At 44.3% G+C, this 454,023-nt stretch overlaps 6 protein-coding genes across 13 annotated transcripts; 3 read left to right on the top strand and 3 right to left on the bottom strand.

The window, feature by feature from the left end:
• Positions 1 to 68,713: 68,713 nt before the first annotated feature.
• Positions 68,714 to 226,120, bottom strand: LOC130361069 (protocadherin Fat 4-like). Its single transcript, XM_056563632.1, has 48 exons — positions 226,051 to 226,120; positions 222,398 to 222,495; positions 218,598 to 218,675; positions 217,003 to 217,080; positions 215,560 to 215,670; positions 215,360 to 215,473; positions 215,131 to 215,221; positions 212,643 to 212,755; positions 211,365 to 211,538; positions 211,163 to 211,285; positions 207,470 to 207,724; positions 203,667 to 203,765; positions 196,682 to 196,854; positions 196,373 to 196,521; positions 194,685 to 194,977; positions 193,729 to 193,998; positions 189,001 to 189,138; positions 186,144 to 186,360; positions 183,255 to 183,416; positions 182,995 to 183,146; positions 182,477 to 182,648; positions 180,042 to 180,250; positions 178,680 to 178,862; positions 176,235 to 176,454; positions 175,217 to 175,350; positions 174,825 to 174,968; positions 173,581 to 173,822; positions 154,800 to 154,909; positions 147,147 to 147,263; positions 141,230 to 141,366; positions 135,489 to 135,680; positions 134,526 to 134,623; positions 126,258 to 126,380; positions 118,759 to 118,947; positions 117,730 to 117,828; positions 116,669 to 116,770; positions 101,280 to 101,387; positions 98,313 to 98,414; positions 97,522 to 97,632; positions 94,964 to 95,071; positions 93,313 to 93,414; positions 88,632 to 88,733; positions 83,896 to 84,006; positions 81,144 to 81,245; positions 79,393 to 79,494; positions 76,670 to 76,753; positions 71,182 to 71,335; positions 68,714 to 68,927 (listed from the first exon to the last, which is right to left on the bottom strand). The coding sequence occupies exons 1-48, from the start codon at positions 226,118 to 226,120 to the stop codon at positions 68,793 to 68,795; spliced, it is 6,750 nt and encodes a 2,249-aa protein (XP_056419607.1). The 3' UTR covers positions 68,714 to 68,792.
• A 1,806-nt stretch (positions 226,121 to 227,926) lies between these two features.
• Positions 227,927 to 324,776, bottom strand: LOC130362734 (SANT and BTB domain regulator of class switch recombination-like). Of its 6 annotated transcripts, none has more exons than XM_056567670.1 (22): positions 324,642 to 324,776; positions 295,692 to 295,857; positions 295,313 to 295,477; positions 270,864 to 271,050; positions 268,317 to 268,410; positions 260,290 to 260,528; positions 259,795 to 259,853; positions 254,142 to 254,302; positions 253,408 to 253,494; positions 253,223 to 253,333; positions 251,755 to 251,878; positions 241,451 to 241,588; positions 239,804 to 239,934; positions 239,619 to 239,718; positions 238,324 to 238,356; positions 235,435 to 235,534; positions 233,197 to 233,288; positions 231,741 to 231,766; positions 231,583 to 231,656; positions 230,243 to 230,331; positions 229,980 to 230,071; positions 227,927 to 228,151 (listed from the first exon to the last, which is right to left on the bottom strand). In XM_056567670.1, the coding sequence occupies exons 3-22, from the start codon at positions 295,460 to 295,462 to the stop codon at positions 228,115 to 228,117; spliced, it is 2,124 nt and encodes a 707-aa protein (XP_056423645.1). In that variant the 5' UTR covers positions 295,463 to 295,477; positions 295,692 to 295,857; positions 324,642 to 324,776; the 3' UTR covers positions 227,927 to 228,114. The 6 variants fall into 6 exon arrangements, with proteins under 6 accessions (XP_056423645.1, XP_056423646.1, XP_056423644.1 ...); XM_056567671.1 differs by having other exon boundaries at positions 229,980 to 230,068; positions 324,540 to 324,677; XM_056567669.1 differs by having other exon boundaries at positions 324,540 to 324,677.
• On the top strand, positions 274,289 to 280,741 carry LOC130362741 (DNA damage-regulated autophagy modulator protein 1-like). Its single transcript, XM_056567690.1, has 7 exons — positions 274,289 to 274,468; positions 274,921 to 274,988; positions 276,277 to 276,419; positions 278,941 to 279,106; positions 279,334 to 279,389; positions 279,531 to 279,617; positions 279,744 to 280,741. The coding sequence occupies exons 1-7, from the start codon at positions 274,344 to 274,346 to the stop codon at positions 279,930 to 279,932; spliced, it is 834 nt and encodes a 277-aa protein (XP_056423665.1). The 5' UTR covers positions 274,289 to 274,343; the 3' UTR covers positions 279,933 to 280,741.
• A 51-nt stretch (positions 324,777 to 324,827) lies between the features above and the next one.
• Positions 324,828 to 353,877, top strand: LOC130362740 (uncharacterized). Of its 2 annotated transcripts, none has more exons than XR_008891547.1 (8): positions 324,828 to 324,967; positions 327,303 to 327,683; positions 329,005 to 329,136; positions 343,769 to 343,927; positions 347,001 to 347,116; positions 349,466 to 349,576; positions 349,898 to 350,026; positions 353,717 to 353,877. XR_008891547.1 is itself a non-coding variant. In XM_056567689.1 (8 exons), the coding sequence occupies exons 2-8, from the start codon at positions 327,420 to 327,422 to the stop codon at positions 353,765 to 353,767; spliced, it is 957 nt and encodes a 318-aa protein (XP_056423664.1). In that variant the 5' UTR covers positions 324,828 to 324,967; positions 327,303 to 327,419; the 3' UTR covers positions 353,768 to 353,877. The 2 variants fall into 2 exon arrangements, 1 of the variants encoding a protein (XP_056423664.1); XM_056567689.1 differs by having other exon boundaries at positions 349,466 to 349,571.
• Positions 353,878 to 389,609: 35,732 nt separating this feature from the next.
• On the bottom strand, positions 389,610 to 412,563 carry LOC130362744 (SANT and BTB domain regulator of class switch recombination-like). Its single transcript, XM_056567693.1, has 8 exons — positions 412,172 to 412,563; positions 411,793 to 411,957; positions 399,584 to 399,714; positions 399,399 to 399,498; positions 398,165 to 398,197; positions 395,300 to 395,399; positions 392,964 to 393,055; positions 389,610 to 389,735 (listed from the first exon to the last, which is right to left on the bottom strand). Exons 2-8 carry the CDS (start codon positions 411,940 to 411,942, stop codon positions 389,727 to 389,729), a joined length of 615 nt encoding a protein of 204 aa, XP_056423668.1. The 5' UTR covers positions 411,943 to 411,957; positions 412,172 to 412,563; the 3' UTR covers positions 389,610 to 389,726.
• Positions 412,564 to 421,154: 8,591 nt separating this feature from the next.
• Positions 421,155 to 428,534, top strand: LOC130362742 (DNA damage-regulated autophagy modulator protein 1-like). 2 transcript variants are annotated; one of them, XM_056567691.1, is made up of 7 exons: positions 421,155 to 421,907; positions 422,500 to 422,567; positions 423,865 to 424,007; positions 426,531 to 426,696; positions 426,924 to 426,979; positions 427,122 to 427,208; positions 427,335 to 428,534. In XM_056567691.1, the coding sequence occupies exons 1-7, from the start codon at positions 421,783 to 421,785 to the stop codon at positions 427,515 to 427,517; spliced, it is 828 nt and encodes a 275-aa protein (XP_056423666.1). In that variant the 5' UTR covers positions 421,155 to 421,782; the 3' UTR covers positions 427,518 to 428,534. The 2 variants fall into 2 exon arrangements, with proteins under 2 accessions (XP_056423666.1, XP_056423667.1); XM_056567692.1 differs by lacking the exon at positions 427,122 to 427,208.
• Positions 428,535 to 454,023: the final 25,489 nt, after the last annotated feature.

Here is a 454,023-nt window from a genome sequence, read left to right on the forward strand (position 1 = left end):
ATTTGGAGCGGAGAATTCAAGAGGAATTACTCGAATAAATTCCTCTTGAATTACTCCATGTGAACGCACCCTCAATGGTACTCAATTTCCGCACCAAATTCATAGTTAAATTCCGCTCATTTCAGCTTCATTTAATATGGAGCAGAAAGAGGATTTCAGTGCCATTTCCCTAATGTGAACATACCCTTAGGCCATGTTCACCCGGCGGAATCCGGTGGGAAAATTCCACTTGTAAATTCTGTGGCAGCAGAGTTTAGTTATCTTTGCAGATGACACCAAGCTTTGTAGCACGGTACAGTCTATAGAGGATGTGCATAAGTTACAAGATGACTTGGATAGACTAAGTGTCTGGGCATCCACTTGGCAAATGAGGTTCAATGTGGATAAATGTAAAGTTATGCATCTGGGTACTAATAACCTGCATGCATCGTATGTCTTAGGGGGGATTAAACTGGCAGAGTCACTGGTAGAGAAGGATCTGGGTGTACTTGTATGTCACAGACTACAGAATAGCATGCAATGTCAGGCTGCTGCTTCCAAAGCCGGCAGGATATTGTCATGTATAAAAAGAGGCATGGACTCAAGGGACAGGGACATAATACTCCCCCTTTATAAAGCATTGGTACGGCCTCACCTGGAATATGCTGTTCAGTTTTGGGCACCTGTCCATAAAAGGGACACTGCGGAGTTGGAAAGGGTGCAGAGACGCGCGACTAAACTAATATGGGGCATGGAACATCTTAGCTATGAGGAGCGATTAAAGGAGTTACAATTGTTTAGTCTTGAGAAGAGACGTTTAAGGGGGGGATATGATAAACGTATATAAGTATATAAATGGCCCATACAAAAAATATGGAGAAAAACTGTTCCAGGTTAAACCCCCCCCAAAGGACGAGGGGGCACTCCCTCCGTCTGGAGAAGAAAAGGTTTAGTCTCAAGGGGCGACACGCCTTCTTTACCGTGAGGACTGTGAATTTATGGAACGGTCTACCTCAGGAACTGGTCACAGCAGGAACAATTAACAGCTTTAAAACAGGATTAGATACATTCCTGGAACAAAATAAGATTAATGCTTATGAAGAAATATAAAATCTCATCCCTTCCCCAATATCGCGCCACACCCCTACCCCTTAATTCCCTGGTTGAACTTGATGGACATATGTCTTTTTTCGACCGTACTAACTATGTAACTATGAATGTGATTCTGCTGCATTGTACATGCAGTAGAAGCATCTGCCGCAGAAATCCCGATTCCGGCCTCTACAGAAAGAATTGACATGTCAATTCTTTCTGCGGAATGCACTCGGAAATGCATTGCTGTTGTGGTGTCCCGGTACCGTATGGTATACCGCACCTTGTATGGTGGTCCCCAAAGTCAGAGTTACTTCGTTCCAGTAGCACCCTGCTGATGGGATAGCCCCTAGTCGCCTCTTCCTTCTCTGATTCTATGATGTTTACATGTATAAGTAATTGTATATTTAATTATCTATATAGTGTCACAGGACCTTAGGTCACATGACTACTGTTACTTCTTTAGGTTATGCTTAAGGACCTTCCAAGGTCACATGGTATAGTCACATGTCAGACCATAATCCTTTGTAAGGAGAATTGACATATGGTATGGACCAATGAGCTTAAGACCAGCCCCTGCCCATATAAGGGAGCTGCCAGCCAATCCTCGCTCTCTTGGGTTTCGGACTAGTGGAGAGTGAGAAGTGATCCGTGCAACTTCCAAAGACAGCCTTCCTCAGCCTGAATCTAACCGTGAGTTTAAACATCAATCCCCGCTAAAGCTAGTGTGACTACTGGACCTAATATCAATCCCCTAAATCCAGTGGAACAGCGCCTATAAATCTCCTAAGCTCTAGAAACTCACAAGGTCCCAACCAACTGTCAAACTCCAAATAGACCTTGTTACATGGACTGTTCCTGTTTAATCCTGCATAAAAGCTGCAGTAAAAGTTCAGACAGTTTTCTACAAAATCTCCGGTTGTGGACAATCATTTATTTAATACCTCCCTATCGCTCTTGGGACGGGTGGCATATACAAAGGAGCCCTCACCCTGGCGTCACAACAGTTAAGGGTTAAATCAGCACCCTTTCATCACTGCACAGCAAAACCCCATATACCCTATACCCCCACAAGCTTACCACACTGTCTGTCAAGAAGGCGCATTTCTGAGCAGTCCTAGTGGCAGAATGTTTTGCCGGAACCTAGTGTTTGCCAAATTTCTGCTAGAAATTTTCCAGGCAGAAAGTCTGCAAAAATTCCACCATGTGAACATGGCCTAAGGGCCCTTTCAAACATTGGTATTTCCTAATGGAATCCAGCGTAAGGCCATGTTCACATGGCGGAATGTCTGCGGTAATATTCTGCACTGACATTCCGATGCAGCCGATACTCCGATGAGTTCCAATGATTTCAATGGGATTTTGCTGTAATGTGTATTCTGGCATCCGCAAAAAGAATATACTTGTCTATTCTTTCTGCACCATCTGCAAGACTGAGTGAACAGGGCCTAAAGCAATGTACATTTTTTTAGAGCTTGTTTTTTTATTTTTTCAATAACTTGGAATTGAGAATTTACATTTTTACTATGTTTTTTTCCCCATATTTTTGTACCTTTTTAAAATTGTTATTACATTTTAAAGGGGAACTGTAGTGAAACATTTTTCATTACCTCTGTGCCGGGCTGCAAAAAACTTTAACTCACCTTCCTACGTTCCCCCGTTATGCCTCCAGTGCTGGTCCTCCAGTGCTGGTCTTCTTCCTGCTTCCTGGGGTTGGTGAGTCATACTGCACACAGCATATCGCCAGCCACAGGGATGTCCCGCCTCGGCCGGTGATAGGCTGACTACACTGTCATGTTAGGAGCCTAGTTTCCGCCTTCTCCCTGCTTCCCGGGCTCCTTACATGACAGTGCGCTCAGCCTATCACCGGCCGAGGCGGGACATCGCTGCGGCCGGCGATACGCTCAGCGCAGTATGACTCACCGACCCCAGGAAGCAGGAAAAAGACCAGCACCAGAGGACCGGGACACAGATATCGGCGCAATGGGGCAACGTCGGAAGGTAGTTAAAGTTTGTTTATTTACTTTTTGCAGCCCGGGCACAGGAATAATGAAAAAAGTTTCTCTACAGTACCCCAAACTACTGATATCCTTTTTCATCCTGTCAACTTATGGAGTTTGTGCCCTTTATTAGAACTCACAACTTGGACTTGCAGCTTCAGATTTTAACAAGTCGAGGTTCAGCCTGCAAGTATTGGTGAATCATAAGTAGTAACTGAGGCCAACAGTGCTGTGCGTAAGAGCACTCTCAGAAACATCAACATGCACATGAAATGGTTGATACCATAGAAACAATGTTCATCTACCCTTCTGTATACTATTGACTGCAGGCTAGGATGAGGTCCAGAGTCTAAGGCTGTGCTCACATGCTGGAATGTCCACACGGAGAATCCAGCGTGTGAGTGGGCCGGCACTAGGATCGCACGGGAATGCGCCGTCTCATAGACAGCTAAACATTCCGTTCCGTGCAGTCTCTGCATAGCTCAGGGAGCAGGTGTAGCGGCAGCGATGTGTGCGAGTACACCGCGCATGCGCGCCTCGACTCGCACATCACAGCAGTGTATCTGCTCGTAGCGGCGGATAGCACCATCACCCTTTCAATATTTATCCAATATATGTGCAGGTACTACAGTCAGGCTCCATTTAAAAGGGTTATGCAAAGATTACATTTTATGCCCTGTTTACAAGATAGGAGATATACTGTAGAGTGGTGTGAATAGAGGATAATTGGCGCTTTTAGCAGGACCTGCGGGCTCAGCCAATCATTAGCTGCAGCAGTGTCCCTGACAGTGATTGGACAGGTTTTGCACCCAGCACTCATCTTAAAAATCAGGAAGAGAGCAGATCATGTGACTGTATGGAGGCAAACAGGAGCTTCAGGGGACCAGGGACAAACCTGGGCTAGGTAAGTATGTTTTTTCATTGTTTTCTTTCTATGTACCCCAACACCATATTTTTTTCTTTTAGGTTGAAATACCCCTTTAAGATTGCTTTAAACGTGTAAAGGGAGTATTTTCTGATAATGCAGGACAGTCCTTTTTACACTAATCTTTATAGAAATATTTAGAGTGTCTCCTTAATGGGGCTTTACTGTAAAAGCTGCAGTATTTGAGATTCTAAGTAATTACATTACCCTGCAATTTATTATTTATCTCCACATCCATTTTAACTTATGGTTTGTTTTGTTAGAGAACACTTTTCTATTGATTCATCTCTGATCTTCTGTCTCCTGGATCCATCTGCGCAGTGACGTCCATCCCAACTGGAGTGGGAGGAAGGAATGACATTGATAAAATCTCTGCTGCTTCATATCTCTGGCTGTGATGAACATCTAGTGGATAAACATTGTGACAGACTGCATCTCCAGATCTGGTTCAGTGATTCTCATTCGTAAATTTAATTCTATAAAATTTAGGCTTCAAGAAAAAATATACTAGTCGTATATAGTAAAGTGATATCAATTTTTATGTAAAGTATGAAAACAAGTTTAAGGGGTTTTTCAGGACCTAAATGTGTGGATATCTATCTATCTATATATATATATATATATATATATATATATATATATATATATATATAGAGATATATAGAGATATATATATATATATAGTGTGTGTGAAACTCATAAAATTAGAATATTGTGCAAAAGTCCATTGTATTTCATTAATGCAACTTAAAAGGAAAGGAAGCATGAAGTGGTAGACGGATGCGTTGACCCTGGACTTAATGAAGCACAGTGACCAACACCAGCAGATGACATGGCTCCCCAAATCATATATTGGGGCTTTGGGGTTTTCATCATCACAATTATGACAAATCACGGCTTGAACTATCTTACTTTGCATGTAATGAGTCTCCCTCATATATTAGTTTCACCTTTTAAGTTGCATTACTGAAATAAATGAACTTTGCACAATATTTACATTTTTCAAGTTTCACCTGTGTGTGTGTGTGTGTGTGTGTGTGTGTATATATATATATATATATATATATATATAAACAACCATCTAGCTTCATAGCTAATGCCTAGAAAATCTCACCATGTACCTTTTTTCAGTGGTTTTCTTTCTCATTTTGTGCAGTTCTGCCCTGTATGTTTATATGCTTCACTTACTCTTCCCCATCATACCCAGCATACCTAAATACTAGACTCTGGACTCTGCTCTGAGATCCTTCCTGTACTGCCCTGTCCCTGCCCTAGACTTTGCCCAGTAAACTTCCCATCTGCATTACACACAGATCTGTGCCTGGCTACTCTACACATGATTAAAATCCCACCAAGGGAAAAATTTGCAAGGAGTAAATACACTGCTCAAAAAAATAAAGGGAACACTATGATGACACATCCTAGATCTGAATGAATGAACTAATCTTATTAAATACTTTCGTCTTTACATAGTTGAATGTGCTGACAACAAAATCACACAAAAATTATCAATGGAAATCAAATTTATTAACCCATGGAGGTCTGGATATGGAGTCACACTCAAAATCAAAGTGGAAAACCACACTACAGGCTGATCCAACTTTGATGTAATGTCCTTAAAACAAGTCAAAATGAGGCTCAGTAGTGTGTGTGGCCTCCACGTGCCCATATGACCTCCCTACCATGCCTGGGCATGCTCTTGATGAGGTGGCTGATGGTCTCCTGAGGGATGTCCTCCCAGACCTGGACTAAAGCGTCTGCCAACTCCTGGACAGTCTGTGGTGCAACGTGGTGTTGGTGGATGGAGCGAGACATGATGTCCCAGATGTGCTCAATCAGATTCAGGTCTGGGGAACGGGCGGGCCAGTCCATAGAATCAATGCCTTCCTCTTGCAGGAACTGCTGACACACTCCAGCCACATGAGGTCTAGCATTGCCTTGCATTAGGAGGAACCCTGGGCCAACCACACCAGCATATGATCTCACAAGGGGTCTGAGGATCTCATCTCTGTACCTAATGGCAGTCAGGCTACCCCTGGCAAGCACATGGAGTGCAGCCCCCCAAAGAAATGCCACCCCACACCATTACTGACCCACCGACAAACCGGTGATGCTGGAGGATGTTGCAGGCAGTAGAACATTCTCCACGGCGTCTCCAGACTCTGTCACCTCTGTCACATGTGCTCAGTGTGAACCTGCTTTTGTCTGTGAAGAGCACAGGGCACAGTGGCGAATTTGCCAATCTTGGTGTTCTCTGGCAATTGCCAAACATCCTGCACGGTGTTGGGCTTTAAGCGCAACCCCCACCTGTGGATGTCTGCCCTCATACCACCCTCATATAGTCTGTTTCTGACTGTGGATACATGCACATTTGTGGCCTGCTGGAGGCCATTTTGCAGGGCTCTGGGAGTGCTCCTCCTTGCACAAAGGCGGAGGAAGTGGTCCTGCTGCTAGGTTGTTTCCCTCCTACGGCCTCCTCCATGTCTCCTGGTAGCGCCTCCATTCTCTGGACACTACGCTGACACAGCAAACCTTCTTGCCACCGCTCGCATTAATGTGGCATCCTGGATGAGCTGCACTACCTGAGCCACTTGTGTGGGTTGTAGACTCCGTCTCATGCTACCACTAGAGTGAAAGCACCGCCAGCATTCAAAAGTGACCAAAACATCAGCCAGGAAGCATAGGAACTGAGAAGTGGTCTGTGGTCACCACCTGAAGAACCACTCCTTTACTAATTGCCTATAATTTCCACCTGTTGTCTGTTCCATTTGCACAAAAGCATGTGTAATTGATTGTCATTCAGTGTTGCTTCCTGAGTGGACAGTGTGATTTCACAGAAGTGTGATTGACTTGGGAGTTACATTGTGGTGTTTAAGAGTTCCCTTAATTTTTTGAGCAGTGCATGTCCTTCCTGTATAAGGCTGGATTCACATCACGTTTTCATCCATGCGGAAACGCATACAGCTGGTAGGAGCTACAACTGGGGCGCTCCCATATCCCTGCCGTATGCCGCCCAGCATACGGCAGGGATACGGAAGCGCCCGGTTTTAGCTCCCCCAGCCGTATGTGGTCCCGTATGGCTGAAAACGTGATGTGAACCTAGCCTAAGTGTGTATATATATATATATATATATATATATATATATATATATATATTTTATGATGATTTTGGCTTATTATTACCATGTGCATGTACACAGGGCCAAAGTGTAGTTGGTGGAGACTAGTGATGAGCGGCAGGGGCCATATTCGAATTCGCAATATTTCACGAATATATGGACGAATATTCATCCTATGTTCGTGTAATTTGCATATTTGCTATGTTCTTTTTTTATTTTTCCATGCAAAAATCCGTAATGGAATCCGCATAGTGCGCATGCGCAATTATATCTTTCACCTAAAAGAAGGGAGGGAGCTATAACACTGCAAAAAAAAAGTGGAAAAAAAAGTGAATAAAGATCATTTAACCCCTCCCCTGAATCACCCCCCTTTTCCAATAAAAAAAAATTGTGTAAATAGAAATGTCCGAATTATAAAAATATATTGTTAATTAAACCGTACGGTCAATGGCGTATGCGCAAAAAAAATTCCAAAGTCCAAAATAGTGCATTTTTGGTCACTTTATATATCAGATTAATAAGTCCTATCAATGCAAAAATTGTACTACTAAAAACTTCAGATCACGGCCCAAAAAATTATCCCTCATACCGCCCCATACGCTGAAAAATAAAAAAGTTATAGGGGTCAGAAGATGACAATTTTAAACGCATACATTTTCCTGCATGTAGTTATGATTTTTTCCAGAAGTACGACAAAATCAAACCTATATAAGTAGAGTATCATTTTATTAGTATGGACCTACAGAATAAAGAGAAGGTATCATTTTTACCAAAAAATGTACTGTGTAGAAACGGAAGCCCCCAAAAGTTACAAAATGGTGTGGTTTTTTTTTTTCAATTTTGTCTCACAATGATTTTGTTTTCCGTTTCGCCATAGATTTTTGGGTAAAATGATTGACGTCATTACAAAGTATACCGGGAAATAGAGAAAAAGGAGACCAAAGGGGGCACCTTGTGCATTACCACAAACAATAAGTGGATATATGAGTGACTTGCACCATCTTTGGGTTGCAATCGCCCTTAGGTAGTGGCCGCTTACCGGAAGCGAACGGAAAGATTGCATATAAACTCAACAGGTGGGTTGCCAAGAAGAAGAGCCAGCTGCTGAGCCTGGGTCCCAGGAAGAGGAGTGAACCAATCCGACTGATATAATGCAGAGAAGAAAAAATGACCCTTAGAATGGCGCTGCTGGTGTGATGAAAAGCAAATTCCAAGCCAGAAGTATTTTTCAAAACACTGGAAAGGTTTTATTTGGAGCATAAAACAATAAAAGCACAGGGATGATTTGTTTCGGGGGAGCCACTCCCTTCCTCGGATCAGTCAGTCCCCAGAAGGTAGATAGCCCCTGAACTCCTCCATGCCATGTTTCCCTTACTGCTGCAGCTTACACTGGGCTCTGATGTAATCTCCCCTTTTGGGGCAGGGCTAAAATCCATGTGTAATTCCATCTAGCCGATAGGAGAGATGCCTACCCTCACCCGCATGATGACAGTCACACAAAAAACAATAAGGTACTCAGATAGAAATGTTGGATTGCTGCAAAACCTGGCAGACAGATATGTAAGTGATTACAGGTGTAATCTGCTTAGACTCTGGGTCTTGCCACAAAAAGGTGTACAAGTGCTCCCCCACCTTTAAAAAAAAAAAAGGCTCTCAGATGCTACTTTTTGGGTAGTGTACCTTTTGATGAGAGATCATTGAGTGTGACACAGAGGCATCTTTAGCAGTCAAAGACATTTTGCCTAGTTGATCAACCTTATTGGACTGAGAAAAGCAGGATGGCCATTTCAACAAATTGCCCACCATCTAAGCCATACTGACCAAGCTGTTATGAGATGTTGAGAGCAGTGAGTATATGAGGGAACACACACATGGCAAAAAGGCTTTGGATGACTGTAAAATATATCGGTCGTTTATGACACGGTCAACCATGGAGAATAAGTGAGTTCTTGCTTGTATAAAAAACATACATTTATTGTAATCTTTTTGATATCATGGCAGACCTAAAACAAGACCTTTTCATGTAATGACAGTCCTTAGCATACAGTAGATACAGTAGGAAGGCTATGTTACGTAGGCATGTCCTTAGACTTGTTTCACCAGCTGGGATTTCTGTATGTTGGATTCATCTTGGAATGTCCTAAGATGGCCTCCTCTGTTAGCATCCTGGTGGTCTCCTGAGGGACGAGGGGGGTGGTCTCCTGAGGGATCGGAAATCTCATCTCACACCGGCGGTGACTACAGCTCTGATGTCCACTCATGGCGGCTCAGGTGAGCAGGCAGAGAATACAGGCGGCGGCAGGAGGGGTGGTTGTTTATGTATGGTGTGAGTGCATGTGTGATGTGTATGTAATGTATGATGGGGGGAAGCGGCAGGTGTATGTATGATGTGTGCATATGTATGGTGTATATCAGTGTTTCCCAACCAGGGTGCCTCCAGCTGTTGCAAAACTACAACTCCCAGCATGCCCTGGGCATGCTGGGAGTTGTAGTTTTGCAACAGCTGAAGGCACCCAGGTTGGGAAACACTGGTGTATATGTATGGTGTGAGTGTATGTGTGATGTGTGTATGATGTCTGTCTGTGTGTGATGTGTATGTAATGTGTGATGTGTGTATGATGTCTAAGTGTGATGTGTGTATGTATGTAATGTATGATACGTGGGGGGGCAGCAGCAGCAGGCCTATGTATGATGTGTGCATATGTATGGTGTATATGTATGGTGTGAGTGTATGTGTGTGTGTATGTAATGTATGATGTGGGGGGGGGGCAGTGGCGGGGGGGGGGGGTGTATGTATGATATGGGGGCAGTGGCTGGTGCATGTATGATATGTGTATGCATGAATGTTTTGTATAGGAGCAGACTGTCACGTCGGGCATTAGGGCAGTTGTACCATCTAATTTTATTTATTTTTAGTGGCACCCGCACTAAATTGCACCCCCAGAATCCCACCCCCTTCATACTCACCCGCCAACCAAGAGCCTCACGGATGCACACAAACACGCCCGAACCAAAACTACAACTCCCAGCATGTTACACCATATCCTAAACTGTAGAACTATAAAGTGCAACATGCTGGGAGTTGTAGTTTTGGTTCGGGTCAGCTGCAGAGCCATAGGCTGCATCAGGGCATGCTGGGTGTTGTAGTTACTAACTGCAATTCCCAGTATTCCCTGACACAGCCTATGGCTCTGCAGCTGACACAGACCAAAACTACAACTCTCAGCATGTTACACAATAACCTTAACTGTCCTACTATACAGGGCAACATGCTGCAACACCCACAGAACCATAGACTGTATCAGGGCATGCTGGGAGTTGTAGTTATCTAGTAACTGAATGCAACTTCCAGCATTTTCTGACACAAAATGCACCATATAAACTGGAGAAGCAGAACCCCCCCAGTAACACATAAGTCCCTATTGAGACTGAAAAATAGTGATTAAAATATTTTAAAAAGTGCGTATACATGTGAATAAGCCCCTTTCCTAATAAAAGTTTCCAATTTTCTTTAAATAAAAATAATGTACAAAAATAAACATAAGTGGTATCGCTGCATGTGGAAAGGTCCAGACTATTAAAATATAATGTTAATTAAACCGTGCGGTGAACGGTGCAAATGTAAATAATAGTCCAGAATTGCTCATTTTTGGTCACTTCATATGAGAAATTTTTTATAAGGTGATCAAAAAGTTACATCTAGACTTTTCTGGGCTTCCCTCGGGTGTAAGAGGAGCTACAGCTCTCCCCCCGCTAATAGCCTGACATGCTGCGATCGCCTATTAACCCATTAGATCACTGCTGTCAGCAGTGTCTAAAGGATCTTATATCCATCCCTGGTGGTCTAGTGGGGGGGATCAGACTATTTTGGTTGAAATTATTTCATCTACCAGGACAAGTGGATTTTCTTGAGGGACAAGTAGATTGTGTTCCGCTTTAGTCCCTTGGACAAGTAGTTTTTTTTTAAATTTCCACACCCCTGATAATATTTCAACCTGTTATTACACCATAGTGACTAGGGGAAGTAATGTCTGGCACATGCACGACTAGGCACTGTTCACACCATGCACAAATAAACAGCTGCATCAACTGAAGCCCAAATACTAGTGGTGCTCAGTCTGAAGTAGGTATGCAATCCAACAGAGACGGCACTCACCTAAAGGGTCTTCTTTATTGAAATTCTGTGGTGCATACAGACAAGGGCAGGTAGAAGTAAGAGGACAGGGGCGTCTCGATGTCCCTGCCTCTCACTTCTACCTGCCCCTGTAGGCGAGTTCTGTCTCTGTCATCTATTGTCTGTCTCACTGTTATTACACCACGTGAGTACATATCAGATCAGTTTTCCTGTTCAATAGAGGCTATATCTATAACAGAGATCAGTGAAACTAGATATTGTTCTTGTCAGAACCCATAGGGTTAAATGGTTCTGACAGTTTCTTTTGTTGCTGAGTTATGCCTGGCTGTCTGGACTAGTCAGCTGACCTTGATTGGAGCACCTGTTCTGGCTCCTATATAAACTGTCAGTCTGCTCTCACACCATGCCTGCGAAAGAGCTTCATCTCCTAGCTAGCGTGTATATTGTATCCTGTATTTCTGGCATAGCTCCTGTTTCTGCGGCTTGGCACTTCTGTGATCTCTTGGTGCTGACTCGGCTTGTGGACTGTGACTTATTGGCCCTGATTTACTAAGAATGGGGTGTTTATTCTGGAGTGATTTCAATCTCGATCGTGTTTTTTTTCAGGCTTATTTACTATTCTGTCGCATATGTCGGTTATTTTTCTGTCGCACTTTTTTTGTGTCGTGCTAGTCAATTGTGTAAAAAAAAAAAGGCAGCAGCACACTTGGTCAACAAAATGGAGGCTCTTAGCGCATTTTTTGATCAAAACGTGTCCATCCATCCACCACGCGGAGGTGGCCTCATATCGGATGACCCTAACATTCACTCACCTCAGGCTGGGTGACATGCTGGATCTACTAACAACCCAAAACCACCTCCTGTGAAATAGGGGAGGGGATGCATGGCTGCAGAGGGAGCCACTCCCCCCAAATGGCACAGCAAAAACAAAAAAAAACTAAAATGTAGCCAGCACCTAAACCCAATACATGGGTACACGCTGCTGTGGCAAGTACAAAACATGTAAAAAAGAAAATGGCAGCAGCACACTTGGTCAACAAAATGGAGGCTCTTAGTGCACTTTTTGACCAAAACGCGCCCCCCCATCCACCACGCGGAGGTGGCCTCATATTGGATGGGACCCTAACATTCACTCACCTAAGGCTGGGTGACATGCTGGATCCACTAACAGCCCAAAACCACCTCCTGTGAAATAGGGGAGGGGATGCACGGCTACAGAGGGAGCCACTCCCCCCAAATTGCACAGCAAAAACAAAAATGTAGCCAGCACCTAAACCCAATACATGGGTGCACAATGCTGTGGCAAGTACAAAACATGTAAAAAAAAAAAAGAAAATGGCAGCAGCACACTTGGTCAACAAAATGGAGGCTCTTGGTGCACTTTTTTGGTCAAAACGTGCACCCCCCCCCCCATCCACCATGCAGAGGTGGCCTCATATCGGATGGGACCCTTACATCCACTCACCTCAGGCTGGGTGACATGCTGGATCCACTAACAACCCAAAACCACCTCCCGTGAAATAGGGGTGGGGATGCACGGCTACAAAGAGAGCCACTCCCCCCCAAATTGCACAGCAAAAACTAAAAAAAACAAAAATGTAGCCAGCACCTAAACCCAATACACGGGTGAACGCTGCTGTGGCAAGTACAAAACATGTAAAAAAAATAAAATGGCAGCAGCACACTTGGTCCACAAATTGGAGGCTCTTAGCGCACTTTTTGATCAAAACGTGTCAATTGTGTTGCACATTTTAAAGAAATTAATTGTGTGAGTCAAAATGGTTTAGACTTGTTTGTTTAAAAATGTTTCCATGAATCAAAAGTATTCATGTGTTATAATTTTTCATACATTACAACAATTATCCTTGTATATCAGCTTGGGTGTTAAATTGATTTCAACCTAATATTGAAAATGTGTTAAAAAGAAAGAAAAAATCTAAAAATTAACTATCACAAAAGCATTCAATATTGTATTCATAAAAGTGTTGAACTGTACAAAATGTTTTCAGGTTCTAAAACAAGTTGCTTTCACAAAAAACACAATTGCAAACAGTCACTTGTTAGAAATCTCCTCATTTTTGGAATTTCACTTGGCCTCTTGGCTGTCGGTTATTGTGTGAGCAAACTCACACTTTTTCTCGAGTGATTTTGGAAGCATTTTTTTTGTTTTTATCAGTAAAATGCCCTTTTTTTTGCATAAAACACGCCCATTTCAGAGTGGAAAAAAACCACTCCGATTAGGTGCAATAACCGAGAAAAAGAGTTGGTTGGACTTGAGTAAATGAGGGCCATTGTGTGTGTTTAGATATTATTTCTGTTAGTCTGTGTGCTCCCTTACAGTATCCTGACTTTGACTGTATTATAGTTTGTTTTGTTTACCTTTACTCCCCTCACTTATTTAGGAAGGGTCCGTCAACATGGTTGTCAATCCGCTGCCTAGGGTGGGTGGGCAAGTAGGCAGGGAAAGGGGAGTGGACGAGAATAGTGTGGCACTAATACCATTACTGATAATCCTGAGGTCGAAACTACTTTGAATAAACTGTGCACAATTTGGGCCCAGGTTCAAAAGAACCTGAGAAATGGCAAAAAGGTACAAAGTAAATTTGCCAAAAAGAGACGTACTTGTAGCATTAACTTTAACCCCTTAACGACGCAGGATATAAATATACGACCTGGTGCGGTGGTACTTAAATGTCCATTACATTTACGTCATATACTTGACTGCGAGCATCGGTCCCGGCTGCTGATAACAGCATCTGCAGCGCTGCGGTCACTAAAAGTGATAAGCTCTGCCGCGGTGATCTGATCTTCCAGTACAGCAGGCAGAGGTCCCCTCACCTGCCTCCGCTGCCTTCCACGGGTCTTCTGCTCTGGTCTGGGATCGAGCAGACCAGAGAAGAAGATGACCGATAACACTGATCAGTGCTATGCCCTATGCATAGCACTGAACAGTATTAGCAATTGAATGATTGCTATAAATAGTCCCCTATGAAAAATCCCCTCCCCCAATAAAAATGTAAATTGTCCCATTTTCCCCATTTCACACCCAAAAAGTGTAAAAAAAAACTAAAAAAAAGGCCAAAAAGTCCATTTTATTCAAATATTGATAAAAAATGTATTAAAAGTTTTATATATGCAAATATAGTATCAATAAAAAGTACAGATCACGGCGCAAAAATTAGCTCTCATACTGCCGCTAATACGGAAAAATGGAAAAGTTATAGGTCTTCAATATAGGGGGATTTTAAACGTACTAATTTGGTTAAAAAGTTTGCAATTTTTTTAAGCGCAACAGTAATAGAAAAGTATGTAATCATGGCTATCATTTTAATCGTATTGACCCAAAGAATGAAGAACACATGTCAATTTTACCATAAATTGTACAGCATGAAAACAAAACCTTCCAAAATAAGCAAAATTGTGGTTTTCTTTTTAATTTCCCCACACAAATAGTATTTTTTTTTGGTTGCGCCATAAACTTTATGGTAAAGTGAGTGATGGCATTACAACGGACAAATGGTCGCGCAAAAAACAAGCCCTCATACTAGTCTGCGAATGAAAATATAAATGAGTTATGATTTTTTGAAGGCGGGGAGGAAAAAACAAAAATGTAAACCACTTAAGGACCACAGGCGTACAGGTATGCCCTGGTTCCCTGGTAGTTAAGGACTGTGGGCGTACCTGTACGCCTGTGGGAATTTTGGTCCCCACCACGCGCTGGGCAGGGACCAGACCGGGATGCCTGCTGAAATCATTCCCGTGACAATGCCCAGGGGGGTCCTGAGACCCCCTATGTCATCAATCACCACAAATCAACGGTGATTCACACCGACGATTTGCGTCGATTTTGGGTCATACGGGTCTCTGTTGACCCGGAAATTAAGGGGGATGGGGGTTGTCAAAGAAATCCACGATCCCCCTGAAGGGATAGAAGTGAGGTGGCCACCCCTCCTATCCCTGTTACTGGTCGGTCAGAAGCGACCGACGAATAGCAGATCGGGTGGCGGGGAGGTTTAAGTTCGGTTTCTCCGCTCTGCCCACCCACTGTAGTCTGGGCAGAGCAGGGGAACTGGCGGTGACTGGTGCCGGAGGTCCACTTACCATTGGCGATCGGCGGCGGGTGGCAGAGGTCAGCGATCCTACGGAAGCTGGTAAGTTGATGCCTAGCAACATCTGGAGGGCTACAGTTTGGAGACCACTATACAGTGGCCTCTAAACTGTAGCCCTCCAGATGTTGCAAGACTAAAAGTCCCAGCATGCCCACACAGCAGTTTGCTGTCTGGGCATGCTGGGATTTGTAGCTTTGCAACATCTGGAGGGCCACAGTTTTGGAGATCACTGTGCAGTGATCTCTAAACTGTGGCCCTTCGGATCTTGCGAAACTACAACTCCCAGCATGCCAAAACAGCAAACAGCTGTCTCAGCATGCTGGGAGTTGTAGTTGCATACCTCCAGCTGTTGCATAACTACATCTCCCAGCATGCCCTTCGGCAATCAGTACATGCTGGGAGTTGTAGTTTTGCAACAGCTGGAGCTGGAAAATACTGAGTTAGGTAACAGAACCTAACTGAAGGTTTTCCAACCAGTGTGCCTCCAGCTCTTGCAAAAGTACAACTCCCAGCATGCACGGTCTGTCAGTGCATGCTGGGAGTTGTAGTTTTGAAACTGCTGGAGGTTTGCCCCCCCCCCCCCCCCCCATGTGAATGTACAGGGTACATTCACATGGGCGGGTTTACAGTGAGCTTCCCGTTTGAGCTGCCGCAGCGCAGACTCCTTGCGGGAAACTCACCATAAACCCCCACTAGTGCGAATGTACCCTAAAAACACTACACTAACACAAAATAAAGGATAAAACACTACATTCACCCCCTTACACTGTCTCCCCCCAATAAAAACAAAAAACTTATAGTACGGCAGTGTTTCCAAAACGGAGCCTCCAGCTGTTGCAAAACAGCTCCCAGCATTTCCAGACAGCCACTGACTGTCCAGGCATGCTGGAAGTTTAGCAACAGCTGGAGGCACCCTGTTTGGGAATCCCTGGAGTAGAATACCCCTATGTCCACCCCTATCCAATCCCTAATTTAGTCCTCAAATGTGCATGGCGCTCTCTCACTTCAGAGCCCTGTCGTATTTCAAGGAAACAGTTCAGGGCCACATATGGGGTATTTCCGTACTCGGGAACAAATGCGTTACAAATTTGGAGGGCTTTTTCTCCTTTTACCCCTTATGAAAAGGAAAAGTTGGGGTCTACACCAACCTGTTAGTGTAAAAAAAAAAAAAAAAAATTACAGTGACCTGCTGGTGTTGCCCCATACTTTTTATTTTCACAAGAGGTAAAAGGAAAAAAAGACCCCCAAAATTTGTAACACAATTTCTCCTGAGTTCGAAAATACCCCATATGTGGGCATAAAAAAAGCTCTGCGGACGCACAACAAGTATCAAGAGTGAGAGTGGTGGCTGATTTTACTGCGGTTCTGACATAAACATAAAAAAATAAATGCCCACATGTGATCCCATTTTGGAAACTACACCCCTCATGGAATGTAACAAGGGGTATCGTGAGCCTTAACACCCCATAGGTGTTCACGAATTTTCATTAAAGTTGGATGGGAAAATGAAAAAAAATATTCACAAGAGAAAATAGGAAAAGACCATAAGAACATACCCCATATGTGGATGTAAAGTGCTCTGCGGCTGCACTACAATGCTCAGAAGAGCAGGAGCGCCATTGGGTTTTTGGAGAGAAAATTTGTGTAATATGTAATTTTTCATTTGCACAGCCCACTGTTCCAAAGATCTGTCAAACGCCAGTGGGGTGTAAATGCTCACTGCACCCCTTATTAAATTCTGGGAGAGGTGTAGTTTCCAAAATGGGGTCACATGTGAGGGTCCACTGTTCTGGCACCACGGGGGCTTAGTAAACGCACATGGCCCCTGACTTCAATTCCAAACAAATTTTCTCTCCAAAAGCTCAATGGCGCTCCTTCTCTTCTGAGCATTGTAGTGCGCCAGCAGAGCGCTTGATGTCCACACATGGGGTATTTCCATACACAGAAGAAATGGAGTTACAAATTTTGGGGGACATTTTCTCCTATTACCCCTTGTAAAAATGTAAACTTTGGGGAAAAACAGCATTTTAGTGACATTTTTTACACATCTTACACATTTTACACATCCGACTTTAACAAAAAGCCATCAAACATCTGTGGGGTGTTAAGGCTCACTGAACCCTTAGTTACGTTCCTTGATGGGTTTAGTTCAGGGACCATAGGGGCTTCCTAAATGCGACATGCCCCCAAAAACCATTTCAGCAAAATTTGCTTTCCAAAAGCCAAATGTGACTCCTTCTCTTCTTAGCATTGTAGTTCGCCCGCAGAGCATTTTACGTCCTAACATGGGGTATTTTCATAATCAGAAGAGATGGGGTTACAGATTTTGGGGGGCATTTTCTCCCATTAACCTTTGCAAAAATTGTAAATTTGGGAAAAAAACTACCCTTTAGGGAAATATTTTTTTTTAATTTTTTTATTTTCACATCCGACTTTAACGAAAAGTCGTCAAACACCTGTGGGGTGTTAAGGCTCAGTGGAACCCTTGTTATGTGCCTTGAGGGGTGGAGTTTCCAAAATAGTATTCAATGTTTTTATTTTTTATTTTGCAGTTCTGGCACAATAAATGCGACATGCCCCCCCAAAATCCATTTCAGCAAAATTCACTCTCCAGAATCCCATTGTCGCTCATTCCCTTCTGAGCCCTCTACTGCACCCGCCGAACACTTCTCATACACATATGAGGTATTTCCTTACTCCAGAGAAATTGGGTTACAAATTTTAGGGGGATTTTTCTCCTATTACCCCTTGTAAAAATAAAAAATGAAAACTGGGTCTACATGAACATGCAAGTGTAAAAAATGAAGATTTTGAATTTTCTCCTTCACTTTGCTGCTATTCCTAAAGGGTTAACAAACTTTCTGAATGTCATTTTGAATACTTTGAGGGGTGCAGTTTCTATAACAGGGTCATTTATGGGGTATTTCTAATATGAAGGCCCTTCAAATCCACTTCAAATCTGAACTGGTCCCTGAAAAATTCAGATTTTGGAAAATTTCGTGAAAAATTAGAAGATTGCTGCTATACTTTGAAGCCCTCTGATGTCTTCCAAAAGTAAAAACATGTCAACTTTATGATGCTAATATAAAGTAGGTATATTGTATATGTGAATCAATATAACATTTATTTGAAATGTCTATTTTCCTTACAAGCAGAGAGCTTCAAAGTTAGAAAAATGCAAAATGTTCACATTTTTCACAAAATTTTGGAATTTTTCACCAAGAAATTATGTATTGACAAAAATGTACCACTTTGTTAAAGTAGAATATGTCATGAAAAAACTATCTCAGAATCAAATTCATAAATAAAAGCATCTTAGAGTTATTAATGCTTAAAGTGACAGTGGTCAGATGTGCAAAAAATGCTCTGGTCCTTAAGGTGAAAATGGGCTTGGTCCTTAACCCCTTAAGGACCAAGGGCATACAGGTACGCCTTTGCTCCCTGGTACTTAAGGACCAAGGGCGTACCTGTACGCCCGTGGGAATTTCGGTCCCCGCCGGGCGGGGATCGCGCCGGGGTGACTGCTGATATCTATCAGCGGCACCCCACGCAAATGCCCAGGGGGGGTCATTAGACCCCCCCATGTCGGCGATCGGCGCAAATCGCAAGTGAATTCACACTTGCGATTTGTGCCGATTCCGGGTCATACGGGTCTATGGTGACCCGGTGACCCGGAATAGAAGGGGGATCGCGGGTTGTCCTAGACACCCACGATCCCCCTGTAGCGATAGGAGTGAGGTGGCAGAGGTGCCACCCCTCCTATCTCTGCTATTGGTGGTCTAGACGCGACCACCAATAGCAGATTGGGGGCGGGAGGGGTTTACTTTCGGTTTCCCCGTCCTGCCCTCCCACAATAGGTGGGGCATGACGGGGAAACCGACAGGGACCTGCGCCGAAGATCCACTTACCCATCGGCGACGGCAGCGGGCAACGATCAGCAGCGGGCGACGATCGGCGGCAGAAGAGGACCGCGACGCAGCTCCCTGGATCCAACGGAAGCCGGTGAGTTACTTAGCAACATCTGGAGGGCTACAGTCTGAGACCACTATAGTGGTCTCTAAACTGTAACCCTCCAGATGTTGCAAAACAACTCCCAGCATGCCCAGAGAGCTGTTTAGGCTTGCTGGGAGTTGCAGTTTTGCAACAGCTGGAGGTCTACAGTTTGAGACCACTGCAAAGTGATCTCTATACTGTGCACCTCCAGATCTTGCAAAACTACAACTCCCAGCATGCCCAGACAGCAGTTTGCTGTCTGGGCATGCTGGGAGTTGTAGTTTTGCAACATCTGGAGGTCCACAGTTTGGAGACCACTGTGCAGTGGTCTCTAAACTATAGCTCTCCAGATGTTGCAAAACTGCAACTCCCAGCAAGCCTAAACAGCAAACAGCTGTCTCTACATGCTGGGAGTTGTAGTTGCGATCCCTCCAGCTGTTGCATAACTACATCTCCCAGCATGCCTTTCGGCGATCAGTACATGCTGGGAGTTGAAGTTTTGCAACAGCTGGAAGCACACTGGAAAATACTGAGTTAGGTAACAGAACCTAACTGAAGGTTTTCCAACCAGTGTGCCTCCAGCTGTTGCAAAAGTACAACTCCCAGCATGCACGGTCTGTCAGTACATGCTGGGAGTTGTAGTTTTGAAACAGCTGGAGGTTTGCCCCCCCATGTGAACGTACAGGGTACATTCACACTGGCAGGTTTACAGTAAGTTTTCTGCTTCAAGTTTGGGCTGTGGCAAATTTTTCACCGCAGCGCAAACTCCTAGCGGTAAATTCACTGTAAACCCGCCAGTGTGAATGTACCCTAAAAACACTACACTACACTAACACATAATAAAGAGTAAAACACTACATATACACCCCCTTACACTGTCCTTCCCAATAAAAAATAAAAAACGTATTGTACGGCAGTGTTTCCAAAACAGAGCCTCCAGCTGTTGCAAAACAACAACTCCCAGCATTTCCGGACAGCCACTGACTGTCCAGGCATGCTGGGAGTTTAGCAACAGATGGAGACACCCTGTTTGGGAATCACTGGCGTAGAATACCCCTATGTCCACCCCTGTGCAATCCCTAATTTAGTCCTCAAATGCGCATGGCGCTCTCTCACTTCGGAGCCCTGTCGTATTTCAAGGAAACAGTTTAGTGCCACATATGGGGTATCTCCGTACTCAGGAGAAATTGCACTACAAATTTTGGGGTTTTTTTTCCTTTTACCCCTTATGAAAAAGAAAAGTTGGGGTCTACACCAGCCTGTTAGTGTAAAAAAAAAAATTTTTTTACACTAACATGCTGGTGTTGTCCTTTTACTTTTTATTTTCACGGGAGGTAAAAGGAAAAAAAGACCCCCAAAATTTGTAACGCAATTTCTCCTGAGTACGGAGATACCCCAGATGTGGACGTAAAATGCTCTGCGGACGCACAACAAGGCTCAGGAGTGAGAGCGCACCATGTACATTTGAGGCCTAAATTGGTGATTTGCACAGGGGTGGCTGATTTTACAGCGGTTCTGACATAAACACAAAACAATAAATACCCACATGTGACCCCATTTTGGAAACGACACCCCTCACGGAACGTAACAAGGGGTATAGTGAGCCTGAACACCCCACAGGTGTTTGACAAATTTTCATTAAAGTTGGATGGGAAAATGAAAAAAAAAAATTTCACTAAAATGCTGGTGGCACCCTAAACTTTTCATTTTCACAAGGAAAAATAAAAAAAAGCCCCCCAAAATTTGTAGCCCAATTTCTTCTGAGTAAGAGCATACCCCATATGTGGATGTAAAGTGCTCTATGGGTGCACTACAATGCTCAGAAGAGAAGGAGCGCCATTGGGATTTTGAAGAGAAAATTTGTCCGGAATTGAAGGCCACTTGTGTTTACAAAGCCCCCATGGTACCAGAACAATGGACCCCCCCCCATGTGTGACCCCATTTTGGAAACTACACCCCTCATGTAATGTAATAAGGGGCGCAGTGAGCATTTACGCCCCACAGGTGTCTGACAGATTTTTGGAACAGTGATCCGTGAAAATGAAAAATTTAATTTTCCATTTGCACAGCCCACTGTTCCAAAGATCTGTCAAACGCCAGTGGGGTGTAAATGCTCACTGCACCACTTATTAAATTCTGTGAGGGGTGTAGTTTCCAAAATGGGGTCACATGTGGGGGGGTCCACTGTTCTGGCACCACGGGGGGCTTTGTAAATGCACATGGCCCCTGACTACCATTCCAAACGAATTCTCTTTCCAAAAGCTCAATGGTGCTCCTCCTCTTCTGAGCATTGTAGTTCGCCCGTAGTGCACTTCAGGTCCACTTATGGGGTACCTCCATACTCAGAAGAGATGGGGTTACAAATTTTGGGGGGTATTTTCTGCTATTAACCCTTGCAAAAATGTGAAATTTGGGGGGAAACGCACATTTTAGTGAAAAAAAATATATATATTTTTTTACATATGCAAAAGTCGTGAAACCCGTGTGGGGTATTAAGGCTCACTTTATTCCTTGTTACGTTCCTCAAGGGGTCTAGTTTCCAAAATGGTATGCCATGTGTTTTTTTTTTGCTGTTCTGGCACCATAGGGGCTTCCTAAATGCGACATGCCCCCCGAGCAAAATTTGCTCTCAAAAAGTCAAATATCACTCCTTCTCTTCGGAGCATTGTAGTTCGCCTGTAATGCACTTCATGCCAACTTATGGGGTGCCTCCATACTCAGAAGAGATGGGGTTACAAATTTTGGGGGGTATTTTCTGCTATTAACCCTTGCAAAAATGTGAAATTTGGGAGGAAACACACATTTTAGTGAAAAAAATAATAATTTTTTTTACATATGCAAAAGTCGTGAAACACCTGTGGGGTATTAAGGCTCACTTTATTCTTTGTTACGTTCCCCAAGGGGTCTAGTTTCCAAAATGGTATGCCATGTGGTTATTTTTGCTGTTCTGGCACCATAGGGGCTTCCTAAATGCAACATGCCCCCCAAAAACCATTTCTGAAAAATGTACTCTCCAAAATCCCCTTGTCGCTCCTTCGCTTCTGAGCCCTTTACTGCGCCCGCCAAACACTTTACATAGACATATGAGGTATGTGCTTACTCGAGAGAAATTGGGCTACAAACATAAGTATACATTTTCTCCTTTTACCCCTTGTAAAAATTCAAAAATTGGGTTTACAAGTACATGCGAGTGTAAAAAATAAAGATTGTGAATTTTCTCCTTCACTTTGCTGCTATTCCTGTGAAACACCTAAAGGGTTAAAACACTTACTGAATGTCATTTTGAATACTTTGGGGGTTGTAGTTTTTATAATGGGGTCATTTGTGGGGTATTTCTAATGGGAAGACCCTTCAAATCCACTTCAAACCTGAACTGGTCTCTGAAAAAAAGGTTCAAAATTTTGTGAAAAATTGGAAAAGTGCTGCTGAACTTTGAAGCCCTCTGGTGTCTTCCAAAAGTAAAAACACGTCAATTTTATGATGCAAACATAAAGTAGACCTATTGGAAATGTGAATAAAAAAAAAAAATATTTTGAATATCCATTTTCCTTACAAGCAGAAGGCTTCAAAGTTAGAAATATGCAAAATTTTCAAATTTTTCATCAAATTTTGGGATTTTTCACCAAGAAAGGATGCAAGTTACCACAAAATTTTACCACTAAGTTAAAGTAGAATATGTCACGAAAAAACAATCTCGGAATCAGAATGATAACTAAAAGCATTCCAGAGTTATTAATGTTTAAAGTGACAGTGGTCAGAATTGCAAAAAACGCTCTGGTCCTAAGGTGTAAAATGGCCTGGTCCTTAAGGGGTTAAAGGGGTACTCCACTGAAAAACATATAGTTTTTTTAAATCAACTGGTGCCATAAAGTTAAACAGATTTGTAAATGACTTCTATTAAAAAATCTTAATCCTTCTAGTACTTCTCAGCCTCTATATGCTTCACAGGAAGTTCTTTTCTTTTTTAATTTCCTTTCTGCCTGACCACACTGCTCTCTGCTGACACATCTGTCCATTTTAGGAACTGTCCAGAGTAGAATCAAATCCCCATAGAAAACCTCTCCTGCTCTGGAAAGTTCCTAAAATGGACAGAGGTGTCAGCAGAGAGCACTGTGGTCAGACAGAAAGGAAATTCAGAAAGAAAAGAACTTCCTGTGGAGCATATAGCAGCTGATAAGTACTGGAAAGATTAAGATGTTTTTAATAAAAGTAATTTACAAATCTGTTTAACTTTCTGGTACCGGTTGATTTAAAAAAAAAATGTTTTCCAGTGGAGTACCCCTTTAACCCCTTAAGGACTCAGGGTTTTTCCGTTTTTGCACTTTCGTTTTTTCCTCCTTACCTTTTAAAAATCATAACCCTTTTAATTTTCACCTAAAAATCCATATTATGGCTTATTTTTTGCGTCACCAATTCTACTTTGCAGTGACATTAGTCATTTTACCCAAAAATGCAGGGCGAAACGTAAAAAAAAATCATTGTGCGACAAAATCGAGAAAAAAAACGCCATTTTGTAACTTTTGGGGGCTTCCGTTTCTACGCAGTGCATATTTCGGTAAAAATTACACCTTATCATTATTCTGTAGGTCCATACGGTTAAAATGATACCCTACTTATATAGGTTTGATTTTGTCGCACTTCTGGAAAAAATCATAACTACATGCAGGAAAATTTATACGTTTAAAAATGTCATCTTCTGACCCCTATAACTTTTTTATTTTTCCACGTACAGTGCAGTATGAGGACTCATTTTTTGCGCCGTGATCTGAAGTTTTTATTGGTATGATTTTTGTTTTGATCGGACTTTTTGATCACTTGTTATTCATTTTTTTAATGGTATAAAAAGTGACCAAAATACGCTTTTTTGGACTTTGGAATTTTTTTGCGAGTACGCCATTGACCGTGCGGTTTAATTAATGATATATTTTTATAGTTCGGACATTTACGCACGCGGCGATACCACATATGTTTATTTATTAATTTTTTTACACTGTTTTATTTTTTTTTATGGGAAAAGGGGGGTGATTCAAACTTTTATTAGGGAAGGGGTTAAATGACCTTTATTAACACTTTTTTTTTTTTTACAGTTTTTTTTGCAGTGTTATAGGTCCCATAGGGACCTATAACACTGCACACACTCATCTCCTATGCTGATCACTGGCGTGTATTAACACGCCTGTGATCAGCATTATCGGCGCTTGACTGCTCCTGCCTGGATCTCAGGCACGGAGCAGTCATTCGTCGATCGGACACCGAGGAGGCAGGTAAGGGCCCTCCCGGTATCCGATCAGCTGTTCGGGACGCCGCGATTTCACCGCGGCGGTCCCGAACAGCCCGACTGAGCAGCCGGGTCACTTTCAGTTTCACTTTAGAAGCGGCGGTCAGCTTTGAGTGCCGCTTCTAAAGGGTTAATACCGCACATCGCCGCGATCGGCGATGTGTGGTATTAGCCGCGGGTCCCGGCCGTTGATGAGCGCCGGGACCGACGCGATATGATGCAGGATCGCGGCGCGATCCCGCTTCATATCGCGGGAGCCGGCGCAGGACGTAAATATACGTCCTGCGTCGTTAAAGGGTTAAGGGGTTGAGGCCAAAATGGGCTGAGTCCTTAAGGGGTTAAAGTAGGTGATAAAGTGTGGCTATCTACAAAAAATTTGCGTCTCAAGGTGTCGTCTAAAAATTTGGCTTCTCGGTTTATTGGCCTTATGAGATAATTGAAGTTATTAATCCGGTCTGTTACAGATTAACCCCTTAAGGACGCAGGGTTTTTCCATTTTCATTTTTTCCTCATCACCTTCTAAAAATTATAATGCTTTCAAATTTGCACATAAAATTCCATATGATGGCTTATTTTTTGCGCCACCAATTCTACTTTGCAGTGACATTAGTCATTTTACCAATAAATTCATGGCGAAACAAAAAAAATCATTGTGCTACAAAATTTAAGAAAAAATGACATTTTGTAAATTTTCGGGGCTTCCGTTTCTACGCAGTACATTTTTCTTTAAAATTGACACCTTATCTTTATTCTGTAGGTCCATATGATTAAAATGATACCCTACTTATATAGGTTTGATTTTGTCGTACTTCTGAAAAAAATCATAACTACATGCAGGAAAATGTATACGTTAAAAGTTCTCATCTTCTGACCCCTATAACTTTTTTTTTATTTTTCTTTGTACGGGCCGGTATGAGGGCTAATTTTTTACGCCGTAATCTGAAGTTTTTATCGATACCATTTTTGTATTGATTGGACTTTTTGATCGCTTTTTATTCCTTTTTTCATGACCAAAAATACGCTGTTTTGGACTTTGGAATTTTTTGGCGCGTATGCCATTGACCGTGCGGTTTAATTAACTATATATTTTTTCTAATTCGGACATTTCCGCATGCGGTGATACCACATATGTTTATTTTTATTTACAGTTTTTTTTTATGGGAAAAGGGGGGTGATTCAAACTTTTATTAGGGAAGGGGTTAAATGGCTCCCATAGGGGCTATAACACTGCACACACTGATCTTTTTACACTGATCCCTGCAAAGCCATAGCTTTTCATGGATCAGCGTTATAGGAGGTCGATTGCTCAAGCCTGTAGCTCAGGCTTGGAGCAATCAAATGCTGATCAGACGCGACGGAGCAAGGTAAGGGGACCTCCGCTCGCGTCCTAGTTGATCGGGACATCGTGATTTTATCGCGATAGTCCTGATCAGCCCGACTGAGCTGCCGGGAAGCTTTCACTTTCATTTTAGACGCGGCGATCAACTTTGATAGCCACGTCTAAAGGGTTAATAGCGCGCGGCACAACGATCAGGGTCCCGGCTATCATTAGCCATCAGGACCGACCCGGTATGATGCGGGGTCACAGCGTTTTAAATACCGGGACCGTGCGTAGGGCATACAGGTACACCCTACATCCTTAAGAGGTTAAAATTGCCTACTTGATTTAAGGTCCATAATGTTTTTCATTGTTCTTTACTGAAATTGTATGTTCCTTCACAATCCCCTGTTCCTCTGCCTCCTCTTTCTGTTGAAATCGATGGCGAACTGGAGTATGAGGTCTCCAAGATATTGGGTACAAAACTTGGTTCACTATTTGGTTCAGTGGAGAGAGATCGTAGATTCCAGCTTCTTACATTGATGCTTACAACTTGGTCAAGAAATTCTGCGACTCTCATCTGGACAAACCCAAATTTAAGGGTCCAGTGGCCCCACCTAAAAAGGAGGCTACTGTCAGAACCCATAGGGTTAAACGCTTCTGACAGTTTCTTTTGTTGCTGGGTTACGCCTGGCTGTCTGGACTGGTCAGCTGACCTTGATTGGATCACCTGTTCTGGTTCCTATATAAGCTGGTAGTCTGCTCTCACACCCTGCCTGCGAAAGAGCTTCATCTCTTAGATAGCATGTATATTTTATCCTGTATTTCTGGCATATCTGACCTATTGGCTCCGCTCTCTGACCCTTCTTCTGTTTCTACGGCTTGGCACTTCTGTGATCTCTTGGTACTGACTCGGGTTGTGGACTGTGACTTATTGTGTCTGTGTGTTTAGATATTATTCCTGTTAGTCTGTGTGCTCCCCTACAGTATCCTGAATTTGACTGTATTATAGTTTGTTTTGTTGACCTTTACTCCCATCACTTATTTAGGTAGGGTTTGTCAACGTGGTTGTCGATCCGCTGCCTAGGGCGGATAGGCAAGTAGGCAGGGAAAGGGGGAATGGGATAGAATAGTGTTGCACTCCTTCCCTGCCCATACGTGACAGTTCTACTGCCAAAATGTGTCAGGCAGAATGCAGGTCAGCCTATCACAACATGAGGCACTATTTTTATTTCTTAGAGTAGATTGTATTCTAATTGTAATGCTGAATTCTCCTCTTACCAGGAAAATAGATATGCTATACGTGCTCTGACTCTGTTCCATATGCTGTGATACACTTTTGGCAACTTCCATTAATCATAAAAATAACATATAATAAGTGGAAATCTTTCTATGTAAGGTAGTGTCCTAAATTCTAGATCTAATATGCAACCAGTTTGCATTTTTTTCCTTTAAACTGTTTATTGTTAACAAGTTTTCTGCTTATGAAATAACAAGATAAGTAGTGATTTACTGAACACGAGCTTTGCTGGAAAATTTACATTATCCCTTCTCATGTCATCTGACTTTGGATTTTTCTATGTAAATACAGCAGAAAAGAAGGCATTTAGTAACCCCTTTAGGACACAGCCTATTTTGGCCTTAAAGGAGATCTGTATTGTAAGACACTTCTCCCCTTTCCGCAGGATAGGGGGATTATTGTTTGATCGCGGGGGGGGGGGGGGGGGGGGTCTCAGTGTTTGGACTCCTGCGATCTCCTGGATTGCTGCGGCCCTCCCATGCAGGAGCCCGCGGCAGACACGACCCCTCCATGTATCTCTATGAGAGAGGTGGAGATGCAGCGTTCATGCCTCCCCACCTCCCCCTAGAGCTGTATGGAGGGGGGGGGGGTGTCGTCAACCTCACAGCCACTGCAATGCCTCGACCCCTACGGGAGATCACAGGGGGTCCCAGCGGTTGGACACCTCACGATTAGACACTTATCCCCTATCTGCAGGGGCTTGAGAAAGTGCCTTATATGCATGAAATGGCATGTTACAGTTGACCCTGCCTCGCATCGCCACACCCGCCTACACTTGTGATGCTGCTATCATTTGAATAAAACACCGTCCTGGATGGTGAGTGCCGCCTTCTTTGTCTTTTTTGCTTACCATCTTATACTTCAGCATGCCCTAGCATTGCATACGGTATAAAATGTTGAGATGCTGATAATTTAAAGGTAGCGTTAGAGCTAACAGGTGGCACATCCACCTTTCTGCCCATTGACATGCAATGAATGATCTCATAGGGTTTGTATTGGCCTAAGTATTATTGTCATATTTCTGGTGTATGCCATCAATATGCGATGCATGTTGGTACAGCTGGCACCAGTAGGAACAGCTGGTCAACAATCCCAGCTACCAAACAGTAGCAGATACAGTAGCAGTCTCTTCCCAAGGATTGAAGATAACTTGGCCAAGCCTAAGTTGTAGAAACAGACACATTTACCGGATGAGCTGGCTGAATTTTTGCATGCAATTAAAATTTTCCATCAACTAAATAATAACTATAACCTGGCCAAAATGCTAATTTTTATGACTTTCATTATGCCACCCGACATCCAGAAAATAAAAGCATAGTGTTTGCCAGTGTTAGAAATTAGAGATGACCTTGTCGAACGTATTTACCAGCTGTGTGGATCCCAGATACAGCACAGAACCGTTTCACACAATAATGTAGGTCATCCTCTTAGGAGATCATCCACATCTTTGCAGAGGCTTAGAAGGAGCAGGCTAGATTTGCATTGCATTCTTCTAACAGTTGCATTTCAATCAACAATGATTACAATTAATCAACCCTGTATTGTCTTAGCAAAGTCAAATGTCATCCGCCATTCTTGTAAAGAGGAGGAAAATAATAGAGTGTGAAGGAGGGGAGTCACATTTATTTCACTACAAGTGGAATAGGTACAATACATGACAATCGGGTAGAACACTTAGGACGCGTACATACAGCCTGTCACGATGCCGGCTGGCAGGTAGTGGACCCTCTGTGCCAGAGAGGGATTGGCGTGGACCGTGCTAGTGGACCGGTTCTAAGCCACTACTGGTTTTCACCAGAGCCCGCCGCAAAGCGGGATGGTCTTGCTGCGGCGGTAGTGACCAGGTCGTATCCACTAGCAACGGCTCACCTCTCTGGCTGCTGAAGATAGGCGCGGTACAAGGGAGTAGGCAGAAGCAAGGTCGGACGTAGCAGAAGGTCGGGGCAGGCAGCAAGGATCGTAGTCAGGGGCAACGGCAGAAGGTCTGGAAACACTGGCAAGGGACACACAAGAAACGCTTTCACTGGCACTAAGGCAACAAGATCCGGCAAGGGAGTGCAAGGGAAGTGAGGTAATATAGGGAGTGCACAGGTGATAACTCTAATTGGAACCACTGCGCCAATCAGCGGCGCAGTGGCCCTTTAAATCGCAGAGACCCGGCGCGCGCGCGCCCTAGGGAGCGGGGCCGCGCGCGCCGGGACAGAACAGACGGGGAGCGAGTCAGGTAGGAGAGCCGGGGTGCGCATCGCGAGCGGGCGCTACCCGCATCGCGAATCGCATCCCGGCTAGCAGCAGGATCGCAGCGCCCCGGGTCAGAGGACGTGACCGGGGCGCTGCAGCGGGGGAGGTGAAGCGAGCGCTCCGGGGAGGAGCGGGAACCCGGAGCGCTCGGCGTAACAGTACCCCCCCCCTTGGGTCTCCCCCTCTTCTTGGAGCCTGAGAACCTGAGGAGCAGACTTTTGTCAAGGATGTTGTCCTCAGGTTCCCAGGATCTCTCTTCAGGACCACAACCCTCCCAGTCTACTAAAAAAAAATTTTTTCCTCTGACCTTTTTGGCAGCCAAAATCTCCTTGACCGAGAAGACGTCCGAGGAGCCGGAAACAGGAGTGGGAGGAACAGATTTGGGAGAAAAACGGTTGAGGATGAGTGGTTTGAGAAGAGAGACGTGAAAGGCATTAGGGATACGAAGAGAAGGAGGAAGAAGAAGTTTATAAGAGACAGGATTAATTTGACACAGAATTTTGAAAGGACCAAGATAGCGTGGTCCCAACTTGTAGCTAGGGACACGGAAGCGGACATATTTAGCGGAGAGCCATACCTTGTCTCCAGGGGAAAAAACGGGGGGAGCTCTTCTTTTCTTATCCGCGAACCTCTTCATGCGTGAAGAAGCCTGTAAGAGAGAATTTTGGGTCTCTCTCCATATAATGGAAAGGTCACGAGAAATTTCATCCACAGCGGGCAGACCAGAGGGCAAGGGGGTAGGGAGGGGGGGAAGAGGGTGACGGCCGTACACCACGAAAAATGGGGATTTGGAGGAAGATTCAGAGACCCTGAAGTTATACGAGAATTCGGCCCATGGAAGGAGATCTGCCCAGTCATCCTGGCGGGAGGAAACAAAATGTCGCAAATAATCACCCAGGATCTGGTTAATTCTTTCTACTTGTCCATTGGACTGGGGATGATATGCAGAGGAAAAATTTAATTTAATCTTGAGTTGTTTACAGAGAGCTCTCCAGAATTTAGACACGAATTGGACCCCTCTATCCGAGACAATCTGCGTAGGCAACCCGTGAAGACGAAAAATGTGTACAAAAAATTGTTTAGCCAACTGAGGCGCAGAAGGAAGACCAGGAAGAGGAATGAAATGTGCCATTTTGGAGAATCGATCAACGACCACCCAAATAACGGTGTTGCCACGGGAAGGGGGTAAATCAGTAATAAAATCCATACCAATCAGAGACCAAGGCTGTTCGGGGACAGGCAGAGGATGAAGAAAACCAGCGGGCTTCTGGCGAGGAGTCTTATCCCGGGCACAGATAGTGCAGGCTCGCACAAAGTCCCCAACATCCGTCTCCAGAGTTGGCCACCAATAGAAGCGGGAGATGAGTTGCACAGATTTCTTGATGCCCGCATGACCTGCGAGATGGGAGGAGTGACCCCATTTGAGGATTCCGAGGCGTTGGCGTGGAGAAACAAAGGTCTTTCCTGGAGGAGTCTGTCTGATGGAGGCAGGAGAAGTGGAGATCAGGCAGTCAGGTGGAATGATGTGTTGCGGAGGGAGATCAACTTCTGAGGCATCCGAGGAACGAGAGAGAGCATCGGCTCTAATGTTCTTATCGGCAGGACGAAAGTGAATCTCAAAATTAAATCGGGCAAAGAACAGAGACCACCGGGCCTGGCGAGGATTCAGCCGTTGGGCCGACTGGAGGTAGGAGAGGTTCTTGTGGTCGGTGTAGATAATAACAGGAAATCTTGATCCCTCCAGCAGATGCCTCCATTCCTCAAGTGCTAATTTAATGGCTAGAAGTTCTCGATCCCCGATGGAGTAGTTCCTCTCCGCTGGAGAGAAGGTCCTAGAGAAAAAACCACAAGTGACAGCATGCCCGGAAGGATTTTTTTGTAGAAGAACAGCTCCAGCTCCTACTGAGGAGGCATCAACCTCCAATAGGAAGGGTTTGGAAGGGTCAGGTCTGGAGAGCACGGGAGCCGAAGAAAAGGCAGACTTGAGTTGTTTAAAGGAGTCTTCTGCTTGAGGAGGCCAGGACTTGGGATCAGCATTTTTCTTGGTTAAAGCCACGATAGGAGCCACAATGGTAGAAAAATGTGGAATAAATTGCCTGTAATAATTGGCGAACCCCAAAAAGCGTTGGATAGCACGGAGTCCGGAGGGGCGTGGCCAATTTAAGACGGCAGAGAGTTTGTCTGGATCCATCTGTAGTCCCTGGCCAGAGACCAAATATCCTAGAAAAGGAAGAGATTGGCATTCAAACAGACATTTCTCAATTTTGGCATAGAGTTGGTTGTCACGAAGTCTCTGAAGAACCATACGGACATGCCGGCGGTGTTCCTCTAGATTGGCAGAAAAAATTAGGATATCGTCCAGATATACCACAACACAGGAGTATAATAGATCACGAAAAATTTCATTGACAAAGTCTTGGAAGACGGCAGGGGCATTGCACAGTCCAAAGGGCATGACCAGATACTCAAAGTGTCCATCTCTGGTGTTAAATGCCGTTTTCCACTCGTCCCCCTCTCTGATGCGGATGAGGTTATAGGCGCCTCTTAAGTCCAATTTAGTGAAGATGTGGGCACCTTGGAGGCGATCAAAGAGTTCAGAGATGAGGGGTAAGGGGTAGCGGTTCTTAACCGTGATTTTATTAAGACCGCGGTAGTCAATGCAAGGACGTAGGGAGCCATCTTTTTTGGAGACAAAGAAAAATCCGGCTCCGGCAGGAGAGGAGGATTTACGGATAAAGCCCCTTTTTAGATTCTCCTGGACGTATTCGGACATGGCAAGAGTCTCTGGGGCAGAGAGAGGATAAATTCTGCCCCGGGGTGGAGTAGTACCCGGGAGGAGGTCGATAGGGCAATCATAAGGCCTGTGAGGAGGTAGAGTCTCAGCTTGTTTTTTGCAGAAAACATCCGCGAAGTCCATATAGGCCTTGGGGAGACCGGTTACTGGAGGAACCACAGAGTTACGGCAAGGGTTACTGGGAACCGGTTTTAGACAGTTCTTGGAACAAGAGGACCCCCAACTCTTGATCTCCCCAGTGGACCAATCCAGGGTTGGGGAATGAAGTTGAAGCCAGGGAAGTCCAAGGAGAATCTCCGAGGTGCAATTGGGGAGGACCAAAAGTTCAATCCTCTCATGATGAGATCCGATGCTCATAAGAAGGGGCTCCGTGCGGAAACGTATGGTACAGTCCAATCTTTCATTATTTACACAATTGATGTAGAGGGGTCTGGCGAGACTGGTCACTGGGATGTTGAACCTGTTGACGAGAGAGGCCAAAATAAAATTTCCTGCAGAACCAGAGTCCAAGAAGGCCACTGTAGAGAAGGAGAAGGCAGAAGCAGACATCCGCACAGGCACAGTAAGACGTGGAGAAGCAGAGTAGACATCAAGGACTGTCTCAGCTTTGTGCGGAGTCAGCGTACGTCTTTCCAGGCGGGGAGGACGGATAGGACAATCCCTCAGGAAGTGTTCGGTACTAGCACAGTACAGGCAGAGGTTCTCCATACGGCGTCGTGTCCTCTCTTGAGGTGTCAGGCGAGACCGGTCGACCTGCATAGCCTCCACGGCGGGAGGCACAAGAACAGATTGCAGGGGACCAGAGGAGAGAGGAGCCGAGGAGACGAAACGCCTCGTGCGAACAGAGTCCATATCTTGGCGGAGTTCCTGACGCCTTTCAGAAAAACGCATGTCAATGCGAGTGGCTAGGTGAATAAGTTCATGTAGATTAGCAGGAATTTCTCGTGCGGCCAGAACATCTTTAATGTTGCTGGATAGGCCTTTTTTGAAGGTCGCGCAGAGGGCCTCATTATTCCAGGACAATTCTGAAGCAAGTGTACGGAATTGTACGGCATACTCGCCAACGGAAGAATTACCCTGGACCAGGTTCAACAGGGCAGTCTCAGCAGAAGAGGCTCGGGCAGGTTCCTCAAAGACACTTCGGATTTCCGAGAAGAAGGAGTGTACTGAGGCAGTGACGGGGTCATTGCGGTCCCAGAGCGGTGTGGCCCATGACAGGGCTTTTCCGGACAGAAGACTGACTACGAAAGCCACCTTAGACCTTTCAGTGGGAAACAGGTCCGACATCATCTCCAGATGCAGGGAACATTGGGAAAGGAAGCCACGGCAAAACTTAGAGTCCCCATCAAACTTATCCGGCAAGGATAAGCGTATCCCAGGAGCGGCCACTCGCTGCGGAGGAGGTGCAGGAGCTGGCGGAGGAGATGACTGCTGAAGCTGTGGTAGCAACTGTTGTAGCATAACGGTCAGTTGAGACAGCTGTTGGCCCTGTTGCGCAATCTGTTGTGACTGCTGGGCGACCACCGTGGTGAGGTCAGCGACAACTGGCAGAGGAACTTCAGCGGGATCCATGGCCGGATCTACTGTCACGATGCCGGCTGGCAGGTAGTGGACCCTCTGTGCCAGAGAGGGATTGGCGTGGACCGTGCTAGTGGACCGGTTCTAAGCCACTACTGGTTTTCACCAGAGCCCGCCGCAAAGCGGGATGGTCTTGCTGCGGCGGTAGTGACCAGGTCGTATCCACTAGCAACGGCTCACCTCTCTGGCTGCTGAAGATAGGCGCGGTACAAGGGAGTAGGCAGAAGCAAGGTCGGACGTAGCAGAAGGTCGGGGCAGGCAGCAAGGATCGTAGTCAGGGGCAACGGCAGAAGGTCTGGAAACACTGGCAAGGGACACACAAGAAACGCTTTCACTGGCACTAAGGCAACAAGATCCGGCAAGGGAGTGCAAGGGAAGTGAGGTAATATAGGGAGTGCACAGGTGATAACTCTAATTGGAACCACTGCGCCAATCAGCGGCGCAGTGGCCCTTTAAATCGCAGAGACCCGGCGCGCGCGCGCCCTAGGGAGCGGGGCCGCGCGCGCCGGGACAGAACAGACGGGGAGCGAGTCAGGTAGGAGAGCCGGGGTGCGCATCGCGAGCGGGCGCTACCCGCATCGCGAATCGCATCCCGGCTAGCAGCAGGATCGCAGCGCCCCGGGTCAGAGGACGTGACCGGGGCGCTGCAGCGGGGGAGGTGAAGCGAGCGCTCCGGGGAGGAGCGGGAACCCGGAGCGCTCGGCGTAACACAGCCAAGCCATGTGTATGGACCCTATGTAGTGGTGCAGGAAATACCAATAATTCTATATAAGGAAGCACCATAAAATCAAAGGCACAGTGTAGGACCATAGCAGTCTCTGGGTACCATATTATTGACGCATAAAATAAAGATCTCTATTAGTGCTGTGCACATTGGCATCTAAAAAGCTTCATATCTGTGCAGTACCAACCTGTCTATTATCTTGCTTAAACAACACATTTAGTGTTACAATTATGCACAGTAAATAACATCAACTGCATATGGGAGCAGAACATCCCTTAACATTTTTTCTCCTTGCCTATAGAAGCAATAACTCTTGCTGGGCTGAGGGTGGTCCTTGTTTGCACTTTACGGTTAAAGTGACAAATGTTCTTTATTCTGTAGTTTATTCTGTAAGTGAGTGCAATTACAATTATACACAATGCGTATAGATTTTGTTTTATTTTTCTACTTTAACCAAAATAAAAATTTAGGGACATTTTCCGTGTACAAGGTTGTATGGAGGATCATCTGTTGCATTGAGATCTGTAGTTTTTAGGCATTTTCTGGGTATTTCTGGCATTTGGCATTTTCTTATTTTTTATTTATTGCATAGCATTTATCATTCAAATCTGTGCTCTGCTAGCATTGATCTAAAGTCTTCGATGAAAAAGAAGTCATACCATCCAACCATCCAGAACATAATCCTGTCTGGCTGCAGAATCATCTTAGTCACAACTGAAGCACAGGGTGGTCCTAGCACTCCTCTGTGCTCACTCCTGTCCTTTCTATAAGACTCCTGTATATAAAAATAGACGATTGACTCGCCCACATGCACGAGCAGCATCCACAGTTTCCTCGTCCTTCATCTAGACACAAGTGGCACTTTCCTTAAACACCCATCTTTGCCCGGACCGTTTCCAGGCACTTAACAGAAGGTAATTTGGTATCATGGTGCTGATTACATGTCCTGCCATTGGCAGCCTGGCACTGTCACCTTAGTTGGCAGTGGAGTCATGAGCAAGAAATCTTAACTGCTACAACCATCTGGAACCATATAATCTTTATCAACATATCTAGGTTCAGTTTGGGATCCTATGGCATTGGGGTTTGAGTATGGAGGCCTCTTAGTAAGTGCTTCAATTCTGCCTTTGATGTAGAGTGACACACTGGCCCAACTACTGTTGTCATCATCTGAGAAACCCAGTTCAGCAATATGTCTAGGACATCCTGATGCCACACGTGTTGCTTCTCATGGCAGAGCCAACCGGTATTTTCAGCAGGATAATGCTCGCCCACACACAGTAAGGGCTTCCCAGGAATGTCTCTGTCAGATTGCAACACTTCTTTGGCCTGCCTAATCAAGTTTATTGCCAATTAAGCATTTATGCGACCAGCTGGGATGTCAGCTTCCTCAGCCTATGAGTATACAGGATCTATAGGCCCAACCATATCTCATCTTGTATCCAGGCTAGAGGTGACCCGATAGGGAACTTGAGCCCTCTTTCAATTGTAAAGTTTTCCCAATAAACGTAACTTTTTGCTCTAATATTGTAATCACTTACATTTATCATCATTACATTTACACATACAGTGATTTATCAAAACCAAAGTTGACCAGTTGCCCATAGCAACCAATCATTTTCACAGGCCTAGACATCTTATCCCCTATCCAAAGGATAGAGGATAAGATGTCTGATCGCGGGGGTCCCGCCGCTGGGGACCCCCGCAATATAGCATGCAGCACCCACCTGTATCTGCTTCCGGCAGCACTGAAGGTTCTGGCTCCCGACCACGGAACGGAAGATCGTGACATCACGACTCCACCCCCGTGTGATGTCACGCCCCGCCCCCTCAATGCAAGTCTATGGGAGGGGGCATGCAGCGGGACATTGCTGCAGCCGGCAATACGCTGAAAGCAGCAGGACTCACCGACCCGCAGGAAGCTGAAGAAGACAGGGACCGTAGAAAGGGACACCGATATCGGCGCAACGGGGGAATGTAGGAAGGTGAGTTAAAGTTTGTTTTGTTTAATTTTGCTGCCTGGGCCCAGAGTATTAATAATAAAAAGCGCCATAGTACTCCTTTTAAGAATGTAAGAAGCAAGCTGATTTGTTGCTATGGGCAACTGGTCAGCTTTGGAAAGTCTTCAGACCCTTCCACTTTTTTTTATTATTTTGCACTGAACACCCCATAATGGTAAACACAGATAAGTGAATTTTTGAAAAATTTGATTCGGCTGATTCGCAGAATTTTTCAATCCAAATTTATTTGCGGAAAATAACTATTAAAATTGGCTATTTCCGGGCTACAGAGAGCCTCAATAGGGGTGTAGAACACTTTGCCTTGTTGTAACACACATAGGGAGTGTGCTGGGGTAGATTACAGGTGTCGCTATTAGAATCACTGCGGGAGAGCATCTGGATGTGGCAGCAGGGTCGTGAGACCATATGGTGTCACAATTGAAGAGATTAAAGAGATTTTTTAAATGTCATTTGGAGATTTTGAAATGCCATTTAATGTGCCACCAGCATGAGGAGATCACATGGCGGCACAATGACAGAGCCTGGCAAACTTAAAATCCTTTTGAGGACCCATTGGAGGGCAAGTCTGGTGCCAGTAGCTGGGGTAATTCCAGCTCCAATAGTGTATAATTGCTGCAGTGTAAACTATGAAAAAAAATCATAATTGTATCTTAAAATGGAGCTGGTGGTCCGGCGTGAGGCAAGCTACCACCTGTTCCAGCCCCTGTCTCTCAGCCGTCCGTCCCCCCCCCCCCCCCCCCCGATGCTCATGACTTAGTGTCCCGGGGGCCCGAAGTGTATACTTTGAAAAAATACTGCATTACCACAAAATCAATATGACAAGATCACATGGCGCACAATGACAGAGCCTGGTAAGTGAAATGAGCAAACTTAAAATCCTTTTTTGAGGACCCATTGGAGGGCAAGTCTGGTGCCAGCAGCTGCAGTAATTCCAGCTCCAATAGTGCATGATTGCTGCAGTGTAAACTATGAAAAATTTGTCAAAGTGTTGGTGTGCACAAGTAAGTATTGAGGATATGCATTAGCTAGAACTTAACTCTTAATAATATTCTTAGGATAGGCATTGGCCAACTGACCCAAAATTTTTTTGAAATCAAACAAAAGGAAAGGTGTCCAAAAAACACCATGTGCCACCTACATCAAGTATTGATGGGATGAAAAAACCTCTAAAAGTTGAAAGGGAACAACGTATGGTCCATTGTAACAGGTGGGGGTAAAAACTGATCCTGTATGCCCCTGCTCTTGCCCTATTAACTCCCTTCTTGGCAAGTGTTACTCGCCCTTAAAAAGGTTGGCCCCACACAGGAACCTCTACCTATTTCCACCTTAAAACCCTGGGAAACAGCAGGGATAGGCATTGGCCAACTGATTACGTAGGATTTCTCTGTAGTAGGTCACTTTGTCCTCCCTCTCAGTGGGTGTAAAAAAAGGCCCCTATTTTGTGGTGGTAGCAAGGGTCCAATAAGGTGGAGAGCCAGAAATCATCCTTCTGCCGAATGGTGACAATTTAGCAGTCACTACGCAAGCAAGTGAGCATGCATCGTGCCATTTATGCAAGGGGCTCAGAGGGACTCCCTGCCTCCATCTCCACTGCATACTGCCACGGTGTGTCTGGGTCCTCTGTCTCGTCTTCCTCCTCACCCTGTAGCTCCTCTGGCTCCTCCTGCTCCTCCTCTCCTGTCAGATGAGTATAAAAGCCACCCATTTCGCTACACATTCCCTGTGCTCCACTGTCCCCTTCCCCCTCCTCCTCCTCCTCTTCCAGTTCAGCCCCCCACAGGGCTCATGTGGGCATGAGATGCAGGGCGCATGTCTCAGGCTTCCAGCCGTCACGCCCCCTCCCATAGACTTGCATTGAGGGGGTGGGGTGTGACATCACACGGGGGCGGAGCCGTGACGTCACGATCTTCCATTCCCGTGGTCGGGAGCCAGAACCTCCAGCGCTGGCGGAAGCAGATACAGATGGGTGCTGCATGCTTGATTGCGGGGGTCCCCAGCGGTGGATTTTTTTTACGTGTACGCCATTGACCGTGCGGTTTAATTAACATTATATTTTTATAGTTCGGATATTTACGCACGCGGCAATACCACATATGTTTATTTTTATTTTTGTTTACAAATATATTTTTAAATAGCCCCGCCCCCTCATGATGTCACGCCCCACCCCTCAATGTAAGTCTATGGGAGGGGGTGTGACAGTCATCACGCCCCCTCCCATAGACTTGCATTGAGGGGGCGGACGGGACATCAGGAGGGGGCGGGGCTATGACGTCACGCGCTCCCGGTGCCTGCTCCAGCGTTTGGAACAGTTTGTTCCAAACGCTGAGCAGTGGAGTACCCCTTTAAGTGCATTGATGACAACTGCACCCCTGGATGCCTCAATGTCCCTAACATGCTCTCATGTTCTAATCCTAAGCTCTCTGGATGTCAAGCCTATATATATCTTCCCACAGTCGCAAGTAGTGTAATATATCACATTGCAGGCCTGATGAAGATGCCGTAGCAGTGAAATGCATTGCATTCTGGGAAAATTAAACACCCTTGTTTTTACCTATCTGATGCTGTCTGTGTCCTGCGCCATGTGGAACCAGTGTTCCTGTTGAAGCCATCTCTTTTTCTCCATTGCTTTGTGCCAGGGCTGCAGACACCTTACTATTACATGCTCACCATTGTTGTGTATGTTGTCCCACAACTACCTCAGGTGAGCCTGAGCTTGAAATACAGCCTTTTGTATTTTAGTTGTCTCTCGTTTATTACGCCAAGGAGCGCATTTACTCTCTCTTATATTATAGGACGTCTGGGAGGATCGAGGAGAATTTTGTGGACCTTGGGTAGAATATAGAAAGTTGGTAACTGTGGATAGGGGGTCATGAGTCCCTAAAATACTTTATTGGCAATTATTCCCTGTTCCAGGGCCTGTACCAAAATCCCTTGCAGTTTCACTGAAAAAAAGAAGCCATTGAATTGTAAGACAATTTTTCGTATGTATCTCTGTCTCTCAACTGACAGAATGCCTCTCTTTTCATAGGGTTTAATCTGCCAGATCCCGACATTTCCGCCCTTGTCCGCCTGCTTAAAGACTCCATTGCCCATAACTCCTCAAGTGCCTTCCGCTGTTTTGTACAGTTGTCCCTCACAATCTTACTTGAGATTTGTTTAAACTCCTCAGTCACTAATTTGGTGAATATCTCTATTGAAGGACTTATGGACAAAGTCAGAAAGGTCTTTGATCTGGGATAAATGTTAGTGGGGAACCTACCCCTCTCCTCAGGCTCCTGTTCACGTAGAAGTTCTTCTAGAATAGCAATTGCATTAATATCCTCACAAGTTGTAAAAGGTGTGTCCGGTTTAGCGTGCAGTTTTTTAAGCAGTAACTTGTGTACAAAAAGGTGGAGGTCCTTTATTGCTGAAAAGTACTCAAATTTGTTAGTCGGGGCAAAATTTTGTCCCCTCTTTAAAACCTCATTGGGCATTGGTAAGAACATGTGCGGAAAGATTGATTACCTCCATTTCATTTTTAGTGTTTTTTTCTTTCCACCACTATGTGGGGGTATTTCTTCCTTTTCTCCGGATTACGGCCCTGGTTGTTATATCGTTGTGGAGGCTGAGGTGAGGCTTCTCTTGACAGACTCACCCTAATTCTCTGGGGATCATCTACTGAGCCTCTCGAGCTCATTGAAGAGGATCTCGACCTAGAAATGGACCGGGGCCTACCACTGAGGTGCTTCCATTTGTACATCCTATTGGTCTGTCTGTCATTATAATCCCTTTGGAATTTTTTTGACTTAGTCTCGCAAATTTCTCTCTCCCACTTCTGGAATTGTACTTCAAGATCCTCATTGAGTTTGACTAAATTTTCATTAGAGAGATTTTTCTTAATATCTCCCTGTATACTCTTCACTTCATTTTCTATTTCTACCAGGGAGGTGGAGTTCATCTTGATAAGCAAATCCATTAAATTAACCCCCTCGAACAATTGGTGGCTAGATCTTCCCAATTCTGTTTTATCCCCTCATCTTCTATGGTAAATGATGGGAATACTTGTACCCGGAGGCACCTGGGGATAAGATTCTTGACCAAATTGTTCTCAAGGATCTACCCAAACTATACAGTGGGGCAAAAAATTATTTAGTCAGCCACCAATTGTGCAAGTTCTCCCACTTAAAAAGATGAGAGGCCTGTAATTTTCATCATAGGTATACCAAACGGTTAGTCCTGTAAGACCGACCTCTGAATTATTCTTACCCTCCCTCTCTGTCTCCTCCCCTGGCCCGGACTGCTAGATGCTGGAGATGTAGGACCTGTGATGATGTTGCCATCACATGTTGGGGGCAGAGCTTAGCTGTGGAGGAAAAGGAGAGATCGTGGCTTTAGGACCTGTGTGATGCTGTGGAGGAAGTGGGGCTGAGCTGGAGGAGAGGTCACATGTCACTCCAGTAAGGTAATTACATTGAAGGAGATTTGTTACAGTGTTTCATCCCAGTAGTAAGGAGATTACATAAGGAAGGGGTTTTTTACAGTGTATCACCCCAGTAGTAAGAAGATAACAAGAGGAGGTTTTTTACAGTGTGTTATGATGATACAGACATAAGGAGGTTTTTGTTACAGTGTATTATCAGAATGATAACCCCTTAACACTGGGGGAGATATAAAAATACCTGTGCAGAGGAAAAGTGGAGCAGTTGCCCATAGCAACTAATCGGATCGCTTTTTTTTTATTTTTCAGGGGCCTTTTAAAAAAATAAAGAAGCAATCTGATCAGTTGCTATGGGCAACTGGTCAACTTATCCTCTGGACAGGTTTTAATAAATCTCCCCCATTGGATGTAAATATACGTCTTGGTGCCCTGGTACTTAATGCACCAGGAAGTAAATTTACATCCTGAGCAGCAGACCAACTATCAAGCAGTGCAGAAGCTGTCAGCCGCCGCACACTTACTGTCCATGACAGAGAATGGTGTTCTTGCAGTTCTCCTTCATGGGCACTCTCATTAAAACAAATTTTTTCTATTGCACTCCTTATGGTAAATAAAAAATATTTCTAATATACTTTGTTTAAAAAAAATTACGTTTTCTATGTTTTATTTGTGCTTAAAAAAGCTCAAGAGCAAATTTTCCCGCATTTCGTACACAGACTTTGGACCGAAGTCCAAACACAGAAAGTGCAGCCTGACCATACTCGAGTTGAGTTTTTACCAAAAAGTTCTACTTTGGTTTCATCTGACCATATGACATTCTCCCAATACTCTTCTGGATCATCCAAATGTTCTCTAGCAAACTTCAGACGGGCCTGGTCAGGTACTGCCTTAAGCAGGTGGACACGTCTGGCACTGCATGATTTGAGTCCCTGGTGGCATAGTGTGTTACTGATGGCAGCCTTTGTTACTTTGGTCCCAGTTCTCTGCAGGTCATTCACTAGGTCTCCCCTGTGTGGTTCTGGGATTTTTGCTCACCGTTCTTGTGATCATTTTGACACCATGAGATCTTGCATGGAGCCCCAGATCCAGGGAGATTATCAGTGGTCTTGTATGTCTTTCATTTTCAAATAATTGCTCCCACAGTTGATTTCTTCAGACTAAGCTGCTTGCCTATTGCAGATTGAGTCTTCCCAGCCTGGGGCAGGTCTACAATTTTGTTTCTGGTGTCCTTCGACAGCTCTTTGGTCTTGGCCATAGTGTAGTTTGGAGTGTGACTGTTGAGGTTGTGGACAGGTGTCTTTTACACTGATAACAAGTTCAAACAGGTGCCATCAATACAGGTAACGATTGGAGGACAGAGGAGACTCTTAAAGAAGAAGTTACAGGTCTTTGAGAACCAGAACTCTTGCTTGTTTGTAGGTGACCAAATACTTATTTTCCACAATAATTTGCAAATAAATTCTTAAAAAATTCAGACAATGTGATTTTATGGATTTTTTTCTCATTATGTCTCTCATAGTTGAGGTATACCTATGATGAAAAATTACAGGTCTTTCTCATCTTTTTAAGTGGGAGAACTTGCACAATTGGTGGCTGACTAAATACTTTTTTACCTCACTGTATAAAGCAATACTAAAACATTAATTTTATTGCATAACCCCTTAAGAATGCAGATTGAAGCACGCTCAGGAGCTGAGCACGCTTCATACCCAGTGGGTCCCGTCTGCTCTCAGCAGCCAGGACCCACGGCTAATGCTGGACATCGCTGATCAGGCAGATGTCCAGCAGTAACCCTTTAGATGCTGCGATCAAAGTTGATCATAGCATCTAAATGCAGAATATGGTAATAAATGTGAATAAGCCCCTTCCCTAATAAAAGTTTGAATCGCCCCCCTTTTCAAATAAAATGATGTAAACAAAAATAAATATATACATACAGTATGTGTAATCGCTGTCTACGAAAATGTCTAAACAATTTAAAGATTACCTTAAAGGGGTACTCCGGTGGAAAACTTTTTTTTTTTCAATGGCATAAGTGTAAAATAAACCAAAGTCGTCCAGAATTCCGCATTTTTAGCCATCATAAATTTTTTTTTATAAAAAGCAATCAAAGCAATCAAAAAGTCCCATCAAAGCAAAAATGGTACCAATAAACATAGTTCAAATAAATTAGCCCTCATACATCCATGTATACCGGAAAAAAATATATATAGGGGTCAGAAGAGGAGAATTTTAAGCATATTGATTTATGTATGAAAAGGTATGATTGGTTTTAGTATACAGGATTTGGTCAGTAACAATATGATGGTAATTAGAGATGAGCGAATTAAAAAAAAAATTTATTCGGCCGATTTGCTGAGTTCTGGGCTATTTCTGGGCTACAGAGAGCCTCAACAGGGGTGTAGAACACTTTTCCTTGTCTTAACAAGTGAAATAATACTGTTATTCAGTATGACATGCATATTGTTTTGGAAATGTCCTTCATGCCATGAGAATGTAGTGACAAGAGTTACATTCCGTTCAGTACTTCTTATTTATTTAAATTCTATTACATTTTATTTAAAATTTTACAAGTCACTCTTAATCAATTATAAAACTTAAATGTCTTTAACCTCTTATGTACTCAGCCCATTTTGACCTTAAGGACTCAACAAATTTTATTTTTACATTATCTTTCTTCCTCCTCGCCTTCTAAAAACCTTAACTCTTTCATATTTTCATCCACAGACGAGTATGAAGGTTTGTTTTTTGCACAAGCAGTTGTCCTTTTAAATGACATCACAAATTTTACCATAAAATGTATGGCGCTACAAAAAAAAAAATATTTGTGTGGGGAAATTGAAACAAAAAATGGAATTTTGCTAATTTTTGAGGAGACCATAGAATGGCTGAATGACACAGTGTGGAGGTGGCGGCAGCATGTGGAGACCATATAGTGGCTGAAGGACACATACTGGAGGTGGCATCAGCATGAGGAGACCATATAGTGGTTGAATGACACAGCGTGGAGGTTGCGGCAGCCTGAGGAGACCATATAGTGGCAGAATGACACAGCCTGGAGGTGGCATCTGCATAAGGAGAACATATGGTGGCAGAAAGAGACAGCCTGGAGCTGGCATCAGCATGAGGAGAACATATGGTGACAGAATGAGATAACCTGGAGGTGGCATGAACATGAGGAGAACATATGGTGGCAGAATGAGACAGCCTGGAGGTGCCATCAGCATGAGAACATATGGTGACAGAATTATACAGCCTGGAGCTGGCATCAGCATGAGGAGAACATATGTGGCAGAATAAGAGACCCTGAAGCTGGCATCAGCATGAGGAGAACATATGGAAGCAGAATGAGACCGTCTGGAGCTGGCATCTGCATGAGAAAAACATATGGTGGCAAAATGAGAGAGCCTGGGGCTGGCATCAGCATGAGGAGAACATATGGGGATAGAATGATACAGCCTGGAGCTGGCATCAGCATGAGTAGAACATATGGTGGCAGAAAGAGACAGCATGGAGCTGGTATCAGCATGAGGAGAACATATGGTGGCAGAAAGAGACCGCCTGGAGCTTGCCTCAGCATGAGAACATATGGTGCCAGAATGAGACAGCCTGGAGGTGGCATCAGCATGAGGAGAACATATGGTGGCAGAATGAGACAGCCTGGAGCTGGCATCAGCATGAGGAGAACATATAGTGGCAGAATGAGACAGCCTGGAGCTGGCATCAGCATGAGGAGAACATATGTTGGCAAAATGAGACAGCCTGGAGCTGGCATCAGCATGAGGAGAACATATGGTAGCAGAATGAGACAGCCTGGAGCTGGCATCAGCATGAGGAGAACATATGGTGGCAGAATGAGAGAGGCTGGAGGTGGCATAAGCATGAGAACATATGGTGGCAGAATGAGACAACTTGGAGTTGGCATCAGCATGAGGAGAACATATGGTGGCAGAATGAGTCAGCCTGGAGCTGACATCAGCATGAGGAAAACATATGGTGGCAGAATGAGACAGCCTAGAGCTGGCATCAGCATGAGGAGAACATACGGTGATAATATTCCTTCTTGTATACTGGTATTATTGATAATATCAACCTCAGTACAGAGGATTTGGTCAGTAACAGTATGGTGGTAACATGTATGGTGATAATATTCCTCATTGTATACTGGTATTATTGGTAATATGTATGATGGCAATATTTCCTCCTTATATACTGGTGCAATTAAACTGCATAGTGGGCACTGGGGCAGACTTGGATTTCTGATGGCAGCCCTGTTTGCAATAACAAGGAATTCCATGTGGATTCTAAACAGACAATTTCTGTTGGGTTACTATGATAAATCTGATGGTTTTGTAAACCTAACCAAGGATACCCCTCCTTTTTCTTTTAAAACCCTACTGCAAAATGTAGGTTTCATTCTCAATTTCTGGCGCATGTGAGACACAATTTTGGTGCTCATGCAATGTGTCAAAATTATGTCTCACATGCGCCATAAAAAAGTGTAGGTTTCACAGTAATAAATCCCTGTCAGTGTGCGAAACTAATAAAAGGGGACGTGTCTGTGGTCTGTATAGATATAAGCTAATTCTTGAGAATCATTGCTTCTACTGGTGTCAAGGAAGCGCCGTCCATTGCTAGTAGGGCATGCTTCGTCAGACGCTGTGCTGAGGTATTCTGCTATTGATGTACGGCTCTCTATTAATGCAACTGTACAGGCTCTGTGCCAGTGTGTATGGTTTCTAAGGGGAAGCAGATAATAACGATTATTTTAACACACCAACTATTGGCTGAACATGGTTTTATTGATGAGCATAGTGTAATAGGTGAACAACTTCACAGCTGTAGGATAATGATTGACATCTTATCAGAAGACAAAGGTATCGCCAACAGAACCATCAATGTCACATCCACCCACTGACTGCATTGAAGAAAACATGAGTCACTGTTTTTATTTCAATGAAATAGAGGAAATATCAGTAGCTGTGAATATACGTCCTTTGCTCACCGAGCCGACAACAGCAGTCCCCCATTTGTCACCAAGGAGTAGGCTGCTGATTGTTCTTCTGTATTTAAAGCTCGATTGTAGATACAACTGATCTGTGGGAGCTACTGAACTGTAATTGTTACCATACAGTACACTGCCAAAAACCACACCAGAGGCCTTAAAGGGGTACTCCAGTGGAAAACATTTTTTTTTAAATCCACTGGTGCCAGAAAGTTAAACAGATTTGTAAATTACTTCTATTAAAAAAATATTAATCCTTCCAGTACTTATTAGTGGCTGTATATTACACAGGTAATTCTTTTCTTTTTATATTTCTTTTCTATCACAACCACAGTGCTCTCTGCTAACACCTCTGTCCATTTTAGGAACTGTCGAGAGCAGGGGAGGTTTGCTATTGGGATTTTCTCCTGCTCTGGATATTTCCTAAAATGGACAGAGGTGTCAGCAGAGAGCACTGTGGTCGTGACAGAAAAGAAATCCAAAAAGAAAAGAATTTCCTCTGTAGTATACAGCCGCTAAGAAGTACTGGAAGGATTAAGATTTTTTAATAGAAGTACATTACATATCTGTTTAACTTTCTGGCACCAGTTGATTTAAAAAAAAAAAAAAAAGTTTCCACTGGAGTACCCCTTTTACAGTAATAGACGTCATGTTTATTTACAACGTTCTTCAGATCATGACTGGAGAGACGCATTCCACGCTCGGCGGGATGTTTGGTGAGGCAAACATACGCTGTCCAATGAGTTTAATGCACAAAGCCATTACAAATTAAAGGGGTATTCTGCTATTTTTTTTTATTTGACTACGCTACAGTGGCTGTAAAGTTAGTATTGTTCATAATATAGTATCTGTACCTGTGTTTCATGATGGTCTCACTATTCTTCTGTGGTTTTTGTCCCAAGGTTGATTTTTAACAGCATACAAAATGACTCTCAGGTTTTCCCAGGTTGCAGTGCAGCTTGAGACATTACATCACTATTCAGGTGATCAGAGGGAGCCTGTCTTTGCTTCAATGGGTGGAGCGACTGCTGGGTGGAGGCACCCTGGTCTGAAAACACTGGTCTATTGCATTAAAGAGACCACAGGTGTGTTTCAATGGGTGGGGTGGCTGATGCGTGAGAGAGAGAAAAGTGACCTCACACTTACAAACAAGGAATTATGGGATTTGTAGTTTAAGGGAACAAACTCCAACAGGAAATCACCAGTTCACAAAAAGATAGCCACAGCGTTATGGTAATCTCACAACATAGCCATTTAGCCCCAAGACAAGCGCAGATCCTTCCTAAGAATGGCTATTACTGTCTGGCAGATACATACTAAAATCACCTTATGGTGGATAACCCACACTCATGCCATCAAACCCACTTGGAAAGTGTACCACCTATCTTGGACTGCGTTTATCTTAAGAATGAGCAGGAATTGGACTTTACAAGTCTATTTATTTTTATTAACACTCATTTATTTTTATTAACACTCATCATGGTGATTTTTTTCCCTACATTTTTATTTTTCCATCAACAGAATCATATGAGGGCTTATTTTTGCAGGACAAGTAGTACTTATTATTGCCACATTTCCTTTTATCATTTAGTTATTACGAAACAGGTGTAAAAAAATATTTTGTGAGGTTAAATTAAAAAACAAAAAGAAATTGTTTTTAAGCTGCTTTTAGCTACACAGACTGTGAGCAAAGGTTTGTCCTAATTTATTTTAGATATGATGAGATGTGTTCAGTACATCACATAATATACTTGTTACATTATAAACAGTTACATAAGATTACAAAATATCTCAGCATAGCATGGACGAAAACCAAGACAGTGATGATTATAGGGTTTGGTGGGAAGAGTGAAAAAATTTCTCATTGCTGTGGTTTATTTATGTGGGATGTTAACTCCTGCTCTGTGGGTTGTCCTTGTGCTATTTAAAACTAAAACATTGTTTTCGCTATAACAATGTATTTTCCCTGTTGTTTATTATAATGTATGCCTGCTGTGTCTTTTAGGCATGAAATATCCATATATGTGCAATAAGGATGATTTTACACTGCAGATTCCAGTGACTATTGGAGGTATACATTTCCCGGACAAATACCTATGACAGATACCATGTATGGGGTTCGGTACCATGTAAATTTATGCCACTTGCCACAGCTCCAAAGGAAGTAGTCATCAGTATCCAAGCGCTGGAAAATAAATCATCAAATGCAGGTATTTTGGATAAGCACTTATAATGTTTACTGAAGAAATTTGCAGGTTCACAACACAAAGATAACAGTTCAAGTTCTGCAGACAAGGTGCAGTGCTGACTTGTCTCAGGACTTTACACTGACTGGTATAACTGGGATGACTGACACAAGCTGGATTCTTCACGGACAGAGTTCCTTTTGTTGTGCTTATCCAGGGAGGACATGACGGATAGGTGTGGCCCGTTGGATATCCCCACTTTCATCCAATTTTTGCTATGGGACCCATCAGACGTATGATATCGTCCCAAAAGCCTTGACTGAGATGACATGACTTTACCCTGGGATCTGTGTGAAAGAAGTTCTGCTGGACAACACTTGAGGCCTACTCTGAAAAAAAAAAAAAAAAAAACACTCACCAGTCCATCGCTCCAGGTGCTAGTCTCCGTCCGCGAGATGCTGCACACAAGGAAGAGATGTTCCGAGACAGAGATGCTGCACGCAAGGAAGAGATGTTCCGAGACAGAGATGCTGCACGCAAGGAAGAGATGTTCCGAGACAGAGATGCTGCACGCAAGGAAAGCGCTTCCCAAAGTGACAGGAAGGATCTACGCGGCTCCATCCTTTTGGGGCCACAGTATTCTTTGAACAAAGTTTAAAGCTGCACTCATTTGGGGTGTCACAAATGTACGTTCCAGATCCCCCGGCAGTGCCTTTATCCACTAGGTGCTTTAGGCCAGCGCCTACCTCACCTAAAGGTGGCCCCAGTACTGCGCTCATATACCTCTTTGTGAATGGCCTTGGCTCCAGAGGACCCCAAAAGAGTAGGTGTGGTGGCAGGTGTGTGGTGCAGGGCAGATGTTGTTACCCTAGGGGCAGATGGCATTAACCCCTTGCATTTGTGACGCCAGGGCGTGGTTTAGCCTATAACCACCTGAAGGTATACCGCTGGATCCTGGGCTAGGCACGGGGGCAATAAAGACTCCAACGCCAAGTTACGGACAACGGTAGCTTTACTGAGGGTAGACAGTTGGTAAAGTCTATACAGTTCAGCCAGGGCCCAAGGAGGGGACCAGTGATGTAGAGACCTGAAGGGCTTGCTGGGACTTGTAGTAGGACTGGACAACTGAATGCAGACCACACTGACTTGAAAGACGACAGGGACTGACTTGACTTGACTCATAAAGCTGTGACTTTAGCTTACTTGACTTGATGGCGGCTGCAGGACTTGACTTTGAGGCCTCCAACACTAGGCACACACACTAGGCACGACTGCACTGGACTTCAGCTTAGCAGAAGAGCAGAGCTCAAAGAGAAAGCAGCTAGCTCCACCCAGGGCTTATATGGGGGAGACTAGAAACTGGTCACTGGTACCTACCTCCTGGGTAACAATCACATGACATATCACATGGTATAACTCTTAAAGCAACATTATATTTTATAACACTTTACACAGTAAAACATATTTACAATGGGGAGACAAGTGCAGGGGGCCTTGGGGACACTGAAGGAGGCTGCCTGACAGGACAGCAGGAGCACAGGGTAACACCTCCTGTACCGGGCCACCACCCAGGCTAAGTCAAGCTGCAAGGAAAATCTGTCTTTGTTATTATTTGGGACAAGAAGGGGGATTTATCTAGGTAGATTTACTATTCAGTAGCCTCTATTACAGCTCCTCATGGTGTGCAGCAAAAGGCAGATTTATTACAGCATAAGGCTATGTTCGCACTTGAAATTTTCGAGCAGAATCTAGCGGGAAAATTCCGCTCGGATATTCCATTGCAGCAGACTTCTATTGTTTTCAATGGAATTCTGCTGCACCATGCACATGGCAAAATTTCTGCAGGAAATTCCAATTCTGGCCTTCGCAAAAAGAATTGACGTCAGTTCATTCTGAGAAATCTGCTCGGAAATGCCTTACATTGCTCTATGAAGACATCACATTTCTGTGCGGTCCTAACACCAGCATGTTCTTCCAGTGCCCGCTGTCTGCAAAATGTCCCTCTGAATTTTTTTCTGGGTGAACATTCCGCAAAAAAAATCAGTCATGTAAATATACTGTAACAAGACACATTTTCCATTCAGCAGTCTAGGAACATTAAGTGACTTTACCTGTAGAGTTGTAATGGCTGTGAAAACACTTCTACATGTGTTTATACAGCATTGGGACAGAGATATATATATATATATATATATATATATATATATATATATATATATATAGATATAGATATATATAGGCTGCTTCAGTCCCTCCATGAGCAATGAGTAAGTGAGGTAGAGCCCCCTGGTGTTATGAAATCCATATTGTATTAATGATAACTAGGATTCCTTCCAACAGTATGACCCGCTTACTGTGTAGACAAGAATCCAGCAGAGACGCAGGCCCTTTTTCCAAACTTCCTGTCTCATGTGCAGTTTAGGAGGAGGTATACACCCCTTTCTATTGTATTTTTTGTGTTTTGTAATTAAGATATTAAACAGAACAGTAGCAGGTAAAATAAGGATATTGTGAAGTTTTGTTTGGTCTTTTTCTTTGTTTGTGCTGTAGGTTAGTCAGGACTGTATTTACCTAGGACAGCAATGTGAGGGGCGCAGGACTTCAATGAGAAAAAAATATCTAAATTTCTTATGCAGCTGCTGCCATACGGTGGCCTGGAGAGAAAAAAAATCTATTTCCCCCCTTTAAGTGAATGACCTGCAGATTTGCAGATGCTCATGATTGATTTAATCACTTTCTGTGTATAGGGGTGAGGATCCATGGTGAATCTGCTACAAAATCCACATGTAATGCTTGCAGTCTGTTCTGCATATTTGTCACAGATCTGCTTGAAAAATTCTGACACTTGTGGAATCCCCCAATGGGGGGGTATTCAGTCCGAGTGCCTTGGGCAGCACACGTTGTAAATACAGCCCTGTGGTTTGTGTTCCATCAGTCTCTGCCCTGTGTCATGGCGTGGGAATTCTGCTGCCAGTCTGGGAGGGGTAGAAATGGAGAAACTGAGAAGAGGAGATCCTGGGGGGGGGGGGGGGGGTCGTGACTTGGCGCCGAGGGACATGGCTGCTCTTTAGGTCGGCTCCCGCGCTTGTGGCCGCATTTTCGCCCTAAAACCTCTGGTAACCCTGCTACACCCAATGGGGAGGACCTCCCGCAAGAGTAGAGCATCCCCCTCACCTGCACAGCTGCCTGTAACGCCTCCAGGAGACATTCACCGCTTCTTGCGGGCTCCTCCGGCCTCAGCTCCCGCTCGCCATTATGGGGCCTGCGCAGGGCTTGCACTCCCGTACTACGCTGCCCGTGGGAGGCCAGCCCTGCGATCCTCCTGCCCTTTGTCTGCCTGGGGAAGCCTTCTCTGCAGTTGCTGCAAGTCTCCCCCGTTCAGCAGGGGCACCGCGACCCGGACCAGCCACCCCTGGCCTGTGCTGTGGTGCCACTCTCTGCCCCTGCTGCCTCTCCTTCTGACAGATCTGCGCCTGAGCCTCCGGACTGTCCGGCTCTAGGGGTCAGTGATGGGAGCCCCCAGCTAGACGGGGACACTGACCCCCAAAGTGTCTGCCAGCTCCTTCTCCCTGTGAGGGCAGTACTCCCTCCTCCCTGTGAGGACTGCAGCCTCCTCCATCCTGCCCCCAGTTGATCACTGCTATTGCTCCTTGCTTAGCTCCCCCTCACCTCCTTACCCAGCTTTGGGACCTGCACAGCCTTCTCCACTACTGCATACCCTCGTGGGGTTAAGTTTGGTGCCTCTGGTGCCTTCCACTTCAGTGCCTCTGGACCCTCCTACTACCCGCTGTCATATTATGGCCTCACCTAAGCCGCAGAGGGTCTCCAGATCCGGCGAGATGCCTGAAAGTACCCCCATCTTGCCCTCATAGGGTTCACCTCCTTGCTCCCCTGGACTCTTGCGTCCTTCTCCGTCTGGGCCGGCTCCTACCTCATGGGACGTTCTCTCTGTGGCTGACCTGCCTTGCTCTGGCTTGCCTGCAGTTGCCTCTACTTTGCCAGATCTCAGCCAGCTTCTATCCCAAATTCCGACAAAAGAGGACTTTCGTTCACTTATTGCTGAAGTGAAGGATACCTGTCGGGCAGTGATTTCAGCCATGTGTCAGGATCTCCAGCATGTTTCCGAATGAGTGGAGGGCTTAGAGGATGCCCATGACACCACCAGAGATTATATTGCCCAGTTCCAATCTACCATTGCCTCTCAAACGGACTTTCTTTGTGATCTTCATGCTCATGTGGAAGACTTGGACAGTAGAGGGCAGCGTAATAATATCCGAGTCTGTGGGCTGCCGTAGCCCGTGAGGAAGACCTGTTTGTTATACTGGAAACCATCTTCAATCAGATACTGGGTGAACCTACTTCACATAGGATTAAACTGGACAGAGCTCATAGGGACCTCCGCCCTAAATCTAATTCAGGTACTCCTAGAGATGTTGTCCGCTGTGTGCAAAATTTTCAAGTGAAGGAGGTCATCATGGCTAAAGCTCACTTACTGCGGAATTTTGACTTTAATGGTGCCCCTGTTTAATTTTATTAGGATCTGTCCTGGCTGACACTTCGGAAGTATCGGATGCTTTAACCCCTTCTGGCAGTCCTTAGATGGAACTTTCCTTTTGCACTTCAGGCTCGCAGGGAAGGATGCTCTGCTGCTCTGTGTTCCTTCTCTGACCTTCCAGCTTTTTGTTCTGCCCTTGACTTGCCGATACCTCAGGTGGTGAACTGGGAACTCACCCCCCCCCCCCCCTCCTCCCCTGCCTCCCGTGTGGCAACCTGTCCGGTCTTGCCGGTCTGGGTCTCAGAAGAAGTCCCTTCCTCCTGCTTCTGGGGGTTCTCCGTGGGACCCCCCCCCCCCCCCCATGAAATAACACTGGGACTTCCTTCGCCACCTCACTTTTGCTCCTAGCTGGGGGCTAATTGTGCTCATTGGTCCTATCTGGATTGACTGCGTTACTACTGTTTTTGATGTGTGCTCATGTTTTTGAATTGTCTTTTATTGTTGTTTTCACCTGCATTATAGGTTACTGGTGGTTTCATTTATCTGCAAGCTTGCGTTCTCCTTGCTGAGGCCTCGGAGTGAAGGGTTTTTGCCTGTCCTGATGGTCCTTCCTTGGTGTTCTTCCATTTCCCCGCTCAAGGCTATGGCAACGGATTGTTCCTGCTTTGATTTCGGGTCCATTTTGATGGTCTTGGCCTCTGCATTGGCCTCTTGGTCAATGGTTCGGTTCTGTACTCCGTATTGGTCTTGGTGTGGAGTGTGTTGTTTTGTGTGTCTATTGTTTGTCTGTTTGTCCCTCTGTTCTCCATTGTTTTCTTTTCTCTTAGGTCGCTTTTCTTGGTCCTTCTGCTTCGAGGTCCTGGTTCTCCAGTCGCCTTCCCATGGGTCTGCTGAGGTCCCTCCAAGGTCTCCTGTGAGTATGTCTCTTCGTTATGTAGTGGTGCAGGGGGTCCTGAGTGGGGTCTCGCTTTTGCTTTATAATATCTATGCACCTAACACTTCACAGGTCCCATTCTTACGAAGGATCCTCTTTAAGCTCCATAAATACCCTTCTTCTGCTTGGTTACTAGGGGGGGACTTTAATCGGATTTTCTCTCCTTCTATGGACCGTCATTCCCTCTCCGACACTCCTTCTTCTCCTGCCCAATTGCGCCTGGTAACCCTTTTTAAACGGACTATTCGGGCCTCCTCGCTATATGATCTATGGCGGATAAACCACCCGACGGACCGCTCTTTCAGTTTTTACTCGCCCCCTTATAAACTGCATACGCGCATAGACTGTTTTTTGGTAACCTTCCCATGGTGTCCATGCTCTCTACAGCTTCCCTAGAACCTATTTCTTGGTCTGACCACTGTCCTATCCTCCTTTCTTTTTCTCATTCTCCTTCTTCCCTTAGGAGCTGTCATTGGCGTCTTAATGACTCTCTTCTTAAATCCCGGAAGTCGATCCAGAAGTGTCTCTCTGATTACTTTGCTACTAACGAGGGCATGGTCTATCCTTTGGGAAGCCCATAAATCGGTGGTACGGGGCCATTGTATTGCATTAGGGGCCCGACTTAAATGTGATGCTCTGACTCGCTTCCGGGAACTTCGCACACAAATCACACACCTGGAGACTCTTTTACTCTCCTCTCCTTCGGTGTCAGTCTTGAGGCGCTTGGTATCTGCTCGTGAACAGTTAGGTGACCTGGCTCTTCATAGGGTGGAGCGACAGTTGTTATATGCCAAGCAGCGTTTTTATGAGAAAGGTAACAAGGCCCACACTATGTTGGCTAGGTGCCTGCGTGATTGTGTGATTGCTCAATCTCCATCGGCTCTGAAGGACTCCTACATCATCCAGCTGACATTTCTCGCCTCTTTCTCAATTACTATTCAGGTCTTTATTCTCTTCCCAACTTCCGTCAGATCCGGTGGAAGGTGCTGCTGCGCTGGATTTTTATTTGTCCCGATGCGGCTTGCCCACTTTATCGGGGGCCGATCGTGAAGCTCTCAATGCACCTATTACTGGGGAGAAACTCCTCGAGGTCCTTAAATTGCTACCTGTTGGCCACTCCCCAGGACCTGACGGATTCACTTATCTGTATTACAAGATTTACTCCTCTATACTTGTACTCCATTGCTTGTTCCCCTTTTCAATTCTTTTATGGGGGTGAGGAGATCCCACAGTCTTTCTTGCACTCCTTGATTACCTTGATACCTAAACCTGGCAAAGATCCCCATGATTGCTCTAGTTATAGGCCTATTGCTCTCCTTAATTCTGATCTTAAGCTTTTTTCTAAGGTCTTAGCGATTAGATTACGCTCCTTTCTTCCCTCCCTTATCCATAAGGACCAGGTTGGGTTTATCCCCTGCCGACAGGGAGGTGATAATACCAGGAGGGTAGTGGGCCTGGTTGACTTAATCAATCGGAGGTCTGAACAGGCGTTGATTCTTAGCTTGGACGCGGAAAAGGCCTTTGATAGGCTGGGGTGGCCATTTCTTTTTGCCACCCTACAGAAATTTGGTATCACAGGTAACTTTTTAACTGCCCTGCGGGGTCTCTAATCCTCCCCTTCTGCTTCCCTCAAACTCCCTCTTGCTTTCTCTCCAACCTTTCCTCTGTTTAATGGTACTCGACAGGGTTGTCCATTGTCCCCGCTGGTATTTGCTTTGTGGATTGAGCCTCTTGCGGCCATGATCAGGAGGGACCCGGATATCACTGGCATTCATATACACGATAGAGATTTTAAGATTTGTCTATTTGCTGATGATGTACTTCTCACGCTCTCTCCTCCCTTACTCTCTCTTCCTAACCTTTATAAAGCTCTCTATGACTGTGGTCTCCAGCTACAAAGTTAACCTCTCAAAATCGGAGGCCCTCTCTCTTAATCTTCCCTTATCTGTGTCTACTCTTTTATGCTCTAAATACTCCTTTAAATGGCCCACTTCTGCTATCAAGTATCTAGGGGTTCATATCAAATCCCATTACACCTCTCTTTACTCTACTAATTTTCTTCCCCTTTTTTGGGAACGTAGGGCCTTATTAGAGAAATGGCAGACGCAATATATTTCCTTTTTCGGACGGATTGCGGCGGTTAAAATGACAATTCTACCTAATTATATATTTTTGAAACGTTGCCAACTCGAGTGCCCTTGTCTGCCCTTCGCTCCTTCCAATCTGCTATCTTCCGCTTCATCTGGGATGGGAAGCGACATCGCCTTCCGATGTCTGTCATGATTGCTAGCAGGGCTATGGGAGGACTGGCGGTCCCTGATGTGACTGAATATTACTGGGTTGCCCATCTACGTCACCTTGCAGTCTGGTCTTCCTACCATGCATATAGGCGCTGAATGGAGTTGGAGAAGCTGAGGTTAGCCCCCATTCACCCGAATACCCTACTCTGGTCCCCTCTGGTGTCTTTTGTTTCTCTTTCTCCTCTTCTGGGACCCATGTCCTTCTCTAGATATGTTTGGTGATTTTGCTCCAGGAAGTTTAGATTGTTCTCTCAGTCTTCCCCTCTGCAGTCCTTCCTTTATCACCCTGATTTTCCTGCTGGTCTGTCATCCCCCATGGTGAGGGAATGGGGCTCTAGGGTCTTTTCTGCTGGGCCAATGTTGTAGATCCAATATCTTGTTCTCTCCTGTCCTTTGAACAGTTGGTATCTCGCTGGGATCTCCCCTCGTCTGAGCGTTTTCACTACTTACAACTCAGGCACTATTTGTCTTCAACGACTGGTTCTACGGTGGTTTCTCAACCTACCGGTTTTGAAAGGTTGTGCAGTGGTGGGCCTCAGGCGTGGGGTCTTCTCTCCGACATATACTCTTTAATCCTCCAACCCCCGGATGGGGGTCCCCTGTCTCACCGCTATATGGTCGGTTGGGAGGGGGCTCTTAACACTACCATCACCTTGCCTCAGTGGCGTGTTATCTAGGAGAGGGCATCTAAGGCCTCTATCTGCACAGCTTACAAGGAGACCCAATACAAACTGATTATGGGCTGGTATCACACCCGAGCTTTTAAATAGACTGAACCCAACCATCCCCCCTCAGTGCTGGCGTTGTGGAGTGGGTTTGGGTACGGTGTTCCATATTTTTTGGTCCTGTCCTCTCATAGGGGATTATTGGAAAATGGTACAACGATTGATAGCTGCTGCCTTGTGTGTCTTGGTCCCTTTAGATCCCCGAATATACCTTCTCCACCTTTCTCATCCTGCTCTCTCTAGAAAACCGTTCAAGCTTTTTATGCATATAGCTTTAGCCGCCAAAACCCTTATAGCTAAATGTTGGAAGAGAACTCTCCCTCACTCTGAGTCTGATCTGTTGGCCCGTATCCATGATATACGCTTCCTAGAATCCCTCACAGCCTCCTTGAATAATTCTATCCCTGCTTTTCTCTCGGTTTGGGAACCTTGGGACCTCTTTACTGATCAACAGCCACCTTGATTTATCTAGCTCTACCATTTCTTTGTTTTCATCTTTCTGATTTTCTTCCCCTTCTCCCCTTGGTTTTGTGTTTTGTCCTGTGTTTGTCTTCGTGGTCCCTTTATGTACCTTTTATCCCTGCCATCCTCCCCGTTTCCCTTTTGTGTTTGTAGCCCTCTGGGTGTTAGTGCCTACTGAGATGAGGTGTTAAGATACGCCTTTTCTGGGCTTATATGGCTCACGAAATGATACATTGTAAGAAAACAAGAGTTTGAGGGGCTCACACTGTGCTAATATGTACCAAAGTTTCTGTGTTACACGTAACTACGTGCCAGAAATGATACATTGTATTGGTGCTCTGGTATTGGGTGTATCTGTTGGTGTGTGTGTGTATATATATATATATATATATATATATATACACCATCTGTAGCAAGATATGAGCTGCTCACCACATACACGCCCTCTTCTCCACCTGTACCGTGGACCGGCTGGTACCGCCTCCAGCCTATTGTTAGACAAGAGCAAAGACGAGGTCCGGCACCAGGATTGTTGCAGATAAAAGCTTTGGTTATTTTATTGAAGATATCGCAGTACAAAGCAGAACGTCTGACGCGTTTCGCACGTGACCGTGCTTAATCGTAGATTATATATATATATATATATATATATATATATATATATATATATATATATATATGCCATTTCTGACTCACCATAGTTGTTTTGCTGTTAGCCTTGCTTCTGTGTATTCTATTGCAGACTGTTGGGTTTACCCCTTCATGACGTTATTTGTGTTTCTTTATTTGCCTTTGTAACTGAAAAATTGTTTAATAAACATTACAGTTGAAAAAAAAAAGAAACGGAGAAACTGTTGCTTCATGTTGGTAGGGGTAGGTTTGGGGAGAATGCTACTGGCAAATGAGAGAGAAAAAAAGAGTGAATACTGCTGCCAAAGGGGGAGGGTATGAGTAGAGGGACATATAGCTTCTTTAAAGGAAATCTGTCATCAGAATCACCCTCACTAAACCTGTTACACAGGCTTGTAGTGCGGGTGATCCTGATTAAAACGCTCCTTACCTGGTTAAAAATGGTTCAGCGCTTCTTAAGATATCTTTATTTTTAGTTTTCTGTTATTCCCTGGCTTGGGACTCAGTGGGAGGTGTTATCATCTGGGACTCGGCCACACGTCATTCTAGCTGGGCGGAGCTGCCGCCCGGCTCATGAATATTCATGAACTTATCCTCCTGGTCTAATTCTTCTTTCTCGGTCTGGTGTGGAGGGCCGCGCATGCGCCGCGTTCCGTACACCCGGAAGCGGCGTTCTCCCCCCCGGCTTCACTCAAGCTGCGGCCCTATACAAGTAAGAAGACGGGCTGCATAAGTGAAAAGCCGGGGGTGGGAGGAAGGGAGGGACAGAGGATGTATTTATTCACAAACAGACCGAGAAAGAAGAATTAGACCAGGAGGATTAGTTCATGAATATTCATGAGCCGGGCGGCAGCTCCGCCCAGCTAGAATGACGTGTGGCCGAGTCCCAGATGGTAACACCTCCCACTGAGTCCCAAGCCAGGGAATAACAGAAAACTAAAAATATAGATATCTTAAGAATCGCTGAACCATTTTTAACCAGGTAAGGAGCGTTTTAATCAGGATCACCCGCACTACAAGCCTGTGTAACAGGTTTAGTGCAGGTGATTCTGATGACAGATTTCCTTTAATCTTCGAATAATCCTGCTGCCAGGGGAGGAGGGGTACTTAGGGGAACAGTGCCAGGGAAATGCACAGGTTGACTAGAAAGGGGGTTTGAGCCCCTGCCCATTTGATTTTCCTTCTAAAAGTGCTCTGGGCAGTCTGGCATCATTATGTGGGCATATATAAATTGCTCTTTTTTTTAGTTCAGTTCCTGCCCCCCAAAATGTCTGTGCATGTCCCTGTTGACCACAGTGCTCTCTGCTGACACCTCTGTCCATGTCAGGAACTGTCCAGAGCAGGAGAAAATCCTCATAGGAAACCTCTCCTTACTCACATAGCAATTCCCTATCAATTTCCCTTTAAATTCATTTTTGGCAATGCCAGTTATGAGCTTTAGGCCACCATCACAAGTAATATTTGGTTACAATTTTTCATCAGTATTTGTAAGCCAAAAACAGGAAAGGGTCCAAAACATAGAGGAGGCACAAATCCTTACATTTATTTCTCTGTAGGTTCCACTTCTGATTTTAGCTTACAAATATCGACCAAAATACTGCTGTGTAAGATTGGCCTAATACATCTTTGGATCTCACTTTCATATACATAGAAATGATAATAATGTAATTTTTTTAAACATTTTATTAATTTTCCAGAAAAACAATATAGAATCAAAGTTAAATCACAGCAAAAAAATAAATAAAAATAAAATTATTATTATTTAACCCTTAATGGTATATTACAGAGGTGTATGGTTTTTTTTTTAAATAAACTGTTTATATATCAATTGGAATTTTAACTTTAAGGGTATGTTCACACAGTGTGGATCCACTGCACATCAGTTGCAGAATATCTGGAGCAGATTGGCATTGTGTGACTATACCATAAAATACTACGATATAAAGGGGAAGATTTACCAAAACCTGTGCAGAGAAAGAGTGGTGCAGTTGCACATAGCAATTAATCAGATTGCTTTTTTAATTTTTAAAAATGCCTCTGAAAAATAAAAGCAATCTGAACAGGTTTTGATCAATGTCCCCAAAGGTCTATGGACTTTCTGAGTCTGCACCCCGCGCTGACCTTTTATTTTAGCCATCAGTGGGAGTCTCAGCACAAACCTGACCTCTGATCTGTCATGATGTGCTGGGGGTTGCATGTTTATGTTTATAATGTTAACTGAACAGACCTCCATTAATTTCATCTTATTTCCTAATTAACAATATAGTAATATGCATCCTACTAGCTTTGCTGATAAAAGAATAGCCTACAAGGTCACATGATTTAAAACAACAACATTCTGTCTCTTTGAAGCCATTTTCCCACTGTGCAAGCCGTCTGCCATTTGTGTCGGGAAAGCTTAAACTGTATACTGTGAATACACTCATTGAAGGAAAAAATAAAATAATGCACCCAAATGTGGGATCGCTGCAAAACTCTGCCTGCAGTTATGTTGCAGGGAGATCTGATTAGACACTGGGCCTTGCCACAAGAGGAAGTAAAAGTGCTTTCCCTTCTCCCTTATAAAAAGGCTCTCATAGGCTACTTCTGGGTAGTGTACGTCTTGGTGAAAGATTGTTCACTGCTAGACATGGTTCTATGAGGCACACAAAAATATTTTGCCCAGTTGACAGTCTTTGAGAAGGGTGAATTTTCAGACTGATTTAAGCAGGGTTGTTGCTTTGTCAAATCGCCTTCCATCTGGGCCATACTGACCAAGCTTTTAGGAGATAGTAAGTAGTAATAGGAAGAACACTAACAGCTCAGCAATATATGCAGGACATCCTGCAGCCAATTCCAACAACTCCTTCTTGGTGCGTTATTTTTTTGTCAGAGAATGTATTCCTGACAAAGGCAAAAGAGCACCACTATGGCCTCCATTCGGGTTTTATACATTGGGGTTTGCTGTATGGAACAGAGACCGTTTCCACAGAGATGTGCAAAATAAAAAAAACTATACAGAACAGTATATGTTTTTTTCTATGTAAAGGATGCCATTAAAGGGGTATTCCAGGCAAAACCTTTTATATATATATATATATATATATATATATATATATATATCAACTGGCTCCGGAAAGTTAAACAGATTTGTAAATTACTTCTATTAAAAAATCTTAATCCTTCCAATAGTTATTAGCTTCTGAAGTTTTCTGTCTAACTGCTCAATGATTGATGTCACGTCCCGGGAGCTGTGCATGATGGGAGAATATCCCCATAGGAACTGCACAGCTCCCGTGACATGAGTCATCAGAGAGCAGTTAGACAGAAAACAACAACTCAACTTCAGAAGCTAATAACTATTGGAAGGATAAAGATTTTTTAATAGAAGTAATTTACAAATCTGTTTAACTTTCCGGAGCCAGTTGATACATAAAAAAAAGTTTTGGCCTGGAATACTCCTTTAAGTGTCCTCCATCACAAGTACACAGCTCAAAAAAATTAAGGGAACACTAAGATAACACATTCTAGATCTGAATGAATTAAAGGGGTTATCCACGAAAAAACTTTTTTTTATATATCAACTGGCTCCAGAAAGTTAAACATATTTGTAAATTATTTCTATTATAAAATCTTAATCCTTTCAGTACTTATGAGCTGCTGAAGTCTTGGGAACCGCCCAGTTTAGAAGCAAATCCCCATAGCAAACCTCTTCTACTCTGTGCAGTTCCTGAGACAAGCAGAGATGTCAGCAGAGAGCACTGTTGCCAGACAGAAAAAAAACAACTCAACTTCAGCAGCTGATTAAGATTTTTTTTATAAAACAAATTTACAAATCTGTTTAACTTTCTGGAGTCAGTTGATATATAAAAAAAGTTTTTTTCTGGAATACCCCTTTAACTAATCGTATGAAATACTTTCGTCTTTACATAGTTGAATATGCTGACAACAAAATCACACAAAAGTTATCAATGGAAATCAAATTTATCAACCCATGGAGGTCTGGATATGGAGTCACACTCAAAATCAAAGTGGAAAACCACACTACAGGCTGATCCAACTTTGATGTAATGTCCTTAAAACAAGTCAAAATGAGGCCCAGTAGTGTGTGTGGCCTCCAAGTGCCCGTATGACCTCCCTACAATGCCTGGGCATGCTCCTGATGAGGTGGTGGATGGTCTCCTGAGGGATGTCCTTCCAGACCTGGACTAAAGCATCTGCCAACTCCTGGACAGTCTGTGATGCAATGTGGCGTTGGTGGATGGAGCGAGACATGATGTCCCAGATGTGCTCAATGGGATTAAGGTCTGGTGAAGGGGCGGGCCAGTCCATAGCATCAATGCCTTCCTCTTGCAGGAACTGCTGACACACTCCAACTGACATGAGGTCAAGCATTGTCTTGCATTAGCTAACCACACCAGCATATGGTCCCACAACGGGTCTGAGGATCTCATCGCGGTACCTAATGGCAGTCAGGCTACCTATGGCAAGCACATGGAGGGCTGTGCGGCCCCCAAAGAAATGCTACCCCACACCATTACTGACCCACCGCCAAACCGGTCATGCTGGAGAATGTTGCAGGCAGCAGAACGTTCTCCACAGCGTCTTTAGACTCTGTTATGTCTGTCATATGTGCTCAGTGTGAACCTGCTTTCATCTGTGAAGAGCACAGGGTGCCAGTGGCGAACTTGCCAATCTTTGTGTTCTCTGGCAAATGCCAAACATCCTGCATGCTGTTGGGCTGTAAGCACAACCCCCTACCTGCTGAAGTCGGGCCCTCATACCACCCTCATGGAGTCTGTTTTTGACCGTTTAAGTAGACACATGCACATTTGTGGCCTGCTGGAGGTCATTTTGCAGGGCTCTGGCAGTGCTTCTCCTGCTCTTCCTTACACAAAAGCAGAGGTAGCAGTCCTGCTGCTGTTTTGTTGCCCTCCTATGGCCTCCTCCATGTCTCCTGATGTACTGGCCTGTCTCCTGGTAGCGCCTCCATGCTCTGGACAATACGCTGACACACACAGCAAACCTTCTTGCCACAGCTCGCATTGATTTGCCATCCTGGATGAGCTGCACTACCTGAGCCACTTGTGTGGGTTATAGACTCCGTCTCATGCTACCACTAGAGTGAAAGCACCGCCAGCATTCAAAAGTGACCAAAACATCAGCCAGGTAGCATAGGAACTAAGAAGTGGTCTGTGGTCACCACCTGCAGAACCACTCTTTTATTGGGAGTGTCTTGCTAATTGCCTATAATTTCCCCCTGTTGTCTGTTCCATTTGCACAACAGCATGTGAAATTGATTGTCAATCAGTGTTGCTTCCTGAGTGGACAGTGTGATTTCACAGAAGTGTCATTGACTTGGAGTTACATTGTGTTGTTTAAGTGTTCCCTTTATTTTTTTGAGCAGTGTATATGTCTCCTGTCATAATGTTCTGGAAACAAAACAAAAGAGAAGAGCTCCATGGTGCAAGATCATTATGGTTCAGCAAATGCTTAGTGTGAACAGGTGCTTACCCTGGGTGGTTGTGCAGATCCAAGCACAACTTTAGAAAGAACATATGATAGTATAAGTCAAAGCTAGTACAGTGGATACAGGAGGCACTCACCACCGGGATTCATGCAAAGTTTTGTTTCTTTATTGCAAAATGTGCAGGAGCAGAACAGACATGGGTGGACGCAGCACACCGAGCAGAGGTAACAGCTATTTCACGCCACCCTTGGGCGATTCTTCAGTATAAGTCAGTGTTTCTCAAGCGCGGCCCTCAAGTGCCCCAACAGGTCGTGTTTTCAGGATTTCCTTAGTCTTTCACAGGTGATATAACTGTGGTGATACCTGATTCACTGACCATAATTCTATCACCTGTGAAAGACTAAGGAAATCCAGAAAACATGACCTGTTGGGGTACATGAGGACCACTTGAGAAACACTGGTATAAGTAGACCGTGTGCAGCCTTTCTATTAACAATAATGCAATACTTCAAATTTCCTCCAACAAAAAAGGGATTACTTGGGCGCTGAGAGAATTTCAAGGCAACCGTAGACAGGTAAAAGTTTGTTTAACCCCTTCCCGCTATTGGACGTATGCATACGTCCAGGCGAATTACACGTTCGCGCAAATGGACGTATGCATACGTCCAAGCGATCTCCTGCTCTGCGCGGGCAGCACAGGAGATCGCGGGTGGGACTCAGCTGTCTATCACAGCCGGAGTCCCACCGCAGCTGCCGGGGCCGCGATCGCGCCGGTCCCGGCAGCATTAACCCCATAGATGCCGTGATCAGTTCTGATCACGGCATCTATGGTGTTTGCAGGGGGAGCGCTCTCCCCCTGCCCATCAACGGCAGCTCCGCGATAAAATAAGGGGGATCGAGGGTGTCCAAGACACCCTCGATCCCCTTGAAGAGATAGGAGTGAGGTGGCAGGGTTGCCACCCCTCCTATCCCTGCTATTGATCGGCGGAGCGGCCGACCAATAGCAGACTGGGGGCGGGGGGGTTAAAGTTCGGTTCCCCCCGCTATGCCCACCCATCGGTGTCCGGGCACAGCGGGGGGAACCGTGTAGTAGTGGCGGCGGCAGCGGCGGTCACTTACCCGGCGGCGGCGGCTGTGATCACGGCGGCGGTGGAGGTGAGTATGATGCCGCGTGTCCAGGAGTCTGTTGCCTAGCAACATCTGCAGGGCGACAGTTTAGAGAGTGGTCTCTAAACTGTCGCCCTCCAGATGTTGCAAAACTACAACTCCCACCATGCCTTGACAGCTGTTTGCTGTGTTGGCATGCTGGGAGTTGTAGTTTTGCAAGATTTAGAGGGGTTCAGGCTGGAGATCACTGACAGTGGTCTCTAAACTGTAGCCCTCCAGATATTACAAAACTACAACTCCCAGCATGCCCAGACAGCAGTTTGCTGTCTTAGCATGCTGAGATTTGTAGTTTTGCAACATCTGGAGGGCCACAGTTTAGAGACCACTGTCAGTGATCTCCAGCCTGAACCCCTCTAAATCTTGCAAAACTACAACTCCCAGCATTCAGGAACAGCAAATGGCTGTCTCGGCATGCTGGGAGTTGTACTTGCGTGCCTCCAGCTGTTGCATGACTACATCTCCCAGCATTCCCTTTGGCAATCAGTACATGCTGAGAGTTGCAGTTCTGCAACAGCTGGAGGCACACTGGTTGGGAAATACTGAGTTAGGTAATAGGTTCTATTACCTAACTCAGTATTTTCCAACCAGTGTGCCTCCAGCTGTTGCAAAACTACAACTCCCAGCATGCACGTTCAGTGCATGCTGGGAGTTGTAGTTTTGCCCCCTCCCATGTGAATGTACAGGTTACATTCACACTGGCGGCGGATTACAGTGAGTTCCCTGCTTCAAGTTTGAGCTGCAGCAGCCGCAGCTCAAACTCCTAGCGGGAGACTCTGTGTAATCCGCCGTCAGTGTGAATGTAACCTAAAAACACTACACTACGCTAACACAAAATAAAGAGTAAAACACTACATATACACACGTACACTGCCCCCCCCCCCACCCCTTCCCCCCCAATAAAAATGAAAAACGTATCCTACAGCAGTGTTTCCAAAATGGAGCTTCCAGCTGTTGCAAAACAAAAACTCCCAGCATTTCCGGACAGCCATTGACTGTCCAAGCATGCTGGGAGTTTAGCAACAGCTGGAGGCACCCTGTTTGAGAATCACTGGTGTAGAATACCCCTATGTCCACCCCTATGCAAATCCCTAATTTAGGCCTCAAATGCGCATGGCGCTCTCACTTTGGAGCCCTGTCGTATTTCAAGGCAACAGTTTAGGGCCACATATGGGGTATCGCCGTACTCGGGAGAAATTGCCTAACAAATTTTGGGGGGCTTTTTCTCCTTTTACCCCTTATGAAAAGGTAAAGTTGGGGTCTACACCAGCATGTTAGTGTAAAAAAAAAACATTTTTGTACACTAACATACTGGTGTTGCCCCATACTTTAAAATTTCACAAGCGGTAAAAGAAAAAAAGCCTCCAAAATTTGTAACGCAATTTCTCCTGAGGACGGAGATACCCCATATGTGGGCACAAAGTGTTCTGGGGACACACAACAAGGCTCAGAAGGGAGAGTGCACCATGTAAATTTGAGGTCTAAATTGGTGATTTGCACAGGGGTGGCTGATTTTACAGCGGTTCTGACATAAGTGCAAAACAATAAATACCCACATGTGACCCCATTTTGGAAACTACACCCCTCACGGAATGTAACAAGGGGTACAGTGAGCATTTACACCCCACAGGTGTCTGACAGATCTTTGAAACAGGGGTCTGTGAAAATGAAAAATAAAATTTTTAATTTGCACAGCCCACTGTTCCAAAGATCCGTCAAATGCCAGTGGGGAGTAAATTCTCCCTGCACCCCTTATTACCTTCCGTGAGGGGTGTAGTTTTAAAAATGGGGTCACATGTGGGGGGGGTCCACTGTTCTGGCACCACGGGGGGGCTTTGGAAATGCACATGGCCAAATTCTCTCTCCAAAAGCTCAATGATGCTTCTTCTCTTCTGAGCATTGTAGTTCGCCCCAGTGCACTTCACGTCCACTTGTTGGGTATTTCCATACTCAGAGGAGATGGGGTTACAAATTTTGGGGGGTATTTTCTGCTTTTATCCCTTGTAAAAATGTAAAATTGGGGGAAAACAAGCATTTTAGTGTAAAAAAATATTTTTTTTTTACATATGCAAAAGTCGTGAAACACCTGTGGGGTATTAAGGTTCACTTTACCCCTTGTTACGTTCCCCAAGGGGTCTAGTTTCCAAAATGGTATGCCATGTGGTTTTTTTTTTCTGTCCTGGCACCATAGGTGCTTCCTAAATGCGGCATGCCCCCAGAGCAAAATTTGCTTCCAAAAAGCCAAATGTGACTCCTTCTCTTCTGAGACCTGTAGTGCGCCAGCAGAGCACTTTTCATCCCCATATTGGGTGTTTTCTGAATCGGGAGAAATTGGGCTTAAAATTTTGGGGGGTATTTTCTGCTATTACCTTTTTTTAAAATGTAAAATTATTGCTAAACCAAGCATTTTTGGTAAAAAAATTTTTTTTTTTACATATGCAAAAGTCGTGAAACACCTGTGGGGTATTAAGGTTCACTTTATCCCTTGTTACGTTCCTCAAGGAGTCTAGTTTCCAAAATGGTATGCCATGTCATTTTTTTTTGCTGTCCTGGCACCATAGGGGCTTCCTAAATGCGACATGCCCCCCGAGCAAAATTTGCTCTCAAAAACCCAAATATGACTCCTTCTCTTCTGAGCATTGTAGTTCGCCCGTAATGCACTTCAGGTCAACTTATGGGGTACCTCCATACTCAGAAGAGATGGGGTTACAAATTTTGGGGGGTATTTTCTGCTATTAACCCTTGCAAAAATGTGAAATTTGGGGGGAAACACATTTTAGTGAAATTATTTTTTTTTTTTTACATATGCAAAAGTCATGAAACACCTGTGGGGTATTAAGGCTCACTTAATTCCTTGTTACGTTCCTCAAGGGGTCTAGTTTCCAAAATGGTATGCCATGTCATTTTTTTTTGCTGTCCTGGCACCATAGGGGCTTCCTAAATGCGACATGCCCCCCGAGCAAAATTTGCTCTCAAAAACCCAAATATGACTCCTTCTCTTCTGAGCATTGTAGTTCGCCCGTAATGCACTTCAGGTCAACTTATGGGGTACCTCCATACTCAGAAGAGATGGGGTTACAAATTTTGGGGGGTATTTTCTGCTATTAACCCTTGCAAAAATGTGAAATTTGGGGGGAAACACACATTTTAGTGAAATTTTTTTTTTTTTTTTTACATATGCAAAAGTCATGAAACACCTGTGGGGTATTAAGGCTCACTTAATTCCTTGTTACGTTCCTCAAGGGGTCTAGTTTCCAAAATGGTATGCCATGTTTTTTTTTGCTGTTTTGGCACCATAGGGGCTTCCTAAATGCAACATGCCCCCAAAAAAACATTTCAGAAAAACGTACTCTCCAAAATCCCCTTGTCGCTCCTTCGCTTCTGAGCCCTCTACTGCGCCCGCCGAACAATTTACATAGACATATGAGGTATGTGCTTACTCGAGAGAAATTGGGCTACAAATTCAAGTATAAATTTTATCCTTTTACCCCTTGTAAAAATGCAAAAATTGGGTCTACAAGAACATGCAAGTGTAAAAAATGAAGATTTTGAATTTTCTCCTTCACTTTGCTGCTTTTCCTGTGAAACACCTAAAGGGTTAAAACACTTACTGAATGTCATTTTGAATACTTTGGGGGGTGCAGTTTTTGTAATGGGGTCATTTATGGGGTATTTCTAATATGAAGACCCTTCAAATCCACTTCAAACCTGAACTGGTCCATGAAAAATAGCGAGTTTGAAAATTTTGTGAAAAATTGTAAAATTGCTGCTGAACTTTGAAGCCCTCTGGTGTCTTCCAAAAGTAAACACTTGTCAATTTTATGATGAAAATATAAAGTAGACATATTGTATATGTGAATAAAAAAAAAAAATATTTGGAATATCCATTTTCCTTACAATCAGAGAGCTTCAAATTTAGAAAAATGCAAAATTGTCAATTTTTTCATCAAATTTGGGGATTTTTCACCAAGAAAGGATGCAAGTTACCACAAAAATTTACCACTATGTTAAAGTAGAATATGTCACGAAAAAACAATCTCGGAATCAGATTGATAAGTAAAAGCATTCCAGAGTTATTAATGTTTAAAGTGACAGTGGTCAGATGTGCAAAAAAGGGCTGCGTCCTAGAGGTGAAAATGGGCTGTGTCCTTAAGGGGTTAATACCCAGCATGCAACGTGTTTCATTGGCTAATCCTGCTGCTATAAGCCTGAAGAAGTGGGATTGGCCCGTGAAAAGCATTGCATGCTGGGTATTAACCAAACTTTTACCTGTCCATGGTTGTCTTGAAAGTCTCTCAGCGCCCAAGTAATCCCATTTTTGTTGGAGGACATATTGGAGTATCGCATAAAGCTCTGAAGTCACTGTGAGGTGCAATGTAAAAATAGGTTTAGAAATAAGCAGTGTTTTTATTCCTGTTTTTATTCCCCGTCCACAATTTTACCAGCACATGTCATCTTCTCATTGTCATCACTCTGCTCATTCGCTTGAATGATGACAACATCATCTGTGGATTCAGGGATCTCCTCCTTTATTTCATCATTTTTAGTAGGATCCTAAAGAGGTGAAGCATATAAAATTAGATGTTGTTACCACATGAAACTTTGCCATTACAAAAAGGAAAAGAAGAAGCAATATAATAAACAAAAAACTTAAAATAAATAATAACGGCTCTTGACTGCCACAGGCTTAAAAAAAAATCTACAACAAAATTCACATCTCCTGTCATTTATGACTAGCACCTTTTTGGTACATAGGCTGTATTTAGTATTGCAGGTGAGTGTTAAGCGACTGGCGGAGCTGTTACACCAGAAACATCCCATGGACAAGACTACCTCCATTTTTGGGAAAAATACAGATGCTTTTACCAACCCTTTAAAGGGGTACTCCGGTGAAAACTTTTAAATCAACTGGTGGCAGAAAGTTAAACATATTTGTAAATTACTTCTATTAAAAAATCTTAATCCTTCCAGTACTTATCAGCTGCTGAATACTACAGAGGAAATTCCTTTCTTTTTGGAACACTGATGACACCAGGAACACAGTGCTCTCTTGCTGACATCTCTGTCCATTTTAGCAACCGTGCATAGCAGATGTATGCTAAGGGCAGCATGGTGGCTCAGTGGTTAGCACTGCTGCCTTGCAGTGCTGGGGACTTGGGTTCAAATCCCACTAAGGACAACAATAAATAAATAAAGTGATATTATTATAATAACGTCAGCAGAGAGAACTGTGCTCGTGATGTCATCAGAGAGCATTCCAAAAAGAAAAGAATTTCCTCTGTAGTATTCAGCAGCTAATAAGTACAGGAAGGATTAAGATTTTTTAATAGAAGTAATTTCCAAATAGGTTTAACTTTCTGCCACCAGTTGATTTAAAAGAAAAAAGGTTTTCACCAGAGTACCCCTTTAAACTGGTTATGCAAGTACTGCTGCTGTTGGTAATGTTTGCCAAACAGTTTTACATATAGGCAATCGTTCAAGATGCATATCCCACCAATAGAATGGAGCAGCGGGATGCATATCCCTGTGGCTGCTCCATTTATTCTCTATTGGAGCCACAGAAACAAGTTAACATTGTGCCTAGCAGTCTCCACAGTGAAACACCTGTCCCACCACTTCATTCTAATGGGAGACTTGGGTCTCAGTTCTTTAGAATGAAGGGGGCCCCAGGGGTCCATCTACCCCACCCCTGCAATGAGATAGCGGATAATCACACAAGATGGGATCTGCTACATATTTTTTGCAGCTGATATTGCTACCCATTGACTTCAATGGGTAGCAAAACCAGCTGCAGAAAATATGCAGCAAAATATGCATTTGATCCTGTTCGTGTGAACCTCCCCTAAGGATAGGGTCACATGTGCCGTGTTTTGCTGTGTATTTACTGCTGCGTATTTTTCTACCCATTAAAGTCAATGGGTAGCAAAATAAAGTCGCTATCCATGATCACAGTACTAGTGATCTATCAGGATAGACCATCAATATCAATTCATCTTTATCAGGGCAACTCTTAGCACCCCCAAGTTGCTTGCCTAAACACTGCAGCCACTTTATTGCTTACTTTGCTCCATACATCTGAACACTGTACATTAAGAAGCAGCTCTGAAGTATTTCAGCCTTGTTCCTGATATCTTAATTGGCCATCAATATTGCGATCCCTGAAAACCACTTAAAGGGGTACTCCGCCCCTAGACATCTTATCCCCTATCCAAAGTATAGGACTTAAAATGTCTGCGATCTTGCTGCTGCACCCGACGTTCTTTTAGAACGGATGCAGCGCCAGAGGCTCGTGACATCACGGCTATGCCCCCTCAATGCAAGTCTATGGGAGGGGGCGTGACATCCGTCACGCCCCCTCCCAAAGACTTGCATTGAGGGAGCATGGCCATGACATCACGAGCGGGGCGTGGCCGTGATGTCACGAGCCTCTGCCCCGCATCGCTAGTCATCCGGCACGGAGCAAAGTTCGCTCCATGTACCCATGTCTGGGGTGCTGAAGCCGAGATCGCAGGGGTCCCCAGCGGTGGGAGCCTCGCGATCAGACATCTTATCCTTTGGATAGGGGATAAGATGTCTAGGGGCGGAGTACCCATTTAAATCTTAGATGACTTTGTGCATTCAAAGTATTTAATAATAATTCAAAACCTGACAAATATTCACTTCATGTCTAATGTAAGGATTTTCTTACACATTGCAAACCATTCAGGGGATATATAGTGAAATAATCCGTAACATCTGACAGGAATAATAACTTTCTCAGCACAGTTTCTTTGGTCATTGAAGAATAACGTTATAGTAAAGATTTTACCGTTTCAGAACCTTCAGTACTCTCATAGGATTCCCACGTTTCTACTAATTCTATCTGTTTCTCCTCGGTTATCTTTATCTCTTCTCCGTCTTTTTTTTTTATTATTTCTTCTTCAGTTATTGTTACAACTTCATGTACACTTTGCTCCGATTCGCTAAACAGAAGTAATTGTGGGAGTCAATGACTGAGATTTGCATTGTCAGTCAAGTCATGACAAGACTTCTATGTATAGGGACAGATTTATCAATGTATTTATCTTAGTTTATTGGTGTAAATACATGGAAAAAGATGTTGTTTAGGCCAAAATGGACATTTAGCACAAAGAGTTGGGAAACAAATCCAGATCCGTTTTTACCCAGTAGCATTTTGACCCATATAAAGATAGCAGCCCTGTTGAGAGCCTGGGCACTAATAAAGGGGTACTCCGGTGGGAAAAAAAAACATTTTTCACATCAACTGGTGGCAGAAAGTTAAACTGATTTGTAAATTACATCTGTTTAAAAATCTCCATCCTTCCAGTACTTATCAGCTGCTGTATGCTCCAGAGGAAGTTGAGTTGGTCTTTCTAGTCTGATCACAGTGCTCTCTGCTGCCACCTCTGTCCATGTCAGGAACTGTAGAGAGCAGGAGCAAATCCTCATAAAAAACCTCTCCTGTTCCGGACAGTTCCTGACATGGACAGAGGTGGCAGCAGAGAGCACTATGGTCAGACTCGAAAGAACCACACAACTTCCTCTGTAGCATATAGCAGCTGATAAATACTGGAAGGATTAAGATTTTTAAATAGAAGTCATTCACAAATCTGTATAACTTTCTGGCACCAGTTTATTTGAAATAATTTGTTTTCCACCAGAGTACCCCTTTAATCTAACCCAATACATTTCCTGTGTACATCTTAATAGTACACACTATACTTGAGAAATGATTTTCTTACTGTACCTTTATCCCTTGTTATGTATATTTTTAGGGTAGGTGTTTTTATACCATGAGTAGAGGCATACATCTAGAGAATGCAGGGGTTGCTTTTGCACATTGGACTTGCTTTTTAAAAAGGCTCAAAAAGTATATACCATATTTATCGGCGTAAAACACGCACTTTTAAAACTTAAATTCTATGCCAAAAGCCTGCCTACGTGTTATACGCTGATAAGTGTGCTGGTCACTGACTTAAAGTGGCCGCAGCAGCGGCTGCTTGTTGAGGATTAGCAGCCCGGCCACGGACACTTTAAATCGGTGACCAGCGGGTTCAGACTTCTCCCCGCTATGCTTTTTATTTTCCTTGCCTCCCTTCTCCCCCTGTTTTTTATAGTTTTTTTTTATCTTCACGTCAGGCGGCGGGTTTTGTCTTGCAGGCTGCGTGGTCAGTGAAGCAGGACAGTGACGTGGCCTCAGCACCAGCTGCTAGTTTAAAGGAGTAGTCCAGTGGTGATTCAGTGGTTTACAACTTATCCCCTATCTTAAGGATAGGGGATAAGTTGCAGATCGCGGGGGGTCCGACCCCTGGGGCCCCCCGCGATCTCCTGTACGGAGCCCCGACAGCCCGCGGGAAGGGGGCGTGTCGACCTCCGCACGAAGCGGCGGCAGACACGCCCCCTCAATACAACTCTATGGCAGAGCCGAAGCGCTGCCTTCGGCAATCTCCGGCTCTGCCATTGAGATGTATTGAGGGGGCGTGTCGGCCGCCGCCTCGTGCGGGGGTCGACACCCGCTATCTCGGCGGAGAGCCGGGGCCCCGTACAGAGAGATCGCAGGGGGCCCCAGAGGTCGGACCCCCCGCGATCTCAAACTTATCCCCTATCCTTAGGATAGGGGATAAGTTTTTCCCCACTGGACTACCCCTTTAACTTCAGCAGCCCGGCCGCGGCCACTTTAGAATAGTTACCAGCGGAAGTAGCATTGAATGAAAAGTGACATCCATGATGCTGTGCAGCGGAGCCGGCAGAGGATGTCTCTCTCCTGCTTCACTGACCGTGCAGCCCACAAGACACGCGGCCTAACCTGGCCTGCCGGAGCGTGGCTACGTAAGGAAGATTAAAGAAAACAATAAAAGGCAGAGGGAGAAAGGAGATGATGAGGCAGGGTGAGGGGACACCGAGAGAGGGGGACATGATGAGAGGGGGGATGATGAGACTGGTGGGGCTAGCTGTGCATAACTAGCTTGCCCCCTGACTGTGGAGCAGTTAGGGGTTAATAAATCCCTGTAGCAGTGGTTTAACCCCCTCCCCAACCCGCTAGTCTGCACAGCAACATTAGATGGTTTTTCCCAATTTAGTCTGCCCTATCAAGAGGGTTAATGTCTGTTTGTTTTGTAAGTCACAGCAGGGGTAAGAAGACAAGAAGGCGGGGTCAACCTGGGGTAGACCTGCACACCGGAGGGTGTGGCAGCATCTCTCGGGTTGACAAGAAGCCAAGTTGTGCCTTGTTTTTTATTGTTATATATTGTTATTTATAAATAAAGCTGTGGCTGACTCTCACCCACACAAAAGTTAATAAATGTCCTTGTCAGTTATTTATTACTTAGTATTTAATCAAAGGGGGAGGGGGAGTTATGTTGGTTAGGGTAAAGGTAATGGGGTCCCAACAGTCAGTGGGAGGGATGATAAGAGGGGGGGAATGATAAGATGGTGGGGGGATGATGAGGGTGATGAGGGGGGGGGGTAATGGGGTGTAAATGTGGCACAGGAGCTGATAAAAGGGGAGGAATGATGTGGCACTGGGGGGGGGGAACCAAATTGAGGTGCAGGGGAAATCAAAGTTGGGGGATGATATGGCATTTAGTCTAAGTCATTTATCTCACTTCTTTTTTTTTTTTTTTTAGTTCAATTTCCCTGTTAAAATGGGGGGGGGGGGGGGGGGTTATACGCCGATAAATACGGTATATCAATCTGCTTGGCTCCTCCCGCTCTATAACATGCTGGCTGCAGATTGACCTGCATTTTTTTGCTGACAAGTTCCCTTTTGAGGTTTAAGGGTGCATCCCCACCTGGTGTATTTTGCTGCGTATTTGCTGCATATTTTATTTCCCATTGAAGTCAATGGGTTAGAAAATACGCAGCAAATACGCAGCAAAATACGCCAGGTGGAAGCTTACCCTAAAAGCATTTTAAATAGTAAGCAGTATACGTAACAGTCCCTATACACACAGGTCATTTAACCCCTTCTCCTGGTATGACTTTTGAGCTTAACGTTTAATCATTCTTTCTTTGTTTTTCCATTGACGCCTTTCAAGTGGCAGAACTTTTTTAGTTTTCCGTTGAGGGTTTGTTGTTTGCGGGTCATGTTGTACTTTTTATGCCACTATTTTGGGCTTTTCATATGTCTTATTGGTTAACTTTTTTTTGCTGGTTAAATGGAAAAAAAATTATTTTGTCATCAATGTTTTGCATTTTAATTTAAGATGTCCACCTTATGCTAAAAATAACATTACAGCTTTATTATGTGGCTCAGTACGGTCACGATGATACCAAATTTATATAGTTTTTGTTTTTTTTACTATATTTCCATAATAGACTCATTTTAAAAATAATAATATCAATTAGTGTCGGCGCATTACAATATCCATAGCTTTTTTATTTTTCGCCTGACGGCAATATATTAGGGTTTATTTTTTTACAGGTACCATTTTGGACTACATATGACAATTTTTTTTGTTGGCAGACGGAATAACAAAATGCCACAATTTTTGGAGGTGGAGGAGTATATTTTCTTATTATGCTTTATTTTATGTACATATTATTTTTACTTTGTACATGTCCCACAAAGGGACTGACAGCAATCATCAGATCACTGGCATAATACACTGCAGTAGTAAATAGTGCAGTGTATTCAGGCAATGTATCCGGTCATGCTGCAAAGCACAGCTGGGTACAGACAACCACAGCAAGTCTTGAGGCATTTACAAGATCCCCAGTTGCAATGAAAACCTGAGCCTAAGTTCACAAAGGCCAGGGCTGAAGATCACAAAGGCCAGGGCTGAAGATCACAGAGGCCAGGGCTGAAGATCACAGAGGCCGGGGCTGAAGATCACAGAGGCCAGGGCTGAAGATCACAGAGGCCGGGGCTGAAGATCACAGAGGCCGGGGCTGAAGATCACAAAGGCCAGGGCTGAAGATCACAGAGGCCGGGGCTGAAGATCACAGAGGCCGGGGCTGAAGATCACAAAGGCCAGGGCTGAAGATCACAGAGGCCGGGGCTGAAGATCACAGAGAACGGGGCTGAAGATCACAAAGGCCAGGGCTGAAGATCACAGAGAATGGGGCCTAAGATCACAGAGAATGGGGCTGAAGATCACAGAGGCCAGGGCTGAAGATCACAAAGGCCAGGGCTGAAGATCACAAAGGCCAGGGCTGAAGATCACAAAGGACAGGGCTGAAGATCACAGAGGTCGGAGCTGAAGATCACATAGGCCGGGGCTGAAGATCACAGAGGTCAGGACTGAAGATCACAGAGGATGGGGCTGAAGATCACAGAAGCCAGGGATGAAGATCACAGAGGCCAGGGGTGAAGATCACAAAGGCCAGGGCTGAAGATCAGCGAGGCCGGGGCTGAAGATCACAGAGGTTGGGGCTGAAGATCACAGAGGATGGGGCTGATGATCACAGAGGATGGGGCTGAAGATCACAGAGGCCAGGGCTGAAGATCACACAGGCCGGGGCTGAAGATCACAGAGGCCAGGGCTGAAGATCACACAGGCCGGGGCTTAAGATCACAGAGGATGGGGCTGATGATCACAGAGGCCAGGGCTGAAGATCACACAGGCCAGGGCTGAAGATCACAGAGGATGGGGCTGATGATCACAGAGGATGGGGCTGAAGATCACAGAGGCCAGGGCTGAAGATCACACAGGCCAGGGCTGAAGATCACAGAGGCCAGGGCTGAAGATCACAGAGGCCGGGGCTGAAGATCACAGAGGATGGGGCTGAAGATCACAGAGGCCGGGGCTGAAGATCACAGAGGCCAGAACGGAAGATCACAGAGGCCGGGGCTGAAGATCACAGAGGCCGGGGCTGAAGATCACAGAGGCCGGGGCTGAAGATCACAGAGGCCGGGGCTGAAGATCACAGAGGCCGGGGCTGAAGATCACAGAGGCCGGGGCTGAAGATCACAGAGGTCAGGGCTGAAGATCACAGAAGCTGGGGCTGAAGATCACAGAGGCCAGGGCTGAAGATCACACAGGCCAGGGCTGAAAATCACACAGGCCAGGGCTGAAGATCACACAGACGAGGGCTGATGATAACAGAGGCCGGGGATGAAGATCACAGAGGTTGGGGCTGAAGATCACAGAGGCCGGGGCTGAAGTTCACAGAAGCCGGGGCCGAAGATCACAGAGGCCAGAGCTCTGCTGCAGGTCAGCGTCAGGCAGGAACTCTTCAGATGCTATGATCATTATTTGACCGCGGCATGTGAAGGGTTAAACTACCCAGAGAAGAGGTTTCTCTGTATCGGCGGTCATAAAGAGGTTAAAAAGGATCAGCAACATACATAATACCTGTTTTCATCAGATGGCTCCACAGTATATGTTACTGTTTCACTTATCTCCACATCTAGTATTTCCTCATCTGTAGGAGCTGTGCTGTAAAACAAAGTACAGAAATAAAGAAATATTGGAACTTGTGCATATAGTCGACCACACTGCAAAGTAAAAAAAACAGCTTAACAAGGTTCACATTACAAAAGCTGTATACCTCTGGTATGTGTTGACATACCAGCAGAAAAGTATGCTGATGCATGTAGCAGGGCCGGGAAGCCCTTGATCTCAAGATAGGTGCAGGTCCCAGGAGTGGGACCTTGGTCTGTCAGACATTTATAACATAAACTAGGGATATGCAATGTCATGATGGGAATGACATAACAGAACTTTACCCCATTCTGTTAAGTTTACTAAAATGGGAAGAATGCTTTATAGCAGTGTTTCTACACCAGGGAAAACTACAAATTCCAGCTGTCCGGGCAGGCTGGAAGTTGTAGTTCTGCGACAGCTGGAGGTATCCTGGTTGGGGAACACTACTATATAGTAACATTTTAATCTTTGAAAATATTCACTGCATGTAAATGAAAAGGCTTAGATGTCCATTCTGATATGAATTACTAAGATGTTGGCCTGGAAAAAGCTTAGTCGTCTTAGCCTTACATCTGCCCAATTGTAGCATATCTGTTTAATGTCACATATAACCTTTCGGCATATAATGATGTGTCATTGAGTAATGGTATATCTTTTCACAGAATAAGGCTAGCCAAAGTCACTGCTCAGAGTCCACTCCATCGTGCACAGCTATTTTCTTTTTCTATCAAGGCATGGGACTACAGGGACTGTTTGCCAGTAGCACACATACAAGGACCTCCTCTTTGCCTAGCCAATCACAGAACAGCACATAATACTATCTGGTATGCTGTGACATAGTGCTGGTGAAAGTGCACTAGATCAAACAGGCTGCACTGTGCTTGGCTGATGAGAGAAGCCTTGGTTTACCTTTAAGGAACATGGTAGATCATCTTCAGCAGGAGGACTGTCTTAGCTTGCAGGTACACAGCCCAGGTTAAACCCTTTCTTCTGAACAAAGCAATGGCAAAGCCCCGCCTCCACCGCTTTGCACGCTTTGGTCAAAGTCATATGCTGATCCAAAAACAAAGGTGGCTGCAGCACTCGGATAAATGTAAAAACAGGTGGTTTTCCGCTGCAGCTGAAATGTTGCATGTCTCTGTATTTGTAAATTGAATAAAACCACCTGTTTTTGCATTTATCCAAGTGCTGAAGTCGCCATTGCTTTGTTGCTAGAGACAGATTTTACCTGACAACAAGCAGTGGACAGCAGATTGCAGAGAAGTGAGACACCGTGTGGCCAAAATTTTAGAGCTTTTTTTTTCTGGGGTAACTATTCATTTTTGGTTAATAAAGTTGTTTACAAATATGTTAGAAATCACAATGGTTTTGAAATTAAGGGAAGTTGTTTGAAATAACAGTGACCATTTAATACATCCATAGGAGATGTTTCCTTTAAAAGGCCTTTCAAAGCTGAGCTAATAGATGTAACTGCAGGTCAGAACTTAGGTATTTAACAGCATAAAAAACAAAACAAAAAACTTTAATTACCCCCCATGCTCCAGCAGTGGTTCCTGTGACCCCCCACTTCCAAGCCGAACTCCTCTTCCTTCCCAAAATCATGATGTCTGGGCCCAGAGTGTCACACTGCCCCTAGCCAATCACTGGCCAGAGCCTTGTCCCACCTCAGCCTGTAATTGGCTAAGGGGCAGTGTGACATCACTTTGGGCCCAGGTGTCACGATTTCGGGAAAGGAAGAGAAGAGCCGCTGGGGACCGGAGTGGGTCACCAGAGCCATCACTGGAGCGTAGGATGTAAGTAAAATTTTGTTTTTTTAAATGTTCACATTTTTGCCATACTGTTTTCAATCCGTTTTTCTAAAGAAAACCGTATGGCAAAAAAACGGATGGAACAGTATGGGAAAAAGTAAACCGTATGCGTTTTTAAACTGCATACTGTTTTTAAAAGTGCATACAGTTCCGTCCATTTTTATAGAAAAAAAAATCATACGTTTTAGAAAATTTTGTCCATTTTTAATGGGAGGGGTCTTGGGTGGGGACTTTAGGATGCAAATGCGCATGTGCAAAGTAAAAACCATATACGTTTTCCCGTATGGAACTGTATACATGTGCGTTTTCCATTGACGTGTTAAGAACTGGAGACGATTTTGTCTCTGGTTTAAAAACCGTACTGCAACCGCATACGTTTTTTTTAACATGGACATCAATAGGAAACGCTCATGTATACGGTTCCATATGGGAAAACACATACGGTTTTTACTTTGCACATGCGCATATGGTTTACTTTTTCCCATACTGTTCCATCCGTTTTTTTGCCATACGATTTTCTTTAGAAAAACGGATTGAAAACAGTATGGCAAAAACGTGATGTGAACCCAGCCTTAGTTCTGAACACCCTCCCCTTTCATATCTAAACAGATCAAATCTTAAGTCCTCATGGCTAAAGGATGTGTTTCATATGATCTACTTAAAAGGGGACAGGCACATATCAGGAGCTATTTTTTAGATTTTTACTTAACACTTTAGAGGTTGCAATTGATATTAATTCAATCATTACCACAATATCTGTAAGATGCCCTAAGGGGTCTGTCCTGGCGATATGATACCTTTTAAATGATGTTACCTCTGTAGTCTCATGACATATCACAGTACCTGTCCTTATCCGGTAAGGTGTCCTGCTCGGTTTGTTCCTGTGTGTCGGTCACAGTCTGAAGCATCTGCTGTTCAGGAGACTCCTTATCTGCTTTCTCTGTGCTGTAAGGTAAATCATACAACCGTCTTTACAAAGTGCTGATAAATAAACTCATTGGCCCAGATTTATCAATCTATCCAAGACAATAACTGGAGTGATTTGCCCATAACAACCAATCCCAGCTCAGCTTTTACCAGAGCTAGTTAAGATATGAAAGCTGAGCTGTGATTGGTTGTTATGAGCAAATTACTCAAAGAGGACATGTGATCAGTCTTAAGAATTAAGTTTGTATATAATTGGTTTGCCTCTGGTGCCCTGATCCCAATACTGATGTTACATAATGCTAAGCCCCCCCCTGCCCGAAAGATAAAGAAGATAAAGGGGTCTTACTCTTCGGTTTATTTTCTGGACTTTTCACTGAATAGTCAGAAGGGCATAAACTTTATTGCACAATGGGGTGTAAATTCTAGACTCTAACTTAACAGAGACAAGAAACACGTTTAAATAACCCATTCCCAATGTTGTTTGAGTCCGTATCACCGCTATGTGCAGAATAGATTTAAAGGGGTACTCCCGTGGAAAACTTTTTTTTTTTAATCAACTGGTGCCAGAAAGTTAAACAGATTTGTAAATTACAATCTAATAGAGAGGGACTCGGCACCACCTAGACTAGCACTAGGATAAAGCGATCTATTTGTATATAGGAGGCTATTCGGTCCATCAGTGTCTTCCCTTGCAACAGCTGGAGGGACTTCAGCGGTGCTCAACGTATAAGACAAGTCCATACAAAATGCAAGCAATAGAAGAAGGTAGAAACGGAGCAACTCACCATACCGACCCAGGTATTCTATGCAAGTTGTTCTTTATTCCAAAGCTTCAACCATGGAAGACAAGCAGGGGAGAGTGAGGACAGACGCGGGGGTATCCACTCGGTGACGGGACCGTTTGGCGCCTGAGCGCTTCGTCAGACCTGAGCGCTTCATTGATCCCGGTCTGACGAAGCGTTCAGGCGCCAAACGGTCCCGTCACTGAGTGGATACCCCGGCGTCCCATCCTCACTCTCCCCTGCTTGTCTTCCATGATTGAAGCTTTGGAATAAAGAACCACTTGCATAGAATACCTGGGTCGGTGTGGTGAGTTGCTCCGTTTCTACCTTCTTCTATTGCTTGCAGATTTGTAAATTACTTCTATTAAAAAATCTTAATCCTTCCAGTACTTTTTAGGGGCTATATACTACAGAGGAAATGCTTTACTTTTTAGATTTCTCTGATGTCATGATCACAGTGCTCTCTGCTGACCTCTGCTGTCCATTTTAGGAAATGTCCAGAGCAGCATATGTTTGCTATGGGGATTTTCTCCTTCTCTGGACAGTTCCTAAAATGGACAGAGGTGTCAGCAGAGAGCACTGTGGTCATGACATCAGAGGAATCTAAAAAGTAAAAGTAAAAAAGTAAAAAGTAATTTACAAATCTGTTTAACTTTCTGGCACCAGTTTATTTAAAAAAAAAGTTTTCCATGGGAGTACCCCTTTAATCAAGCAATTAACTATTTGATCTTTTGGACGGCTTCTGGGAAGATGTCCTATAAAGCATAATAACATTGAAGACTTGTGTGTAGATCGCTATCTGTAAGATGCCCTAAGGGGTCTGTCCTGGTGATATGATACCTTTATATTCTGTTACCTCTGTAGTCTCATGACATATCACAGTACCTGTCCTTATCCGGTAAGGTGTCCTGCTCGGTTTGTTCCTGTGTGTCGGTCACAGTCTGAACCATCTGCTGTTCAGGAGACTCCTTATCTGCTTTCTCTGTGCTGTAAGGTAAATTACACAACCGTCTTTACAAAGTGCTGAAAGAAAATAATGATATATTGTTTGCAATATATTTAACCTTCTAGAGGTTTCTATAATATCTGATGTTATAGTTGGGCTGCAGTAGTAAAAGTACCTGTGTGATAACTATGAGGAGTATACTTGTCATCCCGCCACTCATGTCAGCCATACTCCTTATTACTTGGCGAGTGCCTATGACAGTGATTCCCAACCGTGGTACCGCGGCAGGATTTTGCCGTGATTTTGTTTTTTTTAAATGTCCCGCCCCGGCCTGCGCGCTTATGACTGACGGCACAGGGGGGAAGGGAAGCCTGCGTGCGCACTGCGCACACAGCATCCCCCTGCGTCCCCCTGCATCCCCCTCTCCATTGCGGCGCAGTGAGACGAAAATGGTGCCCTGGGGTGGAACAAGCTGCATCTGGGCAGTACTCCCGTGCCTGCCGTGGAACTGCAAGCTGCGCGGGCCAGCTTGCTCAAGGTACCGTACCCTTTCCACCCCTCTGTTACCCCTTCTCAACTCTGTCCAACCCCCCCCCCCCCCACCACCATCACCCAGGTCAACCCTCTACCCCCATGTCCACTTCTCTATACCCCTCTGTCACCCATGTACACTCCTCTACACCCCTCTGTCACCCTTGTACGTTCCTCTACACCCCTCTGTCACCCATGTATACTCCTCTACACCCCTCTGTACACTCCTCTACACCCATCTGTCACCCATGTCCACTCCTCTACACCCCTCTGTACACTCCTCTACACCCCTTTGTCACCCATGTACACTCCTCTACACCCCTCTTTTATCCATGTACACTCCTCTACACCCCTTTGTCACCCATATACACTCCTCTACACCCCTCTGTCACCCATGTACACTCCTCTACACCCCTGTCACCCATGTACACTCCTCTACATCCCTCTGTCACCCATGTACACTCCTCTACACCCCTTTGTCACCCATATACACTCCTCTACACCCCTCTGTCACCCATGTACACTCCTCTACACCCCTCTTTCATCCATGTACACTCCTCTTCACCCCTTTGTCACCCATGTACACTCCTCTACACCCCTCTTTCATCCATGTACACTCCTCTACACCCCTCTGTCACCCATGTACGATCCTCTACACCCCTTTCTCACCCATGTACACTCCTCTACACGCCTCTGTCACTCATGTACACTCTTCTAAACCCCTCTGTCACCCATGTAAAACAAAGTACGGAACCTAATAGGTTTGTTTTGCAGGTTTAACGGTGAAGATTTGTGTGTGGAAGAAATCGTGATGATGGCCCGGATCAGATGGAGAAGAGAAGGCAACACTGCAAATTAGGGAAGACGTCATTGGTGAGTTGCTGTATAAAGCAGCACTTTAAACTACATACCCACTGATAAATAGATATAGTGTATGGCGTTTTCTACAGTTCTTTCCTTTTTTTTTTTTTTTTTGCTCATCAACCTCGCTAGCGGTGCCCTGCAGCAAATTTACGAGGTGTGCCCCGACCCGAAAAAGGTTTGGAAACACTGGCTTATAAGAGCAGTCATATAACAGGAGTTGTACAAGCTCCATCTCCATGATATGAAAGCTGAGCTGTGATTGGTTACTATGAGCAAATCACTCTTGTTATTGTGTCGGATAGATGACAAATCTGGGCCATTATTCTGGCACCAAAATTTTAAGCAAATCTTCAGCCCTGGTTTTCCTTTCAAGTAATTTATTCATGTCTCTTATTGTCACTCTAAGGCTTCTTTTACAATGCCGTTAGGTCACGGCAGTGTGATGGCCATCGGGAAAGCCCAGGGGAATAGCGGGAGAAAAAATACTGCTTGCACCATCTTTTTCTACCGCTACTCCCGCTACAAAATAACGGTGCCCAAAGGATCCCATTATAGTAAATGGGATCCATCGAGACCCTTTATATCCTGTTATGCCCTGTCCCGATAAAGAACCTAATGGCTGTTTAAGGACTGGGCACAACGGCAGTGTGAAAGTAGCCCAAGTTTCAGAAAGCTTAGATACTTTACATTGATCATATGGGGCGGTACCTGTAAAGCAGGATACAATATGATGCCTATCCAGATGCATTCTTTCCCCATTGAATACTTATGTCTGAATCCTGTTTGACATCAGGGTAAATTACTTTACTTTTGTATCCTGTTACATTCTGTTTCAAACAGGACCTGTGATCAGTGTAAAGAATTGAGTTTGTATATTATTAGTTTGCCTCTTGTGCTCCGATTCCAATGATGTTACTTTCTTGCTAAGTCCCCATATTTGAAAAAGGGTTTTATTCTTTGGTTAACTATCTGGACTTTTTACTGAATAGTCAGAAGGGCATAAACTTTATTGCACAATGGGGTGTACATTTTAGACTTGGGTGAGGTTAGGAGGATGAAGGGGAATGAATAGTGGGCCTAGTATTCACACCTAATATTGCAGCTGACTATTCAGCGATTTATACCTATTTTTTTTTAGCAGTTTTGTTTCTCATTTTACACTGTGTGTGTGTGAACATAGCCAAAAGGTGTATTTTATTTTATCATTTTGACAAAAACACAAATAACCCTTTCAACATGAAGTAAAAATGTGTTGTGAACCTAACTTAACAGAGACAAGAAACACATAAAAATTACCCATTCCCTTTGTTCAGAATGTTGCTTGAGCCCATATCACCGCCATGTGCAGAAAAGAATTTATCAAGCAATTCATTATTTGATCTTTTGGAGCGATTCTGGGAAGTCTTCCTGTAAAGAATAAAAACAATATAGACTTATAAGAGTTGTGTGAGTAGATTACTTTATTGTGCCATAATAGGTTTATTCAGTGGCGTTGCGACCCGGGTGCGGGGGGTGCGGCCCGCACCGGGTGACACCAACCTAATGGGGTGACACCAAGACGCTCCGTAGCCGCACCCCCCCAGCTACACAGACACTACCTCCCCCATCGGTGCCCGACCGGCCTCCCATCCGTCAGCACAACCCCCCCCCGCGCTGTGTGTGCCCGTCCATCAGCAACCCCCCTCTTTCTCCTGCACTGTGCGCCCGTCCATCATCACACACCCCCTCACCTTCACCAGCATTGTGCCCGGCCTCCGCTCCCACGTCTGCGCCGGCCTGACGTCACACCGTATGGCCGCGCAGGAGGACGTCAGTTACGTCACTCGCACGGCGCCCGGTGAGAAGGAGCGCTGCGCTGGATGGGTGAGTGTGTGTGTCTGTCTCTATCTATGTTTGTGTGTGTGAGACTCTGTGTGTGTATGAGACTCTGTGTGTGTGTGACTGTGTGACTCTGTGTGTGTGTGTGTGACTGTGTGTGTGTGACTGTGAGTGTGTATTTGTGTGTGAGTCTCTCTGTGTTGTATGTGTTTTTTTGTGTGTGGGGGGGGGGGGGGGGGGGGGTGGTATAACCAGCAATCTATTGTGGGGAACCTGCGGCCTAATGTGGGGAAACTACTACCAAGTGTGGGGAGTGTATGCTACCTTATGTGGGGAGTGTATGCTACCTTATGTGGGGAATCTGTGCTACCTAATGTGGAGAATCTGTGCTACCCAATGTGGGGAAATTGCTACCTAATGTAGGGTAACTGGTACCTACCTAATGTGGGGGAACTGGTACCAAATGTGGGGAATCTATGCTGCCTAATGTGGGGAATAGATGCTACCTAATGTGGGGAAACTGCGACCTACCTAATGTGGGGGAACTGCTGCCTACCTAATGCTCCCCCCTTGGCAGTAGCACCCTCATCATCCACCAGTAACACCCCCCCCCCAGCAGCAGCACCTCCATCAGCAGATCCTGATGGTGGATGATGGCGGTGCTCCTGCCAGGAGGATGATCCTGCCGATGGATGATGGGGATGATACTGCCAGGGGGGATGGCTAGTAGCACCCTCATCATCCTCCAGCAACACCCCCTGAGTAGTAGCACCCCCATCATCCACTAGCAACACCACCAATACCCCCCTCCCGTGGTAATAGCATCAGCTAACGGATGTTGAGGGGTGTTACTGCGGTTGTGGTATTATATTCAGAGGGTGCACTGTATGGCAACGTTATATTCAGAGGGCGCAGTTTGTGGTAGTATTATATTCAGAGGGCGCAGTTTGTGGTAGTATTATTAGAGATGGGCGAACTTGCAGTAAATTCGATTCGTCACAAACTTCTCGGCTCGGCAGTTGATGACTTATCCTGCGTAAATTAGTTCAGCCTTCAGGTGCTCCGGTGGGCTCGGAAAGGTGGATACATTCCTAGGAAAGAGTCTCCTAGGACTGTATCCACCTTTTCCAGCCCACGGGAGCACCTGAAAGCTGAACTAATTTATGCAGGAAAAGTTATCAACTGCCGAGCAGAGAAGTTTGTGATGAGTTGAATTTACTGTAGTTTGCTCATCTCTAATTATTATATTCAGAGGGCGCAGTGGGTGGTAGTATTATATTCAGAGGGTACAGGATGTGGCGGTATTATATTCAGGGGTACAATATGTGGCAAATTTATATTCAGGGGTACAGTATGTGACAGATTTATATTCAGGGGTACAGTATGTGGCAAATTTATATTCAGGGGTACAGTATGTGACAGATTTATATTCAGGGGTACAATATGTGGCAAATTTATATTCAGGGGTACAGTATGTGACAGATTTATATTCAGGGGTACAGTATGTGGCAGATTTATATTCAGGGGTACAGTATGTGGCAGATTTATATTCAGAGGGTACAGTATGTGGCAGATTTATATTCAGAGGGCACAGTATGTGGCAGATTTATATTCAGAGGGCACAGTATGTGGCAGATTTATATTCAGAGGGTACAGTATGTGGTAGTATTATATTCAGTGGGTACAGTGTGTGGCGGTATTATATTCAGGGGTACAGTATGTGGCAGATTTATATTCAGAGGGTACAGTATGTGTTGGTATTCAGAATGTACAGTGTGTGGTAGTATTATATTCAGAGGGTACAGTGTATGGAAGGTTTATAATCAAAGAGTATAGTAGTATTATATTTAGAAGATACAGTGTCTCTCAGGTTTATAATAATAATTGTTTTCATATAGAGGATAAGAATGCGCTGACATAGTGAGGAGACGTCTGGGCATCACATTCTGCAGAGAGAAGTTTTAGCTGGAACAAGTCCTGGCGGTATGTACCATCCGAATTAGATAAGGAAAGACTATAGAGAAGACGTCACCTGTAGTCACTGATATCATTGTACATTCTCCTCACTATAGAGAAGACGTCACCTGTAGTCACTGATATTGTGTATTCTCCTCACTATAGAGAAGACGTCACCTGTAGTCACTGATATCATTGTACATTCTCTTCACTATAAAGAAGACGTCACCTGTAATCACTGATATCATTGTGTATTCTCCTCACTATAGAGAAGACGTCACCTGTAGTCACTGATATCATTGTGTATTCTCCTCACTATAGAGAAGACGTCACCTGTAGTCAGATATCATTGTGTATTCTCCTCACTATAGAGAAGATGTCACCTGTAGTCACTGATATCATTGTACATTCTCCTCTCTACATCAGAGCTGTAGTCACTTGTCAGTTCTACAGTTAGGTCAGTGAAACTACAACTCCCAGCATAACCTCACCACTGCTCAAAGGGGTACTCTACTGGAAAACATTTTTTTTTTAATCAGCTGGTGCTACAAAGTTAAACAGATTTGTAAATTACTTCTATTTAAAAATCTTAATCCTTCCAGTACTTATTAGCTGCTGTATAAGCGATTCACAGGAAGTTATTTTCCGTTTTAATTTATTTTCTGTCTGACCACAGTGCTCTGTGCTGACACCTCTGTCCATGTCAAGAACTGTCCATAGTAGGAGCAAATCCCCATATCAAACCTATCCTGCTCTGGACAGTTCCTGACATGGACAGAGGTGTCAGCAAATAGCACTGTGGTCAGACTGGAAAGAACTACACAACTTCCTGTGGAGCATACACCAGCTTATAAGTACTGTAAGTATTAAGATTTTAAATAGAAGTAATTTAAAAATCTGTTTAACTTTCTGGCACCAGTTGATATAAAAGTAAATGTTTTCCAGTGGAGTACCCCTTTAAGTAATTCTGGGAGCTGTATATTTCAATGGTGAAAATTTCTTTAACACTTTCCCATTCTGTGGCAACTGGTATATCTGATTATTATACTGGAATTTCTCACAATGCGCTACACCAGTGGTGTCTGTCACAACAGGCTAAAAACTTACTGAGGGGGGGGGGGAGGTATGGGGGTGACACCATTTTCTACCGCACCGGGTGACACCAACCCTAGCAACGCCACTGGGTTTATTATAATATAATAGAAAACACAGCCTGGAGCCTTATGGGAGCCATGCACTGCCTTACAGTCTCATGTCAGAAGCTACATCAACACAATGCTTCTAATGGAGAATATCTTTATACATACCAATGAAAATATGTTTCGTGCCCAGAGCTCCTAGTATTGAGAGCTTTTTCTGCCCCTCCCTTCCCTGATTGACAGCTTTAGCATCCATACAAAAGAACACTAGAGTTTTCATACAGGAAACTCTGTGAACTTAACAGCGACTGATGCATTTGCATTAAACAGCATTTTTCTTGGTCATGCAAGCTGTATGACAGAGATCTTGAGTATGTTTTTACTCCCCTCCCTGATGTCTGTAAGGAGTGTCGGAGATTAGCTCTGTAGAATCAGTCAAATAGTGGCAAAATAGCAGTCAGAGAAAGGGACACATGAACTTTTAAACAGAGCTTCTCCTGTTTTTTTAATTTTTTAGTAACAAAACAAATGCAGCCTTTATTTTCAGACACAAGCAAATACAAAATAAATTCTGCTTATTCAGCGCCAACTACACAAAATCTTCCCTCTCTGTATAGGTGGCTTACTACCAGCCACCCAAAAAAACAGTCACCAATATGTTTTAGTCACACAAGGTTAATGTCCTCTTTACAGCATCCCAGTGCAGACTTGGTAACCCCTTTTATAAGCCCAGTAATAATCGGCCTCGACACCTGTGCTGACTTGGAATCAACCTGAAAACCTGGATTGGCCCAGGAAGAAAATGAAGGCCCCAGTACTGAGTCTGCCTTTTATCCCATACAAAATCCAGGCCTGGAATTTTCTAGCAAGCTAAGTCTTGCCAGGTATTTTAACTATTTCCTAGATTCACCCTATTTCCCCCTGCTTTTCCTGGATGGGATATGTGCTTCCTAAAACCTGGTGTCCACATACGAGAGGTACCTTGGGAAAATAAAGCAATCCCTGAAGACCATTCCTGTCACTGTCAGGAGTCTTAAGAGCCTATAACTGCTGACAGGCTCCCTTTAAACCTGGTGTATGTTCTGATGTATGTCAGTGTCTCATGGCATATAACAGTACCAGTCTTTATTCGGTAAGGTGTTCTGCTCAGTTTGTTCCTGTGTGTCTGCCACAGTTTGATCCATATGCTGTTCAGGAGGCTCCTTGTCTCCCTCATTTGTGCTGTAAAGTAAATCATAGAACAGTGTTTACAGGCATATTGTAAAAATGAAATATTGTTAGCATTATGTTGGTATATTTTATAAATTTCAGGAGTTATCTAGTGAAATTTACATTTTCTTAGTGTCCCCATGCTGCCTAATAAAATAACAAAAACTTTAACTCACCTTCCTCTGCTCCCTCGTAGCTCCGGTATCAGGTGCCCCCTCGCGGTAGGTGACTCTGCTTTCCCCTGAGCTACAGAGAATGGTCTCTACAGCTGGGGAAATTGACAGTGTCGCTTGCCAATCACTGGGCAAGGCCGGACACTACTATGGCTTGTAGTTGGCGAAGTGGCGCTGTGATGTCACGACTACAGCTCCGGCCAGCTCCGTGAAGTAGACTTTCAGCAGAGACTAAAGTTGAGCAAACTTTTCAAAAGTTTGGTTCGATGGGCTCACCAAACAATTTTGGTTTGGGGTGGACGGGTTATCCACAAACCAGCAAGAAATAGACCACAAAACATGTAAAACAATTCCTAAGAGCTCTAAAGTTCTGTTTTACACTGCTAAGGTTACCTGGGGATGTATTCAAGTAGTTTTAAAGTGTTTTTTTTTTTTTTTACATATTTTATTTGTTTTTTTGCATATAAATATAACAAAACCTTATAACAATATCAATCAAAAACAGTGTGCGATGATAGAAGGCATCAGGAGAACATCCGTAGGAGCAAATAGTCCATAAAAATGAAAGAATCCATCAGGGGGAGGACCTCAAGTCCAATGAAATAAGTAGTACAGGTGCTGTATCTTCTGAGACATTGCTGAAACAAAGTATATCCTGCAGAATCAAGACATCCATTCGATGTAGAAGCAGAAAAGAAAGTTCCCACCACCCACAATATAACCTAGGTAGGGGGTTCTGGAGCATTTGCTAAGGGAGAAGCTGCAAAGCACCTAGTGTGCCCCATAACGCACTCAGGCAGTACCATCCTGTAGAACTAAAGGGACGAACAACGTCTGCTACTTCAGCAGGAGTGCAATGTGAAAGAATAAAAACCCTCCACTTGTCAAAAACATCACCGTCCGTGTGATTTTGTATCAATTCTATCAACCCCACAATATAACTTGAGCTGCATTATAACCATGGTCAGGGCCGAGGTGGTAAATGCTAACCAAAAGGTGAACAAACAACGGAGAGCCACTAGCAGGACTATGTGTACTAATTGAGGAACCCTGGGTAGGAGTGCATTGTCGTTGTCAGCGGGTATAACTTGGTGGAAAAGTAGAGCTTTAGGAATACAAGGTAAAGTCAGGCCCCAGGTATTCTTGATAAAAGAAAAAAATCTGGTGCCAGTATGTCACGGTGTTAGAGCAGGTCCATACCCCATGCCATAGATTAGTCAGGGGGGTAGAACATTTATGGCAGGCAGTTATTCCTCAGGGAAGTCAGGGGATGGTAAGATATTAAACCCATAAAGTGCCTTGTGAGCCATTTTTAAATAGGTTCACAGCGGTGACACAGCGGCGAATCGTACTCCTGAAGTATACAGTCGGAAATATCGTCATCCGGTATCCAGGAGGACCAGGAGGAGAAGAGGGTGCCTGGATCAAACTTAACTATAGTATTCCTGATGACAGGATAAATAGAAGAGATGTAAGATTTACGTGGCTCACTGCTAATCAGAAGATCTAATGCATGGTCAGGGGACTCCATATCTAGGTTCCGCAACCGCTTAACAAGGAAAGAATCCATTTGATGCAAGTACATGGGAGGACAGGAGTTCAAATTTAGATAACAACGACTGAGGAGATAACCAACATTTATGTGGCCTGTCAATAAACTCCCGGACCGTTTTCAAGTCTTTCTCTGCCCACATCATATAGATTTGGGAGGGGCTTTTGGATGACCTGACAAGGAGTGATTTTGGATACTAGAAATGGGAGGTGGAACAGTTTCTGTACCTCCCTCCATGCCACTATTGTGTCTCTCAAAAGTATCGAGCGCTTAACTAAAGAAGGTAGCTTGGTATATGTCACGTGGAGGAGGGCCTGTAGGTTCCATGGGGAAGCTAGCTTGGCCTCTAAACTATATTTGGCCTGGAAAGAGGAACCGTGAATCCAGTCCACCGAAAAACGGACGAGACATGTGAGGTTGTAACCTCGAATGTTTGGGAAAGTAAGACCACCCTCCTGTTTACCTAGAATTAATTTGTGCAATGCGATGTGAGGTCTCTTGCCCACCCATATAAACTTGATAAACTCTGAGTTCAGCCGTTGTACATCATCATCATGTAACAAAAGAGGCAAAGTTTGTAGGGGGTACAGGAGACGAGAAAAGCTGATCATTTTTAGTAAGTGACATCTCCCTATAAAGTAGAGTGGAGGGCTCCAACACCTCAATAATTCTGCCCATATTTTAGCAAACAGGGGCTGATAAGTTAAGGAGTATAATTTGTCAGGGGTTCTGCCCACCTTGATACCAAGATACGTTACAAAGCTGGAGGCTAGCCAAATTGCCAGATCAGAAGGCGCCACAGACTCCTTAACCCCCACAATACGGAGGTTGTTGCGTCGGGACCTGTTTTCCAGATCCTCTAACTTGGCAGTAACTCTGAGCAATTCAGCCTCACTATGGCGTAAGCATTTTAACACATTCGTGTCAACGTCTTTCAGAGTAGATACACAGTGTTAACTTCTTTCAGGCGGGTAGAATGAGAGTCCACATCCAATTGCAGGTTCTGTAGAGTGGCTTTCAGGACCTCCTCCACAATATGTTGAACCGTAGGTGTCATATGCTGTGCCACCTTCTCAGCTATAAGCTGGTAATCTATGTGCCAAGTAGTGTTGCTCATGAATATTCGCAATTCGAATATTCATCGTGAATATCGCATATTCGTGAATTTGCAAATATTACGAATTTTGTGATTAAAATTTGCTATTAAGAATATTCAGCTTTTTTTCAAAACTGAGCATATTGTAGGGATCTCCTTCGACTGATAAATGCAATGCTTGTATCATTTCATTAAAGACCCAGGGATGAGACTGTGAGGCGAAAGGTTTATGCATGCAAATATTCGCATTGCGAATATTCGTGGAAATTCCGCCCTACTTATGCCTGTGAGCCAATGAGAGTTCTGCATCCGTATCAGTCCCTGGTGTTATAGCGGCATGGCCAGGGTCTGAGGGCTCTGGTGGATGCTGGGCCGTGTGGGGAGACTGAGGGACCGCAAGGCGCGCAACGCTTGTGATGAGTCCGCCGGCAGCTGTGAAGCAGGTGTGTCGCCGCACTGAAGATATCGCTCCATCCCTGCTGGTGTTGGGGGGCACTGAGGAGCCGACAGGACATCGGTGGAGCACTGTGGGGCCGGTAAGCAGCTGATACTAGCCGGGGAGAGCAGGAGCCCTTCTGTGTTGCGTCCTACATGTACTAACCCATGGTAACTAACAGTTTGTTTAAAAACACACTGCACTAGCAGATTTTGTATGCTTTTTAGCACTAAAATAGAAGCTGCATAAATAATCCCTTTTTGTTGGTAGATGCCTGCTGGAGATAAAATGCACATGGAAGTATTGGAAGACGCAATAGCTTTTCCAAGTGTTTCAACAATGATACCTTTTTGGGAGGTGCCACAGGATTGGTGACAGTGTCTCAAAATTGTGAAGAAACAGTAAATAGTGAAGAAATAGCTTTTTTAAATATTGAAAAGTTGAAAAATTATCAAAAATTCTCCCTTTTTGGGAGTCGCAACAGGTTTTGTGGCTGGAAAGTGATTATGTAAAGGCCTGGCTGGTATTAACAGCGGCAAGGGTAGTGGACTGGTGGTAATTGTAGTAGCCAGCATAGAGCAGGCAGTGGTGGACTAGTACTAGTTGTAGCCAGCAGACAGCCTGCAGTGGTGGTCTAGATTCTGGGAAGTTTTCCTAGAAAAAATAAAAACATTATAAAATAGATAAGACTTGACTATACTGGTCACTTTATCATGCAATGGGTGTATTATAGTATACACCTGCGGCCCCGAGACCTGACAGGTCAGGATAGGCCATCATAATAAAATGGAAGAGCGCTCCATAGCGTAAAACCGCCAATGTAAGGTCCAATTAATGGATTGAAAAATCCCTTACCAAAGGCAGTTGTGTGAACTTACACACAACAATAGTCAGTGTGAGTGAGTAATAGGTTTGGTCTGCAGCCTCCCCAACCATGCGATCAATACAAGGTGAAGACTTCCAGAGGGTGATGGGTTTCAGTGGCATTGACCAGGAGTGGACACTCCTGGTCAGCGCCGCTGAAACCCATCACCCTCTGGCAGGATAGGCCATCAAACATTGATCTGCGGGGGTCTGACACCCAGCATCCCCGCCGATCAACTTTTCTGCACCCAGCACTGTACAGTGAACAGGGCCAGAATCCCTACACTGTTCATTGTGTAGTGGTGGTGCTGGGTACTTTAGCTCTCAGTCTTTTAATTTAATGTGTAGTGCGGGAGACAAACAGCTGATCGGCAGGGCTACCAGATGTCGACCACTTGCCCATCAGCTATTGATGCACTTTAACCTTGATGTACATAAGAGTCCCATGGCCTATAATAGAATAATAGTACCAGTCTTCATCCGGTAAGGTGTTCTCCTCAGTTTGTTCCGGTGTGTCTGCCACAGTTTCATCCATCTTCTTTTCAGTAGACTCCTCATCTTCTTTGTCTGTGCTATAAAAAAATCAAACAAATGTCTTTACAAGTTGCTAATATATAAAAAAACATATATATATATATATATATATATATATATATATATATTTGCAATATGTTTGTTTCTCTTACAGATTAACAGAAACCTTTAAGAAGTTTCTATGGGATGGAAACCCCACAGATTTTCCATAGCTGTAAATCCAGTGTTTCTGCTGGCAAATCTGCTGCAGAAAAAAATGGTACCAAATTGTGTGGATTAAGATCCAAATTTGATACTGTGTATATTGGTGCAGACTGTGAAAATGTAAAAAAATTAAGTATAGATGTATTTAAAATTTCCACAGCATTTCTGCACATTTATTTCAGATTGTGACCTCTTTTGTGAAGTCAATGAGAAAAATGCACAACAAATTTGCGCAAAAAATTGTGAAGAAACAGTAAATAGTGAAGAAATAGCTTTTTTAAATATTAAAAAGTTGAAAAATTATCAAAAATTCTCCCTTTTTGGGAGTTGCAACAGGTTTTGTGGCTGGAAAGTGATTATGTAAAGGCCTGGCTGGTAGTAAAAGCGGCAAGGGTAGTGGACTGGTGGTAATTGTAGTAGCCAGCGTAGAGCAGGCAGTGGTGGACTAGTACTAGTTGTAGCCAGCAGACAGCCTGCAGTGGTGGTCTAGTAATACTTTTAGCCTGGCCTTGTAATGTTACTCCATATGCTTACTACAGCCGTAATTCCTATACCCGGACCCTGGCTATTCCTTACTTTCTTTTTGCAAAGACGGCACTATGCCTGGTTTTATGCATCTGGTCACATAGAAAAGACTTTCCACACGGAAGGATAACACCACCACCTGACTGTGCCCCTCCTTTGCAAGGCTTTTTTTCCCTCAAGCCTGCAGATGTAGCAGTGTTGTTGTCACCTGCTTCTGAGCTGATCAGATCAACATGCCTGCTTTCATCATCATCAAACTCCTCCTCATCGTCCATGCCATTCCTCATAGTATGAACTTGTGATGTGTGGTCATTGGCTCCTTGCTCCCCCTCAGCATATCCACCATGATGCCTTACAATCTCACCACCATGCCTACCACTCCAAAGGCAACTCCTTCTTGTGGCTAATGTTATCCTACTGCTTAGCATTGGGGACAGAGATGATGGAACAGACAAGAACAAAAATTTTGACCCTGCCATGTAACTGTAGAAGATGAGAAATCCACTGACACCTGGCTGAATGTTATATCGTCAGACATCAGGCTTTTCTTTCTCCTCCTGAGAAGACATCAAATGAATCAACCAGTGCCTTATTATCCTCACAACCCCTGGAAGACAGTGACAACTTTTGCTTGCAGATGAGGCTGATACTACTACCACCAGGCACCTGGCTGCTGCTACCTGTACTGTAGCTGCTACTGCCAATAACATTCTTCTTGGCAGAGGACATGGCAAGGGTGTTCTGTCCTCTACCCTAGCCATTTCAAAACTTTACAGAATCTGGAAACATATATAATGTGTAGCATATAAAAACAAAACAAAAATATTTTTTTTACTAAAATTTGAAGCAAAGCCTCACCTCTTGTTTTCCTCTTTAGAAGTATCTTCATGTTTTTCATTTTTACTCTCAGTTTCAGAAAGTTTAGATACATCATATTGATCAGCATCAATATTTGGCTTCTTCTGGCTAAAGCAGAATAAGAGAATAATAAACAAAACAAAAAAATCACTTTATAATTCCAGAACGATTGGTGACGGGTCTGTATAACATCAGGTAATGCTGCATCTAGTATAATTTAATGTGGGAGTTAGGAAATATTGAGAAATGTTATAGCCATATACAGTAAAGAGTCAAATTGTTGTAGTATTGTGTATATTAATTAAAAATCTACCATATGGTGAATTTATTCGAAGTAAGAGGAATTGCTCCTCAGTGGAACTTTTCGAAGTGGAAAGTGTTAAAATCTCGGAAAGATTGAAACAAAGATATTATCCTACAGGCATTATCAATTCAGCCATTCATAAAGCACAAAATGTAGATCGGGAACATTTATTATGTGATAAAAAAAAAACTACTAAACAAAATAGTAACAAACATGAAAATAACAATGACTCAAGTAACACAAAAATTACTTTTGTAACCATACATCAAACAATATAATTGTATCAGAAATATAGTTACTAAATATCTTCCTATTATAGAACAAGATAATATTCTCAAAAATATTGTTCACAATGGCTGCAGATTTTCTGCTAAACGCCCTCCTAATCTACAAACCATTTTAGCACCTTCACATGTCCAGGATAATACCAATAATAATCCTCAATATACCTGGCTACAACTGAAAGGTTGTTTTAAATGTAGTGGCAACCGTTGTGGTTGCTGTGCATTTATGAACCAGTCTAAAGTAATTAATGAAAGCATTGTAGGGTCTGTATATACTATCTCCTCTTTTATTAATTGTAATACCACATGGGCAATTTATTACATACATTGTACCTCATGTAATTTAGGCTACGTTGGATGTACTACTAGACACATCAAGGATAGATTGCAAGAACACATATATGGAGCAACCCACAATACTAGAAATCCCTCCAACGTCTCCATACATTTCTCCCTTGTTCACACAGGCAATGTTAGCACCCTTACAATAACCGGCATAGAAAGGGTTACTAAGCCACAGCGAGGAGGAGACAGACGTTCCAAACTTCTGAACCGAGAAGGTTATTGGATATTAATGTTTAACACCTCGTACCCGAAGGGCATGAATCATAGGCTTGATTTGGTTATGAGTTAATGAAAAACCTTTTTCCTCTTTTTTCTATTATAGATTTTTTCTATTATATTTTTATATATGTATATTTTTAATGTATGGCATAGAGGTTTTTTCTGAGTTCTTTTGCACTGTGTATTTTGCTATTTTTGTGTTTTCTTATATGTATTTGTATATTGACTATTGATATTGGGCGGAGTTTGAGCTCCTTTAAATACCAGGCAATACTACCCCTTGTATCTATGACTAAGGCCCGGTAGGGTGGAAACCCTTCAGAGGGGGAGGTTTCGACCTCCAGCATGCTGGTTGCACCTTTTTGTATCTCCTGAATTTTTTATGGATTTCTAATAAATGGATTTTTTACCGGTGCTGGGACTACATTTGGAATTTTTCGATTCTGGAGACAGTGAAGGAGGACTGATTGCACGAGCATGGAGAAGGTGAGCGCTTTCCATATTTTTTGTATCCTAGTATTGTGTATATACTGTATTAGACCAGTGTTTGCCAGCCAGTGTGCCTAATTTATATCAGTGCTGAAGAGACCTGAATGCTTTACTCGGGTCTCTTCGGCACTCCCATAGAAATACATGGAGCATGTGCGGTCTACTGCACACACTCCTTTTAATGAGAGCCAGGGTCCAGTTCCAGAGATCGTGGGGTTCCCATCAGATACTTATCCCCTATGCTATAAGTTATATTTTTAAAGTTACAAATAAAACAACATACAACAAGATACCTATCCTTATTTCTGCTGTAAAAAGACAAACAGGATCTAAGTCCTGTTCTGCAACAGGACAGAAAAAAGCAGCATGCGTCAAAGGTATATTTTTTATAAATTTGGCAAGAGACAATAAAAAAAAAAACTTTAAAGAGGACCTGTGGCCAACCCAAAACAATATGAGTTTGCCTTATCATCAAATAGTTTGGGGTGATACAAAGGGTTTATAATTTGTCTAACAATTCAGGGAATCAGTCACATGGGCGTGAACTTAATTTTAATAATGGGAGTGAATATCTGGTGATGGGCGGGATTTTACAGTCAGGATGTGTGTATAAGACACATACGCCCCTCAGTGTAACACATGCACACCCCCTGGCTGTATAATACCGCCATCACCTGATATTCACTCCCATTATTAATTATTATTAGCTCATTCCCTGAATTGTCAGACAAACCATAAACCCTCATATCTCAGGAACATAAGGACATATCAAGATACTCTAAAAAGGTGTTTGATCAGAGCATCCTAAGCTATTTCATGACAGTAAAATAAAATGTACATTTTTTTTACATTTAAACATGATAAAAAATTGTGTTGTGGACCTAGCCTAGCTGAAGCAAGAAACACCCTCATCTTACCCATTCTCTTCTTTCACAATGTTGCTTGAGCTTGTATCACCACCACTTGCAGAAAAGAATTTATCAAGCAATTCATTCCTTGATCTTTTGGAGCGATTCTGGGAAGTTTTCCTAGAAAAAATAAAAACATTATAAAATAGGTAAGACTTGACTGTACTGGTCACTTTATCATGCAATGGGTGTATTATAGTATACACCTGCGGCCCCGAGACCTGACAGGTCAGGATAGGCCATCAAAATAAAATGGAAGAGCGCTCCATAGCGTAAAACCGCCAGTGTAAGGTCCAATTAATGGATTGAAAAATCCCTTACCAAAGGCAGTTGTGTGAACTCACACACAACAATAGTCAGTGTGAGTGAGTAATAGGTCTGGTCTGCAGCCTCCCCAACCATGCGACCAATACAAGGTGAAGACTTCCAGAGGGTGATGGGTTTCAGTGGCATTGACCAGAAGTGGACACTCCTGGTCAGCGCCGCTGAAACCCATCACCCTCTGGCAGGATAGGCCATCAAACATTGATCTGCGGGGGTCTGACACCCAGCATCCCCGCCGATCAACTTTTCTGCACCCAGCACTGTACAGTGAACAGGGCCAGAATCCCTACACTGTTCATTGTGTAGTGGTGGTGCTGGGTACTTTAGCTCTCAGTCTTTTCATTTAATGTGTAGTGCGGGAGACAAACAGCTGATCGGCAGGGCTACCAGATGTCGACCACTTGCCCATCAGCTATTGATGCACTTTAACCTTGATGTACATCAGAGTCCCATGGCCTATAATAGAATAATAGTACCAGTCTTCATCCGGTAAGGTGTTCTCCTCAGTTTGTTCCGGTGTGTCTGCCACAGTTTCATCCATCTTCTTTTCAGTAGACTCCTCATCTTCTTTGTCTGTGCTATAAAAAAATCAAACAAATGTCTTTACAATTTGCTAATATAAAAAAACATATATATATATATATATATATATATATATATATTTGCAATATGTTGGTTTCTCTTACAGATTAACAGAAACCTTTAAGAAGTTTCTACGGGATGGAAACCCCACAGATTTTCCATAGCTGTAAATCCATTGTTTCTGCAGGCAAATCTGCTGCAGAAAAAAATAGTACCAAATTGTGTGGATTAAGATCCAAATTTGATACTGTGGATATTGGTGCAGACTGTGAAAATGTAAAAAAATAAAGTATAGATGTATTTAAAATTTCCACAGCATTTCTGCACATTTATTTCAGATTGTGACCTCTTTTGTGAAGTCAATGAGAAAAATGCACAACAAATTTGCAGCATATCCACAACATAAATTGACCTCCCCAGATTTAAAATCCACACCCCAGGTCACTTTTCTTGCTGATTTTGTGCAGATTTTCTTCACTGTGTTAAAATCTCATCCATTTTGTTGCTACATAAGCTTCAGATTTCCCTGATATTTATGTCATGAGTTGTCGGGAAAAAATCCACAACAATTCAACAAATTCGGGTTGGAAACCTTTATAAATACGTGGGAAAGCTCAGAAATGTTGGGTTACGCCCCTTTTTCGGGTTTGGAAAAAATGTCGCATCGTGTCGCAGACTGGCGCGCGATGTCTGCGACCTGTCGCAGACAAAGATGCGACATAAAAACCTGACAAAACAAGTCGGGTTTAGAATAGTAAATGAGGGCCATTGTGGCACTTACCAGTCAAGTAAACTTCTTTTAAATATAAAATGGTGCACATTAATACCTTCAGAGAGGGGCAACGGATAGACAACAGCTCCTGTAACAACTGTTTCCTGCGTCCATGCACACTTTCTCAAGCCCCCACTCTGCATCAAGACCTCTAGGTAGGTATTTAACTCTTTCTACTATTAGTTAGTCAGAGATACATGAATACAATCAAAACCAAAATTTTACATGTAACGTAAAGCATTACACATGTTGACAATAAACCAGGGGACACTGTTCCCCATTCTAAAAGAATTAAGGTGTTCCCTAATGTGAACAAATAAACACCTAATAGTCGTAAAGAATCCGCCAGGACATAGCATAACATATACAACATGTAATCAGATCTTTCTCTACATGGGTATAGCCTCCCAGAAGGATTACTCCTCCTCCTACTGAAGACTGGGGGGGGAGATTTATCAAAACCTGTCTAGAGGAAAACTTGCTGAGTTGCCCATAGCAACCAATCAGATAGTTTTTTAATTTTTCAGAGGCCTTTTCAAAAATGAAAGAAGTGATCTGATTGGTTGCTATGGGCAACTCAGCAAGTTTTCCTCTAGACCGGTTTTGATAAATCTCCCCGTGTGCCTGTGCTTTATATAGGACTCAATTTTGTACTGTGTGTTGTATTTGACTCCGCATCATTCATGATTGACTTCTTTGTAGCAATAAGGAATATCAATTTATTTTAGTTTTTTTCTAAATACAATGGCAATAATATAAATACGCAGAAAGAGGGCAAAATTCTCCTAATTGTGAGACCTTTGGGGTTTAGTACCATCAGAAGAAGATAAATGCGTACAATTATTAGCAGACGGCCACTATATCCTCACCTCCTGTATAGGCATACATTTAATTAAGTTCTCCCCTCCTGTCGCCCGGGGGAGCTCTCTTGACCTATTTTGGTAATCAGTAGTTAGGGAGGTAAAATTCTTAGTTTACCCCAGAACTTCCAGTAACCTCATAGTGGGCGAGAGACAGGCACTAGAATGGTTGTCACTGAGAAGTGATCTTAAAGTTAGCGGAGCAGACAAAGGAGGGAGTACAGTAGTGATGTCTACAGAATACTACTCCTTTTGAAGTGCTAAGACAACTTAAAGGGGTTATCCCGGAAAAAAAGCTTTTTTTTATATATATATCAACTGGTTCCAGAAAGTTAAACAGATTTGTAAATTATTTCTTTAAAAAAAATCTTAATCCTTTCAGTACTTATAAGCTTCTGAAGTTAAGGTAAGGTTGTTCTTTTCTAAGTGCTCTCTGATGACACGTGTCTCAGGAACTGCCCAGTTTAGAAGAGGTTTGCTATGGGGATTTGCTTCTAAACTTGGTGGTTCCCGAGACACGTGTCATCAGAGAGCACTTAGACAGAAAAGAACAACCTTAACTTCAGAAGCTCATAAGTACTGAAAGGATTAAGATTTTTTTAATAGAAGTAATTTACAAATCTGTTTAACTTTCTGGAGCCAGTTGATATATATATATAAAAAAAAAAAGTATATTCCTGGAATACCCCTTTAATGGTAAGAATGTCTATCAACCCCTTGCAGCTAATCCTATCTTTTGTACTCTTAACCAATTGAGATCATGTTTATGCATGCAAACTGAAAAAGGCACATTATCCACTAAAAGAGCAAAGAGGTTACTCCTGAGTCACCCCAAACATCTAAAATGGTATTCTTTTCCCAAGGTTCACAAGTTGCAGATCTGGATTGTGGAAGTGCATGTGAATGCATGAAACACTTTTCCCAGAAGCGCCCCTGTTGTCTGTCCGTTGCCCCTCCTCTTTACTTTCTTTTCTTCTGTGTTTGGATATTTCCACATGGTAACTACTACATCGCACCACCGCGAGTGAAGCACATATGCCGGCTCACTTAGAGTGTCTATGGCAGAGCATACATAGGAACCAGGGATGTAGTGCCAGACCTATATATATATTCTATTTGTATATATTATAATAAAGTGGCTATTTAGAGACTTTAAATTAGCTCATAATTAGTATAATGTATAAAATATATCATTATTTTTTTTACCAAAATTTAAAGCAAAGCCTCACCTCTTGTTTTCCTCTTCAGAAATAGCTTCAAGTTTTTCATTTTCACTCGGAGTTCCAGAGAGCTTAGATGTGTCATTGTGATCAGCATCAAAATGTTGCTTCTTCTTTCTAAAAGCAGAATATTAGAAGTGTAAAAACAAAGTATCATTCTAATTGCACAATGATTGGGGATGTGGCTGGATCTACTGTATCATGCATCCAAACATTGCCCACTTCACCCAACTGGGGTCTGTAGGTTATGTGTTCAGGTTTCTGTGAACATTAATAATGGGACTTCATACTACACTATTCTTGATTTTAAGGTTATGTTCACACATTGCACTTTTGGTCATACTACAGAGGAAATTATTTTCTTTTGGAACACAGAGCTCTCTGCTGACATCACGACCCTAGTGCTCTTTGCTGACACCTCTGTCCATTTTAAGAACTCTCCAGAGTAGGAGAAAATCCCCATAGAAAAGATATGCTGCTCTGGAGAGTTCCTAAAATGGACAGAGATGTCAGCAGAGAGCACTGGGGTCATGATGTCAGCAGAGAGCTCTGTGTTCCAAAAAGAAAAGAATTTCCTCTGTAGTATTCAGCAGCTAATAAGTACTGAAAGGAATAAGATTTTTTAATAGAAGTAATATACAAATCTGTTTAAAGGGGTTACCCAGGAAAAAACTTTTTTTTATATATCAACTGGCTCCAGAAAGTTAAACAGATTTGTAAATTATTTCTATTAAAAAATCTTAATCCTTTCAGTACTTATGAGCTTCTGAAGTTTAGGTTTAGGCTTTTCTGTCTAAGTAATCTCTGATGACACGTGTCTCGGGAACCGCCCAGTTTAGAAGAGGTTTGCTATGGGAATTTGCTTCTAAACTGGGCGTTTCCCGAGACATGTGTCATCAGAGAACACTTAGACAGAAAAGAACAACCTTAACTTCAGAAGCTCATAAGTACAGAAAGGACTAAGATTTTTTAATATAAGTCATTCACAAATCTGTTTAACTTTCTGGAACCAGTTGATCTAAAAAAAAAAAAAAAGTTTTCCACCGGAGTACCCCTTTAATGGTAAGAATGTCTATGAACCCCTTGCAGCTAAGCCTATCTTTCGTACTCTTAACCAATTGAGATCATTCTTACGCATGCAAACTGAAAAAGACACATTATGCACTAAAACAGCAAAGAGGTTACTCCTGAGTCACCCAAAACATTGTTCTTAGCTCACTTGTGTTGCTATAAAGGGGTACTCCGGTGGAAAACTTTTTTTTTTTTTAAATCAACTGGTGCAAGAAAGTTAAACAGATTTGTAAATTACTTCTATGAAAAAAATCTTAATCCTTCCAGTACTTATTAGCTGCTGAATACTACAGAGGAAATCATTTTCTTTTTTGAACACAGTGCTCTCTGCTGACATCATGACCCCAGTGCTCTCTGCTGACATTCCATTTCCATTTTAGGAACTGTCCAGAGCAGCATATGTTTTCTATGGGGATTTTCTCCTACTCTGGACAGTTCTTAAAATGGGCAGAGATGTCAGCAGAGAACACTGTGGTCATGATGTCAGCAGAAAGCTCTGTGTTCCAAAAAGAAAAGAATTTCCTCTATAGTATTCAGCAGCTAATAAGTACTGGATTAAGATTTAATAGAAGTAATTTACAAATCTGTTTCACTTTCTTGCACCAGTTTATAAAAATAGAGTACCCCTTTAAAAATATGTGAGGGTTCAGTTTCATGCTACTTTTTCCCATTTACCAAAATGTAAAGAATTTCCAGCTATTTAAAAGCCAATAAAATTCACGTAGGAGAATGCAAATCCCATGTAATGAGATCATAAGATGGTTCAGTAGACACACACATACTAAAAAAGTAAAAATCCTCCCATACATATTTTCACATGCTGAATAAGATTTACTTGTTTAAGAGGTAAGTTAAATATTTGCCTATTTTTGTGTTCACACATTGCATTTATTTGCGATACTGTTGCGGTACCGTCGCCATACCACTGTGTTTTTACTACGCAGGAAAAACTTTGCAAATGTCTCAAGATTCAGTAAAATGTCCCATTCTTGCAGCGATTTTGGTAATTTGACTAAAATTGATGCAAAATGTAAGACCATGGAAGCAAAGCCAAACATGCCTCCAGTACAAAGTAAGCTTCCCCAGATGGTATGTTTGGACCCCGCGTAAAAATAAAAAAATAGTTTTAAAATATTGGGGCATTGAGGCAGGTTTTAGGGCAATGAAAGGGTGTTTTTCCCAGTCCTTTATCCTAGGTGAGCTAGCAGAGATGCTCATCAGGTGCCTAATTAATGAGGCCAGCAGAAGTGTGGGAAGTCTGCATATAAGGAAACAGAATGGTCTGGGCTCTCCCCAGAAGACAACAAGGTTGCTGTAAGGGGGAGGCAGGGGTCCTTGTGAGGAGCACACAGCCAGGCGCTGTGAGTGACCCACAACAGCGGAGTGGCCAGACAAGGGTTGAACAGTGAGTAAAGGTTGGAGGAAACTTGTGTTGTAAACTGGTGGGGACTAGCTTATTAGTGGATAGAGAGGCAAGTAACTAATGTGTAGTTAGTGGCTGGTCGTCCTAGGATTTTGTTTTGTTCCTGTGTTATGTTTTTTGTTTATCCTGGAACCTGTCTAATAAAGCTGCCAAGGAGCCAGACTTGCATAAAGAACTGTTGTTTGCCTGCTGAATGAAGTAAAACCGTGTCCTATGGCTGTGTCAAGGATGATCCCAGAGCTAACCCCAGAGTGAAATCCCTACAATTGGTGGAGGATGCGGGCAGCACGTTTCTAGGAACGACCAGCAGTCGAGTTGTAGTGAAGTTGTTGCCGGGAGCAAGCAACCGTGCATGTTGCTAGTGGGAAAAGCCCAGCTGTGGAGTACAACAGTAGGACTGAGCCTGTGGTTAAGGCATTGCTAGGGGCAACGGATCGCATCAAGCTAGTGTGCGCTCTCTCTGGTGCAGCGCAACAGCAGTAAGCCATGTGGGATTATTTGTTTTGCAAAGATCGGTCGACATTGAAATGCCATTGCTAGAAGTAACCGACGTGGACAGCAACTGGTTGTCGCCAAGATGGATGCTATGGTGAGCACCTTGATGAAATTGGCTGCAGCTCAGCAATGGAACGTCTTCACACCTGATTATCCTCTGGTCAGGAGGCCAGAAAAGATGGACGTGAGGACCCGTGAGTTGTTGATGGGTGGTATCCCGCTGTTCGTGGAACTGGAATGTCACCAGGCTGAATCAAGTGTCATGCTGGGCGGTGTATCGCTAGTTGACTGTGTGAACTCTGTCCAAGGTGGCTCCAACCTATGTCCAAGTGCAAAATCATGTGAGGGTGAGGGACCCCTTATGAAGACTTATGAGACTGTTTATACTCTGTAGATTGGACTGAAATAGTCTGGTGAACAGAAAATGTTGCATGCAGGACTGGGAGAAAAGTTTACAAAACACACTTTGCATAAGTTAGGTCATAGTTCTATACACTGTCCTGTAAATTTTGAACCTATGCAATGTGATAATGTTATTTGGGAAAAATGCATGCCTATGTTTTCTGAAGTAATGTGTACTGCTGCCAACTCGGACAGGACAAAAGAAAGCCTGTGTGAGCTGATAGTATATGGTAAAAAGATGATTACTTTTCTAGAATCTAGAGTCCTACTATATCTGGTAGAGACCAGTGGCAGAAAGCTGGACCCTGTCATACTGTCTATACAGGCAGATATTTGGGGTTATAAAACTGTTAATGTCTGTTTTTCTACTTCATATGGTATCGTGAGTCACAGGATTGCAATAGAGCCCTCCTTTGAGTATGATGTAGTACTGGGGATGGGTTTTTAATTTTTTCAGCAATTATGGGAAGACTGCCAGGTAACTAGAGCGGGTACTAGCACCACACACTAGTTGAAAGTTACTCAGCTGAGGACAGGGAGAGTCAGCAGTCACTAGATATATGTCAGATAGAGGTCTGCCAGACTGTTGGGGGAGCTAAAGAACAGACCGTGAGTCAAGTCCAAGAGGATCCAGAGACTAAAGTGACAAGTGTGCCTCTGACTGAAAGAGTCGAGAGTCGTCAGTAAAATCAGAAAAGGAGCAGGTGGCGCATGGGTTCCATCCACCAGTTAAATATGAGCCCAACGGGGGGGGGGGCTAAGATTGCGTGGTAATCTGTAAGAGGTGATGTTGACCGAAAAAGAGGCTACAGTGATGGCTGTGGATAATGCAGAAGTACTGAAGAGAATACATGTGGAGTCGGGTGCTGTGCTTACTGTCACAGAGTCCTGAGTAAAGGACTAGAGATGGATCATGACCAGGAAGGTCGAACCACTGAACCAGATGTTGTTGCAGACCCCGGAGCTCTAGACGTCTCTGCCAGGCAGCAGAGAGACGGCGGTGAAGTGAAAGAGAAGTCTGCGAGTGAGCAGAGAGGCAGCGAGAAACTGTCCGGGAACTACCCTGAGGCCCAAGGGGCCAGGATCCATGCAAAGGGGACGATAACTCCTAAAGATCAAGTGACCAGCAAGGAGGGTGAATTGGAGAGTCTGGCCAAGCGGACAAGCGGCACTGAAGTCAGAGTGCCAGTTACGCCACCTGTGCCAGTTAGCACCAAATTAGCATATACAGAAAATCGAACATGTCGGCCTGGCGGCCTGGCCGATCAGCGCCCCCCGCACTACCAGCCAGTACTGTTAGCTGACAGTTTTCCTTTATGTCTCACACAGCTACCTTGGATTCGCTGGGAAAGCAGCTCTCCGAACCTGAGGCTCAGCTAAAAGTCTATGAGCAGAAAGTGTCCAAGATGGCGCTTTTGAATAAAGACAATAGCCCTGATTTACTAAGAATGGAGTATTTATCTTGGAGTGATTTCAGGTTTACTCCGAGTATTTTTCTCCCTGATTTACTAATCTGTCGCCCATCCCTATTTTTTTTTCTGTCGCAGGGAAGTTTGCCCTTATCACAGAGTTATTAAGCAGGGGAGCGGGCGGCATACTCCTCCCCAGCCATATACAGTGTACTTTAACTTTTATTTTTTTTTTCAAATAGAAGAGCTGCCGTGCGGAAAGATATATAGAATTGCTGGGGTTTTTGTATATGTCTGGCTCCCCACAGCTTCTAAATATCTTGCCCCCTGCTGCGCTATATGTCTTGTCCCCCGCCTCGCAATCATATTCCCCCCACAGCGCATGTGTGTATATATATATATATATATATATATGCCCCCCGCACAGTGCAACCATAAGCTCCCAGCAGCGCATGTAGATATATGTATATATGCCCCCGCACAGCGCAATCATAAGCTCCCGGTAGCACTATCATTGACAAGCATTCTATTAGCAGAGCATCTGGCCGGGAAGTCGGCTACCCAATGCTCTGCTAATGCTCTGCTTGTCAATGATAGCGCTTCAGAGGCATATGTGTATAGATGCGCTGCGGGGACCAGATAACGCTATATTCTGGTCCCTACTTCGCTTCTATACACATATGCCTCAAGCGCTATCAACGACAAGTATTCTTTTAGCAGAGCATAGAGGCTCTGCAGAGGTAGAGGCTCTGCTTGTCAATGATAGCCCTCCAGAGGCATATGTGTATAGAAGCGCTGTGGGGACCAGATAACGCTATATGTCTGGTCCCCACAGTGCATCTATATATATATGCCTCTGAAGCACTATGATTGACAAGCAGAGCATTAGCAGAGCATCTGGCAAGGAAGCCGGCTACCCGATGCTCTGCTAAAAGAATACTTGTCATTGATAGCGCTTGAGGCATATGTGTATAGAAGCGAAGTGGGGACCAGACATATATCGTTATCTGGTCCCCACAGCGCATCTATACACATAAGCCTCTGAAGCGCTATCATTGACAACCAGAGCATTAGCAGAGCATTAGCAGAGCATCGGGTAGCCGGCTTCCCGGCCAGATGCTCTGCTAATAGAATGCTTGTCAATGATAGCGCTACCAGGAGCTTATGATTGCGCTGTGCGGGGGGGCATATATACATATATCTACATGCGCTGCCGGGAGCTTATGATTGCGCTGTGCGGGGGGCATATATACATATATCTACATGCGCTGCCGTGAGCTTATGATTGCGCTGTGCGGGGGGCTTATATACATATATCTACATGCGCTGCCGGGAGCTTATGATTGCGCTGTGTGTGTGGGGGGGGGGGGGCATATATACATATATCTACATGCGCTGCCGGGAGCTTATGATTGTGCTGTTCGGGGGGCATATATATATATATATATACATGCGCTGCGGGGGGGTCATATATACATGCGCGCGGCGGGGGACAAGACATATGGCCCAGCAGGGGGCGAGATATATAGAAGCTATGGGGAGCCAGACAAATACAAAACCCCCAGCGATTCTAGATATCTTTCCCCACCGCAGCTCTTTTATTTGTGAACCCCGCCGGGATCCCTGAATTGCTCTTCAGTACTGGCCATTCAGGGATCCTGGTGGGGAATTTGAAAATGAAAGTAAAACACATCATCATACATCGCTGGGGAGCAGAGCACGCCGCCCGCTCCCCTGCTTAATAACTTTTGATCGGATCGGGTCTCAGAAGTGAGACCCAATGCGATCAATTCCTCAGCCCCTGTACTACTACCCCCAACATGGAACAGACCCTGTTCCATGATGGGGGTAGGATTCACTTGTTCAGTAATTTCCCAACAGCTCAGAGCTGTCGGGTTTTGGTGAAGAAAAATTCACAGGTTTTCCTGTGAGTTTTTCATCATACTCCGAGTGTTTTTTCTTTTTTGTCGGGAACACGCCCCTTTTTGGGATAACCACGCCCATTTTTACGGGTTTAAAAAACACTCGGAGTGATGATATCTGTTGTCAGGTTGTGCGACCAAATTTGTGTCCCATGGGCTATGCAACACAAATTTGGTCGCACAACCCGACAAAAAGTGTCGGGTTGAGATTAGTAAATCAGAGCTAATGAGCAGATGAGAGAACAACTGCTGTCCCTGGAGGATACTGTTAAAAACTTGACAGAATTACTGGAAAGAGAGAAGGTGAACTCTGCTAAGTTCAAGAGTGAGCAGCAGAAACATTTAAAGCTGGAAGGGGACATGAAGGTCCTAGAAGAAAGCAGAGAACAGAAAGCAGAACTGGCTAAAGAGAGGTTCAAAGTGTCTCAGATGGAAACTGAGGCCAAAGCCATAGCTGTCTGTGTTAAAGAAGAAAAACTGCTTGTGGGGCAAAAGCTGTTGGAGTGTAAAAGTGGCAGAATCTGAGCAATGGACTCAAGAAACAGAAGAGTCTGAAGACCATGGGCAGAAGCCATATGGGAAGTCCTCTGAAGCTGAGACTGAGGTAAAACCATATGGGAAGTTCTCTGAAGCTGAGACTGAGGTAAAACCATATGGGAAGTTCTCTGAAGCTGAGACTGAGGTAAAACCATATGGGAAGTCCTCTGAAGCTGAGACTGAGGTAAAACCATATGGGAAGTTCTCTGAAGCTGAGACTGAGGTAAAACCCATATGGGAAGTTCTCTGAAGCTGAGACTGAGGTAAAACCATATGGGAAGTCCTCTGAAGCTGAGACTGAGGTAAAAATATATGGGAAGTCCTCTGAAGCTGAGACTGAGGTAATACCATAGAGAGGTCCTCTAAAGCTGCAGAGATATTGACATTTAATGGTGAAAAGAAGAGAAGCTAAATCAGAGATAACTGTAGAAGCTGCAAGTAAAGTCAGTGACACATCTGAAGGTGCGGGTGAAGAGAGGCCTAAAGGAGCCAAGAATTCTCAGCCTGCAGATGAACCTGTGAAGGTTGGTGTCCCTAAAGAAAAGTCTAATGAGAAAGCAGAGTCCTTAACAGGGTATTCCAGGCAAAAACTTTTTTTATACAACTGGCTCCGGAAAGTTAAACAGATTTGTAAATTACTTCTATTAAAAAATCTTAATCCTTCCAATAGTTATTAGCTTCTGAAGTTTTCTGTCTAACTGCTCAATGATGATGTCACGTCCCAGGAGCTGTGCATGATGGGAGAATATCCCCATAGGAGCTGGACAGCTCCCGGAACGTGAGTCATCAGAGAGCAGTTAAACAGAAAACAGCAACTCAAATTCAGAAGCTAATAACTATTGGAAGGATTAAGATTTTTTAATAGAAGTAATTTACAAATCTGTTTAACTTTCCGGAGCCAGTTGATATATAAAAAAAAGTTTTGGCCTGGAATACCCCTTTAAAAAGAGGACAGGTCGTGGTAGAAATCCTGAGAAGCGCTGGATTCGTTCCAGAAAACACCGGAAAAAAAGTCTGCAGAAGTATAATTTTTAGAAAAGTCCATCTCAAGTAGCAAATGGACAGACGCATTAACTCCTTAAGGACTCAGGACGTACTGGTACGTCCTGAGCCCAGCTCCCGGTGTTTAAAACATGGTCATGCCGTGGCCCCGCATCACACTGGGTCGGTCCCGGCTGCTAATCATAGCCGGGACCCTGGGCTAACAGCGCGCAGCACCGATCGTTGTGCCGCGCGCTGGTAACCCTTCAGACGCGGCGATCAAAGTTGACCGCCGCGTCTGAAAGTGAAACTAAACGCTTCCCGGCAGCTCAGTCGGGCTGATCGGGACATCACGACAAAATGTTCCGATCAGCTGGGACACAGGCGGAGGTCTCCTTACCTGTGTCCGCGGTGTCAGATCAGGGTTTGATTGCTCCAAGCCTGAGCTACAGGCTTGAGCAATCGAGCCCCTATCTCACTGATCCATGCAGAGCTATGGCTCTGCAGGGATCAGCATAGGAGATCAGTGTGTGCAGTGTTATATGTCCCTATGGGAGCTATAACACTGCAAAAAAAAAGTTAACAAAGGTCATTTAACCCCTTCCCTATTAAAAGTTTGAATCACCCCCCTTTTCCCATAAATAAAAAAATATGTGTAAATAAAAATAAACATATGTAGTATCGCCACGTGCTTAAATGTCTGATCTATAAAAAATATATCATTAATTAAAGCGCACGGTCAATGGTGTACGCGTAAAAAAATTCAAAATTCCAAAATAGCTTATTTTTGGTCACTTTTTATATCATAAAAAAATGAATAAAAGGCGATCAAAAAGTCTGATCAATACAAAAATGGTACCGATAAAAACTTCAGAACATGGCGCAAAAAATTAGCCCTCATACCGACCTGTACACGGAAAAATAAAAAGTTATTGGGGTCAGGAGATGACAATTTTAAAAGTATACATTTTCATGCATGTAGTTATGATTTTTTTCAGAAGTGCGACAAATTCAAACCTATATAAGTAGGGTATCATACTAATCGTATGGACCTACAGAATAAAGATAAGGTGTCATTTTTACCAAAAAATGCACTGCGTAGAAACGGAAGCCCCCAAAAGTTACAAAATGAAAATTTTTCTTCAATTTTGTCACACAATGATTTTTTTTTTCCGTTTCGCTTTGGAAAAATGACTAATGTCACTGCAAAGTAGAATTGGTGGCGCAAAAAATAAGCCATCATTTGGAATTTTATCTGCAAAATTGAAAGCGTTATGATTTTTAGAAGGTGATGATGAAAAAATGAAAATGCAAAAACGGAAAAACGCTGAGTCCTTAAGGGGTTAAAGGGAAGCCTCCTGAAAGTGTGTAGAATGTCTTAGAAGTCCTGCAAATGGGTACTACAGGTTTGGTTGGCCACCAGCAAAGTTTGGGCGGTGGTCATACCGTTGACAAAAGAAGACAAAGGCCTGGAAAATCTGCCTTGTCCGCACCTAGTGTCCAGAGCACTGTACAGACCAAGATAAAAAAAAATGGCGTTGGGAAGGCGTGACATTAATGGAGCCTTCTACAAGGGATTTGTCAAAGGTGACCAAAAGTCTTGTGCTCGGTGGCTGGTGAAAGAAGAAAAAGAAGTTAGCCAAGTGCCTCAAAACCTGTTGGACGAAGTTGGTCAAGTCAAAGGAAAGGGAGTTGGACACTGTCAAGTCAAGTTCTACTTCCCAGTGGTCTCAGCAGAGGGGGGTAGGGGGGGATATGTGGCATTCAGGCAGGTTTGAAGGCAATGAGAGGGTGTTTTCCCCTGTCCTTTATCCTAACTGAGCTAGCAGAGACACTCATCAGGTGCCTAATTAATGAGGCCAACAGAAGTGTGGGAAGTCTGCATATAAGTAAAGGAAATAGAATGGTCTGATCTCTCCCCAGAAGACAGCAAGGTGGCTGTAAACGGGGGAGGCAAGGGTCCTTACGAGGAGCACACAGCCAGGCGCTGTGAGTAACCCACAACAGTGAAGTGGCTAGACAAGGAGTCTTAGTACATACAGCAAGAGGATGCCAACACTGTGTGTGAACAGTGAGTAAAGGTGGGAGGAAACTTGTGGTTTAAGCTGGTGGAGACTAGCTTACCAGTGGATAGAGAGGGGAGTTACTAATGTGTAGTTAGTAGCTGGTCGGCATAGGATTTTGTTTTGTTCCTGTGTTATGTTTTTGTTTATCCTGCAACCTGTCTAATAAACTGGCAAGGAGCCAGACTTGCATAAAGAACTGTTGTTTGCCTGCTGAATGAAGTAAAAACGTGTCCTGTGGCTGTGTCAAGGACAGTCCCAGAGCTAAGCCCTGAGGGAAATCCATACAATACTTATAGTATTTTACAATGGCAAGTAAAAAAAATGTAATATATAACAAAATATATAATAATAATAATATATTTATATATATATATATATAGTAAGGACTTGGGGATAGCTCTGGGATCGTCTTTGACACAGTCACAGGACACGATTCTACTTCATTCAGCAGGCAAACAACAGTTCTTTATTTGCGTCTGGCTCCTCACCTGCTTTATTAGATAGGTTGCAGGATAAATAAAAAAAACTTAACACAGGAACAAACAAAACCCTAGACCGTCCAGTCACTGACTTCACATCTTAGCATGCCCTGACTATCAACTGGAGGGCTTTTCCCTGCCAGTTAAAACAGGATCAAAGTTTCCTGCAACCTTTTACTCACTGTTCACACACAGCTTGCTGTGTGTACAAAGACTCCTTGTCTGTGCACTTCACTGTTGTGGGTGTCACTCACAGCCCTGGCTGTGTGTTCCTTGCAAGGACCCCTGCCTCCCCTCTTTACAGCCAGCTTGTTGTCTTCTGGGGAGAGAACACACTATTATTTCCTTTCCTTATATCTACACTTCCCACTATTCTGCTGGTCTCATTAATTAGGCACCTGATGAGCATCTCTGCTAGCTCACCTAGGAGAAAGGACTGGGGAAAACACCCTTTCATTGCCCTCAAACCTGCCTCGTTGCCACATATCCCCCCCCCCCCCCCCTGCTCAGACCACCGGGAAGGAGCACTTGACTTCAAAAGACAGTGTCCAACTGCCTTTCCTTTTACTTGATCAAGTTTGTCCAACAGGTTTTGAGGCACTTGGCTTACTTATTCAGCAGATTTTATGTGCACCACTTTAATGGCGCACCCTTATTTCATTCACAATTTCATCAGCCACCGAGCACAAGACTTTTGGTCACCTTTGACAAATCCCTTGTAGAAGGCTCTATTCATGTCACCCCTTTCCAATGCCAGGTCCTTCATCTTGGTCTGTGCAGTGCTCTGGACGCAAGTTGCGGACAATGCAGATGCTCCAGGCCTTTGTCTTCTCCTGTATGACCACCGCCCGAATTTTGCTGGTGGACAACTAAGCCTGTATAAACCCTTTGCAGGACCTCTAAGACATTCTCCACAATTTCAGGAGGCTTCACTTTAATGCACCTGTTCATCTTCTCCTTGAGACGGACTCTTCTCCAAATTCTACTTCTGCGGACTTTCTTCCAGTGTTTTCTGGAACTAATCCATCGCCTCACAGGGTTTCTACCACGATCCCGATTTCTATCACAGTGACCTCTTTTTAAGCACTCTGCTTTCTCATTAGCCTTTTCTTTAGGGACACCAACCTTCACAGGCTTATCTGCAGGCTGAAAATTCTTGGCTCCTTTAGGCTTCTCTTCACCCATACCTTCAAATGTGTCATTGACTTTACGTGCAGCTTCTGCAGTTATCTCAGCATTTTCACCATCAAATGTCAATATTTCTGCAGCTTCAGAGGACCTCTCATATGGCTTCTTCTCATTGTCTCCAGATTCTTCAGCCTTTGCCTCTTTGGAATCCCCTTCAGTCTGTTTCCCAGTTTTTTGTTTCACTGCCATGGCCTTACATACCTGTCCCCTTTTCTCATCAGGACAGGCTCAGTTTTTCAGATGTCTCTTACTTACAGCAATAGGAGATATAGGAGAAAAAACAAAATAGAGATGACACTTTATAGTGCCGGTTATCCAAGGTATTTCCCGGGAGTAGAATATAGAAGTAAAGGACCGTCTCACCTTTGCAGGTTGCACTAATTTACAGGCACAACACTGATAATCATTTTGGCTGTCGGTCCTGTTGATGACGGTAAACAATGCAGGAATACAGATGTGGGGGTGGGAATCCCAGCAGTGGTTTCCTTTACCTTCCAGTGAAGATCCAACTTTGGCACTGTCGCACTACACCGGCGTGATGACACAGAAATCAGGTGTAGAATAGTAGTACTTTTTATTAATACTCATAAAAAGTAACATACAGGGTTGGACTACGCGTTTCGGAGGGGCTCCCTCCTTCCTAGACCTGAGGAAGGAGGAGGCCCCTCCGAAACGCGTAGTCCAACCCTGTATGTTACTTTTTATGAGTATTAATAAAAAGTACTACTATTCTACACCCGACTCCTGTGTCATCACGCCGGTGTAGCGCTACAGTGCCGAAGTCGGATCTTCAATGGAAGGTAAAGGGAACCCTTGCCGGGATTCCCACCTTCTGCATCTGTATTCTTACTTACAGCAGTCTCTTCACTTTCGCTGCTAGACCTTGAGACATTCTCTTGTCCTCTGACAGTCAACTGGACTTGGCCTGTCTCTTCCTTCAAGCCAACTCGTTCAGACTCTTCTCCACATTTAGGAATAGTCTCCCCCTTTGCAAGGGTCTTGGCCACTTGGACTTCAGGGTAGTTCCCGGACAGTCTCTCTGAACTGTCTCTCTGCGCACTCCCTGACTTCTGTTACTTTGCCACAATCTCTCTGCTCACCGGCAGAAATGTCTAGTACTCCTGGATCTGCAACAACATCTGGTTCAGTGGTTCGACCTTCCTGGTCACGATCCATCTCTGGTCCAGACATCACATCTCCTTCACACAGGACTCTGTCTGTGACAGTAACCGCAGCACCTGGCTCCACATGTACTCTCTTCAGTACTATATTATCCACAGACCTCTCTGTAGCTTCTTTTCTGGTCACCTCTTCCAGATGACCGTGCAATTTCAACCCCCTTTGGGCTCATCTTTATTCACAAGGTTCAGCATAGTTTCCTCTTTCTCTGTCTCAGTCACTTCTTCCAGGTGACAGCGCAACTCTATCCCCACCTTGGGCTCATCTTCTGCTGGTGGATGGGACCCATGTTCCTGTTCCTGATCCGTTTCTGGCTTTACTGAAGATTCTGTTTCAGTCAGAGGCACACTTGTCACTTGAGTCTCTGGATCCTCTTGGACTTGACTCGCAGTCTGTTCTTCAGCTCTCCAAGCAGTCTGGCAGACCCCCATCTGACATATGTCTAGTAACTTCTGACACTCTCTATCCTCAGCCTCTGTTGAGTAACTCTCAACTAGTGTGTGGTGCAAGTCAAGTGTTGTGGGCCTATCAGGTGTACCCGCTCTAGTTACCTGACAGTCTTCCCATAATTGCTGAAAAAATGGAAAATTCATCCTCAGTACTACATCATGCTCCAAGGACGGCTCTATTGCAACCTTGTGACTCATGATACCATATGAAGTAGAAAAACAGACATTAACAGGTTTATAACCCCAAATAACTGCCTTTATAGACACTATGACAGTGTCCGGCTTCACCAGACATAATATACCCCTAGGCTCTAGAAAAGTAATCATCTTTTTACCATCTACTATCAGCTCACACAGGTTTTCTTTTGTCCCGTTTGAGTTGGCAGGAGTACACATTACTTAAGAAAACATAGGCATGCATTTTTTACGCAAAACAGTATCACATTGCACATGTTCAAAATTTACAGGACAGTTCATAGCAATACGACCTAACTCATGCAAAGTGCCTTTTGTAAAAATTTTCTCCCAGCCCTGCATTCAACATTTTCTGTTCACCAGACTTATTTAGTCCAACCTGCAGAGTGTGAACAGTCCCATCAGTCTTTAAGAGGGGTCCCCCACCCTCACATGATTTCACAACTAGACATTGGTTGGAATCACCTTGGACAGAGTTCACACAGTCAAGTGACACACCACTCACCATTACCTCAGGAACCTTTGTGTGCAATTTCTCTAGCACACTCTCCCCATTCCACAACTGCCAAAAATATGGGAAGTCTCTGCCCAGTATAATCTCTATCTCAAGCTTGGCACACACCTCCATAACATGGTTAACTGCTGTTGCACTGAGCAGGTGGCCCGTTCACCTGTCTCCTTGAGTGAGAGAGCGCTCACTCGCTTGATGCGATCCATTGCCCCTAGCAACGCTTTCACCACAGGCTCAGTCCTGTACTCCCCAGCTGGGCTTGTCCCATTTGCAACAACTTAACTGCAACTCGACCATTGGTTGCTCTTAGCAACGTGCTGCCCGCATCCTCCACCAATTGTAAGGATTTCACCCTGGGAATAGCTCTGGGATCGTCCTTGACACAGCCACAGGACACATTTCTACTTCAATCATCAGGAAAACAACAGTTCTTTATGCAAGTCTGGCTCCTCGTCAGCTTTATTAGATAGGTTGCAGGATAAATAAAAACATAACACAGGAACAAACAAAACCCTAGACCGTACAGTCACTGACTACACAACCCAGCATGCCCTGACTATCAACTGGAGGGCTTTTCCCTGCCAGTTAAAAGATAAGTTTCCTGTAACCTTTTACTCACTGTTCACACACAGCATTTGCAGCCTCTTGCTGTGTGTACTAAGACTCCTTGTCTTGTCCACTTCACTGTTGTGGGTGTCACTCACAGCCCTGGCTGTGTGTTCCCTGCCTCCTCCCTTTACAGCCACCTTGCCGTCTTCTGGGGAGAGAACACACTAATTGTTTCCTTTCCTTATATCTACACTTCCCCCCATTCTGCTGGTCTCATTAATTAGGCACTTGATGAGCATCTCTGCTAGCTCACCTAGGAGAAAGGACTGGGAACATGCACACACGTATAAATTGATAAATAAATAGCCTTATTTGTATTATTTTCACACTATCCGAAAGGTAGTGTAAACTTTGCACCTAAATTTTTATGTAAGCAATAACAAAAATGGATGTTCTAGTGGATAGGTCCCATTCCCCTCTGTGCTAGAAATTTTAAAAAATATGAAAATACTTTTACATCATGATTTGAGCAACAACCTCACCTCTTCTTTTCTTCACCAGCAATATGTTCATCTTTCTCACTCTGAGTTCCAGAAAGCGGAGGTACTCCACATTGATCACCATTAATATCTGGCTTTTTATCTCTAATGTAAAATAAGAGTATAATAAAAAATAAAACACTTTATAAGAACAGAATGATTTACAAGCCAGCCCCCTGATGACTTGTGGGGCCCATCTGTACTTGTTGCCATGCCTGCATTTAATGCGTCCCCCGCTGTCACATGATCTCAACACAGATACATTCAATGCGGGCACTGTAGCATGTTCAGATGGGACAAACATCATCAGGCTGCTGGCTTGTCAGGTAAGATGAGAAGAAGCAAAGTCCCCTATGATTAACTGTTGTCTCAAGCTGCACAGGATCCTGAGAAAGACTAGTAATCTCCAATGCACAAGAATGCATAACCTCTGGGGCATGAACCTACAAAAAATGCAATACAGGTAATATAAGCAAATTTACACCATACATAGCTAGCTTGGCATCAGGGGCACATAGGTTAAAAGTCCAAACATCCTTGGTAGACCACTGAGACTCCCGCAATCTCCAGAATGGGGCCTTTCTCTCCCCATGCATGAAGTGGTGTGTCAGCACATGCTCCATGCACCGTCTATGGAAGCACCAGATATACTGTGGATGAGGGATATGTATTAAAGTAGTAGAATATCTTTTTAAAATGTTAGTAATTTTCCTGGCAGGCATTAAATGTTTGTCTATACCAGCAATGTATTATTGGTCAGAGATGTAATGATTAGTGATTAACTTCCAAGAAAAATGCATATTGGACAAAGTAAATATACAATGTCATATAGTGGAAAATATCTTTTCATGTACTGTATGTCCCTTTCCTGACAAGAAAACCAGATTACTTGTGATATTAGGCTTTGTTGACATCACTTATTGTATCATTTTTTTGTGGAATACTGATTTTTACAATAGGATGCCTGTTCTGCAGTATTCTGTTGCTATTAATTTCTATTATAAAAATAATAATAATAATAATAAATAGATCTTATTCTGCAACCAGAAAGACTCTCATCTTACCCATTCTGTTTTTTCACAATGTTGTTTGAGCCCATATCACTGCCACCTGCAGAATTGGTTTTATCACTCAATTCACTACTTGATCTTTTGGAGCGCTTCCTAGAAAGAATAAAAATCATAATAAAATAGGTAAGAATTTTGTGTGGATCTTGCATTATTGTGTCATAGGTTTATTATGGTCTAATAGAAAACACAGTGTCATTAGCTCTGTATCATGATCAGAGCTGCAGAGATGGGCAGATAGCTGATGGGGTAACAAATTATACCTGTCTCTTAGATGATGGCTAACTTTGCATGGTTTGCAAAGTTATAAAATCACGTTTTCCTTCTTTACTCAAGAATCGTAGAGGCCATGCTGAGCTTTAGCATGCACACCTCCTCCCTCCCCCACCCTTTGTCCTGCATCATTGATGTACAGGGCTTAGTTCTGGAAGCTAAACCCTGTACATCAAACACACAGAGCAAATAGGTAGTGGGAGGTAAGAGGCATGCATGCTGCAGCTTAGCTTAGCTTTTACAACTCTTGAGCTCAGAAAGAAAACATGTTTTTATACCTTTGCAAACAGCCATCAGCTAAAAAAAAACAGGCATTATGTGTTCTATTTCCCTATCAGCTAGCTGGCCATGTCTGCATCTCTGAGCATAATATAGCGCTGATAGATTCCCGTAAACCTTTAGGGCTCATATTCTAAGACAAATCTGGAGCCTCGTGTGATCCATGTGCTGTCAACTGTCAGGTGTTGTATGTACACAATGCTTCTTATGGAGAATATTTTCACATAAACAGCATCAACTGAAGCATGCTCTAATGTATATTCGGTCAAATCACAAGACATGAGACAGTAAAAACCATGTACTGGAATCATATTGAGCTACAGTAGAGATTTCACTCCCTTGCAGCTATATTACAACTCTGTTCTAGGCATAACTAGAATACTGCAGTGTCTTTAATTTATTTGAATCAATAAAAAAGAAGCATTAACTATATTGTCAACTCCAAAAACTGATATATATTTAGAAAGTATTTACCTTGTCAGAAAAAATGCTGCAGCAGCAATAGCAGCCGCCAGGATCACAACAGAGGCCACACCGCCTACAGCTTCTATAACTTTGTTAAACAGGGCAAAGTTGTGGGGTTGTGGTATGGAGATATCTGTGGGCTTTCCAAATATTAAACCCAGCTGTTTCTGAATTGTGGGTAAGTTGTCTTTAAGTTTTCTAGGAAAAGATGTGAAGCAAATTAACAAACACTCGAAAAACATAATCTGTGTCAATATGGATATATTACAGAACACGGGGCCTAATTTATCATGATTATTGAAATGGTCACTGTTGTTTCAAACAACTTTCTTCCATACGATAGCAAGTGTCATTCCTTACATATTTGTAAATCACTGCAATAAACCAAAAATGACTCCTTACCCAAGAAAAACAGCTCTAAAATATTGGACATTATGTGCCTTTCTCTCTTTCCTTCAATCTGCAGTCCACTGCCTGTTGTCAGAGAAATCTGTCTCTAGTAACAGCTAAATAAAGAAAAATCGATAGTAGTGGAGTGTGTAAATCATTCCCAGCACAGTGTAGCCTGATTAGTTCAGTGCAGTTTTTATAGCACTATATCCTTGCATTGCAGAGAAATGCATGGTCTGTGTCATAACTGGCCAGAGAAGTAAGGGGAAGGAAGTCCTGTGTGTACCACTGGCAAACAGCCCAGCTCTAGTAGTCCCACTTTCTGAAATGGAGATAAAAGGAAATCGTTAATTTCTAACGATAATTTGTTTTCCCTTAGTCCTAACAGTAGCACAGATGGGGTATTCCACCCCCCGCGAACTGGTAGGACAGATGGAAGTTTTATTGAACCTAATTAAACAATCAGTAAAGACACACCCACAACCCCCTGTATAAGTAAGAGGGTCATCCTCTGCCCCATTGTGTAGTAACAAGAAGAACTAAAGGCAAATAATAGAAGAAAATAACTTAACTAGGGAGGGAAAGTTGTGCTACTGTTAGGACTAAGGGAAAACAAATTATCGTTAGAAATTAACGATTCCCTTACGTCCTAACCAGTAGCACAGATGGGGAAATGGCAAGCAGAAACCCTATGAGGGAGGGCTCTCATGCCTGACGGCAGATAATACTGTCCGTCCAAATGAGGAAAAATCGGCCAATCTACTGTCAAGTCTGTAGTGGGTGATAAATGTGGAGAGTGAACTCCAGGAAGCAGCTTTGCATATATGTTCCAAGGGAACAAGACTCCTTTCCGCAAAGGAGGTAGATACAGACCTGGTGGAATGAGCTTTTACAAACTCAGGAGGCTCCTTACCTTGGGATACCATGGCAATACGAATGGCATCTTTTACCCATCTACTGATGGAGGGCTTTGAAGCTTTAAGACCTCTCTTGGGTCCTGAAAAGAGAATTAGCAGATTTTCATCCTTCCGAAACTCCAAAGATCTTCTTATATAGATCTGGAGACATCTCCAGATATCTAGGCAATGAAGAGCCCTATCTTCATTGGAGGATGGAGGAGGAGAAAATACTGGCAGGGATATAACTTGATTTATATTTTGGAATGATGGAACTTTAGGTATAAAGGATGGCATGAATCTGAGTAACACTCGATCCGGCAAAAATTTAGTATATGGTTCAAGTGCCGAGAGCGCTTGAAGTTCCCCAATCCTTTTGGCTGAAGTGATTGCCAGTAAAAAAGTTATTTTAATGGTAACAAACTTCATGTCCACCTCCTCCAAGGGCTCAAAGGGGGGAGATGCTAACCCCTTGAGCACCATCGATAAGTCCCATGTTGGGACAGGTTGTATAATTGTAGGTTTTAACCTTGAGGATCCCCTCAAGAATATTTTGACTAGTGGGTCTTGAGACAATGGTTTATTGAGAAAGGCAGAGATGGCTGATACCTGAACTCTGAGTGTGGAAGGAGATATATTCTTGTCTAATCCCTCCTGGAGAAAGTTGAGGATTGTGGCAACAGCTGGATTCTGTCCAGGTAGTTGTTTCTTGGAGCACCAAGACTGAAAAGTTGTCCAAATTCTTTTATAGGCTCTGTTAGTGGACTCCGCTCTGGAATGCGAGAGGGTATTCAAGACCGCACTAGAAAGCCCTTCTAGATGTGGAAGGGACTGGTCAACCTCCAGGCTGTCAGGTTGAACATTTGAAGATTTGAGCAGCTGTGAGTGTCCCCCGACACTAGTGCTTGCTCTGGGGGAAGCCTCCAGAATTGTCCCCGACTCATTTGCAAGAGTTGGGTAAACCAAGCTCTCTTGGGCCAAAATGGAATTATGGCTATGACAGAGGCTTGGTCCTGCCTGATTTTCATCAATACCCTTGGGATCAAGGAAATTGGAGGGAAGATGTAGGCCAGCATGAACCTCCATGGGATTGAGAGAGCATCGATTGCTACTGGGTTGTCTTCCCTGTACAGGGAACAAAATCTCACCACTTTGGTGTTGAACCTTGTTGCCATAAGATCTATTTCTGGCATACCCCACCTGAGTGTTATCTGTTTGAACATCTCTGGATGGAGAGACCATTCTCCAGTTGAAAGTCCTCTGCTCAGGCGGTCGGCGATCACATTGAGAGATCCCCGAATGTGAACTGCCGACAGGTGGGTTAGGTTCCTCTCTGCCCAATCCAAGATCAGACCCACCTCTCTGAGGAGGCTTTGTGATCGAGTGCCTCCCTGCTTGTTGATGTACAATACAGCCGTCATGCTGTCGGATTGGATCTTTACTGCTTTCCCTTGAAGAAGAGAAGCAAAGTGGAGGAGTGCTAATCTGATGGCTCGAATCTCGAGGAGATTGGAGGTTAACCCTCTCTCCTGTGGAGACCAAGATCCCCGCACTAACAGATCCAAGAGATGCGCTCCCCAACCTACAAGGGACGCGTCGGTAGTAAGTATGATCCAAGGGGGTTGGATCATTGACTTGCCGTCCTCGAGGTGAGACCACCATCTGAGAGAGGACCGGACTCGATAAGACAGGGAGTGGCACTTGTTTAGGCCCGAGGGCCTGAGATTCCAAGTGGCGAGCACCTCTGATTGAAGAGGGCGTAGATGCCAAAGAGCCCAAGGAACCGCATCCATGGTAGCGGACATAAGTCCCATGAGAGTGCGAATGGAAACTCTCCAGGGTACAGAGAGAAAAAGGGCCGATTCCTGAACCCGAGATTTCCTCTCGGGAAAGAGGTAAAGTGTCATGGAGATTGAGTCGACTATGAAGCCGAGGAACCTCACTGAGGTCGTTGGGAGGAAATTGGATTTGGCCCAATTGACTATCCACCCTAACTGGAGAAGGAAGGATACTGCTAGTTGCAGATGTTGGGACAGGATCGCAGAAGAAGGAGCTCTGAGGAGCCAATCGTCTAGGTAGGGAACGATGCTGAGCCCCTGGAGCCTTAGAGCAGCAACTACCGCTACCACCACTTTGGTAAATGTGTGTGGGGCCGAAGAAATTCCAAACGGGAGGGCTACAAACTGGAGGTGTTTTAGAACTCCCCCTACCTGAACTGCGATCCTTAGATACTTTCTGGATACCGGATGAATAGGAATATGAAGGTAAGCATCCTTTAGATCCAGAGTAGCCAGGTAATCCCCTGGCGAGATGAGGTTGACCACAGATTGAATAGTTTCCATACGAAAGCGTTTGTGCTTTACATACTGATTGAGATATCTCAGATCTATAATCATCCGCCAGTCTCCTGTTACCTTGGGAACTAGGAAGACTGGAGAATAAATTCCTGACCCCCGCTCTGCAAGAGGAACTTCCTCTAAGGCATTCTTCTGGATGTATTCCAGAATGTAGGTTTCTAGCGCCCCCTGTTTGATTGGTGAAAGAACTCTTGTCTCCACATAATTGGATGGGGGAATTGATTCGAGGTCTATCGAATAACCATCCGAGATTAATCTCAGGACCCAAGGATCCTGAATGTGGAGGGACCAGGCGCTTGAAAAGTGGTGAAGACGACCACCAACTGGAATCTGGGGGGCAGGATGGGAAACTGGAAAGGTCACCTCGGCAAGGAACCCAGAGCTTCGTAGAAGCCCGCAGTCAGAGCTTTCTGTTGTCTTTGGGGCCACGGGAGCATTTTCCGCCCCGGCGTTGATTACCCCAGTCTCACTGAGGCTTAAGCTGGGGGGCTGATCCGCCCCCAGAACGCCGCCCTCGACCACGAAAGGAGGAATAAGGAAGGGACTTGCCTTTCTTGTCAGAAAGTCCCTTCATAATGCGGTCCAGCTCAGCTCCGAAAAGAATGCCGGGTTCGTAAGGCATAGCACATAAGGTGTTCTTGGAAGAGTTGTCAACCTTCCAAGGTTTTAACCATAGAGGACGTCGTCCAGCGGAAGCCAGGGCCATAGACTTGGAGGCCAATTTAAGATGCTGGGTGGAAGCATCGCACAAAAAATCAACGGCCAGATTGGACGTCTTGAAGGATGAAAGAATTTCATCTCTAGGAACCCCCTGGTCCAAATCCGACTGGATGTTAGAAAGACGGGTCTTCAAAAAGTTTGCTACCTCAGAGCAAGCTATCGCCACTGATGCAGACGCAGAAGCAGTGGAGTAGGAGCGCCTCATGGCACAGTCAGCCTTCCGATCCATTGGATCCTGCAAGGAAGACCCATCCTCAGCAGGGACCACTGTCCTCTTGGACAGTTTGGCAACTGCCATGTCAACCTTAGGGACAGGGCCCCAGGAGGAAAGCTGAGATTCCTGTATAGGAAACATGGTCTTAAATCTTTTAGTTAAGACCGGACCCTTTTCTGGTTTTTTCCATTCCGTTCTAAGCACGGACAGAAGGGTATCATCCGCTTTAAAGACCCTAGGTCCCTTAGAGGCGGAGGTAGAGGCTTCCCCGGGATCAACATCCTGGTCCCCCGACCGGATGGATCTCAGAAGACGCTGGGTCTTTTCCAGCGGAAAGAAATAGGATGCAGTGACCTCCTCATCCGAAGAGGAGGACTTGGAATCTTCTCTCTCCTGATCCACAGACGTCTCCATTCTGGGAGGTGAAGAAGGTCTGGCGCGTTTCTGAGAGACAACGTGTTTCAGCTCCTCAATAGAGGCTTGCATAGCCGACATGTTAGAGGAGACCCACACATACATATCTTGGACTGTAGGTTCAGTCTGGTGGGAAGGTAGAGACTTAGCCCTACAAGGAGGGCACCTGGAAAATTCATAATTATCCTCAAGGGGAGTATTGCAGTCATGGCAAGAGAGGTGCTTGCGCTTGGCGGATCTTTTTGCCAAGCCTTCACGATCCCCTGAGCCCTCGGTCGACATATCTAGGTAAATATGAGAGGAGGATTAGATAATGTAGCGGCAAGAAAAAAATTGCGGCTAGCTAAAATATAATTTAAAATACCCAAAGTTCTCAGCAAGAGACCAGGTAAGATAGAGAGATAGGGAAACAGTAGTATCCGCAAGGATGCACTACTAGACTCAAAAAGACAGGACTGTGGAAGTACCAACAGCTCTGCGCTCTAGGAGGCTGAATGACAGCCTAGGGGGAGATTAAATATCCTCCTGGCTGGCGCCAAAACAAGACTCCGCCCACAAGGCGGAGTTACAGATAAAGTAATCCTGTCTTAAAAAACAGGAGAAAAACAGGAAAAAAAGGAACCCTATTAGTTAGAGGGTTATGGAAGAGGCTCCTCGCTCGGTTTCGCCGCATTATTAGCAAAAAAAAAACGAGCCGGGAGCGAAGAGAGAAACAGGAAGTGACGTCAGACGCCGCTGACGCACTTCCGGCCGGGGCCGCGATTGGAGTCGCGGCTCCGAGGAATAGAAGCAGATGGGCGCAAACGTTGCCCAAATTTGCAAGTAAGAAAAAAAACCCCCTCCTACTCATATAACAGGAGTAAGGGGGTCACCATCTGTCCCACTGTCCGGGAGGACAGAAAAAAACACAATGGGGCAGAGGATGACCCTCTTACTTATACAGGGGGTTGTGGGTGTGTCTTTACTGATTGTTTAATTAGGTTCAATAAAACTTCCATCTGTCCTACCAGTTCGCGGGGGGTGGAATACCCCATCTGTGCTACTGGTTAGGACGTAAGGGAATTGCTGTGTACCATGGAAGGAACTTTCAGTGGCCTAATTACAGCAGTGAAAGCCCAAAGATCACATTGTCACAAAGCCATGCAGGTTTATAAAAATCTTTTAAGATCACAGTTACACTTTAAGTAATTTTTTGCCTTTTTGTCACTGTTTTTTATGCGACAAATGCACGGTTTGCACACCGTGATAGATTTGTATCAAATTGTGCAGCATATTACCCTGTCATAAACATATCATAAGATTTGTCAGGCTGAATCTACTGCCCTATCTCCCTGGAGTGCCGCTGCACAAGCCTTTTTGTTTGTTTGTTTTTTTGTTAATAAAGTAATCATCAGACAGAAACAGTTCCGCCACACAAATCATGTCCACTTCCAAGGACAAAAAAATGAACTAACCACAAAACAAACAAATACGCACTTATTTAATCTGGTGATCACAGATAAAAGAGACCAATGAGTAGCAAAACAGGCCAGAAAATGTGCAATGAGCTTGATACATGTGAATTAATATACAGCATGTTACCAAGTTGCATGAATCTTATGGAAGCATACTCAAGGTCCGTGAGACAAAAGAAGGATCTGATGAGTAATTATACAATACTTTGGATAAGTATTTGCCTCTATATCTAGATGATTACCAATACAAAGAATTTGTTACACACATACTTGTAGTTTCTGGTAAACTTTCAGATAGGCAGTTATGTGTGTATACTTGAAGAGCAGAACTCTTTTGGGCTATTATATAACTTATATATGGCATTTTTTTTACCAGTTCCCCCACATCAGACTCCATCTCTAATTTTCAATTTTCTTTGGGCTAGTTGGTATATACTAGCTGTTATGATGTCTCTAATACACTGTACACATACATAGAAGATGGAATCCTGCACTCCCACTCCAAAAAAAATCTGTATTGCATACCCTCAGAAGAAGCAGCAGGATGGTGGATATTATAAATTCATACTGAGCAGTGGAAGCTGCCAATGAAACCCTGGGGTGAGATCTATTACTCGGTACAAACCCGTGCAGCTTCTCAATTTGCTTTTATCTCTTTCCAACCACTCTTACTTCTCTCCATAGATTTCTATAGGCAGCTGTAAGCTGTAACTTGATACTTTTTCAGTTGATGCTTCTCAAGATGGACTTGAGCTGTTTTTCAGAGTAAATGATGAGTTTAGAACTGAAGGGGAGCAGGAAAGAAGCTTAATAGGTAGAGAAGGGAGCATTCTCTCTGATAAGATATATTACAATGTTTATTATATTAACTTGTATTATTCATTGATGAAGTCTGAGGAAATGACAGTGAACATTCATCATTAATATATTTCAATTATTAAATAACCATTTTTGAACAAAGCTTTTCAACATACATATCAACCCCCGAAAAAAACTGCAATAATTTCATCCAAACGCTTGCTATAATATTAAATGAGGCTTTTAATTTTCTGCTGAAGAATACCTGTCTATTTCTTGGTTACTTTCGCCAGCAACTTTAAATTTAATTTCTGTATCTTGCTTATTACTGGAATCAGAATTCAAGCTGATGTTTGTAATTTTATTCTGCAGTACTTCTTCCAAGGCCCTTTGGAAATAATGTTATAATGTATGATAGGCATTCATTATTATTAGTAGTATGCAAAGAAAAATGTAAATGATTTGAGCAGATTATTTTGTCCTGTATTATAAGCACGTATTTGGGCTCAATCACATTATCATTCATTATAGAAATTATCAACATATTTTTGTGAATGAAAGTAAATAGTTTCAGTGCTTTGGAGGAACTTATCCCACTACCAGAAGTTCTCTTATCCAGTAATTTTCCCCTCCACATACCTCCTCGTTCCTAATTCATTTACATACAATCCAAACAATTTACAAGTTGTGTGGCATTCCCTGGTAGGAGACTGGTAAACTGTATGTGGGTCCCTTAGTCTCTGCTGCTCTGTCACTAGACAAATAAATGTACTCACAGTCCCAAACTTCCCAAACTGTTTTGGGATGCAAACTATTTGGCATGGGACAATTTGGCATTATTTAGCTCTGCAGAAGCTCTACAATGCTCAACTGCAGAGTGCAGGCAAATAGTTGTAGCCACTTTAGCTACTCTGATGGTCAGGGCTTGCCTTAAAGGGGCACTCAGCTGAAAACATCTTATCCCCTATCCAAGGGATAAGGGATAAGAAGTCTAATCGCGGCACCCCTGTCATTCGGTGCATGGAGCGAACTTCGCTCCGTGCCCGATGACTGGCGAATGCAGCCACCACGCCCCTTCCATTCATGTTTATAGACATAGACATGAATGGAGAAGGCGTGGCGAGACGTCACGAACGTGGAAGCTCAAAGCTTCCATATTCTGGACGCCTTTGCTGCCAGCCCGGAGTAGAAGGTAGGGATGAGCGAATCGAATCTGACAAATCTGAATTCATTATGAATTTCAGGAAAAATTTGCTTTGCAGCAAATGCGAATATCGATCGCACGAATCGCTTCATTAAACTCCATTTAGTGCAGTCCAGGCTCCAGGGCATCTAAGATGGCGTCCCCACATGTCAGGGCATGAGGCAAGAAATGCTGGGAAGGCGGGAACAAGGGTAGGCGGGATGACCTTGAATCACATGCAGCATGCAGCCTATCAGCAGCCAGCCACCCTTGTGATGTCACAGCCCTATATAATCGGCATTCATCTTGCGGTCACTCACATCAGCGTTCTATTGCAGAGAGAGAGAGGGACAGAGAACAATGTTGGTTGCACAGAAAAGCATTTTTACAGCAGCGATTTATCTCAAGCCCAAATCCAGCCTAGAAGCACTGATAGGGAAGGGAGAGAGATTGAGAAAGTGCAATTGAGGGTGTATTACAACAGCAATTCACCTTAAGCCCAAATCCAGCCTAGAAGCACTGAAAGGGAAGGGAAAGAGATTGAGAGAGGAAGTGCAATTTTGGGTGTAGTACACAGCGACTGTGTGCTGCAGTACTGGGGTGTTCAACAACTGAGAAGCTAATAGTAGCCAGCCAGTTAGGGTTAGCAGACGCGCCCACATGTGAGCCCCAGTCCGTCACTCTTCGGGTGTTTCTCCTGCCTCCGCCCCTCTGCTCTGGCACGCGTGGCTCATTTATAAATTCCTCCAGCCTCCTCACCCTTCCCGGACAGCAAGGGCATCCTTGATGTGACTGGATAGTCCTTTCTTGAAGGTGGCGCAAAGAGCCTCATTGTTCCATGATAACTCAGATGCCAGGGTACGAAACTGAATGGCACACTCTCCCACAGAGGATTTGCCCTGCGAAAGATTCAGTAATGCCATCTCAGCGGAGGAGGAAAGAGGGGAGGGGGGCTCAAGCAAAATACAAATCAAGCAATAGCGGGGTGCTATCCGGCATGAAAACCACACACAATGAAAAACAAGGGCAAGCTAGAATGCCACAATGGACGCACACCCAATACACAATGTAATGCAAAAATACAAGTTTATTGACACAAAATGCAAATATAAAAAAGACAAAATAAAAACATTTAAAAAGGGCTAGAAATAGCCACACTACAACAGTGGGACCTATAAAGATCACCACAGGACATGGGTATAACATATAAGGGCCCCCTCAAACCTGAGCCAATGCTGTGGCCTGAACAATAAACAGATATACCAAAATGATGTACACACCAAAATACAATAACAAAATAAATGATGATGAATCAAGTAAATGGTGAATGATACAGTGCTGCAAAAAATGATAAATGAAACAAAGAATATAATGATGTGCTGTACACAGAATCACCACAATGTGCAGGCCACAGACGGAGGAAGAAGGGCAGGTAACCCGATTAACCCATGTCCACAGGAGCGAACTCCACGTGTTCCGTCACCAAATGTGACTTCCTCAGGGGAAGTCACTGAGGACTGATCACTGTTAATTATCCCGTACGGTGAATGGCGTAAACGTTAAAAAAAAAAAGTCCAAAAATGCTGCTTTTTGTCACATTTTATTAAAAAAAATTATAAAAAATAATCTAAAAAATTTATATATGAAAATGTGGTATTGATAAAAAGTACAGATGACAGCGCAAAAAAAAAGAGCCCTCATACCGCCCTATTTACGGAAAAATGAAAACGTTATAGGTGGTCAAAATAGGGCGATTTTAGATTACTGATTTTGTACAAAAAGTTTTAGATTTTTTTTAAGCGGTACAAAAATATAAAAGTATCTAGCCATGGGTATCATTTTAATCGTATTGACCCACAGAATCAAGAACACATGTCATTTTTACCGTAAAGTGTACAGTGTGAAAACAAAATCCTCCAAAATGGGCAAAATTGTGGTTTTCATCAAAATTTCCTCCCTAAATAAATTTTTTTTTAGGTTCGCCATACATTTTATGGTAAAATGAGAGGTTTCATAACAAAGTTCAATTGGTCACACAAAAAACAGTTATGGATTTTAGAAGGCGAGGAGGAAAAAACGAAAACGCAAAAATAAAATTGGCCTGGTCCTTAAATGGGCACTGTCACCTACTTTAGTTTTTGATATGTTGTAGTAGTTATGTACTACAACATATCTCTAATATACTTTTATTTTTATTTTTTTCATTAAAAAGGTTTAATTTACATTTAAAAACCGGCTACTGAAAAAGGACTGATTTTGGAGCGGCAATCAGTCCTTTTTCAGTTAGGCTGCACTCGCTCCCTGCCTGTCAATCAGACAGGCGGGAGCAAGCGCATTGGCTCCCCGGCCACTGGTTGGGAGGCCACTCCTCCCGCACATCGCCGCCGCTGTCCCTGCACGCCCGCTGCCGGACTCTGCAGTAACTGCAAGTGTAATGAAGGAACGGGGTATGCGGGGCGGGGGGGGGGAGGAGGGAACGGGTTAGTGCCGTAGCGGGGGGGGGGGTAACGGGCTAGCAAAAAAAAAAAAATAGGATGGTGGGAGCTACCCTTTAAGGTTAAAATGGGCTTGGTCCTTAAGGGGTTAAATTTCAGAGCTCCGGAGCGCGCACCCTAGGAGACGGGGACGCGCGTGCCAGAGCTGAGACACAGAGGCAGCGGAGCGGGGTAAGTGACGGGCTGGGATTCGCGTGCGGGCGCATCCCGCGATGCGAATCCCAGCCCCGCCGGCAGACGGGGTGCTCATGGCCGGAGCTTCCAGCCGGAGCGCAGAGCGTGACACAAGGTTCCACCGCCTCAGCCGAAGGGAGCTGTGTGTCAAACCCATCTTATGTCGCTCCAGATGCTCCTCCAATGTCGTGTCAGTCATTCCACCAGCAATCCTTCGGCGAAGCCATGTCCAAGAGACAACAGTATGCGCCCACTCATCCAACGGCGCAGAAGCTGAATGTGCTCCTGTCCAAGTTGCTGGTACTGCAGTTCCTCCCTTTTCAAGTGGTGGACTCAGCACCTTTCAGAGAAGTGATGGCTTGTGCCAAGCCGAGGTGGAGAGTCCTAAGCTGTCATTTCTTTGCGAAAAAGGCAGTACCAGCCCTGCACAATTTTGTGGAACAGAATATGTGCCAGTCTTTGAGCCTGTCGGTGTGTACCAAAGTAGTAACTACGGTCAGGGACAATACATGTCGTTTATGGCCCACTGGGTGAATGCGGTTCCTGCACAGCCGCAACAGCAACTTGGACAGGACCCGCCGCTTCCGCCTCCACGCTCTCAGGCCGTTGGTCCTGTGACAGTGTGCGACTCCGCCTCCTCAGCCTCCACTGCACGGAAAAGTCTCAGTGCCCCACCAGCATACCATGTGTGCAGGGCACGGCGGTGTCATGCTGTTCTTCACATGGTTTGCCTTGACGAACGGATTCACACAGGGAAGGAACTGCTAAAAGTCGTTCCTCAAGAAATCGTATCATGGCTTACTCCACTAAAACTGGAAATGGGAACAGGGAAGAACATCTTACATAGTTACATAGTTACATAGTTAGTACGGTCGAAAAAAGACATATGTCCATCAAGTTCAACCAGGGAATTAAGGGGTAGGGGTGTGGCGCGATATGTCTGTGCTTCGACAAGAAAGCCTGAGGCATGCGCCCTGCATGGCACACGTGTTCAATATGGTTGTCAGTGAAGTGTTCCCTCCATCTGCAAGACCTCCTAACAATGGGAAGGAAACTTTGCATGCACTTCAGCACGTACACCGCAAAGCACACCCTCCTTGAGCTGCAGCTTCGGAACGGTATCCCTCAACGTAGTCTGATTTGCGATGTTTCCACAAGTTGGAATTCCACCATCCATATGTTGGACCGACTTTATGAACAGAGAAAAGCCATCACTGAATTCATGATGATCCAAGCGGACAGGGGGACTTCCCTGTGTAACTTCAAAGTCAACCAGAGGCAACTCATACGTGACACCTGCCGTTTGCTCAGTCCCTTTGAGGAAGCCACATTATTAGTCAGTCACCACGATTACGGGATGAACGACATCATTCCACTGCTTCATTTCCTACAACACATGTTGGAAACGATGACTGGTCAGGGCACCTACATTTCACGGCCACATGAGCCCTGTGGGGGCTGAACTGGAGGAGGGGGAGGGGCACAGTTGAGCACAGTTTAGGTTTCACAAAATGGGCGTTTTTTTTCTAGTCATCTGACAGAAGAGGAGGAGCAGCCAAAAGAGCTAGAGGAAGGCGAGACAGAGGACCCAGACACATCGTGGCAGTATGCAGTGGAGATGGAGGAAGGGAATCCCTCCGAGTTACTTGCACAAATGGCATGATGCATGCTCAAGTGCTTGTGTAGTGACCGCCGAATTGTCACCATTCGGCAGCAGGATGACTTCTGGCTCTCCACCTTATTGGACCCTCGCTACCGGCACAAAATGGGGGCCTGTTTTACAGGACAAAATGACCAACTACAGAGATATCCTACGTAGTCAGTTGGCCAATGCCTATCTGCGCCATCGTCCATCCTCTCGCAGGTCTGACTCAGAGGGCCCTCTGTGCTCACCTTCCACTGCCATGGCTGCTGGGGATGGGTGGGGTGGCAGGAGCAGTACCAGCGCCATCAGCAGCAGCCTAAGTCTACAGTCGCTAATGAGTAGCTTTCTTCAACCGCATAGTGAAGCAACTCATAAGCAGCAGAAAGACCTGGAGCAGGACCTGAACCAGCAGGTGGTGGCATACCTTGACACTTTGAAGACACGCTGGACTTCTGGGCAGCCAAACTTGATTTGTGGACGCAACTAGCAGAGTTTGCCCTGGAAAAGCTGTCCTGCCCAGCCAGTAGTGTGCCATCAGAGCGGGTGTTTAGTGCGGCGGGAGCCATAGTAACCACAAGGAGAACTTGTCTGTCCATGAAAAATGTGGAGAAACTGACCTTTGTGAAGATGAATCAGGCATGGATCAGCCAGGATTTCCACCCACCAATGCCTGATGCATCAGAGTAGATTGACCATGGTGTCACACCAACACTTCACAAATATGAATAGTGCAAAACATATTTAAGGTGCTGCTCCCCAGTTAGAGACACTCCTCGCCATCAGACCACAAGTAAGTATTGAGAATATGCATTAGTTATAGCTTAACTTTTCTTAGGATAAAATATATGGACCCCAATTGTTTTTTTTTATATCTAAGAAAAGAAAAGGTGTGCAAAAAAACACCATGTGCCACCTACACCACCAAGTATTGATGTGATGCAAAGACCTCTAAAAGGTGGAAGGGAACAACGTATGGTCCATTGTAACCGGTGGGGGTAAAAACGTCCCCTGTAAGGCCCTACTCTCGCATTATTAATTCCATTCTTTGCAAGTGGCGCCGGAGTGTATAATGGCGTTTAGGTGAGATCTTTTTACAAATGACTGTGATTGGCCGGCCGTCTGCATATAATGTACCCCACCCCAGTTGCCCACCACTCCTGGATAAAGCCCCGTTGGGTGAAACGCGTCGGAGGTTTGGTGGGTAGCTGGGGAGTGGGGGGGGGTTTACTGTTGCGTACCATCATTGCATATGGTTCCTTCTTTAGTCCGGTTAGCATGTTTATCACTTCCTATGGCATTTCAGTTAAATTTTTATATGTTGGTACTCTTGAAATGAGACCTGTATAAATATTTACCCTTTTCATTGAGGCGCTTTCTGCCTTTGTACATATCTCATGTTTACACATCTATATATTTATCTTGTGACTTACCTGTTTTTACATGCCATAGGCCAGTGCACCCGGATTATTTCTTTATTTCTGGTCTCCCCCTGCTCCCTAGTTCCCACGTATGTTTGTCCACGCTGTGTTTGTTTTATGTATTATTGGAACTTTCCATAAATAAAATGTATTCTTTTTTACAAATGGTCCATCTTTAAGTGGGTTATTTTCTTTTCGGTTTCACGTAAAATACTGTTTAAGTTGGCGTCCTGCTAGCACTTTAATAGCCCTGTTGAATTCAGTTACCTCCAGGCTCTGTCATTGTGCCGCTCTGCGGCAGTGATTCTAATAGCGACACCTCTAATCTGCATGTCATACTGAAAAACAGTATTATTTCACTAACCCAGCACACTCCCTATTCATGTTACAGGAAGGCAAAGTATTCTACACCCCTATTGAGGCTCTCTGTAGGCCAGAAATAGTCGTTTTTAATAGAGGTTCGCTGCAAATAAATTCAGACCGAACCGATTTTTTCGGAAAATTCAGCAAATCGGACAAATTGAATTTTTGTAAAATTTGCTTATCTCTAGTCGCAGGGGTCCTGTTCCTGGAATACAGCAAGATGCACAACTTCTTCTTGCTGACTCTGAAAACAAATGTGGTCCTCTCAACCACCGGCAATCTTACTCACGTTTTTGTTTAGCAGCAGTAAACAAATCACTTGTTATCTTACAAAGGCTGATTTCAAAGGCTCCATCATGGCTGGAAGTGTCCTGTTTAGTATGACATACTTCTGAAATGCTAGAGATGCAGGCACAATATTTTTGGTTGCCAACTTGACAGAGGAAATGCTGCAGCAACGCCGGAGGGCTTTTAGTGCCCCTGGTTGGGAATCTGTGCTCTAGACTGAAATCTACACTACACTAACTCCTCCTCACTACATAATGGGGGAGATTTATCAAAATCTGTTCAGGGGAAAAGTTGCTGAGTTGCCCATAGCAACCAATCAGATCGCTTCTTTCATTTTTGAAAAGGCCTGTGAAAGATGAAAGAAGCGATCTGATTGGTTGCTATGGGCAACTCAGTAACTTTTCCTCTGGACAGGTTTTAATAAATCTCCCCCAATATCCTGCCCTCAGTCTTGAGAGCAGAATGTTTGACAGAGCAGGGACCTCATACCTTCTAAGGTTTTTCTTCCCATTGCGGAATGGCTAACTAATGTAAGAAGCCTTCTTTAGCCATGATACAAAATTACCACTCGGAAGCACTCCGAAGTACAAAATATACCTTACATGTTAAATATACATAAACATTGTCACATAGTAACATAGTTCATGAGGTTGAAAAAGGACCAGAGTCCATCAAGTTCAACCTATATCCCTACTGAGTCCCTACTGAGTTGATCTAGTAGGGACTCAGTAGGGATATAGGTTGAACTGGAAGGCTGCGAAATAGGCATGCAACAAAACTAAACAGCAATAAAGTGAAGTTTGGTGGGGTACTAGAAATGCACACAGTAGAACACTGCATTTTTAGGACACTCCCAACTGAGAAGTGGGGAATACCATCGTGATAGTCAATGAACATCATTGTAGTCTAAGGACTGTCAACTGGGCGGTTACCGTAGCTTAGTTCTCAATGGGGCACTTAGCTGTACCTGAGGATTTTTTTCATATGCAGCTTGACATCCTCTGATGTCTGATTTATTTTTATCTCTGAAATATCACTTGAAGAAGATGGAGATTCCACTTGTATCTGGAAGACATCGTAGACAAAAGAAAAGATTTTGTATAGTTAGATGTGTCTTTTTAATTCTGGGCTCATCTATTAAAGGGGTTCTCCGCCCCTAGATATCCAAAGAATAGGGGATAAGATGTCAGATCGCCGCGGTCCCGCTGCTGGGGACCCCTGGGATCATTACAGCACCAAGCGAGTTCGCTCTGTGCGTAAAGACGGGCAGTACAGGGACAGGAGAATCGTTACATCACGCCTCCGCCCCTCGTGATGTCATGGCCCGCCCCTTTCAATACAAGTCTATGGGAGGGGGCATGGCGGTCATCACGCCCCCTCCCATAGACTTGCATTAAGGGGACAGGCCGTGATGTCACGAGGGGCGGCGCCATGATGTCACGCTGCTCCGGCCCCTGTATCGCCCGTCATTACGCACAGAGCGAACTCACTCTGTGCTGTAATGATAGCGCAGTGCCGCAGCGGGGATCCCAGGGGTCCCCAGCAGCGGGACCGCGGCGATCTGACATCTTATCCCCTATCCTTTGGATAGGGGATAAGATGTCTAGGGGCGGAGTACCCCTTTAAGCAGGCTATTCTAGAGACTACCAACCAAGCTATATAACTGGCAGCGTATATTCTGCTAACAGAGGTTTTTTTTATTTCTTCTAGCAGTTTTCTTATACTATCCTACCTGGAGGATAGGGCATCAATTTTTAAAGCCCAGACAATGTTTTTCCATAATATTTAGTACAACATTTCTTCAATTTTTTCATATATAGCACATCTTTGTGGAAGCTTGTGTATATTCGATTTATTGCCTCTGTCTTACTTGTACTCTATGACATATGTGACTATATAATAAAATATTAAAATCTAAACAGTTCCGTACCTGAACCAAAGTTTGGGCAGAGAGTCCATTTTCATCTGTCACCTTTACTTTCAATTGAAAAGTCGCAGTTTTTCCTGCCACATTGGCAACTACTATCTGTCCTGTGTGATTATCAATATGAAACTCTCCCCCTAAATCATTCACCAATTTGTAGAAAAATATCGGCTTTCTCATAGAATCTCTGCTTCTGGCCTTCAAAAAATAAAATGGTTATGAACTTGTGTGTCACAAAAATACTCTTTCACTATGTTCTTACATAAATCATACAAGAATAATGGAATAAATATATTTAGCACACAAATAAATCTTGTCATGGGTAATTGTCATGTGCAGCGGTAAAATATCCAATAACGGCATATTATGCATGCGGCTTCTCCTTGAAGTGGCATAATGCTGCCCTGTGTGAACACAACCTGAAAATCCACCTTTTTATTTCATGTGGGATAGCTGGACTAATGCTTCTACTCACAGCACCTTAAAGGGTTACGCAGGTGGAAAACAATATTTTTTTTAAAGTTAAACAGTTTTGTAAATAACTTTTATTTAAAAAAATCTTAATCCTTACAGTACTTATCAGCTGCTGTATACTACAGAGGAAGTGGAGTTGTTCTTTTCTGTCTGACCACAGCGCTCTCTGCAGACACCTCTGTCTGTGTTAGTAGCAGTCCAATGTAGGAGCAAATTCCCATAGCAAACCTCTCCTGATCCGGACAAGAAGGCTCTCCAGGTTTTGTTTTTGCCCATATCATGTACATTCATAATCACTAGTCCCACAGAATCATCTGCTTTATTCCAGCACAACTGCATACATGCATTCTATTATTGTAACTGGGTCATGTAATCACCAGATTGATCTCAAAAAATTATTTAAAGGTGTTATCCAGGAAAAAACTTTTTTTATATATATCAACTGGCTTCAGAAAGTTAAACAGGTTTGTAAATTACTTCTATTAAAAAATCTTAATCCTTTCAGTACTTATGAGCTGCTGAAGTTGAGTTGTTCTTTTCTGTCTAAGTGCTCTCTGATGACACGTGTCTCGGGAACCACCCAGTTTAGAAGCAAATCCCCATAGCAAACCTTTTCTACTCTGTGCAGTTCCTGAGACAAGCAGAGATGTCAGCAGAGAGCACTGTTGCCAGACAGAAAACAACAACTCAACTTCAGCAGCTGGTAATTATTGAAAGGATTAAGATTTTTTAATAGAAGTAATTTACAAATCTGTTTAACTTTCTGGAGAAAGTTGATATAAAAATTTTTTTTTACCCGGAATACCCCTTTAATGTGTCAGAGGAAGTGATCTGGGTCAGCTGACTCCTGTGAATTAAAGAACGACTGTCACGTCCAGGATAGGGTAAGAGTGCAACCTACATCATGCCCCAAACCCCCTCTCCCTATCTTCTTGGATGATTCTCCCTAAACGCCAGCTCCCAACTGGGCGACAGTCCATAAACTGAACGATAGGCAAGGGCATAAGAGTAGTCAGAACAGTTGTACAAACCAGGTCAGTAACACACGGGCAAAGGTACAAAATCACAAGAGTCAGGATAAGCTATGGGTCAAACCATGGCCCATATTGAATAACAAGAGAGTCAACACTGACTTTCCCCTACAGATTTACCAAGTTCTTTTGTCAGATTTGCACAGAGCCTGACAAAGCTCAGAAACCCAAAAAGGGGAGGGTCCTGTGCTTTTTTCACATGTCTGTAGAGATTTACAAAGGGTTTTCCTACAGTTTGGGCAAAAAAATTGTGCAAATTGGCACGGCAACTTTTCACATAGTTGATCAACTTTAAAGTAGTAAACTAACTCTTATTTCTGCAACGCCAGAGGATTCAAGGCAGCATAAGAAAATCATTTTAGTGATAGTGATCAATATGACTGACTCTCCATTTTTTTTTTCTATAATATCTTCTGCTTCCCTATAAACAGGGGCGGACTGACACCACTCAGGGCCCCCGGACCAAATAAAGCAAGGGCCCCCAGCAAGACTCCACCCCTGGCCCCACCTCTGCCCCGCCCCTATTCCCGCCCAGTATGTATATGATTTTTTGCCATAGAAAGGACTAGGGGGTGCAGTGCACTTGAGGCTATGGGGTACTTTGAGGGATGGCAATGCCAATCACCTTAACTACACCAAGTGCCTAAAAACACTGAACTCCTCCTTTTTGTGCCAACTTGGGATCTCTGTCTGTGATACCCAGTCCAACTTGGCTCCAGCCTCCACTCACCTTAAAGGGATACTCCGGTGGAAAACTTTTTTTTAAAGAAAGTTAAACAGATTTGTAAATGACTTTTATTAAAAATTCTTAATCCTTCCAGTACCTATCAGCTGCTGTATGCTACAGAGGAAATTCTCTTCTATTTAGGATTTATTTTCTGTCACGAACACAGTGCTCTCTGCTGACGCCTCTGTTCATTTTGGGAAATGTCCACAGCAGCATATGTTTGCTATGGGGATTTTCTCCTGCTCTGGACAGTTCCTAAAATGGACATATTTGTCAGCAGAGAGCACTGTGGTCTTGACAGAAAAGAAATCCCAAATAGAAAATAATTTGTTCTGTTGTATATAGCTGCTAATAAGTACTGGCAGGATTATAAAATTTTAATAGAAATAATTTAGATATCAAGCAAACAACAGAGCACGTACATGCACTCACCGCTCAGTGGTGACCGTTGCGGGTAGAAGTCCAGTATCGGGAAGCTGGATCACAGCATCAGCGGAGGTAGAATGGTGCTCGGAGGCCACGCCGGCAGTTTCGCACGTAAGTGCATGCTTCTTCCGGCCTCAAGTGCGTGAGGCCAGAAGAAGCACGCACTTACTTGCGAAACTGCCGGCGTAGCCTGCGAGCGCCATTCTACCTCCGCTGATGCTGTGATCCAGCTTCCCGTTACCGGACTTCTACCCGCAACGGTCACCACTGAGCGGTGAGTGCATGTACGTGCTCTGTTGTTTGCTTGATATCTAAATTATTTCTATTAAAATTTTATAATCCTGCCAGTACTTATTAGCAGCTATATACAACAGAACAAATTCTTTTCTATTTAGGATTTCTTTTCTGTCAAGACCACATTGCTCTCTGCTGACACATCTGTCCATTTTAGGAACTGTCCAGAGCAGGAGAAAATCCCCATAGCAAACATATGCTGCTGTGGACATTTCCCAAAATGAACAGAGGCGTCAGCAGAGAGCACTGTGGTCGTGACAGAAAAGAAATCCCAAATAGAAGAGAATTTCCTCTGTAGCATACAGCAGCTAATAGGTACTTCCTATCTCACTGTTTGAATAATTTACACATCTGTTTAACTTTCTGGCACCTGTTGATTTAAAAAAAAGTTTTCCACCTGAGTACCTGCCTTTCACCGCTCACTACATGATGGCACAGTTAGATACTGTATATAACTCATATCTCTGATGTGATATGATAAAGTGAGTGGTGAAAGGCAGGTAGAAAATAGCAACTTGTCCATTCATAAGCCGCACACTTTACCTTTTCTGCCTCTTGCTTGGGTGAGGCTGAGGCCTCTTAAGATTTATTACAGAATTAGCACAGCAGCACAGAGTATTTCTGGAGGGAACTGTAGTGAGGCAGAATGTCTGCCTCACTACGGTCCCTGCCAGAAATACTCTGTGCTGCTGGGAAGCCTACTCCATCTTCTACCTGCCTTTCACCGCCCCCTGCATGACGGAACAGTCGGAGATATAAGTTATATTTCACATATAACTTATAAGTCAGACTGTGCCATCATGTAGGGAGTGGTGAAAGGCAGGTAGAAGATACATACAACTATACAATTCATAAGCCACCCACCTGGCCAGGCTAGCCTGTTTTTGGGTCCATGCAGATGTCGACTGAGAAAGCTGGCAGAGAGATCAGGGCACTTCTTCAGGAGGAGTCTGTACACTGAGGACAAGCAGGGGTCTGTGCACTGAAGACAAGCAGGGCTCTGCACACTGAGGACAAGCAGGGCTCTGTGCACAGAGGACAAGCAGGGCTCTGTACACTGAGGACAAGCAGGGCTCCCGGACACTGAGGACAAGCAGGGCTCTGTACACTGAGAATAAGCAGGGCTCTGAGCACCGAGGACAAGCAGGGCTCTGAACACCGAGGACAAGCAGGGCTCTGTACACTGAGGACAAGCAGGGCTCCCGGACACTGAGGACAAGCAGGGCTCTGTACACAGAGAATAAGCAGGGCTCTGTGCACTGAGGACAAGCAGGGCTCTGTACACTGAGGACAAGCAGGGCTCTGTACACGGAGGACAAGCAGGGCTCTGTACACTGAGGACAAGCAGGGCTCTGTACACTGAGGACAAGCAGGGCTCTGTACACTGAGGACAAGCAGGGCTCTGTACACTGAGGACAAGCAGGGCTCTGTACACTGAGGACAAGCAGGGCTCTGTACACTGAGTACAAGCAGGGCTCTGTACACTGAGGACAAGCAGGGCTCTGTACACTGAGGACAAGCAGGGCTCTGTACACTGAGGACAAGCAGGGCTCTGTACACTGAGGACAAGCAGGGCTCTGTACACTGAGGACAAGCAGGGCTCTGTACACTGAGGACAAGCAGGGCTCTGTACACTGAGGACAAGCAGGGCTCTGTACACTGAGGACAAGCAGGGATCTGTACACTGAGGACATGCAGGGCTCTGCACACTGAGGACAAGCAGGGCTCTGCACACTGAGGACAAGCAGTGCTCTGCACACTGAGGACAAGCAGGGCTCCTGGACACTGAGGACAAGCAGGGCTCCCGGACACTGAGGACAAGCAGGGCTCCCGGACACTGAGGACAAGCAGGGCTCTGTACACTGAGGGCAAGCAGCGCTCTGTACACTGAGGACAATCAGGGCTCTGTACACTAAGGACAAGCAGGGCTCCCAGACACTGAGGACAAGCAGGGCTCCCGGACACTGAGGACATGCAGGGATCTGTACACTGAGGACATGCAGGGCTCCCGGACACTGAGGACAAGCAGGGCTCCCGGACACTGAGGACAAGCAGGGCTCCCGGACACTGAGGACAAGCAGGGCTCCCAGACACTTAGGATATGCAGGGCTTCCGGACACTGAGGACAAGCAGGGCTCCCGGACACTGAGGATATGCAGGGCTCCCGGACACTGAGGATATGCAGGGCTCCCGGACACTAAGGACAAGCAGGGCTCCCGGACACTAAGGACAAGCAGGGCTCCCGGACACTGAGGACAAGCAGGGCTCCCAGACACTGAGGACAAGCAGGGCTCTGTACCTGAGGACAAGCAGGGCTCCTGGACAATGAGGACATGCAGGGCTCCGTACACAGAGGACAAGCAGGCCGGGCGCACTGGTCTTCGGCGGCAGCAGCAGTAAACTCCGGCACTTCCAGACGTGAAGTTCACGTGACCTAAGCGCCGCTCCCAGGTAGCCACTGCGGTTCTCTTAAAGGGCTGCTGCTACAGTGGCTTTCTGGGAGCGGAATAACTGTAACAGCTCCGGGCCCGGCTCCGACCTAGCGGCTGTGGCGGGCCCTTTCCCCGTGCCAGGCCCGGCTATTTAAAAAGGCTATTTAAAAATATATATATATTTTATATGACAGGCGGCGGACAGCGGGCCCTTTTCCCGGCCGGGCCTTCGGACCACGGCCAATTGGACCGGCCGGTCAGTCCGCCCCTGCCTATAAAGTATAAGCTTCTTTAAGGGCAGAGCTAAACTATTACTATCAATGTACCCATAATTTAAAATCACATAAACCTGCAGTGTCATACCTTGACTTTAATGACGGGGTATCCAGGTGGCACAGTGTTTGCAATCGTAGAGACGTATATTTCCTTTTCAAACACTGGACCTTCTTTGGCATTTTGTACAGTGATTTGTAATTGAGCCCGATTAGGAGGCAGTGGACCTGTGGACAAAACATACAAGATTTTTTTATGGTTCAGAACAAAAAGGGCATAGAAAAATCTTGTTTTATTTGCTCCCGTGTTCTCTTTCTCTGGATTCATAGGGCTTTCTCACCCCCCAATAACAGTTGAAAATTGACTCCAGAACTTGTATCCTGTTAGTATTGGTTCCATGCATGAGGGTCTATTTATGTAGTCATTATGCTGTTATACGGATGTCTGACTTAAAAAAAAAAAAAAAAAACTAGACTTTGGCCCTCATTTACTAAGAGTGTCGGTTTAATCTCTGAGTGTTTTCCCTGAATTCTCTGAGTGAAAATCTCCATATTTACTAATCTGTCGCCCGACAATTTTTTTTTTGGCGCACTGGTTTGGAAATGTGTCCCATGGGTTGGAAATTGTGTTGCACGGTAAATTGTATATATGTCCTCCGCACAGCGCATGTATATGCCCCGCACAGCGCATCTATATATGCCCCGCACAGCGCGTTATATATGCCCCGCACAGCGCATCTATATATGCCCCGCACAGTGCGTTATATATGCCCCGCACAGCGCATCTATATATGCCCCGCACAGCGCAAGTTATATATGCCCCGCACAGTGCATTATATATGCCCCGCACAGAGCATTATATATGCCCCGCACAGTGCGTTATATATGCCCCACACAGCGCATCTATATATGCCCCGCACAGCGCAAGTTATATATGCCCCGCACAGCGCAAGTTATATATGCCCCGCACAGCGCAAGTTATATATGCCCCGCACAGCGCGTTATATATGCCCCGCACAGCGCATCTATATATGCCCCGCACAGTGCGTTATATATGCCCCGCACAGCGCATCTATATATGCCCCGCACAGCGCAAGTTATATATGCCCCGCACAGCGCAAGTTATATATGCCCCGCACAGTGCATTATATATGCCCCGCACAGAGCATTATATATGCCCCGCACAGTGCGTTATATATGCCCCACACAGCGCATCTATATATGCCCCGCACAGCGCAAGTTATATATGCCCCGCACAGCGCAAGTTATATATGCCCCGCACAGCGCAAGTTATATATGCCCCGCACAGCGCGTTATATATGCCCCGCACAGCGCATCTATATATGCCCCGCACAGTGCGTTATATATGCCCCGCACAGCGCATCTATATATGCCCCGCACAGCGCAAGTTATATATGCCCCGCACAGTGCATTATATATGCCCCGCACAGAGCATTATATATGCCCCGCACAGTGCGTTATATATGCCCCACACAGCGCATCTATATATGCCCCGCACAGCGCAAGTTATATATGCCCCGCACAGCGCAAGTTATATATGCCCCGCACAGCGCATCTATATATGCCCCGCACAGTGCATTATATATGCCCCGCACAGAGCATTATATATGCCCCGCACAGTGCGTTATATATGCCCCGCACAGCGCGTTATATATGCCCCGCACAGTGCGTTATATATGCCCCGCACAGTGCGTTATATATGCCCCGCACAGCGCATCTATATATGCCCCGCACAGCGCAAGTTATATATGCCCCGCACAGTGCATTATATATGCCCCGCACAGAGCATTATATATGCCCCGCACAGTGCGTTATATATGCCCCACACAGCGCATCTATATATGCCCCGCACAGCGCAAGTTATATATGCCCCGCACAGCGCAAGTTATATATGCCCCGCACAGCGCAAGTTATATATGCCCCGCACAGCGCGTTATATATGCCCCGCACAGCGCATCTATATATGCCCCGCACAGTGCGTTATATATGCCCCGCACAGCGCATCTATATATGCCCCGCACAGCGCAAGTTATATATGCCCCGCACAGTGCATTATATATGCCCCGCACAGAGCATTATATATGCCCCGCACAGTGCGTTATATATGCCCCACACAGCGCATCTATATATGCCCCGCACAGCGCAAGTTATATATGCCCCGCACAGCGCAAGTTATATATGCCCCGCACAGCGCATCTATATATGCCCCGCACAGTGCATTATATATGCCCCGCACAGAGCATTATATATGCCCCGCACAGTGCGTTATATATGCCCCGCACAGCGCATTATATATGCCCCGCACAGTGCGTTATATATGCCCCGCACAGCGCGTTATATATGCCCCGCACAGAGCATTATATATGCCCCACACAGCGCAATGATATGCCCCGCAAAGCGCGGTATATATGCCCCGAACAGCGCAAGTTATATATGCCCCGCACAGCGCATCTATATATGCCCTGCACAGCGCATGTATATATGCCCCGCACAGCGCATCTATATATGCCCCGCACAGCGCATGTATATATGCCCCGCACAGCGCATGTATATATGCCCCGCACAGTGCATGTATATATGCCCCGCACAGCGCATCTATATATGCCCTGCACAGCGCATGTATATATGCCCCGCACAGCGCATCTATATATGCCCCGCACAGCGCAAGTTATATATGCCCCGCACAGCGCAAGTTATATATGCCCCGCACAGCGCGTTATATATGCCCCGCACAGTGCGTTATATATGCCCCGCACAGCGCGTTATATATGCCCCGCACAGAGCATTATATATGCCCCACACAGCGCAATGATATGCCCCGCAAAGCGCGGTATATATGCCCCGAACAGCGCAAGTTATATATGCCCCGCACAGCGCATCTATATATGCCCTGCACAGCGCATGTATATATGCCCCGCACAGCGCATCTATATATGCCCCGCACAGCGCATGTATATATGCCCCGCACAGCGCATGTATATATGCCCCGCACAGTGCATGTATATATGCCCCGCACAGCGCATCTATATATGCCCTGCACAGCGCATGTATATATGCCCCGCACAGCGCATCTATATATGCCCCGCACAGCGCAAGTTATATATGCCCCGCACAGCGCAAGTTATATATGCCCCGCACAGCGCGTTATATATGCCCCGCACAGTGCGTTATATATGCCCCGCACAGCGCGTTATATATGCCCCGCACAGAGCATTATATATGCCCCACACAGCGCAATGATATGCCCCGCAAAGCGCGGTATATATGCCCCGAACAGCGCAAGTTATATATGCCCCGCACAGCGCATCTATATATGCCCTGCACAGCGCATGTATATATGCCCCGCACAGCGCATCTATATATGCCCCGCACAGCGCATGTATATATGCCCCGCACAGCGCATGTATATATGCCCCGCACAGTGCATGTATATATGCCCCGCACAGCGCATCTATATATGCCCTGCACAGCGCATGTATATATGCCCCGCACAGCGCATGTATATATGCCCCGCACAGCGCATGTATATATGCCCCGCACAGCGCATGTATATATGCCCCGCACAGTGCATGTATATATGCCCCGCACAGCGCATCTATATATGCCCTGCACAGCGCATGTATATATGCCCCGCACAGCGCATGTATATATGCCCCGCACAGCGCATGTATATATGCCCCGCACAGCGCATGTATATATGCCCCGCACAGTGCATGTATATATGCCCCGCACAGCGCATCTATATATGCCCCGCACAGCGTATGTATATATGCCCCGCACAGCGCATGTATATATGCCCCGCACAGCGCATGTATATATGCCCCGCACAGCGCATCTATATATGCCCCGCACAGCTCATAAATTTTTCCCCCGCACAGTGCGTTATATATGCCCCGCACAGCACGTTATATATGCCCCGCACAGAGCATTATATATGCCCCGCACAGTGCGTTATATATGCCCCGCACCGCGCGTTATATATGCCCCGCACAGAGCATTATATATGCCCCGCACAGTGCGTTATATATGCCCCGCACAGCGCGTTATATATGCCCCGCACAGCGCAATCATATGCCCCGCAAAGCGCGTTATATATGCCCCGCACAGCGCGTTATATATGCCCCGAACAGCGCATGTATATATGTTCCGCACAGCGCATGTATATATGTCCCGCACAGCACATGTATATATGTCCCGCACAGTGCATCTATATACACATGCCTCTGAAGCGCTATCAATGACTAATGCAGTGGTCTCCAACTTGCGGACCTCCAGATGTTGCAAAACTACAACTCCCAGCATGCACGGAGCATTCTGGGAGTTGTAGTTTTGCAACATTTGGAGGTCCGCAAGTTGGAGACCACTGGCTAATACTTGTCAATGATAGCACTTCAGAGGCATGTGTATAGAAGCGAAGTGGGGAGCAGACATATAGCGTTACCTGGTCCCCACTTCGCTACAATACACAATCCTCAGCCATCACCGGAGCTTCCCCATCGCCTCCCCCATCCCCGGTGTTATAATTACCTGTTGCCGGGGTCCGGGGTCCGCGATGCTCCTGGCTTCGGCGCTCTTGCTGTGCGCTGTCACTGTGCGCTCTGATGGTGACGACAAGACATATTGCGCAGCGGGGGGCAAGATATATAGAAGCTGTGGGGACATATACATTCCCCCCAGCGATTCTGTATATCTTTCCCCACCGCAGATCGCAGGGATCCCTGATTGGCTCCTCAGTACGGGCTATTCAGGGATCCCGGCTGGGAAAATGAAAGTAAAACACATCATACATCGCTGGGGAGTGGACCATGCCGCCCGCTCCCCTGCTTAATAACTTTTGATCGGATCGGGTCTCAGAAGTGAGACCCGATGCGATCAACCCCTTTGCCCCTGTACTACTACCCCCAACATGGAACAGACCCTGTTCTATGATGGGGGTAGGATTCACTCGGTTTTCAGTAATTTCCCGACAGCTCAGAGCCGTCGGGTTTTGGTGAAGAAAAATTCACAGGTTTTCCTGTGAGTTTTTCATCATACTCCGAGTGTTTTTTCTTTTTTGTCGAGAACACGCCCCTTTTTGTGATAACCACGCCCATTTTGACGGGTTTAAAAAACACTCGGAGTGATGATATCTTTTGTCGGGTTGTGCGACCAAATATGTGTCCCATGGGCTATTCAACACAAATTTGGTCGCACAACCCGACAAAAACTGTTGGTTTCACGTTAGTAAATGAGGACTATTGCATTGTTCTCGTCAGATTGTATGTGATACTGTATGTCCTGTGTTTTGACATGTTCTACTGTGTGTTTTATGTTGTCAATAAAAACAGATTAACAAATTTGTATGTTCATAAATGTATATATTAATATGAAGGTAGACACCACCATTTTTTATAGATTGTAGTTGTCAGTTATCTTTGTAAAACCTGATATTTACTCTAAATGTTGAAATGTGGTAAATCCCTTATAGCTTTACTTCTTCAATACTTTGACAGTCGAACAGTTTTTTGCAAAAGTGCGGCCATATGGGTTCTTCCTTCTGTCCAACACCGTAAGTAGTCTCCTGGGTGGGGAGTTACACTTACCTAGTCCCGCTGCTCCAGCCGTAGTGACGCTCCCCTCGGCGCAATTTACCTCCCGCATCATCACTCTGCTCCATCTGCTTAGGGAGAAAATCATGCTGAGGGAGCGTCACTATGGCTGGAACAGCTAGACTAGGTAAGTATAGCTCCCCACCCAGGGGACTACTTACAAGGCCAGTGGGGGACAGTTTCAAAATTCATATCCTCACCATCCCTGTGGGCAGGATCATCCCCGGGGGATGTGAGGATGAAGATTTTACCATATATAATGCGTTGCTAAGCGTTATATATGGTAAGATCTGATGCTTGCTTCCCTTTAAAAATCAAAAAAATAAAAATCAGGCAAAATGAGAAGGAGTTGTAATGCTAACAAATACCATAAAATATTTTCAGACTTCAGGATGTTACCTTGGGTATTAGGCTGTGTATCTACCTCCACAGTGAGATTATAGAACGATTGGACATCTTTATTAAATTCTTTTGTTGTCCATAACTTTCCGGTTTTCTCATCCAAATAAAAGTGACCTTTAAATAACAGTAAACTAATATCAAAGGGGAACAACGTGCATCATAGTACAATAGTTTTTACTTTGTTTAGCCAATTTTATGATGTAAAGACTGAGAAATATCCAGAATATGTTGTTAACTACAGACATCTATATAGCTCCTTCACAAAGACTTCTATGGGTGCATTCACATCTACTTTCAGCAGCCAGATCCCTTGTTGCCATATCCCTATCAGAACCACGTTGTACCCCATTCATTTCAATGAGCCAAACAGAGTCAGCTAGAGCCTGGGTTCTCAAACCGTGGTACACATACCCCTAGGGGTACACCATGGGTTGAGCGGTGGTACGCGAAAGCGCTGACAAATACCAGCCATGCATTGGCCAGTATTTGCCAGCGCATAGCCGCAGCAGCTCACTGTACAGTTGCGCTGCCCGAGCTGCGGACACGGCTACTGTAAGTGAGATGTGTGACCTCCCCTGACGTTCCGCGGAGTTGCCGCACAGCACTGGAGGACGACACACGTCAGTGCGGCCCTGCCGAACGGGACGCACTGCATGAAGTAACAGCTAACAGGGGACCGCAGAAGGCCAGGTAAAACAAAAAAAAGCTAAAAACAACTGTATGGGCTGGAGGGGGACTGTATGGGACGGAGGGGGGATGTATGGGACGGAGCACAAGGCATTAAGATGGAGGGGGAGAGGGATAATGGCGGAGGGGGGATGAGGAGCTTATTACACAAGGCATTAAGATGGAGGGGGAGAGGGATAATGGCAGAGGGGGGGGATGAGGGAGATGGGGAGTAATAAAGCACAAGGCATTAAGATGGAGGGAGAGAGGAATAATGGCGGAGGGGAGATGAGGGGGGGGAAATAAAGCACAAGGCATTAAGATGGAAGGGAGAGGAATAATGGCGGAGGGGGTATGAGGGGGAAATAAAGCACAAGGCATTAAGATGGAGGGGGAGGGATAATGGCAAAAGGGGATCAGAGGGAGGGGGGCATAATGGCACAAGGGGACTAATATGTGAGGGGGGGTGGTGATGATTATCCCCCCCCCCTCCATCTTAATCCCCTTGTGCCCTTATCCCCCCCCCCCCCCCCCCCCCCTCTGATCCCTGTTTGCCATATCCGATAATAATAGCACCGGGGGATTAAGATGGAGGGGGGAATATTGGCACAAGGGGATTAATATGGAGGTGGCGGGGAGTAATGATTAACCCTCCCCCTCCATCTTAATCCCCCTGTGCTATCATTCCACCCTCCCTCTGATCCTCTTTTGCCATATCAGATAATAATGGCAAACAGACAGCATGAGTGTGTCCAAGGATCATGGACACGGGATGATGGAGATAAAAAAAATTGCATGTACATGATCAGGACAAGGTAATGGGTAACATATAAAAAAAAAATTCCCCTGGGATCTGACAGGTACTTCTTGAGTTTAACAATTTATACCATCCACCGGACATTTTATGGATTCCAACTAAAGTTGCAAGAACCTTTTGAATTTACCCTGGAGTGCTGGATCTTCTATTTCCTGTTTGGAAGTTTTCCTATCTGACAGGTACACGGGGAATAATAGCACAAGGGGATTAAGATGGTGCTGTTATGCAGGGGTACACAGCGACTTAAATAATTATTTATATTTAATATAAGGCTTTGTGTATTTTGTATATATTATAAGGCTTTTGTTCGCATTGTTCGCAGGAACCCTAAAAATGGAGCGGTTTTTAGTGAAACGGAAGGGAAGTGATACCGATGCGTTTGCGAAAGTGACTGATTTGGAAGGTTTTGGATCATCTTCTGATAAGATAGGCCAAGGAATTCCACAAAAACGGCCGCGTCAGCAGCAACATAAGAAGCCACCAAAAGATTAATCTGTGGGAAGAAAAATACGACAATATACTGAAGAATATTTGGCCTCAGGTTTTGTCAGCAATGGAGGGGACCCTCCATTTCCACTCTGTGTCAAATGCACCGAAACTGTGTCCAATCACAGCATGAAACCGTCGCTTATGAAGAGACCCCTGCAAAAAAAACACACAGAATTGAAAGATAGACCAGTGGTATATTTCAAGAGTCAACATTACATGTATGATGAAAGGCACCGCAATAATTCACAGATATCTGCATACGTCTGAGAAAGCTTTGCGCGCCTCATGTGAAGTAAGTTTTTTGGTTGCAAAAACAAGGAAACCTCATACTATTGTTGAGGACTTGGTTCTTCCTGCAGTAATAAAAATTGCAGAGATAATGATAGACAAGAAAGCAGTCGATACAATGGAAACTATCCCACATTCGGATGATACTGTATCACGGAGAATTCAAGAAATGGCTGACGATATAATCAAGCAAGTCTGTGAGCGGATCAAAGTCAGAAAACAATTTGCATCACAACTGGATGAGTCGACAGACGTATCAAACGAAGCTCAGTTGATTATTTTTGTCTGGTATATCGATCAAGTGGCGGTACTTTCAGAAGAAGTATTAGCTTGCAAATCTTTGCCGGGAAAAACAACAGCACAAGAGATTTTCAGAGTGTCTTGCCGCTCATGGATTTGTATGGATGTGATGTGTTTCTGCGTGCACAGATGGCGCAGCTAACATGACGGGTCACCATGGAGGCTTGAAAGCATTGGTGAAAGGGAAAAATCCATCAGTACAATGGATTCACTGCGTTATTCATCAACAATCACTTGCCTCAAAACAATTAAGCGTGGAGTTACATGAGACACTGAACACTGTGATCAGTGTTGTCAACTTTATCAAGTCACGTGCTCTGAACTCCCGGCTCTCTCGACTGGTTTGCCAGGACATGGGTTCGGAACATGTAACTTTGTTTTTGCATACAGAAGTCAGGTGGCTGTCTTGTGGAAAAGTTTTAAACAGGTTATTTGAGCTTCGACATGAAATTTATGTCTTTCTTGAACATCAGAAATCTGCTTTTGCAACGCGCGTTGAGGATGAGCAGTGGTTATGCAAAGTTGCATATCTTGCCGACATATTTTCAAAAGTCAATGAGTTGAATTTTAAACTTCAAGGACAGAACAGCAACATATTTTCTTCCACTGACAACATGCAAGCTTTTCGTAACAAACTTTTCTACTGGAAAAACAGAATTTCTGCTGGACAACTTGCAATCTTCCCAACAATTTCATCTTTTTGTGAAGAATCGAGCATCGAGCTTTCAATCTTTCCTAATATCAAAGCATTAATCATGGATCATTTGAAGAATCTGGAAAACAAAATTCTCTGATATTTTCCTGAAATTAATACGGATGGTGCCCAGAACAACTGGATTTTGGATCCTTTTTGTGAAAACAATGTTGACACAGAAGAACTTCCTGTTAACTTGAAAGAGAAATTATTTGAAATTGCGGCAGACAGAACGTTGAAAGCAAGAATGAACAGCAAGGTGGGAGATTTCTGGCACAGTGTGCATAACGAAGATTTGAGTAATGCAGCGTTGCCGGCATTGTTGCCTTTTCCATCAACATATTTATGTGAAAATGCTTTCTTGGCCTTGACTGCAATAAAAACTAAACAACGAAACCGACTTCAGCCTGAAGGTGATGTTATACTAGCTGTCAGCAGCATCCATCCTTGCATGAAGTCTTTGATGGCACAGAAACAAGCCCAAGTATCACATTAGAAAGGTAAGCACACACCATTATGAAAATAAGTAATTTTATGACATAAGTATTTATGACCCCCCCCCACCCCGCACACATCCCCTCCACCCCTGCCACCGTAGAAAAAACAAGTGATGGCCCGCCGGGCATTTCCGGTGGAGGAGGCATATGCCTTACTTGCCTCCGACACCGAATCTGCCTGTGAGGACTAGAAAGATCATACTGTGTTCTTCCTCGTCCTCCTCATCATCTAGTGCTGATGATGAGCCCCCTGCACGGTGGCGGAGACGCCGCCAGGTGAGGCCACCCCCCCACCCCATGATAGTGACCCAGTGGCCGACACTAGTACGAGTGTCCATGCCACTCGTAATAGGAGTCCGACCCCCCCCCAGACAAGCGTACTGGAGCTCCCTTCCGGTGAACCTGTCTGGAGACCCCCAGAGGGATATCAGCCATGATTCCTGAGTTTGTTGACGACTCAGGAATCCAGATTGACATAGTGGGCTACACTGAAATGGACTTTTTTAATTCTTTATTTCAGTGGCGATTTTGTCAATCTAATGGTGGAGCAAACAAACTTGTGCGCCCAACAGTTCATCGCCCACAACCCAGATTCGCTTTTGGCTAGGCCCAATGGATGGCACGCCATAGATTAAGCTGAAATGAGGATATTTTGAGGCCTCGTGCCGCATATGGGTCTAGTCAAAAAACCAAGTGTCAGGCAGTACTGGAGTGGGGACATCCTCTACCAGACCCCACTCTACAGTATGGTCCTATGATCCTGCCTATGACTGGCTTTACAAAGTGAGGCTGGTCATAGATAACTTTGAGGCCAAATTTTGTATGTTTTTTGTATGTATGTTGTACAGAATTTCTGCCCCTCAGTTCACACTGAGGAATTTCCTCAAGCAGAATTCTGACGAGGAAGCTTGTTCCGCTTGAAGAAAGAACATGCTCTTTCTTTCAGGCGGAATCAGCGTCGTTCTCCCATAGAGATCAATGTTATTATTTTTTTTCAGTAAGAAGCATTCCCGTATTGAACCCCCAGAATGTCCCCCACTCTGGGTGTTAGCGGGAAACTCTTTTGGGACCTTGTGCATCCATTGCTGTATAAGGGTTACCACGTGTACATGGAAAACTTTTATACCAGCATCCCTCTGTTCACATTCCTTGCTGCCAGATCCACGTCTGCTTGTGGGACCGTGCCGAAGAACCAGAGAGGCCTCCCTCTAAATTTTCTCCAGACACCTATGCCCAAGGGTGAGTCTTGTGCCCTTACCCATGAAAACCTGTTGCTGGTCAGGTATAAGGATAAGAGGGATGTCCTTATGCGGACCACAATTCATGTTAACGGAAGCTCACCTGTCCCTGTGCGAGGCCCAATTGTATTCTGGACTACAATCAGTATATGGGGGGAGTTGATCTCTCTGATCAAGTCCTCGAGCCATACAACGCCATACGAAAAATCCAGGCATGGTACAAAAAAGTTGCGGTCTACTTGGTACAGGTTGCCATGTACAACTCTTTTGTACTGTCACAGTATGCTGGCAACACAGGGACATTCCTCCAGTTCCAAGAAGAAATCCCAAAGGTCCTGATCTCTGGTGACCGGGAAAGAGCAGGCCGGAGTTCCCAAGGAACTGGTGAGGTCCCCCACACTGGAAAGAAGGGACGATCCCTGAAAAAAGTGTCACAAATGCAGAGTGTGTCACAAGAGGGGGATACGAAAGGACACCACCACTCAATATTTTTTACTTTTGGATATGCTCTGGGTCATCATTCTGGGAACATAATTGGCATATCAGTAGTAAAACTGTAATTTTCATTTTCCCCATAGTACACTTCATCCATTCATGGAAAATAAATTTCGGGAACACCCGTCCGTTCCAAATGTCAAGTCACCCATATACACCTTCCCCAAGGGGTGGTACTGTCTGTAATAGGGTCACATGTGGGTGTTTTTTTGTTATTTTCCTCTGAATGTATGTAACCGTCAGCTACTGATATGCCATAGGCCTCAAATGCAAACATAGCTTCATGACCCTTGAGCCCTGTAGTGCGCCTGCACAGCATTTTACGTCCACATATAGGGTATTTCCATACTCAGAAGCAATGAGGTTACAAAATTTGGTGAGCATTTTCTCCTATTAGCCTTTGTGCAAATGAAAAATTTGGGGTAACACCGGCATTTTTGTTAAAAAAAAAAAAAACTATTTTGTCATTTTACGGCCCACTGTTCAAAACACCTGTGAGGTGTAAATATTCACTCTAAGTTCTAAGTTCCTTGAGGGGTGTTGTTTCCAAAATGATGGCATTTGGGGGGGGGGGGGGGTTCTCACAATTCTTCTGTGATTTTCACTCCAATATTAATTTTTACCAGCATACAAAATGACTGTTGTCTCATATTTTTCCCAGGTTGCAATGCGGCGGAGACCTGACTGAGTCAGCTGATGACAGGGAGCCTGTCTGCTTCAATGGGTGGAGCGATCGCTTGGTGGTAGAGAGATCAATCTGAAACTAATGCAACAGCTGTAGGCACCCTGATTGAAAACCACAGGTCTTTTGAATGGATGCAGCTCATTTATGTTTCAATGGGTGGGGTGGCTGATGTGTGGGAGGGAGGGATAATGGAATTGTGGGATTTGTAGTGAATAAACAGAAAAGTCAAACAGGAGATACCGCGATCAGTGCCGTGCGCTATTAGCCACGAGTCCCGGCCATTGTTAGAGGCCAGGCCCGACCCGCTATGATGCGGGGCCACGCTGTGGCACCGCGTTATAGAAAGGGAGTGGGCGAAGGGCGTACAGGTACACCCTCCTTCCCCAACAGGTTAAGTTCATAATGAGCTATGTCCTTAAGCGGTTAAAGGGGTACTCTAGGGAAATAAAATGTATCCCGTCTACAGGATAGGGGATACATTTCTGATCGCAAAGAGTTCAACCTCTGCCCTGATGCGCTCTGGCCCATACCTTCAGAGATGGGCTTCAGTGATGGCTTGAGCTGGACCCCAGGAGGGGATACGTTTTATTGCCCCAGAGTACCCCTTTAAACTTGGTGCTATTATTTCCAGGACTTTTTGATTGATGGCCTATCCACAGGATAAACCAATCATTGCTGATCAGCAGGATGTCGACAGCTGGCAACCCTGCTGATCACCTGTTCAGCGACCTGCAGTATACAGTAAACTGGGCCAGTAGCTCTACGCCATTCGTTGTTTAGTGTTGGCGTTGAGAAACTGCAGCTTGCCTCCCAAAGAAGTGAACCCCTATACAATAACCAGTGCAAGGCTTCCAACCCCGTTCACAGTGGCAACAAAATGCTGATTGGCAAGGGTGCAGGGTGTTGGCACCACGACCAATCAGTATCCTGTGGAGAGGTCATCAATCAAAAGTCCCAGAAAACCCCTTTCAATCTGTCGTAGGCCTCATTCTAATCACGCTTTCCCTGTCTGCCTGTTATAGGTTGAAGTAAGGCCACTGATTGGCTGCAGCAGGCATGTGCTGGAGCTAGTAAAGACAGACTGGGGTGCCTGCCAGAGATTATACACAGGAGCACTGTGGGATCAGAGAGGTAAGTAAAGATTATTTTTGTTGTTTTACAACATGTTTTCAAAAAATTTTTTTGCAAAATTGGATATCGTATTTAATCAGTTTAAAATTTCTCTTTTTGAGCCCAAAACTCAAAGTGTGCCACGCTCTGACAAAACCCCTTTGTTCTGATTACGTGTTGGGGTACCATTACATAGATCTTCACAAATACTATCTTTTAACATATCTCTATGGCATCAGAATTAAGAATGTGCTTTTTTTTTTTTTTTTTAAATGGGACATTCCTATTAAGATCCAATCCTATGTACAAGTAAATCAATTTCTTAATTACTGATTTATAGGACTAAAATGATGATAAATGATCATACTTGCCTTTGTCATTACCAGCCACAATTCTATACATGACATTTTGTCCTGTAGTATTCTTAGCAGAAAATGTAAATACAGGTTCATCTTCGGGTTTATTGTTCCTAAGAACAGTGCTAAAAATAGGAGATAATCATTAGAAATAAAGACTTACACATCTGAATGGTTCGTGCTTAATAAAAAACATTAGTAAAATAAAATATAAGTTTACGTTGGAATTAGCATTTTATTAGCTGTCTCTGTAGAAGTAATATACAGGTGATGGTCAAATGGACAATCGCAAAATTTCCTATTAGAGATGAGCGAATTTTAGAAAAATTTGATCCAGCTGATTTGCCGAATTTTCTGAAAAAATTTGTTTCGATCCGAATTTATTTGCGGCGAATCGCTATTAAAAACTTCTATTTCTGGCCTACAGAGAGCCTCAATAGGGGTGTAGAACACTTTGCCTTGCTGTAACACGCATAGGGAGTGTGCTGGGTTACTGAAATATTATTGTTATTAAGTATGACATGCAGATCAGAGGCATCACTATTAGAATCACTGCCGCAGAGCAGCACAAGGACAGAGGCTGGAGGTGGCATCAGTGTGAGGAGACCATATAGTGGCTGAATGACCCAACGTGGAGGTGGCATCAATATGAGGAGACAATTTATGGTGCGGAGGTGTGTGTTTATCTGTTTATTCTGGATGCTAATTATTGGTGCATCCAGTATATCACACCTCTTTGCATCTAATGTATCATATCTCTATGCATATGTATCTATGCATCTTTGATATATGTCCCCCAATGTGTGTGTGTATGTGTATGTATATATGTATGTATGTATGTATGTGTGTATGTTCCAGCATCACGTCCAAACCGCTAAAGATATTAACATGAAACTTGGCACACATGTTACTTATATGTCAACAACAAACATAGGATAGGTGATTTAACCCTTACTCACCCCAATTTGCCAGGGACAGGGTTTTTGTTTAAAGTCCCACTTCCAAACGGCTGGAGATATTTCGATAATACTTGGTCACATGTTACTTATATGTCCACTTAAAATATAGGATAGTTAATTTTACCCTTAACTAACCCTATTTGTGAGGGTCGGGGTTTTTGCTTAAAGTCCCATGTAAATCAATGGGAAATGTATGTTCCCACATAACTTCTGTACGGCTGGAGATATTTCAATACCTGGTACACATATTACTTATGTCAAATAAAAAGATATGATAGTTAAATTAACCCTTACCTACACCCTTATATAAAAGATGGGTTTTTGTTTCAAGTCCCATGCAAGTATATTATATATTAAATATTATATATTATCAATATATACCCCCCGCCAGCGCATTTATGTGACCCGCCGCTGGCGCATATGTCATTAATACAGCGCTATCTGTGAATAGTATTTTACTCGCAGAGCATCGCACCAGCCGCTGCGGCGCGATGCTGCTGATAGAATACTATTCATACATTGCGCTGCAGCCTGCAGGGGCATATTATATAGTATTATCTGGCCCCCACAGCACTTCTATATAGTATTCCCCTGCAGCGCGATGTATGAATAATATTCTATCAGCAGCATCGTGCGCGGCAGCGGCTGGTGCGATGCTCTGCGAGTAAAATACTATTCACAGATAGCGCTGCATTAATGACATATGCGCCAGTGGAGGGGTCACATAAATGCGCTGGCGGTGGGTATATATTGATAATTGCGCTGGCGGGGGGTATATAATTATAAAGACGCAGGCAGGGGTTACATTATAAATGCACTGGTGGGGGGTCACACATATATATATATATACTGTGGGGGTATATATTTTTGCGCTGGCGGGGGTTATATCTTTATAAATGCGCTGGGGGGCTAGATATATAGCGCTATATATCTTGCCCCCCACAGCTCTTTTAATATATATTGTCCATTTTAAAATCCCCGCAGGGAGCCCTGATTGGCTCCTCGGTACTGGCCATTCAGAGCTCCCCGTGGGGAATTTAAGAGTGAAATTAAAATACATCGGTGATCGCAGGGTTGCGGACCATGCTGCCCGCTCCCCTGCTTAATAACTTCTGATCGGAACGGGTCTCAGAAGTGAGACCCGGTGCGATCAATCCCTCAGCCCCTCTACTACAACCCCCATCATGGAACAGAGTCTGATCCATGATGGGGATAGTAGTACAAACACTAATGTAGTGCCCCCAGCCACCGGCAGACTCCCTCAGCCAGGGAATTACTACTCCCATCATGCAACAGACTTGTTTCCATGATGAGAGTAGTAGTAGTCCCACAACACTGTAGGAGTCTGCCGATGTCACCTCTTCTGAGCATGCTCAGATGTAATTACTGATATTTTAAACCCGGGTGCAAACGGATGACATTAAAAGGTTCATCCGTTTGCCATAGACTTCATTGTTAAAATTATGATGTCCGTGTTTTCTTCTGTTTTTTTCATGGAAGAAAAAATACTGCATGTGCCGTTTTTTTCTTCCATGAAAAAAACGGAAAAGAGTGCAAACGGGTGCACACGGATGTAAACGGATTGTAAAAAAATCCCATTGACATGAATGGGATTTTTTTTTAAACCGTTTTTAATCCGTTTACAATCTGCAAAAACTGTGCTGAAACAGGGATAAAAAAATATCTTCAGTCGTTTGGACGTGATGCTGGAACATACACACATACATACATACATTGAGTTTTATATATATAGATCGATAGATAGAACAGGACCCAAGACTGACCCCTGTGGTACCCCACTAGTAACAGTCACCCAATCAGAATAAGTACCATTAATAACCACTCTCTGTTTCCTATCACTAAGCCAGTTACTTACCCACTTACACACATTCTCCCCCAGTCCAAGAATTTTCATTTTATGCACCAATGTTTTATGTGGCACCATATCAAATGCTTTGGAAAAATCCAGATAAACGACATCCAGCAATTCCCCCTGGTCCAGTCTGGAGCTCACCTCCTCATAAAAGCTGATCAGGTTAGTTTGACAGGATCAATCCCTCATAAAGCCATGCTGATATGGTGTCATACATTTATTTTTATCAAGATATTCCAAAATAGCATCTCTTAGTAAACCCTCAAACAAATTACATACAACGGAGGTTAAACTAACAGGCCTTAAATTCCCTGGTCACCTTTTGACCCCTTTTTAAATAATGGCACCACATTTGCCATGCGCCAGTCCTGGGGAACAGTCCTTGTTACTATAGAGCCCTTGAATATTAACCCTTTAAGGACGCAGGGTTTTTCCGTATTTGCATTAAAATTTTTTCCTCATCGCCTTCTAAAAATCAGAACGCTTGAAATTTTGCACCTAAAATTCTAAAATTATGCCTTAATTTTTGCGACACCAATTCTGCTTTGCAGTGACTTTAGTCATTTTACCAAAATATCCACGGCGAAGCGGAAAAAAAATTCATTGTGCGACAAACTTGAAGAAAAAATGCTTTTGGAAATATTGGGGGCTTCCGTTTCTAAGCAGTGCATTTTTCGGTAAAAATTACATCTTATCTTTATTCTGTAGGTCCATACAGTTAAAATGATACCCTACTTATATAGGTTTGATTTTGTATTAATTCTAAAAAAAATCATAATTTAATGCAGGAAAATTTATATGTTTAAAATTGTCATCTTCTGACCCCTATAACTTTTTTATTTTTACGGGCCGGTATGAGGGCTAATTTTTTGCGCTGTGATCTGACGTTTTTATCGGTATCATTATTATATTGATTGGATTTTTTGATCGCTTTTTATAAATTTTTTCATAATATAAAAAGTGACCAAAAATACGCTATTTCGGACTTTGGAATTTTTTTGCGCATACACAATTGACCGTGCGGTTTAATTAACTATATATTTCCGCATGCAGCGATACCATATATGTTTATTTTATTTACACAAGTTTTTTTTTAATGGGAAAAGGGGGATGATTCTTACTTTTAATAGGAAAGGGGTTAAATGATCTTTAGTAACTTTTTTTTCACACTTTTTTTTGCAGTGTTATAGCCCCCCTAGTGGCTATTACACTGCAAGCACTGATCTGCTACATATTTTACATTTTCTCTATAGCTTTTAAATGCTTCTTCACTGTCGTCCTGTTTTAGTAGTTTAAATGCTTTATTTTTGTTGTTTATTGACCCCTTAACATTTTTATTCATCGATATTGGTTTTCTTTTATTTCTGACCATTTTATTCCCATAAGGTAATATACTTTTTACAGTGAGAATTTAAGATTGTTAAGGGCTTCTCTGAGTTGATCAAACTTTGCCTTCCTAAAGTTCATATGTATGGTAATGTAAAAAGATTATTTTGCAATATACAGATAGAAAAGGAGGGGCCCGCTCCATCCTGTCTCTCAACACGAATAAAGCATTTAAAGTATTGAAAGCATTTAATTTGGAGAAAGAATTTATGCGAGGGGTCCAAACCATTTATAGTTCACCCACGGCTAGGATACCTATTAATGGATAATTGACAGAAAGTTTTCAATTGGGGAGGGGAACTAGACAAGAGTGTCCCTTGTCCTCCATGGTGTTTGCACTTTTCTTGGAACCATTGGGGGGGGGGGGGGGGCGACGATTAAGGGACAATAAGTGTTTTGAAGGTTTCAGACTGAAAGGGGAAGGAAAAAAAATTCTCCTCTATGCGGATGATGTGGTATTGTTTATTAGAGACCCGATTCAGAATGTCCCAAGGGTAATAAGGGAGGTGGAGGAGTTTGGTTGTTATTCAGGATTCAGTACAAATTGGGATAAGTCATGTCTACTCCCCTTGGACAATAGAATAGAAACCCCAATTGGAAAGGTAAAAATGTTGACCCCGTCGGATAGCTTTAAATACTTAGGGGTAAGGGTGTCTAGAAATATAAAAGACTTTGGTAAATTAAATCCAATCCCTCTAGTGGAGACAATAAGTAAAATGTAAAATATGGAATGGATTGGGGTAGTATATGGCAGATAAACTGGCACTAGTTAAAAGGATTTTTATTGCCAATCGCACCGGATTGGGGATAAAAAAAAAATTGGGGAACTAGAGAAGAAGATAAATGTATTGATTTAGGGTCAAAAACAAGTTTGACCTAAAAGTTGTTATTTGAACCCTCCAATCGAGAAAGGGGGTATGGGTCTTCTTAATTGTTATTGTGAGCGCTCTTTCCATAAGTGCTCACCTCCCTGCTCTCATGTCCGGGCCGCGGTTTGCATCGCGGGACGAGCCCGCATGTGAATCGCCATCAGCTTCTCACCGGCCTCCGCTCTGGCCTCTGCTTCCCGGCGCGTGCATGCCCTAGGAGATGGGGGCTACAAGAAATTTAAAGGGCCAGTGCACCACTGATTGGTGCCTGGTCCTTATGCCAAAATTATATAAGGCAGCTCTGCCCTTTCCTCCCTGCCGGATCTTCAGTGCCCCTAGCCTGAGATTAAGCGTTCCCAATTGTCTGTTTGCCTTGCCCGTGTATTTTGACCCTTCTGTTATGTTATTTAACTACGCACCTTTGCCGCCTGCCCGACTATGCCTCTGTCTCATTCTCCTGCAACTTGTCTTGCCCAGTTACCTGTGTGGTCGAGTCATATCAAGGGTAGCGACCTGGGTGTTGCCTGCTGCAGAAAGCCCATCCTGCCTTGCGGTGGGCTCTGGTGAAGACCAGCGGCACCTTAGACTCTGCTCCCCAATACGGCCCGTGTCATCTGCCACACAGGTTGGAGGATCCACATCCAGTGGTGTTACAGCAAGATCCGGCCATGGATCCCACTGGGGTTCCTCTGCCTGATAATCTGGACCTTGTCTCTATCGTGGCTCTCCAGTCGCAGCAGTTGGCCCAGCAGGCACAACAGTTTACCCAATTGTCCACAATGATGCAGCAGTTGCTTTCTGCTCAACAACAACCGCAGCAGCCAGCCTCCTCCTGCTCCAGTGATGTCTCTCGCTCCTGCAGTCACCTCAGGATCTAAGCTCTGTTTGTCTCTCCCTGAGAAGTATGAGGGGGATCCCAAGTCTTGCCGTGGTTTCGTGACACAGTGCTCCATGCACATAGAACTTATGGCAGAACAGTTCCCTACGGAACGAGCAAAGTTGGCCTTTGTCGTTAGTCTCTTAACTGGAAGGGCCCTGGTCTGGGCAACCCCGCTATGGGATCGCAGTGATCCACTCACAACTAATCTCCAGGCTTTTCTCTCTAAATTCTGAGGTGTCTTTGAAGAACTTGCACAAGCTTCTTCCGCTGAAACGGCTTTGCTGAGTCTTTCTCAGGGCAACTCCTCCGTGGGCGGGCATGCCATCTGATTCCGTACCCTGGCATCGGAGTTATCTTGGAACAATGAAGCCCTTTGCGCCCCTTTCAAGAGAGGACTTTCTATCCTTGCTGCCCGGGAATTGCCTTCTACCCTGAATGAACTCATACACTTACATACACTCATCTCGGATTGATATTCGTTTCTCTGAACGACGTGAGTAACTACATCAAGAAAGGGAGTCTGCACGACGTCGGCACTTTCCCCGCCTGGCACCTGTCTTGCAACAACCTCAGTAACGTTCTACGTTGCCTCCCGTAGTGGTGGCTATGCAGGTGGATCGGTCTCCTCTGACCCTGCAGGAAAGAACTCGCCGACGAGCTGAGAATGCCTCTATTGCACCAGTGCAGATCATTTCCTCAGAGATTGTCCTCTGCGTCCACAGTCAGAGGGAAATGCTCGCACCTAGGGTTTGTGGGAGAGGCCTCCCTAGGTGTGAATACCTCCTCTACATGCTTAAATTTGAAGGTCCAGCTTTCTCTACACTCCAAAGAGACTATATCCGTTCTTGCCTTCCTGGACTCTGGTTCCGCAGGAAACTTTATCGATGCCTCCTTTGTACATAGGTATCGTCTGCCAGTAACCTGCCTTCTGAAGCCATTGTACATCTCTTCGGTCAACTGAGAAAATCTGGACTGTACTGTCTTATTCTGCACAGAACCTTTATCTATGGAGGATGGAGTTCTGCATAAGGAAAAATTGTCCTTCTATGTACTTCCTCATTGTACCTCCACTGTCACGATTCGGCTGGCAGGAGGTGGATCCTCTGTGCCAGAGAGGGATTGGCGTGGACCGTGCTAGTGGACCGGTTCTAAGTTGCTACTGGTATTCACCAGAGCCCGCCGCAAAGCGGGATGGTCTTGCAGCGGCGGTAGCAACCAGGTCGTATCCACTAGCAACGGCTCAACCTCTCTGACTGCTGAAGATAGGCGCGGTACAAGGGAGTAGACAAGAGCAAGGTCGGACGTAGCAGAAGGTCGGGGCAGGCAGCAAGGATCGTAGTCAGGGGCAACGGCAGGAGGTCTGGAACACAGGCTAGGAACACACAAGGAAACGCTTTCACTGACACAATGGCAACAAGATCCGGCGAGGGAGTGCAGGGGAAGTGAGGTATACATAGGGAGTGCACAGGTGAACACACTAATTAAGCCAACTGCGCCAATCAGTGGCGCAGTGGCCCTTTAAATCGCAGAGACCCGGCGCGCGCGCCCTAGGGAGCGGGGCCGCGCGCGCCGGGACAGGACCGACGGAGAGCGAGTCAGGTACGGGAGCCGGGGTGCGCATCGCGAGCGGGCGCCACCCGCATCGCGAATCGCATCCCGGCTGGAGGCGGTATCGCAGCGCACCCGGTCAGCAGATCTGACCGGGGCGCTGCAGTTGCGAGGATGTTGCGAGCGCTCCGGGGAGGAGCGGGGACCCGGAGCGCTCGGCGTAACAGTACCCCCCGCCTTGGGTCTCCCCCTCTTCTTGGAGCCTGAGAACCTGAGGACCAGACTTTTGTCTAGGATGTTGTCCTCAGGTTCCCAGGATCTCTCTTCAGGACCACAGCCCTCCCAATCAACCAAAAAAATTTTTTTTCCTCTGACCGTCTTGGAGGCCAGTATCTCCTTCACGGAGAAGATGTCAGAAGAACCGGAAACAGGAGTGGGAGAAACAAGTTTGGGAGAGAAACGGTTGATGATGAGTGGTTTAAGGAGAGAGACATGAAAGGCATTGGGAATACGAAGAGAAGGAGGAAGAAGAAGTTTGTAAGAGACAGGATTAATCTGGCACAAGACTTTGAAAGGACCAAGATAGCGTGGTCCCAGTTTGTAACTGGGGACACGAAAGCGGACATATTTAGCGGAGAGCCATACCTTGTCTCCGGGAGCAAAAATGGGGGGAGCTCTTCTTTTCTTATCGGCAAACCTTTTCATGCGAGATGAAGCCTGTAAAAGAGAATTTTGGGTCTCTTTCCATATGGTGGAAAGATCACGAGTCACTTCATCCACAGCGGGCAAACCAGAGGGCAAGGGAGTAGGGAGGGGGGAAGAGGGTGATGGCCGTACACCACGAAAAATGGGGATTTACCAGAAGATTCAGAGACTCTGAAGTTGTATGAGAATTCGGCCCATGGTAGAAGATCTGCCCAGTCATCCTGGCGGGAGGAAACAAAATGCCGTAAATAGTCACCCAGGACCTGGTTAATTCTTTCTACTTGCCCATTGGATTGAGGATGATAAGCAGAAGAGAAGTTTAATTTAATCTTGAGTTGTTTACAGAGAGCCCTCCAGAATTTTGACACGAATTGGACGCCTCTATCCGAGACGATCTGCGTGGGTAAACCGTGAAGACGAAAAATGTGTACAAAAAATTGTTTTGCCAACTGAGGCGCTGAAGGAAGACCAGGAAGAGGAATAAAATGTGCCATCTTGGAAAATCGATCAACGACCACCCAAACAACAGTGTTGCCACGGGATGGGGGTAGGTCTGTAATAAAGTCCATACCAATCAGAGACCAAGGCTGTTCGGGGACAGGTAGAGGATGAAGGAGACCAGCAGGCTTCTGGCGAGGAGTCTTATCCCGGGCACAGACAGTACAGGCCCGCACAAAATCAACAACATCCGTCTCCAGAGTCGACCACCAATAGAAACGAGCGATGAGTTGCAAGGACTTTTTGATGCCCGCATGGCCTGCGAGGTGGGAGGAGTGACCCCATTTCAGAATCCCGAGATGTTGGCGTGGAGAAACGAAGGTCTTCCCAGGAGGAGTTTGCCTGATGGAGGCTGGAGAAGTGGAGATCAGACAGTCAGGGGGAATGATGTGTTGTGGAGAGACCTCTACTTCCGAGGCATCCGAGGAACGAGAGAGAGCATCGGCCCTAATGTTCTTGTCGGCAGGGCGAAAATGAATTTCAAAGTTAAAACGGGCAAAGAACAACGACCACCTGGCCTGGCGAGGGTTCACCCGTTGGGCAGACTGGAGATAGGAGAGATTCTTGTGATCGGTGTAAATGATGACTGGAAATTTTGATCCCTCCAGCAGATGCCTCCATTCCTCAAGTGCCAATTTAATGGCCAGAAGTTCTCGATCCCCGATGGAGTAGTTTCTCTCCGCCGGAGAGAAGGTCCTAGAAAAAAAACCACAAGTAACAGCATGCCGGGAAGAATTTTTTTGTAGAAGGACAGCTCCAGCTCCCACTGAGGAGGCATCTACCTCCAATAGGAAGGGTTTAGATGGGTCAGGTCTGGAGAGCACGGGAGCAGAAGAAAAGGCAGACTTGAGCCGTTTAAATGTGTCTTCCGCTTGGGGAGACCAGGACTTGGGATTGGCATTCTTCTTGGTTAAAGCCACGATGGGAGCCACAATAGTGGAAAAGTGTGGAATAAATTGTCTATAATAATTGGCGAACCCCAAAAAACGTGAGATAGCACGGAGTCCGGAGGGGCGTGGCCAATCTAAGACGGCAGAGAGTTTATCCGGGTCCATTTGTAATCCCTGGCCAGAGACCAAGTATCCTAGGAAAGGAAGAGATTGACATTCAAACAGACATTTCTCCATTTTGGCATAAAGTTGATTGTCTCGAAGTCTCTGAAGAACCATGCGGACATGCTGGCGGTGTTCTTCTAAGTTGGCAGAAAAAATCAGAATATCGTCCAGATACACAACAACACAGGAATATAAGAGATCACGAAAAATTTCATTAACAAAGTCTTGGAAGACGGCAGGGGCGTTGCACAGGCCAAAGGGCATGACCAGATACTCAAAGTGTCCATCTCTGGTGTTAAATGCAGTTTTCCATTCGTCCCCCTCCCTGATGCGGATGAGATTATAAGCACCTCTTAAGTCCAGTTTGGTAAAGATGTGGGCACCTTGAAGGCGGTCAAAGAGTTCTGAGATAAGAGGTAGGGGGTAGCGGTTCTTTACCGTGATTTTATTAAGTCTGCGGTAATCAATGCAAGGACGTAGGGAGCCATCTTTTTTGGACACAAAAAAAAATCCAGCTCCGGCAGGAGAGGAGGATTTGCGGATAAACCCCTTTTTTAAATTTTCCTGGATGTATTCAGACATAGCAAGAGTCTCTGGGGCGGACAGAGGATAAATTCTGCCCCGGGGTGGAGTAGTGCCCGGGAGGAGGTCAATAGGACAGTCATAAGGCCTCTGAGGAGGTAAAGTCTCAGCTTGCTTTTTGCAAAAAACGTCAGCATAGTCCATATAAGCCTTAGGGAGACCGGTTACAGGGGGAACCACAGGGTCACGGCAGGGAGTACTGGGAACTGGTTTAAGACAGTCCTTGAAACAAGAAGTACCCCAGCTCTTGATCTCTCCTGTGGACCAATCAAGGGTTGGGGAATGGCGTTGAAGCCACGGTAATTCAAGGAGAATTTTGGAACTGCAATTGGAGAGGACCAAAAACTAAATTTTTTCGTGATGAGGTCCGATGCACATTAGGAGGGGTTCAGTGCGGTAACGCACGGTACAGTCCAATCTTTCATTGTTAACACAATTGATGTAGAGGGGTCTGGCGAGACTGGTCACCGGGATGTTGAACTTGTTGATTAGAGAGGCCAAAATAAAATTTCCTGCAGATCCGGAATCCAAGAAGGCCATAGTAGAGAAGGAGAAGGTAGAGGCAGATATCCGCACAGGCACAGTAAGGCGTGGAGAAGCAGAGTTGACATCAAGAACTGTCTCACCTTTGTGCGGAGTCAGCGTACGTTTCTCCAGGCGGGGAGGACGGATAGGACAATCCTTCAGGAAGTGTTCGGTACCGGCACAGTACAGGCAAAGATTCTCCATGCGGCGTCGTGTCCTCTCTTGAGGTGTCAAGCGAGACCGGTCAACTTGCATAGCCTCCACGGCGGGAGGCACAGGAACGGATTGCAGAGGACCAGAGGAGAGAGGAGCCGGGGAGAAAAAACGCCTCGTGCGAACAAAGTCCATATCCTGGCGGAGCTCCTGACGCCTTTCGGAAAAACGCATGTCAATGCGAGTGGCTAGATGAATAAGTTCATGCAGGTTAGCAGGAATTTCTCGTGCGGCCAGAACATCTTTAATGTTGCTGGATAGGCCTTTTTTAAAGGTCGCGCAGAGGGCCTCATTATTCCAGGATAATTCGGAAGCAAGAGTACGGAATTGGATGGCGTACTCGCCAACGGAAGAATTACCCTGGACCAGGTTCAGCAGGGCAGTCTCAGCAGAAGAGGCTCGGGCAGGTTCCTCAAAGACACTTCGAATTTCCGAGAAGAAGGAGTGTACAGAGGCAGTGACGGGGTCATTGCGGTCCCAGAGCGGTGTGGCCCATGACAGAGCTTTCCCAGACAGAAGGCTGACTACGAAAGCCACCTTAGACCTTTCAGTAGGAAACTGGTCCGACATCATCTCCCGGTGCAGGGAACATTGTGAAAGAAAGCCACGGCAAAACTTAGAGTCCCCATCAAATTTATCCGGCAAGGATAGTCGTAGGCTGGAAGCGGCCACTCGCTGCGGAGGAGGTGCAGGAGCTGGCGGAGGAGATGATTGCTGAAGCTGTGGTAGTAGCTGCTGTAGCATCACGGTCAGTTGAGACAGCTGGTGGCCTTGTTGCGCTATCTGTTGCGACTGCTGGGCGACCACCGTGGTGAGGTCGGCGACAACTGGCAGTGGAACTTCAGCGGGATCCATGGCCGGATCTACTGTCACGATTCGGCTGGCAGGAGGTGGATCCTCTGTGCCAGAGAGGGATTGGCGTGGACCGTGCTAGTGGACCGGTTCTAAGTTGCTACTGGTATTCACCAGAGCCCGCCGCAAAGCGGGATGGTCTTGCAGCGGCGGTAGCAACCAGGTCGTATCCACTAGCAACGGCTCAACCTCTCTGACTGCTGAAGATAGGCGCGGTACAAGGGAGTAGACAAGAGCAAGGTCGGACGTAGCAGAAGGTCGGGGCAGGCAGCAAGGATCGTAGTCAGGGGCAACGGCAGGAGGTCTGGAACACAGGCTAGGAACACACAAGGAAACGCTTTCACTGGCACAATGGCAACAAGATCCGGCGAGGGAGTGCAGGGGAAGTGAGGTATACATAGGGAGTGCACAGGTGAACACACTAATTAAGCCAACTGCGCCAATCAGTGGCGCAGTGGCCCTTTAAATCGCAGAGACCCAGCGCGCGCGCCCTAGGGAGTGGGGCCGCGCGCGCCGGTACAGGACCGACGGAGAGCGAGTCAGGTACGGGAGCCGGGGTGCGCATCGCGAGCGGGCGCCACCCGCATCGCGAATCGCATCCCGGCTGGAGGCGGTATCGCAGCGCACCCGGTCAGCAGATCTGACCGGGGCGCTGCAGTTGCGAGGATGTTGCGAGCGCTCCGGGGAGGAGCGGGGACCCGGAGCGCTCGGCGTAACATCCACTATTCTACTTGGTCTTCCTTAGTTACAACTACATGCCCCGCATCTTGATTGGAAAACTGGAGAAGTACTTTGTTGGGGAACCTACTGCTATAACAACTGTTTTCATACTCTACCGTCCAAGTTGGTGTCTCCTTCTACTCCTCTGCTCGGTCTGCCATCGTTCCTTCAGGATTTTGCTGACGTCTTCAGAGAGAAAGAAGCTGAAGTTTTACCACCACATCGTCCTTACAATTGTCCTATCGACTTATTGCCCTGGACCACACCTCCTTGGGGCAGAATTTACCCCTTGTCTGTTCCCAAAACCCAGGCCTTGTCTAATTACATCCAAGAAAATCTTCAGAAAGGATTTATCAGAAAGTCATCCTCCCCTGCCGGAGTCGGATTCTTCTTCGTGGAAAAAAAAGACAGATCTTTGCAAACTTGCATCGATCGCTATCCACTTCCTTTGATCTCGGAATTATTTGATCATCTGCGTGGTGAGAGGATCTTCTCTAAACTTGACCTTCGTGGGGCCTATAATTTGATTTGCACACGAGAAGGAGTTGAATGGAAAACTGCGTTTAATGCTCATGGTGGACATTTTAAGTATCTTGTAATGCCATTCGGACTCTGTAATGCTCCAACAGTCTTCCAGGAGTTCCTCAATTATATTTTTCATGATCTTCTATACTTCTGTGTCGTTGTCTATTTGGACGACATTCTCATCTACTCGCCCAATGTTCAGACTCATCGCTCTCACCTCCGTCAAGTTTTACAACGTCTCCGAGACAATCGTCTTTATGCTAAACTAGAGAAGTGTACTTTTGAAAAAAACAGCCTTCCATTTCTGGGTTATTTCGTTACCAGTCAAGGTCTTCAAATGAACCATAACAAGTTGTCCGCGGTACTGGACTGGCCTCGACCTTCTGACTTGAAAGCTGTTCAGTGCTTTCTCGACTTTGCCAATTACTATCGGCAATTTATCCCTCATTACTCCACCTTGGTAGCCCCCATCGTTTCTCTTACCAAGAAGACTGCTAATCCAAAGGTTTGGACTCCTGAGGCTGGAGAAGCTTTCAAACAGCTAAAGTCCACCTTCGCTTCAGCTCTGGTTTTATGTAGACCCGATCCAAGCAAGCCATTTCTTTTGAAAGTCAATGCTTCTTCTGTTGGTGCTAGTGCAATTTTAACGCAAAAGTCCTCTATTGGAAGAATTGTGACCTGCGGTTATTTCTCTAAGACCTTCTCTCCTGCGGAGAAAAATTATACCATTGGAGATCGTGAGCTCTTGGCAATAAAGCTGGCTTTGGAAGAATGGCGTCACCTCTTGGAGTGCTCTGTACATTACTATATATTCTGATCACAAGAACTTGCTTTATCTTCAGACTGCCCATCGTCTCAACCCTCGGCAGGCTCGTTGGTCTCTGTTCTTCTCCCAATTTGACTTCTTCCTTCACTTCTGTCCAATGGAGAAGAATTTACGAGCTGACGCTCTATCTAGATTCTCTGATGTTCAAGACCAGGAATCCCACCCTCAACATATTATTCCTCCTGAACGTCTCATCTCTGCAGCACCAGCAAGACTTCAGCACCTGCCCCCTGGGAAGACTTACGTATCTCCCCGTTTTAGACTCCAAGTTTTGAAGTGGGGTCATTCTTCTCTTTTGGCCGGTCATTCCAGAATTCGTAAGTCCTTGAAGCTCATCTCCAGACAGTATTGGTGGCCTAGTTTAAAACAGGATGTCTTTAATTTTGTCCATTCCTGTTTGGTCTGTGCCCGGGAGAAGACCCCCGTTCCAAACCTGCAGGTCTTTACCATCTGCACCACAGCTTGAAAAGCTTTGTGATTGCCATATCTTCCGCTTACATGCATTGCCATCTCATATTGTATCTGACTGTGGAGTCCAGTTCGTCTCTAAGTTCTGGCGGGCCCTCTGCTCTCGTCTCCAAGTTAAGTTGGATTTTTCCTCAGCTTATGACCCACAATCCAAAGGACAGGTTGAAAGGGTGAACCAGGTCTTGGGAGACTATCTTTGCCATTTTGTTTCTTCTCGTCAAGGTGACTGGGCAAATTTACTTCCCTGGGCAAAGTTTTCATACAATCATAGGGATTCTGAATCCTTTGGGACTTCACCTTTGTTTCATCTGCCACACAGGTTGGAGGATCCACATCCAGCAGCGCTACACTGATTTTTAAATTTATTATATAGTTAGTCAGTTAGTTCACATTTCACAAGAAGGGGGAAAAACACTTGAGTTCTTAAATAGGATGGGAGTGAAGGAGAAGGATATTTTTGCAGTCTTGGAAAGTGGTAAATTGGGTGGCAAGGACTGGGGGAAGAGTCCTGGTTTGCAATCACTTAATTGTATTTGGAAGAAAACCAGGAAACTAATTAAGGTAAAAGGGAGTTTGTTAATTTCACCGATTTGGGGTAATGAATATTTAAAAGAGATGAGGAAAATCACTAAAATTATAGGAATGTCACAGATAAAGCAGGAATTTGGGTTGGGGGAAAGAAATATATTTGGATATATGCAAATAAGGAATGTATATTTAAGGGATAAAGAAAATAAGAGACGGAAAGTGGTGACACACCCTGTGTTGGATTATGTTATGGATGCACGGAATTGGGAGAAGAAGAATCTACTGGGAATAGTATATAAAATTATAATCACATTTAAGGGGGAAACACAAATAATTAAAAGTACGAATAAATGGAAGAGAGACCTGGTGGAAATCAGTGAGGAGGACTAGAAGAACATTTTCTTTAACATTAAGAGTTCGTCAGTGAATCAAAACCATCGTATTTCTTTTTTTAAAGTTGTACATCGGCTGCATTACTCTCCAAAATTTCTGAGGAATATTGGATATAGACAGGACTTAGTAATGCGGTAAATGTAAGAGGGATGATGCAGATCTAATGCACATGTATTGGGGTTGTCAAAAAGTACAGGAATTTTGGTGTGTGTCGAGTCAAATTGCAGTACAATGGTAGAAGTGCAATACTGGGATTAAATGAAATTAAAGAGGATAATGTAATATAATGTAATGATATTGAAGTTATTAGGGCTTGCTAGAATTATCATCTTAAGGAAATGGATAGCCAGGACCCCTCCAACTGTCCAAGAGTGCATAGAAATAGTTAACAAAGTTAAAAAGTATGAGGTGATTGGAAGTAGGGGGAAGGAGAGAGAGGAAAAAGTTAGAAAGAGATGGGAATATTGGCAGATAGGAGTAGCACTGTAGAATATACTCACTCACATTGTAAAAATAATGTAACATTGTAGAATAACATAACATGACAGAATTAGTAGTGCCAGGCTGGTGGGGAGGGTTGGGTGAGGAGAGGGTGGGAGGGTGGGGGGTAGTGGGAATATTTGTTATCTATCTGTTGTATTTGAAAAATAATTTTTTGTGCACCTTTTCCTTAAAATAAAAATAAAAAAAAAGTTCATTGTTTTTGTGGCCCCTAGAGAGATTCCCTTATTGAAAAACAAGTTATAATGTATTATATTATGATCACTATTTCCTTGATGTCCTTCTACTTGCACATTAGTTACTCTGTCAGGTCTGTTGGTTCATATTAAGTCCAGTAGGGGTGCCCCCTCTGGTCGGGCCCTGTACCATTTGGGACAGATAATTGTCTTTAGTTATAGTCAGAAACCTGTTTCCTTTATGAGATTCACAGGTCTCAGTCTCCCAGTTTATATCAGGATAGTTAAAGTCCCCCATTATTATCACCTCATTCTGATTTGCTGCCTTGTTTATTTGCCTCAATAATTGATCTTCTGCTTCTTCCATTATGTTTGATGGCTTATAGCAAACCCCTATCAGAATTTTTTTATATTTCTACCCATAATGACTCCTCATAATCGTTTCCCTCCCATATATCCTCCCACAGTGCGGCCTTCAGATTCAATTTCCCATAAAGGCAAACTCCTTCCCCTATCCGTTTTGTCCGATCCTTCCTGAATGGACTATAACCCTGTATGTTGACCGCCCAGTCACAGCTATCGTCCAACCAAGTCTATGTCATAATTTTCCTCAGACATCAACCACTCCAGTTCTTCAGTTTTATTGGACAGAGTTCTCGCATTAGTCAACAAGCAATTAAAAGGTGTATGTTTTTTCTTCCTATGAAGCCTATCCCTATTAACAATTTTAACCCCTCCCTCCACTCCACCCCCAGGTACATTAATAAGTCCCCCCTCTCTATCTACACTATCTACCTCCTATATGTTGTAGGTTCCCTCCCCACCCCCAGTCCCTAGTTTAAACACTCCTCCACCCTTCTAGCCATCTTCTCCCCAAGCACAGCTGCACCCTCCCTATTGAGGTGCAGCCCGTCCCTACGGTAGAGCCGGTAACCGACAGCGAAGTCAGCCCAGTTCTCCATGAACCCAAACCCCTCCTTCCTATACCAGCTTCTGAGCCACTTGTTTACCTCCGTAATCTCCTGCTGCCTCTCTAGTGTGGCTCATGGTACAGGTAATATTTCAGAAAATATTACCTTGGAGGTCCTTGCCTTAAGCTTGCAGCCTAAGTCCCTGAAAAAATTTTTAAGGATACTCCACCAACCTCTTACTTTGTCATTGGTGCCAATATGTACCATGACTGCTGGGTCCTCCCCAGCCCCACCCAGGAATCTGTCAACCCAATCCGTGATGTGCCAAACTTGAGCGCCAAGAAGACAACACACTGTTCGGCGATCCCGGTCTTTGTGACAGATCGCCCTGTCTGTCCCCCTAATAATTGAGTCCCCCACTACCAGTACCTGTCTGGCCTGCCCTGCACTCCTCCCTCCTTACTGGATCAGACACCCCCTGGCGGTCAGAGGCAAAGTCCTGCTTCAGTACTGCTAGCTCTGAAATGGCATCCCCCTCATCCGGGCAAACTTGTTGGGGTGTGCCAGTTCAGGACTAGCCTCCCTACCCCGTTTTCTAACTGTAACCCAGCTAGCTGCCTGACTATCCTGCACCTCCGTCCCACTATCCTCCCCCACCTCTACCCCAGAGAGTGCTTGCTCAGTGAGCAGGAGACTCCTCTCCAAGGATCCAGGATCTGGGCTTCCAAATGAACAACTCGCACACATCTCGCACAACAATATGCACCCTCAAACTGCTGTTCAAGGATTGTATACATTGTGCAAGATGCACACTGGATGGCCTTTTCCAAAATGGAGGCCATACTAGATTTGGGGATTGCAAAAATTAACAGTAAAATAAAACAATCAAATATTTCAATTAAACTCCCTGAATTTAAAGTCCCTCCCACTTTTATACTTACCCTCACTTGTATACAGATACACAATCACTAGCTTAGACAATCGCTTGGTATACTTTCTTTTATAATTATCAGACACCACCTCTCTCTTCCACTGCCTGGAAGTGAATGCAAAAAGCGGATTCCTGAACTGACCAATAGGGAAGGCTAAGGTGATTTTGGAGGTTTCGGCACGGGATCACCCTTATAGGCAGTGATGCATTTGCTAGGCAGGGAATACTAGTTTATCAGGGAATCCTAGGGATAGTGAGCATCCCCTACTTAATTAAAACAGTTGTCAATAGTTATTTCATATATGTAAAAATAATATGAAATATGAATTGCAAAGATACGAACGGAAAAGATATTAAACAACTGGAAAAATATAGCTTGAAAATTCGAGTCAGTTCAATCCCAACCTTGTGCATAGGAAACCCAAAACAACCTATGATTTACAGGACCTTTTAAATTATTGTACCAAAGACATTGGATATGCCGGAGAAGTAAAGCTATGTGCAGAGTTGCTTTTACAAGGAGGCAAACTCCAAGGCCCTTGATGAACCCCTGAGTACTCCAGGAGTCAAATGCAACCACCCAGTATTATTTAGCGTTATATGGTAGTACTATTTAGGAATTATATTGCAATATCACGTTGGAACTACAGGGCAATTAAGGCAATATTATTTGCATACTGAATATGAGTTTGGAATTATATGGTTGTATTATATAGGATCTATATGACATTATTATGTTGAAATTATACAGTGGAAATTACCTTATTATAACTGGAAGTGAAAGGATCCTACTTTGCATATTGCCTGGCTATATGAATTAATATACATGTATATGACAGTGCCAATTTCATTCAAGAAAAGAACACACCCACCTTACTTCATTAGGGCTAAAAGCTGGCGATGGTTTCTTCAGATTTACTAAATTGACAATGACCGAGGCCATGACACTGAGGGAAGGAGACCCTCTGTCTCTAGCAATCACTGATAGATTGACTTTCCCAGGCTCCAGATGGTTTGTAGCCGTGATTATTTTTCCATCTCTTACATTTTCAAACAGAAAAGAAGTGGGTGACATGTCAGTCAACAGGGAATACTCCACAACCCCATTATTGCCCTGCAAAAAATTTACAATAACATTATATAAGTTTGAGAATTTTATTTATTCCACAATGCACAATTTACATGGGTTGTAGGAAACACAAGATTTAATAAATGTAAGTGAGGACCTTTCCCAAATAATGAATTTGGCCATTCAGGTACTGTATATGCTGCTAAAAGTGACATAAAATTATAATATACAACATATAAAGAATGAGAAGTATAGACACAAGGAGTATTAAGTAGTGATGAGCATCATATGCCATATTTGAATTTGCGATATTTCACGAATTTATGGACGAATAGTCGTCCTATATTCGCGAAACTCGCATATTCGATATATTCGCGTGTGTGCATGCGGATAACTGTCTATCTATATTATCTATCTATCCATCTATCTATCCATCTATCTCCTAATATTCTTTAGTGATAATATTCGCGAATATGAGGATATTCGTGAATATTCGCATATTCTCAAATTTGCGAAAATTCGCTCTCCAGTCTTATACAGTAAATAGTATAGGAGCCTTCTTTAGACCACAAGCTAGAAGCAGGGGGGGATGAGATCACTGTGATGTGTTCTGTGGGGAAAAAATAAAAAAACAAATATTTGTAATTGTGAACATATAGTGCTTTATTTGCCATATTCGAATTGCGAATATTCTCGCTCAACACTAGTAATAAGAGGTGACACTAAAATCTTTCACTTAGACACAGTATTATAGTATCATACTGGCATTATAATGTAGTATTTTTGTATGCAATGTCTGGGCAAGTTTCCTAACAGGGGTACTCCACTGGCCAGCTTTCGGAAGTAAATGTTCCGAATGCTGTTTTTGCGCTGCGGCCCGACCCCCGCAGTGCGAAAACAGCGTTGGGAACATTTACTTCCGAACGCTGGCCAGTGGAGTACCCCTTTAAAGCAACCTTGATTTGCATATGGTTGTCATTTTACTTATTTCCCAGATTGTAAGTCACAAACACGCACACCCACTGTCAAAATGTATCGCATACGTACCTCATCCTTATCTGTTGCATTTAAAGCTATCACATATGAACCAACTGGACTGTTCACATCTAGTTCAGTGAAATATGTTTTCTGCATAAACTGCGGAGGATTATCATTTTCATCCAGTATGAAAACAGTGACATTAGTTGTAGACTGAAAGATATAAATAAATGAATTACTTAGTATAATAAATCCATCAATTTGAAAGCATGAATAGGATATAACCGCTGAGGCCAATATATAAAGAACCAATATATAATGCATATAGAAAATTAAGTTTTATTATCTGCAAATACTCTTGCCCTTCTTCATTGCATAATATAGGTTGGTAAGGCTTCCATACTAACAGAATGAAAAATGCCCATTTAATACATACTGTATCTCCCATTCCAGTCACTCACCTGGTAGAATGGAGCTGTCTTGTTATTACGGGCTGTAACAGTTAGCATTGACATTTCTTTCATTTCATGGTCAAGAGGGCTTTTTACGAAAATGTTCCCGAGTAGTCTATCTATACTAAACTGGTCATTGCCATCTGTAATCATATAAACAGATAGAAAGTCAGCAACTTCAAAATATGGGTCCAATAGTAATAGTATTGCGTCCAGTGGGTGAGTACTATATGTGTGGTTTAGGCAAACACATGGCCCCTAGGCCCAAAGGCCCATCCTCTGCAGCTCCTGCTCCCAGGGCCTAGGATCCAAGCAGTGAGCTTGGATACATACACCCATACCGCATTCAACTTTGTTATCATCCTCAGGACACAGAGATTATAAAGAAGCAGAGAACCAATGGCTTATTACTTCCTCATGTAAGTCATCCACTTTAGGCCTTTGGCCTACAAAAAAGTAGTTGCAGCTGAGAATGTAGCATTCTAGTTCAGAGGGAGTGATAATGTCTTCATGAAAAAAATTATTTAGTTATCTATTTGGCAAACAAGTAATGGATGTGTATGTTATAGGTTCCATTCTGACACTTAACCTTGTTACCAATCATGAAATATAGCTCATAGCACATAGAGCACACACAAGTATATATCAGAGTACAGTCAGAAAAATGAAATATCATTATGATGAATGCACCAAATTCATGACAGAGTGCAAAAGGGCACATTGGCCAGTGGGATGCTTTTGAGTACTGCTGAAAAACTGTGTATGCTCACAAATGTGACTACATTTGGACTACATTTGGCACATTCAAATAAATGGGTCCGATTGCATCCCACTCCAGGGCCCATTCCCATAGGCTTCCAACGTATACCACAGAAATCAGGTAGGTTTAAATGTAGCTTAAGTTTCTGGCATCATCTAACAGTTGGCATGGTAAATGTGAATATGTATTCTGTATTATATTACTGCATGTACAATGACATAAAACATATTCCAAATAAATTTATGTAAAACATTTACTGTACGTTACCCAGCAGACTGTAGACTATGAAAGCATTGTCTCCACTATCCCCATCAGTGGCTGTGATTTGGCCAACTACGGTGCCAGCTGGTGCACTTTCTTTAACATACATAGGCTCATGTGGTGAAAATTCTGGCTTATAGTCATTAACATCCAGTACTTGGACAATGAGAGTAAGGTAGTCTTGTTTTTTATGTGGCATCCCATCATCCTCCGCACAAATGAAAACCTACAGGTGTATAACAAACCACAGATATTTTATTTGATAAAACTTTACAATCAGTTTTGGATTCTACTTAGGCCTCGTTCACATTGCCGTTGGACTATGCTATTCGGAGTTCTGTTTGCAATCCGACCAGAAGGACAGGAGTTTAGCGGAGAAAAAAATTGTGCAAGCTCTATTTCTTTTCTCCGCTAAAATCCTGTAAAATTACTGGGTTACTGACGAAGTGAAAGGGGGCCATCGGGACCCGGCAGTAGCTGTTTGCATCTGACCCGTTTCAGGGTCCGATCGGCTTAATGGGTAGGATGCAAACGTCCGTGTGAACCTAGTATTATTCTACTTATACTACATGGGCATGAGTATAAATATATATGTATTTTACTGTTACCTACTGATAAAGGTAATCACTCATTCAGCCGTGAAATCATTATTGTCAAACAATATAATGAAAGCCCCAGGTGCACTCTGAGGTCAAGCTTACTTCGTCCTTATTCTCGTCCCCCTTGTGACTATTCATTATTCTCCCTTCCGCGCATGCGCCACTTCCGGGAGTACCCATATTATAGGAAAAGCTCTATCTATACTGTTATCTCAGGATATATAGAAGATATTAGGGGTGTGAATCGCCAAGAATTTGGCGATTCGATTCGAATCGCGATACCAGTGTGGCGATTCGATATATCCCGATATATCGCGATACCGTCTAGGTGACGATACATCGCGATATATCGCGATATATCGCCCACCTGGGAGCATTCATAGATCCCAATAGACGCCGCTGTCAGCTTTGACAGCGGCGATCTAGTACTCCGGTGCTCACTTTTCTCATGTTATCCCGTCCGGGCTGCAAATTAAAATAAAACGCACTTTATCTTACCTGCCAACGAGCCCGCGGAGCTCCGGTACAGGTGTTCGGTCCCCGGGCTGTATTCTTCTTACTTCCTGTTAGTCCGGCACGTCACATGGAGCTTCAGCCTATCACCAGCGGAGGCGGGACATCTCTGCGGCTGGTGATAGGCTGAAGCTCCATGTGACGTGCCGGACTAACAGGAAGTAAGAAGAATACAGCCCGGGGACCGAACACCTGTACCGGAGCTCCGGGGGCTCGTTGGCAGGTAAGATAAAGTGTGTTTTATTTTGCAGCCTGGATAGGATAAAATGAGAAAAGTGCGCACCGGATACTCCTTTAATAGCGTCGATTAGCGGCGGCCCCCGGCTACTGAAATCAGCCGGGGGTCGCATAGTACGGAGTGGGCACGAGTCGGAGCCCGCTCCATAGCCGTGTCAGATCCGGCCTGCCGGGCTCCACAAATGTGGAACTTTTATCTCCTGATGCCCAGGACAGGACATGCTGTTCCGGGCGTCCGCAGATAAAAATTCCACATCCCTAAAAGAATCGATTCAAATATATTTTGAATCGATTCTGTATCGGCAAATGAAAAATCGCGATTATCGCGAGAATCGATTTTTTCTTACATCCCTAGAAGATATACACATCCCCACGAGGCAATGTCCCCTTGTTGCATTTTTGCTATGCTTTTTTATGTGTTTTTGCTGTGACTTTCCCGAAGTCAGAGGAAAATGTGCTATATCACTGTAATTGCACAAATTGCTTATTTTCAACGCTATTTTCAAACAGCAAAAACACTGCCAAAATTCTACAAAAGCAACCTGTGAACCATAGCCTAAAAACTTCAACTCCTCAAAAAATACCTACATTTTGATTATAGGTCAAAACCCTTTAGCCTTATAGCAATATTTCTCTATGAAATTAATTTTAAATAAGAAAATGCATCAAAACCTCAGCTGTTGGAGTCTAGCTAGGTGATAAATAGATCACAGGTGATCTCATTATGGGAACTGCAGTGATGAGACTCTACCCCTCTTTCGGCAAAGCCAAAGGAATCATGGGTAACGTAGGCAGCAAATAGCAAACACAAGAACCTCTACATTATTCTATAATAATAGCCAATGCTGCACTATATTAGCACAAAAAAAAAAGAGTTCTTCTTTAACTGTAATTAGATCCTGCTGCCCCACCTCCAACCATTTGAGTCATTTAGTGATACTACATACACACTGCAAAAAAGGTATGCGCATGATGCTGGAGTACATAAAGAAAATGTAACTTAGACAAAACTGTTTATTTAGCTTAAATTGCATACAAAAATATAGAGAACTTGTAAACTATTTACAATTCAAGATATATTTTTCATATTTGTAGCTCTGACCTGGAATTCATGAGTTCCATTTTCAAAGTCAAATGGTTTCGCTGCGACGACCTTTCCATTTGTGTCGTCTATAGAAAATAATGTGGAGTGACTGTTCAGGATAGAATAGGTGACAATACCGTCTCTGCCTGCATCCTGGTCTGTAGCCTGAACCTGAGCGACAAATGTAGGAACAGTCTGCTCCTATAAAATACAAAGAATATGGAAAGGTACAAATGTAGTACAATAGTGGAATCTGATAAAGAGGAGTTACCCTTTATTTAAAGGAAATCTGTCATCAGTGTCACCTGCACTAACCTGTCAGGTGACACTGAAGACAATGGTCCTTACTTTGTCCCGTTCCGTGCTGTCGTTCTCTGGCAATCCTATTCGGTATCTGACGATACAGTAGAGGATAGCCAGAGAACCACAGCATGGAACAGGACAGGGTAAGTACCGTTGTCTTCAGTGTCACCTGACAGGTTAGTGACAGATTTCCTTTAATACATTTTAACTCCTTCTGCAGCCCAGGAAGGGGGATATTTGTTTCCAAGGCTTTCACTATTAGATATATAACATATGCATTATTATATATAATGACCCCTATAACTTTACTATATTTCAATATATGCAGCTGTATGAAGGCTAATTTTTTGCTCTGTGAATCTTTGTTTTTATTGGTACCACTTTTGTGTACATGTGACTTTCTGATCACTATTTATTCCAGTTTTACTGGGATGTGAAGTGACCAAAAAGCAGCAATTTGGAAATTTGGTATTTTTTTACATTTACCCCATTCACCACACGGGATCATTAACATTATATTTTAATAGTTAGGACATTTCTACATGCAGCACTACCAAATATGTTTATTAATTAATTTATTTATTTTACATTTTTCAAAGCCCCACAGGGCACTATTCATCACAATCTATTGATTGGAATTACTGTTTAGTGCTATGCATTGGCATAACACTGATCAGTCATACCTGTGATTCACTTATAATCTGTCACAAGGCAGACCATACCAGTGGATGACAGCAGAGCAGCGTGGAGCGGGTAAACAGACATGATCACTGATGTCCCCCTTTATTCATAAGCTGATGTTCCCCATTATTCATGAGGTCCTGGCTGCTGATAACACAAGTAGGCTTTGCCCACTTACTGTGTTGGGAGGCACAATGATCACAAAACCCGATCCTGTACATGTACGTTGCATGTCCTCTAGGGGTTAGGGGTAGAAAAAAAGACAGGAAAAGCTCTGTTTGGACTATACTTTTGTGTCACTGACACTGTTTTGCTGTTATTTGCCTGGATTTACAGGGCTAATCCCCTACATCTATATTCATTTTTAGTACATACCATGTAATTACATAATCTTACCTCTTTCACTGTCACTTTTTTCAAAGAATTAGTGAAGACAGGAGCATAGTGGTTATCACTGGTAACAGTCACGTGCACCATAGCTTCACTGTATATCCAGGGCTTTTGAGAATCTGTTGCTTTTACAGTCACATTGCAAGGAAAGTCTTCGATTTTTAGAAGTTTCTTAGTTCTCATTATTCCAGACATTGAATCCAAGACAAAATAATCTAAATATACAAAATTGCAAAGAATAATGCAAAAAAAAACACAAATTCTAATTGTTGAATAAAATAAGCTAGCGGCCATGATTTATCAATTTGCCTGAATCCAAAACTGTCTGATTTGCCCCTAACAACCAATAACAACTCAGCTTTCATTTTACCAGAGCTCATTAAGATATGAAAGCTGAGCTGTGATTGGTTGTTATAGGCAAATCAGACAGTTTGGGTTCCAGGCATATTGATAAATCAGGGCCGCTTTTAAGAGACTTAGGGCTCATTCACATCTATACCCCAGAAGCATGCTGGGAGATATGTTAAACCTGTGCCGAAACATATGCTGTGGTATATCTATAGACTACCATTATGAAAGTTGCTAAAAGTATGAGAGTTTGGACCTGTTTTTGTCCACTGTACGTTTGTGTAGTCTGATACAGATGTTTAAGCTTTATGAAATATCATAAAGCCTTAACAGCTTTTGAGTTTCCATTCATTAGCAAGCAATGACAGCATTATTAATGCAGTTATGCAGCCTTTCTGGGACCACGCTGCAATATCTTGTACTGATGCCTGCACACATCTGGTTAAAGAGGAGGGTTATGCAGGGAAAAAATCAGGTGGGGTATGCAACATTTTAAAGCCATCGTTTGAATTAATAGTGGGGGTCCCAATAGTTGTAACCCACTGCAGTTTACAGCATATCCTATCAATATGAGAGAATACTTTACATGGTCACTGTTTCTTTCAGACTAATAGCCTATGTTATTTCTAACATATCTGTAAATTAATTTAGTTACCAAAATGAATTATTATCCCAAAAATAAAGCCTTGGCTATTAAGTGTACCATTTCCCTGCAATTTGCTGTTCATTGCATGTTAGGGGAATTCCGTCTTTAGCAATAGAGAGACCAAGAAAGAACACAGGAAGTGGGATCAGGGCTTAGCGTGCTACAGTATAAGCAGGAGAACGCCTGGACTGTGTGAATGCAAGCTGAGTCTGTCTCTCTGACTTCTCATTATATTCTGGGCAGCTGTCCCTTGTGCAGCATGTCATCATGAACAGCAATTCACTGCTTGGACCAGGGATGCTTTTGTGATACTATCCCTTCCTATGTTATGGCATAGCATAGAGAAAACATAAACACATAGAATGTGTCAGTAGATAAGAACCATTTGGCCCATCTAGTCTACCCAATATTTGGCATATTAATAGTCCCTGGCCACATATTATATAAAGGATAGACTTATGCCAATCCCATACATGTTAAAACTCCTTCACTGTATTTGCAGCTACCACTTCTGCAGGAAGGCTATTCCATGTATCCACTATTCTCTCTCAGTAAAGTAATACTTGCTGAAATTACTTTTAAACCATTGCTTCTCTAATTTAAAACTATGTCCTATAATCCCAATAGTATTAGGCACAGCAATATGTTAGCCAAAACAAAAAAACAAGGTAAAATTTTGTTTAATAAAGCAGTCATATATTTCAAATTAGCACTAGGGTTTCTGTGTTATTTTAGAATGGGTGTTTCTTTTTTTCATTACTAGGTGCATTTCTATGACTGGCCAGAGACCTAAGGGAAAGGAAGTCCACTTGTGAGTACTGGCAAGTAGCTGAGTTCTGATGTTTAATGGAGAGAAATAGCTGTGCACCATGGAGGAGACTTTATGAGCGAACTTACAGTAAATTCGATTCGTCACGAACTTCTCGGCTCGGCATTTGATGACTTTTCCTGCATAAATGAGTTCAGCCTTCAGGTGCTCCGGTGGGCTGGAAAAGGTGGATACAGTCCTTGGAGACTCTTTCCTAGGACTGTATCCACCTTTTCCAGCCCACCGGAGCACCTGAAGGCTGAACTAATTTACACAGGATAAGACATCAACTGCCGAGCCGAGAAGTTTGTGAGGAATCAAATTTACTGTAAGTTCGCTCATCTCTAGAGGAGACTCTTGAAGGTTCAATACCAGCAGTAGGAGCAGAACGTCTAGGCTGGGATGTGCACAGGTTGACTAGAAAGGGGGCTTGAGCCCCTGCCCTTTTGATGGTACTCCTAAAAGTACCCTGGGCAGTCTGGCATTATTATGTGGACATTTATATAAATAATTATGGGAAGTGCCCATTTTTTTCAGTTCAGCCCCTGTCCCCCAAAATGCCTGTACACATCGCTAGGTCCACTTTAACCCAAATCTATCTTATTGCACTAAAAGTTTTGATAAAATAATCAATGTTACCTTCATTCCTCTCATCCTCTATGCTGTATATAAGGGACGAGCGTAAATAAAATGCTTTGATCTGTATTAAATATGTATTAGGCACAGTCCAGTTATTGAGGGATTCAGGAATATAATAATCTGATGAGAAAACTGGCACAGTAATGTTGCTTGGTGACATAACCACAAACACCTTTATGTAAAAAAAACAAAAAGAAGAAGGATAAGAACATCTTTGCATTGTAGCCATTGTCTGACTACTGAATAATGATATATTTTATGAAAAGGTCTAAGGCATTGTTTTCATTGACATCATGGCTTCCATTTATATGTGTCCGATCCATCACACAACAAATGTACATGATGACTGTCAGTCCCATTTACCTATAAGGAGGTCCATCAGGGGTTTCATTGAGGTTTCCATCAGTTTGAAAGCAACTATAGAGCTGTATGCTGGATTTTTTCCCCATGAAATTGACAGAACCCCTGATGGAATATCATAGGACAAATGTGAACAGAGCCTCAGTAATGTATAATACCTTGACAGATGTTGATTGAGGTGGTGCCCCACTGTCCGTGCAAGTGACTGTAAGGGCATAATACTCCGGGGAGCTGTGTATTGGAAGATCTTTTGTTAAAAATATGTGACCCGTTCCATTTGCTATTGAAAAAAGTTCCTCGCTGTTATTACCTAAAATGAAGAATGACAGATATTTAACTTAATTTTTTGGGTTTTACAGTATTTGAAAAAGAAAAATTCTACTAAGATATCATAAATAGAAAATCCTCTGATACGCACCTGAAATAGAATAGTGGATCCCTTCATCCATACCTTTATTTCCTTTATTTGCATTAATATCAAGGATAATACTTCCTGTTGCAAATTCCCCATCCCATATTACCATATGGTATGTTGGATGCTCCACTGTAGGCCCTTCTTCATTGACATTTTCTACATGCACTGATAAACAACAGTGAGTGTAAGAATCTATTCAGGTGGGCATAGATTGACCAATACAGGGATCCCTCAACTTACAATGGCCTCAACATACAATAGTTTCAACATACAATGGTCTTTTCTGGACCATCCTAAGTTGAAACCAGACTCAACATACAATACTACGGACAATCCAGATCTGTGCAACGTGTCATTGGCCGGAAGAACCGAGCAATCAAAATGGGCATTCACTGGTAAAACCTCTATATTACTGAAGCGTATGCACTGACTGGTGTCTGGTAGCGCCCCCTACAGTACAGAGTGGTATTACATGTTCTGTACACTTTACCTGTACCAGGGTTAGCTGCTCCTTTGGACACCAGGTGAGGGCGACTCCATTATTTTTTTTACTTACAGGACCTTGAAGAAGCTCCTGTCCTTTACATAGACCAGTGTTTCCCAAGCAGGGTGGCCCCAGCTGTTGCAAAACTACAACTCCCAGCATGCCCGGACAGCCAAAGGCTGTCCGGGCATGCTGGGAGTTGTAGTTTTGCAACAGCTGGAGGCTCCCTGCTTGGGAAACACTGACATAGACAGTGATTTACAGTTCCCAGCAGATCTTTATTACTTTTATATGTAATGATTTGCTCTATCTATATTACGGTAGTTATCTACTTATTTTTCTTTAATCCTCACTTTTTTTCTTATTTTTGGATGACATTTTGGGGCTTCAGAACCAATTATCAGATTTCCATAGAGTTCTGGTCTCAACATACAATGGTTTCAACATACAATGGTCGTCCCGGAACCAATTAATATTGTAACTTGAGGGACCACTGTACAAGGAAATGATAATAGTTTATGGTTCACCAATAAACATTTCGCGTGCAGCATTCTCTTCAACTTGACCAAACTCTTATATAAGTCGCCAGCTTTATGCATAAGGCATTGATAAGACCAATAATTATATTTGCATATTTTAAATAAGCCTCAAGGCCTTGAATTATGTTCCTCTGCAGCCATAGATCTCAGCAAGTGCATGTTGAAAGGGTTAACATCACTTTAACAAACGTTTGAGATGTTACATAGCTATGTTAAGAATTTTGATCTATTGGATGTGTGTGTTCAGATGCCCAACAATTGTTAGAATGAGCTGGGAGAAGCGCTATGCTGAGACTTCACTCTTTGGCTTGCTCTACTCACCCCATTGCAGGCTCCATAGACTTACTCAGGGTTAGCTCTAGTATAAGGCAACTAAGGGAGCTGCCTCAGGGTGCAGAAGGTGGTGGTGGTGGGGGGGGGGGGATAAAGTCAGAATCCCCAGTCACTCGCACACAAAGCTTGTAGACCACTGGCTTACATTATCATATTTCTGTCCCCCACCCACATCCTCACTAAACACTATCTGTATTTATATATATACACATATATGTCATGGCAGTCATATTGATTGTCCACTAGCTTTCCCAGTAAAAGATGTAACTAGGAAAATGCTAGAAAACAAATGAATTTATATTTGTATGTTTCTGGGAAAGTTGGGTGATTAACATAATGGATAATATTGTAGATACCCAGCTTTCCCAGATATCTGAATGTCAAACTTGCAACCTTGCCATTATTACTGCCCAGATGTGACTGTTACTTCTGCACCCTCTTTGGTGTGTTGCTCATCTGTCAGGACATGATAAGGACTGAGGACTGAGTTGTAATCTCAACACTAATACAAAGTGGTCCAGTCAGGTGTACTGTATACATAAGGCCACAAAAGCTCAGAAACAAGTGAATCATGATGATAACTGGGAAGTGTAAATGTGCCTTTAATAGTGACATATTCAGGCCTAGTACCTAGGGCAGCCTGAGGTGTAAGTACGGCCCTGGAGGAGGTATATTAATTATGTGTCTAAACCCCAGTCCTTGGAAAAATCCTGCATGCGTGCTTGTTGAGCGTCCATTCTCTTACATTACCTGACCTGGGGTACAATACTCTGAATACTCTGCTTTGCCCTGGGTGCTGGTAACCCATGCTATGCCGCAATATATCATCTGTGAAGGGGGGGGGTCACCAAAATGCATCTTTGCCTGTGTACACAAAATTTCTTGCATGGGCCCTGGACTTACTATACAACCTGACTACTACAGCAAGCTAGGGAGAACAGAGAGAGTAGGCAACCAGCAGCTTCTCCCAGCTTTATCTAGAGATCATTGGAGGTCTGAACATCCAGACTCATTTTTGGCACGTGTGTGTAACATGTTAAAATGTCACAATACCGTGTGACTGTAATGCTTTAACGTATACAAGAGTTAGAGGGAGCCATAACTCAAAGCAACACTTAATTCTCTGTTTTGGTCTTAGTTTTTCTGTAAAGGGGGACTCCACCCCTAGACATCTTATCACCTATCCAAAGGAGAATGGGTAAGATGTCTGATTGTGGGGGTCCTGCAGCTGGGACTCCGGCGATCACTCTACAGCATCTGGCGTTCCTTAAGAATGCTGGGTGCGGGCGGCGGGGATCGTGAATTCACACCATGCCCCCTCACTGCAATTCACTAATGGGAATGGTTTTCCTGCTTTGGAAAAAGTGCAGGAACTCAGTTCCCTTGCGTTCCTGCAGGACTTGAGCCCTGCTTACAGGTGTACCAGGCAGACCGTTAGGCATAAGCAGGACTAAATATGAAGAAAAAGATTAAAGTGCTGTTGCCATTGATTACAAAAGATGGATTGTAGATGATAATAGATAAGGCTACGGTTACCTATGACGGTGGCAGTGCTCTCTGGATGAGGGTTTCCGAAGCTGCGTGCAGTCACTGTCAATACATGTTCTGTCTTCTCTTCAAAGTCTAAAGGCTTCAGGTTGGAGATAAAACCAGACTCTTCTCCAATGTAAAACAAGTCAGAGACTTCAATGAAGGAATATAAAAGGGAAGTACTGGGCCCAAAGTCTAGATCCACGGCAGAAACATTTAGTATCTAAGAAAAAACAGCATTTAAGGCAAATTTTAGGATATATTATACTGATTGTAGAACATAGTTTCTAATAATATAGGGTAGTAGAAAAAAAGGATGAATTTTGGGAAACTTTTTACCATAAACAAAACTATTTTTAATCATGAGGGTTAGTAATTACATAAGAAGGTGTCTTCCAGTTTTATCTTAACATAAAGAAGTAGGGGAAGTTATTATTTAAAGGAACGTGTAAGCTCTGGTTTCTCCAGTATGATATTGGACACCATGATAGAACTTGACGGACCTCCTTATAAGTAATGGCGGTGGTATTAGCGTTCATCATGTGTCATATCCAGCACTCTGCATTCCTTGTGCATGAAAAAGTATGCAACAATCTAAAATCATTTTTAAGATTTATGCCGTTTGGCCAAGAGTGGAGCGACAGACAAAAAAAGTGATATATTATAACAAACTGTAGCTTTAAGACAGTATGATGGTACAATATTTAAGCCTCCGTATTAAAACATAGAAACTTTAATTCACTGGCAGCAATATAATGATTAGACGTTCTGTGGGATTTAACATTGATACCCTAATTTTTGGATAGGCCATCAATGTGCGCCTGGTGGGATCCAACACATTGTTAAAGGAGTCCTTCTGGCATTTTACATTGATGATCTATCTTATTCAGTCTGTTACATATACACCAAACACCCGGGCTCCATTCATTGTGCTGTGGTTGCATCAGGTTACTGCAACTCAGATGCCATTTACTTTATTGGCTGCTGCACCACAGCAACCTGGAGCCACCAGCCAACTGCTTCAAGCACTTTTCAGGGTGTATTCACATGTATTTGATGCCGCGGATGCACTGCCAGCACACACAGAGTTACAGCAGAGCAATCTCACTGCTGCTGCTGCCATAGCTCTGTGTGTGTCTGCTCGTATCTGCGGATTTCCCGCCGGCAGTCACGAGCAGATACACAGAGCTATGGCAGCAGCAGAGAGGTTGCTCTGCCGTAACTCTGTGTGCCAGCAACGCATCCAAGGCATCAAATACGCTACAGATGCATTCCTGTGTGAATATACCCTTATGGTTTATTCACACGTGCAGTATCCTGTGCATATTTGATGTGCAGGATTTGAAGCTGCAGATTTAAAGGGGTATTCCAGGCAAAAACGTTTTTATATATATCAACTGGCTCCAGAAAGTTAAACAGATTTGTAAATTACATCTATTAAAAAAATCTTAATCCTTTCAGTACTTATGAGCTTCTGAAGTTAAGGTTGTTCTTTTCTGTCTAAGTCCTCACTGATGACAACTGTCTCGGGAAACGCCCAGTTTAGAAGCAAATCCCCATAGCAAACCTCTTCTAAACTGGGCGTTTCCCGAGACAGGTGTCATCAGAGAGCACTTAGACAGAAAAGAACTACCTTAACTTCAGAAGCTCACAAGTACTGAAAGGATTAAGATTTTTTAATAGAAGTAATTTACAAATCTGTTTAACTTTCTGGAGCCAGTTGATTTAAAAGAAAATGTTTTCCAGTGGAGTACCCCTTTAATGCTGCAGATTTCAATGTAAACTAAATGACTGAACATAGCTTCAAATCCTGTACATTAAACATGTGTAGATACTGAATGTGTGAATACACCCTTAATGTGTACATGTAGCTCTGCTAAACAGCGGATTGGCCTGAGGATAGGCCATCAATGTAAAAACCTCTTTAATGGGGCTGTGCCTATAGCTAAAGCTCATTGCCAGATCAACACCATCCGTTCTATACAAATTTATTTTCTTAATGGGACTGCCTGCTATGTTATTTAAAAAAAAAAATGCTTTCATAAACGAAGGTAGGATTTACTAAGAACCTTACAGTGACCCCCCGACCTACGATGGCCCTGACATACGATAATTTCAACATGCGATGGCCTCTTAGAGGCCATCGCATGTTGAAGGCAGCATCAACACACAATGTTTTTGTATGTCGGGGCCATCACATAAACGGCTATCCGGCAGCACAGACTGCTTCAGCTGCCACCGGATAGCCGTTTACGGTGCCCCGTGTGCTCCGGTGATGGTCTCCTACCTGTCCTCGGGGCTCCGGAGCATCCTCTTCGGGATCCCCTCCATCGCCGGCGCTCTCCATCGTCGTCATCATGTCGCCACGCACGCCATCCGTCATGCAATAGGAGCGACGTGCGTAGTGACGTGATGACGGCGACGTGAGAGCGACGTTACCGGCAAGCAGAGATGTTACGGAGCAGCGGCGACATCACGGGGACGCGGCGACAGCGATGGAGGGCGACATCCAGGGCAGCGATGATGGTCCGGAGCGGCGGGGACAGGTGAGTACAACTTGCTATACTTTACATTGCACGGATCCCTCAACATACGATGGTTTCAACAAACGATGGTCCATTTGGAACGGATTACCATCATATGTTGAGGGACCACTGTATTTCATACATGGGTCTTACATAAAGGTGCACACCTTTGAATAAATTAAGCTCATCGACAAATTATATATATATATATATATATATTTTTTATATATATATATATATATACTAATATCTCAGTTGATTCAGAATACACATTGGAGAAACTGTTCATATTTCTACTTATATTTATTTTGACTAATGTATTCATTGTATATTATTACCACATGAGGGGGTTCATTCTCTTTTACTGTAATGTTGTATATATTCCTTTTGAAGACGGGGCGGTTGTCATCAACATCCTGAACAGTAACATGGATCAATGCTGTTGATGTTTGTGGGGGAATCCCACTATCTTTAGCCTGTAGAAAAATAACTGTAATATATGATCCAATGTGGTTCCTAAAAAATGATGTTCACATTACCTATGTTGACATAATCTCTTATCAATTTTGGGGGAGCAGTAATCTACTAAAGCATCCCAGCCATGGTCTAATGAAGAAGATACCACAGCATGCTATAGTGCAAAAACTTCAATGGAGGGAAAAAAGCACTTCTCAGATTTGTTGGGCAGGTTACGGAGTGTTTATAGTGATATCAATTGACCGATCATCATTACATAAAATACATGTTATATAAATACATGAATAATATTATGACACCTGATCATATTACAATTGAATTAACTTTTGCTCTAGATTATCATAAATTCTTCATGTGAAGAAATAGGGAGGATTTGTATACTGTACTCCCTTTACTTCAGATATGTGGCCTTCAGTCACTAGCGAAGCCAAGACTGAAAACAACGATATCTCACAGAGAGCGAGAACGCTGGACTTGGATGTGTTCCCAAGCAGTTGGTTTAATTTCTCTTAAACCAGATACAAAAAACTGAAATAGGAAACTTTTAATCCCTACGGGGGAGATTTATCAAAACCTGTGTAGAGAAAAAGTGGTGTAGTTGCCCATAGCAACCAATAAGATTACTTCTTTCATTTTTAAAGAGGCCTGTGAAAAATGGTGGGGAAAAAAACTCTGATTGGTTGCTAAGGGTAACTGCACTACTTTTACTCCACACAGGTTTTGATAAATGTTCTCATATGTGTGAAGACAAGATGGAGACTAAGACAAACATGGTTTCCAACTAATTTTGAATGGCTACTTTCAACACCTATCTATGGATATAAATGATTCTTTTCATAACACGAAATGCCCTCTTTTTGATCTTATGATCCTCTTCCTGATCAATAGATGATTACTTGGTGAAATAATCTATGAAATTATACCTTTGGCATTGTAATTAAATTAACAATGTCATCTCCCAAGAGAAACACCCAAGAGTTTGACCAGTATAACCTCTTCATATGGCTAGAAAGAAGTGGTGCTAGGAAAGCACTGTGCCATTGCATCTTCTTGGATTTCTCCAGAGACCATATACAGTGAGGCAAAAGTATTTAGTCAGCCACCAATTGTGCAAGTTCTCCCACTTAAAAAGATGAGAGAGGCCTTTAAATACCTCATCATAGGTATACCTCAACTATGAGAGACATAATGAGAAAGAATAAATCCATAAAATCACATTATCTGATTTTTAAAGAATTTATTTGCAAATTATGGTGGAAAATAAATATTTTGTCACCTACAAACAAGCAAGATTTCTGGTTCTCACAGACCTATAACTTCTTCTTTAAGAGTCTCCTCTGTCTCCACTCATTACCTGTATTAATGGCACCTGTTGGAACTTGTTATCAGTATAAAAGACACCTGTCTACAACCTAAAACAGTCACACTCCAAACTCCACTATTGCCAAGATCAAAGAGCTGTCCAAGGACACCAGAAACAAAATTGTAGACCTGCACCAGACTGGAAAGACTGAATCTGCAATAGTTAAGCAGCTTGGTGTGAAGAAACCAACTGTGGGAGCAAATATTAGAAAATGGAAGGCATACAAGACATATAATCTCCCTCGATCTGGGGCTCCACTCAAGATCTCAACCCGTGGTATCAAAATGATCACAAGAACGGTGAGCAAAAATCCCAGAACCACACGGGGGGGGGGGGGGGGGGGGGGGGCTAGTGAATGACCTGCAGAGAGCTGAGACCAAAGTAACAAAGGCTATCATCAATAACATACTAGGCCACCAGGGACTCAAATCATGCAGTGACAGACGTGTCCCCCTGCTTAAGCCAGTACATGTCTGGGCCCATCTGAAATTTGCTAGAGAGCATTTGGATGATCCAGAAGATGATTGGGAGAATGTCATATGGTCAGATGAAACAAAAGTAGAACTTTTTGGTAAAAACTCAACTCGACATGTTTGGAGGAAGAAGAATACTGAGTTGCATCCAAAGAACACCATACCTACTGTGAAGCATGGGGGTGGAAACATCAAGCTTTGGGGCTGTTTTTCAGAAAAAGGACCAGGATGATCTGTGTAAAGGAAAGAATGAATGGGGCCATGTATCGTGATATTTTGAGTGAAAACCTCCTTCCATCAGCAAGATAAAACCTGGCTGGGTCTTTCAGCATGACAATGATCCCAAACACACTGCCGGGGCAATGAAGGATTGGCTTCGTAAGAAGCATTTCAAGGTCCTGGAGTGGCCTAGCCAGTCTCCAGATCTCAACCCTATAGAAAACCTTTGGAGGGAGTTGAAAGTCTGTGTTGCCCAGCGACAGCCCCAAAACATCACTGCTCTAGAGGAGATCTGCATGGAGGAATGGGCCAAAATACCAGCAACAGTGTGATAGAACCTTGTGAAAACTTACAGAAAACGTTTGACCTCTGTCATTGCCAACAAAGGGTATATAACAGAGTATTGAGATGATCTTTTGTTATTGACCAAATACTTATTTTCCACCATAATTTGCAAATAAATTCTTTAAAAATCAGACAAGGTGATATTATGGATTTTGTTTCTCATTATGTGTCTCATAGTTGAGGTATACCTATGATGAAAATTACAGGCCTCATCTTTTTAAGTGGGAGAACTTGCACAATTGGTGGCTGACTAAATACTTTTTTTCCCTACTGTAGGACGCCCATAATAGTTAATGGTTGACTTTGCATGGTGGAAGTCAAGTGAAGACAAACTGATTTCTAATGGCTGGTGAAACCTTTTTCTGGCAATCTGTGGTGGTCGCAGCATTCAGACCCCAACAATTTGACAGTGGAGTCATATCCTGGTGAAATGCCCCTGTCGTCTCTTTAAAGGTGTTATCCCAAGATTAAAAGTTATCCCCTTTACACGACCATGAGAATAGAGGTCAATTGCCCCCAAAGTGAATGGAGCAGGATCGCACATGCCCCACAAGCGCTCCAAGCACTGTCTATGAGATTTATAAACATAGCTAAGTGGATAGGATGCATAAGGAGTAACTTTTAATCTTGGGATAACCCCTTTTAAAAGGGTACTCTGCTGCAAACATCTTATCCCCTATCCAAAAGGTCCCCAGCAGCGGGACCCCCGCGATCTCTGGGGTTGCAGCTTCCGCGTTCGTGATTTCACACCATGCCCCCACCATTCATGTCTATGGGAGGGGGCGTGACGGCTAGTACCTAGCCATCATGCCTCCTCCTGTAGACACAAATGGAGGGGACGTGGCGGCCGGCATTGCCAGTCATCGGACACGGTGCGGAGTTTGCTATGTGCACCGAATGACAGGGGAGCCACAGTGGAGATCGTGGGGGTCCCCAGTAGTGGGACACCTGTGATCTAACATCTCAGATGTTCACAATGGAGTACCCCTTTAAGTGCATAACCACAAGCTTCTCCTGGCTTTATTTAGAGATTGGTGGTGGTCTGAACACTAAGACCCCGACTGATCAAAAATGTTGATATGTCTGCATACATGTCAAAAGTTTTTTTTTTATAACGGGGACTCTTTAACAGTGGAATGTGCCCAGTTGCTACAAAATAAAGTTTCATCTTTAGCTATCTATCCAGCTGGACATATCTTAAAGGAGTACTCTGCTGTGAACATCTTATACCCTATCCAAAGTGGTCTCGGCTGCGGCACCCCTGTCATTCGGTGCATGTTGCGAACGCCGGCCACCACGCCCCCTCCTTTCATGTCTATGGGATAAGCTGTGACGGCTATGTATTAGCCATCACACCCCCTCCCATAGACATGAATGGAGGGGGCTTGATGTCACAAACACAGTATTTGCAAGTTTCCATGTTCCGGATGCGCCGCTGCCGGCCCCAAGATTGCGGGGTCCCCAGCGGTGGGACCCCCACAGCCATTTCTTCACAATTGACAAGGGGAGAGTTTACTCCCGAAACGTGTCTTGTACTATGTAATGTCCTGTCCTTTTGTATTTTGTGTCAATAAAATTTGATACCCTTTACATCTGGACTCCTGTGATTTCGACCTGATCGAGCAGCGCCATCGCAAGCTTTTTTCTTCAAGCATATTCCTTCCTCACTTGCCGACCCCCTCGAGGATCGCACATCTGTACCCCAACACGGAGGGGTTATATGCATAAAACCCAAGGTTCACCCAAGGTGAGCATTCTTCAGCCCTAATACCCAGGGACTATTAATCTCACAGAATTACACCAGGCGCTGTCCTCTTTTTCTCTTTTTTCCCGTCTTATATTTCTATAATATCCTGGCACCCTGTGTTCTGTCTTTCAGCATGAGATGAGCACTAGAGACTTACAATGGAGCTCATCTCATGTAGCAAGACTGATAATGCAGGAAGACAGGGACAGAAGTGCATAATTGAACGCTTCTCCTGCCTATATCTAAAGATCAGTGAGGGTCTGAACACTCAAACCCCATCTGACCTAAACTTTTAAGATGTTTCTAAAACCTATCAAAGGTTTGTAGAACAACACTTTTAACTAATATTAAAATGCTATCTGAATATGTCCTTGCTAAGCACATAGGATTGTCTTTGTCTGCCATCATTAAACAAGATACACCCAGAGCATTTCATACTCACTATAACTTTGAGGTCATAGCTATTCCTTTTATCTGCATCCAATGGCTTTATATTCATCAATTTGCCGGTAACACTGTTAATATTAAAGGTGCTATTAAAATCATTTTCCAAAGAATACGTTATGGCACTATTGTTTCCAATGTCCAGGTCAATAGCAACAATGTTGGCCAAATCCTGGAAATTCTTGTTTTCTAGACATGTGATATTGGAGTTCATGAGTGGTGAAAAGACTGGTAAATTATCATTCACATCCATAACTATGATGGTGACCTAGGGAAGAAGATAACAGATATCAGTGTGGCTAGTAGTAATATTTGACAGTGCTTTTTAAACATATCAATTCTTAAAAGCACATCTTCAATCTACATCATTAAAACAAAATGTTTTTAGTTATTTATTTATTTCTTGGGGGACGACATTCTAACATTAGGAAAAGATGTCAACTTGAAAAACTTTTTGTAATGGGTGGGCATTACTATACAATAAAGAGTACCACACAAGTGCAGGCCTACACGCCCAATTCCCCCCCCCCCCCCCCCACTAATGTTAATTTTCAGAAGACCGATTTACGGACAAATAAAATGATAACAGATATCTTTGTAATACAGTAGCGTATAGTGGCTATCCATGGAAGCTCCGCAAACAATATATGAAGCAGAAGCACATATCCACAACTCGCTGCTCAATTCTTAAACAAGACTTAGGTCCCTGTACTTGAGATTGCAGGGGTCCCAGCGGTTGGATACCCCACGATTTGACGGAATGTGTTCAAAAAGGGAGACCCCTGGTGGCTAGAAGTATACAGCCAAACAACTAACATAAAACGTTTTTTTTTCTCTCTTTTTTATAGAAGCCAATTCTAAAAGTTTTTTTTTTTGTATAAGGAATCAAATATTAAAAATCATGCTTAATGACAGCGCCCATTTAATTTTGGGACAAGCACATATACATCTTACCACTGCAGCTGCTGTATTAGGCGGATCCTGAGAGTCCACAGCCGTCACAAGAATATTATAGGTGTCTTGTTCCTCTCGATCTAACATGGCACGTGTAATAATTGTACCTTTTTCTGTAATGGAGAATAAATCTGGATATGTTTGAACAAAATACATTATTGACACATCTGGCCCTGAAGTAACCTCAACGGAACCAACATCACTGCCTTCCGGCATCCCTTCAAGAAGACTGAAATTATAGGTGGAATTCACAAACTCTGTTTGGCCTTCTGAAACTTTGATAATTACTGTAGCTGCAATAAACGGATATAAAAAATGTTAGGAATATTTACGGTATTACATGAAGACAATATTAAGATCAATACAAATATAGTAAGTATTTTAATTTCAGTTCTGAACATCCTGGGGGATAGGCCATCAGTATAAGATCATTGGGGTCGAAGTCAAAGGCACCATCGTAAATCAGTTGTTTTAAAAGGCCGCAGCACTACTGTGAAGGCTACAGTCTCTTTATTGTCACAATAGGCAGGGTTATACAGTAGGGGGTATGCCCTACTGTATAACCCTGCCCATCACCTGATCACTTGACAGTTACTCCCTTTATTAAAATTAAGCTCATGCCCATCTGACTGATTTCCTGAATAGTAAGACAAAATATAAACCCTTATCTGTAAGATGAAAGGGCATATCAAGAAACTGTATAAAAAAAAGTGTGTGATCAGGATATCCTCAGCTATTTAATGATAATATAATCTCTTTTTTGGGGGTTGGCTACAGGTCCCCTTTAAAGGGGTACTTTGCCCCCTAGACATCTTTGGATAGGGGATAAGATCTCCCTCCGGCACCCGGTGTTCATTTAGAGCATCGGGTGCAGTCCCGGAGCCTTGTGACATCACGGCCACGCCCCTCAATGCAAGTCTATGGGAGGGGACGTGAGACTTGCATTGAGGGTGCATGGCCGTGATATCACGAGCAGGGCGTAACCATGACGTCACGAGCCTCTGCCCCCCACAGCCAGTCATCCGGCACGGAGCTTAGTTCGCTCCATGCACTGGATGTCTAGGGTGCCACAGCCGAGATCGCGGGGGTCCCTAGTGGCGGGCCTCCCGCGATCAGACATCTTATCCCCTATCCTTTGGATAGAGGATAAGGTGTCTAGGGGTGGAGTACCCCTTTAAAGAAGAAAAATCTGTTGTTTGCTGTCTGTGCAGTGCTGTCATACATACCATCAGTAGTTTATATGGGAGCTTTCAATGAAATCTGCTAGGTTGCCTTATATTCTTAGAGGTTTCTTCTATTTATTGCATCATAATGCACGGGGTCTGGTGTAAAGACTGCACCACCCAAAAAAAGCAAACCATTAACTTCTGTCATTCCTGCAGGCTGTATATCAGCAGAGGACGAAGTCATTCAAATATTATAGGAAGACTAAGCTAAATTCTTAGGCAGTCCTGGAGGCTACTGTCTACAAGATGAACTTAACATCAGTTTTTGTAATACTAAATTATATTCAAAGATTTGATCATTTGTAAATCCAGGCCTGTCCGTGCTTTACGTTTATACAATTATATAATATATTGTATATACAAATACAAAACCACCTAAGTATTTCATAGTAATGAGTTGTAAAGAAGCAAAGAAAGCAAAAAAAAAAGATGACATTTCAGTAACAACTGAAAGCAACTTACCAGTAGATGACCAGGCCGGAGCACCATGATCAGTTGCGATCACAGGTAATACTACATTAGTTTTCATGGTATCAGCAGATACATCACTTGTCAAAATAATGTCTCCATTTTCTTCATTAATGGAAAATCCACTATGAGGCTGCACAAACCTGAAAGTATTTTCACAGCGTCATTCATTCAACAAAAACTAGAAAAAGACGATGATCAAAAAAATCCAAAATGACCCAAAACCCCAATTTTATTTAGAGAGAATGTAAAGATTAGGCATAACCTCTATAATATAGTGATCTTGTTGGCGTTATGCGTTACCTATAAGAAATAAGGGAATTGTTCCCGAAATCCTGGTCAGTAGCTGATACAGACACAATGGTAGCTCCTGCTTTGACTTTATTTAAAACCAGTTCCGCAGAGTATTCTTCTTTAGTGAAAGTTGGCGCATTGTCATTAACGTCCTCTACGACAATCACTGCATCTGCAAAGCTCTAAGAAGTAACAAAAGCACTATGTTACACGAAAGGAACCATACACTTTTAGTGACTACTAGCTGAGCACCCGGTGCAGCCCGGTTTCTCCTACCTTATCCTTGTGAGGGAAGAAAAGCAACAAAGGAGGAAGCTTTTATCCTCATATCCCGTCCTTAAATCCTGACCCCATATCCCCTCCTCATATCACGACCCCAAATCCTCTCCACATATTCCACCTTCATATCCTGTCCTCATATCCTGTCTCCATATCCCGTTCTCCTATCCTGTCCTCATATTGAGTCCTCATATGCCGTCCCCATATCCCATCCCCATATCCCATCCTCATATCCCGTCCTCATATCCTGTCTCCATATCCCGTCCTCATATTCCAACCTCATCTCCCGTCCTCATGTGGGGCTGCATCATGGTAAAGATATTGTAGCTGAAAATAAAAGGGGTGTGGCTTAAAGAGTGGGCCTGTCTTTGCAAGATGGGGCGTGGAGGGTGTGGCTCACCAGCCGGACTGATTCATTCACCAGGAGATGCAGAGCGGAGCTTGTGGAGTAAGACACCAGAAGTCCTATATACTTGCATGGAACTTGAAGCAAAAACCCCATCCTTCACATAAGGGGGTAGGTTAGGGGTTGATTTAACTATTATATATTTTTATTTGATATATAAGTAACATGTGACCAAGTATTAGCGAAATATCTCCAGCCGTATGGAAGTAATGCTAGAACATACATTTCCCATAAATTTGCATTGGACTTTAACCCCTTAGGGACCGGGCCAATTTTCACTGTAGGACCAGAGCATTTTTTGCACATCTGACCACTCTCACTTTAAGCATTAATAACTCTGGGATGCTTTTACCTTTCATTCTGATTCCGAGACAGTTTTTTGTGACATATGCTACTTTATGTTAATTGTAAAATTTTGTCAATACTTGCATCATTTGTTTGTGAAAAATTCCAATATTTGCTGAAAAAATTGAAAATTTAGCATTTTTCTCTGCTTGTAAGGAAAATAGACAATCCAAATAAATTCTAGTTTTTGATTCACAAATACAATCTGTCTACTTTATGTTTACATCATAAAGTTGACATGTTTTTAATTTTGGAAGACATCAGAGGGCTTCAATGTTCAGCAGCAATTTTCAAATTTTTCACAAAATTTTCTAAATCGGAATTTTTCATGGACCAGTTCAGGTTTGAAGTGGATTGGAAGGGCCTTCATATTAGAAATATCCCATAAAAGACCCCATTATAAAAACGGCACCCCTCAAAGTATCCAAAATGACATTCAGTAAGTGTGTTAACCCTTTAGGTGTTTCATAGGAATAGCAGCAAAGTGAAGGAGAAAATAAAAAATCTTCATTTATTACACTCGCATGTTCTTGTAGACCCAGTTTTAGAATTTTTACTAAAGTGCAGTTTTTTCCCCCCAAATTTACAATTTTTACAAAGGGTAATGGGAGAAAAAGCCCCCAAAATGTGTAACCCCCTCTCTTCTGTGTATGGAAATACCCCATGTTAGGATGTAAAATGCTCTGTAGGCGAACTACAATGCTTAGAAGAGAAGGAGTCACATTTGGCTTTTGGGAAGCAAATTTTGCTGAAATGGTTTTGAGGGCATGTCGCATTTAGGAAGCCCCTATGGTGCCAGAACAGCAAAGAAAAAAACACATGGCATACTATTTTGGAAACTAAACCCCTCAAGGAACGTAACAAGGGGTACAGGGAGCCTTAACGCCTTTGACGACTTTTTGTTGTTTTTTCCCCAAATTTTACATTTTTACCTGGGGTAATAGGAGTAATAGGAGAAAATTACCCCCAAATTTTGTAGCCCCATTTCTTGACGTCCACACATGGGGTATGGAAATACCCCATGTGTGGACTTCAAGTGCTCTGCTGACGCACTACAATACTCAGAAGAGGTAGATTGCCATTGAGCTTTTGGAAAGAGAATTTGTTTGGAATGGAAGTCAGGGGCCATGTGCGTTTACAAAGCCCCCCGTGGTGCCAAAATAGTGGACCCCCCCGACATGTGACCCCATTTTGGAAACTACACCCCTCACAGAATTTAATAAGGGGTGCAGTGAGCATTTACATCCCACTGGTGTTTGACAGATTTTTGGAACAGTGGGCTGAGCAAATGAAAAATTGAATTTTTGATTTTCATGGACCACTGTTCCAAAAATCTGTCAGACACCTGTGGGGCGTAAATGCTCACTGCACCCCTTATTACATTACATGAGGGGTGTAGTTTCCAAAATGGGGTCACATGGGGGGGTCCATTGTTCTGGCACTTTGGGGGCTTTGTAAACATACGTGGCCTTCAATTTCGGACAAATTTTCTCTTCAAAGGCCCAATGGCGTCCTTCTCTTCTGAGCATTGTAGTGCACCCGCAGAGCACTTTACATCCACATATAGGGTATGTTCTTACTCAGAAGAAATGGGGTTACAAATTTTGGTGAGCTTTTTTCCTATTTTCCCTTGTGAAAATTAAAACTTTAGGGTAACACCAGCATTTTAGTGAAAACATTTTTTTTTTTTCATTTTCCCATCCAGCTTTAATGAAAATTCGTCAAACATCTGTGGGGTGTTAAGGTTCACTATACCCCTTGTTACATTCCGTGAGGGGTGTAGTTTCCAAAATGGGGTCACATGTGGGTATTTATTTTTTTGCGTTTATGTCAGAACCACTGTAAAATCAACTACCCCTGTGCAAATCACCAATTTAGGCCTCAAATGTACATAGTGCACTCACACTCCTGAGCCTTGTTGTATGTCCGCAGAGCATTTTACACCCACATATGGGGTATTTCCGTACTCAGGAGAAATTGAAAATAAAAAGTATGGGGCCACACCAGCATGTTAGTGTAAATTTTCTTTTTTTTTTTTTACACTAGCAGGCTGGGGTAGCCCCCAACTTTTCCTTTTCATAAAGGTAAAAGGAGAAAAAGCCCCCAAAATTTGTAGTGCAATTTCTCCTGAGTACGGAAATACCCCATATGTGGCCTTAAACTGTTTCCTTGAAATACGACAGGGCTCCGAAGTGAGAGAGCGCCATGCACATTTGAGGAATAAATTAGGGATTGCATCGGGGTGGACATAGGGGTATTCTACACCAGTGATTCCCAAACAGGGTGCCTCCAGCTGTTGCTAAACCCCCAGCATGCCTGGACAGTCAGTGGCTGTCCAGAAATGCTGGGAGTTGTTGTTTTGCAACAGCTGGAGGCTCCGTTTTGGAAACACTACCATACAATGCCTTTTTCTTTTTTATTGGGGGGGGGGGGGGGGGGCAGTGTAATGGGGTGTATATGTAGTGTTTTACCCTTTATTATGTGTTAGTGTAGTGTAGTGTTTTTAGGGTACATTCACACAGGCGGAAGCTTACAGTGAGTTTCCCGCTAGGAGTTTGCGCTGCGACGAAGAATTTGCCGCAGCTCATACTTGAAGCATGAAACTTACTGTAAACCTCCGCACGCGTGAATGTACCCTGTACATTCACATGGGGGGGCAAACCTCCAGATGTTTCAAAACTACAACTCCCAGCATGTACTGACAGACCGTGCATGCTGGGAGTTGTACTTTTGCAACAGCTGGAGGCACACTGGTTGGAAAACCTTCAGTTAGGTTCTGTTACCTAACTCAGTATTTTCCTACCTCCAGCTGTTGCAAAACTACAACTCCCAGCATGTTCTGATGGCCGAAGGGTATGCTGGGAGATGTAGTTATGCAATAGCTGGAGGTGCATAACTACAACTCTCAGCATGCCGAGACAGCTGTTTGCTGTTTGGGCATGCTGGGATTCGCAGTTTTGCAACATCTGGAGGGCTACAGTTTAGAGACCACTGCACAGTGATCTCCAAACTGTGACCATCCAGATGTTGCAAAACTTCAAATCCCAGCATGCCCAGACAGCAAACTGTTGTGTGGGCATGCTAGGAGTTGTAGTTTTGCAAGATCTAGAGGGCCACAGTTTAGAGATCACTTCACAGTGATCTCCAAACTGTGACCCTCCAGCTGTTGCAAAACTACAAATCCCAGCATGCCCAAACAGCTGTCTGGGCATGCTGGGAGTTGTAGTTTTGCAACATCTGGAGGGCTATAGTTTAGAGACCACTGTATAGTGGTCTCAAACTGTAGCCCTCCAGATGTTGCTAGGCAACTCACCGGCTTCCATAGGATCTAGGGAGCCGCATCGCCGTCCTCTTCTTCCGCCGATCCCCGCCGCCGCCGTCCCCTTTGGTTTCCCCGTTCTGACCCGCCTATTGTGGATGGGCAAAACGGGGAAATCGAAAGTTAACCCCCCCCCCCGCCCCCGATCTGTTATTGGTTGTCGTTTCTAGATGACCAATATCAGTGATAGGAGGGGTGGCACACCTGCCACCTCACTCCTATCCCTTCAGGGGGATCGTGGGTGTCTAGGACAACCCCCATCCCCCTTATTTACCGGGTCACCGGGTCACCATAGACCCGTATGACCTGGAATCGGCGCAAATCGCTGGTGTGAATTCACTGGCGATTTGCGGCGATCGCCGATATGGGGGGGTCTGATGACCCCCCTGGTCATTTGTACGGGGTGCCTGCTGATGGGTGCTGGCACGCAGCGGGGACCGAAATTCCCATGGACGTACGCGTACATCCTTGGTCCTTAACTACCAGGTAGTTAGGACGTACGCGTACCTCCTTGGTCCTTAAGGGGTTAAACTAAAAACCTGACCCTCGCAAATGGGGGGAGGTTAGGGTTAAATTAACTATCCTATATTTTACGTTGACATATAAGTAACATGTGACCAAGTATTATGGAAATATCTCCAGCTGTTTGGAAGTTATGCAGTAACATATATTTCCCATAGACTTGTATGGGACTTTAAATAAAAAACCCTGACTCTCGCAAATGGGGGTGAGTAAGGGTTAAATCACCTAGCCTATGTTTGTTGTTGACATATAAGTAACATGTGTGCTAAGTTTCATGTTAATATCTTCAGCCGTTTGGAAGTGATGCTGGAACATACACACATACATACATACACACATACATACACGTTGGGGGAGATTTATCAAAACCTGTTCAGAGGAAAAGTTGACCAGTTGCCTATAGCAACCAATCAGATTGCTTCTTTCATTTTTTAGAGGCCTTTTCAAAAATGAAAGAAGCGATCTGATTGGTTGCTATGGGTAACTCAGCAACTTTTCCTGTAGACAGGTCTTGATAAATCTCCCCCATTGAGTTTTATATATAGATTTAGAACATGCTATAGATCCATTGAAGAGACCTCCAGTGAAACCTTAAAGGGGTACTCCGCACTCCAAAAAATAGGGGATAAGATGTCAGATCGGCGGGGTCCTGCTGCTGGGGACCCCCGGGATCTTGGCTGCAGCACCCACCTGGAAGGCTTCCACCTCATGCCGGGAACGCTGGAGGCTTCAGATCCCGACCACAATGGCGGACGAGCATGAAGTCACGACTCCGCCCCGTGTGACGTCACGCCCCACGCCCTCAATGCAAGTCTATGGGAGGTCCGTCACGCCCCCTCCCATAGACTTGGGCGGGGCGTGACGTCACACAGGGCGGAGTCGTGATGTCACGCTCTTCCGCCATTGTGGTCGGGATCCGAAGCCTCCAGCGTTCCCGGTGTGAGGTGGAAGCCGTCCAGGTGGGTGCTGCAGCCAAAATCCCAAGGGTCCCCCACAGCGAGACCCCGGCGATCTGACATCTTGTCCCCTATCCCTTGGATAGGAGATAAGATGTCTAGGGGTGCGGAGTACCCCTTTAAAGGGGTACTCCGCCCTTAGACTTCTTATCCCCTATCCAAAGCATAGGGGATAAGATGTCTGATCGCGGGGGTCCCGCCGCTGGAACCTCGCTCTGTGCGTAATGACGCAAACTCGCTCTGTGCGCAATGACAGGCAATACAGGGGCCGGAGCATCGTGACATCACGGCTCCGCCCCTCATGATGTCCCGGTCCGCCCCCTTAATACAAGTCTATGGGAGGGGGCGTGGCGGCCGTCACCCCCCTCCTATAGACTTGCATTAAGGAGAGGGGCCGTGAAGTCACGAGGGGCGGAGCCGTGACGTCACAATGTTCCGGCCCCTGTATCACCAATCATTAGTTTGCTCTGTGCAGTAATGACAGCGGGGTGCTGCAGCCCTGATCCCGGGGGTCCCCAGTATTGGAACCCCCGCCATCAGACATCTTATCCCCTATCCTTTGGATAGGGGATAAGATGTCTAAGGGCCGAGTACCCCTTTAACATTAAAATTCCTAATCCCCCATCCCTATAGGTTCTGTCTAAAAAGTTACTATGCTGAAGGCATATGTCTAAAAAACAGCATAAAAGTTATTCCAACATACACCCACTGGCCACTTTATTAGGCATCTCTGTTCATTTGTTTGTGAACCCAAATAGCTAATCAGCCAATCACATGGCAGCAACTCATTGCATTTAGGAATTCATTTTAAACCAAGCATCAGAATGGGGGAGAAAGGGGATTTGGGTGACTTTAAACATGATATGGTAGTTGGTGACAAATGGGCTGGGAAACCTCCCCCTTTAATCCCCAAAACACAAAAACTGTCCCCCAAATGAATAGAGCCTGCCATGCATGTGCGGACAGCACTCTATTCATACTCTGCGTGGCTTTTGTTCTTGAAATACTCGGGGTCCCATTGGTTCGGTGGACAGAGGATAAAGTTCAGAAATGAGAAGTGCAGAAATAAGAATAAAGGGGTATTTCGGGGAAAAAAAATTCAATTCAATTGGTGACAAATTTGCAAATTACTGCTCTGCTCCATCTGCTTAGGCAGAAAGCCATTACCTGTCTTGGTGGACTTCCTTTATCCGATGCTACTAAAAACAACACATATTTGTCCTTTACTTCTCTGTCTAATGGTCCATACGCAAAAATATTCCCATTCTACAATAGAAATAACAAGGTAAAATTAAATATAGAAAACAGTGTATAATATCACATCATGTTCAGTTTGCAATAAATATTAATTCAATAACCACTACTACAGTATGTAAGAGAGCTTAAAGAGTACCTGTCCCCAAATAAACTTTTAATATAGTGTTCCTTGTGTAATTAGGAGACACTTTCCCATTCACTTGCTTTTAAAATTATCAACATAAATATGTTTAAAATGTGATAGAAAAAATGGCCACAATTAATGTCACAATGAATACAGAGAGTTTGGTTTCCTCCCGGCCTGGCAGGAGACCAAAATCAGGAAGTGTTTCTCTGCACTGAGCTTGATTGACAGCTGTACAGAGCCTCACTGAAAGCTGCACAGAGCCTCATTGAAAGCTGCAAAGAGCCTCACAGAAAGCTGCAAAGAGCCTCACTAAAAGCTGCAAAGAGCCCCACTGAAAGCTGCAAAGAGACTCATTAAAAGCTGCAAGGAGCCTCACTGAAACATGCATAGAGCCTCACTGAAAGCTGCACAGAGCCTGAGGTCTTCTATTAATCACAGCCCTGTAAAGAGGGCAGAAGTGGTCCACCAGCAGGCTTCAGTGATGGCATGCCTGTTGGGAAACACCCACTTTCTCCTGCTGGGAGATTGCACTATGTGAGCAAGAATAAAAGGTATGATACATAGCTTTTTAAAGCTCTGAGATTTTTTAAGGGTGGGAGGAGTATTTAGGGAACATAGAGTTAGTATAGAAAAGTTTATTTGGTGACAGGTACTTTTTAAAGGGAATCAGTCAGCTTTTTTTGCTGTTAAGAGCTGCAGACCCTGTTGGATAGCTACCAATGTATAAAGGCAAATTAACCCTTTCCTGGAGCTGATGGTGGTTGTCAAGCTTATAAAATTGCCTTTTTATTTCTCAGCAAAGTGTCAAAGAGGCAGGGCCAAGCTGCCAAAGTGCCACAGCCTTCCTCACCTGCCCTCAACTCCCAGTCCCTTATTGATTTATGTACAGGGCTCTGTTGGTCAGTCGGGGGGGGGGGGGGGGGGGGGGTGATGTTAAATGAGCAGTTGTGCCACTTGAGCAGCTTGGCCCTGCCTGCATGATACTTTTATAAGTTTGGCAACCACCATCGGCTCCAGGAAAGGTAGAGTTTACTGTTATACTCTAACAGCTATCCAATGGTGTCTGCAGCTCTTAGAAGAAACTACAGCTGACACACGCCATTTGAAGTTCTTGATCCATAACAACCAGGGTATGATATTAATGCAGATATTATAAGTATGGGAAGGTGAAGGACACAAGAAAATGTAACTCAAGGGTGTATTTCTATTGGTAAGAGGTTCACACTGAATGTGAAAATATGGCCATATGATTAAAAATGGGCAGTTACAGACATCACCAGCTAGGATCAATAGGGGCAAAACTAAGCCAAGACGCTTACATGAGCACTGTTGTTTCAAACAATTTCCCATTTTGATTAAGCATGTGTGATTCCTATGACATTTGTAAACCACTTGATTTCAAAAATAACTCCATACCTTCCTATAAAATAAAAAAAAACGTAAAATTGTTGGCCACTAGAGGACTTAGAGGTCTCACATGTGGTTGAGGACAAATTACAGAGTAGAGTTTAGTCAGTTGTATGTGCAAGCGGTAGAGAGAGCCTATGTACCTGCAGCAGGTTAGTGCTTTGTGTAACCTGTTACACTATGCGCTCCGGCCTCACACGCTGGCCGTGAGCGCATGGTCCCCTTACCTTCTGCTGCCGAAGGGGCTGGGACTCGCATCGCGGAATGGGCCCGCATGTGAGCCCCAGTCCGTCATTCTCCCGGTGTTTCTCCTGCCTCTGCCTCCACCTCTCTGCTCCGGGGCGCGTGTCCCCATCCCTTAGGAGATTTAAAGGGCCGGTACGCTCATTAGTGTAACCACCTGTGGCTTGTTTATAAATTCCTCCACCCTCCTCAGTTCTCTGCCAGATCTTTGTTGCCTTGTGCCCTAGAGAAAGCGTTCCATTGTATTGCCTTGCCGTGTACCAGATCTCCTGCTCTTGTGACTTGACCATGCTCCTCTGCCGCCTGCCTACCGAACTCCTGCCTCATCATCCTCCTGTGCCTTGCATCTCCCCAGCTGCCTGTGTGGTCGAGCCGTGCCAGGGGTAGCGGCCTGGGTGTCGCCTGCAGCTGCAAACCCATCCTGCTTAGCGGCGAGCTCTGGTGAAAACCATCGGCACCTTAGACCCCGCTCCCTGGTACGGTCCGAGTCATCTGCCCCACGTGTCCAGCAGATCCACATACACCGGAGTTCCTGTCTTCAGAAACGTGAGTATTACATAACCCTTTCCTTGCTGTAATCCTGCTGCTGTTTTTTCTTTTCTGCTTACATAGAACATTGCAAACCAAGTGCATTAGTAACATCCTTCTCCCTTCACATGCTAACTAATACTGTACTGTGTAAATAATCCCCAAAGAACAGTGCAAGCATGTTAAGTGCACTTTCACCAGTATTTTGGCATAGCAGAGAAGGGTATGTTCTGTGCTGTGATTGGCCAGAGAAGTATGGAAGGAATAAACTGTGTGTGTACTACTAGAAAACAGTCCAGCCCTGGTCCCACCCTCTGAAATGCAGAGAATGAGGAATAGCTGAGCACCATGGACAGGACTCTAAGGGGCTCAGTAACAGCAGTGAGGGCACTAAAATCACATTGTCACCACTCTGAAGGATTAATCTAACAAAACCAGGCAGGTTTACAGAAATTCTTTGAAACTATAGGTACAATTTAAAGTAGTAAGCAAAAGCCAGAGTTTTAGTGTATGCAACAAACAAAAAAATACACAGTTGTGTTTCTGAAGATGATGGGAAGCTTATAGATGATTCGAGGATAGTAGGCCAAAATAGACCATTTGGGCACAGACCTTCCTGACTCACTTTCACTTTTATGCTTTTTAATTATTACATACACATTTTCCCCACAATATGCCATGCTTCTAAGGGTGTCCCAGAGATCATTTAGCCCTTTGCTAAATCCAATAAAGGAAATTATGTGTGCCCAGAATAACCCCATTTTGGACAATTTCTGAGCAAGGAAAAGAACAGGAAACTCCTTACCATCCACATATGCCCATGAATTCCAAAAAGGCAGCAAAACTATGGGGAAACTATGTTACCTACTGTGGGAAAACTATGCTACCTAATGTGGGGAATCTATGCTACGTAATGTGTGAAAACTTAATAAATAATATAAATAATTAACAACTGATATTAGAGGGTGGGGGGTGGGGTCCTCCTGAGCAACTGATATGGGTGGGGCACCCCTGAGCAGGTGACATATGGGGGTCCACCTGAGTAAGTGACATATGAAGGGGGGGGGGGGAGTTCCTGAACAATTGATGTATGGGGGGGGGGGGGGGGGCCCAGGCACATTCTTTGCACAGGGGCCCTCTGCTGTCTGTGTCCGCCCCTGGTAAGGTTCACACTGCGTTTTTGTCTCTGGAATGAGGGGGCATAGCAACAAAATAAAAACAGATAAAACTAAAAAATTCTTAATACTGACCACAGTAACTGCATAAAATAACTGTAATTCCTAACTGGGTAATATTGTTGTTAAACTGCTTGAATTAAAGCTGAAATTCTAAACACATATTAATGGCTAAATAATAAAAAAAGAGGTCACTGTACAAATACAGGATTTTTACAATACCTTAATCTTACCTGCACTTTAAAACTCTGGTCTCCATCTTCAGCATTTACAGTTATTGTAACATTTCCATTTAATCCTGTATCCAAGTCAGATACATTTAACGTAGCCACTAGGAGTGGTGTGTTTTCTGTGTAGTCCCCTTCAGGGACGGTATAATGAAGAGGCAGGTTATGAAATTGTGGGTTGTTATCATTGACATCAGTTATGTTTATGATGACCTCTGCACTGGAATTACGACCACCTGATGCCGCATCAAACACCCAGACCTGCAAGACAAGCATTGGGAAACCATACATGTAATGCCACATACCATGCATGCAGGCAAATGATCCGTGTCATAGTCGTGAAATGCTTTGCACAATATTTCACAGAATTTGCTCTATAAGGCCCCTTTCACATTACCGTTGCGCCCCCCCAAGAACGGCCGTTAAAGTTTCTTTTTTTGTGTGCCTTTGACGGCCATTCTTGTGACGGGGCACAACGGGTAACAACGGGTCCCGACGGCTCCCATTTACTATTATGGGGTCCATCGGGCGCTGTTGTTTTTTGATGGGAATAGTGAGAGAAAAAGAGGGTGCAAGCAGTATTTTTTCTCCCGCTATTCTCCCTGGCTCCCCTGACGGGTGTCACACTGCTGTGTCATGACGGCAGTGTGAAAGGAGCCTAAAATTAATTTGGCTGTATACTCCCCTGAAAAAAAAATTTAAATCAACTAGTGCCAGAAAGAAAAACATATTTGTAAATTACGTCTATTTAAAAATCTTAATCCTTCCAGTACATATCAGCTGCTATATAATACACAGGAAGTTCTTTTCTTTTTGAGTTTCCTTTCTGTCTGACCACAGTGCTCTCTTCTGACACCTCTGTCAGTTTTAGGAATTGTCTGGAGCAGGATAGGTTTGCTATGGGGATTTGCTCTTACTATGTACAGTTCCTAAAAATGGACAGAGGTGTAAGCAGAGAGCACTGTGGTCAGACAGAAAGGAAACTCAAAAAGAAAAGAATTTCCTCGGGAACATACTAGAAAGGGAGGGAAAGAAGAGAAGATGCGGGGCACTCTCTGGCGTAGTAGGTTTTGATCTCTTGATGAAGAGAGGAGAGATAAAAAAGAACCCCACCACCACACCTGTGCAGTAGTACTGACCTCTGAGAGCTATGCGACGTGTATGACGTGGCTCTGGAGTCGTGTGGGGTGGATAGTTACAGCTTGCTGCTTGGTACCCCCTTGTCCGTTATACCCAGGGCAGGGCAACAGAAAAAGTTATATGGGAAGGAGATGCAACCTTGCCCCCAGGACACAGGAACCCACTCACAGGACGCCACACAATTTATGTTGTGGACCTGAGGAAGGCGTGAGAGCACGCCAAAACGCGTTGTCCAGCTGTACTTTTTATGTACGAATAAAAAAAACATCCTGTGTACCTATTGGCCTAGTGTATCTTTCCAACAGTAGCGCTTGGGATACAGAACCCCCGCATTTTCTGCATCTCCTTCCCATATAACTCTGGAACATACAGCAGCTGATAAGTAGTGAAGGGATTTTTAAATAGAAGTAATTTACAAATCTGTTTAACTTTCTGGCACCAGTTTATTAAAAAAAATGGAGTACCCCTTTTTTTCCAAGGTTTAGTCTTATTTGGCCCAGTTCCACGTGACCTAATAGTGTAATGTCCAATCACTAGTAACACAGTGCAGTTGTATTATATCGGCACAAGTCCCGGTGACCCAACAGTTTGCTGTGAAATATCTAATGCCTCTTCAATTCTTGGGTGCTAGTGGGATCATATTTAGTCCCTAATGAATTCTCACTCTCTTATCCAGAACAGAAAGCCACTGCAAAAAATGGTTTCAGGTCTGGAGGACTTGGCACAACCATGTGTTATGTAGTCACCTACTCATTTGAACTTCCACTGTATCTCTTGCCCACACATTCAATGAAGGCTTTTTCAGCTATTGGATCAGTCAAATCAGTATTAGAGCTTGTTCACATCATTGTGGGCCTATGTCTGTTCATGAAGTGATACATCAACATCCTATTTTAACATTTTTACTGAGAACCTAGCCTCGTGCATAGAACCTAGCCACGTGCATATGTTGGACATTGAACTTTGTAAACACATTATTAGGGAAAAGTGGCATTTTACACCAGCCTTTAGTTTACCTTTTCCTTTTCAGTCAGTTAAAGGTGTTATCCAGGAATAGAAAAACACAGCTAATTTCTTTCAAAAACAGCTCCACGTCTGTCTCCAGTTTGGGTGTTGTTTTACAACTTGGCTTCATTCACTTCAATGGAACTGAGCTGCAGAACCACAACCAACCTGGAGACAGACAGGGAGCATTTTTTTTTTTATAGAAAGTAGCTGTGTTTTTCTATTCCTGGATAACCCCTTTAAAACATCTATCTAGAGTATTATAATAAATACTAGAAGTAATAGGACATTTTTCATATCTGATAGGCTGGGTTCAATTATTTTAGTGGTTGTTTAGCATATATTTGAAACATATATTTAAAAAATGTAGACAAACATATGTTGCACACATAAACCCTTTTAAACTTTACACATTAAGCTTATAGCTATATGTTTGTATACATTTTAATACAATTTTTCTATGGAATATTTTCCCAATAAGTGTAGAACAATTAAAATCCTATTACTGTGCATAGTAAAAAAAAAAAAAAAAAATGGATATGTTTATGGAAACATAAAGCTTTAGGATTCCATATGTTTCTCATTGACTGTAAAATAAACACATTCCCCTGTATACGTTTTTCAAGAAGGACAGAAACGATTGGCATGGCATGCTACAATATTCCAATATGTATTCTCTTTTGCACTACATTTTACCAATAAAAAAATCTATGGGCACATTAAGCTATACATTTCAATACCTTTGTCGTGCATTGAAATGTATTAGCCCAAATGTATGGCAAAATTGTGAAGTTAACACAGCATAAAGTGGCCATACATTTTCAATAACTGTCTGATAAAGATTTGTTCAACTGACAGTTGTCCCTATCGACCTCCCTATACATGTGAATACTCAACAACAAGAACTTTTATGTTTCCTCTATGGAGGGAGGGGTAAGCTGCTGTCAGACAGCTTACAATCAGAAGAATAGGGTCAGAGACTGAAAATCCAACCACAACAACCCTTCTCTCTACCAACATCATTTGTCTGTGAAAATTTTAGAGGCTGTCATATACCTCAGACAGTCGGATGAATGGGCCAAAGACCCAACTTAGTCTAAGGTGTATGGGCACTTTAAGGGTATGTTCACACTACGTATTTTGAATGGAATCTCTGCTCGCAGAGATTCCATCCTGGCAGCCGCCCCCAGAATAATTTGGCGGTAGGACCGCGCGACACTGCGCCGTCACCATTGACGACTATACAGTGCTAGCGGACTTCAGCACAAAAAATGAACATGTTCCTTCTTTGCGCGGAACAATTTCAACGGTGGAATTGTCCGCCGCTGAAATTTCTCAGTGTGAATGGGCCTCGCGGAATCCCTGTCACACTGATGTTTTTGTTCACAGCGCGTAATTCTGATTGTGGAATTCCGCTCATAGAATCTCGCGGGAATTACGTAACGTGAACATACCCTAAAACTGCAATGAGAGAGGAGAAGGAGCAGCAAAGAGGGAGACATCTCAGAACTGAAAAGCAGTAATAACGTGCTACAAGTACAAACAATAACCTACCTGGACATGTATTCTTGGTGTTAATTCTCTGTCAAGGTTGCCATGAATAAAATACATTACCCCGTTTTTATCCACAGTGAACATGGTATTATTACTATGGAAGTATCCATTGGATAATCCATCCTAAAAAAATGACAGATCTTGTCAGATACTTGTTGGTATGATGGCTGGATAGTTATACAGACTGATACTAGTGCTGTACCTGGTCATTGTCACTGGCTGATAGAACAAGAATCTTCGATCCAGATGGTGAGTTTTCAGGTATATCAGCCTCATAGATGGCCTGTGAAAACTCTGGCATATTGTCGTTTTCATCCAGAATGGTGATCAGCACCACAGAATCAGCACTTTTAAAATAACTATTTTGTTGAACAGCCTAATAAAAATGAGATTATCATTATTTGTCCCCATAGCAAAAGATTTGCCCCACCACAAAAAAAACAGCACTTTCTCTGTCAATTGTTTTCCTATATTTGCCTTGGTCGCCTGTTTGTATTGTCACCCTTAGTATTATTCCTGCATCTTACCCTAGATATTGTTCCACCTATACTGCCCGAGTTGCCCTATCATACTATGCCCACAGTGTTGCAGCGGCTGGGACCTTAAAGGGGCACTCTATACCTAGACCTCTTAGAGATCTCCCTGCTGCACCCTGCGTTAGTATAGAGCGCCAGGTTCAGTGTCGGAGGCCTCGTGACATCACGGCTACGCCCCCTCAATGCAAGTCTATGGGAGGGAGCACGACGGCCATCATGCCCCCTCCCATAGACTTGCATTGAGGGGGCATGGCTGTGATGTCACAAGCGAGGGTGTGACCGTGACGTCACGAGCCTCCGCCCCACATTCGCTCTGTGCACCGGATGTCTGGGGTGCGGCAGTAGATATCTTATCCCCTATCACTTAGATAGGGGAAAATATGTCTAGGGGCAGAGTACCCCTTTAATAGAGCACATGCTGTGTGACCCTTTTGTCCATCTTTCTAACTTCTATGGTGTCTCCTGTTCTCCCTTGTACTTTGTCTTTTCCTGTACCGTAACAACTTATACTGTGCCATCTGTAACCCTTGTACTGTGCCCCCACGCATTGTGTCTAATGCTGTGCATGTTCTCCTCCCCTTATGTATTGTGCCTATCCCCCTCTTGCAATGATACTGCTGTGTTTGTACCTTTTGTATCCTATGTTATTTGCCTCTCAGATCCAGTGACTTCCTTATCAAACCTCACCTCTCTCATATCACATCTACTGTTTTTAGCTACAAAACCTTCAGAAAATCTCCTTATGGCCTTGACGCAGTATTATCAATTACTTATTCATCTTTAAAGGGGTACTCCGGCCCTAAGACATCTTATCCCCTATCCAAGGGATAGGGGATAAGATGTCTGGTCGCCGGGGTCCCGCCACTGGGGACCCCCGAAATCTCCTTTGGATAGGGGATAAGATGTCTTAGGGCTGGAATACTCCTTTAAAAGGAGCACATTACCTTAATTTCCACAATGAGATGACTGACAGTTTCTCTGTCTATTTCATTGTTAAGAGAAATGGTTCCATTAAATTGGTCAATGGAAAGAACATTCCTGAACTCAGGAGGGTACACTACAAAAGAACAAATATTGTACCGTGTGAATGTCTGCTGTCTATTCACATGTTAATATCACATTGTGGTTATCATCTCCTGTAATTCTCTAAAATGGCATCTCCATGTTACTTGTATCTAAATCTATTTGCCTAGTTATAAAGGTGCCATAGTCAGATGGACATGTGTAGATGGTAATTCTTGAGAACTGTTAACAATTCTCTTCCTTTCTTTGATTTATGTTTTTGTATGTTATCCATATGTTATGGAAATTTTTTGTAAAATTCGAAAATAAACAGCTATAAAAATAAAAAAGGTGCTATAGAAGGTGGACTTTAGGTGCCTAGAAGAATGCCCAGAAGGTCAAGAGCAATTCTAGGACATTCACCACCCAGTAGACTGAAGAAGGGGGCAAGCTTTGGTGACAACGAAATTGATAAACTTATTGGGGGACATTTATTAAAGCATTTAGTAGTTTTTTCTTGCTTAAAATTGTCGCACGTGCGACTACGCTCTTTTTTCTGCGACTTTTTGCATGTTCAGTGTCCTAAGCAAAAAATAAAAATCTTGCTTACCAAAGCAAAAAGTGATTTTTGACTTGCAGTGGTCAGAGATTTATCAAGTGCGAAAGTCGCAAAAAAGTCGCATCGCATGAAAAAAGCTACTAAATTTACTCCAGCTCAGACATGGAGCAGAAAAAGCCACTACCAAAGCAAAAAAAGAAAAAGTGCTTAAATGAAAGAAATTTATCAACAGGCTGAAAGCAGTTGATAAATAAGTCGCACATAAGCAAAAAGATTGTAAGAAAAAAATAACTAAAAAAAGGAATACATAAGCAAACATTGATAAATGTCCCCCATTGAGATTATTTAAAGGGGTCTGATAGAAAAACATATGGCCTATCCTCAGGCCAGCAAATCCGCCTATCAGCTGTTTGGCAGAGCAGTGGCATCCACGCCACAAACTGAATTAATCCTGATTCAGAAGAGTCCATTCAGTGTGCGGTATCCCTCTTTTGGTTACTGCAGCTCCCATTGAAGTGAATAAATGCTGAGCTGCAGTAACCCAGCATGGCCACTATACAATGTATGGGGCTGTTTGCTCCTGGCACCATTCATTGTGTGTTGTTGATGAAGGGGGTCTTCTGAACAGCTGATCAATGGTGATAGGCCATCATATTTTTCAATGAAAAGCCCTTTAAGGAATAGCATAGCTTGCAAAAGGAGAGCAGACTTTGAACCTTGAAGTCTTAAAGAGGTAATCTGCCAAAAAAACATCTTATCTCCTATCCAAAGATTAGAGGATAAGATGTCTGATCGCAGGAGTCCCGCCACTGGGGACCCCTGCGATTTCCGGGCCGGCAACGGTGTCGTCCGGAACACAGAAGCTTGGGGCTTCCACGTTTCTTGATGTTATGCCCCGCCCCCTCCATTCATGTCCATTCATTTCTCCCATAGACATGAATGAAGGGGGCATGACGGCTGTAGTCGCCAATCACCTGGCACCGTGCGGAGTGCGGTCCGTGCACAGATCACTGGGGTGCCGCACCGGAGAGACATCGGACGTAAGATGTTTTTCCATGGAGTACCCCTTTTAGGCTAAAATAGAATATGGGTTTTAAAGCAATGTAAAAAAAAAATCTATTTCTACCCTTTTAACAGAAGTACATCTATGTAAATGCCATTTTGTTTTAACTTTATTATTAATTTACCTTCAACAGTTTGTGTTATTGCAAACAACTTTGCATAAATCAACAGTATTAGCAAATATATGAAACTATGTAAAACACTATAGCTCCCCTTATTGGGCTCTTTTACCTTTCCAACACTCTGCCTTCTTCTCTGTATACTTTCTCATAAATTACTAATGGAAATACCTAGAGCAGAAGGTATACAGACTTTAATGGTACACTGCCTATAAAAGTCTAGGGAGAGGGAAGTGGGAAGGAGAGAAGAGGGGGAAGAAAGTGAAGGGAGAGCACTTGAAACACAGAGAGACATTGCTGGCACCCTTGTTCGTCCAAGTACTATAGTCACAGCTTATACTGCTAAGTACTGCTCTATAATGTCCTCTATGTTGTTGCTACTTCTGAGGGTTTTCTATAGAGAAGCAAGGAAGCAGGATCTACTGTTATTTGTGTATACTGCCTGGAAAATTTAAAAAATCTTGACTAGTAACTGCTCTCCACCAGTAAGCTGAATGAAAGCTGACCGAGATGGAACCCACAGAGGGATAAAACTGGTTAAAATGCCAATAACAAGTTATATAATGGTCAGAAATAGTGCCAGTTCTCATGTACATTTCCTTGACAGCTCACCCTGAAAAGTGACCTGAAATAAAAGGTAGGCTTCAATCATTATAGAATGATTATTATTATACATCTGAAAACACTTACCCTTAGTGATAGAGTAATATACAGTCTCATTTATACCAAGATCACCGTCAACAGCTTTTATCTCCTCTGGGTGGGTAGATAAGATGCCTTTCTAGAGATAAGAAAGTTTCAACAGCTTCATGAACAAGTGCACTGTATAAATATGACAGTATATGTATCAACTAAACATGTTCTTCTCTACAGTAAATGCAACTGAAAAAGACATATTTTAGGTAAATTAATGCCGTACCTTATTTTCTGAAATCAAGCCTTCATATAATGGAAAAATAAAATGAGGATTCATTGTATCCACATCCTGTATGTCTATGATCACTGGTGCAGAGCTGGAAAAACCCTTTGAATCCTTAAAGGAATATAGAATGTATAGTTATGAAGAATGGTATGCTTGACAAGGAGAATATACTATAGTCACATATGTGGCTGTCTTACCTCAGCATAGGCATCAAGGTTAAATCTGTTAATACTATTGTATTCCAGGACTTTGGCCAAAGTTATGACTCCATTCAGCGGATTTATATGGAAATAATCACTGCCAGGTCCCTGTATTAATGGAAGAAATATACTAAGCAGGGTTATGGATTATGAAAGGTTAAATTATTCTACAGATGCCCATGGAAGTAGTTTACAATGCATATATATTCAATGTGAACATATCCTTAATCAACTTTTTCTTAATTTGAGTTGGTTCCCTCTTTAATAAATATATATATATATATATATATATAAAAACCAGATACAGGCGCAGCACTCCAACAAAATAAGTGATTTAATGTCTCATGTCAGCATTACAACGTTTCAGCTCCTCCTGGAGCCTTTTTCAAGCATGAAACATGCTTGAAAAAGGCTCCAGGAGGAGCTGAAACGTTGTAATGCTGACATGAGACATTAAATCACTTATTTTGTTGGAGTGCTGCGCCTGTATCTGGTTTTTATCTTGGATGGACTCTGATCAAGTCCTTTGGGACGCTGGCACCAATTTTTTGGTTGGACTGGATAAGTAGTGCTGCTTTATTTTGGGATTATATATATATATATATATATATATATATACACACACACACACACAGTGGGGTAAAAATGTATTTAGTCAGCCAACAATTGTGCAAGTTCTCCGGCTTAGAAAGATAAGAGAGGCTGTAATTTTCATCATTAAATGTTAAAGGGGTATTCCAGGAATGTTAAAGGGGTATTCCAGGAATTTTTTTTATTTGACTGTGCTACAGGGGCTGTAAAGTTAGTGTAGTTCATAATATAGTGTCTGTACCTGTGTGTGACGGTTTTCTCACAATTCTTCTGTGATTATCACCCAATATTTATTTTTACCAGCATACAAAATGACTGCTGTCTCAGAATTTTCCCAGCTTGCAATGCTGCCGAGACCTGACTCACTAGTCAGCTGATGACAGGGAGCCTGTCTGCTTCAATGGGTGGAGGGATCAGTCTGCAACTAATGCAACAGCTGTAGGCACCCTGATTGAAAACCACAGGTCTTTTGAATGGATGCAGCTCATTTATGTTTCAATGGGTGGGGTGGCTGATGTGTGGGAGGGAGGAAAATGGAATTATGGGATTTGTAGGCAAAAAAGAAAACTCAAACAGAAAAAAACAGTTCACAAAAAGCTAGCCACAGTGTTATGGTAATCTCACAACATAGCCATTTAGCCCCAAGACAAGCGCAGATCCTTCCTAAGCATGTCCATTACTGTCTGCCAGATATGTACTAAAATCACCGTATGGTGGATAACCCCTTTAATACCAAATAACCTTCTGTTATCTGCCGATTTTCAACATTTGTTCTCATTATCTGACTGTGTTATTCATATGTTAGCAGTTAAGATATTGTAATAAATATGGCTTAAATGGAAGACTTACCGACAGACTGTACTTTATGAGAGATGTATGTGTATCTTTGGCCTCTACATTAAGTATTGCAGCATTCAGTTCACATGTCTGAAACGGAAACAAATAGTAACTAATAGTTTATGCATTAAGTTTTTTTTCAAGAAGTATTCCGTTTCAGCAAAGATAGAACATAGTCCACACTGCTGAAACTTTGTTGAAATTTAGCTTGTCCGCTCTGAATTGAATCCACTGCTCTTTTTAGAGATGCGTGGATTCTTTCCATCCCGCACAGAATTGGAGGGGAATTGATGCGGAATTGCCAAGGAAATCCTACTGTGAAAATGTTGTACTGCTCCTTTTGGACAATTTGCATGCTAGACCAGACAGTACCAGCAAGAGAAGAGGGTGCGGACAGAGACCCAGAGAGACAACAGAGATGGCAGGGAAGAGGGGATATAACAAAATGGCCCTAGATGTTAATACCCTGATATCTGAGATAACGTTTACTCTTATTTTATTGTTTTATTTATCTATGCTTGTTTTATGTATGTTTTTGTATGCCTGTATTTTGCATGGTCCACTCAATGGGATTTGCGCAAACCATACAGAGCAAAAAGCACAATCACAATGGCCCTGATTTACTATTGTAAACCCGACCAGTTTTGTCGGGTTGTGCGCCAGAATTTCTGTCTGTGCCAGAATTTGCACCCATAAAAACAAAAACCTGACCAGCTCTGTATTTTACTGAGAAAACCCGGAAAAGGGGTGTGACCAACAGGAAAGGGGCGTGGCTGACGAAAAGGGACGTGTACTTGACATATAAAAAAAAAAAAATCCCAACATATTTACTAAGGTTTCCGCAGATAACGTTTACTCTTATTTTATTGTTTTATTTATCTATGCTTGTTTTATGTATGTTTTTGTATGCCTGTATTTTGCATGGTCCACTCAATGGGATTTGCGCAAACCATACAGAGCAAAAAGCACAATCACAATGGCCCTGATTTACTATTGTAAACCCGACCAGTTTTGTCGGGTTGTGCGCCAGAATTTCTGTCTGTGCCAGAATTTGCACCCATAAAAACAAAAACCTGACCAGCTCTGTATTTTACTGAGAAAACCCGGAAAAGGGGTGTGACCAACAGGAAAGGGGCGTGGCTGACGAAAAAGGGACGTGTACTTGACATATAAAAAAAAAAAAATCCCAACATATTTACTAAGGTTTCCGCAGAAAATGTGGTGGATTTGAACTGAGGTAAATCCGACTGCTCAGAGCACGTGTAAAAAAAGCAAAAGCTAGGGAAAGGTGTAAAATTTAGGAAAACATAATAAATACCGTGGAAAAATATCTGTTGGGAAATAAAAAAAAAAACACAAAGAAAACTACACTCCATTCTTAGTTAATCAGGGCCAATGTATCAAAAAGAACACCACAAAATGGCTGCCAAAATAACTTATATTTTGGTTGTAACCTTAGTCTGAGCATATTTCAATGTAAAAAGTGTTCCCTGAGGAACTTTGAGAAGCACTTCATATAAAAAAATGAATAATGTGGTAAAAAAAAAGCTGATATACAAAATGCATTAATATATATACTATTTTAATATTAGGAACCAATGACATACCTCTAGAATTGTAGCTCTGTAACTGTCCTGAACAAACTTAGGTCCGTTTTCAGGTTCGCCCTTCATACTAGGAATTTTCTGATGTTAAGAAAATATGATGTTGTTACATTTCTCCAACATAATCTAACTTGGTATTGAAATCTTTATAATGACTTTTTCTCATTACATTATCAACTAAAAGGAATCTCTACAGCTCCATTTGAAGATACCAACAGGGTACGTTAGACTTTTTTTAATTCTTAATCCTACCCAGGCTGCCAAAATGTAAAAAAAAAAAAAAACTAACCCTAACATTACCTGGCATTGCTCCCCATTTGCCCCGGCATTTATTGCAATCCTTTCCTAATGCTGGGGGTCGATGCGTCAGACTTCAGCTCTGCTAAGCGCTGGCAGCAGCAATATCCCGGTCAGTGATTAGCTGAGCCGCAGTTTGACATATTCAGCCTGACCCCGATCTTCTTCCTGGTGCCCAGGCCTAATATGTTGCATTGCTGCTCAGCCAATTAGCTGAGCTGCAGTCTGATGCATTGACCCCTGGCATTAGGAAGAAGATTGCTGCAATACCAGAGGCACCAGGGAAGCAGCGGGAGGTATGTTCATTTTTTTTTTTTTATGCTGGCAGCCTAGACAATTTTTTAATAAAAGCCTAACCCCAGAGCTGCATAGGTGCTGAGTGACTGTTATAAGTAGCTGGGCACTCACCGCTAATGACGGGCAGCTCACAGGACTCCTGCAGCAAAGGGGTGAGTTAAAATGGCAGCAGAGGTCCCCTTACCCTCCTTCTGCCTCCTAAGCATTCAGTCGCTTATGGGGACTGAAAAAGTGTAAAATTTAAAATATACAAAAGGGCTTTAAAATTATATAAAAATTATATAAAAGACCCTCCCCTAATAAAAATGCAACACACACACACACACCTTTTCCTATTTAACAAAAATAAAAAAAAAACTTGTAAAGGTCAAACTTTTTTGTTAAAATTATTTAGTATTTAGTAATACAATAGCAAAACTGTGGACTGTGTAAAAACAATCCCTGCCCTCCCCCGTTCTCCACTACAGACCATTTAAAGTACTCTACTGTAAATTACCCTCAGCACAGTGCAGCCTGTTTAGTCTAATTTCACTATCAATATGTCATGGCATAGCGGAGTATGTGCTGTGCTGTGATTGGTCCAAAACGTCAGGAATGTTGTACTACTGGCAAATAGCCCAGCTCTGGTCCTGTTCACTGAATGTAGAGAATGAGAAATAGCTGTGCACCATGGATGGGGATCAATAACAGCAAAAAGGGCAGTAAAACAACCCCTGCAGCCCGCACCAAGAGTTCGGGAAAAAATGTTCCAAATGCTGGGGCAGTGGAGTACCCCTTCAAAGCCACTGACATAATAATGATTCCACATCTAATCCAAAGGTGTTCATAGAGATAACATTGCTTTTGGTTGAACCTTCACTCCAACAACCAACATGTTAATAAGCATGTTATATTAATAAGGTTCCTACCAGATAACTATATTAATATAATACAATAACAATGTTTAAAATAAGTTTAAAAGCGTAATAAAAATTGACATTGACACATTTATCTTTGCTGCTGAAGAAAGGTCCTACGGAGGACCTGAAACGTGTCCAGCTTTAACAACTTATTCTAAGTGCCACATCATCTTTATCAAAGAATACATCTTTTTTAAACGAATCACCATATCTGTCAATCAACCTCTGACAGTATGTGCTACTTCCCACCATGAGGATACTGCCGGCCCAGCATTTACTGCCAGCAGGAGAACTGCTGCAGTACCCATAAATGGAGCCCACTTCTGCCGCTTCATACCTGAGGCTGCCGAGCCTCCAGCAGTGCACCCTCCATTCAGGGACCAGGACCCGTCTGACGACCAGCGCTAACCACATAAGGTACCCACTTTGATTATAAGACATAAGCATTGTACCTTAAATCGTACTGCCGCTGCATACTAGGAGACGGCAGTGTCTCCAGCTGCGAGCCCTCTGCATAGAGGATCGGAACTTATCTTATAAGCGCTGTTTTACATTCAAAATTGCCGCTGCATATATAGGAGACGGCAGTGTCTCCAGCAGCGAATCCTCGGCACAGAGGATTAGAACATATTACAAAACACTGCGATTTTATTTGTCATATTACCGCTGCATAAATCAGGAGACGGCAGTGTCTCCAGCTGCAAGCCCTCTGCACAGAGGATTGGAACCTGACACAAAAGTATATACAAATTGATACAATTACCATTCATTTTTGCTGTATTCTATTCAAGACTTTAACCACTTTCTCTTCCAACTGTATACAAATATTTGTGAAAATAGCAACTCAAACTGTTATATTACCGCTATTCACAAATCACCAATTCCGATCATCCTTATAGATACGTGGACACTTATTTATTGTTGTACATTCTTATTTGTTTATTATAATTATTGTATTTTAACATTAGATATTAAATTGCCAAGGATTAAATATTTACAAATTTTACTGTGGGATCACAAGGGCCCTGTGATCCACAGTATATTATACCTATATGTACAATTTTATATCATATTTAATAAATGTTTTAATTTAATCCAATATTCAAGACTCTGAGCTCCATTTTCTTTCGGCACCGTGAGTATAGGTGCTATTTGGGTAGCTCGAGCCATTGGTCACTAGGTTAATACGAGCCTCTCTACCATTTTTTTCCTCCTTAATAAAAATTGCCCTGTGGCCAATAAGTGCTAGAATTAAAGGACAGAATGAACTATCCAGTGATCATTCACGTGGCCCTGTCTGCCCAATACTAAACCATGTAGTAGGCTAAATAAACAAGTTCTCTGATACTGGACAGGTGTCGGTCTGTATAGTTTAGCTCTAAGGGCCATTTACCATTTGGGGTCTCCACCTGGACCACTCAGAAATGCGCCATCTCAACAGACAGCAATGCATTTCAGAGCAGATTCCACCAAAAGAATGAACACAGTTTGAATGGTGGAGCAGAATCCCATTGAAAACAAGGGGAGGCTGCTGCACCGTATTTTTTGAGCGGAATTCAACTCGAAAAATCCATAGTGTGAATGGGCCCTAAGAGCCTACTAGTCCTTAGGCATTAACAAGCTAGCAGATTCCAAGAAACTTATTAAAGGGGTACTCCGGTGGAAAACTTTTTTTTTAAATGAACTGGTGCCAGAAAATTAAACAGATTTGTAAATGACTTCTATTAAAAAATCTTAATCCTTCCAGTACTTTTTAGCAGCTGTTTGCTACAGAGGAAAATCTATATTTTTTTAATTTCTTTTTTTGTGTTGTCCACAGTGCTCTCTGCTGACACCTGATGCCTGTATCAGGACCTGTCCACAGCAGGAGAAAATCCCCATAGCAAACCTATGCTGCTCTGGACAGTTCCTGACACGGACAGAGGTGTCACCAGAGAGCACTGTGGACAACACAAAAAAGAAATTCAAAAAATATAGATTTTCCTCTGTAGCATATAGCTGCTAAAAAATACTGAAAGGATTAAGATTTTTTTAATAGAAGTCATTGACAAATCTGTTTAACTTTCTGGAACCAGTTCATTAAAAAAAAAAAAAAGTTTTCCACCAGAGTACCCCTTTAAGTCTAACTTTGGAGGGGAAGGGGGGGTGGGGGGAGGGTAAAACTCTGTTTTGTGGTGGTATAGGCTGAATTAGCTGGATTTGGCTCATAAAACTACTAAAAGCTGCAGTGGCAGTTTTAAAAGGGAAGAAAATTGTGTGTGACACCAGCCTAACATTTACCTAAAATCTATACAAGCATAAGAAGGTTACCGGCTTATAAGTATTCGGTGGTCTTGGGGTTCTTATTGCTCCATCATTATATATCGCATCATATTTCATGTCATCCACATCACTTGTTGTTGGATTTCCTTGTAAATGAAGAGAGGAATACAGAGAAAGTGTGATCATGGCTTACACTACCTATTGGGATCAAAACTATATGAAAATTAGAAAAACTGAAACATAATGTAAAATCGTTGCACACACCCGGCTGGTTTCAGCATTAGTTTAAACTTTTATTGTTCCATCATGCGTTAGAACAAACGTGACACAGATCCCATTGGGGGAGGGAGAGCAGGCGCTCTAGGTGTGGGAGCAAACACACCACAAAGTGTCCTTTTTGACACAAAACTAGTAGCCTCACTGGTCCGCCCCTGCACCTAGAACGGCTGATCTCCCTCCCCCATGGGATCTGTTTCACGTTTGTTCTAACGCATGATGGAACAATAAAAGTTTAAACTATTGCTATACAAACTATACAATGTTTTTCTATTATCTTTCAAGTTTGATTTATGAAGTCCACTACTTTTCTATGAACGTTAGCACCCCCATGGACAAAGATATCTATATTGCTGTATTGTAGAGGCTCATTCAGTGTGTTTAAAGGGGTACTCCACTGGAAAACTATTTCTTTTTAAATCAACTGGTGCCAGAAAGTTATACAGCTTTGTAAATTACTTCTATTTAAAAATCTTAATCCTTCCAGGACTTATCAGCTGCTGTATACTATAGAGGAAGTTGTATAGTTCTTTTCTGTCTGACCACAGTGCTCTCTGCTGACACTTCTGTCCATGTCAGGAACTGTCCAGAGCAGGATAGGTTTGCCATGGGGATTTGCTCCTGCTCTGGACAGTTCTTGACATGGACAGAGGTGTCAGCAGAGAGCACTGTGGGCAGACAGAAAAGAAATTAAAAAAGAAAAGAACTTCCTCTGGGGCATACAGCAGCTGATAAGTACTGGAAGGGTTAAATAGACAATAATAATAACAAATATGTTTAACTTTCTGGCACCAGTTGATTTAAAAAAAATAATAAATTCCCACCGGAGTACCCCTTTAAAGGAGCAGTGTCTGAACATGGTTAGACTTTCTGCACTTGTTCGTGTTTTAAAATCACATCCCTAGTTAAAGTGTTACTGTAATTTACAAAAAACTTAACTTGTCATCCAGACCTGTAAAAAGTTTTGATTGAATGGGGTCCCAGTCCAGAGTCCTGCTGTGATCGTAAGCTATAGCTTGGTGAAAGTGCCCAGCAGTGTGCTTCATTATTATTCTAACCCTTTGGGGGTTTCCCCCCTGCAGGGAAAAACCCTCAACTAAAGACTCCCCTTAAAATACATTCTTGATTATATGATTATAAAAAATATATATATATATATACTGGAACACACAAGGTTAAAATACTCAGTGTCGAATCGTTTTTGTATTGTCCTAAGTGATCTCTAACTTCACTCAGTCAAACTGCCTTAAATGGGCACTCTCATTAAAACAAATCTTTGCTATTGCACTCCTATGTGTGAGAGGAGCTATGATTGGATGAGGCTGGACACCTCCCCCCCCCCCCCCCCCCTCAGCACTCCAGGCGGCACTTCCTGTGTTTGGACTTTGTGTATGAGATGGGGGAAAATGTGCTCTTGAGCTTTATTAAGCACAAATAAAACATAGAAAACTTCATTTTTTTAAACAGAGTATATTAGAAATATTTTTCATTTACCATAGCAAAAATTAGTTTTAATGAGAGTGACCCTTTAACTCTGTGTATTATCAGCCTGCTGGCAACTTTTTACTAGCTAATTTCTCACTATATAATAGACTTTTTATGGCTACTAGACTCCGAGGAAACATTGCATAAAATCCTGTATAACCTCCCCGACGTTTTGCCGTTAAAATGGCTTTGTAAAGGGCTATGAGGTTACTGGATGCAGTAGCCTCATAGCCCATGACAAAGCCATTTTAACAACGAAATGTCAGGAAGGTTATACAGGGTTTTATGCAATGTTACCTCGGAGTCTAGTAGCCATAAAAAGTCTATTATATAGTGAGAAATTAGTTAGTAAAAAGTTGTCAGCAGGCTGATAATACATGGAGTTAAAGGGGTACTCCGGTGGGAAAATTTCTCTTTTTTCTTTTAAATCAACTGGTGCAAGAAAGTTAAACAGATTTGTAAATTAAACTCTAACTAACAGAAAAAAAAGCACAGAAAAAAGGTAGTGAAAAAAAATCGGCACCAGCAATTTGGAAGCTACACATGTATATCCAGGTGGAGGGAGAGGAGGTCAATGACCCAGCGTGTGTTCACTGATGGTGCATCACATATAGAACTCAAATAGATACTGCAAACATGGAAGAAATTGAAAACGGAGCACTCACACTACTGCTGGAGGTCTTCAATTCAGGCTGTGTTCACGGAGGTCCCGGCATTGGTGACCTCTGCAGGGAGACGCGGATGGAATAGGGGGGAAGCTCGTATGGCGGCCACGCCGGATTCAGTGTGATTTAAATTAATTCAGAATTTTCCAGAAATTCAGTCATACAAGTCCGAAACTTTTTCAGATTCATTTTGGATTAATCTCATAGTGGCTGCTACTACTAGCCCTATGTGGGTGCACATCTCCTTCCTTGTCCAATATTTTCTATACTGTGCTGCTGCCACTACTTTAGCCTTTACACAGTCACAAATCTCCAGTGAAAACCTCACCCTGCACAGGATAATTATAAGAAACCCTGCAACCTAGGAGACCTCAGGGTGTTATACATAACGTTTCAGGACAATAGGGGCACTTTCGATTTGGACATAATTTATTTAGACCAAATAAAATCTGATGGCTATTTCAAATTAATCAGACCTGAAACGAATGTAAGGAAATTTGCTTATCTCCAAGGAACCTTATTATTTATACTAAGTTATGTGACTGCTTTTTTTTTTGTATCCTTTGACATTTTAAAGGAGTAATCAAATTTTTTTATTGTTAATTTGACTATGCCACAGGGGCTGTTAAGTTAGTGTAGTTCATAATATAGTGTCTGTACTTATATTTCATGGTGGTCTCGCATTTTTTCCCGCAATGTTTATTTTTAACAGCATACAAAAGGAGTATCATCTCAGGTTTTCTCAGGTTGCCGTGCAGCCCAAGACATTACATCACTAGTCAGTTGTTCAGAGGGAACCTGTCTTTGCTTCAATGGGTGGAGCGACCACTGGGTGGGAGATCATTCTGCAAGAATTTGCAACAGCTAGAGGCACCCTGGTCAGATAATACTGGTCTATTGCATTGAAGGGAGGAAGAAAAATGACACTTACAAACAAGGAATTATGGGACTTGAGAGAACGTACTCCAAAAGGAAATAGCCAGTTCACAAAAAGATAGACATGGCGTTATGGTAATCTTATAACATAGCCATTTGACCCCCCACGACAAGTGCGGATCCTTCCTAAGCATGTCCATTACTATCTGCCAGGTACGTACTAAAATCACCTTATAGTGGAATAACCCCTTTAATTATATGTAATTTGATGATTTTATGATTGAAAACAGTGTAACAAAATATCCCTGTGTGTAAATAAGTACTGGACTATACATTTTTTAAGAGGATAAAAGATCATGAAATCTTGAACATTTTACTACAAAACTAATAACTACTTACCTTGAGTTAATAGATTCAAGGTAACAAAATGTAAAAGCAGATATTGTAGTAATTGTCGAAGCATCTTCATCGGTCAACACTGGACAATAGACAAAGCTCTTCTCTTTATATAATGGTCAGTTTATCATAGCTGGTAATTCCAATGGGTAACAGACGGGACTTCTTGCTCATTCTGATTCATCAGACACCTCTGAAGCAGCGGCGCAGCCTTGTCATTTCCTAACCTGATGAATTCATGTGACTGGCTCACGCCTGCAGCACGATGTCTTCAGTAAATATTTTGGATCATACTTGCAAATATCTATTTAGCTTTTGAATTGTTTGATTTTATAGTGTGCTGTCTGACATGTTTTTCTACTTAATTTTGTGGATATATTTGCTTTTTTTTATTCAATGTTCAAGCAAAACTAGGGAAAGCCATACATTATGACTGAAGCCAGAGCTCTTAGATCTATATTATCAATACCATATATACTCGAGTATAAGCTGACCCGAATATAAGCCGAGGCCCCTAATTTCACCCCAAAAACCCAGGAAAAGTTATTGACTCGACTATAAGCCTAGGGTGGGAAATACATCATCCCCCTATGTAATCATCCAGACCCCCGTCATCATCCCCCCCTTCATCATCACCACCTGTCAATCCCTTCATCAGTGGTCTTCAACATGCGGACCTCCAGATGTTGCAAAACTACAACTCCCAGCATGCCCGGGCAGCCATTGGCTGTCCGGGCATGCTGGAAGTTGTAGCTTTGAAACCTCTGGAGGTCCGCAGGTTGAAGACCACTGCTACCTTAGTCATCATCCAGCCCTCCCCTTTTGTTTTGTACTCCCCTCAGTGGGAAGTTAGGTGAGCTGGTCCGGGCCATCTATGCTGCAGGGACCGTCCGGTGGGGATGATTAGTCATTGCGGGCTGTCCCTTTTCACCGGGGGGGGGGGCCCTCTTCTCCGTGCTTCGGGCCTGCCCCAGACTAGTGACGTTGCCTTGACGACGACGCACAGGGACGTTCATGCGCAACGTCCCTGTGCGTCGTCGTCAAGGCAATGTCACTAGTCCGGGGCCAGGCTGTACGGACATGCTGGGAGTTGTAGTTTTGCAACATCTGGAGGTCCGCAGGTTGAAGACCACGGAGAAGGGATTGACAGGCGGAGAGTTCCCTCGAGTATAAGCCGAGGGGGGTGTTTTCAGCACAAAAAATCCTGCTGAAAAACTCGGCTTATACTCGAGTATGTACGGTATGTAGGTTCACATTGCGGAATCTCCGCTCGCAGAATTCCACGTGTGGAGATTCCGTCTGGCAGCCGCCGAAAATACTTCGGCAGTAGGACCGCGTGGCACTACGCCGTCACCATTGGTGGCTATGCAGTGCTCACGCAATTCCGAGCAAAGAAAGAACATGTTCATTCTTTGAGCGGAAGAATTTCAGCGGCGAAATCGTCCGCTGCAGAAATTCCTCAGTGTGAACAGGTCTCGCTGAAGACCCATTCACACTGATGCTAATGTTCAACTGTGGGAATTCCGCAGTGTGAACATACCCTTAGGGCAATTTAAAGGGGTATTCCGGGATCTAAGCTTTTATAAAATGTCTGATCGCGGGGGGACCTCCGTTGAGACCTCCCACGATCTCCCTGCAGCACCAACATTGTATGTGGGGCTGCGTCTCCAGTGTCGGAAACTTCCGGGCTAGGGAATAAGATGTCTAACAGCAGAGTACCCCTTTAAACATCTACAAAAGAGTAGCTTCGAAGGAACTGTATAAAAAAACCTGATTATGTACAGGCAGCCTAACTATCTTCTTCATGTGACGATCACATGTGAGGTACTGAGGAAAGCATAGTTAGAGAAACAGAAAGAAAAACTCCACTTCTTTTTGTTTAAAATAAGTTTATTTAAAAAAAGGAGTATATAAAGTTAAATAACATATTAGCAAATTCAATCTAGCATGTTCCAAATAGGATAGAACTTGTCAAGCATACATTAAAAGTATTAATAAATATCCACTGTCCCCATGGACAGATCATAAACGCTAATAAATTCTTAAAAGCATACATACAGCCTATACTTATGTTGGCCTTCCAATCCCAAAACGAGGTTTAGACCTGCAAAAGAATAAAAAAAAAACACATATGTAAACTGAATAGATCAGGTATAGGCATTGGATACATTTAAAGGGGTATTCCAGGAAAAAACTTTTTTTTTTTTATATCAACTGGCTCCAGAAAGTTAAACTGATTTGTAAATTACTTCTATTAAAAAATCTTTATCCTTTCAATAATTATCAGCTGCTGAAGATGAGTTGTTGTTTTCTGTCTGGCAACAGTGCTCTCTGCTGACATCTCTGCTTGTCTCGGGAACTGCACAGAGTAGAAGAGGTTTGCTATGGGGATTTGCTTCTAAACTGGGTGGTTCCTGAGACACATGTCATCAGAGAGCACTTAAACAGAAAAGAACAACTCAACTTCATAAGCTCATAAGTACTGATAGGATTAAGATTTTTTAATAGAAGTAATTTACAAATCTGTTTAACTTTCTGGAGCCAGTTGATATATAAAAAAAAGTTTTTTCCTGGATAACCCCTTTAAACTGCTATTTTGCTTAATCCTTAAACTATTAAGGTTTTTATTTTTTAACTATTGTCAATATATCAATATGTGATTTTATTTCAAACAGTCCTCACAGAAAGGTAAAAGATAATCTTGGTAGATAAACAATTTCCTTGAAAATGTGGAAAAAGCATGAAAACATTAAAGTAGCATTTTCCATACGTTTCAACGTATATGTTTAATACACTTTAAAAGTGTATTATGGTATATGGTAACGGACGCTAAAAACAGATTCTGCTGTATGGCAAACAATATTACCCATTTCCCTTTGACTTACATTATAAGAAAAATAAAACATTGCAGCTTTTTGAGGGTTGCAACATAGGAGTTGCGTGGTTGACTAGTGGTTTTTGTATACTGCAAAATTAAACATACTGTAAGGGAGACAATAATGCAGTTTGAACCCATCTATATAGTAAGTCTAATTTTGCAGTATACAAAAACTTAGTCATCCACGCATTTATATATGTGAAAAAATAAAACCTTAAAACGTTGCAATCCACTTTTTCTCATAATGTAAGTCAGTAGGAAACGGATTCAGCTGTGTGGCATACAGCAGCATCTGTTAAAGGGGTACTCCGCCTCTAGACATCTTATCCCATATCCAAAGGATAGGGGATAAGATGTCTGATCGCGGGGGCCCCGACGCTGAGGACCCCCGTGATCTCGGCTGCGGCACCCAAGACATCCGGTCCATGGAGCGAACTTCGCCCCGAGCCGGATGACTGGTGATTTGGGGAAGAAGCTCTCGACGTCACGGCCACGCCCCATTCATTATGTCAAGGCCACGCCCCATCTGTGATGTCACGGTCACGCCCCCTCAATGCAAGTCTATGGGAGGGGGCATGACATCCATCACGCCCCCTCCCATAGACTTGGTTTGAGGTGCGTGGCCGTGACATCACGAGCAGGGCATGGCTGTGACGTCACGAGCTTCCAGCGCTGCACCCGATGCACTAAACGAACACTGGGTGCAGCAGGGAGATTGCGGGGGTCCCCAGCGGTGGGGGTCCCCGCGATCAGACATCTTATCCCCTATCCTTTGGATAGGGGATAAGATGTCTAGGGGCGGAGTGCCCCTTTAATGTATATGTTTTTAATTTTGCTAGTGTATAAAATGGGTCATTTTTATGGAAACAAAAATGTGACCCCAGCCTTAGTAATTTCCTTAACACTATTATGCACGAACATTTATTCTGATCTACTATTCTAGAGCTTTTCGTAGCTATTATTTGGATTTCATGGAATAAGCATAGTACAAGGTATACTGTATGTACATCACAAGTATAAGTTCCACACATCGACAGATAATCATATATAGTACCTGGGGTTCTTCTCTGGGTTAGTTTGACGTGAATTCGACTGAACTGAGGCTTTGATCTGAGCTTCAAGTCTAGAATAAATTCCACCTGCCTGCTAAAGAAATAGAGACTTTCAGTAAAATCATATATAAAAGATTTGTTCTATACAAAGGTATACAAAGGTAAAGCTCTATGTGAACAAAGTCATCTTTGTGTCAAAATTAAGGAACACAGATGATAGGGACATTTTTTATATAGACTAACCATCTCGATCAGGTGAACTTACCTCCTTCCCATCTTTCGTCTTTATGCGGTCCAGGTCTCCTAGTCTAATTTTGATCAAATGACCTGTGATCTCTGTCATTCTTCTCTGATCTGCAACAGTGAAAATATATCAAATCTCTTTTACTGTTCACATAAAACAAAACAATAAATCCTCCTTATGTTTAAGAAAACCATTATTATCTCTGTAGATACCTAAAAATAACAAAACTTCATACCCTTCTCTTCTGCAAACCAAGGCACATGATGTGCAGAATAGATTAAGTGTTGATGTGGTTTTCCAAAAGCTATATGGATTGTCAGAAAACTGCTTTACAGTGCAAGATCTCAGAAAACAAAAGCTGTTCAGCAAAAGCAAAAACATGTGTACGGTGCTAAAAGGTATAATACAGCAACTTAATAATGTTATTAGTCATACTGCACAGATCTCTCCATATCAGCTCTGCTCTCTCCATTGTAGCTGTCTGTTCATGGAGATATCAGTAATGTGAAGGGGGAGCTCATATTACTGCTTATTAGATTTTAAGGCAGAAGAAAGCCTTTCTCAGTGACAGTAGTTTTCTTCAGAATGGGCTCACTGCTGTCTTATCTGAGAAACGCTTCTTGCTGCCTTAAGGCCACAGCTCACTGTGGCATTGGGAACACCGTCAATTTATATTGCTGAGTTTTTGACACATAAGGCTGGGTTCACACTACGTTTGAACTACGGTTCCCGTATACAGCTGGGAGGAGGGGTGGGCGGGGCTTAATCGCGGCGCCCGCATTCAGCCGTATTCGGGAACCGTAGTTAATGTATGTCTATGAGCCGACCGGAGTGAACCGCAGCCTCCGGTCGGCTGCTTTTTCGGCCGTATGTGGTTTCCCGACCGCAGGCAAAAACGTGGTCGACCACGTTTTTGCCTGCGGTCGGGAAACCGCATACGGCCCAAAAAGCAGCCGACCGGAGGCCGCGGTTCACTCCGGTCGGCTCATAGACATACATTAACTACGGTTCCCGAATACGGCTAAATGGGGGCGCAGCGATTAAGCTCCCAGCCGTATACGGGAACCGTAGTTCAAATCGTAGTGTGAACCCAGCCTAACTCTTATTTTTCCACCAGCACCAGCTTCAATCCCCCCCCCCCCCGCTACTTCGCAACTTTTTTTGGGGGTGGGGGTTGTTTACTTGTGAAACTGACATGTTATCTTCTTTATTCTGTGGGTCAATACACTTAAAATGATTACATGCTTTTCTATTAATGTACTGCTTTTAAATAAATGTAAAGTTTTTTTATACAAAATAGGTATTTTTAAAAATTTCCCTATTCTGACCCAATTTAACCTTCTAATTATAGAATCATGCACCTTCTTCTCTTTGAGCATCCTGGTTGAACCTTAAGGAGCGAGACACATCCCATTTACTTCTCGGAACACTGACTCTGTAAAAAAAAAAGAAAAACGTTTGTAAACTAAACTTTTTAATAGCTCAGGAAGATCACAGAGTGATGTCATAAAATACTTACGTAAATGGAGAAGAATCTCTAGATGGCTGAGGAGGAAATACAAAAAGTTAGAAAAACTTATTCTTGATTGTATGCATACAAAATATCCATACCAGATCTTATATCTAACCACACTTCAGTTCCTTAAAAGGAAAACTGTCATCCTGTTCACCCACACTAAACCCAATACACTGAATTATAGTGTTAGTGAACAGGAGTCCAACAAGGGGTCATTTACTTAAATATGTCCAGTAGGTCCTGAGATATGTCCCCCAGAAGATCCTCTGCTCAATTCAGTGAATCGCAAACTGGGGGCGGGGCTCTGCCCACTCAATTTACATATTAATTGTCTGTGACTCCACTTTACTAGGATATAGGAGGACGGGCTCCGGCCACTCTTTACATATTCATTGTCCGTGACTCCACTTCACTAGGATGTGGCATATCTAATAAATGAAATCCCATTCTGACGACATGGTATGACAAATATTTCAGCACCCAAAGCAAGGAGAATTTAGTGGTAATGTTCTTTTTTCATGTCATTGAGGCTGTAACTCTTCTCCATGCATATTTTTTCCTAGTTTCTCTTCCTGCTTCTTGAAGGGGTTAAAGGAGTAGTGCAGTCCTGAAAAACCTAAACCCTATCCTAAAGATAGACTTTTCAGACTGTGGGAGGTACAACCACTGGGACCACCCGTGGTCTCTCGTACGGGGCCCCTGCTTGCTGCTCAGTGAGCGTGTGTCGGCCACTGCATGAAGTGGAGGCCAACACACTCCCTCAATACAGCGCAATGGCGGAGCCGGAGATTGCCGAAGGCAGCGCTCTGGCTCTGCCATAGAGTTGTTGACAAGTTCCCGCTTCGTGCGTTGGTTGACACGCCCCATTCCTGCGGGCTGCCTGGGCCCCGTATCGGAGATCGCAAAGGATCCCAGTGGTCGGACCCCCCGCGATCTGAAATTAGGATAGGGGATACGTTTTTCAAGACTAGACTATTCCTTTAAACATCTTTACGAAACAGAATAGATTGGCCGGGATCCACTATTACTGGGGCAACAATGCAGTACTTTGCACCATCTGTACTCATAGTACAGAGATTGATAAAGGGGTGCCTAGAATTTGACCTCCTCAGATCTAATATAGATTGCCTATCCTGAGGATAAGCTGAAAGACTGAGGAAAAATTTGACTGCAGGGGCACTTCCAACCAATCTGGGATTCAGGTGTACAGTAGTTTCAATAGCTCAATTTGAAAACTTGGTAAAAAGTACAAAGAAAAGAAATAAAACAAAAATACATGAAACGACAGCTCGTGGCAAGACGCGTTTCGGGAGGGTAATCTCCCTTTATCAATTGCAAACAAGAAAGTCGTATTCTGAGGATAGCCATCAATTCTGTATGAATAACCCTTTAAACAACCCTAGATAAATTAATTCATCTTGCCAATAACAGCAATAAATAGTGCAGTGTAGAAACTTACCTTTTCTTGCGGCCTTTCTTTTTTATGAATACTTGGTGAAGAGGTGTGTTTTTTTGGCTGTCTATTGGACTTCTTTGGTTTTTGTTTCCTTCCTGTTAATAACAAATCAAATATTTGATGGAAAGATTAATAGGCACTAAAATGGAGTTCTAACCCATCACCTACATATTCACAGGGAATCTTTGCAATAGATTTAAAAATCTTTTTGTACAAATTTTTTTTAAACTTATTTTTATTACTGACATAAAACACAGTAATCACAGTACAAGGGATTACAACCTGTCCGTTCAGACAGGTACATCGTACCAATGCCAGTCAATGGAAGAAAAACCATAAATGATGGTAAGTGTAATACTATATAGTGTCAATAAAAACAAAGGGTCTATTATCACGGCGGAATTTCTGCCAGCGGAATTCCGCCTGAAACGAAAGCCCAATACACTTCTATGGGATTCCGCACTACCGTTGACACTTCGGAAATCCCGCAAGCGGAATTTCCGAAGTGTCAACGGGAGTGCGGAATCCCATAGAAGTGTATTGGGCTTTCATTTCAGGCAGAATTCCGCTGTGTGAATTGACCCTAACATGCAGGACTTTGATACTTACTTACTGATAAGGCAGGTTTATTGGCTATGAAGTGGTCAGAAGGTTTGAATACATGACAGCAGAATGAGGAACATTGGTAAAGTTTGGAGTGGCTATAGGTTAACATTTTAGGAAACTATGTGAAAAAGCTGTGTCCATTTCTTTGCCAGGTTCCCATATATCCAGTAGTCTAGCAAAATTGCTCTCCAGCGTAGTCTTGCTAGATCAAAAAGAAAAAAAATGTACAAAGCATTTTTTGCTCCATGCCAGATTGTCCAAAGGTCTGGTACTGTAATTCAATTCAGCCAATGGGGCACCAGATGGGACGCTGGGGGCAAAGCATCCAGCTTGTTGCACTCAGTGTTTCCATTTGGGGTGGATCTAGATAGCCAGGTATAAGGGAACCCTGCCTTACATCAAAAACATTCATGTAGGCAGTTTTTAAGACAAATCTTCAATTGTTCACTTTTGGAAAGCAATGGAGAAAAATTATGGGGTTACTTAAAGGGGTACTCTGGTGGATTTTTTTTTTTTATCAACTGGTGCCAGAAAGCTAAACAGATTTGTAAATTACTTCTATTAAAAAATCTTAATCCTTCCAGTACTTATTAGCTGCTGAATACTACAGAGGAAATTATTTTCTTTTTGGAACACAGAGCTCTCTGCTGACATCATGACCACAGTGCTCTCTGCTGACATCTCTGTCCATTTTAAGAACTGTCCAGAGTAGGAGAAAATCCAAATAGCAAACATATGCTGCTCTGGTCAGTTCCTAAAATGGACAGAGATGTCAGCAGAGAGCACTGTGGTCATGATGTCAGCAGAGAGCACTGTGTTCCAAAAAGAAAATAATTTCCTCTGTAGTTTCCACCGGAGTACCCCTTTAATATGTAGTTATGGTTACAGAGGTGCTCCTCAGATTAAGTCCATAGGATTCTTAGATGTTTTGCTGACAATGTATATAAAATGTCAGACATCAGGTTCAGGTACAGCAGGTTCATCTCTATGGGGCTGGTGAAATATGTAGTTTTTAGTTTGCTTTGATATAACCATACATTTCAGTGTGTTTGCTACTGTCTACAAAGCAATGAGGGAGACAAGTTAAATGGGCACTCTCATTAAAACTAATTTTTGCTATTGCATTTTTATGGTAAATAAAAAATATTTCTAATGTACTTTGTTTAAAAAAAAAAGGAGTTTTCTATGTTTCATTTGTGTTTAAAAAAGCTGCCACTAGGTGTCTTCCTACATATCCACAGCACATTTCCCTCATCTCTTGTACAGACTTTGGACTCCTGCTGGCCTGGCAGAAGTTCAACATCAGGAAATGCAGTCTGAAGTGCTGAGGGGTGTGTGTGCAGCCTTAGCCAATCATAGCTTATCTCACACACTGAGCTGCTCTGGGCTGTGTGTAGCAGAGTGAGGGAGGAAGTTCTCCCCTGTATGACTTCAGATGATGTCACAGCCTGCTGGGTAACGCCCCTTCCCAGTCTGAGACTGAGTAGAAAATACAGAGCAATATCAAGGTGGAAAACTAAAAAATAATAAAAATAAAGGCAGGGGGTGGTTTATCATGATGGGGCAGTGAACTGGGAGGATTATAAAATGTAACAAGTTCATGAGAGGTACTCATTAAGCGATCAAGAAGCGCACCTGGTTTTTTTGATACTTCTTCTTCATCTCCAACCTCGTCTTCTGTCACCTCAGATCCAGTAGTGTAGTCATCGTCTTCTGAGAGCAGAGACTGTTGTTTCTTGATCAGAAAACAAATAAGTAAATATATAGCGAAGTCTATGTTATACTATAGAAAGAGACATTTGCGTATAAACCTAGTCTCCACTACTTGTAAACAGTTTACTCCACCAATCAACAGACCTAATTATTTTCCCCTTGTTGTTGGGCTAGCAACTTTATGGGTATGGAATCTCCTAGTCTGACAGAATGTTACAACTGTGAGCCTAAGGTTAAGGCAACTTTCTAAACAGCCCCTGCTAAGAATTTCTTTACCATTTAGCTGCTACGTAGAAAGATAAAATAATCCACCTTTCAGCTAAAGATAAAATCAGGGAGGGGGTTACAAAGCAGCTTGGAGACAGGAAAGAAACCTTGATGATGGCTCAAAAAGGCTGGAGAAAGAGAGGAAAGCAGATGCAAAGGAGCCTTCAGGGGAGAATTAAATAGGCTGTGTACAAGTGTAAACAGAAAATAGAGCTCACACAACACACTGCAGGGGCTGTAGAAGAGAAACTAAGGAAAATGTTTAATTAAAACCATTGGAGAATATGTTTCTTGCTCCATAACAAAGAATAAAACTTTTTAATTTTCAAACGGTGGGGCCAGTTTCCCAAAACTAAACGTCACATGATCATAGCGTATTACTGTTAGTTTCTGACACCTAACAGGTAAGCAGCCCAGTACAGCGTATGACTTACATCATACAGAAGGGAAATAGCAGAGCTGATACTAGCATACACAAGCAATATTATGACTGACAACGCAGCCTTTATTTTCTGGGATGACTTTATGAAAATAGCAGGAAATCTTTTGTTGATTTGTAGATGACTATTACACAAAAAAAATGTGTGAATCTGTAAAACTGTAACATACAATGTTGGCTCCACCTCCACTTTATAAGACAAGTGGTGCACTATCTATACTGCCAATCTTTTAGGTGCTTGATTAAGGGAATTTTGTTGCACTACATTTACTGTAAGTCAGTAAGAAATCAGAAGTTTAAAAGGGGAAATGTACTGTGGGTGGTGTAGGTGAACAATTTTCTTACACCTTAAAGAGGTACTCCGCCCCTAGACATCTTATCAGCTGTCACGCCCCCTCCCATAGACTTGCATTGAGGGGGCGGGGTCTGATATCACACAGGGGGCACAGTCGTGACTACACGATCTTCAGCCCCCGTGGTCGGGATGGACTTAGCGTGAGGACCTCCAGCGGTTCCGGAAGCCGCTACAGGTGGGTGCCGCAGCGGAGATGCCGGGTGTCCCCAGCAGCGGGACTCCGGCGATCTGACATCTTATCCCCTATCCTTCGGATAGGGGATAAGATGTCTAGGGGCGGAGTACCCCCTTGTGGTGGTGATGTGTATGTGCACCAAATTTATATAATGGTGCAGGGCATGTAAAAAATATGGTGCCAGTACACAATTTTTTGAAATGACACTTCAGCATACCAATTTGTATGGTACCTCTTTTGCGACTTTTACAGCAAATGTTTAGCCTAAGTGTTTAGCCCAAATTTGTGGGACTCTTTACTAATGCTTTCCACAGCCATTTTTGTAAGCCAGGTCATGACTGCTGTAGATTTGAGACACATTAAGGGCTTTCTGACTTTTTACCAAAAACTTTGTAAATAATAAATTCCAGACCACTGAAGAAAAACAACTTGGGGAGATTTATCAAAACCTGTGTAAAGGCAGCGTGGTCCATAGCAACCAATCAGATTTCTGATTCATTTTTAAAAAGGCCTCTGAAAAATGAAAGAAGCAATCTGATTGGTTGCTATGGGCAATGGCATCACTTTTCCTCTACACAGGTTTAAATAAATCCCCCCTTCCCTTGATTTAAACATTTCCACACAATGATAAGATAGTCTACTTAAAAAGGTGCAAAAATTTAGAGCAAAAATATAGTCCACATACAAATGATAAATTTCCCCCAAAGAGTTTGGGCACTCCTTATGAGAAGGATTCTTTAACCATAAACAGATCACAATATATTCCCCTGCTCCGATACCCAGTGATCAGTAAAAACATGGCAGCAATTGCTTTGCAGCACCTCCATTAGTGACATTAAGAATAATATTGGTCTTGTTGAATTGAAGAGAATTCAATTTAATGGTTATATGTAATGCAGGCAGGGCCGGTGCAAGGATTTTCATCTACACAGGTGAAGGGCATTAGTTACATAGGTATTCCAGCCCCCTCCCCCCAAAAAAATAAAACTTTAACTCACCTTCCCTCCACTCCACTTCCTCCCTGAGGTCCGGGCTCCGGTGCAGGACTTCTTCAGCAAGCCGCGGGTGAGGACGTCATCTCATCGCCGGCAGCTTGCTGAAGAAGTCCTGCAGTGGGAGTGCTGTGCCGATCTAAAGTATAGGAGCAGAGAGAAATGCTGTTCCCTGCTTCTTAACAATACTGTAAGTGGCGATGCGTACATCATATGCTTCGCCACTTATTTTACTTTGGCAGGGGGGGGGGGGGGAAGGGGGGCGGAGGGGGTGCCTGTGGTTCAGAGTTTTTTGCCCCTCCAATGCCTGCACCCTAAGGCAGCTGCTTGAGCTGCCTTTGTATGCACCGGGCCTGAATGCAGGAAAAGACAGGTCCTTCCTGGTAACAGACTCTCTATGCACTCTTCAGTCAGCCAAGAGATAAGGATTGTGAACAAGAACCCCCTGTAGCAACTCAGAATTCTCTAATATGGTTTATGACACTTTTAAATTAAACAACCCCTTAAACAGCAGTTGCAATAAGCAAAGTGTTAGGAAGGCAACCTCACCCAGGTAAGATGGATATTTGTCACTTCTACTTACCAGCTGAAGACTGAAGTTTTTTAATAAAAGAAACTAACCCACCAAAAGGGAAAGAAGAAGAGAGACATGAAAGAAAAGAGAAGACAGAGGTAATAGGTATTAGACTGCGGATAAATGAATATCACTAAATACAGGAGTCACCTCCCTTTTTGTGGACAGTATTTACTTTGTATTACAAACTATTCTCTATGAGGTCTGGAATGAAGGCAGAACATTAAGCCTAATACACTGGATTATAGTGCAGGTGAACCATATTAAAATGAGATATAATTTACCTGGATCCGTGGTCCGGTTGCAGAGAGACCTGTCATTAACCACAATGCTTATATCAATTGCAATGGAGGGGGGCCAGGCACAGCCAGCATCCTTGCCTCCTTCCTCTCTGCTCTGATATGGGAGCAAAGGGGTAGAAGGCAGGGATGGCTAGGTATGCCAAGTCCCGCCTCTATTGCACAAAGACAGCAATTAAAATATTAGTTATAGAGGCTAATAAAGGGTCTATCTCCAGAAACGGACCGGGGATCTGGGTGAGTTATACCTCACTTTAATCTGGTTTACCCGCACTATAACCCTGTGTATTGGGTTTAGTGTCGGACAAACCAGCTTCTAAACTAGACAACTTCTTTATGAAACAGACTTGAATTGAAGGGTATCTTAGAAATGTTAGGCCAAAAGGTTGGCCAATAATGGGTACCCCCCCCCCTCAAGAGTACAAAGAGTAACTACCAAAGCCACTGAATTGTTGTTGATGCATTTTGGGCCCAAAAACATGCCATTTGGCAAGGGGGTTATTGTTCTCGAGGTAGTCTGTCAGTGGATTTTTTGTGCAAGATAACAAGAAAGTGTGAGCTTAGTGTACAGAATTAACGGGTATTCTAACCTCTAATACTAATTACCTACCCCAGAGGTTGCCCCTCCCCACTTTTCCCCATGATGCCAAGAACTGGGACCTGTTTTGGAATGAAGTGGTAGGTCACGCTCCATTTAATGTCTATAGAAGGTGTTGGAGATAGCTGAGCACTGTATTCAGTGACTGTACCCGGTGTCTAATCTGCCCGGTCCCCACAATCAGACATTATACCCGATTTTACATTATACCCTAGTAAGTAGAGGATATGTGTAACAGGCTGGAATACCCCCTTAAGGGCCAGTCCTCTTCCTCATTTATTGCTGCCCTTTCCATATATTTTTATACCAAACTACCTTTGATATCAGTGAATTTACCGGTATATTTTGTGATTATACTAGAGGTTTTCAACCTATGCAATATGTGTCTGAGATTATCAGAGACTCACAGCATTAATCTCCGCTGTCTTCTGTGCACATGCTGCGCTCGGCTCTATTTGGACATCACATTCATGACTTTTATCTTGACTTAGGCTAATTCCAGAGTCCCTGTGTAGAAGCACAAAACTGAGGTATAACCACTGTAAAGAAATATGGATTTGGGTTAACTAATGTATAGAATAAAAATATTTACCCATTTGAGTCTTTAGAAAAAGGAACTACTATAATATCCCTTCTCTGTAAGAGGTCACATAGTAAGTTCATAGAACTCTTTGGTGCATCTCCTCCGGACAGACCAATAACATGATCTCGGACTTTACAACCCTGGTGAGCAACAAAGCACGGTTTAATAATCCTTGTTAACAAATAACACTTCACAAAAATATACATATTCTAGATTTCCAATTGCATAAGTACAATTTTGGTAAGTGGAATAAAAAACAGTCTTTGCTAAAGCACAATGATCCCTGTCAATATTGTAAAATAATTCCAAATAACACTGTTATACAACAATATATTATCTTACTGGGGTTGATAAAGTATCTCCCATAAGTGAGTCCACCCCTCACATTTATGTAAATATTGTATTATATATTTCCATGTGACAGCACTGAAGAAATGACACTCTGCTACAATGTACAGTATTGAGTGCACAGCCTGTATAACAGTGTTTAATATTGTGTCCCCTCAAAATAACTCAACACACAGCCATTAATGCCTAAACCTTGGCAACAAAAGTGAGTACAACCCTAAGTGCAAATGTCCAAATTGAGCCCAATGAGCCATTTTCCCTCCCCGCTGTCACGTGACTTGTAAGCATTACAAGTTCACAGGTGTGAATGGGCAGCAGGTGTTTTTACATTTGGTGTTATTGCTCTCACACTCTCTAATACTGGTCCAGTGGCAACCTGTGAAGCTCTGGTGAACTCAATGTCCAACAGGCTGAAGGCTGTGCTGGAAAATAATGGTAGCTCAGCTTCCTGCTCTGTACACAGGTAATTGGCAGGGCGCAGGATGTTGTCACCCCACTAATCTGATATTGATGACGTACCATGAGGATAGGCCATCAATAAACCTTGCCTGCAAAATCCTCTGAAAATATTTAATGCTTTAGTTGAGAAAAAATATCCATCTACTTCAACTTTTCTTGACATTTTTTTTTTGGGGGGGGGGGGGGGGGGGGGGTTTGATAAGTGAAAAAAACATCAATAGGTACAACTTTGTTCATTTAAGGAACTAGAGTGAACACAATTTATAACATTAAAGAATTCCTATCCCTTACCCTCCCTTCCCCCCACCCCCTGGTCCAGGCAAAAAAAAAATATATTATATAATTTCTCTTCTTTTTTACCAATAACTCCAGATCCTATTCCTCTCTCTCCTTCCTCTCCCACTCCGAACCCATCTAAACTCCCTATCCTTCATAATTCTTAACCCATCTTTTTCCATTCTTCTATCCGTGGCTCCTCGGAAGATATCCAGTTCCTTAAGATCACCAATCTTGCAAAGAAGAGAATCCTATGTAATACCTTCTCATATTTACCCATATTACCTATAGCACCAAGTAAATTCAATTCAATTGTGCGAGGCACCTCCACCGGTATTTTGGTCTCAATTTCACAAATTACCGAATCCCAGAATGCATATATTTTGCTACATAGCCAAAGGCTATGCATATAATCCGCCTCTTCCACCCCACATTTCACACATTGTGCCGTGTCTCTCACTCCCATCCTATGTAAGTGGAGTGCAGAGTGGCTGGTGTCTTTAGTAGGCTACATTTTCTGGGCTGCGCTTACTGAACTATGCCCCATAAAGTTATCAATATAACAACTCTGACCTTTGGAAGCTGTGCAGGGTCAAATCTGAGGACTTTTTGGTTACAGCAAGGATAGACTCCAGTGCCTGGAGAATCGAGTGAATACACAGCCGGCTCTGGATGATACTGACAATGTGTAAGCTCATTTAACAGGAACGTCTGAAAATGAGACACAACAAGAATTTAGAGATATATTTTGATCAACATAATGTGCAGCATCCTAACATTCGGGGTGGAAAAAAAAGGAACAATTACATACATTACAAACAATACCCCATACATTTGAAATGCTAGGTCCTTATATAGAGTTCTTTAAAAATATGGGCCCAGATTTATCAAACTGTGAGAGAAAAAGTTAAGTGATTTTCCCCCAGCAACCAAATACAGCTCAGCTAACAAGCTCTGGTAAAGTGAAAGCTGAGCTGTGATTGGTTACTGTGGGAAAATCACTTCACCTTTTCTCTCACACAGTTTGATAAATCTGGGCCATGATGTTGTGGGGAGCATCTAGGATGGTTTATTAGACTTATACAGGTTTTCCCATCTACACTAATGTGGTTTAACCTGTAGGGCATGTTGAGTCAAATGCTTTTGCAAATACATTAATTTAGCAAATTTGCCTCCTTCTCCTAATATTCATGCTCCTTTCCTCACCTTGACAGCTCTTACCTACAAGCTATACACACTCTATATATGGGAGGAAGTTGTGAGTCGACCGAATGCTGCCGTAATTGCCCACTGGCCCCTGTTTTGCTTATCAAGCACAGGTAGGATTAGCGTAGGTCTCACACCATCTTGAGAAACCTTGGCGTTGGTGTGCGGGCTCTGGTGTGTCCTTCATATAAGGATACACTGGCGAATGTCTCAATTTTAACATCAGTGTTGAGGGATAGCCAATGTCATTGTATACATCTACCACAGTAGTGCACCCATATTCCTGTATTGTATTCTAATTGTTACATATCCACACCATTTATCTGGTGTAGGATTCTATTGTGGCACTTGTAGTCCGCTGCAGGCATCCTCCATTGTATGCATTTTTATGCTGGGGATCGCCCTTAGTAACGGACTACAAGGGCAGGATCTGCTCCCCCAGTATAAATGCACAACCGCATTTGGGGTTGAGCACCTCCAGCCATTTGAGACCACGTTTCTTGTTGTTTGTTTAAATTTTATATTTGGAGGTGTGTAAACTCCAAAATTAATGCGCCTTGAATATCTTCAAGGCAGCATTAAGGTAGCACCTGTGAGGCCAGGCACCCATATTAGCCAACTCAGGTGGGGCTTGCAGCTTGCCTCCCTCCTCCCATTGCATGTGTGCTCAGTCACGCTGGAGGGTATCTGGGAGGAAGTTGTGAGTCGACCGAATGCTGCCGTAATTGCCCACTGGCCCCTGTTTTGCTTATCAAGCACAGGTAGGATTAGCGTAGGTCTCGCACCATCTTGAGAAACCTTGGCGTTGGTGTGCGGGCTCTGGTGTGTCCATATAAGGATACACTGGCGAATGTCTCAATTTTAACATCAGTGTTGAGGGATAGCCAATGTCATTGTATACATCTACCACAGTAGTGCACCCATATTCCTGTATTGCACACTCTATATATACACATTAGAATCTCCCAATAGCAACACTCAAGGGGAAAAAAAGTGTCCGCTATTGGGTGATTCTACTGTGTGTGTGTGTGTATAAATATATATATATATATATATAGTGTATATAGCTTGTAGGTAAGAGCTGTCATGAGGAGAAAAGGAGAAGAATGGAGAAGAAGGCAACTTTGCTAAATTCAAACAGGGGTCTTCTACTTCTGTGCTGGGAATGCTGCAGGGGCCAGGGCCCTTTACTGGTGTATTGGCTGTACCCCCCTGACGGCGGCCAGCACATAAGCCTGGTTGTCCCTTATAGAGAGAGTTTTATCCCCTATTGGGTATGTTTTGTCCCCTATTGGGAGTTTCTTGTCCCCTATTGGGTGTGTCCGCTATCAGGAGTGTCCCTTATTCGGAGGGTAAATACATGAAGCCTTTTGGGACACTGCCGGGGAATAAAAAACTGTCGCTATTGGAGGTGTCCCCTATCTGGAGGTGTCCACTAAGGGAGATTTTACTGTATATATATATCATCTTTACTTGTATTTATTTTTCCTCTCCCCAGAATGCCTAGTGGAGTACTAATGGCCTTTAACCCCTTAACGACAATGGACGTAAATGTACGTCATGGTGACGTGGTACTTAGCGCACTATGACGTACATTTCAGAGTATGACGTACAAAGCATTGCTCGCGTCATGCCCGGCAGGTCCCGGCTGCTATCAGCAGCCAGGGACCCGCCGGTAATGGCGGACATCCGCAATGTTAGTTGTTAGTTGAGATGAGAATACCCCTTTATGGGAGAGAGAGATATGATGAATAAAGGGATTTTTGTATTACCGTAAAATCCTTTTCTCGGAGGATCCATTGGGGGACACAGACCTTGGGTATATGCTGTTGTTGCTAGGAGACTTGACACTATGGAAACCAAAAAGTTGGCTCCTCCCAGCAGGATATACCCGATACAGAGCCTGAGGTAATCAGTATAGTCACCAAGCAGTAGGAGATGACCGAGAGGTAGAGAACCAAGACCAGTCCGAGGCAACCAGAACAAAAAATAACTGAACACATCCTCGGACAGGTAACCAAACACAGGAACACCAAAGAAAGGGGAGGAGCTGTGTCCCCCAATGGATCCTCCGAGAAAAGGATTTTACGGTAAGAAAAAAATCCCTTTTTCTCTATCGGCTCCATTGGGGGACACAGACCTTGGGACGTACCAAAGCCGTCCCTTGGGTGGGTAAGGAATCAGTCAGGTGAACGGCTGGACCACCGCCGCCTGCAACGCCTTACAGCCCAGAGTAGCATCAGCTGATGCAAAAGTATGAATCTGGTAGAACCTTGTGAAAGAGAGCAAAGACGGCCACGTGGCCGCTGTACAGAACTGCGAGGCCGAAGCCACTAAGTGAAAGGCCCAGGATGCCCCAAAAAACTGGCAGAATGAGCCAAAACCCAGAAGGGGGAATCTTCCCCTTGCAGCGGTAAGCAGACCGCATCCACCGAAAAATGGTGGCAGTAGAAGCAGGTCGTCCTTTAAGACGACCTTCCGGAAAAACAAAAAAAGGAGTCACACTGCCGAAAAGAAGTGACAGAGATAAGCCCGAACAGCCCTCTCCACAACCAGTTTGTGGAGCAAACTCCCTGGGATGAGAAGGGGCCGGACAAAAGGACGGCAGGACGATGTCCTCATTGAGATGAAAAAGTCGAAACCATCTCAGGTAAAAAGGACGGAACAGGACGGAAAACAACTTGTCCTGGTATACAACCTGGAAGGCAGAACGGCAGGAGAAAACTGCCAGCTCTGGCACCCACCTAACAGAGGTAAGAGCAATAAGGAACGCCACCTTCCAGGGAAGGAGGCGAAGAGGAATGTCCCTGAGAGGTTCAAAAGGAGGGCCTTGCAGGGCACCTAAGACCAAGTGTAAGTCCCAAGGGGGAGAAGGGGACCGAGAAGGAGGGGCAGTGTGTGCCACTCCCTGAAGCAGGTCTGGACATGAGAATTGAACGCCAGAGGACTTTGCAAAGGAATGAAAAGGGCCGAACTTTGACCCTAAAGGGAGCTGAGAGCCAACCCTTGGGCCAACCCTGACTGGAAAGGGAAAAGGGGTCGGGGAAGGAAAACCACAACCAGAGAAAAAAGGCTGAGATTCACACCAATGAAAATAGGACCGCCAGGTATGGTGTTAAATCTTTGCAGAGGAAGGCTTGCGAGCCCTCAGCATGGTGCGAACCACTTGTGAAGAGAAACCGCGTTCTCAACCTCCACGCCGTCAAAAGCCGAGACGGTAAATAGGGGTGGCACAGGGGACCTAAGATAGGAGGTCTGGGAGAGAGGGAAGGCAAAGCGGTAAGTCGTTAGGAGCCTGACCGCGACAACGTGCCATGCCCGCCAGAGCCAGGCTGGGCCACGAGAATGGCGGGAACGCCCTCTGCTGTGAGTTTCCTCAGGACTCTGGAATGAGAGGAAGGGGAGGAAACAGATAAGGTAGGGCCAGGCCCGACTAAGAAACAGAGAAGGTAGGGCAAAGCCCGACCAGGAGAGAGGAACGCTGCAGTTGTGGCGGGACGAGTAGAGGTCCACGCCTGGAGCGCCCTAGAGGTTGCAGGTCACTGCAAAAACCTCTGGATGTAGGGACCACTCACCTTGGACGGCTGAGGACCAGCTGAGACAGGCCACCTACCAGTTGAGTATGTCCGGAATGAAGGTCGCTGAGATGGTCGGAAACTTGAGTTCCGCCCAGAAGGGAATTTCCCGAAGAAGCAAGCAAAGATAGAATTGCCCTAGTCCCAGCATGTTGATGGGGAGAAGCGCTTCTGGGGGACCAAGGCCCCAGACCGGTCGGTCCTTGAAAACACCTCCCCAGTTCAACAGACTGGCAGAAAGGTGTGCCCCTGAAAAGCAGGGGGAAATGAAGCCACTATAGAAGGGACCGACAAGACTGTCAAGAGAGAACGATCTTGCAGTCGAGAGACAAAGGGGGCCTGTCCCACCGGAAGAGAATCACCAGTTTAAGAGGTCGGTGATGAAACTGGGCGAATGGCACGGCCTCCATGGCCGCCAGCAACCAACCCAGGACAGTATGCAAAAGCAAATGGAAACTGGAGCAGGATGCCGTAGTTATCTGACTCCTGACAAGAGAGTCAGCCGAATGTCCGGCAGAGACGAAAGCGGGCAGAGGCCACGTCGAACTGGAGCCCCAGGGGAGAGGTTGAACTTGTCACGATTAACCATCCAACCGAAGAGAAAACAAGGGTTGGAGGTTGAGACTAAGACTCCCCAGAGTCTGAGCCCTGGTTGGAGCTCTGATCAGGAGGTCGTCCAAGAAAGGAAGCACTGAAACAACTCTTGTCCGTAACAGGGCTATCACAGGCGTCAGGTCCTTGGTCCCGCGGAGTAGTGGTCAGACCGAAAGGGAGAGCCACAATAGAAAATGGCCGTCCGGAATTGCAAAGCGGATGTACTGCTGATGACCGGGAAATATTGGAATGTGGAGGCAGCCTTGATGTCCACCGAGGGAAGAAAAACTCCCCTTGAACCATGGACTCCAGCACCGAACGGAGAGACTCCATTTGGAATGGGAAGCAGAAGATGCTGGTGGAGATGCTCGAGAACCAAGATTGGGCGAACAGCAACGCCCGTCTTGGGGACCACAAAGAGGTTGGAATAAAAAACCTCATTCCCCTGAAGGAACAGGGACAATTACTCCCTGGATGAAAGGGAACTGGAACGCGCCCCGTAATGCCTCCGCTAGAGAGGAGGATCGGGGGGTCCGGGAAGAAAAAAGCAGTCCCATAGAAGGGAGGCAAATTCAACCCTGTATTCCTACAACATCCCTGACCCAGGAAACGGGAAAGTGCGTGTCCAGGCATCCCGGAAGAGTAAAACGACCAACCACCCAAGGAAAGTCGGCGGGTGGGGGCGACCCCTCAGGCCGAAGCAGGCATACGGGTGCCTGCTGGGGCTGCCAAACAGCCGGAACGGTTAGCTGACCTCCGGGATGGACGGGTCAGGAAGGAGGGAGCCCTCTCCCCGTGAAGGTGCCTAGCAGGACCGGAAGAAGGAGGACTTCCTATGGAAAGTGGTTCTGCGAGCCTTATCCAGAGGTATAAGGAACTCTTTCTGCCCGTCGCCTCACTTCTTGAAGGCTGTGTCCGCATTCCAGGCTATAAGCCACATGGAGCGAAGGAGGGCTACCAGGTAGCCTGAGGCAAAGGCAGCACAGCGGCTGCGCATGGAAGCAGAACCCAGAAAATCTCCGGCATAGGAGTCTCGGAGAGCTAGTCTAGAGAAATCCCCTGGAGGGATCCTGAATACTACCCTGGCGGAGTTGGGAGACCATACTGAAAGGGCATCTGACACCAAGGCAGAAGCAAAAGAAGGAAGAAAAGAAGACCCTGCTGTCTCAAAGGCAAATTTTGCCAAGGTCTCCACCTTCTTGTCCGCTGGATCCTGGAAGGCAGCCGCAAAAGCCAACGGCAAGACAGTCGCCTTAGAGAGGCGGGAGACCGGTAGATCCACAGTTGGAGAGGAGGTCCACCGAGCAATGAGGTCCTATGCGAAGGGATTCCGCGCTTGAACCTTCTTGTTTTCTGAAACTTTTAGTCAGGGTGCCTTCAGGCGGATTCCAGCAGGGCGTCAAATTCAGCGAGAGAGCTGAAAGTCTTGGGTGCCGGTCGGGCATGAAGAAAGGAGACTTCTGTAGACACGTCCGAAGTTACTGGATCCATTAGCTGGAAGGTGTCTCGTGTCTCGAAACCAATGAGTACAAGACATCAGGCATATCCGTGCAGCCCTCTGAGTCAGAGGCCGAATCAGAAACCTCATCCTCAAGTTCTCCAGATGAATGAGAACGAGGTGAGGCAGCCCTGGAAGAGATCGGGCACGATGAAAGGCAACTTCTGGAGCCACGTTTAAAGTTCCTGGGTCCGCTAGATGAAAGGTGTCTCTTATGGTAGAAACCAATGAGTTCACCGTGTTGGCAGAATCTGAGCGGTCCTCTGAGACGGATACCGATTCGGAAACCTCATCCACAATCTCTCCAGGTGAATGGAAGGCGGCCCTAGATGAGGAAGAGGCTGACCCGGTATGCGGCTCTGGAAGAGGGACACTTGAGATAAGCTGAGGTAGCAGCGAGACCTATGATGGGAACGCCCGTACCTGTCCGAAGACCCCGGGGACGATTCAGAGGAAACACCCCTATTACGCTTGCGAGAAGCGTAGGGAGGAGGGGAGCGAGTCCCCCCAGAGGGCCGACGGAGGACCTCTCCAAGGCAGTCACCACAGAACGGGAGACCTGCGCCAGTCGGATATAGACTGTGAGAGGGAAGAAACCCAGGCTGGAGGGAAGGCCGAACCCACCGGGTCTGGTAGAACATCCCGGGTAGTAATAGCCGGGGGGTCTGGGGGAGCAGTGGTGCAGGCAGAACAAGTAGGTTCAGCAGAACCAGACATTTTTGTGTTACAGCTATTACAGATGTAATAAGTAACTATCTGTTTAGAGGAAGGAACAGTTCTGGGCATGCACATAGTAATAAAAAGGAACAGTCTCACCCTGGTCTGTGTCCCTCAGACTGCAGCTGTGAGCAGAGAGAGGGAGAGAGAGAGAGAAAACGCTGGACCAATGGCCAGAGGGGGCGTGTCAATTACAAGGACACTTTTGATTGGCTCTGCAAACCCCCTGCGCACGCACAGCGCTGATTGGAGGGGATTCGCGCCATCCTGAAAGAAATAATAACCAAGATAATGATGGCGCCCGCTTCCGGCCCCGAGCGCACCTTGTGAATGCATGTGTGCCTCGGGGGAACGGAGCGGGCGAATGCCGTCGGCAGAACACTGTCGAAAACGAAAGTAAAAACTTCTATGCGGCTGGGCTGAAGGAGCGCCCGCCCGCCGAACAGATACGCCGTGGCTGCAGAGGACAGCCGCCGCATACATACTGTGCACCAAAGACACACACATGCCTACAATATAAAAATGCCACTGCTCAAACCCAAATAAAAAGTTTCCCCCATAGAGTAAAAAGGGAGGGAAAAACCCCTCCTGGCCAGTCCCATAAACCCTTATAGAAAAAAGGGTGTCTCCAGCTGTTGAGAGTCCAGTACCTAAGAAAAAAGGGAGAAATTTACTCCCCTTAGTCAGAAGAACTCACCTAATGAAGTCTTCCTGACGAAGCCTTCAGCCAGCTTTTAGTCACCTGCATCATGCCGGGCTTGAAAAGCGAGACGAGCAGGGAAAAGTGGGGGACCCGGACCCGTGAGGTACAACCCCAGGCGCTGACAGTACATCCAAGATGTCTGTGCCCCCTCAATCGCAAATGGGGAAACAGTGAATGCTATCCCCACCTGAAAACAGGAAAATAAAAGAAAATAAGAAACTAAACGTCCCTATCTGAAAAAATAAAAAAGTTAGACCAAGTCTGTACACTGAGGACAAGCAGGGCTCTGTGCACTGAGGACAAGCAGGGCTCTGTGCACTGAGGACAAGCAGGGCTCTGTGCACTGAGGACAAGCAGGGCTCTGTGCACTGAGGACAAGCAGGGCTTTGTGCACTGAGGACAAGCAGGGCTTTGTGCACTGAGGACAAGCAGGGCTCTGTGCACTGAGGACAAGCAGGGCTCTGTGCACTAAGGACAAGCAGGGCTCTGTACACTGAGGACAAGCAGGGCTCTGTGCACTAAGGACAAGCAGGGCTCTGTGCACTAAGGACAAGCAGGGCTCTGTGCACTAAGGACAAGCAGGGCTCTGTGCACTGAGGACAAGCAGGGCTCTGTACACTGAGGACAAGCAGGGCTCTGTACACTGAGAACAAGCAGGGCTCTACGAACTGAGGCTCTGTGACATGTCCAGCTCACACAGCAGGATGATTGACAAGCCAGGAGCCTGCACAGAGCCCTGCTTGTCCTCTGTGTATTTATCATCAGAAGGGGTCGATAATATGCAGCTGCGACTTTTTGTGAGACTTTTTAAAACTGCCAGTTGAAGGCATTTTTGTAAGGCAGGTCTGACCTGGCTTTGACTTGACACATTTTGGAGGGGTTTGTGACTTTTTTTTTATGCCTATGTGTAGGGCTGGGCAGTATACCGGTTCATATCGAATACCGTCATTTTTGTGCTGCACGATATGAATTTTAACCCAAACCGCAATACCGGTTTGGCCCCTCCTCCTCGGGAATGAATGAATCAGCCCAGTGCTGCGCTGTCCCCACAGAACTACTCACATGTCACCCGCGAGCGCTGCCCCCCAATTAATTATCAGCCCAGCGCTGTCCTCATCAGGGTAAATACTCACATGTCACCCGCAAGCGCTGCCCTCCTCGTCCTCCTGTTTGTTGCGGCCGCCGGCGCTGATACTCTATACCAGTGATCTACAACCTGCGGACCTTCAGATGTTGCAAAACTACAACTCTCAGCATGCCCGGACAGCCAACGGCCAATGGAGGAAATACCATTATATACCGTGGAACCACCAAAAGTTACAAAAATACCGTGATACACACATTTGGTCATACCGCCCAGCCCTAACTACGTGACACATTCACACATAATACATTTTCAACCACTGCAAAAAGAAAACTGAAGTTGCTTAGGTAAGGCTGTTTGCTACTTTATGCGTACCCAGATAATTTACAAAAAAAAACACGCTTAGGCGCATGTTTTGTGCGCCCATAGTTGTTACTGCCGCAGGACAAGGAGAAACCTAGATCTGGGCAAAAGAGGGTGTGTCACTGATTTGCTTTTATGTATTTAGGGCAATTTTAAATAGATTTTTTTTTATTATTTTTTTTTTGTGAGTAGAATAAACAACTACTTTTAACCAGTAATATGGTCAGTTCTATGGGTTTCATGTTTTTTACAGTTTTTATGGCTTCAGCATATCATTACCTTGTGAATGTATGGCAATAGGAGGAGTGTGGGACTTCCATATACTTATATATTTGTGATATATCGATCTTCTTAGCACTTTCTGTTCTACAGCATGTTACCTATAGACTAAACCATTTGAACTTGGCAGAATCAAGTTAGTGACATAGTAAGAGACAAAAATGTCTAGAACAGTTCTGAATCCACCCTGATAACCTGCTCACTGATCACTACATCCACACTATGAAAATACCAGACCATTGTGCTCCTCCTGCTAATCTGGCACTGGGACCTGTATTGTTGGATGCCAGATTACCAGGCATTCTGGGTGTCTGGATCTAGTTGTATGGGTTTGATTCCCATTATGTAGGAAAGAAAAAAAAACTAAGAATAAAAAAGGGATAATTAATTAAGACGTGGATGTTGGCAGTGAAACAGATGCTTGTGCGCGGTGTTTCTGAAATCTACTAAAATTTACACTACCTCTGAAGAGGTCCCATCCCTTTCTATTCCCATGTGATGAGCGAAAGCAAAGAAAGAGACAACATTTTTGTGCAAAGTAAAGTTTTACACCTTTTTATTGTCTGTGAAGAGATTAATAAAGGTTTCCCTCCCCCCTTAATATTTTATTTTGAGGCAAATAATGGTTTAAACGAGACTGATAAGGTTCTTTTAGGTGCAGCTATTAATTCACTATTGGAAAGAACAGACAACATTTATTTGCCCAAAGAGCGAAAACAATAACTAGAAATATTTTATATGTCACCACCAGCATCATTAAGTTGAATCCAAAAGCAGCAAAATGCTTTATGGATGCATATTTGGGGGTGTACTGGAGTCTCACAAGACTGGACAAGTCCAAGACCTCCTACCACTCACCTGTTTACACCTGGAGCAGTGAAGCCAATTTATAGTACCCCACAACCGCCAATACACATCTCGCCAAGACTTCAGCTCCTCATATAAACTGGTCAGGTATTCATGAACATCCCAAGTTTTGTCCCTGTAATATGTGATATAAGAACACTATACGGTTACATATTCCAAGGAGATTCAGATTTTCAGCCTTTAAAGTTTTGTGTGGTCCCTAATGTACGACCCCTAAAAAATATTAATTATAACACTCTTCCTCACGTAACAGCTACTTTGTGAGATCCCGTGCAGGCTCTCATAGCAAGTAGAAGCTCTGTGCAGAAAAGAGGATTATAAATATTTATTAGGCAGTACCAGCAGGTTAGTGCAGGCGCTGCAGCCATAAGCTTTTCTTTAACAAATATTGTGGGGTTTTTTCTTAAAGGGGTACTCCGCCCCTAGACATCTTATCCCCTATCCAAAGGGTAGGAGATAAGATGTCTGATCGTGGGGGTCCCGCCGCTGAGGACCCCTGTGATTTCGGCTGAGGCACCCCAGACTGGCGATACAGGGCGGAGGCTAGTAATGTTATGGTCACGCCCAGCTCTTGACATCACGGCCATGCCCCCTCAATGCAAGTCTATGGGAGGGGGCGTGGCGGCCGTCACGCCCCCTCCCCTAGACTTGCATTGAGGGGGCATGGCCGTGACATCACGAGCGTGGCATGAAAGTGATGTCATGAGCCTCTGGCGCTCCACCGGCACGATCAGACATCTTATCCCTTATCCTTTGGATAAGAGATAAGATGTCTAGGGGCAAAGTACCCCTTTAAAGAATACCTGTCACAATGATTTGGCGGCAGTAGTGCAAGGCTATGTTCACACGCCGGAATTTCTGCATGGAATTCCGGATGAATTTATAGCCAATACACTTCAATGGCATTCCGCTGTCCCATTCACACAGCAGAATTTCTGCTGCAGGAATTCCATTGAAATTAATGGGGGCGGGGATATGATGGCACAAGCTCCTGATGCCATCTCTAAGCGTTTGGAACATTTTGTTCCAAACGCTGAGCAGCGGAGTACCCCTTTAAGAATGGGATGTCCTAAAAGCTCCTGTAGAAGTAATATATGAATATAGAATATATGAGTGTCTCAATGTTTTGTCCATATAGTGTATACTCCTAAATAAAAAAGATCATGACTGGTCAAAGACCCAGCTTCACCCCGTATACTTATTCTAAGATAAGAAACCTCTTAGGCATTTATCCTCTGAGAATGTGAAATAACCTGCGATCTTGATATAAGCAAAGAACTGACCTCTAAAATGAATTTGTAATAAAAAGCAGATTCCTTATTTGCCCTTATCACGGCTCATTACATGTGCACCAGAACTGTCAGGACCCCAGTGAGGTCTGTATCGGGGTTGTTATATCCTAGTACAGCTTTATTTCATTTTCATTGAAACCCCTAAGTGAAGTCTGAAATGAATATACCTTATGTGAAAGTAAACAATATTTCCATACTGGTCGATGTTGATTTTCCCAGGTAGACAAGCAGTCTTCTGCTCAACGTCCTTTGTCAGCAGCTTCTTGCACAAACAGCATCTAAAGGAGTACTTACAGTCAGTCTACACAACAGCTAGTCTGGTGTACATTTACCATTGCATGCAGGCACCTACCTGTACAGCGTCCCAGCATTAGCTGGAGAATCTGAATTTTTATATTCTTGGTCAAAAAGTCTTTCAATTTTCTTGCAAAATATTTTGCTGAAAAAAATTCACATCGAAAGCATAGTAAATTAGAATTAAATATTTTAATTTAGGATAAATACGTTTGTATGATTTAATACGGTATTTTTTACGTAAAAAGCTATTTACAGATTCTTAAAATGCCCAAGCTTTTTGCTTCCAAAACACCTTAAAAGGGTACTCCGCTGCTCAGCGTTTGGAACAAACTGTTCCGAACACTGGAGTCGGGAGCTTGTGATGCCATAGCCCCGCCCCCTCATTACATCACGCCCCTCGCCCTCGATGCAAGTCTATGGGAGGGGGCGTGACAGCCGTTGCAATGACGCAATGAGGGGGCGGGGCTATGACATCATAAGCTCCCGGCGCCGGCTCCAGCGTTCGGAACAGTTTGTTCCAAACGCTGAGCAGCGGAGTACCCCTTTAAAAGGAGTTCTCCAGGAACAAAAATACAGAGCTAATGTTTTCCAAAAACAGAACCAAAGCTTTTCTAAGGTTGTAGCAATACCACACACGACCTGAGGACAGATGTGGTGCTGTTTTTGGAAGAAATTGTCTCTGTTTTTCTAATCCTGGATAACCCTTTTAAGAACTGACTGTTCCCTTGCTGCACCCAATATTTGCCTAATATATCCTATATATATATGCAGTATGGGTGTTTGATTTACCTCTTAAACTTGTCTTTCTTGTCTTTTATGTCATCCGCTTCATTATGTGAGAAAAGGTCTGTAATCCTTGTTAGGAGGTTTGCATTGATGCAGTTCATGTTGCATGGAGTGGCTACAATAGCGCTCATGTTTTTGTGACAATAGTCAATGCATTTTTCTACCTAAATAAAAAATAATAATAATAATAGAAAAAACATTAGTAATGCTACTTACACTAGGGGGCTCCCTGCTGTCTCTAGTAAGCTTGTTGTATGTAGGCAAAATTGCTTTTAGCTCTATGGTTTCTTAACCCCTTAAGGACCAAGACAATTAAGTCTGTACGCCCCTTAAAGGGGTACTCTGCTTCTCAGCGTTTGGAACAAACTGTTCAACCCCGGGAGCTCGTGACGTCACATCCCCGCCCCCTGATGATGTCACGCCCCCTGAAGTCTATGGGAGGGGGCGTGATGGCTGTCACGTCCCCTCCCATACACTTGCATTGAGGGGGTGGGGGTGAAAAGTGCTCTGCTGGCGCACTACAGGTCTCAGAAGAGAAGGAGTCACATTTGGCTTTTTGAAAGCAAATTTTGCTATGGGGGCATGCCGCATTTAGGAAGCCCCTATGGTGCCAGGACAGCAAAAAACAAACACATGGCATACCATTTTGGAAACTAGACCCCTCGGGGAACGTAACAAGGGGTTAAGTGAACCTTTATACCCCACAGGTGTTTCATGACTTTTGTATATGTAAAAAAAAAAATATTTTTTTTACCTAAAATGCTTGTAATAGCAGAAAATATCCCCCAAAATTTGAAGCCCAATTTCTCCTGAGTACGGCGATACCCCATATGTGTCCCTAAACTGTTGCCTTGAAATACGACAGGGCTCCAAAGTGAGAGCACCATGCGCATTTGAGGCCTAAATTAGGGATTGCATAGGGGTGGACATAGGGGGATTCTACGCCAGTGATTCCCAAACAGGGTGCCTCCAGCTGTTGCAAAACTCCCAGCATGCCTGGACAGTCAGTGGCTATCTGGCAATACTGGGAGTAGTTGTTTTGCAACAGCTGGAGGCTCCGTTCTGGAAACAGTGGCATACCAGACGTTTTTCATTTTTATTGGGGAGGGGAGGGGGGCTGTGTAGGGGTATGTGTATATGTAATGTTTTTTACTTTTTATTTTATTTTGTGGTAGTGTAGTGTAGTGTTTTTAGGGTACAGTCGCACGGGCGGGGGTTCACAGTAGTTTCTCGCTGGCAGCTTGAGCTGCAGCAGAAAATTTGCCGCAGCTCAAACTTGCAGCCGGATACTTACTGTAATCCTCCGCCCATGTGAGTGTACCCTGTACGTTCACATTGGGGGGGGGAACATCCAGCTGTTGCAAAACTACAACTCCCAGCATGGACGGTCTATCAATGCATGCTGGGAGCTGTAGTTTTGCAACCGCTGGAGGCTCCGTTTTGGAAACAGTGGCGTACCAGATGTTTTTCATTTTTATTGGGGAGGGGAGGGGGCTGTGTAGGGGTATGTGTATATGTAGTGTTTTTTACTTTTTATTTTATTTTGTGTTAGTGTAGTGTAGTGTTTTTAGGGTACAGTCGCATGGGCGGGGGGTTCACAGTAGTTTCTCGCTGGCAGTTTGAGCAGCGGCAGAAAATTTGCCGCAGCTCAAACTTGCAGCCGGATACTTACTGTAATCCTCCGCCCATGTGATTGTACCCTGTACGTTCACATTGGGGGGGGGGGGGGGGACATCCAGCTGTTGCAAAACTACAACTCCCAGCATGTACGGTCTATCAGTGCATGCTGGGAGTTGTAGTTTTGCAACAGCTGGAGACACACAGGTTGTGAAACACCGAGTTTGGTAACAAACTCAGTGTTTTGCAACCAGTGTGCCTTCAGCTGTTGCAAAAGCTACAACCCCCAGCATGTACGGACAGCGGAAGGGCATGCTGGGTCTTGTAGTTATGCAACAGCCGGAGGCATACAACATTGGCTGGGGATGCTGGGGATTGTAGTTATGCAACATCTGGAGACACACTGGTTTACTACTTAACTCAGTGTGCCTTCAGCTGTTGCAAAACTACAACTCTCAGCAGTCACCGCCAGCCAACGGGCATGCTGGGAGTTGTAGTTATGCAACCACCAGATGCACCACTACAACTCCCAGCATGCACTTTAGCTGATTGTGCAAGCTGGGAGTTGTAGTTACACAACAGCTGAAGGTACACTTTTCCATAGAAAGAATGTGCCTCCAGCTGTTGCAAAACTACAAGTCCCAGCATGCCCATAAGGGCATGCTGGGAGTTGTGGTGGTCTGCCTCCTGCTGTTGCATAACTACAGCTCCCAGCATGCCCTTGTTGCATGCTAGGAGCTGTTGCTAAGCAACAGCAGGAGGCTGTCACTCACCTCCAACGATCCACACTTCAGAACTGTCCCTCGCCGCCGCTGCCGTCGCTCCTGGGGCCCCGATCCCAACAGGGACGCCGGGGATCGGGGTCCCCAGCACCCGGGGTCATCTTCCCGCACCCGCTCACGTCCTCCGGAAGAGGGGCGGAGCGGGTGCGGGAGTGACACCCGCAGCAGGCGCCCTGATTGGTCGGCCGGTAATCCGGCCGACGAATCAGGGCGATCGTGAGGTGGCACCAGTGCCACCTCACCCCTGCAGGCTCTGGCTGTTCGGGGCCGTCTCTGACGGCCCCGATCAGCCAATAATTCCGGGTCATCGGGTCACTGGAGACCCGATTGACCCGGAATCCGCCGCAGATCGCTGGACTGAATTGTCCAGCGATCTGCGGCAATCGCCGACATGGGGGGACATAATGACCCCCCTGGGCGATATGCCGGGATGTCTGCTGAACGATTTCAGCAGGCATCGGGCACCGGCTCCCCTCCAGCTAGCGGTGGGGGCCGGAAATGCTCAGGGCGTATTCATACGCCCTCGGTCCTTAAGGACTTGGAAACGGGGGCGTATGGATACGCCATATGTCCTTAAGGGGTTAAAGACCAAGACTGTTTTTTTCAAATCGGGGATGTCTGACTTTATTAGAGAATAACTCTGGTAATGTTTTGACAATCACGATAATTCTGACATTGTTTTTTTGTCACAAGTTGTCCTTCATGTACAGAGTAAAAGTAAGCCGATATCATTTGTAGTTTTTTTTGCTATTTTAACACTAATAGGTTGCATATATTTATACTTTCTGACCAAATAGTTTATGAAACTTATACTTTCAGATGTCTACTTTATTTTGAAATTATTTATTTTGTTTTTAATTAACACTTTAAATGAATTAGAAGCCTAACAATTTAACTTGAAATTTAGAAAATGTGAAAAGCACATCTAACTATTCATGGTTTGCAGAAACTTGGAGGTGGTAGAACATAGGAACCCCTCCCCCCCCCCCCAAATGACCCCATTTTAAAAACGAGACGCCCTCAAGATATTCACTACGGGGTACAGTGAGTATTTTAACGCCATAGATTTTTGGCAAGAATTATTACAAAGTCAGTGTTAAAAATTCGAAATTAGCTTTTTTTCACACATGCATCATTTGGGGGACATATTTTTTGAACATCACTTCTGATATTGAAACAATTGCCCCCTATATTTTATTGAGCTGCTCAATGTGTTTGGAAATACCCCCGCTTAGTCCATATTTGGTTCCTTGGCTGCAGGACCCAGAAGGAGAGGAGCGCCATTTGGATTTCAGGGCATCATTTTAGGCTGAATGAATTTTTTTTTCACAAATGCATAATTTGTACATTGTGTCTGAAAAGGAGGAAATGCGCCCCATATTTTATATGTTCGTTCCGTGTTCGGTAATACCCCCGCTTAGGCCAAATTTGGTTGCATGGCCACATGGTGGGACCCAATAGGAGAGGAGCATCATTTGGCATCAAGATATCATTATACAAATTATAGGCCGCAATTCATCTTGCAAAGCATTCTAGCTGTCAGAACAATACTGCACCCCCAGATGTGACCACATTTTCAAAACTACACCCTCTAAAATATTCACCTAGGGCAAAAGTGATTATGTTGAGCCCTTATTGTGTGGCTAGAATTAGTTCAAAGTCAGTGGGGAAAAAAATTGAATTTTTTCCCCACAAATTCTTTATTTGTGGGACATCATTTTGGTAAGTCGTTTCTGAAATTGAGGAAACACGCCCCATATTTTATCATGCTGTTTGTTCCGGGCTGGACAGTACCCCTACTTAGGCCATATCTGGTTGCCTGACCGCCAGGTAGGACCAAGAGGGAGAGGAGCCCCCTTTGGCTTTCAGGGCATCATCATATGAATTATAGACCCCCCTCCATGCCTGCAAAGGCCCGGAGCTGTCAGAACAATACCGCACCCCTACAAGTGACCCCATGTGGACTGCAAGATTTTTGTCTCAGAAAGAAATATGTATTAGCTGGACTAGGGACCCCTCTGATTGGTCCTTGGTCGGCTGTGCCGTGCAGCTGTCTGTGAAAGTTGAAGTTCCTGAAGGATATATTCGTCATGTTGTGCGAATAAGCACCCACTCATGACGAATATATCCAACACTGTGCGTTTAAAAATAATTAAAACAAAATCTTGAAAAAAACTGGTTTATTTTGTTGGAAGGGGGGTGATAGTCCCCATTCATGCATTCTGCAGTATGTTAGAAGTGTCCATTGGAGTCAAAAAGGAATTCCACCATATACTGTAGCAGTCTCATTTGGAAATGAATAGGGCTGCTACAGTATACGTCAGCAACACTTTTTTTGACGTGATGCTGATGGATACCTCTAACATACTGCTGAAACGCAGTATGAACGGGGCCCTTGTAAAAATATATTTCATAAGTGTAGGGTCACAAAGAGCATATCCGCAGTATATTTCACACCGCGGATGTCCCGCAGGCAGTCACAATAGTGAGCTCACTGCTGCGGCTGGGTAGCTCAGTGTATCTGCTTGTGACTGCCAGCAGGAAATCCACCGCTATGACCTTCCGGGGATCACATGCAGCACCCTGCGATAGAGTCACGGGGTGCTGCAGGGGAGACAGAGGGAGCTCCCTCCGTCAAACCACTTACAGCCCGCAGTCGCTTCTGACCACGGCTGTAAGGGTTAAACTGTCGCGATATCGTGGATACACTGGGCAGTACCCACGAGAACCATGTATACTCGTCCAGGTGCGGGAACATGCATCCCCCCATGATGTGTATACATGTCTATGGTCATTAAAGGGTTAAAGATATGTACATTTGGAGCTTTGTAACGGTGGAACAGAGGTATAGTATGAAATTATTCAGCACAGAATTTTGGAAATATTCACATAAAAAAAAATTAAACATCAGCTATACTTCTAAGACCTATTTTCTTTCAAAGACCGCTCCCTGTCTGTCTCCACATTGGGTGTGGTATTACAACTTGGCTCCATTCACTTCAATGGAACAGAGCTGCAGAACCACACCCAACCTGGAGACAGACAGGGAGAGGTCTTTGAAAGAAATTATCTCTGTTTGTCGATTCCTGGATAACCCCTTTAAACAGAGGCTGTGATGGATGCCTAATAGTGACAATTGTCAGAACCGTACTGACCCAGTAAATAAGGTAAAAAAGGTAAATAAGGTAAAAAAAAAGGCCCACCCAGAATGATTTCATCACTCCTACTTTTTTCCTCATGCGCCTTTAGTTACTTACTAATGAATCCATCTTTAGAAATTCAGATGAAATCAGTATGGAAATGACATTGCCAGGTTCTGAAATAAAAGACATTGATATTTAGAAAGGCTTTTATGTAACATGGATTTTAACTATTTGTCAGTATGTTACCAAACACCAAAAATGTGTCAGGCCGGGGTGCATGAATGATTGCTGGATTGTCAGTGTGCCCTCTAACTTCACCAGAGGATAGGGGAAAAGATGTCTGATCGTGGGGGTCCCGAACGCTGGGGCAGTGGAGTACCCCTTTAAAGGGATTTTTTTCCAAAATAAATCGACTTAGTGTTACCTATAAATAGCTGAGGGGGAGCTGATCACATGCTTTTATAGTATGTTGATCCCCAACAACCCCTGTGCCTAAAGCGTAAAGTGTTTACGCTAAAGCGTAAATTTGTGATGTTTGTATATTGCTTATTGTACGTTGTTAAGTTTTCATTAAGAAAAATAATTACAAAAGGAAAAAAAAAGACTAACCCAACTTCAGTACATCTTGCTTGTCACTTTCATTAGAATTCCGCTTGACATACTTTATCAGCCAGTTAAAGATTTGTACATCACAATGAACAGAAATGTCAACCTCCTCCCATCGCTGGGCATCTGTAGATAAGTATTCTGCAAAGTACTTCATCTCAGATATAAGGAGATCTCGTGGGCACACAAAGTCTTCCCTCAGGTTCTTGGCTTCATCACATACATGAATGACCATGTTTGGCCTTCAAAAAAGAAAAAAGAAACAAAGAGTTTTTATAATATATATTGGTCAATCAAAATTATGTGTATGTCTACATACATAACTAAAATGCATTCAGAAAGTCAAATCCCCCAGAATAAGAATGTGAACAGAGAATCTTAGAAAACTTAGCAAATTTGTTCAAAACAAAACAAAACAAAAAATAATACGTATATTTTGCATGGACAGACAACAGTATTCTGATCCTTTGCTATGACACTTTAAATTTAGCTCTGGCTCCTCCCATTTCGTTTGACCATCTCTGAAATGTTCCTACACCTTGATTGGAGCCACATGTGGTAAATTCAGTTGACTGGACAGTCTCACAATGCATACCAGAGCAAAAACTGAGCCATGAGGTGGAAAAACATGCCTGTAGAGATCAGAGACAGGAAACATGCCTGTAGAGATTAGAGACAGGAAACATGCCTGTAGAGATCAGAGACAGGAAACATCCCTGTAGAGATCAGAGACAGGAAACATGCCTGTAGAGATCAGAGACAGGAAACATGCCTGTAGAGATCAGAGACAGGAAACATGCCTGTAGAGATCAGAGACAGGAAACATGCCTGTAGAGATCAGAGACAGGAAACATGCCTGTAGAGATCAGAGACAGGAAACATGCCTGTAGAGATCAGAGACAGGAAACATGCCTGTAGAGATCAGAGACAGGAAACATGCCTGTAGAGATCAGAGACAGGAAACGTGCCTGTAGAGATCAGAGACAGGAAACATGCCTGTAGAGATCAGAGACAGGAAACATTCCTGTAGAGATCAGAGACAGGAAACATGCCTGTAGAGATCAGAGACAGGAAACATGCCTGTAGAGATCAGAGACAGGAAACATGCCTGTAGAGATCAGAGACAGGAAACATGCCTGTAGAGATCAGAGACAGGAAACATTCCTGTAGAGATCAGAGACAGGAAACATGCCTGTAGAGATCAGAGACAGGAAACATGCCTGTAGAGATCAGAGACAGGAAACATGCCTGTAGAGATCAGAGACAGGAAACATGCCTGTAGAGATCAGAGACAGGAAACATTCCTGTAGAGATCAGAGACAGGAAACATGCCTGTAGAGATCAGAGACAGGAAACATGCCTGTAGAGATCAGAGACAGGAAACATGCCTGTAGAGATCAGAGACAGGAAACATGCCTGTAGAGATCAGAGACAGGAAACATGCCTGTAGAGATCAGAGACAGGAAACATGCCTGTAGAGATCAGAGACAGGAAACATGCCTGTAGAGATCAGAGACAGGAAACATGCCTGTAGAGATCAGAGACAGGAAACATGCCTGTAGAGATCAGAGACAGGAAACATGCCTGTAGAGATCAGAGACAGGAAACATGCCTGTAGAGATCAGAGACAGGAAACATGCCTGTAGAGATCAGAGACAGGAAACATGCCTGTAGAGATCAGAGACAGGAAACATGCCTGTAGAGATCAGAGACAGGAAACATGCCTGTAGAGATCAGAGACAGGAAACATGCCTGTAGAGATCAGAGACAGGAAACATGCCCGTAGAGATCAGAGACAGGAAACATGCCTGTAGAGATCAGAGACAGGATTGTGTGGTGTCACAAATCTAGAGTAGGGGATATTTTTGTTGCACGGGAAGTTCCTAATGAAATAGATCCTGGTTGTACCCAGTGAAGATCTGCCCCCTTCCTGATTAGTTTTATCAGAAGCGGTGCACACACTAGGAAAGGCCACCCAGACACCTGTTAGCCGAGATGACACTTTCTTTATTATCCAGAAAAAACTGTACAAGGTTTTATATAGATGATAGTGATGTCTGCAAAATGGGTTGTGTGAATTGGGTGTTAAAAGCACTTTATTGGTCAAATCTCCTTCTGCATACTCTTCTAGAGAGAAGCATTTCTTATCTCTGCTACATTCCAGCGCCATCTTTGATGCTCGATGGGAGGGGGAAGGAGCAGTTTAGTTCAGTGGGGATCTCTATATGCAGTTTAGGAAAAATAGACATTTAATATAAGTATTTGTTAGTACACACTAATCCACTACACTAAGAGTACAGTGGCCTCCATTGTTCTATAAGAAAAAAGTTTGAAACAACCAGAGCTGGCTGCCCCGCCAAACTAAAATCAGGGAAGAAGGGCCTTGGTAAGGGAGGTGATCCTGTGTACAGATGGCAGAGACCTCCAGAAGATCAACCATTACTGCAGTAATCCACCAATCTAGGCTTTATGGTAGAGTGGCCAGAAAGAAGCCTCCCTTGCTCCACTTTCCATTTTAATCTTTTACTGGATTCAGGAGATGAATGAAAGACAAAATGATCAAGTAAATTCTTATTTTTGGCAATGACACAAATCACTTTGGAGCCCCAGACCTCACCATGTCCTGACTGGTGGGAGCTGGCATACCTCTTTCCTACAGACTGACATTGGTCTATCCAATGTAGAAAGTAAGCTACTAATTCATGATCAATATCTCTTCTATCATTAGTAGATATTTTCCATGTCTTAGCCACAGTATAAAAACAAACTGCACCTTTCCTGGAGCTGATGGTGGTTGCCACACTTATAAAATTACGTTTTTATTTCTTAGTTAAGTGTCAAGGAGATGGTGCCAAGCTGCTCAAATGCCACACCTCCTCGCTTGCCGTAACCTCCAACCATTCTTTGAGAAACAAACAAAGCCCTGTACATCAATCAAGGAGGGGCAAGGAGGTGTAGTTTGTGCCACATAAAGCCGAGAGATTCCCTTGAGAATGGCCATACATATGGGTGTAGGACCCATACGTACCCCAACATCCAAACATGAACCACAACAATAAGGGCAAATCTAAAATACAGGTATGTAAACCTGTAATTCAGATTTGCCCTTATTGATGTGGTTCATGTTTGGATGTTTTTCATTCATATTTATATTTGTGCCTGTACTGCTTGTCATCTATCCAGCTATGTGCATTGTTCTTATTTCACACTGTTTTTTAATGGTTTTATAACATGGATTTGCTAATAAAGTTTTTGTACATTTTCATTACTTTCATGTTGCTGTTACAATTTTTGGTGGTTTCTTTTTTAGACTGTAAAACGTTATTGCCTGTAAAAGCAGAGCCAACCACAGAAGCATTTGCACTAAACGTCATGCCTTTGTAAATATGACAAATAAAGTTATACTAGACAACTTATAATTATTAAATAGAACTAAGCAATGAATATTAGTCAAGCAGAGGCCTTATTTATCAATACTGTCTAGAACCTCTCCCAGTCCAGGCTTCCTCACTGACTGTTACATACTGCATGCAGAAGCTTTTTGGGGTACTCCTATTGAGAGATGATAAAATGATGATAAAAATCATACTCATTTTACATAACTAGCATACTAAGAAAGAATTAGAGCAACGCCAATATCAGAGCAAAAATCTTTATTAACAACCGTTCAATCATAAAATCATATGAGATGGATCAGTACAGGACATCCAGAATATATGCCGGGTATCACAAAGAGTGGGTCACAGGGTGTCCTCCGTAACCAAAGCACAATGGTAGACTAAACATATGGATGAAATAACCGAGATAAAGTGCTATAAAATAAAGGAACACTACCATGTTTCCCCGAAAATAGTACCTACCCCGAAAATAGGCCCTAGCTGGATTATCGGGGTGGGCTGCAATGTTTGCAACATCTGGAGGTCCGCAGGTTGAAGACCACTGACCTAGACAATGCCCGGGCTGCAAATATTAAAAAACAAACTTTAACTTACCTTCGTCCTCCGTTGCCAAGGCACCGGCCTCATGGTCCCTCCACTGTTATCGCTGCGGTCCTGGTGTTGGGACGTCACAGAGCCTTCAGCCTATCACTGGCCGCAGCGATGTCCCGCCTCGGCCGATGATAGGCTGAGCACACTGTCATGTAAGGAGCAGGCCGGCTTCTTACATGACAGTCGGCTCAGCCGGCCTTAGCAACGAGGGAACGGAGGACGAAGGCAAGTTAAAGTTTGTTTTTTAATATTTGCAGCCCGGGCACAGGAATAGATATAGCGCAGCGGCTGATAATTATTTGGCAGTGGGGGCAGAGATGATTGCCAAATGATTAGTAAGTACCACGACGTTGGGGGGGCAGAGCTGCACATATCACATGATGATAATGGGGGGGGGGTGTAAATACCGTGGAACCGCCATGTTGTTCAATGTGCATACCGTACCATAAATAAATAAGCCCTACCCTGAAAATAAGCCCTAGTGTGTTTTTTGTGGCTAAAATTAATATAAGACCCGGTCCAATTTTCGGAGAAACACAGTAGATAGTGTATTGCTTAAAGGCTTGCAATCTGTTCTGCCGCACAGCTATGCATACCCGTTAATGGTATAGACCACAGCAAACGCAGGGTTAAATATAAGTTATGCTGCGCCACAACTCAGAGTGCAGGGCGCCACAACTCAGAAGGCAGTCTTCCTTTTATATTCACCTCCTGTACCTATAAGGGTGCGTTCACACGGAGTAAATGAAGAGTAATTCACGCCGAAAAATTTACGGGCGGAAAAAAGAATTTTATTTTCGCGCAATTTGCGTGGAATTGCGTGTGGAAATGGGGGTGAAAGAAGTGAAGGGTTTTTCAACCATTTCCACGCAAATTGCGCACGAATTCCGCGCGAAAACGATGTCGGTCGGAATTTTTTTTTACCATTGACTTCAATTGATTTCTGCTAGCGGATTCCGCTTGAAGAATGAACTTGCTCATTCTTCAAGTGGAACGGAATTCAGCGTCGGAATTCTGCTAGCAGTCTATGCATAGATTAGTCATACCAATAATATAGTGTCGCAACCATTAGAAGGTACTCCTGATCGCCACCGCTACCCTCAGTCGCGGTTTTGTCTCTTCCTACTTACTAACACTTGTTCCCAACCTCTATTTAAATGGCCTGTAACAATCATTTCCAGGATGCTACCACCATTCATGTGACTTGTGGCACACTCTCTGCGGTCTGCCCGAGAATCTCACCATACTCATCAGCGTCATCGCTCCAGTGTGCATGACTGAGCCAATCATTGGCTGGGCATGTGCACTGCGCTACTTGTTGCCTCAGAGTACAGCTCTCCGGCTAAGAATGCTGCGCGTGTGCACTCGGGGCCCAGGTTCGTGCAACAGAGACTGCTTGCACATTACAAGTACAATTAACTCTTGCAGAGCAAATTGTTCTCTCCCATCCCTTCTCAATTTACCTCTATGATCTCTATAGCTCTCTCTCTCTTTATATTTATTATCCTGCGAACAGGGGATAAGGGTCTTACACTGCAGTACTCCTTTAACCCCTTAAGGACCAAGGACGTACCGATACGTCCTTGGTCCTGCTCTTCTGATATAACGCGGGGTTACACAGTAACCCCGCGTCATATCACGGCGGGCCCGGCGTCATAGTGAAGCCGGGACCCGCCTCTAATAGCGCGCAGCGCCGATCGCGGCGCCGCGCGCTATTAACCCTTTAGCCGCGCGCTCAGAGCTGAGCCATGCGGCTAAAAGTGAAAGTGAAAGTTCCCGGCTAGCTCAGTCGGGCTGTTCGGGATAGCCGCGGCTAATCGCGGCATCCCGAACAGCTGACAGGACAGCGGGAGGGCCCCTTCCTGCCTCCTCGCTGTCCGATCGCCGAATGACTGCTCAGTGCCTGAGATCCAGGCATGAGCAGTCATGCGGCAGAATCGTTGATCACTGGTTTCTTATGAGAAACCAGTGATCAACATAGAAGATCAGTGTGTGCAGTGTTATAGGTCCCTATGGGACCTATAACACTGCAAAAAAAAAGTGAAAAAAAAAAGTGAATAAAGATCATTTAACTCCTCCCCTATTAAAAGTTTGAATCACCCCCCTTTTCCAATAATAAAAAAAACACAGTGTAAATAAAAATAAAAATAAACATATGTGGTATCACCGCGTGCGGAAATGTCCGAATAATAAAAATATATCATTAATTAAACCGCTCGTTCAATGGCGTGCGCGCAAAAAAATTCCAATGTCCAAAATAGTGCATTTTTGGTCACTTTTTATATCATTTAAAAATGAATAAAAAGCGATCAATAAGTCATATCAATGCAAAAATGGTACCGTTAAAAACTTCAGATCACGGCGCAAAAAATGAGCCCTCATACCGCCCCATACACGGAAAAATAAAAAACTTATAGGGGTCAGAAGATGACAATTTTAAACGTATTAATTTTCCTGCATGTAGTTATGATTTTTTCCAGAAGTCCGACAAAATCAAACCTATATAAGTAGGGTATCATTTTAATCGTATGGACCTACAGAATACATATCAGGTGTCATTTTTACCGAAATATGTACTACGTAGAAACGGAAGCCCCCAAAAGTTACAAAACAGCGGTTTTTTTTCAATTTTGTCGCACAATGATTTTTTTTCCCGCTTCACCGTAGATTTTTGGGCAAAATGACTGATGTCATTACAAAGTAGAATTGGTGGCGCAAAATATAAGCCATCATATGGATTTTTAGGTGCAAATTTGAAAGAGTTATGATTTTTTAAAGGCAAGGAGCAAAAAACGAAAATGCAAAAACGGAAAACCCCCCAAGCCTTAAGGGGTTAAACAGATGACGTTATAATATTTATTTATAGGCTGCTATTGGCATCAATAGTTTTCTCAACATTTACTTATGGTTACTTTATACACAACTATCACACTATAGGTGTAAAACACAAAGAGAAAAAGAAACAGCCATACATCCACCATTTGTATTTTGATCTACTTGCTTCTCAGCATAAATTCAAACACTAACAGGTTGTTATTATACATTTTGATCAAAAAGTACAAGCCCACTCACCATGTCAAGGCCACCTATTTAGAGTGGGTCCCTGACCCAACATTGGCGTAGCGCCGGGTGGCGGCCACCACCACCGCAACACCATGCCCACAGGGGGAACGACCCAGTGGCCAGGCAGCCCCACTGCTGCCCAACCAAGCCCCTGGCTCTGGGCCACCCCACAGACAAAGAATCACAGAAACAATGACCACCGCAGTGCAACCACACCAATGTGAATACCTACCAAGTATACTAACAATCTATACAAATGTATACTAACAACCTGTTGGTTTTTTAAATTATGCTGAGAAGAAATTGGATCAAAATACAAATGGTGGATGTGCGGCTATGTTTCTCTATTTGTGTTGTACATTTGTAGCCTTTCCCTTCTTCTATGGCCAGCACTCCACTCCACCCATTCGGCCCAGGAGTTTTTAATTAGCAGGAGACTGTATAAGGGTTTCCTCCTTCCATTCTCCCAGCCCTCTGGCAGGGAGCACATGGTAAGTGGTCACACTGGTGTGGTTCTCTGTGGTGGCCATTGTTTCTGTGATTCTTTGTCTGTGGGGTGGAGTGGCCCAAAGCCAGGGGCTTGGTTGGGCAGCAGTGGGGTTGCCTGACCACTAGGTCGTTCCCCATGTGGGCATGGTGTCGCGGAGGCAGTGGTCGCCGCCCGGCACTACGCCAGTGTTAGGTTAGGGCCCCAATCTGACTTGGTGGCCTTTGATGTGGCGAGTGGACTTGTACTTTTTGATCAAAATGTATACTAACAACCTGTTTGTTTTTTAATTCTGCTGAGAAGTAAGTAGATCAAAATACAAATGGTGGATGTGCGGCTGTGTTTCTCTATTTGTGTTGTACATATCACACTAGGGGAATTTGCATACAGATCCTAGATGTTATCACAGACATAGGCCCTATATAACTATTCACTGAAACATAGTTAAACACAACGTTGCTAGGACATGAAACTACGTAAAGTTTCCATACCCCTGGTTTCCTTCTGTACTCTCTTGGTCCGTGGAAGCAGGTGATTTACTTTTTTCTGGAGGACACTTTCTAGATGAAGCAGCACCAGGTCTTCCTTAAATACAAGAAATAGAATTGTCATGTTACACTATGTAACTGCTGTATATGAAATAAGGAGCTGTGTAGCATACTGGGTTATACAGACGGCAAGTAGAGCAACTGCTCTCATTTCATCTAGGAAGGAAGAAGGTTTAATACATAGCAGAAGAGGAAGACTATGCAGCTTTTACTAAAATATATAACTAAAGGTTAGAACTTCTTTATCCTTGTTCAGAAATCCTTGGTCCTGCATTATTTATTGCCATACAGGTCACTATAATGGGAAATGAATGGTCCTAAGATGCTGTGAGCTAGGCCTGATCAGACACCTCTCTAAGGGTTTGAGCAAATGCACGGTATACGCTGCAGATTTTATGCTGCTAAGTGAATTTATCATTTACTTAATGGTATGAAGTCTGCATTGTATACAGTACATGTCTGTAGCATAAAACCATCAGCATAAAAATCTCCACCTTATACGATGTGTGTGAACAGAAGGGAGAAAGCAGGGACAAAAAAAAAAACACGATAGGAAACAGGGAGGTCTGTGTAGTGCAGTGTTTCCTAACCAGGGCGCCTCCAGCTGATGCAAAACTACAACTCCCAGCCTTTGGCTGTCCGGGCATGCTGGGAGTTGTAGTTTTGCAACAGCTGGAGGCACCCTGGTTGGGACACACTGGTGTAGTGTATTGTACACTGTAAATAATAGAACACAGAAGACAAAAAAACGGGGTGTTCTCTCGTATGGTGTCGTTAGGTGGAAAAGGGGGACCCATCACCTCACCTAATGTGCTGTACCGACCTGCTGAGAAGATGCAACAGTGTAAGCCCAACACTGTTGGGAAGTGTGGGTAGAGATCAGTGGATGCAGTGTGCAGCTCTACCTCCCCTATCCGTGTCCCTTAGGGTACGGAATAATGGAGGAAGAATTGGTAGATAAAAGTGGGGAATTTTGTAGAGCGCTCCTGCTGTCAAAGGACGGACTCAAAACACCACGGTTGCACCAGGACAATTTATTGAAATATTTTTGAACAACACGTTTCGGCACTCACATGCGCCTTCATCAGGTCCACAAAAGTATAAGATCATTGCGTCCTGAGGTGCCGGCTGTGCTTGAGTGGCTGTTCCGTTCGGGAAATATAATTTGCATAATACTTTGGAAAAATATAATTTGCATAATAATTTGGAACAGGGTGTATTGTATCTAACATAGTAACATAGTTAATAAGGTTGAAAAAAGACCATCGAGCTCAACCCTAATGTCAACCATATCCCTAATGAATCCCTACTGAGTTGATCCAGAGGAAGGAAAAAAAAACCTCATACTCGAGGTAAAAGTTCCTTCCCGACTCCAAATATGGCATCAGAATAAATCCCTGGATCAACGTTCTGTCCCTATAAATCTAGTATACATAACCAGTAATGTTATTACTCTCCAAAAATGCATCCAGACCCCTTTTGAATTCTTTTACAGAGTTCACCATGACCACCTCCTCTGGCAGAGAGTTCCATAGTCTCACTGCTCTTACAGTTAAGAACCCCCATCTGTGCTGGTGTAGAAACCTTCTTTCCTCAAGATGTAGAGGATGCCCCCTTGTTATAGATACAGTCCTGGGTATAAAAAGATCATGGGAGAGATCTCTGTACGTTCCCCTGATATATTTATACATAGTTATTAGGTCTCCCCTAAGCCTTCTCTTTTCTAAACTAAATAACCCTAATTCTGATAATCTTTCTGGGTACTGTAGTCCTCCCATTCCCTGTATTACTCTGGTTGCCCGTCTTTGAACCCTCTCCAGCTCCCCTATATCTTTCTTGTACACTGGTGCCCAGTACTGTACACAGTATTCTATGTGTGGTCTGACTAGTGATTTGTACAGTGGTAGAAATATTTCCTTGTCGTGGGCATCTATGCCCCTATTGATGCACCCCATGATTTTATTTGCCTTGGCAGCAGCTGCCCGACACTGGTCACTACAGCTAAATTTACTGTTAACTAAGATTCCTAAGTCCTTTTCCATGTCAGTTGTCACAAGTGTTCTCCCATTTAATACATAGTCCCAGCCTGGAATTTTCTTCCCCATCTGCATTACCTTACATTTATCAGTGTTGAACCTCATCTGCCACTTCCCAGACCAAACCTCCAACCTATCCAGATCCATTTGTAACAGTGCACTGTCCTCTATTGTGTTTAACGCTTTACAGAGTTTAGTATCATCTGCAAAAGATTGCTACTTTACTATTCAACCCCTGTACAAGGTAATTAATTAATATATTAAATAGAACAGGACCCAAGACTGACCCCTGTGGTACCCCACTAGTAACAGTCACCCAATCAGAATAAGTACCATTAATAACCACCCTTTGTTTCCTATCACTGAGCCAGTTACTTACCCACTTACACAAATTCCCCCCCTAATCTAATAAAGTGACCTGCAAATGTATGTAGTTTTACAGAATGCAGTTTACCTGTAATAGGGTTTGTACCCTGTCCTGCTGCCACATCCTCAGGTTCTTCAGCTGGGTCAAGCAGGGAAGATTTGATATACGTGGCCAGGCTTTCCAAAGGTGTTCCTCCTGTAGCCAGCAGTGGATTATACTGGTTGTCTACAGGTGATGTCCCGCTACTTTTTATTTCCTCAAATCTTTTGGCACACTGTAAAATGACAATAATAGCTACAGTATATTAACTACTATATCAGAATATGCCAAATTCCAAGAATAAATAAATTCTATTATTTATTGATGGCTAATATTTAAAATTCTCACCATCTTGCGAAAATAAAACAGATGATAAGAAATGTTACAAACATGGTGGACACAGTAACATCCATAGACAATCTGAAAATGTTAAATTCATGTCCTGGCTTTGGCTTCAAATACTGTATAAAAAAATCTGCATGTGTGAACACACCTTTAGTTTTATAGGCCTATTTCATAAAAGCCAGTAATTGGAAGTGTGTGCTAGAGTCTGAGACGGGGAATAAGGATGTTATTAGCCTATGTACAAAGTTTTACCTGAATTTTTTCCAAAAACAAGCAGCATTTGGCAGTCAGGACATGATGGGAGTTTTGCAATGTCTGGATGTTTATGATCTAGCACGGTGGACGGTGTCGGTGTAAAAAAAAAAGTGCAGAAAAAATATATTAAAACAATCCTATGCTTAGGTTGTGAATGTTCTTGAGTGACCCAGCCACAGCCCTGGCTTAAACCCATTTGAACATCTCTGGAGAGAACTTAAAATGTCTTCCACTGACGGTCCCCATCCAACCTGACAGAGCTTGAGAGGATCTGCAGAAAAGAATGGCAGAAAATCCCCAAATCCAGGTTTATAAACCTTGTGGCCTCATTCCCAAGAAGACTGGAGGAATCACTGCCAAAGGGGCTTCACCTAAGTCTTGAGTAAAGGGTATGAATGCTTATGTCACTGTGAGATTTTCGTTTTTTCCTTTTTGATAAATTAGGCTGCATTCACACCTCGTTTTTTTACATACAGGTGCCGGATCTGGCTGGGGAGGGGAAAACCGGGCGCTCCCGTACCCCAGCCGGATCAGCCCCTGAATCCATTTACTTTAATGAGCAGACCGGAGTCAAACGGTGACTCCGGTCGGCTCAGTTTTAACCCGTATCCGGTTTTGGACCAGACCTAAAACCGTAGTATACTACGGTTTTAGGTCCGGTCAGGAAACCGCATACGGGTCAAAACTGAGCCGACCGGAGTCACCGTTTGACTCCGGTCGGATCATTAAAGTAAATGGAGTCAGGGGCTGATCCGGCTGGGGTACGGGAGCGCCTGGTTTTCCCCTCCCCCTGCTGGATCCAGCATCCGTATGTACAAAACGTGGTGTGAATGCAGCCTTAGAAAGATTTTTAACATGTTTTTACTATGTCATTATGGGGTGCTGAGTGCAGAATAATGGAGGAGGGGCCTAAAAGGGTCTGAGAACCTTGTGAATGCTCTGTATACATGACTGCATGAAACCTGAACTTCCCAAGATGTTTGTTAACCCCTATCATAAAGTGTCACAACTCCAAAAGGTGTAAGGGTGCATTCACACCACGTTTGGCAATACGGCAGCCGGATCCGGCTGCCGTATTGCCAAAACGTGGTGTAAATGCACCCTAACAGATGCACTTTAACTGGTGACTTCCATGGTTTGGACCTGTTTTTCCAGCACATCCTACAAATTCTAGATTTGTCTGACATTTGAGGAATTTGGAGGCCAAGTCAACATGTTCAACCCTTCGTCATGTTCCCCAAAGCGTTCTTAAAGGGGCACTTCAGTGGAATTTTTTTTTTCAAATCAACTGGTGCCAGAAAGTTAAACAGATTTGTTAATTACTTCTATAATAAAAATCTTAATCCTTCCAGGACTTATCAGCTGCTGTATGCTCCAGAGGAAGTTGTGTAGTTATTTTCTATCTGACCACAGTGCTCTCTGCTGACACCTCTTTCTATGTCAGGAACTGTCCAGAGCAGGAGAGGTTTTCTAAGAGGATTTGCTTGTACTCTGGACAGTTCCTGACACGGACAAAGGTGGCAGTAGAGAGCACTGTGGTCAGACTGGAAAGAACTCTATAAAGAAATACAACTTTCTCTGGAGTATACAGCAGTTGATAAGTATACTGGGAGGATTAACATTTTTAAACAGAAATAATTTACAAACCTGTTTAGCTTTCTGGCACCAGTTGTTTAAAAAAAATTGTTTTCCACCGGAGTACCCCTTTAAACAATTGTCCAGTGTGGCAGGACATTATCCTGTTCAAAGATGGCACTGCCCTGTACTACTGCCATGACAGTAAAGTGAACCTGCAATAATGTTAAGGTAGATGGTACATGTCAGGGTAACACATAAATGCCTGGACCCAAGGTTTCTCTGCAGAACATTGCACAAATCCTTAATGTTTACTCATTTATTTCACTGTACACGTTTGGCTCTGTATAACCAGCACTCAATTTTACACCAAATGGTGTTGTTGTCATTAGAAACCACAAGGGCTCTGAATTACTTTCCACACAGCCACCGCTCATTGTCTCCAAGTGTTAACTGTTATTTATTTCCATTAACCCTTCACTGATCATATTTTGTATAGACACCAATGAGAAGATTTATCAAAACCTATGTAGAGGAAGAGTGGTGCAGTTGCCCATAGCAACCAATCAGATCGCTGCTTTCATTTTTGAAAAGGCCTCTGAAAAATGAAAGAGATCAGATTGGTTGCTATGGGCAACTGCACCACTGTTCCTCTACATAGGTTTTGATAAATCTCCCCCCAAAGAGTACAGATACATCCTTTATTTTATTTTATATTAAAACGAACCTACACAATGGCGGTTTTCTACCTTTTTTCATTCCACCCCACAAATTATTATTATTATTTTTATATTTCTCAATACATTATATGGTAAATGAAATGGTCCTGCCCTTTTGTGCTGGAGGGATGTCCAATGCGGCCAAAACCTTCACCTATTAAACCAACATTTTTGGGGGTCATAAGTATAAGTTTTGTAATTCCTACAAAGTATAAAAGCTGGTGACGTCCTCTAAGTTGGTTTTTGTGAGGGGTTGTAGAGAAGTCGGAGCTCTCATATAGGGCACATTGTGGGGCACAGACATCTCGTGTTGGCAGTGGGCAGTAGTAGAGAACAGATCTCCTCTGCAGCCCTTAGTATCACAAGAATTCTTCATGTAGGTAGTTTTGATAACTTTATATTAGGGGTTATTTGTGATATTTCCATATATAATACAGATTTGTTGTATGGATAATTTGAATACTTATAATACACCAGCAGCCAAAGACATGTGACATCATCAATAGAACCTGATGACATCACAGATGGTGGTCGGTTATACCACTGCACAATATAGGAAAACTCTTCACTTTCTGTTAGTTCAGATTGAAAGCGCTTAGTTTTTCTGAGAGTGATATATACTTCTTATTCTAATATGACGAGCCCAACCCTGGCTATCCTGCCATTGTTTTGGGCAATATGGACCTTCGTGGGTGTCCTGACCACCTTCACCATGACCATCATACAAGGTCATTACCAAACAGGGATCATCAGCATCAGGTAGGAGACTCTATAGGGACAGTGGTGGGAATCCTACAATACACCATTCCATCGTCTAATATCTTCCCCCTTGTTACTAGTGACCGGCCCTCGTTACTAGTGACCGGCCCTCGTTACTAGTGACCGGCCCTCGTTACTAGTGACCGGCCCTCGTTACTAGTGACCGGCCCTCGTTACTAGTGACCGGCCCTCGTTACTAGTGACCGACCCTCGTTACTAGTCACCGGCCCTCGTTACTAGTGACCGGCCCTCGTTACTAGTGACCGGCCCTCGTTACTAGTGACCGGCCCTCGTTACTAGTGACCGGCCCTCGTTACTAGTGACCGGCCCTCGTTACTAGTGACCGGCCCTCGTTACTAGTGACCGGCCCTCGTTACTAGTGACCGGCCCTCGTTACTAGTGACTGGCCCAGAGCTCTGATAATGTTATATATGGAATCTATGTCTCCTCAGTGACACTGGAGAATATTATCCCGAATCGATCGTGCTGGCTATAGTGTCCACAGTATCTACTCTGCTAGGTAAGTGCACTAAATGTATCTATAGGAATTATTAATAGTGCCATCCTGAGTACAAATGCGTAGTTAAAGTGTCATGGGTGCAAAACTTTAGCCTGGGCCCGCCTGACCAAGCCCATCAACAACCCCCCCCCCCCCCCCCCCGAACTTTTGCCTATGTAAGCAAACATGCCATTCAGGAGCATGGAAAAGCTGGGTCAGATATTGTCACCTAACTTTTCCATGCTCCTGAATGGCATATCTGCTTGTAGTTGGATTACTTTATCCACAGCCAAGCTTCAGAAGTCATATATTAATCTCTGCAGTGGAGGGCATGTGGTTGCTATACTAAGCAAATGTTCCTTTCAGGAGCATGTGGAAGCTGTGTGTTACAGACCCTGTAATGACTCATGGTCCTGTAATGATAACAGTAGCATAAGTCATTACAGGGTTTGTCATACAGCTTTTTTTAGGCACCTGAATGGCCAGAAATGTGTCAGTACTAAGCCAATCATGTGCCATTCAGCAGCCTGTAATGGCTCATGTTCTTGTAATGATTACAGGGTCACACAAAGCTTTCCCAAGCTCCTGAAAGGCACATGATCTGCTTAGTATTGACACATTTTAGCCATTCAGGAGCATGGGAAAGCTTTGGCCTGGTCTTGGGGTCCTAGCTCTGCGTACACATCGGTGGGAGGGAGAAGTGTACAGGGATGGTGTAATGAAGGGGACGGGGCCGAGGAGCAGTGAATATTAATGCAGGGGCGGGCCCAACTAGCAGTGAATAATATTATAGGGGCAGGGCCAACAGCCGAAGTGAAGACTTGTTATTGTTGTTAAAAGCCCATTGGGAATGCTCCTTATTGCTAGATTCTCAGGAATAGCATGTAGATAGTTTGCTCATATCTTCTGAACAGCTGCAGGTAATGGGATAAGAGAGGCAACGTTAAAAAGAGGGTCACCCACACTATAAGCTTAGGTATTCAGGTTAGTGTGGGCGAGCCTCCCGTCAGTCCACCCCTGAAACGAAGTACTGCACTGATGGGTCTGTGTGACCCATTTTTGCAGCCACAGGCCACAGCATATAGTGTAGTGGCAGGAGAGTAACTGTGACCCTTGCCGCCTTTATAGCTGTGCCACTGCTTGAGTAACTACTAACATGGCCGCCATGACAGCTTCAGCACGTTTTCAGACAACTTTTCTCTATAATCTCTATCTCCTGTATATTTTCTCATTATTAGTATCTTCAGACATGTATATGCTTTGTGTGGTATATATACCATCTATAGACTGTTCTGTATATGGATTTCAGAGGCCGGTATTGTGTATGTCGTCTACAAATCGATGGAGATCCAGGCTCTGAAGAGAAGCTTTTGTAGAGTCACCTGTCAAACATGGATGCTGACATTCGGGTGGATGATGTGCATCGGAAACCTGATAACCCCATTTCTACAGGTTTGTTTATACAGATTCCGTGATGTTAGGGCCCCTTAGCTGGTCACCTATGAAGCCCCCTTACCCAGGAGAAGAGCAGTACAGCTGGGGCCATGTATTTTCAGATTACCTGCTGATCTGTAGGTCTTGGGACAGAATGGGCCTGAGCTCACACCCCCTCACAATGATACATAAGGCCCAGTATAAGAATATAGATAATATAATAACACCATTGGCAGATGTAGGATTGTCCTTGATACTTACCACTGGCAGATATTAAAGGGGTATTCCAGGAAAAAACTTTATTTTATATATATATATTAACTGGCTTCAGAAACTTAAACAGATTTGTAAATTACTTCTAAATCTTAAACCTTCCAGTACTTATGAACTGCTGAAGTTGAGTTGTTCTTTTCTGTCTAACTGCTCTCTGATGACGCTGTCTCGGGAGCTGTTCAGAGTAGGAGCGAATCCCCATAGCAAACCTCTTTTTTTTCCTGGAATACACCTTTGAATATCCAGCACAATGATATATCTGCTAATGGTGTATAATGATATGGAGCTTTATGTGTTACAAAAATATTGACCAATAGGGAACCTCTAAAATATAACTTTTATTACACTTCTAAAAATAAGAAAAATTCCAAATAGGTGAAAAAATATATCAAAGTATTAAAAATGTGTCGCCAACAGTTCACAAAGATATATTTGAGCCGTCTTCAAATGTCCTTCAATAGACCCCAAATCCTCTTTTAGTTATTCAATAGACCCCAAATCCTCTTTTAGTTATTCCTCTTTTAGTTATTAGGGATAACACAGTCCTCTTCCTAATAGTCGTGTGTGGGATAGTAGATGTACTTATATCAAACCCTGTCCACACTAGATTAATTCCGCAACTTCGTTTAGTGGATGTAGACTAGATAGGCTCCTATTCCACATGGTATATGTTATACATGGATTGAGGTGGGAGGAGCTTGATTTCCGTCCTGGCCAATATAATCCATATGATTCCTATAATTGTGTTATGACTGATTTATGGATCTTCGGTGACCACAGCAATACGAGTATACATGCAGTGGGTTTTAAGCAGATTCCATATTATTGCAGATTTTTGCTATTTCATATATACCGTATATACTCGAGTATAAGCCGAGTTTTTCAGCACGATTTTTCATGCTGAAAACGCCCCACTCACTTATACTCGGGTGAACTCTCCGCCTGTCAATCCCTATTCAGTGGTCTTCAACCTGCGGACCTCCAGATGTTGCAAAACTACAACTCCCAGCATGCCCGGACAGCCATCGGCTGTCCGGGCATGCTGGGAGCTGTAGTCTTGAAACCTCTGGAGGTCCGAAGGTTGAAGACCACGACGGCCTTCGTCATCATCCAGACACCCCGTTTAGTTTTCTACTCACCTCCCCTCAGTGGGAAGGAAGGGTGAGCTGGTCTGGGCCATCTATGCTGCAGGGACCGTACGGTGGGGATGGTTAGTCGTTGCGGGCTGTCCATTTTCACCCGCGGGGGCCCTCTTCTCCGGGCCTGCCCCGAACTAGTGACGTTGCCTTGACAACGACGCACAGTGACGCGCATGCACGTCCCTGTGCATCATCGTCAAGGCAACGTCACTAGTCCAGGGCCAGGCCCAGAGCGGAGAAGAGGGCCCCCCCCCGGTGAAAATGGACGGCCCGCAACGACTAACCATCCCCACCGAGTCAATAACTTTTCCTGGGTTTTTGGGGTGAAATTAGGGGCCTCGGCTTATATTCAGGTCGGCTTATACTCGAGTATACACGGTATTCGGTGATCAGTGACACTCAATATCAGTCCAACACATTCACAGTCTCCAATATGCACTGTATAGTGTGTATTATATATTCTGCTTATTCAATTAACAATAGTAATGTTCATGTAAATATGCATCATTGCACAAACTTCACTTATTGGGATTAAACAGTCATATTGTGTTAATCACACCAATCCAAGACAATTTGTCTACTGAAATCCATCTACTGCATCATAGCCAGTGTCTATTTCTCTTATTAAAGGCACAGTTCCTACCACACATTCATATAGACCATCATCAGTGCGTTAATCAATGCTTATCGTAGATAGAGACACAATTTGTATCACACAGTCATTTGTACCTTAGTACATTAGCGCGTTTTTTGGAATGTAAGAAGCTTCCATTCACGTTAGTCCTGCCCAGGACATTTTAAACTCATTGCATTTGTGTCAACCACATTCTCTTCAAACACAGTCAATGTCTATGTTGCAGACTTATTGCTCTTGTGTAAAAAAAAGGATCACTTGTGGACTGTGCGTGCGGCACTGATGACGGCCGTACTTCGAATGCATACCTGTGGCCATAATATACCTATAAAGTCCCTCCCATCCCGCTCTGGTATCCAATCCCCCGCACGGTAGTCAAAAACATGCCTTGTTTTCCGTGCACGCAATCAGCTATATGTGTTGTCTGTTAATATGTCATCTAGGACAGGAAATGTATATTGTGAAATGTCATATTTTCTTTGTTTTCCTCTAGGATTCACCAATGCTCAATAATAGCTGCCTTGCGGTTTTATCAAGTACAATCATATACGGAGGAATATCTGTGGCAACTCAGTTGTACCCAGGCTCCAGGGACCGCAAATGTAGGCGCATTACTACCACGGTGCTGGCGGTGATCATCTTGCTGGCTAATATTAGCCGTATCCTTTACAATTCACTATATTATGTTATGGGATTAAAGGGAACTCCAGTAAATCCTTTCAGACACCACTTTTTATGTTCTGTCCTTTGCCCTTGATGGTGGTGGAGCTGTGTTATCTTGTCACTTCTGTAGTCCACCGTGAAATTGTGACCAGTGTTTTTCTACTAAAATATGACCTCATTCTGTAGGGTTGAGGTTATTTTCCTATATATGTCCTCCTTTCAGGGTTGTCCTGTAAAATGAGTGCAGTATATACCTGTAAAAGTGACTACTGCACACAGGTATGTATATTCTACCACAGAGGGCGAAGTTCTTCACATGGTTTTGGGATCCCTATCCCAGTTATTACCACCATTGCATGGTGAAAAAAATGGAAGACAAAAATGGACAAAGACAAATGTATATTTCTGTCTTATTTTCAGTCTTCAAGAATCACATTGACTATCCTGGAGTGGATTGTATTAGCATGCTCCTGTATAAGCCAGATATTGCTATATTGGGACTTCCAGGTCAGTATATGAAATCCAGATTTACAAGGTCTTGTTCACATGTAGCAGCTTTGTTGTGTCTAGGGCCTTTATAGGTCAGTGAATATGAATGGTTACAACATGTCCGGCTCTTCTTTCACTTCTTAGGTTCTTACTACGACAACCAAGAGGAACATGATAGACGCCAAGAGCATCGTGAGAATTGATCCATTGACAGTGCCTCTATTAGTAGGAGCATTAGAGGATCAACAACATCACCTGACACCAGATGAAGCATTATGTGACTATGTTACAGTAGAGCTATTTTCGGCAGATGATACCGCACCATCTGACTAGGAGTGATAGGTCCCCCCTGGAAAAGCCCCTCCCGCCCCCCCCCCCCCCCCCAAAAAAAAAAAAAAAAAATGGATAGATAGATCTATCTATCTATCTCATATCTATCTATCCATCTATCCATCGTGAGAAGGTGAAGGGCATGGTGGTTGATGGGTGATATGTGTCACCAAGGCTCCTGGCCTTGGTGAAGTAAGAGCTGGTATTTATTCAGTGTCTGTGCTGCAATGCAGTCTGACACTATGGCTGTAGTATGGCTGGAAGGCCAATCCGGGACTGCTCTTACTGGGAATGACCAAGTGCAGGGTGGGGGTCATTCCCCACAATCCAGGCCGCCTTTTGTTGGCCTTAAAGGCAGCCTGCTTCACCAGCTGAGTGGGGTTTGCTAGTTGCAGCTCAAACTGACAGAGAGAGCTGCATGTGGAGTTCTTCCCTGCGTTTGTTCCAAGGTTGGAACCTGGTGAACATTCTGCCTGGAGGCCTAGGAAAGACTTGCTTGATGCCGCATGGCATGTTCTCAGGTGTGAACAAACACCTAAGGAATATTGGTGGACTTTTGTTACGTTTTCCTTGGTTCTGCATTTAAATACTTTGCTGTGTGCCAAGTGTGAATAAAACACTGAACTTTGATTTGAAAAGTCCTGTTTCTTTGCCTACATACTGCAACTGCACCTATTTGCAAGAGGGAGTCATTACACTATCTATGTAAAAAAAAATGCACATGCTAGCACCTGTTGTCCTGTGTGACGCTGCTTCCTTGTGACTTTTCTATCTAAATAAATATATTTTATTACTTGGGTTTCCTTGTTTTATGTGTCGAAATATTCTCTAGCACTGTATATAGAAAGACATGTCATTTAGGGCAAAAATTCCTTAGTAGGTGTCAGGTGGATTCTGGCCACAAGATGTCAGCAGCAGATTCTTAGAGTGCTGTAAGTTCTGAGGTGTGGCCTCAATGGGTCAGACTTGTTTCACCATTGCATTCCCGCCACTGATGACCCTGTATAATGCTATGCAATAGGCACAGCATTATACAGTGAAGGCAACCTAATGATCGAATATGAAGGTCCACAATGGTGACTTAAAAAATGAAAAATGATGTAAAAGCCCCTCCACTTATAAAATATAAAATCACCCCTCTTTTTCCATAAAAAGGAGAGAACAGAAAACCATTGACCAAGGGACATGCCCGAGGTCACTAAACCCCCTATTCAATTCCCACCCCTAAAACATAGCTTTTATTAAGCACATATAAAATATATGAAATAGTGATATCTTTATACATGTGTATGTATATCTCTCTCTATAAATATATATTTTATATACATACACACACACATATACAAAATACCACACTAAGAGACTGTGATTTTAAAGTGACTCACAATTTCATATATTTTATATGTGCTTAATAAAAGCTATGTTTTAGGGGTGGGAATTGAATAAGGGGATTAGTGACCTCCTGCATATCCCTTTGATTAATGGTATTATTGACCCTGATCCACTTCTGGGGTACAGTTTTTGGGTAGTTTTTCATAAATAAACAAACAAAAACAAAATGAAATAACTATATAAAAAAAAATTGGTATCACCCAACCTGGGTGCCGAGGGATTTTGCTGTGAATTTTTCATTTTATTTTAAATTTCCCGCCCTGGCCTGCGCGCCTATGACTCACAGCGTCCTCCAGTGTCCCCCTCCCCCTGCAGGACGCAGTGAGCTGAAAATGGTGCTCTGCTTCACCCAAGAGGGGAAGATGCCAAACTGCAAGTTGCGCCGGATTCTCGTGCCAGCTTGCTTAAGGTACTGTACCCTCTTCACCCCTCTGTTACCCCATTTCAACCCTGTCAAACCCCGTCACACATGTCCATCCTCCCCCCGTCACCCATGTCCACCCCCCTCCTCTGTCCCTTTTTCACCCCTGTCCAACCCTCTGTTACCACCATGTCACGCCTGTCCACCCGTTACCCCCTACGCCCCCTGTCACCCATGTACACTCCTCTACGCCCCTGTCACCCATGTACACTCCTCGACATCCCTCTGTCACCCCTGTACACTCTTCTACACCCCTCTGTCACCCATGTACACCCATCTATCACCCATGTACACCCCCCCTATGGCCCCCTCTCACCCATGTACATCCATCTATCACCCCTCTGTCACCCATGTGCATTCCTCTACACCCCTGTCACCCATGTACACTCTTCTACACCCATCGGTCACCCATGTACACTCTTCTACACCCCTCTGCCACCCATGTACACTAATCTACAACCCTCAGCCACCCCAGTACACTCTTCTACACCCCTCTGTCACCCATGTACACCCCTCTGCCACCCATGTACACTCCTCTACACCCATCTGTCACCATGTACACCGCTCTACACCCCTCTGTTACACATGTACACTCCTCTACACTCTTGTCCCCCATGTACACTCCTGTCACCAATGTACACCCTCTATCACCCCCTTTGCCCCGTCACCCATGTACACCCCTACATCTCCTACACCCCTCTGCCACCCATATACACTCTTCTATAACCCTCTGTCACCCATGTACACTCTTCTACACCCATGTACACCCCTCTGCCACCCACGTACACTCTTCTACACCCATCTGTCACCCGTCACCCATGTACACTCCTCCATACCCCTCTGCCACCCATGTACACCCCTTTGTCACCATGTACACCGCTCTACACCCCTCTGTTACACATGTACACTCCTCTACACTCTTGTCCCCATGTACACTCCTGTCACCAATGTACACCCCTCTATCACCCCCCTTTGCCCCGTCACCCATGTACACTCTTCTACACCCCTCTGCCACCCATGTACACTCTTCTATACCCCTGTTACCCATGTAAACTCTTCTACACCCCTCTGTCACCCATGTACACTCTTCTACACCCGTCTGTCACCTGTCACCCATGTACACTCCTCTACACCCCTATGTTACGCATGTACACTCCTCTACACTCCTGTCACCCATGTATACTCCTGTCTACCCCCAACACCGCTCTGTCACCAATGTACACCCCTCTATCACCCCCTTTGCCCCCTGTCACTCATGTACACTCTTCTACTCCCCTCTGTCACCCATGTAAAAAAAAAAAAAGTCTAATAGGTTTGTTTTGCAGGTTTAATGGTGAAGAATTGTGTCTGGAAGAAATAGTCATGATGGCCGGGCCAAATGGAGAAGAAAAGGGAATGACGCCGAAAATGGTGCCCTGCTACACCCAAGAGGGCAAGATGCCGAACTGCAAGCTGCGCCGGATTCCCGTACTAGCTTGCTTAAGGTACTGTACCCTTTCTACCCCTCTGTTACCCCAATTCAACCGTGTCCAACCCCACCCCCCGTCACCCCTGTCCACCCCTCTGTTACCACCTTGTCACGCCTGTCCACCTCTGTTACCCCCTACGCCCCCTGTCACCCATGTACACCTCTCTACACCCCTCTGTCACCCCGTACACCCGTTACCCATGTACACTCCTCTACACCCCTCTGCCACCCATGTACGATCCTCTACACCCCTCTGTCACCCATGTACACCCCTCTGTCACCCCCTACTCCCCCTGTGACCCATGTACACTCTGTCACCCATGTACACTCCTCTACATTCCTCTGTCACCCATGTACACTCCTCTACGCCCCTCTGTCACCCATGTACACTCCTCTACATCCCTGTGTCACCCCCCTACACCCCCCTCTCACCCATGTACACTCCTCTAAACCCCTGTCACCTATGTACACTCTTCTACACCCATCTGTCACCCATGTACATTCCTCTACACCCCTCTGTCACCCATGTACATTCCTCTACACCCCTCTGCCACCCATGTACACTCCTCTACAACCCTCTGCCACCCCTGTACACTCTTCTACACCCCACTGTTACCCATGTACATCCCTCTGTCACCCATGCACACCCCTCTATCACCCCCTACACCCTTCTGTCACCCATGTACACTCATCTACACACATCTGTCACCCATGTACACTCCTCTACACTCCTCTGTCACCCATGTACACCCCTCTGTCACCATGTACACCACTCTACACCCCTCTGTTACACATGTACACTCCTCTACACTCCTGTCACCCATGTACACTCCTGTCCACCCCCAACACCGCTCTGTCACCAATGTACACCCCTCTATCACCCCCTTTACCCCCTGTCACCCATGTACACTCTTCTACACCCCTCTGCCACCCATGTACACTCTTCTATACCCCTTTGTCACCCCCCTAAACCCCTCTGTCACCCATGTACACTCCTCTACACCCCCCTGTCACCCATGTACACTCCACTACACTCCTCTGCCACCCATGTACACCCCTCAACACCCATGAACACCCCTCTACACCCCTGTTACACATGTACACTCCTGTCCACCCCACCACCACTCTGTCACCAATGTACACCACTCTATCACCCCCTTTGCCCCCTGTCACCCTTGTACACTCTTCTACACCCCTCTGCCACCCATATACACTCTTCTACACCCCTCTGTCACCCATGTAAAAAAAAAGTCTAATCGGTTTGTTTTGCAGGTTTAACGGTGAAGAATTGTGGCTTGAAGAAATTGTCATGATGGCCGGGCCAGATGGAGAAGAAAGGGGAACAACGCTGATTAGAGAAGACGTCATTTGTGAGTTGCTGTCTAAAGCAGCACTGTAATCTACATCCCCACAGATAAATAGACATTGTGCATTTTGTGCATTGCGGCGCTTTTCCCTTTTTTATTTTTTGCTCGTCAACTTCGGTAGGGGTGCCCAGCGGAAAAAAAATGTTTCTGAGGGATGCCCCAAGCCGAAAAAGGTTGGGAAACACTGGTCTGGAGAGTCACAGTATGGAGAACCCCGATATAGAGATTACCACCACATCTTATCCTCTTATTGCTTAAAAAGAGGAGTTTAGTGTTCATAGTAAACCAGGTATAACCCTGCCCTTTTCATGTCTAGGAAAAAACTACTTATAGTAGCAATTTTTAGGAGAACACTGGGTGAACACTATGTCGCAGTTGCATACCTACTGGTAGATCAATATAAAAACATAGGGGGACATATATCAATGTTTGCTTTGGTAAGCAAGATGTGTATGCATTATTTTTTTTGCTTTAGTTTTGCTTATGTATTACATATTTATAAAACTATTATACCAGGATCTTGATATATTTGGCACAGATAATCAAAAATCAATAAGTTACGTATGTATGGCTTTTTTTATTGCACAGATAAGCAAAAAACTTGAAAAATGACTTCTGAACATCACTTATAAAAACCACCTTGTCACCTGTTATTATTCTGCCCTAAATGTTTGAAAATTACTTTTTAATGTGTAACATTTTCTACATTTTTTTTATATTTAAATATATATTAATATTGTTTTTTTTAATTGAGTGTGTGTGTATATTTTTTTCTATTTTTTATTATTATTATTCTTTTTTATTGGGTGTGGCTTTAACCCCTTAAGGACTCAGCAAATTTTATTTTTGCAATTATGTTTTTTCCTCCTTGCATTCTAAAAATCATAACTTTTTAAAAAATTTTATCCACAGACTAGTATGAGGGCTTGTTTTTTCCGCAACCAGTTGTCCTTTATAATGACATCACTCATTTTACCATAAAATGTATGGCGCAACAAAAAAAAAATACTATTTGTGTGGGGTAATTAATAAGAAAACCCCAAATTTGCAAATTTTGGAAGGTTTCGTTTTCACACTGTACAATTTATGGTAAAAATGACATGTTTTCTTTATTCTATGGGTCAATACGATTAAAATGATAACCATGATTACCTACTTTTCTATTATTGTACCGCTTTAAGAAAATCTCACTTTTTAACCAAATTAGTATGTTTAAAATCCCTCTATTTTGACAACCAATAACTTTTTCATTTTTCAAAAAAAGTGGAGGTATGAGGGCTCGTTTTTTGCGCTGGGATCTGTACTTTGGTACCACATTTGCATATATGAAACTTTTAGTAAATTTTTTATACATTTTTTTTAGGAATATGAGGTGAAAAAAAGCTGCAATTTTGGACTTTAAATTTTTTTACGTTTACACCGTTCACCGTACACGATTATTAACATTATATTTTGATAGGTTGGACATTTACGCCCGCGGCAATACCAAATATGTTTATTAATTATAATTTTTTTATACTTTTTGGGGGTAAAATTGGAAAAAGGGACAATTAAAATTTTTATTGGGGGATGTGATTTTTACTTTTATTTTTAACCTTTTTTATTTTACACTTTTTAATGTCCCCATAGGGGACTATATATTGCAATCCTTTGATTGCAGATACTGAACAGTACTATGCATAGGGCATAGCACTGATCAGTATTATCAGCTATCTTCTGCTCTGGTCTGCTCGACCAGACCAGAGCAGAAGACCCAAGGAAGGCGGCGGAGGCAGGTGAGGGGACCTCCTTCCACTGTTCTGGATGATCGGATCCCCCGGGACCTCCGTGCATGAAGCAAGCACATACCCCCCACCCCCCATGCTCGCGGTCATGTACAGGACGTAAATGTACGTCTTGGTGCATTAAGTACCAACGCACCAGGACGTACATTTACGTCCTGCATCGTTGAGGGGTTACATTTTTTTTTTTTTTGATGAAGTGCATTCTTAAGCCAGGGCTTAGTGTAAGCCTCCAAATCATGAATCAGTATCTCTCTTTTGTTAACCTTGTACCCAGGTGTTTGACGGCTCTCACACACTTTCTAAAATATTGCTCTGTAAATGAATTTTTACTGACTACAGTCAGGATTTGGAGATGGCTCAAACCCGTACTTTTAACTTTCTGTACTCAGGCCAGCTCTGGGGCAGGTATACCTGACGTCATCACCATGCTGCTATGTTTTGGAAGTGAAACTCACAGCATGCCCTTCCAGTGCGGACATGCTGGGAGTTGTAGTTGCACAACATAGCAGGCAGATGTTCTAGGCGGCCCGGGTGGTTGTAATTTCTTTTGTTTTCTTACCTCCCTCATCGCTTTCTTACTTGCTTTTGGATTTTTCTTTTCATTTTCTTCTCATTTGCCTCTGTTCAACATTTTGATCAAAAAGTCGCACAAACGTAATAATTATATTGCACAGGGGTCAAAAACTTGATAAACACCTATTAAAAAATAAAATACCTCACATGAGCTCGGGAAGAAGCAAGATTGGTCCGATGAGCTCTAGAGTCTGGTGAATCTGCTGTTACAGCACCTTCAGTTTGTGAAATTGCCTCTTACAGCGGGGCAACAGTTCAGAAGGTTTACAGCTGGTCAAGATGTGAGTCTCTTTTTAAGGGTACATTCCCACACGGCGTATTTGGTGCTGCGTATTTTATATTCTCTGTTGAAGTCAATGGGTAGGAAAATACGCAGCACCAAATACGCAGCAAATACGCAGCAAAATACGCCGTGTGGGAACGTACCCTAAAATGTCAGAATTGGGAAGGGAGAGACTTCAAAAGAAAAATCACCCTGACCCGCCAAGTTCTGCAGAACAGATCCTGCTGCCTTCTGACTGCAAAAAAACTGATTTGGAGTCTACCACAATGTCCCTTTCACCCCCAAGCCACCTTGATTCTGACCCCACTGGATATGTATATAAGTGTCGTTTGAGAAATGGAAAAAAAAAAAAGAATTACACAGACCAAGAAATTATAATTAAGAAGATATAAAAACATAATAAAATAATAAAAAAATAAACATATGTGGTACCGCCGCATAATGTTAATCAAACCGTACGGTCAATGGCGTATACGTAAAAAAAAAATACCAAGTCCAAAATTGAGTATTTTTGGTCACTTTGTATACCCCAAAAATAAAAATGCATAAAAAACTATCAAAAAGTCCCATCAAAACAAATGGTACCGATGAAAAATTCAGATCATGGTGCAAAAAAATGAGCCCATATATGGAAAAATAAAAAAAAGTTATAGGGGTCAGAAGAGGACATTTTAAACATATCGTATATACCCGAGTATAAGCCGAGGCCCCTAATTTCAACCCAAAATCCCAGGAAAAGTTATTGACTCGAGTATAAGCCTAGGGTGGGAAATACATCATCCCCCCCTGTCATCATCCAGACCCACTGTCATTAACATCCTCATCATCATCACCACCTGTCATCATCCAGACCCTCATCATCATCCCCTTGTCATCATCCCACACCCCCCCTTCATCATCCCCTTGTCATCATCCCCACCCCCTTCATCATCCCCTTGTCATCATCCCACAGCCCCCCCTTCATCATCCCCTTGTATTCATCCCACAGCCCCCCCTTCATCATCCCCTTGTAATCATCCCACACCCCCCCTTCATCATCCCCTTGTCATCATCCCCACCCCCCTTCATCATCCCACCCCCCCCCCTTCATCATCCTCTTGTCATCATCCGCCCTCAGTGGTCTTCAACCTGCGGACCTCCAGAGGTTTCAAAACTACAACTCCCAGCAAGCCCGGGCAGCCATCGGTTGAAGACCACTGCGGCCTTCGACATCATCCAGCCCCCTCTCACCCCCTTTAGTTCTGTACAGTACTCGCCTCCGCTCGGCGCTGGTCCGGTGCTGCAGGGCTGTCCCGTGAGGAGGTCATCCGGTGGGATAGTGGTTCCGGGCTGCTATCTTCACCGGGGGCGCCTCTTCTCCGCGCTTCGGGCCCAGAATAGAGGCGTTGCCTTGACGATGACACAGAAGTACGTTGGTAATGAACGTACCTCTGCGTCGTCGTCAAGGCAACGTGACTATTCTGGGGCCGGGCCCGAAGCGCTTAGAAGAGGCCTCCGCGGTGAAGATAGCAGCCCGGAACCACTATCCCATCGGACGACCTCCTCACCGGACAGTCCTGCAGCACCGGACCAGCACCGAGGGCAGGCGAGTACTGTACAGAACTAAAGGGGGTGAGAGGGGGCTGGATGATGTCGAAGGCCGCAGTGGTCTTCAACCTGCGGACCTCCAGAGGTTTCAAAACTACAACTCCCAGCAAGCCCGGACAGCCGATGGCTGCCCGGGCTTGCTGGGAGTTGTAGTTTTGAAACCTCTGGAGGTCCGCAGGTTGAAGACCACTGCGGGTGGAGAGTTCACTCGAGTATAAGCCGAGGGGGGTGTTTTCAGCACGAAAAATCGTGCTGAAAAACTCGGCTTATACTCGAGTATATACGGTACTAACTTTCGTGCATAAAGTTATAATTTTGTAACAGAAGTAAAGCAAAATGAAACCTATATAAGTTGGGTATTATTTTAATTGTATGGACCTACAGAATAAAGATAAGGAGTCATTTTTACTGAAAAGTGTGCTGCCTAGAAACCAAAGTAACCAAAGGTACAAAATGCAGGGTTCTTTTTTTTCAATTTAGCCCCACAAATATTTTATTTCTGGGTTTTACCATAGATTTCATAGTAAAATTATTGATGTCATTACAAAGTAAAATTGGTGGCGCAAAAAACAAGCCCTTATGTGAGTCTGTAGGTGGAAAATTGAAAGCATTATGATTTTTAGAAGGTGAGGAGGAAAAATCGAAAGTGCAAAAATTAAAAAACCTGTGGCCCTTAAGGGGTTAACAGATTATGAAAAACTCACATGAGCTTAGACAGCAAAGGGCTGAATGCACATGCTGGGAATTGTAGTTTGGTAAGATCAGGAAGGCCCCTTTAAAAAAAAAAAAAAAACATGTGCAGGAAGGTAAAACATTTTTTTCCCTACAAGACTGTGGTCCTCCCGACTCACCCATCCCCGGCGCTAATACAAGCAAATGTCTGGCAGTGAGAAACTTTATTTACAGCTCGTGTACGCTGTTTTCCTGAGCCAGGTCTGACATTGCTTATATTTATGAGTTTTTTAAGCATGAAGCGACTTTTGTGTGAAAGTTGCACTAGATAAATTCAGGAATATTGCATGTTCCAAAATGGAAATAGCATACCAATGCAAGATTTGTAGATTTTGCTTTTCTCGCTTGTCTGTTAAAAAGTCTCCCATAAATGCAAAATGTCTCACGTGCGACATTTTGTGAGACAATTCATCCACTTGGCAAATGAGGTTCAATGTGGATAAATGTAAAGTTATGCATCTGGGTACTAATAACCTGCATGCATCGTATGTCTTAGGGGGGATTAAACTGGCAGAGTCACTGGTAGAGAAGGATATGGGTGTACTTGTAGATCACAGTCTACAGAATAACATGCAATGTCAGGCTGCTGCTTCCAAAGCCGGCAGGATATTGTCATGTATAAAAAGAGGCATGGACTCAAGGGACAAGGACATAATACTCCCCCTTTATAAAGCATTGGTATGGCCTCACCTTGAATATGCTGTTCAGTTTTGGGCACCAGTCCATAAAAGGGACACTGCGGAGTTGGAAAGGGTGCAGAGACGCGCGACTAAACTAATATGGGGCATGGAACATCTTAGCTATGAGGAGCGATTAAAGGAGTTACAATTGTTTAGTCTTGAGAAGAGACGTTTAAGGGGGGATATGATAAATGTATATAAGAATATAAATGGTCCATACAAAAAAATATGGAGAAAAACTGTTCCAGGTTAAACCCCCCCCCCAAAGGACGAGGGGGCACTCCCTCCGTTTGGAGAAGAAAAAGTTTAGTCTCAAGGGGCGACATGCCTTCTTTACCGTGAGGACTGTGAATTTATGGAACAGTCTACCTCAGGAACTGGTCACAGCAGGAAAAATGTACAGCTTTAAAACAGGATTAGATACATTCCTGGAACAAAATAAGATTAATGCTTATGAAGAAATATAAAATCCCATCCCTTCCCCAATATCGCGCCACACCCCTACCCTTCAATTCCCTGGTTGAACTTGATGGACATATGTCTTTTTTCGACCGTACTAACTATGTAACTATGTAATTATAAGCAAAAAAAATAAATAAATAAATGCATAAATCCTTTGATAAATGTCTCCCATAGGGATTTCCACCTGACATTACAGATTAAACTTAAAACTGTCTGTTCATTCAAGTCTCCGGTAGAGACTCAATCAAAAGATTAGGGTTTCCTAACCCAGGGGTTCTCAACCATGGGTACATGCACCCCTAGGGGTACGCCAAAGGTTCTACAGGGGTACGGCAATTCGATGACAAATACCGGCCATGCATTGTCCACTATTTGTCAGCGCAGAGCAGGGATGCCGCGGCAGCTCACTATACTGTACCGCGGCTACCTATAGGAGTGGCTGCCGGGCCTGACATGTGACATCCCTGACGTTGCGAGGAGGTGCCGGCACAGCGCAGAAGGACATCACCTGTTACTGCGGCCCTCCGAATCCCGACGAACGGGATAGACACAGGCCTGGTAAGCATGTTAAACTAAGTGTAACACCGCAGTATGGGAGGGTGTTATTGTATGTATCTCATATATTGGCCCAGGGGGATTGGAGGGGGGAATAATGGCACACAGGGATTAAGATGGAGGAGGGGATAATGGCAAAAAAGGATTAAGATGGAGGAGGGAATAATGGCAAAAGAGGATTAAGATGGAGGAGGGGATAATGGCAAAAGGGGATTAAAATGGAGGAGGGGATAATGGCAAAAGGGGATTAAGTATCGCATTTGTATCGCATTAGTAAGGTAAGCAGATGCCATTATGAAATTAAGTACTTTTATAACTTATTTTGTCCGCGGGTACCCCTCACGCGTATGTTCCGAGCAAGGGGTACTCGTGGACATACTTTCATCCTTTGGGGGTACAATCACAAAAAAGGTTGAGAACCACTTTCCTAACCTACTGCTATTGTCTAATGGAGCAAGTTACAGAGATTGTCAAAGTACCTTTATTATATGTCCATGATGCATCGTTTTTATAATTAAAGAAGTCCCATGTGGGAAAATGTATCCCCTATCTATAAGGGAGAGCTGGAGATACACGGGAGGAGCGACCTCCGCTTTATGCGCGAGGAGAGCCAGAGCACTGTACAGGAGATCCCAGGGGGTCCCAGCGGTTGGACCCCCTGTGATCAGACACTTATCCCCTATTTTCCTACATGGGACTTCTCCTTTAATTTTTAGTGCAGTGGGGTGTTACTTTAACCTTAGGTGCAGTGATCCACCCTCTCCTAAAGTCTGGTACTTCCAGACATGAGTAATGTCACTAACAAGGATAAATATTCATCAGGAGGCATAGTTACAGAAGTAAGCAGGCGGATCACTGAACCAACTTCTGAGCACCAAACAGGTTAAATTGCATATTACTAAAAATGGATTTAATAGAAAAATGACACGATGGGGACACATAATAAAAGGTACCCAGACACTGTACATTCTCTATTTGACCTTACTAGCAGGTTAAGAAGCTCTGATACAATTGAATTATGATTGCTGTACAGTAATACAAGATAAGCAGAATTTGTAAAAGACAAAAAAAAAAATATTACGTATTGGATGTGGGTGAATTATAACACTTTGGAAATATTATACTAGCTGAACAAGGTACAGCAGTCGGCACAACTTAGGAGCGCTAAGTCTTCCACACACTAATGGGTTAAGAGCAACAGCTCTCAACAGAATGTAAAGTTCTAAGAAACAAGTCCATAATGAGAAGAAGAAGAGGCACTCACCAGGTAAAATGCACAATTCCATACTTTTTTCAGTGCAGTAGTAGCATAAAACCTGAAGAAGGTTCAGACACCAGGGTCCACAGCATGGATACAGCTATAACCTTACTGTGGACCCTGGTGTCTGCACGTGCTACAGTTTTATAAGGTAACCATGAATGAAAGAATCAACGTAACAACTTTATTAAACATATATAAAATTGACATACAGCATAAACAATCCATAAAGGTAAAGACAGTATCAAGAAAGAAAAGATGAGGGGTATACTCCAGAGTATCCAGAGCAGGTAGCAGGGACACAAACATTGAATATATGGTAGCCTAAGTATGATTCAATCAAAGGTGGCTGCATACAGCAAGCATGGATATATACATATAAAGGCACTAGTAAACACCATATATAGATAGCATAATAAAAAAAAAGCATAGGTATAGGAAACAAGTTGTGCACCCTGTATGGAGATACCTCACCTCAGCCCCAAACGCACGTTTTCGCCCGTTTGCTTAGTCAGGGGGCATGTATACACCCCCTGATGAGGCATTGGTATAGGAAACAAGTTGTGCACCCTATATGGAGATACCTCACCTCAGTCCCAAACGCACGTTTTCACCCGTTTGCTTCGTCAGGGGGCGTGTATACACGCCCCCTGACGAAGCAAACGGGCGAAAACGGGCGGTTGGGACTGAGGTGAGGAATCTCCATATAGGGTGCACAACTTGTTTCCTATACAGTTCCTATGCTTTTTCATTATGCTATCTCTATATGGTGTTTACTAGTGGCTTTATATGTATATATCCATGCTTGCTGTATGCAGCCACCCTGGATTGAATTATACTTAGGCTACCATATATTCAGTGTTTGTGTCCCTGCTACCTGCCCTGGATACTCTGGAGTATACCCCTCATCTTTTCTTTCTTGATACTGTCTTTGCCTTTATGAATTTTTAATGCTGTATGTCAATTTTATATATGTTAAATAAAGTTGTTACATTGATTCTTTCATTCATGGTTACCTTGTGGCCTCTTTTTTGGTGGCCATAGGACATAGTATCTATAGCCTGATCTATTTTTGTGGTGCTTCAGTTTTATGCTACTGCTGTACTGAAAATAAATGTGAAATTGTGTACTTTACCTGCCTCTTCTGCATGACATTCTGCCCATGGAAATATCAGACTATTCAGCTATGCAGCACTTAGGACCTAAAAAAGATATTTTGAAATGGGCTCTTTTTGTATTTTTGAATAGACCACCAGCTATAACGTAATTATGTAAAAGATGGATTTCCTTCAATGATCCACAAAAAGACATTTGAGAATAAGCACCACTGTCAATAAATATATGCTCCTAATCTAAAAGAAAAAAAATTCAAAAATACAGGCTGCATACTTCATTCATTGCAATATGAGGCAGACAGGAGAAGACTTGGATTCCTGCAGCCCTTTACCGCCCTTCTGCAGATGTCAGCTGCAGGAGGTGATAAATAAATTAGAAAATTAGATATGACTAGATAAATACACAGATATATAAATAGACAGATGTAAAATAAATTGAATGTCTTACCCAAATCAAATTGCAAGCTGTAAGTGTCTGTCTAGACATCTCACTATTCAATACAGTCCTGTGATCACAGCAGCCTTCACACTGATTCAGGTAGGTACTCTCTCCCTGTCTGTAGTGTGAGAGGGGCGTGGCCAGAAAAGTGTACTGAAAGGGGAGGAGTTACCAATGTAAGGCTTTGTTCACATCTGCATGGTCACATTTGTTTCCTTGTTTTGTCACAGGAGTAGAAAGACAAAAACGAAGACGTCCTATCTCTTTCACACAATGGACACCAACAGAATATGGTGGATTATGTTGACTTGCGAAAGGATCCATTAAGTTCCGTTGTGGTGTCCATCTTTTTCGCGAGAGGAACAGTACTGCATGCCGCGCTATTTATCCTGTCCAATATGACAGAATCTGTGGATGAGACTCCAATTGCTCATGATCAGAGCTTTTGTGAGTACCAGACTTGTAGAAAGAGTGACCGAGCTTCAGCTTCACTTGATCTGCTTCATGGAAGACCATGCTGACAACTTAATGGGGTATTCCGGCTTTATACATCTTATCCACTTTCCAAAGGATAGGGGATAAGATGTATGATGGCAGGGAACCTGCCACTGGAGACCCCCGCAATCTCGGTGCAGCCCCCAGCATTCTGTGCCAGGTGCTGCCTCCGAGATGGGACATGACGTCGCGGCCACGGCCCCTAGTGATGTCATGCCACGCCCCCTCTGGATAGGGGATAAGATGTATAAAGCTGGAATACCCCTTTAAAGATCAGTAAGAAGGTGAGGTCTGAAATAGAGACTGCTGTGCTTAGAAGGGAACGGTTTCACAAAAGGATGAGGATCTGCGAGCACGGTGAAGTTCTGGAGATATTCTTTAATAACCTTAGCTCCTATGATCTAAAAGGTGTCCAAACTTCAATGCACCCCCAAACTGGATGAATGCATGTATAATAGAACAAATGAGCTTCATAAAGTAATACAGAAAATAAATATACTAAGTAAGAAAGTAGTAGCAGGCAAGTATCTCATTCCTCATAGCTGTAGAAGTGGCAAATTCTAACCAAGAAGCATCAAACGCTGTTTTCACGATGCAAAGTTGACCACGCCCCCTCCCATAGAATTGCATTGGGGTGTGGCTGTGATGTCACGAGGGGGCGTGGCCGACCCCGCAGCGTGAAAACAGCGTTCGGAACATTTACTTCCGAACGCCGGCCAATGGAGTACCCCTTTAACAAATCCAATACCCATATAGATCAAAACACAATTACCTCTTTAGATGAATATCCCGGAACAAGTCTTGCAACACTGTCCCAGTTAATAGGCTGGGGGACCCCCACCAGGGAATACAGAATCATGTCCAAAACCATCTGGTTATTGTCATAGGGAAAATTATTGTTCTCTGAATACCCCCGACTCATCTTGTCTGATATCAGCTAGAAAAGATAAAGAACAGTAACAAGCACCGTAAACAACAACATCTGTAATAAATATAGTAAGAAAGTGATATTTGCTATAAATGTACAAGTTTTCTATTGTTTTCGGACTTCATTCTGTGAATTGCTATATACTTGGTCATATAATACGCAGTCTTGGTAAAAGAACATGCAGTAAAGCCAACAGTAATATGTTTAATAGCTGTAAGGTTACCTGTGCAGAGAAGAAGGTGCGGTGCTGAGAGAAGAATGCTAGCACAAGGTCCCTGCAGTACGCCAGAGGAAGGATGTGTAGGCTGGCACTGCAGACAGGAGAGGATGCTGGCAGGGTGGTACTTCCAGCCGCTTCATCCAATCATACCAGCCCTGTCTCCACAAACCTGGGACGTGAAAAAGGGCAGAACCCGTGTCATTCCAATTAGTGCTTCTATATAATGTAGTGACAGGATGGCAGCACTGCTTCTCCTAAAGGACGCACATGCTGCCAGCCTTGTATAACCCTTTGGCTGCCAAGACAGCTGCAATGCAGAAAAAAGCAAAGAATGAACAAAGAAAGCTGTCACATTAATAAAAAGGCTAATTTCTTTTTTATTGCACAGCAGTTCTCGGGGAAGTCATGTGAACGCGTCTCCTTACTGCTGTGATTTATGGAACGGAACATCTTCCATGCAAATTGGATTTCAGTAACCTTGTCACAGCGTTCGTCTCTGGGATGGGAATAGGATTATTTTCTCTCTCATCGTGTATACGCTCTTGGTTTTATAGTTGACATTTGTGACTTTTACAATACTGTGTATTACCTTTAAAGTGCACCCATCAGATCCAACAAAATATATCACTCAGTACCTAATCCTGACCATGTACATCTCATTTTTATGTGTCTAGCACCTTTATTTATAATTTTATTACACTTTTAATTTACCTCACTAGTCTGAATTCCTCTCATAGGGAGGGTGTGTGGTCTCACGGTGCAGGTCTCCGCCCCCTCCCTCGGTATGCTGTCTGCTCACATCTCCCCTAGTATTAGCTAAACTACAACTCCCAGCATGTCCTCACTGACAGTAGCAGGACACATGCTGACAGTGGGAGGATTTTTCCTCCAGCTATGAGCCCTGCGCTTACAGCTGTCAATCAAGGAAGTGTGTCCATGACATAGGTGATGATGCCTGGACACAGCAGGACTAGTATGTGTCCAAGCAGACAGGGGGGGGCAGTTGTTTGACTGGCTTTTTAACTATGAAATACTGAAAATTTTCTAATGAAAGCAATTGCAAAACCTATTAGTTTTACATGCTTTACAACATATCAAAAGTTTTTGTATATGACAGTGCCCATTTAAGGAAATGTAAAGGCATCTATGAATACAACATATGATTATCGATACTTTTAACCCCTCCATGACCTGACAAAGTTGTTTAAGGGCTTATTTTTGTGGGACAAGTTGTACTTTTCACTTTATTTTTTATCATACAGTATAATGTATTAAAAAAGCTAGAAAAAAATCAGATGTAGCGCAAATCTCATAAAAAATATGGAATTGCGTAATCCTGACTATAATGGGGCCCATCAGACCGGGAGTCACCTCTGTGTGCCCCACGCAGTTCTCACAGCCCGGTTCTCCGGTTACCTTCACGATTGGAGCCTAAAGTTACCGTCTAAGCGGTGAGTGCAGGATGCCTTTTGTATCTTAATCTGTGCAAACACTTAGTCTACTTTCTGTCATCATCCTAGCACCTTTGGACCGCTGCTATATTGGATCCACCCCCATCACCTGAGAAACAAGCTTCTGATATATTGATTGTTTGACCAATATATATGTGTTAGCGGTGGCAACCAGATTTCTTCTAGAGTACAAGAATGTACACAGGGCCCAGCTATAACTACCAATCAGAGGGGTCTTAGCAATGAAACTCGGACCAATCGTAACTTTTGACATATCTGTGCGGCATGTCAAAAGTCAATTTTAATGATTGTAATGCTTTAAATGTTTTGTTATACAGTCATGGCCGTAAATGTTGGCTCCCCTGAAATTTTTCTAGAAAATGAAGTATTTCTCACAGAAAAGGATTTCAGTAACACATGTTTTGCTATACACATGTTTATCCCCTTTGTCTGTATTGGAACTAAACCAAAAAAGGAAGGGAAAAAAAGCTAATTGGACGTAATGTCACACCAAACTCCAAAAATGGGCTGGACAAAATTATTGGCACCCTTTCAAAATTGTGAAAAATAAGATAATTTCAAGCATAAGATGCTCCTTTAAACTTACCTGGGGGCAAGTAACAGGTGAGGGCAATATAAAAATCACACCTGAAAGCAGATAAAAAGGAGAGAATAAAAATAAAAAACATCTCGTACGGCAGTGTTTCCAAAATGAAGCCTCCAGCTGTTGCAAAACAACAACTCCCAGCATTGCCAGACAGCCACTGACTGTCCAGGCATGCTGGGAGTTTAGCAACAGCTGGAGGCACCCTGTTTGGGAATCACTGGCGTAGAATATTTTTGGTAGCAGAGGCAATTGTAATGCTTGCATCTGGGTCCACCCCTATGCAAATCCCTAATTTAGGTCTCAAATGCGCATGGCGCTCTCTCACTTCGGAGCACTGACATATTTCTAGGAAACAGTTTAGGGTACTATGTGGGGTATTTCCGTACTTGGCAGCAATTGCGTTACAAATTATTTTTTCTCCTTTTACCCCTTATGAAAAGGTAAAGTTGGGGTCTACACCAGCCAGTTAGTGTAAACAAATAAAATATTTTACAGTAACATGTTGGTGTTGCCCCATACTTTTCTTTTTCAAAAGAGGTAAAAAGAAAAAAAGACCCCCAAAATGTGTACTGCAATTTCTTCTGAGTACAGAAATACCTCATATGTGGGCGTAAAGCTCTCTATGGGTGCACAACAAGGCTCAGGAGTGAGAGCGCACTATGTACATTTGAGGACTACATTGGTGATCTGCACAGGGGTGGCTGATTTTACAGTGGTTCTGACATAAACGCAAAAAAAAAAATAATATATACCACATGTGACCCCATTTTGGAAACTACACCCCTCACGGAACATAACAAGGGGTATAGTGAGCCTTAACACTCCACAGGTGTTTGACGAATTTACGTTAAAGTTGGATATGAAAATGAAAAAAGTTAAATGTTTTCACTAAAATGCTGGTGTTACCCTAAAAAAATTTCATTTTCTCAAGGGAAAATAGGAAAAAAGCCCCCCCAAATTTGTAACCCCTATTCTTCTGAATATGGAAATACCACATATGTGGATGTAAAGAGGTCTGCTGGCGAACTACAATGCTCAGAAGAGCCATTGGGCTTTTGGAGAGAGAATTTGTCTGGAATTGAAGGCCATGTGCGTTTACAAAGCCCCCATGGTGCCAGAACAGCCCCCAATGGTGCCCACATGTGACCCCATTTTGGAAACTAAACCCCTCATGGAATATAATAAGGGGTGCAGTGAGCATTTACACCCCACAGGCGTCATTTTGAACAGTGGTCTGTGAAATTAAACATTTTATTTTTCCTTTGCGCAGCCCACTGTTCCAAAGATCTGTCAAATGCCAGTGGGGTGTAAATGCTCACTGTACCCCTTATTACATTCGGTGAGGGCTGTAGCTTCCAAAATGGGGTCACATGAAGGGGGGAGGGGGGGTCCGCTGTTCTGGCACCATGGGGGCTTTGTAAACGCACATGGCCCCCCGACTTCCATTCCAACCAAATTCTCTCTCCAAAAGCCCAATGGCGCTCCTTCTCTCCAGAGCATTGTAGTTCGCCCGCAGAGCACTTTTCATCCACCTATATTCATTCATCTATACTTAAAAATTTTGGGGGTTACAAATTTTCTCCTATTACCTCTTGTGAAAATGAAAAATTTGGGGTAACACCTGTGGGGGTGTAAAGGCTCACTGTACCCCTTGTTACATTCCTTGAGGGGTGTAGATTCCCAAATAGTGTGCCATGTGTTTTTTTTTTTTTTCTGTTCTGGCACCATGGGAGCTTCCTAAATGCAACTTGCCCCCCAAAAACCATTTTAGCAAAATTCGCTCTCCAAAATCCCATTGTCGCTTCTCCCCTTCTGAGCCCTCTGCTGCGTTCACAAGCACTTTAGGGAAAATAGGTTACACATTTTGGTGTTTTTTTCTCCTTTTACCCCTTGTAAAAATGAAAAAAATAAAAATAAATCGGTCTACAAGAACATGTTAGTATAAAAAATGGAGACTAACTTTTCTCCTCCATTTTCCTGCTATTCCTGTGAAACGCTGAAAAGAATTAACAAACTTTCTGAATGGCATTTTGAATACTTTGAGGGGTGCAGTTTTCATAATTGGGTATTTCTAACATAAAGACCCTCAAATTCACTTCTTTTTTTTATAACAATACTTTTTTATTGAAAAGATTTTCATATACAAAAAGTAGAACACAATACATTTAGAACATATAAGGAGGTGAGACACCTCTCTGAAAGTGTAAATAAATAACAACATAAGATAACTAACACATTGCACAAGTTCTATCCATCAAATAGGTAAAATATCCATAAAATACTTTTGTCTTATTATTTTCCTTTTTTTTTTCTTCTTTACCTTTCCTCTTTTTATTTTTCCGGGTCTTAGTTTACTGTATGAGTACAAACCCAAGTATACCAGGGTCTCGCCGAGTACCTCAATTATCCGTTATATCTGTATTGTATTATGTGGGCCCTGTAACCAAACATCCCATCTAGTAAGAAATTCAGCCTCCCTGTCACAAGCCGAAGCCACCTTATATTCGTGCCACCCGTTAAGATTAACTTTAGAAACGATCTCTTTAATGGATGGAATATGGGCTGAAGTCCAATACTTAACTATGAGAAATCTAGTGACAATTAATATATGAATAATTATAGACTTATGGAAAGAAGAATATTGGTCTATATCTACATTAAGCAGAGCTAGAGCTGGATTCAGTATGACAGGGAAGCCGCAAATGCTAGACATTAATCTACCTATACGTTTCCACATCACACTTATTTTGGGACATTGCCACCATACGTGATAGAAGGTACCACTCTCCTTGCACCTCCAACACTTCTCCGAAGAAGAAGTAAATTTGGCTAGTCTGTCAGGGACTAAATACCATCTATATAGCAGTTTTTTGGATGTCTCCAAGTGGGCCACGCACCTAGAAAGTTTGGGTACAACTGAGTGGGCTCTACTCCATTGGTCATCCGAGAATGACACATTTAAATCTTGTTCCCATCTAGTTTTGTTCATATCTTCTATTACACCATGTTTATTGACTAAGAAATTATAACACCAAGATATGCCTCCTCTATGGTAACCCCCTTGAGAAAACCAGTTATGTAATTCTGAGTTAACAGTGGAGAGAGGTACCTGTACAGTTTCCATGGCGTGTCTGACTTGGAGAAATTTATAGAAATCTTTGTGAGAGATATCGAATGAGTGGTGTAAATCGTCAAAGGATACACATTTCTCTCCATCCCATACATCTCCTATTTTGTGTATTCCCTTATGTATCCATGCTTCTAACGTGAGGTGGGGTATAAGGGCTTCTAATACTCCTATTGGGGCTTCCAGGTGTGCGGTATGATAAAGACGACGTGGTATGACATAGGCAGACCAAACAGAATGAATGGCAGCAATCATGGGATGCTCAGAGAAGGGTTTAGAATGAAATAAATGTGTAGCAATTAATGTGTGGGCTATAGGGGTACGATTCAATACAAAATGTTCAATCTCCACCCACAACTTTGATGTGTCTAAAAGCCACAGAGACTTTAATTGGTCCATAATAACCGCTTTATAGTAAGACGCTATAGATGGACAGCTAATTCCTCCATTTTTAAGGGATGGGTACAGGTAAGATGTCTTAATTCTGGACTTCCTTCCTTTCCAAATGTATTTCATAAGTAGTGCCTGCAGAGATTGAATGTATCGGTAGGGCAAAGTAATCGGTACATTTCTGAAGGTATAGAGAATTTTAGGCAAAACCATCATTTTGATGGCCGAAACCTTACCCAGCCAGGACACCTTCAAATTGGGCATCTGGGAAGTAATTCTTTTTAGATCTGTATAAAGTGGAATATAATTAAGGTCATACAATTTTTTAGTAGGAAAGGTTAATTTAATACCCAGATAGGGAATACAATTCTCCGCCCAGGAAAAAGGATATAGGCCTTTCAGTCTGGAAACAACTTTGTTGGTCAAGCCCATATTCAAAATATGGGATTTGGAGGGGTTAATTTTATAATAAGAAAGCTTACCAAAATTGTCTAATTCTTCTATAATTCTAGGGATGGAAACCTCAGGGTCTCTACAAATTATCAGAATGTCATCCGCGAACAGGCCAATACGGTGTTCTCTATCACCAATTTTTATGCCTGCTATTGTCGGGTTAAGTCTAATACTTTCCGCTAGGGGTTCCATCGCCAGGGCAAAAATAAGGGGAGAAAGGGGGCAACCCTGTCTGGTCCCGTTAGTGATATCAAAATTATTAGACATGAAACCTGAGGTAAAAACAGAAGCTGAAGGGGAACTATATAGCGCCATGATCGCGGTCCTAATTTTGTCGGAGAACCCAAATTTTGACAGTGTGCGCCCCAGGTAACCCCAATGAATTCTGTCAAAGGCCTTCTCAGCATCTAAAGTCAGTAGTAATGAAGGTATTCGACAGGATTCTACATGGTGAATTAAATTAATGAACCGTCTAGTTCCGTCTACTGTTTGTCTTTGTTGGACAAAACCCACCTGGTCATTTTTGATCAGGGAAGGGAGAATATTATTAATTCTGTTCGCAAGGATTTTTGAATATATTTTTAAATCAATGTTGAGAAGTGAAATCGGCCGAAAATTCTCTGGCCTATCAGGGGTTTTACCTGGTTTGGGAATCGTGATAATTGTCGCTCGTAGCATTTCGGGTGGGATATAACCAGACTGAAACATAGAATTGAATAAAGGGAGGAGATATTTACCAAGAGTACTTTGATATTTCTTATAGTATTCCCCTGTGAACCCGTCAGGTCCTGGGGATTTATTCAACTTTAGAGAGGATATGACCGAGTTCAGCTCAATCTCAGTGATGGGGCTATTGAGAGCCTCAGAATCATCTGAATTTATATAGGGGAGGTTTAGATTCGATAAAAAGCGATCAATCACTGAGATTTGGGGTTGAATAATGTCAGGGTCCGATTTTAGATTGTACAATCTTTCATAGTACTCTGCCATAACATTTGCAATTAATTTGGGATTTAATATTTTTTCTCCTTTACTATTAAGGATATGTGGAATTTTTGATTTGTTCGTTATAGACCTAAATTTATTGGCCAGCATCTTGCCTGCTTTATTTCCGTGTCCGTAAAATTGAGTATTTGTCTTTTTAAGAAAAAAGTCAAACTTGTAATGTAGGGCTTGATACAATTGGAATCGTAATTTTTTTAATTCTGTTAACAAATTATTTGTGGGAGTTCTTTTATGATTATTTTCCAAAATTTTAATTTGAGATATAAGGGATTGTATTTTTTGGGATCGTAACTTTTTTTGGTGGGACGCCAAATTAATACATTCCCCTCTTAGCACCGCCTTATGAGCACACCAATGGGTAAAAACATTAGTGTCTGTCACGGAATTTAATTGGAAGTAGTCTTGTATTTTTTGATCTATGGTGGCGCTGGTGTGAGCATCGGAAAGTAGGGAATTGTTAATTCTCCATTGAAAAACTGGGGGGGTATTATATTCTTCAAATAGACTAGTTGTAACTGGTGCATGGTCTGACCAGCTGATAATTCCTATTGAGGAAGTTTTTGACTGCTGGAGAAGCCATTTATCCACTACTATAAATTCACTTCAAAACTAAACTGGTCCCTGAAAAATTCTGATGTTGAAAATTTTGTGAAAAATTGGAAAATTGCTGCTATACTTTGAAGCCCTCTGATGTCTTCCAAAAGTAAAAACATGTCAACTTTGTGATGCAAACATAAAATAGACATATTGTATATGTGGATCAATATCAATTCTTACAAGCAGAAAGCTTCAAAGTTAGAAAAATGCAAAATTTTCTAATTTTTTCAGAAATTTGGGAATTTTTCAACAAGAAATGATGCAAGTATCAATGTAAATTTACAACTAACAAAGTAGAATATGTTATGAAAAAAACAATCTTAGAATCAAATTCATAAGTAACAGCATCCAAGAGTTATTAATGCTAAAGTGACAGTGGTCAGATTTGCAAAAAAGTTTTATTGAGTTTTATAAATATATATAGATTTCATTGAGTTTTATAAATATATATAGATTTATCTCCTTTAAAGGGGTATTCCAGGAAAAAAACTTTTTTTTATATCAACTGGCTCCAGAAAGTTAAACAGATTTGTAAATTACTTCTATTAAAAAATCTTAATCCTTCCAATAATTATCCGCGCTGAAGTTAAGTTGTTCTTTTCCGTGTGGCAACAGTGCTCTCTGATGACATCTCTGTCTGTCTCGGGAACTGCACAGAGTAGAAGAGGTTTGCTATGGGGATTTGCTTCTACTCTTGACAGTTCCCGAGACAGGTGTTATCAGAGAGCACTTAGACAGAAAAGAACAACTCAACTTCAGCAGCTCATAAGTACTGAAAGGATTAAGATTTTTTTTATAGAAGTAATTTACAAATCTGATAAACTTTATGTTTTTTCCTGGATAACCCCTTTAACCCCTTAACCCCGTTTTTTCCTCCTCACCTTTTAAAAATCATAACCCTTTCAATTTTTCACCTAAAAATCCATATGATGGCTTATTTTTTGCACCACCAATTCTACTTTGCAGTAACATCAGTCATTTTACCCCAAAATCTACGGCGAAACGGAAAAAAAAAATCATTGTGCGACGAAATTGAAGAAAAAAGCCATTTTGTAACTTTTGGGGGCTTCCGTTTCTACGCAGTACATTTTTAGGTAAAAGTGACACCTTATCATTATTCTGTAGGTCCATACGATTAAAATGATACCCTACTTATATAGGTTTGATTTTGTTGTACTTCTGTAAAAAATCATAACTACATGCAGAAAAATGTATATGTTTAAAATTGTCATCTTCTGACCACTATAACTTTTTTATTTTTCCACATATGGGGCGGTATGAGGGCTCATTTTTTGCCCCGTGATCTGAAGTTTTTAGAGGTACCATTTTTGTATTGATCGGACTTTTTGATCGCTTTTTATTCATTTTTTTATGATATAAAAAGCGACCAAAAATACGTTATTTTGGACTTTGGAATTTTTTTGCGCCTACGCCATTGACCGTGCGGTTTAATTAATGATATATTTTTATAGTTCGGACATTTACGCACGCGGCAATACCACATTTGTTTATATTTATTTTTATTTACATGGTGGTTTTTTATGGGAAAAGGGGGGCGATTTGAACTTTTATTATGGAAAGGGTTAAATCACATGTATTAACTTTTTTTTTTTTTACACTTTTTTTTCCCATAGGGACCTATAACACTGCACACACTGATTGCCAGCACTGTTCACTGTAAAGCCATAGCTTTGCAATGATCAGCGTTATCGGCGGTCGATTGCTCAAGCCTGCATCTCAGGCTTGGAGCAATCAATCGCCGAGGGGACACGCCGGAGGAAGGTAAGAGGACCTCCGCTCGTGTCCCAGCTGATTGGGACACTGCATTTTCACTGTGGTAGTCCCGATCAGCCCCGCTGAGCAGCCGGGCAGCTTTAACTTTCGTTTTAGACGCCGCGTTCAACTTTGAACGCCGCGTCTAAAGGGTTAATAGTGCGCGGCACCATGATTGCTGCCGCGCGCTATTAGCCCCGGGTCCCGGCATCAGATACATGCCGGGACCGACCCGATATGATGCGGGATCACCGCGGGACCCCGCGTTATATCTCGGGAGCCAGCCAAGGATGTAAATATACGTCCTTGGTCTTTAAAGAAGTACTCTAGTGCAGAGTATTCCTGCTCCGTTCTGCCCGGGCTGCAAAATAAATAAAAATGAACCATCACTCACCTCCCTGGGTTCCCGCGGTGTTCAGCCTCGGCCGGCGATAGGCTGAACGCCATGTGACGCTTCGTTACACCCGGAAGTATGAAGGAGATGGACCGGAGGACCGATCAGCTGTAGTCGCGCTCCGCGGGAACCCAGGGAGGTGAGTGATGGTTCATTTTCATTTATTTTGCAGCCCGGGCAGAACGGAGCAGGAATACTCTGCACTAGAGTACTTCTTTAAGGGGTTAAGGACACAGGGTTTTTCCACTTTCGATTTTTCCCCCATCACCTTCTAAAAATCATAACGCTTTCAATTTTGCACATACAGACCTACATGAGGGCTTTTTTTTTGGCGTTACCAATTGTACTTTATAATGATATCAATCATTTCACCACAAAATTTACTGCGATTCTACGCAGTGCAGTTTTTGGTAAAAATGACACCATATATTTATTCTGTAGGTCCATACGGTTACAAGGATACCTAATGTATATAGGTTTTATTTTACTACTTAAAAAAATTATAAACTACATGGACCAAAATTAGTATGTGTAAAATTGTCATCCTCTGACCCCTATAACTTTTTTATTTCTCCATATACTGGGCTATATGAGGGCTCATTTTTTTGTGCCGTGATCTGAAGTTTTATCAGTACCATTTATAAAAAATTTTAGGGTATACAAAGTTACCAAAAATATGCAATTTTAGATTTTGGAATTTTTTTACGCGTACGCCATGGACCAAGCGGTTTAATTAACAGTGTATTTTTATAGATCGGACATTTACGCACATGGCGATACCACATGTTCATGCTTACATATTTTTATATGGATTTTGGGAAAAGGGGGGTGATTCACACTTTTAATATGGTTAATGTGTGTGTTTTTAAACTTTTTACTCAATTTATTTTTATTTTTTTTACACTTTTAGTCCCCACAGAAACACATTGATCTGCGTGCACTGTGCTCGATTGATAAAGCCTGGTCCTGCCAGGCTTCATCCTTTACAGTGCAGCAGTCGACACATGAGGAGAGGTAAGCCCTCAGGCTACCTCAGAAGTGGATCACAACCCCCCCCCCCCCCCCCAAGATCTGCGGGGGTGCGGTTTACCCCACTGGACCACCAGGGATGGTTTAAATGTCCCTTTAAAAGCCGCTGTCAGCTTTGACAGCAACGATCTAAAGGGTTAATAGCTGCCCGCGGCGATCGTCACATGTCGGCTATTAACGCCAGCCCCCAGCTACAGGAATCATCTGGGGGCCAGCCGGTCTGAAGTGGACTCGAGTCAGGAGCAAGCGTCATACACTGCTTGCCGTCTCAGGATGAGCCGGCTTGTCCTTAGATGGCAACTGGTTAAGGTCATAATGGGCTTGGTCCTTAAAGGGGTACTCTGCCCCTAGACATCTTATTCCCCTATCTCCGCCCCTTGTGACATCACAGCCCGCCCCTTTCAATACAAGTCTATGGGAGGGGGCGTGGCGGTCTTCACGCCCCCTCCCATAGACTTGCATTAAGGGGACGGGCCGTGATGTCACGAGGGGCGGAGCCATGACGTCACGCTGCTCCGTCCCCCGTATCGCCCGTCATTACGCACAGAGCGAACTCGCTCTGTGCTGTAATGAGAGCGTGGTGCCGCAGCGGGGATCCCAGGGCTCCCCAGCAGCGGGACCGCGGCGATCTGACATCTTATCCCCTATCCTTTGGATAGGGGATAAGATGTCTAGGGGCAGAGTACCCCTTTAAGGGGTTAAAGGAGATGAATATATATATATATATATATATATATATATATATATATATATATATAAAACTCAATAGCCCTGATTTACTAAGAATGGAGTATTTATCTTGGAGTGATTTCAGGTTTACTCCGAGTATTTTTCTCCCTGATTTACTAATCTGTCGCCCGTCTCTATTTTTTTTCTGTTGCAGGGAAGTTATCTGTCGCCCTTATCTGTTTTTTTTTTGTATCACACAGAGTTATTAACATGCTCCTCCCCAGCCATATACAGTGCACTTTTACTTTTGTTTTTTTTTCAAATAGAAGAGCTGCCGTGCGGAGAGATATATAGAATTGCTGGGGGGGAATGTACAGAGTGGGCCATTTATATGGATACACCTTAATAAAATGGGAATGGTTGGTGATATTAACTTCCTGTTTGTGGCACATTAGTATATGTGAGGGGGAAACTTTTCAAGATGGGTGGTGACCATGGCGGCCATTTTGAAGTCGGCCATTTTGAATCCAACTTTTGTTTTTTCAATAGGAAGAGGGTCATGTGACACATCAAACTTATTGGGAATTTCACAAGAAAAACAATGAGGTGCTTGGTTTTAACGTAACTTTATTCTTTCATGAGTTATTTACAAGTTTCTGACCACTTATAAAAGTATTCAATGTGCTGCCCATTGTGTTGGATTGTCAATGCAACCCTCTTCTCCCACTCTTCACACACTAATAGCAACACTGCAGGAGAAATGCTAGCACAGGCTTCCAGTATCCGTATACACTGCTATATACTACTATATACACCCCAGGAGAAATGCTAGCACAGGCTTCCAGTATCCATAGTTTCAGGTGCTGCACATCTCGTATCTTCACAGCATAGACAATTGCCTTCAGATGACCCCAAAGATAAAAGTCTAAGGGGGTCAGATCGGGAGACCTTGGGGACCATTCAACTGGCCCACGACGACCAATCCACTTTCCAGGAAACTGTTCAGCTAGGAATGTTTGGACCTGACACCCATAATGTGGTGGTGCACCATCTTGCTTACATTATGGGTGCCAGGCCCGAGCATTCCTAGATGAACAGTTTCCTAGAAAGTGGATTGGTCGTCGTGGGCCAGTTGAATGGCCCCCAAGGTATCCCGATCTGACCCCCTTAGACTTTTATCTTTGGGATCATCTGAAGGCAATTGTCTATGCTGTGAAGATACGAGATCTGCAGCACCTGAAACTACGGATACTGGAAGCCTGTGCTAGAATTTCTCCTGCGGTGTTGCTATCAGTATGTGAAGAGTGGGAGAAGAGGGTTGCATTGACAATCCAACACAATGGGCAGCACATTGAACACATTTTATAAGTGGTCAGAAACTTGTAAATAACTCATGAAAGAATAAAGTTACGTTAAAACCAAGCACATCATTGTTTTTCTTGTGAAATTCCCAATAAGTTTGATGTGTCACATGACCCTCTTCCTATTGAAAAAACAAAAGTTGGATTCAAAATGGCCGACTTCAAAATGGCCGCCATGGTCACCAACCATCTTGAAAAGTTTCCCCCCTCACATATACTAATGTGCCACAAACAGGAAGTTAATATCACCAACCATTCCCATTTTATTAAGGTGTGTCCATAGAAATGGCCCACCCTGTATATGTCTGGCTTCCCACAGCTTCTATACTTCTTGCCCCCTGCTGCGCTATATGTCTTGTCCCCCGCCGAGCTATCATATACCCACCGCAGCGCATGTATATATATATATATATATATATATTCCCCCCCACGCTATCATATACTCACCGCAGCGCATGTATATATTCCCTCCGCAGCGCAATCATATGCTCCTGGCAGCGCTATGATTGACAAGCATTCTATTAGCAGTGCATCTGTCCGGGAAGCCGGCTGCCCGATGCGCTGCTATAAGGATACATGTTATTCATAGTGCTTCAGAGGCATATGTGTATAGAAGCGAAGTGGGGACCAGACATATAGCGTTATCTGGCCCAGACAGTGCATCTATACACATATGACTCTGAAGCGCTATGAATGACAAGTATTCTTTTAGCAGCACATCTAGTAGCCGGCCAGATGCACTGCTAATAGAATGCTTGTCAATCATAGCGTTTCCGGGAGCTTATGATTGCGCTGCAGGGGGCATAAGATAGCGCCGGGGGAATATATATATATATATATATATATATGCGCCGCAGCGGGGAACAAGACATATAGCGCAGCAGTGGGCAAGATATATAGAAGCTGTGGGGAGCCAGACATATACAAAAACCCCAGCGATTCTATATATGTTTCCCCACCGCAGCTCTTCTATTTGAGAACCCCGCCGGGATCCCTGAATGGCTCTTCAGTACCGGCCATTCAGGGATCCTGGCGGGCAATTTGAAAATGAAAGTAAAATACATTGTACATCGCTGGGGAGCAGAGCATACGGCCCCCTCCCCTGCTTAATAACTTTTGATCGGATCAGGTCTCAGAAGTGAGACCCGATGCGATCCCTCTCTCAGCCCCTGTACTACTACCCCCAACATGGAACAGACCTTGTTCCATGATGGGGGCACGATTTACTCAGTTTTGAGTAATTTCCCAACCGCTCAGAGCTGTCGGGTTTTGGTGAAGAAAAATTCACAGGTATGCAATGTCTACTGCCCTTCCGCCATCTATTGTTTTAGTCACCCAGTCAAAAAAAATCAATAAGATTTGATTGGTTTGAAGGTTTGTTTGACATGATCTCCCTGAAGTAAACCCATGTTGTTTTTCATCTTGCAATTCATGGGATTTTAGATGTTCCACAATCCTATCCTTTAGTAGGGTTTCCATTAATTTCCCCACTATTGATGTCAGACTTCCTGGCCTATAGTTGCCTGATTCCTCCCTATTACCTTTCTTGTGAATGGGCACGACATTTCCTAATTTCCAATCTTCCGGGACGACTCCTGTTACCAGTGATTGGTTAAATAAATCTGTTAACGATTTTGCTAGCTCACCACTAAGCTCTTTTAATAATTTTGAGTGTACCCCATCAGGCCCCTGTGACTTATTTGACTTCACTTTAACAAATGTAGAACCTCTTCCTCTGTCTCATCCTGGTATGGATATGTCCCAGTCATTCCTTTCATTAAACCCTTAAGGACGCAGGGTTTTTCAGTTTTTGCATTTTCATTTTTTCCTCATCACCTTCTAAAAATCATAACGCTTAATCAATTTTGCACATAAAATTCTATACTATGGCTTATTTTTTGCACCAATTCTACTTTGCAGTGACATTAGTCATTTTACCAAAAATTCCACGGCGAAACGGAAAAAAAAAATTATTGTGCGACAACATTGAAGAAAAAAATGCAAATTTGTAACTTTTGGGGGCTTCCGTTTCTACGCAGTACATTTTTCAGTAAAAATTACACCTTATCTTTATTCTGTAGGTCCATACGGTTAAAATGATACCCTACTTATATAGGTTTGATTTTGTCCTACTTCTCAAAAATAATCATAACTACATGCAGGAAAATGTATACGTTAAAAATTCTCATCTTCTTACCCCTAAAACTTTTTTATTTTTCCGCATACGGGCCGGTATGAAGGCAAATTTTTCGCATTGTAATCTGAAGTTTTTATTGGTACCATTTTTGTATTGATCGGACTTTTTGATCACTTTTTATTCATTTTTTCATGATATAAAAAGTGACCAAAAATACGCTATTTTGGACTTTGGAATTTTTTTGCGCGTACGCCATTGACCGTGTGGTTTAATTAACGATATATTTTTTATAATTTGGACATTTCCGCATGTGGCGATGTTTATTTTTATTTATGTTTATTTTTTATGTACACAGTTTTTTTTTTTTATGGGAAAAGGGGGATGATTCAAACTTTTATTAGGGAAGGGGTTAAAGGGGTACTCCGGTGCTTACACATCTTATCCCCTATCCAAAGGATAGGGGATAAGATGCATGATCGCGGGAGTCCCACAGCTGGGGACGCCCGTGATCATGCACGCGGCACCCCGTTTGTAATCAGTCCTCGGAGCGTGTTCGCTCCGGGACTGATTACGGTCGACCGCAGGGCCGGCGGCGTGTGACGTCAAGCCCCCGCCCTCGTGTGATGTAGGCTTGCATTGAGGGGCGGAGCGTGACATCACACGGGGGCGGGGGCGTGACGTCACACGCCGCCGGCCCTGCGGTCGACCGTAATCAGTCCCGGAGCGAACACGCTTTGGATAGGGGATAAGATGTGTAAGCACCGGAGTACCCCTTTAAATGACCTTTGTTAACTTTAAAAAAAAAAATATTTTGCAGTGTTATAGCTCCTATAGGGGGCTATAACACTGCACACACTGATCTTTTACACTGATCCCTGCAAAGCCATAGCTTTGCATGGATCAGTGTTATAGGTGGTCGATTGCTCAAGCATGTATCTCAGGCTTGGAGCAATCAAACGCAGATCGGAAGTGACGGAGCAAGGTAAGGGGACCCCCGCTCGTGTCCTAGCTGATTGGGACATCAGGATTTTATCGCGATAGTCCCGATCAGCCCGACTGAGCTGCCGGGAAGCTTTCACTTTCATTTTAGACGCGATGATCAACTTTGATCGCCGCATCTAAAGGGTTAATAGCGCGCGGCACAACGATCGGTGCGGCACACTATTAGCCCAGGGTCCCGGCTATCATTAGCCGCCGGTACCGACCTGGTATGACGTGTGGTCACGGCGTTTTAAATACCGGGACCGGGCGTGGGGCGTACAGGTATGACCTACGTCCTTAAGAGGTTAAACCCTTAAGGACCAGGCCAATTTTCACTGTAGGACCAGAGCGTTTTTTGCACATCTGACCACTTTCACTTTAGGCATTAATAACTCTGGGATGCTTTTATCTATCATTCTGATTGCGTGATTGTTTTTTCGTGACATATTATACTTTATGTTATTGGTAAAATTTTGTCAATACTTGCTTCGTTTCTTAGTGAAAAATTCCCAAATTTGATGAAAAAATTGTAAATTTAGCATTTTTCTAACTTTGAAGCTCTCTGCTTGTAAGGAAAATAGACATTCTAAATAAATTATATTTTGATTCACAAATACAATATGTCTACTTTATGTTTGCATCATAAAGTTGACATGTTTTTACTTTTGGAAGACATCAAAGGGCTTCAAAGTTCAGCAGCAATTTTCCAATTTTTCACAAAATTTTCAAAGTCAGAAATTTTCATGGACCAGTTCAGGTTTGAAGTGGATTTGAAGGGCTTTCTTATTAGAAATACCCCACAAATGACCCCATTATAAAAACTGCACCCCTCAAAGTATTCAAAATGACATTCAGTAAGTGTGTTAACCCTTTGTGTTTCACAGGAATAGCAGCAAAGTGAAGGAGAAAATTCAAAATCTTCATTTTTTACTCGCATGTTCTTGTAGACCCAGTTTTTGAATTTTTACAAGGGGTAAAAGGAGAAAAATCCTCTCAAAATTTGAAACCCAATTTCTCTCGAGTAAGGAAATACCTCATATGTGTATGTCAAGTGTTCGGCGAGCGCAGTAGAGGGAATGAGCGACAGTGGGATTTTGGAGAGTGAGTTTTTCTGAAATGGTTTTTGGGGGGCATGTCACATTTAGGAAGCCCCTATGGTTCCAGAACAGCAGAAAAACCCCCACATGGCATACCATTTTGGAAACTACACCCCTCAAGGCACATAACAAGGGGTCCAGTGAGCCTTTAAACCCCACAGGTGTTTGAAGACTTTTCGTTAAAGTTGGATGTGTAAATGAAATAAAAAAAATTTCACTAAAGTGCAGTTTTTTCCCCCAAATTTACCATTTTTATAAAGGGTAATGGGAGAAAATGCCCCACAAAATTTGTAACCCCATCTCTTCTGAGTATGGAAATACCCCATGTTAGGATGTAAAATGCTCTGCGGGTGAACTACAATGCTCAGAAGAGAAGGAGTCACATTTGGCTTTTGGAAAGCAAATTTTGCTGAAATGGTTTTGGGGGGGCATGTCGCATTTAGGAAGCCCCTATGGTGCCAGACCATCAAAAATACCCACATGGGATACTATTTTGGAAACTACACTCCTCAAGGAACGTAACAAGGGGTACAGTGAGCCTTAACACCTCACAGGTATTTCACGACTTTTTGTTAAAGTTGGATGTGTAAATGAAAAAAATTTCACTAAAATGCTGTTTTTTCCCCAAATTTGTAACCCCATTTCTTCTGAGTATGGAAATACCCCAAGTGTGGACGTCAAGTGCTCTGCGGTCAAACTACAATGCTCAGAAGAGAAGGAGCGCCATTGAGCTTTTGAAGAGTGAATTTGTTTGGAATGGTAGTCAGGGGCCATGTGCGTTTACAAAGCCTCCCGTGGTGCCATAACTGTGGACCCCCCCCCCGCCCACATGTGACCCCATTTTGGAAACTACACCCCTCACAGAATTTAATAAGGGGTGCAGTGAGCATTTACACCCCACTGGCATTTGACAGATCTTTGGAACAGTGGGCTGAGCAAATGAAAAATAAAATTTTTCATTTTCACAGACCACTGATCCAAAAATCTGTCAGACCCCTGTGGGGCGTAAATGCTCACTGTACCCCTTATTACATTACATTAACCCCTTAAGGACCCAGCCATTTTACACCTTAGGACCCGGCCATTTTTTGCACATCTGACCACTGTCACTTTAAACATTAATAACTCTGGAATGCTTTAAGTTATCATTCTGATTCCGAGATTGTTTTTTCGTGACATATTCTACTTTAACTTAGTGGTAAAAATTTTTGGTAACTTGCATCCTTTCTTGGTGAAAAATCCCAAAATTTGATGAAAAATTTGAAAATTTAGCATTTTTCTAACTTTGAAGCTCTCTGCTTGTAATAAAAATGGATATTCCAAATATTATTTTATTTTATTCACATATACAATATGTCTACATTATGTTTGCATCATAAAATTGACGAGTTTTTACTTTTGGAAGACACCAGAGGGCTTCAAAGTTCAGCAGCAATTTTCCAATTTTTCACAAAATTTCCAAAATCACAATTTTTCAGGGACCAGTTCAGGTTTGAAGTGGATTTGAAGGGTCTTCATCTTAGAAATACCCCACAAATGACCCCATTATAAAAACTGCACCCCCCAAAATATTCAAAATGACATTCAGTCAGCATTTTAACCCTTTAGGTGTTTCACAGGAATAGCAGCAAAGTGAAGGAGAAAATTCACAATTTCCATTTTTTACACTCGCATGTTCTTGTAGACCCAATTTTTGAATTTTTACAAGGGGTAAAAGGAGAAAATGTATACTTCTATTTGTAGCCCAATTTCTTTTGACTAAGCACATACCTCATATGTCTATGTAAAGTGTTCGGCGGGCGCAGTAGAGGGCTCAGAAGGGAAGGAGCGACAAGGGGATTTTGGAGCGTACGTTTTTCTGAAATGGTTTTTGGGGGGCATGTCCCATATAGGAAGCCCCTATGGTGCCAGAACAGCAAAAAATACCCACATGGCATACCATTTTGGAAACTAGACCCCTTGAGGAACGTAACAAGGAATAAAGTGAGCCTTAATACCCCACAGGTCTTTCACGACTTTTGCATATGTAAAAAAAAATTAAAAAAATTTCAATAAAATGTGTGCTTCCCCCCAAATTTCACATTTTTGCAAGGGTTAATAGCAGAAAATAGCCCCCAAAATTTGTAACCCCATCTCTTCTGAGTATGGAGGTACCCCATAAGTTGACATGAAGTGCACTATGGGCGAACTACAATGCTCAGAAGAGAAGGAGTCATATTTGGCTTTTTGAGAGCAAATTTTGCTCGGGGGCATGTCGCATTTAGGAAGCCTAAATGGTGCCAGGACAGCAAAATAACCTCCACATGGTATACCATTTTGGAAACTAGACCCCTTGAGGAACATAACAAGGGGTACAATGAGCATTTACCCCCCACTGGTGTCTGTCAGATCTTTGGAACAGTGGGCTGTACAAAATTTTTAATTTGCGCAGCCCACTGTTCCAAAGATCTGTCAGACACCAGTGGGGTGTAAATTCTCACTGCACCCCTCATTACATTCCGTGAGGGGTGTAGTTTCCGAAATGGGGTCACATATGGGTTTTTTTTTTTTTTTTTGCGTTTGTCAAAACCGCTGTAACAATCAGCCACCCCTGTGCAAATCACCTCAAATGTACATGGTGCACTCTCCCTTCTGAGCCTTGTTGTGCGCCCCCAGAGCACTTTGCGCCCACATATGGGGTATCTCCGTAGTCGGGAGAAGTTGCATTACAAATTGTGGGGGGCTTTTTTCCCTTTTACCTCTTGTCAAAATGAAAAGTATAGGGCAACACCAGCGTGTTAGTGTAAAAAAATTTTTTTTTTTACACTAACATGCTGGTGTAGACCCCAATTTCACCTTTTCATAAGGGGTGAAAGGAGAAAAAGCCCCCCAAAATTTGTAAGGCAATCTCTCCCGAGTACGGCGATACCCCGTATGTGACCCTAAACTGTTGCCTTGAAATACGACAGGGCTCCGAAGTGAGAGCGCCATGTGCATTTGAGGCCTGAATTAGGGATTTGCATTGGGGTGGACTTAGGGGTATTCTACGCCAGTGATTCCCAAACAGGGTGCCTCCAGCTGTTGCAAAACTCCCAGCATGCCTGGACAGTCAACGGCTGTCCAGCAATACTGGGAGTTGTTGTTTTGCAACAGCTGGAGGCTCCATTTTGAAAACAGTGGCGTACCAGACGTTTTTCATTTTTATTGGGGAGGGGAGGGGGGCTGTGTAGGGGTATGTGTATATGTAGTGTTTTTTACTTTTTATTTTATTTTGTGTTAGTGTAGTGTAGTGTTTTTAGGGTACAGTCACACGGGCAGGGGGTTACAGCGATTTTCCCGCTGCGAGTTTGAGCTGCCGCGCAAAATTTGCTGCATCGCAAACTTGCAGCCTGATACTCACTGTAAGCCCCTGCCCATGTGAAAGTACCCTGTACATTCACAGGGGGGGACCTCCAGCTGTTGCAAAACTACAACTCCCAGCATGCACAGTCTATCAGTGCATGCTGGTAGTTATAGTTTTGCAACAGCTGGAGGCACACGGGTTGGGAAACACTGAGTTAGGAAACAGACAATGTTTCCCAACCAGTGTGCCTCCTGTTGTTGCAAAACCACAACTCCCAAACATTCTCAGGCATGCTGGGAGTAGTAGTTCGGCAACATCTTTAGAGCCAGATGTTGCCAAACTACAACTCCCAGCATGCTTGGAGTTGTAGTTTGCAACATCTGGAGGACTACAGTTTGCAGACCACTAATACAGTGGTTCCCAATCTGTGCCCTTCCAGATGTTGCAAAACTACAACTCCCAGTATGCCAAAACTGTCCAGGCATGCTGGGAGTTGTAGTTCTGCAACATCTGAAGGGCCAGATGTTACAGAACTACAACTCCCAGCATGCCTGGACAGTAAGGGCATGCTGAGAATGTGTAGTTTTGCAACATCTGGAAGGGCACAGTGGTCTCCAAACTGTAGTCCTCCAGATGCTGCAAAACTGCAACTCCCAGCATGCCCAGACGCCAAGGGCTGTCTGGGCATGCTGGGAGTTGTAGTATATAGGGTCCCAATACAGCAATGCATGTCGCTTTACGGCGACGTGCATTGCTGTAAAGGGCCCGACCGCGGCTGAAGATCTACTCACCTGTCGCCGCCGCCGCCGCCATCTTCCCCGCCGGGATCCGGGTCTTCAGGGACGAGGTAAGTACCGGGGCTGGTCCCCAGCACTCCCCCGTCCCCCGCCGCATCCTCCGGTCTTCCTCCCGTCCTCTCCGGACTTCAAGGGGCCGGGCAGGACGGGAGGAAGTAACCGCCCCCCCCTCCTGCGATTGGTCGGTTAACTAACCGACGGATCGCAGGGGATCGGAGGAGGTGGCAGGCTTGCCACCTCGCTCCTATGCTTTAGCATGGTCCTGGCTGTCTGTGACAGCCGGGATCATGCGAAATTACCGGGCGGTCGGGTCCCAGAGACCCGATCAGCCCGGTATCGCCGCAGATCGCAAGGGCGATTTCCCTTGCGATTTGCGGCGATCGCCGACATGGGGGGCATACATGGCCCCCCTCGGCGTTTGCCCTGGATCCCTGCTGAAGGATTTCAGCAGGGATCCGCTTCCGATCTCCGCCGGGTGAGCGGCGGAGACCAGGAAAAGACATGACGTATGCATACGTCATGGGTCCTTAAGACCCAGGGTGTGATGGCGTATGCATACGTCATGGGTCCTGAACAGGTTAAACACATGTGGCCTTCAATTCCAGACAAATTTTCTCTTTAAAATTCCAATGGCGCTCGCAGAGGACTTTACATCCACATATGGGGTATGTTCTTACTCAGAAGAAATGTGGCTGCAAATTTTGGGGGGCTTTTTCCCCCCTATTTTCCCTTGTGAAAATGAAAAATTTAGGGTAACACCAGCATTTTAGTGAAAAAAATTTTTTTTTTTCATTTTCCCATCCAACTTTACTGAAAATTCGTCAAACACTTGTGGGGTATTAAGGCTCACTATACCCCTTGTTATGTTTCATGAGGGGTGTAGTTTCCAAAATGGGGTCACATGTCGGTATTTATTTTTTTTGCGTTTATGTCAGAACTGCTGTAAAATCAGCCACCCCTTGTTGTGTACCCGCCGAGCATTTTACGCCCACATCTGGGGTATTTCCGTACTCAGGAGAAATTGCGTAACAAATTTTGGGGGTCTTTTTTTCCTTTTACCTCTTGTGAAAATAAAAAGTAAAGGACAACACCAGCATGTTAGTGTAAATTTTTTTTTTTTTTTACACTAACAGGCTGTTGTAGACCCCAACTTTTCTTTTTCAAAAGGGGTAAAAGGAGAAAAAGCCCCCCAAAATTTGTAGTGCAATTTCTCCCGAGTACGGGAATACCCCATATGTGGCACTAAACTGTTTCCTTGAAATACGACAGGGCTCCGAAGTGAGAGAGCGCCATGCGCATTTCAGGACTAAATTAGGGATTGCATAGGGGTGGACATAGGGGTATTCTACGCCAGTGATTCCCAAACAGGGTGCCTCCAGCTGTTGCTAAACTTCCAGCATGCCTGGACAGTCAGTGGCTGTGTGGAAATGCTGGGAGTTGTTGTTTTGCAACAGCTGGAGGCTCCGTTTTGGAAACACTGCCGTACAATAAGTTTTTCATTTTTATTGGGGGGGACAGTGTAAGGGGGTGTATATGTTGTGTTTTACCCTTTATTATGTGTTAGTGTAGTGTAGTGTTTTTAGGGTACATTCACACTGGCGGCGGTTTACAGTGAGCTTACCGCTAGGAGTATGCGCTGCGGCGAAAAATTTGCCGCAGCTCATACTTGAAGCAGGAAACTTACTGTAAACCTGCCCGTGTGTATGTACCCTGTACGTTCACATGGGGGGGGGGGGGCAAACCTCCACCTGTTTCAAAACTACAACTCCCAGCATGCACTGACAGACCGTGCATGCTGGGAGTTGTACTTTTGCAACAGCTGGAGGCACACTGGTTGGAAAACATTCAGTTAGGTTCTGTTACCTAACTCAGTATTTTCCAACCAGTGTGCCTCCTGCTGTTGGAAAACTGCAACTCCCAGCATGTACTGATCGCCGAAGGGCATGCTGGGATATGTAGTTATGCAACAGCTGGAGGTACGCAACAACAACTCCCAGCATGCAGAGACAGCTGTTTGCTGTTTGGGCATGCTGGGACTTGCAGTTTTGCAACATCTGTAGGGCTACAATTTAGAAATCCCCAAACTGTGGACCTCCAGCTTTTGCAAAACTACAAATCCCAGCATGCCCAGATAGCAAACTGCTGTTTGGGCATGCTAGGAGTTGCAGTTTTGCAACATTTGGAGGGCCACAGTTAGAGATCACTGCCAGTGATCTCCAAACTGTGGCCCTCCAGCTGTTGCAAAACTACAAATCCCTGCATGCCCAAACAGCTGTCTGGGCATGCTGGGAGTTGTAGTTTTGCAACATCTGGAGGGTTACAGTTTAGAGACCACTGTATAGTGGTCTCAAACTGTACCCTCCATATGTTGCTAGGCATCTTACCGGCTTCCGTCGGATCCAGGGAGCCAGCCGCACGACATCGCCGGACTCCGATCTCCTCCACCGATTGCCGCCCTCAGGGTAAGTGGATGTCGGCGCCGGTGATCTGTCAGTTCCCCGTTCTGCCCCGCCTATTGTGGGTGGGCAGAACGGGGAAACCGAAAGTAAAGCCCCCCCGCCCCCGATCTGCTATTGGTGGTCGCGGCTAGACCACCAATAGCAGGGATAGGAGGGGTGGCACCCCTGCCACCTCACTCCTATCCCTTCAGGGGGATCGTGGGTGTCTTAGACAACTGCAATCGCCCTTATATTCCAGGTCACCATAGACCCGTATGACCCGGAATCGGTGCAAATCGCAAGTGTGAATTCACTTGCGATTTGTGGCGATCGCCGATGTGGGGGGTCTGATGACCCCCCTGGGCATTTGCGCGAGGTGCCTGCTGATAGATATCAGCAGTCACCCCTGTCCGGTCCCCGCCCGACGCGCGGCAGGGACCGAAATTCCCACGGGCGTACAGGTACGCCCTTGGTCCTTAAGGGGGTTAAACCATGTCTCAGAAACAGACACTAAATCTACATTCTCAGATGCCATTATTGACCCAAGTTCATTGATTTTATTACCGAAACTACGGGCATTTGTAGACAGGACTCTGAGCTTGTCATTTCTTAACCTCTGTGCTACTGACATGTCCCGGCATTGTTTCGGGAGGCAATTGGACTCATCAGCTGTCGTAGTTTTGCAAAAGCTGTAGGCACACAGCAGAAGGAAACACTGCTGGAAAAAAGAGTTATACGAACTCTCTACCTCCAACTATTCCAAAACTACAAGTCCAAGCATTACAGGACTGGCAAAGGATGATACACATAGCAAGACGTAAGTTATACACACACAATGGTCCTCATTTACTAAGAGTGCCGGCTTTATCTCTGAGTGTCTCTTGTTTTACTCTCTGTATTTTTCTCCCTGATTTACTAATGTGTCGCACGCGTTGGAAATGGTGTCTCAGGGTAATTTGTATATATGCCCCCCGTACAGCTCTATCATATGCCCCCCGCAGCGCATGTGTACATATATATATATATATCCCCCCCTGCATAGCGATATTATATACCCCCCGCAGCCCATGTGTACATATATATCCCCCCCCCCGCACAGCTCTATCATATGCCACCCGCAGCGCATGTGTACATATATATATATATATATATATATATATATCCCCCTGCATAGCGATATTATATACCCCCCGCAGCCCATGTGTACATATATATATCCCCCCCGCATAGCGCTATTATATACCCCCCGCAGCGCATGTGTACATATATATATATATATATATATATCCCCCCCTGCATAGCGATATTATATACCCCCCGCAGCCCATGTGTACATATATATATCCCCCCCCGCACAGCTCTATCATATGCCACCCGCAGCGCATGTGTACATATATATATATATATATCCCCCTGCATAGCGATATTATATACCCCCCGCAGCCCATGTGTACATATATATATCCCCCCCGCATAGCGCTATTATATACCCCCCGCAGCGCATGTGTACATATATATATATCCCCCCCGCACAGCTCTATCATATGCCACCCGCAGCGCATGTGTACATATATATATATATATCCCCCCCGCATAGCGCTATTATATACCCCCCGCAGCCCATGTGTACATATATATATATATTCCCCCCGCATAGCGCTATTATATACCCCCCGCAGCGCATGTGTACATATATATATCCCCCCGCATAGCGCTATTATATACCCCCCGCAGCGCATGTGTACATATATATATCCCCCCCGCATAGCGCTATTATATACCCCCCGCAGCGCATGTGTACATATATATATCCCCCCCCGCACAGCTCTATCATATGCCACCCGCAGCGCATGTGTACATATATATATCCCCCCGCATAGCGCTATTATATACCCCCCGCAGCCCATGTGTACATATATATATATCCCCCCCGCATAGCGCTATTATATACCCCCCGCAGCGCATGTGTACATATATATTCCCCCCGCATATCGCTATTATATACCACCCGCAGCGCATGTGTACATATATATATCCCCCCCCGCACAGCTCTATCATATGCCACCCGCAGCGCATGTGTACATATATATATCCCCCCCGCATAGCGCTATTATATACCCCCCGCAGCCCATGTGTACATATATATATCCCCCCCGCATAGCGCTATTATATACCCCCCGCAGCGCATGTGTACATATATATTCCCCCCCGCATATCGCTATTATATACCACCCGCAGCGCATGTGTACATATATATATATCCCCCCCGCATAGCGCTATTATATACCCCCCGCAGAGCATGTGTACATATATATATCCCCCCCGCATAGCGCTATTATATACCCCCCGCAGCCCATGTGTACATATATATATCCCCCCCGCATAGCGCTATTATATACCCCCCGCAGAGCATGTGTACATATATATATATCCCCCCCGCATAGCGCTATTATATGCCCCCCACAGCGCATGTGTACATATATATATCCCCCCGCATAGCGCTATTATATACCCCCCGCAGAGCATGTGTACATATATATATATATATCCCCCCCCCCGCATAGCGCTATTATATGCCCCCCACAGCGCATGTGTACATATATATATATATCCGCCCGCATAGCGATATTATATACCCCCGCAGCGCATGTGTACATTTATATATATATATATATATATATCCCCGCATAGCGATATTATATACCCCCCGCAGCGCATGTGTAAATATATATATCCGCCTGCATAGCGCTATTATATACCCCCCGCAGCGCATGTGTACATATATATATATATCCACCCCGCATAGCCTATTATATACCCCCCGCACCGCATGTGTACATATATATATATATCCCCCCGCATAGCGCTATTATATACCCCCCGCAGTGCATGTGTACATATATATATCCCCCCTGCATAGCGCTATTATATACCCCCCGCAGCGCATGTGTACATATATATATCCACCCCGCATAGCCTATTATATACCCCCCGCAGCGCATGTGTACATATATATATCCCCCCGCATAGCGCTATTATATACCCCCCGCAGTGCATGTGTACATATATATATATATCCCCCCTGCATAGCGGTATTATATACCCCCCGCAGCGCATTTATATATATATCCCCCCCGCATAGCGCTATTATATACCCCTCGCAGCACATTTGTGTGTATATATATATATATATATATATATCTACCCCCCGCATAGCGCTATTATATACCCCCCCAGTGCATGTGTACATTATATATATATATATATATATATATATATACATATCCCCCCAGATAGCGCTATTATATACCCCCCGCAGCGCATGTGTACATATATATATATATATTTATATGCCCCCCCGCATAGCGCTATTATATACCCCACGCAGCGCATGTGTAGTTATATATATATCCCCCCACATAGCGCTATTATATACCCCCTGCAGCGCATGTGTACATATATATATATATCTACATGCGCTGCGTGGGGTATATAATATTGCTATGTAGAGGGATATATATATATATATATATGTACACATGCGCTGCGGGGGGTATATAATAGCGCTATGCGAGGGTATATATATATATGTACACATGCGCTGCGGGGGGTATATAATAGCGCTATGCGGGGGATATATATATATGTACACATGCGCTGCGGGGGGTATATAATAGCGCTATGCGGGGGGATATATATATATATATATATGTACACATGCGCTGCGGGGGGTATATAATAGCACTATGCGGGGGGATATATATATGTACACATGCGCTGCAGGGGGGTATATAATATCGCTATGTGGGGGGATATATATATGTACACATGTGCTGCGCGGGGTATATAATATCGCTATGTGGGGGGATATATATATATATGTATATGTACACATGCGCTGCGGGGGGTATATAATAGCGCTATGCAGGGGGGATATATATATATATGTACAAATGCGCTGCGGGGGGTATATAATAGCGCTATGCGGGGGGATATATATATATATACACATGTGTTGCGGGGACTAGACATATAGCGCAGCTGTGGGGACATATACAAAACCCCCAGCGATTCTATATATCTTTCCCCACCGCACCCCACCGGGATCCCTGATTGGCTCCTCAGTACCGGCCATTCAGGGATCCCAGCTGGGAATTTGAAAATGAAAGTAAAACACATCGCACATCGCTGAGGAGTGGACCATGCCGCCCGCTCCCCTGCTTAATAACTTTTGATTGGATCAGGTCTCAGAAGTGAGACCCGATGCGATCAACCCCTTAGCCCCTGTACTACTACCCCCAACATGGATCAGACCTTGTTCCATGATGGGGATAGGATTTAGTCAGATATAGTCAGCTCAGAGCTGTCGGGTTTTTGGTCAAGAAAAATTCACAGGTTTCCTGTAATTTTTTCATCATACTCCGAGTGTTTTTCCTTTTTTGTCGGGAACACGCCCCTTTTTGTGATAACCACGCCCATTTTGACGGGTTTAAAAAACACTCGGAGTGATGATATCTTTTGTCGGGTTGTGCGACCAAATTTGTGTGACATGGGCAAATTTGTGTGACGACACAAATTTGGTCGCACAACCAGACAAAATAAGTGGGGCTGACATTAGTAAATGAGGGCTATTGTCTTTGGTAGTGTACAGGATATCTCCAATAATCATTGTGTGTGTGTACAGCATAAAACCAGAGAGGAAAACGATGTCAGAGCAGCTCTGCCAGGCTCCCGAGTGCAGTGAGTCAGCAGAGTGAGGGATGAGTCATCATAGTGCAGGCAGAAGGACACGCCCCTCCCTTAGACAAGATGAAAAGGACATTGAGCAGCTGTCATTTGCTATGTTATATAGGTGCTAGATACATTATCAGTTGTTTTGTGGGATCTGACAGGTAGGCATTTAGATTATTTTTGGCTGACATGTTCTTCTCCACAGCTAGATGTGCGGCCATCTGGATTTCTACACAACAGCCTGGTAAGATGGCACAGAAGGGGCAATGATCTGTCATATACCCTGCAGGTGGAGGAGGGAATGTATACATGGTCTTTGTTAGCTTACCATTAGTCTAAAGGGAGATTTCCCAAGCAGGGTGCCTTCGGCTGTCCGGGCATGCTGGGAGTTGTAGTTTTGCAACAGCCGGAGGCCCCCTGCTTGGGAAACACTGGATGGCCCGGTATGTTATGCTTTCTCCAGCACTATCCCGCTACAGGTCGGCCGCTTACCTGTCACTCCGCTTAGCAGCTTCCCTTAGACTCCCCGTTCTCTACTCGTGCACCGGGGATACCCAAGGAACCGGTGATACAGACATTCATGCCGCAACCTACCCCGCTGTACCACACTTGCCAGGCAGCCGGCCAATCAGCGTGCGGGAAGACAGAAGCGACGACCAATAAGAATGCAGGAACGCGTCTGCTTCTAAGACCGACACAGAGAAATCTTCGGCGATAGTCTACAGCGCTGGGTGACGTCATGTAGCAGGGTTGGTTGCACACCGCTTGGTTGCCTTGCCGCAGTGCAGCGGCTATGGTGCGGCGTCCTCTGTGTCCTAGCAACCCGGGACAGGGCGGAGACTACCGCACCGGCACACCCAGCACCCGCCGAGGCCGGTACAGGCGGGAGGACATGGTGCTCTGCTTCAGACTCCCGTTTGGTAAAACAAGCTGTGACTTATACTTCTGTAGTAGCTTGGAGCCAAGTCTTGGCAACATATACAACATATATGTATTTTTTTAAAGGGCCAGTACACCAAGTCTATTGTTCTTTATCAGTCATTGAAGAGATAGTGGAAGGTTGGAGAGGGGGAGGGTCATCATCATGGACGGGATATTTTTAAACCATGTCTGTCATTTTTCTGATGTGAAAATTGCAAAGTTATGAATATTCTTTATCTTGCACAACAAAAATTAGAAAAACCCAAATGCTTTTATCTAAAATGAGCCCCACCCTGGTCCTCTGGTTGTGTCTGGTATTGCAGGTCAATTTCATTGAAGTGAATAGAACAGCGTTGTAATACCGCACATGACCAGAGGACAGGAGTGGCGCTGTTTTTGGAAAAAAGCAGCTGTGTTTTTCGAATCCTGGATAACCTCCTGTGTATATTTGGGAGGGGGCGTGCCTATAGTTTACATTAAAAGGGGTGCTCCACACCTAGACATCTTTTACCGTGTCCAAAGTATAGCGGATAAGATGTCTAGTGGAGGAGTACCCCTTTAAATGAGAAGTATCATGGACAAAAATGTATCCCCTAGCTTCAGGATAGGGGATAAGTTTTAGATCGCGGGGGTCCGAGTGCTTCAAGTCCCAAGATCCCTTGTTTGTAAGTGTGAGGTCACTTTTCTCCCTCCCACACATCAGTCACACCACCCATTACAGCACAGCTAAGCTATGTGTACGTTACATGAAACTCCAATTCCCTGCGGAGAATGATCTCCTTCCCACACTGCAATTGCTCCACCCATTAAAACAGACAGGCTCCCTTTCCACACCCGACTAGTGATGTAATGTCTCAGGCTGCACTGAAATCTGGGAAAACTTGATACATTTTGTATGCTGTTATAAATGAACATTGGGGCAAAAAACAGCCATCAAACACAGGTACAGGTACTATATTATGAACTACACTCATTTTCCAGCACAGTCAAAAAAATAATAATTCTTGGAATACCCCTTTAAAGCGCAACTGTCACAAATTTGTACTCACATAAACTAATTATGGGGTGACAAAGTACTTTATAATTAGTATTCAGGTATACATTTTGCTGCTTTCTAGCAGCTTTGATCAGGCTAATAAAAGCTTTTCATGACAGTCAGCTACAGTCAGATAGGTGTGGCTATGCTCCGCGGCCGTCACGCCTGTCCCCTGTGTGTCAGTCCTGGGACCACTGTGTGATTGATACATAGGTCCCTTATTATCCTTATCCACGGGCGGCAAACATTCAGCTTTATAAGATAAACCAGTGCCCGTTCTCCTGTCTGCTTACAGTGCCGGCGCAGTGGGCAGATAGTTTTCATAGCAAGCACCCGCTAGAGGCAGAGCATTACACCGCGCACTGGGGCGGGAGCGGGCACTTATGATGACTAACCGTCCGCAGCGCAGCACCGGTGATGTTATTGCAGCGTACTGAGGCCATCGGGAGAGAGCGCCGGAGAGATTTCTTCACATCACCAGCACTATAGAAAGACAGGAGACCGTTCTCTTCACAACACCGGCGCTGTGGGCAGCTAGTTTTCATAGCAAGCGCTTGCTCTTGGCCCCAGTGCGTGACGTAATGCTCCGTGCTGGGACCTGTGTGTCAATCACACAGCGGTCTCAGCGCTGACACACATCTCGGCTGCGGCACCCCTGACATCCGGTGCACGGAGTGAACTTCGCTCTGTGTCCGATGACTGGCTATGCGGGGCGGAGGCTCGTGATTTCACGGTCACGCCCGCTCCTGATGTCATGGCCATGCCTCCTCAATGCAAGTCTATGGGAGGGGGCATGACGGCCACCACGCCCCTCCCATAGACTTGTATTGAAGGGGCGTTTCCGTGATGTCACGAGTGGGGCGTGGCTGTGACGTCATGAGCCTTCGGCGCTGCACTCAACACTCTAAACGATCGCCCGGTGGATAGGGGATAAGATATCTAGGGGCGTAGTACCCCTTTTAAAGGGGTACTCTGCTGCTCAACGTTTGGAACAAACTGTTCCGAATGCTGGAGCCGGCAGCTTATGATGTCATAGCCCCCTCCCATAGACTTGCACAGAGGGGGCTGGGCTATGACGTCACAAGCTCCCGGCACCGGCTTCAGCATTTGGAACAATTTGTTCCAAACGCTGAGCAGCGGAGTACCCCTTTAAGGAAATCAGCAGAGGGCCGTGATCACCAACGTGCTCTTTCTTCTTATATTTGATTTCAGAGGATTTCATGAATAATAAAATGTTATCTATTCAGTGTGCCGCAGGTAATATGGATAACTTTATCCTGTTTTTTTTCTTTTTACAGTGAGAAACTTTTTGCCCACAAGCAATGACCTCATAGACATCCTCTAATGAATTCTTAATTCACCGCCGACACCCGTGAAGAGCCTTGCAGCATAACCAGGATCTCCCCTGTACAGCAATGACTGCCAGGCAGAGAAGGGACTCCAGAGGGACTGGAAAAGTGTTGGCAGAACTGGCGCCTGCTATGCCACTCTTTAACCAGTCATTATATACAAGTAGAGCAATGAAATCAGAAAGTCTCCCCAGCATTGCAGGCGTTGGACTAGGAATTCAAGATGTCATATCAGTGAGTAGGCTGCCAGTCACTAAGACAACCAAAAGCTTTCCCACCATTGTCAAAGCTCAGAAACCTGGGAAGAGTTTTGTCAGCAAGGCAGTTCAGGTAAGAGCTTCTCCTGGCTTCTTTTACAGCCATGCTGTATATAGCAATATATATGGACATGGTACATTTATCCAACTTGACCACTTTGACACAACCTAAAATAAAGTGGGTATGTTTGGTTTCAGCTGCCCGATTCCGTTTGTTCTTTGGCATATAAGATGCTGCCAGATGGGTCTTGCAACGGCTTATCTCCTGGTTAGGTTCACATTACAGAATCTCTGGTCAGGGCCGACTGAATCTGTCCGCACTAGGTCCACGCAGACGGCAATGTATTCCATGTGTATTTCGCCGAAAGAATGACGGAGTTCATTGTTTTGGTTTATGATTTTCCAAGGGGAAAGTTCCGCCACTGAAATTCCATTGTGTGCACTGTGCAGCGGAATCTCGTTGACAGCAATGGGACTCTTCTGCAGTGCAATTTCAGACGGGAATTTTAAATTCCGCTCTTAAATTCCATAGTGTGAACCCAGCCTAAAAGTGGCCATACACATTCAATAGCTGTCGGTGGATTTTTCCGGTCCTGACCTCCTCATACATGAGTGCTTGTGATGGTCAAATGCTCATGAACCCTTATGGAGATGGGAATCGTAAGCTGCTTCCAGATCGCTCTGGCAGTGGCTTATGTGTTATGTCGTATGTTAAAATCCAACATGCCCGACCCTTCTTTTCGAGTCGTATGTCTGAAGTGTAAGGGCACCATTACCCATATGTTTGTAAAACTTACATACAGTGGATAAAGGGGTACTCCGCCCCTAGACATCTTATCCCCTATCCGCGATCTCTGTGCAGCACCCGGTGTTCATTTAGAATGCTGGGTGTGGGGGTCGTGACGTCAAGGCCAAGCCCCCTCGTGATGTCACCCCTATGGGAGGGGGTGTGGCGGCCCCTCCCATAGACTTGCACTGTGGGGGCATGGTGTGATGCCACAAGGGGGCGTGGCCTTGACGTCACGACCCCCGCTCCAAGTGTTCAGAACAAAATGTTCCGAACGCTGGGGCAGTGGAATACCCATTTAAGGGCTTATCCAGACTAGTACTGACTAAGGAGCAATGAAGCCTAAATTTAGACTTTATGCTTCACATTGTCATGTAGTAAAAAAAAAAAAAACACTTTTACCTTTCCTTCAGTCTTGTAATATAAGAAATCCCAATAAGTCTTCGGGCCAACATCCTAATCTAACTACCATAGCACTCCTGCAGTACTCCTAGCATTACCCATCTCTTTATATCTGAAGCACATCTTTATTTGTTATATAGCCGGCCTATATAAGTATTGATATATTGTATTACTATGGAGACCAAGAACATTTTTCTTGCCCTAGGTGTCATCTAATGAGGAAAATTTGTTTCTTTCAAAAATAGAAGCTTTACAGAAGGAAATTCTCTCACTGAAATCCTCTCTTAAAGAGAAAGACGATGCGGTGACAGAGTTGAATGAAATGATCATATCCAAGGTATAGTGGCATCATTTATCTGTAAGGTTACTTTTTTATAAATAGTTGCCTGTCACTTTAAATTGACTACTGTGCACCTGAGAGACTGCCCAGTAATACTTGTATTTATTCTGACTTAACAATTGTATGTGTGTGAATGTATGTGATGTATACACTGTACATATATTAAAGGGTTTGTCCAGTGACATTTTTTATCTTACTATTGTCACCATCTTACCTGATAAAATGACAAAAATGTTACCTCGCCTTCCTCCTTCCCTCGTAATTCCAGTATCAGGGTGCTCTGTCTGTGGTCAGTGACACTTCTTTCCCCAAAGCTGCACAGAACAGCAACTAGAGCAGAACAGACAGTGCCGATCACCAATCACTGACCAAGGTCAGATACAATGTGCAGATACAAAGCTTGTCAAAAAAGAAAAAAAAAATCCTAAACTTCCATAGCTGCATTTTGATGTAGTAATCCAAAAAAGTCCAATGGTCGTATGAACCAGATCCAGCATTTTTAAACGGAGTGTAATAAGCCAGAGCAATCGCTGCCCAAGCTCAGTTTGTGATGTTTCAGCAGGGGATGTTGGCCAAATGATGACTTTACCAGTGTGGTAATCCAGACAACCGAAGACACGACGTGTGTGTAGAGTTGAAAAAGAGAGATTTTACTGCTTTGCAGTGCAGGGCCTAGAGGAGTGTCAGAACAGACTTGGAACCAGGCTAGAGATTAAACCCTACGTCTATTGAGCTATTGGTGTTGAAAAATCATCTATAAATTCATGGAAGGACAGTCCATTATTTCTTCCTGCATAGGTATTCCAGCCATTTACATTTGTCACCTACTCATGTTGGGTTAGGTCAGTGGGGTCTGATGACTGGGATGCCCACCATTTGCTAGAGCAGGGGACTGTCTTTAGTCTAGTGTCCCTCCCCTCCAGAACAACATAAGAACCTGATGACCAGCACCTAGGCTGGGTTCACATATGTCTGGCACAGGGGAATTCAGTCTACATCTCACTGCAACTGATGCCATAACCGATAACAACATGCATCAGTTGTCATCAGTTGTATGGCATCAGATGGCCATTGCTTCTGGACACAAGCCGCTTTCCCCTGTCGGGTGCTGTCCAACCATCTGGCATCTAAATTGAGATGGGATCCGCTCTACCATCAGTTTTTCTTCAGTGCACGCCGGAGGGAAACTATGCCGGACATATGTGAACCCAGCCTTAGTTAGCTGATGAAATCAAGATACTGGACATACAAACCATGTTTCTGTTTCCATGAACAAGGTTAGATAGCTATCTATCTTATAAAAGAAATGAAGAAAAACAGCACATTTCTTTTTCAAATTGCAAACGTTTTTACAGCTTTACAGTCTTAAATCTAGAGCCTGGGTCAGGGGCCCACACACTATTTAACAGCAAATAAGGATCTCTCCGCAGCACCCAATAGATGAAGAAACGTTTTTTGTAAAGACACTTAACTATGGAATAAACTTCACCGTTTCTTCATCTTGTTTGCTGTGGAGAAATCCTGTAATTTTCATCATAGGTATACCTCAACTATGAGACAGAATGAGAAAAAAAATCCATAAAATCACATTGTATGATTTTTAAAGAATTTATTTACAAATTATTGTGGAAAATAAGTATTTGGTCAAAACAAAAGTTCATCTTAATACTTTGTTATATACCCTTTGTTGGCAATGACAGAGGTCAAACGTTTTCTCTACTCTTCAGAAGGTTTTCACACATTGTTGCTTTTCTTTTGGCCCATTGCTCTATGCAGATCTCCTCTAGAGCAGTGATGTTTTGGGGCTGTCGCTGGGCAACACTGACTTTCAACTCCCTCCAAAGGTTTTCTATTGGGTTGAGATCTGGAGACTGGCTAGGCCACTCCAGGACCTTGAAATGCTTTTTGAGAAGCCACTTCTTCGTTATCTGGACAGTGTGTTTGGGATCATTGTCATGCTAAAAGACCCAGACACATTTCATCTTCAATGCCCTTGCTGATGGAAGGAGGTTTTCACTCAAAATCTCACGATACATGGCCCCATTCATTCATTCCTTTACACGGATCAGTCGTCCTGGTCCCTTAGCAGAAAAATAGCCCCAAAGCATGATGAATCCACCCCCATGGTTCACAATAGGTATGGTGTTCTTTGGATGCAACTCAGCATTCTTTCTCCTCCAAACACGAGGAGTTGAGTTTTTACCAAAAAGTTCTACTTTGGTTTCATTTGACCATATGACATTCTCCCAATACTCTTCGGGATCATCCAAATGCTCTCTAGCAAACTTCAGACGGGCCCGGACATGTACTGGCTTAAGGATGGGGACACGTCTGGCACTGCATGATTTGAGTCCCTGGCGGTGTAGTGTATTACTGAGGGTAGCCTTTGTTGACCCTGTTACCCTGTTACCCGGATATAGATGGTGACTGGTGGTGTAGTATACACCACCAATCACCATCCGTACTGTACTGGGGGCTGGCATTGTGGCCACCCCCCTCAGTACAGTTGTGATTGGGTGGCCAAAGTGGCCACACCAATCACAATGTAATAGGAGGGGATGGTGGGGGCTAGGAGCACGTTGCTCCGTTCTGCCCACCATTCCACAGAGATCTGGTGTGCAGGACGGAGCCCCGTGCTGCCCACCATCCCCTCAGTAAAAAAAAAGTGCCCCTTGCCCCCTTTCTGTGGCCCCTTGGCACAGAAATCCCCAGGGATAGCTTTAGATTTAGGTAGGGACAGGTTAGGGTTAAAAAAAAAAAAGTTTTCTTTTTTTTTCTTTTTTCGGCGTACCTCAGTGGGTGTCCGTGGGTCCGTAGCACCTTTAGCTGCGTGACCCCGGCCCTGCTGGGTCGCTGCGGTCTGCCGCCAGCCTTTTTTTTTTGGTGCAGATCTTTTTTTTTTTTCTTTTTTCCCTAAGCGTGTGTGCGGACCCTCTTAGTTATAAAAGAGCGGTCCGCCACCGTTTGTTAAAGCCCACCCGCCGCTGATCAGTCCCGTAGTACTGATCAGCGTTTTTTTTTGTGGTGCCGGCGCTTTTTTACGCGTTTTCTAGCGCTTTTTTTGCACCCATAGGCGGTCCGTGCCACCAGTAGCAGGCGTGTACTGTGTGGCCGGACCTTACCTGTGTGTGCGGCGTGCCTCACCGCTGTCAGTGATTTATCACTGATCAGCGTTTTTTTTTGTGGTAAAGGCACTTTTTTCGGTTAACGCGTATTTTTTTTGCACCCATAGGCGGTCCGTGCCACCAGTAGCAGTCGTGTGCTGTGTGGACGGACCGTACCTGTGTGTGCAGCCTGTCCCACCGCTGTCGGTGATTTATCACTGATCAGCGTTTTTTTTTTGTTCAGGCGGGTGCATTTTTTCCGGGGTTAAGCGTTTTTTTATTTTATTTTTCGGGTTTTTTGTGTGGGGGTCTGAGTACAAGCCACCAGCCACTGTTCTGGGCTGAGTGGCCGGACCCCCCTCTGACTTCTGCGCCCCTTGCCGCCACAAGCGCTAATCAGTGCGCACACCACTGATTAGATAAATGCTTATTTTTTTGGCGCTAGAAGTCCCCCTTTTTTTTTTTAAAAGTCCCCTTTTTATTTTATATTTTTTTCTGTTAGGGCGGGTTAGTTTAGTTAGGTTAGGTTAGGGCGGGTTAGGGAGGTAGTATCGCACCACACCACACGCAGCACACACACCAATAAAGTTTCCCCCCCCACACACACACATACCCGTATCCCCATTAGAGTAGGGAAATGGCCCGCAGAGCGTTTTCGGCGGAGGAGGCATATGCCATAATTGCCTCCGACACCCAGAGCGGCTCAGAGGACGATGAAGACCCCACCTTCCTTATTTCATCGTCCTCCTTATCATCTAGTTCTGATGATGAGCCACCAAGGCGGCGGAGACGCCGCCGTGCGGTGCCGCAAACCTCCTCTGCCCTTGACCCTGTGCCCCATGCTAGTATGAGTCCCCCTGGCGCTCATACTAGTGAAGCCCCCCTGCCAAGGTCACTGGTACCTCGTACCGGAGAACTTGTCTGGGCTGAGCCAGCGGACCACGAGCCCGTGATTCCTGAGTTTGTTGGCGACTCAGGAATCAAGATTAACATCGCCGGGTTCACTGAAAAGGACTTTTTCGGTGATTTTTTCAGTGACGACTTTGTTAATCTAATGGTTACACAGACGAATCTGTACGCCCAACAGTTCGTCGCCGCTAACCCGGGCTCACTTTTAGCTAGACCCGGTGGCTGGACTCCAGTCGATGCAGCCGAAATGAGGACCTTTTGGGGCCTTGCGCTGCATATGGGTCTAGTTAAAAAACCCAGTGTCAGGCAATATTGGAGTGGGGACGTCTTTTACCAGACACCCCTCTACAGTATGGCCATGGCACGTTCCCGGTTCGAGGCCATTCGGAGATGTTTGCATTATGCTGATAATGCGGCATGTCCCCCCCGAACTGATTCCGCGTATGACCGCCTGTATAAAATCAGGCCGGTCATCAATCACTTCGGGGCCAGATTTTGGGAGGCCTATGTCCCTGGAAGGGAGGTCGCTATTGATGAGTCGCTCATCAGCTTTAAGGGGAGACTCAGCTTCCGGCAATACATCCCTACCAAGCGAGCGCGGTATGGCGTGAAGATGTATAAACTTTGCGAGAGTACCTCCGGGTACACTTGCAAGTTTATGGTGTATGAGGGACGAGATTCCTGCATTGAACCCCCAGATTGTTCCCCCACTCTGGGTGTTAGCGGGAAAATCGTTTGGGGCCTTTTGCACCCATTGCTAGATAAAGGTTACCACCTTTACGTGGATAACTTTTATACTAGTATCCCTCTCTTCACATCCCTCGCCGCCAGATCCACGCTCGCTTGTGGGACAGTCCGGAAGAATCAAAGAGGCCTTCCTTCCTATCCCCTGCAGACTCCTATCCCCCGGGGTGAGTCCCGTGCCCTCACCCATGATAACCTGTTGTTGGTCCGGTATAAGGACAAGAGGGATGTCCTTATGCTCACCACAATTCATGGGAATGGCAGCACCCCTGTCCCTGTGCGAGGTACCGCGGGACCGGTCCTCAAGCCCGATTGTATTCTGGACTACAATCGGTATATGGGGGGAGTTGATCTTTCTGATCAAGTCCTCAAGCCATATAATGCCATGCGGAAAACAAAGATATGGTACAAAAAAGTTGCGGTCTACATGGTACAGGTTGCCATGTACAACTCTTTTGTACTGTACAAGAACGCTGGCAACACAGGGACATACCTGGAGTTCCAAGAGGAAGTTCTAAAGGCCCTCATCTATGGTGACCGCCAAAGAGCGGGTCAGAGCACCTCTGTAACTTCAGGTCCCCGGATCGTCCCCGGCCAACACTTTCCAGGTGTGATCCCCCACACTGGAAAGAAGGGACGATCTCAGAAGAAATGCAGAGTGTGTCGCAAGAGGGGGATTCGGAAGGACACCACCACTCAATGCGACACTTGCCCCGATCATCCGGGCCTCTGCATAGGCTGCTTCAGGGAGTATCACACTTCCATGGAGTACTAAATTTTCCGTCATTTGCCCTAATTTTCATTACCCACAATTCGACTCCAATGTACCAGTCCAGGGTACATTGTCTTCCAAATTTTATACCAAACCCCCCCCCCCCCAAAAAAAAAATAACCTTTTTCTCAATACCCCCAATATCTTTTTTTTTTCTTCCCCCTAAAAAATGGGTCATGGGACACAGAGTCAACAGCATTGGAGGTTTGCAGTTGCCTCAAATGCGCAACGCTCTCTCTCCCCACCTGAGCGGGTTGCGCATTTGAGGTAACAGAATAGGGACGGCCCCACACATCCCCTTCCCAGAATGAGGATTCAGAGTATAGGGTTTGGGGCGGGCATCCTTTTTACTTTTGGCTGTACTCTGGGTCATCATTCTGGGAAAATAATTGGCATATCAGTTCTAAAATTGCAATTTTCTTCCCCCCCATAGTACACTTCATCCATTCCTGGAAAATAAATGAAGGGAACACCCGTCTGTTCCAAATCTCCACTTCACCCTATACACCTTCCCTAGGGGGTGTACTGTTTGTAGCATTCTCACATGTTGGTGTTCCTTTCTTGTATTTTCCTCTGAATGTATGTAACTGTTAGGTCCGTAACAAACATCCGCCTCAAATGCGAAGAGTTCTCGCTGAGCTCTGTCGTATTTCCAGGCGACAATTCAGAGTCACATGTTAGTTGTTCCCAAAAAGATGAAGCAGAGCATAGGTTGAAAATTGCAATTTTCAAAAGCTACCCTTCATCCATTCCTGGAAAATAAATTTAGGAAACCCCTGTGCGTTAGAAATGTCCTCTTTACCCCTATACCCATTCCTCAGGGTGGGTACTTTCTGTAATGGTGTCACATGTGGGTGTTTCATTTTTGTATTTTCCTCGGAATGTATGTAACCGTCAGCTACTGATATGCCATAGGCCACAAATACAAAGTGACCTCTATGACTTCTGAGCCTTGTTGTGCGCCCGCCCAGCACGTTACCCCATATGTGGATGGATTTTTATAGTCAGGGGAAAAAGCCCTCCAAAATTTGTAACCCAATTCCTCATATTACCCCTTGTGAAAATGTTAAAAATTGGGTAACCCCAGCATTTTAGTGTAAAAAAATCAAATTTTTCAATTTAGGCCCACTTTTCAAAAAACCTGTGAGGTGTAAGAACTCACTGTAACACTGTTACGTTCCCCGAGGGGTCTAGTTTCCAAAATGTAATGCCATGTGGTTTTTTTTCTGCTGTCCTGGCACCAAAGGGGCTTCCTAAATGAGGCATGCCCCCAGAGCAAAATTTGCTTCCAAAAAGCCAAAATGTGACTCCTTCTCTTCTGAGACATGTAGTGCGCCAACAGAGCACTTTTTACCCCCATATGGGGTGTTTTCTGAATCGGGAGAAATTGGGCTTCAAATTTTGGGGGGTATTTTCTGCTATTACCCTTTTCAAAAATGTTAAATTTTTGGGAAAACAAGCATTTTAGGTAAAAAATTTAATTTTTTTTTTTACATTTGCAAAAGTCATGAAACCCCTGTGGGGTATTAAGGTTCACTTTACCCCTTGTTATGTTCCCCAAGGGGTCTAGTTTCTAAAATGGTATGCCATATGTTTTTTTTTTGCTGTCCTGGCACCATAGGGGCTTCCTAAATGCGGCATGCCCCCAGAGCAAAATTTGCTTCCAAAAAGCCAAATGTGACTCCTTCTCTTCTGATACCTGTAGTGCGCCAGCAGAGCACTTTTTACCCCCATATGGGGTGTTTAATGAATCGGGAGAAATTGGGCTTCAAATTTTGGGGGGTATTTTCTGCTATTACCCTTTTCAAAAATGTAAAATTTTTGGGAAAACAAGCATTTTAGGTAAAAAATTTTACTTTTTTTTTACATTTGCAAAAGTCATGAAACCCCTGTGGGGTATTAAGGTTCACTTTACCCCTTGTTATGTTCCCCAAGGGGTCTAGTTTCCAAAATGGTATGCCATATGTTTTTTTTTTGCTGTCCTGGCACCATAGGGGCTTCCTAAATGCGGCATGCCCCCAAAGCAAAATTTGCTTCCAAAAAGCCAAATGTGACTCCTTCTCTTCTGAGACCTGTAGTGCGCCAGCAGAGCACTTTTTACCCCCATATGGGGTGTTTTCTGAATCGGGAGAAATTGGGCTTCAAATTTTGGGGGGCATTTTCTGCTATTACCCTTTTCAAAAATGTAAACTTTTTTGGGAAAACAAGCATTTTAGGTAAAAAATTTTACTTTTTTTTTACATTTGCAAAAGTCATGAAACCCCTGTGGGGTATTAAGGTTCACTTTACCCCTTGTTATGTTCCCCAAGGGGTCTAGTTTCCAAAATGGTATGCCATATGTTTTTTTTTGCTGTCCTGGCACCATAGGGGCTTCCTAAATGCGGCATGCCCCCAAAGCAAAATTTGCTTCCAAAAAGCCAAATGTGACTCCTTCTCTTCTGAGACCTGTAGTGCGCCAGCAGAGCACTTTTTACCCCCATATGGGGTGTTTTCTGAATCGGGAGAAATTGGGCTTCAAATTTTGGGGGGCATTTTCTGCTATTACCCTTTTCAAAAATGTTAAATTTTTGGGAAAGCAAGCATTTTAGGTAAAAAATTTTACTTTTTTTTTACATTTGCAAAAGTCATGAAACCCCTGTGGGGTATTAAGGTTCACTTTACCCCTTGTTATGTTCCCCAAGGGGTCTAGTTTCCAAAATGGTATGCCATGTGTTATTTTTTTGCTGGTTTGACACCCTAGGGGCTTCCTAAAGGTGACATGCCCCCCAAAAACCATTTCAGAAAAATGTTCTCTCCAAAATCCCCTTGTCGCTCCTTCGCTTCTGAGCCCTCTACTGCGCCCGCCGAACAATTAACATAGACATATGAGGTATGTGCTTACTCAAGAGAAATTGGGCTACAAATACAAGTAAAAATTTTCTCCTTTTACCTCTTGCAAAAATTCAAAAATTGGGTCTACAAGAACATGCGAGTGTAAAAAATGAAGATTTTGAATTTTCTCCTTCAGATTGCTGCTATTCCTGTGAAACACCTAAAGGGTTAAAACACTGACTGAATGTCATTTTGAATACTTTGGGGGTGTAGTTTTTATAATGGGGTCTTTCATGGGGTATTTCTAATATGAAGACCATTCAAATCCACTTCAAACCTGAACTGGTGTCTGAAAAATAGCGAGTTTGAAAATTTTGTGAAAAATTGGAAAATTGCTGCTGAACTTTGAAGCCCTCTGGTGTCTTCCAAAAGTAAAAACTCATAAATTTTATGATGCAGACATAAAGTAGACATATTGTATATGTGAATAATAAAAAAAAAATGGAATATCCATTTTCCTTACAAGCAGAGAGCTTCAAAGTTTGAAAAATGCAAAATTTTCAATTTTTTCATGAAATTTTGGGATTTTTCACCAAGAAAGGATGCAAGTTACCACAAAATTTTACCACTATGTTAAAGTAGAATATGTCACGAAAAAACAATCTCAGAATCAGAATGATAACTAAAAGCATTCCAGAGTTATTAATGTTTAAAGTGACAGTGGTCAGATGTGCAAAAAACGCTCCGGTCCTTTAAGGCCAAAATGGGCTTGGTCCTGAAGGGGTTAATAAAGAAGCTTGAAGTTTACGTATTTGGTGAGTTGCCCTGGTTTCTTTTCTCTTTTCTATGGATTACTGTACAAATATGTTTAACTTTCTGGCACCAGTTGATTAAAAAAAAATAAAAAAATTCTACAGGAATACCCTTTTAAAGAAGAAGTTACAGGTCTGTGAGAGCCAGAACTCTTGCTTGTTTGTAGGTGACCAAATACTTATTTTCCACCATAATTTGCAAATAAATTCAGACAAGGTGATATTATGGATTTTTTTTCTCATTATGTCTCTCATATTTTAGGTATACCTATGATGAAAATTACAGGCCTCTCTCATCTCTTAAAGGGAACCAATCATCAGATTTGACCCTATATAACGCTTGGCAAAGCGTTATATAGGGTAAAATCTTTATTTTAACTATTCCCGGGGGACGCTCCTGCCCCAAGGGATGGTGAAGATATGAAGTTATAAACTAGTCACCGCCGCCGCCGTAAGTAGTCCCCTGGGCGGGGAGCTCTTCTCATCTACTCCCGTTCTTCGGCTCTGCTCCATCTGTTAAGTGAGCGGAACGATGACGCGGCCCATCAATCAAGCGGAGGGGGCGTCACTGCCGGACGAAGAACAGGAGTAGATGAGAAGAGCTCCCCGCCCAGGTGACTACTTATGGCGGCGGCGGTGACTAGGTTATAACTTCATATCTTCACCATCCCTGGGGGCAGGAGCGTCCCCCGGGAATGGTGAAAATAAAGATTTTACCCTATATAACGCTTTATATAGGGTAAAATCTGATGATTGGTTCCCTTTAAGTGGGAGAACTTGCACAATTGGTGGCTGACTAAATACTTTTTTGCCCCACTGTATCTGTCTGTCTGTATCTTAACAAATGATACTTGATAGCTGATCTGCTTGTCATACATTTACAGTCTGAATGACTCTTCAAGTCTGTTTTTTTTTTTTAATCCCTTACAAATTGCACATATTGTAGTGTCAGCTTATATGTGCAATTTAATGAAAAACTATTAATGGAAATTTTCAAAAAGTTAGAGTAAAGTAATGAATAAGAGTCTGGCCTGATGATTCAGTAGTATCGTCAGCCATTATTGATTTCTTCTTATGAAACACTCCCAAGTGATCAGGCTAAATGTGGCCCATACCATTATTTTTATTGTCAATCGATAAGTATTAGATTGTGACATTTGGAGCTTACATTAACCATGCACAGCGTGTTTTATTCATCAGCAGATACTTCAGAAACCCTGAAACCACTTACAGCAAGAAATAATTCAGCTAAGCGCCAGCTTTCTCTAGTAATGTAAAATTCACAAAATCTATCTATATCCCAGCACTTCCTTCCTTATTCTCCTGCACCTTTCTGATCCTATGTTGTCTCATATTGTAATCTAAGAAATATCTGTGTTTTTCAGGAGATCAGCCATGTTGTTCCTTGTTTTCATATTTCTTCTAAGTATGTCTGACTGTAATAGAACTGATTAGTCCATTAGCTTAAAAATGAGATACAGCCCCATTTACTAAGTCCCACCGTTTGTTATTCACCAGTCTAAAATGGAACATGTCAGCAGAAAATTATAGGGGTATTCCAGGAAAAAAACTTTTTATTTTATATCAACTGGCTCCAGAAAGTTAAACAGATTTGTAAATTACTTCTATTAAAAAATCTTAATCCTTTCAATAATTATCAGCTGCTGAAGTTGAGTTGTTTTCTGTCTGGCAACAGTGCTCTCTGCTGACATCTCTGCTTGTCTCGGGAACTGCACAGCGTAGAAGAGGTTTGCTATTGGGATTTGCTTCTAAACTGGGCGGTTCCCGAGACACGTGTCATCAGAGAGCACTTAGACAGAAAAGAACAACTCAACTTCAGCAGCTCATAAGTACTGAAAGGATTAAGATTTTTTTTTTTTTTTATAGAAGTCATTTGCAAATCTGTTTAACTTTCTAGAGCCAGTTGATATATAAAAAAAAGTTTTTTCTTGGATAACCCCTTTAGGCCCTGTGTCTTGTCTGCTTTTATTATTCACTTCTATGTTAACTGTTGAATTAGAGGGCTCCTATCAGAGAACTGAAATGTGAAGACTGTTGTTTAATATTGTATTATTTTATTTCTACAATAATGACATTTAAACCCCACTGTGGGACTGCCCATGTTGCATAAACTCCTCCCATTTGTGGGCAGGTTTCCAGGAGTTACAGACTAAAAACAGCCAGCACAGCAATAGCATCCATGAATAAAATCTGTCTATATTGTATATACATTAAAATTTATATCTTAGGAGCATTATTGAGATACACACATACACCCCTCTGACGCGTCTCAGAGTTCTTAATCGCAGAATTAAAGGGGTACTCCGGTGGAAAACAATTAATTTTAAATCAACTGTTGCAAGAAAGTTATACAGATTTGTAAATTACTTTTTAGAAAAAATCTTAATCCTTTCAGTACTTATCAGCTGCTGTATAATACAGAGAAAGTTCTTTTATAATCTAATCTTCTATAATCTAATAATCTATAATCTTCTTTTCAGTGTGACCACGATGCTCTCTGCTGACACCTCTGTCCACGTCAAGAACTGTCCAGAGCAGGATAGGTTTGCTATGGGTATTTGCTCCTGCTCTGGACAGTTCCTGACATGGACAGAGGTGCCAGCAGAGAGTACTGTGTTCAGAAAGAAAATAAATTTGACCAGAAACGACCTTTCTCTGTAGTATACAGCAGCTGATAAGTACTGGAAGGATTACGTTTTTTTTTAATAGAAGTAATTTACAAATCTTTATAACTCTGGCACCAGTTGATTTAAAATAAATAGTTTGAAAACCACAGGTCTTTTTAATGGATGCAGCTCATTTATGTTTCAATGGGTGGGGTGGCTGATGTGTGGGAGGGAGGAAAATGGAATTATGGGATTTGTAGGCAAAGAAAAAAACTGAAACAGGAAATACCAGTTCACAAAAAAGCTAGCCACAGTGTTATGGTAATCTCACAACATAGCCATTTAGCCCCAAGACAAGTGCAGATCCTTCCTAAGCATATCCATTACTGTCTGCCAGATACGTACTAAATTCACCTTATGGTGGATAACCCCTTTAACTCTGAGCCCCTCCTTGGCTTACATATGGGGCTCTGTACGTCAATCAAGGAGGGACTGGCAGGTGATTGCAAGTGTGGATTTGTGCCAGGCAGCGTGGCTCTGCATCCTTGACACTTGGATGATATATCAAAAGGAAATTTCATAAGTTTAGCAGCCTCCACCAGCTTCAGGAAAAGTACAGCTATCCAGCATTATCTGTAGCCCTTAGCAGAAAACAGAGCTGACAAATTCCCTTTAAAGGGGTACTCCGCCCCTAGACATCTTATCCCCCATCCAAAGGATAGGGGATAAAATGTCAGATCACCGGGGTCCCGCTGCTGTGTACCCCCGGGATCTCCACTGCGGCAGAGTTTGCTCTGCGCGTAATGATGGGCAATGCAAGGGCCGAAGCATCGTGATGTCGCAGCCCGCCCCCTCAATACAAGTCTATGGGAGGGGGCGTAGTGGTCATCATGCCCCCTGCCATAGACTTGCATTAAGGGGGCGGGCTGTGATGTCATGAAGGGCGGAGCCATGACGTCACGCTGCTCCGGCCCCTGTATTGCCCGTCTTTATGCACAGAGCGAACTCGCTGTAATGATAGCGGGGTGCCGCAGCGGGGATCCCAGGGGTCCCCAGCAGCAGGACTCCGGCGATCTGACATCTTATCCCATGTCCTTTGGATAGAGGATAAGATGTCTAGGGGCAGAGTACCCCTTTAAAGTCTAAAGACATCTTTTTGAAAAGCATTGTTTGCTCTTGCTTTGTTATGGTGCAACTAAGCATTTTTGGCATGCGGTTTTCAATGGAGAGTCAGTGCATACGGTTTTCAATACAGATCCGGACGGTTTTCAAATTGAATACGTATACGGGAACTGTATTGAAAAAACTTGGTGTGAACCCAGCCTGACATAAATTGTTTTCCATGGATCTGCCATAAATCTACATTTAGCTGAAAAAAAAAGTGTTTAAAAAAAATTGGAACTTTCAAAGAAATAAGAGATTGTCCATACAAACCATTTTTTCACATACTCAGTTTTACTGGAAAACTCCATGTTTTGTATGCATTTGATTTTATACATAAGGGCCCAGATTTATCAAACTGTATGAGAGAAAAAGTGAAGTGATTTTCTTATAGCAACTAATCACAGCTCAGCTAACGAGCTCTGGTAAAGTGAAAGCTGAGCTGTGATTGGTCGCTGTGGGAAAATCACTTCACCTTTTCTCTCACACAGTTTGATAAATGTGGGCCCTTAACCTCTTAAGAACGCAGGGCGTACCTGTATGCCCTGCGCCTGGTCCCGGTATATAACGCGGGGTCACGCCGGCGTCATACCGGGTCGGTCCTGGCTGTTAATGAAAGCCGGGACCCTGGGCTAATAGCGTGCGGCACCAATCGTTGTGCCGCACGCTGTTAACCCTTTAGATGCGGCGTTCAGAGTTGATCGCCACGTCTAAAATGAAAGTAAAAGCTTCCCGGCAGCTCAGTCAGGCTTATCGGGACCATCGTGTTGACGGCGCAAAAAATGAGCCCTCATACCGCCCCGTACGCGGAAAAATAAAAAAGTTACAGGGGTCAGAAGATGACAATTTTAAAGGTATAAATTTTCCTGCATGTAGTTATGATTTTTTTTTAGAAGTAATACAAAATCAAACCTATATAAGTAGAGTATCATTTTAGCCGTATGGACCTACAGAATAAAGAGAAGGTGTCATTTTTACCGAAAAATGTACTACGTAGAAACGGAAACCCCCAAAATTTACAAAATGGCATTTTTTCTTCAATTTTGTTGCACAATGAATTTTTTTTCCGATTTACTGTGGATATTTTGGTAGCATGACTAATGTCACTGCAAAGTAGAATTGGTGGCATAAAAAAATAAGCCATAGTATGGAATTTTAGGTGCAAAATTGAAAGCGTTATGATTTTTAGAAGGCGATGAGGAAAAAATTCAAATGCAAAAACAGAAAAACCCTGCATCCTTAAGGGGTTAAAGGGGTATTCCAGGCAAAAACTTTTTTTTATATATCAACTGGCTCCGGAAAGTTAATCAGATTTGTAAATTACTTCTATTAAAAAATCTTAATCCTTCCGATAGTTATTAGCTTCTGAAGTTTTCTGTCTAACTGCTCAATGATGATGTCACGTAATGGGAGCTGTGCATGATGGGAGAATATCCCTTGCATGATGGGAGAATATCCCCATAGGAGCTGGACAGCTCCCGGGACGTGAGTCATCAGAAAGCAGTTAGACAGAAAACAGCAACTCAACTTCAGAAGCAAATAACTATTGGAAGGATTAAGATTTTTTAATAGAAGTCATTTACAAATCTGTTTAACTTTCCGGAGCCAGTTGATATATATATATATAAAAAAAGTTTTTGCCTGGAATACCCCTTTAAGGTTTAATTCTTTTATTTTTTTTTTCTGCAGACTGTGCAGTTTACCAGGGACATGCAGAATGAAACAAATAATCATAAAACTACCAGGCAGACGCTGGAGAAAAGCCAAAAGATAGTGGAAGAGAAGGAGCAGCTATTGGAGGAAAGTATCCGGCACTATGAAAAAACCAAGAGAGAACTGCAGGGTCAGGTATGTGTCATGGACTTGGTCAGGTACGTGTCATGGACTTGGTCAGGTACGGGTCATGGACTAGGTCAGGTACGGGTCATGGACTAGGTCAGGTAGGCGTCATGGACTCGGTCAGGTAGGTGTCATGGACTCGGTCAGGTACGGGTCATGGACTCGGTCAGGTAGGTGTCATGGACTCGGTCAGGTAGGTGTCATGGACTCGGTCAGGTAGGTGTCATGGACTCGGTCAGGTAGGTGTCATGGACTCGGTCAGGTACGTGTCATGGACTCGGTCAGGTAGGTGTCATGGACTCGGTCAGGTAGGTGTCATGGACTCGGTCAGGTAGGTGTCATGGACTCGGTCAGGTAGGTGTCATGGACTCGGTCAGGTAGGTGTCATGGACTCGGTCAGGTAGGTGTCATGGACTCGGTCAGGTAGGTGTCATGGACTCGGTCAGGTAGGTGTCATGGACTCGGTCAGGTAGGTGTCATGGACTCGGTCAGGTAGGTGTCATGGACTCGGTCTGGTACGTGTCATGGACTCGGTCTGGTACGTGTCATGGACTCGGTCAGGTACGTGTCATGATCTCGGTCAGGTACGTGTCATGGACTCGGTCAGGTACGGGTCATGGACTCGGTCAGGTACGGGTCATGGACTCGGTCAGGTACGGGTCATGGACTCGGTCAGGTACGGGTCATGGACTCGGTCAGGTACGGGTCATGGACTCGGTCAGGTACGGGTCATGGACTCGGTCAGGTAGGTGTCATGGACTCGGTCAGGTAGGTGTCATGGACTCGGTCAGGTAGGTGTCATGGACTCGGTCTGGTACGTGTCATGGACTCGGTCTGGTACGTGTCATGGACTCGGTCAGGTACGTGTCATGATCTCGGTCAGGTACGTGTCATGGACTCGGTCAGGTACGGGTCATGGACTCGGTCAGGTACGGGTCATGGACTCGGTCAGGTACGGGTCATGGACTCGGTCAGGTACGGGTCATGGACTCGGTCAGGTACGGGTCATGGACTCGGTCAGGTACGGGTCATGGACTCGGTCAGGTACGGGTCATGGACTCGGTCAGGTACGGGTCATGGACTCGGTCAGGTACGGGTCATGGACTCGGTCAGGTACGGGTCATGGACTCGGTCAGGTACGGGTCATGGACTCGGTCAGGTAGGTGTCATGGACTCGGTCAGGTACGTGTCATGGACTCGGTCAGGTACGTGTCATGGACTCGGTCAGGTACGTGTCATGGACTCGGTCAGGTACGTGTCATGGACTCGGTCAGGTACGTGTCATGGACTCGGTCAGGTACGTGTCATGGACTCGGTCAGGTACGGGTCATGGACTCGGTCAGGTACGGGTCATGGACTCGGTCAGGTACGTGTCATGGACTCGGTCAGGTACGTGTCATGGACTCGGTCAGGTACGGGTCATGGACTCGGTCAGGTACGGGTCATGGACTCGGTCAGGTACGGGTCATGGACTCGGTCAGGTAGGTGTCATGGACTCGGTCAGGTACGGGTCATGGACTCGGTCAGGTACGGGTCATGGACTCGGTCAGGTACCTGTCATGGACTCGGTCAGGTACGGGTCATGGACTCGGTCAGGTAGGTGTCATGGACTCGGTCAGGTAGGTGTCATGGACTCGGTCAGGTAGGTGTCATGGACTCGGTCAGGTAGGTGTCATGGACTCGGTCAGGTAGGTGTCATGGACTCGGTCAGGTAGGTGTCATGGACTCGGTCAGGTAGGTGTCATGGACTCGGTCAGGTAGGTGTCATGGACTCGGTCAGGTAGGTGTCATGGACTCGGTCAGGTACGTGTCATGGACTCGGTCAGGTACGTGTCATGGACTCGGTCAGGTACGTGTCATGGACTCGGTCAGGTAGGTGTCATGGACTCGGTCAGGTAGGTGTCATGGACTCGGTCAGGTAGGTGTCATGGACTCGGTCAGGTAGGTGTCATGGACTCGGTCAGGTAGGTGTCATGGACTCGGTCAGGTAGGTGTCATGGACTCGGTCAGGTAGGTGTCATGGACTCGGTCAGGTAGGTGTCATGGACTCGGTCAGGTAGGTGTCATGGACTCGGTCAGGTAGGTGTCATGGACTCGGTCAGGTAGGTGTCATGGACTCGGTCAGGTAGGTGTCATGGACTCGGTCAGGTAGGTGTCATGGACTCGGTCAGGTAGGTGTCATGGACTCGGTCAGGTAGGTGTCATGGACTCGGTCAGGTACGGGTCATGGACTCGGTCAGGTACGGGTCATGGACTCGGTCAGGTACGGGTCATGGACTCGGTCAGGTACGGGTCATGGACTCGGTCAGGTAGGTGTCATGGACTCGGTCAGGTAGGTGTCATGGACTCGGTCAGGTAGGTGTCATGGACTCGGTCAGGTAGGTGTCGTGGACTCGGTCAGGTAGGTGTCGTGGACTCGGTCAGGTAGGTGTCGTGGACTCGGTCAGGTAGGTGTCGTGGACTCGGTCAGGTAGGTGTCGTGGACTCGGTCAGGTACGGGTCGTGGACTCGGTCAGGTACCTGTCGTGGACTCGGTCAGGTACCTGTCGTGGACTCGGTCAGGTAGGTGTCGTGGACTCGGTCAGGTAGGTGTCGTGGACTCGGTCAGGTAGGTGTCGTGGACTCGGTCAGGTAGGTGTCGTGGACTCGGTCAGGTAGGTGTCGTGGACTCGGTCAGGTAGGTGTCGTGGACTCGGTCAGGTAGGTGTCGTGGACTCGGTCAGGTAGGTGTCGTGGACTCGGTCAGGTAGGTGTCGTGGACTCGGTCAGGTAGGTGTCGTGGACTCGGTCAGGTAGGTGTCGTGGACTCGGTCAGGTAGGGGTCGTGGACTCGGTCAGGTACGGGTCGTGGACTCGGTCAGGTACGTGTCGTGGACTCGGTCAGGTACGTGTCGTGGACTCGGTCAGGTACGTGTCGTGGACTCGGTCAGGTAGGTGTCGTGGACTCGGTCAGGTAGGTGTCATGGACTCGGTCAGGTAGGTGTCATGGACTCGGTCAGGTAGGTGTCATGGACTCGGTCACGTCACTCCTCTGTGTGATAGAACACATAAATTAACCTGCTATCTCTTCTCCCTTATGAAGTATGAAGAGGCACTGGCATCACTTCGGGAGCGAAGCCAAATCGAAGTGAACATCAGGGATGAAAAGATTACTAAACTGAAGCAGCAGATCTCAGAGCTTTTCAAAGACAAGTCATGGTACAATTCACATAAATTATTTTATACCTCAAAATGTATTTAGCGTCTCTTTGCAGGTTGACAGAAGTGAAGGTGCAGTGGTGGGACAAGACATCCTGACCTCTTTATTTGTTTCACAAGCCACAGCAAGTTGTTCATGTAAACCACACTCACATAACCATTGTTTTAATATATTGGATAGCACTCTGTAGACCAGTGTTACCCAAACAGGATGCCTCCCGCTGTTGCAAAACTACAACTCCCAGCATGCCCGGACAGCCTTCGGCTGTCCGGGCATGCTGGGAGTTGTAGTTTTGCAACAGCAGGAGGCACCCTGGTTGGGTAACACTGCTGTAGATACAATGTGAACATAACAATATGCCATTGGATGACATCACTGAAGTGGGCACCTGTGGCATCTTCACCTATTATGGGGTCTTGAAGGATGAGCTGCCCGTCTGCTGCAAGTCCTGGAGCTCAGTTTATAGTGCCCACACCATTTGCACCATTCACCTTTCCTGGATGCACTTGTGACATCCCCATGAGGGGACATGTCTTAATTCCCGGGAGACATATCTTCCCAATAACCGCTCTCACTCCCTCTGTTGACTAAAACGGTAATATTAAAGGGGTACTCCGGTGAAAAACTTTTTTAAATTTATTTTTTATTAAATGAACAGATGCCAGAAAGTGAAACAGATTTGTAAATGACTCCTATTAAAAAATCTTAACCCTTCCAGTACTTTTTAGCAGCTGTATGCTACAGAGGAAATTTTCTTTTTGAATTTCTTTTTTGTCTTGTCCACAGTGCTCTCTGCTGACACCTCTGTCCATGTCAGGAACTGTCCAGAGCAGCATAGGTTTGCTATGGGGATTTTCTCCTGCTCTGGACAGTTCCTGATACGGGCATCAGATGTCAGCAGAGAGCACTGTGGACAAGACAAAAAAGAAATTCAGCTGCTAAAAAGTACTGGAAGGGTAAATATTTTTTCATAGGAGTCATTTACAAATCTGTTTTAACTTTCTGGCACCAGTTGATTTAAAAAAAAATGTTTTTCACCAGAGTACCCCTTTATCACCCTTTGGCATTCCTACAAGCTATAGGAACACCTAAAGCCTCTGACATGGGTCTTCTCGCTGCCAAGTAAAGGTACGGGTCCCAGCACTGAATTTATAGGGTTTACCCCTTCTTTGCTGTGACGCAATCACCTTCTCCTCTGATGTCACCAGCCATTCTGGGGCCTTAGATGTAACTACCCTTAAAATGTTATCACATGATCTTGTGACCTACAGGTGACCAAACAGCCTGTGTCTGTGATAATGTCACTGATTACCTGCTGTGAAGAAAACATCATGGGGGAGATTTATCCTGTCCAGAGGAAATGTTGCCGAGTTGCCCATAGCAACCAGATCGCTACTTTCATTTTTGAAAAGGCCTCTGTAAAATGAAAGAAGCAATCTGATTGGTTGCTATGGGCAACTCAGCACCTTTTCCTCTGGACAGGTTTTGATAAATCTCCCCCCATGTCTCTGGCACCAGTGGGCAGCTGTCTGAACTATCTGGCGGTTATGTTGCCAACAATCATTAACCTACCTATGAAATATTTACATGTGACATTAATGACTTGTTTTGAAGCCCCAAAGAGGTAGTAAACTTCAATTACATTGTCCATATTGAGCTCATTACCCATATGATGTCTTCACCTGCTAGGATGGTCTACAGGGGACCTACTGTAGTGATATTACCAGTGTTTTAGTATCCCCTGTGGTGCCTTAAAGGGGTACTCCGCCCCTAGGCATCTTATCCCCTATCCAAAGGATGTCTCATCGCAGGGGTCCCGCCGCTGGGACACCTGTCATCTCTGTGCAGCACCCGACATTTGTTTAGAACTCTGGGTGCGGGCGGCGGAGGTCGTGACCATACGCCACACACCCTCAATGCAAGTCTATGGGACCGCCACACCCCCTCCCATAGACTTGCATTGAGGGGGCGTGATGTGATGCCACAAGCGGCTTGGCTGACAGTACGACCCCCCCGCCGCCTGGTCTAAGCAGGCAGCGGAGTACCCCTTTAAAAGCCACACCTTGGTCAAAGACCACCTCGGCTCCTGGTTCACCTTCTACTGACTTCGCTCACAACACACAAAGCTTTGGGGTCATCACCCATTCCGAGGCCTTAAAGGGTCATTCCCACCATAGACCTTAATGGCATATGCATTGGCTAGACCCGCATTTAGTTCTTCAATCCTAGTACCATCAGGTGGCCACCAGGTGCCTTATCTAAGTAGAATGAATAGTGAAGTTACTTCTATGGAATTTAGGGGAAATTTATTTTAAATGAAGAATTTTCTTTTGTGTCTTCATTTAAAGGGAACATAAGAAGCAGTTAGAAGAACTTCAGAAGGAACTGAAACGATTAACAGAGGAAGCTCAAGTACTTCACGGGCAGCTGAAGAGGCGTAATGTTTCTACACATGTACGGTATCCACCTGTGGTTCCGATTTTATGGGGATGTCAGGAATGGGATATGGGTTTTCATGTAGAATTCAGTCATAAATCTGCTTGCCATTTTGGAATGTAGTGACATAGTCTGTATCATATTACCTAGTGAGGGGTTGGTCCTAGAGCCTAGGTTCTCAGCTTCGGGTATATGTGCCACAGGGGCTACTTCTGGTGGTGGCCTACTAGGCCAAACTTAGTTTAAGACTCAGCTTAGATGTAAAACTGGATACATTCCAACCAAAAATGATCCCAAATGCAAGTGGATACGATGCATTCAGATTCCATTTTGTATTCTTACAGCAATGTGAGAAGTGTGAGCCACTGATGTCAGCCCTTGAAGACAGCAGGTTACAACTAAAAATAAAGAACAGGACTATAGAAGAACTGCAGTCACTGTGCCAAAGATTTCAGTATCAACTTCAAGAACAAGTACGTCCCAATATTTAAGCTTCATTTACACAAAAGGTTGTATGGCAACACAATGGTTTTAGGGGAGCAAAGCTTTATATGTAATAAGAGGCATTCAAGATACAGTAAGGCATTCAAGATACAGTAAGGACCCATATGGGTGGCAGCTCTGCAAATGACATATGCCTCTCTGCCCCAGAAACCTACTGGGGAAAAAGAACCATAGAAACAAATGGTGGCGTGTTTTTTTTTTTTTAAGGGGTGCTCCACTGGAAAAAAATTTTTTAAATCAACCTGTGCCAGAAACAGTTAAACAGATTTGTAAATTACTTCTGTTCTTTTCGGATTTCCTTTCTGTCTGACCACAGTGCTCTCTGCTGACACCTCTGTCCATTTTAGGAATTGTCCAGAGCAGGAGAGGTTTGCTATGTGGATTTTCTCCTACTCTGGATAGCTCCTAAAATGGACAGAGGTGTCAGCAGAGAGCACTGTGGTCAGACAGAAAGGTACTTCAAAAAGAAAAGAACTTCCTGTGGAGCATACAGAAGCTGATAAGTACTGGAAGGATTAGGATTTTTAAATAGATGTAATTTACAAATCTGGTTAACTTTCTGGCACCAGTTGTTTTAAAGAAAAATATTTTCCAGCGGAATACCCCTTTTAATAAAAAAAAAAAATGCTGTGGGTAGATGTTAGCTAGGAGGAGGAGTCCATAGAGAAATATACAATGCTATACTGACAATGCTGTCAGTTTTTCCAAAATGCACCATGCTGTAACTATGGCTTTTTTTAATATATTTATTTTTAACTCGTTTGTGGTGTTTTTCTGCACATAGGCCTTATTTAGGTTTATTTTTAACACATAAGGCTTTCTCTATAGTGGGTCTTACTAAGCTGGATTAATGTCCATAAGAAGAAAACGGAGCAGTAGAGTTAAAGGGGTATTCCGGGCAAAAATATGTTATCCCCTATCCAAAGGATAGGGGATAAGGTGTCTGATCGCGGTGGCCCGCTGCTGAGACCCCCCGCGATCTCCATGCCGCACCCACATTCTATGCGGGTGCTGAATCTCCAGTTTCGGAAACCTCTAGGGATGTCACGTCACGCCACGCACCCCCTCCATTCATGTCTACGGGAGGGGGCATGACGACCGTCGCGCCCCCTCCCATAGACATGAATGGAGGGGGCGTGGCGTCACGTCCCCAGTCCCGGAGGTTTCTGAAACTAGAGACGCAGCTTCCGCATAGAATGTGGGTGCGGCATGGAGATCGCGGGGGTGTCTCAGCAGCGGGCCCCCCACAATCAGACATCTTATCCGCTATCCTTTGAATAGGGGATAAAATGTTTTTGCACGGAATACCTCTTTAAGTAGAATAAATCTTTTACTGCCTCTCTCACTGCATTCAGTTACTTCTCAAGAGGCCTCAGACAGTGCACAAGAGAGACTGGCCAGGTGAAATCCACAGACTCTAAACCTAGCAGGATGCAATTACTTCCTCTCTAGGGCTTTTAAAATTGGCACCATGCCGGAATACTGCATCTGGCGTGGGGGCACTAGAACACACGGCCTCTGGTGTTTAAACGTCCCATGTGCACAAGAAACAGCTCCAGATAATGGGCAAACACTGCAGGCTGCTTCCAAAGAAGACTTACACCTACAGGGAGCCCCACAGTGGATAAAGCAATCGCTGTACCTGCGGTCCAAGTTGGAGAGGTAGTTCCCAACCTTCAAGGGACAAAGTCCCCCCTGGTGAATCCTGTGCATCAGACAGGAAACCTGTAGGGAGGTTTTGAGAGGCATGTTTTGTTTATCTTCTCAGGTTTCCTGTCCTGCGGTAGGAGGTGCTCCCAATAGATGCTGTCATGGGTGAAGGGGTTAAATATCCTTCGTGTGAAGGTACCCTAAGGCTAGGTTCACACTACGGAATCTCTGGGCAGAATTTCTGCTGGAGATTTAGCCGGTGCACTAAGAACTCATGGACTGCATTGCCGTCCCCATAGACATTTTTGGGTAGATCTTTTGGGAGATCTGCTCAGAAATGCATTGACATCTATGGGGACGTCAATGCAGTCCGCGCGGTCCTAGTGCCACCATCTTGATCTCCAGCAGAAATTCTGCCCAGAAATTCCACAGTGTGAACCCAGCCTAAGGGTCTATTCACATGGCAGAATTTCTGCCTGGGGAATTCCGCCTCAAATTAAAGCCCATAGACTTCTATGGGATTCTGCACTTCCATTCACACTTCTTAATTTCCGCTTGCGGAATTCTGCAAGCGGAAATTCAGAAGTGTGAATGGGAATGCGGAATCCCATAGAAGTCTATTGGCTTCAATTTTAGGCGTATATTCTGCCGTGTGACTAGACCCTAAGGCTAGGTTCACACTACTGAAATTCCGCCTGTCTGCTTGCAAAAGTTTAGAGTAATTTCTGCCTCCAAAGCCTATTTTCTGTTGCAGGCAGAATTTTGTTATTTCTGAGAGTATTACACCCCTATTCCGGACTGTTTTTATGCCCCGTATTCAAAATTGAAATTTGAAGCAGAAAACAGTAGGAGTGCACTAAGGACCAAAGTTCGTCCCCTTTTGGACCATTTGGTCACATGACCAGAACCAGGTTAAAATTCCAACTAAACTCTGTACGGAAATCCCACCTGCAATCTGCCTCCATTCCGTGTTGGGTAAAAATCCGCCTTCAAATGAGAGTCCCATTGAAGTCAATAGGATTCTGCGGTGAAAATGCACCTAAAGAAATAGCACCACCATTCTTCAGCGCTGCTTCATTATAATTCTAATAGATGGTAGGCATGAGCATGCCTACAACCTTACTCCAACGCTGCTCTGGACTAATGAAGCAGCGCTGAAGACCGCTTCCGGGTATAGTAGGAAATCCCGCACATGCGCAGTATCGTCCGGGATGAGAAGGAGAGTGTAAGACATTACATAAATATTCATTAGCCGGGCAGTGCTGTGGGTCGGACGGCGGTTACGTCACAGTGCCAGATGAAGGCAGTAACCCCGCCCGTGCCAGTTAGCAGCTAATTTAAATATACAGAAAAACTGCTATAACGAGCGAACGGCACAGCGCATCCGGGCAAGGTAGGACTCAAAATGTTCAGCGTCTCCCACACTATCCATCGGTACCTGTGGATAGTGCGGGAGAAACCATATGACTGTTTTCCTTTAAACTCATTCCTAAATGATACCTATGTGCCCTATAATATAATCTATTTCTAGGGTTTGAAAAGGAATCCTGTCAGCAGCCATTCACGCTGCAAACTGCTGACACAGTTCCCAAGAAGACACATGGTACCCTTCTTATATCTGTCTGCACATCCATGACAAAGAAACGTTTTATTATTCTCTGGTGCAAAATGACTAAGGGGAGTTCCCAAGCCCCTAAAGTGACTCCTCGCTCTCCTTCCATCCCTGTGTCAGCCATTTTCCAAATCTCGCTCCTCCACCATGCTTATAAACTGAAGGTGTGAGATTTCAAAAGAAGAGCTCGGCTCTGGAAGCTGTCAATCAAGCAGAGATAGGAAGGGGGAGCAAGGAACCAGCCCAGCCCTCAGCACTTCAGGGGCTTTAAGTGGCGGCCCTGAACACGGAAGCCCACACACAGCCATTCGGAACAATAAACTTCCGGACGCTGGGGAGCGGAGCTCCGGAAGCAGGGCAGCGGAGTACCCCTTTAATCTGTTTTTGTTTTTCTTAGGAGAAATTGCAAAGCATGTTTGTGGACAAGAACAACAGGAACCAAAAATAACCCAGCAGGGACTTCATTACTCACCAATGTATTGCTGCTTTTATATTTCCAGCCACTCCTGTAATCTGTATAATGTTCCTTAACATGTAATAAAGCAATCAAAACACCAAGCAATATACAGAGTAGTAGGTTTACTTCCAGTCTACTTATTGTTTCTTTTCAGATCTTACCTCAATGCCAAGCTGGTATAGGTCATATAGCAGCCTATATGTATCCATATAAGCCACAAAACCCTTCCATTTGTTTCAGATGTAACATGGTTTGTAGGCCAACATTAATATTGCAATTTTTGGTAGAATCGTTACTCAAGTTGGAGATTGATCATCATTTAGAAAGACTTGAGCTGACCTGGGTGTAAGGATATAAAATACTGCCAATATTTACTACATCACACATTCACAACCGTGCAAAGATGTCACAAGTTTATTCTTCCCGCAAATGGATGTATATTTACGTCCACTGCGAGCTTCTGGTGTATGATGCGCGGTCAGCAGCTGAGCGCGCGACATACCCGGTGGATATTAGCAATCCGGGACCCACGGCTAATGCCGGACATTGCCAATGGGGCCGATGTCAGGCATTAACCCTTTAGACAGAGTGATCAAAGTTGATTGTGATGTCTAAGTGCGTATAAATGGAAAGGCCTGCGCAGCTATCCTCAGCTTCCCCCCAGCTATCCTCGCATGGTTTTCATTTTATTTCTAATCGTCCGGGGTACGGTCCCGGTGTACTGGCAGGCTTACTCTACCAGCCCACCTGCGTTACAGTCAGTCCGCATTCTCCCCATACCTGTCGGCCGCCCTACTCACTCACGCCGCGCTCTACCACTCACCCCCCCTCCCCTTTTACCTCACACACTGTTAGAAAAAAAAAGAGAGGGGTTTATATATATTTAACCCACGTTAGTGCTATAAACATTATGTGTTCCCCGCAGCTATAAGCAGGGGAGTCATATATAATAAACAAAAGTTAGTGTTATAAATATTATGTATCCTCCGCAGCACTATGCAGTGGGGTTAGGCTCTAGGGCGGCCAGGGTGTTCATGGCGGTTACGTTACCAACACAACCTAACAGGTCCCCCATAGGGCTGCGGTGGACTCCTTAAGGTGGCCGGGCAGTCAACTTCCTAGTTTTCTTCCCGGCTTACTAATACCCCCTCCGTATGTACTAGTACGCTGTTCATACCGCAGGTTATATGCACTTGCTACCATGTTTCTCTTATCTCAGCCCTCCATTGTATTCTATTCGCATTCCGTACGTTCACGCATTCAATCTCATGTGTGTTGTCTCTCATGTTCAGGTGATTAGTATTACGCCTTCTGATGCTTGTTAGTTTAAACTGATTTTCATGAGTCTCTGTTTGTTAGGTTCATCAACTCGTCTCTACACCGCAGACCAAACCAGTTAATTCGGTAGGTTAGATTCATGTACGTCCTGATGTTACTTGACTAGAGTTCATTGGTAGCCATGTGTATGTAGCTTCAAGTGTTGCCAGTTTATGGTCCTTGGGGTTCTCTGTCCCTGTCTTTTGAGCTTATCTGTTGTTTAGGTGGTGCCGCGGTTCATTTGGTAGTTCCAGATATATTTCCTAGTTGGTGTTATTCTCCGGCCAGGCACGCAATCGTTTCATCAGGCAGTTCGTATTATCTGCCAAGGTACGTAGTCAGCCCGGTGCTAGAGGTTTCTTTGGTGATATATGTGATATGCTATAATTAAGTTTCTTCACAGCAATCAGTTCCCGCCGGAATACTGCAGCTACACTGTTCATAAGTCTCCGGCCTTCACGCTGCCTGTATCCTTTCTCAAACTCCGAAACGTAGTTCACTGGGACATAAGGTGTGTATATTTTGGGTAAGGGCTATACAGATCAGTGTTGCTTATCCCTGATTCTAAGGTGTGTAATTTTCCTTTAGGTTCAGTTAAGAGTCGCTTCTTCGGGTAAGAATTATTTTATTATCCAAGTAATCACCTCATGAACCTGACACGTCTTCAGGTTGTGTTTACTTGTGTTGTCGGTGCACCTCTTTTACGTTATTGTCACGTTCTCAAAAAATGGTTTTCACGATGTTCAGGGTTTTCATGGTGCTCGTATTAACTTTCGCACTTACCACTGGGTTCACACTTATCTAGACTCAGTTACGCATACAATTCTCGTCCGACACGTCGTCGGGTACTTTCCCTCTGTCTTGGTTTAATAAGTTGTTTCGTCGTTGCCCAAGTAATCACCTCATAAACCTGACACACTTTTGTGATTGCTTGCATTGTCGTTGCACTCCTTTCTCCGTGTAGTCATGTCCCAAAAAAAAAAAAAAAAAAAAAAAAAAATGTACTTTATGGTGTTATAGGTTGATATGGTACTCGTGTAACGTTTCGCACTCGTCACCGGGCACATACTCGTCTGCGGAGATGTCTCTGTAGTCCTTAAATCCAAAGATGCCAGATTGAATAAGAAGCTCACCTTGTCCGAATTCATTATGGCGTTCAGCATCTTCCGGGACGTCATATGTTCGGCCAAACCAGATAGGAGGGAAGAATTAGATCAGTACCTCTACAAAATCACTGAATTAAGCCACAAATTTGGTGGGTATTCGTTCTACGAATACCACAAGTCCTTCTCGGCCAAAGCTGCTGCCGCCCTAAGCCAGTATAACTTCAGCGTAAATTGGGCTATTGTAGACACTGAATTATACTGCAACCACTTCTCAGGGCTCAAACTCCCAGGGTGCGCCTTTTGCCATTCTTCCTTTCACACCACGGATTGGTGTGCCTCAGCCACTTCACAAGCTCCTCCAGAAACACCCAGCACGTCTAGATCTGCCCAACCTAGAGGTCCTAAGGTGTCCGGTCTTACAGATAAGCTAGGCAGAGCCATAGTCTTTTTAGGAAAATCACAAATATGCAACAACTTTAACTACACTTCCTGCACTTACAGCCAGTGCCGTCTACTGCATATCTGCTCAGTCTGTTTTAGGGCTCATCCCAAGACCACGTGCAGCCAAAAATCTGAGAAGTCCTGACTAGCGGTGGTGGATTCGGACCTCTTGGGGCATTTTCTACAGGGTCACCCAGACCAGTCTTTTGCCAGACACCTAGTCGCTGGCTTCCAGCAGGGTTTCCATGTCGGTTTCGTGGCCCTGCCGCAGATGACCCATGAGTGCGATAATCTAGCCTCCGCTACATCAGACCCAGACTCAGTTTCTATCCTTATACAGACTGAACTAGATAAGGGGTTTATTATTGGCCCTTTTGTTGAATCACCTTTTGACATATATAGAGTCAGCCCTATAGGGTTAGCGACGGGCAAATTCAATAATAAAAAGCGATTAATTTATGATTTGTCTGCCCCCTATTCTTCTACAATCCCGAGTCTTAATGCACTTATTCCCGCCGAAGAATTTGCCCTTAAGTATTCTTCTGTTGACGAGGCCATAGCTATCATATTGAGCCTGGGGCGGGGAGCTTGGTTATCTAAGGCGGACATATCCGATGCCTTCAAGCTCCTCCCAATCATGCCTCAACAATGGCAATGGCATGGTCTTCGCTGGCGGAACTTGTACTATTTCGCTACCAAGCTAACCTTTGGTGCACGCAGCAGTCCATGGTTATTTAACCGTTTTGCTTCGGCTCTCCACTGGATACTGGAAAATCGGTTTGAGTGTAATCACGTCATTCATTATCTCGACGATTTTCTGTTAATCGAGTCTCCCAATGCCTCGCCTAGGGATCTACAGGTTCTCCGAGCAGTCTTTGACTTTCTGAGGGTCCCAGTGTCTCCCGCTAAAACAGAAGGTCCCTCCAGGGTCATCACATTTCTAGGTATTGAGCTCGATTCACAGAAAATGGAAGCTAGACTTCCTGAAGCTAAGCTCGTGAGGATTAGAACCGCCATACATAGGCTTAGGGAACGCCCCTACATTTCCAAGGTTGAGTTACAATCCATCCTGGGGATGCTAAATTTCGCTATGCATATCATCCCCCAGGGTCGCACATTCATATCTCGCCTCTTGTCTTTATTACCGTCAGCCTCTAAGCAGAATAGTCTAATACATCTAGATTGCCAAGCTTTAGCAGATTTAGCTATGTGGGAGTCATTTTTGCACAACTGGAACGGCATTTCATTTTTTATCCCTAGCATTGGGAACGAATCGCCCATGGTTTTTTCCGACGCTGCCTTTTCAACGGGTTTCGCTGCTATCTGGGGCAATCATTGGTTCGCCGGCCCTTGGCCACCCGAGATCACCCAGATTGAAGGCTTCATAAGGAGTTCGGCAGCCTTTGAACTGTACCCGATAGTAGCCGCTGCTCAGTTGTGGGGTCCAGCTTGGAACAAAACCACTGTTCTTTTCGTATCCGATAATGCCGCTACCGTAGATATTCTACTGAAGGGTAGGTCTAGATGCCCTATCATCATGAGTTTGGCTAGACGGTTAGTTTGGCTATCCCTACATCATACATTTACTTTCACATGTGCTCACATTGAAGGAATCCAGAATATTGCTGCAGATGCCTTATCTAGGAACAACCTCTCACATTTCTTTCAGGTGATGCCAGAAGCAGATTCCATAGGGGCGCAAGTTCCCCCGTTCCATTCACTAGTCATGAATTGAACCAGCATCTTCGGATAGCCAAACGTTTGGTCAGTGATTCCTTGTCTACAAATACACGAAAAATTTATGGTACGGCATGGAACTCATTCTCCAAATTCAGATCCGAGCACGCCGAGGGCGACAAGATTTCAGTTCCTTTCCTTTTAGCATATATTGGGTTTTGCCATACCACACTGCATTTATCCCACAATACTATTAGGAGTTATCTAGCCGGTATCCAACACCATCTGTCCTTAACCAATACCTGTAGTTATTCTATATTCTCTTCTCGCCTGGTGAAGTCCGCTCTGAAGGGCATCCTTAAGAAGGAAGTCCCTCGCAGCCCAGTCAGACAACCTATCACAGGCGACATGTTCAGGCAGTTGTCCGACTTGTTAGATTCCGCACCGTTGGGTTTTCGTGATAGCCTCACATTAAAAGCGGCCATGTACCTTGCCTATTATGGGTTTCTCAGACCGGGTGAGTGTACTGCTCGGTCCGTTAACGCGCCCTTTCTTAAGGTCAGTCAGCTGTCTTGTGTTTCTGATCATTTCGAGCTGTCCCTCAGTCAGACCAAGACCTCGTCTCCGGGTCAATCCGTGACTGTCCGGTTTTTCCCCACTGCGCACAAATGGTGTCCTGTCACGGTCCTCCGTGATTTGTTGAATGCCTGTGTTAACCCATCTGCTGACGACCCTTTGCTCCGTTTCAGATCCAACCCGTTAACTACTTCTCAGTTCATCAAACATATACGCATTCTGGTCAGGTCGCTGGGAGGAGACCCGACCTCATTATCCGGTCACTCCTTCCGTATTGGCGCAGCTACAGCCGCTTCTAAGCACGGGGTCCCAGCTCACGTAATCAAGAAATTAGGACGTTGGAAATCCGGATGCTACATGCAGTATATCCCTAACCCTCGCAAAGAAATGGCTAGCGCATTCCAGTCTCTTGTGTTGTAATCTGCAATAAACAAATGTTTGTTTAAATCCGGGTTTTGCCCTCTTTTCCTGGCATATTCTTCACGCCGCAGTTATGGCACACTTCAGACTGCTTAGTTGAGGTTGATAGGTTATTGGTTACAGTTGGTTGTTAGGTTAGTATTAGGGTTTTACGCATATCGGTCATGTAGCAACGACCACAAATGGAAAGGCCTGCGCAGCTGGCCTGTAATTGTGGGAGGAGCGGGATGACTATAAGAACCCACGGCTCTCCCCCCTTCAATGGCGCCGTGGGTTCTTCGCTCCCACCCGCCCCCCCCTTCTTTTCATTCCTTCACACTTACCACAGGGTATGCCCTCTTTTCCTGGCATATTCTTCACGCCGCAGTTATGGCACACTTCAGACTGCTTAGTTGAGGTTGATAGGTTATTGGTTACAGTTGGTTGTTAGGTTAGTATTAGGGTTTTACGCATATCGGTCATGTAGCAACGACCACAAATCCTGTTCCTGGCTAGCTCAGCGGGGTGATCGGGACGATAGTTGGATATCATTTTAATCGTATGGACCTACAGAATAAAGATAACGTGTCATTTTTACTGAATGGTGCACTGGGTAGAAATGGAAGCCCCCAAAAGTTGCAAAATTGTTTTTTTTTTTTTCAATTTTACCCTACAACATTTTTTTTGGTTTTACTGTACATTTGGAGGTAAAATGAGTGATGTCATTACATAGTACAATTGGTGACGAAAAAAACAAGCCCTCATACTGGTCTTTAGTTGGAAAATTAAGAGTTATGTTGAGGAGGAAAACGGTCCTGAAAGGGTTAAGTTTTTTTTAATTTTTTTAGAACTAATACTCAAGTTGAAAGACGATCCTCATTTAGCAATCTAAAAAATGCTTAAAATTCTTCTTTTGGACCGACTAATAGAGGTCTAATTGCTCCCAATGTCTCTCCTCCCATGTGGACAGAGCTGAGATCTCCCACCACCGTCCTCTACTAAGTTGCTGCCAAGACAATTTACTACATCACACATTAACAGCAGTGCAAAGATGTCACAAGCCATTCAAGGTTTTATATTGTGAATACTCCCACTGCCTCTAGGCTGTATGTATACAGTAAGGGTATATTCACTCAGCAGGATGTCCATGTGGATTTCCGCATGAATATTCCAATAGGACATACCACAGCAGCAGAGTCCCATTGATTTCAATGGGATTCTGCTGCACTGTCCACATGCCAGAATTTCTGCGCTAGATGTTCAGATTCTGGCGTCCGCAGAAAAAAAGTCATGTCCAATTTTTTCTGTGGAGTCCGCATGAAAATGCATTGCCCTCTGAGACAGCGGATTTCCGAGCAGTCCTAGCCCTGACTGCATTATTATTTTTTTTTGTCCTTTCTTTTAGACAGATTCAGCCTCTGATACAGATATAAACCTTGCCTAACAGATGTTCTAGCACATCCACGCTGCATCCAAAAACATGAGCATGGAACATGTAGTTGTGTAGATGGTGAATAAAAAATGTGAATAATTTAGGAGCAATTAATACAAAAAGACCACTAAATAAGGTAGGCTGGGGGCCCGTACCAATGAATCACCAAACCCACAAGCCTAAACCCAGGGTAAAAAGATTTTTTTTTTTATACTTACTGTAAAATCTATTTCTCGGAACCTCATTGGTGGACACAGCTGACACTGGGCAAAAAAAGAAGTCTGCTCCTCCCAGCAGGATATACCCGCCCACTGACTCTGAGCTAATCAGTTTAGTCCCAGAGCAGTAGGAGAGAGCCAAAAGAGAAAAAACAACGTTGTCAGAGGAACAACCCAGATAAAAAATACAACCGAGCCCCTCACCGAGAGACAACCAACCAAAACCTGGGAACCAACAACAGCTGATGGGTGGGCGCTGTGTCCCCCAATGAGGCTCCAAGAAATAGATTTTACAGTAAGTCTAAAAAAAAAAAAATCACATTTTCTCAGTGGCCTACATTGGGGGAAACAGGAACCGTGGGACGTCCTAAAGCAGTCCTTGGGCTGGGAAAAACAAAATCCCAGCAAGGGGAAGTCAGGCGGAGGACTGAGCCACCGCCACCTGCAGAACATTGCAACCAAGCCCCGCATCAGCAGATGCAAAAGTGTGCACCTGATAGAATTTAGCAAAAGTGTGTACGGACGACCAAGTGGCCACCTTGCACACCTGAATTGCAGAAGCGGCAGCGGGTAGAGTGAGCAGTAACTTCAAAGGGTGGTACCTTCCCCTTACAGTGATACGCCTCTGAAATGGCCGACCGGATCCACCTGGAGATGGTCGCCTTAGAAGCAGGAAGCCCCTTACACCGTCCATCAGGAATCACAAACAGCGAGTCACCGCGCCGAAAAGAAGTGACTAACAAATAGGCCTTAAGGGCCCAAACTAGGTCCAACTTATGGAGGGAGCATTCCCGAGGATGGGAAGGATTAGGACAAGAAGAGGAGAGAATGAGGTCCTCATTCAGGTGGAAGGAGGAAACCACCTTATGCAGAAAGTGGGGAACCGAACAAAGTACCACTTTATCCTGGTAAAGGATCAGAAAGGGAAAACGGCAGAAAAGGGCTGCCAACTCAGAGACCCTCCAAATAGAGGTAATGGCCACGAGGAAGGCCACCTTCCAAGAAAGGAAACTAAGAGAGACTTCGTGGAGAGGTTCAAAAGGGTCCTGCAAGGCGGACAGCACCAAATTCAGGTCCCAGGGAAGAGTGGCCTGTAAGGAGGAGCCTCGTGAGCCACCCCTTGCAAAAAGGTGCGGACATGGGAGTAGGATGCCAAGGCCGTTTGAAAAGAATAGAGAGTGCGGACACTAGACTCTTCAAGGAACTGAGTGCCAGACGCATTTCCAAACCGGCCTGCAGGAAAGACAGGAGGTTAGGGAGAGAAAAAACTGTGGGATAGAGACCGGGCCTCACACCAGCGAAAGTAAGCCCAGGTACAATGATAAATCCTGGCCAAAGAGGTCTTCCGGGCATGAAGCATGGTGCGAATGACTTGGACCGAAAAAACCCTGGCCTTCAACACCGTGGATTCAACTGCCACGCCATTAAATGCAGCGGAAGTGAATTCGGGTGGCAAAGGGGCCCTGAGAGAGATGATCGGGCCAATCGGGAAGACGCACGAGGGGGTGGACGACGTCTGCGTGCAAAGCGCAACACGGACAATCTGGGGCTATGAGATTCGTGGAGACGCCTTACGGATCATCCAGGGAAGAAGAGAAAGCGGAGGGAAGAGATACAGAAGGGAGAAGTCGGTCCAAGGGATCACAAGCGCATCCACGGCAAGTGCCAGAGGGTCCCAGGATCTGGCTACAAAGCGAGGAACCTGATGGTTACGGCGGGACGCTAACAGGTCCACCTCCGGAATCCCCCAGCAGGTGCATATTGATGAAGGGATAGGGGAGACTTGTCCTATTGGGACCGGATGGCCAGTTGCAGGGCACAATACTTGTACTGGGCGAAGAGAACTGCCTCCTTCCCAGCACTACCATGCAGGTTCTGATTGAGACTGGAGTCATGCAGTGGCAGAAACGAACTCCTGCGCTCAATGCACGTCTCTTGTCCGGCCGAAGCCGAATCCTGGCCACCGCGGTGTTGAAGTGGAGTCCCAGGAAAAGCAGGGACTGAGAGGGAGAGAGATTGGATTTGGCTCGATTGACAATCCAGTTGAAACGCTCCAAGGTTTGGAGAGTGATGTGGAGGCTTCCCAGGCTTTCCAACAGGGAGGGAGCCTTGACCATCAGGTCTTCCAGGTAAGGAAGCACTGAAACTCCCGAAGAGCCGAGGATGGCGATCACTGCTGCGTGGATCTTGGTGAAGACCCAAGGGACCGTGGCCAGCCCAAAGTGCAAAGCACCGTCTGGAACCGCAAACAGTAGGAAACGCTGATGAGACGGGCAGATGGGGACATGTAGGTAAGCATCCTGAATGTCCACAAAAGGATAGAAACTCGCCCGGGTCCATAGATGCAATTACTGATCTCAGAGATTCCATGCGGAAATGTCGCAGACGCAGGTGGCGATTGAGCAGTTTGAGATACAGGATAGGACGAACCGTGCCTTCCTTTTTGGGGACCACAAACAGATTGGAGTAAAACCCTGAAAAACGCTCCTGGGGAGGAACTGGCACAATCACGCCTTGGGAAAGCAGGTTGTGGAGGGCAGACTGAAACGCCACAGCCAGAGCAGGAGACCTCAGAGGGCGGGACTGGAAAAAACGATCCTGGGGAAAAGGACAAAACTCTATCTGGAGGGGAGGGCCAGGATGATGGGAGTGATACATACCACTGAGGCTGTTATACTCACCCAAGGTATCTTCAGTCAGTATGGTGCTGTGCTGCATCATGCCAGGCCGCAAAATGCAGAGGCGAGCAGGAGCCTGAGGGGGACCCGGACCCAGGGTTGACCACCTGAAACTGACCGTTGGCAAGGGGGAGTTAACTTTACTTACCTTATGTGCCTTTCCCCTACCTCGCAAGTGGGAGACCAGGCAGCTCCATGCTCCTGTCATCCCAACCTATGAAAATAAAAAAGGAGAGAAAAGCTAACTAGAAAAAAAGAAAAAGACCAGGTCTGGGAGCTCCAGACCTGCGTCTGCCTCCTACTGACACTAAGCTAAAACTAATTAGCTCACAGTCAGTGGGCGGGTATATCCTGCTGGAAATAGACAACTTGTTTTTCACCTAGTGTCAGCCTCCTAGTGGACACGCAGCATATACCCACGGCTCCAGTGTCCCCCAATGTAGGCGACAGAGAAAAACCCACTCTTAAGATTCCCTCCCTAAAATTTCACTTAATATTCCTATTGTAAAATAACACTGTGATGACAATTAAAAGGAATACTGCTGCAACTGGCTCTAATATACGTATATCAAGGTTATCTTCCTTATGTACTGAGCATGCAGTGCTCAATAATTCTGAGCCAGTTTGCTAGCATAGTTTAAAATTTGAAACTCTTTGCCCCTTCTACATGTTTTGTTGCTTTTACAACGTCATCAGGAGGATAATGGGCAATGGCAGCCAAGAAGTGCTCTAGCAGCCTTTTATAACGTAGGTGCTGATGATGTCATTATCACTTCCTGTGAGTGCGTCCAATACGTATGTTCCTACCTAGGGACTCCATGTAGGTCCAATCAATACCTTTCTAACATACTTCTCCTACTGGTTTTATCCTGGCCGGTCACATCATCCTTCTTCTCCCGCGCTGCAGCTGCGCAGAGCCTGGTCGTGTGTGTGCGCATGCGTGTTATCGCACTCACCACTACACAACCATTCAAGGATCGCGCCCGCGCACCCTGACACACTCCAGATTTAGTCTCCAAAGTACTCCGGTGCTACATTCCTATTACGCATGCTCCAATCAAAACTGAGAAGAATGAGTATGTACAGAACTTCATAAGGAGATTATCTTTAATCCGATACATATCCTAATAATGATAAACAGCAATATGTATATTTATGCACTACAATATTAAACACCAGATTACAAGATGTCTCAATATTGTAATATATTTATAGATTTAATATACTGACATACACTGCTCAAAAAAATAAAGGGAACACTACCAAGATAACACATCCTAGATCTAAATTAAAGGGGTACTCCTGTGGAAAACTTTTTATTTTTATTTTTATTTTATTTATTTTTATTTTTTTTAAATCAACTGGTGCCAGAAAGTTGAACAGATTTGTAAATGACTTCTATTTAAAAAATCTTAATTTTTCCAGTACTTTTTAGGGTCTGTATACCACAGAGAAAATGGGTTTCTTTTTGCTACACAAAGCTCTCTGCTGACATCTCTGTCCATTTTAGGAACTGTCCAGAGCAGCATATGTTTGCTATGGGGATTTTCTCCTACTCTGGACAGTTCTTAAAATGGACAGAGATGTCAGCAGAGAGCACTGTGCTTGTGATGTCAGCAGAAAGCTGTGCTCCAAAAAGAAAACCATTTCCTCTTAATCTTAAGGATTAAGATTTTTTAATAGAAGTAATTTACAAATCTGTTTAACTTTCTGGCACCAGTTGATTTAAAAAAATAAATAAATAAAAAGTTTTCCACGGGATTACCTCTTGAATTAACTAATTGTATGAAATACTTTCATCTTTACATAGTTTAATGTGCTGACAACAAAATCACACAAAAATTATCAATGGAAATGAAATTTATCAACGCATTGAGGTCTGGATATGGAGTCACACTCAAAATCAAAGTGAAAAACCCCACTACAGGCTGATCCAACTTTGATGAAATGTCCTTAAAACAAGTAAAAATGAGGCTCAGTAGTGTGTGTGGCCTCCACGTGCCCGTATGACTTCCCTACAACGCCTGGGCATGCTCCTGATGAGGTGGCGGATGGTCTCCTGAGGGATGTCTTCCCAGACCTGGACTAAAGCATCCGCCAACTCCTGGACAGTCTGTGGTGCAATGTGGCGTTGGTGGATGGGGCGATTTATGATGTCCCAGATGTGCTCAGTCGGATTCAGGCCTGGGGAATGGGCGGGCCCAGTCCATAGCATCAATGCCTTCCTCTTGCAGGAACCGCTGACACACTCCAGCCACATGAGGTCTAGCTTTGTATTGCATTAGGAGAAACCAAGGGCCAACCACCCCAGCATATGGTCTCACAAGGGGTCTGAGGATCTCATCTCAGTACCTAATGGCAGTCAGGCTACCTCTGGCAAGCACATGGGGGGCTGTGCCTACCCCCCCTCCAAAGAAATGCCACCCCACACCATTACTAACTCACCCCCAAACCGGTCATGCTGGACGATGTTGCAGGCAGCAAAACGTTCTCCACGGCATCTCCAGACTGTCACACGTGTTCAGTGTGAACCTGCTTTCTATCTGTGAAGAGCAAATTTGCCAATCTTGGAGTTCTCTGGCAAATGCCAAACGTCCTGTACGGTGTTGAGCTGTAAGCACAACCCCCACCTGTGGACGTCGGGGCACTCATGGAGTCTGTTTCTGATCGTTTGAGTGGACAAATGCACATTTGTGGCCTGCTGGAGGTCATTTTGCAGGGCTTTGGCAGTGCTACTGGATGAGCTGCACTACCTGAGCCACTTGTGTTGGTTGTAGACTTCGTCTCATGCTACCATTAGAGTGAAAGCACCGCCAGCATTTTTTTTTTAAATTCGTTTTATTGAAAAGTAAATAACTGTAGACCACAGGCCCATTAAAGTGAACATGAAGCATATCCACAGTACATAGAAAAGGGTCATGAGACCATACATCAATTTACAGAATGTAAGCGACAGGATACTCCAGGTTACATCACATGGTAAACGTCGAAGTCATAAAACACTACCCAACTGAGGTAGGGAAACTGAAAACAAAATAGAACAAGAAGGCGAACATTCGCCAAAATTAGCAATCGTATACCATCCCGCGAGGAGCACCAATACTGTCACTAGTTAGTGGTACCATCTAATAACCCATGATAAATAATCCCGAAAGGCACCCACGCATCCAAAGAGGTAGAAAAAGAATCGACAAACGTACACAGAAAGAGAAACGAAGGTTAGTAGAGACCACAGATAGCAAGCATAGCATCAATGTATCTTACACTGTCCCAGAGGGGGTCACAGAATACGAGCATTGAGTCAAGGGAGAGGAACACCAACCACCCCACACAGAATAAAATTTACCCGGGCACTTCCTATTTTTGTACACTATGTGTGAGAAAGGCATTGTAGCATTTACCATAGCCTTCCATTGAGTCAGGGTAGGAGAGCCGGGGTCCATCCATTTAAGAGCAATAGCCTTCCTGGCCAAGAACAGAGTTTCCCGCAAAAACGTACGTACGTGATGTGTCCATATCTCTTCATCTAAGATACCAAAAAGGCAGATCAAAGGATCAAGAGATAGGGAAGGTTGAGCCAGAGTAGCTAAAAAAGTGAGCACTGCAGGCCAGAAAGCTGCGATACAAATGCCAAAAGTCTGCCCTGGCAGCGCTACAACGATGACAAGCATCGGAGTCTGAACGACCCATTCTATTGAGCCTTAAAGGAGTGATATAACTATAGTGTATAATGTTCAATTGGATCAATTTATTATTCGCCGCCGGGGACACTAACATGTGGGAGGAAAAAATGTCCTCCCATACATCCTTAGTCAAATTAGGGATATGGGATTCCCAATGCCGGACCGCCGGTACTGGATTGTGGGAGTTCTTGGCCTGAATAAGGTGCGTGTACAGGATGGACACCAGCCCCCTGGGACCCTGTGACTTCAGAACCCCGATGAGGGGAAACGCTGATATCAATGGGCTCCCAATGGGGAACTGGGCATTCAGGGCGTGTCGGAGCTGGAGGTATTTAAAAAAACTGTTTCTGGGAAGAGCATGACTGGATTGCAACTGATCAAATGAACAGAGCACATTGTCACGATAAACATGCCCCAAGGTGAGCACCCCCGCGTTCTGCCAGAAGACTGGGTCCAGAGCATCGCTCACTTGAGGAAGTTGAGGATTATGCCATAGAGGGGTATCCTCAGCGACGTCAGTATATCCATATATCCCCTTAACAGCCCGCCACACCTTTATAGCCAGCTTATGAAGTTGGAGATAAGCTCTACCACCCAGGACAGGACTATCTAGCAGCATCCTAAGGGACATTATCGGGACAGACCTAGCTAGGGACTGTTCGGAGTCCGGCACCACATCCCCAGAGATCCAGTGCCTGATATACCGAAGTTGACCGGCCAAATAATATAAATAAAAGTCAGGGAGTGACATTCCCGCCGCCAACTTGGGGCGTTGTAACGTGGTTAGCCGAATTTTAGGTCTATTGGGGCCCCAAATAAATGGGGAAAGAAGGGAGTGAAGAGAATCAAAGAAGTGTCTAGGTACAGGCACTGAGGCATGCTCCAGCGCATAAAGGCACTTAGGTAAGACAATGAGTTTAATAAGATTGATACGGCCAGCGACCGACAATGGGAGCGTGGTCCACACCCGGAACTTCGCTTTAACATAAGGAAGTAGAGTGAGTATGTTGGCGGACAGGTCAAGCAAAGGATCTCTGTGAATGTGCACCCCCAAATACTTAAATGAGGAAACCACCGGGAGGCCATTCATTACCGGGGGCCAATCCCTAGACAGAAGCGGCATCACTGCAGACTTAGTCCAGTTGATGAGTAGACCAGAGAAATACCCAAATCGGTCCATGAGTGTCATGACATAAGGTAGCATCAATGTAGGGTCAGAGAGGAATAACACCATATCATCGGCATAGAGGCCTATGCGCTCCTCCCGGCCCCCCGTAGACATACCTCGGAAGCCAGGATCCTGCCGAATGCAGAGGGCGAGGGGCTCCACTGCCACCGCAAACAGAAGCGGGGACAAGGGACACCCCTGACGTGTGCCCCGGCCGAGAGCAAATGGGGAAGAACACACACCATTCACCAGGATCTGGGCCTGCGGGCATCTGTACAGGAGGGACACCCATTTTCTAAAATTAGGACCAAAACCAAATTTAACAAGGGTAGCCTGCAAATAACCCCATTCCACGGAATCAAAGGCCTTGGCGGCGTCCAGCGACGCCAAAGCCCAATCTCCCCCCAGAGCGTTACCCACCTGGACAGCCGCCTGTACCCTACGGATGTTATCGGATGTGGATTTGCCAGGCATAAAGCCGGATTGATCTGGGTGAATTATGGATAGGATTACCTTGTTCAATCGGTTTGCTAAAACTTTAGTAAGCACCTTATAATCCAGATTCAGCAGCGAAATGGGTCTGTAAGAACCGCACTCCACAGGATTTTTATCAGGTTTTAGGAGGACAACTATGGTTGCCTCATACATAGAGGCTGGTAGAATACCATCCTCAAATGCCCGTTCAAACATTGCAAGCAGGGAAGGAAGGAGCATGTCGGAATACCGCAAGTAAATCTCCAGTGGAAGGCCATCAGGGCCCGGAGATTTACCCTTAGTCATGTCCCCCATGGCATCCTGAATCTCCAGTAAGGAGAGGGGGGCCTCCAACATCATCCGATCACTATCCGATAGTACCGGAAAGTCAATACCGTCCAGGTAGGTGTCCAACTCCTCAGCACCATATTGCACCTGTGAAGAATAAAGATTAGAGTAGTATGTGGCAAAGCAACGCGCAATGTCCGCAACCCCCAACAGCTCGGACCCATCCGAGGCCACTATCTTAAGAATCGCAGGGGTAGAAGAGTTCTGCCTGACTATATGTGCTAACAGCTTACTAGATTGATTGCCATGTTCAAAGTAGAATTGTTTTGTGAAAAACAGCTTTCTATTGGCCTTCTCTGAGAGGTGCAGCATATATTGCCGCCCCGCACACAGCCATTCAACCTTATTAGCCTCGGATGAGTCCGCAACGTATCGGGCCTCCAACTCCGCACATCGTCCAGCCAGCTCCTCCTCCCGCCTAGACGCTGACTTTTTGAGAAAGGAGATAGTGGAGCGCAAACACCCCCTCAAATACGCTTTCAGTGTCTCCCATACCAGGGTGGGGGAACTCCCAGGGGAATTAGCCTCAAGAAAGACTCGAAGCTGGTCCGGAATACGGTCGCAGGGGCCTATCTGTTCCAGCCAGAAAGGGTGGATTTTCCACCTCCGCGGTGAACCAGGATCTACCATGGAGACCTCAAGCATTAGGGGGGAATGGTCTGATATAGCCCGCGGTTCATAGGAAACCGCTGAAACTTGGGGAAGAAGGAGCGAGTTGCCACATGCAAGGTCAATCCTGGACAGCGCATTTCTGCCCAGAGTGTGACAAGAGTATTGCCTAGCCTGAGGGTACCTGGCCCTAAAAATGTCCACCCATCCAACCTCCTCCAAAAACAGCGATAAAGGGCCACCCCCAACTCCCGCCGGGATCCCCCTGGGGCTATGACGATCTAGGGACGGATTCGGTACCATGTTGAAGTCCCCCATACAGAGGACACGGGCAGAGGGATAACTAGCTGCGAATGTAACCGCCTTATGGAGTATATCCATAGAGGCGGGGGGAGGGTTGTATATGAATAAGAAGACAAAAGGCACATTATTTAAAAATGCGTATACAAAGATAAAACGACCCTGTGAATCCTTACGTACTGTAACCGGGTCCCACCTCACTCTCCGACTAACCAATAGGGAAACCCCCCTTGAGAAGGACGTGTGATAGGAGTGCAAGGACCATTGGACCCAGGGTTTAGAAAACTGACCAGCTCTATCTGGAGTAAGATGTGTCTCCTGCAGTGCCACAATATGAGGCTGATACTTCCTAATATGGGAGAATATCATAGTGCGCTTGCGCGGGGTGAGCGCTCCTCTAACATTCCATGACATTATCTTAATATCAGCCATAAGAAGAGACAACACATAAAACAGCAGGGGGAGAGGTAGAGACAGAGAAGACATACATGCCCCAGCCGGGGTGAGAAATACTGACAGGGATGCGCGGGACCATATATAGACCGTAGTACTGAAGTGGTTAGACACAAAACCCTACTAATAGGCGACCTCGCGGGTAGGTATCTTGGAGGCAAAATGAAACCCCAAACTAAGTAGGGGAACAGTAAATAAATCAAACAGTAAACATATTTATACCAGTGTTGCATAAGCATCAGTGGAGCAACAGCTCCATCTAGTGGGGAGAACCTGCTCATACATGCTAACAGTGGAGAACCCTGAGTATGTACATCAATCAGTAGGAGAATACTAGTCCAACTGGGACCCGAGAGAAGAAGTGGAGGAGAATACAGGAAGAAAGAAAAGAAAAGAAAAAAAACGAGGGGGGGGGGGAAGGGGAAAAGGAGGAAGGGAAAAGGAGGAAGAGAAAAGGAAGGAGAGAGGAAGGAGAGAGGAAGGAGAGAGAGGGGGGACGGGAGGGGGAAGAACAGGGGGTGGAGGGAGGGTCCTACGAAGGAGAGAAGGATAGGGGAAGCAGGAGAGAGAGAGAGGAAATAGAACATGAGAAACTCATATGATCAACAGTAAATCCCATCCCCTCCTCAAGAGATTGTCCACCCGCCACCCCGACCCCCCCACAAATGGAAAAAATAAAAAAAAAGGGAAGAAAAAGGAAAAAACAAAAAAAATAATAACCCCAGCAAACAGGAGTCACACAGCAAGGGACAGTCCAGGTAGTCGAGGAACAAAAGGCCTAAGGCACTAAAATGGGGGGGGGGGGGGGGTTTGTTGGTTAGGAAGGGAGAATGGGAAGGGGGGGGGGGGGAAATGGCACATCAGGGAGGGGGGAAGGAGACCAACTAAAGATCGCGTACTAGTAGTCCAGCGGCCGACGTCCTCCAAGTCCGTGACTCAAAAAATAAAAATAAAAAAAAAGGGGGAAAAAAAATGAAAAAAAATGGACCGACCCAGGAAAAAGGGACAGGGTGACGTGGAAGGTAGACTGGAGAGGGACAGAGTAAATCCCTTCAGAGGGTCAGGGTAGGGCCCTCATGCAGTCCCGGAGGAACAGTCCTGAATCAGGGCACACAGCAGTAGCACCGCCAGCATTAAAAAGTGACCAAAACATCAGCCAGGAAGCATAGGAACTGAGAAGTGGTCTGTGGACACCACCTGCAGAACCACTCCTTTATTTGTGGTGTCTTGCTAATTGCCTATAATTTCCACCTGTTGTCTGTTCCATTTGCACAACAGCATGTGAAATTGATTGTCAATCAGTGTTGCTTCCTTAGTGGACAGTGTGATTTCACAGAAGTGTCATTGGCTTGGAGTTATATTGTGTTGTTTAAGTGTTTGTTCAGACAAGAGCAAAAGATGGACTCACAGCACTCGAAGATGCAAATTCAACTTTATTCCCGGTTAAGGCATTACAAAGACGTCAGGAGGGGGAGGAGTAACGGGACAACATCCGTTTCACAGCCTTTGCTGCTTTCACTGGTCATTAGTGGAAGCAGGACAGGTTGCGATACGGACATTGTCCTGTTACTCTTCCCCCTCCTGACGTCTTTGTAATGCCTTAACCGGGAATAAAGTTGAATTTGCATCTTCATTGAGTGCTGTATCTTTGCTCTTGTCTGAACAAGGACTTAAAGCCTATGTCTGTCTTGGATCACAGAGCACCGTACTGCTTGATGCACCTACATGAGGTCAGTGTATATCTGGACTAGCATTCATAAAACAGTTGTTATAATCTGGGAAACTAGCCGTGCCCACTGTTTCCACCTTCGCTGTTTATTTTTATGAGCAATGTACATTAGAATACTCCTTCCTCATAATGGATCCCAAATTCTAAATGAATCTGTATATCATACAATACCATTTTAATCTTAGTAGGAGATCATCAGGGGTTCATGATATTATTGTTATTTACTAATTGGTCTCAATTTTAGTTTTTATATTTTATTCATACCTTATACTCAGGCATCTATATATACCTATTATATATCTTATCAGAATCCCATTACACGATGGTTCAATTCCTTCTCTCCTCCTATTCATCTCCCCTCATTCTTAGGCTGGGTTCACACCACGTTTTTGAAATACAGTTCCCGTATACGTTTTCAATGTGAAAACCGTATGGAACCGTATTGAAAACCGTATGCACTGACTCTCCTTTGAAAACCGTATGCCAAAAGATGCATCAGGTTGTGTCCGTTTTGCTTCCTGTACGGTTTTGTCAGTTTTTTTTCCCGTACCAAAAACTGTAGCCTACCACGGTTTTTGGTCCGGGTGAAAAACAGTCTTGAAACCGTACTTTTTTTTATAACACGGGAGTCAATAGGAACCGTACAGAACTGTATGTGTGTACGGTTTGTGACACCAAGAGTTTTTTTTCTTGGAATTTCATTCAAACAAGTAGTGAAAATTTATTCACAATGGAGTGAAAGGTTAACAACATATACATTTTTTTTTCTTTTAAAAAAATAAATTAAAAAAAAACAGATACAACTTCACATGATTTTTCAAACCACTGAAAACGTGGTGTGAACCCACCCTTAGCTTGCTCACATCAATTTAGGAGCGGGATATTAAAAAAACAAAAATAAAAAACAGTCAGACAATTGTCTAATAAATATTTAAAACCTTTATTTCTGATAACATAGCACACAAGTATTTTTTATAAAATAAACTATTTTATTTAAGTAATTCTCATCCGAAAGATTTAAAGAATTGTAATTATTTACAACAATTTTCTGACTTCACACCAGAACCGGAAATAATCCTTTATACTATGCTGACTAAGGCCGGGTTCACACCACGTTTCTGCAATACACTTCCCGTATCAGGTTGTTGATAAGAAACGGATTCCTCAAAACCTGACTAAACTGTATCAAAACGTGTGTACAAATTTTAATCCATATACGGTTTGAAAAACGATGTCTGGTTGCATCTGTTTAAGAAAAAAAATGTTTACCTTTTTTAACTTTTCATTCCATTATAAATAAAGTTTCACTCGTTTGAGTGAAATTCCAAGAAAAAAAACTTTGCAAAGCCAAAAACCGTATGGTAAAAACCGGATGGAACCATACGCACATAGGGTTCTCTACAGTTCCCATTGACTCCCATGTTAAAAAATACATATACGTTTCAATACAGTTTTTCACCCGGACCAAAAACCCTGGTAGGCTACAGTTTTGGGTACGGGAAAAAAACGGACAAAACTGTACAGGATGCAAAACGGACACAACCTGATGCATCTTTTGGCATACGGTTTTCAACAGAGAGTCAATACATACGGTTTTCAATACGGTTCCGTATGGTTTTCAAATTGAAAACGTATAAGGGAACTGTATTGCAAAAACGTGGTGTGAACCCAGCCTAACATCTCCCATCCCGCCCTGGCTCACCACGTGCCATGTACATTGCAGTCCAGTCTCTGCTGATTGTTGAGCCAGAAGTATAGATCAGTAAGGATTAGAGAAGAACAGTGTCATGTGATCAAATACCCATTGTTGTTAGACCTATGTTCATGTATCTATAAAGCAGGTCCCTAAACACAAGATGCTTAAACAGTATAGAATTGGATTTATTACAAATGGTGTTTGGATACTGTGTTGAACCCCCCGGTAGTCAGACAGAGGGGTCTCCCATAGGAACTTTTATAGTAAAATCATGTTGTTGATGGAGGGGGCAAGCTAGGTGTGTAGGAAGTGCATTTTACAGCAAAATCTTTCTGAATCTTTTATTGTGTCTAAAATGTAATAGACCTAGTTTATTATGTATGTAAAATATATCTGCATGTAACCTGGGACCCCCTATGGCGGCTTATTATAATGCCTGCCGGAAGCTACAGGGTCGGCCCTCGCTCTGACTTTAGGGTCATTCATACTATGACATTTTCACCCAGAGACATTCCGTCTGCACCAGGCACCGCCAAAGACCCATCAGTGCTAGGACTGCGCAAACATGTGCCGTCTCCATTGCCATATAGTCCGCGCGCAATGTCGTCAAAAGAATAAACATTTTCCAATCTTTCGGTGCGTTCACAATGCTGAATTTCGGCACAGTGTGAATGGGTCAGTGGAAAACACATTCACACCAATATTAGATTCATGTAGCGGAATTTCCAGGCAAAATTCTGTTGTGTGATTGAACCCTTAGGCTGAATTCACACTGTGGATCTCACTTAAAAGGGGTACTCTGCTGCCCCATCGTTCGGAACAAGGGAGCGTGGTCCTGATGTCTCGACCCCCGCCGTCGGCACCCAGCATTCTAAACCAACCCTGGGTTCTGCACAGGGATTGCGGGGGTCCCACAATCAGACATCTTATCCCCTATCCTTTAGATAGGGGGTAAGATGTCTAGGGACGGAGTGCCCCTTTAAGACTGGATTCACATGAGGATCATATAGACTTATTTAGGGCCTGTATTCTAGCTGCAAGTCTCAGCCCAACCTTGGGTCTAGTAACCTAAACTCATGATTGATCTATGATGCGGTAAGTTCAGCTCATAGCCTGCGGTAGGGCGGAGATTTGTGATCATAATACGGGCACAACAATGCACCGCTGTGTATCTGGCATTATTATATTGTCCCAATAAAATCGTAATCTAAAGCTAGATGCACATGGTGCAATTTGTAGGCTCAACACAAGAAAAACAACACGTAACAATCTCAAACTATATAAAACTCGATATGTGCATAACATGAGTTATGTGCATAACAGGGTACTTCCCTAGAAAACTTTTTTTTTTTTTTTAAATCAACTGATGCCAGAAAGTTAAACAGATTTGTAAATTACTTCTATGAAAAAATCTTAATCCTTCCAGTACTCATCAGCTGTTATATGTTCCACAGGAAGTTCTTTTCTTTTTGAATTTTCTTTCAGTCTGACCACAGTGCTCTCTGCTGAAACCTCTGTCCATTTTAGGAACTGTCCAGAGCAGGATAGGTTTGCTATGGAGATGTCACCTACTCCAGACAGTTCCTGACATGGACAGAGGTGTCAGCAGAGAGCACTGTGGTCAGACAGAAAAGAAATTCAAAAAGAAAAGAACTTCCTCTGGGGCATACAGCAGCTGAGAAGTACTGGAAGGATTAACATTTTTAAATAGAAGTAATTTACAAATCAACTTCAAAAGCAGAGAGTAGGAAAAGAATCGCACTCACCACATAGTGTGTCCCAGGGTATTCAGATGTTTATTCTATAAGAAATAATAGCAGCAAGAAACAGGAACGTTTCAATAGAGCGGGAAGTGAGAGCGACCGCTCTCGAGACTCAGGGGCACACAGGTGGGTGGCGACTAGTTTCGCGTCATCTGACGCTTCTTCCGGCCGCCTGGCCGGAAGAAGCATCAGATGACGCGAAACTAGTCGCCACTGGTGGGTGGGTGCGATTCTTTTCCTACTCTCTGCTTTTGAAGTTGATTTGCTACACACGTACTTTTTCTGACGCCGCACCACCATTGTCTCCCTACCACAGCAGCTTTTGATAATCAGGCAGTTCATTAATCCAGATATTCACTAGAGACTGTCTTACAATTGCTCTAGCACTGCCTGACAGCTAATCTTTTTTGCTGCTTAATTTACAAATCTGTTTAACTTTCTGGCACCATGTGATTAATAAAAAAAAAGTTTTCTAGGGGAGTGCCCCTTTAAGACAATTGCAAACCCTCATATAGGAGGATAGACATTCCAAGAGGAAAGCCTCTGTCTGACAGTACAGATAACCACAAAGGAACATTTCTCATCTACAGGTGGAGTTCCCAGGAAGGTCTCCACTAGAGATGAGCCAACTTACAGTAAATTCGATTCGTCACGAACTTCTCGGCTCGGCAGTTGATGACTTATCCTGCGTAAATTAGTTCAGCTTTCAGGTGCTCCGGTGGGCTGGAGACTCTTTCCTAGGACTGTTTCCACCTTTTCCAGCCCACCGGAGCACCTGAAACCTGAACTAATTTACGCAGGATAAGTCATCAACTGCCGAGCCGAGAAGTTCGTGACGAATCGAATTTACTGTAAGTTGGCTCATCTCTAGTCTCCACCTCTATTGCAGATCCAGGTTTACAGCATAGCTTATAGGCACAGAAGAACTTCAGTGTTATCTCCCCAAATATGATACATAGAAGCACCAACACATGAAATGAATGGATTAGATACAGATAAAAGTGCCATTTATTCATGTAAGACGGAGCTGCCACAGAATCACTTCTGAGGACCTCCCTATTAAATATTAACATTAGATATTGAACCTTAATGCAATAATCGCAGTGCAGAGATAAATCGGAGATAAGAACAAGTTTTAGCTTCGGGAGCGCTTATATTTTCCCTGCAAATACCAAACATGGGACTGTCCTACTGCCCTGGACCGCTTTTCAGCTAACACTTCATACTCGGGAATCTGGAAAGCTTATATATGGTATTCGTGTGTTAGATGCCCCCTATATATTAAAGGGGCACTCCACTGGAAAACTATTTTTTTTAAATCAATTGATGGCAGAAAGTTAAAACAGATTTGTTAATTACTTCTATTAAAAAATCCCAATCCTTCCAGTACATAGCTGCTGTATGTTCCAGAGGAATTTCGTTTCTTTCTGTCTGACCACAGTGCTCTCTGCTGACACCTCTGTCCGTGTCAGGAACTATCTGAAGCAGGAGAAATTTGCTATGGGGATTTGCTTCTGCTCTGGACAGTTCCTGACACAGACAGAGGTGGCAGCAGTGAGCACTGTGGTCAGACTGGAAAGAATTACACAACTTCCTCTGGAGCATAAAGCAGCTGATAAGTACTGGAAGGATTAAGATTTTTTAATAAAATGTATTTACAAATCTTTACAACTTTCTGGCCCCAGTTGATTTCAAAACTTTTTTCTACCCTTTAAAGCTTTCAGGTCCTTCCTATTTTGAGTATCTAAACTAGGGAACACAGCTATTTATTTGATAAAAGCTCTGAATCCCCTTTTAGTGAACGGACGTACATAGCACAGTGTACTAGGTGCAGTATCCATAGTAGTACTTAAAGGAGTAGTCCAGTGGTGATAAACTTATACCCTAGCCTAAGGATAGGGGATAAGCTTCAGATCACGGGGGGGTGGGGGTTTGTCTGACTGCTGGGCCCCCCCGTGATCTCCTGTATGGGGCCCCGACAGCGCGCAGGAAGGGGGCGTGTTGACCACCGTACAAAGCCGCGGCTGCCACGCCCCCTCAATACAACTCCATGGCAGTGCCGGAGCGCTGCCTTCGGCAATATCAGGCTCTGCCATAGAGTTGTATTGAGGGGGCGTGTCAGTCGCGGCTTTGTGCGGTGGTCAACACCCGCTATCTGGCAAGCGAGTCGGGGCCCCGTACAGAGAGATCGTGAGGGCCATAGCGGTCGGGGATAGGGGATAAGTTTTTCACCACTGGACTACTCCTGCTACCACAGATATCATTGGTCCAGTACAACGGTAAAATTCACTGTCTGTGAAGCGGAAATTAAGAAAACCATTTGCAACAGGTTTAAAAATCTTTGTTAAAAAATATGACTTCTGTGTAGTCAGCAATTTAAGATTTTGGATTACTGAACAATTACAATCTGAAGAAAAGAGGATTTTTAGCAATTCTACCCAAAAACGCCAAGTCGGTAGACTATCAAGAAAAATGTTCTAGTCAGGGTGGACAATCCTTACAGGCATGAGAATACAATACGGCATCAAAGATTTTCCAGGCCTCGTGGGGTGAAATTAACCTTGTCCCTACCCAATAGAAAGGATGGGCAGAGTCTTGGATGGTCTTTAGCATCTTGATGCCACCATCTGAAAACCTTTACTGGGATGGTCTTGTTTAGTGGCAGACAGTCTTACCCTGTTCAGATACAAGAGGTGTCTGCCTTTTTGTAGATCTACCAGAGTTTTCTAGGGGAAAAAGATCAGCATGTGATCCGTGGAAGTCTGAAGTAAGACAGATCACTGGGTGTCTGTATAAAGAGGTCATGGGCCTATTAGGCCAGAATTATCATGTAGCCAAAAATGAAGGTTGCATTCTACCAGACACGGAGCAGTATGCCAAGACATGCAGAGGCAGCTAAACAACCACCTTAAAAATGCTACAGGAAAAAAAAAGTTGCCCTTTAGGACAGTGGTTCTCAACCTGGTGTACAAGTACCCCCAGGGGTACTTAGCAGTTCTCCAGGGGGTACTTGGAAAAAAAATCAGTTATGGCAGCCACAGCCACTGGTCTGGACCACTATGAAAGAAATGGTAGGCTGACGTCACTGCAAAGGAGCAGGAGGACAGCAAAGGGGAATCGAGGGCACTGGGATGCTGTAGGCAGTAACTACATCAGCTTTGTTGCTCCTCTGTCCCCGCAGACCGGGGACCTACTGTAATGAGCCATAACAATAGGTCCCCAGACCGGAGGAGCAGTGGAGCAACAAAGCGGGACAGTATGGGGGCCTACAACTATATATGGGGGCAGTTTGGGGGCCTACAGCTATATTTGGGGGTACAGAGGGGGCCTAATAATTTTTGGGGGATGCAAAGCGGGTACTATTACTGTGTGTGACAATAAACATGGGGAGTTTGTAAATAGGTGGGTATTGTACTGCAGAAAGGAGCCTTAAATGTTTTTTGGCTGGTTCTGTGGAGAAGTCTTGTATGGGAGAAATCTTATTGGCGGTCTAGGCCAGATAGTGAAGAAAAGAAAACAACTCCGGTTAGAGAAGATGTCACCTGTAAATCGGGGGACTGGGGAGATAGGGAGAGGAACAGGGGGCCTGTTATAGAGGAAAGTAAAGCGTATGAATTATACTATAATCATTACAAAAGGTCTCTAATATGGGGGAACAATTTTTTGGGAATGGGCTGTCAAGGGGAACTCAGGCAAAAAAGGTGGAGAACCACTGCTTTAGGGACTGTACAGTGAGATTAAAAGCTCCATTAACCACTGGATGCACTTCCCTTTAATTGTTAATCTAGTGTTAGACATCTATAAACCTTGTATGCAGAAGACATCCTGACCCTATAAGACTGAACTTACTGTATATGGCTCTGTGCACTATATGCAGTGCAGCCGCATGTTCACTATGGTCTCTGTATAAGTAGTGGCGCAGTATTGTCTCCCAAGGCCCACGTCTGTCTACAGATCAAATGTGTCCCTGTGGCTTGAGTTTGGATCAGGGACTGTGGCATTTGTTTCCACAAAAACTGACTCAAGTGCGGCCTCCTGCTCCTCTAAAGAGGCCACTGAAGTAGGGGCACTCAGCGTCGGGGGGTTAGGAAATGGCTGCTGCTCCTCCACATTCTTCTCCAACTCTGCAGCCTTTCTGCCTCTTCTTTTACCCAGGATTTTGATGTAGTTTGCTGGTACAAAACCTGTTTGTCCATCCACGCTTCCGAGCAGCCAACCCCTTATTTTAGGTTGTTGTTCTGGAAAAAAAAAAAAATATATTCCTCAAAGACTATAAAAGACATACGACAACAGCATACTGTACACGGCTGATTTAATATTTGTGCCTTCCACTAAGGAAAGGCTTCTTTCCGCCACTCTGCCATAAAACTCAGATTTGTGGAGTGCTGCAGTGATTACGTCCCTGGTTAGTCCAAACCTCTTCTATTTAAAGGGGTACTCTGCTGTGCCGAACGCTGGAGCTGGGAGCTCGTAACGTCATAGCCCCGCCCCCTTAAGACATCACGCCCTGCCCCCTCAATGCAAGTCTATGGGAGGGGGCGTGAAGTGACGTCATAAGGGTGGGTGCGGGGCTATGACATCACAAGCTCCCGGCGCCGGCTACAGCGTTCAGAACAGTTTGTTCCAAACGCTGAGCAGCGGCGTACCCCTTTAAGAATTAGCAGGGTGGGGTGGGGGTCAGTCAGGGACCATATCTTTTATTCTACGATGCACAATCCTTACATTGGCTCACATTGGCCCTCTATCTCTCTTTGCCTTACGCTGCCTTGTTCTCGGGAATTGACTTGGTGTCTTGACCCTAAAATTATTAAAGGACCTAGTGTTCAAGGATGTTGTGTCAGTGATTGTTTTTCCGCATGTCATACAGCTGACCGTTTTGTCTCAGTAGGAGGCACTGAGGTGCTCCGAGGGAAAATGCTTTCAAAATATAGAAATTTCTCACAAATAAACATTGTGGAAACTGCTCAGATGAAGTCCTGTGATCCGGCAGTCCTGGTGTCTCTCACAGCAGCTTGAACTCGTGCCCCCTCACCATGACCACAGTCCTGCCCCACTTGCCATAGTTGATACCTTCCTACGGACCTTTTTCGCTGACATGGACCCTCAGGACTTTAAACACAGGGTTGACTCCTATGTAGCGTCCACCACCCTTTCTACTGTCTGCAGATTCTGCGTCCGCGCTGGACAGGAACTTTCGGGAGTTATTAGTGATGTTCGCTCTTTTAAGGTAGTGGGAGGTATATTATTTAGCCCCACCCATTGCAGAACAGCTACGCTCTCTTAGATCACATGACTTGTAAAACATTACCTGAAACACAAGCTGTGGATCTGCGTGATTATGAATGCATGCACGTGTGCTGGTAACGTCATCAGGGCTACCTTCACATATAACAAGCACCCTTTTAGCAATTGACTTTTGATGTATTGTCTTGGGCCGCACAGCAAGCTGGGAAAGGTCCAAAACAACACTTATTTTGTAGGCTGAAACTAACTTTGCTGCCCCTGTCTCACATTCAAAGAACCAAAAATTCAGGAATACCTGGAATAAGTCCTTTCTAGGTGCTAAAATTGTGTGGATGGGGCAGGTGAATATCGTTAAAATAGATATGATTCCTAGTTTTCTATATTTGTTCCAGGCTTTACCTAACTTCCTGGTACTAAAGTCGGCTATTACAAAGTTTGTGTGGGGCTCTTTAAAAGGGGTTATCCAGGAAAAAACTTTTTTTTTATATATCAACTTGCTCCAGAAAGTTAAACAGATTTGTAAATTACTTCTATTATAAAATCTTAATCCTTTCAGTACTTATGAGCTGCTGAAGTTAAGTATTCTCTGATGACACGTGTCTTGGGAACCGCCCAGTATAGAAGCAAATCCCCATAGCAAACCTCTTCTACTCTGTGCAGTTCCCGAGACAAGCAGAGATGTCAGCAGAGAGCACTGTTGCCAGACAGAAAACAACAACTCAACTTAAGCAGCTGATAATTATTGAAAGGATTAAGATTGTTTAATAGAAGTAATTTACAAATCTGTTTAACTTTCCGGAGCCAATTGATATATAAAAAAAAAAGTTTTTACCTGGAATACCCCTTTAACCCCTTGGGGACGGAGCCCATTATGACCCTAAGGACGGGAGCATTTTTTGCAAATCTGACCACTGTCACTTTAAGCATTAATAACTCTGGAATGCTTTTACTTATAAATTTGATTCCGAGATTGTTTTTTCATGACATATTCTACTTTATGTTAGTGGTAAATTTTTGGCGATACTTGCATCCTTTCTAGGTGAAAAATGCAAAAATTTCATGAAAAATTTGAAAATTTTGCATTTTTCTAACTTTGAAGCTCTCTACTTATAAGGAATATGGATATTCCAAATAAATTATGTATTGATTCACATATACAATTTGTCTACTTTATGTTTGCATCATAAAATTGACGAGTTTTTACTTTTGGAAGACATCAGAGGGCTTCAAAGTTCAGCAGCAATTTTCCAATTTTTTGCAGAATTTTCTAAATCGGAATTTTTCAGGGACCAGTTCAGGTTTGAAGTGGATTTGAAGGGTCTTCTGGTTAGAAATACCCGATAAATGACCCCATTATAAAAACTGCACCCCTCAAAGTATTCAAAATGACAATCAGTAAGTGTGTTAACCCTTTAGGTGTTTCACAGGAATAGCAGCAAAGTGAAGGAGAAAATTCAAAATCTTCATTTTTTACACTGGCATGTTCTTGTAGACCCAGTTTTTGAATTTTTACAAAGGGTAAAAGGAAAAAAATCCTCTCAAAATTTGTAACCCAATTTCTCTCGAGTAAGAAAATACCTCATATGTGTATGTCAAGTGTTCGGCGGGTGCACTAGAGGGCTCAGAAGCGAAGGAGCAACAATGGGATTTAGGAGAGTGAGTTTTTCTGAAATGGTTTTTGGGGGGCATGTCCCATTTAGGAAGCCCCTATGGTGCCAGGACAGCAAAAAACCCCACATCGCACACTATTATGGAAACGACACCCCTCAAGGAACGTAACAAGGGGTACGGTGAGCCTTAACACCCCACAGGTGTTTGACAACTTTTTGTTAAAGTCGGATGTGTAAATGAAAACAAAATATTTTTCCACTAAAATGCTGGTTTTTCCCCAAATTTTACTTTTTTACAAAGGGTAATAGGAGAAAATGCCCCCCAAAATTTGTAACCCCATTTCTTCTGAGTATGGAAATACCCCATATGTGTACGTCAAGTGCACTGCGAGCGAACTACAATGCTCAGAAGAGAAGGAGCGCCATTGAGCTTTTAGAGAGATAATTTGTTTGGAATGGAAGTCGGGGGCCATGTGCATTTACAAAGCCCCCCGTGGTGCCAGAACAGTGGACCCCCCCCACATGTGACCCCATTTTGGAAACTACACCCCTCACGGAATGTAATAAGGGGTGCAGTGAGCATTTACACCCCACTGGCGTTTGACAGATCTTTGGAACAGTGGGCTGTGCAAACAAAAAAATTTAATTTTTCATTTTCACAGACCACTGTTCCAAAAATCTGTCAGACCCCTGTGGGGCGTAAATGCTCACTGTACCCCTTATTACATTCCGTGAGGGGTGTAGTTTCCAAAATGGGGTCAGATGTGGGTATTTATTATTTTGCATTTATGTCAGAACCGCTGTAAAATCAGCCACCCCTGTGCAAATCACCAATTTCGGCCTCAAATGTACATAGTGCGCTCTCACTCCTGAGCCTTGTTATGCGCCCGCAGAACATTTTACGCCCACATATGAGGTATTTCCGTACTCAGCAGAAATTGCGTTACAAATTTTCGGGGTCTTTTTTTCCTTTTACCTCTTGTGAAAATAAAAAGTAAAGGGCAACACCAGCATGTTAGTGTAAACATTTTTTTTTTTACACTAACAGGCTGGTGTAGACCCCAACTTTTCCTTTTCATAAGGGGTAAAAGGAGAAAAAGCCCCCCAAAATTTGTAGTGCAATTTCTCCCGAGTACGGAAATACCCCATATGTGGCCCTAAACTGTTTCTTTGAAATACGACAGGGCTCCAAAGTGAGAGAGCACATGCGCATTTGAGGACTAAATTAGGGATTGCACAGGGGTGGACATAGGGGTATTCTACGCCAGTGATTCCCAAACAGGGTGCCTCCAGCTGTTGCTAAACTCTCAGCATGCCTGGACAATCAGTGGCTGTCCGGAAATGCTGGGAGTTGTTGTTTTGCAACAGCTGGAGGCTCCGTTTTGGAAACACTGCTGTACAATACGTTTTTTATTTTTATTGGGGGGGACAGTGTAAGGGGGTGTATATGTAGTGTTTTACTCTTTATTAGGTGTTATTGTAGTATAGTGTTTTTAGGGTACATTCACACTGGCGGGTTACGGTAAGTTTCCCGCTAGGAATTTGCGCTGCGGCGAAAAATTTGCCGCAGCTCATACTTGAAGCAGGAAACTTGTTGTAAACCCGCCCGTGTGAATGTACCCTGTACGTTCACATGGGGGGGGGGGGGGGGGGGGGGAAACCTCCAGCTGTTTCAAAACTACAACTCCCAGCATGCACGGTCTGTCAACACTGGTTGGAAAACCTTCAGTTAGGTTCTGTTACCTAACTCAGTATTTTCCAACCAGTGAGCCTCCAGCTGTTGCAAAACTACAACTCCCAGCATGCACGGTCTGTCAGTACATGCTGGGAGTTGTAGTTTTGAAATAGCTGGAGGCACACTGGTTGGAAAATACTGAGTTGGGTTCTGTTACCTAACTCAGTATTTTCCAACCAGTGTGCCTCCAGCTGTTGCAAAACTACAATTCCCAGCATGTCTGATCACAGAAGGGCATGCTGGGAGATGTAGTTATGCAACAGCTGGAGGTATGCAACTACAACTCCCAGCATGCCGAGACAGCTGTTTGCTGTGTGGGCATGCTGGAATTTGTAGTTTTGCAACATCTGGAGTGCTACAATTTAGAGACCACTGAACAGTGATCTCCAAACTGTGGACCTCCAGATGTTGCAAAACTACAACTCCCAGCATGCCCAGACAGCAAACAGCTGTGTGGGCATGCTGGGAGTTGTAGTTTTGCAAGATCTAGAGGGCAGTATAGAGATCACTGTGCAGTGGTCTCTAAACTGCAGACCTCCAGCTGTTGCAAAACTACAAATTCCAGCATGCCCACACAGCAAACAGCTGTCTGGGCATGCTGGGAGTTGTAGTTTTGCAACATCTGGAGGGCTACAGTCTAGAGACCACTATAGTGGTCTCAGACTGTAGCCCTCTAGATGTTGCTATGCAACTACTCACCGGCTTCCGTCGCACCCGGGAGCCGTCCTCTTCTGCCGCACGCCGCCGCAGATCTCCGTCGCCGATCCCCGACGCTCCGCTGCCTCCGGAGGGGTAAGTGGACTCCGGCGCCGCTCCTCTTCATTTTCCCCGTTCTGCCCCGCCTATTGTGGGAGGGCAGGACGGGGAAAACGAAAGTAAACCCCTCCGCCCCAGATCTGCTATTGGTGGTCGCGTCTAGACCACCAATAGCAGAGATAGGAGGGGTGGCAACTCTGCCACCTCACTTCTATGGCTTTAGGGGGATCGTGGGTGTCTTAGACACCCGCGATCCCCCTTCTATTCCGGGTCACCGGGTCACCATAGACCCGTAATGACCCGGAATCGGCGCAAATCGCAAGTGTGAATTCAGTTGCGATTTGCGCCGATCGCCGACATGGGGGGTCTAATGACCCCCCTGGGCATTTGCACGGGGTGCCTGCTAATAGATATCAGCAGTCACCCCGGCCCGGTCCCCGCCCGGCGCGCGGCGGGGGCCGAAATTCCCACGGGCGTATGGATACGCCCTTCGTCCTTAAGTACCAGGACGCAAGGGCGTATGCATACGCCCTTCGTCCCCAACAGGTTAAGGCCACGCCTAAAGCTTAAAACACTCTTCTGTCCTAAGGCCCTAGAAGTGGCTGGCTTTCCTAAAATGTTCCTGTACCATAAGACTTTATTGCTGCTTCGATTAGTGGATTGGTACGATAACACTCAGAATAAAAAGTGGGTGGGCCTAAAGGTGGAATTGACGCCTCTCTCCCTTAATTCCTTATCATGGGTTCTCCAGTTCCATTGACCTGCCTGCACTTCATACCGCTTCTGATATCACTGCTTAATGGGATCGGCTTCTTACAGTCTTTGTGCTTTCCTGGCATCCAGGTATAAGGAGTCATTTGTTTGTCAGCCCGGTGTTCCCCCCCCTGCTGTAGGGGGAAAGACCTTCCTTATTTAGTCAGCTTCAGGGGATACCCGATTGGGCAGGATTGGTGGGAGGCTGCCTTTTCCTGTCTTCCTTTGCATCCTTACAGTAAGGTGAGGTTTCCTCAGAGGATTCTATCCCCTGCCTTGGAATCTCTCCTGACTCAGTAGTCTCCACCCTCCCGGTTTGTCTCGCAGCTTTACAGTCTCCTCCTGAAAGCAGATGCAGACCCTGGACCGTCCTATGTACAAGTGTGGGAACAGGACTTAGGGGTTTTGAGATTTAAAAGCTGACACACGAACTGCCTGCTGCAAGTTATGAGCTGGAGAGGAATTTAAAGATACTGACGTGGTACCGCAGCCCAAACTAATTTTATTCGGAACGCTTCAGAGCTCTGCTGGCACTACGAGTCGGAGTTTGACACTATGATTCTTATGTGGTGGAGCGGCCCTATGCTGGCTCCATTTTTTATATTAATTCCCACTACACAGGTACCACAGTGGTCCCTTCCCCATGTCTTGTCTTACTGTCTCTTTTCCCTGGACCACTTAAAGCCATTAGGAAGGGTTTGCTCAGGCATTTTCTTACAGCGGCCAGGACTGTGATCCTGCAACACTGAAAAACGACTGTATCTCCTATGGTTCAGGAGTTGGCTGCGGAACTAGACCTTTTCTATTGCATGGGAGGGTTTATGGCTGAAGATGACATGCATGATACTGAGATCTTCAAGACCTGGTACCCTGGTTTACCATTTGGTCCGGTCCTCTATTAGCACAATGGTGGTGATGGATTGGGGTTTTTGTGACATATGTCAGGATTTCGTTTTACCTCACCTCTGGAGGGCAGTGTTCTCCCTAGCTCTACCCTATTAACCCCATTCTCTCGATATTTCCTTTTCCTCCCTCATTACTTACCCCACCTGCCTGAGGCCCTTAGTCTGTCTTTTTTTTTTCGTGTTTACATTTCTACTTCAGTTTTGTGTTTTTGCCTTTACTGTATTGTCATTCTCCTTTTCTATTGCAAACATCTCCTCTGCCAGGTTTTGATTCATTTTCAATTCTTATTCCGTGTCTTATCTACATGCCTGTGCCTAAACCTTTACACCCCTAGTTTAAGGGTGGCTTTTGCCTGCTAGGATGCTTTTCTTCTGACGCCATTTTTGTTTTCTGCACATACGTGCTCTCCCATTTTCAGGAGCTTTTTGGATGCAATTATTGCTATGTACTAGGGCTGCACGATATGGGGAAAATGTGCGATTGCGATTTTGGGCCTAAAAATTGCGATTTCGATATGCGATGCGATATAATTTAAAAAATTGTGAAATCCCCCCATTTCATATCCAATTGCCCCCATTTCACACCCACCTACCCATTTTATGCCCACCGTCCATTTCACATTTCCCCCTTGTCACATTCTTCCCCCTTGTCACATTCTTGTACTGCAGCAATACACTAGGTTTCCCGGGCGGTTTTCAAATCTTCTGCGGGAAACCTAGTGTGTTTGCTGCCGAAAAAGACCTTCCCCATGCATCCCTGTGCCACATTTACCCCTCTCCCCGCCTCCCCCCCCATGTCTTATAATCCCCCTCCTCATCATTTCCTCGTGTCATCATCCCCCCCATCATGTTCCTCCTATGCAATTCTTCCCATGCCTCATCATTCCCCCTGCTTTTTATATATATACACAGCGGTCCCTCAACATATGATATTAATTGGTTCCAGGAGAACCATCATGTGTTGAAACCATCATATGTCAAGTACATATGTCTATGTAAAAATGGTGATTGGTTCTGGGACCTTGGAACCATTGTATGTTGAATACATATCTCTATGGGAAACTGCTAATTGGTTCTTGGATGACCATTGTATGTGGAGTGTATGGGGAGTGTTTAACAAACCAGGGTGCCTCCAGCTGTTGCACAACTACAACTCCCAGCATGCATGTACAGCCATTGACTGTCTGGGCATGCTGAGAGTTATAGTTTTGCAACAGCTGGAGGCACACTGATAGGAAAACATTGATGTATGGAGTGTATAGTGTGTATATGAATTGTATGTGATGTGTGACATCGCATACAGTACTATACAGTTCTTTAAATACCTTCAGGGGGGACAGAATGTCCTCCATTACGATCCTGCCGACTACAGCTCTATAGGAAAGGAAGGGGAGGGCAGCCAGCAGCTCATTGGATGCCTGCAGCAAGATGCTGCAGGCTATTGGCTATGGCTGCACTGGGGGGGCGGGGCTTACATGGAGCTCACAGTGGAAGCCTGCGTGAGTTAGCAGTAACAGGAGGCAGAACGGGGCACATTAAACAACTATCTGTCAGTTGCTGAAGTTGTCAGCGCTGTCAGATAGCTGTTTGTATGATGGCCCCGACACACAGCAGCATCATATGTCGATGCTGCCTTCAACATACGATGGGCTCTGAGAGGCCATCATATGTTGAAATGATCATATGTCGGGGCCATCATAAGTCGGGGGGGTCACTGTATATTTTTTTTATTTTCCCTACCTCCCCCCCTCATCCCTTCCCCTTCATCACTTCCCCCCACCCCCCTGCTTTTCATATTATTTTTTTTATTTTCCCTACCTCCCCCTCCCCCTGCTTTTTATATATATATATATATATATATATATATATATATATATATATATATATATATATTTTTTTTTTCCCTTATCTCCCCCCTCCCTCATCACTTCCCCTTTTCCCTGCTTTTTATATATTTTTTATTTTCCTTACTTGGCTGTGCTTCGGCAGGCCAGGTCAGGCCGCGGGTCTTGCGGCTGTGTGGTCAGTGAAACAGATGAGTGACGTCCTCTGCCGGCTTCTCTGCACGGCATCAGTGACGTCACTTTTCATTTCCTGCAGTTGCCGCACTCCGAACTCCGACTCGCGGCAACTGCAGGAAATGAAAAGTGACATCACTGATGCCGCGCAGAGGAGCCGGGAGAGGACGTCATTCATCTGCTTCATGACCACACAGCCTGCAAGACCCGCCGTCTGACCTGGCCTGCCGAAGTGCAGCCAAGTAAGGAAAATAAAAAACTATAAAAAGCAGAGGAAAAGGGGGAATGATGAGGGAGGGGGGGAGGTAAGGAATTAAAAGCACAGCGGGGAGGAGCCGCCGCTGGTCACTGGACACTTTAAAGTGGCCTCGGCCGGGCTGCTAATACTTCCGCTACTGCGGCTGCTTTAAATCATTGACCAGAAGATTTATCGGCATATAACATGCAGGCAGGGGTGCGTGTCAAACACCGATAAATACGGGTATTTACATTTGTTTTTACCTGCTATGGCCGGCCCCGCCACGGCTCGAGCAGATAATCGCATGTTTTCCAGGGGGGGAAGTATCGCTATATCACAAAATACAAAAATCGCGATTAGATTGCTTTCGCGATATATATCGTGCAGCCCTACTATGTACATTTCTGTATTTATTTGTATGATGTTAAAATTTAATAAATATAAAAATAAACAACGAGTTACACAAAAAATCTAATCAGTGACATGAGGTAGTTGAGATGTTCGTACCTTTGGGAGCCAGGTTGAGTAAATCTCCAGGACGGAAGGAAATCTCTTCTTCTGAAGTTGCTGTGAAGTCATATTCGGCTCTTCCCACCACATGGTCATCCTCTCCTTTTGCCCAGTTTATGTTTTCTATAAAACAGATTCATTGTCAAATAAGCAGGAAAAATTGACAATGTGCCTGTATGTAATAGATTTAGTTTAAAGTAACTTTTCAGTAGAGGAATTTTACAGCTTTTGCTATTGGTTATAGCCAGAACACAGCGATAATAGAAATCTACTTTTTGTTCCTCCAGAACCCTGAGAAGAAATGGAGGCCTGCTGGAAGACATGCTAAATGACCAGTTCGGTGTGTGTTCATATAGTGCTGCACGGGTCTACAATATAACTGATGCTCTCAATACAATTTCATTTCATATCCTGTTCAGCAGAATGAAGCATCTGGCTGGTGCAGTAAATTACAGATTTTGCCTGTCCAGTCATTCATACTGGGAGTTGTAGTTTTGCAACAGCTAGAGGTGGACTGGTTGGTTCTCTCTGGTAGCTGGAGATGTCCTTTTTTACTTTCATCCATTGTCTGCATGGGGTTCATTGTCATCTTTGTGTATATATATATATATATATATATATACACACATACATGCATACACACATATATATACATATATATGCAAATCGAAAAATGTTGCAGTATCTTGTAATACCTTTTTTATTGGACTAACAGAGTTTTGTAGAGACAAGCTTTCGGGATTTCTCCCTTTATCAAGTCCAAAATTCATTGTGCGACAAAATTGAAGAAAAAAAATGTAATTTTGTAAATTTTGGGGGCTTCCGTTTCTACGCAGTGCATTTTTCGGTAAAAATAACACCTTATCATTATTCTGTAGGTCCATATGGTTAAAATGATACCCTACTTATATAGGTTGGATATTTTCGTACTTCGGAAAAAAATCATAACTACATGCAGGAAAATTTATACGTTAAAAATTCTAATTTTTTTACCCCTATAGCTTTTTTATTTTTCTGCATACGGGCCGGTTTGAGGAATTATTTTTCGTGCCGTGATCTGAAGTTTTTATCGGTACTATTTTTGTATTGATCAGACTTTTTGATCGCTTTTTATTCATTTTTTCATAATATAAAAAGTGAACAAATATACACTATGTTGGATGTTGGAATTTTTTTGCGCATACGCCATTGATCATGCGGTTTAATTAAAGATATATTATTGTAGTTCGGACATTTCCACATGCGGCGATACCACATGTGTTTATTTTAATTTACACAGTTTTATTTTATTTATTTTTTATGGTAAAAGGGGGGTGATTCAAACTTTTATTAGGGAAAGGGTTAAATGACCTTTGTTAACTTTTTTTTTTTGCAGTGTTATAGGTCCCATAGGGAGCTATAGCACTGCACACACTGATCTTTTACCCTCATCCCTGCAAAGCCATAGCTTTGCATGGATAGGCGAGATAGGGGCTCGATTGCTCAAGCCTGTAGCTCAGGCTTGGAGCAATCAAACGCCGATCGGACGCGACGGAGCAAGGTAAGGGGACCTCCGCTTGCGTCCTAGCTGATCGGGACATCGCGATTTTATTGCGATAGTCCCGATCAGCCTGACTGAGCTGCCGGGAAGCGTTTACTTTAATTTTTAGACATAATGATTGGTGCCGCACGCTATTAGCCCAGGGTCCCGGCAATCGTTAGTAGCCGGGACAGACCCGGTGTGATGCGAGGTCACGGTCTGACCCCGTTTTAAACACTGGGACCGGGCGTACAGGTACTCCCTTCGTCCTGAAGGAGTTAAGACAATAGATGTGGAGAATTCAAACTAAGATGGGCCATAAATTGTCCTGCTATAGGAACATAGAATAAATAGATAAGGATGAGAAAAAGGGGGAGGGAGGGGGGAGCAGGGTAGAGACTGATAATTAGCAGGATATAGTGAGATGTAAAAGAGAACACAGTGCAGGTTATAAGAGAATACAGTACAGCACAGGTTATAAGAGAACACAGTACAGGTTATAACAAAATTTTGATAATGAGATAAGAAACTCAAATCCACATTAAGTCCCCTGTTTTTCGAGTCAAAAAACAGTATCATTTTGGCTTCAAATGTCTTTCTCTCTTGTGTGTTTTTGAAGTTCCCTCTCAGTATCCTGATTGTAAGGTCATGTATGGAGTGGCCTGTTTGGGTAAAATGGTGTCCAACTGGGGGGCAGTAGTCCTTTTCTTTATGGCGGTTGATGGAATGTCTGTGTAGGTTCATCCTTTCGTTGAGTTTCCGTCTCGATTCCCCAATGTAGCATCCCATGTCACACTTGGTGCATTGTATCATGTAGACCACATTTGGGGATGTGCAGGAGTATAGTCCCCTAATGTTATAGGTCTTGTTGTTGTGGGTGGCTTCCATCTTGGTGCAGATATGTTGGCAGAGTTTACAGCGAGGTTTGGTGCAGGGTTTGGTCCCATTGTCTGTGCCTGTTCTTTCTGTAGGTAATTTTCGGCTGATCAGCTTTTGTTTTAAATTGTGTGGTTGTCTGAAGGCCAAGATGGGAGGTTCAAGGAAGATTTCTTTTAGCATCTCATCTTCAGCCAATATCGGCTGCAGGTCCTTGATAATTCTGCGCATTTCCTCTAGGGCGGGATTGTATCTGGCTACCAGTGGTACGCGTGATGATGGTTGTATCTCTCTGTATTGTAAATTCATACAGGACACCACTAGTTTCACCAATGTATTGTAAATTCTCCACATCTATTGTCTTAACCCCTGCATATTTGTGAGATGTAACCTGTGTCTTCTGCTTGTGAGCTTAGATTTGCTTTGGACTTGATAAATTAGGATAGGGGATACGTTTTTCAAGACTAGACTATTCCTTTAAACATCTTTATGAAACAGAATAGATTGGCCGGGATCCACTATTACTGGGGCAACACTGCAGTACTTTGCACCATCTGTACTCATAGTACAGAGATTGATAAAGGGGTGCCTAGAATTTGACCTCCTCAGATCTAATATAGATTGCCTATCCTGAGGATAAGCTGAAAGACTGAGGAAAAATTTGACTGCAGGGGCACTTCCAACCAATCTGGGATTCAGGTGTACAGTAGTTTCAATAGCTCAATTTGAAAACTTGGTAAAAAGTACAAATAAAAGAAATAAAACAAAAATACATGAAACGACATCTCGTGGCAAGACGCGTTTCGGGAGGGTAATCTCCCTTTATCAATTGCAAACAAGAAAGTCGTATCCTGAGGATAGCCATCAATTCTGTATGAATAACCCTTTAAACAACCCTAGATAAATTAATTCATCTTGCCAATAACAGCAATAAATAGTGCAGTGTAGAAACTTACCTTTTCTTGCGGCCTTTCTTTTTTATGAATACTTGGTGAAGAGGTGTGTTTTTTTGGCTGTCTATTGGACTTCTTTGGTTTTTGTTTCCTTCCTGTTAATAACAAATCAAATATTTGATGGAAAGATTAATAGGCACTAAAATGGAGTTCTAACCCATCACATACATATTCACAGGGAATCTTTGCAATAGATTTAAAAATATTTTTGTACAAATTTTTTTTAAACTTTTTATTACTGACATAAAACACAGTAATCACAGTACAAGGGATTACAACCTGTCCGTTCAGACAGGTACATCGTACCAATGCCAGTCAATGGAAGAAAAACCATAAATGATGGTAAGTGTAATACTATATAGTGGCAATAAAAACAAAGGGTCTATTATCACGGCTGAATTTCTGCCAGCGGAATTCCGCCTGAAACGAAAGCCCAATACACTTCCATGGGATTCCGCACTAACGTTGACACTTCGGAGGGATTTCCTTGCGGGATTTCCGAAGGGTCAACGGGAGTGCGGAATCCCATAGAAGTGTATTGGGCTTTCATTTCAGGCAGAATTCCGCTGTGTGAATTGACCCTAACATGCAGGACTTTGATACTTACTTACTGATAAGGCAGGTTTATTGGCTATGAAGTGGTCAGAAGGTTTGAATACATGACAGCAGAATGAGGAACATTGGTAAAGTTTGGAGAGGCTATAGGTTAACATTTTAGGAAACTATGTGAAAAAGCTGTGTCCATTTCTTTGCCAGGTTCCCATATATCCAGTAGTCTAGCAAAATTGCTCTCCAGCGTAGTCTTGCTAGATCAAAAAGAAAAAAAATGTACAAAGCATTTTTTGCTCCATGCCAGATTGTCCAAAGGTCTGGTACTGTAATTCAATTCAGCCAATGGGGCACCAGATGGGACGCTGGGGGCAAAGCATCCAGCTTGTTGCACTCAGTGTTTCCATTTGGGGTGGATATAGATAGCCAGGTATAAGGGAACCCTGCCTTACATCAAAAACATTCATGTAGGCAGTTTTTAAGACAAATCTTCAATTGTTCACTTTTGGAAAGCAATGGAGAAAAATTATGGGGTTACTTAAAAGGGAACTCCAGTGGAAATGTTTTTTTTTTTTTTTTTATCAACTGGTGCCAGAAAGCTAAACAGATTTGTAAATTACTTCTATAAAAAAAATCTTAATCCTTCCAGTACTTATTAGATGCTGAATACTACAGGAAAATTATTTTCTTTTTGGAACACAGAGCTCTCTGCTGACATCATGACCACAGTGCTCTCTGCTGACATCTCTGTTCATTTTAAGAACTGTCCAGAGTAGGAGAAAATCCCCATAGCAAACATATGCTGCTCTGGTAAGTTCCTAAAATGGACAGAGATGTCAGCAGAGAGAACTGTGTTCCAAAAAGAAAATAATTTCCTATGTAGTATTTAGCAGCTAATAAGTACTGGAAGGATTAAGATTTTTTTAATAGAAATAATTTACAAATCTGTTTAACTTTCTGGCACCAGTTGATAAAAAAAAAAAAAAAAAAAGTTTTCCACCGGAGTACCCCTTTAATATGTAGTTATGGTTACAGAGGTGCTCCTCAGATTAAGTCCATAGGATTCTTAGATGTTTTGCTGACAATGTATATAAAATGTCAGACATCAGGTTCAGGTACAGCAGGTTCATCTCTATGGGGCTGGTGAAATATGTAGTTTTTAGTTTGCTTTGATATAACCATACATTTCAGTGTGTTTGCTACTGTCTACAAAGTAATGAGGGAGACAAGTTAAATGGGCACTCTCATTAAAACTAATTTTTGCTATTGCACTTCTTATGGTAAATAAAAAATCTTTCTAATGTACTTTGTTTAAAAAAAAAAAAAATGAAGTTTTCTATGTTTCATTTGTGTTTAAAAAAAGCTGCCACTAGGTGTCTTCCTACATGTCCAGAGCACATTTCCCACATCTCTTGTACAGACTTTGGACTCCTGCTGGCCTGGCAGAAGTTCAACATCAGGAAATGCAGTCTGAAGTGCTGAGGGGTGTGTGTGCAGCCTTAGCCAATCATAGCTTATCTCACACACTGAACTGCTCTGGGCTGTGTGTAGTAGAGCGAGGGAGGAAGTTCTCCCCTGATTGACTTCAGATGATGTCACAGCCTGCTGGGTAACGCCCCTTCCCAGTCTGAGACTGAGTAGAAAATACAGAGCAATATCAAGGTAGAAAACTAAAAAATAATAAAAATAAAGGCAGGGGGTGGTTTATCATGATGGGGGCAGTGAACTGGGAGGATTATAAAATGTAACAAGTTCATGAGAGGTACTCATTAAGCGATCAAGAAGCGCACCTGGTTTTTTTGATATTTCTTCTTCATCTCCAACCTCGTCTTCTGTCACCTCAGATCCAGTAGTGTAGTCATCGTCTTCTGAGAGCAGAGACTGTTGTTTCTTGATCAGAAAACAAATAAGTAAAAATATAGCGAAGTCTATGTTATACTATAGAAAGAGACATTTGCGTATAAACCTAGTCTCCACTACTTGTAAACAGTTTACTCCACCAATCAACAGACCTAATTATTTTCCCCTTGTTGTTGGGCTAGCAACTTTATGGGTATGGAATCTCCTAGTCTGACAGAATGTTACAACTGTGAGCCTAAGGTTAAGGCAACTTTCTAAACAGCCCCTGCTAAGAATTCCTTTACCATTTAGCTGCTACATAGAAAGATAAAATAATCCACCTTTCAGCTAAAGATAAAATCAGGGAGGGGGTTACAAAGCAGCTTGGAGACAGGAAAGAAACCTTGATGATGGCTCAAAAAGGCTGGAGAAAGAGAGGAAAGCAGATGCAAAGGAGCCTTCAGGGGAGAATTAAATAGGCTGTGTACAAGTGTAAACAGAAAATAGAGCTCACACAACACACTGCAGGGGCTGTAGAAGAGAAACTAAGGAAAATGTTTAATTAAAACCATTGGAGAATATGTTTCTTGCTCCATAACAAAGAATAAAACTTTTTAATTTTCAAACGGTGGGGCCAGTTTCCCAAAAATAAACGTCACATGATCATAGCGTATTACTGTTAGTTTCTGACACCTAACAGGTAAGCAGCCCAGTACAGCGTATGACTTACATCATACAGAAGGGAAATAGCAGAGCTGATACTAGCATACACAAGCAATATTATGACTCACAACGCAGCCTTTATTTTCTGGGATGACTTTATGAAAATAGCAGGAAATCTTTTGTTGATTTGTAGATGACTATTACACAAAAAAAATGTGTGAATCTGTAAAACTGTAACATACAATGTTGGCTCCACCTCCACTTTATAAGACAAGTGGTGCACTATCTATACTGCCAATCTTTTAGGTGCTTGATTAAGGGAATTTTGTTGCACTACATTTACTGTAAGTCAGTAAGAAATCAGAAGTTTAAAAGGGGAAATGTATTGTGGGTGGTGTAGGTGAACAATTTTCCTACACCTTAAAGGGGTACTCCGCCCTTAGACATCTTATCAGCTGTCACGCCCCCTCCCATAGACTTGCATTGAGGGGGCGGGGTGTGATGTCACATGGGGGGCAGGGTCGTGACTACACGATCTTCAACCCCCGTGGTTGGGATGGACTTAGCGTGAGGACCTCCAGCGGTTCCGGAAGCCGCTACAGGTGGGTGCCGCAGCAGAGATCCCGGGTGTTCCCAGATAGGGATAGGATAGGGGATAATATGTCTAGGGGCGGAGTACCCCTTTAAATTTGTGTGGTGGTGATGTATATGTGCACCAAATTTATATAATGGTGCAGGACATGTAAAAAATATGGTGCCAGTACACAATTTTTTGAAATGACACTTCAGCATACCAATTTGTATGGTACCTCTTTTGCGACTTTTACAGCAAATGTTTAGCCTAAGTGTTTAGCCCAAATTTGTGTGACTCTTTACTAATGCTTTCCACAGCCAGTTTTGTAAGCCAGGTCATGACTGCTGTAGATTTGAGACACATTGAGGGCTTTCTGACTTTTTACCAAAAACTTTGCAAATAATAAATTCCAGACCACTGAAGAAAAACAACTTGGGGAGATTTATCAAAACCTGTGTAAAGGCAGCGTGGTCCATAGCAACCAATCAGATTTCTGATTCATTTTTAAAAGGGCCTCTGAAAAATGAAAGAAGCAATCTGATTGGTTGCTATGGGCAATGGCATCACTTTTCCTCTACACAGGTTTAAATAAATCCCCCCTTCCCTTGATTTAAACATTTCCACACAATGATAAGATAGTCTACTTAAAAAGGTGCAAAAATTTAGAGCAAAAATATAGTCTACATACAAATGATAAATTTCCCCCAAAGAGTTTGGGCACTCCTTATGAGAAGGATTCTTTAACCATAAACAGATCACAATATATTCCCCTGCTCCGATACCCAGTGATCAGTAAAAACATGGCAGCAATTGCTTTGCAGCACCTCCATTAGTGACATTAAGAATAATATTGGTCTCGTTGAATTTAAGGGCATTCAATTTAATGGTTATATGTAATGCAGGCAGGGCCGGTGCAAGGATTTTCATCTACACAGGTGAAGGCCATTAGTTACATAGGTATTCCAGCCCCCTTCCCCCCAAAAAATAAAACTTTAACTCCCCTTCCCTCCACTCCACTTCCTCCCTGAGGTCCGGGCTCCGGTGCAGGACTTCTTCAGCAAGCCGCGGGTGAGGACGTCATCTCATCGCCGGCAGCTTGCTGAAGAAGTCCTGCAGTGGAAGTGCTGTGCCGATCTAAAGTATAGGAGCAGAGAGAAATGCTGTTCCCTGCTTCTTAACAATACTGTAAGTGGCGATGCGTACATCATATGCTTCGCCACTTATTTTAATTTGGCAGGGGGGGGGGGGGGGAAGGGGGGCGGAGGGGGTGCCTGTGGTTCAGAGTTTTTTGCCCCTCCAATGCCTGCACCCTAAGGCAGCTGCTTGAGCTGCCTTTGTATGCACCGGGCCTGAATGCAGGAAAAGACAGGTCCTTCCTGGTAACAGACTCTCTATGCACTCTTCAGTCAGCCAAGAGATAAGGATTGTGAACAAGAACCCCCTGTAGCAACTCAGAATTCTCTAATATGGTTTATGACACTTTTAAATTAAACAACCCCTTAAACAGCAGTTGCAATAAGCAAAGTGTTAGGAAGGCAACCTCATCCAGGTAAGACGGATATTTGTCACTTCTACTTACCAGCTGAAGACTGAAGTATTTTAATAAAAGAAACTAACCCACCAAAAGGGAAAGAAGAAGAGAGACATGAAAGAAAAGAGAAGACAGAGGTAATAGGTATTAGACTGCGGATAAATGAATATCGCTAAATACAGGAGTCACCTCCCTTTTTGTGGACAGTATTTACTTTGTATTACAAACTATTCTGTATGAGGTCTGGAATGAAGGCAGAACATTAAGCCTAATACACTGGATTATAGTGCAGGTGAACCATATTAAAATGAGATATAATTTACCTGGATCCGTGGTCCGGTTGCAGAGAGACCTGTCATTAACCACAATGCTTATATCAATTGCAATGGAGGGGGGCCAGGCACAGCCAGCATCCTTGCCTCCTTCCTCTCTGCTCTGATATGGGAGCAAAGGGGAAGAAGGCAGGGATGGCTAGGTATGCCAAGTCCCGCCTCTATTGCGCAAAGACAGCAATTAAAATATTAGTTATAGAGGCTAATAAAGGGTCTATCTCCAGAAACGGACCGGGGATCTGGGTGAGTTATACCTCACTTTAATCTGGTTTACCCGCACTATAACCCTGTGTATTGGGTTTAGTGTCGGACAAACCAGCTTCTAAACTAGACAACTTCTTTATGAAGCAGACTGGAATTGAAGGGTATCTTAGAAATGTTAGGCCAAAAGGTTGGCCAACAATGGGTACCCCCCCCCCCCCTCAAGAGTACAAAGAGTAACTACCACAGCCGCTGAAATGTTGTTGATGCATTTTTGGCCCAAAAACATGCCATTTGGCAAGGGGGTTATTGTTCTCGAGGTAGTCTGTCAGTGGATTTTTTGTGCAAGATAACAAGAAAGTGTGAGCTTAGTGTACAGAATTAACAGGTATTCTAACCTCTAATACTAATTACCTACCCCAGAGGTTGCCCCTCCCCACTTTTCCCCATGATGCCAAGAACTGGGACATGTTTTGGAATGAAGTGGTAGGTCACGCTCCATTTAATGTCTATAGAAGGTGTTGGAGATAGCTGAGCACTGTATTCAGTGACTGTACCCGGTGTCTAATCTGCCCGGTCCCCACACTCAGACATTATACCCGATTTTACATTATACCCTAGTAAGTAGAGGATATGTGTAACAGGCTGGAATACCCCCTTAAGGGCCAGTCCTCTTCCTCATTTATTTTGTGATTATACTAGAGGTTTTAAACCTATGCAATATGTGTCTGAGATTATCAGAGACTCACAGCATTAATCTCCGCTGTCTTCTGTGCACATGCTGCGCTCGGCTCTATTTGGACATCACATTCATGACTTTTATCTTGACTTAGGCTAATTCCAGAGTCCCTGTGTAGAAGCACAAAACTGAGGTATAACCACTGTAAAGAAATATGGATTTGGGTTAACTAATGTATAGAATAAAAATATTTACCCATTTGAGTCTTTAGAAAAAGGAACTACTATAATATCCCTTCTCTGTAAGAGGTCACATAGTAAGTTCATAGAACTCTTTGGTGCATCTCCTCCGGACAGACCAATAACATGATCTCGGACTTTACAACCCTGGTGAGCAACAAAGCACGGTTTAATAATCCTTGTTAACAAATAACACTTCACAAAAATATACATATTCTAGATTTCCAATTGCATAAATACAATTTTGGTAAGTGGAATAAAAAACAGTCTTTGCTAAAGCACAATGATCCCTGTCAATATTGTAAAATAATTCCAAATAACACTGTTATACAACAATATATTATCTTACTGGGGTTGATAAAGTATCTCCCATAAGTGAGTCCACCCCTTACATTTATGTAAATATTGTATTATATATTTTCATGTGACAGCACTGAAGAAATGACACTCTGCTACAATGTACAGTATTGAGTGCACAGCCTGTATGTTACGCCGAGCGCTCCGGGTCCCCGCTCCTCCCCGGAGCGCTCGCAGCGTTTTCTCATTCGCAGTGGCCCGGTCAGACCTGCTGACCGGGTGCGCTGCGATATTACTCCCAGCCGGGATGCGATTCGCGATGCGGGACGCGCCCGCTCGCGATGCGCATCTCGGCTCCCGTACCTGACCCGTTCCCCGTCTGTGTTGTCCCGGCGTGCGCGGCCCCGCTCCTTAGGGCGCGCGCGCGCCGGGTCTCTGCCATTTAAAGGGCCGCTGCGCCACTGATTGGCGCAGCAGGCCTAATCAGTATTCTCACCTGTGCACTCCCTATTTATACCTCACTTCCCCTGCACTCCCTCGCCGGATCTTGTTGCCATTGTGCCAATGAAAGCGTTTCCTTGTGTGTTCCTAGCCTGTGTTCCAGACCTCCTGCCGTTGCCCCTGACTACGATCCTTGCTGCCTGCCCTGACCTTCTGCTACGTCCGACCTTGCTCTTGTCTACTCCCTTGTACCGCGCCTATCTTCAGCAGTCAGAGAGGTTGAGCCGTTGCTGGTGGATACGACCTGGTTGCTACCGCCGCTGCAAGACCATCCCGCTTTGCGGCGGGCTCTGGTGAATACCAGTAGCAACTTAGAACCGGTCCACCAGCACGGTCCACGCCAATCCCTCTCTGGCACAGAGGATCCACCTCCAGCCAGCCGAATCGTGACAGTAGATCCGGCCATGGATCCCGCTGAAGTCCCACTGCCAGTTGTCGCCGACCTCACCACGGTGGTCGCCCAGCAGTCGCAACAGATAGCGCAACAAGGCCACCAGCTGTCTCAACTGACCGTGATGCTACAGCAGCTACTATCACAACTCCAGCAACAATCTCCTCCGCCAGCTCCTGCACCTCCTCCGCAGCGAGTGGCCGCTTCCGGCCTACGATTATCCTTGCCGGATAAATTTGATGGGGACTCTAAGTTTTGCCGTGGCTTTCTTTCGCAATGTTCCCTGCACTTGGAGATGATGTCGGACCAGTTTCCTACTGAAAGGTCTAAGGTGGCTTTCGTAGTCAGCCTTCTGTCTGGGAAAGCTCTGTCATGGGCCACACCGCTCTGGGACCGCAATGACCCCGTCACTGCCTCTGTACATTCCTTCTTCACGGAGATTCGAAGTGTCTTTGAGGAACCTGCCCGAGCCTCTTCTGCTGAGACTGCCCTGCTGAACCTGGTCCAGGGTAATTCTTCTGTTGGCGAGTATGCCATCCAATTCCATACTCTTGCCTCCGAATTATCCTGGAATAATGAGGCCCTCTGCGCGACCTTTAAAAAAGGCCTATCCAGCAACATTAAAGATGTGCTGGCCGCACGAGAAATTCCTGCTAACCTGCATGAACTTATTCATCTGGCCACCCACATTGACATGCGTTTTTCCGAAAGGCGTCAGGAGCTCCGCCAGGATATGGACTTTGTTCGCACGAGGCGTTTTCTCTCCCCGGCTCCTCTCTCCTCTGGTCCTCTGCAATCCGTTCCTGTGCCTCCCGCCGTGGAGGCTATGCAAGTTGACCGGTCTCGCTTGACACCTCAAGAGAGGACACGACGCCGCATGGAGAATCTGTGCCTGTACTGTGCCGGTACCGAACACTTCTTGAAGGATTGTCCTATCCGTCCTCCCCGCCTGGAAAGACGTACGCTGACTCCGCACAAAGGCGAGACAGTTCTTGATGTCAACTCTGCTTCTCCACGCCTTACTGTGCCTGTGCGGATATCTTCTTCTACCTTCTCCTTCTCTACTATGGCCTTCTTGGATTCCGGATCTGCAGGAAATTTTATTTTGGCCTCTCTCATCAACAGGTTCAACATCCCGGTGACCAGTCTCGCCAGACCCCTCTACATCAATTCTGTTAACAATGAAAGACTGGACTGTACCGTGCGTTACCGCACGGAACCTCTCCTAATGTGCATTGGACCTCATCACGAAAAAATTGAGTTTTTGGTCCTCTCCAACTGCACTTCCGAAATTCTTCTTGGATTACCGTGGCTTCAACGCCATTCCCCAACCCTTGATTGGTCCACAGGAGAAATCAAGAATTGGGGTACTTCTTGTCTCAAGGACTGTCTTAAACCGGTTCCCAGTACTCCCTGCCGTGACCCTGTGATTCCCCCTGTAACCGGTCTTCCTAAGGCTTATATGGACTATGCTGACGTGTTCTGCAAAAAGCAAGCTGAGACTTTACCTCCTCACAGGCCTTATGACTGTCCTATTGACCTCCTCCCAGGTACTACTCCACCCCGGGGCAGAATCTATCCTCTGTCTGCTCCAGAGACTCTTGCCATGTCAGAGTACATCCAGGAAAATTTAAAAAAGGGGTTTATCCGCAAATCCTCCTCTCCTGCCGGAGCTGGATTTTTTTTTGTGTCCAAAAAAGATGGCTCCCTACGTCCTTGCATTGATTACCGCGGACTTAATAAAATCACGGTAAAGAACCGCTACCCCCTACCTCTTATCTCGGAACTCTTTGATCGCCTACAAGGTGCCCACATCTTTACCAAACTGGACTTAAGGGGTGCTTATAATCTCATCCGCATCAGGGAGGGGGACGAATGGAAGACTGCATTTAACACCAGAGATGGACACTTTGAGTATCTGGTCATGCCCTTTGGCCTGTGCAACGCCCCTGCCGTCTTCCAAGACTTTGTTAATGAAATTTTTCGTGATCTCTTATATTCCTGTGTTGTGGTTTATCTGGACGATATTCTGATTTTTTCTGCCAACTTAGAAGAACACCGCCAGCATGTCCGCATGGTTCTTCAGAGACTTCGAGACAATCAACTTTATGCCAAAATGGAGAAATGTCTCTTTGAATGTCAATCTCTTCCTTTCCTAGGATACTTGGTTTCTGGCCAGGGACTACAAATGGACCCAGATAAGCTAGCTGCTGTATTAGATTGGCCACGCCCCTCCGGACTCCGTGCTATCCAACGTTTTTTGGGGTTCGCCAATTATTACAGACAATTTATTCCACACTTTTCCACTATTGTGGCTCCTATCGTGGCTTTAACCAAGAAAAATGCCAATCCCAAGTCCTGGTCTCCCCAAGCGGAAGACGCATTTAAACATCTCAAGTCTGCCTTTTCTTCTGCTCCCGTGCTCTCCAGACCTAACGCATCTAAACCCTTCCTATTGGAGGTAGATGCCTCCTCAGTGGGAGCTGGAGCTGTCCTTCTACAAAAAAAATTCTTCCGGGCATGCTGTTACTTGTGGTTTTTTTTCTAGGACCTTCTCTCCGGCGGAGAGAAACTACTCCATCGGGGATCGAGAACTACTGGCCATTAAATTGGCACTTGAGGAATGGAGGCATCTGCTGGAGGGATCAAAATTTCCAGTTATCATATACACTGATCACAAGAATCTCTCCTATCTCCAGTCTGCCCAACGGCTGAACCCTCGCCAGGCCAGGTGGTCGTTGTTCTTTGCCCGTTTTAACTTTGAAATTCATTTTCGCCCTGCCGACAAGAACATTAGGGCCGATGCCCTCTCTTGTTCCTCGGATGCCTCTGAAGTAGAGCTCTCTCCGCAACACATCATTCCTCCTGACTGTCTGATCTCCACTTCTCCAGCCTCCATCAGGCAAACTCCTCCAGGGAAGACCTTCGTTTCTCCACGCCAGCGTCTCGGGATTCTCAAATGGGGACACTCCTCGCACCTCGCAGGCCTTGCGGGCATCAAAAAATCCTTGCAACTCATCTCTCGTTTTTATTGGTGGCCGACTCTGGAGACGGATGTTGTTGATTTTGTGCGGGCCTGTACTGTCTGTGCCCGGGATAAGACTCCTCGCCAGAAGCCTGATGGTCTCCTTCATCCTCTGCCTGTCCCCGAACAGCCTTGGTCACTGATTGGTATGGACTTTATCACAGACTTACCCCCATCCCGTGGCAACACAGTTGTTTGGGTGGTCGTTGATCGATTTTCCAAGATGGCACATTTTATTCCTCTTCCTGGTCTTCCTTCAGCGCCTCAGTTGGCAAAACAATTTTTTGTACACATTTTTCGTCTTCACGGTTTGCCCACGCAGATCGTCTCGGATAGAGGCGTACAATTCGTGTCTAAATTCTGGAGGGCCCTCTGTAAACAGCTCAAGATTAAACTAAACTTCTCTTCTTCTTATCATCCCCAATCCAATGGGCAAGTAGAAAGAATTAATCAGGTCCTGGGTGACTATTTACGGCATTTTGTTTCCTCCCGCCAGGATGACTGGGCAGATCTTCTACCATGGGCCGAATTCTCATACAACTTCAGAATCTCCGAGTCTTCTGCTAAGTCCCCATTTTTCGTGGTGTACGGCCGTCACCCTCTTCCCCCCCTCCCTACCCCCTTGCCCTCTGGTTTGCCCGCTGTGGATGAAGTGACTCGTGATCTTTCCACCATATGGAAAGAGACCCAAAATTCTCTTTTACAGGCTTCATCCCGGATGAAAAGATTTGCCGATAAGAAAAGAAGAACTCCCCCCATTTTTGCTCCCGGAGACAAGGTATGGCTCTCCGCTAAATATGTCCGCTTTCGTGTCCCCAGTTACAAACTGGGACCACGCTATCTTGGTCCTTTCAAAGTCTTGTGCCAGATTAACCCTGTCTCTTACAAACTCCTTCTTCCTCCTTCTCTTCGTATTCCCAATGCCTTCCATGTCTCTCTCCTTAAACCACTCATCATTAACCGCTTCTCTCCCAAACTTGTTTCTCCCACTCCTGTTTCCGGTTCTTCTGACGTCTTCTCCGTGAAGGAGATTCTGGCCTCCAAGACGGTCAGAGGAAAAAAATTTTTTTGGGTGGATTGGGAGGGCTGTGGCCCAGAAGAGAGATCCTGGGAACCTGAGGACAACATCCTGGACAAAAGTCTTATCCTCAGGTTCTCAGGCTCCAAAAAGAGGGGGAGACCCAAGGGGGGGTGGGGTACTGTTACGCCGAGCGCTCCGGGTCCCCGCTCCTCCCCGGAGCGCTCGCAGCGTTCTCTCATTCGCAGCGCCCCGGTCAGACATGCTGACCGGGTGCGCTGCGATATTACTCCCAGCCGGGATGCGATTCGCGATGCGGGACGCGCCCGCTCGCGATGCGCATCTCGGCTCCCGTACCTGACCCGTTCCCCGTCTGTGTTGTCCCGGCGCGTGCGGCCCCGCTCCTTAGGGCGCGCGCGCGCCGGGTCTCTGCCATTTAAAGGGCCGCTGCGCCACTGATTGGCGCAGCAGGCCTAATCAGTATTCTCACCTGTGCACTCCCTATTTATACTTCACTTCCCCTGCACTCCCTCGCCGGATCTTGTTGCCATTGTGCCAGTGAAAGCGTTTCCTTGTGTGTTCCTAGCCTGTGTTCCAGACCTCCTGCCGTTGCCCCTGACTACGATCCTTGCTGCCTGCCCTGACCTTCTGCTACGTCCGACCTTGCTCTTGTCTACTCCCTTGTACCGCGCCTATCTTCAGCAGTCAGAGAGGTTGAGCCGTTGCTGGTGGATACGACCTGGTTGCTACCGCCGCTGCAAGACCATCCCGCTTTGCGGCGGGCTCTGGTGAATACCAGTAGCAACTTAGAACCGGTCCACCAGCACGGTCCACGCCAATCCCTCTCTGGCACAGAGGATCCACCTCCAGCCAGCCGAATCGTGACAAGGACATTTTAAACCTACTAACTTTTGTGCATAAAGTTATAATTTTGTAACAGAAGTAAAGCAAAATCAAACCTATATAAGTTGGGTATTATTTTATTTGTATGGACCTACAGAATAAAGATAAGGAGTCATTTTTACTGAAAAGTGTGCTGCCTAGAAACCAAAGTCACCAAAGGTACAAAATGCAGGGTTCTTTTTTTTCAATTCAGCCCCACAAATATTTTATTTCTGGGTTTTACCATAGATTTCATAGTAAAATTATTGATGTCATTACAAAGTAAAATTGGTGGCGCAAAAAACAAGCCCTTATGTGAGTCTGTAGGTGGAAAATTGAAAGCATTATGATTTTTAGAAGGTGAGGAGGAAAAATCGAAAGTGCAAAAATTAAAAAACCTGTGGCCCTTAAGGGGTTAACAGATTATGAAAAACTCACATGAGCTTAGACAGCAAAGGGCTGAATGCACATGCTGGGAATTGTAGTTTGGTAAGATCAGGAAGGCCCCTTTAAAAAACATGTGCAGGAAGGTAAAAACATTTTTTACCCTACAAGACTGTGGTCCTCCCGACTCACCCATCCCCGGCGCTAATACAAGCAAATGTCTGGCAGTGAGAAACTTTATTTACAGCTCGTGTACGCTGTTTTCCTGAGCCAGGTCTGACTTTGCTTATATTTAAGAGTTTTTTAAGCGTGAAGCGACTTTTGTGCAAAAGTTGCACTAGATAAATTCAGGAATACTGCATGTTCCAAAATGGAAATAGCATACCAATGCAAGATTTGTAGATTTTACTTTTCTCGCTTGTCTGTTAAAAAGTCTCCCATAAATGCAAAATGTCTCACATTTTGTGAGACAATTCATCCACTTGGCAAATGAGGTTTAATGTGGATAAATGTAAAGTTATGCATCTGGGTACTAATAACCTGCATGCATCGTATGTCTTAGGGGGGATTAAACTTGCAGAGTCACTGGTAGAGAAGGATTTGGGTGTACTTGTAGATCACAGACTACAGAATAGCATGCAATGTCAGGCTGCTGCTTCCAAAGCCGGCAGGATATTGTCATGTATCAAAAGAGGCATGGACTCAAGGGACAGGGACATAATACTCCCCCTTTATAAAGCATTGGTACGGCCTTACCTGGAATATGCTGTTCAGTTTTGGGCACCAGTCCATAAAAGGGACGTTGTGGAGCTGGAAAGGGTGCAGAGACGCGTGACTAAACTAATATGGGGCATGGAACATCTTAGCTATGAGGAGCGATTAAAGGAGTTACAATTGTTTAGTCTTGAGAAGAGATGTTTAAGGGGGGATATGATAAATGTATATAAGAATATTAATGGCCCATACAAAAAATATGGAGAAAAACTGTTCCAAGTTAAACCCCCCCAAAGGACGAGGGGGCACTCCCTCCGTTTGGAGAAGAAAAAGTTTAGTCTCAAGGGGCGACACGCCTTCTTTACCATGAGAACTGTGAACTTATGGAACAGTCTACCTCAGGAACTGGTCACAGCAGGAAAAATGTACAGCTTTAAAACAGGATTAGATACATTCCTGAAACAAAATAACATTAATGCTTATGAAGAAATATAAAATCCCATCCCTTCCCCAATATTGCGCCACACCCCTACCCTTCAATTCCCTGGTTGAACTTGATGGACATATGTCTTTTTTCGACCGTACTAACTATGTAACTATGTAATTATAAGCAAAAAGTAAATAAAAAATGCATAAATCCTTTGATAAATGTCTCCCATAGGGATTTCCACCTGACATTACAGATTAAACTTAAAACTGTCTGTTCATTCAAGTCTCCGGTAGAGACTCAATCAAAAGATAAGGGTTTCCTAACCCAGGGGTTCTCAACCATGGGTACGTGCACCCCTAGGGGTACGCCAAAAGTTCTACAGGAGTACGGCAATTCGCTGACAAATACCGGCCATGCATTGTCCAGTATTTGTCAGCGCAGAGCAGGGTCGCGGCGGCAGCTCACTATACTGTACAGCGGCCACCTATTGGAGTGGCTGCCGGGCCTGACATGTGACATCCCTGACGTTGCGCGGAGGTGCCGGCACAGCGCAGAAGGGCATCACCTGTTACTGCGGCCCTCCGAATCCCGACGAACGGGATAGACACAGGCCTGGTAAGCATGTTAAACTAAGTGTAACACCGCAGTATGGGAGGGTGTTATTGTATGTATCTCATATATTGGCCCAGGGGGATCGGAGGGGGGAATAATGGCACACAGAGATTAAGATGGAGGAGGGGATAATGGCAAAAGAGGATTAAGATGGAGGAGGGGATAATGGCGAGAGGATTAAGATGGAGGAGGGGATAATGGCAAAAGGGGATTAAAATGGGAGGAGGGGATAATGGCAAAAGGGGATTAAGTATCGCATTAGTAAGGTAAGCAGATGCCATTATGAAATTAAGTACTTTTATTACTTATTTTGTCCGCGGGTACCCCTCACGCGTATGTTCCGCACAAGGGGTACTCGTGGACATACTTTCATCCTTTGGGGGTACAATCACAAAAAAGGTTGAGAACCACTGTCCTAACCTACTGCTATTGTCTAATGGAGCAAGTTACAGAGATTGTCAAAGTACCTTTATTATATGTCCATGATGCATCGTTTTTATAATTAAAGGAGAAGTCCCATGTGGAAAAATGTATCCCCTATCTATAAGGGAGAGCTGGAGATACACGGGAGGAGCGACCTCCGCTTTATGCGCGAGGAGAGCCAGAGCACTGTACAGGAGATCCCAGGGGGTCCCAGCGGTTGGATCCCCTGTGATCAGACACTTATCCCCTATTTTCCTATGTGGGACTTCTCCTTTAATTAATAGTGCAGTGGGGTGTTACTTTACCCTTAGGTGCAGTGATCCACCCTCTCCTAAAGTCTGGTACTTCCAGACATGAGTAATATCACTAACAAGGATAAATATTCATCAGGAGGCATAGTTACAGAAGTAAGCAGGCGGATCACTGAACCAACTTCTGTGCACCAAACAGGTTAAATTGCATATTACTAAAAATGGATTTAATAGAAAAATGACACGATGGGGACACATAATAAAAGGTACCCAGACACTGTACATTCTCTATTTGACCTTACTAGCAGGTTAAGAAGCTTTAATACAAATGAATTATGATTGCTGTACAGTAATACAAGATAAGCAGAATTTGTAAAAAGACAAAAAAAATAATATTACGTATTGGATGTGGGTGAATTATAACACTTTGGAAATATTATACTAGCTGAACAAGGTACAGCAGTCGGCACAACCGAGGAGCACTAAGTCTTCCACACACTAATGGGTTAAGAGCAACAGCTCTCAACAGAATGCAAAGTTCTAAGAAACAAGTCCATAATGAGAAGAAGAAGAGGCACTCACCAGGTAAAATGCACAATTCCATACTTTTTTCAGTGCAGTAGTAGCATAAAACCTGAAGAAGGTTCAGACACCAGGGTCCACAGCATGGATACAGCTATAACCTTACTGTGGACCCTGGTGTCTGCACGTGCTTCAGTTTTATAAGGTAACCATGAATGAAAGAATCAGCGTAACAACTTTATTAAACATATATAAAATTGACATACAGCATTAAAAATTCATAAAGGTAAAGACAGTATCAAGAAAGAAAAGATGAGGGGTATACTCCAGAGTATCCAGGGCAGGTAGTAGGGACACAATCATTGAATATATGGTAGCCTAAGTATGATTCAATCCAGGGTGGCTGCATACAGCAAGCATGGATATATACATATAAAGCCACTAGTAAACACCATATATAGATAACATAATAAAAAAAGCATAGGTATAGGAAACAAGTTGTGCACCCTGTATGGAGATGCACGTTTTTGCCCGTTTGCTTAGTCAGGGGGCATGTATACACCCCCTGATGAGGCATTGGTATAGGAAACAAGTTGTGCACCCTATAATACACGCCCCCTGATGAAGCAAACGGGCAAAAACGGGCGGTTGGGACTGAGGTGAGGTATCTCCATACAGGGTGCACAACTTGTTTCCTATACCTATGCTTTTTCATTATGCTATCTATATATGGTGTTTACTAGTGGCTTTATATGTATATATCCATGCTTGCTGTATGCAGCCACCCTTGATTGAATTATACTTAGGCTACCATATATTCAGTGTTTGTGTCCCTGCTACCTGCCCTGGATACTCTGGAGTATACCCCTCATCTTTTCTTTCTTGATACTGTCTTTGCCTTTATGAATTTTTAATGCTGTATGTCAATTTTATATATGTTAAATAAAGTTGTTACATTGATTCTTTCATTCATGGTTACCTTGTGGCCTCTTTTTTGGTGGCCATAGGACATAGTATCTATAGCCTGATCTATTTTTGTGGTGCTTCAGTTTTATGCTACTGCTGTACTGAAAATAACTGTGAAATTGTGTACTTTACCTGCCTCTTCTGCGTGACATTCTGCCCATGGAAATATCAGACTATTCAGCTATGCAGCACTTAGGACCTAAAAAAGATATTTTGAAATGGGCTCTTTTTGTATTTTTGAATAGACCACCAGCTATAACTTAACTATGTAAAAGATGGATTTCCTTCAATGATCCACAAAAAGACATTTGAGAATAAGCACCACTGTCAATAAATATATGCTCCTAATCTAAAAGAAAAAAAAATAAATAATACAGGCTGCATACTTCATTCATTGCAATATGAGGCAGACAGGAGAAGACTTGGATTCCTGCAGCCCTTTACCGCCCTTCTGCAGATGTCAGCTGCAGGAGGTGATACATAAATTAGAAAATTAGATATGACTAGATAAATACACAGATATATAAATAGACAGATGTAAAATAAATTGAATGTCTTACCCAAATCAAATTGCAAGCTGTAAGTGTCTGTCTAGACATCTCACTATTCAATACAGTCCTGTGATCACAGCAGCCTTCACACTGATTCAGATAGGCACTCTCTCCCTGTCTGTAGTGTGAGAGGGGCGTGGCCAGAAAAGTGTACTGAAAGGGGAGGAGTTACCAATTTAAGGCTTTGTTCACATCTGCATGGTCACATTTGTTTTCTTGTTTTGTCACAGGAGTAGAAAGACAAAAACGAAGACGTCCTATCTCTTTCACACAATGGACACCAACAGAATATGGTGGATTATGTTGACTTGTGAAAGGATCCATTAAGTTCCGTTGTGGTGTCCATCTTTTTCACGAGAGAAACAGTACTGCATGCCGCGCTATTTATCCTGTCCAATATGACAGAATCTGTGGATGAGACTCCAATTGCTCATGATCAGAGCTTTTGTGAGTACCAGACTTGTAGAAAGAGTGACCGAGCTTCAGCTTCACTTGATCTGCTTCATGGAAGACCATGCTGACAACTTAAAGGGGTATTCCGGCTTTATACATCTTATCCACTATCCAAAGGATAGGGGATAAGATGTATAATGGCAGGGAACCCGCAACTGGAGACCCCCGCAATCTCGGTGCAGCCCCCAGCATTCTGTGCCAGGTGCTGCCTCCGAGATGGGACATGACGTCGCGGCCACGGCCCCTAGTGATGTCATGCCACGCCCCCTCTGGATAGGGGATAAGATGTATAAAGCTGGAATACCCCTTTAAAGATCAGTAAGAAGGTGAGGTCTGAAATAGAGACTGCTGTGCTTAGAAGGGAACGGTTTCACAAAAGGATGAGGATCTGAGAGCACGGTGAAGTTCTGGAGATATTCTTTAATAACCTTAGCTCCTATGATCTAAAAGGTGTCCAAACTTCAATGCACCCCCAAACTGGATGAATGCATGTATAATAGAACAAATGAGCTTCATAAAGTAATACAGAAAATAAATATACTAAGTAGGAAAGTAGTAGCAGGCAAGTATCTCATTCCTCATAGCTGTAGAAGTGGCAAATTCTTACCAAGAAGCATCAAACGCTGTTTTCACGATGTGGAGTTGGCCACGCCCCCTCCCATAGAATTGCATTAGGGTGTGGCTGTGATGTCACGAGGGGGCGTGGCCGACCCTGCAGCGTGAAAACAGCGTTCCGAACGCCGGCCAATGGAGTACCCCTTTAACAAATCCAATACCCGTATAGATCAAAACACAATTACGGTACCTCTTTAGATGAATATCCCGGAACAAGTCTTGCAACACTGTCCCAGTTAATAGGCTGGGGGACCCCCACCAGGGAATACAGAATCATGTCCAAAACCATCTGGTTATTGTCATAGGGAAAATTATTGTTCTCTGAATACCCCCGACTCATCTTGTCTGATATCAGCTAGAAAAGATAAAGAACAGTAACAAGCACCGTAAACAACAACATCTGTAATAAATATAGCAAGAAAGTGATATTTGCTATAAATGTACAAGTTTTCTATTGTTTTCGGACTTCATTCTGTGAATTGCTATATACTTGGTCATATAATACGCAGTCTTGGTAAAAGAACATGCAGTAAAGCCAACAGTAATATGTTTAATAGCTGTAAGGTTACCTGTGCAGAGAAGAAGGTGCGGTGCTGAGAGAAGAATGCTAGCACAAGGTCCCTGCAGTACGCCAGAGGAAGGATGTGTAGGCTGGCACTGCAGACAGGAGAGGATGCTGGCAGGGTGGTACTTCCAGCCGCTTCATCCAATCATACCAGCCCTGTCTCCACAAACCTGGGACGTGAAAAAGGGCAGAACCCGTGTCATTCCAATTAGTGCTTCTATATAATGTAGTGACAGGATGGCAGCACTGCTTCTCCTAAAGGACGCACATGCTGCCAGCCTTGTATAACCCTTTGGCTGCCAAGACAGCTGCAATGCAGAAAAAAGCAAAGAATGAACAAAGAAAGCTGTCACATTAATAAAAAGGCTAATTTCTTTTTTATTGCACAGCAGTTCTCGGGGAAGTCATGTGAACGCGTCTCCTTACTGCTGTGATTTATGGAACGGAACATCTTCCATGCAAATTGGATTTCAGTAACCTTGTCACAGCGTTCGTCTCTGGGATGGGAATAGGATTATTTTCTCTCTCATCGTGTATACGCTCTTGGTTTTATAGTTGACATTTGTGACTTTTACAATACTGTGTATTACCTTTAAAGTGTACCCATCAGATCCAACAAAATATATCACTCAGTACCTAATCCTGACCATGTACATCTCATTTTTATGTGTCTAGCACCTTTATTTATAATTTTATTACACTTTTAATTTAGCTCACTAGTCTGAATTCCTATCAAGGGGAGGGGGCGTGGTCTCACTGTGCAGGTCTCCGCCCCCTCCCTCAGTATGTTGTCTGCTCACATCTCCCCTAGCATTAGCTAAACTACAACTCCCAGCTTGTCCTCACTGACAGTAGCGGGACACAAGCTGACAGTCGGAGGATTATTCCTCCAGCTATGAGCCCTGTACTCACAGCTGTCAATCAAGGAAGTGTGTCCATGACATAGGTGATGATGCATGGACACAGCAGGACTAGTATGTGTCCAAGCAGGCAGGGGGTGCAGTTGTTTGACTGGCATTTTCTGTATGAAATACTGAAAATTTTCTAATGAAAGCAATTGTAAAACCTATTAGTTTTACATGCTATACAACATATCAAAAGTTGGTGTATCTGACAGTACCCATTTAAGGAAATGTAAAGGAATCTATTAATACAACATATGATTATCGATAATATTAACCCCTCCATGACCTGACAAAGTTGTTTAAGGGCTTATTTTAGTGGGACAAGTTGTACTTTTCACTTCATTTTTTATCATACAGTATAATGTATTAAAAAAGCTAGTAAAAAATCAGATGTAGCGCAAATCTCATAAAAAATATGGAATTGCGTAATCCTGACTATAATGGGGCCCATCAGACCGGGAGTCACCTCTGTGTGCCCCACGCAGTTCTCACAGCCCTGTTCTCCGGTTACCTTCACGATTGGAGCCTAAAGTTACCGTCTAAGCGGTGAGTGCAGGATGCCTTTTGTATCTTAATCTGTGCAAACACTTAGTCTACTTTCTGTCATCATCCTAGCACCTTTGCACCGCTGCTATATTGGATCCACCCCCATCACCTGAGAAACAAGCTTCTGATATATTGATTGTTTGACCAATATATATGTGTTAGCAGTGGCAACCAGATTTCTTCTAGAGTACAAGAATGTACACAGGGCCCAGCTATAACTACCAATCAGAGGGGTAACAGCAATGAAACTCGGACCAATCGTAACTTTTGACATATCTGTGCGGCATGTCAAAAGTCAATTTTAATGATTGTAATGCTTTAAATGTTTTGTTATACAGTCATGGCCGTAAATGTTGGCTCCCCTGAAATTTTTCTAGAAAATGAAGTATTTCTCACAGAAAAGGATTGCAGTAACACATGTTTTGCTATACACATGTTTACTCCCTTTGTGTGTATTGGAACTAAACCAAAAAAGGAAGGGAAAAAAAGCAAATTGGACGTAATGTCACACCAAACTCCAAAAATGGGCTGGACAAAATTATTGGCACCCTTTCAAAATTGTGAAAAATAAGATTATTTCAAGCATAAGATGCTCCTTTAAACTCACCTGGGGGCAAGTAACAGGTGAGGGCAATATAAAAATCACACCTGAAAGCAGATAAAAAGGAGAGAATAAAAATAAAAAACGTCTCGTACGGCTGTGTTTCCAAAATGAAGCCTCCAGCTGTTGCAAAACAACAACTCCCAGCATTGTCAGACAGCCACTGACTGTCCAGGCATGCTGGAAGTTTAGCAACAGCTGGAGGCACCCTGTTTGGGAATCACTGGCGTAGAATATTTTTGGTAGCAGAGGCAATTGTAATGCTTGCATCTGGGTCCACCCCTAAGCAAATCCCTAATTTAGGTCTCAAATGTGCATGGCGCTCTCTCACGTCGGAAGACTGTCATATTTCTAGGAAACAGTTTAGGGCCACATGTGGGGTATTTCCATACTTGGCAGCAATTGCAATTGGCAGCAAATTATTTTTTCTCCTTTTACCCCTTATGAAAAGGTAAAGTTGGGGTCTACACCAGCCAGTTAGTGTAAACAAATAAAATATTTTACACTAACATGTTGGTGTTGCCCCATACTTTTCTTTTTCAAAAGAGGTAAAAAGAAAAAAAGACCCCCAAAATGTGTAACGCAATTTCTTCTGAGTACAGAAATACCTCATATGTGGGCGTAAAGCTCTCTATGGGCGCACAACAAGGCTCAGGAGTGAGAGCGCACTATGTACATTTGAGGACTACATTGGTGATCTGCACAGGGGTGGCTGATTTTACAGTGGTTCTGACATAAACGCAAAAAAAAATATATATATATATATACCACATGTGACCCCATTTTGGAAACTACACCCCTCACGGAACATAACAAGGGGTATAGTGAGCCTTAACACTCCACAGGTGTTTGACGAATTTACGTTAAAGTTGGATATGAAAATGAAAAAAGAAAAATGTTTTCACTAAAATGCTGGTGTTACCCTAAAAAATTTTCATTTTCTCAAGGGAAAATAGAAAAAAGCCCCCCCCAAATTTGTAACCCCTATTCTTCGGAATATGGAAATACCACATATGTGGATGTAAAGAGGTCTGCTGGCGAACTACAATGCTCAGAAGAGCCATTGGGCTTTTGGAGAGAGAATTTGTCTGGAATTGAAGGCCATGTGCGTTTACAAAGCCCCCATGGTGCAAGAACAGCCCCCAATGGTGCCCACATGTGACCCCATTTTGGAAACTAAACCCCTCATGGAATATAATAAGGGGTGCAGTGAGCATTTACACCCCACAGGCGTCATTTTGAACAGTGGTCTGTGAAATTAAACATTTTATTTTTCCTTTGCGCAGCCCACTGTTCCAAAGATCGGTCAAATGCCAGTGGGGTGTAAATGCTCACTGTACCCCTTATTACATTCAGTGAGGGCTGTAGCTTCCAAAATGGGGTCACATGAGGGGGGGAGGTCCGCTGTTCTGGCACCATGGGGGCTTTGTAAACGCACATGGCCCCCCGACTTCCATTCCAACCAAATTTTCTCTCCAAAAGCCCAATGGCGCTCCTTCTCTCCAGAGCATTGTAGTTCGCCCGCAGAGCACTTTTCATCCACCTATATTCATTCATCTATACTTAAAAATTTTGGTGGTTACAAATTTTCTCCTATTACCTCTTGTGAAAATTAAAAATTTGGGGTAACACATTTTCATTTTCCTGTCCCACTTTAACGAAAGTTTGTCAAGCACCTGTGGGGGTGTAAAGGCTCACTGTACCCCTTGTTACATTCCTTGAGGGGTGTAGATTCCCAAATAGTGTGCCATGTGTTTTTTTTTTTTTCTGTTCTGGCACCATGGGAGCTTCCTAAATGCGACATGCCCCCCAAAAACCATTTTAGCAAAATTCGCTCTCCAAAATCCCATTGTCGCTTCTCCCCTTCTGAGCCCTCTGCTGCGTTCACAGAGCACTTTACATCCCCATATGAGGTATTTCCTTACTTGAGGGAAAATAGGTTACACATTTTGGTGTTTTTTTCTCCTTTTACCCCTTGTAAAAATGAAAAAATAAAAATAAATCGGTCTACAAGAACATGTTCGTATAAAAAATGGAGACTAACTTTTCTCCACCATTTTCCTGCTATTCCTGTGAAACGCTGAAAAGAATTAACAAACTTTCTGAATGGCATTTTGAATACTTTGAGGGGTGCAGTTTTCATAATTGGGTATTTCTAACATAAAGACCCTCAAATTCACTTCAAAACTAAACTGGTCCCTGAAAAATTCTGATATTGAAAATGTTGTGAAAAATTGGAAAATTGCTGCTGAACTTTGAAGCCCTCTGATGTCTTCCAAAAGTAAAAACTTGGCAACTTTATGATGGAAACATAAAATAGTCATATTGTATATGTGGATCAATATCAATTCTTACAAGCAGAAAGCTTCAAAGTTAGAAAAAAGCTAAATTTTCACATTTCTTCAGAAATTTGGGAATTTTTCAAGAAATGATGCAAGTATCAATGTAAATTTACAACTAACAAAATAGAATATGTCATGAAAAAAGCAAACAATCTTAGAATCAAACTATAATGGGAAATGAATGGTCCTAAGATGCTGTGAGCTAGGCCTGATCAGACACATCTCTAAGGGTTTGAGCAAATGCACGGTATACGCTGCAGATTTTATGCTGCTAAGTGAATTTATCATTTACTTAATGGTATGAAGTCTGCATTGTATACAGTACGTGTCTGTAGCATAAAACCATCAGCATAAAAATCTCCACCTTATACGATGTGTGTGAACAGAAGGGAGAAAGCAGGGACAAAAAAACAAACACGATAGGAAACAGGGAGGTCTGTGTAGTGCAGTGTTTCCTAACCAGGGCGCCTCCACTGATGCAAAACTACAACTCCCAGCATGAACGGACAGCCTTTGGCTGTCCGGGCATGCTGGGAGTTGTAGTTTTGCAACAGCTGGAGGCACCCTGGTTGGGACACACTGGTGTAGTGTATTGTACACTGTAAATAATAGAAAAAAAACAGAAGACCAAAAAACGGGGTGCTCTCTCGTATGCTGTCGTTAGGTGGAAAAGGGGGACCCACCACCTCACCTAATGTGCTGTACTGACCTGCTGAGAAGATGCAATAGTGTAAGCCCAACACTGTTGGGAAGTGTGGGTAGAGATCAGTGGATGCAGTGTGCAGCTCTACCTCCTCTATCCGTGTCCCTTAGGGTACGGAATAATGGAGGAAGAATAGGTAGAGAAAGGTGGGGAATTTTGTAGAGCGCTCCTGCTGTCAAAGGACGGACTCAAAACACCACGGTTGCACAGGACAATTTATTGAAATATTTTTGAACAACACGTTTCGGCACTCACATGCGCCTTCATCAGGTCCACAAAAGTATAAGATCATTGCGTCCTGAGGTGCCGGCTGTGCTTGAGTGTCTGTTCCGTTCGGGAAATATAATTTGCATAATACTTTGGAAAAATATAATTTGCATAATAATTTGGAACAGGGTGTATTGTATCTAACATAGTAACATAGTTAATAAGGTTGAAAAAAGACCAGAGTCCATCGAGGTCAACCCTAATGTCAACCATATCCCTAATGAATCCCTATTGAGTTGATCCAGAGGAAGGAAAAAAAAAAACTCATACTCGAGGTAAAAATTCCTTCCCGACTCCAAATATGGCATCAGAATAAATCCCTGGATCAACGTTCTGTCCCTATAAATCTAGTATACATAACCAGTAATGTTATTACTCTCCAAAAATGCATCCAGACCCCTTTTGAACTCTTTTACAGAGTTCACCATGACCACCTCCTCTGGCAGAGAGTTCCATAGTCTCACTGCTCTTACAGTTAAGAACCCCCATCTGTGCTGGTGTAGAAACCTTTTTTCCTCTAAACGTAGAGGATGCCCCCTTGTTATAGATACAGTCCTGGGTATAAATAGATCATGGGAGAGATCTCTGTACTGTCCCCTGATATAGTTATACATAGTTATTAGGTCTCCCCTAAGCCTTCTCTTTTCTAAACTAAATAACCCTAATTCTGATAATCTTTCTGGGTACTGTAGTCCTCCCATTCCCTGTATTACTCTGGTTGCCCGTCTTTGAACCCTCTCCAGCTCCCCTATATCTTTCTTGTACATTGGTGCCCAGTACAGTACACAGTATTCTATGTGTGGTCTGACTAGTGATTTGTACAGCGGTAGAAATATTTCCTTGTCGTGGGTATCTATGCCCCTATTGATGGACCCCATGATTTTATTTGCCTTGGCAGCAGCTGCCCGACACTGGTCACTACAGCTAAATTTACTGTTAACTAAGATTCCTAAGTCCTTTTCCATGTCAGTTGTCACAAGTGTTCTCCCATTTAATACATAGTCCCACCCTGGAATTTTCTTCCCCATCTGCATTACCTTACATTTATCAGTGTTGAACCTCATCTGCCACTTCCCAGACCAAACCTCCAACCTATCCAGATCCATTTGTAACAGTGCACTGTCCTCTATTGTGTTTACCGCTTTACAGAGTTTAGTATCATCTGCAAAAGATTGCTACTTTACTATTCAACCCCTGTACAAGGTAATTAATTAATATATTAAATAGAACAGGACCCAAGACTGACCCCTGTGGTACCCCAATAGTAACAGTCACCCAATCAGAATAAGTACCATTAATAACCACCCTTTGTTTCCTATCACTGAGCCAGTTACTCACCAACTTACACAAATTCCCCCCCTAATCTAATAAAGTGACCTGCAAATGTATGTAGTTTTACAGAATGCCGTTTACCTGTAATAGGGTTTGTACCCTGTCCTGCTGCCACATCCTCAGGTTCTTCAGCTGGGTCAAGCAGGGAAGATTTGATATACGTGGCCAGGCTTTCCAAAGGTGTTCCTCCTGTAGCCAGCAGTGGATTATACTGGTTGTCTACAGGTGATGTCCCGCTACTTTTTATTTCCTCAAATCTTTTGGCACACTGTAAAATGACAATAATAGCTACGGTATATTAACTACTATATCAGAATATGCCAAATTCCAAGAATACATAAATTCTATTATTTATTGATGGCTAATATTTAAAATTCTCACCATCTTGCGAAAATAAAACAGATGATAAGAAATGTTACAAACATGGTGGACACAGTAACATCCATAGACAATCTGAAAATGTTAAATTCATGTCCTGGCTTTGGCTTCAAATACTGTATAAAAAAATCTGCATGTGTGAACACACCTTTAGTTTTATAGGCCTATTTCATAAAAGCCAGTAAATGGAAGTGTGTGCTAGAGTCTGAGACGGGGAATAAGGATGTTATTAGCCTATGTACAAAGTTTTACCTGAATTTTTTCCAAAAACAAGCAGCATTTGGCAGTCAGGACATGATGGGAGTTTTGCAATGTCTGGATGTTTATGATCTAGCACGGTGGACGGTGTCGGTGTAAAAAAAAAAGTGCAGAAAAAATATATTAAAACAATCCTATGCTTAGGTTGTGAATGTTCTTGAGTGACCCAGCCACAGCCCTGGCTTAAACCCATTTGAACATCTCTAGAGAGAACTTAAAATGTCTTTCACTGACGGTCCCCATCCAACCTGACAGAGCTTGAGAGGATCTGCAGAAAATCCCCCAATCCAGGTTTATAAACCTTGTGGCCTCATTCCCAAGAAGACTGGAGGAATCACTGCCAAAGGGGCTTCACCTAAGTCTTGAGTAAAGGGTATGAATGCTTATGTCACTGTGAGATTTTCGTTTTTTCCTTTTCGATAAATTAGGCTGCATTCACACCTCGTTTTTTTACATACAGGTGCCGGATCTGGCTGGGGGAGGGGAAAACCGGGCGCTCCCGTACCCCAGCCGGATCAGCCCCTGACTCCATTTACTTTAATGAGCAGACCGGAGTCAAACGGAGCGCCCGGTTTTCCCCTCCTCCTGCTGGATCCAGCACCCGTATGTACAAAACGTGGTGTGAATGCAGCCTTAGAAAGATTTTTAACATGTTTTTACTATGTCATTATGGGGTGCTGAGTGCAGAATAATGGAGGAGGGGCCTAAAAGGGTCTGAGAACCTTGTGAATGCTCTGTATACATGACTGCATGAAACCTGAACTTCCCAATCTGCTGACACCTCTTTCTATGTCAGGAATTGTCCAGAGCAGGAGAGGTTTTCTAAGAGGATTTGCTTGTACTCTGGACAGTTCCTGACACGGACAAAGGTGGCAGTAGAGAGCACTGTGGTCAGACTGGAAAGAACTCTATAAAGAAATACAACTTGCTCTGGAGTATACAGCAGTTGATAAGTATTCTGGGAGGATTAACATTTTTAAACAGAAATAATTTACAAACCTGTTTAGCTTTCCTGGCACCAGTTGTTTAAAAAAAATTTGTTTTCCACCGGAGTACCCCTTTAAACAATTTTCCAGTGTGGCAGGACATTATCCTGTTAAAAGATGGCACTGCCCTGTACTACTGCCATGACAGTAAAGTGAATCTGCAATAATGTTAAGGTAGATGGTACATGTCAGGGTAACACATAAATGCCTGGACCCCAGGTTTCTCTGCAGAACATTGCCCAAATCCTTAATGTTTACTCATTTATTTCACTGTACACGTTTGGCTGTGTATAACCAGCACTCAATTTTACACCAAATGGTGTTGTTGTCATTAGAAACCACAAGGGCTCTGAATTACTTTCCACACAGCCACCGCTCATTGCCTCCAAGTGTTAACTGTTAATTATTTCCATTAACCCTTCACTGATCATATTTTGTATAGACAACAATCAGAAGATTTATCAAAACCTGTGTAGAGGAAGAGTGGTGCAGTTGCCCATAGCAACCAATCAGATCGCTGCTTTCATTTTTAAAAAGACCTCTGAAAAATGAAAGAGATCAGATTGGTTGCTATGGGCAACTGCACCACTGTTCCTCTACATAGGTTTTGATAAATCTCCCCCCAAAGAGTACAGATACATCCTTTATTTTATTTTATATTAAAACGAACCTACACAATGGTGGTTTTCTACCTTTTTTCATTCCACCCCACAAATTATTATTATTATTATTTTTATATTTCTCAATACATTATATGGTAAATGAAATGGTCCTGCCCTTTTGTGCTGGAGGGATGTCCAATGCGGCCAAAACCTTCACCTATTAAACCAACATTTTTGGGGGTCATAAGTATAAGTGTTGTAATTCCTACAAAGTATAAAAGCTGGTGACGTCCTGTAAGTTAGTTTTTGTGAGGGGTTGTAGAGAAGCCGGAGCTCTCATATAGGGCACATTGTGGGGCACAGACATCTCGTGTTGGCAGTGGGCAGTAGTAGAGAACAGATCTCCTCTGCAGCCCTTAGTATCACAAGAATTCTTCATGTAGGTAGTTTTGATAATAACTTTATATTAGGGGTTATTTGTGATATTTCCATATACAGATTTGTTGTATGGATAATTTTAATACTTATAATACACCAGCAGCCAAAGACATGTGACATCATCAATAGAACCTGATGACATCACAGATGGTGGTCGGTTATACCACTCCACGATATAGGAAAACTCTTCACTTTCTGTTAGTTCAGATTGAAAGCGCTTAGTTTTTCTAAGAGTGATATATATTTCTAAATCTAATATGACGAGCCCAACCCTGGCTATCCTGCCATTGTTTTGGGCAATATGGACCTTCGTGGGTGTCCTGACCACCTTCACCATGACCATCATACAAGGTCATTACCAAACAGGAATCATCAGCATCAGGTAGGAGACTCTATAGGGACAGTGGTGGGAATCCTACAATACACCATTCCATCGTCTAATATCTTCCCCCTTGTTACTAGTGACCGGCCCTCGTTACTAGTGACCGTCCCTTGTTACTAGTGACCGGCCCTCGTTACTGGTGACCAGCCCTCGTTACTAGTGACCAGCCCTCGTTACTAGTGACCAGCCCTCGTTACTAGTGACCGGCCCTCGTTACTAGTGACCGGCCCTCGTTACTAGTGACCGGCCATCGTTACTAGTGACCGGCCCTCTTTACTAGTGACCGGCCCTCGTTACTAGTGACCGGCCCTCGTTACTAGTGACCGGCCCTCGTTACTAGTGACCGGCCCTCGTTACTACTGACCGGCCCTCGTTACTAGTGACCGGCCCTCGTTACTAGTGACCGGCCCTTGTTACTCGTGACCGGCCCTTGTTACTCGTGACCGGCCCTCGTTTCTAGTGACCGGCCCTTGTTACAAATGACCGGCCTTCGTTACTAGTCACCAGCCCTCGTTACTAGTGACCGGCCCTCGTTACTAGTGACTGGCCCAGAGCTCTGATAATGTTATAAATGGAATCTATGTCTCCTCAGTGACACTGGAGAATATTATCCCGAATCGATCGTGCTGGCTATAGTGTCCACAGTATCTACTCTGCTAGGTAAGTGCATTAAATGTATCTATAGGAATTATTAATAGTGCCATCCTGAGTAAAAATGCGTAGTTAAAGTGCCATGGGTGCAAAACTTTAGCCTGGGCCCGCCTGACCATGCCCATCAACAACCACCCCCCCCCCCCCCCCGAACTTTTGCCTATGTAAGCAAACATGCCATTCAGGAGCATGGAAAAGCTGGGTCAGATATTGTCACCTAACTTTTCCATGCTCCTGAATGGCATATTTGCTTGTAGTTGGATTACTTTATCCACAGCCAAGCTTCAGAAGTCATATATTAATCTCTGCAGTGAAGGGCATGTGGTTGATATACTAAGCAAATGTTCCTTTCAGGAGCATGTGGAAGCTGTGTGTTACAGACCCTGTAATGACTCATGGTCCTGTAATGATAACAGTAGCATAAGTCATTACAGGGTTTGTCATACAGCTTTTTTTAGGCACCTGAATGGCCAGAAATGTGTCAGTACTAAGCCAATCATGTGCCATTCAGCAGCCTGTAATGGCTCATGTTCTTGCAATGATTACAGGGTCACACAAAGCTTTCCCAAGCTCCTGAAAGGCACATGATCTGCTTAGTATTGACACATTTTAGCCATTCAGGAGCATGGGAAATCTTTGGCCTGGTCTTGGGGTCCTAGCTCTGCGTACACATCGGTGGGCGGGGGGGGGGGGGAGAAGTGTACAGGGATGGTGTAATGAAGGGGACGGGGCCGAGGAGCAGTGAATATTAATGCAGGGGCGGGCCCAACTAGCAGTGAATAATATTATAGGGGCAGGGCCAACAGCCGAAGTGAAGACTTGTTATTGTTGCTAAAAGCCCATTGGGAATGCTCCTTATTGCTAGATTCTCAGGAATAGCATGTAGATAGTTTGCTCATATCTTCTGAACAACTGCAGGTAATGGGATAAGAGAAGCAACGTTAAAAAGAGGGTCACCCACACTATAAGCTTAGGTATTCAGGTTAGTGTGGGCGAGCCTCCCGTCAGTCCGCCCCTGAAACGAAGTACTGCACTGATGGGTCTGTGTGACTCATTTTTGCAGCCACAGGCCGCAGCATATAGTGTAGTGGCAGGAGAGTAACTGTGACCCTTGCCGCCTTTATAGCTGTGCCACTGCTTGAGTAACTACTAACATGGCCGCCATGACAGCTTCAGCACGTTTTCAGACAACTTTTCTTTATATCTCTATCTCCTGTATATTTTCTCATTATTAGTATCTTCAGACATGTATATGCTTTGTGTGGTATATATACCATCTATAGACTGTTCTGTATATGGATTTTAGAGGCCGGTATTGTGTATATCGTTTACAAATCGATGGAGATCCAGGCCCTGAAGAGAAGCTTTTGTAGAGTCACCTGTCAAACATGGATGCTGACATTCGGGTGGATGATGTGCATCGGAAACCTGATAACCCCATTTCTACAGGTTTGTTTATACAGATTCCGTGATGTTAGGGCCCCTTAGCTGGTCACCTATGAAGCCCCCTTACCCAGGAGAAGAGCAGTACAGCTGGGGCCATGTATTGTCAGATTACCTGCTGATCTGTAGGTCTTGGGACAGAATGGGCCTGAGCTCACACCCCCTCACAATGATACATAAGGCCCAGTATAAGAATATAGATAATATAATAACACCATTGGCAGATGTAGGATTGTCCTTGATACTTACCACTGGCAGATATTAAAGGGGTATTCCAGGAAAAAACTTTATTTTATATATATATATTAACTGGCTTCAGAAAGTTAAACAGATTTGTAAATTACTTCTAAATCTTAAACCTTCCAGTACTTATGAACTGCTGAAGTTGAGTTGTTCTTTTCTGTCTAACTGCTCTCTGATGACGCCTGTCTCGGGAGCTGTCCAGAGTAGGAGCGAATCCCCATAGCAAACCTCTTTTTTTTCCTGGAATACACCTTTGAATATCCAGCACAATGATATATCTGCTAATGGTGTATAATGATATGGAGCTTTATGTGTTACAAAAATATTGACCAATAGGGAACCTCTAAAATATAACTTTTATTACACTTCTAAAAATAAGAAAAATTCCAAATAGGTGAAAAAATATATCAAAGTATTAAAAATGTGTCGCCAACAGTTCACAAAGATATATTTGAGCCGTCTTCAAATGTCCTTCAATAGACCCCAAATCCTCTTTTAGTTATTCAATAGACCCCAAATCCTATTTTAGTTATTCCTCTTTTAGTTATTAGGGATAACACAGTCCTCTTCCTAATAGTCGTGTGTGGGATAGTAGATGTACTTATAACAAACCCTGTCCACACTAGATTAATTCCGCAACTTCGTTTAGTGGATGTAGACTAGATAGGCTCCTATTCCACATGGTATATGTTATACATGGATTGAGGTGGGAGGAGCTTGATTTCCGTCCTGGGCAATATAATCCATATGATTCCTATAATTGTGTTATGACTGATTTATGGATCTTCGGTGACCACAGCAATACGAGTATACATGCAGTGGGTTTTAAGCAGATTCCATATTATTGCAGATTTTTGCTATTTCATATATACCGTATATACTCGAGTATAAGCCGAGTTTTTCAGCACGATTTTTCGTGCTGAAAACGCCCCCCTCACTTATACTCGGGTGAACTCTCCGCCTGTCAATCCCTATTCAGTGGTCTTCAACCTGCGGACCTCCAGATGTTGCAAAACTACAACTCCCAGCATGCCCGGACAGCCATCGGCTGTCCGGGCATGCTGGGAGCTGTAGTCTTGAAACCTCTGGAGTTCCGAAGGTTGAAGACCACGACGGCCTTCGTCATCATCCAGACACCCCGTTTAGTTTTCTACTCACCTCCCCTCAGTGGAAAGGAAGGGTGAGCTGGTCTGGGCCATCTATGCTGCAGGGACCGTACGGTGGGGATGGTTAGTCGTTGCGGGCTGTCCATTTTCACCCGGGGGGGCCCTCTTCTCCGGGCCTGCCCCGGACTAGTGACGTTGCCTTGACAACGACGCACAGTGACGCACATGCACGGCCCTGTGCGTCGTCGTCAAGGCAACGTCACTAGTCCAGGGCCAGGCCCAGAGCGGAGAAGAGGGCCCCCCCCCCGGTGAAAATGGACGGCCCGCAAGGACTAACCATCCCCACCGAGTCAATAACTTTTCCTGGGTTTTTGGGGTGAAATTAGGGGCCTCGGCTTATATTCAGGTCGGCTTATACTCGAGTATATACGGTATTCGGTGATCAGCGACACTCAATATCAGTCCAACACATTCACAGTCTCCAATATGCACTGTATAGTGTGTATTATATATTCTGCTTATTCAATTAACGGTACTAATGTTCATGTAAATATGCATCATTGCACAAACTTCACTTATTGGGATTAAACAGTCATATTGTGTTAATCACACCAATCCAAGACAATTTGTCTACTGAAATCCATCTACTGCATCATAGCTAGTGTCTATTTCTCTTATTAAAGGCACAGTTCCTACCGCACATTCATATAGACCATCATCAGTGCGTTAATCAATGCTTATCGTAGATAGAGACACAATTTGTATCACACAGTCATTTGTACCTTAGTACATTAGCCCGTTTTTTGGAATGTAAGAAGCTTCCATTCACGTTAGTCCTGCCCAGGACATTTTAAACTCATTGCATTTGTGTCAACCACATTATCTTCAAACACAGTCAATGTCTATGTTGCAGACTTATTGCTCTTGTGTATAAAAAAGTATCACTTGTGGACTGTGCGTGCGGCACTGATGACGGCCGTACTTCGAATGCATACCTGTGGCCATAATATACCTATAAAGTCCCTCCCATCCCGCTCTGGTATCCAATCCCCCGCACGGTAGTCAAAAACATGCCTTGTTTTCCGTGCACGCAATCAGCTATATGTGTTGTCTGTTAATATGTCATCTAGGACAGGAAATGTATATTGTGAAATGTCATATTTTCTTTGTTTTCCTCTAGGATTCACCAATGCTCAATAATAGCTGCCTTGCGGTTTTATCAAGTACAATCATATACGGAGGAATATCTGTGGCAACTCAGTTGTACCCAGGCTCCAGGGACCGCAAATGTAGGCGCATTACTACCACGGTGCTGGCGGTGATCATCTTGCTGGCTAATATTAGCCGTATCCTTTACAATTCACTATGTTATGTTATGGGATTAAAGGGAACTCCAGTAAATCCTTTCAGACACCACTTTTTATGTTCTGTCCTTTGCCCTTGATGGTGGTGGAGCTGTGTTATCTTGTCACTTCTGTAGTCCACCGTGAAATTGTGATCAGTGTTTTTCTACTAAAATATGACCTCATTCTGTAGGGTTGAGGTTATTTTCCTATATATGTCCTCCTTTCAGGGCTGTCCTTTAAAATGAGTGCAGTATATACCTGTACAAGTGACTACTGCACACAGGTATGTATATTCTACCACAGAGGGCGAAGTTCTTCACATGGTTTTGGGATCCCAATCCCAGTTATTACCACCATTGCATGGTGAAAAAAAATGGAAGACAAAAATGGACAAAGTCAAATGTATATTTCTGTCTTATTTTCAGTCTTCCAAAATGACACTGACTATCCTGGAGTGGATCGTATTAGCATGCTCCTGTATAAGCCAGATATTGCTATATTGGGACTTCCAGGTCAGTATATGAAATCCAGATTTACAAGGTCTTGTTCACATGTAGCAGCTTTGTTGTGTCTGGGGCCTTTATAGGCCAGTCAATATGAATGGTTACAACATGTCCGGCTCTTCTTTCACTTCTTAGGTTCTTACTACGACAACCAAGAGGAACATGATAGACGCCAAGAGCATCTTGAGAATTGATCCATTGACAGTGCCTCTATTAGATGGAGCATTAGAGGATCAACAACATCACCTGACACCAGATGAAGCATCATGTGACTATGTTACAGTAGAGCTATTTTCGGCAGATGATACAGCACCATAAGACTAGGAGTGATAGGTTCCCCCTGGAAAAGCCCCTCCCCCCCCCCCCCAAAAAAAAAAAAATTGATAAATAGATCTATCTATCTATCTCATATCTATCTATCCATCTATCCATCGTGAGAAGGTGAAGGGCATGGTGGTTGATGGGCGATATGTGTCACCAAGGCTCCTGGCCTTGGTGAAGTAAGAGCCGGTATTTATTCAGTGTCTGTGCTGCAATGCAGTCTGACACTATGGCTGTTGTATGGCTGGAAGGCCAATCCGGGACTGCTCTTACTGGGAATGACCAAGTGCAGGGTGGGGGTCATTCCCCACAATCCAGGCCGCCTTTTGTTGGCCTTAAAGGCAGCTTGCTTCACCAGCTGAGTGGGGTTTGCTAGTTGCAGCTCAAACTGACAGAGAGAGCTGCATGTGGAGTTCTTCCCTGCGTTTGTTCCAAGGTTGGAACCTGGTGAACATTCTGCCTGGAGGCCTAGGAAAGACTTGCTTGATGCCGCATGGCATGTTCTCAGGTGTGAACAAACACCTAAGGAATATTGGTGGACTTTTGTTACGTTTTCCTTGGTTCTGCATTTAAAGACTTTGCTTTGTGCCAAGTGTGAATAAAACACTGAACTATGATTTGAAAAGTCCTGTTTCTTTGCCTACATATTGCAACTGCACCTATTTGCAAGAGGGAGTCATTACACTATATATGTAAATAAAAATGCACATGCTAGCACCTGTTGTCCTGTGTGACGCTGCTTCCTTGTGACTTTTCTATCTAAATAAATATATTTTATTACTTGGGTTTCCTTGTTTTATGTGTCGAAATATTCTCTAGCACTGTATATAGAAAGACATGTCATTTAGGGCAAAAATTCCTTAGTAGGTGTCAGGTGGATTCTGGCCACAAGATGTCAGCAGCAGATTCTTAGAGTGCTGTAAGTTCTGAGGTGTGGCCTCCATGGGTCAGACTTGTTTCACCATTGCATTCCCGCCACTGATGACCCTGTATAATGCTATGCAATAGGCACAGCATTATACAGTGAAGGCAACCTAATGATCGAATATGAATGTACACAATGGTGACTTAAAAAATGAAAAATGATGTAAAAGCCCCTCCACTAATAAAATATAAAATCACCCCTCTTTTTCCATAAAAAGGAGAGAACAGAAAACCATTGACCAAGGGACATGCTCGAGGTCACTAAACCCCCTATTCAATTCCCACCCCTAAAACATAGCTTTTATTAAGCACATATAAAATATATGAAATAGTGATATCTTTATACATGTGTATGTATATCTCTCTCTCTCATATATATATATATATATATATATATATATATATATATATATATATATTTTATATACATACACACACACACATATTTTATATGTGTGTGTGTGTATGTATATAAAATATATACCGGTATATATAAATATATAAAATATACCACACTAAGAGACTGTGATTTTAAAGTGACTCACAATTTCATATATTTTATATGTGCTTAATAAAAGCTATGTTTTAGGGGTGGGAATTGAATAAGGGGATTAGTGACCTCGTGCATATCCCTTTGATTAATGGTATTATTGACCCTGATCCACTTCTGGGGTACTTGTATTGGGTAGTTTTTCATAAATAAACAAACAAAAACAAAATGAAATAACTATATTAAAAAAATTTGGTATTACCCAACCCGGGTGCCGAGGGATTTTGCTGTGATTTTTTCATTTTATTTTAAATTTCCCACCCTGGCCTGCGCGCCTATGACTCACAGCGTCCTCCAGTGTCCCCCTCCCCCTGCAGGGCGCAGTGAGCTGAAAATGGTGCCCTGCTACACCCTCTTCACCCCTCTGTTACCCCATTTCAACCCTGTCAAACCCTGCCCCCCATGTCCACTCCCCGTCACACATGTCCATCCTCCCCCCCATCATCCATGTCCACCCCCCATCATCTATGTCCACCCCCTCCTCTGTCCCTTTTTCACAACTGTCCACCCCTCTGTTATCACCATTTCATGCCTGTCCACCCCTACGCCCCCTGTCACCCATGTACACTCCTCTATGATCCTCTACACCCCTCTGTCACCCCCTACACCCCCTGTGACCCATGTACACTCTCTGTCACCAATGTACGCTCCTCTATACCCCTCTGTCACCCATGTACACTCTTCTACGCCCCTGTCACCCATGTACACTCCTCGACATCCCTTTGCCACCCCTGTACACTCTTCTACACCCCTCTGTCACCCATGTACACCCATCTATCACCCATGTACACCCCCCTATGGCCCCCTCTCACCCATGTACATCCATCTGTCACTTATGTACTGTCACGATGCCGGCTGGCAGGTAGTGGATCCTCTGTGCCAGAGAGGGATTGGCGTGGACCGTGCTAGTGGACCGGTTCTAAGCCACTACTGGTTTTCACCAGAGCCCGCCGCAAAGCGGGATGGTCTTGCTGCGGCGGTAGTGACCAGGTCGTATCCACTAGCAACGGCTCACCTCTCTGGCTGCTGAAGATAGGCGCGGTACAAGGGAGTAGGCAAGAGCAAGGTCGGACGTAGCAGAAGGTCGGGGCAGGCAGCAAGGATCGTAGTCAGGGGCAACGGCAGAAGGTCTGGAAACACAGGCAAGGAACACACAAGGAACGCTTTCACTGGCACTAAGGCAACAAGATCCGGCAAGGGAGTGCAGGGGAAGTGAGGTGATATAGGGAAGTGCACAGGTGAACACACTGATTGGGACCACTGCGCCAATCAGCGGCGCAGTGGCCCTTTAAATCGCAGAGACCCGGCGCGCGCGCGCCCTAGGGAGCGGGGCCGCGCGCGCCGGGACAGAACAGACGGAGAGCGAGTCAGGTAGGGGAGCCGGGGTGCGCATCGCGAGCGGGCGCTACCCGCATCGCGGATCGCATCCCGGCTGGCAGCGGAATCGCAGCGCCCCGGGTCAGAGGACGTGACCGGAGCGCTGCCGCGGGGAGAGTGAAGCGAGCGCTCCGGGGAGGAGCGGGGACCCGGAGCGCTCGGCGTAACAGTACCCCCCCCCTTGGGTCTCCCCCTCTTCTTAGAGCCTGAGAACCTGAGGAGCAGACTTTTGTCTAGGATGTTGTCCTCAGGTTCCCAGGATCTCTCTTCAGGACCACAACCCTCCCAGTCCACTAAAAAAAAAATTTTTCCCTCTGACCTTTTTGGCAGCTAAAATTTCTTTGACCGAGAAGATGTCCGAGGAGCCGGAAACAGGAGTGGGAGGAACAGATTTGGGAGAAAAACGGTTGAGGATGAGTGGTTTGAGAAGAGAGACGTGAAAGGCATTAGGGATACGAAGAGAGGGAGGAAGAAGAAGTTTATAAGAGACAGGATTAATTTGACACAAAATTTTGAAAGGACCAAGATAGCGTGGTCCCAACTTGTAGCTAGGGACACGGAAGCGGACATATTTAGCGGAGAGCCATACCTTGTCTCCAGGGGAAAAAACGGGGGGAGCTCTTCTTTTCTTATCCGCGAACTTCTTCATGCGTGATGAAGCCTGTAAGAGAGAATTTTGGGTCTCTCTCCATATGATGGAAAGGTCACGAGAAATTTCATCCACAGCGGGCAGACCAGAGGGCAAGGGAGTAGGGAGGGGGGGAAGAGGGTGACGGCCGTACACCACGAAAAATGGGGATTTGGAGGAAGACTCAGAGACCCTGAAGTTATACGAGAATTCGGCCCATGGGAGGAGATCTGCCCAGTCATCCTGGCGGGAGGAAACAAAATGTCGCAAATAATCACCCAAGATCTGGTTAATCCTTTCTACTTGTCCATTGGACTGGGGATGATATGCAGAAGAAAAATTTAATTTAATCTTGAGTTGTTTACAGAGAGCCCTCCAGAATTTAGACACGAATTGGACGCCTCTATCCGAGACAATCTGCGTAGGCAACCCGTGAAGACGAAAAATGTGTACAAAAAATTGTTTAGCCAACTGAGGCGCAGAAGGAAGACCAGGAAGAGGGATGAAATGTGCCATTTTGGAGAATCGATCAACGACCACCCAAATAACAGTGTTGCCACGGGAAGGGGGTAAATCAGTAATAAAATCCATACCAATCAGAGACCAAGGCTGTTCGGGGACAGGCAGAGGATGAAGAAAACCAGCGGGCTTCTGGCGAGGAGTCTTATCCCGGGCACAGATAGTGCAGGCTCGCACAAAGTCCACAACATCCGTCTCCAGAGTCGGCCACCAATAGAAGCGGGAGATGAGTTGCACAGATTTCTTGATACCCGCATGACCTGCGAGATGGGAGGAGTGACCCCATTTGAGGATTCCGAGGCGTTGGCGAGGAGAAACAAAGGTCTTTCCTGGAGGAGTCTGCCTGATGGAGGCAGGAGAAGTGGAGATCAGGCAGTCAGGTGGAATGATGTGTTGCGGAGAGAGTTCAACTTCTGAGGCATCCGAGGAACGAGAGAGAGCATCGGCCCTAATGTTCTTATCGGCAGGACGAAAGTGAATCTCAAAATTAAATCGGGCAAAGAACAGAGACCACCGGGCCTGGCGAGGATTCAGCCGTTGGGCAGACTGGAGGTAGGAGAGGTTCTTGTGGTCGGTGTAGATAATAACAGGAGAACTTGATCCCTCCAGCAGATGCCTCCATTCCTCAAGTGCTAATTTAATGGCTAGAAGCTCTCGATCCCCGATGGAGTAGTTCCTCTCCGCTGGAGAGAAGGTCCTAGAGAAAAAACCACAAGTGACAGCATGCCCGGAAGAATTTTTTTGTAGAAGAACAGCTCCAGCTCCCACTGAGGAGGCATCAACCTCCAATAGGAAAGGTTTGGAAGGGTCAGGTCTGGAGAGGACGGGAGCCGAAGAAAAGGCAGACTTGAGTCGTTTAAAGGCGTCTTCTGCTTGAGGAGGCCAGGACTTGGGATCAGCATTTTTTTTGGTTAAAGCCACGATAGGGGCCACAATGGTAGAAAAATGTGGAATAAATTGCCTGTAATAATTGGCGAACCCCAAAAAGCGTTGGATAGCACGGAGTCCGGAGGGGCGTGGCCAATCTAAGACGGCAGAGAGTTTGTCTGGATCCATCTGTAGTCCCTGGCCAGAGACCAAATATCCTAGAAAAGGAAGAGATTGGCATTCAAACAGACATTTCTCAATTTTGGCATAGAGTTGGTTGTCACGAAGTCTCTGAAGAACCATACGGACATGCTGGCGGTGTTCTTCTAGATTGGCAGAAAAAATTAGGATATCGTCCAGATATACAACAACACAGGAGTATAACAGATCACGAAAAATTTCATTGACAAAGTCTTGGAAAACGGCAGGGGCGTTGCACAGTCCAAAGGGCATGACCAGATACTCAAAGTGTCCATCTCTGGTGTTAAATGCCGTTTTCCACTCGTCCCCCTCTCTGATGCGGATGAGGTTATAGGCGCCTCTTAAGTCCAATTTAGTGAAGATGTGGGCACCTTGGAGGCGATCAAAGAGTTCAGAGATGAGGGGTAAGGGGTAGCGGTTCTTAACCGTGATTTTATTAAGACCGCGGTAGTCAATGCAAGGACGTAGGGAGCCATCTTTTTTGGACACAAAGAAAAATCCGGCTCCGGCAGGAGAGGAGGATTTACGGATAAAGCCCTTTTTTAGATTCTCCTGGACGTATTCGGACATGGCAAGAGTCTCTGGGGCAGAGAGAGGATAAATTCTGCCCCGGGGTGGAGTAGTGCCCGGGAGGAGGTCGATAGGGCAATCATAAGGCCTGTGAGGAGGTAGAGTCTCAGCTTGTTTTTTGCAGAAAACATCCGCGAAGTCCATATAGGCCTTAGGGAGACCGGTTACTGGAGGAACCACAGAGTTACGGCAAGGGTTACTGGGAACCGGTTTTAGACAGTTCTTGGAACAAGAGGACCCCCAACTCTTGATCTCCCCAGTGGACCAATCCAGGGTAGGGGAATGAAGTTGAAGCCAGGGAAGTCCAAGGAGAATTTCCGAGGTGCAATTGGGGAGGACCAAAAGTTCAATCCTCTCATGATGAGATCCGATGCTCATAAGAAGGGGCTCCGTGCGGAAACGTATGGTACAGTCCAATCTTTCATTATTTACACAATTGATGTAGAGGGGTCTGGCGAGACTGGTCACCGGGATGTTGAACCTGTTGACGAGAGAGGCCAAAATAAAATTTCCTGCAGATCCAGAGTCCAAGAAGGCCACTGTAGAGAAGGAGAAGGCAGAGGCAGACATCCGCACAGGCACAGTAAGACGTGGAGAAGCAGAGTAGACATCAAGGACTGTCTCACCTTTGTGCGGAGTCAGCGTACGTCTTTCCAGGCGGGGAGGACGGATAGGACAATCTCTCAGGAAGTGTTCGGTACTAGCACAGTACAGGCAGAGGTTCTCCATACGGCGTCGTGTCCTCTCTTGAGGTGTCAGGCGAGACCGGTCGACCTGCATAGCCTCCACGGCGGGAGGCACAGGAACAGATTGCAGGGGACCAGAGGAGAGAGGAGCCGAGGAGAAGAAACGCCTCGTGCGAACAGAGTCCATATCTTGGCGGAGTTCCTGACGCCTTTCGGAAAAACGCATGTCAATGCGAGTGGCTAGGTGAATAAGTTCATGTAGATTAGCAGGAATTTCTCGTGCGGCCAGAACATCTTTAATGTTGCTGGATAGGCCTTTTTTGAAGGTCGCGCAGAGGGCCTCATTATTCCAGGACAATTCTGAAGCAAGAGTACGGAATTGTACGGCATACTCGCCAACGGAAGAATTACCCTGGACCAGGTTCAACAGGGCAGTCTCAGCAGAAGAGGCTCGGGCAGGTTCCTCAAAGACACTTCGGATTTCCGAGAAGAAGGAGTGTACAGAGGCAGTGACGGGGTCATTGCGGTCCCAGAGCGGTGTGGCCCATGACAGGGCTTTTCCGGACAGAAGGCTGACTACGAAAGCCACCTTAGACCTTTCAGTGGGAAACAGGTCCGACATCATCTCCAGATGCAGGGAACATTGGGAAAGAAAGCCACGGCAAAACTTAGAGTCCCCATCAAATTTATCCGGCAAGGATAAGCGTATCCCAGGAGCGGCCACTCGCTGCGGAGGAGGTGCAGGAGCTGGCGGAGGAGATGACTGCTGAAGCTGTGGTAGTAACTGTTGTAGCATAACGGTCAGTTGAGACAGCTGTTGGCCTTGTTGCGCTATCTGTTGTGACTGCTGGGCGACCACCGTGGAGAGGTCAGCGACAACTGGCAGAGGAACTTCAGCGGGATCCATGGCCGGATCTACTGTCACGATGCCGGCTGGCAGGTAGTGGATCCTCTGTGCCAGAGAGGGATTGGCGTGGACCGTGCTAGTGGACCGGTTCTAAGCCACTACTGGTTTTCACCAGAGCCCGCCGCAAAGCGGGATGGTCTTGCTGCGGCGGTAGTGACCAGGTCGTATCCACTAGCAACGGCTCACCTCTCTGGCTGCTGAAGATAGGCGCGGTACAAGGGAGTAGGCAAGAGCAAGGTCGGACGTAGCAGAAGGTCGGGGCAGGCAGCAAGGATCGTAGTCAGGGGCAACGGCAGAAGGTCTGGAAACACAGGCAAGGAACACACAAGGAACGCTTTCACTGGCACTAAGGCAACAAGATCCGGCAAGGGAGTGCAGGGGAAGTGAGGTGATATAGGGAAGTGCACAGGTGAACACACTGATTGGGACCACTGCGCCAATCAGCGGCGCAGTGGCCCTTTAAATCGCAGAGACCCGGCGCGCGCGCGCCCTAGGGAGCGGGGCCGCGCGCGCCGGGACAGAACAGACGGAGAGCGAGTCAGGTAGGGGAGCCGGGGTGCGCATCGCGAGCGGGCGCTACCCGCATCGCGGATCGCATCCCGGCTGGCAGCGGAATCGCAGCGCCCCGGGTCAGAGGACGTGACCGGAGCGCTGCCGCGGGGAGAGTGAAGCGAGCGCTCCGGGGAGGAGCGGGGACCCGGAGCGCTCGGCGTAACATGTACATTCCTCTACAACTCTCTGCCACCCATGTACACTCCTCTACACCCCTCTGCCACCCATGTACACTCCTCTACACCCATCTGTCACCATGTACACCCCTCTGTCACCATGTACACCGCTCTACACCCCTCTGTTACACATGTACACTCCTCTACACTCCTATCCCCCATGTACACTTCTGTCACCAATGTACACCCTCTATCACCCCTTTGCCCCGTCACTCATGTACACTGCTACCCATGTACACTCTTCTATAACCCTCTGTCACCCATGTACACTCTTCTACACCCATGTACACCCCTCTGCCACCCACGTACACTCTTCTACACACATCTGTCACCCGTCACCCATGTACACTCCTCTACACCCCGTCACCCATGTACACTCCTCTACACCAATCTGCCACCCATGTACACCCCTCTTCCACCCATGTACACTCCTCTACACCCATCTGTCACCCATGTACACCCCTCTGTCACCATGTAGACCGCTCTACACCCCTCTGTTACACATGTACACTCCTCTACACTCTTGTCATCATGTATACTCCTTCTACACCCCTCTGCCACCCATGTACACTCTTCTATACCCCTGTTACCCATGTACACTCTTCTACACCCGTCTGTCACCTGTTACCCATGTACACTCCTCTACACCCCCGTCACCCATGTACACCCCTCTACACCACTATGTTACGCATGTACACTCCTCTACACTCCTGTCACCCATGTATACTCCTGTCTACCCCCAACACCGCTCTGTCACCAATGTACACCCCTCTATCACCCCCTTTGCCACCTGTCACCCATGTACACTCTTCTACACCCCTCTGTCACTCATGTACACCCCTCTGTCACCCATGTAAAAAAAAAAAAAGTCTAATAGGTTTGTGAGCAGGTTTAACAGTGAAGAATTGTGTCTGGAAGAAATAGTCATGATGGCCGGGCCAGATGGAGAAGAAAAGGGAATGACGCCGAAAATGGTGCCCTGCTACACCCAAGAGGGCAAGATGCCGAACTGCAAGCTGCGCCGGATTCCCGTACTAGCTTGCTTAAGGTACTGTACCCTTTCCACTCCTCTGTTACCCCAATTCAACCCTGTCCAACCTCACCCCCCGTCACCCCTGTCCACCCCTCTGTTACCACCTTGTCACGCCTGTCCACCTCTCTGTTACCCCCTACGCCCCCTGTCACCCATGTACACCTCTACACCCCGTACACCCGTTACCCATGTACACTCCTCTACACCCCTCTGCCACCCATGTACGATCCTCTACACCCCTCTGTCACCCATGTACACCCCTGTCCCCCCCTACGCACCCTGTGACCCATGTACACTCTCTGTCACCCATGTACACTCCTCTACATCCCTCTGTCACCCATGTACACTCCTCTACGCCCCTCTGTCACCCATGTACACTCCTCTACATCCCTCTGTCACCCCCCTACACCCCCCTCTCACCCATGTACACTCCTCTAAACCCCTCTGTCACCTATGTACACTCTTCTACACCCATCTGTCACCCATGTACATTCCTCTACACCCCTCTGCCACCCATGTACACTCCTCTACAACCCTCTGCCACCCCTGTACACTCTTCTACACCCCTCTGTTACCCATGTACATCCCTCTGTCACCCATGTACACCCCTCTGTCACCCCCTACACCCCTCTGTCACCCATGTACACTCCTCTACACCCATCTGTCACCCATGTACACTCCTCTGTCACCCATGTACACTCCTCTGTCACCCATGTACACCCCTCTGTCACCCCCTACACCCTTCTGTCACCCATGAACACTCCTCTACACCCCTCTGCCACCCATGTACACTTCTCTACACCCATCTGTCACCCATGTACACCCCTCTGTCACCCATGTACACCGCTCTACACCCCTCTGTTACACATGTACACTCCTCTACACTCATGTCACCCATGTACACTCCTGTCACCCATGTACACTCCTGTCCACTCCCAACACCGCTCTGTCACCAATGTACACCCCTGTATCACCCCCTGTCACCCATGTACACTCTTCTACACCCCTCTGCCACCCATGTACACTCTTCTATACCCCTTTGTCACCCCCCTAAACCCCTCTGTCACCCATGTACACTCCTCTACACCCCCCTGTCACCCATGTACACTCTACTACACCCCTCTGCCACCCATGTACACTCTTCTATACCCCTTTGTCACCCCCCTAAACCCCTCTGTCACCCATGTACACTCTTCTACACTCCTCTGCCACCCATGTACACCCCTCAACACCCATGAACACCCCTCTGCCACCCATGTACACCCCTCTACACCCCTGTTACACATGTACACTCCTCTACACTCCTGTCACCCATGTACACTCCTGTCCACCCCACCACCACTCTGTCACCAATGTACACCCCTCTATCACCCCCTTTGCCCCCTGTCTCCCTTGTACACTCTTCTACAGCCCTCTGCCACCCATGTACACTCTTCTACACCCCTCTGTCACCAATGTAAAAAAAAAGTCTAATCGGTTTGTTTTGCAGGTTTAACGGTGAAGAATTGTGGCTAGAAGAAATTGTCATGATGGCCGGGCCAGATGAAGAAGAAAGGGGAACGAAGCTGATTAGAGAAGACGTCATTTGTGAGTTGCTGTCTAAAGCAGCACTGTAATCTACATCCCCACAGATAAATAGACATTGTGCATTTTGTGCATTGCGGCGCTTTTCCCTTTTTTTTTTTTTTTTTTGCTCGTCAACTTCGTTAGGGGTGCCCAGCGAAAATAATATTTTATGAGGGATGCCCCAAGCCGAAAAAGGTTGGGAAACACTGGTCTGGAGAGTCACAGTATGGAGAACACTGATATAGAGATTACCACCACATCTTATCCTCTTATTGCTTAAAAAGAGGAGTTTAGTGTTCATAGTAAACCAGGTATAACCCTGCCCTTTTCATGTCTAGGAAAAAACTACTTATAGTAGCAATTTTTAGGAGAACACTGGGTAAACACTATGTCGCAGTTGCATACCTACTGGTAGATCAATATAAAAACATAGGGGGACATTTATCAATGTTTGCTTTGGTAAGCAAGATGTGTATGCATTATTTTTTGATCTTGATAAATTTGGCACAGATAATCAAAAATCTATAAGTTACGTATGTATGGCTTATGTTTCATTGCACAGATAAGCAAAAAACTTAAAGAATTACTTCTGAACATCACTTATAAAAACCACCTTGTCACCTGTTATTATTCTGCCCTAAATGTTTGAAAATTACTTATTACCGTATATACTCTAGTATAAGCAGAGTTTTTCAGCACGATTTTTCGTGCTGAAAACACCCCCCTCGGCTTATACTCGAGTGAACTCCCCCACCCGCAGTGGTCTTCAACCTGCGGACCTCCAGAGGTTTCAAAACTACAACTCCCAGCAAGCCCGGGCAGCCATCGGCTGTCCGGGCTTGCTGGGAGTTGTAGTTTTGAAACCTCCGGAGGTCCGCAGGTTGAAGACCACTGCGGCCTTCGACATCATCCAGCCCCCTCTCACCCCCCTTTAGTTCTGTACAGTACTCACCTCCGCTCGGCGCTGGTCCGGTCCTGCAGGACTGTCCGGTGAGGAGGTGGTCCGGTGGGATAGTGGTTCCGGGCTGCTATCTTCACCGGGGAGGCCTCTTCTAAGCGCTTCGGGCCCGGCCTCAGAATAGTCACGTTGCCTTGACAACGACGCAGAGGTGCGTTCATTGCCAACGTACTTCTGCGTCGTTGTCAAGGCAACGCCTCTATTCCGGGCCGGAAGCGCGGAGAAGAGGCGCCCCCGGTGAAGATAGCAGCCCGGAACCACTATCCCACCGGACCACCTCCTCACCGGACAGTCCTGCAGGACCGGACCAGCGCCGAGCGGAGGTGAGTACTCAGAACTAAAGGGGGGTGAGAGGGGGCTGGATGATGTTGAAGACCGCAGTGGTCTTCAACCTGCGGACCTCCGGAGGTTTCAAAACTACAACTCCCAGCAAGCCCGGACAGCCGATGGCATGCTGGGAGTTGTAGTTTTGAAACCTCTGGAGGTCCGCAGGTTGAAGACCACTGAGGGCGAATGATGAGAAGAGGATGATGAAGGGGGGGGGGGGATGATGACAAGGGGATGATGAAGGGGGGGATGTGCGGGATAATAAGGGGATGATGAAGGGGGGGATGTGCGGGATGATGACAAGGGGATGATGAAGGGGGGATGTGTGGGATGATAAGGGGATGATGAAGGGGAGATGTGTGGGATGATAAGGGGATGATGAAGGGGGGATGTGTGGGATGATGACGGGATGATGAAGGGGGGATGTGTGGGATGATGACAAGGGGATGAGGATGTTAATGACGGGTCTGGATGATGACAGGGGGGGGATGATGTATTTCCCACCCTAGGCTTATACTCGAGTCAATAACTTTTCCTGGGATTTTGGGTTGAAATTAGGGGTCTCGGCTTATACTCGGGCCAGCTTATACTCGAGTATATACGGTAATGTGTAACATTTTCTACATTTTTTTTTATATTTAAATATATATTAATATTGTGGTTTTTTTAATTGAGTGTGTGTGTGTGTGTGTATATTTTTTATTATTATTATTATTCTTTTTTATTGGGTGTGGCTTTAACCCCTTAAGGACTCAGCAAATTTTATTTTTGCAATTATGTTTTCTCCTCCTTGCCTTCTAAAAATCATAACTTTTAAAAAATTATAGTATTAGGGCTTGTTTTTTCTGCAACCAGTTGTCCTTTATAATGACATCACTCATTTTACCATAAAATGTATGGCGCAACAACAAAAAAAATACTATTTGTGTGGGGTAATTAATAAGAAAACCACAAATTTGCTAATTTTGGAAGGTTTCGTTTTCACTCTGTACAATTTATGGTAAAAATGTTTTCTTTATTCTATGGGTCAATACCATTAAAATGATAACCATGATTACCTACTTTTCTATTATTGTACCGCTTTAAGAAAATCTCACTTTTTAACCAAATTAGTATGTTTAAAATCCCTCTATTTTGACAACCAATAACTTTTTCATTTTTCCAAAAACGTGGAGGTATGTGGGCTCGGTTTTTGCGCTGGGATCTGTACTTTGGTACCACATTTGCATATATGAAACTTTTAGTAAACTGTTTATAAATTTTTTTTATTAATATGAGGTGAAAAAAAGCAGCAATTTTGGACTTTTTATTTTTTACGTTTACACCGTTCACCGTACGCGATTATTAACGTTATATTTTGATAGGTTGGACATTTACGCCCGCGGCAATACTAAATATGTTTATTAATTATTATTTTTTTACACTTTTTGGGGGTAAAATTGGAAAAAGGGACAATTAAAATTTTTATTGGGGGATGTGATTTTTTACTTTTATTTTTAACCATTTTTTATTTTACACTTTTGAATGTCCCCATAGGGGACTATATATTGCAATCCTTTGATTGCAGATACTGAACAGTACTATGCATAGGGCATAGCACTGATCAGTATTATCAGCTATCTTCTGCTCTGGTCTGCTCGACCAGACCAGAGCAGAAGACCCAAGGAAGGCGGCGGAGGCAGGTGAGGGGACCCCCATCCACTGTTCTGGATGATCGGATCCCCCGGGACCTACCGTGCATGACGCAAGCACATACCCCCCACCCCCCATGCTCGCGGTCATGTACAGGACGTAAATGTACGTCTTGGTGCATTAAGTATCAATGCACCAGGACGTACATTTACGTCCTGCATCGTTGAGGGGTTACATTTTTTTTTTTTTTTTTTTAGATGAAGTGCCAGGGCTTAGTGTAAGCCTCCAAATCATGAATCAGTATCTCTCTTTTGTTAACCTTGTACCCAGGTGTTTGACGGCTCTCACACATTTTCTAAAATATTGCTCTGTAAATGAATTTTTACTGACTACAGTCAGGATTTGGAGATGGCTCAAACCCGTACTTTTAACTTTCTGTACTCAGGCCAGCTCTAGGGCAGGTATACCTGACATCATCACCATGCTGCTCCCTTCCAGTGCGGACATGCTGGGAGTTGTAGTTGCACAACATAGCTGGCAGATGTTCTAGGCTGCCCGGGTGGTCGTATTTCTTTTGTTTACTTACCTCCCTCATCGCTTTCTTACTTGCTTTTGGATTTTTCTTTTCATTTTTTTCTCATTTGCCTCTGTTCAACATTTTGATCAAAAAGTCGCACAAAAGTAATAATAATATCGCACAGGGGTCAAAAACTTGATAAACACCTATTAAAAAATAAAATACCTCACATGAGCTCGGGAAGAAGCAAGATTGGTCCGATGAGCTCTAGAGTCTGGTGAAGTCTGTTGTTACAGCACCTTCAGTTTGTGAAATTGCCTCTTACAGCGGAGCAACAGTTCAGAAGGTTTACAGCTGGTCAAGATGTGAGTCTCTTTTTAAAATGTCAGAATTGGGAAGGAAGAGACTTCAAAAGAAAAATCACTCTGACCCGCCAAGTTCTGCAGAACAGATCCTGCTGCCTTCTGACTGCAAAAAAACAGATTTGGAGACTACCACAATGTCCCTTTCAACCCCAAGCCACCTTAATTCTGACCCCACTGGATATGTATATAAGCGTCGTTTGAGAAATGGAAAAAAAAAAAAAAAAGAATTACACAGACCAAGAAATTATAATTAAGAAAATATAAAAACATAATAAAATAATAAAAAAAATAATCATATGAGGTACCGCCGCATAATGTTAATCAAACCGTACGGTCAATGGCGTATACGTAAAAAAAATACCAAGTCCAAAATTGAGTATTTTTGGTCACTTTGTATACCCTAAAAAAAAAAAAATGTATAAAAACCGATCAAAAAGTCCCATCAAAACAAATGGTACCGATGAAAACTTCAAATCATGGTGCAAACAAATGAGCCCGTATATGGAAAAATAAAAAAAAGTTATAGGGGTCAGAAGAGGACATTTTAAACCTACTAACTTTCGTGCATAAAGTTATAATTTTGTAGCAGAAGTAAAGCAAAATCAAACCTATATAAGTTGGGTATTTTTTTTTTTTATAAACTTTGTTTATTAAAAGGTTTTTCAAAATTTTACACAAAGGAAACACAATGAACGGTACTTATAACAACGGTACAGTGGGAAGTGAACGGGATGCAACCCGCCTATCAGTAATGTGCAGCTATCAAGCCAGTATATTCGCCAGGGTCTATGACCCATACAACCTCAGTCAGACATAATGTTTGTATGAATAATAAGTTCTGCCCAAAGACCAAGTCACCAGATTGGACAAGTAGCCACTTGATACTGCACTCATCTGTACATACACACACACACACACACACACAAACAAACAAAAATTTTTTATAAAGGAGAGGGGGGGGGGAAGGATTCAAACAGGGAGGAAATTTAGAAGAGGATAGCCAAAGAGAAGAAGAAAGACGCTCCCACAGTAATATTAGTCTCCCAGAAAGTTTAGGCCAAATGAGCCGAGAGGCGCAGGGGACCCAGAGAACCACTGAGAGAGGCAAGGGAGTACCACTCCGTATGACGGAATGGCCATACAATATCATCTATTTGGGCTCTAGTGAGGTGAGCAACCATAAAAGTGCGCCATTTGGTGAAGAATTTCTTCGCATTCCGTTCCCTGTGCCTTTCTGTGTCAAGTCTGTCGACCTCCAGAAAATCTTTGAGTTCCGCAATCACTGCAGCAATGGAGGGCATAGTCGGTTTAATCCATTCCCGCAGGAGTATGCGTTTAGCTACTAAAAGAACAACATGAATAAATTTCGGAACCGTGCGAAGACCCACATTCTCGGGTAAGGAAGGATCGACAGACTGGAACAGGAGGGCCAAGGGTGTCATGGGAAGACGAATAGTCCAGTAACGAGAGATATAATCCACCACCTCCTTCCAAAAACATTGTGACCTGTCACAAGACCATATGGCATGAAAAAAGTTAGTGCCCGGGGCATTGCACTTAGGGCAGGCTGTTAGCCGTTCTGGGAAGGAGGGGGTGGCCGGCAGATTGAAGCCTAAATAGCCAAAGTGCATCAATTTGAAGAAAGTTTCACGCCAGCGCTCACTTATGACATTTGCCCTGACTTTGGTCCACCCCTCTAAGATATGTTCCTCTATGTCCGGGACCTGAAGCAACGTGGCCCATTTGGCAAAAATGTTGTGTTTAATAACTTTCAATAGTTTAGCATTCAAGTTCCTATATAGGGTAGAGATGGATAGTTTCCTAGGCTGTAGTCCTACCAGGTCCTCAAAAGATGAGGGAGACACCTCAGGAGAGGGGTCGCGCAATCTGGAGGTACAAAATGACAACAGCTGGGACACCTGGAGGAATTGAGTAGGTGGTAGATCAAAGGTCTGCAGGATTTCCTGTGGGGAAAGCCACCTCTTCTCCTCGACATGCATCAGCTGTTTGGCTACAGTCAATCCCCTGTATCGCCATGCCCCAAATAAACTGTTATCTCTCTCCGGGGTGAATTCCGGGTGGCCCCACAGATTGAGTCGCCCAGACAGCAGGAAGGGTAAACCATGTGCCTTACATACTGCTCTCCATGTCATGATGGTATCCCTTAACAATACAGAGCGCTTAACATGGTGGGGAAGGCCCGAGATCCGCGTGTGGAGACAGGATGTCAAATTCCAGGGGGAAGCATAGTCGGCTTCCAGTATGAAATTAGAGTGGTAGTCAGATCCATAGATCCAGTCAAGCACATGGCGGAAAAGGCAGGCCAAATTATAGCCGCACAAATTGGGGAACCCCACTCCTCCGTCATGACAACTTAGCATTAATTTTTGTAGCGCGATGCGCGGGCATTTTCCCGACCATATGAAGCGAGTGAAGGCAGAGTTGAGCGAAGTGATGTCTTTGTGTTTAAGTAGGACAGGTAGTGTTTGCAATTGGTATAATAATCTTGGAAAACTGATCATTTTAATTAAATGACATCTAACTAGGAAAGAGATCGAGAGATGGCACCACCGATTCAATTCATCTTTAATGTTTTTAAATACGGGAGGATAATTGAGGGTATATAGGGAGGAGGGCAGCTTGCCTATCCTGATCCCTAAATAGGTGATGAATGTCTTAACTAGTGTGGTCGGGATGCCCATAGCAGTCCAATAGGAGGAGGGCCTGGGAGCCCCCAATGGAAGGAGTTCACTCTTTTGTTGGTTAATTTTGTAGCCTGAAAAAGATTCAAAGTAAGTTAAGGCAGATATCAATTCAGCATAGTGGGTCTGCGGGTCTGCTAGAAAAACAAGGATGTCGTCTGCAAAAAGGGTTAATTTGATGGTTTCCTTCTGAATTTTAATGCCCCTATACACCGAGGAGTCCTCCAGGTGGCGGGCCAGTGGTTCCAACGCTAAGTTAAATAGTAAGGGAGACAGGGGACAACCCTGTCTCGTCCCCTTAAACAGGGGGAAAGGGGAAGACAGGATCCCAGAGGTGAATACCCGGGCCATGGGCGAAGCATAAAGGCTACTCAAAAATGTTCGGAAGTCACCTGTTAGGCCTATCTTGTCCAACACCATCCCGAGCCAGTCCCATCTCAAATTGTCGAACGCTTTTTCAGCGTCAAGCGCCAAAAGTATCGGTTGCTCTCCTGGCTCGGGACAGTGCTGCACCCTATCAAGAACTGTGAGGACCTTGCGAATATTAGTGACTGCTGACCTATTGCGGACAAAACCGACCTGCGAGGGTCCAACCAGTGAAGGCAAGAGCACACTAAGACGGTCTGCCATAATTTTGGACATTAATTTAAGGTCCTGGTTAATAAGCGAGATAGGGCGGTAAGACTGGGGGACCAAAGGGTCTTTACCCGGCTTCAGCAGGAGTTTGATGGTCGCTGTGTTAGAATGGAGAGGTAAGGAGCCAGAGTGGAGGACATGGTTGAAGTAGGCCGTCAGTGGAGGCACCACTTGTTCGACTAGAATTTTGTAAAACTCGCCCGAGAACCCATCAGGGCCCGGTGCCTTAGAGTTATGAAGAGTCTTAATAGTTCTGCGGACCTCATCCTCAGTAACGTCCGTATTCATTACATCCTGATGTTCAGACATCAAAGAGGGAAGGCGGATTGACTCCAGGAACGACCTACCAGCAACCATGCCCACCGGGGCAGAGGAGTAAAGCGATGTATAGTAAGAGGACAAAAGAGAGTTGATGGTCTGAGGGTCATGGTGCAGGGTCCCCGACTCGTCACGTAGGGAGGAGAAATGTTGAGGGGCTCGACGGCCTTTGGCCAACCTCGCCAGGAGTCGGCCAGATTTATTCCCAAACCGAAACAAATCAGCCCGGTATCGGGAATAAGCTGCCAAACATTTGCGTTCTGACCATAGGTCAAAAGTGGTTTTAGCTGCCTTCCAGGCCCGACAAGCAGCCTCCGAGGGTTGGGAAACAAAAGTAGTATAAGCTGATTGGAGCACTTTGCTAGCCTCCCGGAATTGGTGAAGCGACTTCTTCTTAACTGTGGACATATACGCGATCAGCCGACCCCGGAGAACCGACTTAGCAAATTCCCAGTATAGGGGTGCGTCCGCTAGGTGGGCAGCATTGTCCCATGAGAATTCAGCCCACCAACTTTTCAAAGAGTCAGCAAAGTTATCATCTTTCACCATGTATGCGGGAAATCTCCATTGGAAATCAGACCCTTTAGGAAAGGAATCAGGGAGAGATATGGATATAGGAGAGTGATCAGACACCACCATGGCATGTATCTCAGAGGTTACCACTTTCGGCACAAGGTCGGGGGAAACCAGGAGGTAATCTATGCGAGACCAAGAAGAGTGACTATGAGAAAAGTGTGTGAAATCTCTGCCGTCCGGGTGCATCAATCTCCATGGGTCACTAAGTCCAGACGCCCCCAAAAAGGTCCCATACAACCTGTCACTCTGTCTAGGTAAGGATCTATCGGTAGGACCGCCCCTTCTGTCCTCTAACGTCACCGCTACAGCATTCATGTCGTCACCCAGGATTTTACTAGGAATAGGGTCTGCGAGCAATTTCCCCTCGAGGGTCTGAAAATAAGTCTTATTGTCACCATTGGGTGCATAACAACTGTAAATGCTATAATCACGACCCTCAAAGTGCAAGTGCACCCAAACCCAACGTCCATCCTGATCTATGTCTTGAGCTATGACAGTTCCCCCAAAATTCCTGTGAATAAGAATCAAAGTGCCCGCCTTACCTCCAACCGCCAGAGAACCTATGACTGAACCGACCCCCAGTTTGGACATGCGCAGCAGGTCATCGGCCGCTAGGTGAGTTTCCTGGAGCATCACCACGTCTGGATGAAGTCGCTTCAGGTGGCGCAGTATCTGAGTTCTCTTATTGGGAGAGTGAAGGCCTTTCACGTTCCACGATATGAAATGCATTGCTGGAGAAATGAAAAAGGATATAGTAGAGTAGAAAAGGAGAAGAGGGGGGGGGGGGGGGGGGGAGAGGAGGTGAAAAAGAGAGAGAAAAAAAAAAAAAGAAAAAAAGGATAACTTCACGCACTCACGCAATCACACCTAACAAGGACACACTGATCCCACTGGCACCCTCACCAACGGCTGCTGGAACCCTCAACAGAAATACACACTTACAAGCAACCTTGGCGAGAGTCTGAACAAACACTGCAACCAAACAATAATTCTACCACACGAACACACGTTGTGTGCTAAGACTCCACCCAGGCGTCTCACACCGTGTTATTGACTTCACTTTTTTCTGCCGGTGGACGAAGACAACCCCCGACATAACATACCAACATAAACATGGAAGATGATTCCCCACCTGTGCGATGCCCTCCACCCAGAGATCCCCTCCCAACCCCCCCCCCCCCCCCGCTAAACTCCAACATGTAAATAAACCCGCAGAAATGTCTTTAAGACGAGCAAATATAGGAAACCAGCCTGACCAGGTTGCAGACATCTACTAAGGTAAAGATATCTATAAACGAAGGCTAGAATGGGGAAACACAGTGAGCAACATTGGAGCAGGGAACGCCCGCAACACCGTCCAGGTTATAATCAAAGAACGCCCGCCAGTCCAGATCAAAAGTTCTCATATTGGGGACCTTGTCGCCTGGGGGAGTGATGTGGGGATTTCTCCCTTGGGCCTCCTTGTGTCCCCCTCAAACGTCCTGCGTCTCCAGGGCCATGTAGTGCAGCCTCAGCTGCCGTGGGGCTATTGAAGACTGATGATGAGCCATCACTGTGAAACACCCGCAAAATGGCCGGAAACTGCAGCTGAAATTTGATCTTGCGGTTAAAAAGGTCAGAGCAGACGCTGCTGAATGCCCTCCGTCTCTTCGCTACAGGAGCCGAGAAATCCTCAAATATAAGAACTTGGCTGTCCCGAATAATCAACGCAGCTGAGCGTTTACGGAATGCCCGCAGGATGGACTGGCGATCATTATAGTCTAGGAGTTTAAAGATGACCTGTCTTGGGCGGTAGTGTTGTCCAGACTGAGAGGGTCTCAGAGCTTCTCCCCGGCCCGCCGGATCCGGTCCCAGCCTATGAGCCCGCTCCACTCTACAATAATGGTCCAGGCCTAAAGCCTCAGTCATTTCAATTTTGCACAGGCGTAGAAGGTCCATACTAGGCACTTGTTCAGATAGACCCACAATGCGCAGATTATTGCGCCGCGATCGATTTTCAAGATCGTCTAATTTCACCCACAAGCTGGCATTTTCCTGTCTGACGTCTGAGAGTTGAGTGGATAAATCAGACTGATCATGTTGGAGTGTATGAACATCAGTTTTAAGGGCGGCCACAGTAGCATTAGTTTGAGAGAGATCCCTTCTCAAAGAGTCAAAGGAGGCCTGCTGTCACGGTTCGGCTGACGGGTTGTGGATCCGCTGTGTCAGCGAGGGATTGGCGTGGACCATGCTAGTGGACCGGTTCTAAGAGGCTACTGGTTTTCACCAGAGCCCGCCGCAAAGCGGGATGGTCTTGCTGCGGCAGTAGCAACCAGGTCGTATCCACTAGCAACGGCTCAACCTCGCTGACTGCTGAGAAGGCGTGGGACAGAAGGACTAGGCAGAGGCAAGGTCAGACGTAGCAGAAGGTCGGGGGCAGGCGGCAAGGTTCGTAGTCAGGATGGATAGCAGAAGTTCAGGTAACACAGGCTTTGGACACACTAAATGCTTTCACTGGCACAAGGCAACAAGATCCGGCAGGGGAGTGCAGGGGCAGTGATCAGATATAGTCTGGGAGCAGGTGGGAGCCAATTAAGCTAATTGGGCCAGGCACCAATCATTGGTGCACTGGCCCTTTAAGTCTCAGAGAGCTGGCGCGCGCGCCCTAGAGAGCGGAGCCGCGCGCGCCAGCACATGACAGCAGGGGACCGGGACGGGTAAGTGACCTGGGATGCGATTCGCGAGCGGGCGCGTCCCGCTGTGCGAATCGCATCCCCGACGGCCATGACAGTGCAGCGCTCCCGGTCAGCAGGACCGACCGGGGCGCTGCGGGGAGACAGACGCCGTGAGCGCTCCGGGGAGGAGTGGGGACCCGGAGCGCTAGGCGTAACAGTACCCCCCCTCCTTAGGTCTCCCCTTTTCTTTGTCCGGTAACTGCCTCCCCTGGGATGAGGGCACCGGGAAAGAATGGAGGGTTTCCTCAACGGCAGGCAGCACAGCAGGAGTGGGAATGGGGAGGGAGGGCAGAGGGCGAAGCCTGGCACGGGGCAGTGTGACACCAGGACGGGGGCCATGAGGAGGCACTGAGGCTTGCCTGGCGGGACTGGGAGGGGGGGGGGAGAGGCACTTCCTATGGCAGGCAGAGTCCCAGTTCTTGATCTCCCCGGTGGTCCAATCAAGGGTGGGAGAATGAAGCCGGAGCCATGGCAGACCGAGGAGGACCTCAGAGGTACAGTTGGGAAGGACGAATAACTCAATCCTTTCGTGGTGGGGTCCAATAGACATCAGGAGGGGTTCTGTGCGGTAACGCACGGTGCAATCCAATCTGACTCCGTTGACCGCGGAAATGTAGAGCGGCTTGACGAGACGGGTCACCGGGATGCGGAATTTATTCACAAACGACTCCAAAATAAAATTCCCAGAGGCACCAGAGTCCAAGCAGGCCACGGCTGAGAGGGAGGAGTTGGCTGAAGGAGAAATCCGCACGGGCACCGTGAGACGTGGAGAAGCAGACTTAGAACCAAGAGACGCCACACCCACGTGAGCTGGGTGCGTGCGTGCGTTTCCCAGACGTGGAGGACGGATAGGGCAATCCACCAAGAAATGCTCGGTACTGGCACAGTATAGACAGAGATTTTCTTCCCTACGGCGATTCCTCTCTTCCTGGGTCAGGCGAGACCGATCCACTTGCATGGCCTCCTCGGCAGGAGGCCCAGGCGTAGACTGCAAAGGATGCTGTGGGAGAGGTGCCCAGAGATCTAAGTCTTTTTCCTGGCGGAGCTCTTGGTGTCGCTCAGAAAAACGCAAGTCAATGCGGGTAGCCAAATGGATGAGTTCTTGGAGGTTGGCAGGAATCTCTCGTGCGGCCAGCACATCCTTGATGCGACTGGATAGGCCTTTTTTAAAGGTCGCGCAGAGAGCCTCGTTATTCCATGATAACTCGGAAGCAAGAGTACGAAATTGGATGGCGTACTCGCCCACTGAAGAATTACCCTGGACCAGGTTCAACAGGGCAGTCTCGGCAGAAGAAGCTCGGGCTGGTTCCTCGAAGACACTACGGACTTCAGCGAAGAAGGACTGGACTGTGGCTGTGGCAGGATCATTGGGGTCCCAGAGCGGTGTGGCCCAAGACAAGGCCTTTCCTGAAAGAAGGCTTACTACGAACGCCACCTTAGACCGTTCTGTAGGAAACAAGTCCGACAACATCTCCATATGCAGGGAACACTGAGACAAAAATCCACGGCAGAGTTTAGAGTCCCCATCAAATTTGTCCGGCAGGGACAAGCGGAGGCTAGGAGCGGCCACTCGCTGCGGAGAAGGTGCAGGAGCTGGCGGAGGAGATGGTTGCTGCTGTAGCAGAGGCAGAAGTTGCTGTAACATGGCGGTCAACTGCGAAAGCTGCTGTCCTTGTTGGGCAATCTGCTGCGATTGCTGAGCGACCACCGTGGGAAGGTCAGCGAGACTTGGCAGCGGCACCTCAGCGGGATCCATGGCCGGATCTACTGTCACGGTTCGGCTGACGGGTTGTGGATCCGCTGTGTCAGCGAGGGATTGGCGTGGACCGTGCTAGTGGACCGGTTCTAAGAGGCTACTGGTTTTCACCAGAGCCCGCCGCAAAGCGGGATGGTCTTGCTGCGGCAGTAGCAACCAGGTCGTATCCACTAGCAACGGCTCAACCTCGCTGACTGCTGAGAAGGCGTGGGACAGAAGGACTAGGCAGAGGCAAGGTCAGACGTAGCAGAAGGTCGGGGGCAGGCGGCAAGGTTCGTAGTCAGGATGGATAGCACAAGTTCAGGTAACACAGGCTTTGGACACACTAAACGCTTTCACTGGCACAAGGCAACAAGATCCGGCAGGGGAGTGCAGGGGCAGTGATCAGATATAGTCTGGGAGCAGGTGGGAGCCAATTAAGCTAATTGGGCCAGGCACCAATCATTGGTGCACTGGCCCTTTAAGTCTCAGAGAGCTGGCGCGCGCAGCGCGCCCTAGAGAGCGGAGCCGCGCGCGCCAGCACATGACAGCAGGGGACCGGGACGGGTAAGTGACCTGGGATGCGATTCGCGAGCGGGCGCGTCCCGCTGTGCGAATCGCATCCCCGACGGCCATGACAGTGCAGCGCTCCCGGTCAGCGGGACCGACCGGGGCGCTGCGGGGAGAGAGACGCCGTGAGCGCTCCGGGGAGGAGCGGGGACCCGGAGCGCTAGGCGTAACACCTGCAGAGTAGCTTCTAGGGATTTCTGAATATCGGGCACCACCTGCGCCATAATTTGTGCAGCTAGAGATTTAAAGTCAAAAGTGATGGGAGTCATGGAGACAGGTGGCAGGACGGCCAGGGCACCCAAAGTTCCCTCAGGAGAATGCATGTGAGCAGGGGAGCCTGGAGATAGCAAGGCCTGCTGAGAGTCAGTTGTATGCAGTGCCTGGATGGGGGGGGGGGGGGGGGGGGGGGGAGCAGGACTGCTCCCAGACGCCATGTCCCCACTATCTGCAGGAGCCAGCAACATGGAGGTGAGCCCAGCAGTGTGTCCACTGACCTGCTCAGAGAGGATCACTGTCAGAGAGGAGCGGTGTACTTCCTCTGGAGGTAAGCTGGGCCGGGCCGGAGAATGCCCGTAGGTGAAACGGGACAGCCGCCGCTGCGCCTGTAGTTTCGCGGCCATGGACCCACGTGTACCTGTTGCCGCGCGCTGCGATGAGGCCGCGTTGGAATGGGCTGGAGCAAGAGAATTGCGGAGGCTCCGGAGCAGGTACCGCTCCATACAGGGTCCCCGGTTAGGGAGGCAGATGTCCGGGAGGCTAGGGCGCCCAGGGGGGAGCTGAAGTGCCGGCAGAGAGGAGCGTTCGGGGTCGGGGATGCAGGAGCTCCACTAGCTGCGTCCCACCATGACAGCGCCGGAACAGGAAGTCTAAGTTGGGTATTATAATTTAATTGTATGGACCTACAGAATAAAGGTAAGGAGTCATTTTTACTGAAAAGTGTGCTGCCTAGAAACCAAAGTCACCAAAGGTACAAAATGCAGGGTTCTTTTTTTTCAATTTAGCCCCACAAATATTTTATTTCCGGGTTTTACCGTAGATTTCATGGTAAAATTATTGATGTCATTACAAAGTAAAATTGGTGGCGCAAAAAACAAGCCCTTATGCGAGTCTGTAGGTGGAAAATTGAAAGCATTATGATTTTTAGAAGGTGAGGAGGAAAAATCGAAAGTGCAAAAATCTAAAAACCTGTGGCCCTTAAGGGGTTAAGAGATTATGAAAAACTCACATGAGCTTAGACAGCAAAGGGCTGAATGCACATGCTGGGAATTGTAGTTTGGTAAGATCAGGAAGGCCCCTTTAAAAAAAAAACATGTGCAGGAAGGTAAAAAATGTTTTACCCTACAAGACTGTGGCAGTGGAGTTGCTAGGGTTGGTGTCACCCGGTGCGGTAGAAAATGGTGTCACCCCATACCTCCCCCCCCCCAGCACGTTTTTAGCCTGTTGTGACAGACACCACTGTTGTAGCGCATTGTGAGAAATTCCAGTATAATAATCAGATATACCAGTTGCCACAGAATAGGAATGTGAAACTGATTTTTAAATTACTTCTATTTAAAATCTTAATCCTTACAGTACTTCTAAGCTGGTGTATGCTCCACAGGAAGTTGTGTAGTTCTTTCCAGTCTGACCACAGTGCTATTTGCTGACACCTCTGTCCATGTCAGGAACTGTCCAGAGCAGGATATGTTTGCTATGGGGATTTGCTCCTACTATGGACAGTTCTTGACATGGACAAAGGTGGTCAGCACAGAGCACTGTGATCAGACAGAAAAGAAATTAAAAAAGAAAAGAACTTCCTGTGAATCACTTATACAGCAGCTAATAAGTACTTGAAGGATTAAGATTTTTAAATAGAAGTAATTTACAAATCTGTTTAACTTTGTAGCACCAATTGATAAAATTTTTTTTCCAGTAGAGTACCCCTTTGAGCAGTGGTAAGGTTATGCTGGGAGTTGTAGTTTCACTCACCATAACTGTACAACTGACAAGTGACTCCAGCTCTGATAGGACACAGAGAGGAGAATGTACAATGATATCAGTGACTACAGGTGACGTCTTCTCTATAGTGAGGAGGATACACAATTATATCAGTGACTACAGGTGAAGTCTTCTCTATAGTGAGGAGAATACACAATGATATCAGTGACTACAGGTGACGTCTTCTCTATAGTGAGGAGAATGTACAATGATATCAGTGATTACAGGTGACGTCTTCTCTATAGTGAGGAGAATACACAATGATATCAGTGACTATAGGTGACGTCTTCTCTATAGTGAGGAGAATACGCAATGATATCAGTGACTATAGGTGACGTCTTCTCTATAGTGAGGAGAATACACAATGATATCAGTGACTACAGGTGACGTCTTCTCTATAGTGAGGAGAATACACAATGATATCAGTGACTACAGGTGACGTCTTCTCTATAGTGAGGAGAATACACAATGATATCAGTGACTACAGGTGACGTCTTCTCTATAGTGAGGAGAACATGCAATGATATCAGTGACTACAGGTGACGTCTTCTCTATAGTGAGGAGAATACACAATTATATCAGTGATTACAGGTGACGTCTTCTCTATAGTGAGGAGGATACACAATAATATCAGTGACTACAGGTGACGTCTTCTCTATAGTGAGGAGAATACACAATTATATCAGTGACTACAGGTGACGTCTTCTCTATAGTGAGGAGGATACACAATTATATCAGTGACTACAGGTGACGTCTTCTCTATAGCGAGGAGAATACACAATGATATCAGTGACTACAGGTGACGTCTTCCCTATAGTGAAGAGAATACACAATGATATCAGTGATTACAGGTGACGTCTTCTCTATAGTCTTCCCTTATCTAATTCAGATGGTACATACCGCCTGGTCCAGCTAAAACT

Source organism: Hyla sarda, chromosome 3, assembly GCF_029499605.1.
Source record: "Hyla sarda isolate aHylSar1 chromosome 3, aHylSar1.hap1, whole genome shotgun sequence".
Lineage (NCBI taxonomy): Eukaryota > Metazoa > Chordata > Amphibia > Anura > Hylidae > Hyla > Hyla sarda.

Excerpts from the sequence above, each read along its gene's own strand:
- LOC130361069 (XM_056563632.1), bottom strand. The coding sequence starts at position 226,120 with ATGAAGATGCTTCGACAATTACTACAATATCTGCTTTTACATTTTGTT. Across the intron at positions 211,539-212,642 it reads ATCTCATTGTGGAAATTAAG|GCTGTTCAACAAAATAGTTA; the intron begins GTAATGTGCTCC and ends CATTTTTATTAG. Across the intron at positions 126,381-134,525 it reads CATATGAAAAAAATCCTCAG|GGCCTTGGAAGAAGTACTGC; the intron begins GTACAGCTAAGT and ends TTATTTCCAAAG.
- LOC130362741 (XM_056567690.1), top strand. The coding sequence starts at position 274,344 with ATGACGAGCCCAACCCTGGCTATCCTGCCATTGTTTTGGGCAATATGG. Across the intron at positions 274,469-274,920 it reads ACAGGGATCATCAGCATCAG|TGACACTGGAGAATATTATC; the intron begins GTAGGAGACTCT and ends ATGTCTCCTCAG. Across the intron at positions 276,420-278,940 it reads TGATAACCCCATTTCTACAG|GATTCACCAATGCTCAATAA; the intron begins GTTTGTTTATAC and ends GTTTTCCTCTAG.
- LOC130362734 (XM_056567670.1), bottom strand. The coding sequence starts at position 295,462 with ATGAGTCGGGGGTATTCAGAGAACAATAATTTTCCCTATGACAATAAC. Across the intron at positions 259,854-260,289 it reads GCAAGATGTACTGAAGTTGG|AACCTGGCAATGTCATTTCC; the intron begins GTTAGTCTTTTT and ends CTTTTATTTCAG. Across the intron at positions 230,332-231,582 it reads GGATGCTCAAAGAGAAGAAG|ATCAGAGAAGAATGACAGAG; the intron begins GTGCATGATTCT and ends TCACTGTTGCAG.
- LOC130362740 (XM_056567689.1), top strand. The coding sequence starts at position 327,420 with ATGACTGCCAGGCAGAGAAGGGACTCCAGAGGGACTGGAAAAGTGTTG. Across the intron at positions 327,684-329,004 it reads TTGTCAGCAAGGCAGTTCAG|GTGTCATCTAATGAGGAAAA; the intron begins GTAAGAGCTTCT and ends TTCTTGCCCTAG. Across the intron at positions 349,572-349,897 it reads GGCGTAATGTTTCTACACAT|CAATGTGAGAAGTGTGAGCC; the intron begins GTACGGTATCCA and ends GTATTCTTACAG.
- LOC130362744 (XM_056567693.1), bottom strand. The coding sequence starts at position 411,942 with ATGAGTCGGGGGTATTCAGAGAACAATAATTTTCCCTATGACAATAAC. Across the intron at positions 399,499-399,583 it reads TTTTCTAAAGACTCAAATGG|GGACTCTGGAATTAGCCTAA; the intron begins GTAAATATTTTT and ends GCTTCTACACAG. Across the intron at positions 395,400-398,164 it reads AATACTTCAGTCTTCAGCTG|AAACAACAGTCTCTGCTCTC; the intron begins GTAAGTAGAAGT and ends TTTCTGATCAAG.
- LOC130362742 (XM_056567691.1), top strand. The coding sequence starts at position 421,783 with ATGACGAGCCCAACCCTGGCTATCCTGCCATTGTTTTGGGCAATATGG. Across the intron at positions 421,908-422,499 it reads ACAGGAATCATCAGCATCAG|TGACACTGGAGAATATTATC; the intron begins GTAGGAGACTCT and ends ATGTCTCCTCAG. Across the intron at positions 426,697-426,923 it reads CTTGCTGGCTAATATTAGCC|GGCTGTCCTTTAAAATGAGT; the intron begins GTATCCTTTACA and ends TCCTCCTTTCAG.